This window comes from Balaenoptera borealis, assembly GCF_965194805.1.
Source record: "Balaenoptera borealis genome assembly, chromosome: 15".
NCBI lineage: Eukaryota > Metazoa > Chordata > Mammalia > Artiodactyla > Balaenopteridae > Balaenoptera > Balaenoptera borealis.
The window spans coordinates 85,385,792-85,848,247 of NC_138871.1; the positions used below are offsets into that span (position 1 = coordinate 85,385,792).

At 45.8% G+C, this 462,456-nt stretch overlaps 6 protein-coding genes, 4 long non-coding RNA genes and 1 pseudogene across 31 annotated transcripts; 6 read left to right on the top strand and 5 right to left on the bottom strand.

Annotated features, from left to right (window-relative positions):
• Nucleotides 1-921: 921 nt before the first annotated feature.
• On the top strand, nucleotides 922-61,746 carry ADAM17 (ADAM metallopeptidase domain 17). 6 transcript variants are annotated; one of them, XM_082357550.1, is made up of 19 exons: nucleotides 922-2,696; nucleotides 14,417-14,549; nucleotides 22,793-22,923; nucleotides 23,745-23,833; nucleotides 25,808-25,976; nucleotides 27,014-27,147; nucleotides 29,305-29,394; nucleotides 31,349-31,462; nucleotides 34,695-34,839; nucleotides 34,948-35,036; nucleotides 37,315-37,467; nucleotides 41,958-42,157; nucleotides 43,505-43,608; nucleotides 54,366-54,500; nucleotides 55,883-56,013; nucleotides 56,774-56,852; nucleotides 57,607-57,695; nucleotides 59,423-59,473; nucleotides 59,960-61,746. In XM_082357550.1, exons 1-19 carry the CDS (start codon nucleotides 2,561-2,563, stop codon nucleotides 60,317-60,319), a joined length of 2,532 nt encoding a protein of 843 aa, XP_082213676.1. In that variant the 5' UTR covers nucleotides 922-2,560; the 3' UTR covers nucleotides 60,320-61,746. The 6 variants fall into 6 exon arrangements, with proteins under 6 accessions (XP_082213676.1, XP_082213677.1, XP_082213679.1 ...); XM_082357551.1 differs by having other exon boundaries at nucleotides 923-2,684; XM_082357552.1 differs by having other exon boundaries at nucleotides 2,574-2,919.
• Nucleotides 3,017-9,904, top strand: LOC309612196. The gene is made up of 2 exons (XR_014235044.1): nucleotides 3,017-3,216; nucleotides 9,490-9,904. It is a non-coding gene; the product is annotated as an uncharacterized lncRNA (long non-coding RNA).
• On the top strand, nucleotides 17,831-22,913 carry LOC309612187 (ubiquitin-conjugating enzyme E2 Q1 pseudogene; annotated as a pseudogene). The gene is made up of 2 exons (XR_014249779.1): nucleotides 17,831-19,077; nucleotides 22,793-22,913. The product of XR_014249779.1 is annotated as a ubiquitin-conjugating enzyme E2 Q1 pseudogene (transcript).
• An 84-nt stretch (nucleotides 61,747-61,830) lies between the features above and the next one.
• Nucleotides 61,831-74,871, bottom strand: IAH1 (isoamyl acetate hydrolyzing esterase 1 (putative)). The gene is given in 10 exon segments (XM_082357580.1): nucleotides 61,831-62,149; nucleotides 62,151-62,237; nucleotides 63,647-63,768; nucleotides 65,727-65,771; nucleotides 65,774-65,821; nucleotides 65,824-65,865; nucleotides 65,868-65,891; nucleotides 68,439-68,587; nucleotides 72,749-72,801; nucleotides 74,716-74,871. Coding segments are annotated over 10 exon segments (750 nt in total). The 5' UTR covers nucleotides 74,797-74,871; the 3' UTR covers nucleotides 61,831-62,050.
• Nucleotides 74,872-77,447: 2,576 nt separating this feature from the next.
• On the bottom strand, nucleotides 77,448-121,179 carry CPSF3 (cleavage and polyadenylation specific factor 3). Of its 2 annotated transcripts, XM_082357556.1 has the most exons (19): nucleotides 120,998-121,179; nucleotides 116,067-116,130; nucleotides 114,835-114,932; nucleotides 114,088-114,216; nucleotides 112,638-112,815; nucleotides 109,507-109,596; nucleotides 107,210-107,360; nucleotides 102,733-102,908; nucleotides 101,545-101,703; nucleotides 100,457-100,603; nucleotides 97,789-97,941; nucleotides 91,388-91,496; nucleotides 90,127-90,225; nucleotides 88,700-88,794; nucleotides 86,714-86,801; nucleotides 81,537-81,606; nucleotides 79,455-79,551; nucleotides 77,833-77,895; nucleotides 77,448-77,692 (listed from the first exon to the last, which is right to left on the bottom strand). In XM_082357556.1, the coding sequence occupies exons 1-19, from the start codon at nucleotides 121,045-121,047 to the stop codon at nucleotides 77,591-77,593; spliced, it is 2,118 nt and encodes a 705-aa protein (XP_082213682.1). In that variant the 5' UTR covers nucleotides 121,048-121,179; the 3' UTR covers nucleotides 77,448-77,590. The 2 variants fall into 2 exon arrangements, with proteins under 2 accessions (XP_082213682.1, XP_082213683.1); XM_082357557.1 differs by lacking the exon at nucleotides 77,833-77,895.
• LOC309612197 lies at nucleotides 94,990-97,782 on the bottom strand. The gene is made up of 2 exons (XR_014235045.1): nucleotides 96,901-97,782; nucleotides 94,990-96,618 (listed from the first exon to the last, which is right to left on the bottom strand). It is a non-coding gene; the product is annotated as an uncharacterized lncRNA (long non-coding RNA).
• A 73-nt stretch (nucleotides 121,180-121,252) lies between the features above and the next one.
• On the top strand, nucleotides 121,253-134,050 carry ITGB1BP1 (integrin subunit beta 1 binding protein 1). 2 transcript variants are annotated; one of them, XM_082357572.1, is made up of 7 exons: nucleotides 121,253-121,392; nucleotides 126,098-126,202; nucleotides 128,995-129,073; nucleotides 130,417-130,553; nucleotides 132,475-132,567; nucleotides 133,130-133,279; nucleotides 133,781-134,050. In XM_082357572.1, the coding sequence occupies exons 2-7, from the start codon at nucleotides 126,131-126,133 to the stop codon at nucleotides 133,850-133,852; spliced, it is 603 nt and encodes a 200-aa protein (XP_082213698.1). In that variant the 5' UTR covers nucleotides 121,253-121,392; nucleotides 126,098-126,130; the 3' UTR covers nucleotides 133,853-134,050. The 2 variants fall into 2 exon arrangements, with proteins under 2 accessions (XP_082213698.1, XP_082213699.1); XM_082357573.1 differs by lacking the exon at nucleotides 121,253-121,392 and adding an exon at nucleotides 122,663-122,876.
• Nucleotides 134,051-134,527: 477 nt separating this feature from the next.
• On the bottom strand, nucleotides 134,528-294,262 carry ASAP2 (ArfGAP with SH3 domain, ankyrin repeat and PH domain 2; the record flags this gene model as incomplete). 11 transcript variants are annotated; one of them, XM_082357544.1, is made up of 28 exons in its annotated part: nucleotides 134,528-136,965; nucleotides 138,660-138,782; nucleotides 139,229-139,296; nucleotides 139,772-139,821; nucleotides 141,382-141,550; nucleotides 143,034-143,168; nucleotides 145,593-145,845; nucleotides 148,048-148,161; nucleotides 149,345-149,412; nucleotides 150,419-150,534; nucleotides 152,432-152,517; nucleotides 154,353-154,542; nucleotides 159,722-159,816; nucleotides 167,433-167,566; nucleotides 169,708-169,874; nucleotides 169,952-170,000; nucleotides 175,839-175,926; nucleotides 181,067-181,136; nucleotides 181,234-181,337; nucleotides 189,710-189,796; nucleotides 190,072-190,147; nucleotides 196,179-196,264; nucleotides 200,058-200,187; nucleotides 202,458-202,507; nucleotides 204,245-204,319; nucleotides 219,680-219,825; nucleotides 240,272-240,344; nucleotides 294,128-294,262. In XM_082357544.1, 28 exons carry the CDS (start codon nucleotides 294,251-294,253, stop codon nucleotides 136,891-136,893), a joined length of 3,003 nt encoding a protein of 1,000 aa, XP_082213670.1. In that variant the 3' UTR covers nucleotides 134,528-136,890. The 11 variants fall into 11 exon arrangements, 10 of the variants coding, with proteins under 10 accessions (XP_082213670.1, XP_082213669.1, XP_082213666.1 ...); XM_082357543.1 differs by having other exon boundaries at nucleotides 139,229-139,299; XM_082357540.1 differs by having other exon boundaries at nucleotides 139,229-139,320.
• Nucleotides 271,310-277,212, top strand: LOC309612194. The gene is made up of 2 exons (XR_014235041.1): nucleotides 271,310-276,301; nucleotides 276,783-277,212. It is a non-coding gene; the product is annotated as an uncharacterized lncRNA (long non-coding RNA).
• Nucleotides 278,859-291,861, bottom strand: LOC309612199. The gene is made up of 2 exons (XR_014235047.1): nucleotides 280,304-291,861; nucleotides 278,859-279,694 (listed from the first exon to the last, which is right to left on the bottom strand). It is a non-coding gene; the product is annotated as an uncharacterized lncRNA (long non-coding RNA).
• LOC309612191 (uncharacterized protein) lies at nucleotides 291,856-382,380 on the top strand (the record flags this gene model as incomplete). 4 transcript variants are annotated; one of them, XR_014235036.1, is made up of 3 exons in its annotated part: nucleotides 291,856-293,551; nucleotides 358,721-358,877; nucleotides 380,113-382,380. XR_014235036.1 is itself a non-coding variant. In XM_082357579.1 (2 exons), one exon carries the CDS (start codon nucleotides 294,209-294,211, stop codon nucleotides 295,097-295,099), a length of 891 nt encoding a protein of 296 aa, XP_082213705.1. In that variant the 3' UTR covers nucleotides 295,100-295,216; nucleotides 380,113-382,380. The 4 variants fall into 4 exon arrangements, 2 of the variants coding, with proteins under 2 accessions (XP_082213705.1, XP_082213704.1); XR_014235037.1 differs by lacking the exons at nucleotides 358,721-358,877; nucleotides 380,113-382,380 and adding an exon at nucleotides 362,035-362,333; XM_082357579.1 differs by lacking the exons at nucleotides 291,856-293,551; nucleotides 358,721-358,877 and adding an exon at nucleotides 294,209-295,216.
• Between the last annotated feature and the right edge of the window lie 80,076 nt (nucleotides 382,381-462,456).

Here is a 462,456-nt window from a genome sequence, read left to right on the forward strand (position 1 = left end):
TCAGTTACTTGTTGGCTGTGGGCTGGTGACCTGTCTTCCTATGAACCACTCCATAGTCTTCCTGAATGTTCTCATGACACAGAAGCTGGCTCTGCCTAGTGAGTGATCCAAGAGAGAGCAAGCAAGTAAGAGAACACCTGAGATGGAAGACACAGTCTTCCACAGTCTCTTACAACCTAACCTTGGAAGTGACTTCACTTCCTCTATGTGCTATTGGCCACAGAGACCAACCTTGGACCAGTGTGGAAGGGGATGGACTCTACAAGGGAGTTAATATCAGGAAGCAGGGATCACAGGGGGACATCGGGGAGGCTGGCTACCACAGTGGCTATCAAATCTGTCAGGTATTTATATTCCATTGGGTAAGTTTAAACCTAAGAGTTTTAATTTTGAATGTCAGTGTTGGGACTTCCCTGGTGGTGCAGTGGTTAAGAATCCCCCTGCCAATGTAGGGGACATGGGTTCGAGCCCTGGTCCGGGAAGATCCCACATGCCGCGGAGCAACTAAGCCAGTGCACCGCAACTACTGAGCCTGCGCTCTAGAGTCCGGGAGCCACAACTACTGAAGCCCTTGCGCCTAGAGCCTGTGCTCCACAACAAGAGAAGCCACCGCAATGAGAAGCCCGCGCACCACAGGAAGAGTAGCCCCCACTCACCGCAACTAGAAACAATCTGTGCGCAGCAATGAAGACCCAATGCAGCCAAAAATAAATAAAATTAAAAATAAACAAATAAATGTCAGTGTTTACATTATGCTGGAAATTTCATCCTTTGCAACTACTTACATTTATGATGAAAAATGTTAAATGTATATAGGGAGTACGTATTTTTAAAAAATTCTTTTGGGGATAAGAGTATAAAAGTTTGAAGACAGCTGGCTCAGACTACTAGTTCTATCCAATGTGTCCCTCTTATTATGTTCCTCTGGCTCTTTATCTCCCCCACGTGGTGCTCTTATATCTTAAAGGCATGGACAATTTATAAATGAAAGTTAAATCTCAAACTGGAAATCATAATTTGGGTCCTGATTTGTGAATGGGAAAAATTACTTGAAACCTTGACTGTCTCTGAAAATCTAGGACTTCTGGATATGAATAAGCAAATGAATCAGGAACTTTACTTTTTTAAAATGGCATTTATTAAACAGATAGTGAAGGGCCGTCTATGAGCAAGGTACTGTAGAAGAGCTGTGGGTGGAACACAGAAAGATAGGATCTACTAAAGGTATAAGCTGGAGAGCATGGTGTCTGGGTGCTCAGAAAATAAGATGATATTCTCACTGTACAAAAAAAAACTGTCCACAACTGTCACGTTTTATGGGATACACATTTTAAAAATTATGTACAATTTGCAGAGGTGAACTTCTGCTTACTTTTTGATTAGGTATGCCATCAATGTATATGTTTAATGAAGGCATTTTATACCTCAGATGAACACAACAGGTTCAGTTAAGCCCAAAATGCACAAAACCAGTAACTCTGGATAATAACTGTTGGGAAAAGATGCTGAGATTTTTACTGAGGCATGCCACAGTGAACCTAAATTCAAATCATAGTTTGAGTATTTTATTAGGAGTAGCCGTACAACTTGACCAGACGGGACTAATATTCTATTCCTAACAATTTTCGATTTCATAATGGAGACAAGGCTGTCCCACTCACTCACTCTTAAGTGGAAAATGTGTTCTGTCGTACTTGCATAAACTTTAGTTGAACCAAAATAGCAATTCCCGTCCAACGTTATTAGAATGTTTTATTCAGTACCATAAACACTCACTAGAGCTAAAATTATGCAAAGGATTGCAAAACAAAACACAAACTGTCTTGGCAAATTTCCAGTCTAAGCTAAAGTGACCAAGCACAGAGTTGAGTTTCAAGAAGTTGGCTGGACCTCTCTAGAACCTGTACGGGCAGACGAGGAGGTAGGTTTAGGATTTAGTTTCTGGAAGTGCTTGCAGACCCTCTACATACAGCGGGGCCAACGAGAAAATGGGCATCAAGGAAGCGCCTATTTATTTCCCTCCACAAAGCCTCTTCCGTTACAACGGACGGAGGCCTGAGACGCCCGGGTGGTGCGACGCTGGGCCCCGAAAGCCAAGCTGCACCCCACCTGCGACCAGGAGGCTGGTCTCGCAGAAGCTGGCGCATGGACGCGGGGCCTCCTGCTCCCGGGAGCCCGTCCTTCGTCCCAGGCACTTCGCTGCTGGGTCATCACCCCGAGCCCACCCGGCCCGGCGCTCCTCCTCGTCCACTCTGGACCCCACGGTGGTTTCCACAGCTAGCTAGTAAAAAGGGTAACAGGGATCCTATCCAGACGTGGGTCGGACCGAGGCGAGGGAGGTGGCCGGACGCGCCTTTGAGGGCCTACTCGCGAGCTCCCGCCTCCCTCGCGGCGGTCACCCGGGGACAGAGGCGTGGCCCGAGTGGGTCGAGTCAGGACGCCGCGGACCGCGTCAGAGGCGGCGCCGGCCGAGCCCCGGCGGGACGCAAGGGGGCGGGCGGAGGGGCGGCAAGATGGCGGCGCGCCGGCGCGGGGCCGGCGGTAGCGAGGGCCTCCCGGCATGCCGCGCGGCGCCCGGCTGTGGGCGGTGCGGGGGTCGGCGGCGGCCGGAAGCAGGCTGAGCCAGCCTCTCCGAGCGCTGCCTGCGCTTCCGGGAACCTGGAGCCGGGCTCTAGAGTTTTCCGGTAGGCGGCGCGGTAAGAGTAAGAGGCTGCAGGCGCCGGGCCGGGCGGATCCCCTCCTCTCCCAATGTGAGCGGCGTCCTGAGCCCCCGTCAGGCGAAGGCTGCCCAGAGAGGTGGAGCCGCTGGCCGGGCCGGGAACATGAGGCAGTGTGTCCTCTTGCTGAGCAGCTTGGTTCTTTTCGTGCTGGCGCCGCGACCGCCGGACGAGCCGGGCTTCGGCTCCCCCCAGCGACTCGGTAAAGACCCTACGGATCTGGCTTCGGCCGGCACCGGGTGCCTGGAGCGCGCAGCTTTCGGGGAAGAGCAGGGGAGCAGGATCCATCAGGTGTTTGGGGGCGGGGTATTGGACGACGGTGGCGCGTCCCTAAGTTTGCAGCGTAGCAGGGGGGTGTGGCTCTCAGAGTTCAGGAAAGAATGGAGATGGGCTTGTCTCGGGATGGGCAGGGATCCTGGAGGGAGCCTCCGGGAGTGACTGAGGGCCTGGGAGGGGTCTGCCCGCTGAGTTCGTGTTTGGGCGTGTGTTCCGGACAGAGGTGAGGCGGGGTGGTGGTGGCTCGTGTTCGGAGAGGGAGATGTGGTCCAGGTCCCTGCCCTTCTCGGGAGCAAATCTGTATTGTGTCCTTACCAAAGGCAGGGTTCTGGAGGGGGATAGGAAGGCCCAAGGCTGCACGGCTCTTCCTGGCTCTCCGAGGAAGCGAACTAGGTTTTCTTCTGTAGGAGGTACTTAGGCGGTAATCTGGTTGGAAGGCGGTGCCTGGAGAACTCGTCTTGGAGTTGCTTTTTGCGAACATCTTAAGCGTGTTATTTAAATTGTAGCTTATGGGAGGTACTTAAACTTGCCGGGCCAACTCGTAATGCCGCTACTGTGAATGCCTTCCTTGCCATTTGAAGCAAAAATTATCAGGGACGACCAATTTGGTCAGTTTTGAGGCCAGAAAGTAGAGGGTCATGTGGATTTTCTAAAGAGCTTGGATTTGAAGGATGGACTAACATTGAGAGATGTGAAATTTGGTGGGAGTTAGTTTGTGTAAACGTATAGTGACCCCTGTTAGGGTCCTTTATCTGTTAAAAGTTAGCATGTAAGAGAGCTTGATTAATTAGTAACAAAGTATGAAACAGTATATTTTCCCAGTGTGAGAAGTTGTAGCCTCAGTGATTTTTCATGGTTGTTTTGGCCTCCAGATCTCACCATGATGCCATATAGTATAGTATCGTGCAGATTGAGACACTGTGTAGATTTTCTTTATGGCCAATAAAAAATTTGCATTAGTTTACCTGGCAATTCTTTTTCCTTCTTTAATGGGCAAAAATTGTAATTGGCGGAGGGTATTAAAGGTGTTGTGTTCTCACCTGAACAACTGCTTTGTGGTTATCTCAAATTGCAATGGATTGCAGGTGATTAGTTGAATGAAAGGCCAGGGAGAACCTGGTAGGAAGTGCTGAGATGTGATAAGTTAATACAAATTGAAGGAAAATGGTGAGTTAGGGGTGGTGAGGATGGAGGAATAGGGTATAAGGATCTACTTCGTAAGGATAAACGTTAATGAAAAGAATAAACGTATTTTGAAATATTAAAGTTATATTTTTACCACTCTAACACAACTGTTTCACTTTTGTTATCATTCTCTTGTTCACAAGTGGAAAGATAAGTAGCACGAATCCTAGGAATGCACATAGTATAGAAGAAAACCTTACTTTCTAGTCAATTCTCCGCAGCATTCACAAATCGTAAGGGTTTTTTTTTTTTTCTTTGACTGTGTGTTTTCATTTGCAAAGTGCAGACCACTGGTGCCAGAAAAATGCATAGACTTACCATTTATTCACTGCATGTTTGAAGAACACATACTGCATGCAAGTTTTATGTGTGGCATTGGAAATATAAAGATCAGACTATATTCATCTTCAAAAAGCTTTTGGTGTAGTAGAATAGAGAGATCTAAACAGACAATTCTAGAACAATAGGAAGGAGAGTGAGAGAAGACATTATGGTGGGTATTATTTTCATCAGGGGACACTGAACCTATCCAGGGAAGGTTAGTGAAGGCTCCCTGAAGGAGGTGATGATATTCAGCCCAGGCTGTAAGGTTAAGTAGCTGAAGAGAGAAAATAAGGACAGTCCTGATGGAGGCACTTAGAGATTGTTAGAATTTAAATGAACCTTGGAGATCGTGTCTAGTTTTTTAAATAAAGCGGCGGGTAAGATGAGTCTCTGAAAGGTGTAGTGACTTGTCAGGTTCATTCAGTTAGTGATAAATATATGGCTTGAGGGTATTTTTTCTTTTGAAGGATGACTTTTTTGTGTGTTTGTTTGATAGCTTTGGATGTAGCTTGTTGCTTAACTCTACCCCACCATTTAGATTGAATTGGTCAAGGCCAATGAATAATTTCATAGTTAAAGAGCATGGTTTATTGTTTAATAGCCTTCTTATCCTATAAATGTTACCATAACCCCATAACTGCAGTTCTAAATATTGATTAGGGATTTGACAACATTTTCTGAAGAATAAAAATGTATAATAGAATCCTGGCTTTTGGAGTACTCCACAGGTCACCCAACATGATTTCAATTGAACTGTCATGAATTGCATAATTTAGGAAATTTATGAGTCATTTGAGCTTAGTCATAATGATATCTTGTTGAAGTTACAGCTGGGGTATATAAGTGTCACTGTGATTTCAAAAGAGTTTTCTCTGTGTTACGTTTAATAAAAGAGAATATAGTGGGTGGAAGGAAAAAAAATATAGGTCACAGATGAGGGATGAAAATTTGTATTGGAAACATATATTTGAAATGTACCTTTAGGTAATTGCCATGGGGATTCTCCACATTGTAGTGCTCATTTCTCATTATTGACGGCATCATTTTGCTCAATATTTTGACATCTGACTTCGTCTTTTGATGTTAATTTTGCTTACAGGCTGGATTCTTTTGAAACTAAAACACTTACCCACCCCACCTGCTTCAAGAGAAATTTAATGCAGCTCTGCTTTGTACTAGAGAGAGAAACTGTATTTCTAGAATAGAACAAAGAGAAGAGTTAAGCAGAAAGCCATGGTGGGGAAACTGGAGAATTCCATTTGGCCTTCATGGGGTTTTCCAGAACATTAAGTCTAGGTGTCCTTCAAGGCCAAGTGTGGTTGAATTTTAGATCCTTCACCATTTTGTATTTGTGAGAGATGGTGAGTGTTTTCAGTTGGAAGTATACTTTGAGGAAAGTCAGAAAAAGATGGGTAGGGAGGGAGGGACAGAAAGAGGCTTCACAGAGGTTGGGAGGTGAAATGAAGTGCTTTTTCACGTATCCCTTAACTTAGTCCTAAAATGAACCAAGGAGATGGGTATCTCCCTCCGCACACACCTCCTTTTCTTTTTTTCTCTCTTTTAATAAGAGTTGTAGGCTTTGACAAGTCTCATCTGTTGCCCTGGTTTCACTTACCATTTGACTGTTTGGATAACTACCAAATATGTGTCTCTGACCTAGGCTTGTTCTCTGAAGCTCCACTCTCATGTATCCACCTCAGTGTTCACAGGTACCTCAAACATATGTCCAAAATTACTTACCTCTTTGATTAGAAGAATGTGTATAGGAGACAAGGTTTTAATCTAGGAAAAGGCAGCAGTGCTGGAAATTGTGGAAGTAATCTCATTGCTTAACCCGAATTTGCATCCATTTCAGCTACAGAGCCTTATGGATCAATCCAGGGTTCTTTGGAGGTTCCCTTGGGCTGTGCTCACTTTCATTTTTGGCTCAGAGTTTCCATGTGACTGGTCTTGCTGGAGAGTCTTGGCCCAGGTTTAGCCCCAGCCCAGGTGAAGGGCTCTTGATAAGGAATTATTTGAGGCAGCTCACCCTCCAGCTTCCCTAACTGGTATAAACCCATAAAATTAGGTTTTTAGTTCCCACTGCCTAGCAAACAGCACTGTTCTTTTCTTATCCCTTAGTCCCAAGGAGGGATTCACCCATGCCTAGGGCTTGTTGCAGAGTGACCCGACCAGGCCTCTCCCTTGTCCTGCGTATTTTGGGGAGTACTGAAGAGCAGTGAAGTCTCATGTGTTTTCTGCACAAGCAGAATAAACACTTGACAGCAGCCCTGGCTTTATCTTTTCCACTTCTGACACCAGAAGTGGGCGCCTGACACTGTCATTTTGGGGGAACTCTTCATACTCCGTGCAGCAGAGCCGTGGAGAGGGGGCAGAGTGCTCTGGGGGTTCTGCATGACGATTGCAAGTTGAATTCCAGGAAGATGCAATTTATTGCGAAAAGAAAAGAGAAATTAAGTAAAAAGTTCACAAGTGTTCCCGGACTCTTCCAACACCTCATTATTTAAAAATCAGTTTTATCTTAAAAACTTGCCTCGGCTTGATGAATGAAGTAAGGGTATATTATATATCGTTGTACCAAAAGTCAGTGGCCATACAAGCATATCCTGGAGACAGAACAATTCAGGTATGAGAGAAGGGTAGAGTAAGAAGGTTTATCAAATCTATAGGCCACTCCATATCTGTATCCAGGAAGCCGGTTTGTGGCAGGCCTGAAGGTCCAGCTTCCTCTTTATTCTTTTTTTTTTTTTTTAAAGGGAACTTTATTTTATTTATTTATTTATATTTGGCTGTGTTGGGTCTTCGTTGCTGCATGGGCTTTCTCTCGCTGCGGCGAGCGGGGGCTACTCTTCGTTGTGGTGCGCGGGCTTCTCATTGCGGTGGCTTCTCTTGTTGCGGAGCACGGGCTCTAGGCGCGTGGGCTTCAGCAGTTGTGGCTCACAGGCTCAGTAGTGTGGTGCACGGGCTTAGTTGCTCCACGGCAGGAGGGATCTTGCCGGACTAGGGCGCGAACCTGCGTCCCCCGCATTGGCAGGCGGATTCTTAACCACTGCGCCCCAGGGAAGCCCTCTCTTTATTCTTTTTTTCTTTTTAACATCTTTATTGAAGTATAATTGCCTTACAATGTTGTGTTAGCTTCTGCTTTATACCAAAGTGAATCAGTTATACATATACAATATGTTCCCATTTCTCTTCCCCCTTGCATCTCCCTCCCTCCCACCCTCCCCATCCCACCCCTCTAGGTGGTCACAAAGCACCGAGCTGATCTCCCTGTGCTATGCGGCTGCTTCCCACTAGCTATCTATTTTACATTTGGTAGTGTATATATGTCCATGACACTCTCTTACCCTGTCAGATCTCACCCCACCCCCTCCCCATGTCCTCAAGTCCCTTCTCTAGTAGGTCTGTGTCTTTATTCCCGTCTTGCCACTAGGTTCTTCATGGCCTTTTTTTTTTTTTTTCCTTAGATTCCGTATATATGTGTTAGCATACTGTATTTGTTTTTCTCTTTCTGACTTACTTCACTCTGTATGACAGACTCTAACTCCATCCACCTCATTACAAATACCTCCATTTCATTTCTTTTTATGGCTGAGTAATATTCCATTGTATATATGTGCCACATCTTCTTTATTCTTTGAGAACATAAAAAAAGGAACAAAGTATCAGCTGGTTTTTAACCACTGATCTTGATTTTGAAAATCATAGAATAACAGATTTATTGTTTCCCTGCTTAAAATCATTATGTGATTTATCAGTGATGTAACTGCAAATATGTGATGACTTAATGTAAAAAAGTTCTATGTAAATGAATAATTGCAAACTGTATATAAAGGAACAAGATACAGTGTAGAACTTAAGAATCTTTCAGCATCCACTTGTCCCCTTATATCAACCTGCTAAAAATACAAAATTCAACCGAGTAAATCTGAAGATCTAATTGGCTTTATTAGGCGATTTATGAATTGGGCAGCATCCCTTCTAGCAACTAGAAGGGCCCTCTGAGGTTTTGTACCAAATGGAAGGTTTTTATAGGAATAAGGGTGGGGCAAGGGAGCTGTTAGCGAAAGAAAAGAAAAGGATTGTTTTTAGGCCAGGACATCATCTTTTTTGGGGGAAGGGAACTGGCAAGGGTTTTATCATATGGATAACCTCTTCTTCCTCTGGGGGATGGAGGGGGCCCCTACGACAGATTACCTCATTAGTAGACAGTTCCAAACTTGTTGGTTAAGATTACTTTTCTGGTGAAGGTCGAAACTACAGTTAGGTATTAAACCTAGGTTTGGTATCGTGGGCTTTAGCAGAAGTGGGCTTATGGTTTTTCTCTTCAACAAATCCCTCCCCCAAACCTCCTCTTAGTTGTGTATTTTTTTAAATCTCAGTGAATGTGGTGCCACTGTCTACCCAGGTATCCAAGCCAGAAACCTGGGGGTCTTTTAGTGATCTCCACCTGGATTGCTCAGCAGCTTACTAGCTGATTTCCCAGACTCCAGTTTTGTCCTCCTCTAGCCCGTTCTGCACACTGCAGTTGTTGTTGAACCCAAGCTCGTGTGCCTGACGCACAGTGAGGCCCAACAGATGGAAGTGTCCGAGTTTGGAGCAGAAAAAGGTTTATTGATTGCGAGGGCACCGATGGAGAAGATGGGAGATGTAGGCTTGTCTCAGATCCATCTTCCTGGCTGGCCATGGTTTTTAAAGGCAACGTTTGGGGTGAGGGTTGCAGGGAGCATGACTTTCTTCTGATTGGTTGGTGGTGAAGTAACAGGGTGCTTTTTTGTGAGTCTTAATCATCAGCCTTCTGGTTCCAGCCAGTCTGGGTTCTGTGTGCTTGTGGTCAGCTTGTAGTCACTATCTGCCACGTGGGAGGAGGGGGGGTGTCTTAGTTCCTGCAGAACAGCTCAAAGATTTGTGTCGGATTGTTCTGTATATCCCTGCAGGAGGAACTAGGGCTCCCTATTGTTTCTTGACTGTTTTCCCCTTGTTTCAGCCTTCCATCACTTCTCTAATTAGTAATTGCTTGAATCTGCTCTTTGGAACTCGGGGAAGGTCTAAGAGACTAAAGCCTTTTCTACAAACCAGAAACGGGACAGAAGGGCTTTTGTAGGGACTTCCCTGGTGGACCAGTGGTTAAGAATCTGCCTTCCAATGCCGGGGACACGGGTTCGAGCCCTGGTCCTGGAGGATCCCACATGCTGCAGAGCAACTAAGCCCGTGCGCCACAACTACTGAGCCTGTGAACCACAACTACTGAAGCCCACGTGCCTAGAGCCCGTGCTCCGCAACAAGAGAAGCCACAGCAATGAGAAGCCCACGCACCGCAACGAAGAGTAGCCCCCGCTCACCGCAACTAGAGAAAGCCCGCATGCAGCAACGAAGACCCAATGCAGCCAAAATAAATAAATTTATTTTTTTTAAAAAAATGAAAGGTTTTTTTTATCTGGGAGGGCCCTGAAGGGTCCTGCTTGGTTTCAGTCCTGCCTTTTCTTTGATACTTTTTAATCCTGAGGGCAACAGAGGCAGGTGAAGAAAGAGAATAAAGTTTCAGATAGACAGGCTAATCATAAACTTGGCAGGGGAACTTGGTTTTAGGGGCATTTGGTTTCACAGTCACGCTGAAATTTCTAATTTATAGCTGTTGCCCTTATCCAAAGTCAAAAATCCTTAATTTAGTTCCATGGCGCTCCATGACCAGACCTCCGCCTGCCTCTGGGGCCTCATGCCTCTTCATGTCTGCGGTGCCGTTCTGCACTCCAGCCTCACTGACTTGCTTTCAATTCTTTGAGTGTATTGTGTTCTGTATTTCTTGTGGACCTCAGCATAGGTATGCCCTCTACTTAGAACCCTGTCCTTTCTTTTCGTTCTCTTGGCTGCTTCCTCATCCTTTCGGTCTTAACTTCAGTGCTGTTTCCCTGGGAAAGCATCCTTGGCTTCCCAGACAGGGGTCATGCTCCTGCTGTGTCCTGTAAATTCTTTCCATTTCCTCTCCCTTGGTTTGTGACGTATTTTATAATGATTTTTTTGTGTGATGCTCTTTCCCCCAAAGTCGCAACATTGGAAATGTATCTCTCCTTCTCTCCATTAATATCCCTAGTGCTTGGAAGGTAACAGGTTTTCAATAACTTTTTGTTGAATAAAGGAATAGGTGGGGTCTGGTGGAAAGGGGAAAAGTATGTGCAGAATGTGTTTGCAAGAAAGGAGGGATGGGAGTTGTGGTGGAAGAGATTAAAAAAGCAGTGAGTAAGGGTAGGGTCCCTAAGGAGGACCAGACAGAGGAGGCCAAGTGAGGGAAACGGTAACACGTGGCGGAGAAGAGCAGGGAGCTTTGGGGAGGGGATCCTAAATAATATAGTACTCCAGTCTGACCTTTTGAAGAGTGTCTGTTTTCTAATATGTGTTTGTAGCAGCCGAAATGAGACAAGCTCAGTTGTTTAGGGTGATCGCTGGGGCAACTTGTAGGAAGCGAGGAAAGTGTTCTCATCGCAGAGCATGCTGGCAGCCATCGTGGAGTTTCTAAACAGGAGAATACGACCGTACGCTGAGCTGATGAGGAAGGTAGTTTTTGTAGCATTGTCTAAACTGTATAAACTGTCATAAACTCTACTGTAAGAAGTTAAGTGGTTTATACTTAAGATTTTTGGATATGGATGGGGGAAATATAAATTCTGTTGAAAAAGCTATAGAAAATTGGATTACCGATGGCTGGAATTTTGGAAGTAAAGTGCAGTGAAATAGCGAGCATGTGAGAGGTTACCTGCAAGAGCAGGAGCTCAGGGTGTTGGACAGAGCGCGCATTTACCGCGCTGTTTGTAACGGCTCCCGGACGTCCAGCTGGAGACCTCTCGTTATTAAAAGGGGTAAACTACAATTGAAACATGTTAGTTAAGTATTTTAAAGTGCTTTAGCAAGCTGCATTTATTATAGAAAAATACCTAAAGAGAACCAATGATGTTACTATCTTGCTCTTATTTTTTTTTCTAGCCCTATTTGTATACATAGTTACGGTCATGCAGTATGAACAGTTTTTAAAATCTACTTTTGTTTATTTAATATTATAGTATAAGTATTTCCTCATGTTCTTAAAACCTGTTGTTAACAGCATTTTAAATGATTGCAGATTTTTTTTTTTTTTTGGTCATTTGGAAATGCTATAACTTCTCTATTTGCCAGGTATTAATTTACTTCGTTTCCAATTTTTGTTCTTAAAACTAATACAAGGCTGAACAGTGAACATCTTTGTGCTTAAAGGTTTTTTTCTTCACTTTATTTCCTCGGTTTAGCCTAGTTCAGTGGTTCTCAAACTGGAGTAGTGTGTATCAACATCACCTGGAAGGCATGTTAACACAGGTGGCTGGGCCCTGCGCCTGGGATTTCCGATTGAGGAGGGCTGGGATGGGAAACAAGTTCCCAGGCGGTGGCTGGTTGTGGGGAACCACTCTTTGAGAACAGCTGGCCTCTATTATTGGCAGTGAAACTATAGGACTGAGGTTAAGTTTCTCAGTTAGTGGGAGTGATTATGATCTTGAATGAAACTGAGTCTGTGTACCAACCTGTATCAGGGAAGTCGAAGAGCTAAAGGATTGTATCAGCATTGAGAATTTGAGCAAAGGAGTGCTCTTTTGTGCAAGGTTCTGTGCCAGGTGTTGTGAGGTAAGAATACCGTGATTTTAAAGCAGAGCTCATTTTTGGCCATTTTACAATCTATTTGTGAGATAAGACAAATATAACTAAAAAATGCCAGAAGAAAGGTGTAAACAAAAAGTTTCAGAATTCAGAGGGAGGCATGGTCATGTTTGATTGACATGTCAAAAAGTAAGAGGCCAAGAAGTGGAAGGTCCAGGTAGAGCTAGGCTATTTTTAAGCAGTTTCAAAAGTTGAAATCAATAAAGCTTGGGGTTTTCAGCCAGACAGGCCCCAGTTCAAATCCTAGTACTGTGCTACATTAGCTTTGTGATATTATTCTCTCCGAGTCTGTTTCTTCATCTGTAAAATGGGAAAAATACCCCAAGATGTTTGTGTAGATAACATAGAACACCTAGTATGGTGTCTTGTGGGAAACAAAACACTCAAAAATTGTTGAATAAATGATAAGCTTCTTGAAGGTTTTTCATTGGTGCCTCAAAGCATTGTAATTCGCAAGGCCAAATCACCAATAAACATCCATCGGCATAAAAGAGATTGATGCCTTCTGAAACAGCTTTCCTCTGGATTAAAATTAAAAGGAAATTTTTGTTAACAGAAAATGGGTGGTACCCAGCAAGTGTGAAATTTGCTACCACTTTAATCTTATCTTGAGTTAGAGCCTTGAATGGACTTTGATTAAATTGCTTTAACCATATAGTAGTGTGCCTCTTCACATTTGCTTGAGTATTACGTGACAGTGGGGCATTTTTCCTTCTTTGACCACTCTGTATAAATTGGCCCTTCCCACTGCCTCTCTGCTGTCCTGCTTTCATACCACGGCACTGACGTGGATTTTCTTGTGCATTGTCCGTCTCTCCCACTAAAGTGAGTGCTGCTTTAGGCAAGGACTTGGCGTGTTGAGTGCTGTATCTCAGTACTTAGACCAGGGCCTGGCACACAGCAGTGAATGAACGGATGAAAGAGCCAATTGAGGATATTCAGGGGAAGAGGATGGAGAAAAGTATTGGGTGGATTCTTTCTTTTAAAAATGGTTTTGTGAGCATATTTAACTGCAGTAGCAACACGCTTGTATTTTAAGCTCCTGCTGCTATATTTTGAGGACATTCTAAGTCCAGTGGAATGATTTTGAATACCATTGCTTCTCCAGTGATATCTGTTGAGAGAAAAGGAAAGCATCAGCTCAAGTATTTTTAGACAGTTTGTACAGAGACTTAAGTCACCAAAATTGTCTTCCAAAAATCCTCCTGATTGTGGGAGAGACAGCTGAGTTGCTGTTGATAAAAAGTGACTTATGGGGGTAGCATATACTCTATAGTGTTTACTCTTGCTCTATACCAAATAGAAACTTATTTGTGCTTGTTCTATCTTTGGGGCAGTCCATCTTTGCTTTTCCTGGGTTCCAAGTCAGCCTTGTAAAATAATTAATGTTTTTTTTTTTTTCCTAGGGATTGGTTTGGTCTTACCACTTACACTTCCTGCTGTCCGGTGGATTGATATTCTGCTGTGTCTGTTGAGGTCAACAATGATAGGGATATTACCACTTCTTTGCTCTCTAATTTGGAGCATGTGGTTTTTCTATAAAAGGTTTTCTGTAAAAGATTTACTTTCCCAGTTTGGTTTCCTCAGGCCATTAATACATTTGTTGCTCTTTGTTACTGTACATCAACTGATAAGGAATTGATGTAGCCCAAGTGGGCAGTGGGCAGGTCAAGTTGGCAGGCTTGATCTTAAAAATTCTAAACATACAAGCCAGAAATGCCTTGAATTTAGAAGTTAGTTCATTGCATACTGTGATACTTTCTGAGATATCAAAATTATTAGTATCTAATATGAACATGGACTCATGTTCACATTGCCCTGATTGTCACAGATATCTTTCCATAACTGATTTGCTTGACCTAGGATCCAAAACGGCTCACACACTGGCTTGCTTGCTGTATTCTTGCGTCCCTTCTGTCTCCACCCCTCCCTTCTTTCTCATGCCATTTGTTTCCTGGAGAAATTGGGTCATTTGTTTTGCAGGAATGGACCATTTTGGGTGTGGCTGATTACTTCCTAAGGTTGTTATTTAATTTGGCAACCTCTAATCCCTTTTTGTCTTAAAAACTGGTGTGGGTGGGTGGGTGTGTGTGTGTGTGTGTGTTTGGTAAGACTTTCGTAGGTCGTGCTGGGGCATTACATCAGGAAGAGTTTGTTGTCTGACTCTCATTTTAATGATATGACAATTGATTAGTAGGTTTAGGTGTTAATAACGTTTTTTACCTTTATTTCAGAAAAGCTTGATTCTTTGCTCTCCAACTACGATATCCTCTCTTTATCCAATATCCAACAGCACTCTGTAAGAAAAAGGGATCTACAGGCCTCAACACACTTAGAAACACTACTAACTTTTTCAGCCTTGAAAAGGTAAGTTGAATTATTCATAGAATAATGTTGGGGCAATGAGGGACTTGGTTTGGTAAAAGCAGAAAAATTGGAGTGTCTAATTAAATCTTAGAAAGTTACATTTTAAAGATTTGTAATATAATTATAGTCTGTCATGATTCTTACAATAGTGTATTGCTTATTCTAAAATTCATATGACTATTTTTTAAAAAGTAAATGTGTATTCCAAAGGAATTAATGATGGTATATTTATTTATTTTTTGGAATTCTAACAAAGAATTTTAATTAATTGAATGATTATAATACTTTTGTGCTACTTTAGAATTGTCCACCTTATACTGAGTACTGTCTTAATTTTATATATGAAGACACTGAGGTTTAGAGATAAAGGATTTGTTTAGGACTCCACAACCTAGTGGTGAGCTGGGTCTCTTTCCACATTGAATTGCTCTTATGTCATAGCACAAATTGATAGATGTGGTCTATTTGGGCATTAATTTTAATATCTCTTATGTTTTGCAGATGTAAATGTGTTAGATAGTAACAGGCCTCTTTCTAAAGTCTTTTTAGGGAGCTTTACTAATATCAAATAACAAACACTGGGCACATATAAATGGGCTGGTTTTTTCTTTGTACATAGGGTAGGCCTTCTCCAACACATATTTAAAAGTAATATATGCACCTGATTTAAAAAACAAACTACAGAGGGACTTCCCTGGTGGTCCAGTGGTTAAGACTCCATGCTTCCACTGCAGGAGGCACAGGTTTGATCCCTGGTCGGGGAACTAAGATCCCGCATGCTGTGCGGCATGGCAAAAAAAACACAAAACTATAGAGGGTATGAGAAGTTTTTACTTCCCAGACCCAGCAAGTTTCCTGTATAAACTTCCAAAAGATTTTAATGCATATTTTTTGCATATAGATCTATATATATGTAGGTGATATAGATAACATAGATTTACCTCATTTATAACAGCTGCATAAATATTCCTATTGTGTAAAATTATGACAGCTTGTTGACTAGTACCATACAGATGGATACTGTTTAATCAAAGTGATTTTTTTTTCCTGTAACGAACAGTGCTCCAGTGAATATCTTTATAAATATACCCTATCTAGGTTTTTTTTTTTTAAATTAATTAATTAATTAATTTATTTTTGGCTGTGTTGGGTCTTTGTTTCTGTGCGAGGGCTTCCTCTAGTTGGGGCAAGCGGGGGCTGCTCTTCATCGCGGTGCACGGGCCTCTCACTATCGCGGCTTCTCTTGTTGAGGAGCACAGGCTCCAGACGCGCAGGCTCAGTAGTTGTGGCTCACGGGCCTAGTTGCTCCGCGGCATGTGGGATCTTCCCAGACCAGGGCTCGAACCCGTGTCCCCTGCACTGGCAGGCAGATTCTCAACCACTGCGCCACCAGGGAAGCCCCTATCTAGGTATTTTTATAGGATACATTCCTAAAAGGTGAATTACTGTACTGGATCAAGGGTATACATATTATAAATGTTTATTGATGTTGACATGTTTCCTCCTGAAGACATTAGACCAATTTATTCTTCTAGCAACAGTGTATGAGTTTACCTCTTTCTTGTTATCCTTGCCAATACTAGGTTTTATCAGCCTTCAACTTTTCTTGCTCTGAAAGGGGATGGTACCTCACAAATGTTTTGATTTTAATTTTGTGTAAAATTCATCGTCTTTTCATGTGTTTATAAGTTATTTTCCTGTCTGCCTTTTCGTATCCATTTACTGTTTTTCTATTGGGTTTATCCTTTGGGTTACTGAATTGTAGTAGTGCTTGGCATTAAGGAAATGAATCCATCATCACATGTGTTACTGATATTTTATGCAAATATTTTTACTATATCTTTTTCTTTTTCCTAGTTATTGCCATCATCCGTAGATTATTTTTGAATGATTTCTTTTTGTTGGATTTTATGTCAAAATATTGCAGTATAGGTTATCTAGCTTCACCTATAGCAAATTTGAGCAGAGTGATGATATTAATAATAGCTATAGTTTATCAGGTATTTACTGCAGTAGGCACTTTACATATATTATCTCTAATTCTCACCATACTTTGCATAGAAGTCTTTGTTACTCCCTTTTGAAGGCAAAAAAAACCCCTGAGGCTCAGAGAGGTTAAGTAAGTTGCCCAAAGTCACTCAGCTAGAAAATGGAAGATAAAGGATTTGAACACAAGTCTGACTTCCAAAACTTGTGTTATTTCTGCTATGCTGATGAAGAGTTTGACGAAGGAGTGGAGACACAGTAGCAAGAAATGAGTAGGAGCAAAGGAGGACGGGAGAAGACTTTAAAACGATGAGAACTCAAAGTTTAGTTTTCTGGGTTTCTTTTGAAGTTAGACTTGAGGTAGCCTGTAGAATCCTTACTCTAGGGTCAAACACTGCCATAGCCTAACATACTTCTCTTTCATGTTTCATAGATGACATTGATTCATTAAGGAAATGTTAAACAACATCTCCTTATCTTCCCTCTGTGTAAGGAAGCAGAGAAATTTATAATTTAAATTTTCATCTTAAGTGTTTAACAGGAAATGTATCTAACAATATATGAGAACTTTGTACCGGGTACTTTAAAATAGTTTATTTCATTTAACCCTCAAAACCATTCAGTTAGTAGTTGGTATTACTTCCACTTATAGATGAAGATAAATTAGGTTCAGAAGTTAAGGCCAAGATCAAACAGCAAGTCGGTGGTGGAGGCGGGATTTGAGTCAGGTATGTCAGAATCCAAAGCCCATACCCTTTCTTTTCTGTTATACTGTGTTATTGAAGCTTAAAAGAAAAAAAAAGTTGGGATACTTGAAATGATCAAATTGTAGAGGGCTAAACTGCCTATATGAAGCCACTCATTATTTGATGGTGATGGTAAATGAGATGTTCTGTTTTTAGATGGTAGAGGAAAGCAAAATAATTTAAGATCATAACATTAAATTTTGATGTGATTGTTAGTGGTTGAAAAAGCATGGAAACACTGAGAGATTGTATATGAGTTAAAAAGTAATCTTATGGAAAAAAAAAAGTTTGAAATTTACCCAGAAGTTACATTCCCTCTTTTTTATAAATCAAGAAATAGTATTACTATTAAAGTAATGAGGGCGGTGGCGGCGGAGGCCGGAGGCTCCCGGCTCGCCGGCTGCGCAGTGGAGCGGAGGATGCAGTAGCCCCGGAGCGGAGCGGAGGATGGGGCAGCCGCCGCCGCAGGGGCAGCCGCAGGGGGGCCAGGGAGTGGCACCGGGGACCCGGGGCGGCCCGAGAGGGTGGGTCCGGGGCGGGGGCCCTGCCCAAGTCCATCTTTCACTGCGGCCACGAGCGCTTCCGCCTTGCCTGCGCCTGCCTGGACGAGCTGAGCTGGGAGTTCCTGCTGGCTGGGGCCAGAGGGGCCGGGGTGAGGGGGCCGTGCCCGGACCGCACCTCCGGGGTCGGTGCCTGGGGATCCCGTCCGCATCCACTGCAACATCACGGAGTCATACCCTGCTGTGCCCCCCATCTGGTCAGTGGAGTGCGATGACCTTAACCTGGCTGCTGCTCACTGTGAAATGAAAGAAGGAGAGCCAGCTGAGGGCAAGAAATCTGGAGATGACGGCATCGCAAGAGAAAACTTGGCCATACAAGAGAAAATTAAAAAGAACCAGAGGCAAGATTACTTAAATGGTGCGGTGTCTGGCTCGGTGCAGGCTACTGACCGGCTGATGAAGGAGCTCAGCAGTATATACCCATCACAGAGTTTCAGAGGTGGAAACCATGCAGTCGAACTCGTGAATGACAGTCTGTATGACTGGAACGTCAGACTCCTCAAAGTTGACCAGGACAGTGCTTTGCACAACGATCTCCAGATCCTCAAAGAGAAAAAAGGAGCTGACTTCATCCTACTTAACTTTTCTTTTAAAGATAACTTTCCCTTTGATGCGCCGTTTGTCAGGGTTGTGTCTCCAGTCCTCTCCTGGGGGTATGTTCTGGGCGGAGGTGCCATCTGCATGGAACTTCTCACCAAGCAGGGCTGGAGCAGTGCCTACTCAATAGAGTCAGTGATCATGCAGGTCAGTCCACACTGGTGAAGGGAGAAGCACGAGTGCAGTTTGGAGCCAGCAAATCTCAATGCAGCCTGACAAGAGCACAGCAGTCCTACAAGTCCTTGGTGCAGATCCACGAAGAAAACGGCTAGTACACACCCCCGAAGGAAGATGGCTAACCCGGGAGTGCCATCCCCTTCCTCCTTCCCTAGGCACCACTGGACCAATTACCTTTGAATGCTGTATTTGGATCTCACGCTGCCTCTGTGGTTCCCTCCCTCATTTTTCCTGGATGTGATAGCTCTGCCTATTGCAGGACAATGATGGCTATTCTAAACGCTAAGAAAAAAAAAAAACAAACACAGAACTGTTTCAAGTACTCAAGACTGACTTACAGACGAACCAACCACCTGGCTGGAGCCCTTGCTAGCAGGCATTCTTAAAAGAAACTTTTGAGCCTCCTTATAGTGCTGGAAACTCAGCTGTGCTCCAGACTAGAGCCTCCTTACCTATACTATGGTAAGGATTTTTAATTTATTTTCTCTTATTTCATGTACACTGCTTTTTTTGGTTACAGTGTATGATGGGTGTGTATGAAAAAAAAACGTATCTTTGGGAAAACAATTACAGTATGTTAATTTGAAAAAAAAATGAAGTAATGAATACAAATATTGTTTTAATACTTTTTTGATAATGTTATAATTTTTTTGGAAAAAGTTATACATATTATATGATATCACCTATATGTGGAATCTAAAAATTAGTAAAAATGAACTCACTTGCAAAACAGAAACAGACTCACAGACGTAGAAAACAAACTTATGGTTACCAAAGGGGAAGGGGGTGGATAAATTGGGATTATGGGATTTACAGAATGCACACTACTGTATATAAAATAAAAGATCTATGTGTATCACAGGGAACTATATTCAGTATCTTATAATAATCTATAATGGAAAAGAATCGGGAAAAAAAATATAGATGTATACATATATATATTGATATATAACTGAATCACTTTGCTATGTACCTGAAACTAACACAATGTTGTAAATAAACTATACTGCAATAAAGAAATATACACAGGAACCTAGGAAGAGATGAATTCCCAGGCCTCAGGAGAAACAGAAATTGGAGAGTGTTTATGCCCCTTTGCCCTGGTGGTCCACTGTGAAAATGACTGCTGTAGACTGTGTGTGTCCCCACAGATGCATCTGTTGAAATCTTAACCCCCAATGCAATGGTGTTAGGAGGCGGGGCCTCTGGGAGGTGATTAGGTCATGAGGGTGGAACCCTCATGAATGAGATTAGTGCCTTTTTAAAAGAGGCCCCAGGGACTCGCCTGGTGGTCCAGTGGTTAAGATTCCACACTTCTACTGCAGGGGGCGTGGGTTCAATCCCCAGTCAGGGAGCTAAGATCCCCTATGCTGTGTGGCCAAAAAATAAAATAAAAGAGGCGCCAGAGAACTCCTTCATCCCTTCTGCCACGTGAGGACACAGTGAGAAGGTAGCTGTCTCTGAACCAGGAAGTCGGTTCTCACCAGACACTGAATCTGCCAGCACCCTGATCCTGGCCTTCCCAGCCTCCAGAACCACGAGAAATGAAATTCTGTTGTTATAAAACAAACGAGCAAACAAAAAGTGAAATATCTCAAAATATTTGAAGAGGGCTAGAACTGATAAAGAAATGAAAGTGGGGACTTCCCTGGTGACACAGTGGTTAAGAATCCGTCTGCCAGTGCAGGGGACATGGGTTCGAGCCCTGGTCTGGGAAGATCCCACATGCTGCAGAGCAATTAAGCCCGAGCACCACAACTACTGAGCCTGCGCTCTAGAGCCCACGAGCCACAACTACTGAAGCCCACGTGCGCCTAGAGCCCATGCTCTGCAATGAGAGAAGCCACTGCAATGAGAAGCCTGTGCCCTGCAACGAAGAGTAGCCCCAGCTCGCCACAACTAGAGAAAGCCTGCGTGCAGCAACGAAGACCCAATGCAGCCACAAAGAAAGAGGGAGGAAGGAAGGAGAGAGATATATACCCAGCTAAATGGACCATTAAAAATAGACATGATGGGGACTTCCCTGGTGGTCCAGTGGTTCAGAATCTGCCTTCCAATGCAGGGGACACAGGTTTGATCCCTGGTTGGGGAACTAAGATCCCACATGCTGCGGGGCAACTGAGCCTGCGCGCCGCAACTACTGAGCCTGCGTGCCGTAACTAAGACCCAACGCAGCCAAAAAATAAATAAATAAATAAATCACTATTAAAAAAATAGATACGAGGTACAGACTTCCAGTTATAAAATACATGTTATGAGGATGTAATGATATATAGCATGGTGACTATAGATAATAATACTGTACTACATATTTGAAAGTTAGACCTTAAAAGAGTAGATCTTAAAAGTTCTCATCACAAGAAAAAAAATTGTAACTGTGTGCAGTGATGGATGTTAACTAGACTTATTGTGGTGATCATTTCAGAGTATATACCCCCCAAAAAAATAGGAAAATAATGTTAATTCAGACTGATTAACACCAGTTAGTAGTCACTGTGAATCCTTAAAAGTCAGGAAGATAAATTGCTAAAGGAGGTCTGAAAGTACATGATTTCACATAATTTGGGAAGGATAAAGTAAAATGTAAGTTCTGACTGACATATCCTGTTGGAGGTTTTATAGCTCAAAGGTGAAGATTGGAAACTCAAAAAACAGGAATTTTACCAACACTTGGTCCTATTCTTTACTTCATAGAAGATTAATATAGAAAATGAAGAGTGCAATTCTAGTGACTTTCCTGGAAATAACATTAAGTAGAAATAGTATTGAGACTCCTAGAGAGTCTAAAACTAACTAATAAGGCATTTATAAGAGGGATGCTCTTTTTGGTTCTGTTTTTTTGGTTTTTTGTGTTTGTTTTTGGCCGTGCCACCCGGCTCGCAGGATCTTAGTTTCCCAACCAGGGATCGAACCCGCGCCCTCGGCAGTGAAAGCACAGAGTCCTAACCATTGGACCCCAGGGAATTCCCAGGAGGGATGCTTTTCTTTTCAAAGTTCTCAGCATAACTAACAGGGGAAAAAAATCATAACTGTGTGTGGGAAGGTACGTTTTAAGGTAGCAGGAGAAAATGTTCCAAGGTTTTCTGAGATTATGTTCTATTGTGTCTCCTTCCCAATGACCATTAAAAAAAACCACAAACAAACTAAAGTTACCTTGTTATGCTCGAAAAGTAAAAAAAAAAAAAAAAAAGTGTTGCCATGGAGATAGTCCCACTCTGGATTCTTCCTGGCAGTTTCGATTTACCAAACCTGTAACATTTTATATTTTCAACACCATAGCTGACAAAATTAGTTCCCGTGGCTGAGATAAAAGCCATACCTTTATCTCTGGTGTTCTTGGGTACATTGAAAGAATTTTGTAAATGATCATTGAAAATTCTTGCTCACCACATCCAGTTTTTATGTCAGGAACGAAACTTGTACAAGAGAGTATTAAGCCAACTAAAGAACTGGAGTGTGTATTTTGATATCTTTGTTGGATACCTGATACTTATTTTCCTCATGGTAATTGTGGATTACTTTTTTCAAGGTAAGTTCTCTTTTGAAGGAGAAAAGAAGCATGGCTGCTTTTAAACATGGAAAGTAGCATATTTATTAATTTTGTGCAGCAGTAAGAGCAGCTGATTGCTGGAGGCAGCGGAATGCAGGCGTTTGAAGTAAAAGCCAGGTTCAGTGTTCAGGTCCTCTTTTTACCAGCTGTGGAACCTTGAGCATGTTGATTAATCTCCAAGTCTCAGTTTTTACTGTGTGAGGTGGAGACAGCGTGCAGAGCAGCTAGCACTGAGTACGTGTTCAATAAAAGGTATCCAGTAATATCAGTCTTCCCTAAATTTTTAAGATAAGCAGAACTCCAGCTTCAACTATCCAGTTGTGTTTCTTTATTTTTCCGAGTCTCCAGAAAAGATGAATATATAAGCTCTTTGAATCTTTTTTCCCCCCACTTTTAGTTTCTTTTGGTCTGCCAAGTTCTTACAACTAAAGAAACTAGTCTGTTTTGTCTTTACTGGAGATAACAACACTCTAAGTACCTTATAACTAAGTAAAACAGTAGTTATAACTTGCATAGTACTTCGTTAATGTAAACTCAAGTGTCAACTTCTTTCTTAAGTAAGTTTAATTAAATGAAATTTAGGCCTCTGTTTTATGTGCTTAAAGTTCAGATGCATTTTTTCTTTAGGCATTTTAAATTATACCTGACATCAAGTACTGAACGCTTTTCCCAAAATTTCAAAGTCGTGGTCGTAGATGGGAAAGATGAAAGCGAGTACCCCGTCAAATGGCAGGACTTCTTCAGTGGACATGTGGTTGGTTAGTAGGTGCTCATTTTTTTGCCTTTGTGCTTGGGAGGTTAGATGTCCAGATTGAACTAGATTGTATATTCTTTTTTGAGGGGAGGAAAAAGGGGTGTCGAAGAAGTGCTATTCTTTGTCTGTTTTATTTGAGCTTTGTAAATCTGGAAGCAGAAACATTCAAACAGGAGGAAATGGGTATTATCCAGCATGTCATACTAACTGGCTATTTTCATGATTACAACAGATTTCCTCTTAAGTCATACGAATTTAACCTCCTTTTGTCTTCAGGGAGGGATTGTCAACTTCCCTTATGAGATTGTCGACTTCCCTTATGAGATTGTAAACAAGGAAGATAGGAGATAAAATAATTGACTCTGTGATCCTATCATGTATTTATTTAAGAAAATACGTTAAACAAGCAATTGCAGTTTACGTCTGGAAAATTTTCTGCAATACGAAAAAAATGGCACTAAAAATACCCAAGTAGTACAGTTCAAGACGTGTATATTCTGAATCATGCTTTCTGCCTCCTCTTTCTTACCCCAAAGTAGGTAAAGTTATTCCAGAAGAAAATCTACACTTTGTTTTGTTCTATAACACACTAGGTAATTCTCATAAGATGCTTCAGGGAAAGAGGCCGATTTCAAATGACTAGAGTTGTGGCTCCTCCTTAAGAGTGAGAATACCCAGCTGCTTTCTGGGCCTGTGTTTTTTACATCTGCACAGTGCCTGGGCACATTCCACTCTGTAGAAGGGCTTGCTTGATTTTTATTGATAGTGCATAGTTTATTTTTTGATTTAAATATTTTTTAATAATGACTTTTTTTTTCTCTTAAGGTGAGCCTGACTCTCGGGTTCTAGCCCACATAGGAGATGATGATATCACGATAAGAATCAACACAGATGGGGCGGAATATAATATAGAGGTTAGTCTACAGGTGAATTTTTTTTTTCAGGGGCATATACCTCTGATGTTTAGAAAGCCATTATGCAGTTGTTTTAAGAAGAAAAGGGTCTTTATACTGAACTTCTCTTCTCCTTGTATTTTAATTTTTTTTTTAAACCAGAAAAATAGATGAGTAAAAAATATATATATATTTTATATATCTAAGATGCTGTCATACGATGCACTCTGTATTTTTAAGTACAGTAATTGAAAGTCACATGTGAGATGGATAATGGGAAGAGGAAACTCCCTCATTTTTTCTTTATTCTTTCTCTAATAATCCTTCTCAAAGATGAAGGTGAAATCTTCTTTCCTAGATGCTCTGGAAATGCAAGATCAATAAAAGGTGATAGTTCATAGACTTGAGAAGTTAAAAGAGGAAACTGTAGGAAACTCAGGCTCTGGCCATTCTTCCATTGAAATCCTAGCAGTAGAAACCAAGAGCAAACTGGCCACATTTGTGCGAGACACATGGCTGTATGTCAGATACTAGTCCAGAAAACAAAACGTTTGCTACAGATCTGTGGGTTGAAGTGTTTCTGCGTCTCTAGGAAAATGAGAATACTCTGGAACATGGACACATATTCTCTGAGGTTGCCACAGAAGGGAAACAGCTGGAGGATCCCGCAGGGGATTTTTATGGCCAGGCTTGGACGTGGCCTACATCACTTCCACCCACGTTCCAGAAACTCTTGTCTCTGACCTGCCTACAAAGGAGGCTGGGAAAGATAATCTCTTGTGCTCAGAAAGATAAAACTGTGTGGGGAATGCACAGCGTTGTTTCTGCCACAGTGCACAGGTTTGCTTAGTTCCTTCGGATCATCTATTAATTCTTAATCCAAAATGGGTGCATTTAGGATCCAAGTTAAATTTGCTCAGATTCCTCAGTTTTCCAAATATTTCCCTTTGGGACAATTAGGAATTCTGTTTCCATCCATATCTCTCAGTTTCACTAAGTACAAAAATGACCATAATTAACATTTCCCTGTGAGATGTTCACTTAAAAGTAAACTCATCAGGTTTATTGAAGTACTTTTGCATGAGATTAATAATTTCTAAATTGAAAAAGTGGTTTATTACTTAGAAGCCCACTTCCCCCCCACCCCAACCCTCCCAGCTCTAGGAAACCACTAATCTACTCTCTGTCTCTTTAGATTTGTCTTTTTTGTTTCTTTAGATTTGCTTGGTCATTTCCATAAAAATGCAGTCACACAACATGTGGTCTTTTGTGTCTGGCTACTTTCATTTTGAATGTTTTCAATGTTCATCCATGTTATAGCATGTGTCAAGTACACCATTTCTTTTTATTGCCAAATAATATTCCATTGTTTGGATATACCACATTTTGCTTATTCATTCATCAGTTGGACATTAGCGTTATTTCTGCTTATGAATAATGCTGCTATGAACATTTTTGAACAGGTTTTTATGTGAGCATATATTTTCATTGATCTTGGGTATATAATATTACTAGGAATGGAATTGTTGGGTCATATGGTAACTCTGTTTTTAGCCTTTTGAGGAACTGCCAGACTGTTTTCCATAGCGGCTGCCCTTTACATTCTCACCATTTTACATTTATTGCGTTTTATATTCCGTATTCCACTCTCAACAGCAGTAGATGAGGGTTTCTTCACATCCTTGCCAATACTTGTTGTTATATGTCTTTTTGATTACAGCCATCCTAGTGGGTATGAAGTGGTCTCCTTGAGGTTTTGATTTTCATTTCTGTGACGGATGTGGAGATACATACACACACATATACATACACAGAGTCTCTTCTGTCTGGTTCTGAGGAGACCCTTGTCCTTACAGAGAAGAACTTTGTTCTGACTAGTCAGTTTACTTAGCCTGGAAATGAATGTTATCTAAAAATAGGGAAAGGATGTTGTAAGACTTGAATATTTAGGAATTTTTATATTTCCATCTCAGTTGTATTTGTTTTCTATTTTAGCCACTTTGGAGACTAATTAATGATACTAAAGACAAAAGAGTGTTAGTTTATAAATCTGAAGATATCAAGAATGTTTCACGTTTGCAGTCTCCAAAAGTGTGTGGTTATATAAAGGCGGATAATGAAGAGTTGCTTCCAAAAGGGCTGGTAGGCAGAGAGCCACCTGACGGTAAGACTAAAAAAAATATATTTTAAATAAGAAGCAAGCATAACAGTTGTCTTCAGTAGGGGTGGTTGTTAATTGACAAAAAAAAGAACATGATTATCAAGTAACTATAGTATTTGGCTTGAAAATAGTTTTGTTCAGAAATTTCTCGATTTTTTTGTCTGTAAGAATTGAAAACACTAGAAAATAATGGTGGCAATAAAGATTGGACTTTAAAAAAGATTGGGGAAAGGGGAAATTGAATAATCTGAGGGAAAATATTTTCATTTGTAGGTATTTAGAAATGACAGAATAGTACTGTGAAAAAACAATCTTCAGATAAGTTTATAAGAAATTAGTTGGTAGCAAGAGAGGTCTGTCCTGTTTAGAAAGAAGAAAATTATCAGTCTTGGGACAGATGAATTTAGAGTCATTTAAAGACCATCTACCCATCTTGGAGAAATAGTCTGTCCTCATTTTTGAAAACTTTAGAAAAATATTACTAGCATTTTTAGTATATAACTAAATTCTTAAACAGTGTGATTATTTGATAAGAAAAAATGACTTGTTGACACAAAATAATTTTTCAATTTTTTTTTTGGCTGCCCTGCATGGCTTGTGGGATCTCAGTTCCCCGACCAGGGATTGAACCTGCGCCCTCAGCAGTGAAAGTGCGGAGTCCTAACCACTGGACCGCCAGGGAATCCCCACTAATTTTTTAATGTTTGATTATCTGGATATTTTTACTGTTACTTTTGTTAATTTGTAGACTTCTTCTAGAAGAAAATGACACCTTCATAGCCCAGCAATAGATAGGTGATTGTTTTATTCTGTTAAGTACTTTTGCACTTTTCCTTGGTTTTGAATTCTACAATTTGAAAACCTCATATTACTTTTCACTTTTTGTCTTTCTCCAAATTGTTTTCCTGTTCAAGATACTGTTAAGGATACTGAGCTCAAATAATATTTGTTTCAAAAATACGGTAGATTTAAAATGTTACTATAAAAAACTCCTTGTTTTGATGAATTTTGATTTAATAGTGCATCCAAATTCATATTAGAGCTTGTTCATCGGGTGAAGAGAAGAGCTGACCCTAATCCCCTGAAGAACACGTGTAAATTATTGGTGGTAGCAGATCATCGCTTTTACAGATACATGGGCAGAGGGGAAGAGAGTACAACTACAAACTACTTGGTAAGTGTTTGATGTTGGATGAGGTAATGGACAAAAAAGCTCACATAAGTAGGCAAATTCCATTTAAGAGAAGACTGCTATAATTTGAACGTAGTGAAATGAGATCTGTTTCAGATGCTCTGTGATTTCCTAGAATACTTGAGGGCTGTCACCTGAGGTTCTTACGTTATTGTATAGATATTCTAGTTTCAAATTTTTGAAACCCCATTTTACCTTTCAACTAAGATTTTGTGCACATCAGAATTTGTATGCATATTATGTTTAGGGACAGTTCATAATGTAGGCCTTCCTTCTTTATAGAAGTGAACTCTGTGAAAACATCTCTGCTATAATGGCAGTGATCCTGTTGGTGACACGTATGGATGTATGCTCCAGAGTGGGGGGAAAAAGTATTGATATTTGTATGAACTTGTGTGTATTATTTTCGCTTATATGTATATATCAGAGGAGTTGGTCAATTTGGTTTATGTTGTACTGGTATAAAATAGCTAATTGTTGGGCTATAACTGGATGACATAGATGGGACGTCTGTGGTCATAACTAACTATAGGGCAAAGATTTGAAGGCAGGATTACAGAAGTATTGATGCTGGATTTTTAAGCATTTACTATTGTAATTTTAAAAGTCAAGGGAATCATATTTCACTGACATTTTTTTGTCCGTGTGACCTCATGCCTCGTGATAGCTTGGCACTGACACAAATGATGTTGAGGGAATAAAAGAGAATGCAGCTATTGATTCGTAGTGCAGAACCCAGTGCAGCCAAGGCGTCTTTCTCCTTGCCTTGCTATTCCCGTTCTGTGGTTTTTTGTGCCCTTCCTCACCCTTCTTTCCCTTCCCTTCCATGCCAAGTGAATTTATTACGAGGGTGGTAGGAGGAGTGTGTGAAGTCACTATAGCTCTTGTTCCTAAGTAGGAGAGTCCTTCTTGAAAAGCTTCTTTCTTAGTATGGGGTTTGTATTAGGGGCTCCTAGTTTGCTTCTTTGTTCATTACACCAAGAATATGAATATAATGAGAGGTCTGGTGTTAAAAATTGCATTTCTTGGTTTACAGTTACTATAAGCAAAGAACAATTTCTTAGATGTGTAATGTGCTTCACAGCTGCCAGAACAAACCTCATTTACCCAGTTTTTGAACAATAAAATCTTCTCTTTGAGGAGCAGATTGGTAATGAGTATTCTGTTCCTATATATTCAATAGTTTGAATTGTCCTTGGCTATTGTACTGTGGCTCCTCCCTCAGTAATCTCTACCCACCTTCCCCCTTCCCAAATCAGAGGACAGGAGAAAGGAGGTGTGGTGAGACCTCACTCCTCTCTCTCTGTTTCTACCTGGTCCTCGGTGCTGCACTTTGCCCAGGGGGGGGTCTGGTGTAGGGTTAGCAGTATCTGTCACTGTTCCTTACCTCTTTCTGAAGAAGATGTTTTTCTGAGGTATGTGGCAAGAGATAGAATGAACAGAGTACTTATTTTTAGGAATATTTTAGGTGAATTGATTGACTTTTAACTTTCATTTCCGTAGTTGACTGGAATGGCAGTTTTTAAAAAACTTGTTACTTGATATTTTGGTTCCCTGTGCAGTTGATTACCTGAAATTTGGGATGAACTGTACCACTGCTCTATTCTGATACCAACATTTTAATAGCTAGTTTATTTATTTATTTTTGGCTGTGTTGGGTCTTCGTTTCGTGCGAGGGCTTTTCTCTCTAGTTGCAGCAAGCGGGGGCCGCTCTTCATCACGGTGCGCCGGCCTTTCACGATCGCGGCCCCTCCCGTTGCGGGGCACAGGCTCCAGACGCGCAGGCTCAGTAGTTGTGGCTCATGGGCCCAGTTGCTCCGCGGCATGTGGGATCTTCCCAGACCAGGGCTCGAACCCGTGTCCCCTGCATTAGCAGGCAGGTTCTCAGCCACTGCGCCACCAGGGAAGCCCTCTGATACCAACATTTTAAGTTTGAGGCTAGGAATAATTTCTTTATTAGCACTGTCAACGTAAAGCGTAACATCTTAATGCTAGTTTTTGTAATTGGTGAAACTTTTACAATGGTATTTTATCTGAACTGATTTTTTTTTTTGTTATCCCTGCAGAACTTATATTACATTGCAAAGAGTGGTAAAGATATACATAATGTCTTTCTCTCGCTCTCTTTTATACACACAGATAGAGCTAATTGACAGAGTTGATGACATCTATCGGAACACTTCATGGGACAATGCAGGTTTTAAAGGTTATGGAATACAGATAGAGCAGGTATTTATCAATGGATGTGGGTTATAATACTCAGCTAAGTTATGTGTTGTAAATATTTGTCACTTGTTTTCACAACCCAAAAACTTATCTTCTACTTTACTCATAAATAAATATTCTGAAATGCCAGTGATTTTTATCTGATAAACTTAACAGTGTTTTGATATTAATTATTTATAGATTATGAAATATTCTTTTCTTAGGCTTATTTTAGGCAGAAAGCTGCCTTATGCTGCTATGATCTCTCTTTTTTCTGAATTCATGGCCTTTTTATCCCCTGCCTTGCTTTAGTTTTCTATGATTATGCTTAATGTCTTTAGTTAGAATTCTAGCACATGCTGTTGAATGCTTAGAAAATTTACTTAAAAATACTATGTACATTTGCAAGGCGTTTATACATACAGAACCATTAGATCTCTTTTCCCAAAAATCTCCTGAGTTCTTATCTGTCAATAGAGTATGTCCAGCAGTGATGTATTAATGTCATCCTAATTATATCACATAGTAAAAATTGTTCCAAGTTGATAAGACTGATTAACAAGACTTCTGAAATTGGGTATTGCTTTGGACAGACATTTTGACATGTAAATTAAGGAAATTATTGTCTCTATTTTTTCCAGGCTCTTTGTACTAAACTAGACATATTCTTATAGGTTCTGTAGTTTAGAATTTAGAGAATAAAAAGAAAAAAGCTTTTGAAATCATACTTATAAATGCTAAACTTTTATACTACTTGTCGAAAAGTAAGAGAATTATTTTCCCCTTTTCCATTCTCTTTCACTGTTTTGCATTTTCTTTTTTAAGTTATTATTTGAATAGGTAATATATACACGGTACAAAAGCCAGTGAAAAGTAAGTCTCCTCAACCTCTACCCATTGTCAAACCAGTTCCTTTCCCCAGAGACATCCGTGTCACTAGTTTCATCCATATCTTTCCAGAGATATTTTATGCATGTATAGCATGTGTTTGTATATGTGTGTGTTTGACATATTCGTGGTATGTTGTACTCTTTTGCACCTTGCTTTTTCATTTCATGAATATGTTGGTGATTATTCCATTATGGTACAACAGAGGTGTCTCACTTGTTTAAAATAGCTGCATCATGTTTGAGTTTTAGGAGACCAATAAATAAAGCTCCTTTTTGCTTTAAAATTTGGAAACAATTGAAAAAATGAGGTGTGATAGGAGATGAGAAAACCAGTTTCTGTAAAGATGACAGGTGGGTTGGAGGATGTGGTTTAGATGTGCTGTCACAGGGGCTCCCACCTAGCTGATCCCAGAGTTGATCTTGATCACCCACCGCCAAAGCTGCAGAGCCGCCCCAGTGAGCTTCCCCCGTGGTGGCAGAGCAGAGCCCAGTATCCCTCTCTGTAGGCTGGCAGATCTGGAAGAGGTACCGGCGACAATGAGCTGAGCACGGCTCTGTTCCTTTGCCAGATCTGCCAACCTATATGTTTCATCTCCTTTGGAGACAAACCTTTGTTCCTTTTTTAAAAAATTAGGATTAATATGAATTTGTACTGTATGTGTAGGGAAAAGCCCCTATTTTTTGTACTCTTATTCCTGTGGTGTGCGGTGCTGCACATCTTATTGTTCTGTATCTCTGAATCAATGACTATAGTTGGAATACATTATTTTAGGCTCATGGAACCTAGGTTTTCATTTTTTCCAACTAAATATAGAGGAAATAAAATTTTAGGAGTACATTGATAAATGTATAAGTCATTCTTTGACATATGTGTTTTGCATACCATTTGCTTCTCAGTTTGTTTTTAAATTAAACATTAGATATTAGAGCTGGAGAATTTTATGGAATTTTGACTCTAAAACTTTTTTTTTTTTTTTTTTAAAGAATGGTAGATGGTCTTTTTTTGAATAGCTGAAACAATGCAGTATTATTTCAGTCTTGTGACTTTTTTCTGAAGTGTTCTAAGTATTTTATCTCTTTAAGTATAGATTCGCATTCTCAAGTCTCCACAAGAGGTAAGACCTGGTCAAAGGCACTTCAATATGGCAAAAAGTTACCCAAGTGAAGAAAAGGATGCTTGGGATGTGAAGATGCTGCTAGAGGTAGGTCGTGGAACCCTGAAAGTGATACTATTTAACACCATTTTCTGATTCCTAAAAACGTGGGTCATGTCTGTATTAGTGAAGGGGCATCTCAGGAAAGGTGACTGAAAACTAGGGGCAGCCCACCCCAGCTGATCCAACAGTGCCCTCATCCCCTGTAGCAGGGCAGACAGCAAGGTGGGCAGAACTGAAAGCGAAAAATGCTACAGAGCAATGCTTCTTAACCGTAATATCTCTGCGAATCTAGTGAAGTAATCGGCCTTTAGAAAATAGATGGATACCTAACTTACAGATTTTTTACACACCATTTTGTTAGTTCAGGTCTCTTTGAAGCTTATCAGTAGATCTTTTAGGTCAATAATTACCAAATGGTATGAAAATGTATTAGATGGTAGAAGTATAACTTGGAGATCTGAAAGTTCTCTATGGAAATTTAAAATTTTTGTGTTTTTATTCTGGTAACGAATCTAAAGATAACATAAACATTCTATGTCATATGGATTCTTGCCTTGACAAGATATGATTTATCCTTTTTGTCACATGATCTCAGTTTCTGTCTGTGTGTCCTATTGCTTTGTTGTAAAATGACCGCCTGTGAAGTGATAGTGTTTATCTTTTACTGTGTTGTTAATGTGTTAGTTTCCTATGGCTGCTGTAACAAATCACTGCAAATTTGGCAGCTTAAAACAACATCTTTATTTATCTGATAGTTTCTAGGGTTGGTCCAGGCACAGTGTGGCTGATCTGGGTTCTCTGGTTAGAGTCTCAACAAGGCCAAAGCGAAATCAAGTTTTCAAAGCTTGAATGGAGTTAAAGGATATTATCAGGTTGAGATCCATAGAGTGCTGTATCTGTATAATACTCTGACATACCTTATCTAACGTGGGCCACTAGCCACCGGAGAGGTGGTCTGAGATAGCACCATTACTCTTCTAAAGAGACTCAGCCAAGTGTATTCGTCTATTAGGGCTGCCAATAATAAAGCACCACAGAGTGGGCAGCTTAAACAATAGAAATTTATCTTCTCACAGTTCTGGAGGCTGAAAGTCTGAGATCAAGGTGTTGGCAAGGTTAGCGTCTTCTGAGTTCTGTCTGCTTGGCTTGTAGGTGGCCGTCTTCTCCCTGTGTCCTCACATGGTCTTCCCTTTGTGTGTGTAAGGGCACCAGACATTTTGGATTCGGCCTACCTGCATGACCTCATTTTACCTCCATTACCTCTTTAAAGGAAGGCTCTGTCTCCAGATACAGTCACATTGTGAGCTGCTGGGACTTAGGACTTCGACCTATGAATTTTGGGGGGGGACACAATTCAGCCCATTAACAGCAAGGTTAAATGACTTGTCTACGTTTAGTTATACAACTAGTGATGACAAAGCCAAAAGCAGGTGGCCAGGTCTCCTGACACCTAGGACAGCTGAACGATCCCACCTCTGCTTTTCTGTGGGCCTCCAGACAACTCACACCAGGGGAGGGACCAAAGGGAATGACTTGCCTCTGCACATGCTCCTCTCCAGTTCTCTTCCCTAAGGCTCCTAAGAGTGTCCCAGAGCCTAAGCCTATTATCATGGAACTATCAAAATCCCTCTGTGGCTAGGGAGACAGCTCCCGGGGACACCTCATTCCTTATACGGGGCTTTCCGACCGCTCATTTTAAGCATTAAAAAAAATCAGTCTTTTTAAGTTGGAGTCTCTGACTGTTATGGTAGAGGTTTTTAAAGTAACATGTGGACCCCTTCTGGGGAATTCCCTGGCGGTCCAGTGGTTCGGACTTGGCGCTTTCACTGCAGGGACCCAGGTTCAGTCCCTGGTCTGTAACTGGCGTCCTGCAGGCTGTGTGGTGTGGCCAAAAAATTAAAAAATGAAAAAAATAAAGTAATACGTGGACCCCTTTTAAGAAAAAAAAACCCTCCCAAAGCACCAGTGCTGACTTGAATGAATTTTTATCTTAATTTTAGTAACATAAAACTAGGTATATATGTTTTCCTATAAGTTTATAACTCCTATACATTGTAAAACCAAAGCAAACTTTAAAACCCCTACAAAACCAATAGAATCCTTGAAGTCCTTTAGAGGGATTTGTTTTGGTATGAGGTGCTGAGATCCCCTGGAAGAAGTATCAAAGCCCTGAGCCTTGCAGAATTGGAGTGTCCCCAGTGCTGAACTGCATGTGTTTACGTCAACCCTCCTAGTTCTGAAACGCTATAAAAAGCTCCAAGCTCTTTCCTTTTTGCACCCTCCGCATGACAGTCTGCTTCTCATCTGTGTAGATGAGTGAGAACCTTAGGTAAGGAGCACTATACCGCACAGTTTTGTGATTGCTGGTGAAAAACTGCAATCGATCAAAGAAACAAATACTAATTCGAAAAGATACAGGCATCTCAATGTTCATAGCATTTTTTACAGTTACCAAGATATGGAAGCAGCCTAAGTGTCCATGAGTAGATGAATGGATAAAGAAGATGTGACGTGTGTGTGTGTGTCTCTCTCTCTCTCTCTCTCTATATATATATATATAGACACACACACACACACACACACACACACACACACACACACAATGGAATACTACTCAGCCATAAAAAAGAATGAAACTTTGCCATCTGCAACAACATGGATGGACTTGGAAGGTGTTATGCTAAGTCAGAGAAAGACAAATAATATATGATATCACTTATATATGGAATCTAAAAAGTACAACAAGGGACTTCCCTGGCGATCCAGTGGTTAGGACTCGGCGCTCCCACTGCAGGGGGGCACGGGTTCCATCCCTGATCGGGGAACGTAACATCCCGCATGCCACCCGGTGCGGCCAAAAAACAAACAAACAAATAAATAAAAAATGCAACAAACTAGTGAATGTGGCAGAAAAGAAACAGACTCACAGATAGAGAGAACAAATTAGTGGTTATCAGTTGGGGGGGGTGGGAGGGGCAAGTAGGGGTAGGGGATAAGAGGTGCAAACTGTTCTGTGTAAAATAAGCTACAAGGATATATTGTACAACATGGGGAATATAGTCAATATTTTATAATAACTATAAATGGAGTATAACCTTTAAAAATTGTGAATTACTAGATTGTAACTTATATTGTCTATCAACTACACTTCAATTAAAAAAATGTAAAAAAAATTGCAATCGTAAAGTATGGTAGTATTCTGGAATATTAAGTTGATATATCTTTTAGTCTGATGTAACTGTTAATCTAATTAAGAGTACTTTTTTTTTTTTTAAAGCAATTCAGCTTTGATATAGCTGAAGAAGCATCTAAAGTCTGCCTAGCACATCTTTTCACCTACCAAGATTTTGATATGGGAACTCTTGGATTAGCTTATGTTGGGTCTCCCAGAGCAAACAGTCATGGAGGTGTTTGCCCAAAGGGTAAGTTTTCCATTTGTTGTATGAATATGTGAGGATAGCAAGGTGATTGGATTATATTATAATTCTGTATTGAACAAGCAGTTTGTTTCTGTTTCCTTTTTCCTGTAGCTTATTATAGTCCAATTGGAAAGAAAAATATCTATTTGAATAGTGGTTTGACCAGCACAAAAAATTATGGTAAAACCATCCTTACAAAGGTATGTTCTTTAATTTTTAAAAGTGTAGATTTTGAGTTTATTGTAGTAGTACCTGAGCTATTACATATTTATTTAGGTATCTTTTTTAAAAGCTATACATACTGTTTTTTGTTTCTGTCTAAAAAGATGTATGCTTTTAGTGGGAAATATGAAAATAAAAAGTATAAAGAAGAAAATAATTGTTAGCTGTCAAATTTCTTTTGAGACAAGTCGGGATTATTGTTTTCCCTAAAGACATCCCTTCTGGAGCCCTTCCTCTACAGCTCCTGTTAAAGGACTGCTATCCAAAATATATAGGGAATATACTAAAAACTCAACAATAAAGGACCGAACAACCCAATTTAAAAATTGGCCAGAGATCTTAATATACACCTCACCTCACCAAAGAAGATATGCAGATGGCAAATAAGCATGTGAAAAGATGCTCAACATTATATGTTATTAGGGAATTGCAAATCAAAACAACAAGGAGATACCATTACACAACTATTAGAATGGCTAAAATCCAAAATCCTGGTAACACCAAATGCTAGCGAGGATGTGGAGCAGCATGAATTCTCATCCATTGCTGGTGGAGATGCACAGTGGTGCAGCCACTTAGGAAGATGGTTTGGCAGTTTCTCATAAAACTGAACTTACTCTGGTATTACCATAGGATCCAGCAACCGTGTTCCTTAGTGTTTACTCAAAGGAGCCCTCACAAAAACCTGCACACGGATGTTTATAACAGCTTTATTAGTAATTGCCAAGACTTGGAAGCAGTCAAGATGTCTTTCAGTAGGTGAATGGATAAACAAACTGGTATATCCAGACAATGCAGTACTGTTCAGCACTTTAAAAACAAGAAAAAGAAAAAGAGCTATCAAGCCGTAAAAAGACATGGAGGAACCGTAAATGTATATTACTAAGTAAAAGAAGCCAATCTGTTTGATTCCATCTGTATGAGATTCTGCAAAAGGCAAAACCTTGGAGGCAGGAAAAGGATGAGTGGTTGCCAGTGGTTGCTTCCCCAGGGGGGAGGGATGAATAGGTGCAGCACAGAGGATTTTTTCAGGTGTTGAAACTATTCTGTATCCTTTAATGATGGATTTAAGACATTATGTGTTTGTCAAAACCCATAGAAAGTGCAACACAAAGAGTGAGCCCTAATATAAATTATGGACTTTGGTTGATTTAAAAAAAGTGAAATGGGATGAGAGAAGAAAAATATAGTAAGCAGTTTCTGGAAACTTTTTGATTTCCAGAATTGTTTCTCATGGTACTCCTTTACCTTTTTGGTATCGCAGCATCATCAGTGGTTTGATTTCATGACATGTTTTCCTTGGTCTTCCCGAATTTTTCTATTATACGACACACAGAACAAAAAATAAATTGCTTCGATATTTTTAAAGTGTCAGTCTGTTAGAGAATCCACTAATGAATTTTTCCAAAGCACAGTTTGGAATCACTTCTCCATATTGCACCTTTGGGATTTGAGTACTTTTTTGCTAAAAATGCAAAGTTTTCTTTACTACCATTTTAATATAAACACTTGGTAATCTTCAACACATTGGTTTCAGAATTGGGACTCTGTCTTAAAAAAAATTCCCACGTCTTGCAAAATGCATACAATTTTTTTCAGATTCTATGGAGTGATTTTTTTTTCCCCCTCTTAGGAAAAAAATCAGTAAATAAATCTGTTATTTTTTGCAGTTAAATACGGGAACATTTTTAGCTTTACTGGCTAAATTCATTGTTATGTTCAGATAGAAATCCTCTGGTGATCTCATCGGTTCAGTGCAGCCCTTTAACTGGATTCTGATAGATAAAATCCTCTAGGTCATTAAGATTGTCATTGGACATGAATTCAGTCACTGGGATAAGGAACATTGTTTCATTGTTCTTCAGTTGTCTTGTTTTTACACCACCCCCCCCCCCACCCATGTATCTGTTAGTTAGATCTTAACAGGAGTATGATTGGGGTGAGGGGCGGGAGGCTTGGATGATTGACTGTTAGCTATTTGGTTTACTGGTGCCAGGCATTTTTTGAAATGGCCCATGTTTGGTGCCTCAGTAAGAGTGTTCCAGTATATCTTTTAAGTTATATTTTCTTACATTGATTTAAATTCATCCTTATAATACTACTTACAATATTAAATAAAATCCCATGAATTCTGTTTAATTTCTATAATTGATAGAAGAAATCATAGTCCAACATTTAAGACAGCAGGGCCCAACTGGCCAAAGCAGGTGATGTTTAGGTATTAGGAAATAATGTTTTCTCTGCATGATCCTTCAGGAAGCTGACCTCGTTACAACTCATGAATTGGGGCACAATTTTGGAGCAGAACACGATCCAGATGGTCTAGCAGAATGTGCCCCAAATGAGGACCAGGGAGGAAAGTATGTTATGTATCCCATAGCTGTGAGTGGCGATCATGAGAACAATAAGGTATGTATCTTTTGGAGCTTTTTTTATGTGGTTAGGAAAGAAAGAGGCTATGTTTAATTATAATGAGAGCTCAGGAAAGCTTTCCATTCTAGGGATGGAACTACAGATTACAAAGTACCTTGAAACTTGTTTGTGTGTGTTAAGAGTGAAACATGGTCCATCTAAATCTGCTCATCTGGAATGTTTGTTGTCAAAGAAGATCATGTGTTGGTTTGGGCTGTGTGGAAAATTAATTACTTAATATAATGGCTTGCACTGGAGGAGTCCTAGTTTGCAGGATCTGGTGGGCTCAGGCTTTCAATTAAAAATTTCCTTTCATTTCATTTACAAGTTTGTCATTCATGTTAACCCTACACTGCTTCACAATATGCACGTTTTAATAAACCTTTGCAACAAAATACATAATTTGCCAGATGTAAGCATCCTGTGGGTAGGGCCCTTGCCTTTCTGGTTACCGGCTCTGTCTCCAGGGCCTGTTCAGGGTAGCTGGTACATAATAAATACTTGTCAGGTAAATAGAGGAACGATTTTTGAGGGTGTCTGGTGGAGTACACAATACTCATTGACTTGGGACATGGTAAACAGCTTCAGAGACTTTCCTAAGAGTGGCTATGACTAACTCGTAGAGCCTGAACTGAAAGTGTTCATAGATGTCTGTCTGGTCCTTCTTCCTTTTACTTGAAGTTGAGCAGCGCGAGGCATCATGAGGAAAATATTGTGGTTTTGTGCTGAATTAAAGTGGGCTGGGGGATGGGCTAACCATCTGCATCTAATCAGGAAGGAAGGTCAAGTTATTTGTCCTGACTCCCCTTTTAAAGCCTGATCCAGGAGCGAGAGGAAAGGATTACTTTTGTGTTTCCCTGGCCCTGACCCTGCCTTTTAAAATTCTGGTCTCGTGTTTTTTTTGTCATGTTTTTTTGTTTGTCGCATCTTGTTTTCTTTGGCTGTTAGGTGTAAAGTCCGTTCCTCTCTTTCTTTGCTTGTTATGCTTTATTTTTCCTCCACTGAACAACTTGTGCCTCAGGAACTACCTGTTTTGCCTGTTCTTCCATTGTATCACATACCCTACTGAGTTTTTCTCCTTTTTTCAGAGGTTGTCTCTCTTTTTCTAATGATGTACACTATAGTTCAGCACTGTTCGCTGGAAGGTTCTGTGATGGGGGAAACACCATCTGCTGTACCCAGTGCAGTAGTCACTAGCCCCGTGTGGCCAGTAAGCACTTGAAATGTGGCTGCAGAGACCAAGGAACTGAATTTTAAATTCTGTTTTATTTAAATTCAGTAGTGGTTGCCTGGGGCTGGAGGTGGGAGTGGGCATTACCTGTAAAAGGATCTGAGGGACCTTACTGAGGTGATAAAATGTTCTAAAACTGATTTATGGTGATGGTTTCATCGCTTGGTAAAATTACTAGAAATCACTGAATTGTACAATTGAAACTGGTAAATTTTGTGATATGTAAAATATGCCTTAATAAAGCAGCAAAAAACCCAAACAACAACAACAAAAAACAGTGTGGGAACCGAGGGAAGGTGGTGAGGCTATAGGTGAGTCACGAAGCCATGAGTTGATAATCGCTGAAGCTGGTGAGGGGCCATGTGAGCATCATGAATCCATTCTGTCCACTTTATAGATGCTTGAACGTTTCTGTAATAAAAAGTGTGAAATATGTGGTAAGGAAAAAGAAATTTAAATAATCACATATGGCTAGTGGCTGCCATATTAGACAGTGCAGCTCTAGTTGTTAGTCACTGCTTCTTGGTCGTGAGGATGGCATCAGTACTTTGGGGTAAAGTGTTTTACTTTGCAGACTGTGCAAGTGAGCATGCGCGGTGCTAACTCTTCCTGTTACAAGCCCTCCCTAAGTGAGACCCCCCCGTGGGCTCTTGGACCGTCCCTGTAAGAGCTCGCTAATGAGAATGGAAGCTGGGCAGAGCCATGTATTTCTGGAGCTGCTAGTCTGTCAGCGAAGCACACTTTAGCCGTTTATTTACTTTGTCCCAAGTGTATTTTCTTTAATAGTTTGGTTTACCCAAGTAGCAGTCTCCTTGTAAAGAGATACTGGGCATCTTCTGGTCCACATTTTAATTCCTTCATTAAAATTAATTCCTTAAAATGTTTTTAACTAGGTAAAAAAGGCTCCAGGACAAAAATAAGGTGGTTCCTCGACCTAGAAAGACAGGACCTGGCACCTTACACCAGGCAAGCCAGACGGCATTAGGGATCGTAACCTCTTAGCGTTTATTGGTGGGAGGAGAAGGGGGTGTGGTAAGGATACAGAGAGAGGGCTCAGAGGTCTTCGGGGAGTGTGGAGGCAACAAAAGCGAGAGTGATGTGGTCAATTTTCCCTCAGCTGTGTCTGGGGGGTCCAGCTGCTTGGGGGTGTGACTCTGATAAATTAGCAAAGAGATCTTCTTATTGGTTCAGTGTGAATTTGAATTCATAAGGACCTGGCCTCCCATAATGAACTGGTAGAATTGAGCTCATGAGTCTGCAGTGCTGGTGAATAAACGCAGCAAAATACTAACTGCCTCAGGCCTAGACTGAAATAACCAGGCCCCTTAAATGTCTTTACTGTAAAGATACATTGGAAGATTCTTTAAAAAAAATCCAGTTAGTGTTTCTGTTTAGGGAGATGGGGTCTTCAGTGTCTTTTGGAGAGTAATCCTTTTGTATCTGATTCAGTGGTCACAGTCACCTTTGGAGGGTTGAAAAGGAAAATCAATTCAGTTTTTTCTTCCTGTGTAGGGAATACCCAGTTCTTCCCTATTGTGTGTTTCTTCCTGTGTGTCTACTTTACTATTCATAGAGCCCCCTTCACTTCTGACCCTTCTGGTCACCAGACGTGGAGGTTTTTCTTTACACCAAGCTGTTTCCTGCAACGCCAGCTGGGGTTAACTCAGTTCTGACACTCTCTTCCTGGAGATAGCATCAGATCCCAAAGGTTAAGGGCTCAGTCCCATAAGAGTGCCCTGATTCTGCACTCCCCCCCTCACACCCCCAGATGCCACTCACAAGCCCAGGTCATCGCCTGTGCTTCTAACCAACTGGCTATAGATTGGGGGTTCCAATGACCCCCTCCTTGGGTTCAGTTAATTTCCTAGAGCGGCTCGTAGAACTCAGGGAAACACGTTTGCCAGTTTATGATAAAAGGCTGTGATCGAGGATACAGATGAGCATCCAGATGGAAGAGATGCATAAGGCGAGGTGTGTGGGAAGGGGCGTGGAGCGTCCCTGCCTCTGAGTGCACCCGTCTCCCAGCACCCCCATGTGTCCGCCAACCCCTAAGCTCTCCGAACCCTATACTTTTGGGATTTTATGGAGGCTTCATCACATAGGCACGATTGGCCCTTAGCTCCGTTTTAAGCCCTTGTCCCTCCGAAAGAGAATGGAAGGCGGGGCTGAAAATTCCAGGCTTCTCATGGTGGCTTGGTCATTTTGGTGACCAGCCCCCATCCAGGAGCCACCAAGGAGCCCACTCCAGGTCGGCTCATTACAACAAAAGACACTCCCATTTTGACCCAGGAAATTACAGGGGCTTCAGGAGCTCTGCGCCGGGAACTGGGGCCAGAGACCAGTGTATATTTTATACTGTTTCATGAGGGTCCTGTGCTCTCCGCTCCTCAGGGGTCTCATGGCCTTTGTCTGGGCTGAAAGTGAAGCCATTTTAGCCATTTGCAAACTGTGGCGGCCCTACCTCTAGAAGTACCCACGCTGAGTTTTACCCAAGTCTTGTTCTGCTTTTCTTGATAATTTCAGATGGTTTGGAAAATGGACTCCATTTTAGAGCTCCAGGTAAAAATGCCCAAATGTAGAAGGTCATTTTCATGTTTCTGTACACCAAGTGGGCAAGCTAGGGTTCAGGCTTCCTTTGAGATGCTGGTCAACTGTAGAAACTCAAAGAAACTTAAGATCTTGGGGACTCATGAAAACGTTTAGGTAATAATTTGGAATTTAATCTTTTAATAGACTATATGTAATAATATGCCTCTTACTAAGCTCAACTATTTAAACACTTTAAACATGGATCATTGATGTAAATATTCAGGGAAAGATGAAGAGGTAAACCAGAGCAGACCCTGTTTTGCAGGCCTGGATCGTTACATCTAGGAAGACGGCCGCCTGTGCCCCGTTCTCAGTGTCCCTGCAGCGGGGCCTGTGCCTGAGCCTGGGGTGGCTTAGAGTCTGGTGACCCTCTGCTCGTGTCGGACTGGCTGGGGTGTTTGGTCTCAGCATTCGTGTAGCTTACTTTCCTGTGAAGAATTTTCGGCTCTTGACCACATTCACGTCACCTTTTTAGCATCTTGCAGAGGGCCATGACTCAATTCCATACAAATGACATTTAGAGGCGACAGTGAACCTGACATACCTTCAAGGTAGTTCTGATTGTAGCTTTTGTGTTAAAGTTTGTCCCTGGAAAAGGAGCACAAACACCACCTGGGAATGAATTTTTATGTTATTTTGGGTCCTATGTGGCCTCTTTTCTCTTAAGATGTTTTCAAACTGCAGTAAACAGTCCATCTATAAGACCATTGAAAGTAAGGCCCAGGAGTGTTTTCAAGAACGCAGCAACAAAGTGTGCGGGAACTCCAGGGTGGACGAGGGGGAGGAGTGTGACCCCGGCATCATGTACCTGAACAACGACACCTGCTGCAACAGTGACTGCACGCTGAGGCCGGGCGTCCAGTGCAGGTGAGGAGCGTGGCGCGGGGTGGAGTTGGGCGCCTGACAAGGGTCTTCACAACAGCGGGCTGAAAGCGCGGGGCTCTAGAATCATCAGAGGGTCTGGCAAGTGTGTGTTTACCCCTTCTGCCCTTTACAGCGAGAAAAATGTTTTCTGGAAAGCAACGTGACATTGTATCACAAATCCCCCATCTTGCATCCTCTCTGCTGTAGCAATGCCATAGTACAAAGAATCTTTTCTAAGGAAACAGAGATGTACAAAGATGATTTAGCAGAGATGTTCATGGCTACATTCTTTTATAATAACAAAATATGGGAAACAATCAAAATGACAGTCCTGGGACATAAATTAATTATTGTGTATCTATACTGTAAATAGTGTTGAAGAATACTGTTTAATCCCAGAAACTGTGGAGGAAGCAGGTTACAAGTTAGAAGGTACTTATGTTTCCATTTTTAACGTCCGGTGCCTGGCTTAGAAGTAGAGGGGAGAATGAGTGACTGGATGGATGGATGACCAAAGTAGGACACATACATGCATACATAAGCAGATATGTAGATAAGCTGACATTATAGTTATATGATAATCAATAATGTGGAACTTACTTTCTAATATTTATAGGCCATTTTTATCTCTCCTTTTGTAACTTTTCTTTCCATGTCTTTTGTTCATTTTTCCTATGGAGATGATCATATTGTTTTATTTTATGTGCTCTTTATATATTAAGAATTTTTGCTTATAGACATGCTTTCTATTTTGAAATGTGCCCTGTGGGATAAAGTACTGCTTTCATTTAAAAAAAAAAAAAAAAAAAAAAAAAGAAGTAGAGGGGAAAACTTTAATTTATGGTAACAGATTTAACGGTATACAGTGCATATTAACATTGTAAATACTGATAGGGCTGATTAGTTTCTTGACCACTGTTGCCTTGTGGGCTTGTGTATTTTGTTTTGTTTTGTTTTTTTAATTTTTGGCTGCGCCATGCGGCATGCAGGATCTTAGTTCCCTGACCAGGGATCGAACCCATGCCCCCTGTGTTGGGAGTGTGGAGTCTTAACCACTGGACCACCAGGGAAGTCCTTTTTTTTGTTTTTTAATTACTGTATTAAGTTAATGAAAACCAAGGGCACCAAGATGTTTTAAAGATGGGTCACTTTGGGCCACTGTGCTGCCTGAGTCTGCATCAGGAAGGGTAGATGGACCATGTGCAGGTGGTACTAGCACCTGGGACTCTGTGCAGGAGTGGGTGACCCAGCCAGGAGACCCTGCCCTGCCATTTCAGGGCCCTGTGGCATGACCATAGTCTGTGCTATGGGGCTGTCCTTTGACTTGGACTGTCTGCTCTTCCTCTCTAGTGATAGGAACAGTCCTTGCTGTAAAAACTGTCAGTTCGAGACGGCCCAGAAGAAGTGCCAAGAGGCTATTAATGCTACTTGCAAAGGCGTGTCTTACTGCACAGGTATGTCCTCCCGTTGGTTCTCTTGGAATAATTTGCTCAAATGGGTATGTGTGTGTTGGAAGGCAAGATTGTGTTTCATTCAGATGAATATAGCCCTTTTTTTTTTGCCTCATGTGCAGAGTTGAGTTGATCTCAGCACACTTGTCATTGGTCAGACGTGCAAGGCCCGTGATTATTTCTCTTTGTTGTTTATTCCCTTTTATTCACTTCCATTCTCCTTCCCCTCATAGGCATCTGCTTTAACTTGTTTAATATTTGCCTAGATAGGTGTATATCCTTGAAAGATAGTGTGTTTATTTTCTGTATATGTGTGTTTTTAACGTGCCAAAATGATACTATACCTTAGATCATTTTTTTAAAAACTCAATACCATGTTTTTACAACTCTGTTTTTTATTGCCCTGTATTTCTGTCTGTGTATCTATATCTTTGTATCTAGTTCATTGTTTTGGGCACTTGCTGAGTGTTTAGTCTTGTGATTTACTGTATTTTACTTATCTGTTCACCAAGCAGTAGCTGCTTGGATTGCCTTTATCTCCTCATACTGCAGATAGGATTACACCGAACACTCTTACACATCTACTTTGGGAGCTCTGAGAGCTTGCTGGGTGCATACGGAGGAGTGGAATTGCTTAGTTGTGGAGGGAGGCACTCCAGTGTTCTCTAGAGCACAGCAGTAACGGGTTTGTCAGTGCCACCGTCAGTGGTCCAGGTTCCTGTATTCTGATGTCCTTGCTGACACACTGTATTATCTAGCTGTCTTATTTTTTTTGCTGGTCTGATGAATATAAAGTGATTTCTTCTTATTTACATTTTTCTTGAACATTCTTTATATTTGTTAGCTATTTAGATTTCTCCTTTTGTGAATAACTAGTTCATTTATTTGGTCTATTTATAAAAATTGCATTTCATTTTTGCTATTATTGATTTGGAGGAGTTCTTTTATGATAATCCATTTGGTTTATTTATTTATTTATTTGTTTGTTTATTTATGGCTGTGTTTGGTCTTCGTTTCTGTGCGAGGGCTTTCTCTAGTTGTGGCAAGCGGGGGCCACTCTTCATCGCGGTGCGCGGGCCTCTCACTATCGCGGCCTCTCTTGCTGCGGGGCACAGGCTCCAGACGCGCAGGCTCAGTAGTTGTGGCTCACGGGCCCAGCTGCTCCGTGGCATGTGGGATCTTCCCAGACCAGGGCTCGAACCCGCGTCCCCTGCATTAGCAGGCAGATTCTCAACCCCTGCGCCACCAGGGAAGCCCAATCCATTTGGTTTAAACATTGCATATACCTTCCTCCTATCTGTTGTCCTTTTTGGAACTGAAATCTTTCACTTGAATCAAATCTGTCATTTTGTTTGTGTATTTATTTTTTTGAGTTGTGGATAGTTATAAAGATATTTTCCACAACTGCTTCTGTAGCTTCATAATTTTACCTTTTACATTTAGGACTTTATCTGGAGCTAATTTTGAGATTGTATGGATTATCAATATTACCTGTAGTTCTGTTAGTTGTTCCTTTAAAAAAATCTCCAAGCTATATTATTAGGTACATGATTGGACATATTCTCTACATCTTCTTTTTTTTTTTTTAATCAGTCATCAATTTTATACACATCACTTTATACATGTCAATCCCAATTGCCCAATTCAGCACACCACCATCCCCACCCCACCGCAGTTTTCCCCCCTTGGTGTCCATACGTTTGTTCTCTACATCTGTGTCTCAACTTCTGCCCTGCTACCCAGTTCATCTGTACCATTTTTCTAGGTTCCACATACATGCGTTAATATACGATATTTGTTTTTCTCTTTCTGACTTACTTCACTCTGTATGACAGTCTCTAGATCCATCCACGTCTCAACAAATGACTCAATTTCGTTCCTTTTTATGGCTGAGTAATATTCCATTGTATATATGTACCACAACTTCTTTATCCATTCGTCTGTTGATGGGCATTTAGGTTGCTTCCATGACCTGGCTATTGTAAATAGTGCTGCAATGAACATCCGGGTGCACGTGTCTTTTTGAATTACGGTTTTCTCTGGGTATATGCCCAGTAGTGGGATTGCTGGGTCATATGGTAATTCTATTTTTAGTTTTTTAAGGAACCTCCATATTGTTCTCCATAGTGGCTGTATCAATTTACATTCCCACCAAGAGTGCAAGAGGGTTCCCTTTTCTCCACACCCTCTCCAGCATTTGTTGTTTGTAGATTTTCTGATGATGCCCATTCTAACTGGTGTGAGGTGATACCTCATTGTAGTTTTGATTTGCATTTCTCTAATAATTAGTGATGTTGAGCATCTTTTCATGTGCTTCGTGGCCGTCTGTATGTCTTCTTTGGAGAAATGTCTATTTAGGTCTTCTGCCCATTTTTGGATTGGGGTGTTTGTTTCTTTAATATTGAGCTGAATGAGCTGTTTATATATTTTGGAGATTAATCCTTTGTCCGTTGATTCATTTGCAAATATTTTCTCCCCTTCTGAGGGTTGTCTTTTCGTCTTGTTTATGGTTTCCTTTGCTGTGCAAAAGCTTTGAAGTTTCATTAGGTCCCATTTGTTTATTTTTGTTTTTATTTCCATTACTCTAGGAGGTGGATCAAAAAAGATCTTGCTGGGATTTATGTCAAAGAGTGTTCTTCCTATGTTTTCCTCTAAGAGTTTTATAGTGTCCAGTCTTACATTTAGGTCTCTAATCCATTTTGAGTTTATTTTTGTGTGTATGGTGTTAGGGAGTCTTCTAATTTCATTCTTTTACATGTAGCTGTCCAGTTTTCCCAGCATCACTTATTGAAGAGACTGTCTTTTCTCCATTGTATATCTTTGCCTCCTTTGTCATAGATTAGTTGACCATAGGTGCGTGGGTTTATCTCTGGGCTTTCTATCTTGTTCCATTGATCTATGTTTCTGTTTTTGTGCCAGTACCATATTGTCTTGATTACTGTAGCTTTGTAGTATAGTCTGAAGTCAGGGAGTCTGATTCCTCCAGCTCCGTTTTTTTCCCTCAAGACTGCTTTGGCTATTCGGGGTCTTTTGTGTCTCCATACAAATTTTAAGATGATTTGTTCTAGTTCTGTAAAAAATGCCATTGGTAATTTGATAGGGATTGCATTGAATCTGTAGATTGCTTTGGGTAGTATAGCCATTTTCACAATGTTGATTCTTCCAATCCAAGAACATGGTATATCTCTCCATCTGTTGGTATCATCTTTAATTTCTTTCATCAGTGTCTTATAGTTTTCTGCATGCAGGTCTTTTGTCTCCCTAGGTAGGTTTATTCCTAGGTATTTTATTCTTTTTGTTGCAGTGGTAAATGGGAGTGTTTCCATAATTTCTCTTTCGTATTTTTCATCATTAGTGTATAGGAATGCAAGAGATTTCTGTGCATTAATTTTGTACCCTGCAACTTTACCAAATTCATTAATTAGCTCTAGCAGTTTTCTGGTGGTAGTTTTAGGATTCTCTATGTATAGTATCATGTCATCTGCAAACAGTGACAGTTTTACTTCTTCTTTTCCAATTTGTATTCCTTTTATTTCTTTTTCTTCTCTGATTGCCATGGCTAGGACTTCCAGAACTATGTTGAATAATAGTGGTGAGAGTGGACATCCTTGTCTCGTTCCTGATCTTAGAGGAAATGCTTTCAGTTTTTCACCATTGAGAATGATGTTTGCTGTGGGTTTGTCATATATGGCCTTTATTATGTTGAGGTAGGTTCCCTCTATGCCCACTTTCTGGAGAGTTTTTATCATAAATGGGTGTTGAATTTTGTCAAAAGCTTTTTCTGCATCTATTGAGATGATCATATGGTTTTTATTCAATTTGTTAATATGGTGTATCACATTGATTGATTTGCATATTTTGAAGAATCCTTGCATCCCTGGGATAAATCCCACTTGATCGTGGTGTATGATCCTTTTAATGTGTTGTTGGATTCTGTTTGCTAGTATTTTGTTGAGGATTTTTGCATCTATATTCATCAGTGATATTGGTCTGTAATTTTCTTTTTTTGTAGTATCTTTGTCTGGTTTTGGTATCAGGGTGATGGTGGCCTCATAGAATGAGTTTGGGAGTGTTCCTTCCTCTGCAATTTTTTGGAAGAGTTTGAGAAGGTTAGATGTTAGCTCTTCTCTAAATGTTTGATAGAATTCACCTGTGAAGCCATCTGGTCCTGGACTTTTGTTTGTTGGAAGATTTTTAATCACAGTTTCAATTTCATTACTTGTGATTGGTCTGTTCATATTTTCTGTTTCTTCCTGGTTTAGTGTTGGAAGGTTATACCTTTCTAAGAATTTGTCCATTTCTTCCAGGTTGTCCATTTTATTGGCATAGAGTTGCTTGTAGTAGTCTCTTAGGATGCTTTGTATTTCTGCGGTGTCTGTTGTAACTTCTCCTTTTTCATTTCTGATTTTATTGATTTGAGTCCTCTCCCTCTTTTTCTTGATGAGTCTGGCTAATGGCTTATCAATTTTGTTTATTTTCTCAAAGAACCAGGTTTTAGTTTTATTGATCTTTGCTATTGTTTTCTTTGTTTCTATTTCATTTATTTCTGCTCTGATCTTTATGATTTCTTTCCTTCTGCTAACTTTGGGTTTTGTTTGTTCTTCTTTCTCTAGTTTCTTTAGGTGTAAGGTTAGATTGTTTACTTGAGATTTTTCTTGTTTCTTTAGGTAGGCTTGTATAGCTATAAACTTCCCTCTTAGAACTGCTTTTGCTGCATCCCATAGGTTTTGGGTCGTCGTGTTTTCATTGTCATTTGTCTCTAGGTATTTTTTTATTTCCTCTTTGATTTCTTCAGTGATCTCTTGGTTATTTAGTAACGTATTGTTTAGCCTCCATGTGTTTGTGTTTTTTACATTTTTTTCCCTGTAATTCATTTCTAATCTCATAGCATTGTGGTCAGAAAAGATGCTTGATATGATTTCATTTTTCTTAAATTTACCGAGGCTTGATTTGTGACCCAAGATGTGATCTATCCTGGAGAATGTTCCGTGCGCACTTGAGAAGAAAGTGTAATCTGCTGTTTTTGGATGGAATGTCCTATAAATATCAGTTAAATCTATCTGGTCTATTGTGTCATTTAAAACTTCTGTTTCCTTATTTATTTTCATTTTGGATGATCTGTCTGTTGGTGTAAGTGAGGTGTTAAAGTCCCCCACTATTATTGTGTGACTGTCAATTTCCTCTTTTTTAGCTGTTAGCAGTTGCCTTATGTATTGAGGTGCTCCTATGTTGGGTGCATATATATTTATAATTGTTATATCTTCTTCTTGGATTGATCCCTTGATCATTATGTAGTGTCCTTCCTTGTCTCTTGTAACATTCTTTATTTTAAAGTCTATTTTATCTGATATGAGTATAGCTACTCCAGCTTTCTTTTGATTTCCATTTGCATGGAATATCTTTTTCCATCCCCTCACTTTCAGTCTATATGTGTCCCTAGGTCTAAAGTGGGTCTCTTGTAGACAGCATATATATGGGTCTTGTTTTTGTATCCATTCAGCAAGCCTGTGTCTTTTGGTTGGAGCATTTAATCCATTCACGTTTAAGGTGATTATCGATATGTATGTTCCTATGACCATTTTCTTAATTGTTTTGGGTTTGTTTTTGTAGGTCCTTTTCTTCTCCTGTGTTTCCCACTTAGAGAAGTTCCTTTAGCATTTGTTGTAGAGCTGGTTTGGTGGTGCTGAATTCTCTTAGCTTTTGCTTGTCTGTAAAGCTTTTGATTTCTCCATCAAATCTAAATGAGATCCTTGCCGGGTAGAGTAATCTTGGTTGTATGTTCTTCCCTTTCATCACTTTAAGTATATCATGCCACTCCCTTCTGGCTTGTAGAGTTTCTGCTGAGAAATCAGCTGTTAACCTTATGGGAGTTCCCTTGTATGTTATTTGTCATTTTTCCCTTGCTGCTTTCAATAATTTTTCTTTGTCTTTAATTTTTGCCAATTTGATTACTGTTGTCTCGGCGTGTTTCTCCTTGGGTTTATCCTGTATGGGACTCTCTGCGCTTCCTGGACTTGGGTGGCTATTTCCTTTCCCGTGTTAGGGAAGTTTTCGACTATAATCTCTTCAAATATTTTCTCTGGTCCTTTCTCTCTCTCTTCTCCTTCTGGGACCCCTATAATGTGAATGTTGTTGCGTTTAATGTTGTCCCAGAGGTCTCTTAGGCTGTCTTCATTTCTTTTCATTCTTTTTTCTTTAGTCTGTTCCACAGCAGTGAATTCCACCATTCTGTCTTCCAGCTCACTTATCCGTTCTTCTGCCTCAGTTATTCTGCTATTGATTCCTTCTAGTGTAGTTTTCATTTCAGTTATTGTATTGGTCATCTCTGTTTGTTTGTTCTTTAATTCTTCTAGGTCTTTGTTAATCATTTCTTGCATCTTCTCAATCTTTGCCTCCATTCTTATTCCGAGGTCCTGGATCATCTTCACTATCATTATTCTGAATTCTTCTTCTGGAAGGTTGCCCATCTCCACTTCATTTAGTTGTTTTTCTGGGGTTTTTTCTTGTTCCTTCGTCTGGTATATAGCCCTCTGCCTTTTCATCTTGTCTAACTTTCTGTAAATGTGGTTTTTGGTCCACAGGCTGCAGGATTGTAGTTTTTCTTGCTTCTGCTGTCTGCCCTTTGGTGGTTGAGGCTATCTAAGAGGCTTGATGGGAGGCTCTGGTGGTGGGTAGAGCTGACTGTTGCTGTGGCGGTCAGAGCTCCGTAAACCTTTAATCCACTTGACTGTTGATGGGTGGGGCTGGGTTCTCTCCCTGTTGGTTGATTTGCCTGAGGCAACCCAACACTGGAGCCTACCTGGGCTCTTTGGTGGGGCTAATGGCAGACTCTGGGAGGGCTCATGCCAAGGAGTACTTCCCAGTACCTCCTCTGCCAGTGTCCTTGTCCCCACGGTGAAACAGAGCCAGCCCCCACCTCTGCAGGAGACCCTCCAACACTAGCAGGTAGGTCTGGTTCAGTCTCCCCCAGGGTCACTGCTCCTTCCCCTGGGTCCCGATGCGCACACTATTCCATGTGCGCCCTCCAAGAGTGGGGTCTCTGTTTCCCCCAGTCCTGTCGAAGTCCTGCAATCAATTCCCACTAGGCTTCAAAGTCTGATTCTCTATGAATTCCTCCTCCCGTTGCCGGACCCCCAGGTTGGGAAGCCTGACATGGGGCTCAGAACCTTCACTCCAGTGGGTGGACTTCTGTGGTATAAGTGTTCGCCAGTCTGTGAGTCACCCACCCAGCAGTTATGGGATTTGATTTTACTCTGATTGCGCCCCTCCTACCGTCTCACTGTGGCTTCTCCTCTGTCCTTGGACGTGGGGTATCCTTCTTGGTGAAGTCCAGTGTCTTCCTGTTGATGATTGTCCAGCAGCCAGTTGTGATTCTGGTGTTCTCGCAAGAGGGAGTGAGAGCACGTCCTTCTACTCCGCCATCTTGGTTAATCCTCCTCTCTACATCTTCTTGATCTGCTATTCCTTCATCAGTATGTAGTGCTCCTTTTTGACCCTTGTGATTTCTTTTAACTTTTTTTTTTTTAATTTTTATTGGAGTATAGTTGATTTACAATGTTGTGTTAGTTACAGGTGTACAGCAAAGTGAATCCGTTACACATATACTGTTTTAACTTAAATTGTTTAATATTCAGTCTGCTACCTGTTTGTTGTTGTTCTTGTTCCTGTTGTCTGGTGTATCTATCCCATCTTGTATTTTTCTAATTTCTGTGCCCTTTGGTTGCTTGGTTTGATTTTTGTAGCAGCTTTATTGAGATATAATTAACACATTATACCACCTGCCCATTTAAAGTGTAAGTTCAGTGGTTTCTAGTATAGTCACATGTGTGCATCCACCTATCAGTCAATTTCCATCACCTCGGAAAGAAGTCCGTGCCCTTCAGCCATCATTTCGAGTCTCCTCATCATCCCAGTTCCAGACAACCACTAATCTACTTTCTGTGTCTGTGGATTTGCCTAATCTGGATGTTTCATATAAATGGAATCATACAATATGTGGGCTTCTTTCCCTCAGAATGTTTTCAAGGTTTATCCATGTTGTAGCATGAATCAGTCCTTCATTTATTTTTATTGCTGAATAATATTCCATTGTATGGATATATCACATTTTTTTATTCATTCATCAATTGAGGAATTTTGGATTGTTGCTGCTTTTTGGCTGCTATGAATAATGATACTATGCAGATTTGTGTGCAAGTTTTCTTTTTTTAAAGAACCCACCCAATTTTTAATTAATTAATTAATTAATTAATTAAAGTTTTGGCTGCGTTGGGTCTTCATTGCTGCGCAAGGGCTTTCTCTAGTTTTGGCGAGTGGCGGCTACTCTTTGTTGTGGTGTGCGGGCTTCTCATTGTGGTGGCTTCTCTTGTTGCAGAGCACAGGCTCTAGGTGCGCGGGCTTCAGTAGTTGTGGCACGCGGGCTCAGTAGTTGTGACGCACGGGCTTAGTTGCTCCATGGCATGTGGGATCTTCCCAGACCAGGGCTCAAACCCGTGTCCCCTGCACTGGCAGGCGGATACTTGACCACTGCGCCACCAGGGAAGTCCCTATGTGCAAGTTTTTGTGTGGACTTATGTTTTTATTTCTCATATATCTATCTATCTATCTATCTATCTATCTATCTATCTATCTATCTATCTATCTATCTATCTATCCTGTTGTTGAATTGCTGGGTCAGGCGGTAACTCTGTTTAATCCTTTGAAGAACTGCCAGGCTGTTTTCCAAGTGGCTGCACCATTTTACGTTCCCACCAGCATGTGTGAAGGTTCCAGTTTCTCCACATCCTCACCAACACTTGTTATTGTCTGTCTTTTTTTTTTTGGCCGCCCACGTGGCATGCAGGATCTTAGTTCCCCGACCAGGGATCGAACCCGTGCCCTCTGCAGTGGAAGCGTGGAGTCCTAACCACTGGACCACTAGGGAATTCCCCTGTCTTTTTGATTGTAGCCATCTTAGTGGATGCAAAGTTTTACCTCATTTTGGTTTTTCCTTCGGCTTTTACATGTGCATTTTATAAGATGTTACTTATGATTCTTACATTCTGAGATCTGTCAGCATCACATTAGTTTGGCAAATGTCAGGAGCCTGAATATCTCAATCAGTCTTTAAAAAACACTTTCTAGCTGTGCTCAGTGTTTGTCTTTATTGTAATAATAGAAAGATGTTTTCTTTAAATAAGTGTAAGTAAAACAATTTGAAAAAAAGATACTCCTTTTCAAACAGCCTTTTGTTCCCTCGGTATTTTATACAAAGTAGCAGCAGCATCACCCGGGCTCTTGTTGGACAGGGCAGTGCGCAGTCCCCTCCCCGGCCTCCTGCAGCTGGCAGCCCTGGGGGCAGGGCCCAGCACGCTGTCGCAGCATCCACTGGCGGATCTTGATGCGTGCTCCACTTCGAGTACCATGTTAAATAGGTGATGCTATGTTTTTAATTATTTTCCTGTGCGCTTTGTACTCTGATTTTAATCTTTTAAGAACAGATGTTCAACAAATATTCTAAAGCATTTTTTATGTCTCTGCTGAGGGCAGCGTAACATACTAAACATATGGTGACAATACAGAGTATAAAGCTTCGCTGAACTTGCTGTACTTTTTCCAGAGCTTGCTGTCAGTGGCAGTGAGTTTGCTATAAGACGGTCCTGGTGGCACTCTGAATGCCCAGCCCCCATAACGGGTTCTATGAAACCAGAGGCCGAGGTAGCGGCCTAAGCAAGCGTCTCATATGTTAGGTGGTTAATGAAAGGCTGCTTTTGTAGGAAATAGGGCAGATGCCTTCACGTTCACAGACCTTTCAGTCCGAATCTTTTGATTGGTTCCATTCCTCAGTTGAAAGGCCAGGCCTGTGGTGGTCTCATGCAGCAGTTTTTCTCTTCCCTTTTAGCGTTGACTTTCAACTGCTTGTGCTTCTCATTTTCCAGAATGAGTCATTCGTTCCACCCTCTCTCTCGAATTTAACATCCTTGGTTGGCTTTTCTTTGTCCTTAAGAATCATTGATTCATTTAAGAAATATTTGTGGCTTACCTACAGTGTGACAGGGATTGGACATAACTGATTCATTAATAGTTTTGGTCTCTGCTCTCATGGAGCTTACCAGTCTGGTGGTAAGAAACAGAAACTAACCACAGATAATCGAATAGATGTAAATTGTAAAACATGTGCTGTGAAGGGGAGGAGCGCGTGTAGTGATAGAGCATGGCGGGGGTGAGGGGTGGCCAGCTGAGGCAGGGTCCTCGGGGATGGCTGAGAAAGGCCGAGAAAGGAGGTCTTGGAGAGAAAACCTGAAGGGTGAGAAGGACCCCGCCAGTCCTCCTGAAAGAGTGGAGACAAGCACATTGTGGGTACTGAGCGGCATACAGTCAGGTTCTGAAGGGAGAGAGAAATGCAGTAAATTGAAGGGAGGCCGTTGGAGCGGGCGTGTGGCTTGGGGACGGTTGTGTGCCTTCCTAGGGAGTTTGCGTCTTAGTCAAGGGAGGGCACACAGGTGTCTTTTATTGGTGATAGTAGTAGAGATCTCTTTTATATATACATTCTTTTGCATGTATGTTATGTTTCACGATATGAAGGTAAAAGCAGAATGCTTGGCACGTGTAAGTAGTGACGGAGGCGAGGCCGCGGGGGCCGAGTGGACGCTGGGCGGAGCAGGCAGCTCGGTGCCCGGCATGGCCAGGCCTCGGTGCTCCCCGGCTGCCGGGACACGGGCCGCCCCGTGGAACTGGGCCACGTGACTCACGGCGGCCCGTGTGCCCTTTGCGTGCGGCAGGTAACAGCAGTGAGTGCCCCCCTCCCGGCGATGCTGCCGACGACACGGTGTGCTTGGATCTCGGCAAGTGTAAAGACGGCAAGTGCGTGCCCTTCTGCGAGCGGGAGCAGAGGCTGGAGTCCTGCGCGTGTAACGGTGAGCACGTGTCCCTGCCCATCCTTGCAGCGGGCGAAGGGGCGGGGAGCGGCGGGCGGTGCGCAGACAGACCGCCGCATCCGGATCCCGCTCCTTCCACGGTCGTCTGTGGAAGCCGTCCTGTCCGTCTCCCTCGTGGCTGCGTTCTCAGACCGTGAGGCCACTCGGCGGTGAGGCCAGAGGGGACTGCGGGAGGGCGGGTGGCTGGAGGTCTGTCCTCACTCCTCCCGCGTCCCAGACGCCGTGAGAGCAGCCGGAGCTGCTGCTTCCCGCTGGCCTCGAGCTCGGATGCTGCTCAAGAGCCGCCCAGGGCGGGCCAGTCCCGGCTCCCACCCGACGGCGGGATGTCTGCTGGGCCAGCTGCCGCGCTCCGCTCAGCCGTGGCCTCTGGGACCCTTGTCCTCAGATTCCCACACTGTTTTTGGAACCCTTGGGTCTGAGGAAGGGCCTGAGGGACGGGCTGGGCTCTGAGCTCCCCGCCTTCCCTCAGAGAGAGTCCTGCTGCTTTCAAAACAAAAATCCCGGAAGTCAGAACCCCTGGGTTGGGCACTTAGCATCCACACAGTGGAGCGAGCGGCTCTTCCAGGTGGAATAACACGTAAAGAAAGGTAACGCACAGTAAACGTCAGCTGATTTATTCAGTGAGCGGCCGGAGGCTCGGGGCGCCCTGCAGGCACACATAGTAAACGCCCAGGAAACGCTTGACGTGTGAATGAATGAGGAAGAGGTTTTGTTTTCCCTTTAAAGTGGTTTTGCCTGTTTTCGTGTTCTGGTTGATTTCAATTTTTCCTAAGAGGTCAAGTAAAGATTGTCCCGAGTTATACGGCCCGTTGACCTTTTGGACATTCCTGCCATTTGTACGTGTGCCACATACCCCATGTGCTTTCGGAGGTTGGTGTCCATGGAGGGGAGAGGTTGTGCTTAGGCTGCGGTGCTCCTGTCGCTGGTGGGTCACTCAGATCTGCACCCGAGGCCGGCAATTCTGTCACAGTGGCTTGGCTCTCGCTGGAGCCCTGGCTTTACAGAGTGTGCTGGAAACTGAGAAGCCAAGGATTGAAACCCACAGTGTAATAACGTTGGGACGAAGGGAATCATTTAGCATTATGAAGGGTTTGAAGTAGAGAGAATAATCTGCCTTTTAATCTCTTAAAGGAAACGTTTCCGTGTAAATCGTTTTTACCTTGCTTTACCTCTCTGAGGGCTGAGGAGCCTGAACTCAGCAGTTACTCTTTGGCGGGGGGAGGGGAGAGGAGGGGTGTGAAACCTGGATCATAGTCACTGTTGGAATAAAAAATGAGTGCGATTCCTTCCCTGCGGGAGCGGGGTGGGAGGGGGACAGGCAGGAGGAGAGCGCGTGTCTAAGAGGCTCTGCTCTGTTTCAGAAACCGACAACTCGTGCAAGGTGTGCTGCAGGGACCCCTCGGGCCGCTGCCTGCCCTATGTCGACGCCGAACAGAAGAACTTATTTTTGAGGAAGGGAAAGCCCTGTACAGTAGGATTTTGTGACATGAATGTGAGTATTTATTTATCTACAGCTTTTTCTCTAACAGCCGGATGTGAAGTTTTTATTTTGTAAATGCTGGGTTTTGCAAATGGAAGGGAATCAGAGCACCGATGCTGGCATGTCTATCCGTTGTCCTTGTGTGAGAGTCTAGTTACGTACTGTGCGTGTGACCTCGGAGGAGAAGACCAAGTGCTCTCAGGAGACTAGGCAGGGCCTGGGGGACTTTGTGGTAAAGCTGAGCTTGAGGCAGGGAGTCCTACTTACTTGGTTTTCTGGGCTAATTATAAAAGTCACTAATTCTGCAGGATTGCAAGCTCTGATTTTGAAATGGGTGCTGAGTGGGTAGGAAAGACCCACGGGCAGCTTGACTCGCCTAAGTCAGACCCTTCTGCTGTCCACAAAAACACGATTTTATTCCTGCGCTGTCACGGAAGAGGGCTTAAGGGGCTCGAGAGGCTTCTCTGGCAGTGTGTGTGTGAGATCAGTGCAGTCCTTACTGGAATTGGCCCATCTTTAACAAACTGGTTTTCTTGAGTTTTGTCTTCCGGTAGCTCTAAATTCACTTATAAAAATGGACTGACTGTGGAGTGTCAGTGACAGAGAATGCTACCTTCTTAGGTACCCATTCCAGTGTGTCAGAGATGGCTCTCCTGGCCGTTTGGTTTCAGTGGAGCCCTTTTCATGTTAATTATGTGTTTGACTTGAAGGAAGCCATGTTCCTTCTAAATGCGTGGCCGCTGGGGTAATGCCGGGTGCTTTCTGTTCACAGGGCAAATGTGAGAAGCGAGTGCAGGATGTCATTGAGCGGTTCTGGGAGTTCATTGACAAGCTGAGCATCAATACTTTCGGTACGTGGTTTCCCCGGGTGGGTGGTTGCTTGGAACTGAGCCGATTTCACTGATGACATTAGAAAAGTGTGGTTTCAGACTGATAGGCCCTAATCGTGCAATAGAAGATGGAAATAGTTACTGCTTTTGTTTTGAAACGACTCTGCTGGCTAAAAAAAAAAATGGACACGTTATAGGTCTGCCCCTGTGTAGCGTGTATGCACAAATTTTCAGACAAGGGAAGTAAAAATACTGGCTTCTTTACTAAAAAATGAACATGTGACAGCATAAGTGTCCTTCGGTCCTATAGGTTGTAAAGCTGAATCCTGCTTGATGTAAGAGTCATTTATTTAAAAGTGGGCCTCAGACTTTGCAGAAGCAAGGGTGCACTGTGTCCTCTAGGGCTCGTAATGTAGGGCTTAGTCACACAAACAATGGTACCCAGACAGCCTCAGCGTTGTCTTCGCCAGCATCGTGCCTAGTAGGAGCCTCCCAGGGTGAGTCCCCTGCACGGTCCCTCCGCGGACTGTGTGGGCCTCCTGTGATGCGATCTGTTCTCCACGAGCACACGGGGCCATTCTGGGGAGAGCGCCTGTGGGTGGGGGGACGGCTGGGTGTAGAGCAGGTGGCACAGAGACGCTTCTCGGTGCCGGCTCAGTTGTAATATCCCGCCAGCAGTCTGTGCCGTTTGACACGTGACAATACTCTAAGAACGTTGCATTTTCAGTTTCTAAAGTACTTGGTCAGGACATTCACTGTTTGGAATTGTTCACAGGGAAGTTTTTAGCAGACAACATCGTAGGTTCCGTCCTGGTTTTCTCCTTGATATTTTGGATTCCTTTCAGCATTCTGGTCCATTGTGTGGTAAGTCACCAGTTTTTAAGTAATGAAACATTTTATTAAAATTTTGAGCAACTCGAACCATGTAACCTTCGGAAAAGATAAAAATTTGTTCTTAGAAAAATCTGACCTGCTGTTTCCAATGACATTTTTGGTGCTATCCCTGGGAAAGCAGTTTTTGTAAAAAGATTAACTAATGGTCTCTTAAAGAGTTACACTTTTTGTGTGCGGATGTTTTGCCCTCATGTATAATTTCTGAGGAGTTTTATACTTCTAAGCACAGGAGCCTGGTTAACTGGGCTTGTCCAGGACCTCTGGTGAGTGAAGCTTCTGAACGAGCGTGTCCAGGCTGACTTTGCTGTGGCAGAGCAGGTGCCACACAGCAGCATTCCAGACGTGCTGCCCCACCTGGTCTGCAGTCTTGGCGGCGCCGGCCGGGGCGCTCGCTCAGATGCTTCCGCGTGAGGAGAGGGAGCCGTCTTCTTTATTGTTCAAAACGAGTAACAGTTACCAGTTGAATAAGGGCTTTGAGAAACTCCAGGCACTTTATAAAGTTTGATTTTGAAACGGGCGCCGAGTGGGCAGGAAAGACCTATGGGCAGCTTGACTCGCCTAAGTCAGACCCTTCTGCTGTCCACAGAAACACGATTTTATTCCTGCGCTGTCACGGGGAGGGCTTAAGGGGCTCGAGAGGCTTCTCTGGGCGGTCTGGTCCTGTTCTTCCCGAAAATTTCTTCCTCCAGAAATTTTCTTATAGATCCGTTCTCCTTGCTTCTGTGGGAAAAGGCGGATTTGTCCGCTGTGTAGAGACGAGGACGTCAGAGCCCGGCCTCCAGGCCTGGGCCCTGAAACCCCTGCGCGGGGCGCTCCCGCGAGCACGTGGGCTGCTCCGGCGCGGCGAGCGCTCGGTCTTCACGGCCCCGTGCCTCCCCTCGGCCGCGCGCTCACTGAACGGCCCTTCTCTCGGGCGGCGAGCCTGCGGACGCGAGGAGAAGCCCTGCTAAAGCGGAGCGGTGTTAAAGGGGACGCGGTGGAGGCTTTGGCAGATGGGCGACGGTGCCGTCCATTACGGCTGCTTTTACCTGCGAGTCAGACCGGCGTGGTTTACGGCGAGAGTTACGACTGTGGACCGAGAGGCCTGACGCTTGATCTCTGCGCAGAGCTGCCGACGGGAGGGCGGGCGGTGGCTTGTCTCTGATCTCAGCGGCCGTTCAGGGCGGCCGGGCTGGAAGCCAGCGTCAGCCCCCGGGCAGGGACCGAGGGCGGAGGCGGACCACGTGTCCAGCCTTCTGCAGGGTGTGCTGTCGGGACTGGACGCCTGGCGCCGCCAAGAGCTTGGGCCCCAGCGACCCCGGACACGGCCGGGAGGAGTGACGAGGCCCCGGCGGGCTGGGGCACTGGGAGGCCCGCGCCGGGCGAGGCCCCTCAGCCTCCCGGAGCGGCCCTGACGGCCAGCGCGCCGCACGGAGCAGCCCTAGGTGTTCCCGCCCGGGGGGCGGGGCCTCAGAAACCAGCGCTTAAACCTTGCCTGTTTCCTTACTTAACGCCGAAAAACACATTTCCTTGAAGTGCAGAGGAAACACTTGGGCAGAACCCTTGAAGCTTGGGTGTGAAGTTCCCCTCCTCTGCGCGGCCTGCTCCCACTTTGTACACCGCAGGCTGAGTTCTTCCCGATATTGGGGGGGCTCATGAGGAAGGGGCGCTTGACGGAGCTGTTCGCAGGAGTGACGCCGCTCTTCTCTTCTTTCTAGGATAAGAAACTGGATAAGCAGTTTGAATCTCTGTCTCTGTTCCACCCCAGTGTAAGTGTCTCTCACGAGTCGTTCTCGGTTGTATTTTGAGGCCTGCTAAGCAGAGACCTTCACTGGCCTCCGCGGCAAGAGCCACCGGCCCTTCCAGCTGCACCTTCTCTGGCTGGAAGGGCCTGTTGCAGCAGGAGGGGTCTAGGCTGGACGCTCAGGTCAGTCTCGTGACAGTGACAGTGAGCGTCTGCTAGTCGCTTGGATGGAGAGTGAAAGGAGCACCGCCGCCCTCCCCGCAGCCGAGTGGCCAGCCGTTCAGCCCGGGCCTAGTGTGACAGTGAGAGAACGCTTCCCGTCCGGGATCCTGACGGGGCTGCTTCTCATGGGTCTCCTTTGGGCCTCCAAACGGCGGCGGGTCAGGACCTGAACGCTAACCGCTCGAGTCGCTCCTCGGGGCGCCTTCCCCAGCGTGGGGGTCAGGGCGCCGACGGGCGAGGCCGGGACTGTGGGACCTGGGGTGCCTCTATCTACTCCGTGTCTTTGCAGAACGTCGAGATGCTGAGCAGCATGGACTCCGCGTCGGTCCGCGTCATCAAGCCCTTTCCCGCGCCCCTGACCCCGGGCCGCCTGCAGCCCCTGCAGCCCGCGCCTGCGGTGCCCCCCGCGCCCTCGGTGCCCGTGGCGCCAAAGCTGGACCACCAGCGGATGGACACCATCCAGGAGGACCCCAGCACGGACTCGCACGCCGACGAGGACGGCTTCGAGAAGGACCCCTTCCCGAGTAGCAGCACGGCCGCCAAGTCGTTCGAGGATCTCACGGACCGTCCGGCCGCCAGAAGCGAAAAGGCCTCGTCCTTTAAGCTGCAGCGTCAGAACCGCATTGACAGCAAGGAAACCGAGTGCTAGTTCAGGACCGCGTCCCGAGCTCTCTGACTTCCGTGTGCAGAATGTTTTCGTAGATTTGACCTCAAATCACTGCATATTTTTTGTGAAGATTTGGGAGAAAAAAGGAAGTGACTTCACAGCAGATGCCGGTCATGTGTTTGGACTTCCTTCGCATACGTAATACTTGTGTGGTCAGGCCCTTTTCCTTCTGAAGAGGTAAGGTGAATCTAGCTTATTTTGAGGCTTTCAGGTTTTAGTTTTTTTGATCTTTCAGATATCCTTCAACCTCTGACGCAAAAGCAGAAACTACAGCTGGATTAGGTTATGAGTATTTACATTTTTGTAAATTAACTTTTTATGTTGAGAACGGCACTGATTAGGGAGATGATCAGTTCTTTTTAAACACTGTAATGATCCAGCGAACATAATGAGGCATTTAGCAGTTTCTTGTGAGGGTAACTGGAACACAGAATAGATTGATTTATTCTTTTGCCTTCAACACAAAGGGAGATAAAACCCATGTATACATTGTCTCCAAAATGTGGGTTCTGTTTCTAGGTATTACCTAGAACTTGTAGCAGACGAAGGGAATTAATTACACTGCTAAATTTAGGGATAAGTTGGGTTAATGTTTCTTAATTCTAAATTGTTAAGAATTTCTAATTTCTAGAATTAAAACAATCTAGCTCATAGTGAGGGTTACAAATTGTAGCCCAGTGAATCTACAGAATTCTGCCAACTGTTTTAGGACCCTAGATAGCCGGGCAGTTTTTGTGTGTTTTTGAAGTATCTTCATGTATCAATAAATACTGTCAGTCACCATCCTCTTAAAACATTCGCCATTCAGAAAGCCTGAACTACTTCAGAATGAGAGAGTTATGGTCGCCTCTTCTCAAACACTAGTGGCCAAGAGGGTACATGAGATGGTTTCTGCCAGAAGAACAGGGTGTGATGTGCTGGCCTGGGGCTTTCTCCCCACACAACCGATCCCTAAAAACCCTGGGTACCGACCCACGTTCCTTCTTGATCTAGTGCTTCAGTATGGTCTGCATCTACTGTGTGAAGGATAAAAACCATCAGCTTGAATTCTGATTGATTTCCTTTTACAAGCTTCTTTCCCCTGCTAAGTACTGAAATGTGCTCACCAGCGAACCCATTTTAACTGAGATAACTTGTAAGCTTTGAGAGCAATCAACCAAACCTGTGACAAATCGTATCTTTTTTTCTAAGGATGTTTGTTAGGCAGATACCTGTTACACTAATACTTGAACTTGTACCTTGTGGTATTTGCTGTCTTTTAACTAGTCATAATATTCTTATATTGTAGTTAACACTTTTGCAATCTGTTATGTGAGTGGGGTGTGTGGGTGTATGTATGAGAGTGAAATGGTTCCCAGCTGAATGTAAGAAACCATTTTTTATAAAATTGTGACTTTTTAAAAAAACAACACTGTCTTTACCTTTTTTCCATTTATAAAATTAACAGGCTGCTCAGGGTATATTCTGTAGCTGTGGCACTGATGACACCCGCATCAATCAATAAGTATTTATTATCAAACCACGATGTACCTAGGTACAAAGCTGTCCTGAAAAATTCCAATGCTTTTATTAATCTTGGTGGCAGATGTTTGTTTGCTCATGACCCTGCAATAAAAATCACTAACAAAGGTTTAAACCTGAGAAAAGAATCTTCTGGGACCACTTATCTTGGGGTCTTTGTGTAGATTAACAGCTGGACTTGGTTTTCTGTGACTAGTGGTCCCCATCTCCCAGAAGACTTAGTTCTGCTTTTGCTTCTGCTATGTCTCGCCAGTAAGGGAGCAGCAAAGGCAGGGAAGAGACTTTCTTCTCTCTCTATCAAAGGCCGAAGTTGGGAGAACAAAAACTCATTTCCTTTTGGTGATAAATGTAGTCCATCTGACAAATAGGAAGAAGAGTCCTGTAAGGGGAAGAGAACGCAGTTAAAGGGGTGGCTGGTCTCCCAGCTGTGGCCCCAGGCGGCGAGTCCCTGGCCTGAACAGTTAGTTAGCTCATCAAGTGCTCCCACGCCCTTTGTGGAGGGACAGTGTCTACATATGACACACGGAGCGTCACAGAACCTCACACCATTAATGAGCGCCTGAGCCGAAGTGTCCTTCCAGGCCAGCAGATGGAAGAAGAGGAGCAATGAGTGAATACAGCACATTAATGTAGTCAACAAAAGGAAAAATTTGTCACAAGAGCTCAGGGCCCAGTGTGTCAAATTGTTTTTGACTCTTCTCAGTTTAGGAATTAAATTGACAGGCACAGTATCAGACAAAAAGACTTTGTACCGTCCCGAGTCCAGACGCCCCACCCCTGGAGCCCTTTCTCCTTTGGGGAAGAATCTTTTCCCTACGCTAGAGCTCCGCCCATCCCCGTTAGAACCTGGAGCTGGTTCATGACTTGCAGACCAGCCATTCCGATTCTAGCCGCACTCCTCCCGGGCCTTAGTTTTCTCATCTCTGCTGTGTCAGGTCAGATGATCGCTGAGGAAGACCTTCCCAGCTCGGGACTCTTAATATGTTAAGTAAGTCTAACAGGACTTTCAAAGAGCCACTAGCCCAGCAGTCTGCAATTTCCTATTCTCTAGCAGCATTACTTTTCCAAACCATCTCAGGTGGAAGCGTAACCCAGACCAAACCACAGCTCTGGGTGCTGTCTCAGCGGTCACGTGGCCAAGCCTGCTTCCCGACCTGGGAACGCACGAGGTGGGTCCAGTCCAGTCAGGGTGCAGAGGAAGACAGACACGGCCTTCTCGTCTGCGGTGGGATTGCTGGGTCCCACATAAGCGCACGTTTATTTAACTGTACGGGAAGCTGTCATGCTGTCTTCCGGGGCGGCTGTGTCATTCTGCACGGGGACTGGCTTTTTACCTTTTATTTGTAAGTGGGCTTTCTGGCTTTAAACCAATTAGAACTCCGTACCTCAAAATATGAATTTTAGTTAATACCATATTCTACTTAAATTCACTGTTTTGCCTCTTTTAACTTTCCCCCTCTCCATATTATAAAACTTGGCCTGGATGTTCTTAAATATGAACCATTTATTGCTCATTCATTTCCCTATATGCCAACTCCTATTAAAGTGGTTCCCAGAGCACGGTGCCCACTGCTGGATGCCGGTAAAGAACCAGGCCAAGCAAGGTGCGGGGTCTGCAGGCCGTCCGGGAGCCTCTCCAGCTCCTCCACTCCATCCACTCCGTTTCATTCCAGTTGGTGAAAAGGACAACTGTCTCACCCACTCAGAGCTGCGCCAGGCAGACGGCGCACAGCGTGGTCACTGCTGTGTGATCCTACTCACCCGACGGGACCGAGCAGGCCACTATACCTGACTGTCCTTCTGCATCAGGGTCCACAGGTCAAGTGCATCAATCCCACAGTCTTGGGCTACTTGTAAACAGGCCCTGGCATATTCACCAACGACCGAGTTGAGGCGATTTAATTTGCACCCTATTGAGAAGAGAAAATCCACTGTGCAACTGATAAACCCAAGTGCTGGTCTTTGTGTAAGTTCTACTACCTGGAGGGTTTCTCAGTTCAAGTGAACGGGCGTGTGCTTACAGACCCGAAGTGGGCCAGCCACGGGGCTTGGGGGACACAAGGACGGGCCTCACGGGTCACTAGTGTGCTGCCCTCCCCAGCACAGGACCAAGGACGATGGGGATGAGGGGCCATGGAGGGCATTCAGAGGACACCGAATAGACACAGAGGCAGAGCAGGCCGGGGGAGCTGAGCGGCTTGGCTGGAGCGCAGGCCAGAGGCGAACGGAGTTGGGCAGGTGACCACTATGGGGTACGGGGGGCAGGACCGCTGGGCTCAGGCCCCTGAATCGTTATGTGTAATGAGAAGCCACAGCCACGTAGTGGAAAAGTCACTTGTAGACGACTTTGGACCAGAGAAGGCGAGAGCTGGAAGGGAGCACAGAGGTCACTCAGGCCAGCCTGGGGCTCAGCAACCTTCCTCTGCCACGGGCTGGACAGGAGACAGGCTTCACGGGCAACTATTCAGCCCTGCCCTCACAGCTCCAAAGTAGCCGCAGACAACATGTAAACCATGGGCCTGGCTGTCGTCCAGTGAAACTGTATTTGTTGTAGGCGACGGGGCGTGGTTTACCCAGCGCCAGGCACTGCAGTGCGGGGATTCTCAAACCTGGGTACACAGCAGGCTCACTGGGAGCATGCCCTGGGCTGCTCCCCTACACTTCTGCTTCCACAGGTCTGGGATGATCCAAGCATCTGCACTTCTACCAAGTTCCCAGATGACGTTGACCTGCTAATCTGGGACCACGGGAGAACCGCGCGTGGTCCAAAGTCATGAACCTGGCTGAAACTAGAGTGATGCAGCAGGACTCATTACACGCACGCCTACAAGAGTGCAACAGTCTCATGAGACGTGCCCACCGCATTCTAGATACGGATTTTTCTATTATAGTCCATTAAAAAAAGTCACAACTCACTTGGTTTCACGATCCACACATGGGTCGTGACCTGCAATGTGAGCAGCACTGAGCGCTGGCTGCACTCCTCTGCTCGTCCAGGCTCAGCGTGAACGTTTCCTGTAGCGACTTTCTACCTCCCAAGCGATCATTATGACCTGAAATCGCCCTTGATGACGCCCACGGGGGTCTTCCCTTTGCCCTCCGGAGCTAACAGCAGGGCGTTGTCCTCTTTACGTGACGGCGCCCTTCAAATATCTGACGACAGCTGGCCTAGCTCCCCTGCTAGCCCAACAGCAGGAACCGGGTTCTAGTCATCTCTGTATCCTGCGCACCTGGCCAGGTCCTGGTATAGCACATACAGGTGCCAACATGCATAGTTGGTGGGGACAGAACGGGAGCCAGAACCCTGGCGCTGGCGAGCCCTGGAGCAGCCTCCGATCACTCAACCACCAGTGACGCTGGCAGTGCCCTTGCGCTTGAGCGCGTCCGTGCTGGTGACCTGCAGAGGAGCCTTGGATCTGGGTGAAAGGTCCCACTGCCAAGGCAGGCTCCCAGGTGAGGCGAGGCAGCGGAGAAAGGGCCACGTGCAGGCGGAAATGGGCAAAGCGACCTCCCCCTGCTGTTCAGAAGTCAGGAAAACACCCCGAGTGTGGACCTGTGTCAGAGCGCACACAGCCCGAGCCTCTGCACCACGCGGGAGCCGCAGCCCCTGGCCGCGCAGAACACTCCTCGGCGGCCTCCTGTGCCCCCCGGAGTCAGGCAAGTACCAGGCCCGGGGCCCGACTCACGCGCGGCCAGGATCCTTTTCTGCATCACGCTACGACAGGCTGGGAGCTCTGCTTCAACTTCTGTCGACTAAAGCAGACAGACGGGAACTCACAGGCCCCCAAGAAGCCGAGGCCCCCGGCTGGAGACAGGTCCCACCTGCCCCTCCCTGGGCCCGGCGTCTGGGCTGCGCTCACCTGCTCACCTTGCCGGAGGCACTGCTGTCCCCATGCGGCCTCACAGAGCGGCGTGGTGCGATGAGGATAAGCCTGCCCTCGGGCATGCCCACGGAGTGCAGGTGCGGTGCGGCGCCGTGCACGTCAGGTTTGCGGCGTGCTCCCCCAGGGCGTGTGCTGCTTGGGGCTCTCATCTGTTTGGGAGGAACGCGGACACTTCAGCCCAAATGCGGACTCGTAAGTGATGACAGTTAAGGTTGATGCACATTCACAAATGGGCACAACTCGTGACGTCGCTGGGGGACCGTTTAGCGCCAAGTGCAGAAGGAGAAGGGGGAAGAGTTCAAGTACAGAGTCCTACGTAAAACAGACCCCAAAGGCTCTGGCTCGGGGCCCTGTAAGCACTCGCGTCTTTCCTCCTTTACTGGTCATGTGGTTATTAGTCGATTAGGCTGAATTTGTAAAGAAGTAAGACCTGCGCTGGGCAGTGAGCCTGCCCAGGTTCTAGCCCGGCTTTGTCACTGGCTAGCCACGTGCCCTTGGACAAATGATCAGCCTTTCTGTACCTCCGTTTCCTCGCTGGTAAAATGAGGATGACAATAGGGTCTACCTCATAGGGTAGCTGTGAAAATTACATCAGCAAAGCGTGTAAGGCACTTAGAGCAAGGCGCCTGCTGGGAAGGAAGCCCTCAATAAATAAACTAAGCAACGGCTAACGTCACTGCAAAGGATTCCTTCTAGACAGGCTCACACAAGGCTCACTGCAGGCCATGTGCAAACCACACATAAGTATAATCTAGGAGAAAAGTAACAGCACTCATGACCCTACCACCCAGAAAACCACTGTTGGCACTTGGTCGTGCTTCTTTCCAGTCTTTTCCATGCAGATATGTAGACTTAAAAAAAAAAAAAAGAAGGATCACACTGAAGATAAACGACCATATTGTGCTTTTTTCACATAACATTATGAGCATTTCTGTGCCTACAAGCAGTCCTCAAAAACATGGTGTTTAGTTGTCGGGTGACCACAGTGGATGCTTCTATTTCCTTACTGTGCAGCACTCTAATTGTTTGCTATTATAAATAACAGTGCATAGACATCTTTACACATATACCTGGCTGCATTACATACTAGGTGTTTCCTTAGGCTGGGTTTCTAGATGAGGGAAGTCTCTAGGGAAGCTTTCCAGAAAGGTTTCAAGTTTTCCCACCAGTACTGTAAGAGTGCCTGTTTTCCACACTTGTCAGCTCTAAGTATTACTGCTTAAAACCATGGATTTGAGAGTCAAAAAACCAAAACTCCTTGTTTCAATTTTCATTTTGTGGATAACAGAAGTTTTTACACATTTTCAAACATGTACTGGCTACTAAATTTCTCCTGTTGCGATTACCTGTTCCTGCCTTTGCCTATTTTTTTTTTAAAATTTATTTATTTATTTATTTATTTTTGGCTGTGTTGGGTCTTTGTTTCTGTGCGAGGGCTTTCTCCAGTTGCGGCAATTGGGGGCCACTCTTCATCGCGGTGCGCGGGCCTCCCACTATTGCGGCCTCTCTTGTGCCGGAGCACAGGCTCCAGACGCGCAGGCTCAGTAATTGTGGCCCACGGATCCAGTCGCTCCACGGCATGTGGGATCTTCCCAGACCAGGGCTCCAACCCGTGTTCCCTGCATTGGCAGGCAGATTCTCAACCACTGCGCCACCAGGGAAGCCCCTTTGCCTATTTTTTAAACTGGAGTTAATATTTTTCTTAATTGATTTCTACATTAAAGACATTAACCTTTTGTCTCTCATGCTTTTGCCAACATTTTCCTTAGTGTGTCATTTTCTTTTTTTAATAGTTTTTTTGACATAGCTAATTTATTTCACAAATCTATTTTTTCCTTTGCAGTTTCCTCCATTGCAATTTCCTCTAAGTTTTTATACTCAGAAAGTATTTCTCCTTGTCCTAAATTTGATAGAAATTCACCTGTTTGAAAACTTCTGGGTTTTTCTGGAGAGAGCTTAGTCTCCACCAACACCTGTAGTCTATGGTCTCACAGGCGGCAAGACTTCCTTGCATCACAGTCGGCAGCTGTCCCTTCCCTTCTCTCCAGCCTCACCTGAGAGGCCCGACCGTGTGCCTGTTAATAGCAGACCTTCGCTGCTGGGGGTGGGGCATGGGAGAAGCCTCTGGAAGCTGCCTACTCTTCTCCTTTATGCCGAGCAGAGGGCTCTCCTTTCATGAGCAGCAAAGGAAGAGAGGCCTGTGCCTCTAGTCACAGCAGCAGTTCTTCCAAAAATATGGAGACACGTCTCCTGTTCAGACCTGCTGCCCGTCGCCCAGGAGTCAAGCCTGTGCTGGGTCAGGGCGCTGCTGCCCTGAGCTACCCTTTCTCCATCAGTGTGAGTCACACTGCAAGGTGTCCAGTTTGACCTCTCTGCTGCCAACTACATCAACTAAAGAGAAAGAAACATTAGAAATTGGGCACAGCACTACTGGACTATAAAAAACATTCAAGTGCTTGAAATTTTAGGTCTGCCAACGACCCAGGCATGTAGAAAATAAGTTGGGAATAAAATTCACTGACATTAAAGAAAGCCAGAAGAAATACATGGAAGTAAACTCAGGGAACTCATTATAAATTTGGCAAAACTTTACCTACCGGGAGATAGGTAAACAGATGAAAAAAGTATATAAATTTAAGTTTGCTGTAACCAAAAAAACAATTAAAAATGAACTAGGAAAACAAGAATGCCTTTACCTTTTAGCGCACTGTCACTGGCACCAGAGAAAATTGTAACTGCTACTGGGCTGTCCAAATTGTTCCCCTTCCTGATTAACCTCGGGAGGATAATTTTCGCCCATCTGGTATTGTAACCCGAAAATCCACGATTCGGAACATCGCATTTTCTGAAATGAAACATTTTTAAAGATGAATTGTAGGGACTTCCCTGGTGGCGCAGTGGTTGAGAATCTGCCTGCCAATGCAGGGGACACGGGTTCGAGCCCTGGCCTGGGAAAATTCCACATGCCGCAGAGCAACTAAGCCCGTGCGCCACAACTACTAAGCCTGTGCCCTAGGGCCCGAGAGCCACAACTACTGAGCCCACATGCCACAACTACTGAAGCCCGTGCGCCTAGAGCTCGTGCTCCGCAACAAGAGAAGCCACCGCGATGAGAAGCCCGTGCACCGCAACGAAGAGTAGCCCCCGCTCGCCGCAACTAGAGAAAGCCCGCGCGCAGCAATGAAGACCCAATGCAGCCAAAAAAAAAAATAAATTAAAAAATAAATTTAAAAAAAATAAAAAAAAATAAAAAAGATGAATTGTGAGCAAAGAACTATTTCTGGTCGCCTGTAGCCAACCTTCCGTGTGGGAGGGTGTGCTTGGGCTCACAATGCCTGCTCTGTGCCATGGCCCTGCCACTGCCCAGGTGTCACTTTGGTAAGATCAGAGCAGCAGCAGAGTTGAGGCATGTTCGTCTCCTTCATGGTTCCAAGATACAGCAAATCCATCCCATTCCTCGATGAGAGAGGTTATGAATAATAATGAACAAAGGGGCTATGCAGACTAGCTGATTTCATGCATGGTCAGTGGGGTACTTTTAAAATGGAGTTTACAGCAGGCAGGTATTAAAGGTAGAAAGGCACTAATAAGCTGGAACTCTAATGGGATAAGCGTACACGGAATTCCTGAGACTTTTTTTACACACTGTTTTGAAGGGGAGATTTAGGTTTACAGAAAAGCCGAGCAGAAGGTACAGACTTCCCCTAACCCCCAGCCCCACCCCCAGCCCCGCTCCCCGACGACCTACACCGCCCACCCGCGGGTGCATTTGTTACAGTGGCAAACTACACTGACACACGCTTCTCATTATTACCCGGTGGTTTTGATTCAGTAGTTTCAGTAAATATGTGTTAGTTGTGTTTCAGTTTAAACCAGTTTGTTAACAGGCATTTTATTCCTTCTTAAAAATATATGATTTGGTTCACAGTACTGTATGGTATACTGAAAACAACCAACCATGGAAATTGAGCTGGCCGCCTGCGTTAGAATCCCAGCCCCAACACTGAGTAGCTGTGACTTTGGGTAGGGTCTGTAGATGTTTCAAGTTGTCCACTAAAAAAAATTTTTTTCCCAATGAATCTCAAACTTCAATTGATGGTTAGCAAATTGATGTGGTTAATTTTGGTGTATGGTTCAAATTCCTACATATAAGCAACTAAGCAGAGAAGCTAGGGCACCGATGAATAACTGCAGGCCAAAGGCCAAGCACCAGATGCCAAAGGGCAGCAGGAGCGGACTCTGGTTTGACGCGACTCTCCAAGCGCTCAGCATTGATCAGCCTTGGGAGCAACAAAAAAATTCAGCCACATTTATTCCTAAGTGTGGTTCTTGTGTTTTTAGTATGTAATGATTACAAATTGCTGGCTAGCCATTTTAAAGCCTCCGCTTAGAATACTTTAAAATGGAACACTCTAGAACTTTGACAAGTCTGTCTTACATCCATCCGGTGGTGCGAGGCCGAACAGCTCCCTCCCTGAGGCCTGTATGCTGTGGCCGTGACGCAGAGCAGCCAGTGCCCGGATCTCGCTGCCCTCCACTGGCAAGGAGGCCTTGACAACTTACTTAATTTCTCCGTGCCTCAGTCTTCCCAGCTGTGAGAGATGAGCACTAATACCCAATCTGCTAGGATATGTGAAGATTAAAAGTAATGTAGTGGCCAGATACGTACAAGGAGCTCAATAAATCCCTGCCATTATAGATTTTAAAATATATATATATATATATATATCATTATTATAAGGCTGTGAACCAAAAAAACTGCAGGTGAGGCCCATGGTTGAAACTGTTAAAGTTCCCTTCTGAAAGGGGAAGAATATCTGAATTTCTCTGGATTGAGTAACATCATCAATAGTGCCCAAGTTATTCAAAAGGCTGGAAGAAACCGGAAAATTAAGAAAGGTTTTTACATGAAGTCTTGGCTAATAACAGGTATTTAAGTTCAGATGAAGTTGGGAAAAGGATAGGAATTAACTAAAAGATTCTTTCCAAAACATCCAGGCTCTGTAAGATTGACTGCCTTCCAGAAAAAATGTAAATTAGGTTTTTATAAATGACAACAGGCAAGAGCATATCTTTAAAAGCGAACAGCAGAAGCTTTTAAAAACTGAAGAAGATGAGTTTTTTCTAACCTTTCAAACCAAGTATTTTTGGTTAAAGAAATACTTGGATAAGGCTAAAAAAAGATTGATGAAAATAATCAGTAAATTAAAAAGCATTTAAGTGGATTTAAGAATGCTTAAAATGCTTTTTGTACTGAGTATACAAAGATCTTATTTAAAGCTAAAACTTAAGGACGTCACTATGGGACACAATTACATGTTTTAAATTTATTGCTATCCAGGTAGGCAGTACAGAAGGACAGTCACAGTAAGGTGACTCTTAATAACCTTCAAACTTGGAGGTTAGGTGAAATGAAAACACTGAATCAAGTCAATTCTGGGCCTTGCACGTGGCTGAAGCAAACAGGGGCCTGGGTCTGCAAAAGATTCACCCCAAGCGTCAACGTGGCTAAAGACCGCGTTCCTCCGAAGGGCAGCCGTCGGTGTGGGACACAAAGGGGCGGCGCTGCCGGCACAGAAAGGGAGGCTGGGCTGGAGCTGCGGTCCCTCTGCCGCGCGCCCCTCCCGACACGGCCTCCTGCTTTCTCCCGTGGGCCTGCCCGGTGGAAGGTGGGCTCAGCGCGCCCGCCCACGGGAGGATCCCGCTCTGCCTGGGTTCTAGCTCCCGGGCCGCGGTGCCACTCTGCTTCTCAACGGGCTCTCGCGGGCTTGGCCGAGGGCGGTGAGCCCAGGAGAGGGGAGGCGGGACTCACCCAGCCGAGGCCTCCCGGTGGCCGCTCGGCTTTGTGCCTGCTGTCACAAGATGCTTTTAAGAGTGACATAGATAAAGCCTACCAGACCACACACTGTCTACAACTTCATCTTTTCCTATAATTACTCTCAATTCTGAAAAATAACTACTTGCTAATTAAATGGTCTTCCAGCAATCACACCTGTAAACAATTCTGACAAGATTTTAGTACTAACATTATTATGTACTGGAGAAACATCTGCAATGCCTGCAGTTTTTCAGGCCATTTGAATAATTATTTAGCTTTTCCATATCTTCTATTTGATCAGAAAAGGTTAGTGGACCAATTAAACAGGTACTGAATTATTAAAAAAAAAAAGAGCCAGTACTTACGGAGCACTTCTCACGGGCCAGGCGCTTCACTAAGCAGCGCACAGCAGCTGACTCGCCCTCCGACAGGAGAGCGGGGCCCTTGTCATCCCCGGAGCCGGAGGATCCGGGGCTCCGGGGCCAGGCCACCTGACACTTCTTAGTTGTGTGACTTTGTTATCTACCTCTCTCCACCTTATTTTTCTCAGCTATAAGATGGATAGGAGAATGATAAATCACTGTGTTACTGGGCAGCTGTAGAGATTAAATGAGACAACAAACATGAAGTATTTTAAAGTCTCTGGCACCTGAACTGGAACATTGTTTCCCTTTTAATGATTTCCGTTTGGCAAATGGAATACCAAAATCATCACTATTTTTATTAATGATATATTTTAAAATATTTTTTATATATCTGATATATTTTATTTTTTATATATCTGATATCTTTTATAAAGAGAATCTGGGGGGAAAAATCTCTATCCAAAAATGAATCCAACTTTGGTTTTAGAATATATTTTGTATTCTTTCAATTGAACTCCTTGCTCATTATTTAAATCGTACCCACCATAACTGAAAAAGAACTTGTCTTGTTTAGATAGTGAATAGCTGTATTTTTGGATCCAAGCCCCTAATATATTTTACAACTTTTAGGGTTTGGTTTCATGAAGTGGCAAAGTTTTAACTGAACCTGAGTGCTGCCCTTCTCTCCCCCAACCCCTTATATACACTAACTAGGAACAGCCTGCAAATACACAAAAAGGAGGAACTTACTGTTTCAAACTGCATCATTCACTCTCTTCTCCATCAGTAAACACTCAAGTAGGAATCTAGAAACTGTTCTCACCCGGCCAGCCTGTCAGCCAGCGATGCTCCCCACCCACCCTGCTGCAAAGAAAACTGAAGACAGGAAAGCCCGTTACTGTTTATCAGTGTAATTAGGACACACTGCTCAGCAACTCCCCTCTTGTTTTCTCTTTGTACTCCCTGACTTCTTGGCCTTCACCATTTGCTTTGCTCCGAGGTCGTCTTAGGGATTACTATAGCTACACCTCAGCAGCACTCTGGAAGCAAGAGATAGTTTTCTTCCCTGTCAACTGGACTTGAGCCAATCACCTGCATTTTATTGAGACCTATATTAGACTCACTGTTATCTAGAAAAGCTACTTAAATCTAGGTACAAGAGATGAAATCAACTGTATGTTCAGTTAGGAAGTGAAATCCACACTACACTACCTCTTCATAGTTGAAAGAATTAATAAAGAAATTAATTACAGAACTCAGGGTGAATATTTTTTGATATATATTCCCATGGAACTTGGAGAGTCCTTACTGCCCTAGATGCCTAAAAATAATGTTACCAATTATTGGCATACACACAGAAAACTGGTTTAGGAAGTCATGTCTGAACGTGAGAAGAATAAGATAAAACAAAACAAAATGAAAAACACCATGGGAAGGTAATTTTTAAAATGTACTCCCTCCCTGAAGTAAGAACACCTATTTTTCCTTGAATGAGAGTTGAAATAATCTTGGGTGAAAAGGTGATCTGGGACCTGGGGCCCTCGGCTGCAGAGCTTGCCCCTGGACCTACGTCTCCTCCTTCAGCAACAGAATACAAAGAAACGCTAAGGGACTAAAAATAACTGCGTCCCTGCGCAGCTGGGGCAAATTATGGGCAAGACACGAAAAAGGCCAAAAACCCAACTGCCACTTCTGAAGAGCAGAGAGCAAAGGCAGGGTCCTGCGCGTGCCCCGTGCGCTCAACACCGCCAAGGGGTGGGCGAACCACCTCAGTCGCCCCTCCGCCCGACCCCTGGACACACCCCTACCCTCACCCCGTGTAAGGGACGAGCTTGCCCCCCCTGGGGTGGGGGGAGCGAGCAAGGGAACCTGTTACTTGTTTTCGCTCCCCTCCGGCAGCTGCAGGAGCCCCAGTCAAGCCCTGCTTGAATTTCTGGACTGGCCTCTTATCCATTTCTACCGATTGGGAAGGCCAAGAACCCTGGTCGGTATCACTTGGCGGCATCTCATTCAAGAGAGCGGCGAGATGTTCCATCACAGGAAGCACGGGGGTTGAGAGTGTTTTCCGCATGGAATGGGAGGTACGGAACTGCAGGAAGTGCTTCAGCGCCGCCGTGATCTGTGCAAGGTGACGCCCCAGGAAGCTCCGCGTGGGACACAAAGCACTGTTCCCGCTGTGAGCACATTCAAAGTACCTTTCAGGGAAAAGGACAACAGCCACTGACCAGGAAGACACTACGATGAAAACAACGTGCCAGGTCTTCCCAAAATCCCTATGAAAAATGACACCGAAAGGAAAGAGCGGCCAGCCCAGGCCCTGTCACTCCCAGCGCGTGGCGTGGACAAGTCCCTAAACTTCCCTGCACTTCATCTCATCCGTCAAACAAGCCCCCTAAGACTAAACGGAACGTGTGTCCAGTACCGCGAAGCCGCGCTGCCCTCCTGAAGATGTCACCCTCCTGGAAGCTACCAACACCGAGAAATGAACCACTGCCAGGTGTCACGAAGGGGCTCTGGAGGCGGCGGGGACACGACGCTCTGTGAGCGTCCAGGCCTTGGGGCAGCATCTGCTGGGGGAAGCGGGGTGCAGGGAGGCGGCCCCGACAACCTCGTAACAGTCGGGAGGAATGGGCCCCTCCCGCGCGGAGAGGAGAGCCAGGAATCACCGAAGAAGCCTGGCCCGCGGCGAGGGCGACGCCCCCCCGAGGGCGCGGCGAGGACGCCCAAGAGACCGGGCCACGTGGTGGCCGAGCCGGGTTCCGCGGAATGGACGGCGCCGAGCGGCGGTACCTGGGTGATGGAGTCGCCGAAGAGCAACACCCGAGGCCAGAGCAGAGAGCTTCCGCACGCCACCACCTCGCACAGCGCCATCGTCCCGGCAGCCGGGAGGCGGGGCCAGGCCGGATATCCGGGCGGGGCGAGCGGCCGGGAGGCGGGGCTCCCCGGGGGCGGGGAGGTGGAGGCGCCTGCGCAGTCCGACGCCTTCGCTCGTAGCCTGTCTTCGCCCGCTGGCTCTCCTTCCTGGGTCGCCCCGTAGGGGCTCCACTAGCAGGGCTCCTTCGGCGACCAACCGGTCACTTTTAAGACGTGCGATAGCTGTTGCTTCTTGGAAAGCTCATTTTTGTCCGTTTACAGAAGCTTGGCCTCCTGCATGCATTCGCTTTTTGTTCATTTATCCGAGTCGTTAGATGCGGGGCGCGCGTGGCTACCCTGCCCTTGGGGAGCCCACCCGCCCTCTGGCCATTGTCGCCTGTCAGTTCCCCAGGCGGAAACCAACCCCGAAAGGAGAGCGATTTGGCGCTGCCACCAGATCCAGCATCACCCACCCCGCGAAGGTGGGTTCAGTTGTTTGAGCGAGTCGCAAGCACTTCCAAGGGGCTCGTTCATCACGCAGCCCTCTCTTGTTAAGTAAAATTAGGCAAGCATTTGTCCAGCGTTTTGACCTCAGTGAAAGAGAAGTTGAAGACACTTGCTAAAGACAGTAAGGCCGACTATCCAGCAAGGACAACGACGGTGGGCTTTCGCAGTAGGGGAGAGAGATTAGGCTAAACCCTAAATACAAGAAAGAGAAGGGATTTATAGCCAAGGAGCAGGGTGAGGGGGTCAGGTGAACGTAAAACTACTAAGAGGCTGGGTAAATCTTTGCTAAACTGCCCTGACAGGGTTCTTGCTGAAGGCAGGGCAGGGTGACATGAGGATGAAGAATTTGAGCAGCTCCCCAGGGGGATCAGACCAAGAGGGAGGGATTTTTGCTAAACCGATTCGGCGGGATTCTTGCTAAAACTGGGCTGAAGGGGCCAAGGACAGGACCCAAGGGGGGGGGGCTTAGTCAGAGAGAAGACAGAAGAGCCTGACTCAGGTTTGCTCAAGCACGCAATGAAGTGTGACAGCTGTGATAAAATCGAGCCAGAAGGATGTCTTGAAACAACTGAGCTTAAGGTGAAAACCAGAAGGGGAGCAGTGCGTGTTAGAATAGCTGCCGTTTCCGTGGCTTGGACGTAGGGTGTTGGGGGGAGAGTGGCTGGAGCTGGAGAGACAGGTAGGGTGATACAGAGCGGCACCCCGTTTTCAGGATGGATTTCCCTGGCTTCAACTAGAATCAACTGGGAGCTTTAAGCATGTGCTGATAAAGGACCACCACTCCAGACCAACTAACAACACTTCTGATGGTAGGTCGTGGGCATCAGAACATTTTCAATGCTCCCCAGGTGATTCTAATATGCAGCCAGGGTAGAGAACCCGTTAGGCCAAGTTAAGGTGTTTGGATTTCATCCTAATTAATCACAGTAAAGAAGCCCTGAAGGATTTTCAGCAGGTAGGCTTTCAGCAGATCTGTTATTTTAGGAATCAGCTATAGGGAGAGGAGGAAGGGAGGCTGGGGCAGGAACCAGAGGGGAAGAGATGACTTGGACTCGGAGCCACAGTGGAGATAAGACGAGGACAGATTCAAGAGCAATTTAGAATCCTTGCCTGAAACCGGTTACCTCAGGGAGAGGGACTAGGAGAAAGGGCTTGCCATTTTTGCTGTGTATAACCTGAGTGGTAAAGATATCACAAGTGTGTAGTTTTTGTAACTTAAAAATGTTTTCACATCTATCATAACACACTCTTATATGACACTTATAAAAGGTGACCCTTAGGCCTTTGGTTTGGGCCAAAGACAAAGTAGGGTATCTTAGAGAAATAAATGTATTTGGTTTCAAGTAAAAATTCAGATTCAGGCACCGAAGTGTGTCACCAAAGCACAGGGAAGGGCTAAGCAATGTCAGTGCAAATTAGTGACTGTGGCTGACCGATGGCTTTAGCTTGACAGTGAGTGTAACAGCTCTTTAGCTGCCCCTGCCCATGCTTGTTCCCACCCCCTCTGCTGAGGGAGCCGTCAGGCCCTTCACTAAAGTAGAGGCCAAAGCCGCCCCAGGCAGAGTCGACCTGCTCCCTCAGCACCCAGCACCCGACACTCCTGTGTCCAGTTACCTGCAAGTCTGAACTGCTCGTACTTGGAAGAAAATGGATTAATGATTGAGTTATACATAAAACGATTCAACACACATGACGAACCCTTGAACTTGAGTCATAAAAATTATATTTTGAATATCTCTGAATTGAATGTAGACATTATACAAAGAAAATATTATTGAATCTCGAAAGTCCCAATTTTACAGACGTATAAATTAAGGAATTTGCCAAGAATACTGGGAGGGAAGAAATAGAAAAAGGGCTTAAAACTTTAAGTGATAATATGTAATTATTAATTCAAATTCAGAAAATGGATATGAAAATTCAAACCATCACTCATTTCCTTCCTGAAAACAGACAATAAGACATTCTGTTTCAGCTGCTATGAGCAGATCTCAAAGGTTTCAGTGGGAGCTGCATACAACCCTAGAAGCAGAATCAGTAACGGCAGTTTACTTAGCAGTGCTAGAATAATGGACAAATAAGTTGGTAATTTAGCAGTATTCAAATAGGTGCTGGAATAAAGGCCATTTGCCATCAAAAGTAAATAGGCTACCCCAGAGAAATTAATGTATTTTATACATTGTATTTTATTTTAATGTATTTTTTAATGTATTATTTTAATGTATTTAATGTATTTTATTTTAAGTAACAGAAGTAGAGTCAAGCATTACTAAAAAGTTTTAACATCTACAGAGACATAAGGTTATTAGTGAACTGGCGTGAGGGCCTCATATAGTCTCTGGGCCGCCAGTTCCACCATTTCTCGGAGGGATTCGTCATCTTCACTTCCTTCTTCACATTCTACAGTCTGAAAGTGAGAGCACAAACATGCCTTTCAACGGAAGTGTCTAGAATTATTATATGGAAGATAAACTAATGCTCTTTAAGAACAATCGTTTCCCATAGGGGTAAGGGTCTTGATTATTAAGAGCCAGAATCACTGCACACCTGTGGGTCTGCACCTGGATGCAGAGACGTTCCTGAGAGCACGATGACTTTGTTAGAGATTAACTTCGGAAAAAAAAAGAATAAAGGGAAAGTCAAGTGAACTATGTTTACTTCAAAGCCCACGTTTGGATCTAGTAAATAATACTCCAAGGAATCTAGTCTGTGCAACACAAATTACTTAGCAAGCAATGGATGTGGTCATCTACTCAACATTTGGTATTAAATTTGGTTTAGATTCACTAATCATCTCCCAGTTACTCCTTAACTACAAAACACTATGCTGTTTAAAACAATTTTTATCACACAATAAATATCCCTCATGTAAACATTTAGGAAAGAAAAAAAAATACCCTTAATTCTATGACCTAATGATAAATCACTGTTAACATTTCAGTGCATAACCTTCTAGACTTTTGGCTATACCTGTGTATTTCTTTAAAACAAAAATGGGATAATTCACCATATTGACTACCTTGTAACTCCCCCCACTCAATAATGTAGGCGGACCACTCTGCACATGAATAAATCATTCCTAGTGGCTGTACACATAGTATCCCATGTATAAGGGTACACCATACACATTATTTATTCAGTTATTTTATTAGATCCTACTCTTGGAAATTTAGGTCTCTTGCAGTTTTGCTAATCAATACTAAAATAGACATCCTTGTACATATATCTTTGCTCACTTGCCTAATGATTTTCTTCGTTAAATCCAGCAAGTGGAATTGTGGATAAAGGTATTTACTTTTTTGAGGCTTTTGATGCAGATCACCAAACCGCCCTGCAGAAAGAACACACCACCTAACTTACAACCTTCTCCCTGTCCATGTGGCACTTGAAAATAACTGTTTCCCTCTTCTTTCACCATCACTGGGTCATATCACTATTTTTAATCTGTGCCAGTATAAGCTCAGAAACAGTGATATTTCATACTTTCCATTTGTATTTCCTTTAATTATTAGTGGATCTGATCTGAACATTTGTTTCATATGTTTACTGGCTCTCTATATTTCTTCTCTAGTGAATTACTTGTTTATGTTCTTAGCTTATTTTTCTATCGAGGTAAAATAAATCTAGTGTTTTCTCAAAAGAATACACAGAAGAAATCCCAAACATGTTATTTGTTTAGTAGAACTGTTGTAATCTTCAAAAACAACCCCACAAGGAAGATGATACTTATTCATTTATGCTTGTGAAATAATTATGAAAGGTCTGCTGGGTGCGGTGGGCGTGGGCCTCACGCTCTCAAGTTCTATTGTTTGGAAAAGCCACTTGGATCTTGCTGCAAACAGAAGAGCAGCTTCTCTGAAAGTCTGGCATCAAGTGGATGCCAAAGTAGAGAAATGCTGAGGTGGATTAAGGCCTATTATGAAAACGGAAAACGGAGTAATAAAGACAAGGGAAATGTGTACTATGCAGCAAATGTAAAAACACTTATGACAGAGAAATAAAAAGGATGTAAACCTGACATATGATAGCGTAAACACAATCTATTAAAAAAATGCAGGAAAAAACTGGAAGAAAACACCAAAATGTAAAAGTAAACTGCAAAATAGATTATTTTTGCTTTCACTTTATCTCCCAAGTGTCTTAAAATGTAGGAACGAACAGCTACATACCCGTGTCTCCAAGTTTATGTTAGCAGTTTTTCCGTCCACTGTGACACTAAGAATAGAACCATCTTTTACACTAACACAGTCTTCTCCAAATATGTCCCTTAAGATAAACAAAGATGCAGTATTAGTGGAAAATGCTTTACAAATATATAAAGTACAATTTTATATATTTGGGGAGAAATAATATTGAAGATAGGCCCTAGTTCTGAAGTAGAATACTGATTGTATCTACCCCTGAGATGTACTTCTTAATTATTTACTTTCACATATTTTGTTCATTTTATAATACAGGTGAAATACACAGCTATCGTTCATTAAGAATGCTCCATTCAGCGGGCATTGCACTAGGCACTTTATATACATTATCTTAACCTATATTAATTTTGGTAAGGAGCCCTTTTTACCCAGACCTGGGACTGCTGTAGCCACAGGGTTGGAAACCAACAAACACAGAACCCGCTGCCTTTTTACAGGCAATGGAAATCAGCGCTCCTGCACCGTTGCCTGTTTTTTAGTTTGTATGACAGGGATGCTTTTTAAAATCAAAATGACAATACCAAGAACACTTCTGAAGATGTGTGACGGCTTCTGTAGGCAAAGTCACCATTTAAGCCTAGCATCCATTTTTTAAAAGCCACTAAATGGCTGCTTTAAAAGATTATCAGTGTGGAATTTTGAGGAAAGGAAGGAACAGAAGTGTTAACATAAAAATCTCCAAACATGCAGAGCACCTCAAAACATCTAGTTAAGTAACTTTCAATTTAAAAATAGAAGCATTGGGACTTCCCTGGTGGTGCAGTGGTTGAGAATCCTCCTGCCAATGCGGGGGACACGGGTTCGAGCCCTGGTCCGGGAAGATCCCACATGCTGCGGAGCAGCTAAGCCCGTGTACCACAGCTACTGAGCTTGTGCTCTAGAGCCCGCGAGCCACAACTACTGAAGCACATGCGCCTAGAGCCCGTGCTCCACAACAAGAGAAGCCACAGCAATGAGAAGCCTGCATGCTGCAACGAAGAGTAGCCCCCGCTCGCTGCAACCAGAGAAAAGCCCGTGCGCAGCAACAAAGACCCAACGCAGCCAAAAATAAATAAAAAATAAAAAATTTAAAAATGGAAGCATTTATTCAACAAGTATTTGAGAGATCTGCTATATGTTCAAGGCACTGTGCTAGATGCTGAAATTATAAAACTAAATTCAATCTTTTTATTTTTCCTTTTTGAGGTACAATACATAAGCTTAAGTTGTAGTTGTCCACTAAGAAACAGTTTTTTTAAAAAAATAAATTTATCTATTTATTATTTAGTTTTGGCTGCGTTGGGTCTTCGTTGCTGTGCGCGGGCTTTGTCTAGTTGTAGCGAGCGGGGGCTACTCTTCGTTGCAGTGTGCGGGCTTCTCATTGCGGTGGCTTCTCTTGTTGCAGAGCACGGGCTCTAGGAGCCTGGGCTTCAGTAGTTGTGGCGCACGGGCTTAGCTGCTCCACGGCATGTGGGATCTTCCTGGACCAGGGCTCGAACCCGTGTCCCCTGCATTGGCAGGCGTATTCTTAACCACTGTGCCACCAGGGAAGTCCCAAGAACAGTTTTATGTGATTATTTTATTTGGAAAAAACCATTCTGAAATCAGGCTTAACAAGTACTGGAGGAAAGGGGAAAGACCTAATATCTGGCATGTAAGAAAAATATGAGTTTAAAGGTAATTCATAGTTTACAGATTTAATGAGAAGAGTCTAAAAAAACATTCTTAACGTGGAATTCACATTTAAGGGGAAGTAAGTACGTATAATAATTCTTAAAGGTATAGTAACACTAGGTTAAGATTTTAGCACATGTCCTTGATAACAACGCTTTATTCAGCTACGCCAGCCACGGAAAAGCATCCTGAGGCACTATATTAAGTGAAACGTATTTCACAGGGAAGTGGCTGACCAAGCAGGTCACATGCTCTCAGAACTGGCTAGAGTGTGTAGCTAGAAGGAAGTGGTTCAAACTGCTTCACTGATAGAAAGAGAGGCGCCCAGACCAGTTAAGTGACCTCGTCTGAGCCCGCCCTGGCACCCTGTTGAGCGGTAACATACGCAACACTTACTGGAGCATGATCTCCAACCTCTTGCTATAAACGTGCATTTCTAATTTTTTAGAAACCTTCTGTACTGCACCTGGGGAAAAAAAGCAACAGAGGGTTCAATTTCCAAATTCCAAATTTAGAATGATTTCCAAATCAATAATCAGAAGGTAGTTGCTGAGAAACCAAAGTGGTTAATTGTAGAATCCTTCAAGTGACAAATGTATACAGAGCATCTACCTGCTGAGGCAAACTGATATTTTCATCACTTTATTTCACGTTCTTGTTAAGGAACCACAAGTGACATTTAAGATTATTTAAAAATTTATTTCCAATGTTTCTCCGTCTTTTCCACATTTATGAGCAGAAGTGAGTGAAATTAGAACTCCAAGAGGTCTAGGAGGACATCCATCCTCAGAGAGCTCTGAAGTTTTTGTTTTACCTAAAATATTAAGTAAATTTAGCAATTCTACTACATATAATGCACTTACAGTAGTTTTAATAAAATACTTAAAATCACTTGCCAGTTAGATTACTTTGCTTTTCCCCCAAAACAAAGTAATCTGACAGTTCAGGAAGATGCGCCATACTTGATCTGAAGTTTCAATATTGCCCGGGGAATATCACTAAGTACCTCCCAGTTCATCACCAGCAATAAAACAGTGAATTAACTGGTAGTTTCTCAAAAAAGTTAAATAGAGAGTTAACATATGACCCAATAATTTTACTCCATAGACCCAAGAGAAGTGAAAACATGTCTATACAAAAATTTGTACATGAAGGTTTATAGCAGGATTATTCACAATAGCCAAACAGTAGAAACAATCCAAATGTTCATCATCAAATGAATGGATAAACCAAATGTGCTATATCTACACAATGGAAGATTATTTGGCCATAAAAAGGAATGAAGTACTGATTCATGCTATGACATGGATGAACTTTTTTTTTTATTTTAAAGTCTTTATGCTTGTTGTTTATGTAGTTGAATTCAGCCACACAGTTCTATATTTTTACAATCCCCCGGGCATGAAAAGCTCACCGGCTGTTCATTAGTAAATTCAAATGTCATAGTTTCAGGTTTTAACCTTAAGACTGTCAATAAAAACACAACACATGGCCAGGAGAGGTTGTTTATGAAAGACATGGATGAACCTTGAAAACATTATGCTAAGTCAAAGAAGCCAGACGCAAAAGACTACCTTTTGTAGGATTCCATTTATATGAAATGTCCAGAATAGGTAAATCCAGAGAGACAGAAAGTAGATTAGTGGTTGCCTTGAGCTGGGGAGAGTGGGGAGTATGGGGAATTATAGCTAAAAGATACACAATGTTTCTTTTTGGAGTAATGTGCATGTTCTAAAGTTGACTGTGGTGAATCTACTCTATGTGGAAAAGAGCCAAGTTGTCATTTCTCCTAAGTTGTTCTATAGTTCAGACCATAGTCACTCTAATTTTAAATTCACCGGTTTTAATTGAATATACAAGTAACTAAATGCCAGCCAAGAAAACTATATAATAAAACTTTTATACTTTAATTATAATCAATTCTGTTAAGTATTAAGCACTTAGCTGACATGTAAAAACAATCTCATAAAACACATTATTAAAAAGCAAACATCTGAGCTATGAAATTGTCTATTAAAAGAAATTTTCCAAAGTGTGTGTATATATTTATTACTAATGTTTATGACAAACTCCTCAGATACATGAGATTATACTAAATGTGAAGTCATACACTCATACACATACATCTATCTGCCCTTAGGTCTATGTGTCAAAACAGGGCACAGACATGCTGAAAACAGGTACAGTATAAAACAGAAGAATGTAAAGGAATATAAGGACATTAAAGAATACATTTTGAAAATGTATAAGATTTCTCATGTGTCCTCAGTGAGAACAGGGGGACTATATATAAATGGAAGTTGGGGCTAAACACACACACAGATACAGATATAATTGTATTTCCAGAATCTGGACCAAAGTGTTAGCAGGCTAAGAAATGAAAAGGGAGCAAATGCTATTTTGATAGAATCAGAGTGTTTCACAGAAGTGAGTGTTTCTAGAATAGAGCTGGCCAACTTTCTCCGTACATGGCCAGATCGTATCTTAAGCTTTGTGGACCACATAGCCTCTGCTGCAACTACTCAACCCTGCGGTGGTAGCTCAGACAGCAGCATTATTAGATGGCATATAAACAAATGGGCCTGGCTGTTTCTTTCTTTCTTTTTTTTTTAAAAAACATTTTGGCCATGCCGTGCGGCATGTGGGATCTTAGTTTCCTGACCAGGGATCGAACCCGTGCCCCCTGTGGGTGGAAGCATGGAGTCTTAACCACTGGACGGCCAGGGAAGTCCCATAGCTGTGTTTCAATAAAACTTTATTTACAAAAATCAGGTGGAGAACTGGATTTGGCTCAGGGGCCACAGCTGCTGACTCTGCTCTAAAATGTTAAAATATCAAAGTTGGATAGAATAAAGCCAATTAGTTTAAATGATAAATATATAGAATGAACGCCCTCAACTTTGAAGAGAGGGTATGTGCTAGTCCTTGTGACACTTTTGCATCTTCTGAAGGAACAAGTACTACTTATTAAACCCCTGTCACTTAGCCCCACGGGGGACAACTTTCCATACTGATGTATCACATACACGCCTTGGGTCACTGTCTTATCTCTTTAAAACTCACCTTGTCTTGTTTCCTTTCTCACGCTCCATATTTAATCCGTCAGGAAATACTGCTGGCTTTACTTTCTCCAGAATCCAACCACTTTCTGCTACCTCCACCACTTCCATCCTGGCCTGAGCCTCTATCTCCCACCTGCGTGACCACAAAAGCGCCTCACTGGAACCTGTCAGCTTTCATACTTGCCCTCCTAACAGTCTCCTCTCAATAAACACCAGAGTAATTAAAAAAACCCTACAACGTAACCCATTTCACTCCAACTACAAGTCCAGAGCCTTAAAACGGCCGACAAAGCCCTACGCATCTGTGCCCACTCCAAACCCGGTCAAGCTGCCCAGCCCTCATTAGAGCGTCAGCTCCTACAGGGCCAGCATCTGTTTGCTTTGTTCATGGATGTACCCTAAGCACCTAGAATAATACCCACTAAATAGCAGGTGCTCAGTAAGTATCTGTCAAATGACTGTTAAAAGAAAATAAGGAAGCACCTCATTACCCAGAAGAGTATAAAATCCCACTCTCGATACACCACAAAGTGGGGAGAAACCAGGAAATATGAAGCAGCCAGTTAGCTTTTATAATCACTCATGGAAAATGCCTGTTCTGACTTCTCAGCAATGAATCTCTTCCAAAATGCCCAGAGGCTTAACATAGTGAACAAATGTTTTTATAATTAGTTTAAGATGGATCGCTAATAGTAGGATGATTATTTTTAGTTCCACTAGTGCAGATCAGAGTAAAGGTGTATTTTCACTTTGGACCAGAGCACTAAGAGAAATACCCAAGATAAAGTCAAACCAAGCTACAATAGCTCATATATTCCTTCCTGTACAACAGACATTAAATATTTAGTGATTATCTGTTAAACCACCGCATCTTTTCGGTTTTTCAGCACAGTCATCAGGTGGAGTCTTCATCGGAACAGCAGATGACATCCTGACAACATAGCTGACAATCCCACACCAACAAGCGCTGGGTCCCCTCTTCTGCCACCCAGCGCGGAAATGGGCTTAGAGGAGCTCAGGTACATAACATCCCCGAAGACCACACAACATCCTAACTGGCCTTGGAAAAGTGTCATTTTTGCATAGAAATTTCATTTTTCAGGGAAGTATACAAATATCTGACTTCATTTTACAAAAGAGTTATCAGAATTTAATGAACAGAAAGCAACCTTGGAGATTAAAACACAATTCAGTTCAGAAGTGTTTGATTCCAAGTGACCAAGGCCATGCTACGATGCGAAGGGGCCGTGCTCCTGGAGAGCTGGGTGTCAGAATGGGGAGGTGGGCCGGCTCATGCACTCCAGCCTTGATCTCTCACTCCTGGTCTCTGCACTTAATCCTGTCCCTCACTTTGCTGTTCCTAACTTTGCACCACGAATTAGTTATGACCTTGGTAAAAGGTCCTCTTTCCCACATACTTGCCCATTTTTATATTTCTACCACCTAAGATATGAAAAATGTAAAATAATAAGAGAAAACCGACAACTGCCTTTGAAATTGTTCTGGCATGAATGTATTTGTACCCCCGGGCAAAGACTGTGATACTGAACATCATGTGAGAATCCAAGGTGTGATGTTCTTCTGTGGCTTGTATGAATGCACAGCTCCATCTCTTATGTTACAGGCACACAGGGGTATCCATTACCCACTAGTTAATTCAGCTAAAACAAATTATCAAATGGTGTCCAAATTGTAATTTTACAATGACTATTACTCAAATTCAAAAACTTACCAGTAACTTAGATGAATAATTTAGATTTGTCTAGGCATTTATTAGTTTCATGTTATAGATGTGACCAATTACAAGCAGATGGATTATGAAGTGGTTACCCAAGCTTCTTTTCTCCTGAAATCAAAGAACTAACTATTTGCTTACTTTTAAAAAAAATTTTAAGAAACAGAAATATTCTATCAGAGATCTGCTGCCATGTGAGGCTTCCCGGAATATTTCAAGGGTGCCTTCTTCCCCCAGGAACACAAAGGGCTACCGTACATGTGCACCTTAACGTGTGAATTATACTGCATTATGTATAAAACAGAATCAAACTATAAAGAAATGACACAAAAATATTTTCATTGGTGTTTTCTTTGATTGAAAATTGCTTCTTAGAAAAGGAAAGAAAGTTACTGCAAAATTGTCCCATGTGGAAATTCTAATCTATTCAACAAGTTTTATTAAACACAAATATAGCAGCATACTTTCCTATTAGACATGCTGGCTCAATTCAGCAATATTTTGGAATTTCTGATTAAATTGTTTTTAAGAGGACTGTTACTAAGAGATTTTTATCTTCGTGTTAATTGCAGCCACGTTTTTACAGCATGAATGAAGACTCAGAACAAAAAGTAAAATATTAGTAATACACATTGTTATGCATATATATCTTAAAAGTTACAGGAATGAAAAAAATCAGGATATTTTAAGTTCTTTAGGACTCTTGTTTTCTGCTTTTTATTTCAAAGAACCATGGGAGAAATGAAAGAAGTGACAAAAATGAAGTAATTCTGTACCTTTCCTTATTTTCGGGTTTGACTGGACTTCTAATATCACGGTTGTTACTGTATCTGCATACATATCATTGGAAGGGTTTGCCAGCCACTGAAAAACAAGAGGCAGAATTAGGGAGGTATAACCCAGCCAACCCCCAAAGCTGCAATCACTACCACCCATCCATGGACTGTACATGTGGGATTATTGCTTCTAGCATTCCACTGAAATCAACTGTTTTCTGAAATTGATTAGCATTACTAATTAATTTCAGTAAACCCATTGTTTACTGAAATTAATTAGTAATGCTGGAATTCTCTAATTTTTTTTTTTAAACAACACTGAAATGTACAGAGCATGTCCTTTGTGGCAAGTGTCTTATATGCATTATCTCATTTAACTCTCACATCTTCATCATAAAGGAGTAAACTGACTTAAAAGTAACTTGCGCAAGATAACATAAGCAGTAATTAATTGCTGGTTCTGTGACTCACACTCAAATTCCTAGTCACTATATTTTAGTAGCATAGACAGTAATATTTTTAAAGATTTACTTTTGTTTCTCACATGAAGCCTAAGATCCCCTGACACTGCCATGTGCCCGCTGCTCTAAGAAAGTTTTCCATGTCTACTAGGTTAGGGTGAGACCAGCTGAATTACTTCAGGAATGAGTAACCCCCTTCTTTTAATTCTCTCTCCAAAGAGTACTCTTACGAGCAAGTCACTTGAAAAACTTCCTCTAAGATCTTCTTTGATGTGTTAATTCTAGGGAATAAAAAATGCATTCTCTTATAGTATTTGGTAGCAAGAACTGATGTCTCTAACAACTTTTCCCCTTTCTCAGATAACACTTTATATATTATTGTATGTAACTTCATGTTATAGATAACTATTCCTCTTGATAATTTCTCCAGTTACCTTTAGCCTTATAAATCAAATTCAGACTTAAATCAGCGAACTGCAGTGGAACCAGAGCTGACAGATCTTTTTTTGTTTTAAAAAATAATATGTATGACAGAATAGTTGACCATATAGCTGGGAAATTTACATTCAACCTTGAGGCAGAGAAAGAGACAAAGTATCTCCCTGTATCATTCAGTTCCAGCATTCACTTTGAAAGTCCTTCTTTAAACTTAACAGATGCTAATCTATTAAAATCAACCATCAAAGTCATTTGGTGTCTGTGTTCTAAATTCTACCAGTATGGATTTAAAATTCTAACAGCGGCAACCACATTTACCTAAATTAATGATTTCTAGCCTTTGCGGATTTGGGTCATTTTTTTTTTTTTTAATTATTTATTTATTTATTTATTTTTGGCTGTGTTGGGTCTTCGTTTCCGTGCGAGGGCTTTCTCTAGTTGCGGCAAGCGGGGGCCACTCTTCATCGCCGTGCGCGGGCCTCTCACTATCGCGGCCTCTCTTGTTGTGGAGCACAGGCTCCAGACGCGCAGGCTCAGTAATTGTGGCTCACGGGCCTAGTTGCTCCGCAGCATGTGGGATCTTCCCAGACTAGGGCTCGAACCCGTGTCCCCTGCACTGGCAGGCAGACTCTCAACCACTGCGCCACCAGGGAAGCCCTGGGTCATTTTAATGTTGCTTATTTGAATCTTCAGAATTCCACTCTCTTAAGAAGTGTTGCATGACAAGTTTGTTTGCTTTAAAGTAACAGAATTATATTTTTATCTTGATAATTTTAAGACCTTTTGATAATAGCTGAAGACACCTGCGGTACCACAAAACCTGTTAAGACTCACTCAGATGAGAGACCTCTGCTCATTTCACATACTAAATATTGTCTTAATTTATTATTGGTTTCTATGCCTCTGTAACTATATAGAAAATGCTTAGTTATGTTATATTTAATGTTGATCTTGGAAAGAAAAATATACACATATATATTTTCCAACAATTTTTTTCCTGATTGGGAAGAACCCAATTTTCTCTACAATTACATGTGAACTCAAAACTTTTTTCCCCTCCTTGTTTAGGTAAATGATCTTATCTTACTTCTAATACCACCATTCCTGGTTCCTGTATTACAGAAATATTTTTGAACACTTTCAAAGCCGGTTTTTCTTGAATTTCTAATTCTTCTACATCACCTGAAAAAAAGAAATTGTAAGATGTATATAATTTTTTTTGGGGGGTGGCAATATAAGGGTGGGGAGTGGGAGGTACAAACTACTGGGTGTAAGACAGGCTCAAGGATGTACTGTACAACACAGGGAATACAGCCAATATTTTGTGATAACTGTAAATGGAAAGTAACCTTTCAAAATTGTATATAAATAAAAAAATTTTTTGAGAAAGCCACCATAAAAAAAATTTAAAAATAATCTTCTGGAGTATAATTATTCATTTGTTTATAGAGACAGCTGAAATAAGGTGATACACAATGAAAAAAATTTAATAACTTGTGTATAGGCAGATTTTAAGTAGTGAAGTTTTATATTAATTGCTTATAGCAACTAAAAGATCTCAACATGTATTATAAATATTCATATAACTAGACAGGATTTACCTTGGACATTAAACATCTTATCAGTTGCAAACTCTGGTGACTGTCAAACACCTATGTTTGTACAAGGGATTCAGTGACCAGCATCTTAAAATTTAACATGAACCTCAACAACTACGTCACTTCTACCGTCTGTCTTCATAAGTTTAAAGGTTCTACAGGGAAATTCCGTTGTCTAAGACAAGGCTTTTCTGGTCTTCCCAGTAGTGACCTCTTAATTAAGGATTAATTCAGACGTATTTTATTAACTTCCTGTGTTATAACCTATAATTCTAACGTGAGGTTCTGAAGTAAAAAAAAAAGATATATTCTACTGGTTTATTTCATGGCAGTACTTCACTGTATGAATTACAAAGAGCATATTCATAGAAAGTGTAACTTTGTGATCTGAAGTGTTCTTGCTTATCAGAGAGAGCCCACGCCTTTTAACTTAACTCTTCACCTCTCATGATGTTAATACACAAAAATCTCTAATTCAAAATGGTCTAATATGAAAACAGAATAGGTTTACTCTTTACTGGACTTTGGCCAGTGGTCATGTACCGTTATATAACCTGCTGTAAAGGTTTGTACTGATGGAACCAGAAAAATTATTTTCACTGAACAAAGAAAAGAAATTATGATAAAATCTAGGTATAGTAAGCTAAAGTAGATTTTAAACACAAGAAGCAAAGACTACTGACAATTTTAGAATTTTAAGTGGATCATAATAAGAGGTATTATGAGATTTAAAAATTGTTTGTCCATGTATTTTCAGAATTTTCACCTAAAGGTGGTAGTAACATGACCAAGTAAAGTACAAAGAAAATTTGTGTAATTCTGACACAATTACCAAAATTAACATCCTTTCCTAGATATATAATTATCTTACTCAAAACAAGAAAACAGTTAAGTGAATGTCAATAAATACACACACCTGTCAATTTCTGTAGCTGGTAATAAAGCAAATTAAAAGGACCAGTATATGGAATGGCTTGGGTCTGCTTTACAGTGCTCATGGCCAAGTCAGTATAATCTGGAGAGGAAATCAGAATAAATATACTTTAGGAAACAACACTAGTCTCACAAAATACAATTTGCAAACACGTACAAGGAGTAAAGAAAAGAGAAGTAAAAGCAAAGTTAAGTGAGAACATGCTTGTCAAGTTAACAAAGTGCTCCACGGTTGGTTCCCATCCTACACTCCTCCCCCCGCCCCCTCCCTGGCCAATAGTTCACTTGTGCTCCAGCCGTAAGAAGGCACTCTCATTCTCCAAAACACATCTGGTCCCTAACATCTGCGAGCCAGTAAGCCAGCTGCCCTCTGCCATCTCTTCTGGTTAGCTACCCTTCACCACCTGGCATGAGAGTTACCTGGTATGCAATGCTTTTCCCAACCCTTCTAGGCCCCTTCTCTCCTTACATGTTACCCTGCACTTCTGTATGTCCCGGGTCAGTACTGTGATTAGCCTTCACAGGATGGTTTCTCCCAACAGACAGTTTTTCAAGGGCTGGGACGGTGCTTCTTATTCTTAGTACATCTCTAGTCCTCCGGCACCTAGCACAATACCTGGCATACAGTAAGACCTCAACAACTGTCCATGGAACAAGTTATATTCTACCGTGTGACAGTCTGAAGGCTGACAGGTGGCTTATCTCACAGTTGAACACCTAAACACTGCTGCTATTTCTTATTCCTTGATAAAGCACTTTTAATTTATTAGTGCCATATAAATAAAATTGAGCACAGTTATTTACTTAAAGATAATATCATAGTTACTGCAAAAGTAATGACAGCTTAGCATTTACACGTGCATAAAACACAAGGCCCAGCAAGCGACTTAACACTACAGGTCATAAAAATCAACAAGCTTGTGTGGGGAGTCCAAAATTACTTCAGGAAATAAAAGTAGCAGTATTCCATGGTGAAAGGTAGAAGACAGGCTTTAGAAGGCAGTAGTCAATCTGTCTTACAGGGGAACTTATGTTTCCAATTGAGAAAAAAGTTATTTAAATATTGTAATAGTTCAAGGAAGGTTTTTTTTTCAAATAAAGCTAACTAGATTATTAAGTTTCAACTATTTATACTTTGTTATTTGGCTGTTACTTAAGATTTGGCCACTGGGTAAGAGAAGTTTTTGAAGATTTTCTTTAAATGCTAAAATCAAATTACATTTGACATTTAATAGTATACTTACTAGAGAGGTCACAAGGAGAAAGTATGTGATAATTAAAGTTTCTTTTAACAAGTATTCCTGAGACCCGCTGGCCTTGTTCTGGTTTTTTGTCTGCTAAAAAGCCCATGACCTATTAAAAAGAAAAAAAAGCCAAAACAATTTGAAGAGAACAGAATCTTATAAAATGAAATTAATTATTCAGGAACTCAATCATAATTATGAACCATTTGAACCATGAAAACAACCCATGAATCTAAACATGAAAAATATAAAATGTTATATACCTTTATGACGAGGGCAGTAACAAGGTTACCAAGAGACCAAAGACAAGACTCACGGGGGCAGATCTGGCAAGAATGGTTAGGTTCTGTCAGTTCCAATCAGTTCAGCAACCAAGTAAACCTACTGGGTGCTGGGGCTTAAAAGAGCTCTCAACAGAGACAGTATGGCAGGAAGGACAGCAACCGAGGGCCAGACGTGCGTGGCTCCCTCAGGCTGGCTCCCAACCCTGTACGTGGAGGGAGCCCCATGATGCAAAGATGCAAGGCCATGCCGGACCCAAACAGCAGCAGCATCTCTGAATGAAAAGCTCTGTAAAGACAGCTATGGATGCGCTCATACAACTGAGGGGGAACATTTTTTAAGAGAAGAGAGTACTGACTGTTCAAAAACTAACAATAACACCAAACAAACAAACAAAACTCTTGCAAACATGAAATCCAACATTCTTAAATATAACTTTTCTCAGCTACAAATAAATGAACTCAAAGGGGACAAAGACCCTATATTTCATATTTGTTTACCTTTCATCAGTTAAGGGCAGATGGCAGTGAGGCAGTGGTAACACTTGCTCTTGTAACTATAATGCGACCTAGCTCCGTTTCACATGGTTTGTCGGCGTCATTTTCTCCTTAAATGCTGGTGACTTAAGGAGGCTGATTTCAGTGCAGTGACATCCCGGATGCTGATGAGGTGTCTGCCGGGAGAACCAAGTACCTTGGAGAACAAGACTGAGTGGTTCTTCTGGCTTCACCCTGTGCTGCCAGCCTTGGTTTCTTTCTTTATTCAACTGTGTGCTAGCTCCCAACATGCTGATTTCTTACCACGCACACAATTGCTTGGCCTGACAATTCTCGACAGTAAACTGCATGGGTTTTCTGATAGTTTTTGTGGATCTGATTTCTTTACCTCCTTCTTAGTTTCTGTTTTACATGCCTGAGGATGGCTGCCATAAATCTGACTTCTCCCGAAGTAAGGTTATTACACTTGAGGAAAAAAAATAACTAAAGCTAATGATCTTGAATAAAATTATGGCTAAAATAACAGAACAACACTCTTAATACAAAACTACATTTGGGGAAACAGATATTGACAACAGTTTCTCTATGCCTGTATGAAATTAAATATAAAACTGACACATATACCTAAAGTGTGTTTTCAGTTCTAGAGTCAAAAAATTTTTTTTACAGCAAAAGCAGTTCTAAGAGGGAAGTTCATAGCAATTCAAGCTCACCTCAAGAAACAAGAAAAATCTCAAATAAACAATCTAACCTTACACCTAAAGAAACTAGACACAGAAAACCCAAAGTTAGTAGAAGGAAAGAAATCATAAAGATCAGAGCAAAAATAAATGAAATAGAAACAAAGAAAACAATAGCAAAGATCAATAAAACTAAAAGCTGGTTCTTTCATAAACAAAACTGATGAACCTTTAGCCAGACTCATCAAGAAAAGAAGGGAGAGGACTCAAATCAATAAAATTAGAAATGAAAAAGGAGAGATTACAACTGACACTGCAGAAATATAAAAGATCATAAGAGACTACTACAAGCAACTATAGGCCAATAAAATGGACAACCTGGAAGAAATGGACAAATTCTTGGAAAAGTACAACCTTCCAGGATTGAACCAGGAAGAATTAGAAAATATAAATAGACCAGTCACAGGTAATGAAATTGAAACTGTAATTTAAAATCTTCCAACAAAAAAAAGTGCAGGACCAGATGGCTTCACAGGCGAATTCTATCAAACATTTAGAGAAGAGTTAACACCTATCCTTCTCAAACTCTTCCAAAAAATTGCAGAGGGAGGAACACACCCAAACTCATTCTGAGAGGCCACTATCACCCTGATACCAAAACCAGACAAAGATATCACAAAAAAAGAAAATTACAGACCAATATCACTGATGAACATAGACACAAAAATCCTCAAGAAAAAAAACAGCAAACAGAATCCAACAACACATTAAAAGGATCATACACCATGATCAAGTGGGATTTATCCCAGGGATGCAAGGATTCTTCAATATACACAAAACAATCAATATGATACACCATATTAACAAATTAAAGAATAAAAACCATGTGATAATCTCAACAGATGCAGAAAAAGCTTTTGACAAAATTCAACACCCATTTATGATAAAAACTCTCCAGAAAGTGGGCATAGAGGGAACCTACCTCAACATAATAAAAGCCATATATGACAAACCCACAGCAAACATCGTTCACAATGGTGAAAAACTGAAAACATCTCCTCTAGATCAGGAACAAGACAAGGATGTCCACTCTTGCCATTATTATTCAACATAGTATTGGAAGTCCTAGCCACAGCAATCAGAGAAGAAAAAGAAATAAAAGGAATCCAAATTGGAAAAGAAGAAGTAAAACTGTCACTGTTTACTGAAGACATGATATTATACATAGAAAATCCTAAAGATACCACCAGAAAACTACTAGAACTAATCAAGGAATTTGGTAAGGTGGCAGGATACAAAATGAATGCACAGAAATCTCCTGCATTCCTATACACTAATGGTGAAAAATCTGAAACAGAAATTAAACAAACACTCTCATTTACCATTGCAACAAAAAGAATAAAATACCTAGGAATAAACCTACCTAAGGAGACAAAAGACCTGTATGCAGAAAACTATAAGACACTGATGAAAGAAATTAAAGATGATACCAACAGATGGAGAGATATACCATGTTCTTGGATTGGAAGAATCAACATTGTGAAAATGACTCTACTACCCAAAGCAATCTACAGATTCAGTGCAATCCCTATCAAACTACCAGTGGCATTTTTCACAGAACTAGAACAAAAAATCTCACAATTTGTATGGAAACACAAAAGACCCCGAACAGCCAAAGCAATCTTGAGAAAGAAAAACGAAGCTGGAGGAATCAGGCTCCCTGACTTCAGACTATACTACAAAGCTACAGTAATCAAGACAGTATGTTACTGGCACAAAAACAGAAATACAGATCAATGGAACAGGATAGAAAGCCCAGAGATAAACCCACGCACATATGGTCACCTTATCTTTGATAAAGGAGGCAAGAATATACAATGGAGAAAAGACAGCCTCTTCAATAAGTGGTGCTGGGAAAACTGGACAGCTACATGTAAAAGAATGAAATTAGAACACTCCCTAACACCATACACAAAAATAAACTCAAAATGGATTAAAGACCTAAATGTAAGGCCAGACACTATCAAACTCTTAGAGGAAAACATAGGCAGAACACTCTATGACATAAATCACAGCAAGATCCTTTTTGACCCACCTCCTAGAGAAATGGAAATAAAAACAAAAACAAACAAATGGGACCTAATGAAACTTAAAAGCTTTTGCACAGCAAAGGAAACCATAAACAAGATGAAAAGACAACACTCAGAATGGGAAAAATATCTGCAAACGATGCAACTGACAAAGGATTAATCTCCAAAATATACAAGCACTTCATGCAGCTCAATATCACAAAAACAAACAACCCAATCCAAAAATGGGCAGAAGACCTAAACAGACATTTCTCCAAAGAAGACATACAGACGGCCAACAAATACATGAAAAGATGCTCAACATCCTAATCATTAGAGAAATGCAAATCAAAACCACAATGAGGTATCAACTCACACCAGTCAGAATGGCCATCATCAAAAAATCTACAAACAATAAATGCTGGAGAAGGTGTGGAGAAAAGGGAACCCTCCTGCACTGTTGGTGGGAATGTAAATTGATTACAGCCACTGTGGAGAACAGTATGGAGGTTCCTTAAAAAACTAAAAATAGAACTACCATACGACCCAGCAATCCCACTACTGGGCATATACCCTGAGAAAACCGTAATTCAAAAAGAAATATGTACCACAATGTTCACTGCAGCACTATTTACAATAGCCAGGACAAGGAAGCAACCTAAGTGTCCACTGACAGATGAATGAATAAGGAAGATGTGGCACATATATACAATGAAATATTATTCAGCCATAAAAGGGAAATAAATTGAATTATTTGTAGTGAGGTGGATGGACCTAGAATCTGTCATACAGAGTGAAGTAAGTCAGAAAGAGAAAAACAAATATCATATGCTAATGCATATATATGGAATTTAAAAAAGGGGCACTGATGAACCTAGTGGCAGGGCAGGAGTAAAGACAAAGATGTAGAGAACAGACTTGAGCGAATGGGGCGGGGGAAGGGGAAGCTGGGATGAAGTGAGAGAGTGGCATTGACATAGATACACTACCAAATGTAAAATACATAGCTAGTTGGAAGCAGCCACATAGCACAGGGAGATCAGCTAGGTGCTTTGTGACCACCTAGAGGGGTGGGATAGGAAGGGTCGGAGGGAGACGCAGGAGGGAGGGGATATGGGGATATATGTATACATATAGTTGATTCACTTTGTTATACAGCAGAAACTAACACAACATTGTAAAGCATTTATACTCCAATAAAGATGTAAAAAAAAATATTTTAAAAATGCTGTATACTGTATTTCTTGAGGATTTATAATGCACAATGGCCTAATAAAAACTCTGGAAAATCTCGCTATAAATTCAGCTTAATTTTGTTCAACTCGGCTTCTCCTCAATTGACCGAAAAACTTTCTTTTACTCCCCACACTGCAACCAGTAGAGTTTGGGAAATACCGTTCTAGATTCCCAATTGTAAATATTCTTATACCTACAGAATATATTTTTCTACAGGTATAAGATCTCTTCCATTAAACTGGCCCCTGGAAAGTTTTGTGAACAGTAAGATTCAGGAGTAAATACAACCATTTGCTCTTCCTTGGCAAGAAGAGCCTCACATCCTAATTTTTGCAAATTTTCCTCAAATTCAACTGCAAGAAACGATATTCATCAATTAGCTTCCTCATATTTGGCTCATTATGTACTAAAAGAATTCTGTAAAGTTGCTCATTAACACGTTTGACATTTAAAACTTCAGACAGGGGCTTCCCTGGTGGTGCAGTGGTTGGGAGTCCGCCTGCTGGTGCAGGGGACACGGGTTTGAGCCCTGGTCCGGGAGGATCCCACATGCCGCGGAGCAACTAACCCCGTGTGTCACGACTACTGAAGCCCGCGTGCCTGGAGCCCGTGCTCCGCAATAAGAGAAGCCACCGCAATGAGAAGCCCACGCGCAGCGACGAAGTCCCAACGCAGCCAGAAACAATAAAGAAAGAAAATAAAATAATAAAATAAATAAATTTATAAAAAAAAAAAACTTCAGACAGGACTTCCCTGGTGGTCCAGTGGTTAAGAATCTGCCTTTCGATGCAGGGGACGCGGGTTTGATCCCTGGTAGGGGAACTAAGATCCCACATGCTGCAGGACAACTAATCCCGTGCGCCGCAACTACTGAGCCTGTGCACCACAACTAGAGAGAAGCCCGTGCGCCACAACAAAGAGCCCGCATGCCGCAACTAAGACCCAACGCAGCCAAATAAATAAATATTAAAAAAATAATAAATAGATAAAACTTCAGACAGATAGTTAAAAAGTTCCCTTTAGAGGTATCTTAAAAAGATTTTTGATGAACAGGAGGTAAAAATGCAGACTTCTTACAGCATCCCTCTAAAATCCCAGGTAAGGTTTTTTTTTCATAACTATTTCTTTTTTAAATTCTGAAAACCTTATATTTCATCATCAAAAATGATTAACTCTTGAAAAGACAAATCTTTATAAATTCCATCATTATGGAATATCCACAGACATTATGTTTAGATATGGGCCTATTTTTAGATTCTTAGGGAGAATGCCAAGAGGTGGACAGAATACTGTATTGGATGTAGTGAAAAACAGTAATGGAAAAAAACAAAACAGTAATGGACAGTAGTTTACTCTCTAGCATGGGTGTGAAAAGTAAGTGGGAATGTGGATTAAAAGCCATCAGACTGAAGATCTAATTTATTTGAAAATTTTCCATGTGAAAAACAAATTAGTGGAACCAGAAAAAGCCTAAAAGCACAAGGATCAAGGTCTTATAGCATATTGAGTAGACAGAAATCATCGTTGAGCACATTATTTGATTAATTAAAAGCTGGATATTCTTAAGAAGTATACATTTCCCTAAAGGGATTAGGAACTATTTGGAATGGACAGGATTAAAAACCATAACATTTTACCTTGGCTAGTTTTTCTCCCCTGAAGTTCAAGGTCACTGCTTCTGTATTCCGAGGATTATGAACCTCTATGTGAACTTCATCATTATCTTCATATTCCCGAATCAGGGCTGCTTTCAATCTGGCCATTTCGTTTTGTTCTCCATGGACTAAAATCTACAAAGTGTAAATTGTAAAAGAGCATAGGGAAGCATCCTTAGTTCAGATTAATGACGGCTGTTATCTGAATTAGTTAATTATATGAAATGGAGACATACTTGAAGTTATTAAACTATACTACTTTTAAGGATCTCCAGTCAATCAAACTTGTGTGATGTTTTCATTCTATTTGGCTTTAAAAGATCCTTAAGTGGAACTATTTCAAGATAGAGTAAAGAAACTTCTTTTCTGTTCCAGTTTTTGCCACTATCGAGATACACAACTTTGTGAAAGCCGTACTTTTTCTAGGCTTCTGCGCTCACACTGCAAAAGGGCTGGACCAGGTGACTTCTGTAGTCTCTACCAGCTTTAAATGCATATGGTTCTTCTTGTATGCGACTATTGCTACTCCTACTATCTCAGAAAACGCCCACAGTTTTCTTTAGGTTTCTTAATATAAGACTCACAAAATAAGCTTTTTATGTGAAAAAAAATGACTTCTGATACTTTATTTCTTAAAGTAATATCATATAAAATATTCCAGAACCAAATGAAACCATGTTTTAGAGACGTGTTTACAACGACTGCATTAGCTACCAGTCTTTCTAATTCACTTTCATAACTTATTTTTTACAAGACAGATCATTCTTAACCTACAGACTACTGGTAGATGATTCCCTGCCTGGACTAACAGAAGCTTGTCCAGTGTCACCACCAGGCAGAGGCATATGGCCTAGAGATGATGAGCCCCAGCTCTGGGGCCCGGCTGCTGTAACACAAATCCTGGCATTGCCAGTTGCTAGCTGGATAACTCTAGGCAAGTTATTTAACATCTCTGTTTTCTCATCTACAAAACAGTTGTTGGTTGTGAGGAGTAAGCGACTTGATACATGTAAAACACCAGTACAGTGCCTGGCGCACAGTAAATACTCGATAAATGCTAGCTATTATTTACCACTACCACCAACACTACTATTATTTTATCGTGTGGACAGACTTGCTGACTTGGTTATTGGAGGAAGGTAAGCATCAAATTCAATCCAGGAATTTAAACTGACAGCAGAGACAGAGTCTGGAGAGCAACAAAATGGGACCGAGGATGAGGTGGTGATTCCAGAGAGAAACAGCAGTACAGTTTTTCCTCCACAGCTTTAAAATCTGGGAGGATATCCATAAACAACACACACCAGAAGGCACCCATGAACTGCCTACACTGTAACTAAACTTGACGTGCTATAAAGCCAAGTAGGTGAGGGATTTTCTCCACCAAAGAATCTGCTCATTAAGGGCCAATGGTAACTACCTGTGAGGACTATATGCTAGAAAGAACTAAAAAACGAACAAAAGGGTACACAAAATGCTCAGCGTCGTTAGTCACCAGGGAAATGAAAATCAAAACTACAAAGAGGTACTACTTCACCCTTACTGGTATGGTGACAATTTTAAAAAGGGAAAATAACAAGCTGACAAGAATATGGAGAACTGGAACCCTTGTGCATTGCTGGTGGGAATGTAAAATGGTGTAACTGCTATGGAAAACAGTTTGGTGATTCCTCAAAGAGTTAAACACAGAATTAGCCCATGATCCAGCAATTCCACTCCTGAGTATATACCCAAAAGAACTGAAAATGGACTCAAACAGATAGTCACATGCCAATGTGCACGGCAGCATTATTTACAATGGCCAAAAGGTGGAAACTACCCAAGTGTCCATCAACAGATGAATAAACAAAACGTGGTCTATACAGACAATGGAATATTATTCAGCTGTAAAAAGGAATGAAGTTTTGATACATGCTACAATCAGAAAGGGTACTTCATTGCTTCATGTTTTCTAGACTCACGTTCCATAAGTGTTCCTCTAATTTAAGATACTTTTTCTTTAGCTTAACTCTCTCCAGTCCCCCCAAAATATAACTGTTACTGTAATAATTACATAAAACTTAAAAATATAAACAAATCACATTAGTAAGGAGCTGTGTAATGTATTTCATATCTAACTGCATCTTTAGCTTTTACTATTATGACTTGCCTTTCTCCTCTCTCCACATTAATAGGTATTTCCCATTTGCCAGGCACCCTATTACGTGCTTTAGATATATGTGCTCTCATTTGGTCCTCACAATAACTTTATGAGGTATTATCATCCCTATTTACACATGAGCTAAGGAGAGGTTAAGTAACTTGCCCAAGGCTACAGAGCAAGTAAGGGATGGAGCTGGGACTCAAAACAGTCACATTGCAAAGCCAGGGCTCTTAAGTTATTGGGGAGGCAGCAGAAAAAAACAGAAAGAACGCAGCAGAAAAGAACAGAAAGAACGCTGGAGCTGGTAGACCTGAGTAAGAGATGCCATGTAAAATGGAGAGGACTGAAGTGCACAGCTTGCCTGACTCTAAGGGGAGTGGTAAAGGTCAGACGCAAGTGCACGCGAAGGCACTGCTGAGAGCGCTACCGGCTACCGTAAGGAAGGCAGTGTCTGCTCTGAGAGCCTCTTGCAGCCTTTAATGTTGAAAATCAAATTCACAGACTAACCACATGAGGCGGTTTCAAAGCACGAATAAATTCACTGGTTTGCTGGTAATCTGTGTGAGCAGAGAAAGAAATGTAATCAACAGACATTTTCAGTGGTAGCTTCTGTCCGGACATGGTAGTGATTTCTTCAGGTTCAGACATGATATGCTGTTAAAAAACAAAGAAAAGGAAACAAAACAAAACACATAAACTCTCTAATTAGAAAAGAAAAGGTACATTTTCTACTTTTTCACCCAGCCATAAAGTCTTACACTAATTTAGGACCTTTAACACAAAAAGCATTCTAACACTATTGACTTAGCAAATATCAAATACTTCTCTCAATCAAGCAAACATTTAATCAGGAAAGTAAGCAGATTAACAAAAATTCGATATACCTGGGGTCCTAGAACTGAAAATTATAACTTATGATTAGAAAGGTACACTTGTATCCCGAACTATCTGCTCTAAAAAGTCACCTTCCAGGTAAGAGGATTTGTATAAAGAACAGATGTATTTCTATTCTGGAAATCTATTTTAGATACACAGCCAACACTGTCTAAGTGACTTACAGAATAAGGTAATGTAATAAAAGTGATCAAAGCAGGGAATCATAATGTATTTAAAAAAATAAAATTGAAGTTATTGATAAGAGATAAGAGGTGATGCAGGAATATTCATAAAGTTTCTCTAAAGCTTTGCACATCAATGTCTATATCCCTCAGAGTTAATATCAACCATCTTATATCAAGAGAAGATGGGCAATCAACCCAAACACATTCTCCAGCTTTTCAAGAGAACACTTATTAGTAAACCTCTTTCTCATCAGATGAGGGTATCCATGTGTTTGTCTCAAATAGATTCCCTTCCATTTTGTTTCTTACTGCAACCAGATGAGTGAGTCTCAAACTTTCACGTGCCAACCACTCACCTGAGGACCTCATTCTTCAACCTGAAGAACATCTCCAGCTGCCTACTGCCATCCTCATTTTTAAAACAGCAAAACCTGCACTATTTAAAGAACTACTTCAATGGAAAAACCTGGGAGGATACTGCCACCTCTGCAGCCTTAATTAGGAAGAACACGATGGTCTCAGGCTCTGACTGACCTTGGCAAGCGTCCCTTCTACACAGTATCCCGCTATAATGACGCCATTCCTCTTATCAGTACACCAGCTTTCAAAGAGCTCTCTGGATAAGCCACTCTGCATCATGCCTGGGGAGGCCATTACAACGCTGGGACCAATGTCATCAAAATGATCCATGCTCTGAGAAAGAAAAGGGAATGGTAAAAGCATGTTAAATACCAAGGTTTGACAAAGCATTCCTTACTTGTAAAGAATACCGAAAAGTGAGGTAAAAAGGTTATTTAATCACATGACTGGAAGGGCCTTCACAAGACTAGTAAACATTTTAAGTCTAATTTCCAAGTCCCTAAACAGTTTATTTAGGCTGGGAATGAAATGAAAACAAAATGATAAAAAGCAATTCGTTCACATTGACTTCAAAACCTTCTACGGTAGCTAAAAGACAATTAGGACCATTTTCAGTGCCTAGCAGGCAGGCAGGCAGGCAGGCAGAAAGTAAAAGGAAGAGTCAAATCGGTTTCTATCCACCCAAGAGAGAACTCTGAAAGAACTTCCCCAAAGACTCACAATGGCTTTGCACACTTCATCAATATTTTGAGCTGGCCAGAAAATCTAACTAAAAAGTTTAACATTGTTTCGAGGGAAAACTTGGCTCTAATTCCTAAGCAATTAACTTAAAAAATAATACTTTATGAACAGAGCCTATTGATAACTGGAAGACCACTTACTACTTGAATTATTTGGGGTATTATGTTTATTACGATTAGAGCATTAGTTGGAATGAAACATTTTTTAAATTAAAGGAAATCAGATTTTACTGAATGCTCTAGAAAAATAAACATGAAAATTTTCATATATGGAATCTGCAGTGCTAATCAAAAAGATGATTAGGTTTGAGTAGGAACAGAAAAAATACGTAACAGATATTTTTCTCATCAGGGCTTCTTATTTCTATGGAAGAGAAATCCAAGCTTTTTAGCAATAGTAAATATTGAGAACATGCAGAGACTTGGAACAAGTGGCAATATTTGTTTAAGCAAAAAAGAATGCCAGTTGCTAAATTTTTGACTTCCCTCAAAAAAGTGATGCCTGCTTCAGAAAAGGTAAGACTTCAGCAAGGATTCAGCCACAGAATCAACGTCAGGCATCTCCTACTACTAACGACTTACTTGAGTATTATCTGTCCTCCTTTATTCTACAAGCACTCACCTTAAGGTTACTAATATGTTTGAAAACAAAAGGATTGTTGATGTTGATCTGTTTGCGGATTTTGTCATTCATGGCGTTTACATATGTCTGGTACACTGCCATACACTTCTTGGCCAAAGACGATGCATAGTATATTGGAATATCATGGAGTTCTGGGTGATTCTGCCAGTACTCATCTAGAGAGATTTTACAAGAAACAAATATTTTGTTATGTGGAGTAAATAGTTCAAATAATAAATGACACGTACAATTAGTTTTTTAAAATTCAGACAAGAAATAAAGCACATAACTATATTTTAAAGAGGTTAAGAAAAATTAGCCTGGTCTTAACTCAAACTTATAAAACAAGAACTTCTTTCTTTCCTTCTGTTTTTTTAAATTGGAGTATAGTTAATTCAGAACGTTGTGTTAGTTTCTGGTGTACAGCAAAGTGCTTCAGTTATACATATATATACATATTCTTTTCCATTCTAGTTTATCACAAGATATTGATTACAGTTCCCTATGCTATACAGTAGAACCTTGTTGTTTATCTATTTTACATATAGTAGTTTGTATCTGCTAGTCCCAAACTCCCAAATTATCCCCCCGCCCCACTCTTCCCCTTTAGTAACCATAAGTCTGTTTTGTTTCTGTTTTGGAAATAAGTTCATTTGTATATTTCAGATTCCACAGATAAGAGATATCGTATGGTATTTGTCTTTGTCTGACTGACTTCACTTAGTATGATAATCTCTAGGTTCATCCATGTTGCTGCAAATGGCAATATTTCATTCCTTTTTTATGGCTGTGTGTATACACCACATCTTCTTTATCCATTCATCTGTCAGTGGATATTTAGGTTGCTCCCATGTCTTGCCTATTATAAATAGTGCTGCTATGAACACTGGAGTGCATGTATCTTTTCGAATTAGAGTTTTCTCCAGACATATGTCCAGAAGTGGGATTGCTGGATCATATGGTAACTCTATTTTTAGTTTTTTAAGGAACCGCCATACTGTTTTCCATAGTGGCTGCACCAATTTACATTCCCACCAACAGTGTACGAGAGTTTCCTTTTCTCCACACCCTTACCAGCTTTTTTACTATTTGTAGACTTTTTGATGATGGCCATTCTGACCTGTGTGAGGTGATACCTCATTGTAGTTTTGATCTGCGTTTCTCTAATAATTTAGCAATGTTGAGCATCTTTTCATATGCCTATTGGCCGTCTGTATGTCTTCTTCGGAGAAATGTCTATTTAGGTCTTCTGCCCATTTTTTGATCGGGTTGGGTTGTTGGTTTTTTTGATATTGATTTGTATGAGCTGTTTGTATACTTTGGAAGTTAAGCCTTGTCGGTCGCATCATCCCAGTCCGTAGGCAGCCCTCTCACAAAACCGATCTCTAAGCGCTAACGCGGGACCTAAAAAGAATGTCGTGATCACAGTCCCAAACGGGGAGGCTTTTAAAAATAATTCGGTAGAGTTTACGCTGAATAAGAGACCATAACTTATGACTCCAGAGAGACACTAAATTCTGTGATGGTTTTAAATAAAAATGTTTTATTAATATTTCATATAGACTTAACTGATATTAGAACTTTGTAATTAGACTTTACTAATTACAAGACAGGACCACCAAAGGAGTTAAAACCGATTTTGAACACAAAAAAGTCACATTACTGTGTGACTATGTTTTTAGAAAACTGCTAACCAGTTTCTGATAATTACTGAAAACAGTGGGCAACATACCTTCAAAAGAAGGCTTGTTTTTATTGAAAATCCTCATTAAATCCCAAAATATTATGAAGGTAGTATGGCCAAAAGACATCATTCATGCTACTAGGTACACCTGCATTTAGGAAATTTATTAAATGTCTAGTATGCAATTTACATATATTATTCCTATTTTCAAAACAAATTTATGAAGATTTATTTCCATTTTATAGATTAGGAAGCTGAGGCTAAGAAAGGTTGAAAAGTGTGGGAATGTTCTTCTTCCACTTGATGTGTAAGTGAAAACTCTATATAAGGACAGGGACTCTTCCTGTCATGCATATTACAAATACATTTCCTGCTTTGCCCTCTGGTTTAATCGTTCATGTTCTTTTAGATGTAATTAAAATTTTTAATGGTGTCGATGTTTTCATATATACTCTTATGATTTCTCAAATACCTTGCAAAGTATGCTACATCCCAAGATCACATCACAGTCTCCTATTTTTTTGGTGTATTTTTTTTTTCTTTTTAGATTAATTTGTGCTTTTATTTGCCAGTATAACTACAGTAACCTGCAAACTTTTTTATTCTAAAAAGCACATTTTACATCACAGTCCAACAAACACACACATATATAATGTGTATACATATATAAAAGTGAAACAAAGGTTTTGCCAATAACATCTACCCTGAGTGTTAATTCTTTTTAAGACTTTTTTTTTTAAACTAAGGCTGAACTGCACTGACACATCATCATCACCAAAGTCCCTAGTTCATCTTAGGGTTCGCTTTATGAAGTGAATAGTGTTGCACGTTCTATGGGTTTGGACAAAAGTATGACGACATAAAATCATTGTAATGTCATACAAAGTATTTTCACCGCTCAAAAAACTTCTGTACTCTATGTATTCATCTCCCCTCCCCCCCAAACTCCTGGCAACCACTGATCTTGTTATTGTCGCCATTGTTTTGCCTTTTCCAGAATGGCATATAGACGGAATCTGTTTTTCTTTTTTCCTTGAAGAGAGGGGTTCAAAGCCTTTATGCCTGTAACACCACTCATGGCCCAGCCACACGTGGACTGGACAGGCTCCAGGTGGCAAACACCCCCACTAAATACTGTAGCTTTCCTTCCAGTACTGAGTCCCGTCCCACTGGTCCTACCCAGCAGCCACGTGGAGGTGAACGGGGGACACGTGTTGGGTATATGTTCATAGGAAGGCCACAAGTTTTGTGCCCCTTGTCACAATGAACCCTGATTCCTGTCGGGTGTGTTGTAAACAGACAAGCCATTTCTTCAGACCCCCTGCTCTGAGCACACCCCTTTTTGGTGTATTTTTAAGAGAAAATTTTCAATGTTAAAAAAAGCTGAATAACTTGCCCAGGGTCGTATGGTTAGAGCTCAGGTGAGATCTGAAACCAGCGGCTCGCGCAGTCATCCTCTCGCTATTACAGCACATTACGAGGAGAATTTAAGGGACAAGGAGCAACCAAGTGCATAGAGCAGTCCTGGCTCATAAAAGGAATCATAATATACTTGATAGTAGGGCTGCCAGACAAAAACAGCAAACGCCCAATTAAACTTGAATTTCAGACAAATAAAAGATTTTTAGTATAATAATATATATTAAATATTGGACATACCTAGGCTAAAATATTATTATTTATCTGAAATTAAAATTCACCTGGCGTCCTGTATGTTTATTTGCTAGACCTGGCAACCCAATTTGATGGTGACAACATGGTTTCACTCTCTTAATTTCTTCTGCTCCTCAGATTACTTTGTCATGGAGACTTTTCATTTCAAGACTTCTATAGGACAAATGTGACTTGCAATTTGAAAGAAGAACCAAGAGAAAACGGACTGGCTTAGGCTTTAGAAAATTTAGCTTCTACTAAGTCCTGTCTCTCTCAGATTTGCTTTTGATCTGAGGTCATTTATTCTTTTTCCCTTGTTTCCCTTTTCAGTGTAACAGGGATACTATTTATCATACAGATGAACTGAGAACTGAGAGTAAGAGCTCAAGATCATTTCTAGTTCTTCACGTTGAAACTATATACGTACGAGGCACTTATCAGTTATTCTTTAAGAAGAGTGTATTCCCCAGAAAATAATCACAGAATGTTAAAAAGGGTCATTAAATACAAATATAGGCAAAAAGTGACACCCGCTGTTCCTCTTATTACAAAAAGTTACACATGCTCATTGAAGTATTTGGAAAATGGAGAAAAGCAGAAAATGAAAAAGAAATCATCCACTTTCTCACTATCCAGATTTAACATCTGGGTATCTTTAAATGTCTTTCCAGTCATTTGTGTGTTTTTTACCTAACTAGGATCAGCGTTCACAGTTTTGAACCCTATTTTTTTGGTCCACTTAACATATTACGTAAAAATACGTAATGACTCATCTGAAACATGATTTTTTCCTACAATATGATATTTACTAACATAATATTTACTTAAAAATATTTAGAATTATGAATTGTCTTACTTACAAAATTTTCTATGTATTTATTTCCCAGAAGTTGAACTGCTGGGTCAAAGGGTAGCATCTTTTTAAGACTTCTGATGCTGATGGTACACCACTCATATTCCAGCAGCACGGTATGAGACTCACTATTGCTCTGGGCTCTTTCTGGCACCAAGTCCCTATTCTTAAATACAGAAACTGCAGCCCCAAAGGGTAGAATGACCTATCCAAGGACATGCAACTATCTTGATATAACTGCACTGTAAGATTTTGAGAATCTCCCAAATAAAAAGGAAAAGGCATACCTAAAATCAAGAGAAGCTCCTGAGCCCTTCCAAGAGCAAAGACAGGAATGAGACCTCTGCCCCCTCGGTTCACAATATCGTGAACAGTGTTACAGAACCTTGCCTCTCGCTCTTCTCGCTTCTCATGGATATGGGTTCCGTAAGTAGATTCCTAAAGAACATATCAGAAGTGTTGAGACCAAGGTTGATAATTCTCAAAGAATACAAAAGTTAAACATCAATGAAATGCAGAAGCAAAGTGACCTATTTCTCTATTAATATGCCATTTACTTGAACATACATTGTTAGAACACTAGTTGGAAAGAAGAACAGATACAAAAGTTAGAATTCACATCTAAGTAATAAGAACTTTTTAGAAAATGGAATCAGGAAATAGTCCAAAAATGTATGTTTCCTGCTCAAGATAATTTTGCGATGCCTTTTTTTTTTCTTTTAAAGCGTTTTGCTTTCCATGGCTGGGGAAAAGGCTATTTCTCCCACCTCTGATAAGTCAAAGCTTATAAATCAGAAATAGATAGTTTCTCATAGTTTAAGAATATCCCCTAGATTTTTTTGGTGAGGGGGGTGGGGGATGTTCACATCTGCAAAACAACTCAGGAAATTTGCATCAAATACTATTATCTAGGTACTTCATAGAGGAGCTAAAGCAGAGGATATGGGGGAAGGCCTGTCCTGGGAAGGCCCCATGGGGTCTTTCTCGGTTACATATATAATTGTCTTATATGCTGTTTTGGTACTTGTTTTTGTCATTATATATCTACCTTTTCCCCCATCATCAAATAGTCTTCTAAAATATGAAAGGAATGATTTGGGGGAGGGTATGGGAGGACTGTCAAATACATTCACAGGACTGTCAAATAGTCTTCTAAAATATGAAAGGCATGATTTTGGGGAGATTAATTTTTAAGTGAGTCATGGTTGCTTAAAAACCAATCTCTAAGAAAATTATTATGCATAAGAGATAGTTGGCTAATTAACAAATAAATATATCCATGTTTTTATTAACATATACTTTTAAAAACTTCTTATATTATAAAAATTATATTTTGTTCTTCGTGTTACTTAGAAAATAAAATTCTCCTATAAATATACTTCCTCCTAAGAGTTTGCTACATATTCTCCTAGTTACAATGAGCTTTTAAATGACTAAACAGTATTTCATCATATAGAGTTACTGTAATTTAATCAATCCCCAAAGTTGGGCATTTAAGCTATTTAAAATATTTCATTATTAGTAAATGTATTTTGCAGATCCCTGAACATAAATCTTTGAATCCTTCAACAAAATCATGCTAAATTCATCATATCCTATTCTTATAAACATATCATTATTAAAGTCACATGAATTTCAAAAAAAAAAAAAAAAAAATCCCCTAGACCTTACTCTGTGGTGCACTGACCAGCAGCGCTGGCATCCCCAAGGGCTTATTCGAAGTGCTGAATCTCAGGCCCCAGCCCAGCCATAATCAGAATCTGTATTTTAACAGCATCGCCAGATGATTCATAAGCACATTAAAATTTGAGAAGCACTGCTCTACAGTACCAGATATAATGAAAATAAATTTTTTTCCTGAGGGTTTAAAAAAAACTTCCTTTAAGGTCAGTTTATATGCCAAGTATACTGTGAGCTGAGTCAAACTGAATCTGCTCACGACACACCGCACACGGACAGCAATACGCACCAGCTCCTCACCTTTGGGCAGCTGGGGGATGCCGCAGGTGGTGAGGGAGAAACAGACAGCTCTTCTACCTTGAACTAACTGTCCTTGATATTCTTATATAAACCATAGGTCCAATGCACATTTATTAATTTGCTCCTCACCAATCACCCCCTCCCCACCAAAGCTTCTGTGTACAGTTAATATTTTTTAAATTTTTCTGAGACTCGTAACCTAGTAGGCAGGTAGCGCATACACATAAAGTTAGCAGGTGCTACAGGCCAAAAGACAGTCACCATGGCAAAGACAGTGGGGCCATGCCATTCTACACAACCTTTAAGATACTCGAGAAATTTGAGGTAATCAACCTAGACAAGAATATTCAGGAGACAGCATATCATCTCTGATATTAGACTAGAGTTAATATATTTAACCTGATATTAGACTAGAGCTAATATATTTAACAGCAAGAAAGTGTAGCTGCACTACAAGGAGAGGTCCCAAAATTAAGTTTTATACTAAAAAACCAGACACATTTATATCTGATCACGTATTACGAAAATGAGATCATGATATTTTTTCCCATTAGAAAAGTTCTGCTTATATTACACTAACTACAATCAGGGCACTAATACTTACAATGATAAGAATATCAGGTTTAATATTAGGAATTTCAGCTGCCATTAAGTGTCTATCTTCTTGTCTTGAGAAATCACCTGTGTACAAAAGCTGTGAAAAAGATAAAGCCAGAAAGTTAGGATTTTGGAAGGCTTCGTTTTACTACTATCTTTAGCTCATAAATTCTTTTATTTATTTTTGGCTGTGTTGGGTGTTCGTTGCTGTGTGTGGCCTTTCTCTAGTTGCAGCGAGCGGGGGCAACTCTTCTTTGCGGTGCGCAGGCTTCTCACTGCGGTGGCGTCTCTTGTTGCGCAGCACGGGCTCTAGGCGTGCAGGCTTCAGTAGTTGCAGCACGTGGGCTCAGTAGTTGTGGCTCATGGGCTCCAGAGCACAGGCTCAGTAGTTGTGGCACACGGGCTTAGTTGCTCCGCGGCATGTAGGATCTTCCCAGACCAGGGCTCAAACCCATGTCCCCTGCATTGTAAGGCAGATTCTTTACCACTGGACCACCAGGGAAGTCCCAAACTGATATCTTTTAAAAGCAATTGCTAAGTACTTCTTGGGTAGCTTCAATCCACTGAACAGGAAAGTAGAGATCATTCAATTCAGAGACCTATTTATTTAGGTCTTCTTTAATTTCTCTCAGCAGTATTTTATTTTTTTTATTGGTCAAAAGACTTTATACTCCATTAATATCTAAAAGGACAACTACTGAGTTCCACTTTACTTTCAATATCTTCAGATCCTCTCCATGCGACACTTCTGCCATTAGTCTTTACATTCTGAAAGTAATGGGAGTTTCATGCCATTTCTAACAGATCATTCAAGTAAAACCAATTATAAAATTACTCATAAGTCTACCAGCTTCCCTGATCACTTTATTTTTTTTTTAATTTATTTTTTTGCCGCTTCTTGCCAAGTTTATTTTTTTAACATCTTTATTGGAGTATAATTGCTTTACAATGGTGTGTTAGTTTCTGCTGTATCACAAAGTGAATCAGCTACATATATACATATATCCCCATATCCCCTCCCTCCTGCGTCTCCCTCCCACCCTCCCTATCCCACCCCTCTAGGTGGTCACAAGGCACTGAGCTGATCTCCCTGTGCTATGCAGCTGCTTCCCACTAGCTATCTATTTAACATTTGGTGGTGTATATATGTCCATGCTACTCTCTCACTTCGTCCCAGCTTACCGTTCCCCCTCCCCATGTCCTCAAGTCTATTCTCTATGTCTGTGTCTTTATTCCTGTCCTGTCCCTAGATTCATTGGAACCATTTTTTTTTTTTTAGATTCCATATATATGTGTTAGCATACAGTTTTTGTTTTTCTCTTACTTCACTCTGTATGACAGACTCTAGATCCATCCACCTCACTACAGATAACTCAATTTCGCTTCTTTTTATGGCTGAGTAATATTCCATTGTATATATGTGCCACATCTTCTTTATCCATTCATGTCGATGGGACACTTAGGTTGCTTCCATGTCCTGGCTATTGTAAATAGTTCAGCTCATAAATTCTTGAAAGTGAGGTTCAATAGAAAAAAATGGCCTGTAACTGATGAATTTAGATGCAGTGTTTGTGTCTAATTCAAAATGTGTAAATTAATTCAGTCATAAACCATCCAGTGTTTCAATTATTAAATCTAACTAATGGGAATAATATATTCCAAGAATCAGCCCACAAAGATAACCTCTATATTAATGAACTTGAGACATATTCTCAATATCTTAGAGAAAAAGGTCATGATGATGAGGAAAGAAATCCACTAAGGTATATGGAAAACCTATCTAGATAGAAGATAAAATCCTATCTCCAACAAATTTCATCAAATTTGAAATGCGACTCTAGATTTGCATTCGTGCTATTTTCTCCTTATTTTATGTGCCTTTGAGCAAGCGGCAAGAATAAATGGTTTAGCAGTACACAGTACAAGTCACTGTGTAAAAATTTCAAACAATGAGCAGCTACAAAAAATTTAGAACACTATTACACTATAGCACTGGTTCCCAACTCTGGCTGCACGTAAGAATCACCTAGAGGGAATTCCCTGGCGGTCCAGTGGTTAGAACTGCACGCTTTCACTGCCGAGGGCCTGGGTTCAATCCCTGGTCGGGGAACTAAGATCCCACAAGCCTTGCCATGCGGCCAAAAAAAAAAATCACCCAGAGAACTTAAAAATAAAAGGCCAAGGTCATTCTCTCAGATGCACTGGTATTTCATTTTATTTTTTAATTTTATTTCTGTAAAATTTTTATTTTTGGCTGCACTGGATCTTCGTTGCTGTGCACGGGCTTTCTCTAGTTGCTGTGAGCGGGGGCTACTCTTCGTTGCTGTGCACGGGCTTTCTCTAGTTGCTGTGAGCGGGGGCTACTCTTCGTTGCGGTGCGCGGGCTTTTCATTGCGGTGGCTTCTCTTGTGGCAGAGTACGGGCTCTAGGTGCGTGGGCTTCAGTAGTTGTGGCACATGGGCTTAGCTGCTCCACGGCATGTGGAATCTTCACGGACCAGGGATGGAACCCGTGTCCCCTGCATTGGCAGGCGGATTCTTAACCACTGCGCCACCAGGGAAGACCTTCACCAGTATTTTAGAAAGCTCCTTAAGTGATTCTAATGTGTAGCCAGAGTTGAGAACTGGTGCACAACTCAGTCCTGAAATCCATTAGTCCATCTACATTTTTCTCAAGTTTTTCAAGACTTCCATCAATCTTTTTCATCAAAGATGGCTGGAAAGATCCTTTCTGATTAACCTCTTTCACTCACGCAGTCTACCCTCTTTAGGGGTTTATATGTGAATCCCAGAACATCAAGAGGACATGAATGCCAAAACGTATTTCAATGTTAAATGGATGCAGCCACAAAGAAGGCTCTTCCCTAAAGAGCTTTCAGTTTTCTAAGGGACACTGAAAAGGCATTAATCCTACAGTAACATGAGGGGACTTTATTGAGATGCTTATTATTCTCTTTTCTTAATCATGATTAGAGAAGTAATATCATGGGAGTATGAACTACGATATTTACAAGGAAAAAGTATCAACTTAATTTTATCTTATGTTTCAGTGTTTTGACACTTTGCTAGTCTTAGGGAATATTCTTTAAAGCCCTGCACTGATTTCTTGTGAGCAGGAAATTCCCGAGCTAGAGCGTACCTTCACGCCCGCGATCTCAATCATGAACATGGCAGCTCCCAGGACATGGCCTGCGTGGTAACACCAAAACTTGATTCCTGCAACTTCCTTCACTTCATGAAAGTTGATGGTTTCAATTTTGTCCATGCTCTCTTCCAAATCTGTCTCAGTATACAGCATGTCGTCTGCTGATATATTACTAAATTTTTAAAGATGCCAACACAACAAAAATTAATGGTAAGATTTTACAAGTCTTTGAACTCAGAGAAATTATCTGTGGATGACATAACCACGTATTTCTTAAAATTATATTGTACATATTATGCTATTTAGAATCTCTTTTTTTACTCTGCTATTATAATAAAAATGTTCAGTGTGTGTAGCTGTAAAGCATGATTTTAAGCAAAGCACAAACAGTAAATTAAGGCAAAGTACTCTTTAGGCTAGTACTTCTCAACCTTTCTTCCTGCCCCAACACTCTTGCGAGATAAACTCACCCACATACATTGAACCATGCAGAGTTCTTCACACTGGGATGTGAAAAGATTTCTCTAGCAAGTTTAACATAAGTGTTCTCCTGAAAATTATGCTAACGTACTTCCAAAAAAGCAAGAGAGAGTAGGGGTTAAGGACACACACTCTGGAGCCAGAGTGTGGCACACCCAGATTGCCTGGGTCCAAATCCCAGCTTTGTCTCTTACTGTGACCATCACAGGCAAATTACCTAACCTCTCTGTGCCTCAGTCTCATCATCTGTAAAATGGGATTCACGACAGAACCTACGTCATGAGGTTGATATGAAGATTACATGAGTTAACATATGTTAAGAACTGAGGGTTGTGCCTGGCACGTGGTAAGCATTCTTTAAGAGGTAACCAGTATAATTATTACTAAGGATAACTGTTCCATTCTTCTGTATTTATATAGGAGAATAACAAATTGCCTCTTAGCTACCCTTGGAATATACATATGAAACAGTAAACTTCTGAAGGCTAATCATTTGTGCTATAGGTATCATAAAAATGCTTCAAACTTTCTGGTAAAGGAGTAGATTTTCCCCTTGCAACTGGAAAAAACTTCCCCAGAGAACTTTTTCACTTAAGATAGTCAATTTGCTTAGATCAAATCATCCAAAAAAAGATTTCAGTATACAGCACCGTAAAATGTATTTTGTTTTAAATTTTAATAAAATTATGAAATTCTATTTATAGAATATTGCTATCATACCTTATAACTCACCTACATTACAAAGATTTAAAAGGATGCAAAAACTACATAAAGACTTTAAGGCCAAGGAGGTGCTGGGGACATGACAGGTATTTGATGAGTTGTTATGATGAGTGACTAAATTAATGACATCCTTGCGAACAGAAAGAAAACATCTCATTTCAAAACACAAAATGGTCTGTATCTTGAACCATATGTATTGTGTAGAACCAAGGGCATGTATAAATCTAAAAAAGTAATTTACCTAACTTTGACATAATCTGAAAGAAGCCATCTATAAATAGCTTTTGTGGCATGAGTCATAAATGTTCTTCCTTTGAAACTTGTCTTCTGTAGAAACCAGGGCAAAGCTCCACAGTGATCCAAATGGAAACTTAAAAAGAAACAAAGGGCTTCTGTCAGTTCTTAAAATATTATCCATCATGTATCTTATATAATAAAACTCACTGTACAGAAAAGTTCTATGTAACAATTACATACTGATACTTTCAGAACACCAAGGATAGGTATGTGCAGAAGGAAGGAGTAATGCATCTAGTTCTAGTGCAAGAAAAGGATATTAAAAGTATTTTTTAGGCATCAAAATGTAGCCAAACCTATTCTCAACAGCTAAAATTATAACAAGCGCTTTTAGTCATATAAAGTTGAAACACGTCACTGTTTATATGTGAAGTTCCCACAGAACAATGTGACAACACAGTGGCCTCAGGAGTTATTCTGCAAAAGAGCTTTCTTGGTCTTAAGTTTCACAAGGATCCAAGGCATATGTTACCTTCTTCTCACTCTACAGATGGGAAAGTAAGTATTTCATAGTAACCTTCTCTCACCTGTGAGGATGATATGGTGTGTTGTCTTAGACTTAGATGTCTGCAATATAATTCCTAGTAGAAAATACTCTTAAAACACCAGAATCTTAAAATCTGGCAAAGAATGATCTTTACAGTAAAGGTCCTTGGAAAACAGTGTCCTTAATAAAGAAAAAAAACCTTACTGACTAATTAGTAGGAGATCAATCTCAGCTGGGTCAATTAAATCGATGTAAGGAAGAGCATCCATTCCTTCTAGGCCTGGGTGGATCCCACAGTCCAACTGAAAGAAATAGAAAAAAAGATCATAATCTCCTCCACATTATATTAAAATTCATTCAACAAATAGACAATAATTATAACTGACCCATCACACCATACATAATCAGGATGGACTCTATACATGTGGGAAGCATTTGGAATGCAATTCTTACTAAATGGGCAAACACGCCATTAACTCTAACTTTCCAAACAAATTTAATTGTAGCTCACATTTAGAGTCACAGGACACAAAATACAAGACATCTTCTTTCTAGCTACTTTTTGTAGGCACTATAACAACGAATGAACTCTTTTTCAAGAACTTTAATATCAGAAATGGTGAACATTTTTAAAGTTTATAGATTCGCTATTACCAGATGCGACTATTGTGAGAAGACAATGATTAGACACTGGAAACTTCCCTGATCAGGGCAATTTAAGTATTAGAAGGCAAATTCTTAAGAGTCACTCATTAACGGGTTATATCCTCATTTTGGTCATATCCTATCAATTAATACAATAAATGACTAAAAAGACGACCGTGTCTGCCATATGCCCGTTCTTTTCAGAGTGGGAGAAACAGAGGAATGGGACCAAAAGACCATGATGAGCCACTGCACCGCCTTCCTAACGAGGACCACATCTCTTCTAGCCCCTTCACCTCTCAGCCAAGGAAATGGGCTGAGAGGAGAGACTGACATGCCCAAGGCCAGGTGTCCTAGTGCTAACTTAGGTACCTCAGCTGCCAGACCAGGGCCCTACTGTCACACTGCACGGGGGTGGCTGGAGCTCTGCATGTGTTCAGGTGGCCAGTTTCTTGGTGTCTCCCACTGGGGGTGGGGCAGTTAGGTTGGCCAGACCTTCAGGAGTGGAAGAGGGACCTTGAAGATACAGTAGATCAGGAGATCCAGTTGACAATTTTACAATCTTAGAATATATTTTCTCAGTTTACTTAATGTTTTATCAAATTACTAAGTGGAAGGTGTCCTAGTTTTCCGCATTAACATTTTACACAGATGACCTATACCAACTATGACTTTATTCTGGGAACTAAACAGATAACTACTGAACTAGAAAAATCTATCGAACTAGAAAAGACCTAACACCCGAGGCAGACGGGAACATACTGTTAACCGCACTACAAAATAATAATTACCATTATTTTTCTTCCTTTGAACTCCAGAATAATACATGATCTTCCCACTTCTTGCCCAGCTCCACTGTAAACATTCAAGGGAAGAGATAAAAATGACTGAAAAACAATCAAAATAAAGCCCAATAAATTCAAACTTTTTTACAACTTTAACTCTGTTCCATCTGACGCCAGCACTCACTTGAGGCAGATAAAAGTTCCACAAAATTATAAAGATAGCAAAGAACAGCGTCAATGTGGGAAAAGATGAAGACTGACCTTTGGGAGTTCACGGATCTTTCAGTTGTTAAAATTGTGAGACAAGCTGGTATAGATCTGAGAAGCCCAAAGGTTAAATCCAACCCTCTGAATGTTACGGTTAAATTGTGATGTATTCAACATGTAAACTAGCAGTGATTCAGATTATTTAATAAGACTTTTGAATTAGCACTTATGTAAAAACCCATAAGCACTTAAAAATTCTTTCATTTTCTTTAACATGATAATGTGCATTTACCAAATAGCTTAAATTTAAATAGACTTATCTTATTCATACCTGTGAATCTCATTCCCTTTTCCTTCTACTTTCTGTTGTTTCAGTATATTTGATACCAAGTACTTCAAACTAATTTCCTTTCTTCTTAAATTAATGAAACAGCCTTACTTTCCAATTCCCGTAAGACTTTAAGTTAAACTTCGCCTGCTTTTCCAATCCCTCCCCTTCTCTGACTGCCTCTCCCCAACCATTCTAGCTCATGATTCACCCACTCATTCAAGATCAAGCAGCTTTTTCGTGTGTGTGTGGCTGCACTGTGACGCTTTCGGGATCGTAGCTCCCTGACCAGGGATTGAACCCGGGGCCCCGGCAGTGGAAGCACAGAGTCCTAACCGCCGGCAGCTTCTATTTGCCAAGCACCGTATTAAGTGCGTAGACTACGGAAAGGCCTAATACCAGGACCCTGAGCTCAAGGAACGCATAGGCTGCTAGGAGACAGGCATGAGATGGATGCATCCTCAAACGGAGACCCTACTTCAGAGCAGGACAAGGAAGACCAGACCCCCACGGCGCTACTGTGGATTCCTGTGGATTCCTGACCTTCCACGCGCCCTCGAAAGTGTCCCTAGCTCAGTGTTCTCTTACAATTAGCGTGGTAACTATTTCAACCTTTCTCCCCGTTCCTAAATTTTCCAACCCTCTATCCTAACTCTTCACTCGAGGCATGGCTTTCTCTGCATCAAAAAACTGTACAGTTCAGCTGTCAGTTTCCTCAACTTACCAACCCACCCACATCTTTCTCTCCTTCCATTTCTCCTGCAACAGAGAACAGACCTCTCTCTCTACGGCTAATCCTTTCACCATGGTTCTACACTCTGCACACTCCCTCCTTCTGAGGAACTGACCCCTGCCTGCTACATCATTGGCTTTTCCCTCACCAACCGAATTCAAACATGCCACAGTCACGCTCATCCCCAAATGAAAATCCCTTAATTCTAATCTCCTTTAGACTCCCTGCCCGCTTCCTAAAAGCTGCGTACACTCTCTGCCTCTATTTCCTCGCCTCCACTCACTCAATTCACTGCAATCTGGCTTTTTACCAACCGTTCTTCTGAAACTCTCCGTGCAGAACAGCTCTTTGTCGCTATGTGCAAACAGGCCCTCAGTTCTTATCTCACTGTTCTCCCGGCAGCACGCCATCCCTCCTGCTCCGTCCCTCTCCGTCATCCCTCCTGCTCCGTCCCTCTCCGTCATCCCTCCTGCTCCGTCCCTCTCCGTCATCCCTCCTGCTCCGTCCCTCTCCGTCATCCCTCCTGCTCCGTCCCTCTCCGTCATCCCTCCTGCTCCGTCCCTCTCCGCGCTTGGTTTCACTGACTTCACGCTCTCATCCTGTCCTACTGGTTTTCTGCCTTAGTTTCCTTCGCTCAGCTGCCTCTGCCCATCCGTCAAATGCTGTTATTCCAAGGGTTCTCTCCTTGGTCGTCTTCTCAGTCTTCCTGATCTTCATTCTCACATTTTTAACATGCTGAGGACTTCCAAATTTGTATTTGTAGCCCAGATTGTCCTCCCGAATTCCAGACCTCTAACAGTCAGTCACCTGGCACTGGTATCTCTCCTGGGACATCTCACAGACACCTCATATTCAAATATGCCAAACAAGTTTGCACCTCAGGTCCCCTGCCCTTGGTCTTATTTCTTTCTGGAATGCTCTGCCCTCAGATATTGACATAATTGGCTCCTGTGTATCATTTGGGTCTCAGTTCAAATGTCACCCCCTCATCTGCCCTTCACAACATTCTATAATAACACTTAAAACTACATGAAGTTATTGTATCTACTTCTTTACGGCTTTTCTAACTATTAAAATGAGAGTTCCATAACAGCAGAGACGTTGTCTATTTCATTCACCGACGTATAACTAGCTACACTGCTTGACACGCAGTAAACCTCAAGAAATAGCTATTGTGGGAATTCCCTGGCGGTCCAGTGGTTAGGACTCTGTGCTTTCACTACTGAGGGCACGGGTGCAACCTCTGGTCGGGGAACTAAGATCCCACAAGCCGCGGCGCGGCCAGGAAAAAAAAAAAAAAAAAGAATTAAAGAAATACCTATTGAATGAGTAAAAACTCCCAAATTATGAGCCTTGGAAACATTATGCTAAGTGAAAGAAGCCGGTTAACAAAAGGTTACATATTGTAACCCATTTATATGAAATGTCCAAAACAAGATAATCTGTAGAAATGGAAAGTAGATTAGTGGTGGCCTAGGGCTGGGGAAGTTGGAGGGAAATGGATATATAAGGGCTTCTTTTCGGAATGATGAAAATGTTCTGGAATTAGACAGTGGTGATAGTTGTAAAACTCTGTGTATATTAAAACTGTACACTTTAAATGAGTGTGCTGACGTGAATTCAATCTCAATAAGGCTGTTATAAAACAATACAACTCCCAAGTTTACTCCAGACCTGCCCCGTCTCCTGCACTCCTGGAGCGAATAACACGACCACTTACCGGCCGTCCTACCTAGGAGTCCGTGTCGTCCTAACACTCCTCTCTACACTGCCTTTCCCCCAACAACGGCCCCTGACAATACGTCTGATCGGTTACAAGGTCCTAAAGATTTCACCTCTTTACTCTCTCAAACCTCTCTCTGTCCAATCCATTGCTGCTCATTTCACTCATTCCAAGCTCTCACTGCTTCATCACTTGGTTTATTTCAATATCATCCCACTGGATTCTCTCCACTTAATCCACCCCCCCTTTTTTTTTTTGGCTGTACCACGCGGCATGCGGGATCTTAGCTCCTCCAACCAGGGTTGGAGCCTGTGCCCCCTGCCGTGGAAGCTCAGAGTCTTAACCGCTGGACCGCCAGGGAAGTCCCTTGATCCACCCTTTTATTCATTTGCTACACTGCTGCCAGGAGCATCTTCCATCTTCCTAAAACATAATTTCCACCACATCCCATCCTTGCTTAAGATCCTTCCCTGGCTCTCTATAACTGGCAATAAAGACCCCAAATCCTTACACAATGTCTTTCATAAGCTGGACCCTGACAGCCTCTACCATCTCATCTGCTAACCTTCTAGCCTCAGCCATGGGGAGACTGGCCACAAACAGAGCCCTCTCATTTTCACACGTGCCACTTCCTCGGCCTGGAGCACCCTTGCCCACACGTCAGCTGTCTTTAATTCCTGCTCATTCTTTAGGCCTCAGCTCATATCATAATTTCCAGGATGCATGAGGTGGCATTCTCCTCTCTGCTGGAAATCCCTTTTGCACTCTCACGGCCTTAGTGCAATGCCTATCTGTACTCTTACAGTAGTCACCATTGACTGAGCACCTACCACGAGCTTTACTCTGCACAGTTAAGTACTGCTATACTATTTCCACATGAGGAAATGGGTTCAGTGAGGCTGCTGTCCTAGCAATCGATAGCGTACAGATAGGACTTCAGGCCTGACTCCAAAGTTATGGTCTGCTCTTCCTCCAAACTATCTCTCCAGTACTTTTCATGTGGCGCTGCAGCTCCCTCCAAAAGGGTGAATCCAGTTCACTCAGCCCTCTGTCTTATTTGTAACCCTAGTGTCCAGTGTGGCCTTGACACTTGCTCAGTGTTTGCTGAGCACAGGAAGAGAGGACAGGTGTGAACTGAGCAGCGGCAAACTTGGGTTACGTCCCCAGTAGGTACTCAAGGAGTCCTTACTAAATGAACTTTTGAAAAAGGCACGTGTTCATGTGGTGCTGACTCATTTCTAACAGTGAGCATGTTGGTGGATTCTAGCTGCTCATTTACAGAATAAGTTCCTCCACATTTGTATTTCCCTTTCTAAGCAGCATTCCAGATCTGTAAGGTGCTTCTCTGACAGAAGGCCATTTCCAGTGAAAGGCCAGCCCTCCCCTGGTCAGTCAGGGGCTGAGATTTTGTCCTTAACACCTCGGCTTTTTCTTCCCTCCCACTTTCTACCCTCCTTATTCTCCCAGAGTTGGAGCTCTGAATGGAGCTCACAGCGAGTCCCTAATTTACCTCCTTTCCCATCCTGGCAAATACCAAGTTCTGGAGGTAACAGGTTAGTTCTTCCTCGCACCGCCACAGCCTTATCCACGTCCTCCTCTCATCCTGCCGTCCCCGGCGTCACCGGTTCCCTCAGAGCTTGCCACTCTTTGGCGAACAAGAAAGCGCCCAGCGGCCCCACAGACCTTCTTTCCCCGCCCCCCAACTCCACATACTCTCCTCCCTTGAGACCGAGGAAAAAGCAAAATCCCATGAAACCGAGCAGCCCCCTTCCGATCCACAGTTCTCCAAAGCCCTGCATCCGGAGGCCTGGCCCGCAACTGCGGACCAAGGGACCAAGGGCAGACTGCAGAGGCGCGCCGGCTGCGGCCGACTGAGGAGCCCAACCACCCGGGTACCCTCCTCGCCTCACAACCCGTGGCTTCATTCCCTCTCGCTGGTCCCTTACAGGGGTCGGATCAGCAGCTGGTCACTCTCCTCTGCGGGAATCGCAGACATCTGCAAACGGGGACGAGGAACAGGTTGCGGGAGGCTTTCTAAATTGGAAGAGCAGCCACAGGGAACACAGAAGGAAGGCCACCATTCACCGAGAGGACAACTTCCGGCGCCCTGGTGTCCGCCACCCTAGGCTCCTCCCTCTGACTTCCGGTCGTAGAACAAGGGGTCGGTCCGGGCACCGGGGGCGGGGTCAGGACTGCGCCTGCGCGAGGCTTCGGAGGCGGGGCCCGGCGGGCGGGGCCACGGAGCTGGAAAAGCGGGCGCTGGGTTTAGACCTGGAGTGGCTCCCGTGGTTCGGGCTGCGCAGGCTGTGGGTGTCTGACCCCGATCGCAGTCGGCGTTGAGGTGAGAGCCCGGCCCTCGCCGCGCTCGGGCTGAGCCTGGCCGGGACCGCGGGTCCCGAGGGCGGCGCCGGCGGGGAAGCCCGCGGCGGGGCGGATGGGTGGGGCCGCGGGGGCTGCGGTCTCCACCGGGACCCGCCTTCCCTGGGTGGGGGACCCAGGCCCCGAGGTGGTGCGGGGCGGGCGGCGGGAGCCGAGGAGCGGGCCCGGCCCTGCGGGAGGAGGCAGTGCCCCGGTGCCGATTCCTGTCTGGGGTGGGACTGCAGCTCCGGTGACGACGGGTGTGGCGTGTGGCGTGTGGCTGGGTCCGGTCGGAAGGGTGATGGAGTGAGAGCATCCGCGGGGCTGCTCCCCGCGTCAGGCTCTGATTTGAGGGGCGATGGAGAGCGTTCACTTTTTGTGCGGAATCCTGTTGGTTCCTCCACGCGTCGTGGCTGTTTCCACGCAGCGCGGGGCCGGGGTTGCGTCTGTTTTGTTTACTGTCATCCTGAGCACCGGCACGTGGCAGGCGCTCCCGACAGGAGCTGGGCGGGGTCTGGAAAGAGCTTTGGAGCCAACTCTACCAAGGTTCCAAACTTGGCCCCATGCATTACCAGCCTGGTGGCCTTGTGCAAGCTGCTTCGTCTACTTTGCGCTTTGGCTGCCTCATTGGAAAGGGGCTGTAATACTGCAACCTTGCCGGTCAGTGGAGAGGGTCAGAGGTATACACAGATGGCATAGGGTGTGTGTGTCTGTCTGTCTGTCTGTGTGTGTGTGTGTGTGTGTGTGTGTGTATAAAACATATCACCTAGCACTGGTTGGCAGATGGTAGGTGCTCAGGACGTGGGAGTTGTCATCTGGATGTTATCTCACAAGAAGGTTCTCCAGTTCTTTAAGCATGGCCTCTGCCAGGCTGTAGCAGGCATCGGATATACAGAGCTGACCTAGCCCTGATCTTTGATGAGCTCACAGTTCTGAGTGAGATAGGTACAAGTAGACAGTAGCCGACTAATGCTAAGATCAGGGTATAAACTCAAGCTGTGGAAGACCCATCCCTTAGCCCAACCTGGAGGCTTTCTGGAAGAGAAGCCTGAACTGAGTCTTGGAAGGTGACCGGTTAGCCAAATAAATAGAAGGTGGAAGGGCATTCCAGGCAGAGGGAATGGCAGGAGCAAAGCGTGGAAACAGGGAGCAGAGTGCATGCTGAGAACCGCAAGCCAGTTTGCATTCCTTACAGATTAATTGAGTGTGAAACTGGTTGTGGACGATGAGACTAGAGGTCCACGCGAGCCCGGTCATGGAGGACCTTGCGTGTCCTGGCAAAGAGCCTGACTTCGGTCTCTAACTTTGAGGAGCCAACAAAAGATTTTAAGCAGGTTAAATGGCATCTGACTTGAGTTTTAAAGAAATCATTTCAGCTGGAGCTTGGTGACAGATTTGAAGCGGCAAGGAGTCCAGCTGGGACTGATACCGACCAGGGTTCTTGGCCTTCCCAATCAGTAGAAATGGGTAAGAGGCCAGTCCAGAAGTTCAGGCAGGGCTTGACTGGGGCTCCTGCAGCTGCAGGAGGGGAGCAAAAACAAGTAACAGGTTCCCTTGCTTGCTCCCCCCACCCCAGGGGGGCAAGCTCGTCCGTTACACGGGGTGAGGGTAGGGGTGTGTCCAGGGGTCGGGCGGAGGGGCGGCTGAGGTGGTTCGCCCACCCCTTGGCGGTGTTGAGCGCAGGGGGCACGCGCAGGACCCTGCTTTTGCCCCTGACACCCTGTTTTTGCTCTTCAGAAGTGGTAGTTGGGGTTTTTTTTGGTCTTTTTGTGTTTTGTTGTCCAGAATTTGCCCCAACTGCACGTGCATGCACGCAGTTATTTTTAGTTCCTTTATAGTTTCTTTGTATCTGTTACTCGAGGAGACGTTTGTCCATGTGCAATCACTGCAGCAAAGGGTCCCAGGTCCCAGCCTGTCTCAGGACAAGGTCCCTCACCCTTGAAATATCTCCTGATGGCTTGTGAATTCCTTAAATTGCATTCCAAACTTTGTGCATTTTTTATGGGTTAAGGGTCCATTGCTTTCATCACATAATGAAAAAGTATTTCTATGTAGCCGTAGTCTAGGACGGTGCAGGCCCTGTTTAGAGACATGGATGAGGGAACTCTTCAGGTGGTATAATCAGTGCATCTCGGACTTGACTAGATGTGAGGGCTGGAGGTCAGTGAGGAGTCGGTGATTTCCTGGTTTCTACCAGAAATAATGGAATTTACTGAAAGGGAGAGGAGAGGAGCAGGTGTGGAGGGGAAGAGGATGGGTTCTGCTTTCGGCCTTTTTGCCTTTGATGGGTCTGTGGAACATCCAAGTGACAGTATCTTTGGTCTCATTTTTATGCACGAATAATTTAGAGACAAGAATGATTTGCTTAATGAAGAACATGCATCAAAATAGTGGCAGATGTCAAAGGTTTTCATAATTGCATTTCCCCTTCAGCTCCTAGATTGATGATGGAAAGAAAGTCTCAAGGAGTTGCAAAGGCCTTATTATGTAGTGATTTTCGAATCGTTCTAGTATTCCAGGGATTTGAAGAGATGCTTCAGGATTTCATAACAATACTATCAAATTTTTAAAAATCATATTTAAAATTGTTATATATATATATAAATAGTACTTATATATACTTAAAATATAATGTGCTTAAATGTGCTATACTCCGACATTCTAACCCATCAGGTTATGATGTTATGCTGCCAGGTTAACCCAGTTTTGTGCAGACCTTGGAATAAGGCCCTCTTGCCTTCTCTTTCTAACTGAGAAATATCCTGTGATGGCAGGGCTATCGTTTGCAACGAATTATCCACGGAAGCCTTCTAAGTAGGCCCCCTCTTTTTACTCTTATCCTGTGCAACTAGTTCCCTACCCAGCAGCCAGTCATCTTTCTAAAACAGAAATCTGATCGTATCACCTGACTGCTTTTTTAAAACCCTGAGTCTTCCTGTGAAACCCAAAACAAAACCCCAGCTTTCGTTGTGGCCTGCGAGGTCTCCTGTGGATCTTTCCCTCCTGTCACTCTCCCTCCTCCTCCTGTTCTTAGTCATATTGGCCTCTCACCGGTCTGTGCGTCAGAGGACATCCCTCAGGACCTTGGCACTTGCTGTGCCCCCCACTCACGGTGCTTCTCCATGTTCACGGCTACCCCCCCCCTTCTCTCAGGGCTTAACTCCCGCTTCCTCAGAACATCTTTTTCTGTCTAAAATCGTCCCCCCTTCCTTTGATCACTATCTCCTTAAATTGCTTTAGTTCCCCTCGTAGCAATTATTGTTTCCAAATAACGTGTTTTATACTTGGTTTTCCTGTTGGTCTGTCTACTCCCTCTAGAAATGAGCTCCCTGAGGTCAGGGGCTTTTTCTGTCTTATTCACTGGTGCATCCCCAGCACCTGGTAGGTGCTCACTGGCTACTCAGGAACGAATGAATGAATCACATGTTCTCTTTACTCCACAAATGAAGCAGAAATATAGAAATAAGTTGGCTGATGGGGCTGATTAAAAAGCTTGGGCTCAGGAGTCAAGTTTTGGGTCAGTGGCCTAAGGTCAGATGCTAGTGAGTGGACTTGGCAGGGGGGGGCCCTCCAAATTCAATGGGAGAAACTGTGTGTTGGAGAGGGGCATTCATTGACCACCCCGTGATTTACTCATTCTTTTCCTTCATCAGGTCCCTTGTTTTTCTGACAAGAATTGACCATGTCGTAATGAAAGGAAGCTATCTCTGCAGACTGCTGTCTGTTGAACGTTTGAAGACGATAAGATAGTGTTCGATTCTGTAGTGAGCAGGTTCCCTTGTTCCCTCTGTAGAACCAACCTTTAGTAAACATTTGTTAGGTTCTTGTATTCGTAAATCCTCCTGAAAGATGGGTCACAGTTCCCTTGTCTACAGAAGGCAGATTCTAACCTATCTTCTGTAAGCCCCCTGATGGGGGGCCTAGAGCTCCAGCAGAGACCCTCAGAAAACATCTGTGTCACCAGGTTGCTGTGAGGATAAAGTGAGACAGTGTGTTTGGAAGTACTTGAACTATGAAACATTATGCAGGCTAGTTCGTAATTTTCCAGGTATAATATATGTGCTCCTACGAAATGTGCAAGGAGAAATCGAAAATTTTAAAAAAGATGTACATAAGCCTGACTCTGGGAAACTGAAGGTCGCCTCCTTCCCTGGCCTTACTGGAACAAGATGAGAGGTAGCACCTGGCAATGTTTTCATGTCAGCCTTTACTTAAAGATAGTTGGAGACTTTAAGAAAAATGCACATTTCCGAGATGTATCAGTGCCTTCAGTTCTTAGCCCTGCCATTTACAGAACAGGAACCGGAGACAGTGACTTGGTTGATAAACTAATATGTCACATATTTTACTAACGTCTTGACTTGATTAAAGAGAAGGAAGGCACTTGAATATATTGAGAACTAGATGTCACTTCTGAACAGTGCTTTCCACACCTCCGGAGGTGACAAGAAGGTTCCTACCTTTTTGGTTTACTGGGTTAGAATTTTGTGATTCAAAAAGAGAATAAGAATGAAAAAGAGTAATACCCACATTTTGTGGTCAACGGAAAATATTTATGTTTTAAGTAAAAGGAATACGCCATGGAACTGGGAGGAACTGATGGTTTTTATTTATTTTTATTCCTATTATGTGTAAAGGGATTTAAAGTTGCTTTTCTCAATGTATCTAACCAGCGCTTGTTCTTCCAGGGGGCGTGCCTCTGGATCGAGCTATGGTGGAAGATGTTTCGGAAAGGGAAAAAGCGACACAGCAGTAGCAGCTCCCAGAGTAGTGAAATCAGTACTAAGAGCAAGGTAGGGGTGATGGCGTGGAGGCCGCAGTCATTAAGTGGTGAGAATTTTGTTTCTTCTAACCGATGCTGCGTGAAGGGTGCTAACCACGGCAGACCTGCTGATGTTCTTCAAACTAGAGGTTTTTCACATTCATTTTTTTGCACTCGAGACACATTGTGCGCTTGATTTAATTTTATTTTGTTTTGGTAGATTTTCTGGAGTTCTTAACTCCGCTAACCTAGAGGGGTCAGGACTTACGAATGGTCTCACTGAAACGCTGATTTTTAAAGTGTTTGTATGACAGGAATTGCAGGCAATCAGGGAGCTGGAGGTCTTGAATTCTAGGGTTTGAGGTGTGTGTGCAAATTATAATTCTGTTTTGTCACGGTGAGTTAGTTGGACAGTGAGGCAAATGCCCTGATTTGAGTGCGCGGGGCCCTTCAAGTCCCAGGTCCTGGTCCCCTGGGTCCACTGGACTCGGACTAGAGAGCCCTTTTAAGTCATTCTCCACCCTCGTGAGCTCTTGGTGCCCAGTGCCAGGACTGGGTGAGGCGGGAGAGGAGCCCTCGGCCCACACGCACGGGTGCCCCCCTCCGGGGCGCCTCTCACCAGCCCGTGGGCAGCGCCCTGGGTGACAACGGCCACGCTCGGGGCCGGACACACGCACCACTGCCCTTCGGGAGTCTCCAGCAGGCAAGGGGAGCGGTGTTGTCCCTGAGCTGTCAGCACATAGCCCAAAGCACCAAAACCTGACATTTTAGGAGTCCTGTGCAGTCTTTTTTTTTTTTTTTTTTTTTTAATATTTATTTATTTATTTGGTTGCACCGGGTCTTATTTACTTATTTATTTTTATATTTATTTTTGGCTGTGTTGGGTCTTCGTTTCTGTGCGAGGGCTTTCTCCAGTTGCGGCGAGCAGGGGCCACTCTTCATCGCGGTGCGCGGGCCTCTCACTATCGCAGCCTCTCTTGTTGCGGAGCACAGGCTCCAGACGCGCAGGCTCAGTAGTTGTGGCTCACGGGCTTAGTTGCTCTGCGGCATGTGGGATCCTCCCAGACCAGGGCTCGAACCCGTGTCCCCTGCACTAGCAGGCAGACTCTCAACCACTGCGCCACCAGGGAAGCCCCTGTGCAGTCTTAAATGGGAAAATTCACCGTTCTCCTGTCAGGTTTCGGAACTCCTGAAGCTAGTTGAGACCCACCCCGCTGTTACCTAAGTGTGAGGACCTCAGCCTGGGAACAGGAAGGCCCAGCTTCCTGTTTTCTAGATCAGAAAGTGGATAAAGGGAGACGTACTGACCTGCGGCTCGCAGAGTAGGGCCAGAGCTCGGTTTCTGATTCCTGAAGGACCTGCTGCCCCGGGCAGGTGGCGGAGGCAGGGCGAGAGGGGTGCAGGAGGGCCGCGGGCCCGGAGGGAGGTCTTACCCCCAAGTGATGGCGAGCCTCGTGCAGTTCCTAAGCAGGGTGCTGTGACTCAGATTTGTGTTCGAGGGTGATGTAAGCTTCTGCTGTTATAATTCGGAACCTCAGAAAAATAGGCCGGTTTCTCCCTTCCTGTTCTTCTGTTCTGAGGGTTGTTAGGTTCTGACAACCTGTTAGGTTTTCCTGTGCGGAGGGGTAATTTGAGGCACAGAACCTCACTCTGTTACACACTTCCCAGAAGCCAGCCTGACTTTGTAACGGCATCTTAATTCCAACTCCCCTTCCCTCACCCTTTGAATATTTAGGATTTTTTCCAATTTGTCAGTACCACACAAATTGATGTTGAACTTCTGTGTGCATACAGCCCTGCTCTTATTTTATATTCCAAGAAGTGCCGTTATTGAGAAAGGGAAGAAATAAGGCTTGATACATTTTTGCATTCACCTTGATTCACTTCTTAAACATCTAAAAATTTGAGTGTACTTTTAAAATTTAATTTTGATTTGAAGTGTAAAAAAGTGATTTTTTTTTTCCCTTTTTGGCCGAGCTGTGCCGCTTGCGGGATCTTAGTACCCCGACCAGGGATCGAATCTGGGCCCCGTCAGTGAAAGTGCCAAGTTCTAAGCACTGGACCGCCAGGGAATTCCCAATAAGTGATTTGTTTAATTGAAAGTTTTTACTGTTATTTCTAAAAATATTAAGCACATCGAGAGTATGATGCTGTAGAACAAACTATATTAACGTGTATGATTCTTTGAATTTTGCTTAACAGATTTGTTGGTTTTTCTTTGTAATTCATGTTGCAGTTATGCTCTGGTCCGCCAGTCGGCCTGTGTTTACCTGTTGTAGGCCAGGTAGTAGCTGGAGTCATTGCAGATGCTGGGGTGAGAATTAGGAGACGTAGATTAGAGATCTGGGGTATTTACTAGATGTAACCTTGGGTAAATCACTTCACCTCTCTGTGTTTCTCCGCTCATTTACTAAACAGGATAATACTCCCTGCCTGCTTTCTGCACAGGGTTCTTCTGGGGTTCTTTGGAAATATTACAAAAGCAAGGTGTAGGTTTTCACATATGACATAAATATCAGGCATCTTATAAGGAGATACAGGTAGTGGCTCTGATTTAAACTGGGAGTGTTGACCTCACGTTTGTTTATCCAATATCGTGTGATGGGAAGAGCAGTTGGGACTGTCTTTTTTTTTGGAAGTTTGCTAAGGAATTTGTCTTTAGAAAAATCTGTCACAGTCGATCTACCTGAATAATTGACCTGATTTTATATGTGTTAATTCAACTATAATAAATAAGTCATTTGAACGTTGGGTAGAGAACTTGAGAGAAGATAGTGCTTCTAATTGCGTTTACAATTTTTCTGTTGGTTTGTTATTTCTCAGTCTGTAGACTCCAGCCTTGGGGGGCTTTCTCGATCCAGCACCGTGGCGAGCCTTGATACCGATTCCACCAAGAGCTCAGGTACGGAGGGCGGATCATTTTGGCGAAGGCTTCTAACTGATGCTTGTGGAGTTTTGCCAGAGTAGCACAAGGAGTCCTTGAGTATTTGGGGTTTTCTTCCTCTGCTCTGCCATTTTTGACAAGAGTTTAGAAATGGTCCAAAATCTGGCGGAACGTGGCTTGGGGTGGCGGGTAGGTGGTGAAAGCCGCTGCCTTGGAGCAAACTGCTCTTAATGGTTGTGCAGCAGAAACTTGTGGAAAACTTCGTGGTGACAGTTTAGAAGTGTCAAAATAGCTTTGTAAGAAATGGGCTGGCGGATTGTGAATTATTTTGGAATTACATTCTTCGTGGGGGGTAAGACACATCCTGCTGATTAAAAAGATTAAAGAGCTGCTTACCCGGAGACGTACCAGCTCGTTAACATCAGGAGCATGTGGTAATGAGGGGAGCATCTGTCACAGGCCCTTGAAAACATTTATGCAGCCTCCCGAAAGGAGCAGCTCTTCAGAAATCAGAAGGTGGTTTTTGACCCACCTGTTAGCCGGTGTCTAATTGGAAACCTACTACATTCATTTTCTTGTATAAAATCCTTCCACTTTTCCTTTCGGGATCATGGGCGACTCGATCCATAAAAGGTGGTAGGAGTGGGAGAGAAGATGTAAAAGGGAATATAGTAGCATAAGGTCTATTGTCTTTACTTCCAGATGCTTTAAAACATTAAAAATGTGGGCATCTTTTTATTACATAAACGTAATCTAAAAGTGACCACAGAGTATTCCCTTACTATGGCAGACGTTGTAAAATCCTTTGCGGTACTTTTGTACTGGCTGGATTTTACGGCACACACAGTTCTTCACCTATTACCATCTGTTTTGTAAGGGACTTCCTGTCTGGCGTTATTCCATCTACATTGAAAAAAAAAATTTCTGGTCTTTTCTGACTGAATGGGAGAGGTAGATCAGGTTTCCTGAATCAGGAAAGAAAGCTAAAAGTGAAAGGTAAAAAGGGAGAAGAAACCAAAAAATAATTAAATGTCATATGCATTACAAAGGTACTCAATCACTGTCAAGTTGACAATTTAGCTTTCTTCTTTTTGAAGAAGAAATGAAGCATAGTAATAATTTATTCCCTTTGAGATTTTTATATATTTAGTACATTGTGAGTCACTGAGGAAAAGGTTAGTGAAATTTTTAGTTCTTTCCCATGACATCAAAAAGTTTGCATTTAAAATTTTTAAATTTTTATTAAAGGTTAACTTCTGATGACACCCTCTGTTTCCTGGCTGGGGAGAGGTTGAGGATACCCTGTAATGCAGCTATTTCTTTTGAAGTCTTACTCTTACAATTTTTCTTTTCACCTTTAGGACAAAGCAACAGTAATTCAGATACCTGTGCAGAATTTCGAATAAAATATGTTGGTGCCATTGAGAAACTGAAACTCTCCGAGGGAAAAAGTCTCGAAGGGCCACTAGACCTGATAAATTATATAGATGTCGCCCAGGTAAAAAAAAAAAAAAAAAAAAAAAAGTTCAATTTTCTCAGATTTCAGAGTGAACTCATGGCTTTGGAGAAAGTCAGCACTCTTCAGGTCTCCTCACTGCTTCTCCTGAAGCCGTGCTTTTTTCACTGTTACGTTGTTACTGAGCGCTGGGGTCAGAGGAGGTACAGGGCGCCTTGGATACCGAGTCGAAGAGGAACCCAGGGACACAGTCCCTTCCTTCAGACGGTGCTTTTCACTTTTTCTGGGGCCGACTGAAAAAGTCCCCTTGTTTAAATGGGGAGCCGAGTACGGTGGCTGGGTACACACCACAAGCTTCTCTCTGAAACAGTCTGGCAAGTCTTACTGTATCTCCGTGGAACTAGGTTCAGCTCTTTGAATAATCTAATTCATAGTGGTGTTGACCTACCATATCTATTTATTCATACCCTGTTTCCAACAAGAACTGAGGGAAGTTTCAAAAATATATCCTGGTCAAGAAGATAAAAAATAAATCACCACGAAGGAAAATTTAGTATGAAAATTAAGACAAATCAAGGTGTGAGGTTTGTGCCTAAAGTATTGTAAGGTCCGTACCCTTGCCAGTGATGGGAGTGGATGAGCCAGAAGACTTAATCCTATCAACAGTTAGTTAACTTGCTTCCCAAGTTTCTAGAAGATGGAATTGCTTGTCTTTGTGTTCATTAACAAAGGGATATTACTGCAATGGAAAGAGTCCCTTATCAGTTTATAGAGTGCTGGTTACTATTAAGAGTATATAGTCTCTTAACTCATGGAGATGGGATCCTTAAATATACTGTTTCATGTCTTCATGAAAGTGAAGGAGGTCTCCGGTGTCTCAGGGGAAATCAGCTGATCTAATCTGCCATTTAACAGACAACTGTTGGTAGTCTGGGCAAACACAATGATCCCAGCCTTTAGTTTGAAATATAAAGTCATTCCAACGTGCAAGCAACAACTAATCTAAGTAAAGTATTCTACTGAAAGATGGCTAATAATGTTTTCTCCCAAAAGTACACTAGGATTTTCATTCTGACAAGGACTGCTCAATTTCTCACATCACTGTAGAAATGGGGCTTATCAGAATTCCATTATTGACGATAGCATTGCTATTATCCCATCTGTTGATTCTTGGAAATGATTTAACCTGCTGTGAGAAATGAATGGCAAGAGTTTACTCTTGCATGTGAGGACCCAAGAATTAAGGTAGGTGGACATGGCTCCTTTACCATAATCTCTTTAGTGCAGGCAAATGGTTCCACAGAAACATTGACCGTATGGAATATCTACTGATTGCCAGCAGTATCTTATTTATTTTAGAGAAGGCAAGTTAGGCATACTTAGCAGATAAAACTGGACCATCTGCTAGGGAAACCATCAGGCATTATCTGCTGTTTTACTTGTTTCTGAATAGCTCAAAATACTGATTGATATTTTTGAGAGCCGAGTAACCATTCTTCAAGCAGCATTTACTTGTCCAAAGCCCTGGGGCGCTGGGAATACCAGACATATCCAACACCCGGGTAAGATGTAAAACAGCTGAGAAAAATGGCTCTTGCGGCATGTTACCTATCATTTAATGTGCTGACATGAGTATAAACTTTGAGTAAAGGGCCTTAATTTTTCTAATGTAAATATTTAAGCCTCGCTGGGATCTGTGAGGAGTATCAGTTTGTAACTGGGGTTAACAGTAAGCATGGGGTACATGGATCTGAGTTTTGGTCAAATTTGCAGACTGTAAAACAGGTGGGGGGATATTTCTTCTGCCTCTTTGGAGAGAAATTCCTGCTGGGCTGTTGTATGCCCCACATTCTTTAAAGGGTTTGGGTTTGTGATGGCCAGATGCTAAAATTGACTAATCAGAATTAGGAATGAAACATAATTTTTTTAAATGTATATTATGTAATTTATTTTTACTTTAAAGCAAGATGGAAAGTTGCCTTTCGTTCCTCTGGAGGAAGAATTTATTATGGGAGTTTCCAAGTATGGTATAAAAGTATCCACATCAGATCAGTATGTAAGTAATTTAATTAAGGGGGAAAATGTGTTTTAGGTGCTGGGGAGTTCAGGCCGGGAAGGGCCCTCTTGTAGTTAGGTCTGCTTCTGTTTGCAGAGTGGTTGGCTTGTAAACATTTCTGGCAGCTGGTCTTAAAAGTGACCAATTTCCTAGGGTAAATGAATAGGGGCTTTTGCTTGTGTGTGTGTAGGGCCCAAGCCAATCCCCTCCCCTCCCCCGGTTGGTCCCTAATGCATTTTCAGCTTAGGACCCCATGCCAATTCACAGCAGGCATCAGCTTGGAAGCTGGGCATAGAGGATGGGATCGTGAACTTAGATCATCTCACTCCATCTTCCTAGAACTTAAGTAGGAAGGTATGATCCTAAAGGCAAATTGGCCCGCGTAACTGAGCATCCTAGAATGTCCCTTTGGGTGAAAAACCTGTAAAACTACTTTCTGCCCGCTCCATGGATGGATATGCTTAGTTTAAAACCTCATGATAAATTCTGCACTGGGAAATGCGTTATAAGAATGGAGAAACATGTAAAATAGCATGGCCTTTCTTTTCCCTGATTTCTGCAGGATGTTTTGCATCGGCACGCTCTATATTTAATCATCCGGATGGTGTGTTATGATGATGGTCTGGGGGCAGGAAAAAGCTTATTGGCTCTGAAGACCACAGATGCGAGCAACGAAGAATACAACCTGTGGGTTTACCAGTGCCACAGCCTGGTGAGGTTTTCAGTCTCCTTGGTTATTAGTCTAATAATTCATCAAACAAAGTGGCAAAACCAGAGACTGTTTAGTCTTTTCAGAGGCTGAAGAGATGCTCTCTGCCATGGGCCTAGCAAACACCTGGCCTAACAGGAGAAATGAGTGTTATCAGTCAGGCCCCAGGTCAGCCGGGCCAGACCTCCTGCAGGCCGTGAGCTGTTTGTTAGGCCAGGAGCAGATGCAAAGCTGGTGAGGGAAAGCAGCGTGTCCTCCACGGGCAGAGCCCCGCCTTTCCGTACCTTGTTGTTCTGACTCGTGAGGGTCCCTCCCAAAGGCCACGGGGTCCTGTGTTACTGCGTGCAGTTCCTGAAGGGGCACAGGAACATGATGACCCAGGCAGGCCGTGTCCGGGGCTTTCCAAAACTGGTGATGTGTAGGTTTAGGAGAGGCGTTAGGAGGGTCACGTTTACTTCGGGAAGAGATTTATGAACTCTTACTGTATCTTTTCACTTAACGTAGGAACAAGCACAAGCAATCTGCAAAGTTTTATCCACTGCATTTGACTCTGTATTGACATCTGAGAAACCATGAATTCTGCAGTCAAGGGGAAGTAGACTTCATGTGCAAGTTCAGCTGTTTGTTTTCTCAATAGTTCTGTTTTCAATCTGCGGTGTTGTTGAACTATTTTGGAAATATGAGCGATCCTTTGCTCTAGATTTTCTGAAGAAACGCAATATATAAAATATCAGTCGTTTGTTTTTCTATTAAAATGTGTCTTATTTAACAGTGAGTTAACTCTCAATGAAGTTACCTACCTACTGGGACTGAAAAAGCAATGTCATTTTGTCGCTTTTAAACACAAATAAGCTGAATAACCTTTATGTGTCACAGAAGTGCCCTCGGTGATGAATGAACATGGAGAACTTTCTGAGGAAGACCAAGGCCGTCTGTCCTGCAGCACTGGGCAGTGACGTGGTCTCACGGGCTCAGAGCTCTGGTCAGGCAGAGGTTGGCCCGGGGACTTGGGATGTGCTGGTTTCAAATGGTAACACTGCCAACTCAAGTCACAAAGAGTAAAGCTTTAAAAGTGTATCGTCAGGATAACACGCTGGTAAACCAGAAATAGTAAAACCTTCAAAGATTACTGCTCACGTTAAAAGTCATACACTGTAAAGAATCTCATGTTCAGTAGGCTAGTGTATTTTCTAAAGGACTGTTTTTATACACAGTGCTTTACTAAAGATTAAAAACATGAAAAACACCATGTCCATTTAAAAGTATTTTATTTTTTTCCAGTCAAAGGACTAGTTAACAAGAAGAGTAAACTTATTAAACATGCTCTAATTAGGACAATGAAAATAAGAACTGATTTAGGTTATACAATATATACAGTTGCGCTGCAACTAGACCGAAGTAATCAAGTGAATGAACTGAATATCATACATCTCAGATAGTATCCACGCTGTAGACAGTGGTACCCACCCACCCCTTCACAGATCACACAGTAACCATTAGTCTGTGGACAGATTTCTGAGTCGCCATCCCTAGAAGTCAGATCTGATGGAGAATGGCATGCCAAATGCCAGAATCCTGCAGCTAAGTTCATGACATGTAAACTTTAAATATAAATAGATATCTACAATGTTTTCCTTTCTCTCAGTTGCTTTTTTTTTTTAATTTGCAAAGAGCAAATAACTAGGAAAGGATATTAGTAGGGAAGTTAATATAATTTCTCCTCTGGCAAGAGTAATATGAATTACTGCACAATAGCACCACCAAATTGTAGATTGGAAAAATATTTCCTAGATATTTATGTACCAGTGAACCTGATATATTAGTTTGGGACTGGTGTTCAAATGTTGATACGAATCAACTTTAATTCCTTATACAGCTGGCGCCAAGTAGCCAAAAGGCTGATTATAAGATACAGATGTGGGAGCGTTGTATTAAAATACACATATGAAGTGCACTGTGCAAAACATCTGTTTACTTTCTTAAATCTATGAGCGAATTAACTAAATGAAGGGTTCAAAAACAGAAATTAACAATTAGTGAAAACAGATGTAGTGCTTTTAAAAAAGACTTTAATTACAGATCTAACACATTTTTACCCAGAACTTTGAAAGGCAAATTGCCTTACAACATCATAAAACATTCCAGTTTATTCTGTCTCCCTTTATAATAACAAAGAAAAAATACAATGCAATTAAAAAAGAAAAAAAAAGCTCTATACTTACAAAAGTCTTGCATAATAAAGACAGGCTGCTTCAATCAAATGTACCATCATAACAAACGCACTGACAGCATCGTCTCCTTGCTTTCCAAGCCTCCTCTTAAATTTACTCCTTCGCTTTTGGTAAAAATCTAAGTGGTCATCATATGCCTACTTATTCTCAAAGAGTGCCAAAATTTCCAATATACCTACCATGAATCTTACACAATTACTAAATAGAGGTATGATAGTCAAGTTCATTAAACTAATAAATTTTGATTTTATCATATACAACCTAATCCCCCCACCCCCAGTAGCTTAAGAATGATATGATGGACTTCAATAGTAAAACCGGGATGTTTGAGAGTATTTTATTACCTGGGACCTACAGATCTCTGATATGCTCTTGATTACAAACAAATGGGCAGATTAAATTTCAAGACAGTGTAGCTACCATTCCTGTTGGTATATTATATAAATACAAGACACTAAACTGAGTGAACATTCTCTTGGGCTAGAAAGGGAAGGCAGTGGTACACTCGATAGGAAACAGCAAGTCTGTGGTAATATGGTGGGTGGGGGTCGGTCTGCGCCACGGTACTCTAGCTGTGTGACGAGGGAGGCTCAGGAAGGCAAATCCCAAACACCTAAAGCATAGAAACTAAAGAACTGTTTCGCAGTCGATCACCCTTAGTTTTTAACCAGATTCAGGAAATGCAGTTAATATAATCTGGAACTGAATTAACTGCTGTGACATATGCCATAATAAACCACCTGTAGTCGGGTCAAGTAGGCTTGTTCACAACAGGTTACACACACATGCAGGATACACTGATAGTTGCAACCTCACACACCAGGGCTGGAAAGTACAATGCTTATGTATACATTTCCAATAAACATTGGGTGGATTTCAAAGGAAATCTTTAAAGAAAAAAAAGTCTTTAAAGGTGAACTGAAGCATTTTATGTAGAAAGTGCCGGCTGGCTATGGACTTTGAAAGCAACAATTTCCTGGCTTCCTAAAAAGAATAATTGTGCTAAAGGTCACGAACCCCAGAAGTGGGCCAAGAAAAGCAGGATGAATTTCTTTCCCACACTCAAAACATTTTTAGGTTCAACTAATGCTGTAGATTCAGAATCTTCATTATTTAGTTAAAATAACTTTTCAGTTCACCTTTTAGGAAATTCAGTTTTTCCTAATAAAAGTATAGCAATGTTTCATGAAAAACACAAATTATAAAAACAATTCATTCATATATATAAATTGCCTTTGAGTTTTTAAAGCAGAACAGTGGCCTTAGAGAAAGTGGGCTACCGTACAATACAATTCATGAAACAGGTTATCTGGCAAGAGTTTTGGTACCAATAATGAGACGAGATAACTTTTAGAAAAAGAAGTGTTTTTGTTCAGTAGCAATTTAGTCAGCAATAAAGTGCACAAATGACACAGGAAATGCTCCTTTGCGACTGGGATCTCCATCGATGTGGCCGATCTGAAATGAATAAGAGGTTATGTTGTTACACAAATTCCAAATGTTGGAAACTTTGAAGGGCATTACAGCATTTGGAGGAAAAAAAAAAAAGATTTGTTTGGAAGAATCTCTTCTGGGAAAGAATTACTTGGGTACAACATCTAAACTGTTTTTCCTTTCGCTCCCATCTCAAATAGTGCCGGCCTACTACCCGCAGGGACTCCTACCTGCGGGGAGTCGGTGTCTGCACACACGCCCCACCGCGGTCCTGGTGGTCTCGGGGGGCAGGCAGCACAGGATCAGACCACCACCCCGACCTCCCTTTTTGTTTGTTTGTTTTTTTAAACGGATGAAGAAACTGAATGTCAGAAGTCTGTGCGCTGCCAAGTCACAGAAAGTGGCAAATGTGAGTCGGCCCTATTTAAATGCAGTCAAAGCATTTAAGACTCCAGTAAGTCCATTTACTTTTGCTCTGGGAAAATTACAAAAATTATACCTCAAGTCTGATCTCAACGATGTAAATTAAGTAGTTAAATAAACATCTAAAACAAAATCACCAAAATTTAAATTACTTGTGTGTGTGAGGGGGGATACCCTGAGATTACAGGCAGCATTTACTTTCTTTATAGCTTTCTGATTTTGCCACAGTTTTTGAAATGAACAGGTGTTTTCCAGATGCCTAAGCCTGGTGTCAGGCTGGAGCCCCATCCTTGTGGTGGGCTGTACACAAGTGTGAAGGCCAGACCTGCCTCAGGTCTCAGGGCCAGGCGGGCAGCGGGCGGGCAGAGCCCTGGACGGGCACCGAGGGGCACCGGCAGCTGCCGCCCCCTCTGCCACCCGCGGCATCGACTGCGCTGCGTGGAGCAAGGCTGATGGAGGAGGGAGCCCTGGACCCACAGGCACTTGAACCCCTCGAGGGGAGAGGCCACAAGAAGACCCCCGAGCCAGCCATGCCAGAGGCGGTGCCAGGCCCCGAGCTGGTTCTCACAGGCCCTGGAGAGAGAGCACACAGCTCGCCCAGGAGGGCGCCTGGCCAGGGACTCTGACCGACACCCCTCGCCCTTGACAGAGCGGAGCTGTCTCCGGGAGTCCCGGCTACGCCCTGATGGTAACCGCGACCCATCTGATATCCGGGCTCAAGCCCCAGCGCTGGGCCGTTAGCGGCCCCCAGGCGGCAGACGCCGCCAGGCGTGCGGGAGCTGTTTACGCGACTGTCCAGTTTACGACAGCCACCTCTCCCCGGGGGCCGCCGTGCCGTCGCTGCAGCAGTGCCATGTCACCGCCCCTTCTCAGACGAGGCGGCTGCGGCTGAGCAACACGACCACCTTGCCCAAGGTCACCCAGCCTGACCTTGGCCGGGGCTGGACACTCAGGGTCATCAGGGGAAGCGCCACGCTCATCCCATTCCAGCTCCCACCCGGATGCCACAGCTGGTTTCAGGACCAGCCCGACACCCAGCGACTCTGCCCTCCGGGTCAGCTCTCCCTCGGCGCCCACTCCACCAAACCTGCAACGCCGGGCAGGAGGCACCACCGAGAAAGCCAAGGCCTCACCTCAAACCCTCAGGTGCGCTCTGCGAACTGCAGCCCACGTGGCCTGTCCGCCCTGACGAGGGGGGACCCCACTCAGAAGTGGGTCCACGGAAAGGGCAGCGGAGGCTCGTCAGGGGCACAGCGGGCCTCCCCCGGGAACAGACCTGCCAGGCCCCGACTCACCCACCACTCCTGGTCCTCCTCCCCGTCCACGATGATCACGTCCCCCTCGGAGAACGTCAGCTCGTCGGGATTGTCGGCCACGCAGTTGTACAGGGCTTTGACCCGCTTGGGCTTCAGCTTGGTCTGCGTCGAGGAGAAGAGGGCTCGGAGCTCAGTGTGCGGGGAAGCGTCTGCTCCAGGGCACAGAACTGGGCCACTTTGCTTCCAACTGGTCCCGAGGGCCGCCCGCAGGCCTGGGAGCCCATGGGTGTCAAGATGGGGCGGCTCAGTGTGGCTCGGGGCAGGGGGGCTTCCAGGAGGAGGCCAGCCGAGGGAAGAGAGCAGGGAGCGAGGCGGCCCGGTGCCTGGTGGGCACATGGGGGCCTGTCCTGGAGCCGCGAAGGGCCCAGCCCGCTGGCTGTGGGCTCTGGGTTGCATCCTGCTCCGATCCGAAGGACCAGGTACCCAGGAAGAAGCCTCCCCCACCCCAACCAGCGGAAGAGGGAGAGCTTCCTCTGAGCCCTTGGACGATAACCCACCCGCTCCTGGCCAGGGCAAAGAGGCAGAAAGGAAGGGGCTCGTCCGCTTACCGCCTGTGACTTCCGGGGCATGGGCGCCGGGGGCTGCGTGACCACGGCGTTGGACAGAGGACCCACAGCTTCTATCCCAGAGAGAGCCACTGCTTTAGGGCCAAAATGAATGGACTTCACCATACGCCCCCTCAGTCAACACCACGAGATAGAAACGACATAAACGCGTCTGTCACAGCCACAAGGCACCTTGCCTGAGATTTGCTAACCGTTGAGGGAACGTCCCCTAAAGGCCAACGAACCCTGTGACTTCATGCAACCGCCCTAGAGTGTGCCGGCCTGCAGGTGTCACAGAGTGAGGCAGACGCCACTGCCTCCTCCGCTGACCCCCAGACCTGGCCAGGGCTCCCCCCACCCCCGTCCCCATCGGCAGAGGGGGACAGGAGCGCGGGGCGTGGGACAGAGCAGCCCCAGGAGCAGGGGCGCCGGAGGTTCGGCGAGGGCAGGGTGGCTGCCAGGGCAGGTTCACCACAGCTGGAAACACCCTCCACTTTGCCCCCCAGACCCAGCAGAAAGTAACCCAGCTTCACATGGAATAATTACCAGGTCCTCTTGGCTGGCCTTTGTTGATCAGTGGGCTTGACTTGTCAGGCCTACAGAGAAGGGGAAATAGATTCACTGGGGCCCGAGGCCTGCAAGGCACGCTACCGCTCCGCCTCACTCCCTTTTCTAAAGGACCGTGTTCAAGTTGAAAATGGTTGAGCTGATTTTATCAACTGCCATCCAACTACCTCTTTTTTTTTTTGGAATAAGTAAGAATGAGAGGTCCAGAGGGCAGTGCTAGATCGAAGGTTCCCGATTCCCAAACCAGGCTCCTCCTGAAGCTCTCCTGTCCCGTGTGAGCCCGCTGCCAGTGCCCCGGGTCTGGGCTGGAAACTGGGCACCACCAACCAGCTCTAGCCGTGATGTGCCCCATCCCCTCCCCGCGCGGCCTGGGTCTCTTCCTATGTCAGGGTGGGGCAGTATCAACCCCAGGGCCCTGGTGGCTCTGCCAGGACCTGCCCAAGCACCACTAGCCCGCGCTATCCATGCCTCTGTACTCTGTGACCCCTGCTGCCTATAACCGCCGTGACTGACATGGCTCGGCACCCCCTGCCCCATGAGCCCCGGGCCCAGCACGTCCCAGCACCACAGGAAGGGACACGCAGGTAAGGGAGCCGGCTCCCAGGGCTGGCAGACAGCGGTCTGTTAACTCAGGCTTGCCGGGTGGACCTGGATAAACGGGTTTCTGTGAGTCGGCATTTCCACCTGCAAAAGGTGTGACACCAGTTCTGTCAACTCTCCAAGTAAGGACAAGTGACAAGAATGTCTGATGAGCCGAGAGAGGAGCCCTATTCCAGTTCTCTGCGCAGAGCCAGGCCCACAACTGGGGCTTGACGTGTGATGGGAGGGGATGGAGGGCAGAAGAGGTGGACGGGGACAAGCAAGGGACGAACGGCCCTCCACACACACGTGTGTGTGTGTCCCTAGTTCTGACCACTCAGAGGGCCTGCCTGGGTGCAGTGACACTCCAACAGCAATGAAGACACTAAGCACCCAGATCCTGGCTTCTAAATATCATTCCCACTAAAAAGGAACCATTTTTCCACCATAAAGATCCAGACTGAGAGCCACGAACTGGATCCCTCTGCAGTAAAGGACGGCATTTAGACTCGTGGCAAAACTTGGAGTCTGAGTTTTGGAAGGTAGCATCCACGTTAATTTCCTGATTTTGCTGGTTGTATTGTGTTTATGTAGGAGAATGTCCTTGTTCGTAGGAAATACATGCCCCGCACTACAGAGGGTCCAGGTAGTCGAGATAACCCTGTGAGTGACCAACAAATAAGACCTAGAGGCCTCGTGTCTTGAGGACTTTAACTCCCCAAATCCTGGTGTCTGTACTGAACAGAAATCTAAATTCATCATGTGCATATAAAATGTACATTGGTATGAAATTTTTGCAGTTTAAACATTCTTGATTATTTTTTAGACACCTGAGGCAAAACCACTTAGTTATGTAACACTTGACCTTAGGGGTCACAGTAGTGGAAATGTGGAAGGTTTCAAACGTTCAGAGAAATCTCAGCAGGTGAAGTTACGGGGCTGGTGCCCCTGGGAAGCAAGGATGGCCGACCTGGCCCGGCCCGAGGGGGACGCGGAAGAGCGGCCGTTACCCGGGAGCAGGCCTCTTCTGGGGCAGGCGGCTGGGCAGCTGCGGCGGCGGCGGCGGCGGGGCTTTGCCGGGCGGGAGCCCGGGCTGCGCCGGCTTGCCCTGCTGGCTCAAGGCCTCCAGCACGCTGGGCGTTTTTGCTGCCGGAGGGGGCGGCGTGGGAGCCAGGGGGTCTGCGGAGAGAGGAGAGGAGAGAAACGCGGAGGGTCACGCTTCAGGCGCCCCCTCCCAGCCGAGGCTCTTCCGATACGGGCTTCCTTTTTCCCTCCCCTACCTCATAAGGAAAAAACCTACTTTCACGGACGATTTTCAGAAAACCGTGCTGGCGGGGAGTCTTTCCGAGCCTCAAGTTGGGACTAAACTGCCTCGATGAGCCTGGGAGTATTTTCTCAGCTAGAAGCCCCCGTGGGAAGCCAGCCCCCTGTGGGTTTCCGCCCTCCACGGGGACCTGGAGAAGCGGCAGCAGGAGGCCCGGCCTGGGTCTGGCGCGGTCCTGCCCCGGGGCGCCCCCCATGCCGCTGGCCGCGGCCGGTCAGTCTGAGGGAAGGCTGCAAAGAACCAGCTGGAAAGGCTCCCGGTCCGCGAGGGGCAGCGGGACGAGTTGTATCACTCTCTACGTTTCACAGGTGAGGAGGCCGCTGCTTTCCCCAAGCGCACGGCCGGTGAGGCAGGGAGCCGGGCCTTGAGCCCACACCTCCCCCTATTTCCCCGACCAACAGCAGCTCCCACCCCAACGTCCAGCGTTCGCGTCCCGCGGTCGCTGCGGAGCCGGCGACCTGCCCCGGGCCTGGACGCTGACACCCAAGGAGCCGGCAGCTCCTCTCTCCCAGGACAGCGGCGCGGGGAGCCGGCTGACCAGGGAGGGATCGGTTTAATCCTTCTTTCCTTTTGTCATTCTTCTCTCCTTTTTCTGCTTTAAAGGGAAAGTCAAAAGGCAGACTCTAGCATGCAGATCTACAGCCCCGGGGACGCCAGACTGCGAGTGTGAAAGTGGGCTTCTGAGACCCGCTGGGTGCCCCCCAGGACCTGGCCCCGTGCCATCTGACTTGGGCGTGCCGGAGCTGGGTGCCCCCCGCCCCAGCGTCCGGAAGACCCCGTGCCTGCTCCGCCTCCAGTGCGCGTACGACACCGACTGCAGCCAGGGCTGGGCTTCTCCCCCCTTAACTCCGGGTAAGGAAACCGGGGGACCAGGGAAACCCTCAGCGCCCTCAAAGCACCCCGCGACCCTGCGATGCCGGAGCCCCACCCTCCTACAGCGTCCAGGCCTCGCCCCATCCCCCCCCCCCCGGGTGCTGAGACTCCCACGGACATGTGACACTGAAGGGCAGAGCACAGACCAGATTATAATCCACAGGAACACACCCCAGCATCGAGAACCACCCAACGGCCAAAGGCAGCCCCGAGGCCAATGTGTGAGAGACAGAAATGCTGCTGAAGTGCTCGGGAGACAGAGCAGGAGAGTGAAGGGCCCCATGCGGTGTGAGACAGACAGGAGTCTGCCGCTGGGGGGCAGCGGCCGCAGGGCTGGGGCCACGGAAGAGCCACAGGCCCCCAGGCAGCGCCGGGTGGCCGGCAGCGGGCGGCTGCCGAGAGACCCCCCAGCCATCCAGCTGCACAAAGCCCAACAGCGAGAAAGGAAAAAGGAAAAAAACGTACTGGTAGATGTCACGCGGAGAGGGGGCAGCGGTGGATGGACAGCTGGCGGATCTGACGAAGATCGCTGCCGGCTTACACTGTCCACACTTACACAGTTTGTCTTCCACAGGGCGTTAGCGGAGGAGGCTGGCTGAACTGCACACACACGCACGTGCACACACACGCACGTGCACACGCAGGCATGCACACGCACGCACGCACACGCACGAGCACAGAACAAAAACAGAAACAGAACACTGCATTATTGATCCTCTCCCCTATAAAATGGTACACATGACCCTTCTAGCAGAGCACTACGGCAACAAACAGGACGTTGATTTAAAAAAAATTCTTGTTTCTGGTATCTGGAAGACAGATACCAACACACACCGAACCAACGATGCTCCGGGGAGAATTCCAGGTTGGTCTTCTCAATCTTACCTACTTCATTTCTCATATTTAAACACCGTTTGAAGAGGGAAATGGTGACCACAGCGAGCCTCCTGAGCACTGCGCTCGGGGACAGGACGTCTGCTTGTCTCTACCCATCTCGGTCCTCCCTGTGGGGTCACCGCCTCGCACGGGGGGCACCCGTCCTCAGACAGAGCACATGGAGAGGAGGGTGCAAACCAAAGACATCTGGTGAAGGGCAAACTTATTTCTGGCCGGAAGTCGGCTCAGGTGACACACCAGGGAGATGGCACCGCCCTGGTCGCACCCTTCCTCCGCCCACAGAGCTCCTCCTCACAGAGCTGCACCTGCTCGGGGCACAGGCACGGCGGTGCCCGAGGCTGGGCCTGGAGATGAAAGCAGGCCGCACCGCACAGGGCCCAGCTGGGGCCAGCGGGAGCCTTCGCACGTCTGCCATGGACAACGTCCTCCTCGATGCCGGGCCCGAGACATCAGTCCCGTCCTACTTGTTGGGTGGTGACTCCTCGTGGATCGAGGGTGGAGCAGACGGAGAACAAAGATACCCTTTGGGGGACTGGCAGGGATGAAGGGCGATCTCCGTCACCAAAGGAAGAGACGGAGCTAACGGTGGGAGTGGCAGAAAGAAATGGGGGGAAAAAACCCCAAACTTTCTCATGCTAAGATTTTAAGAAAGCAAGAAATAGAGGTGAACAGCTTTCTATTCTTCTTATATGACCCAACAGAGCAAAATAAAATCTTTCCTAACATGACACACACAGTCAGTAAAAGTCACTAATGGGGTGGAGATGAACACAGGCACCGGGATCTGGGGGGGAGGCAACAAGACGCACCCACAAGGCCCCAGCCACCGCAGCGGCCCCCGCCCGCCCGGGCCCCTCGCAGCTGGGGGACGTGACCTCCTTCCTTGCTGAGGGACCTCCTGGTCAGGCCTGCGTGCCCTGGAGGAACGGGCTCTGCGGGAGGTGAGCGGGCGGGTTTCAGGGCTCTGCCCGTGCAGCGTGGGTCTGCTCCTAAGGCGTGTGGCTCGGTGACCCAGACAAGAGGCTCATCAGCCTTCTCCGCCTCCCTGAGCGCTGGGGGCAGAGCCGTGGGGGAGGGTCTGCAATACACTCAGGGCAGCGGGGGGGCGGCGGTGGGCACAGCCACCCCACACCGTGAGCACAGACCCCACAGGACGGCAGACGTGGGCACCCCTCCCTCCCAGGGCTCGCAGCACCACCGTCACGCGCCTACACGCCCCTGCCGGAGAGCAGCTCCCGCACAAATGCAATTTGGGACTTACTTTTGGGACCACCATTGGCCTACAGCAGTCGTGGGCCCAGACGTCACGCCCCATGGAGGCTCCTGCCCCCCGTCCCCTGGGAAGCCCTCTGGAGGCCCCAGCCCAGATCTGGCCTGGCTACTTGCGGGACCTGCCTTCAGGGAGCATCATGGCCAGCGCGCCTTCAGTGCTGGGAAAATTACTAAACCTGGGGGGGCTTAAGTTTCCTTTTTTATAAAAACAAAAAACAGCACCTGTTGAGTCAAACTCACTGTGCTGTGACAGAGCGACTGAGGTTAGCACAGGAAGCTTTGGCACTTAAGGCGCTGGTAGGACCCTCGGGGACTGTTTCGTATTTTTACAGTTAGGCTGAGCACCGTTTCCCAAATTAGCATCTCTTTATCCTTCATTTCATGGGGATCACAGAGATAGGAAATAATCGGATGCCACAAGCTGGCCGAGTACAGGTAGGAGAAAGATAAAAAGGGAAAGAATGAAGGCAAAGGGGGGGGTGGTGAGGGGCGGACCGCGAAGAGAAAAGGAGCGGGAAGAAGGCCTGCAGGGAAACACCCAGGGACCCGCAGCAGGTGCTGACCCCTCCACCTCAGGCCTACCCTGGTGGCGCCCCTGCACCCCTCGAGTCACACGTGCCACACCCCTGCCCAGGACGAGAACGAAGTCAAGACACTCTACCACCATCCCGAGAATGACGGAGTTCTTTTAGGAGGCAAACAACATAAGTACAAAACAAAGGACCCCAAATGAAAAAACATGTCCCGAAGCTGGCCCGCACGTTAGCTAGCCGGGGGGCAAAGCAACTACAGCTTCCCCAAAGCAAAATCCCACGACACCGCTCGTGCGTCCAGGGGCTACCAAGAGCTCAGTACCTTTGGCAACGTTCCGCGGGGGCAGTGGGGGAGCACTGGCGGTGCTGGGGGCCGCAGGCTGGGTGGGCGGTGGGCTGCCGCTCAGGATGGCCCCGTACGTCTCGTTCTGCAAGATGCTGGGCACGAAGCCCCTCTGCTTGTCCTTGGCCAGGCTGGCGGCGTCTCTGGCCAGAGACGCGGCGTTGGGCTGCAGCTGGCCGGAGCCCAGCTGGTAGAAGCTGACGGGCCGGTCTTCTCGCCGACTGGGGCTGGGCTGCGGGGGTAGTGGGCAGAGGTGCGTGAGATACAGACGTGCTGACCTCCTGGTCGCAGCGACTGACGTACTGGGTACAGCCGCAGGTACACCAGTCTAATGCCTGGGCACGGTGCACTTTTACTGTTACATGACAGCCGCAAAACCTAAAACTCACTCTCGTCAGGTCCCTTAACGGAAACACACCCATGAAAAAAAGCCATGATTTACAAAAACTTACAATTCTTCATTCTGGGAAGAATTTAAAATATAAGCTATTTCATCTTTACCATCCAGAGTTATCTCAGCCAGCTCTGTATTTCACTGTATGTCCCCTCCATAAACATCCTTCTCTGACGGCAGAACAGTGCAGCTGCCCTAGGCACGCACAGCCACAGCTGATCCCCAACAGCTACACGGCTAATTCGGGGGAGATCAACGTCTTCTTCCCGTAGGAACTGGAACTCTTAAGAGTCCTCTAACTCAGGGGTCAGTAAATCACGGCCCACAGGGCCACCACCTGTTTTTATAAAGTTTTATTAGAAAGCAGCCATGCCCATCATCTGCATATTGTCTGTGGCTGCTGTCAAGCCACCCTGGCAGAGCTGAGGAGTTGCAACAAAGCCTAAAACATCTATTATCTGGCCCTTTACGAGCCTGCTGACCCCTGCTCCACCTGAAAGTCATGTGCATGGAACCATGGACTTAATTAGATGGAACTCATATTTCAAAGTCAGGTTCGTTACAATAGCTGTGATCTTGAGCAAATTAACTTTCCTGATCCTACTTCTCATCTGATAAGTGGGTCTAACTTTATTTTTTTATTTTTATTTTTTGGTCTCGCCACGCGGCATGCGGGATCTCAGTTCCCCGACCACGGATTGAACCTGGGCCCTTGGCAGTGAGTGCGGAGTCCTAACCACTGGACCGCCAGGGAATTCCCTAGTGGGTCTAACTTTAACTGCCAGCACAGTGCCCGGAGCTTAGCAGGTATCAGTATTGGCAGTCACCCCCTCCTCCCTTCACGGGACCACCCGCCCGGTCAAGGCTCTGGCCAACCAACGGCTCATGCCCAGCTCCAGTACGAGGAGCTCAATGGCCAGTGGCTCTTCATGCACAGTTTAAATTCCAACAAAGCCCATGGCTGTGTGAACCTCCACACCCGCCGCTCTCTGCTGAAGGGGTGGGGACGAGTGTCAGCGCCGCTGCCGGGCTTTCACTGGGTCCACGGCACCTGCCAAGTCACTGCCTGCACGACCCCGGGAATGTGACATGTGCCTGACCAAGAGGCACTCGCTCCAGGGCAGGTGTTTCAAACCTTCTCCCCTTTTAAAGGCAAATCTAAGTGTGAAATAGCCAGCTCCCCTCACTTTGATACTGTTTTACAGCTAACTCGGAAATTTCTTATTCCAAGAAACCATAAGTAAGGATATTAACTGCTCCATAAACCGGAATAGTCCAATAGGTTTCGGAAATGCCATATATAAATAATCAGACATCAATACACATCAGGACATTAAAATCCTACAGTAAAAATTAAAACGTTACACCCGGCTTTCCCACTTATTTCACAGCAGCTAGGCGTATGGGCTTTGGAGTCAGTCTTCCTGGGTCTGACTCTGAGCCTTGTGTGAAGGTGGCAACCTTCCAGGGGTGCCCTCAAGTGCTCAAGACAGAGCATCATGAGGAGAGGCTGGACCAGGAGGCAAGAGCCCCAGGTTGGTCTCCAAATACTGGCTTCACTGTGGCCAAGACATCCCCTCTCTTGAGGCCTGAATGACCCCATCTAATAAAGGAATGAGTTGGACCCAATGATCTCTAAGGGTCAGTGATTTCAGTGAAGGTTTTAAAGATCAACTAGGTGAACATGATCACTGCTCCTGGGGGAACCTGGCTCTTTATCCCATTATCCACAGTGAGAGAGCTCCCTCTAAAATCCCCTAGAATCCAAGGCTCTCTGTATCTTTCCTTCATATCAGAAGGTGAGAAGCTGCCTCTGATTACATAATTATCGTTCGTTTACAGTCACGTCTGTAGGAGCTGGGAGACAGGAGGCAGTTATGGGAAGGGTAAAACCACCAACCTACCGAGATCACTGGAAGCAAAAAGTAAACTGTATTTCCTTTTCTACAAACAGCTCTCTACCCTAATTACAGGCCAGGACCCACAGCGCTCTGAAGGACGCTGTTCATAGCACTTAGCGTTTCACAGGCTGGCACAGACCTGCAGCTTCTCATCCACGTCGTCATCGCTCTCATCCAGGTCTTCATGGAGCAGTCGCCATTCATACTCGACATGAACGTGAGAATTAAACCTCCCAGATAAGGCCTGGGTCAGCTGAGAACAACAAAGCACTGTCGGTGACGCTGCTCGTATACTCGGCCTTGTAAAGCGGGTGTCCACCAAGATGGCCAAGAGGTAGCGGGCAGGGAGCCTGTGCCCCAGTGTGAGGCTGGCTTATCCAATTCGCTGCGTCTCAGGTCAAGCCCCCACTCCCTAATCCCAGATAACCTTGAAGCTCAAACCCGACAACTCCCATTTAGTGCTTTGTAAGCTGCAAAGTTGCAGCACGCAGACAAGGGGTGTTTGAGATCTAAAGGGTGACCGTCAGCCTGCAGGTACCCACAACTGCACATGGGAGCATCTCAATCTGAGGAGAAGAAACATGTCCACTAACTGTTAACCCCACTTTTCCTGACCAGCACGAGAGAATGAAGCCCTGCGGAAAATGACGTGAATGACCAGCTTCTCAATTCTCTCCAGGAAGGTAGATAGCTGGTTCCATTCTAGGTGCACAGGGGAGAAGTTAATCCATTAGATAAATGGGTGCCTTAGCACATTACGGTCTGACTTTTCTCCAAAGCCAGACAGTAGCCATGTGGTCTTGGGCGAGTTACTTAACCCTTCCGTACCTGTCTCCTCATCTGTAAAATGGGGTAACAGTAGGTACCTATTAATTAATGCTTTACGGTAATTATCAAGATTAAACGAGTTACTGGACATGAAGTGCTGAGGATAACACCTGTTAGCAGTCCTGCAGCTCTGCAGCACCAACTGTTAATGCGCCATGGACTGAGCACTTACTCTGTGCCCACTGCTCTGCAGAGTTCAACAACGATTCCCCCAATAACCTGCGAACTGGTATGCCTGGCCCCCCCTTCACACACAAGGCAACAGCGGAGAGAGCTGGCACCACCTTCCCAAGTCGCAGCGGTGGAGCCCCCTGTAAACCCAGCCTGTTTGACTCAGAGGGGCCTCGGCGCCACTCACCCCAGACAAAGCCAGGGCCGCCGTCAACATGTCCCACCAGCACAGACTGGCTCGTGTTCCGAGTGTCACCATGAGGGGGATGGTCACCTCCTCTCTAAGGGGCCCCAGGACACTCTCTCCGAGCCGTCCCCTCTAGGCCACTGGGATCTGCTCAGGACCCTCCCACAGGCTCCGCGAGAGCCCTCCCCAGGGAGCAGCGCCCCCAACCGCGCCTTGTCCAGGCCGGGGGTGGGGGGGGCGGGACACTCACCAGCTCCTCACAGCGCTCGTGCCTGAGGCGCTTGGCGATGTCCAGCGGCGTCTCTCCTGACTCGTTAGCTAAGAGGCGGGGGGAACGAACAGACGTGTTACGGCAAAAGCAAGCAGAGGTCTGACACGGAGAGGCAATTAAAAAGAGACCCAGTGAAGCAGCACCAAACGGAACCGAGCACGACTAATGAAATCCAGCTAGTTTGCCCCAGTCGGTGCTGAACTGTCCTGAAACCGTACAGAACTGCAGCAGTGTGCAGTCGGTAAGGTTTTATACGACGAGGTTTGAGCTAATCTAATGAAGATAAAACCACTGAAGTAGCCAACTAATGTAAATAAATATCCAAGGTTTAAGTCGTTGAATAAAGCAGTTCATGGTAATTCTCCAACCAAAAGCACTGCTAATCTAGTTCCAGGCATCTGACTGTAGAAGACTTTACACCTCCTTTCAAGCAGTCTGAAGATTTGGAATTGTGTATTTTCTTCTAAATGAGCCTCAGTCAATGAGATTTGATGATTAATTAAAAAAGAAAAAAAGCCAACTTGGCTCGCAAGCAGGCACGTGCCTTCTTCCTGCTCTTGGCTCTCTGTTTGACAGTTCTTCAAAAGCTCCACCTCAGCACACCGTCACAGCCGGACACCCTCGGCCTAGACTGTGCCTGGCCGGCTACAGGTCAGGGTCCCACAGGGGAGGGAGCGGTGAAGGCCAAGCAGACGCGGGTCCCTCGTGGAGGAGGCCTGGTGCCAGTGAACGGAGGGGCAGTGAACAGTGACGCTCACCAGTAAACGTGCCCCCCCCAGAGCCAGTGAGGGGCCCGGCATGATCCCAGGTGGGGGTCATGAACAGGAGGGCGAGACGCCCAAACCTGGTCAGGTCACCTGGGTACCAGCGACAGCTGCAGGGCCATCCTCTGCCTCTCAGAAAATGCCTGCACTTGGCGGCAAGCCTACAAGACAGCAGAGGGAAACTGCTGATGAGCACGCGGCCACAGCAGCCTTGCAGGGCGGGACCGACTCCCCAGCTCTGCCCAGAGCCCCGCGCCAGGAACTGCATGGGGCGGTGGGGGAGGCTCACCGATGCCGATGGAGGCCTTGCCCCGCAGCAGCAGCTTGAGGCACTCGGCGCTGTCGGTCAGGCAGCAGTAGTGCAGGGCCGTGCTGCCCTTGCCCGTCTGTTTGTCCAGGTTCCCACTGGCAGGGACGGGAACAGAGAAAGGGAACAGTGAGTCGCAGGCCAGAGGACTGGGGCCGCCCGGCAGGGACTTCAGCTCTGCCAGGGGGGCCTGAAAGCGGCCACAGACAACATGCGAACGATGGGCATGGCTGCTTTCCTTCCCCGGGAGAGGCAGCCAGAACTCAGGTTCACGGAGGGCAGGCTTTCTCTCAATCCTCCTCCAGGGTGGGGGGCCCACAGCACCAGCCCTGCCTGTGGGCAGGAGGAGGCCTTGGCTTAAGGCCATCGGGGAATAAACAACAACGGCAGAGCCGCCAGACAGCGAGCAAGGCACCTGTGCGCACCTGAGCGGGGGCACGGGCAGGTGAACCTGGCATCCCTCCCGCTTCACTGGCAGTGCCCGTCTGGGCCTTAGGAAGCCTGCGTGACTTGCCCAGTCTGTCCCACACAGAAGGACGGGGTGAGCTTTTCTCATCTTACTAACAACACTCTTGCCAGGAAGGGGAAACGCCGCTCTTCCAAAGTTCGGAGTCCCCAGGCTCCTCTGAGCTGCCCTGAAAACAGGCTACGGGGGAACCGTGAGGAGACCACAGAGATTCTTCCAACACAAAACAAAACCAGGAGATCCCAGGACAAGCCACTCAACCCACTGGTGGAGGTGGCCCTGGGCCTGTTCGGAGCTGGACAGCGGGCTCTGCCCCGGACAGACATGTGGGAACAGAAGCGTGACCACCAGGAGGTGATGCCCGCAGCTCCCATCAGGGGGAAACCAGCTACACTTACTCCTTCCTTCCGCCCTCCCTTTCTTTTTTAAAGCAGCTACGTTTTCAGTGTAAAAAAGGAGCCGCGCTTCTGATCTCCCCTCTACTCCTGCTGTCCTCCTCCCATTCTGGAAGAAAAGAAGCCAGGATTCCCCTTCTCCTGCCCCTGAGAATGTGCACTGAGGGGGAAGGCACCGCTCAGCTGCTCACGGAGCTGGCCCCTGCCACGCTGCTGGCACTGGGACAGCATTCAGGCTCCATCAGAGGACAGGGCGGTCCGAGCAGCTTCCCCCAGGCATCCAGAGAACTCCCGGCTCCTGGGGAAGGAGCTGCCTCCCAAGCTCCTCTACCTCTGGCCATTTCTTCTTCTGAAGACAGCCGGGAATGGCAGAAGACACAAAATGCAAAATCTCTCCTTGCTTCTGCACTTTGGAATCTCCTATTCCATCTGAAGCCAATTCCTGTGGCTTTTAACCAGCACCGCCCCCTCCAGCACCCACCCACCCAAGCCAGGATCAGGCAGTCAGGATGCTCCCTGACGGGGCTTCACCACTGGCCTTCGGCTGCCAGGCAGGCCCCGCACCAAGCGAGGCAGAACGTACCAAATGGGACTACTGGGGCCAGGGAAGCCGTCCGTGCATGTCCTCTCTAAAGTCAACTTCTAATTAAAAAGAACACCTTTTCCAACCACGCAAAACGCCCACAACCCCGTGTTGCGGTTTACAACCTCGGCTCGGCCAGCGGCTGGAGGAGGATCTCTGCTTCCTGCTTCCCTCTCCCCCTGCTCAGGGTGCCCCGCCTGGACCTCGTGGGACCCGCACCTCACGGGACAAGCAAAGAGGTGGTCGTGGGGGCCACAGACAGAGGCTGCTTTCCCGGAGCTCGGAAATCAGCAGGCCTATCGACGGGTCGTCTCCCTGAGTCCCAGACACTAGAGGCGGGACCTCGCAGACCCCAGGAGGGGGCTTTATTAGGATTGCATCGGAACACCCCACACCTGGCAGCACTGCCCCTGGCCCATGGTTCCTATTCAGACCCGGGGAAATTCCAGCATCTTGGCCACACAACTGAAGCAATGGGGCAACCCCTGGCTCCATTCTCAGAAACACCAAGGAACGAAATCAAACACCTTCCCTGATTTTAGAACACCTACCTGTTCTGAACTAAAAAGTCTACAATGTGAAGAGAAGTCCGGTCCACGGATCTGACGGCAAGGTGGAGGGCAGTTTCATCCGACTCCTGAAGACCAAGCAGAAACATTCCAGAATTCCAAGGGGAGCATTCAATTCTGTGTCCCACATGAGAAAAACTGTGTATTTCTCTTCCAAAAGCCTCTAAATCTTTCCTTTGAAAAACGTTACCTCTAAGATACCAAGGGCCTCTTTAATCTCCATGGCAAACTCTGCCCCTGGGAACCTGCAGTTTAGAGACTGGTCCTATTCCTCCTTACTCCACAGGAAATAATGAGGAATTCAGGGGTTTCACGGCAAAGTCCTCTCGATCTTTCTGCCCTCATCCCTGCATCTCAACGTGAGGTGTTGCCTGTAAGAGGAGGGTCTCCGTTCAGACTCCTTCCCCGGGCTCTTATAGCTGCTCCCTGGGTAAATATAAACGTATCCCTTAAATGCCGGGTTACAGTTTTTCATTCTGCACTTACAGATAGCACCTTCAATGCTAATACCCGGACCGCCTTCAGTTCCTGCTAAATGGCACATGACCACCCCTGCCTCTTGTGAAGTAAGTTCTGGCCGGTGGGAGGGAAGAATTGCGACGAAGGCTGCTTCAGGGAGGGGGGTGGGAGGGAAGAATCGCGACGAAGGCTGCTTCAGGGAGGGGGGTGGGAGGGAAGAATCGCGATGAAGGCTGCTTCAGGGAGGGGGGTGAGAGGGAAGAATCGCGAAGAAGGCTGCTTCAGGGAGGGGGGTGGGAGGGGGCTGGAGGCCACGGGAAGATCCAGGTAGCGGGGAGGGTGGGGCAGAGGGAGACAACACACCCCCGGCCCCGCCACCCCCTCCTCCTCGGCTGCAGCACAGCTCTGAGCTGAGCACGCGCGGCCCTGGGCACCCAGGCTGCAGTTCCCCCATCTTACTCTCGAACACTGAACATCACGGCTCCGTACAACGTGCTCAGCTGCTAAGGGTGGCCCAGTCCCGTGCGCCTTTATTCTGAGGGTAAGGAGGGCCCAGGGGGCTGTGAGTGTGCATCCACGAGGGTAAGGAGGGCCCAGGGGGCTGTGAGTGTGTGTCCACGAGGGTAAGGAGGGCCCAGGGGGCTGTGTGTGTGCGTCCACGAGGGTAAGGAGGGTCCAGGGGGCTGTGAGTGTGCGTCCACGAGGGTAAGGAGGGCCCAGGGGGCTGTGAGTGTGCGTCCACGAGGGTAAGGAGGGTCCAGGGGGCTGTGTGTGTGCGTCCACGAGGGTAAGGAGGGCCCAGGGGGCTGTGTGTGTGCATACACGAGGGTAAGGAGGGTCCAGGGGGCTGTGAGTGTGCGTCCACGAGGGTAAGGAGGGCCCAGGGGGCTGTGTGTGTCCACGAGGGTAAGGAGGGTCCAGGGGGCTGTGTGTGTCCACGAGGGTAAGGAGGGTCAAGGGAGCTGTGAGTGTGCGTCCAAGAGCACACCCGTGGAAGAGAATTAGGACACACTGGCCGTCACACTGGTGGTTTCCTGCAGCCGGATCCCAACGGTGAGACCCCACCCTCTTGGCCCAGTTCCCCCAGGGAGGAGGGCAAGGGGAGCAGGCTGGACAGCGGTGCACCAGGCCTGGTCCAAGCTCTCCTTCCCGGTGTGGCCTCGGGAGCTGCAGCCGAGGCTTGGCTGAGGCGCTAGTGCGGCTCTCAGAAGACAGAAGGAGGCGCTTAGGCCTCTGAGAAGGTGCTCCTTCCCCCAGGGATGGACCTTCTTTCCAGAGCTGCCATTACAGTTTTGGTTTAAGAATCAACCACTAATTTCCTCCCCCAGGACCCACTGCCTCTTCTTTCAGAGTCACACGACTTTGTCAGCATTTCTGATGACACTGCCTTGCCACTCCCCGCCCTCTCACCCTTTCTTTTCTGTTTTTACAGGTCTTTTCTTACATGTCCATTGGCCAGTGGGATTTTTTCTGTAAGATCCACACCATCAGCGTATGCTTGGAGTAATCCAAAAATGTCTCTTGTCTTGACGGCCTCACAAAGGCTGTGAAGTTTTGCCACATTATCCGCGTGTCTTTTCCTTGCGTACTTCCTCTCAATGTACTTGGCAGTAATGTAGTCCTTTCTTGCATTCCTGAAATCAAACATAATTGCCTCGTAAATGATTAAGGGCCTCTATTCAAACAGATCCAACATCCATTCATCTATAACTACTTAAAAAACAATCCCGTCCCCCCCTCCCCGTAATAAGCAGCACAGGCAGAAAGACACGAAGCAGGAAGCGGGCGCCGTGTGGCTCTCCCTCGGCACCTGCGTTCACTCAGCCTCCAGGCGCTTTCAAGAGGCCGGAAACCCTCCAGCTGCCAAGACAAGTGGCATCAAGGCCCGGGTCTAAGGGCTAAGCGGCCGGGTCACGGGGCTGGCAGCCCTCATGGGAAGCCTGTCTTCTTGTTTGCGGGCACCGTGCCTGGCAGACAGGCTCACCCCACACCTGATGAACCAAACGGACTGTCCATCTTCGTGGTCTATTTCCTGGTCTTCACGCGGCCTTGTGTGTGCAGACCCCGCCTCTCAAAGGAGCTCGGAGTGGCAGCAACTCCAGGGAAGCCAAAGAAACCCGGGCTCAAATCCTGCCCCACCACAGACTGACGTGCGACCCTGGGCAAGTATGTGGCCTCAAGTCTTATTATCTGTCAAATGCACACGGCCTGTGAGAAGTGCATGAGCTGACACGTTTGCTGCGCTCACGGCAGGTCCTTAGGGCCTCGGAAAGTACCAATGAACTTGAAAGGCCGAGAGCAAGGAAAACAGCAGCTCTTGATCCAGAGGACTCAGCATTTTGCTCCAAGGACTTTAACAAACAGCAGCAGCAACAATAAAAAATGTAGACACGATTTTTGAGGGACAGTAAACACTAATTACTTCAAGTGACAATCAAGTCAGAAGTTCCAAGAAACGACCCAGTGTCCATCAGCTGATGAACAGGTAAACACAATGTGGTGTCCATACAATGGAATACGATTCAGCCACAAAAGGAAGGAAGCACTGACACAGCCCATGATGTGGATGAAGCCTGAAAACGTTAAGTTATATGAAAGAAGCCAAACACTAAAGACCACACATTGTGTGATCCCATTTACTGAAATGCCCAGAACAGGCAAATCTGTAGACAGGTAAGCAGTTGCCCAGGGCTGGGAGGAGTGAGAGGACAGAGTCGGGGATGGCTAACAGGTATGGGGGTTCGTCCTGGGGTGACAAAAATGTTCGAAAATTGCTCGTGGTGATGGACGCACAGCTGTGAATATACTGAAAGCCAGTAAATTGTACATTAAATGGGTGAACTGTATGGTATGTGAGTTACATTTCAACAAAGCTCTTAAAAAAAAAAGAATGTCAGGGAAAACCAAATTCCAAATACAAAAACCTAACTTCAGCCAATAGAGCTACCAGGAATATAGGAAGAATGACATGACAGGACTGAGCCTCCTGCTTCTTTTGTCCCCTTTCTGGAAAGTGCGAGGTACACTGGAATTTCACAAGGCCAGGCAGGGGAGGCTGAACTAGAAGAAAGGGCCTGGGTCCCCCCCCCGCCCCCAACCCCCGAGGCTGGTGGTCAGCTCTGAGAGCGCACAGTCACTCGGGCCTGGCTCTCGGTCACAGGGCCGGATCTCAGCCCGTCTCCCCCGCCGCCCCCCTGCCCCCCCCAGGTGACTTTGGGCTGGCTACTCAACCTCCGTATCATGAGCACAGCTGCTTGCAGGGCTTTGCAGGATTAGATGAGATGGCGCACTGAGGCCTTTAGCCCAGGGTTTCGGATGCAATTACTGTGGCAGCACAGAATGAAGAGGGGCTGGTGGTGGCCCGGGTGGGTGGGACCCTGGGTGGGACCCACCAGCTCTTCTCGGCTGAGGCACCGCTCACTCCCACCCTGCCACCAGGGCTGCACCCACCACACCTGCTTCTACTACCATCAGGGGCCCAGCCCCCCACGTCAACCCACCAGGCTTCGGGAGCGGGCAGGTCAACTCCAGGCTCCCAGGGCGGCAAACACCACTCCGACTGCCTCACCCGGTAAACCCACCGCCCGGGTGTTTATAAACGCAGCCTCGCGTGAGCCGTGCTGGTGGACTTAACACATCATCCCACACGTGGACAGCTGCTGCGGGCTTCCAGGTCGCACCGAGATGTGCTGTGCATCTGACCCTCACGACAGTGCTGTGAATGTGAGCCCGTCCCCTCCAGCAGCCGGACAGCTCTGGGGGCTGCCCTGCTTTGCTGGGCTGCGCTCTCCTTCCAGGGGCTCCCAGCCGGTGTGACGCTCAGGCTGCTGCTTGGTTCCCGTCTGGGGCTGACAACTGACAACCTGTCTGATGAAACTCTATGGGTCCCTTCTGATGGGCAGCGGGGCTGGACGTGTGTCATGGTTTAGGCGGCTCCAGTAATCACTGTGGGACAGTCAGAAAGGGGCTAGAGATAAACTGGACGCTTTACTTTTTAAATGTATTATCCACTTGTCCAGGGCTCTTGGTCCTGTCCCCTGAAGGTCATCCCTCCACAAGCTCAGGTACAGGTCTGTTCTGGGTGATACCACGCCCCATGGTTTCGTGGAGGGAGTTCACTCTGCCGGAGCGATTCCCCACCCCCTCTTTTTTTGGGAAAGGCTAAAGCTTTTGGAGAAAAGGCAATGAACTTAATATAAGAATGCATTTGGCATTCGTGTTCAGAGAGAGGGGCTTCTCATACTCCCGAAGGACAGGGCGTGCACGAGGGCCCTAAATCACAGGAGAGAAACAGTTCTGGCCTCTGGAAGCAGACGCAAACCTGGCTGCCCCCCCCCCCGCCCGCCTACGTGTATCTCTCAACACCCCCCAAATCCACCTGAGGAGTCACAGGCCACGAGACGGTCTTTGGCTTCCCTTTCAACAAATTTATCTGCAGATGGTGTGTTGCTCTGAGATAAAGCCAGATTTACTTTAATCTGGAAGTAAAATATTAGCTTATTTAAGTAGCCACAGAGCTAGGACTTCACCTCTGACTCGTTGATTCATTATATATGCATTTCCCACCACAAGCAACATATTGTGGTGGGAAATACAAAAACGAGTGAGATGCAATTTATTAGAAAAATATGTGTAAATACCTCAGTACAATGTAAAGTGGGATGAACTGCTTTAAAACAGAACTAAATGCTACAGGAGCCCAGGAGCCCAGGAGCCCAGTGACTGATTTCAGCTGAGGAGATATCAAAGTAGGTGGCATTCTGCCATCACATTGGTCAACTGCTCTCATTTTGGAAAAACAAGAGGGGGAGGAGTAAACGTCCTTTTCATTTGTGCCAAGGCTGGGGGGCGGGGAGGGGCCTCAATGCAGATGGAAAGTTTATATCCAAGAGTCGCAAGCAGACGGTATTCATTTTTTTAGAATCATCTTGTCCCACAGTAAACAAATTATTTGCTTTTATAAAGTGCCCCTGGTACTTAGAAGAAATTAGTTACCATATACTTTGTCCAAAGTTGATCAGTATTACAGCATTTCGGGAGACCAGTCCCTTCACCGCGAGAGCAGGTGTCCGTTAGACAGTAAGTAAAGTGCCGCAGTGGGCCATGATGTTTTCTGTCCTGAACAGATCTTCTCGTATCCCAGGAAGAGTCAGCTCTCCTTGGGGTGACTCTCCAACTGCCACCTGCCCCGAGAGGACCCTAACTTTTCAGGGCGCCCGGCACGTGTGCTGCCCCACTGCCCACGCCCACGGTGAGCAAGCAGGGCTGCCGACACCAACCCAGTACAAGAGGCGTGACCGCCTCACCCCCTTCGCACGTCCCAGAGACTCTGCGAGGTGGGGACGGCTGTACCTATGTTTCTCTTAGAGGAAAAGGGCTCAGAGAGGTTGACGAACCTGCCCAGGTCCCGCGATCGGGAAGGATGCAGCTTGCTGTGTTCCGTGCTGCCTCTCCAGGTCTGGGTAAGGATACAGATTTGGAACTCGGATCCTCATCAAGGGAGGACGATCACTTTATGAGCCCTGTGCCTGGAATCTAACATCGCACCTCGTCCAATCTCAAGGAAACGCTTCATCACTGACGTGTGCTCCAGGGCCCGAACGTGAACTGACTCTCACCCAGCACCAACGCACGCTCACCTCAGACGCCGACACCTGGGAGGCTGCGGAACGCACACGGTACCTGCTGCTCCCTGTAGTTTGTCTAAGCTCCCTCACCGTATTAAGTCACCTCACCCAAGCGCAGAGGAACACAGATCCCGTGACCTCGGCTTCCAGAGACCGGCCCCCCACAAAATGTTTCTGCAAAGGGCCGGGAACCACACGTGTCTGCCACGCTCTCCCAGCCGCTGCTCTTCCCCGTCCTCGCCCGAGCCCAGGGGGAGCCCTGCCGGCACTTCTATCTCAGGCTGTTCCCAGGGAAAGGCTGTCCTGGTGAATGAATTTTCTCCTCTCCCTCATCATCTATTTCTCACTTTGCCTCCCCTGCCCAAACCCTCTGACCCAGGCTCGCCACTCAAATGCTGTTCCTCTGGACTGGCCTGCTCCCTCCCGCCCCGTCTGCCTCACCTGCATGGCACTACAGCGGGCAAACCATTCTGCCCTCCTGCAGCAGACAGGCCCCGAGCAGGGCTGCAGTCTAATGGGGCAGGCCGGGCACTGCCCTGACCAGCTCACTGGTCTCCCGTCCGCCTCCCTCTCAAGGACCAGCGTGATCTGGGTGATTTATGATTTATTTGATTAGACTGGCAGGAGTACCCTCGTGGTCAGCTCTGCCTCAGCGGGCCAGCGGGACGCGTGATGAGGCACGAAAGCTTCTTGATCAGGTTCTGTGCCCACAGTAAAACAGAAACAAAGAAAAGCTTTTTGAAGGAAGCAACACCCTCGACATTTGCACTGGGAAAGAGAACGAGACGTAATCATGTATCCAGGACAACCGACCCTCCCCGCGGCTCAGAATTCACACTGAGAGAAGGCAGGTGGGAGAGCGACTGACTCCCCTGCCCTGAGGCAGAAGCGAGGTGGTGCCCACACACCACCAGCAGAGGGCGCCACTCAGGACTCCCCCCCCAGCCCCTGCCCCCTGGCAAATCCGCTTTCCTCTGGCTCCTAAGAAAAGCTGCCAGACCAAATTTCTACTTGGACATCCAAAAAGGTTAAAGTGACTTTATAAACAACATAGGCTGATTTCTTCCCTAAAGAAGCAAAAATCGATGCACCCAAGCTTGTTTATTCCCCTGCCTCGGGCGGGGGGGTGCCCGGGGACAAGGCCAACCTTTGCCCAGAAAGCGAGAGCAGCCAGCCTCATACTTACATGTCACTGCTCGGGTTGGGTTTGATTGAGTCCTCAGCTGGAAGGCAACACTCCATAACCTCATTGAAGCCTGCATTCCCAATATTCTTGGCAAGCTGCAAAAACAAAAGTCTATTTCAGGGTACTCAATTATTAATACCTTCCACTGCTGCACACGACTCACACAGCTGATGATTTATTTAATGGTCACTAAGAAACAGAGCAATAAAGTGGTTTGCCTTTAATGAAGCTGGACAAAACCCAAACCCCAAAGGTACCCATAAAACTAGAGATAAGAAACAGCATGTCTCTTACAGAGGAGTGTTCTCATAAAACGTCCCCTAGATAGAATGCCTCCACGGACAGGGAGAAGCAGTAACTCGGCCCAGCTCCAGTTTCTATCCTTTCCCCCCACCCCCCAAAAAAGAACCTGTGCTCCAGCTGAAACAGATCTGACAGCCTTTACTTACACCAGCAAGGGGGTGGCTCATACAGCAGGGAGGGCGCTGGGCCAGGAAGCCAAGATTCGGGTTCAAATTGCGGTCCTGTTTCCTGGCTTTGTGACCACAGGCAAGGCAGTTTACCCGAGCTTCAAGTTTTTAATAATAAAATGGAGATACCTACCTACCTACCTTGCCAGGTTGTAATAATGATAAAATGGGATAATTTCTGTAACAGCATTCAATAAACTAGAGCACTAAAAGTGTATCTGTTCCAGTGTAAGGTCCTTACTTGCCGATCAACCTTCTGACTTGTCAGAAATGAGCAGGTTTTCACCAGTGCTCACTGATACAGGCACTGTGCTGCATGCAGCAGGTACGAGATAAACGCCAGGCCGCCCTGGCACGCTCCTGAACGGATGTGCGGATCTGGAGTGACTAGGATCCTTAAGAGCACGGATTTCATCCCACCCCCAGCACCCAGCTCAGCACCTGACCGAGATCGGACTCTTCAATCTCTAACGAAACAAAGAAACCGAAAGGAAGCACCGGGCCCAGTGCTTTGGAGAGAACAGACATTTTCATTTCCACGTTGAAAACGATGCCGTGGGAGCAGCGACACTTCTGGTGCTTCGCCCTCGGTGAGTCATGTGGACACAGGCCGAGGGGGACTCTCTGGGAGGAAAGGCTGAGCCCCAGTGGCCTCTTCTCGCTCCAGGGGGGGCCGGCTGGAGCAACAGCCAAAGGGACCTGGCTCAGGTAGGGCCGAACTTCCTGGTGGCAAGTAAGAGGGGATCTTGAGGAAGGCCGAAGGACAAGGGGAACACGCAGTCAGCCTGATAATCGGGTGGGGAGCCTTCCTAATTCTTCCCTGTCCTTGACAAGTGAACAGAGCTTCTGGATGCCCCGAGCCCCAGGCTCTCAGCAGCCCTGCCTTGGGTCCTCGGTCCTCAGCCCTGGCCCCGGGGCCTCAAGGAGACGTCAGGTGGCAAAGCCCCAGGCTGCCTCACTGCACTTTCCTGGACACGGGGCTGCCCGTCAGGGTGGTGCGGAGCAGGGGGCCCGGGGCACCATGGAGCCGATGCCCCGACGATTTCGGGGGCGCCTGGTGCCAGATCCAGGCTGAACCTCGGCGTCGGGGCCCCGGTTTAGAGCCAGGCCCACGCTAAGGCCCCACCGTTCAGTGCAACGTGGACACCATCCCGCACCCAAACCGAGTTATCTGCAGGGCAGTGACAGGACAAGCCACAGCACCCGCCCCTGGGAGCCTCCCGGTCTGCAAGCAGATGGCAGGGGGCGCGAGGAGGAGGATTCCCCGGAATCCGAAAGCTGCTCCCCTTCTGCTTGGGCTTGGCTGGCTTACTAGGGGACAGCTGGTCCGGGGAGCCACCATGGCCGAGCATCACACTCGTCCAACGCGGAGAAATATGCCGCCTCACAGCTTCACCAGGCTCCAGAGAATAGTTCAGCCTGCAGAGAACCCTCTGGAACCATCAACAAAAGCAAAGCACTTGCAGATGGAGGCTGCAGGGTCATGTCAAGAAAATGTGCGGTCCAGCAGGCCGCGCGGGCAGGAGCCTAGGCAGCAGGAGGGCTGGTTAAACAGCCCGGACACACACGCCCTCCACTCCCAGAGCCCCATCCCCGGCTCGTGGGGCCGCATCGAGGCTGATGGGGGGCCCTGGGGTGTTCAGGTGCCACGTCCTCAGGGAAGCGAGCCCCAGGACACACACGGAGCCCTCGGGCAGGCTGGGCTCCGGGCATGGCACACGGGCCTGCTCCAAGAGGCTCGGTCTAACGAGACAGAGGTGAACGAAAAAGAAAAAGAAGGGCCCCGTGACGCGGGCTGGACTGAGTGCCATGGAGACGGCAAGGGGCCGGCAGCAGAGCAGGGACCTGGTCTAGACACCCGCTATCCCGCACCCCGAATCTGCACGAAGCCCTGTGTGCGCCTCCCTCACGGCACAAGGCGCCCTGAGGATGGGGACCGGGAGTCACACATTCCTGGAGACCTGCAGCACCAACCCTTGAGGGGCCCCCTGAGCCAGAAAGAGGCCATAGGTTTTCTCTAGAAATTGTTTGCAGAGTTTGGGGTGAGGATGGGGAACCTCCTGCGCCCTGTTTTCATGCTTCCAGGTGGAGGGTCACCAGTTCCTGTGACATTCTGTCTTCCTCTGTTTTTAGGCACCCGGAGGAAAGAAGCGGACAGTGAGAGAAACGACTTCCCTGCCCGAGGGGCTCAGAAGAACGGGCACCCACAGGAGGCAGCATCGGTGGGTGTGCCGCTCTGCCCGTGCCTGGGCCCCGAGACCACGTCTGGGGCTCGGCTGCCACCACACGTGTGAACCAGGTCAGCCGATTCTGCTGTTTTCAACCATAAATCAGACCTTTGCTCTCTCAAGCGGTCCCAAATTCATGTAGGGAGATGGGGTGTTAGCTACTGGGCCCCCTCAGGTCCCAGGAGGCTGGAAGGCTTGGAGCGCATGGCACATCTTTAATATACAGGTGGATAAAAAGGCCCGGGGCAGTGAAGGAACCTGACCCTGGTAGGCGAGCTAAGAGACGGCAGTGAGCTCTAAACTGCCGCCTCCAAAGAACGGAGCACGAAAATACCCTGTGGTGCCCGAAATACCCTGTGGTGCGCGAAAAGAGTTGTGTATCGCGCTTCACCTGCGCCTCTAGAAATTCTGCTTTTGGTATATTTGACAAAGCATATAATACACTCCTTAGTAAGTAGTACAAGTATAACTATACATCACATACATGTATATGTTTTGGTGCTCAATTTTTTCTGATAGGGTTTGTGGTTAAAAAAATTTCAGAGTTGTGATTTAAGAAAAAAGAACAGAACACAGGCTCTGGCCTCCTTTTTAAAATGGGGTTCTTGTTTAGGTTAGATAAGACAAAGGACCTGGGACAACACCTAAGCGTAACAGTCACTCAGTAAATGGTAGCTGGTTCTACATTTCTGGCTGCTATTCGCAGCCTGAGTGGCTTCATTTCGGACCCAGGTGAAACGACAGTATGATCTGTGAGGAAGCTCTTGGTTTCTGAGGGCTTTCCTCTCCACTCCCTCTCTCAGATCCAGCTGTTGGCTGGTCTGCTTTATATTTAACAGCTTGTTAACAACTTCATGAGGAGGCAGGAGAAAGTCATAAAATAGGCCCGAGTCAGTAATATGTGCTCCTGGGGGGTTTCTGACCCTGTTCTTTGATGGAAGAAGGTTTTTAAATTACTGACTCAAATTCAATTCCATAATACTGAAATTTCCTTTACTAATTTCACTTACGATGTGAAACTGATCATATGATACTAGGACCCTCGTACCAACAATACTGTTTTATGTAGGACCTGAAAATCAGAACTGAAATCGTCATCTTCTATGTTAAGGAGGAACTTTATCTTTTTAAAATTTATGCTTATCAGGAGGTTTTCTGAAAGCAGATTTGCTTTAAAATCTAAGGATCTTAGGCTGGTACATGCTAGAGTAGTTAAAATGGCACAGCTTCCCTGAACTCTAATCAAATTAATACTTCAATTACCCCAGTTTCTTTCCACTGAGTAAGAAGTGATTCTAGAAGCAGGAGGCAAAGGGAAGGAAAGATGACTGCTGACCAGCCATCTTCACAGATGCTGCTGAAACCCACTCGGTTGACATGGGAATCAAGCATGGCTTGAAACAAAAACAAATTATGAAGGAAATGGTGAAACCGCCACGACATACCATCAGGGGAAACTGTTTACAAACCCCAGGCCAGAAAATACTTTATGGAATTAAGCAAAAGACTTCTGTCACGAGGACCACGGTGAGACCATATGGGGGGACAGAAGCTGCACTTTACGGGGTGAGCATCTGTCTATTTAGAACACAATGCCAGCCAGGAAATGAAAATCCCTGCTCGTGTTATCTGCTGTCTCCATCAGGCCGTGCAAAACCCCTCTTCTGTCACAGCACATCTGTGTGTGTGGCTCTGTGACTCTGCTCTGGAAAGCAGCCCTGTCCGGGCTGCAGCCTCGGACACGCCAGCAAGATATCTTCCAGTTCACCATCGTATCTCTTTAACAGGGTACAAGGGGTCTAATTAACATGTGCTGCCCAAGAAAACGTATTCTGATGAACACACCAGCCCAAGACCCTGACACTGCTCTGTGAACCTGAAAGGTTCACAAACGGAGCAGTCAACCCGGGTGGAGTCTGCCTGCGGATTCACACATTAGGACACGCAGATGATTTTTCTGGAAGGATTTTGTTCAAATCATCTTGGAGGAGAAGGTAGCAATGATAATAATGATAGCTAATACTTTATAGTTCTCACTATGTGCTGGATGTAATTCTGAACACACGCACACAGAGTGTGTGTCAAGCCTTCTGGAGGTCTTTTGTTCAGGCACCTGACTGTCTAAGCAAAATAAAAGAACCAGGTGCTCTAAAAAGGCTTGAAATTCTCATGCTTTACAAATGGCACTAACACCTGACACACACCCTCCACCTATTGCTTAACAAAGGGCTGAGGAATAAGGGTCTGGAGGTGGTGTCATGCCCGCAGTAACGGGGTTGGGGTGAGAGGGGGAGACGTCCACCTCCTGGGAGTGGCCAGACAGGCGAGTTCAGGGGCAAAGAGAGGGTGGGAATAAACCCCACGTGATTCAGGCCTCTGCCCTTTGTTTTTCTGATAACCACTCAGGAAAAGAGGTTTAGATAAGGGAGAGTTTAAAGCTATGGCAGAGATTAGACATCAGAAATATCTGCAGATCTTAGTTAAGCAGCCTCTTCCTGATTTCTCCATAATGGCTGAGAGTTGGTCAAACTTCGAACACCTAGGAGAATATACAGACAGAGATACAGACGGAGGCTCCAGGAGAAGAAACAAAGATCTGAGCCTGGGATCAGAAGCCAGCTCATCTTTTCATCGAAATGGAAACATTCTCCTTCCAACCGTGTCTGGTGTTTCTCTCTGCAGTAGGCAGTAGTCTCAGGCAGATCGTCAGTTAAGTTTCTGAGACACATTTAAGCAGGTATAACAGATGTGTCAGGATCAGGCTCCTACCAGCTTACACAAGCCAGCTGTTAAACTGCCATTATTAAAAATTACATTATATAAACTCATGATCAAATAAACTATACTAGGGAAGTCCCTGGCGGTCCAGTGGTTAGGACTCCCCGCTTCCACTGCCGGGGCCCAGGGGTCGATCCCTGATCGGGGAACTGAGATCCCATAAGCTGCGTGGTGCAGCCTCAAAAAAAAACAAACAAAAAGACTATACTAAAAACAAAGTAATACTCAAAACTCATCACTTCCTAACTATTTTACTATGCTGTTTTTGAAGTTGTATTTGTGCGGCAAACTTCCGACATAATGTGTGCGGTCGTTCCCACCGCACATTCAGTTATCCACACTGTGGCCTGCAAATGGCCATGGTGGGAGCATTTACATCACGTGACCGGGGCTACAAAGCCGGGCTTTTTTCCCTCCCAGAGAGCTGGCGGTTAGACATTTGTCAGGGATGAGGACGGGGAATGAGGAGGGACGGTAGTGACATTTAAATGCTCTCCACAGGGAGAGTCCTCAAGGCTTAAACGTGTGAGCTCTGGAATCAGATTAAAGAGGCCTCCACCCCAGATCTGGTGCTTTGATAGCTACGTAACCTTGGGCTTATTGAAACATTCTAAGCCTCAGTTCCTCTTTTGTAAAATGGAGATAATACACCAGGGCCACAGGGCTGGAGTGACGGGCAAAATGAGCTAAGACACACAAAGCGCTCCGCGAAGTGCCTCGTACAAAATCAACAATTATTACTTCAGCATAAACCACTGAACACTTCCAATTGTTTTAAAAAAAACCACCAGGGCAGTACAGCAACTGCAGTAGTTTACCAGTGCTCACTGAGAAGTAATTTATGTTTCTCTGGAAATATACTGTGAGAATTTCAAATCTATGCCATCACCAGTTACCCAGGATACCGCCTGCACACACACAGCTCTGTGATGGAGGCTGTACGCGTTATGACATTAACTGTAGTGTGTAACCGAGAATACACTGCTGGGTCCCGCCAAGGCTAGCTTAGCTGTAACCTTGAAGCAATCCGTGATACTACTGAAACTGGGCTACCAGAATCCACTCTAGCTTCTCCCAGCTTTGCCTCTCAAGACCGTAAACGAACCCCTTGGAAAGACAGCAAGGATCTGACAAGATAGTTCTAAATGCATCACAAGTTCAGACACGTTGGATCCAGAATAGTCATGGGTACGACTCACGGCCCCCTGAGAGGTCTACTGACCACAGTAACTGGTTTTCTGCCAAGACTCTTGCTCTCGACACTAAAATCAATGGCAAAATCAACGTCCCCTAAACAGTCACCGTCCAATGCTCAGCCACCTCAGGAAACAATTTCAAATACTGCCTTCTCATCAGCAGTTATAGACTTTGGAAACAGTCCGAAGAGCTCATGTTTTAGGTGCCCCGAAGCACCGCCCATGTGTGATACGCTTGTTCCTCGGTGGGGCCAGTCTCAACGCTCTGAAAGCCACTTTTCAGGAAATGCTTCAACCCCCTAATACACTGCATGGCTTATGTGTTATCACCCAACCAACAATGAAACTTTTTTTTTTTTTTTAGAAACAAAGGCAATAGAAGCAAATACCAGTATCTCTCCCAAAAGGCAACAATAAGGGACAGAGGACAAGTCCACCGGAGGCTTGAGCCAGGTAATGACTGCACCACAGACTCGGCAGACGACTCAGGAAGAATGAGTCCTTCACTGTCTCTGGGCTCTGCACCTGCTTAATGACTGGGGTGAACTGGACTCTGCCACCATCCTATTCCAGAATCTCACACCAGTCTCAACACTCCTTTATAAGTTCAATTCATTGTATTCATTTAAGGATAAACCTTTGTGGGACTTCCCTGGTGGTCCAGTGGGTAAGACTCCGCTCTCCCAATGCAGGGGGCCCGGGTCCGATCCCTAGTCAGGGAACTAGATCCTGCATGCATGCCGCAACTAAGAGTCTGCATGCTGCAACTAAAGATGTCACATGTCACAATTAAGACCCGGCGCAGCCAAAAAAAAAAAAAAAAAAAAAAGAATAAAGCTTTGCAACCCCCAGCTACAATACTAGTAGCCGAGGAGGAAGAATTACCAATGAGTTTCTAATTGCCCAAATCCACTAGGTAATATCAACAGCTACCAGCCCAGTGGAATTTAAAGAAACAGAAACGGATTCGAGTGCCAAAATGAAAACCTAGCTTTCAGATCATTTGTTTTCACTCCAAAATCAAGGATTTGAAACGTACCAGCAGCTCAGATGTTCCTAACACATCTAGCGTCAGGGACTGCATCCTGGAGTAGTGAACCCCCAGCTCTCGGTGGATCCCAGAACACTCAATGCAGGTCAGAATGCCCAGGTTGGTGGAGAGCCACGTAGGATCTGCCAAAGAGAATGGGGAAAATCACAGCTTGTAAGGAGAGGGCAGGGGTCAGAACTTTTTTCTTGCATAGTTACTGAACATGGAGTTTTGTTGCATCATTAGCATTTTTTTTTTGGATCCTAGATGCAGCTGGAACCCGCCGTTCATCATTAATTACCACCAATTTACACACAATACACACATGTGCACGTATCTATTCTCTGTCCTCTTCCTAAGGCTCCACCTCCCCATCCTTCCATTCATTTGTTAAGCACTCCCAAGGGGCAGGGCTGTGTGTACAAGAATAAATAGGACACGGTGCCCTCTAGTGGCCGAGGGTCCCTGGATACAGACCACCCCCATCACCAACCTGATGGTACCAGCAAAGGGGACAAAGTCTAGCACCACACAGGGGACTGTCTTAACACACGTCTATATGTCAAACATGCTAATAACCGGCAGAGAACACACACTATGTGCTGATGCCATGTTCTGTTCAGCACAGAGTTGAAGCAATTATAGTAGCAATAATAGCTCAAAGTGTGAGAGCTTCAGAAATTACAGGTGCTTTCCCTTAATTTCTCATTTAACACATACAAGAGCGCCTGGAGGCAAACAGGGCAGGTGTCTTCACCATCTTGCTCAGAGAGGTGAAGGGCCTTCCTTGCGTGAGGCTGCAGAGCCAGACTGCAGCCCTGCCTTCATCTGGGCTCAAACCCACACCTGCACCACATGTTTACTTGCTCAGCGAAGCCTCCTAGCTGTGTGCCAGAGTAGGCACTCAAGAAATGCTTGACGGATGAATGCTGAATTTACTGAAAACACGGAATTCAAAATAAAACATTCTTGAGCACATGATCACAGCCCAGAAGTACAATTCTTTTTAGAATTGCTTGTTGCCCTCAGAAACTCATAGGAGGCAAATATTGCAACCTTGGTCACTAGTTGACTGCAAAGTTATTTTTAAAATGTTCAAATTATAAACATTTTATCCGAGTTCGGAAATACTCCTGGGCACTGGTGTTTTCACTTCACTAGACCTATCCTACCGAATCGACTGTGTCTTGCTTTTGGTGGGTATGAGTGTACATTTAGACTGCTTTATATCACTCAGACTGTCTTTTAGCATTTTAAAACAAAAATGTCATAGCTTTGATTCCTTATAAGAGTGTTTTAGAAGTCCAAGTACTACACTGTCCTCGTCTAAGAAAAAGCACAATTCGCTACCTTCACTCCCTGCAGCGTCTCCTGCCAAAGGTATGTTTTTAACAGTCCGAGACCCCATGAGGTAATTCCTCAAATTACCCCCAAATACAGCCTCCAGGGTAACAGGAACCCACGGCACTTCTCAACTGTCCACTCTATTTTCGATGCGCCTTTTTTAAGATGGAAGTTGTCGCAGAACGAGGGGAACGAAAAGGCACACGGCCACCCTAAGCAGCCCACAGCGTCTCTCATTCCACGACGTTCAGGGAACGCTCCTCCACAGCTCCCCTAACACCGGCCCATCTGAGCTACAGGAATAAGTCAGCTCATTAAACGCTTAAAATACTGGTTGTTAAAATCTACCATAGTTTATGTCCATTGAACATGAAACCCCAGGAGGCCTTATCAAAACACAGAAATAAACACCTCATTTCACGGAATGTGGCAGCTGGCCGGGGCTCACAGACAATCGCCACTGGTCCCTTCATCTTCCAAAAGGGGAAACTGACATCTAACAAAGTAAGTGGCTCTTCCAGGGTCACAGACTACACGGCAGCTTAAAGTTACTGCAGAAGTTCTACACAGCGGTACAAAGGGAGGATGGATTGAATCCCGGAAAAAGCCGCAGCCTGGAGCCAATACAATGACCGGATGACCCTGGTTCCACCCTCGCTGTGTGCTTCTGTTTTCATTTCTCAAAAAGCATTTAAACCGCTTCAGCTCTGTGGGGCCCTCTCCCCGCAGGCCTGCTCTGAGGGCCCAGAGGCAGGCATCTTCCCACCCTTTCCCCCACTTGGTCTGTGCACAGTTCAGTAAGCATCTGTGCGACAGCGTGAGCTCAGGCTGGGCTGCGCTGAGCTTGGCGTTTGAAATGAAAGGGAAAATCAGTGACTGGCTTCTGTGAATCGGAACAGGATTTAAACGTCCTAGAGCTGGGAGGGGGTGGCTGGGTCACCTGGCGCCCCGCAGTCGCAACACACGTCATTGCCTGTCATCCTCTGGACCTCGGAGATGATCTCCTTTGTCAGTTCTTGGACTATGTTATTTTCTCCCGTATTGTCATCTCCCTTAAATGCATTGTTTAGAGCTTCTTCTTTGCTGTTTTGCAGCACAGACATCCATCTAGAAAAATAACAGTGACGCTGTGTTAAATCCCGAGGACAACTGCCCTTCCAAGGTCCCACCCCCAAACAACTTACATTTGACATTCCTGTTCGTCCTCTGCTTGAAAGTGGTATGTCCTGTCATCTGCACGGCAAGAGGGGTTTCATCAATTGTGAGCCCGGACAGTAATCCATACACAATTCCAAAAGAAAGTGGTTTGTAATTAACCTCAGGAAGAGTCTAAACTCTGCTACGAAGTCAATTGTATACAACCCAGCACCCCTCCCTGCCCTTTACAAGCCCTCGCCTGGGAACTGTGGCTTTCTCATGCAAATTATCGAGGCAGCTCTGTTCCTCCATTCCAGTCTAAAGAGAAGCAACTTCCAAAAACTGAAGCTCTTCAATGAAAACCATCACTATCCTTTCAAAAGCTTTTTTTTTTTTTTTTTAACTTGCTACAGAGTTGGCCCCCAATTGTTATGGCCCTTTGAATAGTAAAAGTCTTATCTAAAGTGAGTATCTTACAAGATTTCTGGCTTTCTTAGCCCAAAGTGTATAGCCTCAGTCCAGTTGTGGGAAAGCATCAGAGAAACCCAAACTGAGGGACATATGACCAAAAAACTGACCAATAATTTTCAAAGTATCAAAGTAATGAAAGACAAGGAAAGATACAGAACTGATATAGACTGTAGGTGACTAGGGCGAAATAACAGCAGCAATGTGGAATCCTGGAGAGAATCCTGGAACAGAAAGAGGACACTAGTGGAAAAAATGGTAAAATCTGAATAAGATTCTTAGTTAACAGCATCACACCAATGTAAATTTCCTGGTTTTGACAGTTGCAGATATGGCTGATATTATATACTAAATAGTAATTGACAACCTGTACTATGCTGTCAGTATTAGGGGGCAGCTGGGTAAGGGATATACAGAAATTCTTTGCCTACAATCAGTCCAAAAACGAAGTAAAAAAGAAAATTAAATTTAAAAAACAAAAAAGAAAAAAAAAAAGGGAGGAGATCCAACTTCTGCAGATGGCAGAGCAGTGACAGGCAGGGACTGTCCTTGGGGTTCCCAGTAAACATCGTGCCCCTCAAAGTGAGTGAACATTGTGGCCTTTACACTCCTGAAAGCACTTTAGTTCTTAGGATAATTTTTGGTGAGCTGACTGGGAGGAGGCTGAGGCCCAGAGAGGTTAAGAGGCAGGAACAAGCGCACCCCGTGGCCGAGGGGTCAGGTTTTGACCCCGGCTCTGATCCTCTTCCTTCCTTTTTTCCTGACACGGAGGGGACACCCCGCACCCTCTATCCCCAGCCTGTTACTGAGGAAAGGAACAGGGTTTAAGAGAACTGTGCCAAGGGGCTTCCCTGGTGGTCCAGTGGTTAAGAATCCGCCTTCCAATGCAGGGGACGCGGGTTCCATCCCCGGTCCAGGAACTAAGATCCCACATGCCTCGGGGCAACTAGGCCAGCGCGCAGCAACTACTGAGCCCACGCCCTCTGGAGCCTGTGCGCAACTAGAGAAGCCCACGTGCCACAACGAAAGATCCCGCATGCCACAACTAGGACCTGGCACAGCCAAAAATAAAATAAATACTTTAAAAAAAAAAGAGACCCGTGTCTAGTTCAGAAAAATAAACTTAATCCTGTGATTCAAATGTTAGTGGTCAGGTGCTGGGAAGGGAGGCCGCTTTCCCTGCCCCCGCTCTACCTGGTGTGCAGAGCCTTACCTGCGGGAGGACCGGAGCGGGCAGGTCCACATCCACTCTAAGTGGATCTCAGAGTCCTCGGGAAGCCATGACCATGACAGGTTACACCAGAGGACTGGGTCTGACATCAGGCCTAAAACCTTCCAAGTTTTCCCTGAGCCACTTCATGGTCAGACCAGACACAGATGCCGCAGGAAAATCAAGGAGATGGGGGAACAACCCATTTCTGTGGCCAATTCTTCATTTTAACACGTGAATGGTGGAGAAGCGGGGGAAATTCTCTGTGAAAATTTCCAAATAAGAATTCCCTTGTATGGAACCCTCTTGCACTGTTGGTGGGAATGTAAACTGATACAACCACTATGGAGAACAGTATGGAGGTTCCTTAAAAAACTAAAAATAGAATTACCATATGGCCCAGCAATCCCACTACTGGGCATACACCCAGAGAAAACCATAATTCAAAAAGACACATGCACCCCAATGTTCACTGCAGCACTATTTACAACAGCCAGGTCACAGAAGCAACCTAAATGCCTGTCGACAGACGAATGGATAAAGAAGGTGTGGTACATATATACAATGCAATATTACTCAGCCATAAAAAGAAACGAATTAGGGTCATTTGTAGAGACATGGATGGACGCAGAAACTGTCATACAGAGTGAAGTAAGTCAGAAAGAGAAAAACAAGTATCGTATATTAACGCATATATGTGGAATCTAGAAAAATGGTACAGATGAACCGGTTTGCAAGGCAGAAACAGAGACACAGATGTAGAGAACAAACCTATGGACACCAAGGGGGGAGAGTGGCGGGGGGTGGTGGTGGTGGGATGAACTGGGAGATTGGGATTGACATGTAGACACTGATGTGTACAAAATAGATAACTAATAAGAACCTGGGGGTTTCCCTGGTGGCGCAGTGGTTGAGAATCTGCCTGCCAATGCAGGGGACACGGGTTCGAACCCTGGTCTGGGAAGATCCCACATGCCGCGGAGCAACTAGGCCCGTGAGCCACAATTACTGAGCCTGCGCGTCTGGAGCCTGTGCTCCCCAACAAGAGAGGCCGTGACAGTGAGAGGCCCGCGCACCGCGATGAAGACTGGTCCCCGCTTGCCGCAACTAGAGAAAGCCCTCACACAGAAACGAAGACCCAACACAGCCAAAAATAAATAAATTAAAAAAAAAAAAAAGAACCTGCTGTATATTAAAAAAAAAAAAAAATTCCCTTGTATGGATACTCTTTCAAGATGCCTTTACACCAAGAACAGTTTCTAGCAGATTCAACTAGAGGGAGGCGAAAAGAGGAAGTTTCCAGAGCCCTGCTGTGAGGTATCCTGGGAAGGGCTGCTTCTCTGCCCCAGGCTCGGGCTCCAGTGGGCCACGAACCCTCCATGTGGACCTGGAGAGGCACCCTGTGGGTCCATCCCACTCAGGGGACTGACCTAGATCACGTGCACCTTCTCCTACACCTCCCACCCCAACCTGGCATGACTGCATGATCTGAGGATAATGGCTCAGGACTTGAATTTGTAAACAGTGGGGTCAATCTGAGGGCAAGAGGACTGCACAAGCTCCAGAAGGGCTGGCCTTGCCACAGGGACGTCCTCCTTGGGAAGCCAGGCCCACCGACGGCTTGATCTGGGCGGGGAGTCCCTGTCTGGGGGAAAGATCGGTAAAGGAGGATTCTGCAGGGAAACAGCTGAAGCCAGCGGTCAGTCTGTTCCTCCCGGGCTCTCCGGGTGATTCCAAGCTGGCTTTGCAGGTTGAGGGACAGGAGGAAGGGGCGGCTCCTCGGGGCCTGGTAGACTCACACCGGAAACAGCATCCTCGCTGCCCACCTCCAGCTTGACTTTCACTTCTCCAGCCACCCAGATGTTCCACGAGCACAAAGGTGTCTCGGGGATACGCGTGTGCCCCAGCAGCCCGGTCAGCAGGTACAGTCAGACCCGAAGCCAGGCCCCCACCTCTCAGGTCACGGTTTTCTCGCTCTGCAGTGTCTCCCTTGATGGTTCCTGGGGGGGTGGGGGTGGGGGGATCCTGACCAGTTTCGACGTTTCTCTGTAACGACCCAAACCCACGTAGCGCTGCAACAAAGCACTGCCACTACACACCCCCCCAGGGCAGCATCACCTCTTGAAAACTAGCTGAGGATGACAAGTGTGTAGGACCGGATTCATTCTACCCACTGGAAGACAGTGGCAAGAAGACATGAGAGCATTTTTCAAAGACGACAGTGGACTCTGGCAAGTTCACCGCAGCGCCTAGGACTAGACTCGGTAAGCCCTCCCGGGTGCCGGAGGCCGGAAGCTCTTGACCGAAGGTCGGAAGCTCTTGACCGAAGGTATGTATCATGTCAGGCACCAGAGCAAAGACACTGATGGAATCTTGCAAATGTCAGGTGGCCAGAGCGCGAGCACAGAACCAGATGCTCGCAGTAACTCACGCCTGTAGCAGCAAGGCACGCTCACACCTACCGATCCTCCTCGGGGCCTGGCCAGCTGTTCAAATGTGTATGCTGGGAGGCTTCGGAGTCATCTACACGCCTGAAAGAGATGCTTCTGCACACGTGGTCTCTGACGGGGGCCCCATAGGGGTGCTGGAGCGACCGGGGCAAGCGAGGGCGTGCGGGCTCCCCTCCCCGTGCGCAGAACTCACACTCCGTGACTAACCGCCGATCAGCTACTGGAGGGGAATGCGCCACTTCTCATGAGTTACTGCTTCAGAAAATGAAAGGCCGCAGCCCTCCAAGTGTCCCCTAGACACTGGCTGACGTCAGGTACGACCCCCAAGCTGTCTCCCTTTAACTGTCACTTTTTATTGCCCTCCAGGGGCACATTTTAAACCACGGTCAATCCTCCACATTCCACACCGTCCTGAGTGAGTGAAGGACCTGCGAGTGAGGAGGGTAAATGAATCTGCGGGCCTGACTACACTGAGCAGGGACACAGGATTGGAAGCTGGAGAGTCAATATTTATTCTGCAAATCGGTCTGGAAGCTGAAGATCAGAGCAAACAGCACCCAAACCACACACCGCACTGCTCAACGTGCTCCTGCAGCTCTGCACCGGGTGCATGAGAATAGGACACCAGCCCGGGCCGCTGGACCAGGTGCATTAGAACGGGACACCAGCCCGGGCCGCTGGACCAGGTGCATTAGAACGGGACACCGGCCCAGGCCTCTGGACCAGGTGCATTAGAATGGGACACCGGCCCGGGCCTCTGGACCAGGTATATTAGAACAGGACACCGGCCCGGGCCGCTGGACCAGGTGCATGAGAACAGGACACCAGCCCAGGCCTCTGGACCAGGTGCATGAGAACAGGACATGAGCCCGGGCCTCCGTCTCCTCCCCAAGCACAGAGGAGCCGGTAATCATTTCCTCTAAGTTTGCTGTGAGCATTAAATTACATAGTAACTTCCTACCCTCGATAATACAACCCAACACACATCTTAAAAAGCAGCCACCTCATGCTCGGGATACTGAGGCAAATAAGACAGCACTCATCTTCCCAAAAGGCACGGTCTGGAGTTTTCCTCTATAAATATAACTCTTGTGCCCAAATCCCCAATGACTGCCTTTTGAAAGGGGAGCTGGCCCTTTCCTTCCCCGAAACTGTAACTCTGCCACCGAAAACTGCGAAGACCAAAAGGCCATCATATTTCTTTAAGATATCGCTCGCCCTTTCCCTCTTCCTTAGGCGATGCTGAGAGGCCACTTGCCACAATGGATGGTTCTGTGGCGGTTCTTCTGGGTCTGCCACAAAGACGAGCAGCACAGGAGCAGAAACACTAATTCTGGGGTGGGAAGACAAGCAGATTTCAACCTGAAAGTTTCAAGAGCTATACCGGGGACCTCATCACATCAGCGGTGCAGCAGTTCGAACAGCGCCCAAGTTAGGGGAGCTCTGATGACAGAACTGCCCTTTTTTATAGTGAAGTGAAGGGATTTTTAGGCTTGAGGGCTGATCTAGTATAATCTCCTTGTTTACGAATAGGAAACCCGAGTCTTGGGAAGCTGAGAGGACGTGCCCAGGTTTACAGATCCCGCGAGTGGAGCAAGGCCGTCCGCAGATTCAAGCCCTGAACCGAGAGACCGGCAAGCAGACCATCACCAGCGGAAATAAAAAGCACGCAGTCACCTGAAATAAAGGGCTTTCTCTTTGAAAACCAATTCTTTAAATTAATGCACTGTCTGAAATGGGGTTGATGCCCTAGACGAGAGTGTAAAATAATTTCTCTGCAGCACAGCGTCTGAGAAATAAACTTACGTGAAATTAGGTCAAAACACTTCTTCTCCTCAGGGTTGGTTTTCACTTGGCAGGTTAATAGGTTAAGCTTTGCAGGAGGCCGGTTTGCCTGTTGAAAGACAAAAAACAGAGATGGGTGGAAGGGAATGGGAAACCACAGTATCATTCCTCATTAAAATATAGCAAGAACAGGTTCTCACTGGCTTGCAAAGATAGCTATCAGAAGGCAGGCTTTTATGTGGAAGGCATGACAGAGGCACATCACAGGGTGTCCCTGGACCTCAGCTCCCAGGGGACAGCTGCCCCTCCCTGCAAGGGACACTGGGGGCCCACACACCCACCCAGACAGGGGTACAAGTGATGCCAGCCCAGCTTTGAGGTCAAGGGCAGTGGGCTCCCCTAGATCAAAATGCTCCCTGGCTAAAGCTCAGAGACATTCCGTCCTGATCAGCTGGGAACATGGGCATCCAGATCAATTTCTGGTGATCTTAAAAGTGTTTTCCTGAGTATAAACACTCACTTGCAGGGAAAGTAACCTCACAGCACAAAAGTGACAGAGAAATTATAAATAAATATATATATATATATATATATATATATATAAAATGACAGATGACAGATTCATAATCCTTAATGCCAGCCATCTGTCGCTTAAATTTCAACAAAACCCACCTGGTTCACATACGTGTCCACCCACCTTCCGCCCTCCACACACAATGGTAACAAGAGATTACAATACGTTTTTGTCAGAGATGTGTCAAAAATGACTATTTCATTACCATTTCAGAAACTATCATAACTCGTCCAAAAAAGCAAAGGGCAGAAGATAAGATAATTTCAGAAAAAAAAAGAATTCTGAATGGCGAAACGCCTCTCAGAAATCTTGGAGAAATATTCAAATATGAAAGGCTTATCTTACCCACCCACCAAGCTGCTAAAGGAAAGACCAAATAAAATGTCTTAGAGTTCAGTTGTTCTTGTTTACCCCTTCCCGTGGCCACCAGCCATGTCAAGAAATTGTAAAAGCTTGGATTTGGGATTAATCGAGATACACACTCACATGCGTCTACATCTGGGCGGACCTGCATTTATAGACCCCTCTCCACTGAGCTCAGAGTCAGGGGTGAGGCAGCGTGGCCTCCGTTACAACAGGACTGACCCTTGCAGTGTGAACAGCTGGGTTTGAGGACAGCAATCTGGGACAAGCAGAAGCTGGACAGACAGGGTTGGACCAGACTCTCCTGGTTCACGGCTGTGCTGACACCTCTTACGTGGAAATCACTGCACGTTCTGCAGTCTGCCGATGCCTGACAGACGCCCTTGGGTCATCAGAAATCAGTATTCAAAGACACCAAGCTCTGCCTGATCTTGCAAACCTGGACAATTCCAAGTAGAAGTACCATCAATCCTATTTTTGATCTTTATTAATAGAATGAACTGGCTCGTCCAGGAACCAGTACACCAGATGATATGTTTCTACAGTAGGAGACCACGGCACGAATGCAACCAAGCGCTCTACCAAGGTGTTCAGCCCATAAAAAAGTATGTGCCTATTCCATCACCTCATATGGTCACACAACTACACAGGTGCATTTAGGTGATGTTCCTGTACTTCCAAATGCTGGTGTCCACTGAGGCTTAGAAGCAGGAGCAGTGAAGGGGGTGATGCGCTTTGGTAAATACAGAAAACTTCCATGGACAAGAAGATGATTTTGAATAATAATAGCTACCTTCACTCAGTTGCTGCTGCTGCCATTGTTATTAACCTATTCTGTGCTTACCTGAGGCAGGCACTGTTGTAAGCATTTTTAATGAATTAACTCATTTAATTTTCCCAGCTGCGCTCTGAGGCAGGAACTACTCCACATTTATAGATGAAAATACTGTCCCCGACAGACTAAATAATTTGATGCAGCTTATACAGCTTGGGAGCAGTAATGCCAACGTTCAAACAAGGCAGCCCGGCCCCAGAGCCCAAGCCCTTCACGGCCACTCTCTCCTGCCCTTGCCATGGCTTCCTGGGAAGCAGAGCCACTTCCCAGGATTACCTCTAAGTATCTCAAGTGCTGCAAAGAACCACACTGCACTGAGTACTCCCCCTGCCCCGCCAACCTGCCTTCTTCCGTTTTCCCTGTGCTACTAGGAAAGTTGTTCATTCTTACTGAGACACAACTACCCTCAAAGACAGATTTCTTACTTCACAGTGTATGCACCACAAAATATGGAAAAATATCCAGTGCCTATATGTGAAGTAGGAATAATGATAAAGGTATAAATGTGGCTACTATTCAAAAAGGACAACCGTGAGAATGGTCCACAAAACCTAGAAGCTGCCCATCTTAAGCTGTTCCAAGTTTTACATTAATAATTGGCTTGCTACTGGCCCATTCAGGTTAATGATTAGCTGACAGCAAGGCTGTAAGAAAAATTCACAGGAGAAAAATTTTAAATAGAGAACATTCTATCCATTAAATTCCCTCCCTGCTACAATTTGGGGAAAATGCTGTCATCATGAAATTCAGCTATAGAACAGGTCTATCTAATTCATCAGATACCAGTGTTCCTTGAGAGCCTGATTTGAGAAGCCCTGGTTTAGTAGAAAACTCAGCAAGGAGCAGGAAACAGACCCTACAGCCCTGTTTGCCATGAAGACATGGATTATTAGTGACGCTCCCATTTTAGTCAGGCCATTCCATTTTCCTCCCATTTGTCAGGCTTTTAAAAGGAAGTTTATAGTCTTCCTTCTGCATGACTGATGATCATTTAAAAAATTTTTTCAGATTTTGTAAGACACAACAGACATTTCTTCCAGCTGAATGCAGTCTCCAGCCTTTGGCGGTGTGGAAAGTGACAAATTTGGCAAAGAGGATATCTAATTAGAGTCATTTTGTCCCAAGGATAACTTCTTTCCAGGGCTAGAAAATACAATTAGCCTTGTCTCACGGGGAGTACCAACTTGGGCTTTCTACTGAATTCATCCCAGATACTATGACTGTCCCTCTGCTAAAATACAGAATACAAGCATCTCAGGTCCTAAACTGTCCCTTTTTTCCTGACGGTAAATTAACAAACATACTCAGGGAGATGCTGGCTGAACAGGTAAGCCACGCAAGGAGCCAAATCCAAACCAAACCAAACCAAACAGGCATCTCTCCACTCCTTCTCGGTGGAGGTTAATTCACATCACAGTGTGTGAACGCTCTGTAGCGGTGCAGCAGCACTGGGGTGTCGGGATCTGGCCTCCCAGAGCATGCAGGGTACCCCGCAGCAGAAAGAGGGCTGCCACAGGGACCCACTCATTTCACAGGCGAGGCAGCGGGACGGAGCCCCCGCCTGCCACTCCGCTGGGCTGCAAGGCAGCTAAAGGCAGGAGGCGGCATCCAGAGAGCGGGACTCCCGAGAGAGGGATCCCCCCAAGGGCGAAGCACTAATACAACATGCGAGCGGCGTGACAAGCTGAGCTCTCTGCATGCTAGTAAAGCTAGTTATAACCGTACCATCTGCCAAAAACTGGGGCAACCCATCAACATTTAGAGAAAACTAAGCCTCCATGTCTTCTGAGAGGAAGCTCAAGCAACAGAAATGACGAGACCCAAAGTTTATGCTGTCAGCAAAGGATTACCAGACCTGCTGTCACTCCTGTGATCGCGGGCAGAACCACTCTTTGGCTTAAGCCGAGGCCCTGGGTCTAGTGGACACGCCAATGAAGCAAATATCCCAACTGGCTTTAGAGCTGTAAACAAGCATGAAACGAAACCCAGTCTTGTTTTATGAGATTTTCTGCACTGAGGCAGTAAACCTGACTCAAAACAGAGTAGAATACAATTCGAAAGCAAATCCCAGAATCGCAGGTGTTAGGGCAGGAAGGGAACCTGGCCTTCATCCAGTCTAACATTCTCCATTTTAAACAGGAGTGGTGACTAAATCAATTTGCCTTCCTTAGTCTACAGCACTTATACCGAGTCACACACACACACACACACATCCGTATGGAAAAAAATTACATCAGGATCCAAACTGCACGGCCCCATGAGGGACGCGGTGAGCGTAAAGAAGGCCAGTGAAGGCTGGAGTTTGGAAAAGAGAAATGACCTTTATTTGCCCAGGCAGGAGCCGCATTCAATCCCCCAGGCCAGAGGCCCCTCCAGACACTTGGTATCTGCTAGTTCTGCGGTCTCTCTCCTTCTCACACAGAGTCGGTGAAAAGGAAGGGACCCCACTCCCAGCCCGTGGAAGACATACAGTCCATGCTGCAGTGCCACCCTTCAGGCGGGGTTCTACTCTGTCTCCTCGCTCCGAAATACTGACAAGGGCAGGGTTTCTCTGGAACCACACTGAGCCACGCCCTCTGTCCAGGGCCCTGAAAAGGCTGTCTGCACTCCCGCCCAGCTCTGCCGTCCACAGGGGAGCCGGTGGGGATGGGGGAAGAAAGGCGAAGGCTGAGGCTCGTCTCCACTATGGGACTGAGGTCAGGGCCAGGCCTCCCGCCTGGGGTGCAGGAAGGCAGGCCACCACCAGTGTCCTCGTTCTCAGCAAAACGGCAACCAACGCTGCCTTCAGACGTTTAAAAAACATCTACCAGCCTCCACGGCTTTCACCAGATCCCGTCACACCAGGTACGGGGATGATATGCCTAAAGCCCACCGTGGAAAAGGGCCGTGTTTGTAACTGTGGTTACAATCCCTCGTCTCCAAAAGCCAGATTAAGTAAATCATTTTATTCCAACTGGCTCAGCGTATGCTGGCTCAGTTTCCTGCATGGGCAATTATACACAGGGTCGTAGAAGAAGAACCTGATGAAGGCTGGGTGCAGTATGTCTACGATAAAATTGCTGAAATCTCTCTTCTCTTGGATTTCTGATTCCCAGACTCCTCACCACCTAAACTCTTTTCCCTTGATGGAAAAGGAGAACTCTTTCCAAATGTGATGTTCAATTTCCACAGACAAAGAAAGCTGGGGAGCGGTTTGCTGCTTGTTTCTGGGAGTCACAGGCCTCTGAATACAGACCACCTGGCTCCTCAGGTGTTCCTGACCCTGTGAGGCAGCAAGGGCCCCTGCTAGGGGAGCATCAACCAGGGGCAGGGGCACCAAACCGAGGAGGCACCCACACAGGCTCTTCTCAGCAGGGACCTTGTTTAAAATGCACGCCTAGTGCCGCAGCGCAGGGCTCGGTCCCCTTACCAGGCCTCCAGCCCACATCCCCTCGTCCCGCTACAGCAGAGCCCGTGATGACAGAGGATACTACTTACGGTGCCATGGGATATGGTCAGAAAACCGTTTTTCACTGAACATTTCCTTTTCTGCCACACTTTTCGGATCCTTACAGATAAATGGGGAAAAAATAAAAGAGTTCAGAAATTTTGGCCACAGGAGATTACAAACACACACTGAAACTCTAGCAGCGCCGTCTACGTACCCATCGCTTTTCTTGTAGAGGTTGCCATTCCGCTCGGTGCCATGCTCTTTGTTTCCCTGAGGCTGGTGTAAACTATAGGCTGTGCTCTGGCGAAGCTGTGAATCCTGAAAACAGTTAAGATGTTAGTGGTTTTTAATCCTGTCCAGATTCCAATTTTTAAAAAGCAGTACACAGAGATACTTACACCCTTAACAATTTTTTTTCTTTTTAAATTAGAGAATTTCTCCTCTTAAACACACCAAAAAAGGGACATAAAATTCATATCCTGGAACTCATAAATGCCACCTACCAGGCTGGAGACGGAAATGGCAAATGCCAGTATCCCCAAACTGGCTGAAAGAATGAGCCATTTGGAAATTACGAGATTTTACTTATTTACGAGCCTTAAGTCCCTGACAGTGGCAAGAAGCTCCTGCGGTGGCAAAAGCAGCCCTCCAGAAGGAAGGCAGTAACGCTACATGTTGGAAGAGGCGGGGCTTTCAAGCAAAAAAAACACAAAAACAATGTTCTGCCTCTTACTTTGGGCAAGTTACTTAAGCTCCCTGTCTCAGTTTCCTCCTGGGAAAACAGGAAAACAATTTCTAGTAAGGACAGCAAATATAGGAAGGCTTGAGTGGGACCATGTGTGTGAATACCTGCTACATAACACATATGAACAACATCTGCTTCCTGACCCCATCAATCCCAGCAGAGGGGCCATGGCCCTAAACCCAACTGCTCCAGCCTGAGGGCAGACTGTCCACCTGGTCAGCTGAGAATATGGCCAAGTCCACCACCGCTGGGAAACTCCAGCCTTCAGCTTCTTGAGGGCAAAGACCATTAATGAATCCCCTGGGCCTAAGTCCAGTGTCTGGGATCCAACATGTGCTCAACTGGTGTTTCACAGATGATACCAGGAGCACTAACCCTGGAAATTCTGGCGAAGGAAACAAGGGGAGCAAAACATGAACAAGGAGTTCACAGGTCAACCAGGCAGGACTAAGAGCTGCCTCCATCTGTTATGAGAGCCCCCGATCCAGTTCACTTCGTCACAAAAGAAACAGAAACGATGAAAATAAGTGACTTGCTCAAGATGCAGGGCCCGCTGGAGCCCGCGCGGAGGGTGGAAGGGAGCTCCGCCTCGCGCTCTGAGGCTCCTTCCACCGCGCCTCGTGCCCTCACCAGAGGACGCCCAAGGATCCAGAGCCAGCCTTGCTCCACTGTCGAGCAGCTGACCATCCCCCGGGACCCTAGGCACTGCCCAAACAATGAAAGAACCAGTGCACGGCAGTCAACGTGATCCGAACTGAGGCTACACCGGCTCCAGAAGTGAAGAGCCAAACAGAGAAAACCATGGGAGCGTCTGGAAGAAGTGAGGTTTAAAGATGAAGGTGAGAACCGGCAGAGGATAAGGGGAGGGACACACGCGGAGGCCTGCAGAGGAAAGTGGTGGCTGTGGCCATCCTCCAGGGAGGGACATGAGGACAAATACTGCAGCCAAGATAAGGGGGCCCATCGGCCGAAGGGACAGGCGGGCTGGAGTCAGAGCCTAGACTTCATCCGAAAGCCACAGCCAGCCACCCAAATTCTTGACCGTTTTTTAAAAAAATCTTGAAACGCAAGTTTTTAATTTGGATGAAGTCCAGTTTATCTACTATTTCTTTTGTCATCTGTACTTTAGATGTCACATCTAAGAAGTCATTGCCTAATCTAAGGTCACAAAGATTTACATCTATGTTTTCTTCTAAGTTTTATAGTTTTAGCTCTTACATTTAGGTCTTTGACCCATCTTGAATTAATTTTTTATTATGGTGTGAGGTAGGGGTCTAAATGCATTCTTTTGCTTTGGCTATCCAACTGCCCCAGCATCATTTATTGAAAAGACGGTTCTTTCCTCATTGAATTGTCTTAACATCTTTGTTGAAAATCAACTGACCATAAACGTAAGCGTTTTCAATTCTATTTCATTGATCTATATGCTCATCCTTATGTCAGTACCACACTATCTTGATTATTATAGCTTTGTGGAAAGTTCTGAAATCAGAAAGGATGAATCCTCCAACTTTGTTCTTCTCTTTCAAGATTGCTTTGGCTATTCTGGGTCCCTTGCATTTCCGTATGAATTTTAAAATCAGCCTATCAATTTCTGCAAATAGGCAGCTAGGATTTTATTTTGATGGGGATCACACTGAATCTGTAGATCAGTTTGGGAAGTATTGCCAACCTAACAATATTAAGTTTTCCAATCCATGAACATGGCCTGTCTAGCACAGACTTTTTAAAGTCTGAAATATATATGGGATAACGCAGCAAAAAAATTAAAAAAAAAACCCTTCATCTGAGAAATCAATAATGTGCTCAAGCATTCCATTACTGAACTGACAACGGAGCCTGAACAAGCAGACCCCCTAACATGAGAAATGTCCTTTTCCACAGGGAGTTCATGCCTCTAAACAACTAGGGCAAACAGCTCATTCATCGGATAAGGATGGTCCCAGTTTCTACATTCTCTCAAAGGGGCAGTATATACTAGCACTAGACATTTAGAGCAAACCCAGCTTTAAACATCACTGGAAATGAATGCAGCAGAGGGGAAATGGAGAAATACTGTTCACCTATCTGAATCTCTGTGAAAGACTAAAAATAAACCTGTCAAAAGACTAAACTGCACAACCAAGAAATACGTCTACTGATTTGGGGAGAAAAAAAAATCCTGCACAAAATAAGTGATGAAACCACGTGACAACACTGCTAAAAGTGTTCATGTCAAGCATATTAATCAGAACTCTTCACAGGTCTTATGAACAGGATAAAGGACATTCTTCTTTTCAACAGAATCAGACCCTATGCCAGAGGTTAGGAATGAAATCACTGTTTTATTCTTTAGACAAGGCATTTCTTGAATCAATTTTAAAATGCAAGCAAATCTGAAACTATGAAATTTAAAATTTGGAAGGAATATAATCTGTGTAACATAAAATTGAACCTGCTTTAGAACTTATTATTTCAGCATCTTCCAGGTGACTTCTACGTGACCCAACAAAAATGGCCTTTCTTCACCTGTTTATACAAGTGTTTCATACAACACTTGATCAAGGGAAGGGGTGACAAATGAAGTCGGCCCTTTCACATACTGAGATTTCAGCGGAATGGAATATAGTTCAAGGGAAAAGAGCCTCTCTCTTTCGGAGGAGAACCATCATCTAACAATACAGCAGGCAACTGGCCGCGGCATCCACGTTGCCCTGATTCTTGGAGACTCTGCCACGTACTCTGTGCTTCTCCAGGAGAGCCAAGGACACCCTAAGACTCGACTGAGTGAGCCTCCACGTGGAGACTGTTATATGTCTGAAGCACATAAGTTAAGCAGGCGTCTTATGGACCTTCCGAAAGCTCTCATAAAACTCTATCGGTAGCCACAAATCCTCTGTCCTCTGACATCCAGACACGTTCTCAGATCCTCGGCACTGTCCACAATCTTAAGTTCTGTGCGGCCTTATGAAGTGTTAGCCACTGGGTCCTGCTGAAGCAGAGACCGCCCAGATGAGGGGTAGGCTCAGTGTCTGAAATCTTCAGGAAGGGGCGTGGGGCCGGGGAAGGGTGACACCGCATACTTTATATACACGTATATGCGCGCGCGCGCACACACGTCTACTCATAACATCACAAGTATCCCCGAGCTCCCTAAGGCTCTAGAACATCACACACACTTTTTCAATTCACCTGTCCACCTCTCAGAAAGTCTGTGTTCGGTCAATTCTCGTGATGAACGGATTGCCGAGGAGTCCCTCACGAAGCTTAAAGTTTCTCTGCCAAGGGAGGGCTGTGACGCCCAAGCGCTCCCCATTTTCCCAAGGCGTGCCAGGCGTGTCCATGGACGTGCGTGCGTGTGTGTGTGTGTGTGTGTGTGGGCGCACGGGACTGCGGGCTGTGCTGAGTGAGCGCTAAGCTGTGGTCAATGAGCAGCGCCCTCACATCTCTTACCACCCACTCCCCATTATTTCTGGGGAGATTTTTTTTTTTTTTTTTTTGGCCACACTGCATGGCTTGAGGGATCTAAGTTCCCCAACCATGGGCCCCTGCAGTGAAAGTGCCAAGTCTTAACCACTGGACCACCAGGAAAGTCCCTCTGGGCAGCTTTTTAAAAGATTCTGACACAAGATATTAAAGTCACATAATACAGCTGACAGAGAACAGCCTTGTGGTGGGACAGACCAGGGCTCAAACCCTGGCCCCAAAACTCCAGCAAATGCATTTCTCCTCTCAGACTCAAGTTGTAAATGCGGGCTAATACTATCTGCCCAGCCATGCTGTTGTAAGGGCTGATTATTGGTCACGCTTATCACGTGCCTGGAAAAACCTGAGAAGTGAAGCAAGCAGGAGACACCATGGCAACAGAGAGCAGGGGAGAGCACAGGGGGCGTGCTGACGAAGGCTTGGGAACGGGGGAGTGGGGCAGTCGGGGGGACCTGACAGGCCGGGGTCAGGAGCAAGGGCATCAGCTTAGACTGGAGTACGAGTCAGAGTGGGGAGGGGGGCAGACGTCGGGGCCAGAGTCACGAAGACAAGGTGCCAGATGACCAGCCAACAGAGGAGGGTCAAGTGGGCAGAAAGACCCCTCAGAGGTACCACCACCGCCACCCACCACTGTTCAACTACCAAGGCCGGGGGAAGGAATCGGGTCTTTTTTGTTCACTCCTGTATCGTCGGCATCAGGAGCCCAGTATTTGTGGAATGAATGAACGAACCAGTATCCGTTTATCAAGACAATGTGTAAGTGCTTTACAGAACTTGTCCCTTAGATCTCATAACAAAGTTCGGGTAGGCAACGCCACTCCTGTTTTACAGATGACGCGACCGAGGCATGGCGAAGTCAAGTCACTTGCTCAAGGTCAGCCTGGCAGGAAGTGGAAGACCTAGGGTTCGAACGGTACGCGCTGCTGGACAGCCTAGTCAGAAGCTGGCCCACCTGTCTCACCTGCTGGGCCTCTCCTAACTCTGAATCATCCTCCAAACCCTCCTTCCTGACACACACCTGCCCACCCCACACCGGGGTGACACCCTCCTTGGAGGTGACCTCTGGTAGAGCTCTCATCACACTGTGCTCAACTCCTTTTCTGTCCCCACCCCAGACCATGAGCCCTTTAAGAGGGAAGAACCGCATCTGTGCTACTCTGGTGCGTGTCTGTGCAGCTCCTGCTTAGAGTAACTGCTGAGGAAACGGCCGTCGAACGTGCCAGGTCTTGCATGGAGTTGGCGCTCAAGGCCAGTTCTAGGCTACTCAGCAGCCTGGCAGGAGGGGTGGGAAGTGGACACCTAGCCAGAGGGTTCTGATTAAGGACAGATTTGAGCATGATAAGATATGCAACCCCAGACCAAAAGGCCGGAGTTGGAATGGACCTCTGCTCCTTGGATAGCACATACTGTTCGACCACATCCTACCAGACAGGGACACTTTAAAAAGGGGAGGCAAAACTGGCACGAAGAGAGATCGCCAAAGTGGAAAAATCACTGCGGTTTCAGCACTTAGACCTACCAAGACCATCCCCCAGGACCTGAGTCCTCCCCCGCACAGCACACGTCTGGGTTCTCAACAAATAGCAGAGAATCCTCCGGCACCGCAGCGGGACCTGTCTCAGCAGAACGCAGCTGAAATGGACGTTTGTGGGATGGGGAAGGCGGGAGAAGGCAAGGCACACAGTGAGGAAGCTCATGCAGAGATTAGCGGTGTTGAGAGCTGTAACTTTGTAGAGGGGGTCTTCTCCAAACGTTAAAATATGATGCATATATAGGTGTTCATTGCATAGTTTTTCAACGTCTCTGTAAGTCTGAAAAGTTTCAAAATAAAATAATGGAAAAGTCAAAGTGTAGCATCCTATTTACAGGGAACGGAAATATCAGGAACAGGATAGGAACGCCGGTGGTTTGGAGGTGTGGGGGTGCTGGGATCGCGACGGCACAGTCTTTTCTCCAAAGTACAGCCACAGGTGACAGAGCAGCAGCCCAAAGCCCCTGTATGTGACGGCCATTTCCTTCACTTAGACCAAACGACTGACGTTTAAGGTTCACAGGAAGGAACTAGGAGAGTAACTCCTACCAACCATCACTGCAGTTTCCTTGGGGCACGTTACCTAATTTTTATGAACTATAATTATGTAGAATTTTTATAACACTGAAAAAAATCCATCAACACCTTCATTTTTCTGCCTCACAGAAGAGAATCCAAAAACAAGGGATGAGAGCTAAACAACAATAACGCCCAAATGTTCGATTCTTGTAATTGGAGGTGCCCCACTTATAAAAATTATTTTAAAATAGATAAAATTTAACTTATCCATATTTGCTTATTACTTGCAATTGCGTTCACAGACTGTCCAATTTATGGAATACCATCATCAAAAAGCAACACAGAATGTGATACACAGAAAAGACAAGACATTCACAGCCAGGAGATTGGTGGGTTCGATCTTTGGGCATAAAGCCAGAGAAGAGCAGTAAAGAAGGTTCATTTGACCTCGCTGTGCATCTGGGCAGAACGGCTGGTCAACAAAAAACACAAAAACAACAAACCATTAAAGACTTCTGGTGTGTGCTGGTAAATCTGTTATACTTTTCTGCAAAGCGGTAAATAACCGGCTTTCTGACAACAGCCAGTTTTCCCAAACCCCCTCCCCCTGCACAGCCAAAGCAAACACGGCCCTTGCTCTGTGCCCAGAGGGCTACTGAACTCCAACACCCGCTCTCCTGTATTTTAAACCTGAGCTTTGCTTCACAGGTTTGATCCTCCTTCTCGGATCCTTCTTGCTTCCAACCATTCCCACCAGCTCTCCAGGGCTCGATGGCATCCTGGCTCCTGCATTAGTGCTACCTCTTCTGGTTACAATCAGGCCACTATATTCTCCACACTCCAAGTTCTTTCTTTTTCTGTTTATATTCCATGTTTAGGAATATCCAAGTGTCAGGACCTGGATTCTCTAGACGGGGAGGAAGTCACCATGCTGTGGGTAATTCCCAGCACTACACAATTCCCAGCATGGAACCTCAATGGGCCAGTCTCTCACTTAGCTGACCCCTGTTTACCAAGAACCGATGAAATGAGCAATATGGTGCTATGATGTGACAGCCAGATGGGCACAGAAGGCAGGAGGGCCGCCTCAATCTGCTCGAGGTCCAGCTGGAGAAAAAGCATTTGTGCACTTGAGCACGTGGCCATCAAGCCCCCAAAGATATATGTTGCCATTGAAAAAACTCAAACAAAATGTGCGATACAGATCACTGGGGGGGGCGGGGGGGCAGAGGCAGCCCTCCAGAGGGAGGGATTAAGGTACATCAGAAGGACAGGCAGAATTCAGCAACGCAGCGCAAGGGCAGGGGGTGAGCGGCTTCACTTTCACAAAGGAGTGACACCAAAGGCTAAACTGTAAACTTGGAAAATTTCCATTTCACTATCATTTATGCGTTCAAATTCTTTAGTCTTTAATAAAGTCCACAGCTACTGAAAGAAGAAAAGTAAAAATAAAAAATGCTACTAGCTATTAGTATATACATGGAGGAAATATCTATTTTTTGAAGTTCATGAAGAAAGCATGCAAAATTCTATAATTTATTAAAATACTGAACTACTTACTCTCCTAGACTTCGGTCACAAAAGGTAAATGCATTTGGGAGAAAAACAACAATATTCAGTTATAGTACAAGAACTTAAAACAAAATAGAGCATGCCAAACTGCCAACAGGGAACTTTATGCTCTGGTAAGTAGTTTAATAGAGGTATTGATCTAAAATCTACTAGCTATACACTTAAACACGTTCCTTTATTGACAAGGAAGTGGATTTATGTTAAATTTCACATTATAATAGCCACACTGTAGCAAACATATGCAATTACCTCAAATTTTACTTTTTAATGGTTTTCTAACAAGCCCCCCCAAATACAAATCATCACTGCGAATGTGCTGGCCCGCAGAGAAGTGATTATATGAAAGAGATGACGCAAGAAAACTAAGGTTTCTGCCCATCAGAAAGCAGCTCCAAGAAAATCAAGCTCCTCCCATTTTATGGAACATAATCTCCAGGCTGGAAGATTCAGATGGTCACCAGTCACCCACTGATGCCACACGGGCAAAGTCCATGTATATCTGCGGGCAGGGAAACCACAGAGCTCCAGGGAGAGAACCAACGGCATGAATAACGAGTGTCTATGTGACGGAGACCCTAAGAGCTACTCATCCAGCAACGGACGGAGCAGAAGAGGTTTAAATACTGTGATTAAGGCCATGCCTACGGTAATGCTTCCCCATGAAATAAGCATATTTTTAAAAAGATGGTTTTATAAAACCAACTTAAAGAACAAACTACATGTTTCCATGTTGCCCGATACAGCCCCACAGTGAACTGAGCGCCCAGAGACCTGGATCTCACCTCCTCAGTCCCGAAGCCCCCGAGACTGAGGGATGAAAACATAAAATAGCAATCTTTCAAAATTAAATCCCCTCACCTCTTTCTGTTCAACCTGTAATGCTGATTTCAAAATATCTCGAAGCTGTATCAACTGCCTTCTCTCTTCATCCTGGGCCTGTTTGATCTTTAAAAAACAAAACAAAGCAGAGAAAAGTGCGGCTGAGGTACAGTGAGATGGTGGAGTTCGCGGGGCATTTCTCCATAAACGCAACCTTCTCCCAACCAAGACCGAGGACGGAGCGGGAACCCCATTCTCCACACTCCGCGTGGCGCTTCAGGGCTGTCACTTTCTGGGTAGCACAGCACGCAAACACGAGATTACACGGAAGCAACATTTAAATCAAAGTGTTTGTCGCATAAAAACCCTTTCAACACTCATGTGGGAGGGAAACTACTTACTGTGTGAAGATCCGTTGAAAGTGTTTCAATGGAAGGTTTGAGGCTTTCAACTGCTTTCAGTCCATCCTGGAAAAAACTAGGAGGAAAAAAACAAGAAACATAGATTGTGTTTCATAAAAGAGAAAACAATTTTGTTAGATGGAGAAAAAACTTCTTTCAAGGAAATGGCTGAGATCACTATGGAATTCCTGGGGGAAAAGACTAGGACCCAAACCTTGAAATATTAGGCAAACCAAGAATAAAGTGACACTCAAAACTAAGAGAAAAGGCACTGCAGTAAGCCTCGTATTTGTGATTTTTCTTGACCCATATAAAATGAGCCCTAAATTTTCAGTTTATAACGGGAAACAGGACTCTACTGACAAATGGCAGCAAAGGCTTCGGTTCAGGAACGGAAGAGTCTGAGGCCAGGAAAGCATGGGGTGAACAAAGAATAAGATGCTAAAATATTTTCCTTGACAGGCAACAGCTAAGTGGAAAAGAGAAAGAATGCAGAAAAAAAGCAAGCGAGCCTGAAGCACATGAATGGCCACGCCCCATGGGCAGAGCAGGGAGATGTGGTTGGAGAACTTGAGATCGAATATCAAAAGGAACTTTATATTTTTAACGCTCAGAACCCAGTGCTTGTGAAGTCATCTTTAACCAGTGATTCAGGAAGTACAACAGAGGCTGGACGAGTTTTTCTGCAGCAACAGCAGGCTGACGTGCAGCAAACTGCCTTTGAACCCTTTTGAGAGGAAGGAGAGGCTTCCCAGGGAGCTTAGGAGAGAGTTCAAAACCTGTAAGGAGGCCTAAAATGCCCGTGGACTTGGCCCCTGCCTGTGTCTCCAGGCTTCCACCCACACCATTTGCCCCTTTATTCACGTCTCTCTATTCCTCTATGGAGCTAAGTCCTCCCTGCCGCAGGCCCTTTGCACTTGCTGTTTCTTTCCTCTCAAGAGTTCTCCCTGCAGCCTACCTTCTGTTTCGCCTGGTTCATTCCCACTCACTCTTCAAGTTTTAAGTTAGATATGGCCTCACCCTTGAGGTGTGCCACAACCCCCATCCCTTCAAAGAGGTCTCCTTGCCAGATTCTCTCAGAGCATTCTGTCTCTGGCTTCAGAACACTCACCAGAACTGCCATTACGTGTTTGCTGGTGTAATTGTTTAAAATAAAATCCCATTAGATCTGAAGTTCCAGGAGGGTGAGGACACAGTATCCACAAAACTTGACACATTTCAGACACACAATATTTGTTGAATGAAGAAATTAATGAGGAAAGAAGGAGAATTTCTAACTTCTGCCAGTTTACTGGGTACCAAGGAGACTATCTTCAAAAAGTGATCTGGGGTTCACGTGTTTCTTTCTTTGAAACTCAGCAATGGTCCTGTGGGAATCTCCCATATCAAGTATGCAATTAGCAGGAGGGGTTGTAAAAACAATGCTGCATGACACTTAATACAATAACTCCAAGGAGGAAGGGAGGAAGGAAGAGGAAAGCGTACACACAGGATGTGGGTTACGAACCACTACTAGCTAGTTATTAGGAATCAGAGGCTGGGCTATTAGAATTTCTTACCTTAAAAATCTTCAGATATATGCATAATTTTAACTTTACATTCTCATTCCTGTATTTTGCCTAATTCATTTTTTTCTAAATGTAAAATACGCTTCTGGTGTAGCAACTGTGTCCGTGTTATAATGACTTTTCCACGTGTCTGTTTCCACTGATAGGGCAGAAATGCCATGCCATATACGTCTCTGTGTTTCCACTCTGAGCACAATGGCCGACACAGAGCAGCAATTTTAAATTGAAAAGGAAACTGGGAAGAACAAACACAGGAATGAGAAACTGAGCTTTTCCCTCTTGTCATGAACTCATTCGGTTCTCGTGTTTTGTTTCAGCTCTATTTTTTTTTTTGTATAACTATTTTATTAATCAATTCAAATTCTTATAAAATAGGCGGGGTTGGGAGGGAGGGGGAGAGAGAGAGAGAAGCTGGACACACACTAGTTCAGGGGGTAGGAAAATTATCACAGGAGATCAGCACAGAAACGGTCCTGCTCTCGGGGAAAGGGAGCGGGTGCACAGCTCCAGAATCTCTGTGCCTGGCAACTGTCCCCACAGTGAGAGCACCTCGCAGTGGAGTCAAGGGCTCGGAGACGTGTTTCTCATCACAGACGCTGTTTCCATCATGACACTGCACGGTGTCACACTTGGAATAACGATACGGATTTAGGGTTCATCTCTGTAAAAGCACAGCCAATCCTGACCGTCTACCTAGGAAACCTCCTCCCTCTGATTTTCAAAACTCCTATCTTTCCGTACCGTCCTTACTGAGGCATGTTTGTATACTTTCTCTGGCCTTAGGGAAAGCTTCAAAAAAAGGGGCCCCTTTGCTGACTGCTGTCACCGCAACATTCCTAAGTACAAACCCCCAGACATTTTTTTTAGCTTGAGCCTGTTAACACTTTCCCAAGCTTCAGTCAAAACAACATTTACCATCAGTATTACCAAATGTCGACTTTTGTTTTTTATCTAACGTTTTCTAGCCTACCTGATCAAATTCGCCAGCCTTTAAAATTACACCCACTGAGATCCAACCTTCAGGCGCCCACAAGCGGGCGGACTCTCCCTTCTCCAGCCTTCGCAACTGCAGCCTCACGGCCGGCAGCCTCCGCCCTCCCCCCCGGCTGGAGTGCGCTTGTCCAGGGCACCGGACTGGGTCTCATTGCATCTGCAACCCAAGTGCATCAAGCCGCAACTGGTCACAGTGGTTCTCAGCAGGTATTTGCTCAGAGAACAAGTCACTTCAACGCTCATCACTACTGTTCAGAACGTGACCGTTTTTGTTTATTTCTGTTTTAAAGACTGCCCTATTTCTAGGTTCACACTAGAGAAAAGGATCCTCAATCTTTAGCAGCAAAGGCTAGTAAGACACGTTTTCCAGGCTCTTCTAGGAACTAGAGATGCCAAGTCTTTCCTTAAATGAAATAAAAGACAAAGGACATACTCTGCAAGAATGCTTCCAGAGCAAAGCAAAAAGGAGTAAAAAGCAAACTAATGTCTGTCTAAGCAGTTCTAAGGGTGAACGCCTGAACGTGGTTCCACAGAATCTAGTTCCCACCCAGAGGCCTCTTGGTACCTGCGGAGACGAGCAGCTTCAGCTGGGCACGCTGCCTCTGCCCGCCGGGCACGGCCTGCTCCCCGGTGAGAAGTGGAGACCGGGAATGTTCGATGGGGACGCGAAGGAACTGCCCGGAGGACAGAGACACGCGTGGCCACTGGCTCCTTTGTCCCATGGCTGAGTCACTCAGGCTCCACACTTTACGCCCCAAAATATGCATTTGAAAAGTCAAAGCTTTCCAAATGTTTTTAAGAGCGTGCAGTGTGTATGTACATGTACACACACACACACACACACACACACACACACACTCACTCATCCAGAAAGGAAGTAATGGAAGATTCATCATTTTTAAAGGTTACTGAGCTCATGCCCATAAAAGGCCAATTGGTTCAATTTTCCACAAGTGGTCTGTTGCTACCCAACTGATTAGTTTGGGCAAAATAAAGAAAAAAAAGGAAATCCCAGAATAACTTCTCTTTAAAAATAAAATATCAGCAAGGAAACAACCCACTTCCTAAACAGCCTCACATAAGGTTACAAGGATAAGACCGAAGAAGTAATTTATACGTTAATCACACAGGATTTTGAATCTCTGTAAAATAATTCATCTTAAAAACTCTACAAATTAGGGGTCTTTCTATTTTCTAAGCTCCACGCTTGGGGCTCTTCTGTTAACCCAGGATGAATCACACAGCACATCTTCCTTTGCTGTTGGACCTCCACTGCTTTAGAAATGCAGTGTCGTCAGAGATGTAGTAAGAATTCCAAAGCACAGCTCCATCCAATTCAGTGCAATTCACTACTGCAAATCGTTCCAGGTAAACGCGCTAGAGGTTAAAAAATAAATGTCATGGAGGACATCCTTGAAGAGCACACAGTTCAGCGGGAGACAACACGAAAGGGGCCCTCAGGGGAATGTGCAGAGAGCACAGTGGTAACCAGAAGGAAGAGAAGTGTGCAGGTAAGCGGGAGAGCAGACGACTTCAAAGCAGCCAGGTACACCTGAGCTGGGCCGCGAGGAGGAACAGAGGCTGGGGAAGGCACAGGAGGGGCAGAACTGCATTCTAGGCACAGGGCGCATCGTGTGTAAGGGGGCAGCAGCGTGGGGCACAGCCCGTTAAGGGAAAAGCAAGTGGATGCGTGTGGCAGTAGCACCCTCAAAGATGTCCACGTCGCTCCGCACCCCTCCCTGTACTGTCGCAGCCTGCGCCCCGCACTGCGGCTCCGAGCGCCCTCGGACGCAACCTGCAGGCCTAAGTGACCGCCCACCCGCTCCTCCCCATCTGGGTCCTTCTCAACACACACAGGAACCTGCTGCAACAGAACCGGCACGGGAGGAGCTACGCTGGCGTCCCCAGCCAGCACACGCTCTTCTCGTCACACTGCTGCCTCTGCACAGCCACAGCCAGGCCCCGAATCTGCGTCACGTACCTGCCCGTGCGCTTGCGGTCTCCCCACCCCACCTGAAGGTCCATGCAGGTAGGAGCCTGGCTTCCTTCATGCTGCACCACCTGGCACGCAGTAGGAGCTCAATCACTACTTGCTGAATGAATCCTCTGCTTGAAACATTGAGAGCTTCCCAGTACGTCTGGGATAGAATCGGACGCCGTTAACCAGACCTCCAAGCCGTCCCCACCCCAGGCTTTCCTATGCAGCTTCATTTCCTTCAGTCACACTGGCCTTCCTACTGCCTCAAGACCTTGACTTTGCCTGGAATGTTCTTCCCCCGTTCCTTACCTGCTGGCTCCTACTCACCCTTCAGACCTCAGAATACATGAATACATGTCCCTCAAAGAGGCCTGCAGCGAATTCAAGAAGAATTTGAACACCTACTGTGGGCCAGGTACTGTGTTCTGGCTGCTGGAACACACAGCAAGGAACGAAACAGAAAAAAACCCAAAAAATCTCTGCCCTCAACCTTAACCTGAATTATATTCTTCTATTCTATTCTATTCTATTCTATTCTTTCTTAGACTCCCGTACTTCAGAACACTTTGTTAAACGTGCAGTTATAAGTGTGCTTGCCTAAGTCCAGCTCCCCTACCTGATCCAGCAGGAACTGTGCCTAAGACGTACATTACTCTGTCTCCAGCGTCTCAGACGGTGCCCAAGGCACGGCACACTCTCAACAAAAGCAGTGAATGAGCCCGCGGCCTGTTTATAGCAGCGACGGGGGGGTCAGGGAGGAGAAGTAGGATGAGGAGAGGGGAAGACAATGAGGCCAAGAGGTGAGGCCCAGGTTGTGAAGGACTGACGGACGCGGTGAAGTTGAGTACATGAACGGTTCCCAGACCTGCAAGTTCCTCCTTCCCTTCCACACACAGCCTCCTTTGCTCAGTACTGTCATTTGTTTTATATGATAAGTAATACATGAAAGTATTCTTTTAATTTAAGACACTGCATTAACACCATCTCATTTCTCTTTTAACAAATAAAGAACATCCGAGAATCAAACTAGTTTGCCACTTTACAAAAAAAGCAAAAATAAGTATATTTGATAATGTAGATTTTTACATTATTTTTAGTTTTTGAGATATAAAACTCAAACCATAAAATCCACCCTTTTAAAGTGTACAATTCAGTGGTTTTTAGTATATTTATTCACAAAGTTGCGTCATCATCAGCCCTATCTAATTCCAGAATATTTTCGTGACCCCAAAAGGAGACCCTGTGCCCGCTGGCAGTAATTCCTCCCTGCCCCCTTCCCTCAAGCCCTGGCAATCACCAATCTGCTTTCTGTCTCTGTGGATCTGCCTATTCCTGACCTTTCAAGTAAATGGAACCATCCAGTATGTGGTCTTTTATTTCTGGCTTTTTTCACTTTACATGTTTTCAAGGTTCATCTTTGTTGTAGCCTGCATCACTGTTTCATTCCTTTTACTACAGAGTTTTAAATAAGTGTTTACTCTCCTCAACACAATACTACAGATCTCCCAGAAGTTGCCATAAAGAAAGAAACATCTGAAATACCATCATAACAAAGAAAAAGAACTTACTTGCATTGGGCATGAAAATATTTGATCAGATTCTGAAGTAAATCCACTCCCTTTTTAATCTTAATTTCATTGACCTTCAGCAGATACTGTTAAAAAACAAAACAAAACAGGAAATGTCATAGATAGAAGCAGAATATGAGCTGAATGTGAGCCTCTGAGGACAGATCACCTCTTCTACTTCTCTGACATTTTGCACGATGGGTAGGGCTCATGGTAGATGCTTAATATTTTTTGAATGCCATAACTAAATGTTTCTTTCAGTTTGGTGCCACATGCATTATCTGACATACAGGTAAGTAAATGCTTAACTTTAAGTGCCAAGAACTCCCCAGTAATAAAATATTCTGTCTTAACCGGCTAGGAGAAATTTCTGCCCTAGTTGCGTGGAAGAATGAGGATAGTCCAAATGAAAGGGATTCTACCCATCTCAAACACTGCTGTCCACATACTCTGTCCCAGGTCCTTTTCTTTAGGCAGGTCATCATCTAAACACTAACTGCTAGTCTTCTGTAGTTGAGACTTTGTCTCCATGTCTCTAATACTAAAACACTTCTCTGACACTTTTAAAAAAACATCGTGATTGTTTAAAAAGAAAAAAAGGAATTTTAAATTCAAATAAATTAAAGCCGTTTTTAACTTGGAGACTTCATTAACAACCACTAAGACATCAGGAAGCCCCAGGGATCTACAAAACAAGCATCCGGAAATACACTTGCTCTTTGCTAAAAGTTTATAGAACAAAGACTCCATAAATTCCCTGTCCCTTCCACTGCTGAAATAGGGTGTCAACAACTCTGAGAATGCGTCGCCTCTAAGACTGAATGCCCCCGAAAGAGCTGTTGACCCCTGCTGACCACAGGCATCTCAGCTGTAACCCGGGAAACTTGCGTTCAAGTGGCCTCCCAGGTCAGGCGGCAGCCCAGCTGGAAGAGGGAAGCTGAAACGGTAACTACGTCAACTGCCTTTACATCCTCATCTCCCTCCTTTCTGATACTTATTCTCTGTTAATTAAATAAGATGTCTGGCAATGTATCAAAATGGTTAAATGGTTAATAAGATGCTTGGCCATGTGTCAAACGTTAAAATGCACGTACCCTTTGACCCAGAAATTCTACTTACAGGAACTTATTCTAAGAAGATAATCATAAAAGTTTACAAAGATGACTAGAAAAGAAGGTTCGTTGCAGACTTGTGTGTAAAAGTGAAAAATGGCAACAACCTAAATGTAATGAATGGGGAATTAAAGTGTGGTACATCCACAGAAAGAAGGGCTATGTAGCCATTAAGCCAATAAAGCAGAGACTTCCTGACATGGAAAGATGTCTGTAGCACACTAGTGAGTGAAAACAATCAGGTTACAAAGCAGCAGTGGAGAATGATCCTGTTTATACAAGTTGTCTTTATGTGTGTATAATAGGGATAGCTGAAAGATGTTTAGCTAAATGTCAAAGAGGTAATCTTTTGGTAAGTAAAATCTGTGGTGATTTTTAATTTCTTTTATATATATACACATATATACATACACACACACACACACATATATACTGGCCAATTTTTTAAAGCACGTATTTTTATAATCATAAAAAAGCGAGAGCGGATCTCTCATACGTTCTCAATTCACGGAAGCTCTGTATTACCTATCTGGCATACTGACTGTCTTTATAAGACTCATTTTGAAGAAAAAGTTCCACAGCTTTAAAATAAACACCTGGAAGTCACTCTTCTACATTAGATCCCACGCAACTAAAACTTTAAACACCTAAACAACGTCAAACGTTTACAAAACTTGAGAACTTCAGTTTGAGGAAATGGTTGAACAATTTTAAAATGATTTTAACTGCAGCAGTCTGTTCACTCTGAGGGGTTGGGTTCTCAGGGACTGCTTTTCGGATGCTCTTTCCTTCCAGCCCAGGTCTGTCTGGCCAGTGTGTACAGGCTTCATCAGATGTGTGCTCCTCTGTCAACTCCAACCTCACTGGCCGGTCAGCCCACCTCTGCTTCTGTGCCTGCCCAGAGCGCCAGACCCCACCAACCGCCAGCTCTGCAGCGCAGGGACCCCATGATACTTGGCACAGACTGGGGCCCGACGGCCACTCGGGGACCCGCCCGACAGATGACTCACGTGTGTGACTTAGAGACGTCGGGTAGATAGCGTTTTTCCAATAAAACAACCTATTTGACCAGTCCACACACCCATTCACCCAGACGAGGAAAAGAGCCCAGTGCTGGGTGCACGTCCCAGAAAGCAACGACAGAGCTGAGGATGGAACCCGCACCCTCACCTCAAGGGTATTACACTAACATGCTGGCTGAGTCTCTCGGTCACTAAACGTACTTTAACAAGCAGTCCTGCAGAGTTTACGTCAATAGCTTTCCTCCTCACTAGCCAAAACGAGAGCTCATCCTGAACTCACACACACACCCTTCCCAAATCCACTCTCTGTGAAACACTACTACTTAATTTTACCCAGAGTCAATAAGAGCAATACCGTGTCTGTATAACACACAGCAGTTTCTTCGTCCCTGTCTCTATCACCTGGGATGATTTCTCCAACACTGTGTGAAACGGGTCAGCAGGTATTATTATATGCGATGTCTGTTTATAAAACAGCATGTGTATAAAAGCAACCACTCTCCTACCTACAGTAACACTTGGAGCTTAGTTAACTTTCTAAAAAGTCACGTAATGAAAAACAAAGCAGCAAAGGAGGGACAGAGGAACAAAAAAGACATAAGACATAAAAAACAAAAAAGTAAAAGAGCAGATATAAACCCAACCACATCAATAGTAACATCAAATGTGAATGACTAAACAATCCCATCAAAAGGCAGAGACTGTCAGAGTGGATAAAAAAACATGATCCAAATATAGATCATCTACAGGAAACACACTGTAGATCCAAAGATACACATAAGTTGAAAGTAAAAGGCTGGAAAAAGAGATCCCATGCAAATAGAAACCAAAAGAGAGCTAGAGTGGCTGTACTAATACCAGACAAATATCCCCAATGCCTGGGACTGATTCCCCTCTGCTGACCACTTCAGAGTTTGCTCCGGGAATAGAAACGCATTTAATACACTCCTAAGACACACATCTATAAAGACTAGGCTCCTACTGTAATTAACAAATTAACAAACAGTCTAACATCAGACAGCGCCTTCTGATGAGCTCTGCTGTTGACTGCTTAAAGGGAATCAAGAGCTGGCTGAACCGAGTTTCAACACCTGTCACAAATATCACCCCTGCATTGTGGACACTCAAAACGTAAGTCTGCCTGGCTACAGGAGGGAACACAAATGCCACCACGCTCAGGGGGCTTCACTGCCACCGCCCGGAGGAGCGAACCCTCAGGCCGAGGGGTAAACTGTTTCCACAAACAGACGCCCAAGCAAGGTATAAAAAAGGCTGGAAGCAAAGGCCTGCATCATTGGTCTTCGATATCTTCCACCCCTGAGCCTCCAGCAGAGAAATGTTCTGAGTGTCAGTCCTGCCATTCTCCCCTCCCCGAGGCGAGGACTTGGGCTGCTGGTGGAGCAGGACAGAGGACCTCCCCAGGGTGCGTGGGCCTCTGGCCTTGGGGACCGTCCCCACCCAGAGCAGGTGGAGCCTGGGGGCACGCACTTGCAGAGGCTCTCACACTCACAGAGGGGACCACGGCTGGGGTCTCACCGCCCTGCCCCCGGCACCTCCTTAAGAACACCGAAGTGGGGGTGAGTGTGCACGTGCGGAAGCAGAAAGAACCCGCTTTCAAGTGAGTCGCTCCTTCAGAAAGGCTGGAGCTGGGCTAATCTAGCCCCACGCTCCCTGAACAACAGAAACTGGACGACAGGGTCCGGCAGTGCATCTGGCGTTTGCCCCGAAGCGTCTGGCGGACGTACCTCGCACATCTGCAGCTGGAAGAATCGCCGCTCCTTCTCCATCTCCTCCGCGATCTCAGCCCCGCTGATCTCCGTGCGGATCATCCCGTGCAGCTTGGCATGCTCCTTCTTCTCCTTTTCTATCTTGGTTCTACATGTGGAAAAAGCGAGACTCAATCAAGACACCTCCAGACTGGACAGCCCCGCTGCGATCCCGACACCCACCCTGGACACAAATGCTCGCCGAGCCTTTCCGGAACAGGACGGCCTCGAACTCACTGGAAAGGAAAAACCGTTTCGTCATAAACATGTCAACCGTGGCCCTTTCTGTTGCGTATCGACCCAACAAATGCTTCCAGAGCAACTCGACTAGGACAGTGCTCATCATCACAGAAGAACACAAGTGACCTTTCCCGTTTTTAAGCTTCGCTCCCCTTTCCACGTCTATCTCATGCTCGCCTGTGCTCGAGTCCAGTGTGCGGGTCAGGGTACCAGCTGACCCCCGGAGTGCAACCCGAGACAGGTGACCAGGGTGAGGCAGCCACGCGTCACACTGGTTAGGAAGGGCTTGGACTAGTAACTGGATTTTTATCCTGGAGAAAAGGAGGTTAAACAAAAGCCACAGAAAGCACTCAAAAATATAAAGGGTGCCATGAAGAGGAGGGCGCAGACTTTTCCTGCAGAGCCCCAAGGCAGACGCTACACAACGCAGGCAGCGTGTCTTAGAAAGCTGTTCAACACAAAATGGGTTCCTCTGGGTCCAGAGGCCCCATCATTTGGGGAGGGGGTATTTAGGAAGAGGCAAGAAATATAGTTTCTAATCCTTGTTCTTTATCTTGAAGCACAGCACTGGGCGCACAGTAGACCCTCAGTGACTTGACTGGGGGAGTAAGAACGTAAAGAAAAGGTGACCGTTTGGTGAGGATGTTGTTAAAGAGGCTCATGCACCAGGGAGGCAATGTGACTGGAGGGCCCCGGGGACAATCACACAACTCCAAGCCTCCCCTGACACCACCGCAAAGGGATCAAGACATGGTCCAGATGTCGGTCACTCTTGTAATGATCAGGTGTGGAACGACAGGCCAGGAATTGTAAAGACGTCTTAAAGCTGTTTGTTGCGTATCACAATGCCTCTCAGGATAAATCAATCTTGCATGTAAAGGGGTAGAGCTAATTTTTTAATTGATCCCAGAATTACTCTGAGCTTTAAAGGGTGCTGCTCCTTCGTTCTCCAATTCTGGGATTTTGTGAGTACCTCTGTCCTCACCTTATCTATGTGTGTCTTGATTTTACAGAATTTGATCTCATTCCTCTTTCAAACCTTTTCCTTTCAGAAGCAGAAGACTCTCTCAGGCAACCCTCTTCAGAGACCCTCTCCTGTGCCCGGTTCAGATATGCACAGAAGCATTTCCTCTAAGGCCCTCGAGGGCAGCAGCGACGGCAGCTCAATGAAGTCGGCAAATCCATGTCCTGCCCTTGGCTCAACTAGCCTCTCGTGGTTGACCAGCAGCAAATACCAAGGCCAGGTTTCCCACCTGTAAAGCAGGAACGTGGACCCGTTCCTTATTCACTGCACTGAACTGACACACAGATGCAGGATGCTAATGAGCCAGGGATAGTGAGTCTGGAGCCTCTCTGGGTTGAGCCGACCTTCAAAGCATTCTGGTTTAATACTGTATCTGCGCTTACATACGAACGTGTGCCATTAGTGAGACTCCGGAATTTGGAGTATGGGAGCTTAAGATTTCCAGGATGGGATGAGTACCAAAGGTTTGGGATTCCTTGGTGTGAGCTTTGTGATCCTTCAGCTCTGAATAGAGACCCAAGGCTGGTAAAAGCAAACAAACCCGATTAAATACGTGTAGTTACATCTGAAAAGGCTTTCTTCTTATCGCATCCCACTTTACCAGATGGCTTCATATAAAAGTTTCTATTTCCACTGAGAAAACTCTATTACCCAATGCACAGCAATTACAAAGCAAGCCTGAGGCATTTAAAAATATTTTCTATTTCTCAAGTATTTAAAATAATTGAAATCATCATTCCCACAATCGCTAGCCCAATTCTAGCTAGCTCAATCCTCTCCACTCGAGGAAATGAGAAACTGTGATCAGAAGTGTTACAACAAGCGCCTGAAGTCAACCCATAGAAGTCAATTAACGTTCCTGAAGATAACATTCTGTAGCCATTAGGACATAAGAGGAGGGATGAGGAAAAAACAGTTTAAAGAGGTTTACATCATGAATGTAGACACCTGGTATGAAAGCATCTGGTATCACAACAAACCACAGCAACACAGTTTTGGGTGAATTCTTTCCTGGATTAAGGTTTATTTAGACAATACCTTTAAGCAATAAAGGCTCAATTTAAAATTAAAATCTCAAGTTACCTATGCTTACTTTTTTAAATGAAAATACTCACATTTTTGTTTCGTAGTCCTTCCAAGCTTTATCAAAAGGCTTTTTCAGATCCTGTAAACAGAGAGGCATAAATTAAACAGGACTAATCATTAGTTTCTGGGCAAGATAAACTTATCCCTAGACTAGCCCTGAAAGGAGTATTAATTTCTGCAATAAATGACGTATGTGATCCCAGGAAAAATGGAGAGCTTAGAGCACAGGCTTTTAATCAGACTAGCGGTAGCATTTAGTTTTTTTCTTTCTCTTTAAGAAATTTTTATTATAGAATATACCAAATGCACACAGACAAAAGTGGAGAGAATTATATAACGTACCTAGCTAGCTAGGTCAGCTAGCTATAGCACGTATCAACTCACAGCCCACCCTGTTTCACTTATACCCTGCCCTCTGCCCTGAGATTATTCTGAAATTAAACCCAGAAAGACATAACATTTAATCTGCAAGTATTTTAGTATATCTCTCTAAAAGAAAGGGACTCTGATTTTTTTCTATTAATATAGGAATCTCCTCAACACATGTACCCCTGATCTGGGCCCCAAAACAAGAATATAAAAGCCATTCACCTTCTCCTGAGGTCTCCCAATTCTGTCTGGAACTCAGGACCTCATATTCTCTGATAAAGCCTGACTCAAAAATATACTGAGCCACTAGAAATTCTATCAAACTTGGTTCCCACCTATTTATGCTCCCTTTAACAGGGGTCTTTTAGAAGAGAAAACCCCTCTGTTGTGGGGATTTTTTTCTTTTTTTGACTCTTCTTTGGCCTTCTGACGAGGCCTAAGCTCCACAGCCGGGCACCTAAAGCCGCCAGGAAGGCGTCTGCCCACCCCGTAAGCCTCGTCTCCCACTCTGCAGCCCCGCCGACCCAGGGCCCCTTGTGCAGGGCCGCGTCATGCTGCTGCAGACTGGCATGGTCTCCCCTCTGCTCTGTGTGCCCTTCCCTCCCGCTCTTCTGGTTCTCGCCGGACGTGTTCTCCGGGCCCCCAGGCGATGCTGAGCAGTGTTCCTCAGGGTCCTGACGGCTCCCTGGGCCCAGGCTCCTTGCCCCAACAGCTCTCCTGGCGCTTCTGCCCCTGCAGAGGCCCCCGTGATCGGCTGGGCTTCCGGATGTGCCAGAGGCCGCTGGGGATCACGTGTGGATCCCATCAGAGCACTCGGTCGCCTAAGAACTGGGGCACGATTGCCTCCCTTTCACATCACACACCTGTCTGGGCCAATGACATGCGAGAGCAACTTTCTGCTTGGTGCCTGGTGCCCACACAGCACTCGAGCCCTGACTGTCCCCGTGCACGTGCCCGGGAAAACAGTTCACGGCTCAAGTGTTTGTACGAGGCAAGGCGAGGCCTCAACAACGAGCACCCTTTGGAGGACAGAAAAATAAAGGCGGCTCAGGCCTTGCTGGTGCCCATTCTCCCTCCAGGAAACCACCCTGCAAGGATCCTTTCCCAGCGCTCCATCAGTGACACGCTAGCTGGAAAAACCAGACTTCACACAGGGTTCCCTGCTCAACGGGAAGAACCCAAAAGCCGTTGACAGTTTCCAGAAGGGCTGCTTCTTTCCCTTCCACATCAGGAGCACCAGCAGGAGAGCCAGAAAGGCCACGGGTCACCACTGTTAGGGCCGAAAGGTGGTGCCATTATGGCCAGTCGAGGGAGCCCGAGGCAGCCCGGAGCCACCCCGCCGTCCCAGGAAGAAGGCTCGAGGCCGTGGCTGCCCCAACTGGCCCCCGTGACGTGATTCCACGTCCTATGAAAACCGCCCCCCGTGACAGGACTCTTCATGTCATACCCCTTTCACTCCTTTTAGGTCCCCCTTCAGCAAACTGTCCAGAGGGAAGGAGATTATGTTGTTCATATTCTGAATCTAAAAAACAAAAACAGAAAAAAATATCCTTATTCCATTTCCTTTTTAATCTAAAGTAAGGACAGCAAGGAGGTTAGAGAACACGCGGTGATAATTAAACTTCCCTTAAAACCTGACCAGCACAAGTATGACAGCCTTATTCATTCTTACATTCTAAGTAATGATTTTACCTTACAAATGAATATATAACTAACGAAAAGTCTACATCTGTCTATATTTCACAACAATAATAACCTTCTATTATTGGGCTATGAAGTCTGTGGAAAGATAATCATTACAACGAAGAAAAAAAAAAATCAATGATAGAATCACTTTAAAGACACAGGAACAGAAGCCCAAACACTTCCTAGTCTCACTCATGGCTCCATCCGATGCCCCGGGGCTGGGCTTTGGCCAATTCTGGGGGCCCAGAGCCCCCAATCTCCCTAGCACAGCCCCCAACAGGGGAGACTAAAAGGAAAAACAGAACGAAGGGGGCTTCTGTCTCCTGAGAACGTGTATAAGTGGGTGTTGAGAGAGAACTAGAAAAGAACCCAGAGAGAGAGAGAGAGAGACAGAGAGAGAGAGAGAGAGAGAGAGAGAGAGAGAGAGACAGAGAGAGGGGAAAGCAGATAAATGAGAAAGGGAAAAGGAGGGACAAGTGGTCTTAAGGTCCCCTATTCTCCCTGAAGCAAGAAGGCAAAAGACGGTGGCTTAGCAAGTTGTCACCACAGATTAAATGCGGAGAACCAGACCCTCCTGACACACTCGGGCATGCTCACGCCACGCAAGCCCGTCCCCGCCCGCCGTTCAGCTGTGAGCAACTTAAAGACACAAAGCTTCCGTCAGCAAGAACCTGGACGCACAGACTCCCCAGGTTCTGAAGCCGACAGGAGTCCCTCCCCAGTGAGAAAATAAGCTGAGGCTCTACCTTCTCCCCTCCCCAGGCTCTCTCCCCCTAAGGCAGCACAAGTGGCACGCAGCCTTCTGGGGCTGTGTGCATGTGTCACCTTGGTGACACGCACCGAGATCACGGGACCACAAAAGGACAGAGGCAGGAGTCAGGACTGTGGAACCCTTTGCATCCCTTCTTACAACCGAGCAAAGGAGAGCTTTATTTTTAGTAGAATTACCTTGACTGGGAAGACCCACCACAGGCACAATTTTTAGGGCGATATGGGATCTGATTTCCATGCACTGTCCAGCATATGAAATCTCAAAATGGAGAAAGAAATTTACTTGAAAAATACTGGTAAGGTGTGTAATAACGCCTGCACCAACCACCTTTCCTGCCAAATAAATGGTCAGTTGATGACCGTCATTTCAGAAATGCCTTCTGGGGTAACTTCTGTCTGGCGCTTACACAGCTCAACATGTGTCATGCACCCGGCAGAGGCAGTGTCATCAGCTATGACGCGCTAGGATTAGCCTCGAGAGTTAAGCTGTAAATACTGAAAAGCTGAGTTTAAGGCGAGGTCCCGTGGGTGACGGGAAGGGATGGAGACAAGGCCGTGCAGGTGACTCACCCCTGGCGCGAGCACACCTGGGCTTCCGCTGAGCCGTGGGGGGCTCCGTCCCCACACGCGCCCCTCGTTCCCACCCGCTGCGAGAACGCACCTACCCCCGCCTCCTCGGGCCCCTTGTCCCGCCGCCGCCACCCCTCACCCCCTGCTCGCGGCACTCTCCTCCTCCTGGGCTCCAGTCCTTCTGACCCGCTGCTGGCCCACAGCTCCCTCTGGCCTTCCCACCGGCCTGCCCCTCAGTGGCCTCACTGCCCCTCGTCTGGACTGAGGCACCGCTTCCCCTGCTCCTGGCCACCGTCTGGGATCCCAGTCTCTGCCCGTCCCAACCCCTCCTACGCAGTTGTTGGATTTCTCTGGCGTTGCGTCCCTGATAAAGACCAAACCTACTCCCGCATCTGGACCCTCACCGTCCAACCTCACCTGCCACGTTTCATCTCGGTGTCCGCTGTTCAGAGCCTTCCCATCCACCAGGATTTACTCGGATGCTACCTTTTCCAACAACATCCCAACCTCTCAGCAGGAAGTGACCCCTCCCTCCCCAAATCCTCCGATATTTTCTTTTTAAAAAAATTTCTTAAAGGACTTGACAGGTTCTACCCTACATTTGTCTTATCAAGCTCACGCCACGAATCCTAAGGGGCGGCTTCAAGTTTTTCTATTCTCTACAGTACTCAACACAAGAGTGTGGCAATGGCTGAGTGAATCAAGTTACCTAAGTATTTTTCTGAGCATCTAATACATAAGAGACAGAATCTAGAGATACATTAATAGCTTTAAACATCATATAACTAATGTGTGAATTCATGAATTCATTCATCAGGTATTTACTGAGTACCTATTTTATAGACAGCAGTAAGCTGGCTACAAATGTAAACAAAACATGATGCTTGTCACCTCAGAGGAAGAATAAATATATACACAACAAGAATTAAACAGAAAGTCTAAGACACACCACATGCAGCATGTTTCACTCTGTACAGATACCAGCGGCTCCTGGGGGAAAGAAACAACGAGTACAGCTTTAAGCAGTCAGGCGGGCTGACGCGGGCGGACTCGGGCTTGGGAAGAAGGTGACTGGTCAGTTCCTGAGCCGCGAGACTCCGCCCTTTCACCCCCTCGATCGCAGAGCCGTGGCTGGAGTCAGAGCCCAGGTCCGTTCAGTCCTCAACGCTGCCCAGGGAGGAGCCAAGGCAGCGCCATCCTGGACACGTCACGTGCAAGACAGCAGGGACAGCCCAAGGGGGCAGGGGTGGTGGTCAGAGCTGCTCAGGGTGGGAGGCTGGGCCAAAGGCACCAGAGCAACCCAGATACACGGTAGGTTGGAGGAAAAAAGAATAAGGTGCTTGCAGATTACAAACTGTATTCCTAGGAAGAACTCTAGTATGTTCTTATGAGAGGTGTATTACGTGTGAGTGTATGCATGAATGAGCGAGAAAAACAAAATCCTCTATAGCAGGGGAGAAGAACATCACCCAGAATTTGGTTTACACATCTATTTTAAGACTACTTGTTATCGGGACTTCCCTAGCGGTCCAGTGGTTAAGACTCTGCGCTCTCACTGCCAAGGGGCTGGGTTCAATCCCTGGTCGGAGAGCTAAAATCTCACAAGCCATGTGGCAAGGCCAAAAAAAAAAAAGACTTTTTCCTACTTAATTCAAATAAGAACTCAGGTAGTGATGACAGGTATTAGGTAAGAGGAGGTAAACTAAGCTTTGGCATCCAGAGGAGTGAAAATCTAAGGACATTCAAACACTGGGCCAGCTTGCTTTCATTCTGGACACTGGAGACAGGGTGAGCACGACATTAAACAGCCATCAAAACTGTGATGACTGCCACAAAGGAGGCACACGGGGCCCTCAGGGAGCGACAGGAGATGAAACTGGGTGGGTAAGAGGGCTTAGGAGACAAAGATGCATTAGACAGAACCTCAGTCCTCACGAACTCACCGTTTAATAAGGCAGATAAAGCACATATTTAAGTAAGTAAAGTGCCATGTGGAAACTCTATGAGCCAGAAATAAAACACCACGGAGTTTCTGAGAAGGGAAAATTACTTCCAGTCTGGGCACCAGGGAAATCTTTGCTGATTGGGGTTATGTGAGATAGACCTTCAACGACAGGGAGAATTACATCTTGCAAGATGGGGTGGAGGGAGTCCAGGCACAGGAACAGTGGAGAAGTGGGAGCACACAGCCAGGGGAGCGGCGGGGGCAGCAGAAGATAAGAGCGAAAAAGAGCAGCTGGAAGAGAATCCCACCAAGGGGATTCTGGCCTCCATTCCATCCATTTCTCTTTCCCGGGTTACTCAAATGATCTAAAATAAGAAACTACTACTCTCGTAATCAGAAACTAATTAGCGAAATTACCGCAAAAGAGACAGAAAGTAGATCGGCGGTTGCCTGGGGCTGGGGGTGGGAATGCAGATTAACTGTGAGGGGACAGGAGGGACCTTACTGGGGGGAAGAAAATGTCCCCAAACTGATTTAAGGTGATGGCTGTATCACTTGGTAAAGCTACGAGAAATCAATGACTTGTACAATTGAAATGGGTGAGCTTTATGATATATAAAACATACCTCATAAAGCTTTTTGTTTTTGTTAAAGAAATTATTACAGACATACACAGAATCCCCATCAGTGGGCTTCCTAACAAAGCTCCTCCACTCCCGGCACCAGCCTCTGCCTGCCCTCTGCATTTACCTGCTCTCGTACGGAACCCGTGCAGCACACAAGCATTCTGACTCAGGGTGAGCGTCCAGGAAATGACTGGCCCTCGCCTCTGCCTGGGCCCTGAACCACGGGCTGGTGCCCAGATGCCCTGTCTCAGCAAGAGCGCCCTGCAGCAGGAAGGAGGGGCTCTGGCTCTCCCTCTGCCTGCCTGTACTGGGGCCGCCCAGCAGCCTCAGGCCCACAGCTGAACGAACCACCTCCATTCTGGCCAGGAGACATGAAAACCGCAGCCAGGAGATGACTGCACACGCGTCGTGCTCAGCAACTCCAGCCTCGATTTACGAGCAATAAAACTGTTACGATGGCTGGGAAGAATTAAATTACCCCTGGGTCACCCAACTAGAATATTTCCCTTAGCACCAAGCAAGCACTGGGCTTTCTCTTATCCTCTGACTTGCTTTTAACAAGTATATGAAGTAAAATGGCTTTCTGAAACCCCAAGCATGACCTGAATACAAGTTATTACTCTCCATTGCTGCCAGTAAGTATGGATCTAATGCCAACAGCACACAGACGACCTTTACAAAGTCGCAGTCCTCCCTGCTCTGTCTTCCCTTTTCCGGGGTTCACCTGGATATGTCTGACAAGAGGAGGTGACAGTAGTCAAATGGGTGTAATCTCAGAAGGAGACGTAGAATGATTCAGTCGTGGGGAGACAGGCAGACAGGGCTATCAGAGATGGCGAGCAGCCTGAGTAATGTCATAGCTGATTAGCAAACAAAGACAGACCAGGAGATGGGGCAGGGCTGGGGGAATATAGCCAGACAATAGCCATCTTTCCACATGGGTCTTCCTAATTATTATTATATTTTTTGGGGGGGAGAGGGGGCTCTTAAAACTCCTTGACTCGCGAGCTTTGCCACCTCCATACTCTCTAAAGATCTTTTCCCCGCTTCCCCGTAACACTTCCCCTGCCCACAGGGTCAGTGTCTCGGCTGCTCCTTCAGCTCTGTCACCGGTTACCAGCAGCTGCTGATGCGGCCAAAGCTCCACCCCTGGTTCCAGCCTGACCCCTGGGAACCCTGGCGCTGCCTTCTCCTTGGCTGGGGATCCGTCGAGAAGCCTGAACCTAGACAGGATTTTTGTATCATAGTGCTCTACTTTTAAGGAGCAGCAAAGAGAAGATAGACTCAAAACAGAAAAGTTGCTGGGCAGAATCTTCCTAGCTCCAGGCTCATGAGTCTAGAAAAGACCAGGTCTTCCCAGGACTCTCCTCAAAAACCCTTAATAGTGTCCAACCCTCTTTGGGGATAATCAGCTTTTCCTAAAAGACCATATATAAAACATGGCCAAAGAGCCTTACCTGAAATGTACCTCTGTCCTTAAGTTTATTTTAATATGCCTAATTTATGAGAAACCAGAGACAGAATGCTGGGATATGCAGGTTTTTTTTCTTTTTAACTTGGGCAAATGCTGCTCAATCACAGAGTTAAAGAGGTAAAATCAAGACTTCAAAGAAGGGCAAACACCTGTTCATGTGGGCATAGGCCCTGGCAGCACCTCCGTGCCAGAGGGCGGAGAGTTGCAAAAAGACCTCAGACCTCATTGCTTCAATTAAGGGCATTCTTAGCAGAGGCTTCAGCATTAGCCAAGGATATGTACCTGGGAAACAGCCAGCACCTGCGGAAGCTTCAAGTCTTCTCCAGGAGCTGGAGCCTGAGACCCAGGATTGTGCATGTGGGTGGCATTGCCAGGGGTGTTATAGTAGAGGGTAAGGCTTTATTACACCTGTGCAGTCCAGTATGACAGACACTAGCTACATGCGCCCATTCAAATGTAAATGGATTACAATGAAATCAAGTTAGAAACTGAATTCCTCAGTTGCGCTAGCATATTTCAAGTGCTCAAGAGCCATGTGTGGTGAGCGGCTTCTCATACTGGATACAGCAGATGCAGACCATTTCCATCAAAGCAAAAAGTTCTGGTGGACGGCAATGCTTCAGACGAGTAGCCTAAAAAAAATTTTAAGCGTCTCTGAGGTGTAACTGATGTACAGTAACCTGCCCATATTTAAAGTGCACAATTTGATAAGTCACAGCACATACATACACCCACAAAACCATCGCCCAAATCCAGACAGTTAACGCACCCATCACCCCCAGAAGCTCCTTTGTGCCCTTTTGCAATTCCCACCTTCCAGCTGCTCACTCCCCAGTCTCCGGTCCCCAGGCAACCGCTGATCTGATCTGCGTCCCTCACCACAGAATAATCTGCATTTGCTAGGACTTTCTATACATGGAATCCTACAGCACGAACTGCTCTTTGTCAGCTTCTTTCACACTCGCTTTGAGATCCATCCGTGCTGTTGCATCAATGGCTCATTCCCGTTTCTTGCTGAACAGTTGTCCATCACCTGGCTTATCCAGACAACTGCTGACAGGTTTTTGAACTCTTTCCAGTTTGGGGGCTACTACAAATCTTACATATAAGGCTGCTCTGATTACTCGTGGGATGGGACTCTCCAATGGTGACCAGGAAGGCCTCTTCAGAAGGTGACGTGGAGACGAGTATGAAGGAAGCAAGGCAGCTAGCCCCGCGAAAGCTGGTGGAAGAGCATTCCCGGCCCAGGGAACTCCTAACACAAAGGCCCCAAGGCAGGCGCCGGGCAGGGTCAAAGCACAGTTTTCCGTGTTCTTTCTGAAGGCTGCTCATCTGAAAGAATGAACATCCAGACAGAAAATCTTTTGGGGAAGCAGAAGGTCCTAGGTAAAGTGGCCTGAAGAAATCACTAAATGGCACAGGGCCACTTAATAGCATGTAAGGCTTACAAGTGCTCTGAGAAGTCGGCGTTACCCCCATTTTACAGAAATGGAAACAGAGGGAGAGTTAAGCCACCCACTTTGCCCCCAGATCCCACAACTAAGCAGCAGCTGAGCTGAGAATGAGGCCAGAGCCCTTCCCATCATTTCACTGCCATAGGTAACCGGCCTTCAGAACGGTCAGTGCTACTCACACCTGACCCACGGCCGGAGCGGAACAGGCTGTGAGACCGGGGGTGCCAGCTACATCAGGACGTACAGGGAAACACTTTACAAAGGAAAACCATCTAGGTCACTTTCATTTTTAGTGAGCTCTCCCTGGGGCCGGCGACAACACCGCCCAAGGCCTACGGGCGTGCACACACACACATGGTCTTGCTCGTTCTCACACGGGGCCCTCATGAACACATGCTCCCAGGCCTGGTTCTTCGGCAGCAGGGCCACTCTGATGGTTTGTTTAATCAAAAAAGGAGATGGGGGAGCCCACGCAGATCTTGAGTGTTTAACACAAACTGAAAGATCAAAACCAGGCAGCTGCCAAAAACACCGGCAACTTTCACACCACAAGAAAGAGGAGAAACAGCTGACCTGGTTTCTGCCTTTAACGCTGCGTCTCTGGCAGTCACGCAGCTTTGATCTTTCAGGTTCTAAGTGGAGAGAAAATAGTGACCCTCTTCCACTGGAGAACGGATGGTGAAACCACACACCGCAGCCTACTTGCAACAGTCTGGAAAACCCGCGTTTTCCGGGGGCCAGCACAGAAGGGCCCAGGATTCGTCAATCCACAGCTTCTTCTAAAACCCACATGATGTTAAAATGCTTAGTTAAGCCACCCACCGAAAACGAAAGCAGCTTTTCGAATCTATTACCTCCGAGAATTCGAGGTTGGATACTTGCGGCCTCAGCTAGGCCCTGGCGCCCTGGCCTCATTCCCCCAGGGGAGGAGTCGGAAGCGGTTGCTGGTTCCTGACCAACGAGGTCAGTGTCACCAGGGAACTGATTAGAGGTGCGAATGGATCAGGAACTCTGGGAAACGGCTCCCAACAGGGAGGGTTCTAGCAACCCTCCCGGCGCTGCTGCTGAGCGCAGCTGGAGAACCACCGTTAAGTAGGGGTGGGTGGGTGTGGCCTTGTAACAGGTTGCAGGTTCTGCTGAGGCTCCGGGCCCACGGACGGCACCGTGAGGACCCCTGCTCTAGGGCAACGCTTCTCGGACTTTAATGGGCTGACTCATGCCCTGGGGAAACGGAGATTCAGGTTCAGCAGGCCTAGGGGGACAAGGGCCCGGGAGCCTGCATTTCTGCAAGGCCCCGGATGACTCCACCTGAGGGCAGGGCAAGACTAGGACCCTAGGGACGCAAATGAAACAAACTGCGTCCAAGCGCTCTGTAAACCAGAATCGGGAATATACAGGTATTGATGTAGTTTGTCAAGTTTTAGATTTTAAGGAATGACTAACAAACAGTGGAAATTCCCAAAGGGAAATGCACCCAGAGAGGCTGGACCTGGCATTTATCTCCAGGTCCCAGGGAGGCAGGGGCCTGAGTCCTGGCTGAGCCAATGACCAACAGGAGGAGACCCAGGACGCCCAGCCCCCCAGCTCACAGCCCCCTCTCTTCGGGGCCATCAACCTCCTCCAGCCCCCAGCCCCTTCCCCCGGGGCCTAGAAGTAGGCGCCAGTCTCTCCCATCACAGAAGCCTTCCCTTGCTCGCCTTCTCCTCCCATCAGCAGCCTCCGCCTGGAGCAGCGAGCTCCCGCGTCTCTCCTTCTGCCACTGCACTGTCCCCTGCCTGCGCGGCACAGTGACCGTGGCGCCCCCGGCACCGAGGCCAACGGCGCTCATCAGTCACCTCCCTCCCGCCCCTCCGCCGTCCGGGTGCGGCCGACCCGCCGCCTCACTCACACCCTACTGCAGCCTGTCCGCACAGCACCCCTCGGCTTTGGCAAAAGGTTTTAAAGTCTGAGGTGCCCTACATCGTGGCGGTTGTTCTTTTAATAGCCAGCAAGTGAGAGAATACACGGTGACAGAAGAAAACAAACACAAACCCTGGTTTGAATTCACTAATGCTTGCAAATGATTATCCTATAACGGCAAGTCCTCCACGCACTTGACAAACCGTTAAAGGCAAGTGCAAGGAATGTGTTTGCAAACTTTGCCAGGGGCTTAGATGCAGACGGACCCCGTGGTGGCCCACAGGCCCCCAACCCACCCCTACCCAGGACCCAAGCACCCAAGGCCGCGAGAGTCGCCGCCCCACCTTCCGGGGCCGCGCCCTCGGGGCTCCGTGGCGTTTGTCCCAGGGCCTTCCCAGCACACACAGCGTCCTAATAAAAGTGGCCCAGACGGGAGCAACGAGCGCTTACTGCCCTACTGCCCAGAGAGCCGGGCCACCCCCAGCAGGCGATCAGTCACTCTTCTCAGCTGAGCTCTCCTCCTGGGCCCAAGGCCTTGTTCCCACCCTGTCCTCTCCCCCTTGGCTTTTCCCACTTTCTCTGACCTCAAGGAGTCAGTGTACCGCAGCGGTTACAATGAGGTGGCACTGCCTTTCCAAAAAAAAATAGTATCAAAGTACAATTTACACAGTCGTGGCTGTGCTACAACCAAACACAGGGCTCTGACAGTAGCCTTATTGCTTTTGTCATTTTGGTCAAACTAAGGACATGCTTTCATTTTGGTCAAGGATCTCTGAGTGTAGGAAGCAGCTTGCAGTGTTGAAGCCTTGTGAGTCTCAGAGCATTTCCAGCCATGCATTAGGCCAGATTAAACAACTGGTGGCAGAGATTTCTAGGTGTCCAAAGTAACTGTCAGTAGGTCCATCCAGGAACTCTGTTCCCCTAGAGAAGGCCCAGCCCTCAAGCGCTCCTCCACTCAAAGCTTACAGACTCCTGCTCTGCGTACAAGCCTAACAAGCTGGTCATTGCGTTCTCCAGCTCACAGCACTGTGGAACAAGGCACCAAGAGCGGTAGAAGCCAGCAATTAGCAGGGAGAAGGGTGTCAGAATATTAAAAAGCAAATGTTGAAAATGGGGGGAGATGCAAGAGGGAGGAGATATGGGAACATATGTATATGTATAACTGATTCACTTTGTTATAAAGCAGAAACTAACACACCATTGTAAAGCTATTATACTCCAATAAAGACGTTAAATAAAAAAAAAGAAAATGGGAAAGCCAACGGTCTGGCACCAATCTAGGGGCAGGTACTCCCGCACCGCAGGTACCAGGCACCAAGAGTTTCTCTAGATTTCAGCGCTGCCCCTTAATTTATGCCCCAAACAACGGTAAGCCTTCCTCCCCAGAAGATAAAATATGACCAGTGCCCATGTTGAATAAGAAAGAATGTAAGACATTTTAAAACAGAAACAGACTCACAGACATAGAAAACAAACTTACAGAGGGGAGAGCGACAGGGGGTAGGGGTCGGGGAATAGATTAGGAGTTGGGGGTTAACAGATACACATTGCTATACATAAGATAAACAAGGACCTACTGTACAGCACAGGGAACTCTACTCATGGAAAAGAATCTGAAAAAGAATAGATATATGTATAACCGAATCACTTTGCTATAACTGAAGCTAACACAGCATTGTAAGTTAACTCTACTTCAATTAAAAAATGCTTTAAAAGAAAGAATGTAATACGCTTTAAAATATAGGACATTTTCAATAGAAGAAGTGAAAAGAGAAGAAAGTTTACAGGAGCACCGAGGGTGAGGACCTCTGCTAGAGAGAGCTCTACGCTAAGCAACGCAATGAGCTTTATTAACGTGGGGAATCAGCTCCTGTCGACCGCCGGTGCTGGGAAGAGAGCGCCGCCATATTGCCAACCAGCAGGTGGGCAGGCCTCCCCGCCGGGCCCTGCGCACATCACAGGGACAAAGCCACTCTCTCCTCAACAACCTGACTAGCCCTTCACTCTCTGGCTATAATGTCTTCTAACTCCAATCACTTGTGTAAAGGAAAAACAAACAAACGAAAAAAACATGACTTCTGTGCACGTTGGTCAGTGGGACTTTCAGGTTCTTCTTTCCGGGTGAGTGAGGTGAAATTCCTCAACCCCAGGGCCACTCTCGGCTCTCGCCCTGGAACCCCGTCCTGGGCTGAGCCTCCGCCGGCCCCTGCCCTCACCTGGAGCAGGTTCTATGGACCAAGAGTACATATCTCACAAGCGATTCTCTGAAACCAGAGACGGAGATGACATACCTGTAAATGACCTTTCAGGAATGTGCTTTCATGCAGCCATTCATTAAAAGGCCACTTCCTAACACAGAAGTGGCCCTGGAAAATCTTTCCAGGATTCTCACATCCATCTGGTAAGAGGAAAAGAACCGAGGAGACTGGCCTGACTTTATAACCAGCCTAATTTCACCCGTTACATTTCTAGAGCTGCCTTGTTTTTCCCTTTATCCTGCATTACTGCAGAGGAATTCACAGACTCTCTGAAGGTGAGAATCTCACCCTTTAGTAACAAAATCTCACTTCATATTAAGCTGGCCTTTCTTTGGAGACGTTCCAACTGCTTTATAAACATTCTTTCATGCTGAAGAGCAGGTAGGTGGTAATTATTATTCTTTCTAGACAAGAGGTAGGATTGAGAGTCTTGGCCATGCAGAACTGAAATGTTTTTTGAACGCCTGAGGAAAAGCAAAAGCAAGGCTTTAAAAATAAGAGATAGGACAGATGTGACCAAAAATAGGAGTAAGAATGGTATACAAAATACCAAAAAAGGAGAATTCTCCTATAATCAGCTCACTCTCAGCGACAGCTTCTTAGAAGCAGCCACTTGGCGTCCTTACGGCTGCAGACCTTCAACACCAGCCCTGGCCTGGAAAACCCGGCCCGGTGAACATGAATTTGGGCACAAATAAGGTATGTGCTGGGAAACAGGATCAAAAACCCTAACTCCATAAGGTAAAAGCAGAAACTACAGTCATGCACGTGGACTTAGAGCTACTGTCTTCCGGGCTTTAATAAGTTACCCGATCATAACGACACTGAAATGTCACCTGTGGGGCGGTTTCTAATTGACAAACAACCCTCCCGCTTATCCCTGTCATCCTGATGCTGGCCGGTGAGGCGGGAATGGTTTTCTCACACTGTTTTAAGGTGAGGAAACTGAGGTGTCTGTCTGCTCGTGGCTGCAGCAGTTCGGCCCGCTGGGCATCTCTCTTTATGCTACACTTTACCCTGCATTGCCTTCCCTTCCGTTCTGCCCCCTTTTTCCCCCAAGGAGTTGACAAGGGGCCTTAAATCCTTTAAATACCACAGTGGGAAGAGCATGGGATTGGGGTTTTCAGACCCAGATGTGGCCCCTCACCTGTCCCTTGCACGGGCCCCGTCTAGGACGGAGGTAACGTGAGGGATCTCGTGCAGCGGGCAGGAGGACTCAGCGAACGAGGAAGAGCCAGCACGCGGAGCTGATGGTGCCGCGGGCACCCAGGGAGTGACGGCCGCGGGTGAGCCACTCGCTGCAGGAAGGGGGAGGACAGCAAGGCCCAGAGGGGATTTCTGATGTGCCTACAGGGGCAGAGCCATGGGGTAGTGGCCAGTGTGGCAATGCACCCAACACAATGTCCAGGCCCTGCTCTGCTTTTAGTTTTGCGGAAAATCAAGAAATGAAGGGGCTGCTTCTGTCTAACTGTGCAGCTGCTCAGGTTAAGACTGAGGACGAGCTACTTCGAGTAGGATTCCACCACGTGGGGCGACGCAGGCGGGGCCCTTCCACACCTGGAGGCGCACGTCCAAAAGCTGGCAAGGACTCAGACCTGTCCCGAGAGAGATTAGCCCTTTAAACCACCCGGACCTCAGTTACCTAATCTACAAAGTGGGGACAACGCTGATTCACCTCATGGGATCGTTACAAGGGTTAAATAAGCTAAGGTGTGTGAAAGCAACTGGCTGTACTTCTTACAAAGCCAGGCATGGCGTTATCATCTCCATCTTACAGCTGAGAAGACCTGAGTGGAGATCAGCCGAAGGAAGGAAGATACAAGAGCTAGCTGGCTGGGGAGGGGCGAGCCTGGCCTCCCCTGCCTCTGTCTCCAGGCTGCCTGCTCAGTCGCCGTGCTAGGGCTTCCCTCTGCCATCCCCTTGGGACCCCTTTCACTGCTTTCCTTCTGGCTGGATCCTGTTCCCTGACTCACACGTCTTCCTCTTTCTTGGCTTCCCTCTTCATGCTGCTAAAGCACAACCGTTAGGAGTTTCAGAGAAATGACGCTTGGGGGCAAACCTTCTCGAGCCTTGGGCATCTGAAACATCTCTAATTCTAATTTCAGGCTCAGGTGGTGGGTCTCATTCCAGGTTAGAATTATGTTCCTCAGGATTTTAGTGGCAATGCTCCGGGCCTTCAAGTTTCCAAGGTCACTGCTGAGACACCGATGGCATTGTGATGCTTAATCCTCTGTGTGCTTTCTGAAAGCGGTTAAGATCTTTTGCAATTTCACAGGGGGGTGCCTTGCGGCAGGTCTTTTTCCCTTACTGTCCTGGGCCCTCCCATCCGGAGACGAAAATCCTTCAGTCTCAGGAACCATCTTTTGTTCTGTTGCATTCACGGTATCCTCCTCTGTTTCCTATTCTCTCTTTCTGAAAACGCCTGTCAGTTGGATACTGGACCTTGAGAATTAATCCCTGACATGTCTTTCATCTATTTCCCACTCTTTTGTCTTTTTTGGTCCTTTTGATCTATTTTCTGAGAGATTTCTTTTACTCTAACCCTTCTCATAGGATTTCCAATTTTATATTTTCTTATACTGATTGTCTCTCCCCTTTTTTAACGACAAGCTTCATCCCATTCTCTCTTCTGATTTCTCTGAGGAATTAAATATAGTTTCTTTAAAGTTTTCTTCTGCTCTTTGCATTGTCTCTGTTTTCCCCCAAGTTCTTTCTTCTGTTTATTTTGGTCTCTTTCTTTCTGGAGGCCATTCATTCATATTTAAGAGAGAGGCACGAAGCAGCTGGCTGGCAGCTCAGGGGGCGAGGAAGGGGCTTACCTCCCCCCCCCCGAGGGTCTGGGAGATGAGGTGGCAGGCTGATTTTACACTAGATGACCCCCGACACGTCAGCATCTATAGATCTTCCCCAGGACCATGCAGCTTCCCCAGTTTACAAAAAAAAAAAAAGCTCCACTGTGACTCAGTGGTGAGGCGCTAACAAGCCATGTGCCGGTGTCCGGGCAGTGGGGCTGGAAAGGGGCTGGGCTCCACCGTGGGTTCTGCGTGCTGTCAGCCTGGTTGGGGCAGCGATAAAGGGGCGACACACTTGACAAAGGCCCCGAGAGACTCCAAATTAACCCGAGTAAAAAACTTAAGCACAGCAACGGCTTTTTATATTTACCACTTCCAAAGGAAACACTTTACAAGTGAAGACAGGGAGAGGGACCGAGAGCCTTCACGATCCGGTTCTCTCCCCTCCTCCTTATTAACTCATGCACTGTGTTCCCTTGCTTCTGCCCTTCTAAGAGCAGACTGACAGACCCGCCATCATCACCGCTTCAAGAATGATGAGCTATTTTTTCACTTGTTATGAGCTTGCTGACAGGAGACATGAAAAAGACACTGTTGTTTGCGACCTACACAGAAAAAGCATTATTGAGTTCTTGACCTGGTCTGCTTGTCCATGACCTTTGGGAGAAGCTGGGGGAGAAAAACAGGAAAGAGATGCCGGGACCATCCCGACGTACATTCCCCTTGTGGAAGAAACCGCTCGGCAGGGTCCCAAACCCCCTCTCTGCTCAATTCTTCAGAATTCTGCTCCCACAGTGAGGACGGCACAGGGCTGCCAAGTGCAAGGCAGAGTCCATTCACCCCCGTTACCAAGCACCTACCGCAGGCAAGAAGTACTCGGTCCGTATCTCCACTCACTTAAAAGGTGAGACTTTTCTTAGGCTCTGCATGTGAGAGCATAAAAGGCCTTTAACTATTCACGGTAATTTCTGTGCTCTGATTATAGGTTACCTTGCTGTGTGAGACGGGTCTGAAACATATTTATGAAATATTGTTAAGTTTAAATACCTACTATAATTACCAGAAACAGACTATTCTACACAGTTTAGGAACTACTGAAAATCGAAGTCAGAGGCCCTTAAGAAGACGAATGCATTTATCCATTTTGTGCCTCAGCTGAGCAGCTTTAAAATGCCGAGTGAAATTTGAAAGTCTTGTGAGAGTAAAAATCACAATTCTAAAATTTATTCCAAAGTGACCTCGCGTCACTTGGAAAGACAGTTCTTTTAGGTACCACAGGAGCTATGAAACGTACTGCTTGTGTACCAAACAAACCTTAATTACTGTCTAGGGAGCTACCTTCCCAACTCGAGCAACTTTGGGCCCCTCCCATGCTGCCCGTTCGCTGCACGCGATCATGACACTTACCAGGTTTTTGAAAAGTGCCGTCAACTCCTTCGTAAACACTGAGAACTTCAGGAAGGCGCTTCCTAAGTCCGGGTCATCTCTGCACACGCAGTTGCCCCCGAACTTCTCCAGAGCCTGGGTGTACTGCTCCTCGTTTTCCACGTGCGCTGCAACAGCAACGGGAGAGGTGCTGTGAAGGCCCCAACCGCTCTAGCCCTGCCCCCCACCAGGTTCTTACTTGTGGATAAAATCGAACACATTTACAGCCTGAAAATCTGAGAAAAGCCAAGACACACTGCGAACAGAAATAACTCTGCTGTCCTGACAACCACCCGTGGTGCCAGCGACAGATCCCAAAGAACAAGCGTGAGGACCAGGAGGGAGAGAGCCTCGCACGAGTGCCACAGCCCCCAGCTCATGGGATGAGACCCCCGGGGACCCCCATGCTTCCCCATCTCCTAGGACTCCTCCGTAGCCCACACGCTGGCGGGAGACACAGAACAGACCCAGCCCTCTCCTGGAACCCAGCAGCCGGCGTGACGCTCACCCAGCCGCATGCCCTAGCTTCTCCTTTCAACACCGGAAAAGCCACGGTCCTCGGAGCACAGGCCACAGGCCAGGGCGCCTCTGCTCGTGACACGTCCTCTGCCTGGGGGCCTTTCCGTGCCTCTGCCCCACGTCCCTGGCTCCTTCCTGGACTTGCGCTCAGAGTGTTACATTCCAAATGTCCAACTGGTAAACGTGGTTCCCAACACACTGGAAGTGCTTCCAGGGCAGGGACTAAGTTTTACTCATCTTTGTGCTTGAAATATAAGACAAGACGCATGTCGTTTGATCAGAAAAAGCAAAACCTGGTCATCCATCTGAAGGTATTTTACCATCATTAGGCTTCAAAGCAGCACCTTAAAGAGTGAAAAACCCGGATTCTGGGTCTCCAGCTCCGTGGTTCCCAGGCCCTGTTGGACATTGAAATCATACACGGATCTCTGTCAAACTGTAGAAGCTGGAGTCCCGTCTCTGAGTCAGAAGCTGGGGTGGGAAGGGGACACAGGTAATTCTGGTAAGCCAATGTGGCTGGACATGATTCCCTCACTTCTGGGTCAAGCATTTTTAAATGAATCCAGCCAGTCTGTAATAAAACAACTTCCTGGCATGGACACTTGATTTCTGCTCCCTCATCGCTCCAATCAGAAATGTAACACGACGACTCTATAGGCACATAGTGCGGGCGGGCGGGCGTGCGTGTCACCTTGCCTGGGGACTCCACTGGGCAGGGTCACACACCCCTCTCAGGCTGCCCGCATCTTCAGAATTCTGCTCCCACAAGGAGGACGGCCCAGGGCTGCCAGGAGGCCACAGAAAGCCTTAGTGCTGCAGCTTCTTCGCCAAAGAACAGATCCTGAAAAGCCCCTGGCAGTGCCCCAAACAACTCCTCAGGGCAACAAAACCGCTGTCGGCAGCGCCGGCGCCTGGGCCTGACAACCGGAGCACACAGGGGACATGTGCTTGTGGAAGGTGGCCCTGGGGCTGAGCCGGATCCCAGGATCCATGGAAGGTGTGTCCACCAACCCTACCAGGCAAGCACTTTGCCCTCGACTTCCGGGGGCATTTGGGTGCCTTAGCGGATGCCCGTGTGGATCTAACAAACACACGAGAACGTTAATTTCACTGTTTAGGCCCTTTTCCTCCTTTCTATTATTATCATCATCTTTTACATCCCAGAAAAGAGCCTGAGAGTTCTGGATACATTAAATGTATTTCTGAAACTATACTCAGCAAACGACTTGAGGCAGAAACACACACACACACACACACACACACACACACACACACACACACGGCGTGACGAAGGGGTGGCAGAGCAGGAAGAGCCCTCAGAAGGTCTGGGCTTCAAGCCTATGCCTCCCAGTAAACGCGGACGACCCGGTAACCTACGCATTTACTCTCTATGGCGCTGTCTCAGCCACGTGAAGGACAAAGACCCCGCTGGGAGATACTCACAAGGTTAAGGTAAGAATCAAAGAATGTGGGTGAGGATATGCAGTTCAACCACACCCAACACATACATGCCCACCAGAACTGACAATACTTAACAGCAGCACAGATGTCATCTATACTGAGCGCAAATGGTTTCCATATGTTTTTTTCTAGACTTCACAACTTATATATGACATGCATTATTTCTCACAATGCTGAAAGGAGCCTGGGACTCAAGGAGATCAAATAACCTGTCCTAGGAAACAGGGCCAGAAAGTGGCAGAGCTGTGGTGCAAACCCAAGTCTGTCTGATCCCAAAGCCCATTTGTCCCCCACTCTACTACACTGATGTGTGTTTCCTTCTAAAAATAGCTTACCTTGCCAAAACCAAAAGTACCCAAGTTTTAGATTTTTAAAATTCCATTTCAGAGGTGGATCAGTTACACCTATTTTGCTCGACTTATAATTCTAGAACATGTGGTCAACAGTGAAGGGCAGCTCCTTTCAAACCACACGCTATTTTATAACTATTTCAAAATTGGTGGTCAAGATGTGGGCAATTCCCGTGTGGTTTTGGAAGGGCGTGGCAGCCACAAGCAGACATCTGGTGCTGATGTCACTCCCCTGGGAGAGAGAAACAGGAATGCGGAGGCTAAAGTCACCTCGGGAGCCATGTACTGCCTTCAAAATGATCCTGGACCCTCACAGCTGCTCTAGGTGAGCACCCAGAGGGAAGAGGGAGAGAATCAGCTTCAGTAAAGGCTATGAGGTGGCCTACAAGCCTTTCGTTCAATTAAACTTAGTAAGACTATAAGGTGTCAGAAGCGTCATCCTTACTACCTGTTGAGTAAAGTGGGGTTCAGAGGGGTTTAATGATTTGCCCAAGATCACACAGCTGGAGGAAGGTGGGGAAGGGTCAAATCCATCCTGTGTTCACGCAGGCTGCCCCCAGCCTGTGACAACCTTGGAGAGAGGAACCTGCCTTCTCTCCACGGGCAGTCCACCAAACCAGCACAGAGGAGAAACAGCCAGCGAGGCTTCCGGTTCTGGCACCAGGAAGGACAGATGCACTTCCTTTCATCCCTTCTTCTGGGCCTTTCAACTGACCACCTGGTATTGGTCACGTTTTTTTATAAACATTCTTTCCCTTTTAAATCTTCACAATAATGTGCTGATCCCGGCAACCCCAGTGGTGATCAACGAATGTTCTGACTCATCATTGTCACCATCATCTCATGTATTTATATTTAAAGCATTTTGATCCACTGTGATCACTATTTTCTGATGCTCAAACTGTCCCAGCTTAGGTCAGTGGGAACCTCTTTACGCTGATCTAGTTGGGGTTTCTAAGACAAATTTCTCTTCTTGCGAACAACTTTGAAGCTTCTTGATAATGACCACAGCCCCGAGTCTCTCCGTGTCTCCCTGTAACAGCTTGCCTGGTGCCCACTGTCAGGACAGTAAACACCCCATAACTACATATTATCCGACTGGCCTCCTGGTCCATGTCACCCAAAGTCTGAGATGTCCCTACTAGAAAGTCCTTGAGTGTCTTTATTTTCCTTTAGCCAAAACTAAATTTAAAATAGGAACCTAAAATAAATGGCTAGGGAATAAACTTTCTGGAAAGAACCCAAACTGGCTCTATCATCTCTTATTTACAGAACTGTCAAAGCTGTTCTTCTAAAAAGAGCTCCCTCTCCCACCTCCCCCTTATTCAACTGTATCTGTAACTCTGGTTCTTATTAATGAACCAGACCCAAGAATCTTTGATGTGGGAGGGACTTGGGAAAATGAGAACCTGAGCTGTTGAGACCACAGCAGACGAGACCCCGTTTCTTCCCAGTTCTAATCCCACAGCCCTCCCATTTCCCACACCTCACTACACAAAGGTCAGACCTTCCACCAATGCGTTCAAGGGGATGGAATGAAAGACTAACAGGAAAACGTGCTACGGAGCCAGCAAGCATGTGCACACACTGCGTTTAGAGGTAAGGGTTGGGCCTTGTTGTGTGCCTTCTAGTTTACTTGATTATGTCATTTGTAAAAACTGATACCAAGAAGAAGGCCCAGTGCATATAGTTCAAGCAAAATTGGTGGATCCAAACGGGGAAAAGGCAGCCTTTTTACTGCTACTCAATGGGCCACAGCACGGCGGGGGGGGGGCCAGCCACCTGCCCAGTGCTGCCGGAGGACAAGAAGGGTCCCGCAGCCAACTCACCTCAACCACCTTCAAGTCTACCTGAATGTCTGCTCCTCACTGCCAGCCCTGCAGCGGGCTGTGACGGTGCGCTGGGTGCACACAAGACGAGTGCGAGCAATGTCTCAGGACAGATGCACCAACCCATGCACGATGGCCTGCGACGTGCTGGGGCCGAGGATTCAGAGACGCCAAGAAGGGGACGTTTGAGCTGGGGCCCCAAGGTCAGCTGGGAATTTCCAGACAGAGACGAGCAGGAACAGGAAGCTATCAACCCCAGGGGAACAGCAAGGAGTCCTGTGTGTTCAGAGGCTGAGAACACTTTCACAGTCTTCGAGCCCCCGCCTGCACCCAGCTCCCGACGCAAAGCCATCCCAGGGCAGCACCAGTCTCACTGTCCTACCCACCCGGGGCCACTCCTGGGTCTTTACAGTCCGAAGGATCCTGAAAAGAAACCCGGTCCAGAGACCCCTCTTTACAGACAAGGACGCCAAAGCTCAGAGAGGGCGCTGACTTGCTCAAGGTCACACAGCTAGTTCGCAGCAGTTCGAGAACTAGAACTCAGCTTTCCAGGCTCCCAGTCTGCGCAGGCGAGGAAGCGTTTCTTCATTTAGTCGTCACATAGTCACTATTCTCGGCTCTAGGCTGACACAAATGTGCTACAATCCTCCAGCCAAGCACACACACTGGTAACCCGAAGTCCAAGTGCCGTAACCAGAGACAAATGGGGGTACGTGTCGGTGGGGGGGGGGGGGCGCAGACTGACGGTGCTCGCCTTGACCAGGACCCTCCAACCCCCCACTCCTGGCCACGGAGGGGTCAGGCTGAGGCAAACTCATCCGCAGACACTGCACACGCCAACCAACCACACAGACAGCTCCGCCAAGGGCGCAGTTTAGGAGAGACATATGTTCTCTGCAGTAGAGCTTTACAAAGACCCTCCCTAGATGAGGATCAATATTCAAACGTGAGCCACAACTGTAATGTCAGGATAATCTGCACGACTCAATGCCAAAGAGGCCAGGCCACTTCCCCTCAAGCTGTCAGCCCCGAACATCACCTGGTTTCAGATCTAACTCTTGGCAAACAGCTCCTGGGAAAGCAATTTCCTGGAGTCAAAGATAATCCCCACTTCTTAACAGGATCTCTACCCTGTGAACACCTCATGGGAGAAAACCATTTTTAGAACTTTATTTCTAGACTCATCCCAGATAAAAATCTTTCCATTCACAATTTGGTAACCTGCATAAAAAGTTTTAAACATTTTTTGCCATCCCCTCCCACTTTTAGAAATCTATTCCTAAATAATCAAGTGCTCAGAGATGTATGTACAGAACAACTGATAAACTGAAAATGTATTAAGCTCCAACAAAATGGAAATGGTTAAATAACAGCCTCTCTACAAAATGGAATATGATGTAAGCTTTTAAAATCATGATGTAGGAATATGGTCAGGATAGAATGCCAAGTGAAAAAAAGGCAGGGCACAGAACGATATATTTCATCTCAATTTTGTAAAAGGTAAAATGTAGAGAAAGGCCGAAAGGAAAGGACATCAAAATGCTAAGGTGGTGATAAAAGAGCAGGCGCTCGGCACCCAGCGGCTGGTGCAGGCCAGGTGCTCTCCGTGCACCGTTGTACCCTCCTTGAGGGGCATTTCGCAGAGGAGGGGACCGACTGTGGTGGCGGAGATACCTAGGCCAGGCGGAAGCTCCGAATGGCCAGGGTCACAGCCCAGGGGGCCTCAGACCAAGAATGCAGCTTGGCCCCTCCCATCTCACAGAAGGTGGCATCTGGCCGGGCTGTGACTTCGTTCTAACGCTTTTCTGAATTTTTTAAATGTTCTAAACTATGCTCATATTATCGTTATAATCAGAAAACAACAACACAAGGAATAAACAAAAGAGAGAAACCTGAAATGTCAGCCCCAAGGGCTCAGCTACCTTGGTTCTCCATGCCTACTGAGGATATCTGAATCTGTCTTTCTCCACCAGTTTCTCCTGCACAAGTTGACATGATAGAGACAGCCTTTGCAACCTAACCTGAGCACCTGCATCGTCTCTGATAAGACACGAGCACCCACCACCAAGGGTCTGATGAGAACGCCCGTCCTATTTCACAAGCCCTCAGGGCCCCGCTCAAGCCGGGCACGTGGAAAGATGGCCTTGCCCCTGGGGCTTCACCATCGCCATTCCACCACTCTCTCCAACACTCTGCGCTCCCCCTACTTTCTTTTTATTTTTTTTTTAAATAAATTATTTATTTTTGGCTGCGTTGGGTCTTCGTTGCTGTGCACGGGCTTTCTCTGGTTACAGCGAGCGGGAGCTACTCTTCGTTGCGGTGCGTGGGCTTCTCATTGTGGTGGCTTCTCTTGTTGCGGAGCACGGGCCCTAGGTGCGTGGGCTTCAGTAGTTGTGGCTCGTGGGCTCAGTAGTTGTGGCTCGCGGGCTCTAGAGCTCAGGCTCAGTAGTTGCGGCGCACGGGCTTAGTTGCTCCGTGGCATGTGGGATCTTCCCAGACCAGGGCTCGAACCCGTGTCCCCTGCATTGGCAGGTGGATTCTTAACCACTGCGCCACCAGGGAAGTCCCCCCGCGACTTTCAAAACTTCATGCAAAACTCATTTCCATCAAGACTCTCCTGGGGCGTCCCCTCCGACCTTACGGAGACCTCATGGTTGTTAACACGGGATGTACCTGGACTAGTGATGTCTGGCACAGGCAGCCGGCAAAGGAGTTAAGAAGGTCAAGGTGTGGGCTGACTATTAAAATGTGTAAACTGTTGTCTGTGATCACCTGATATCCTTTGATCCTGCCCTATATGAAGGACAACAAAATGACACTTGGAGTCTGTGTGAATAACTGAACACAACCCCAGTTACCTCTCGATAAAACTCCTGCAGCAGCACACCTTGGGGGACGGGGGGCGGTCAGGAATCAAGACTGACCTACTGGATGATGTACTGTTTACGCTGGTGCTTTCTGTCCCTCTTTAGCTATGTTGTAGGCTCAGAGGACAGAAACCTATCAACGTTCAACGTTATTGATCCATCCGGTATTTCCTGACTACCCCATCAGTTGAGAACTTCCCTGGATGCCGGGATAGAATCCAGCCGTGGTGAAAGCCTATTGTGCCGCAAGCACTAACGAATGCAAAGATTCGGGACGTGGGGCCCCTGCATCCAAGGAACAGCTTCCAATGACAGAGACGCACACACCAATCAATTTGGCGCAAAGACAGGTTGTAACGAGGATGACCCTGGAGGAATTCGGGGTGCCTGGTATGGCCAGAGCACGGGGAGAGTCCAAAGATGACGTGGCTGGAGAGGCAGGAGGGGGCCAGGGGAAGGACTTCATCCCAGGCGCCCCCAAAAGGTTGCAAACTGACAGGATAAGACTTGCATTTAAGAAAAGTGAAACTGGAGGGGACAGAGATGAACCAGGCTTGGTACCAGCCAACGCACAATTTAGCAAGACGAAGATAAACATGCAATAACAATCCACGTGGTATACATTACAGGAGGTGGAAAAGAGGACATTTTCTGGGGCCTGCTGACAGGAAAGGCTTCTCAGAGGAGAAACTTACAGGAATTTTCCTTCAGAATCCAGCAGAGGATGAGATTAAAACTGGGCTGCCAGCTGCTTGCCTCACCCAACTCGCCTTACCCAAGGAGCTCCTTCAAGTCAGAGGAGACAGGGGCTCCTGCTAATGAACTGGCAGGGCCCCCCGTGAGCCAGGAATCCCCAGAGGCCGGGCAGGCACAACAGGGAGGTGAGTCAACATCTGCTGGAGGTGTACCACCAGCGATTGGAAACTTTACATCGATCACACTGACGCCCTTTGTCGGCAAAGCCATCTGATGAGCTACGTTACAGGACGTGCGTGTGGCCACTGCAAGTTGTGCTCAGCCTTTTCCCCTCTGTTTTTACCTCACTGTACCTGAGGGATATAATTCCCATCACTTACAGCAGGCGCCCCCAGCCCACCTCCACGGAGAGCACAGCAGACCAGGAGAGAAGTGACTCCTGTGGCCTCAGGGACAAGGAGCCCCTGGAAAATCAGTGGTCTCAAAGCCCATGTAACGACAGCCATTCATGGAGGGGAGACTTCACCCACTTACAGAGTCTCCTTCATCTTCCCCACCACTCCGCAGGATTTTACAGATGAGGAAACACGTTCAAACATATCTGCTGAATAACGTAGTCAGTGTTTTACAGTAAGGCAGATAGCCAACTCTGTGATGGTATCTCCATCCACAAACCATGGGGGTTTGGCTACATCAGTGGTTCTTTAATCGTCTCATTATCGCAGACAACAATAAAAATGAGAAGAACGCTGTGGATTATCTTTTCAGGAAAAGGTATCTTTACATAATTTTTTATACAATTTCTGGGATACAAGGACCCTTTAGGCCTGTCCATAGACCCAACACACCAGGTAAAAAGCCCTAGCCTAGATGAGCATAAATCCCCTACCAAAAAATACGATGACCATGTTAATCACATTTAATTAAGTATGATCATATTTGATTATGTACGAACCACATATGATTCAAGTTAATACTTGGGACATTAAGTCACAAATCTCAGTGTTCCTTTGGATGAGCTATCCTTCCACGATTAATATGTTGATCACAGCTGCCGGGATTCCACAAATAAGCCTTCTAAATTCCAATCACTATCCTTAGCCATCAGAGAAGAGACAACTAGAATCTCAGAGTCTCATCACTGGAAGACATCTCAAGGTCTCCGAGTCCACGTCCCCACCTCCCCCTGCAACTTCCCTAGAGACAGAGGGCCACCAACCAGCCCTCTGCCGGAACCCTTCCGACGACCAGCTCACCGCTGGGGCTGCTCCCCCAGCTAACTTCTCCCTCAGATCTGAGTCAAAACCCACTCTCATGAAACTACCCAGGAGAGAGGAACAGATAACACGTTTCACTTCCTCATTCCAGAGAAAAGCCTTCAGATGCGCCTTCTCCCACCCTCCCCGAGCAAAGACGTCCTAGATCCTTCCAACACCCCTCCTACCACAAGGTTTCCAGCTCTAACATGAGCTTCCTCCTAAAATCCTGCTCTTACATCACAATAGTGGCACAACTAACTACCTGTTTTAGCAGCACTACATACTTCCCTAAGGTCACCTGTGCTCACCTTTGGCACACCTGTCATGTACTGGCTCTCACTGAACTTGTGACCGAGCAAAACCACCTGGAGCTTTTTCATCAGCCATATGACAGCCAAGACGCTCCTATGGCGTTACTGCTCGGTGTTTCTCCCCCGCGCACCCCCGCTCACATCCAGGCAGTGTGGTGCTGTGGTCACAAGCAGAGACTGGGAAGCAAATCTGGTTTTGAGTCTCAGCTCCTCTAACTGCCAGCTAGACAGCCCTGGGTCAATTACTCCTCTGTGCCTCACCGACCTCGTCTGTAAATGGAGTTATTGATAGTACCTAACTCACAGAGTTGGTGTGAGGATTAAACTTATGTATTTATTTATTAGCACAGTGCTTGGCCTATAATCAACACTTCATATGAGTGTCAGATTTTTATTATTATGTTTCCACTCTTAAATTTATGAAAGTACATCAATACAGATGTACTTGCTTTATCATCATTTGTTACAATCTATTCTTTTTTTAATCACAGATATGGTAAACACATCCTTTGTATCCTCAGTTTTATTGTCTGAAGACTTCATCATAAGCATTTCTCTTCATGTTGCTACATAACCATAATTCCATCAAGTGGCTATATTCTAATTTAGTTATAGGAGGCTTTCAGTTTGTCACTCTGATAAGCAATGCAACAACGCAATGAGCATCCCCAATAAAGATTTTATCTTTCTTGATGTGCACGGCCAATACCAGTTTCACTTTATTCTTGACAAACACTGAGGATTATAATTTAGTTATTTTCTTATGTAACAGGTGGGAAATCATGCCAGATATAGTACCTTCTTTTTTTTTTTAAATTAATTAATTTATTTATTTATTCTTGTCTGTGTTGGGTCTTCGTTTCTGTGCGAGGGCTTTCTCTAGTTGCGGCGAGCGGGGGCCACTTCATCGCGGTGCGCGGGCCTCTCATTATCGCGGCCTCTCTTGTTGCAGAGCACAGGCTCCAGACGCGCAGGCTCAGTAATTGTGGCTCACAGGCCCAGCTGCTCCGCAGCACGTGGGATCTTCCCAGACCAGGGCTCGAACCCGTGTCCCCTGCATTGGCAGGCAGACTCTCAACCACTGCGCCACCAGGGAAGCCCCAGATACAGTACCTTCTTAACGCACAATGAAATTTCACTTCCTAAACAATTACATACATTTCTTCTGAACTGCTCTATCCTAATTATTATATGGTCATAGAAACAATTCTGTGTTAATTTAATAGCCACATTCTAATTAGCATTGCAAACAACAGGGAGAAACACACACAAAAATTCTCATTTTCTTTTGTAGGTAGAAGATGGTAAGGGTTTGAGGGAAAATTAGCATTTCTTTCTTTGTATTTTTCATTTCTAGGATGTGCCAATTTCTCTAAAAAAGGGTAAAGAAGGGATATCCCACTCTCGGTAAGAATAGCTCCACCAAGTCTTTAAGATACAGTAATTCTAGAGAAGTGAAAATCAAAGTCTTTTGTTGCTTCCTTCTTGATAAAGATGAATTTTTCCACCCACTGATATGTCAAATAGCTGAAAAATGTTAGCATCAACTTCCTGGGGGGAAAAAAAACCACCTAGGAGCTGAGACAGAGATTGGGAAAGTTTAGACTAAGAACAGTATTAGAATAAATATGAACTGGTTTTTTTGTTTGTTTTTTTTTTTTTTAAAGAGGTCAGATAACAGTCTACTGTAAGTGGGAAAAATTACTGTAGAAACAGTTTCTCAACAAATCATCATCATAACTGCTTTTGCAAACCTGTACACAAGACGTTCTAGAAAATACATCTAGCTGTGTTGTTATCCTTTTGAAAACTGGGAGCAAACATAGTATACTTGCTATTGTGTAAGAAAAGTATTGTTTTGCCTATACTGGGAACATACTGATAACCTTTTGGCTCAGTCCAATGTTTAAAGTGGCGGGGGGTGGCAGGGGTGTCTAAGGCGGTATTTTCAAGACCAGCAGCTTCAGCATCGCCTGGGAACTTATTCAACTAGCAAATACTCAGGCTCCATCCTGGACCTACTGAGCCGGAAACTCTGAGGGTAGAGACCAGCAATCTGTGTTTTAACAAGATCTCCAAGGGACTCTGGGGCGCTCTCAAGTTTCAGAACCGCAACTCTAAAACGGGGGTTGGCAAACTTTTCCTAAAAGCAAGAGAGAGATATTAAAGGCTTTTGTAGGCGCCAAGAGGCAATACTGAGGTTATTGGGTATATATGTGCTAAGATGCTAGAAACCATTCTTAGCTCACAGGCTGTAAATAACATAGCTGGCTGCTCCAAGTCATCGCAACCACTCCCCCGCCCCTTCTACATACATTTATAACTGTATAAATCCTGTTCACCCCTAAAATTTTAAGTCGATCTCTCTCCTACACTAAGACGAGAGTGTAAGAACTTACAGCAGAAACGTAGTAACATACAAATGAATATTACTGACACGTACTGTGTGTCTGCCGGCCTCTGTGCTGACCACTGCAGGGACACACAGGAGGTACATTTGCAGCTGTCACGCTGTTCATGTGTCCAGAACCACATCTGTCACTTTTTCATGTTATCTCAGTTACTCGTCACTAACAAGCCTATGAAATATTAACATTCTCCTTTTACCTATGAGGAAACTGAGGCTCAGAAAGATAAACAACTTCCCCAGTGTCACAGACTTTCTGAGCGGCACCACCAGCTTTGACCCCAGGGCTCCTGGATCTTAACACCCATGTGCTCTGTATCCTAAACCACAACGCCTTTCAGAACGGGTCACGGACCTCAGGGCTTGTCATCGAACTGGGGGGCAAAGACCAACAGACATAAAACTATTTATAAAGAGCAAGATTTAAAGAGAGAACAGAGTCTGCATATTAGATACTCTTTCAGTTTTGGCTGAAAGAAAAATCAAAACTGATTCAACCTCAAAACTCACAATTCAGAGGGGAACTGGGTTCAGCAGAATACTGTCCCCTCCCCGACAAAGATGTCCACTCCTAATCCCTGGAGGCAGGGATATTATGCCATCTGAGGTTGCAGATGGAATTCAAGTTGTTAATCAGCTCAACTGGAGATGGGAAGATTATCCTGGATCATTGGGTGGGCCCAATGTAATCACAGGTCCTTGGATGTGGAAGAGGGAAGCAGAAGAGTCAGTGTCTGCTAGGGACTAAACTGTGTGTCATTCCCCTCCTCCCCCCAACCAAATTCATACGTTGAAGCCTTAACCCCCAGTATGATGGTATTTGGGGGGTGGGCCTTTGGGAGATAATAAAGTTTAGATGTGCTTAAGAGGGTAGGGCCCTCAAGATAGGATTAGTGTCCAGAGCCGGCTCACTCTAGCATGCCTACGCTCTCTGTCTCTGTCTGTCTCTCTTCCTCCACCACGTGGGGACACAGTGAGAAGGCGGCTCTCTGCAGGCCAGGGAGAGAGCCTTCACCAGAACAAGAGCGAGCCGGCACCCTGATCTCGGACTTGCAGCCTCCAGCACTGTGAGACAAACATCTGTGGTTTAAGCCCCCCAGGCTGTGGTACTGTTATGGCAGCCCATGCAGACTAAGACAGCGTCAGAGTGATGGAGCGTGAGAAAGACTCCACCAGCCATTGCTGGCTTTGAAGATGGAAGGAGGCCCCTATCCGAGGAACTCAGGGGCCTCTAGAAGCTGGAAGGGGCAGGGAAACCTCCTTGCTTCCAGGAAGCCAGTCAACACCTTGATTTCAGCCCAGTGAGGCCAGTTTGGACTTCTGACCTCCAGAGCTGTAGGTGAATCGGTGTCACCTGAAGGCGCTCCGTTGGTGGTAATCTGTTACAGCAGTCACAGAAAACTAATAATACCCAGAGTTAAAGGAGGCTGACACCGCGTCAAGTCTCAGCTTGATGGAGACAGCTGGGCAGGCCTTCAACAGGCGCCTGGGACAGGCGCGCGTGGGTACAGACCAGGAGCAGGGCCAGATGGGAGACTGTGTGAAAGACACACATACGGCTGTGACACGCTCGTGCACCAGGGAGCCCCCGGTCAGCCTGGAGCAGAGAGAGACCGCGGAGAGCAGGGAATCACTTAGAGGTCAGCTGGGGCCAGCCCATGGCCAATCAGGACACTCGGCAGAAAAGTCCTGCTGGCACGTAAATTAAGGAACATGAGACAGGAAAAAGTACACAGCAGTGTGAGGCATAAGTACTAAATTATTTTCACTGTTCTTTTAATAATGCATAAAACAAGTGTTCTTCCTATGCAAGCAGTCGCCTAAGGATGTTGAACACTCTAATGATGGAACCACTACGGGGACTTCTCCTGGAACTTACGGCAGTCAGAGCCAGAAGGATGGCAGTTACGGCGCTCCTAACCGACTGTGGTCGCCAGCAGCTCAATCCCTTACTGAATATGCCTGGCTCATTTCCGACATCTAGTTCTAAAAAAGTTTAATCTATCCTTAAATTCCCCCACTAAATATATTCAAAAGAATGTGCTACTAAAAGCAGTTCTAGAGAAGAGATCCAAAATGCTGTGAACGATGTCAGCAACTCACAGGAGTAGGTACAGGGTTTCCTCAGGTGACTGTTTTGAAGGAGACAACACTTGTTCTGATATAAAGACTTCAGGATCAGGATTCTGGCTTAAAAAAAAAAATTTCAGATTCACAGCCTTATAATAACTCAAACTTGGCATGATATAAAGATGGGTAAAAGAGGCCCCCTGCAAGGTCAGGCTGACGGTCAGCCTGCTGTGTGTGATACCTCAGAAAGGACACAGGCTGGTGTCCAAAATGCCATGTTAAAATTCCAGAGCAAACGTCTCAACTTCCTGAAGCCTCAGTTTCCTCCAATCAAGCAGCAAAATGCCACTTCAAGCAGACAGAAAAGCATGTGCAGAGGGAAGAGGACACGAAACGTGGCACGTTGGGGCAAAAGGCAAGTCGTATCAAAGAAGGGCGCAGAGAGTTGGGAGGGACTCTGCACAGGTAGCCTGGGCCCAGGTGATGCAAGGAGCTGGGACCAAATCTGGTCTTCTGCCGTGTTTACTAACCCGAGGCTCGCAGTGGGAGCAGTTAAGGGATGCGGTAGTAGTTTCACAGACAAAGTAATTTGGAAAAGGTTAAGGCCAATTTCCTCACAATTCACTTTAGCATATTAAAGTCTTTGGCTAGGCCTGCAGGAAGAAAAACCTGTTACCCGTGCTTTAGTCCAATTTCCCTAAAATTCCAGAGCCCCCAGAGGCCTTCCCCATCTCTCCCAGGCTCTAGGACGTCACGAACATCAATGTGGACAAGAAACACTCCAGAGTTGTGAGCAGAGAAGCAACACCGCTGAGTTGTGTTTTAGAAAATGACTCTGGGGCAGGTAAAGAAATGAGGTTTATGGCACACGCTCAGCAATACAGGTCAGAAATGCAGATTAGCCACGAGTGGTGTTAAATTCGTAAAGGCCAGCTTCCTGACACCAAAGTGTTTACACCTTCCCCTTCTGATGCTTGTTTGCTGAAAACTTCCCCTTCCGGGTGCCCGGCCAGCCTCGGGAGACACTCAAGTCCTTCCTCAAGGCTGGCGGCAGTCACATAGCCAGTGTTTACACGTGACTTCATTTTATTTCTGATCAGAACCACTTCTCAACATAGGGTTTTAAGATCACTTTTGAACCTGGTCGAATATGAAATATCCCTTTTATACAAGCCTTAAATTATGAACTCAAAAAGCCCAAGTGAACACAATAAAAAAGAAATCTCTTAAGATCCTTGTTGAAATCTGCTGTTTGTCAACAAAACTGAGCATCCCTCTCTTGGTGGTTTCTCGACGCCTTGAGGACAGCCCGTCAGTGCCAGCACAGTGGGGGCCTCGCAGCAGGGCGGCCGCTGACCTCAGCCCTGCCCGGCAGGAAGCTGAGCTCCAGGAGCATCAGAGAACACCTGCAACCCTCTGCCCTCAGGTTCCCCTTTGTAAACCGAGAACAAGTCTTTACAACGACTTGCTGTAAAGATGAGCATAAGGTACAGAAAGCCCAAGGTACGCAGGAAGTGTTCAAAAACATGAAACAATCACTATTCCCCTTGTCCACCTCCCACTTTATCCAGGAAAAGAGCTTTTCCCGGGGGTGACCGCCTTTTCGGATACTGCAACACCCGTTTCAGCAAATCTCAGTGCTGTATTAAGCGGAGGGAGTTTTATACTCTTGTCTTTGATATTTACTTTTAAATAGAAAAAAAATTCATAAAAATTTCCCTACACATTTACTTCCAGTTAGGTGTTAGTCACTGAAAACTGACTCTATTTCCTTCTTTCACAAAATCAGTGGTTGTCAGGTAATCAGTTAATATCTATGTACTGGCAAGCTAAGCATGGTGGCGGTTTTTGTTTTTGTTTTGTCACTTGTTTTTAAAAAACTGTAGAGGATAAACAACAAGGTCCTACTGTATAGCACAGGGAACTGTATTCAATATCCTGTGATAAACCATAATGGAAAAGAATATATATATATGTATAACTGAATCACTTTGCTGTACAGCAGAATTTAACACAACATTGTAAATCAACTACACTTCAATAAAATAAAAATTTAAAAAAACTGCAGAGGACTTTGAAGAACATCTAGATGTGGGTTTCTCAACCTTGGCATTACTGACATTTGGGGCCAGATAATTCTTTGTTGGGGGCTGTCCTGTTCATCACAAGACCTTCAGCAGCATCCCTGGCCTCTAGCGCGTGCACACACACACATACATATACACACCCACATACATACATATACACACCCACATACATACATATACACACCCACATACATACATATACACACCCACATATACACACACACACATACACACACACACACACACTCTTCAGCTGTTAATAACCACACTGGGACAAATCACCCTGGCTGAGAACCATTGATCCCTATTCTAACCTAAATGACTGTTTTTCAGACAAGGAAACCAGGGCTAAAAGACGTTAAGTAGGAAATAACGTTAATATAAATGTTTCAGACATTACATGAAATTTCTAAAAATCTTATATGTTCTGGTATAATGTTATAAGTTATAATTCTAGTTATTACTATAAAATGTATATCTCAGAAATAACTAAATTTCCTTGTCAATTGCATTATTATGAACTTTTATCAAATCTTTAACCGTGGTCATTTTTAAGTCTTTTGTCATTTACAGACAGTTCTGGGTGTACTCTGATGCTTTTGCAAAAACGTTCCTATAAAAGGGTTTCATCTTCAAGGATTCATGGAAAAGACTCTGACAAGTACAGGTTTCTGGTAACTAACTATACTGCTGAACTGAATGAATAAGCATTTTCAGAACTCTAATGGAAAACCGATGAATTCATAAAAGTGCTAACAAAAGATCAAGATGAAAAAAAAAATTAATTACATGGGAGTGAACTGATGAGGATGATTATAATTTTTGTGACTTTCTGTTTGAATAATAATAATAAAAAAATCCCACAAGGACCCAGAGGCAAAAAATATACAAATCAATTTTCACTGCAAAGTAAAGGAGCTGTTACAGTGGAGGATTATTGGACTGAATGTCAATATTATGACATAGTATGAGTGTGTTTCGTGCTTGGTAATTGCAATCATTGTTGCTTTTGTTGTGGTCATGCCTTTACAATGCTTGGTGTCAGTCTATTTATCTCTTGTAAAAATAAAATACAGTGTGTATGTGTGAAAAAAAAAGAATAGTTTTGGGGGCTTCCCTGGTGGCGCAGTGGTTGGGAATCTGCCTGCCAATGCAGGGGACACGGGTTCGAGCCCTGGTCTGGGAAGATCCCACGTGCCGCGGAGCAACTAGGCCCGTGAGCCACAGCTACTGAGCGTGCGCGTCTGGAGCTTGTGCTCCGCAACGGGAGGGGCCGCGATAGTGAGAGGCCCGCGCACCGCGATGAAGAGTGGCCCCCGCTCGCCGCAACTGGAGAAAGCCCTCGCACAGAAATGAAGACCCAACACGGCCAAAAATAAATAAATAAATAAATTAATTAATTAATTAAAAAAAAAAAAACTTCCTGGTCCACAAATGTTATTCAGTCTCTTTCTCTCCAAAAGACATTCAGATAGTAAAGGGAATGAAATCAACACCGCCGCCCCCCCCCTCCCCAGCTGCCTGGTGCAATACTGACTCATTCCAGATTGAAAGGATAGTTGTAAAACCACTACCATATTTGGAAAAAAAAAAAAAAGAATAGTTTCGGAGATTTTTGAAATCTATATGTATTTCTATATCTATATCTGTATCTATTCAAACACACAGTGTGTATCCTTTTGCTCAATATTTTATCTGTGACATTCACCTATGTGGTTGCATATACTTATAGTTAATTCATTTTCATTCTATACAGTATTCCATTGCACAAGTATGACATTTTTTAATCCATTTAAAAAAAAAAAAAAAGCGCTAAGTAACTTCTTCCAGGGTATGACAGCCAGCACCACAAACTCCAGGTCCAGAAAGCTTTCACACTTAGTTGGGAACTAGCCCAGTCAAGAACAAATTAACTCCCTTCTCTTCTTTGCCTTCCCAAACTTATTTCACATTCACTTGGTACTTGTCATAAACAAATTAATACCTGTCTAATCATATTAACATCAATGTAATTGCCATATATAAAATACGCAAAATAAAGGGAAGAAAAATATCTATAAAGTCAAAACTCTGAAACAATCATTTTTTAGCATATTTTCCCCAAATATTTTTTCCTACAGATATGCTTTTCTCCCCATCTTGGGTAAATCTTTAATTTTCTCTTTATACCTGATGTCAAGACAGTAGGACATGTCTTGAGATATGCACACATACCCACCCATACATAAATATACATACACATGGACATAGTACACACACACATGTGCACACACACACATATATAAAATTTGTTTTGCTTAGAATTCAGTGGACTCTTTAAATTTGAGATCTGAAATCTTTCTTTAGTTCCAGGGATTTTTTTCAGCTATCATTAAAAAAAAAAAATTCCCCCCTTTCCACTCTCTTTTCCCTCTTCTGGAACTCCTTTTAGGTGGATGCTAATATTGACCCCTCTGAATCTATTCTCATTGGCTCTTAATTTTTATTTTACACTGTCCATCCATTTAACTCCTTGAGTTCAGGCAACATGGGGCCTCACTAATTCCTTCTTCCTATGTGTGTAGCCTGCCATTTAGCAAATTTTAGTTTTCAGTCTTGCTCTGATTGCCTTATTAAATCTGTTTCCTCAAGTATGAGTTCTTCAGTTTCTTGATTTGGGGGTTCTTCAAATGTTAGGCTATTCTTGATACTATCTCTGAGTGAGTGAGATTTTCATTTTAATGAGGTCTATCCATTTTTTCCTTCTATGTTTATTTTTTCTTTGTCCTACCCAAGAAACCTTTGCCTACCCCAGGCTGCAAAGATATTCTCCTAATTGTTCTTCAAGAAGTTTCATAGGTTTAGCTTTTTTTTTTTTTTTTAATAAATTTATTTATTTATTTATTTTAGCTGTGTTGGGTCTTCATTTCTGTGCGAGGGCTTTCTCTAGTTGCGGCAAGCGGGGGTCACTCTTCATTGCGGTGTGCGGGCCTCTCACTATCGCGGCCTCTCCTGTTGCAGAGCACAGGCTCCAGACGCGCAGGCTCAGTAGTTGTGGCTCACGGGCCCAGTTGCTCCCCGGCATGTGGGATCTTCCCAGACCAGGGCTCGAACCCGTGTCCCCTGCATTGGCAGGCAGATTCTCAACCACTGCGCCACCAGGGAAGCCCCATAGGTTTAGCTTTTACATTTAAATCTGTGATCCATTTCAAATTAATTTTTGTATAAGGGATGAGAGAGGGTTGTGGCTCATTTGTTCTCACGTAGATATTCAGCTGTTCCAGCAGCATTTGTTAAGTTTTAGAATCAGCTTGTCAGCACCCCTGCTGACATTTTGATTAGGATTGTGGTGAATCTTGACATCAATCTGGGGAGAAATGACCTCTTATCAATATTGTCTTCTAACCCACATATACCATATACCTCTCCGTTTATTTAGGTCTTCTTTAGTTTCTGTCAGCAGTAGTTTTGTATGTTTTCAATGTCAGGTTCTTGCATATCTTTTGCCAAATCTGTTCCTAGATATACTTGGCAATTCTTGATTGTAATATCATCTTTGTAGCTGAAATCTCCTACTAGACCCTTCATTATCTTGCTTTGCACAGCCCTCCCTGGAGGAGAGGCAAAGCAGCTACTGGAGTTGTGCTCACACTACAGGTGACTCTTGAACAAGGCGGGGATTAATCAGGGTATAATTCATAGTCAGCCCTCTATGTCCGCGGTTCCTCCACATCCGCGGGTTCAACCAACCATGGACCCTGTTAGTATTTGCTTTTGAAAAATATCCACGTATAGGTGGACTCGTGCAGTTCAAACCAGCCTTGTTCAAGGGTGAATTGCGCTTTAGTTGGGGACGGGGGTGTCGGGTGGGACATGTACCTCCAGAAGGTCGCACGTCCCTCCTGACATCACAGCCACCTGGGGCGTTCCCAGTCCTTCCGCTCCGATTACTACTCTCACTGAAGGGAGACACCACGAGGGTGAAGGGGACAACGTAGAGCTATCCAGCGCCTGGGCCCCTCCTCCTCCCAAGCCGCCCTCCACAGGCAGCCCCCGGTGTACCTGCCACCCTCAGCAGTGGCGTGTCTCCCACCACGCAGCCTTCTATCTGCAAGCCCTGCTCCAATCTCTCCAAGACTCCTCACCACCACTAGTCCCCTAAGGCTGCCACTTCCTCATTTCTGAGTGAAACTTTATAGTCACTTAATGACTTTTAAAAAGTACTTTCTATCATTAGTAACGTTTTGTGCAGGGAGCAGACCTGCCACACACGTGCAGTCCGTCATCTTTGGGTCAGAAGTTGCAGTGTTTTTTGTTTTTAACCTGTTTATATAAGTCTAGATCAAATATTACTTTGAGTAGTTGATCATGTTTTTATACTTATTAATTTTCTTCCCAGACAAGAAAGGCAAGAATTGGATAAGAGAGATATGGAAAGGGCATCTGGCATAATTAATAGCACAAACCAAAGAACAGAGGCAGAAATGAGTCCACCCTTCTTAGCCAGCCTGACAAAGCTGGTCCATGCAGGGCCATCACGCGAGCCTCAGCTGCACTTCAGAGAACCGGAAGCACCCGTGCTCCTAAAATTTACACATCCCAACTCACCTCTCTAGTTTGTATGCCCAGGAAAAGGAGTTTGGTTGATTATTCATTAATGGTTGATTAACATTATGATATCAGGACTGCAAATAAAAAATTTTCCACAAAGAAGCCCCCAGGAAAGGATGCATACTCACCCAGCCCAGAGATGTTTATTGCTTTCACGGATTTCTTCATTTTGTAAAGAACCATCCGGTCCACGTCCAAAGCCTAAAAAACAGAGAATGTATTCATTAAAACATGCTTGAGCTTAGACCACAGCTTCAGAGAGCGGCCACAGGAGCGCCATGTGGAGGCCCCTCTGGGGTTGCCTCCGTGGGACTGGTGCTCAGTGTGGTGGGAATGAAGATGGAGCACGTGGTCCCTAAAAGCCACCACCTTGTCACGTGCCCCATCCACCTGAAGCCCCCGAGCCACCTCTGCCCTCACTGCCTGCTGGACACCAGCCTTCTGCGGTGAAGCGAGTTAACCTGGACCAACCCTCAGTTCTCCCTGTGAACCAGCGAGCCCTGCGGGTGTGCCGGCCTGCCGGGGCCCGTCCCCCGCATAATCAAACAGACACACTTCCTAACGTTCTCCTCTAAAGGCACACACCTGTTCGCCACTGTATCCTCAGCACCCAGCAGAGAGCCTGGCAGAGAACAGGACTCAAAACGCAGCTCAGAAAATGACCATGAGACTAGCAAGACCGGCAGGACCCCAATCCAGACAACGGTTGTCCCTGCTGAGCCCAGAAAACAAGGGGCAGCCACTGAAAGCTTCTTCCTCTTAGCAGGGGGGAGGTGAGGGTCATGCAGGCCCCAGTGAGAACAACGGGGCAGGCAGGAAGTGGATTCAGGGAAAGCCTACCCAGAGGTGAGGGCCCGGCCGGGACCCACAGACGGAAGCTCGACACAGGGCAGCAGACACGCTGGAAAAGTCAGGGAGTGGCCTCCGAGATCTACTCTGCCACTCTCAACCAGGTTTTAGTACTCCAGCTGCCGGCCCTCCCACAGATGACAGAGTAATCTTCTGTCCACAGGGGTCTGGCTCAGCTGTGCTGAGAGAAATGGGAACTGGGGGTAGTCAGATGCCTCAGTGTGGAAGGCCGAGGCGGAGGAAATGCCCTTTATCACACAGCTGAACTCTGACAAATTCCCTCCCAGGTTACACTGTGGGGCACACCCCTCCCTGATCATTCACTGCAGGAAGCCTTGTAAAAATGCCACCAGATGGAAACTGTACCCTTGTCATTAAAGGCACGCACTGTTTCCTGAACTCAGGAAAGAGGAGATGAACACTAACTGTTGCTTTTCTAGTCTATTATGAGGACCTGAGAAGTACAGGTGAGGTGGGCGGCAGAGGTGATTTTTAATTAAAATTACAAGAGGGAAAAGCAATTACCTTGCCACTCAAAAACAGTGCATTACGGTGCATATTTACAGATAATTAAGGTTGAACTTGGTCAGGAGAAGTTAAAATGATTAAGACTGAACGCTGGAAAAAGTCTCTGTCAATTATATATAAAAACAGCATGGGAATTTTAGAACAAAAATAATAAAACTTGAGAGTCTCAAGGAACCAAAAGTTTCTACCAATCAGGCTGAGACTTCCAACCAGAACATGCACTCACCCACACCCTGCCCTCTCCAAAATCTACCTAAACTTAGGAGAAGGAAAAAAAGCTGCAACTATAACCAGAAAGCTTAGGAGAAGGAAAAAAAAGCTGCAACTACAACCAGAATTTGTGTGTAACAACTGTAAACAAGCAAAAATCTAATAGACAATACGGCCCTAAGTAGGAACTACGCAAAAGCCTAAGTCTGGCCAAAACCCTCATTAATTCTGAGGAGCTAGACCACAGCTGACCTTTAGTTTACAAAGCAAATTTCAGAGAGTAAATTCATCACATAAACAAGGCTGTAGGGATCTGTCACAGATATTTCAGAGGAAAATAAACAACTGTCTTCAACCACTTTAAGAGCATCTCTTTTGATCCCCTAAACTGTTATATTAATAGCCACGGTTCTTATTTATTCATGAAAGCAGCTCTCCTCCAAGTCCACGGCTGGTCTGGGATCCTGTGCAGCGTGGGAAAGGACGGCCTGCCTGGGGGGACGCTCACACTTTTCCTTTTCAGACCCGTGCTGTCCAGGATGGTAGCCACTGGCCACAGAGGAATATTTAGAGTAAAATTTAGAGTAAAATTAAAATGTAATAAAAATTTATTAGCCAGCTCCTCAGCCTGGCTACCTTTCTCAAGAGCTCCGGCCACATCCCATGTACTGTTTCTAAGCACACCCCGCTTTATGCTTCTCCTCTGTACCTGCATCCCTCTGTGTGCCATCCCCCAGGGCTACCCCGTAAAGCACTGGTAGCACCTAGGGGGTCCGTTCCCTCTTCCCCCCGTGCGACACGCCTGTCTCCCTTTGGAGGGCTGCCTTAGTCTTTGCTCCCAGGGCCCTACAGGGACCTCCATCTGGCACGGAGGCACCTACGTCCTGATGCTGGCCCACGGGGCCAAAACTGCAGTCTGTCTGAGATGAATCTTGAGCATCCAGGGTCCACACGCCACTTCTGTCCCTCGCCCTGTTTTCATGCAGTCATGCACTAAGGATCTGTACAGATGAATATTTCCAATCCATGTGATGATGGGGTGATGAAGAATACTAACTCTGAACAACCAATTAAGAGAAAGGTTCGTACATCAACTATACTTCAAATAAACACATAAATAATGAAAAGAGAGAGAGAAATGTTATCCCCCCAGAAAGAATTCCACTCTTCTATGGACCTAGAGTCTGTCACATAGAGTGAAGTAAGTCAGAAAGAGAAAAACAAATACCGTATGCTAACACATATATATGGAATCTAAAAAAAGAAAAAAATGGTTCTGAAGAACCTAGGGGCAGGACAGGAATAAAGACGCAGACGTAGAGAATGGACTTGAGGACACAGGGAGGGGGAAGCGTAAGCTGGGACGAAGTGAGAGAGTAATATTGACATCTATACACTACCAAATGTAAAATAGATAGCTAGTGGGAAGCAGCTGCATAGCACAGGGAGATCAGCTCCATGCTTTGAGACCACCTAGAGGGGAGGGAGGGGATATGGGGATATACGTATGCGTATGGCTGATTCACTTTGTTTTACAGCAGAAACTAACACAATATTGTAAAGCAATTATACTCCAATAAAGATATTAAAAAAAAATTCCACTCTTCTTAGTAGACCTGCATTACCAAAAAAATTACACTCCATTACTATCATTATTATTATATTTTAATTTTCATTAAAAAAATTTTTTTGTGGAAATTTCTTTTCTCTCTTATTATGTAAGGATGTACATAATTTTGCCTCAATTTTGCCTCTAGGCCTGAAAATCCTAAATATTTTAGGCCCACAAAGCCTAAAATATTTACTATCTGGCCCTTTGCAGACAAAGTCTGCTGACCCTTGACCTGAGGATCCACACAAACGTCTCTCCTGCACCGTCAGCCGGCCCTGCTGCTCCTGCCCTGAACTAGAGGCGACAACACAGGGCCAGCTTGGTCCCCAGCACCCTAAGGTCACAATTTGAGCCAGCAAGGGTGGGAAGGGCCTGGCTTATTCTTGGAACCCAGAGATTCTGCCCTGGAGGGGACAAGAGGACAGCAGACCACAGGCCTCCCCATTTGGGCCATGACCCATGCCTGTCCCATCTCCTCTCCCCTCGTTCCTTTCATGAAAGGCCAACTGGAGAAGAAATGACATATCTGAAGGACGGAAAACCAAATAACAAAACAAAACAATGCCTAGACCTGTGCCCCAAGGACAGCTTTACCAAGAAAGAGTCATACAGATATTTAGATGGTGGCTTTGCCTCAGCGCACATTTGACTTAACTTTTGAAGTAACAGAGAATGTTAACGACAGTGTCAAATATTTCCAGACCACTTTTGGGAAGCACAGAAATGCACTGTGGCCTGCAGGCTCGGTTTAAAGTGAGAGCAATAATGGATCGACCTCCTCCTGGGAATAAAGCAGAGGCCCAGAGAACAGCAGGTGTCATGAAGAATTAAGATCAAATAAATAGCCAAGCTAGATCACAGCTGTGCGAAACGTGTGCCTAAGGACAAACACGGACACACTTTGGTATTACCTAATAATATTGAAGTTACTCATAGTACGTGAATGTTTGCACCAGAAGATACATACAAGGATGTTCATGACACGCTTCCAAGTAGCTGAAAACTGGACAAACCCAAATGCCTGTCAATGGAAAAATAGATGAACTGTTGTGTATTCACGTAACAGAATGCTACATAGCAATGGAGACGAACAATCTTGACCCACCCAGAACACAAATGAAACTTCACAAAAATATTAAAGAAGCAAGTTGCAAAGGTAAACGTGCACTATAATACCATAAAGTTTTTTTTTAAAAAAATAGACAAAATTATGGGACTTCCCTGGTGGCGCAGTGGTTAAGAATCTGCCTGCCAATGCAGGGGACACGGGTTCCATCCCTGGTCCGGGAAGATCCCACAGGCTGCAGAGCAACTAAGCCCGCGAGTCCCAACTACTGAAGCCCACGCACCTAGAGCCCGTGCTCCGCAACAAGAGAAGCCACCGCAATGAGAAGCCCGCGCACCTCAACGAAGAGTAGCCCCCACTCGCCGCAACTAGAGAAAGCCCACGCGCAGCAACGGAGACCCAACGCAGCCAAAAATAAATTAATTAATTAATTTTTTAAAATAAAAATAGACAAAATTAGATTATGTTTAGGGATGTAGATTATGTTTATGTTTAAGGATGTAGATGTTGCTGAGAAAAAATGGGAAAGAGCCCCAAATGCCTAGCCTAGGAGAATAACCACACAAACTATAGTGCACTCCTACGATTCAAGTCTAGACAGTTGTTAGTATCACTGACGCCCACTGGGTCACACTACGTGAAAACGTGGAGTGCAGAAAGAATGCAGACTAGGTACAAATGCCCATGTTAACAAAGGAGAGCCCTGAGGTCAGTAAAGTTGAAGAACCAAGTACCCACAGGCACCCCACGGACCCTCTCCCTGGAGAGGTCAGCCCCCAACACAGCCCCCGCTAGATCACTAATGTAGAGAAACGGAAACAGATGACGTGAATGCCAGCTTTATAAAAATGCTTCACGTCCTGATTTTTATTGGGGGGTGGGGGAAGCTACTGGGAGATCTGGGGGAGCTGAAAAGGGAAAGGCAAATTTTGGCAAAACGGCTACAACCCACCAGAAGCAAAGAAAGGCACCCCCAGTCTCCCTGGCCCTGGTGCCCTGTTCCCGGGGAGACGAGGGGCAGGGGGCGGGCCTGGCCTGGGTCCCCCGACCCTCCCATAGTGCTCTGCTCCCTGGGGCTGACAAGAGAGCTCGGATGCAAGCAGGAAACGGGAGATCTCAGGAGACTAATCACAAACAGAATGGACCTTATCCCAGAAGGTGCTAACACACCCCTGGCAGGAAGTGGGAGGGAGGCGGTGCGGGCACTGCACCAGATCCGGCACCGCAGGCCTGGTGATGCAGAAGAGGCTGGGAAGGCGACCTTCAGCTGAGAGCGAGGCCAGCCTTCCACATCTGTCCCAGTCCCAGAGGACAACGTAATCACAAGCCAGGCTGATTTCCCCAGGAAACGAGGATCAAGCCACATGAACTCCACTTTGGTAACATAAACCGGGGAGAGAAGACTGGAGATGGCCGTTTTCTTTCCAAGCCCCACACGCAGACAAGGAGAGCGAAGTGAGACTTCCGTCAACCACATCCACTCTGTGGGCAATGTCCCTATCCTCACCCCATCTAGCACACTGAGCCCCACCATTCCCACTGGGCCCTCGACGGGGGCCTTTCTGCGGTCAACTGGCTGCCACATTTGTGTCTTATATATTCTTTCAAAAAATGCATCTCGTAACTGTGACCAGAGACTTTAAGCAACGCATGCAATGAAAATGGGAAAACCCATCGTTCCATTCAATCGCCTAATCCCCTCCTAACACCCACATCTCTAAGTCCACGATGTCACCTACAGGAAGACACCAGAAAGAAAAGAACCCAACAGAATGGGATCTTAGTTCTGGCCCCTCAGTGCTGTCCTGTTGGAGAATAGTGCAGAAGTTAGAAATCACTGGCTTTAGAATTGGACAGATGTGGTTCTCAGCCAGGCTCCACTTACTAGCAGCAAAGTCTCAGAAAATTACTTCACCTCCCTGACTCGGTTTCTTCATCTATAAATTGGGAATAATAATATCTGCCTCCTAGGATAAGGTCATCAACATATACAGGATCTGGCATATTGTAGGCACTCAATAATCAGAAACCGTTGTCAGTGTCTTCCGGTTCTCAGAGGGTCTAAAGCTACACCACACTTATGACCAAGTAAGGTAGCTGCTCAGAAACATCGTCACCCCAGTACTGTCCCAATCAGTAGGATAAATATTTTCAGGTCTGATAATGGTTATGATAACAAGCGGAAATAACTCAGAAAAAAACACTTTTGTAGCTCTTGCCAGCCTTTCACTTCCACATGCAGCCGTTTTTTTCCATCACTTTAAATTCTCCAAAACTTTTCCTGGTGTGTTTCTGACTCTCTAAATGGGTATCACGACAAAGGCAGGGCCACACGGCTAGTGGTAGCACAGGGTGCCCTGGGCCACATCAGCTTTAACATTTAGGGAGAGGAGTGTGGAATCCCAGGTCTGAAGTGCAAGGGGGTGGTGGGCACCTGGTATCAGTCTGTCCCCGCCCCGCACAGACCCCCAGGCATCAGGAAGCCCACTCACAAAGCAAGGCCTCTAGGCGGGCTTGCTGCTCTCACACCTGCAGGGGCCACACCAAGCTCTGCCCACCCTCTGCTCACAAAGGGCCGCACTGTGAAGGTGACCGTAGGGTTGGACGATGCCTGAAGCTCTACAGGTGTATCCAGGGAATGAACAGCCACGCTGTTACTCAGATAAGGTCATCAGCATTTGAGAGAAACACCTTTTACTTCCAAAGACAGCAGGAGATGGGAGTCTAAAAAGGCATCTGCAGTTCCAAGTATCATACATCCATTTAAATTCCACAAAGCACTTTAACATCCCTTACCTTGGGCAATACTTACAACACCCTGTGAAATCATCAGTTCCCCTAATTTAAAGTAGAAGAAACTGACTCAGACTTTAGGTGACTTGCCCAAGGTCATTTATTTGGCTTTGAACTAAAGAAAGGCTAGGAGAGCTCCCCCAAGCTAAGGGGCAAGCTTCCCGAACTGTGCCCCCCACCCCGTTTGCTAACAGCCTGGCTTCCAGAGGCCGGAGGGGCGCCGGGGAGCTCAGTGGGCTTCTGCAGCTGCCTTCCCTAATGTTCAGGAAAATCATTCCCCTTACACCTGACTCCCTGTGCTTCCTTTAAGCCCCTTTCCACTAAGCTCCTCCAGGCGCACGAGCACACCTGCCCAGACTACCTGTGTAGCCAGTCTGGGGTTTCAGAATCTTCCCAAGGGCCGAGGGGGTGGGTAGTGCATGAAGGCAGGTGGCGGATTTGCCACCATCTGCATTCGCCCGGGTTACACAATCTACTCCTGGGCTTCTCAAGAGGAAGATTAGATAAGACGACGCTAGCCTGCCGTGTGTTGATCTTCCACTTCTTGGTTCCTGCTTCCCATCCCAAAACCTGGCGCCCTGCCCTGTGATGGAGTGGAAAGTAGGGAGGAGGGAAACCCAGAATGAGGAAGGGAGACCAGAGGGAAGAAGGAACCAGCAGGCTTGTTGAGGCCCCAAAGCTGCCTGCCACACACAAAGCCACCCTCTAAACACAGCAGAGGGAGGTTTCTGAAAGAAGGAGGTGAAAATGCAAACAAGGCCAACGTGCTACCTGGATCCCTCGGTGCCCCTCCTGCTTTACCCCCAGAGTCTCGGTGCCTGTCCTCCATCCACGCGCCCCGCCGATCCCCAAGGCTGCACGTCTAGGAACTGACCTTTTATTTTTCTGCAATTCAAGTACTGCAGTAATGGGGGGAGAGAAAGATAAACTGGGAAGGCCAGGCGCACATGGGAACCACCCAGGCATCTGCCTGCCCCAGACCACACACGCTGCACCCCACTTCATCCTCGTGACGCCGGCTTATTGTGAGAGCGCCGCTGGAGTAGAGACCATGGCTGAGCACACAGAGCTGGGCTTTAATTCCCGCATCTCCACACACGAATGACTCCATCCCTGGGCCTCAGCTTCCACACCCCTAGAATGGGGCGATCACACCTACTCGATATGGCGACTGTGAAGATCACACCACACGGGTGAGCACTGCCCAGCAGCTGGAGAGCATCCGCGTCGACCCGAGGACCCTTCCCCTCCCGCCGCCCCGGCAGCCCGCGCGGCGCAGCACAGCAGGCAGCAGCGTGGCTGGTCGCCGACTGGCACAGACCCAGGGCTGCCGCTGGACCTGGCGGCTACCCTGGAGCGTCCTGCTCCAGCTCTCCTGCGGCCACGCCCTGTCCACACACGGTGAGAACAACGGGGGCCAAGGGGGTGCACCGACCGGGAGCCCACGCCAACCCCCAGACCGCACTGCGGATACCCAGCCCCCCAGGACCCTGCATCCACAGCCTTGGTCTGAGTGGGCTTCCTCCCCAGGGTGGCCATCTGCGGGGAGAGATGGACAGAGCCTGGACGTACACTAGACACACATGCTGGGAGCGAAGCTGGAGGCGCCCAGAGGTGCGAAAGCATCATGCCTGCCCCGAGCCCTGGCGTTGTACGTGGGGCTCCCGGCACCAGGGAGCCTAGAGGTGGTCTACACCAGGCGCCCACCGCTCCCGTGCCCTGCAGGACCGGGCTCCACACTCCTGCTCCGTTTAACCCAGGCCGCGCAGAATGCTTCAGGGGTGCGAGAGCCGAGAAGATGGTATGGGGAAGTTCAGCATCAGCACCCGCAGCCTGGAACATGGCAGGGCCACTTCACACGCCGGGGATCAGAAGAGTTCATTCAAAGAAAAGAAACCTCCGCTAAACACGTGCACAGAAGACTGCTTCCACGGCGTCGGAAGGCCGGGCATCCACAAACCGCACCCAGCTGGGAGCAAAGCGGGGACCAGAGAGGAGGAGCCGCCGGGGCACAGACGGCCTCACTCTTTCTTCTTCCCTCCGAATGACCCCACCCCCAAACAGCTCCCTCTTATCGAGGAAGCAGGGGAGAAGGTGTGGAGCTGAGGCCACGGCATGGACAGAGGTGAGGGGCTGGCCGGTCAGGGAAGCGAGACAGGGTGACATTCCAGGGGAGCGAGCGGCGCGGCGGGAAGAGCAGGCCACAGGGCCAGGCAAGGCGGCAGGAGGAGGCTGGACGTGGGGGCGGGGAGGGGGCGTGCAGGGCAGGTCCCTGTCGCTGAGGGGCAGCGGCGGAGGGTGGGACGGGCAGCCAAAGGCGAGAGCAGCTCTCAGCTGGCTGACGCGGCTTCTGAGGGTCATTAAAGGCTGTCTATTTTCAGCATCTGGGGGTGTGAGTGTTTCTCCCCAAGGAAGGGCTCTTGACCATTCGTTTTATTCTCTTTGTTCTCCACCCAAAGAAAAGAAAACTCTAAACCCCAGTAACAGAACAAGACGGAGAGCAGGGGACTGGTTCCCTCTGCCTAGGGGAGAGGCCCCCTCCGGCCCGCACCGGGGGCCACATGGCAGACCCCGCCCCTGACAGGACACGTGCCCGCTGCGTGCTGCAATCCCCGGGGAACCCCGAATGCTGAGTCCTAAAAACAGACACTGCATGTAGTGGTGCAGTCTCACACCAGACATGGTTTCTACGTTTCTCAGACCAGAATGCTATCTGCTTTAAAGCTAATACGCAAAGTATTTACTATCTTCCAAAAAAAGCAGAGATGCAAATTTACTGTTTCTTAAGAAACCTGAGGAAGCTGCAAGAGTACACAGATGTTCTGCTGGTCCAAGCCACGCAGCCCAGGCATCTGGGAAGGTCTACATTTATCACAGTGACTGGAATGATGGATTGTGCAAAACAAGGGGTGAGCATGGTGGCCGGCAAAAGGCACCATCCAAGCTCTGTCCCCTACTCATACTGTAGCCCTAGACGAGTCACTTCTCCTCCGAGGTCCCAGACGTAAAATTCTGTGAAACTACTGTCTTTAAGACAGTTTGCATTTCAGCTATCTTTCCAAAGAGGGACTACAATTGTATTCAAATACATGTGATGTAATGGATTAATTTTCCAGGGTAACTAAGAATCCTGCCCAAGACTCTCAACAGAATCAATTAATGACTAGCTATTAACACTGTGAATAATCAGTCCTATTCCAAACGTAAAAACAAATGTTTGGTAATGGCAAAAGGTAATTTTTAACTAAAAATTTCGTATTTCCCTGGCTTGGACTTCTCACAATACGAAGAAATGTAAAGTGTGTGTCAGTACAACTTACCAGAAGGTCAAAATACCAACGTGGAGATACCAGCAGTCGTGTTGCCAGTGGGAGTGATAATAAATGTCTCACATCCTTACAGCACTTTCAACACAAACTGCTTTTACATATACTATGGCTGGTGATCCTCAAACACAGGTAATATTATCATAACAAAGCAGAGACTAAGTGAAGTTATTTTTCCAAGGCCACAGAGGTAATGATAAAACCAAGATGCCACCTTTGTAATTTTTTTTTAATTCAAAAAAAAATACTTTCACGGGGCCTTCCCTGGTGGCGTAGTGGTTGAGAATCTGCCTGCCAATGCAGGGGACACGGGTTCAAGCCCTGGTCGGGGAAGATCCCACGTGCCGTGGAGCAACTAGGCCCGTGAGCCACAACTACTGAGCCTGCGCGTCTGGAGCCTGTGCTCTGCAACAAGAGAGGCCGCGATAGTGAGAGGCCCGCACATCGCGATGAAGAGTGGTCCCCGCTTGCTGCAACTAGAGAAAACCCTTGCACAGAAACGAAGACCCAACACAGCCAAAAATAAATAAATAAATAATAAATAAAAAAATGTGTTTAAAAAAAAATACTTTCATGGTATCTTAGCCTGTTGTTCTTTCTGACATCATGTGCTGTTTTCTTAGTCTGTTCAAGGTAAACAACTGTTAAAAAGTCAAGAAACAACAAACCAAGAAAATAAAGCTATTTTCATTTGGGGGGAAAGTTTTTTTTAAAACTTGCAGTCATTCCATAATGCTTACTAAGCAGCTATTCTGTTCACATCGTTGTGTGAGATTGGTTCATACCACTGTGTATGAAACAGTCCCTGCTTTCAAAGCCTTAAAATTTCCTGAGGCAACTGAGAGCTCTCAGAAACGAAGCCCCAGGGAATAAAGCCAGGCCTAGCAGCTCCTCCAGGACAGGACCCCTGACTTCTCATCTCTGAATCTCCACAGCCAGCACAGTGCGTGACACCTGTAAACGCTCCATGAACATGGAATGAAACCACACTCATTCTGTTTACACCAAACAACACGGAGCCCGGCTAACAGGGAAAGGTTTCCTGCGGAAGGTAAACACGGTCACACCCTGGAGACAGTGGCAGTTGTGAGAAGGTGGAGGAGGCAGGCGGATGACACAGTCAAACAAGCAGGGCTGGGCAGGGCAGGACAATCGCCAAGGGACAGTCACGATGTGTCCCACTCACCCGGTCGATGGCTTTTTAAACAGAGTAGATTTAAAAGGTATCTTACTAGAATACAAATTGTTCAAATATATACCATCACACCCTATAAACGGGATCAACGAAACCGTGAGGCTGTTCTCATTCATTTGAAATCGGCCGTGTGGATGTCCGTGGCCTGTACTTGCACTTCAGTATTCTTTCAGTTACAAGATGGAGAAAACTCTGAATTGCACATATAAATAGAAACAGATGGTCAGAAGCATTTTTTAAAAACAGCCCAAGATATTCTTCATTTAAACTAATTCAAAAGCTCTGAAATAGTATGAAATTTGTTTCAACTCTCTATCACTGACAGCATCTAGTATCTTCTTGCCCTCCTTATCTCAAATATGTTAGACAACAAGCACCTGAAACTTACAGTAACACTAAACCCATGTCAATATTATCTTGGCATCATGGGTGGAACACTAATTTCTTCTTGCACGACTGCCTGCTGCTTTGCCTGACATTCAACTAAAGGTGGCCCAGGCGCGCGCACACACACACACACACACACCCCACTCAAACACCAACTTTTAACATCCTGGTGCCTGTGCTGCTGTGCTATTTTTTTCTACCTTGATCACCCCAGAGCCATGCTTAGCACATAGCTAGCACTCGATAAATACTGACTAAATGAATTAATTGTGCTGCCAGGACAATTGCTCCTCCAGGGACCCTAAAACAGCTCTTCTCCTCCTGCCTTCTCGGCGAACCTGTCTGACCTGTAAACGTGCCGTTGATTAGGAAGGCTGCCTGCAATGGTCATTCCATGAATCCGGGTCCACACAAGTTCCTTCATCTAAACGGCACTAAAAACAGTATCACTGTAGAGCTACGTCATTGGAGCAACGCCAGTTTATGAGAGTCTTCCTCAACACCTGCCGAGCTCCCTACCGACAGGCACACAAATAAATGAATGAATTTGTACCCCCTCAGTCCATTCTCATCAAGAGTTCAAAATGTTCCAGGTATATCACCACACTGCTAGGAGATGCAAACATTATAGTGTAAATCTTGGCTTTTGAAAGCTTTTTAACAACTGTAAACATTGAAGATAATCAACTTACATGGTGTTAAGTACCCACATATAGATCAAAGAAGTTATACAATGGCCAATAAGGACATGAGAAGATGCTGAACATCATTATCAGAGAAATATAAATCAAAACCTCAGGGAGACGGACTTCCCTGGTGGTCCAGTGGTAAAGAATCCACCTTCCAGTGCAGGGGACGCGGGTTCGATCCCTGGTCAGAGAACTAAGATCCCACATGCCGCGGGACAACTAAGCCCCCGCCACAATCACTGAGCTGGCACGCCTCAACGAGAGAACCCACGTGCCGCCAACTACAGAGCCTACACGTCCTGGAGCCCGTGCGCCACAACCAGAGAGCCTGCGTGCTGCAACGAAGATCCCACAACTAAGACCCAATGCAGCCAAAAATAAAATAAATAAATAAATATGTGTATATATACACACACACATATATATATATATATAAAGCCAGACACAAAAGGCTACACGCCATATGATTCCGTTTTGTTTTCAAAATTATATGAAAGTCTACCAACGACAAAACTATAGTGACATAAAGCACATCGGTGACTGTGCAGGGCCAGGAGAGGGGGAAGTGGAGGGTTGACCTCAGAGGGGCACGAGGTGACGGGACTCCTATTATTATGATTGTAGTGGCGGTTATATGACTGATATGTGTGACAAAACTCATTGAACTGCACGCTTAAACCTGGTGAATTTTACTATATGTGGATTATGCCTCAATTAAGCTGATTTTTAAAACTAAAACAATAACACAAAAACTTGACTATGTTTCTTTCCTAACTTTCCATCCCATTTATTTCTTTCAAATGGCTGTTCTCATTCCCTTAACTTGAAAAAAAATGTTCAAGTCCCTAGATGTCTGGCCTCTGGATTCCCTCGTGACTGTTCCTTCACTCTCAGGACACTATTAAACACCACGGTTTACCTGAGGACAGACTGAGGCCGAGCGGAGCACAGGATCCTTTTGAGGGCTGGAGTGAACTACGGAAGCTCGGGGTAGCTGGTGCAGGACTGCACGATGCCTCAATTCATCAAGTGCCTTCCAAAGGCCGTTAAGATAGATTTCTCTGTGTTCACCGGTTCCTCAATTACTTAAACTCGAATGCAGGTCCAGCATCATGGCCTCGGGCATCTGTCTGCCGCACCTGCCCCAACGCCCGCTCGCAACAACAGCGCTGGTCAGCGTCTACGCAGGGAGCGTTACTGGCTGTCTGACACGGAGGACGGCTCTGCTTCCAGCCCTTCCCTGAGGGGCGTGTTCTGCAGGCTACACTCAAACGTCTCCCTGTCAGTATGTCCCAAGCACGTGGTCTGGCTCGTTACAAAAAACTGATGAAAGAAACTCGATGAACTACACGTTAATTTTTGGAAAAAAAATTTTTTGAAGGAAAGGAAAAAATGAGAGATGCTGCCTCTCGCACCTCCCGTTCCTAAAGTCCCTCAGCTCAGCCCAGGCCCGCCCGCGGTCCTCTCAGGTGCAGGCTTCCTCCCCGCCCGTTCCCTCGCTGGACAGGCAGCGGCTACTCTCCCAGCCACCCTACTCTCCGTCACAAAGCTGAAGGTCCCCGGAAAGACGTCCGTCCCTACGAGTTCAACAAGGTTGGCGCCCCCCCCCCACCCCGTTCCCTTCACCTCCTCCCACGGCTCACCGAGTCCCAGCACTCACCAGCTGGGACGGAGGAAAAGGGAAAATTAGGTGAGGTGTCAAGTACAAAATGCACATGTTACCTCTAATCATTAAACAGACGAAACCCACGCGGCGCACACTGAGGATGAGTGGTCCTTCTGAGAACGTCTCAGCCTCTGCCCAGGGCCCTGCAGCACCATGCTTTCAGCACCCACCGGGAGGACAGCGTCCCCTGCCTGCCCCCCTGCAGAGCGCGCCCGCGCAGAAGGTGGGAGTCAGGTCCCCGCTCACCCTCAGCCTAGTTCTCAGGACCTCGGCTCCTTTCTCTTCAAAGTAAGTGACTTGGTGAAAAGCCACAGGGCTCGCATCCCTTCACAGAATAAAACTCCGTGATGACGACAGAGCTGCTCCCCACGATCTGACCACCTTCCTCTTTCGCCTCTATCTCCACAACCCCTTTACCAGCCCTCCGCACCCTGTTCCTATCGGACAACTCATTCCCTGAAGAGCGGTGGGTGCTCCTGCCTTCCCCACTCCCACCCCGTCCTCTTATTAAAATCCTTCAAAGCCCTCAGGATCCACCAAGATGCCACCCTCCCGGAGAAGCCTTCCCACCCCCCCCGTTCTCCCCAAATCCCTGATCCTACCTCTTGGAGAAAACCTACTTTCACCCTACCTTGTTTTATTGCTCATTGGTGAAAAATTGTCTTCCCCACTAGACGCCAGGTTTCTTGAGGGTAAGGCATGTGTCTTACCTACTTCTGACCCCTACAGTGCCGGGCTCGGTGCTTTGCTCATGGATGGCCCAAGATGGCTGCATTTGATTTCATCTCTACGGCCCCTTTCACCTCCAGCAGTTACTGTTTGATCCTATGAGCCAGATAAACAGGAAGAGGTGCAACATCGCAGAGGCGGAGAGGCGGCCCCTCCATCCTGGCTCTGATTTATAGCTCCTGAGCGCCACAGCCCACCCCTGTTCCTCTCTTAGGCGCTGACTGCTTTCAACTGTGTCTGATGGCTCTCTGTGGACTCAGTTTAAACAAAAACCCACCACACTGTATTCTCCTTGGGGGCCAGGCAATGTGTCCCCCATCCTTTTATACCAACTGTGGAATGGGAAACCACATCACGCATTCCAAAGCTTGTTACGTGATTAAGACCGAGGCCTTGATCGCTGCACGGGGCCCCGGGTCTGACATACCCACAGTTGTGCATGGCTCTGGGCGTTGCCAGAACTCCGAGGTTCTAGAAACGACGGCGCAATGAGCCTGCTTTGGATTTCTTGTCCCTTCCCCCTGCCCCTAAAGTCTGTGGTCAAACACCACCAGCTGAATTATTAGTAACAACTACCATGTGTGTAGCATACCTTACAGATTACAGAATGCTATTCAACAAACCTTAAATGCCCGCTGTGTCAGGCAGCATGCTAAATGCTAAAAATGATGAGGAAGGAGTTTCAGCCCCAAGAAGGCCATGTGTACCATTTCAACTTCGATAACAATCCTAGAAGGCAGTTAGCATAGGTGTCATTTCCCTCATTTTACAGATGGTGAAACTGAGGCTCAGGAGATGAAGTAAAATTTCTAAGTAAGAAAAACAGTACAGACGGGAAGAGATGTAAACTCGGATGTGACCCCCGACTCCTGCCTTCCCCCCACCACGGCGCGCAGCCTGACGTGCCTGCGCTCTCTTCACAGACCACGAGCAGAACCAGCCCAAACAAGAACCCAGAAGGTTGGCAGAGTGGTTTCCAGGGCACCCCTCTGTGACCAGGGCCCTCGGGCATCGCCTGCAGAGAAGCAGCACAGCCAACTCGACTCAGCCCACGCGGGCTCCAGCCTCACCCAGCGCCCACCTCCTGGGCTCCACGGCACCACTTGTGCTGCTCCAGCCCGCGAAGGCCCGAGGTCCAGTCCCCGTGACACCTGGCATTTCCTTCCCAGGAATTCTCCACATGATCTCAGCAAGGTCCTCCCAGAGGACACTCCTGGCAGGGCCCTAGGGCAGTGTGTGTGGCAGACACGGCCTTATGACGTCCCCTCAAATCACTCCCCATCTGAGTACAAGGAGTGTCTAAATGTGTGGTTCCAGTTTATAAATATAAAACCCTTTAGACACCATCATCATCACAGAAACGAAAATTGCTACATGAGGAAAGCTCTGCCACCCACTTTGGAGACACAAGGGCAGACGGGGCGACAGAGAGAGGGTTCAGGGACAGGGTTAAGCCACAGACCCCGGTGTACAGACCAAGTTCACTCCACATTTAAGGTCCTCTCAGGGCAGGATTTTGGGACCAAAGCCTCACAGCAAAAGAACAAGGCATTAGGCCCCATCGGCTGTAAAGAGGGAAGAAACCTGGGTCAGGCAGACACCCAAGGGCCAGTCTGGCTCCACCACTAACTGCCTGTGTGGCCCTGGCCGAGTGACAGCTTCCGAGCCCCTGCCTGGGTGGGCTGGCCCACCACAGAACTCGCCACTGTCCACAGGAATGCTACAGCGAAATTTCTCCTAGACCTCAATTCTAGGAGTCTAAGCGTCTGTGCACATGGGGGTGGGGCGATTACCAAAGTCCAAGGACAGCGTTATTTCACACAAACTGCATCCTCTGGATTCAGGGACAGATGAACGCAAGAGCCAGTCTCACGCGACACCAATGCCGAGCCCTGGCGGAGTGGACCACAGCAGCCGTGGCCACTCCGGTAAGGAGACACTACCAATAAAATCCGAGGTCGAAAACAGGGCGCCTGACTGTAAAGAGCTCATAATCTAATTGAAGTACACAACCTACATATCAAACGGTCTAGGAAAACTCACCAAGTAACTGACCAGTAGACACAAGGGGACGTTATTGCTAGAAACAGAGTGAACAGCAGGGAAACAGCAAACTCCCACACCCACCAAGCGCCTGCATCTGATGCCTTCCGGTCAGTGTCTCACGAATTCTCCTGGTGACCCTCTGAGCCAGGGGGTATTACCCTTATTTTACAGAGGAAGAAACTGAGGCTCAAATAGTTAACTCTCATGGGGTCACCTAGCAAGTAGTTGTTCACACCCTGGACTGACCCCATAGCTCACCGTCTAACATTTTCATCAAACTTGAAACTTAAGAGTTCTACATAAATTGATTATCTGGGGGGGAAAAAAATGACACCAAAATATCAAAGTTTTTTTTTTTAAACTATCTTGGTTGGAAATCCCAGAGAAACAAATTTGATATTGTCCTGTTTTCTTAAATAGAGAAGGGAGGGCAATTCTGCCTGAATTCTCAGGATCACTGGGAGCACCACAGGCTGTAACGCCCCGGACAGGCAGCGTGGGAAGCAGGCCCGCTGGCCACCACACCTCGCGGCCCCGCCCCGGCGCTGTATTCTCCTCCTCCCCGTCAGCCGCCGTCCTTGGCACCTACCCTCTGGCCTGGACCCTAGGGCAGCTGAGAGAGGCCTCCTCCGTTGACTTCTGGTTCCTGGATATGTTCCAGATGCTAAGTGTCTGACCTCTAGATAAGTGCGGCATAATTATGCCTAAGAGCTGGGGGACGCGCCATAAAAAGGTTATCAGAGTGTGCGTGTGCGGAGGGGAGTGGGGAATGGAGCCAGAGAGGGACAGTTTCCTGGACCAGAGAGACCACGTAAGGAGGGGCACTGTTTGCGTGTGCACAAAATAACAGTGATGGTGCCCACTCACCGAACACCCACTCTGTGCCTGGCACTGACCCATGCGTTCTAGGAACACGGTTTCATTTAACAGGTGACTTAGTGTCATTCCCAAATTTCAGAATGAGGAAGCTGAGGACCAGACTGAGCTTTTAGAACCAAAAACACACGTGCCAGTAAGCAGCGGAGGTGAGATTTGAACCCTGCAACACAAACACCAACGCCCATCCACATTCCTTCCACTGTCTCATGCTCCCTTAAAAACCCTCTGACAGAAGCAGCCAGCAAATCCACAGAAGCACTCGAATCAAAAAGCTCAAGCAGCACATGAGGTAATAAGGTCGATGAGGCCAATATCCCATCCGGCAGGCAAACTGCTAAACCACCACCTGGCGCGGTGAGGACAGCGGACCGTCTGAGGCTCCCGGGTCTGAGGCATCTGGTGATCTGGAACCCTGCCGAGGTGGCGCCTCTCTCCGGCAAAGGGCAGGGGAGTCTCCCTAACTGAGGGCAGAGAGTTCAGCCTCATCAAGACTCCCAGCGGCTGCCGCCTCAGCACCAGACCCGTGCAGCTCGTGAACAGACAAACCGCTGTCCGACAGAAGAGACTTCTCAATTAAAAACACTACCAGCCGGTGGTCCTGTGCACACGCACACAGGCTTGTGCGGAAGCCGTGAACCTCCCGGGACGAGCCTTTCCCACACAGACGGGCCACCGCGGCTAAATGATGGGATGTAAAGAAGACAAGGATCGGGGGCGCGGAGGACGGAGAAGCGAGGAAGGCGTATCGTACTAAGAAGTACTGAGTTGAAGGCATTTTAGTTTTTTAAAAAATTCTGGACCCAGGATGAAACCTTATATACAGTTGAAGGATTAAAAGTTTCACACAGTTCACCTGCCCAGTAGCATCTGGGTTACTGACAAGATACATGCACATCAAAAGGTGGTTGAGTCTGCCTATTTTAAAAGGGGAGGGAGTATGGGTCTGAAGAGACTTGCAGAGAATCTCATCCAAGTTTTTACTCACAAATGTAAAGAGTTGCCCAAAGTCAAGTAGCTTATCAGGAGCAGATCCAAGGCCCCCAAACCAGGTCTCTGGGCGCCCAAACCAGAGCCCCTTCCCGGCCCGGGACATGACCCTCCTGTCCCTCACTGAACTTAAATAACTTCCTCCTCTATACACTAGCTTTGAGTTGCGACTCTCAGTAATCAAAGGTGGGCTCGCTCTTCCTGCATCTGGGTCTCAACAACCGCGACAAAATATTCCTTAAGAGCCAGTCACGTCCCGGGCTCCGCTTAGGGCACCGGGGAGCTGGTGACAGACAAAACAAAGTCTCTGACCCCACAGAGTGTCCAGTGTCGTTCCAGTGGAGACAGAAAATAAAGCAGCCCGCGCAGGGCACAGCACACCAGACGGTGACAACCGCAAAGCAAGAGCACCAGGGCGCTCCCCAAGCCAGGGGCTTCTGTATCCTCTGCTCACGGCTGTACCACCAGCTTCCCCCAGGTGCTCCACAAATATTTTCTGACTGAAGGAACACAGAGACAGTGAAGAGTGGTGCTAGTTCAGACAGGGAAGTCAGGAAGATGTGATATTCGAGCAACATGTGCAAAAAAGATGTAACAACTGCGTTATAGGTGGTGACGGCCATTATTTCAAGAAGCGACCAAAAATAAATGAACGGCTCATCTCTCGGGGCCTGTTTTTACAGAACGCTCCACACTCAGCACGGTGAGCGTCCGAGCCAGCACTGAATAAAGTGCCGGGCCCTGCAGGCCGGCTGCGCTTCAGCGGCCCCCGCCCCCCGAGGTGTCGAGGAGGAGCCGCAGCGGCAGCACCGCGGCGTCCACGCCACCGTCAGCAAAGGGTCTCGAAGAAAACGTCCTCCCGGCAAAGGCCGTACTAGTCCTTCTCAGACCCCAAGCTCCTGTCTGGGAGGATTCCTGCTCTTTGTACGAAAATCAAGCATGGTGCCCACAACCTCTATTAATAACGATAATATTATCACCACCACCTAGTACTGAACCCTGACCCTGGCTGCACACTGTAGGAGGCCTTTAACTTCATCATTACATTCGAAACTCCCAACTATCTGCAGAGTGCGAAACAAAGTGAACTTGCCCCAGGCCACACTACCAATAAGAGCTAAAAGTTGACACCCGTTCCCCGGTCTGTATGACTTATGCCTTGACCTTCTATATCACAGTTAGGTGCTCACTTAATGCTGGCGAAACGCAAACAAACTCAAGCACCATCAAAACCAGCAGTTTATTTCTGCAGAAAGCCTAAATACCCAAGTCTAAGCCATGCTGTTCGTGATGTTTTACAAAGGACCCAGTGAACATGTTTTTCCTTCATGTCACACATTCCAATTAAATGGTAAATAAGAACACGTTAAATCCATCCCCTGCTCTTTGTATAAACACTAATGGGTGCCTGGTAAAGATTCAGGACACGGTCATAAAGCATCATCTACACTGTGGCACCACCTGAGAGCCCGTTAGTGGTTCTGTCCTCCAACCAAGCAAAGATCAGAGCCACTGAGGCAAACAGCTTAACAGGAAATGTGCCTCAGTTCAGCGTGCTGTCAAGTCCTTCCCATGAGTGTTAACCACATAATCCCTGCTGGGAGCTAGAAATGTGTTCTCGTAAAGGGTTCTCTGTTCTAGCCCCATCATAAAACCCTAGAACTTTATTTCAGGATCTTACAGAACCCCCTCTGCCTATGTAGATCAACAGGCCCTTGATATTCCAAAAGCAAGCATTTTGACTTAATCTTAATGGCTTGTTGAAGACTCAATAGCTTCAAATTCTTTAATGATGAGTTTATGTAAAAGCAATTTTCCCACTAATTCCCAAAAGGAAACTTCATATACATATTACATAAAAACTAACACACATGCACCACCACTTATTTTGGGGAACAAATTTTGCTGGCTATTTCTACCACATTATTTCCTAATTACATCTATTTGTCCCTTACAACTAGACTGTGAGCCTTGGAAGGTCCATATTTATACAATTCTCAGCAACTAGCACAGTATACAATCAAACTGCCTGATGAGTAAGTGAACAAGTGAATGAATGAATACACACCAGAGTGACCTAGATATCCATTCATTCTGCCTCAAATTAGTCCAGGTACAAACAAAACAAGCTTTAGCTCCTCTAAGTGGACCCTATCTCCCTGAAAAATATACTGTATCTTTGATTTTCCACCTAACTAGATCTTGAAAGTATTTTAATTAAAATTCATCTGTATGACACAGTAAGCAGATGCTTTTTGAAAAAATATCATTTTAACAGTTCCTTCTCTGATTTAGTCACATTTTCCATCTGATTTCCTATACCAACTATGATTATAATTTATGAACAAAAATGTGCATTATAAAATTTTTTCAAGGCTCACTGGGGCAAATCATTCCTGTTGTTGGAAGCCGAAGTACAAACCTTTGTTAATCCATATGCCTTCTCTCCATAATGCCTGAAATCGTTATTCACGGTAAGCCAAAATAAAGAAAATACACAAGGTTGCTTGTGTATCTTTTATGAGCAAACATTTGTTTTTTATGTTACTGTGCCCCGGTTATATCCAAGCAGCCAATGCTCACCAAGGTCTCATGCCTAATGGTCTGAACACATGTAACAGTCTCACCTGACAATCCTTACACAATCGAAAGCTGCTTCCCCCATAACATGCTGCCCCAGAGAGGGCAATTTTCCTCCATAAAGGAGGGAGGAAAAGAAAAAGTTGAAACAGAAAAAAATGATAAAAAAAAGATAAAATGGTGACCAACTGCGGATTTTCTCCTTGAATCGATCCTGGAACTACAAGGAGGCACAGGCCTTTGGATCCCCTCCTTCTAATAGTGATCTAGCCACCAGCTATTCTCCCCAAAGGCTTCAGAAAGAAGGCTCAGAAAACAGAAGCAGGGGCTTCCCTGGTGGCGCAGTGGTTGAGAATCTGCCTGCTAATGCAGGGGACATGGGTTCGAGCCCTGGTCTGGGAGGATCCCACATGCCACGGAGCAACTAGGCCCGTGAGCCACAACTACTGAGCCTGCGCATCTGGAGCCTGTGCTCCGCAACAAGAGAGGCCGTGACAGTGAGAGGCCCGTGCACCGCGATAGTGAGAGGCCCGCGCACCGCGATGAAGAGAGGCCCCCCGCTTGCCACAACTAGACAAAGCCCTCGCACAGAAACGAAGACCCAACACAGCCTAAATAAATAAATAAATAAATAAAATGAGGAATCAATTTAAAAAAAAAAAAAAGAAAACAGAAGTCACACTCTGTTCCAACACAAGATGTTCATTCCAGGCCAGGCTGAAAGCACATCAAGCACCCATCGCCACCAGGCTGAACACAGCTGCTACAGTGCTGGGACTAGGCACCGTTTGCAGCATCCAATCTCCCAAGGGCTGATCCTCCCAGAAGAAAAGACTAAGAAAAGCAGATCTCCAGAGGTTACTGTAAAACCTTAGTGCACTGAGTCAACAAACATTTACCTTGCACGACCCATGTGCTGGAAGAACAACTGACAGTCTCAGCAAGGGACTGAGCCTGCGCTTCCCGTGGTCCAGGCCGGATTAGATTTTATCTCTAAACCACCAAAACATGCTCCCATGAGATCACAGTCCAAACACAACGCCTATCACTACTGTCTGGCCAAAAAAATAAAGTTTCATTCCAGCACAGGACACAGACCTCTGGCCTCACTTCCAAGACAAGAAACACACACACACACGCTGAACACCTGTGAAATATACCTTGTACCTTCATCTCCATTTTTTTATATGAGGAAACAAGAGCTAAAAAAGATTAACCACCTTGCCCAGAAGTACAAAGCTACCAAACAGCAGAATCAGGTCTGAAATTCACAAGTGCCTGTCCAATAACAAAGCTCTTAATCTGTCTAATATGCTACTCTAAACATTAAACTTACTTGGATCCTAACACATGCAACCAGGGAATCCTCTGTCCACTGGCCCTTAGTCCTTTTTTTGCCTGTTGAATTCATCCTTTAAGGCCTAGGTCATTTCTTTCTCTCTTCTCCCTTTCCTTGATTTAGCATAGTGTCTGGCATGACGTAGGTGCTTAATACATGTTGGCCGTGTCCACAATAGGAAAATTATGGGACACATTTTTGCTGAGGCAAGAGCATTTACTTAAACCAACTCCAGCTATGCGTAAGGAACTCATAATCACACCGTGGCTTAGCATACACAGTGGCAATAGGCGATGGCGTACCAGAAAACATCTCACTGAAAACTAGTAGGCAAATAAAGAGTTAATGTTTTACACGCATAACAGTTCAACCCAAATTCTACAATATCAGCATCATTCCTTAATACTGATAAAATATCTTCCTGGACATATGCTGAATTAAGAAAGAAGATTGTTGTTCATTAAATAAATATGTGAGCTAATAATATTTAGTTTTGGAATGTATTCTTATATTCATCCTGATATTCAGACAGGTTTATGAAGACAAACTATGAAAATCTTGGCTACATTGCTCTAGAAAATAGTCTAGTTTCACACTGACTTAATTCCTTTCCATAAACCACCCCCAGAGTAGTAATACTACAGGGAAAAGAACTCAACTTGGAAATGAAAGACCTGGATTCAAATCTAGCCCTGCTTCTCATCAGCTATGTGACCTTGGGAAAGTTACTTCAACCTCTCCATCAGTATCCTCTGTAAAAAATGAGGATGCCGCCTATGTAAAAGCTTTGTACCAGTTATATGGGTCCAAATGGTTGGCATATAAATAAATGTTGCTCAGTTAAGGTCAGGTGAAATGGAATTACTTCTCTTACCTTCCAAGAAGCAGGACCTCAATTTCATTTGTAAAATGAAGGAAATGGTATCTACGCCTTTGGATTGTCATGGCAATTAAGAGGTCATATTAGACTAGTATCTGGCATAGAATAAAGGTTATGGAAAGATTTGTTGTTATTCTTTCCCACACACACGGCTTCATGTGACTCAAAATACAATGAAATAGTAAAAAGGTTAACTGAGTTATACTTAAACAGATCTGACCCCACAGGCGAGACTATTTATGTAGAGCCACTGCTGTCAAGAGCTCTGAATGTACTATAATACAATTACGAAGTGCGGCTAGGAGGAGGTGTGGAGAAAAGAGAACCCTCCTACAATGTTGGTGGGAATATAAATTGGTGCAGCCACTACGGCAAACAGTCTGGAGGTTCCTGAAAATAATAAAAACAGAGTTGCCATATGACACAGCAATCCCACTCCTGGGCATACATCTGGAGAAAACTCTAATTCAAAAAGACACATGCACCCCAATGTTCACAGCAGCACTATTTACACTAGCCAAGACATGGAAGCCATCTAAATGTCCATTGACAGATGAATGGGTAAAGAAGATGTGGTGTATACACACACACACACACACACACACAATAGAATACTACTCAGCTATAAAAAAAAGAATGAAATAATGCCATTTGCGGCAACATGGATGGACCGAGAGATTATCATACTAAGTGAAGTTTAAGTCAGATTGAGAAAAACAAATATCATATGATATCACTTATATGTGGAATCTGAAATATGATACAAATGAACTTAGAAAACAGAAACAGACTCACAGACATAGAAAACAAACATGTTTACCAAACGGGAAGGAGTGTGGGGAGGGGTAAAGTAGGAGTTTGGGATTAGCAGATACAAACTACTATATACATAAAATAGATAAACAACAAGGTCCTACTGTATAGCACAGGGAACTATATTCAATATCTTGTAATAAACCATAATGGAAAAGAAAAAAAAATGAAGTACAGCTAATCCTCAAATCCCAATGTGATGATACAAAATCTGTGCTTACCCTACAGATAAGGTTTCCGTACCAAAGGGTAGTCACGGCATTAAAAATGTAACTCACCACATTAACAAGCTAAAAAAGGAAAACCATATGGTCATTTCAATAGATGCAGAAAAAGCATCTGACAAAATTAAATACCCATTCATGTCGGAAAATTCTCAGCAAACTAGAAACAGAAGAGAACCTGATAAAGGGCTTACAGAAAATACCTACAGCTATGTCATACTTTATAATGAAAGACTGAATGCTTCCCCTTAAGATCAGGAACCAAGCAAGGATGTTCGCTCCCCCCGTGACTGCTTGACATTGTACTGGAGCCCCCAGGAGTGCAATAAAGCAGGAAAAATAAGGCAAACAGGAAAGGAAGGAGGTAACACTTGTTATTCACAGATGACATGATCATCTGTGTAGAAGATGCCAAGAAATTTACAAAAAAGCTACAAGAACCACCAATAAGTCAGTTTAAAGCAGGAGGAAACTTTTGGGGGTGATAGTAGTGTTTTAGTGTTTGACAGTAGTGGTGATGATTAAATGACTATTTGTCAGAGTTCACTGAATTAGTACATTTAAAATCAGTGCATTTTATTACATGTAAATTACACCACAATGAAGCGGACCACAGCAGGAAAACACCCGGCCTCTCCTCACTCGCAGGCTGCAGACCTGCACCCTCCTCCCCACACGAACACAACACTGTACTCAGAAGACCTGAAATGCTTCAAGCGTTGTGGTTTCCCCGCCTTGAGGGGGAATTTCTGACTTGTAAATCAGAAAAGGCTCTTGAGAAAGACATTTTAAGTAATACAGGGATAAAACAACTTCCACACGAGGTCAAAGTGATCAAGATTCCACACAGCCTGATGAGACACAGCCTTGTAAGGTGAACGTGGCTGCAGCCAATGACGCTGTGCATGGAGTACGTGTGTTTACAAAGACCTGGAATGTTAGAACCCAAACTGTCCCATCTCAAGGGGCCCCAGTCTAGCTCTCTGGTGTTACAGATAAGGAAACTGAGGTTCCAAAAAGAAGGAGTGACTAGCCCAAGAGAACACAGAAGTTTCTACCGAAGACCAGGAGATGAATTTTTTTTTAAATTGGGACAAATACAAAGCAGCACTATGTAACCTGAACCTGCAGTTTATGTGCACAGTTAATAAACAGTACACATGCAAGGTCACTAAGTAGCCTGCTGGGAGCAATACCAGGGGTGCTGGAAACTGGATTCAAACCCAGTATCAGAGGCATGAGCCACCCACTCACCACCTCACTGAACCACCTCCCAGTTGCAGAAGAGGGAAAACCGCAGAAAGCACACACAAGACACCCACGCAAGACATCGCCTGAGCTACACACCTGACCACAGAACCGCACACGTGGGACCACAAGGTAGACACAGAATGCCGCTCACCTTGAACTTGTCTGCCGTACTGCTCGCTTTTAGTTTGGAATAGGTGTAAGACTACTGTCTGACCGTCCACTGGTTTTTCTCAGGACAACCACTCCCCAAATCAAAGGCAGAATACTGAGAGCCTCCTGCGTGCTACGTGCTTTTTACCAGAGGGGCAAGACTGGTTCCCATCCTTCCTGGTGGCTCAGAACCCAGCCTTGCAATCACACAGTTGACAGACCAAACAGATACTTCCTAAATGCTTGCAGAAGGAAGGAGAATCATCCTAATCTTCCCAAAGATATCAAGTGTGTTTTTATCAAAAATTCACAGTATAAGTGAGAAAGGTCTCAATCCAGCCTCAAGACTTGAGGCATTGTTAAAACTTCTCCATTTTCACTTACTTTTGAAAAGCAAAAGCCAGAAAGCAACATTAACAAACAAAGCATGTACAAAACAGGGATTTTTCCCTTTTTTTTTTTTTTAAGGCTTCTACCCACGCAAGCCAGAAACTTGGGTGTTTTCCTGACTTCCCACCCCTTCCTCAGCGCCCCCGGCCAAGAGGTCACCGAGACCTGTCCGTCCCTCCTGCCTATTTCCTCCTGTCCCCTGGCTCCCGCCTCGTCCTCTCGTGTCCGAACGAGCCTCCCCTGGTCTGGCTGCCTGTCTCCCCGCTTCCAGCCTCAGAGGGATCTTTCTGACTCGGACCTTGCCCCGCCCCTGCCCTTTCACTCAAAAGCCTGCCACACCTCCCCACCAAGAACAGGATAAAGTCTAAGCTCTTCAGCTTATGGCAGAACTTTAATTAAGAGATAAACCAGAAGTCAACACATTCTCAGAAGCAAATGAACGCCTTTTATCCGACCCAGGAAAGGAGAAAGAAAAGCAAGAGAAAAATGGATTTTAATTCTGCTGGAAATAAATTATAGTTCCAAATTTTAAAGGCAGGGCATTTCAAATAAAAAAACAAGTAAAATGTATCACGTATCTCTCATACATATTGGGTTGGCCAAGAAGTTCGTTCAGGTTTTTTGTAAGATGGAAACATCCGTAACATCTTAGAGCAAAACCCGAACGAACATTTTGGCCAACCAATACATACGCATACATAATAATGGAGTAATAGGTTGCCTTTTTATTTTTTTTAATTCTATCAATCTTTATATTTTCCTTCACCTTTCCAGTGAAAAGTCTTCCTATTTTTATAGATACTGAATTAAGATTTTTAAGTGCAGATAATTATAAAAGTAAATTACATTCAAGCTCTTTACATCAGTACTAAGGCAGTTTTAATTTTATTAATCTTCATATCATAAAAGTAAGCTATCAAACTATACCCCAACCCTTTGGCATTCTGCACAGCACATGGTTAAAGGGCAGAAAAAATAATACAGGCAGAGATGAGAACATGTCAGGAGTTTAAGAGGATCGGCATTTTAATGCCACTCTCTGAAGGTCTCAACTGACTTAATACACCTGAGTGCCCTGAAATCGCGATCTTCACTTCACAGCACTTGATTAAGCGTCAGCTTATGAAAATCTCTAAATCATCTTCATCCTGCCCAACTTAAAAAGAAACTCAGGCCCACCAAGACCCTCCCCCTCCTTTCCCGAGGGAACCAGAGCCAAGAGCAGCTGGGGTGCAGAGGACTGTCTCCCCTTCGCCCTCCAAGCCTCCCAGTACTTGACAACCTTCCAGCCCAAGGGCTCCCCGCGCCGCACTCGTGACACCTGGGGCCTCCCTGTGCACGGGAGGGTGTTCGGCAGAACCCCTGGCCCCCTCCCACTGAGGAAACAATCAAGCACATCTCTGGACCTTGCCAGAAGTCCCCTAGGAGGCAAAACTGCTCAGGCCGAGCAGCTCTGTGCTAGCCTCCTCCGACTGCCTTCGCCATTCGAGGGAGGGCACCATCGGCCTCATGCTCCAACGAAGTTCTCCGGGTACCACCACCATGGCCACCCTCAGGGTCAGGCTCTGACAAAACGGCCTGACTTGCTTCTTAAACGTTCCCATCCTTCTGGCACTGGGCCCAACCCCACGTCTCAGCGGCCAGCCCCTCCCGCACCAGCGCCCACTCCCCCAGGGAAGCCTCACCGCAGCCTCACCTGCCCTCTCCACGGCTCAAGTTCAGCTTCTCCTATTTTTCTATTATTTCACTGCCTGATGTATCGAGCTTTCCAATCGGCCTGCCAAAAGGCCTCGGGCCATACAAAAGAGAGCCACTGCGTGATGATTTAAAACATCCGGCCTCTGTTAGAACGAGGAAGGCCTATAATAAAAACTGAAACAACAGCAGTTCATGGTAATATCAGACCATCCAAGGAAAGGGCCAGCTGATTCCACCCTGTGTGTGCTCTGTCTGCGCTCAGAGCCTTTGCTGCTCCTCTACTTCTCATAACAACGCTCTGAAAGCAACTCTGTCCAGGGCACCTGGCGCATAATCCATCACGGCCACCCTGGTGCATATGAAGTCAGGCCATCCGTTTGGTTCAAAAGGTCATCTAACTCAGTCAGGTTCAAAACTCCAGGCCCCATCTCTAATCTGATTAATTCCATCATCAGTCACTCTGTAGCCACACACAGATTCCCTGCTTACAACACAAGAGGGAAACTTCCAGTTGGCACACATCAGGTCAAGGCACTGAAACACCGCATCTGGAGAAATCCAGCTCATCGGGAGAGACGGGTACGAGGCAGGGTGAGGGCTGTGGGTTTTGTGGGGGAAGCAGGAAAGCAGAGTCACCTCCCGCCTGCACCACCCATCACTAGGAGCACACTTCACACCATCCTCCAATTCCTCCTCAACACTTCCCCAAACAGGATGTGTCCCAGTAGTGAGTCACGAAAAATAGGGTATTTCTAGAAATCCACAGGAAAGAAGGTGTGGGAGAAAATTTCTAAAGAGAGGGAACAAAAAGACAATATGCAAAGCTAATTAAGCATTCACAAGGCCGGAAGTGGGCTCTGCTGGGCCAGCGGTGACGTGGCCACACCGTGCTGGCCAGCCCTTAATCTCATTCCTCCCTCTGCTCAACTCCAGGGTCCAACCCACTGGACCCCCCAACAAACCCACCTTCCCGCACCTTGTCACGTCTCCCATCTAGTCAAACCCTGGGCTTTGCAACCAATTAGAGCCCCAGCCTCTGGATCTATCAAATGGGATGTTGACTGCTTCACAGATGGTGAGTCAGTGCCCGGGTGTGTCATGCCTGTCCTCCCCGCCCCCTTCACGAAGGCTTCCTAGGCCTCACAGGAAGCAATTTCTGTTATCAGTGCTCTGTAAGACACCTAGCACACGTTACTCTGTATTAGTATAACTTGTGTACCATCTTATCTCCCTCCGCCAGGCTGGAGTAGCAGCTCCAGTGGCCATGAGTCCTCACCATGTGACAGGCACTGGGCTAAATGTTCTACCTGGGTTTTCCCACTTAATTCTCACACCAATCCTGTACCTAGGCAGTATTATGATCAGTTCTCCCATTTTATGGATTTAGGAAGCTCAAGCTTTGAAAGCTGGGAGGCAGCATAGATAGTGTCATGACGAAAAGCACGAACAAACTCAAGAGCCACAGTATCTGGGGTTGAAATTCTGGCTTTATGACTGCCTAGCTCAGTGATCCTGGGAAAGTCACTTAATCTCTCTGTGTCCCAGTTTCCTCTTCTTTAAACGCAGGGATGACAATAGTACCTACCCACAGGGTTGTCCTAAGGACTAAACACATTTAACATTTGTTAAGCACTTAGTGCCTGGCACGCAGTAAGTGTTACTGTGTTTGCTAAATACACATAAGTCAATGAGCCCATCTGCCTGTGGTCATACAGGCATTAACTGGTGAAATCAGTAGCTGAGTCCAGGTCCAAGCGGCTTCAAAGCAGAGGCTCTGATCACTGCACGGGCTCAGGAGTAGCATAAGCTCCTCACGGGAATGAACCATTTCATCTCTGTATTCCTACAAAGCTACTGGTCCCAGGCCACCATGCAAGTTTTCGAAGTGTCATGTTACTAAAGGAGGGAAATCTGAAGATTTCATGAAAAGGTGTCTCTGAAAAGAGATTATCAATACTAAAGAACTACCAGGCCTGCAAAAGAAAAAAGTACAAAAAGCATAGAAGCCTCTCATCATGATAACCCTATAATTTGGATAACCATTCCGAGTATGTTTATTTTGGAGGCCTTAACAAATAAATAAATTTCCACAAGGCAATAGTACAAACCAGAAAACAGGGTGACAGGGCAGGTGGTAACCGTTGCTTCTCAATTCCTTCACCCCCTGACAAGACTCTTCAAAGTCCCAACATAATACCAGCTTTCGTCACAGTTGTCACAAAGACGTCGTCGGATCCCTATAGCCAAAGCAACCCTGGGGGTTAACCCTCCAGCCGTCTTGGACAATAATTAATTGACTCACACAGCCTTAAAGCCATGTCTGTGAACTGCCGTAACTCCAAACTGCTTTGGTCCCTGTAGGTGAAAGAAATAAGGAGCAGCCTTCTCCACTCCTACGAAGCGGCAGTTTGGAAACATACAAGGAATCCTCTGAGCCTGGTGAGATGGATACAGAACAAGGTTGGGCACACGTCTAACCCCGGAACCCCCGCATCCACAGGCAAGAGGCAGCCTCAACTCCTGCTACACAAGTTCCTACGGGACCGAGCCACTCCAACATGCTCTTACTTTTTTAGGATCTACATTCACTCACTCAACTTTTCAAACACTACCCTACCCTCTAAGAATCAAGTCTTCTCTACAGCCAGAGAAACAAGATTTCTGTGAACCGACAGCACCAGCACTCCTGGATCATGTGTTTCACTCCCTGCAATCTAAGCTGTATTTGCTGGCCAGTTTTACTCATTCAGCAAACATGCATTATTCATGTATTATGTGCCAGGCACAATTCTGGGCTCTGGGGATGCTTCATTAAATAAGAGAGTCAAGAATCCCTGCCCCCCCCAAAAAAAAAAGAATCCCTGCCCCATGAAGCTTAGGATCTAATGGAGGGAAGAGAGAATTAGAAAATAAAACTATAACAAGTAAGTAAACTCTGGACTAGGTTAGGAGGTGATAAGAGCTGTGGGGAAAAGAGAGGTCAGGGAGCTGGTTTAAGTAAGTGGTGGTCAGTGTAGGACTCACAAGAAGGTGATACACAAGGGGGACCAGGGAGGGAGCCGTGTGGATGAACAGCAAGGAGAGAAGACGGTCTGGACAGAATGAACGGCGGGGAAAGGCTCTAAAGTAGAAACCCCTGCGCCTGCCAAGCAACCAGGAGGGAACGCGGCCGGAGCAGAGCAAGGCGGCAGAGTCGGGTCACGCCAAGACAACGCAGGGTCCCACGCGGGGACTTTCACTCTGAGAAAAAGGAGGGAGATGCTGACAGAGCGCCAGCAACATCAACTCCCCACCAAGTAACACCCGGCGACTGGCACGCACGCAGCAGGTGGCAGGTCTGCTGTGTGACTCAAACCCACGTCTATATAAAGCCCAGGCCGTGACCACCACACCAGACGCCCCTTAAATGCGGGCTCAAATTAGACGTGACATCACACCTATCCCAGGAGCAAGAGTCAGTGAGGGAGAGGAGATGGCAGAACAAGACGCAGAGCCTGAAAGCCCAGTCAGGAGTCAAAGGGAGACTGTCACCTGCCTCCCAGAGGTGACAAGCCCTGGCTGGAGGGATGGGAAGGGGGGAATCACACCAGAAAACCCTTCCAGCACACAGAAATGCCGCCCACCTATCCTGCTGGTGGACGAGGGATTCCTCTCTCCAGACTGGTATGAGAAGAAAAAGGAAGTCAATGGCTCAGGGAAAGTGACACACAACCACAGACCAACCCGAGCCTGGGAAGTGATCTCCCCTCCGGAAACAGGCAGGTGTTTGTACCGTCGGGAGGCAAGAAGCCGACCTGTCACCTGCCACCTGGAACTAGGCCTCCCTCACGCACGGCGCCCTGGTCCCACAAAACCCCGTGGCCCCGCGTCTGCGGCACAGCCAGCCGGGCTCTGCACAGAGGTCGCTGCTGCCTTCTCCACCGTTCTCGTCAAAACCCTCACAGATCCTGTCTCATCTGATTGAAGGGGCTTTTCCGGGGATTACGAAATACAGATGTTTTCCTGACAATCTTCCCTCAAAGAGCAGGGAAAAACCTACTCTCCTTTTCCCAGACCTGCCCTTGTTCCCAGCCCAGATGGAAAACATAGAAGCATCCTCTTCACCCAGCAGCTCAGGAGACGTGGGGACTATATTTATAAGCATCTCGGTTCCTGGCAGATCCCAGGTCTATGTGCAGAAGCTGCTCTCCATCCCTGCCACCCCTCCCCTTCATGAGGCTGCATCTACCCAGAGAAAGCTTCTCACAATCTGGCTGTAGAACCGCCCTCTGGGGAATCAGTCCCAGCCTGGATTTTTCTTGCTAGTTCCAGAGACGTCACAGGCCCGCGGCTGCTGTAAGACTGGTGCGTGGTAAAGCCACTCGCTGGGGCTGGAGCTGACCCAGGCACACAGTGGCAGGCTCATTCCTACCGCGTCACCATCACTTGTCTGCTGGGTCCCATTCAAGACCCTGAGCAAGCAAGCCTGTTGGCTCTGGCAGGATGCTATGAGTGACTTGGCATTGCCATAGCAACTGCCTCTGTATCTCACGGCATTTATCAAACCATAGTGTAATTGTTTGTTTACGCATCTGTTTACACTGTGAAAGCCGAGAAATTCGGATGCTCTTTACTCACGTTAGTAAACGCCCGGTGCCTGAACAGGACAGGCAGACCTTCAATGCATGATGTGGAAAAGGCAAACACAATAATCTCCCCTTGCAGAACTCATAAAGCTGCTCTCAACCACTGCCTTCCTGTCCTCTAACAGCAAGGCCAGGACCCCTCTTCACTCCACACACAGTCACTTCTACCCCAGCCCACAGAACACAGAGCCCAACACTGCCCCGCGTCCCAATCCAGAGAGAAACCCAGTGGGCACAGCCCTCCAGAACCCTGCATTTTCTTAGCTTTCTCCATGCAACCCATCTCCCTACCCTTGGGCTCAGGTACTTTGTCCTCATCCTAGAAGGCTCTCATCTCCTTCTGCTATCATGTATTCTGTCATTTACTCAACAAATACCCCAGAAGAGTCTTTTGTGCATCAGGCCTTGTTCCAGGCTACCTAATGCCTGATTACCGTTCCCGATCCAGCAAAGGCTCAGGCTCCTGCAGGAAACACACCAACCACTGGCCCTTTCCACCAGGCTTGCAGCCACGCCAGGAGAGCAGCCACATCTACCTGCTGTGGAGGTGTCCCCAGGGCCCAGCTTAGCAAGGGCGGGACACACAGTCCTCAGGCTGGTTAATCACCAGATGGGGAGACACCGTTGTCAAGGCTCAAGGGAGTGCAGAGGTGAAGACAGCAGGAGTGCGGCTAATACTCCCCTCCGTCATGGCCGCTGAGTGAAGTGCGGCCCAGTGACAACGTCCCCAGAGCAAGAGCAAGAGCAAAGCAAGCGTGGGAACACGCACCACCAAGGCTGAGCGGTTCCCTCCAGCACAGGCAGGCTGCCCTCCCCACCAACTCTGCTGATGGAACCCTTCTATCTTGGAACCTGCTTGGATTCTCTGTCCCTGAATTTGAGATGTAATGATCTGGGGGGGAAAGAAGGACTCAATTTTGAAACGGAAGAGATAACTTTCTTTCCAAAGTGCTCCCCTGTCTCAACCCCCCCAAAATCTGTACTGAAACTCCTCTTCTCTGCTGAGTCATCGCACTATCCTGACTGTCCACTTTCTACCCTGCCCTCAATCAGGGCATTTCTACATGGGGAGAAGACAGTCAGGGCCTTCAGCAGACAGTCAGGCAAGCACTCGCTCCAGAAGACGCCAAATCTTCCAACTCTGGTGCCGTAGCCCCATAACAGGCTTTGGAGCTGCTGGAAATGTCACAGAAATTCAGCAGGAATTGTACTTCACTACTGTGACGATAAAATGAAAATTCCAGTTATATAACACTATTGAGAAAGAGTATCATTCATAATGCCTTTGTCAACCAAGCAGCATAAATTTACATACATTAGGTTATCAACAGAAATAATTTGCATTTGGGTGTGCCAGCTCATATACACATTCTGTTGTCCCTTGGGAGTCTGAGAAATTCAACGTTCAAATGGCACCATCGTTTTCGCCTGTGTGACAGCCAGATGGAAAGAGACCATTCATTTGTTGATCACAGATCAACTCTACTCAGGAGGAAAGGGCACAGTTTACTTTGTCAAGCATAACCAAAATACATCATCTACCAGCCCCTAAATGGGCTCAATTCTGCTGCAGCCACCCAATCGACCTTCCCAGAGAAAGAGATCTGAAATCAAATATCAAAACAGCAACCAAAAGGATTGAGAAAATTGTAAAAATGTGGAATATGGTTATAGATCCAGAGACTGGGTACCACTTAGCTACCACCTAAAATCCCTCTCTCTTCTCAAGGATAACCAAGTGAGTGGGCAGGATATAAAAAAAGAAATATGCGATGTAACTAGAATACTCACTATGACACATGATAGAAACATTTTTAACACTGAAGGAAGATATGCTTCTCTCAAAAGATACTTCATTCCAAAGATAAATAATTCAAGATTGATGACTTCTCCAAGGTTACAGGGCCAAAGAGCACCTCCTATTACAGACAAGACAGGACTTATGCCTTACACTACAACCCAGCTCTTAAAACCTTATATTTAAAGATCCCCCCCCCCCAACCATGGCATTTAAATTATAATTACACCTACACTCACTGTTATCTGGGCTTTCCTCTCCAATCTTGCTGCTATTATCTGGTTATTATGAATAAATAGTACCTTTTCCCAGAACAGCTAATACCACTAGTATTAATAGTAACAGGTACTATTAACTCTCTTCTGACGTAAGGTGCAAATATTTCTAAATTATCTGTCCTCTCTAGTCATTTCTAAAGACAGTAACTCATAGCAAACAATGCATGTACAACATTTTGAATCTCTTTTAAAGTAGAGAGACTAAACAAAGAAGCTTCTAAGCATAAAGAATCTGTGCATAAATACTATACCCACACATTTTTTTAACTCGATAAAATGACTATTGAGCAGCTCCCACGTACTCTGATGCTCTGGGAAACAGAAAGATCCCTCACTGACAAGAGCTGTAAGATCCTGGTTCAAGTCTTCAGGGCTACCTCTGACTACCTATCTTCTTCTTTTTTAAACTTTTTTTTTTTTTAGTGGTTTGAAAGACGGCAATTTTATTTATTTAGTTAGTTAGTTGCTGCGCACAGGCTTTCTCTAGTTGCGGCGAGCGGGGGCTACTCTTCGTTGCGGTGCGTGGGCTTCTCATTGCGGTGGCTTCTCTTGTTGCGGAGCACGGGTTCTAGGCGCGCCGGCTTCAGTAGTTGTGGCACGTGGGCTCAGTAGTTGAGGCTCACGGGCTCTAGAGCACAGGCTCAGTAGCTGTGGCGCACGGGCTTAGTTGCTCCGCGGCATTTGGGATCTTCCCGGACCAGGGCTCGAACCCGTGTCCCCTGCATTGGCAGGCGGATTCTTAATCACTGCGCCACTAGGGAAGTCCACTGCCTATCTTCTTTTGCGAAGCCATGAAACGTCTGGGAGGCTGTTTCCTCAGCTCAGTGTATAAAACCTGTCCGGCCCAGTGTTTTGAAAACAGTCAAGTTTAAATAAAAATACGAGCATATTATTTTAAAAAGAGCTCCTGCTCTCGGGAGTGTGGAGTTTGGTTTCAGGAAACGAGAACACAAAGGCAGGAAGCAGGTCCACGGTGGGAATGTGCACTTGCTCCAGGACAGTCATCCCTGACCGCTCCTGCGGGAGGGCCTGGGGGTCGGGTACCGCTGGACACAGGCTGCAGAACACCAGGCCCCCTTCTGAGTGCCCCCATAACGAAGGGCTGAAGGCTGCAGCACAGGCCAGGTGCCCTAAAATTGCAAGAGATGCAGCTAATGGAGGCTACTAGTGGTAAGTGGAAACTCCTCAGGCACAGGAGGGCTGGAGAAGAACCCAGAAGCTAAATGGGTGGGATCACAGGTCCACAGGGGGAGGAAGGCCTCTGCCATCTGGAGTCCCCAGCACCTGACTCTCTCACCAGGGAGCAGAAGTGAGCACCCTGCCTCGGCTTGCACACCACCTCTCCCCACCGTCCCCTACCGCCCACGCTGGGCTCCGCCGACAGTCGCCCTGTCCCAGCCCACCCTGCAGGCCTCCGAGGTGTGTATCGATCCCTCCCCTGGGCCAGGCAGGAGAAGGGGCCGGCTCCCTGACCAAGAGGGCCCGCCTGCAATCTGTCTCCAGACCACCAGGCAATTTTCGCCCCTGGGGTGAGCTGAGCGAGGCGGCCTCCGGAAAGGCCAGGCCGGTGATGTCAGACAAGGGAAGAGCAGGTTTCTAGGCGGCTGACATTGCAGTGGGCTGGGCAGCAGGTTTCTTTGTTTTTCTCCAGGCTCCCTGAGTCCTCCCTCCGACGCAGATTCGTCCCTGGGGCCAAGAGGCCAGTCTGAAGAGGGAAAGGAGAAGGGGAGAGTGATCCTCCTGTGGCGGCCAAGGAAGATCTTCTGGCGGAGGCCAGAGTTCAGAGCAGGACAACGTGAGCGCTGCTTACCCTGCCACGTGCCCTCTACGCTGAAGCCACGCAGCAGGCAGGCGAGAAGGTGCCTTCGAAGTCATAAACGGACATTCTCAGATCAAGAAAGAAGGCGAAAGGCATTTAGAGGAAAAAAGCTCAAGCGGGGTGGCAGGCATACGTGTGCTGAGTCCTGCATGGCCTAAGAGAGATGACCCTGCCCACTTCATACACATCTGCGTGATTACTATGCATGTGTGCACGCAGGTATATAATATGCTTCCTATAAAATAAATACTGAATAAATTAATTAGTGGCTGGTCTTTTATTTTTAAATGGTAGGTTCCTTAAGGGTAGAGACAAGATTATATTTTTAATACTTTAGTATAATGCTCACAGCATTATCATTCTCTGCATGTGTGGCCAGCTGCCAAAGATCAAACATTCACCCTCTGAGGCCCTACTACCGGCCAGGCACTGGGGGTGAGGCACCCTCTCAAGCAAGCACACACCAAACAACCCTGCCGTCAAGGAGCTCCTCTGCTGCTCGTCCCTGATGCTTTCCCCCACCCCCTCCCTGGTGGAGTCACTGTTTCTCCTTCCCTCCCACTCATGAGCACCTCTGAGGCAGGAGCTCTGAAGTCCAGGGCCTGGTACAGAGCCAAGTGCTCTACATGTTTAATGAAGGAAGGAATTAAAGCCTGAACCAACCGACCACAAACCAACCAACCGTAGGAGGTGGCCAAAACCAGAAGAGGGCTGACAAATGAGTAGCTCCCACTTGACTACCTTGCGATGTACCTTCCTTTGTATTCCCAAAGCCCTAATCCAGGCCACAGGGACTGCTTCCCTGGGCAGTGGCCGATGCTTCGCTACTGGGCTCCCTGCTCTGGGTCCTTCTCCCCTCTGACCCTCTCACCTCTGTCCCCCCTCCCCGCCATGCCAGGTCAGTCTGCCTTAAACCCAGCTTCAGCTCATTTCACTCCCCTACTCAAAAGCCTTAGGTATTGCCCTACAACCTTGGGCAGAAAAGGCTACAGGTAGCAAGGTACCTGGTCCTCACAGCAAGCAGGGATGTTTAAGGCAGGGGCTTGTGTGATCTGTGGACCACTATTCTAAGCAACTTGAAGGCTCTACACCCCCAAACATTCTGTCCATTCAGCCCAGACAGACTCTCTATAGTCACACCCTATCTTCTCCCCTAGGGGTAGGAACACTTTTTCCATAAAGGGCCCGACAGTAAATATTTTAGGCTTTGCAGGCCATATACACACAGTCTCTGTTGTATATTCTTCAGATTTGGGGGTTTTTTTCTTCATAACTCTTTTTAAACCGCAAATACCACCTTTATTTTAGTTTACTTTGTTTTTTGTTTTTGTTTTTTGGCATACAAAAACAGGATGGACTGTACTTTGCCAACCTCTGCCCTGACCAAACAGGGACAACTCGGGAGGGCCCTGAACCCAACTTGCACTGTTTCAACTTACCCACCTCAGTCAAGCTACACCCTCCTTTGTCCTGCTCCCTGACGAGACCCCTGCTCTACAGAAGCAAGCAGGCACTGGGGAGGGAGCCAGGGCCACCCCCGGCACCAGGGAGGACCTGGAGCTGTTGCAGACCACCGCACTGCACAGCTGCGGCACGCTTTATTCCAAGCATCAGACAGCCCAGGTCTGTCCCAATGATGGGTGGATGGACGGACGGACGGACGGACGGACGGACGGATGGATGGACGGACAGATGGATGCATCGATCCACGGATGGATCAACCAATCCACGGATCAATGGATGGACAGATGGACCAAAAACTGCTTTCGAGTAACTGCTTTAAGAATTCAGAGAAGAAAGTGGTTCTGATGGACTGGGGAATGCCAGGGAAGCCTTTACAGAATAAAAAAGACATAATGTATTTTTCAATGAAGAAACTAGATATTAGGGCGCTTTACAGAGTGGAGATTTTGGTAATTCTTAAAGAGATTTTCTTGTTTCAAAGGATAACATGACAACCTTGATTTTTCAAATCAAAACGAATTTACTTCTAAACATACAGCAAGCGTTTTAAGATATAAAATCACAGAAACAGAAAGATTACCTGGGCCTTCAACATTCAACAGACATTTTCTGAGAACTGGGTGCTGGGAACCATGTCGGGCTCTGAGGATTCAAAGAGAAGCAACACGTAATCTGAAGCATGCTCAGTCTGGCATGCGGGTCCGACAGGAAAGCGAACTGCACGCAGGCGTAACTTTGGATTTTGAGGCTCCCTCACCCCAAAAAGGAAATGCCACGATACCCTGAAGCCAGCCACTAAGCCTCGCGCTCCTTAACAGCAGACATCCAAGAGCCAAGGGTTGTCCTCACTTAAGTCTACGTGTCCCTGAAAGAGATTTCCACATCATTCTGCCAGAGCCCAAATCCCATCCAGAAAGATGCCCTAAATGCCTCATTTGGGTCAACACCAAAGGAAAGAGTTGTTCCACATAATTTAATTTTCTCAGTGAACTAACAGTAATCAAAATTACACGGCGAAACTCAAAACCTATTTTCATGCAAACTCTCCTCAATGGATTACGTGCTTCCCTGCCTGACACAGCAGAGTACTGATTCGAACTCTTCTTAAACCGGCTGCTGCGTGAAGACCCTCGGCGACGCCTAGAGCAGGGGCAGCTCCACACTTCTGAGTCCAATTTTCTCTTTTCCTCCCTTTCACTGTGCTCAGCTTTTAAGCGCTGGTCCCTGCTATTTCTATTTCACTACATGGTCTTTTCCAGAACCCCGAGGATGACCATGACCTACGGAGAAACAAGATGGGCTTTAGAGCAGCTACTTACACAGGGTTTTTTTTCTGTTTACCACCAAGTTCTAACACATGCCTACCACCATGCCTACCAGCGGCTTTAACCACCCAACCTAACAGTACATTTTTCTTTGGAAAAACAGTAACAAATTTCTGAAACACACATCAGCTGACACTGCTACTCCCTAATTCAAACCAAAATCTAACCAACTGTCAGAACCCTATACCAGCTCATGGTTTATCAGGGGCAGGAATAAAGCCCTGAATCTGATACATCAGGCCTCACTGGCTTTGTGCACAGACGCTTAGGGATCCAAGGAGGTTCATAAATTAAAAGGGCAAATAAAACCAAAGCCCTAAAGAGATTTCACATTAGCTATGACTAAAGCAATTTTGTCATAAGATCAATCAAACCTCCTTTACTTTGCTCTGACCATAAAGAAGAAAGCTGTGCACTTCAAAAATTAAGCTCCTTCCACACTGTTACAGAAGACAATAAATCATTTTTAAAAGAACAATAAACCCAGTTCTGGAAAACTGAGGGGAGGCAGTGTGGTAGGAAAGGAGGCCAACTTTAAATGTCATCACCAAAGCAGCAGCTTACCGGGAAGGAAGGCCTCAGCCCGAAATCCCAAAGTAAAGCTTCCCTCCTGAGTCCCCTCTGGCTGGAATCTCCTCTTTGAAAAGAAAGTACAGGGCCCCGAGGGTCTGAAAATACACCAAGGGAGTGAAGGTAAGAGAATGCAGGGGAAAAAAGAGGGGAGATGAGAATTTTAAGCTTTGGACACTGCCTAGACAGCAACCCCGTCCCCAAGGAAAAGAAACAGGAGCGTGGAGGAGGGAAGGGAAGGGAGATGAAAAAGGTGCAGAGCCGCCTGCCTACCTCACGATTTCCACTGTGCTCCACCCCTGCTGGTACCTCTTCCGAATGAGAAGCCTGCGGCTGGCAAGCTACAACCAAGGCAAACAAAAGCTACAGGTTCTGACAGCCCAACAGCCCGAGTAGTAAACACACCTCATTTCTATTTGCCGCAAAAGAAAAACCAACAAGAGAATTTACAAGGTGAGAAGAAAACCAGGAATTTCAACAATTACCTTTTGTCAAGAAGCCAGCGGTCTCCACAGTGAACAAATCAAGGTGATGCTTACAGAAAGAGGCAACCAAAAAGCTGCTAACCGGAAAAAACAATGCGTTGTTCTGAGTTTGCTGTTGCAGAGACAGACAAGGCCTGGCCCTGGACTGGAAACCTCCCAGGTGCCAGGTGTACCTACCGTACACCTTGGCCGGATGAGGCAAATGTCTGCAACCCAGTTACCAATGCAGGTGACATTTCCACTAACGGACTTTGCAACCAGAGACCAAGCCCCCAAGTGCTCCAATTTTCTCAGTATATTCAGAGCCCAAATGAGAACAAACAAAACAAATTAAATTTATTGCACCCCAAGTCTGTGCAACCCATTGGCATTTAAAGATGATCAAGAACTGATCCAGCAATGAGGCAATGAAAAGAAATAAGAAGTATCCAGACTGTTAAGGAAGAAGTAAAACTACCTCTATTTGAAGATGACATGATCTTGTATACAGAAAATCCTAATACATACATACACACACACCCCATTAGAGCTAATAAACAAGTTCACCAGGATTGCGGGATATAAGATCAATATACAAAAATTAATTGTATTTCTATACTGTAGCAATGAATAATCCAGAAATGAAATTAAGAAAACAGTTCCATTTACAACAGCATCAAGAAGAATAAAATACTTGGGATTAGCAGAGGCAAGCTATTATATATAGAATGGATAAACAATAAAGTCCTACTGTATAGCACAGGGAAAACTATAGTCAATATCCTGTAATAAACCATAATGGAAAAGAAAAAAAAAGAAGAAAATACTAAGGAATAAATTTAACAAAACTTGTACACTGAAAACTACAAAATATCATTAAAAGAAACTAAAGACTTAGTAAGCAGAAAAACATCCTGCCGTCATAGAGTGGATGATATTAAGATGTCCACAGTCCCCAAGTTAATCTAAGATTCAAAGCAATCCCCATCAAAATCCCAGCTCGCTTTTTTTTTTTTTTGCAGTAATTGACAAGTTGATCCTGAAATTGACATGGTAACAGGGACCCTGGATGGCCAAAACAATTTTGGAAAAGAAAACAAAGTTGGAGGACTCGCACTTCCTGATTTGAAAACTTACCATAAGCCTAGCATAAGGATAAAATCAGTGGACTAGAATTGAGAGTGCAGAAATAAACCCATACAACAAACTTCAACTGATTTTCGAAAAGGGAGTCAAAAGTATTCAATGAGGAAGGAATACTCTTTTCAACAAATGGTGTTGGGACAATTAGATATTCACATGCAAAAGAATAAAGTTGGAATCCTACCTCATATCATATCCCTACCTACCTCACAAAACAAACTCAAAATGGATCAAGAACTTCAACGTAAGGGCTAAAACTTTAAAACTCTGAGAAGAATATGTAGGTGTGTATCTTTGTGACCTTATATTAGGTAACAGTTTCTTAGGTATGACAACAAAAGCACAAGCAACCAAAGGAAAAACAGATATTCCGGACTTCATCAAATTAAAAACTTCTGTGCTTCAAAGGACACCATCAAGTGGGTGAAAATGGGAGAAGATATCTGCAAATCATGTATTTGTTAAGAGTCTAGTTTCTAGAATATATAAAGAGCTCTTACAATTTAACAGTAAAAAAAAAACAAATAATCCAATTCTAAAATGGGCAAAGGATTTAAATAGGTATTTCTCCAAAGAAGATATACAAATGGCCGCAGGCACATGAAACAATGCTCAACACCACTAGTCATCAATCAGGGAAATGCAAGTCAATCCAGGAGAGATCACTGCACATCCACTAGGATGGCTACAATCAAAAAGACAGACAGTAACAAATGCTGAAAAGGATGTGAAGAAAATGGCACCCTATACACTGCTGCTGCTGCTGGGAATGTAAAGTGGTGCAGCTTCTTTAGACGACATTCTAACAGTTCCTCAAAGAGTTAAACACAGAGTTACCATATGCCCCAGCAATCCCACGCCTAGATATATACCCAAGAGAACTGAAAACATATGTCCACCCAAAAAATTGTACAAGAATAATCACAGCAGCATTACTCATAATAGACAAAAACAACCCAGACATAATAGACATAAACATAATAGACAAAAACATCTGGAAACAACCCAGATGTCTATCAGCTGATGAATGGATAAACAAAATGTCATATATACATACAATGGAATATTATTCAGCCAGAAAAAAGGGAGTGAAGTACAGAATCATACCACAACTTGGATGAGCCTTGAAAACATGATGCTAAGTGAAAGAAGCCAGACACACAAGGCCACAAATTGTATGATTCCATTACATGAATTCCATTATAAGAAATGTCCAGAATAGGCAAATCTATAGAGGAGGAAAGTCGATTAGTGGTTATCAGGGATTGAGGGAGAGGGAAATGGGGAGGGACTACTAATGGGTATGGGATTTTCTTTTAGGGTGATGAAAATGTTCTGGAATTGGGGACTTCCCTGGTGGCGCAGTGGTTAAGAATCCGCCTGCCAATGCACGGGACACGGGTTAGAGCCCTGGTCCGGGAAGATCCCACATGCCGCGGAGCAACTAAGCCCGTGCGTCACAACTACTGAGACTGCGCTCTAGAGCCGGTGAGCCACCACTACTGAGCCCACGTGCCACAACTACTGAAGCCGGCGCGCCTAGAGCCCGTGCTCCACAACAAGAGAAGCCACTGCAATGAGAAGCCCGCGCACCGCAACGAAGAGTAGCCCCCGCTTGCCGCAACTAGAGAAAGCCCGCGCATAGCAACGAAGACCCAACGCAGCCAAAAAATAAATTAATTAATTTTAAAAAATGTTCTGGAAAAAAAAAAAGTTCTGAAATTGGATACAGGTGATGGCTGAAAAATTCTGTGAATATACTAAAAAAAAATCACGAATTAGACACTTTAAAATGGTAGATTTTATGGTATGTGAATTGTATCTCAATTTTTTAAAAAAGCAACAACAAAAATAAGCGCCTGAGGAAGCCACAGAGAGGTTTTTTTTTTTTAATCAACTTAATTCATAACCTATACTTTTTTTCAGGACTAAAAACTAGCCATTCATTGCTGATTTTTATTCCCACCATTTATTCTAGTGTCTTTTCAAACTGAATATATGTGATACAAAGAACCATGAGATTTTCAGGCTGGAGAGAGTAGTCTGAGATCAACTAGTCCAAACACCTCATTTAAGAGACCATACATCCAGGGCAGGGACTTGCTCAAGGTCACATAGCAAGGTGGAGACACATCAGAACTGGAATCAACTCTTCTAACCCCTTGGCTAGTGCTCTTCCCATGCCACCACATTAACACAACCAACACAGGGCTTCATAACAGCACGTCTTCCAGTGATGAAATACTGGCTCCCCCTAAGCCTAGGGAAAAGCTCTTGGAACCCTGATGTCAGAAAATCAGTATTTACTTAAAATTCAACAGTCCAAATTATTTAATGATGGCAAAACCCTGTGATCATTAACACAATCTTCTTTTCACCAGAGAAGCAAAGCACAACAGAGCTGTAATCAAGAGACCAAGGCGGGCTTCCCTGGTGGCGCAGTGGTTGAGAATCTGCCTGCCAATGCAGGGGACACGGGTTCGAGCCCTGGTCTGGGAAGGTCCCACATGCCACGGAGCAACTAGGCCCGTGAGCCACAATTACTGAGCCTGCGCGTCTGGAGCCTGTGCTCCGCAACAAGAGAGGCCGCGACAGTGAGAGGCCCGCGCACCGCGATGAAGAGTGGCCCCCGCTCGCCGCAACTAGAGAAAGCCCTCGCACAGAAACGAAGACCCAACACAGCCATAAATAAATAAATCAAAAAAAAAAAAAAAAAGAGACCAAGGCATGCACCTGGAAAGACAGTTCAAGGTGAGACGGGTAGCACACTACAAAGCCCCATTTGTCCCAAACTTAAACTAGCAATGCACCCAATGAAATTCCAGCTCATGGGCCAACCACCATATCGACTCCAGTGGTATTTTGGGGGAAGGAATCTTTAATGGGGGAGTAGAGAGGGAAAGCGTTATTTTCACCTCTAGTCTCTTGAAAAGTATGAATACGAATGGCCAACAGAAAGTGGAGGAGGTGGTCAGAAAAAGTAAAGAGTGGCATGAGGCAGGTGAACTGTGTTGCAGACACAGAATGTTAGGAAATGTCTCATCTACCCTCCACTTTACAAGTGAGGCCACTGAGCCTGGACCAGTGAAATCAGCTGCCCAAGGCCCAGCACCTGGTTAGCTAACAGGTCAGGGCTATCAGAGGAATAAATACAGTACAAAGACTTAACATGTCCCTTCCTCTCAGAATCTCCCCAAAGTTCCCTAACTGGCAGCAGGGTGCCAACACCTCACCGAGACTGCCTAGACAAGCCACATCTGTGATTCCCCCTTCAGTGATCGCCTCTCCAAACACAGATCTGCTGACACGGAGGGAACAGTGCATGGACCTGATCCCTGGCTACGTGGCTCTGGAGTCCTCTACAAGCAGCTGTGACGGTGTCCTCAGTCCCTCAGCTCTGAGGGGGAGGGAGGGGAGGCAGATGTACCTTTCTAACTCACTCCAAAGCAGTTAAGGCCACTTAATAAACACCTCTGATGCTAAGTACCTCCCCAGGGGTTAGAGTCTGATGACCTAGGTCGACAACTATCAACCTGCACTAAAGAAGCCCAGAGAAACACCTAAAGAGGGAACTTCACCAGCAATAGAGATCCCAGCAGGAGACCGTCAGGTGAGGCATTAAAGGGCCAGCAGGAGGAACACCCCTAAGCACACAGGCTAATCTCAGCTTGGCTGGGACTCCTGGTTCTATCAACCGCTAATTGTGGGGCGGGCTGGCTACCTGCAGTCATGGAACTTGCCTGAGCCTCGGTTTCTTCAACTATAAAAGAGAGATAACAGGATCTACAGCAGATAGGATAGGGGAAAGGATTCAGCAATCCAAACAAGCAATTTAAAACACAGCACAGCCCTTAACCCAGAACTAGGGCTCAAAGAAATGTCAGCCATTGGTGTTAAAAATAAAAACAAAACCTCTATTAAGATTTCTTCTGGGAAACTAGGGAAAGAGGCCCCCAAACCCGGATCACCTGGCTAGAATCCTAGACGCCAAGGGGATTCACAATTAGAGGGAACCGTCTTCACCAGCCAGCCGACTTTACTGTGAGCATCTGTGTATAAAATCACACTGACAAAGCCATCTTCAGCACCGAGTGGAGAGATGATGTCATTAATAATCCCGTTAGTAGGGCAGGCCTCCTGCCAGGGTGTGAGCAATGCCCGGGGCCACTCGGCTCTGCAGGGCTGGGCATGTCAGCAGAGCAGTGAAGAGAGTAACGAGGAACCATTTCTGCAGCAACACGGATAGAGGAGGCAGAGAGGAAACAGTGGCAGCAAGGGTTCTCCAGAAGCATCCACTCAGGAAATGCAGTAGATGCATCATAGTGCCAGACAGCAAGAGAGAGGTCGTGCTGGTCACAGAGCCGTCAATATGGAGGGCCTTTTCCGGTCCAGGCTCTACAGAGGCAGTTGGCGGCTACAGGAGCAGACTCTCGTGTCAAAACGCTTGAGTTTGAATCCTGGCTCTGCCACTTCCTAGCTCTGTGATCCTGGTAAAGTGGCTCAGGTTCTCTGGGCCTTACAGGGTTTTTGTAATCATCAAGCAAGTTAAGAGTTAATACGTGTAAAGAACTTAAAGCATGCCTGGCACACAGTAAGCGCCCAGTAAGTGCTAAAAGAAAAGGCAAGAGACAAACAACAACAGGGACTGAGAGTAACACTTCAGTCGTGCTGCAGACACCCCAAACACACTCATGCAACAACAGCATCGTTTCAAACACGTGACCTCACCGAAAACACGGCAGAACTCAAAGTCTGCCTTAGAACTCTGGGCGGAAGGTACCTGTAAATCTATCACTTCACACCCAAGCTTGCCCTACAGAGTCAAGGACAGCATATGACAAACCAGAAAAACAAGAGAAGTAAAAATAGGAGAATTGGCGGCCCAGCTCAGGGTCCTAACTACAGGACTCAGCAGATGCAATTCACAGTTTTGCTGAATGCCAAGGCATGCATAAAGGTATGAACTAAACCAGGACCACAAGAGAAACTGCCAAGCCCTGACCTTGAAAAAATGCAGAGAGCACCATGGCTGTCAAACCACAACTGACAGCTCTATCCTCCACCCCTAGTTCCTCTAAGCACCTTTACTACTGGATAACTATAACATTGGCTTGGGGTGTCACCCCTCTCTGCTCAACTCTAAGAACCAATTCATGACAATGACGGTATAATTACGAAGCCTGTTTAAGGAGCATTGTTTCAGAGTCACTCACTCACTCACTCCAAAATACAATTAACTAAAGTAATCTTACCAACAAGCCTGGAATTCTTAGCCTGAATTCAGGGGGGTCCATAAACTTGGATCGGAAAAAAAGAATTACATCTGGATTTCATGAGCCCCCAAATGAAATTTAGCGTTTCCCTCAATTATGAATGTAAGCAACACACCGTGGTAGTATTAGCAGTACCTGCGACTCCAACAAAAGATATACTTATATAGCTTTAGAGTTGTTGGAAACAGCTCCCAATATTGCTTACATTCATCAGTACCTCAAAATTAAAATATTTGTTAGACCCAAAACCAAATCTTGATATTTAATGCTTTAGTAAAGAAACATATATTAGTATGACACAGATTTTTCAAATATTTTTCTAACTGTATTTCAATATACTTGGTTCCCTTCGAGATCCTATGTATTTTATTCAATGCATTAAAACATCTTTCTGAAAAGAGGTCCACCATCTTCACCAGAGTACCAGAGGGGTCCATGGCACAAAAAAAAAAGGGCTAAAAGGATAAACACTAACTGCACACAAAAGATGAGAAAATAAGTGCTTTATGGGGAAGGAGCTAGTCCCGCTCACTTTTCCATCACTGGCCCCCGGCGGTAACAAAATACTGGTAGATGCCCATACACATTTATGAATCAAGAAACCCAACACAACCAAATACAAATAAAAATACAGCCCAAGGGCTTCCCTGGTGGCGCAGTGGTTGAGAATCTGCCTGCCAATGCAGGGGACACGGGTTCGAGCCCTGGTCTGGGAAGATCCCACATGCCACGGAGCAACTAGGCCCGTGAGCCACAACTACTGAGCCTGCGCGTCTGGAGCCTGTGCTCCGCAACGAGAGGCCGTGACAGTGAGAGGCCCGCGCACCGCGATGAAGAGTGGCCCCCGCTTGCCACAACTAGAGAAAGCCCTCGCTCAGAAACAAAGACCCAACACAGCCAAAAATAAATAAATAAATAAGTTTATTTATTAAAAAAAAAAAAAATACAGCCCAAGCATTCCAGCTCTGGTTGACAGTCCATTTATTCCACATCATCCACATGATAAAACGATAATGGTACAAAAGTATCTGGAAGGGCCCTGGCAACCACTTGAAGGCCACATGACAGAGAAAGTATAGGCAAAGAAGGCAGTTTCCTATTGTGGTAGGACTAGGTGAATTCACCACCTCTTTGTAGTGGGAAAGAGGAGTGTTTAGGGAGCTGAATTGGGACAGTATCCCAGGCATCTGACACAGCTAAGAAAGTGTCACCTGCTATCATCTGCCTACAAACAGCAGAGGAGAGAAGCAGACATACCCCACCGGCCCTGTCTGCACAACTCTGCTTAATCTCTCCCTTCGCTTATCAGTGTCTGCAGAAAACAAAATGAATATCCAGCAGTGGCCCCAACACAAGTTCTACAGCCAGTCCTGCTGAGCAGCACACAGCCGGCCTTGATACCAACACTAAGTAGCTCCAGAGCGTCAGCTTTGCTGCAGGGACACCAGGAGGCCCGTTCTTCAAGTGCCCGCGTGAACCGAGCCTGGCCTCTGCCTTCGCTGGGACGGGAGCCCTGCTCTGTCCCCCTCGCCCCCCAGCACAGACAGCACAGAGGGTCTCCATCGGACCTCTCGTCACCCCCACTGCTACCACCTAGGCCACGACGTTCTTGCCTGGATGACCACCAGCCCCAACTGGTCCCCCTCTTTTCTCTCATGAGCTGCCCATCTATTCTCTCTGGAGCAACCACCGGGAAAGGTTTAAAATGTGAATCAGATCAAGCCCTCCAATGGCTTCCCACCATGTTAGAACAAAATCCAATTCCCTCCCAAGACCCACAAGGCCTCCTGTGATCTGGCCCTGCCTGTCCCTCACCCTCTCCCACGCCCACTTCTCTCCTCCAACAGGGCCTGAGCCATGCACATCTTAGGGCCTTTTCACGTGCTGCTCTCCCCTGGCTACTTCCTCATTGCCTTCTGGGCTCTGCTCTAATGCCACCTCTTCCGAGAGGCCTTTCCTGATTTCAGTTTCCTGCTCTCCAGAGTCACATTCTATTCCTGTATTCTGTGTAACTTTTCTTCAGAGCACTTATCACTCCCTGACATTACATTACTTTACCGAAGTGATTATCAACCCCATTTAGTGAGCGGCTTTAAAAAATGCCAATGTTTCAGGCCCCACCCAAACTAATTAAGGTCCGAATTTCATGGAGTGGGCCAGGCATCTCTATTCTACAAGCCCCCCAGCAAGTGATTCTAATGTGCCGCCAGGGTTAGAACAGTGTTTCTCAAACGTTAATGTGCATATAATGCACCTGGAGATGTTACTAAACCGTAGATTCTGATTCCACGGGTCTAAGGTGGGATTTGACAGTCTGCGTTTCTAACAAGCTTCCAGGTGATGCCAATGTAGCTGGTCAGTGGACCGTTCTCTGAGTTGCAAGTGGCTAAAAAGCATTGTCCAACAGAACTTTCTGCAATGAGGAAAATGTTCTAAACCTACACTGTCCAATGCACATGTGCTTTATTAGCACTTGAAATGTGGCTAGGGCAGCTGAGAAACTGAACGGTTAATTTTAGGCTACCATATTGGACAGTGCAAGTCTAGAATGTATGTGCTCCACAAAGAAAGGCATCAGGGCCTGGACATGTGGAGGGTAAGAATCAAGGATTATTCCAAATTCGTGGCCTGAGCAGCCCTCAGTGGATTGGCTATGAAAATCCAACCAGAGGCCTAGATGGCCACCAACTCAGGAGTGGATCAATATTTACCTAAGGCTGGGAGGCAGATACAAGAAACTATATTGAGACACCTTAGTAATTAAAGCATGTGGTAAGCCACAGATGAATACCTTGCCTTCAAGACTCAATTGCACATCATCATGGAAGGCCCTCCTAACCATGGCCCCAGGCACACCTGACCACTCCCATCCCCAGGCATCCATGATTCTGGACAGTCTTGTGGTTATGGCCTCACCACGTTTTATTGCATTGATTTGTTTATAGGATATCTGTCTCTCCCACTAAGCTGCAGGTTGCTTCAAAGACAGAATGCATGCCTCTTGGGAATTCTATTCCCATCACCTAGCACACAGCAGCACTTAATAAATACTGAATGAATGACAGGGCCTGGAACCCACCACGAACAGCATTAGTACTTTTACTGTTAATCACAAGAAAGAGAGAAATTGAATGGGGGGTGGGGGAGAATGGGGATCACATAAGAAGAGATCATTCCCTCCTTAAATGACTCGAAAATTTCCAGACACCTACATCCAGATTACAGAACACAGCATAACAAGGTGGCCCTGTCTGATCCACAGAGGCTCATTTCCGAAAATAAGAAGGGACTGGGCAAGCAGATGATGTCCTTCTGACAATAAATCTAAAATCTGTTAGTCTGGGATGTGGAAGAGTTGTTTTTCAAACAAGTCACAAAGGGCTAAGATTCAGAATCACACTCTTGCCTAAAAAGTACGTAGGCCGTAGGCTGGGTTCCCACTAATAACTGCTGGGAGGGGCTTCTGGCCCCAAGGACAGCAAGGCCCCTGGGAGTTTGTGCAGCCCAGATGCTCATTCTACCCCTGCAGTTAGAACCCTGTGCTTGTGACAGCAATGAGATTTCCAAGGCAACCAAGGACAACAGAGTGGAGAATTATGGCCCGGAAGGAAGTAGATTAAATTTTAATACTCACGAGTCAACATCAAATTTATTTTTAAAACTACATATCTGACAAAGCCAAATAAGCAAGACAGAATGGATGACGCTCTAAAGGAGGGTCTAACTATGAATATCCCACATATTTATACAACTTTTCCCTATTCTGAGAATATTTCAAAGAGCTCAGAGACTCAAAGAAACTGAGACAGCAATAAAAACCCCCAAAAGGGGGGAGAGGAGGGTTTTCAGATTCAGCCACAACTACTTATTTTTTTCCATTATTTCCAAAAACACAGGGCAGATTCCAGTGGAAGCACCAGACTTTGCTAAAATTGTGCAAAACAATTACTTCACCAAGAGAAAGTGATCATCAAGTGAAAATTTTAAAACGCAGCTATATGCTGACCTGCTGCCAAGACAACAAACTAGTTAAAAAATAAGCAACAGTGAACAGACACATAGTAGTTTTCCATTCACTTACTCATTCAACCATTCCTTTCCCTTACTCTCCCCCAGGCCACACCAACCCACCCATGTAAGTCCCACCTTGGGGCCAAACACCCTGATCAGGTTCTACGGATTAACTATCAAGTAATCTATTAAAGCAGTTAGCATTTAGTAAACCGGTTGTCTACCAGGTATTGTGCTGTGTATTATCTCATTAAACCCTCACAACCCTCTGAAGTAGACAGGTATTGTGATCCAGACTTTAAAGCCAAGGAAAATGAGAAAACATTAGGTATCTCATCCAAGTTCACACAAGTGGCCAGTGGTGGAGTCTGAACTTGAACCCAGGTCCATCTGACAAAGGAGTAATTTAGAGAAGTCAGCATTATTAAAAGTAACAGAAAGCAGCATCATTTTGAAAACAGCAAGAAACCAAGTTCAAACTCCAGCTCTTCAACTTACTAGCTCTATAACCTTGAGCAAATTAACCTCTCTAAGCCTCCATCTCCTATGTGTAAAGCAGGGATGAGGAATAAATACAACAGATGTGAGGTTCGTAGTACAGGGTGGGAATCCATTAGCTACCCATAGCCCAGCTACAAGGGTACATATCAAAAAAACTTACACTTCAGTTGTAGGATGACTTTTAGCAGACATAACTTATCTTGGAAATAATAGGTTCACAAACATTAACCAGTTTAAAATTAGTTTACTAATTCCATGACACGTTTGTTTAAACACAGGACCGAGGACTTGCACATTTTAAATTTATTTATATTTAAATTTATTTGTCACAATACCAACTCACATGTCTCATTTCAGTATGAAGAGCAGATGCTTGTTTAAAATCAAAACATGAGGGCATCACTGGTTAAGTAACTGTTTCAAATTTAGTTCTCTCATAAATGTAAGCTCACATGTACCATTACCTTAGTATGTATACTGAATTTGCTTAAAGTGAGACAGACCTGTAATGATTTGTTTTTTTTTTCATTTTTGAGACTTTAACCAATTCTTGTTCTTAGATGGCAACATGGAGCAAGCCTGCAGTTTAGTAACATGGCCAAATCCAGTCTCTCTTTAATCTGCTCAGTAACTGAGCTCTAGGGTAATCTCCTGCACAGCATACAAAAAGAGCTTTGGAATTACACACTGCAAACTAAAACTAATCAGGAAAGGATATGCCAATTTTAATAGCAACTCCTATTTGCCTAGCTTTCCAGCATCTGCCAGTGTTAATAATATTTAAGTGACAAACTTCAGTAGGGAAAAGAAACAGAACTTTAAACACAATTAAGCTCTTTTTAAGGCACTGTGTACAAAGCTTCCTTCCCTTAAAAGATATTCAGCTACCTCCTGGGCTGCAATCATTCCATAAACATTGTTAATGGTGTATTTTCAAAACACCGTGAAAATATTCTTCTTGCTTTTCAACCAGCACTTCTGAAAAAACTTACTATGTTCATCCCCATCTGCCTCATTTGAAGGCATCATCTTGAAGCCTTGCTAATACAGGTAGAATTAAGTGATGTGGGATCACAGAGCTCACTACAAAAGGTTTACACTCAGCTCTCCTCTACACACAAAAAAGGGGGGGGGGGTGGGAGGAAGGAAGGAGGGGAGAAAGCCCTCTACTATACTTAAAACACTCAGAATGTTGAATCTGCTACTTTTGATTTAGCCTATTATTGACTGTTTATGTCTACAAAGAAAAAAATTTCCATTAAGGGAAAACATTCTGGATTTTTTTTCCCCCGAGCAATTCCTAACAGCAGCTGCTTTGTTCAAGTGGGCAAAAACCTGAATGCCATCGCTTAATTTAAAGCTCTCTGGTGACCTCCCCTCACTCACTCTAGCCCAGTCAGCTCCTTCTAAAATACCTACCATACCCATTTTAAGAACGTAACTTGACTTTCTGGCCAAGAGGAATTTAATCATCTATTCGACACTGGCACACGTGTGGCTGGTAAACCAGTTCCCTATTATGAGCCAAGAACTTGACACAGTGTCTCTGACCCTCATAACCACCTGGAAAATCCGGATGCATTGCTAGTCTCGTTCGATAGGTAAGGAAAATGAGGGCAGAGAGGTGAGTAGCTGCCCCAAACCCCAGGCGGCGGTGGCCCTGGACTCACGAACTCTGCCCTTCGGTCCCAGGCGGCTCTGACTGTCACCTAAGCTTGCCGGTCCTAAGCGCTCTCTCCGCAGGATGTGCAGGGCTTACTAGTTAGCACTAGACGATGACTCTGCACCTTGACTAAAAGCAGGCCTTTTCCAGGCTGATGGGGAAGGGAGGCGTCCAGGGCTGCGAGCAGGTAAGACACACGTCCCCGGGGGTCAGCAAAGGCCTTTGGATCGGAAGCCCGGCTCGCCCACTCCTCCCCGGGCGCCGCGCGGCGCTGCGCGGGTCAGGCCTTCCTGGCTAAGGTGTGCACACCTTTCCTGGGCAGCCGGGGTCCCCCGGACCGACCCAAGAGTCGTGCAGAGCGGGTCCCGGGCACACGGGCACCGCGCCGGGCAGGCTGGGGACAGGGGCACTCCACGCGCTGAGAGGGGGACTCTGGGGGGCCACGGGCCAAAGTTGGCGGCGCGGGGAGGTGGGGAACGGCGGGGGCGGGGGGTACCGCCCGGCCCGGGGCCCCGCGAGGGGATGAGGGGGGGGGTCTTAAAAAGGCCCAAGGTAGGCAGCCGGCAGCCGTCTCCTCCGAGCCACCTCCACGGAACAAAGGGCTTGTTTCGGGCAGGGTTCGCCCAGCCGCGTCCGGATCCCGAGGAAAAGAAACTTTTCCCGGGATGCGGGAGCCGGGCCCGGGGCGGGGGCGGGCTAGCGGGGCGCGGCGCTACCTGCGGCCGGAGCCGCCCGCCCGGCGAGGCCCGCCGGCGCCGCTCACCTCCTCGATGGCCGCCACCGTGTTCCGGCACTGCGCCGTGCGCGTGGTGAAGCTCGAGGCCGTGGGCGCCTTGTAGTCCTCATGGGTCTCGGCCACGAATTCCGACACGGAGATCTGGTCCGGCATCGCCTCAGAGCGCGGGCGGCCGGCCGCGGGGGAGCCGCCGCCTCAGCCGCCGCGAGGGCTCCGACCGGCCGCTCGGACGCCGACGCCGCCGCCCTCGCCGCGCCCGCAGCTCGCCCGGCCGGCGGACAAAGGGAATCGCCGCGGCGCGGGCCGCCGCCGCGGGAGCCGCACGAGCCGCCGCACGAGCCGCCGCAGGGCGCGGGTCTGCCGCCCGCGGGGCCCGGCGGCGGGAGCAGGGGCCGCGCGCGCAGCCCCGCGCAGCTCGGGCCCGGCCCGTCCGCCTGCCGCGCCGAGGGCTCCGCCGCCGCCTGTCCTCCCGAGCGAGCCCCGAGGCGGACGCGCACAGCCGGCGGGAACTACCCGCCACCCAGCCGCGGGCCCCGAGCGCCTCCCGCGGAGAGGGGCGGGTCCGGGCCGGGGGCGGTGGCCGGCCGGGCGCGGGGCGGGGCGGCGCGGAGGGCCGGGCCGCCAATCCGCGCGCTCGCCGCCGCCGCAGCCGCCGGGAAGCTGAGCCTGCAGGAAGGAAGGCGGCGCGCGCTCCGGCTCGCCGAGCTGCTCGCCCGCCGCCGCCGCGCGCCGCATTGTCTCGGCCTTCGGGTCCCCGCCGCGCGCCGGGGTTCCAGGGCGCGCCCCGCGGGGCCGGCGGGTCAGACGGAGCCGCGTCCGAGCTTCCCGTCACTCATCCCACCCCGGGTCCGCGAGCGCGCGCGCAGAGTGTGCCTACACCTCCCGGGCCGAGCCACCGTCCCCTCGTCTCGTCCCCGCCCCACCCCCGGTCGTGGAACCCTTCTTGGTGTCCCCCATAAACCGCCGGGAATGCCCGTCCGGGCGCGGGAGAAGGTGTGAGGAGCTCGCCCCCTGCAGGACCATGCGCGCCGCCTGGCAGATGCCTCCCGCGCCCCGCCCGGCAGCACCCGCCCGCCAGCTTGGGATTCGGTGACAGCCACGAGAAATGACCATAGAGTGAGTGCTTTTGTGCCATCCAATCCTCACGACCTCGTGAGGCAAGTAAAGAGATGGTTATGTATTTTACATAGAAGGAAGGCAAACGATTCTCCCGAGAGTAACTGAGTGGCCCAGTGGGGTTCATATCCAAGTCGGAGCGCTTCCGAGGGCTTAACAGGATCCCTGGTCAGAGTCCCAGCCGTGTTTCCTATGCTTTTTTCCTAAAATCCTCGGTCGTTCTCGGTTGGTTGGAAACAGTTTCAGGGTACTAGGCCAGGATCCACTCTGGGCAGATAAGAATACGCTGAAATGGTACTCCTGTAGGAAGTGGAGGGGACCCAGGGAGTGTGTGAGAGAACCAGGAGAACGTGCACCACGAGAGGGCAAAGTTCATATATAACTGGCCCAGTAAAGAGTTTGAGTTAAAACAGATTTTCATTGAACGGCTCTTAAGGAAACTCTCATAATTATTTTTAAAAATCCAGCTTGCCAGGGGGGAAGGGGAGGAGGGATAAATTGGGAGACTGGGGTTAACATAAACACACTACTCTATAGAAAATAGATAACTAACAAGGACCTACTGTGGAGCACAGGGAACTCTTCTCAATACTCTGTAATGACCTATGTGGGAAAATATTCTAAAACAGAGTGGATATATGTATATGTATAACTGATTCACTTTGCTGTACAGCAGAAACTAACACAACATTGTAAATCAACTATAATAAAATTTTTTTTTTTAAGTCCAGAAGTTCTGAAGACACTGGTCCAATAAAATCACACCCCATAACTCTACACCAGGCATGTGGCATGGTTTCTGTAGCTGCCAGCAATAAAACCAAGAGAAACTTTACAAAAACCTTTTGTGCATCTGAAAAGGAGGAAGTGTGAGAGACGTTGGAAATTCAACATGTGAGACAAAGCAGTCTCCTGACACTGAAGGACAGTGGACCAGTCAATCTTTTATAAGCTCCCTTGTAAGAATTTGCTATATGAGGTGGCAGCATGGGTCAGACATTATGTATGGCCTTTGGTATTTTAGTAACATTGCATATGAAATTTCGCTTTCTGAAATAACTGTATCAGTGGATAGCTTTTATAACTGCACTAGGCAATAAGTTACCGTTGTTAAAACTGAAGCATCTCTGCTTCTATCTTCCCTTTATGTTTTTTCACCCTTTCGGTGTCTTTGGTGGTTTCCTCTATTTGCAACTTTCTACAATTCAAGTCCTATAGATAATACTTATATTAATGCACGCTTTCCTGCACCAGGCAAATTCTGTTCCCTCCTAGGTAGTTTTCTAGCTACAGTTTTGTTGTTCTTATCTTGGGTAAGTTTTCAAGCTTGATTTTTAGAGGACTAGTATCTATCAGGCTATGGATTTAAGGATTTAAGAAGAGAAAGTAGTGTTTTTCCTTGACATCTAGTACAGCATTAACCAGACTGATCCAGACTTCTTCTACAAGGACCAAGTTAAGCTTCGTGTTCTTCTTTATTCTCTTTATGTGCAGTTACTGTCTTTTTTTTTTTTTTTGTAGTTTAATAGTAATTTTACAGAAACCTTAGTAGCCACAAAAATAAAATTGCAAAGCTGCATTGCGTTATACAAGTAGATGCAAAGGTTAGTGGAAAGCAAGTCATCACCAAGTCCACTGCAAAGAGAACGTCTGTGATAGAACACCAAAGCAATTTATTCCTCCAGCCATCACTGAGAATCTCAAAAACCCTTGTGTAGCACAAAAGCCTAGAATTAAAGCAAGATCAGAATAAAACGTAGCTAATGGGTCTCTGAGATTAATATAATGAGAATGAGTAGTTTCCAACAAATAATAATAAAATGAAAGTTGAATGTGGATCAAGAAAACATTATAAACACACACTTTTTTTTTTTTTTTTGGATTCATGAAGAAAAGAAGAACATGATGGGAAAACCATTATAGGTCTATACCCCCTTACCTGGAACTTTAAAATCTAAATAGCTCTGAAAAATCTAAAGTTGAAAAAAAAAAAACTGTTTTGGTGGTAAAATGATCTGAAATGAATTGACATGTGACTATTTACAGTCTTGCTTATCCCACTTCATATGAATATTTATGTTTTAGTGCAAACTATAAATGTGCTTGCTTATGGAGTATTGCCCCAGACCCCACTGGGGGTGACTCAAAATATCTAGTGTATGTGCTGTATTAACTCTCTAGAATCTGAAAAATTCTGAATTCTATACACATCTGGCCTCAGGGGTTTCAGATAAGAGGTTGTAGACTTGTATTATTTTAAAAAAAGAAAAGAAAAGTAACATCGTGTTGCAGACTTGTCATTTCTAGGAAAGAGGAAAGAAATCCTCTTCTCAAAAATGGGATTTTCAGCAGCCCATTGAGATTGGCCAACAGCCCATTTTCCAAAGGAATTTTCTGCCCCCAGTAGTTCTCAAGAACCTGAGATTTTTCACTCTCAAATCAAGTTTTAAAATATGTTCTTAACTCTGAAATTTGCTTGAGGGCTGGCTGGCTTAACACAAGACTTATCCAGTTCACTTGCTATTAATTTGTAAATGATTACTCTTGGAATGGAGAGATCTGTGTCTTAAAAGAACTATGGTAAACAGTGTAATTAAATAGAAAAACAACAAGAAGAAACACGCCAGTGATGTGAACATGTAAGCATAATCAGAAGTTTCATTTCCATGCTTAACAAGATTCACCCTCAGTGTTGCTGAAGGGACCAATTTATCCCCAAAGTGAGAGAAGTTTAAATACACTTAGCACAGTGTTCTCACCTTAGTACTCTAGGGGGAAAAAATTAGCATGCAGGAAGTATTTTACCAATGAAAACTTTGGTTTTGATGTCACCTTTGCTTCTCTGTGACTTTGAATAAGTTAATTAACCTCCCTGGACTCAGCTCATTTGTAAAATGAAAGCAGCTGGACTAGCTAATTTTGAAGACTTCTTCCCTGTGCAGGCATCTCATCATTCCATGATTCACGTTTTATGTTTGTTTGGTCACAAGAGGGAATTGCTACAAGGGCCATATTCCTACTGAGAAAATCTAATCATTGGTCCTAGACACTTGAGAGTAAGCATGTTTTATTTTTTATTTTTTTTGAATTTATTTATTTATTTTTAATTAATTTATTTATTTTTGGCCGCGTTGGGTCTTCGTTGCTGCGTGCGGGCTTTCTCTAGTTGCAGCGAGCGGGGGCTACTCTTCGTTGCGGTGCACGGGCTTCTCATTGCAGTGGCTTCTCTTGTTGCGGAGCACGGACTCTAGGCATGCAGGCTTCAGTAGTTGTGGCTCATGGGCTCAGTAGTTGTAGCTTGCGGGCTCTAGAGCGCAGGCTCAGTAGTTGTGGTGCGCAGGCTTAGTTGCTCTGTGGCACGTGGGATCTTCCCAGACCAGGGCTCGAACTAGCGTCCCCTGCATTGGCAGGCGGATTCTTAACCACTGCGCCACCAGGGAAGCCCAAGAATAAGAATGTTGTAGATGACATTGAGGGCTAATTTCCGAGAATGTTGTCATTTTGTTAAGCTGGTAGATTCAGATGACAAACTGATTTATTCATAGCTAACTTCATAGTAAGATATTAATACTTGAGGTTTGTTCATTTTGTTTGTTTGTTTGAACAAAGCTCTTTCTATCAGAGATATTCTGATCACTGAACTGCAAAAGTCAGTTCTAGATGAACGAGCTATAACGTACTGCACTGGAGGCAGCTCACGCTGACTCCAGAGAGCTGACCGCTAAATTTCCAGAGTTTTGCAAACTGTAGATTGTATCTGTACGGCAGAAATACCACTATAATGGTGTGCTGCTACACATCTTTTCCTAACTCTACGTTCTGGCGGCTTGAAATCGTCCACAGTGGGAGTATTTACACCAGCGCAACTGGCAAATGTAAAAAATCAAGACTTTATTTATTGTTTTGTTGATTGTCTAAGCTTAATAAAGGGATCAAGAAAATGTTAAAAATGCAGATTTCAAAGCTCAGAAATAGGGGGTTCTAAATCAGAACATACTGTACAGCACAGGGAAAAAACAAAACAAACAAACAAACAAAAAAAGAAATAGGGGGTTCTGCAGAGAGGAATGAGCACAATTGTCACTCCCTTTATTTACACCTTTCAGTGGCATCACCTTGCCCAAAAAAAAAAAAAAAATGGAGATTAAACTTAAAAGTGTGTCATGTCTGTAGCCTTTACATTGTGAGTAGTGAAAATATTGGAGGTAATATTCTTCCAGTATTTGCAAACTGTCATATGATTCAGCAAAGAGGGCACTCATGTCATTGACAGATGAGTGAAGTTACAACAGGCATCTTCATGGCTTCACTTTTGTCTTACTCATTAACATAAAAATGTTAACCAGCATTCATGTTGGAACTACACTCATTTGTCAATGACATGAGGAACTTCTCTGCCGAAGTGGATAATAATCAAGCATTTATTTGTAGTCTTATTTTGTCAAGTCATGGTTGAATTGCAAACACTGATTGGCTATGAATACAAGAGTTGGGCAAAAATCAACAGAAGTGTTCTGTGAAAATGAGCTTTATGGAATTTATAATAAACAGTATTGTATAATTTGTTATTACTTACAAATTGGGTGCTATACATCCTTTATAGGATTAAATGAAAATAAACTTACGTATGTAGGTACACAGACATTTTTTGCAGAGCAGGTTGTTAAACATTTACCAGCCCACTGCTGAGTATAATTGTACCTTCCCTGCCAAGAGGCAGAACATTAGACCTTCCCACTCTGAGTCATGCTGATGGGATAAAGCCCACATAGGACAAAACCTCAGTAAACTGGACTGTACAGGCAAAGGCAACTTGTGTTAATAAAAATTCTTAGAATAATTAAGAAAATGCCATTTGTTGTTTTCAAGTACTTAGAACAACACAAACCAGGGCCAACAGAGGGTGTGGACTGTTTTAATGAAAAAGCAAAACAGTTTAATTAGCACTCTGTATGCAAATGAATTTTGCTAAAGTTTTTAAAGAGTGCTTGCAATAATTTATTTTCTTGAGTCAAATCACTCTCTTCCCCTCCATTTAGACCCATTCTTAGGTTTTGTAGGACACCCTCTTAGGTGGCCCAGCAGGCCACTTGTGCATGGTCCCTGCACTGAAGACCTCCAGTGGTTCCCTATTGGCCACAGGATTAAGTTTAAACTCACAATGTGTCCCAGGCTTCTTCCTAACTCCCTTAACTGTTACCTTCTCCCAGCCAGGTTGGCAAACCATAGCCCAGGGACCAAAGATGGCCTGCAGCCTGATTTTGTACTGCCCCTGAGAAAAGAATGGTTTTGACATTTTTTATTTTAATTTTATTTATTTATGGCTGTGTTGGGTCTTCGTTTCTGTGCGAGGGCTTTCTCTAGTTGCAGCGAGCAGAGGCCACTCTTCATCGCGGTGCGCGGGCCTCTCACTATCGCGGCCTCTCTTGTTGCGGAGCACAGGCTCCAGACGCGCAGGCTCAGTAGTTGTGGCTCACGGGCCTAGTTGCTCCGCGGCATGTGGGATCTTCCCAGACCAGGGCTCGAACCCGTGTCCCCTGCATTGGCAGGCAGATTCTCAACCACTGCGCCACCAGTGAAGCTCTGGTTTTGACGTTTTTTAATGGTTGAAAAACATCAGGAGAAGAACAGTATTTTGTGACACATGAAAATGATATGAAACTCAAATCTGAGTGTTCATAAAGTTTTATTGGCACCCAGCCACACCCACGCGTTTACATATTATCCACAGTGGTGGTGGAGTTGAGTAGTTGCAACCCACACACCTAAAATGTTTAAGTACTATCTGGCCCTTCACAGAGAAAGTTTGCTTACTGTGCTCTAACCTCACCAAGCTTCTCATTTTTCCCAGCTCACAGAGCACTTTTGTGCTGGGCATTAACACGGTTCTCTGCCTTTAATCTGCTTCCTAGCGGTCAAGTCCTCAATCAGTACCGAAGGCCTCCCAAGCTTTCCCACCGCTCCAGCCTCATCCCCAGGCACCCACCGCCCTGCAACCCTAACCACGCCAGGCCACGCCTAACTCTCTCCCTTCTCTTGACCCTAAGTATTTCCTCCTCCGCAAGCCCCTTGGCCTGGAGCACGCATCCTCTTGTCAGTCTAACAGACTTCTGGCCATCTTTCGGGTCAAAACCAGACCTCTCCTCCATGAAGTCTCCTTTGAATATTCTAGGCAGAGTCAGCCGTCTCCTCCTCTCTGCTTCCACAGTGCTTTAGACATATGTCCAGGGCTTTTGCTAGGAAATGAAGTGCCCGTTTCCGCATCCTAACACGCTGGAAAAGGTCTCCTGCCCTTCCTCCGTCCTGTGCTCCGCACCACCCTCTCTCTTCTCATTGGGGTGTGGAGCGATCACGTTAGCCAAACAATGAGTCAGACAAGATGGGAGCTCTCGTTTCACTGAACTGATAAGCCTTACCTTCACTCTGGAAAGAAAATGCTTCAGCTCTCCCAAAGCACTGGATGCTTCCGTTACAAAAAGTTTCACATTATATCCTGACCAGAGCATTTGTTTTCTCATCTCACTGACATCATAGACTAGGCTCCTGGGGGAGAGGGGCCCGTGTTTTATTTATCTTTGCACCTCCAGCTCCAAAACACAGGGCACGCACACAGTAGGTGCCCAGTAAATGTGGATTGAATTGCTTGGAGGTGCTTCTCTTCCAACACACAAAATGAGAGAAGACATATCAATTCAATATAAGGAAAATCCGTAGGTTTGAGAGATGCAGGGGTGGCACACTCGGCTTTTCCTTCTCTGTCGGCTTGAGTAAAGATGTGCTTGTAGAGGGAAGTCAAGCCTTGGGGATGGGGGGCAGGTTGCTTGATGACCTGACCTCTTCAGAGATTGAAATGTTCAGCCTTCCTCCCTTGATATCAGTACTGGAAACCTTACTGCGTGGATAGTTTCCACCTGGTGGTGGAGTGACTTCGCCCCATGTGAACTGAGGCACTCTGTCCCCTCAATCCTTGCTACTCAAACTGTGGTCCCTAGACCATCAGCATCCCCTGGGAGCTTGGTAGAAGTGCAGAGTCCTAGACCTACTGAGTCAGAGTCTGAACTTTCACAAGACCCCCAGGTAGTTTGTTTGCACTTTAAAATTTGAGAAGCAGTTTTCTAGCGTACGTGAAGGATATATACACCACAAGCAGGAACGTAGCTTTCCCATCCTGTCAGAAGCCCAAAATATGTCAACTATACGGTACTAATGGGACTTGATAAAACCTAAAGGGTTAAGGTTCTTTCTAATGCTGAGATTCATGAAGGCTCCCCTCGGTTCTGAAGTGCCGTGCTATCATCCATTCTGTCTAGTTGCCGCTGTACTCCATTGCTTGGTGATTCAACCATCATTTACCAACTACCTACTGTATGTCAAACACTGTCCCCCAAACTAGGATGTAGCTGTGAACAAGCCAGAAGAGGTCGCTGCTGTTATCAAACTTAGATTCTAGCAGGGAAAGGCAGATAGTAAGTAAATACGTAAATAAATTAATTTCATGTGAGTCCCATCGACAGACATGGAACAGGTGATGTAGTAAAGAGTATCTGGGGGTGGGTGAGGCGTAGCAGCGTTAGAGAAGGCAATCAGGAAAGACTTCTTGGAGAAAGTAACAGTTGAACTGAGTCCAGAATGAAAAGAAGGAGCAGATGAGCATATTGCTAAAGCACGGTGAGTGCAAAGTCCCAAAGCAGGAACTGGGTAGACACTTAGAGAAAAAAGGTCAGAGCAGCTGGGATGTTGTGAGAGAAACATCAACATCAAAAAAAAAAAAAAAAAAAAGAGAGAGAGAGAGAGATGAAGTAAGGTGATGATGAAGGTGGATGGGGACAGATCACATAGAACCTCAGAATCTTCGTGATTTTCCTGCACAAGAAGGATGGGCAGAGTTTGCTTTATACTTAAAAATGAAAAAGATCACTGACTGCTTTTGGAAAAATGATTGTAGGCAAGGGTAGAGGCAAAGCAGGTGGCTAAAACACTATTTAGCAATGGATAAATTGGACTTCATCAAAATTGAAAACTTCTGTGCTTCAAAGGCACATCAAGAAAGTGAAAAAAATCCACAGGTTGTGGGAAAGTATTTGCAAGTAAGATATCTGGTAAGGGACTTGTATCTAGAATATAGAACATAAAGCTCTTAAAACCCAATAATGAAAAGACAACCCAATGAAAAAAATGAGCAAAGGGTCTGAATAGACATTTCTCCAAGAAAGATATACAAATGGCCAAGAAGCACATGAAAAGGTGCTCAACATTATAGTTACCAGAGAAATGCAAATCAAAACCACATCGTGATACTACTTCAAACCCACTAGGATAGCTATAATAAAAAAAGATAATAACAAGTGATCGAAGATATGGAGAAACTAGAACTCTCATACACTGCTGGTGGGAATGTAAAATGGTGCAGCCACTAAGGAAAACAGTCTGGCAGTTCCTCAGAAGTTTAGACATAGAGTTACCAAATGACCCAGCAATTCCACGTCTAGGTATATACCCGAGAGAAATGAGGGCACATGTTCACACAAAAACTTGTTCACAAATGTTTATTGCAGCATTATTCATAATAACCAGAAAGTAGAAACAACTCAAATGTCCAACAGCTGATGAATGGATAAACAAAATGTGGTAAATTCATATAACGTGTACTAGTTTGCTAGGGCTGTTGTAGCAAAGAACCACAAACTGCGTGGCTTAAACAGAAACCTATCATCTCATACTTGTGGAGGCTAGAAATCCAAGATCAAAGTTGTGGCAAAGTTGATACCTTCTGAGGTCTGGGAGGGAGAATCTATCCCATCCCTCTCTCATAGATTCTGGTGGATTGCTGTCAGTCTTCAGTGTTCCCTAGGGTGTAGAAACAGGACTCTCATCTCTCTCTTCATGTTCACGTGGTATTCATCCTGTGTGCATGTCTCTGTGTTCAAATGTCCCCTTTTTATAAGGACATTGATCATACTGGAGTAGGGACCCACCTACTCCATATGACCTCATCTTAACTAATTATATCTGCTATGATTCTATTGATATTTCCAAATAAAGTCACATTTTGAGGTATTAGGGGTTAGGATTTCATCATAGGAATTTGGGGGGAACACAAATCCCTAAAATAGTGGAATAGTCTTCAGCCATAAAAAGGAATGGAAATAGACTGACACAGTCTATTACATGGGTGAGCCTTGAAAACATTATGCTACGTGAAAGATGCCAGACACAAAAGGCCACATATTGTATGATTCCACTTATATGAAATATCCAGAATATAGAAATCTGTAAAGACAGAAAATAGATTACTGGTTGCTTGGGGGCAGTGGAGGGGCTGGGGGAACAGGAGGGTGATCGTTAAAGGGTACATGTTTCTTTTTTGGATGATGGAAAAGTTCTAAAATTGCTTGTGGTGATGGTTGTACAACTCTGTGAATATGCTAAACATCATTGAATTGTACACTTAAAATGATTGAATTGTATGGTATGTGAATTATATATCAGTAAAGCTGTTACCAAAACAAAACACAAATTAGTGTCATAAAAAGTGTTAAAGACTAAAAAAAAAAAGTGTGACTTCTAGGGTTCATGTCCAAAATTCAAATCCTCCAACCTTCTGTAACCTTGAGCAAATTGCTCTGGGAGCCTTAAGTTCTCCACTGGAAAGACGGGGATATGTGAAAGGAGTCACTACTACTCGTCTAGCAGGACTGTTCAAGAATTAGAGATTATCTAGGTAAAAACACCTGGCACACAGTAGTTGCTCCCTAAAAGCTATTATTAGTCATGCATTTCACCCTTGAAAACATAGTGTGATTCTATCACAGATAAATCTTTCTTTGGGTCATTTATTTTTCTAAATTGTCAAACAAGGCCTTTTTAATGCCCCCTCAGGAAGCAAACTCCCAAAATGGAACTACAACTTAGGAGAAAAACATATTCCTTCACATTATTCATGCCACAGGAGGACCCAATTCTGTGCTGCTTTTCTGCCTCTGACACCTCTTCCTGACTTTTGTTTTTATTCCTTGAGCTGATAATTGAAGCTGTCAGAGAAGGCTTACACTGCTCAATGTTTCAGTGACACATTCCAGCTGGGACTAAAGAACACGTTGCTGAGTTGAAGAAAGAGAGCGAAGCTTCCTCAGGAAGGAGCTCACCCTCGAGGCAGTGGGGGATTTGAGCATCCGGGCTGTTGGGTTATTAATTGTGGGTCCAGGAGGGTTTCCTAGCGCATCCGTTTGAAGGGACGGACCTGAGTCAGCGTGAGTCTGAAGAGAGGAATGAATATGGAAAGACTTGAGATAAGTCTCTGAAATGCCACCACTCTTAAGCATTTCCTGAGGCTTTATAGAGAAAAATCAGAATCAAATCTTGCTCTGGCCGTGAGTCAGATCCATCACAATGCCCGGAGCCCTAAGGTCAAAAAATATAAAAGATGCCACTCAAAGCCATTGAATGGCACTCATGGATGGTGTACCGTGTCCCAGGCCCTGTCTGTGCTGGACCCTCGGAATACAGAGATGATGGTGAAATGGTGTCTGCAGAGGCACCTGGTTTCATGCACAGAAGCAAACAAACGCCCTTCACAGAGGCATTCTTCAGTCAGTGGAAGAGGAGCTCAAGGTCACACCAGAGTACCTATGACTTGGTGCCATGTGATCTGGGTGTCAAGTCCCAGTGAAACCTCCCCGATAATTACATTTTCTCCCAACTCTCTAGACAGTCAATCTATTCCATCCTGTCACTATGTTCCAAACGTGTCCTATCTAAACAATCCTACGGTTATGGTTCATAATCCCAGCAGATGCAGCCTTATTTAGAACATCTCATTCAGAGATGATCTTCTCATAAACTTTGAGGAAATGGAGGATGGCTGACAAAATCCCCCACCTCTCCACCCCGTCCTGGTGCTGCTTCCTTCCCCCAGAGCATTCCTGCCTGTTGTCCCCATGTTACCCTGTGGTCCCCCAGGTCAGCGTGGTCTCCTCCTCACTGTGGTCACTGCTTACCTGTCAGGCATGCAGTGGGAATGACCATGGGCTGGCCTGCCCCCCTACCAGTGCCCCATGACTCAAAAGCATTGCTGTTATTTGCCTAATCACAAGAATTTCCAGGGACCCTTTAAAAAAATCCAGATTCCAAAATAATAATAATAATAATAATAGATAAAAATAAAAAGGAGAACATTCTCAAAAAAAAAATCCAGATTCCAGAAGGCCCTACTCTAGACCCACTGAATCAGTCTTTAGGAGAGAGGTCTGGAAATTTGGATTTTTAATACGCGCTCCAGGAGATTTTAGATAAAGCAAGTTTGGGAAGCTTTATCTAGCATTTTAGAGGAGAAACCCCAAACCAAGACTTTTGGACTTCTTTTCAAACGCATGCATGTGTCAGGGCAAATCCTAGAGGGCAGGTTTTAAGTCAGCAAGCCCCCTTCACAGACCATTAATTTCAGCCCTCTGGACAACCCCTGACACGATTCTGATCTGAGAGCAAAACCGTTCCCACGGGATCTGAAAATGCCCAGTATACATTCTGAAAGTGCTTGTTTAACTGGCACTCAGGGAGGGCTTGGTTTGCCCGTAGGATTTGGAGCTGTGGATATTTCCTGTAAGCAGAAGCAATAACCCTTAGTCATGTGAGAGGCCCAGCCATGGCTTTAAACAGAGACTTCATTTTCTCAGCTCTGTGGAATTCCCAGCGTCTGCAAGGCTGTGTGTATGACTCTCTTTGGAAAGGGGTTGTGAGTTGTTTTCTAAAGCCTTTTAACTCGACCGGGAGACAGTGTTGAACGAACTGCTCGGGGCAGCCCTGGTCAGACATCAGATGAGCCATGGCCAGTGCCTCTGGGTCTGGAGTCAAGGACCTTTCCTCCAAGAGTTCCTTTCTCTGTTGTTGTTTTTAAACGAGGGCTACACCCTGGCAACGTGCTCACCAGCGTCCCTTCCTTCCTCCCCTGGACGCTCCCCCCCTGTTCGAGGTTCGCAGCCAAAGCTGACCTCACCGACTCTGCGTCGTGTTTTGGTGAGGCCCTCTTGCAGATGCCAAGACGTGGGCTGTGCTGTTTGCTCAGGCTCTGCTCAGATTTTCCATCAGGCTCTGAGCACAGCAGCTCTGGGCCTGGGCTTCCAGGCTCCACCAGAGTCCTGTCCTGAACTGGGCAGCGCCCCGAACGTGGTCAGAAGGCCCACACAGGGCCAGACCTCTGGAAACGGGGTCAGGCACACTGGGTCAGTTGGAGTCATTACACCGGAGACAGGACCCAGCAGAGGAATGACTGAGGGATTTGATGGGAGCAAAGGCAGCTGATCAATGCCTCCTTTGTGCCCCGCTCCATAAAATGACACCGCAATCCAGCCCGGAGCTCTTAGAAGCAAAGAGCACATCTTATAGACCTTGAATCGGATAGAAGGGTGGGCCTGCTGAACAGGATAGGACTGACTCAGATGGGTTGAGTAGCGCCTCAGAGCCCACCTGGCTTGCAGACTGAACAAGTGGTCCTTACACTTCTTGAGTGTAAGAGTCCCTCACAGAATAAAAGACACCTCACCTCCTTGCTCAGAAAGGCTAATCCGAAGCCGTAGAAAAGATGGTTTTCTTTGATCAAGGCCCCAGGGGATGACAACCCAAATAAAAGGATAATTCACTTCATGGTTCCATTCACCTAATTCGCTCTTCTTTTTCATCTAGCTGTCGAAACAGAAACTGTGTCACCATCCTAAATTCTTCCCCTTCCTCATCTCACACGTCCAGTCGGTCACCAGGTCGTGATGATTCCACCTGTTTAATACACACATAGTGGTCCCCTTCCCCTCAGTTCACTCCTCGTCCCTCATTCATTCAGGTCCTCAGCCCTTTTGTGCATGAAGAACGGGCTTTATAACACATCTTCCCATTTCCAGTCCAGACACCTCTCCAACCCCTCCTGTCTGCATGGGTACCAGGATTATCTTTCCAAAAACGACCTTTACAAAATGCAAATCCAGGACTTCCCTGGTGGCGCAGTGGTTAGGAATCTGCCTGCCAATGCAGGGGACATGGGTTCGATCCCTGGTCCCGGAAGATCCCACATGCTGCAGAGCAACTAAGCCCATGCACCACAACTACTGAGCCCTCGCGTCTAGAGCCCGTGCTCTGCAACAAGAGAAGCCACCGCAATGAAAAGCCCGCGCACCGCAACGAGGAGTAGCCCCCATTCATCGCAACTAGAGAAAGCCCGCACGCAGCAACGAAGACCCAACGCAGCCAAAAATAAATAAATAAATAAATTAATTAATTAAAAAAAAAAGCAAATCCAGGAAATCCCTGGCGGTCCAGTGGTTAGGACTCGGTGCTTTCACTGCCGGGGGCCTGGGTTCGATCCCTGGTAGGGGAACTAAGATCCTAAGATCCTGCAAGCCTTGTGGCGAGGCCAAAAAAAAAAAAAGAATAAAAAAGAAATCCAGTAATGGCTTCCCACAGTCTGCGAATAAAATCCAAATTCCTTAGTGTGCTGTATAAGGTCAGTCACAGTCTAGACCGTGTAACTGTTCAACCTAATTTCTCATCAAACCTCACATATATCCAGAGATGCAATCACACTTGACTCATTCGTTCATTCGAGTTCCTGTTGTGTATCAGATCCTGTGCTGGGCTCTGAAAATCCAGTGGTGAGAGTGAGGTACCCACAGTCCCTGATCCCCTAGAGCAGACAGTCGAAGGCGGAGGACAGACTCTGAACAAGAACGTCCAATCAAGTTCAATGGGTGTTTTGCTAGAGCAGAGCAGATGGACATCACTTGGCCTAGGATGCAAGGCGGGCCCCTGATCCAAAGGAATGAGTAAGAAACAATGGATGTAAGTTGGAAGTTGGTGGTGAGAGCCAGTGTGTGCAAAGAGTCACAGGTGAGAGCTCTGGGTGTTTTCAGGCAGCTGAAGGGAAGAGTGGCCTACAAGTGCTGAGAGAGAAAGCTGGAGAGGCCAGTGGGTTCTTGGTCATGGAAGAGCTCAGAAGATTCCATGGTAAGGACTTTGTGACTACCTAGAGGAATGGAAAACCACAGAACCATTTTAAGCAAACTTTATTTTTGAAAGGTCTCTCTGGCTGAGTTTGGGGAATGGGTCCAACCATCAATAGCGCCCCACAGTGCTGTGCATTTCTGCACAGTTGCATCTTACCGTGAGCCTTTTCGTTTCTCTAGGATGCCCGTTGGCTCTTGTCTACTCAGTGAGTTCCTTCTATCTTTCAAAACTCAGCTCAAGGGACTTCCCTGACAGTCCAGTGGTTAAGACTCTGCACTTCCAATGTAGGGGGCCTGGGTTTGATCCCTGGTTGGGGAACTAAGATCCCACATGCCGTGTAGTGCAGCCAAATAATAATAATAATAATAATAAATTTAAAAACTCAACTCAAAATCCTTAAAATTCACAGACCAGCCTTCACCCTCTCCCCAGGTGGAGTTGGGCATATCTCCGTCTTTGCTCCCAAGGTGTGTTGTTCATTATTCTATTATAGTATTTTTCACATTATATGTCAGTCCCCATTACTAGGCTGTGTGTTTATAATGGGAATCCAGTCTGTTTTCCTTTCAGCTTTACATCCCTAAGGCCTAGCACGTAGTAGTTGCTTTAAACATGTTCTTTGAATATTCTTTGAATGGGTGAATTTACACCAGGGGCAAAAAATATAGAAAAGTTGAGATTCAAGACTTCCATGACTCCCTCCATATTACCTCCTTCTTTCCCCACTGGAGGTCCCATTTGTCCCAAATCCAGAAATCTCACAGGGTTTGCCCGTCCCTGGGTGTTTTTCTCTTTCCCATGCGTACATTTCAGCAAACAGGCTCCTGAAGGAAAGGAGAGCTCTACAGTCTCCTCACAGTCTTCTGCGATGTGGAAACCCTTGACTTTGTACCTAAGTTTGGGCAAAGGCCTGGTCAGGAAGTCAAACTTAAAATTGACTTCATTGAAAGGGCCCAGGGCAGGTTGTGCAGTCCGTAACTCAGGGGGGCCCCTTCCTGTCAGTCACCACCATGCTGCATATTTATTAGGCTTTTTGAGGGGCGGGGGCAGGGGGCAGTAGTATCTTCAGAAGAGGTACCTTTTCCAACCACACAATGGCTCTGTGTGGGCTTCATAAACTAGGAGTAGGTCTTTGGTGAAGAGGCTAGAAACTTGGTTTGGTTGATTATTTGTTTATTATTTGTAAGTAGCTTCTAGCAGTCTGTAGTCAGGATTGATTGATGTAAGAAGAAGGTTTGCTCTTTTGGAAAGGGTCTTAACATGAGTTGGGCAGAGGTGTTTGATTCGCGTCACCTGCCTTGCAACGGGGCCTGGGGCTCTGGAGTGTCTTGTAAGCAGTAAACACCTTTGCTGAGGTTACAAGTGAAACCTCACTGGTGAAAACTGAGATACAGTCACGTATTCAATTCTTTATTCATTCACTCAACATAATTATGGAGCATCTTTGTGGGGCCTGGCCCTTTGCCATTTACTTCACACGTGTTATGTCCTCACCAAGCCCTTGTCATACAGGTATCGCCATTCCCCTTGCCCAGCTTATACTCTAAACGGGAAAGATCATGAGAATTCCCTGGCGGTCCAGTGGTTGGGACTCTGCACTTTCACTGCCAAGGGCCCAGGTTTGATCCCTGGTCAGGGAATTAAGATCCTGCAAGCTGTGCAGTGCGGCCAAAAAAAAATGGGAAAAGTCATGACATGTACTTAGATAGAGCCACACGTTTAGGACACTATGGAACTGGGATTCCAGGCTGGGCCCTCTCCCTCCAGGGACTTAAACTCTCCCAGGGGAGACAGAACATATAGAGAAATACCCATGATCTGCGAGAGAATGTAACACTTGGTCTCCAAAGGGGTGCCTACGATGTTTCTGGGAGGTTAGAGGTGCGAGAGACCCTTTTTGGTCACCAAGATGTGAGATGGCTTTCCGGAGGAGGTGGCCTTGGAAATAGACTTGGTAGGATTTGGATACGCAGAAAGGGGATGAGACCCCTTCTCTCTACCATCCTGAGATGACGGTCCTAAAAGCTGCTCTGGAGCTTTAAGCCTTAAAAGGATGCAAACATCAGGAGGTGGTAAAAATGAAGGGATGAGCCCAAGATTTAATTATCGAGCATCTCTCTTGGTACAGGCCCATGAGGACGCGCACAAAAAGTCACGGCCCCAGGACTTCCCTGGTGGTCCAGTGGGTAAGACTCCATGCTCCCAGTGCAGGGGGTCTGGGTTTGATCCCTGGCCGGGGAACTAGATCCCGCATGCATGCCGCAACTAGGAGTCCGCATGCCGCAAGGAAGATCCCGTGTGCTGCAGCTAAGACCTGGCGCAGCCAAAATAAATAAATAAAAATAAATAAAATAAATATTTTTTAAAAAGTCATGGTCCCTGCCCCAGTGGCCAGCAATTTAAGAGGCAGACAAATGGCCACAGACCATACAAGCATGCTCAAGGTAAGGGGGCATCGGATTAGCAGAGGAACACGCAGGAGCCGAAGTGATGTTTGATTTTATCTTCAGAGGCAATAAAATGTGAAGCGCATTCTTTGTCAGCAACCGGAAAGGCAGATTGCTGGCTTTTTGTAATTCTTCGGAGTTTTATAGCATGTCAGTTATCACAGCAGTGCTTGCAGCAGAGACCTTGCGTTGGGGCCAGGGGAGTGGGCAAAATGAACTGTGGTTGGAGCATTAGAGCTTGTGACACAGCACTTGGCGGTCAAGCTGTTCTACCTCTTCCAAGAAGTGTTCAATTAAAAAGCCCGCCTGGCATATATTCCAGGGCTCTCGTGGGAAACGATCGCTCATCTTTAGGTATCTGTTTTACATGAAACCAATTATGGTAATGTTTCTAATGCGGAGACGATATTGTTATGAGTGCTATTTTACTGTCCAGTGTATTTATGTGCCTGTGGCTAGTTCCCTGCAATTCACATTTATTATGCTTTCAAAAATACTTCTCACACAGGGATCCCTTTAAGTTTTATTTCATAGCCATCTAGCGAGTCGGGTTTAACATGTGAGTCATATGGATCGTGATGATTATCCCTTCCTGGTAAATAACCTCATACAATTGATAGATCTTCTAAAAAGTAATAACTTCATACTCATTAGGATGTTGGATGTGTGTTCTTTTTTTATTTAGTGAGTCTACAATCCGTGAGGCAGGGTTTTTATTCCTGTGTGAGAGATGAGGAAACTGGCTCAGTGAAATAAAGTTATTTCCAACGTCCCCAACTAGCGAGGGGCACAGCGGGGACAATGAACTTGGGTTTGCCCGGCTCCAACACCCGTGCTCTCCTAGCACAGTGGGTGCCTTTTTGTGATCAGTCTTCTCTGTCAGACTCTGGCCACCCGGGACCACCGTCAACCTTCCACCTTCCACGCCGACTGGTGCTAAAGAAATTGTCCCTTTACGTTTCTAGGAATAGGAGGCATATCGTTAAAACTAAGCCAACTCCAAATCACACCTTCCCTGCCACAAAAGAAAAAAAACAAAACCCTGCAAATCAGAAGAGAGAGCAGCCAGTGTCTTCCATTTATCCACGGAAGGAACATGCCAGGATGCGCCCAGGGAGCTTACCCTGGAGGAAGGCACTTCTGAGTCCTCCCCACCTTCCGAGTCACCCACCACGGCTCCCGCCGGGACGGGCATTGGCCCCTGGAGCTGCGTCTCCTGGGAAAGGAGCCCGCGAGGTTGGGGGCAGGGCAGCCCTTGGCAGATGCCTTCCTCCCTCTCCTCACCAGTGTCTGGTCCCACGATGCATCTTTGTGGAAGGTCGAAGGTTAGTCAAACAGAGTCTGAATGTCTGGGACCTCCCTGGTGGTCCAGAGGGTGAGACTCTGTGCTCCCAATGCAGGGGGCCCGGGTTCGATCCCTGGTCGGGGAACTAGGTCCCGCATGCATGCCGCAACTAAGAAGCCTGCGTGCTGCAACTAAGACCCAGTGCAACCACAATAAATAAAAAATAAATATTTCAAAAAATAAATAAACATCAAATGTCTGCTTTTCTGAACTGTCTGAAAAGCTGCACGACCTACAGTGGGCCTGGCATGCCTGCTCCGGCCCTTAGATGCCACATCTGTTCCCAGGGGCTGGGCAGAGACGGGACCAGCAGAGAAGCTGCTCTTAGCTGGTGTCAGGGACAGATATTGGACCCCGTTTTGCTTCCCCTACTGTGAAAGTTTTCGTTTGAACTCTTCTGTGCTGAGCCCAGATTACTTAGCAAGTCACAGGCTAGAGAACATAGCCTCCTACAGGGCACAGAGGTGGCTCATAGGCTTGTGGCAGAGCCATCCTGGGCACGCGAGACCTTGGGAAACTCCATGCCGAGGGGCAGGCTGGTCTCAGACCTGGGCCCCCGGGAAGGGTCAGACCACTGCTGTAGGACCACATGGCCCAGAGGCAGCATCAGAGCCTGCCAAGGACCTGCTAATAGCTCCATCTATCATCCCAGGAAGCAATTTCTGGTGCTATATAATTGACTTCTGTTCGTTGTGACAGATGAAGTTTTGAAACGCCTGAGTCCATGCCTATCTCTTTCATTAGTGACAGGCTCTGCCTTGGAGGTCAGTTCAGTGGGTGAGGGAAAGTCTGTATTCAAGCTTTCATTCCAGTGCGGGGGTCAGACTGAGACCCGAAGTCATTATTTCTACCATTTAGGCCCCAAATCCCTGCTGTCTCTGTCTTTACAGTTATCCGGGAATATCTGATGATCCCAACATTCTAATCCAAAGAGTTAATGTTACTTACATTTGTACACAGTTTTTTAATGCTTTTCCACACTTTATCCATTTTCATTCTTTCTTCTTTTTTTCTTTTTTTCCCACACCACAAGGCTTGCAGGATCTTAGTTCCCCGAGCAGGGATTGAACCTGGGCCCACGGCAGTGGAAACGCAGAGTCCTAACCACTGGACCACCAGGGAATTCCCTTATCAATTTTTATAATAACACTAATGACCAAGCTGTATATGATGTGATACGGTTGACATCATTTCACTTGATCTTCTTATGTGGCAGGCAAAGTAAGGAGGGTACCATTATCCCCTCTGAAATTCAGAAAGGTTAAGTGAGGGGCTCAGTGCCCTGCCACAGAGCAAAGAGAGAGCAGAGCTGGGACTCGAATCCAGGTCTTCCAGGTCTGAGGTGCTGCCCCAAACTTCGCTACTCCTCAGCCTGCAACTTGTGGACACACAGTGGCCTTTCCCACTGCTGCTGAACAGATGTTCAAACTCCACCCGTCTAACTGAACTCACATCTTCTCGCCGCCCCCTGAAGCCAGCTCCTGCTCCCAACGCCCTGCTGGTCGCGGCATCCCACTTAGTCCTCCTCACGCCCGTCTTCTCCTTTTCCTTTTCTCTGCTTCCACATCCAGTTACTCAGCTCGTCCTCAATCTTCCTTCCCGGTCAGATGGTTTCAAGGCTGCCCCTGCTTTCCCGTCCTCTCGTCCCTGCTCAGGAACCCCCACCTCACAGCTGGGCACTCGAAGCAGCCCCCGATGGCATCCCCACTCAGTCCAGTCCAGCCAGACACCTGCCCACTGGTACCAACCATTCATCCTTCCATCAGCACCAGTTTGCCACCATTGTGAACCAAGTGTGCTAGGTCAACGAGCATGTATCATTCCCGGTCAAAAATCATTTCCTGGATGAAATTAAGAGTGTGTTCCTCGGGGCGGGGATTACGTGTATTTACCAGTGGAGGGGCCAGCACAGGGTACCTGGTAGTGCTCAAATGTTTCTTGAGTGTTAGTGTAAACCAGAGGATGCCCTTGTAGACTCGCAAATCTTCGGAGGCTCCCTCCCAACAAGGCAATGTTCAAGCTGCTTAGTCTGACATTCTACACACCTTATAGGACATATCTGTATTAGGGCTCTTTCTGTTTGAGAGATTAAAAATCTAATTCTAAAGAACTTAAGCCTAAAAAAGAGAATTCATCAGCCCGTACAACTAGAAAGTCTAAAGATCAAGAATGGGATCAATTAAGCCAGTGGGTTCAGAGGGGCTGTTGCAGCCCAGGGTGCCTGAGACAAGAGCTGGGAGGTGAGCACTGAGGCTGAAGCAGCAGAGATGTTGGGAGGGGTCAGACTACCTGTTTGTGGCCCAGCTGTGCCACTTACTAGCTCTGTGACCTTGGGCAAGTGACTTACGATCTCTGAGCCTTAGTTCTTCATCTGGAGGGCTGTGAGAATTAAAGGAACGACTGCATGTAGGCCGTGCTCATCACACGGGAAGTGCCATATAAATGCGCTCTGAGTTTCTTATGGTTATTACATCACCTTGCTACCGAACATGATTTGCACCCAGAAAAACAACATTCTAGAAAACAGGGAGCCTCCTTTCAAATGGAACCCCGGGAACACTTATATCCCTGGGGAAGCCTGCCTTCCCTTTCCCACCCAGGCCAGTCTGTCCTTCATCTGTGGGCCCAGGCCAGGACGAGGCCCTTACGGGGAAGGTCAGCCTGAGAGCTTCAGTGAGTTTGCCCTTATTGGCCTAAATTAGATGCTCTGACGGCTGTTTGGAAAAATGCACTGCATTCTTTATGTATTTTCCCCACCAAAACACGTCTGTTTCATCCTCTTTTAAAGGGCATTCATGAGTCATTCAGCAGGAACAAAGAAGCTTCAGTCTGGAACTTCCATGGGGAAACAGTTTAAACAGTGTGGCTCACATGGATTTTTGAAATCTGAAAACATGTCTTAGAGGTGCCCTAAAGCACCTGCTCGCAGCTGTTCTCACTCGACAGCTGGATTCCAAATGCAAATAATATTTGCCGGAACGTGTAGAATCACTTGCACACAGAGGTAGACGGCTCTGTGGCAGGCGTGCTGGGAAGCAGCTCTCACACACTTCCTGCTGGCTCTGCCTGGTAGAGCCCAGAGCGTGCTCCTAGATTTCATTGCCATGTTGCATAAGGAGCTTGAGCGTCAGGCCAACACCATTTCTCTTCTTAGAGGCAGCTCTCCAACATTCGAGCTCCATCCCAAGTCTTCAATGTGCAGCAAAGACACCAGAAGGCGAAGGGAGTGAGAGGAGGGGGGAGCCTGAGACCCCCCCCAGCCTGAGATGCAAACATCCTTCACCCCACGGCACCCAGAACCGGCCTGTCTGGAGGCAGATGCCCCCTCAGCCCCCTGCGTACCTGGGCCCATCTGTGCACACCCAGGCAGGCACACGTGGGCAGGTAGAGCGTGGCCGTCTCTGATTTAGGCACTTGCCTCTCCTCATCGAGTGACCTGGCAAGTTATTTAGCGTCTCTGTGCCTGTTTCATCAGCCGTTTTTACAGGGGACGATGATAGTAATTCCACGTCCTCAGGTTGTAGCGAGGGTTAGATGATGTCATGCACGTAAAGCGCCAGCCCAGAGCCTGGATCATGCTATGTGCTCGCCCGTGTCGCCCTGTGGTTCAGTCAGCCCACAAGTCCCCGCGGCTCTTCTGGGTTATCACATATATCCTCCAAGGAATATCCTCGTTCCCGTCCTCACCCCATTCCGACCCATCCTCCATGCAGTTGTAAGAGTCAGCTCCCTAAGTCTCTCACTCTCCTTGAGACCATTTGTGGCTTCCCAGGGCTTCAGGGTACACACACCAGCTCCACGCGTGGCTCACGACACTCTCAATGATCTGTGTCCTCACTCACTCACTCAACACACACACACACCCTAAGCCTAGTATCTCCCAGCCTCCGTGCCAGCCCCAGGCAGCAGGGTAGTGAACGCACGGCCCAGCTTCTGCCCCCGTGGAGCAGGGGAGCCAGGAGGAAAGACCTCGAGGAAGTGACCTCTGAGCTGAAATCTGAGGATGCACCGGAATTAATGGGCTGCGGGCGGAGGGAGGGCACGGAGCACTGCCAGCTGCGTTACCCTCCAGGACCTGCTGGAGAGCATCGGGCAGGTGTGCAGACCTGACCCCCCTTCTCCCACCCTCCCTCGTCCCCTCCACACTCTGTCTGTCCCACGTCCCGAGGCACCGTCTCACACCCAGCTCCTCTGCACCAGCTCCAGTCTGCTCTCTCTGTCAGAGCCCCATTCCCTTCACCCTCGCCTTCCAGCTGACCCTTCTGGTCCCTCCAGGCTCTCAGCTGGGCACCCTCGCCCCTTCACCCAGACAGTGGGATGCTCTCCTTACTTGGTGCTCTGCCAGCCCCTCGGGCTCTCCTCTGCCTGACTGCTTCCTGCCCTCTATTTTCGCTGCCCACCGGTCTGTCTCCCCAGACTGTGAAGTCCTTGGCGGCAGGGCCTGCCTCAGCGAACGGCCCCAGGGCAGCCAGCGAGAGGCTTATTCTGTGCTGGGTGAGCACCGGCTGAAGAAGCGAATGGCCTGGGTGGCTCATGCTTGCTTGATATGGGTCTCCCAAAAACACTCTCCAAGAGCAGTTGAGTTCAGCCTTGGACTCAGCTTCTTTGACTTCTATTAATCTCTCTGGAGCCCACTTGGGGAGTGTGGTTTGTTGGTTGGTGTTAGGGGTGGCCAGCAGTGATATTCAAAATATTTAACTGCTGGTGAGGCCCAGGCACTGGTCAATCGGGTTGCCCTGCACGACCGCGCCTGACAAACAGGCTGTTTTTGATGAAGAATGATGCCAGGTGCCCAGTTGTGCGTGCCTATGAATTGGCAGTTTTAGGAAGATCTTGTGCTTTCAGTATGGAATTTTCTGTATCTTCTCACACACTCTGTTAACTTTGGTTGCCAGCTATTATAAGACAAAGCACCAAGAATCTTTTATCGTTGACCAGACGCTGAATCAACTCTGTGGGATGAAACTTCTTTCTTTCCTGTGTCAAGAGAGCTGAAGTTTCGGAACCAGACAAATGAGCGTTGAAATCTCTGCCACTGGGGCCACGTACTTAAGATCCTTGACCCTCAGTTCCTTTTCTGTTAAGCAGAGGTAATAAGTTGTATCTAGCCTATAGCAGCTGTGAAGTTTAGAGCAGAAAATATATGTAACAGTGCTTGGCGTGTAACAGGCGTCAAGTAATATTCGTTTCCTTTGTCTTATGGTAAGTAGAACTCGTTTACTTGACAGATTGACACTCTCTCACTCTAAAAACCGTATGGACCCCATCCACTGCAGGCTGAAAGCTCTTGGTCAGCAGGCTACCCCCGGGACTGCTCATACCACTGTCACTGGTCCTGACAGCAGGACTACATGCTTGCCAAGAGGCAGCTGCTTGTTCCCAAGCCTGTTTATACCAGTAATGCCTGCTATTTTAATTACATCGTTTAATTATATGTAAGGCAACCAATAAAATATGCGGGCGTAAATAGAGTCATATAGAAACAGCAACCTTCTTTTAGAGAAAAGACTTAGTAAGGGTGCATTACTACATGTGGAAGTCTAATCAGGTATAACTACTCAAAATATGAGTGAATAAGTGTACTTTTTAGTTAAAACAAGATGTTTAAGAATACGTAAACATTTTTGGCTTCCCTGGTGGCGCAGTGGTTAAGAATCTGCCTGCCAATGCAGGGGATACGGGTTCGTGCCCCGGTCCGGGAAGATCCCACATGCCGCTGAGCGGCTAGGCCCGTGAGCCACAACTACTGAGCCTGCGCGTCTGGTGCCTGCGCTCCTCAACAAGAGAGGCCACGATAGTGAGAGGCCCACGCACCGCGATGAAGAGTGGCCCCCGCTCGCCGCAACTGGAGAAAGCCCTCGCACAGAAACAAGGACGCAACACAGCCAAAAATAAATAAATAAATAAATAAATAAATTTAAAGAATACGTAAACATTTTTTATGACTCTCTAGTTTATCCCACCCTTTTGGTAGACTGACCAACCCCTGGTCCTGGTCCCATCAGAAATGCAGGTACTTTATTAGAGGCTTTATGTGTATATCTCATCATCCTCACCCCAAGCTAAGATTTAAGTTGAACTGTGTATGACCAAAAAACTTAAAATAAAATGAATTTAACCAAGACAGTTTATTTCTTTTTCATTTAGAGGAATTCTAGAGGTCAGGAACTCTCTATGAGATGTCATAAAGGAGCCAGGCCCCTATCTTTTTACTATTTTGCTTCCTCAACACATGGCTCCTGTTCTCAAGGTTTCCTCTTGGGTCCAGGATGGCTGCCAGAACTCCAGTTATCACATCCTTAGCTCCAGTTATCATATCCTTGTTTCAAGCAACAGGAAGAAGAAAGGAAAAGGGTGGTAGTAGGGAAAAGGCCATTCCTCTATCCTTGTAAAGCTGGGAACTGTAGTCTTTTCTTCCTGGTGGCAATATGGCCACCAAAATTCAGGGTTCTGTTAATAAAGAGAAAGGTGAAAATAGATAGCAGAAAACAATTAGCTGCCTTTCTCATCTGTTTTTATCCCCATGTTACAGTGAGGAAACAGGCCGAGAGAGGAAAGATCACACAGCTAGTAAGTGGCAGAGCTGAGATTCAGACGCAGATCAGCTGAAACGTCTGACAGAGTGAAAACATTTTCCTGCCGTTGAGTGTACGCTAAGGCAGCACTTAACCACTGTTCTGCGTCACATGTCTCTCAGGAATCCTGTAAATTTAAGATTCTGAAGTCTGCCCCCTTCAGCTCTCATTTCAGAGCTCTGAGACGACTCCTGGTGGTATTTGTCCTTGGCAGGTGTTTAACTGGTTTCCATTTTTGAAAACTAGCCATAGCAGCTTTGGTCATTACTGTGACACGATTCTTCAATGCAGTTTCTTGTTACAGGAAGATAGAATGGTCAGAGGAAAGTCTTGATTGGGTTAGAACATCATCGCTAAGTGGGATTGCCCTGTGGGGTCTGAATCAGTGGTTCACAGCTGGGGCACTCTGGCGATGTCTGGAGATACTTTGGGGTGTCACACTAGGAGGGGTGCTGCTGGCATCTAGTGGGGCAGAGGCCGAGGATGCTGCAATTTGCAGGCCAGACCCCCCACGACAAATAATGTCAGTAACACCAAGGTAGAGATACCCTGATCTGGACCATTTGAACTGATCCAGCTTACATAATGTGGCATCTTCCGTTTTGTGTAGACGTCCCAGTGAGAACCTTGGGCTATGCATCCTCTCCTTGTTCTTAATGCCTCCACCTTTGGCTACAGGAGAAAGTGATCCTGCAAAAGTCTACTCAGTGGATGTTCAGTTGATGTTCATTATTTGATAATAAGGCTTAAACTGATATCTTTTTAAAAAACATATTTATTTATTTTAGTTTTGGCTGCATCAGGTCTTAGCTGCGGCATGTGGGATCTTCACTGGATCTTCGTTGCAGCACGTGGGCTCCTTGTTGCGATGCGCGGGCTTCTCTCTAGTTGTGGCCCGCGGGCTCAGTAGTTGCGGTGTGGCGCTGGCTTAGTTGCCCTGACCTTGAGTCACCTGTCCTTGAGTCACGCTGCACCTGCTCTCCTCTTCCTCTGGCTCCTTGCCGGCCCCTCCCCAGCTGCTGCCTTGGGCATCTGGGCTGCACATCACGGTTGTCATTGTAGGTTTTCTCAGCCACCAACTCTGTAGTCCCATCTATTTATCTGGCCCCTAGGAAACCCTGTTGAGTTGTAGGAAAGGAACTTCTGATAGCAGCAGGAAGTGGATTTCCCCCTGGAAGCAATACAAAGCCATTTCCATGGTGTGTCCTGTTCCTTCTGTTCTAAAGAGGCAGGGCCAAACCCTATCAGAGACCAGGAAAATGCACGCTTCACATTTTCTCTTTTAATCATGTAATGCCCACCACCGGTAGCTTACATCATCGGTAAGGAGAAGATTAAAAAAAATATTTCTACAACTACCTTAGGGCCTAGATGCAAATAACTTGTTTGCTGAGTGGGGATTTCTGCCTTGGACTGGATAGAAGCTTCACAATGCAGTTGAACTTGGCTGTTTGAATGACTAACATTTTGCTACTATTGACCAGGATGCTGATAAAAGCTCATATGCAGTTATTCTATTTTCAAAATACTTTGTGTGCACTGACAGATCACTTATTTTTCATGATCTATGTGCTGACTCTTGGCTTTATAATGGGGATATAGAGCTAAAGGGCAAACTTTGGGGTAAAATTAATACCAAACCCATGAGTTCTATCTAGATGTTTAGATGATGGTCTTGGGATATAAAGTACCTTGGCATTCCTAGACAAAAGCAGCTCAAGAAAAATGCCGTATTGTAATAAGGAGAATGTTCAGATGTCTATTTACCTGCCTGTCTCATGGGAAAGTCAATAGCCTTAGATTAAATATGAAAAGCATGCTTCACCCAGTGTTGCAAGGGTCATCAGAGCAATCTCTTTAGATTTTTCAAATGTTGGTCAACTCACAGGGGAGTATTCTTAAGTGTCACATGTCCTTGTATGTTTGAAGTCGAAGCTGACAGCACAGCCTGGAGAACGCAGTGCTTCCATTGTCTTCCCAGTTAATCATGTGTTTGGAGACCCAGGCTGGAAGGCTCTGCCTTATCGCTGTACTGAGTATTGACAGAAGAATCAAGTGGATGAAGCCAAATGCACAATCCTGAGATGAAAGGCTCCTGTTATGCACACAGACATTGTTGATCAAATGACACAGGCAGAACAGCGAGTGGCTGACAGATTTCATTAATCCTGGAGCCGGAAGGGACCTTAAAGGTCACCGAGTCCAGAGTCCAGGGAGCCGCAGAACCATGGTGAGAACTGGGCCTTCTGACTCACGGTCCAGGGCTCAGCTCTGACCATTGATTAGCACCTGAGTGCCAGCTGTGTCCGGTGAGGCTATGAAAGGTCACACCTCTGACCCACTGCAAACCAATTGACTCATTCTCTGGAGGTGGGGACTGGGCACCAGTATTTTTCAAAGTCTCCCCAGGTGATTCTAACACGCATCAGGGCTGAGAATCACTGCTTTAAAGTTTGAAAAGCTATGATCGAGGTGTAAGACAGGCAGAAGCGTTTAGAAAAGTAAGTGATTCAGCAGAGGTGGTACTTCGCATCCCCTTGGGAGACGAGAGAGAGGTCCTGAGCTGGTATAGGGGAGAGTCAGGGAGGAGGGGGCAAGAGGGGCACCGGTGTGGGCCTGCACACTGCCCTCCTCAGGCAGGGCCCCAGGTTAGGGGAACATTCCAGCTATGTTTGTGACCCAAGGGCAGAGGGGACCGGAGCCACAGATAAGGCTGCTTGGAGCCTCTGGAAAGAGGCACTGACAGCAGACTTATGGTCCTCACCGTGCCACTGGGGCATGGAGAGAAGCTGAGGATTTTTCCTGGTGTGAGGATGCTAAAATCAGCAGCCCTGGAGGATCCTTATGGCCTGGAAGAAGGAAGGTGTCATGGACCTCAGGACTAAAGGCCACGTGGAGGGGCAGCAGGACTTGGCATTTAAAAGCACAGATTCTGGAGCCAAAATGCATGAGCCTGAATCCCAAATCCTCCACTTTTAACTCTGTGACCTCGGGCAAGTTACATAACCTCCCCGTGCCTCAGTCTCCTCCTCTGTAAAATGGGACTGTGACCCACCTGGTAGGGCTGCTGTGAGGATTGTGTTTGTTGGCATCTGTGAGCACCAATAGCTGTGTCCAGCAGACGACCAGTTAGCACTGTAGAGGGTCCTGACATAAATGCATAAACGGGCATGTGGACACCTGTGTGTACGCCAGCTCAGAGATATTTTCTGACCAAGGACCACATGCCCACCCTCATCCTCTAATGCTAAGAATTCCCCGGGAAGTTTAGCTGCAACTCTAAGGAGAAAGTGGAGAGCAGAGAAACATAAATTGTGTAATTTTCTCATGAGTCCACTGAGAAACTGTTGAACTGGCAAGATATTATTTTCTGCTACTAAGAGGAATGGGGACTACTGATAGAATCAGAGTCTAGGTCCTAATTAACTAAAGAAAGATACGTTTTGTGTACCTGAGTCCACAGCTTAAATATTTGCATTTTTGACATTTCCTTTGAAGCTACAAACTTATAGGAAACTTTCTTTGGTCACCACAAACAAATATATCATTGATTATACTGTGGTTCCATTTTCATTAGGAGGTAAGCATTCTGTTTTACATAGGCTCCTACTTGAAAGCCTGGAATTCTTCCTAGCACTTTGATTACATCCTGCCTCTGCCTTCTGGCCTCCATGGTTTCTTTCTTTTCTTTTTTGTAAAATTTTATTTATTTATTTTAGCTGCATTGGGTCCTTGTTGCTGTGCGCAGGCTTTCTCTAGCTGCAGCAAGCGGGGGCTACTCTTCGTTGTGGTGCGCAGGCTTCTCATTGCGGTGGCTTCTGTTGTTGCAGAGCACAGGCTCTAGGTGTGCAGGCTTCAGTAGTTGCAGCACGCGAGCTCAGTAGTTGTAGCTCGCAGGCTCTAGAGCGCAGGCTCAATAGTTGTGGCGCACGGGCTCTAGAGCGCAAGCTCAGTAGTTGTGGTGCAAGGGCTTAGTTGCTCTGCAGCATGTGGGATCTTCCCGGACCAGGGCTCGAACCCGTGTCCCCTGCATTGGCAGGCGGATTCTTAACCACTGCGACACCAGGGAAGTCCCATGGTTTCTAATGAAAAGTCAGCTTCTCATTTTATTGAGGCTCTCTTTGATGTGTCTCCTTTCTCTTAATAGTTATGAGATTCTTTCCTTGTTTTTGTCTTTCAACAGTTTAATTATGATGTGTCTAGGTATCTATTTCTTTAGTTCCTGCTACTGGGAGTTCATTGAGGTTCTTGGATGTGCAGATTGATGTTTTTCATCAAATTTGGGACATTTTCAGCCCTTATTTCTTCAAATATTCTTTTGCTCCCTTTCTCTTTCCTTTACTTCTGTGACTCCTATTATGCATGAAAAAAAGACTGTCAGCCAAGAATTCTATATCCAGCAAAACTATCCTTCAAAAAAGAGGAAAAATTAAGATTTCCCCAAATAAACAAAAACTGAGTGGATTTGTCCCAGAAAAATTCCTCTGCAAAAAATACAAGAGGGAGTCCTAAATGAAAGGACATAAGATAGGAACTCAATTCCACAGGAAGAAAGAATGAACGCCAGTGAAGATAACTACATAGGTATGTATAAAAGACATTTTCTTTTTTGTAATCTTTCTCCTGCAATCCATTTAAAAGATAATTGCATAAAGAAATAATTATAAAACTGTGCTTGATGAGCTTATAATGTAAAAAGATATGATTTGTATGACAATAAGCTCAAAAGAGGGAAAAATAAAGCTATATTACAGCAAACTTTTTGAGTACTATTGAAATTAAATTGCTACTAATCTGAGCTACAATGTTTTAAGTTAAGATGTTAATTGTAATCCCCAGGACAAATACTAATAAAATAACAAAAACATAATTAAAGAAACAACAAGGAAATTAAAATGGTACGTTAGAAAATGTCTATATAACAGAAAAGAAGCAGTGATGGAGAAATAGAGAAACACAAAATGTGTAAGATATATAGATAACAAACAGCAAGAAGGCAGATGTAAATTCTACCTTGTAAGAAAGTACACTTACTTTAAATGTGGATAAACCGAACACTCAGCAATCAAAAGGAACACACCCAACAACATGGATGAGTCCCTAAGGAAAAAGGCCAGTCCCATAAAGGATGGGGGAGGGGCTGAGGAGAGAGCTGGGTGTGGTTATAAAAGGACAACAGGGGGATCCCTGTGGTGTTGGAACTTTCCAGTATCTTGACTGTGGTGGTCGATCCACAGACCTACACAGGTGGTAAGATTGTATAGTGTTTAATACACACACACACAATACACACACATACACGAGTACAAGTAAAACTGGGAAACATCTGAATAAGATCAGTGGATTGTATCAATGGCAGTAGCTTTGTGAAATTCTACTCTAGTTTTGCAAAACGTTACCATTGAGGGAAACTGGGTAAAGTGTAAAAGTGATCTCTCTGTATCATTTCTTACAACTACTTGTAAATCTACACATATCTCAGTAAATTTTTTAATTAGAAATTCTATTAACTGTAGCATATGTTGACATGAGTATAGCTAACTGTTTGAAAGGGTGAAAATTAGAGTTAGTGGTTTCTTCTGAGATACAGGATTGAAGGGGAATTCTTAATTTTCAACACTTTTTACTTAAATTTTTACAAGTGTGACTTATTTTTGTTTTACTTAAAAGTAAGGAAACTGTTTTCTACTTGCAGTGAAATTACTAAGTTTACTAAGTTACTCAGTTTATTAAAGAAAAAAAGAGAGAGAGAAAGAAAGAATGAAAAAAAAAAAAAAAAACGACAAGGCAGAGATTTCAAATGCCAGTGAGGACTCCCTGGGATTAAATGCCCATACCTCCACCTGGGGTAATGCCAGCTGGCTTCCAAGTGACAGAGCCAGCACCAAAACCCAGAGGTGGGTTGTGTTTCACTGGTGAGAAGTCGTTGCTTATCTTTATTCTTCTGATCTCACATTCCCTGAAAGCTTTCAGATTATTGGATTTTTTCATTGGCTGAGTTCGTGCTCTTGTTTTTCCGTCCGGTCCATATGCCTCCCTCCCCGCCCTGTGCCGGTCTAGCCCCAAATGACCTCATTCTCCCCTGTTCTCCCCTGTTCCCAGATCAAGCTCTGCACCTTGGCCAGGCCAGGCCCCTCACTGCCCACAGAACAGTACATTTCGTACAGACCCACCACGTCTGCCACATTGTTCCCTCCCGTGAACTCCCAGGAGCGTTTTGTCCTGCCCGGGGCTGAGCAGTGTGTGCGAGACAAGGAAGAGGGTCAAGCCTGCGGTACCCGAGGGCCGCTCAGACAAGCGCTCAGCTCTCTGCCGCCTGATCTGGGGCAAGGCCAGAGCATCCAGGGTCCAGCGGGGGCACCAGCATCCACTCACACTGACTGCACAGAGGAAACAGAGCTTTTATTTGATCGAATCCTAACTAATAATCTTCCTCTCAAGTCCCACCATACGGACACAAAGTTCACTTTTTGTCCAGTGGGCTTTAACTTTCCATCTCTTGAATAACAGACTTTATCTGTCAATCTTTCCCAAGTGAGGCAGGATACACCAGTGAACAATTTGGGTTCTGTAGTCACACAAACCTGAGTTTAAATATACAACTCCTACTTACTGGTTACATCACCATGGGCATGTTATTCAATCTCCCTGAGCCTCAGTTTCTTCCACTGTGAAATACGTACAGTTATAACACCTCTCTTGTGGGTTTTTGAGGATTAATAGCATTACATGGGGCAGCTCCTTAGCAGCTCCTCAGCTTGGCAGGTGGTACCTGCTCATTGTGGGTCCCTGATATGCACTGTTTTCTGTCCCTGCCCAGTCCATATAATGTTGGGAGCAATGCCATTCATTCAGCCTTCAATCACGGACTGTCTCATGTTGTTGGCTAACTGTTCCCTGGTTGAATGGGCCATAGCAACATAATATTATGTGGGGTTACTTGGGCATGTAAAAAACAATTCTTGACATACCAGATTTTTAAGATAATCTCTATAAGCTAGCCCTAAATAAATCATATTTACTATAAGACTATATTAACTCCCTGATTAAAACTGATTTGCTAACAGTGTCCTAAAAATGCTATTAACTGGTGTACCTTACTCACATGCGGATTTCATGGTTATTTTTGAGCAGCACCTACAATTCCTAAGAATTTATAATTTTGATAACCTTCCAAGTCCCCTGTTCCATCGTCAAAGGAACAACTGCCCATCACGGAGGGTGGTCCAGTAGGCAGGTACGGCATCGGGGCTTGGGGTGGTCCCCTTTGTGATGGTTCTGCAAACTCCAAGACAAAGCTTCATTCCTGCTACGGGGAATTCTCCCCAAGAAGGAGGAGCTGTCAGCCCCTCACCACTCCATTCTCACAGCGATGAGGGTGGAATAGGAGCCCAGCCTCAGTGGGCCTCAAGGAGAGAATAGTTCCATAGATTTTATTGCACGCTGGGTACAGTATGGGTTATTTCTTTTTTTTTTTCAGTTTTTTTTTAAAATTAATTAATTTATTTTATTTTTTGGCTGTGTTGGGTCTTCGTTTCTGTGCGAGGGCTTTCTCCAGTTGCGGCAAGTGGGGGCCACTCTTCATCGCGGTGCGCGGGCCTCTCACTATCGCGGCCTCTCTTGTTGCGGAGCACAGGCTCAAGACGCGCAGGCTCAGTAGTTGTGGCTCACGGGCCCAGTTGCTCCGTGGCATGTGGGATCTTCCCAGACCAGGGCCCGAACCTGTGTCCCCTGCATTGGCAGGCGGACTCTCAACCACTGCGCCACCAGGGAAGCCCTGTATGGGTTATTTCTTGACAACCATTTTACATGCTATGATTATCTTGATGCTTCCTTAAAGTACTATGACTACTCCCTTCTCACTTCTTGAGACTGAATTTGGCTGGAATTAACAGATAATACAAATAACAGTAGCTTACAGAAGACAGGGAATATATGTTTCCCTTATGCAAAAGAAGTCCAGTGGAGGGCAGTCCAAAACTGATATGACAGTTCCTCAGAGACCAGGGTTCCCTCTATCCTTCCTTACAGCAATCCTTGGCAGGGGTTTGTGGCCCTGTGGTCTCAGGCTGGCTGCTGGAGCTCCAGCCATCATATCTCTATTCCAGAAAGACAGAGGGGAAGGTTAAAAGGCAGGAGGGGCACAGAAGCCTCGTCCAACACCTTCCACTGACTCTCCTTTGACAGAACTGTGTCACAGGACCACACATCATTTCAGAATCACTAGGAAATTTAGCTTTTTACCAAGACATGTTGCTTCCTTGAATTGAATGTGGGTTTAATTAAATAAGGAAGAATGGTTCTTGGGTAGGCCTTTCTCAAGCCCTGTCGCAAGATACTAGCCCAGAAGAGAAGACAATTGTCAACAGTAGTCCAGGAGGAGGAAAGGACTCAATGCCCAGAACTCAGTTAACTTCCCAGCAGAAACCTGTGTGCCCCGGGGCCACTTTACTTAGTCTAGCATCTGGGAGAAGCTCCTGGCTCTTCCTGGGTTCCAGCTGACACTGCATGTGCTGCTGACTTATTTCTATCCTGCCATTCTTGCCCCACGTGTGATTGATCATGTGTAGAACTCCTAACTCTTTATAACAAGGCATTGCACAGTTGGAGGCTATTCAAATGAACTTGTTTTATTTAAAAATTTTAAAGCATTTGATTTGTTGACTTAAAAAATGACCTACAAAAGAGCATGATTTAAGGAAGTAAAAGTTACATCTTCTTCCTAGCCTTAAACAGATTTATTCCACTCCAGCCGTAGACATGACAAAAGCCAGTGAGATAGAGACGGATGAGGCTTGGAGAGCACAGCTGGCTCTCTGGCCGCTCATTCCAAGAAGTGCTTGGAGCCAAACCTCATGGGAAAATCGATCAAATGCAATTTTTAACTAACTGATGAATTGCTGTTGAAAGCCCCTTCATTAAAACACACTTTTACCACCGATGGAGTCGTGAAACTGCAAAAGCCCCAGCAGGAGGGGATGGAGCTACTGTCCTGGGCAGCTTTTACAGTGCCTGGCGGAACCGGGCCTGGGCCACCTCGCTGAAGACCTTGTGTAGGGGAAAGAGCCTGGGCTTCAGGGTCAGAGAGACCCTCGCTCTGACCCACAGGTGACGTAGATGAATGTGTCCACCATCTCTGAGGCTCCTTTTCTATAAGCAGACATAGGAACCACCTCATGGGATCCAGTTACATCATGTGTATAAGCGCTGCTGCAGGATTCATTAAAGCTCTGCATTTAATCGCGGCATTTGGGGCTTGAGAAAAGTCGGGGCCAGGCCATTTGTGAGAGGCCCTCCAGAGAGACTGTCACTAACTCACCCTCCCTTGTAAAGGAGAAGCCAGAATCACACTGACTTTTTGGGGGTTCAGTCGTGCCAGGAAAAGACACCCTATCCTGGTCAGTAAAACTTGGCTAAAGGCTGTTCTTGTTTACTAAAGTGAGTGAAAGCCGTTGAGCTATTTGTGGCTAGAACCCTCCCTGTTCTGGTCAGGCCTCCAGGACAATGAGGTGATTTGAGAAGAGACTTTCCTTCTTCTCTCTTCCTCTCGCCAGCCTTGGGGCACTGGCCTCAGGATGGGGGGACCCCATAGAGACGTCCTCTAGGGCCTCCTTGAACAGGGCTGTACCTGGTCCCTGCACTCTGAGACTCAATGCATGAATAATGGATGAAACACACTCCAAAGCTAGCCATTTATTGTCGAATTTTCTCTCATGATTTGGGACCAAAAAAAGGAACAATTAGTTCTAAACATCATGCCCTCAAGCCTGCCGTGAAGTGTAATTTTTATGTTTGTCCTCTCTTAGTTTTGACATCTTTTTTCAGACAGCATTGGGGCAGAGGAGGTCCACTGTAAGCGCTGACTTGTCTTCCTTCTCGAGGCCCTGTAGCAGCTCCCGTCTCAGCCCAAGGACCTAGGCTGAATGACAGAGCCCATCGCTGGCTCTTCTCTGGGCCTGAACCACATGGCCCTCCCCATGGCCCCTCCCAGGGCTGCCAGGGCCACACCCAGGGTCAGCTGCTGGGGCACAGAAAAGCAGTTTGCCCCAGTGGCCACTGGAGTCTGTCCCCTCTGGAGGAAGAGACTGACGGTGGCCTTCGCAGGGCCCACATTCTCAAGGTCAGCACAGGGAAGAGCAATGGGAAGGCGTGGACTGAGTTCCATTCAGACGGTCTTGGGACTGACCCTCCGAACTCTGTCCCCAGGTGGCTGTGTGATCCTGAGCAAGTCGCTCGACCTCTCTGAGCCACCATTTCTTTTTTTTTTCAATTTTATTTATGTATTTATTTATTTATGGCTGTGTTGGGTCTTCGTTTCTGTGTGAGGGTTTTCTCCAGTTGCGGCAAGCGGGGGCCACTCTTCATCGCGGTGCGCTGGCCTCTCACTATCGCGGCCTCTCCTGTTGCGGAGCACAGGCTCCAAACGCGCAGGCTCAGTAACTGTGGCTCACGGGCCCAGTTGCTCCGTGGCATGTGGGATCCTCCCAGACCAGGGCTCGAACCCGTGTCCCCTGCATTGGCAGGCAGACTCTCAACCACTGCGCCACCAGGGAACCCCCTGAGCCACCATTTCTTTAGCTGTAAAATAGGTTTCAAGGAGACCCACCTCAGAGGATTGCTGAGATGATTCCGGGACGTAATGAATGTGGACGTGCCTGCCGTGGTGTCTGGGAAATGAGAGGTGAGCCCGGCCCAACCCACTCCTCACGGAGCCCGAGTCAGGTCCTATCCTAGGGCCGCGTCCCTCTCCTTCAGAGTGCGCATCGCCCCCAGAGCCCATACCTAATTCCCTCTCTGGAGTACAAGCTCCGTTTTTGGCATGACTTTGAACATGGCCTGACCTCTGGGCGCTTGATAAGTATCCGCTGAAGAGACAAATGTTAGTTCCCTTCCTTTGGCTGACTTGGCCCTTTCCCACCCGAACTGCTGTCAGAATAATCACGGTTTATATTCACTGCGTATTTCCCACCTGTTGGTCCAGGCTCTTAACAAATATTATCCGTTTAATCCCACAGCCAACTGCTGTAAAGTAGATGCTACTGTTCCCATTACACAGGTGAGAAAAGTGAGGCACAGGGAGTTTAATTACGTTGCCCTAAATCCCACAACCTGTAAATTGGAAACCAGGATTAGAATTATCACTGGCCCTTGGGATTTTTATCTATTTGACTTGAGAGAGGTCAAGTTCACCACCCCCAAATCACTAGTCAGTCCAAGTCAAATCCTCTTCCTCGTCCTGCCGTCGGTTGCCCACCGATGGGGTGGTACTACTGGGAGAGGCGGTTGGCCCTGTCCAGGCCCTCATAGAACCCAGAGCTGCTGAGCTGGACCTCAGTGTCCGGGGTGGGGACTGCCCCAGAGATGGGCAAGTGGTCCCCAGAGCTGTGCCTCAGTGACAACACCCGTTCTTTACAGGCAGAACCCATCCCAGGCTGCTCTTCCCAAGGAGCGGCTTAGCTTGATGGGTTCTCAGATAGTCACAGCACAGATGACTGAGGAACCCCTCTCATCTCCGAGGTGAGCCATCAGCAGAGCTGCAGGAGCGGCAAACAAGGTGGACCAGGGGTCCCCAGGATCCCCTCCCGGCTGGTGCTGAAGCCCGGTCAGCCGCAACCCCTGGCAGCTCCTCGGCTGTAAGGACAGAGTGGGGCTGCCATTCCCAGTGGACACAGTGTCTCCGCACACTTAGATCCTAAGAGCCAGTCCAGTCTGGGGAGTCCATGGCAGAAATTCAGGGATGTCCTTGATACCACCTCAACTCCCAGCCTCCTGAAACTCCCATTGATTGTAGGCTTAGTATCCATGGAGAATTGTTAGTAATTTCACACTCATTTTGTGCCAGGGAAGAGTGCTCTGGGCAGTAGCTCTGTTTGTCATGAACTTCATCGTTGGAAGCGTTCGTTCAGGCTTTGGTCTATTCATTGAATGCTGCTCACTAGCTGTGTGGTCTTGGACACCTGAACTGATTTCTTTAAATCTCAAGTTTCTTCACCTGCAAAAGGAAGATATGAAAGTACTAACCGTGTAGGGCTGTGAGACTGCAATCGTGCCTGTGTGGTGCCCAGCACTAATGCCTGGTGTGCAGTGAAGTGCTTCAGAACGTTGTATTATTAGTGAACACTTGCTGACCGCCTCTGTGTGCCGGGGACGCAGAGAGGAGCGAGACGGGGCCCCTGCCTCCCGCGTGCCGGGGACGCAGAGAGGAGCGAGACGGGGCCCCTGCCTCCCGCGTGCCGGGGACACAGAGAGGAGCGAGAGACGGGGCCCCTGCCTCCCGCGTGCCGGGGACGCAGAGAGGAGCGAGACGGGGCCCCTGCCTCCCGCGTGCCGGGGACGCAGAGAGGAGCGAGACGGGGCCCCTGCCTCCCGCGTGCCGGGGACGCAGAGAGGAGCGAGACGGGGCCCCTGCCTCCCGCGTGCCGGGGACGCAGAGAGGAGCGAGACGGGGCCCCTGCCTCCCGCGTGCCGGGGACGCAGAGAGGAGCGAGACGGGGCCCCTGCCTCCCGCGTGCCGGGGACGCAGAGAGGAGCGAGACGGGGCCCCTGCCTCCCGCGTGCCGGGGACGCAGAGAGGAGCGAGACGGGGCCCCTGCCTCCCGCGTGCCGGGGACGCAGAGAGGAGCGAGACGGGGCCCCTGCCTCCCGCGTGCCGGGGACGCAGAGAGGAGCGAGACGGGGCCCCTGCCTCCCGCGTGCCGGGGACGCAGAGAGGAGCGAGACGGGGCCCCTGCCTCCCGCGTGCCGGGGACGCAGAGAGGAGCGAGACGGGGCCCCTGCCTCCCGCGTGCCGGGGACGCAGAGAGGAGCGAGACGGGGCCCCTGCCTCCCGCGTGCCGGGGACACAGAGAGGAGCGAGACGGGGCCCCTGCCTCCCGCGTGCCGGGGACGCAGAGAGGAGCGAGAGACGGGGCCCCTGCCTCCCGCGTGCCGGGGACGCAGAGAGGAGCGAGACGGGGCCCCTGCCTCCCGCGTGCCGGGGACGCAGAGAGGAGCGAGAGACGGGGCCCCTGCCTCCCGCGTGCCGGGGACGCAGAGAGGAGCGAGACGGGGCCCCTGCCTCCCGCGTGCCGGGGACGCAGAGAGGAGCGAGACGGGACGCCTGCCTCCCGCGTGCCGGGGACGCAGAGAGGAGCGAGACGGGGCCCCTGCCTCCCGCGTGCCGGGGACGCAGAGAGGAGAGAGACGGGACGCCTGCCTCCCGCGTGCCGGGGACACAGAGAGGAGAGAGACGGGGCCCCTGCCTCCCGCGTGCCGGGGACGCAGAGAGGAGAGAGACGGGGCCCCTGCCTCCCGCGTGCCGGGGACGCAGAGAGGAGCGAGACGGGGCCCCTGCCTCCCGCGTGCCGGGGACGCAGAGAGGAGAGAGACGGGGCCCCTGCCTCCCGCGTGCCGGGGACGCAGAGAGGAGCGAGACGGGGCCCCTGCCTCCCGCGTGCCGGGGACGCAGAGAGGAGCGAGACGGGGCCCCTGCCTCCCGCGTGCCGGGGACGCAGAGAGGAGCGAGACGGGACGCCTGCCTCCCGCGTGCCGGGGACACAGAGAGGAGAGAGACGGGGCCCCTGCCTCCCGCGTGCCGGGGACGCAGAGAGGAGAGAGACGGGGCCCCTGCCTCCCGCGTGCCGGGGACGCAGAGAGGAGCGAGACGGGGCCCCTGCCTCCCGCGTGCCGGGGACGCAGAGAGGAGCGAGACGGGGCCCCTGCCTCCCGCGTGCCGGGGACGCAGAGAGGAGAGAGACGGGGCCCCTGCCTCCCGCGTGCCGGGGACGCAGAGAGGAGCGAGACGGGGCCCCTGCCTCCCGCGTGCCGGGGACGCAGAGAGGAGCGAGACGGGGCCCCTGCCTCCCGCGTGCCGGGGACGCAGAGAGGAGCGAGACGGGGCCCCTGCCTCCCGCGTGCCGGGGACGCAGAGAGGAGCGAGACGGGGCCCCTGCCTCCCGCGTGCCGGGGACGCAGAGAGGAGCGAGACGGGGCCCCTGCCTCCCGCGTGCCGGGGACGCAGAGAGGAGCGAGACGGGGCCCCTGCCTCCCGCGTGCCGGGGACGCAGAGAGGAGCGAGACGGGGCCCCTGCCTCCCGCGTGCCGGGGACGCAGAGAGGAGCGAGACGGGACGCCTGCCTCCCGCGTGCCGGGGACGCAGAGAGGAGCGAGACGGGGCCCCTGCCTCCCGCGTGCCGGGGACGCAGAGAGGAGCGAGACGGGGCCCCTGCCTCCCGCGTGCCGGGGACGCAGAGAGGAGCGAGACGGGGCCCCTGCCTCCCGCGTGCCGGGGACGCAGAGAGGAGCGAGACGGGGCCCCTGCCTCCCGCGTGCCGGGGACGCAGAGAGGAGCGAGACGGGGCCCCTGCCTCCCGCGTGCCGGGGACGCAGAGAGGAGCGAGACGGGGCCCCTGCCTCCCGCGTGCCGGGGACGCAGAGAGGAGCGAGACGGGGCCCCTGCCTCCCGCGTGCCGGGGACGCAGAGAGGAGCGAGACGGGGCCCCTGCCTCCCGCGTGCCGGGGACGCAGAGAGGAGCGAGAGACGGGGCCCCTGCCTCCCGCGTGCCGGGGACGCAGAGAGGAGCGAGACGGGGCCCCTGCCTCCCGCGTGCCGGGGACGCAGAGAGGAGCGAGAGACGGGGCCCCTGCCTCCCGCGTGCCGGGGACGCAGAGAGGAGCGAGACGGGGCCCCTGCCTCCCGCGTGCCGGGGACGCAGAGAGGAGCGAGACGGGGCCCCTGCCTCCCGCGTGCCGGGGACGCAGAGAGGAGCGAGAGACGGGGCCCCTGCCTCCCGCGTGCCGGGGACGCAGAGAGGAGCGAGACGGGGCCCCTGCCTCCCGCGTGCCGGGGACGCAGAGAGGAGCGAGAGACGGGGCCCCTGCCTCCCGCGTGCCGGGGACGCAGAGAGGAGCGAGACGGGGCCCCTGCCTCCCGCGTGCCGGGGACGCAGAGAGGAGCGAGACGGGACGCCTGCCTCCCGCGTGCCGGGGACGCAGAGAGGAGCGAGACGGGGCCCCTGCCTCCCGCGTGCCGGGGACGCAGAGAGGAGAGAGACGGGACGCCTGCCTCCCGCGTGCCGGGGACGCAGAGAGGAGAGAGACGGGGCCCCTGCCTCCCGCGTGCCGGGGACGCAGAGAGGAGAGAGACGGGGCCCCTGCCTCCCGCGTGCCGGGGACGCAGAGAGGAGCGAGACGGGGCCCCTGCCTCCCGCGTGCCGGGGACGCAGAGAGGAGAGAGACGGGGCCCCTGCCTCCCGCGTGCCGGGGACGCAGAGAGGAGCGAGACGGGGCCCCTGCCTCCCGCGTGCCGGGGACGCAGAGAGGAGCGAGACGGGGCCCCTGCCTCCCGCGTGCCGGGGACGCAGAGAGGAGCGAGACGGGACGCCTGCCTCCCGCGTGCCGGGGACGCAGAGAGGAGAGAGACGGGGCCCCTGCCTCCCGCGTGCCGGGGACGCAGAGAGGAGAGAGACGGGGCCCCTGCCTCCCGCGTGCCGGGGACGCAGAGAGGAGCGAGACGGGGCCCCTGCCTCCCGCGTGCCGGGGACGCAGAGAGGAGCGAGACGGGGCCCCTGCCTCCCGCGTGCCGGGGACGCAGAGAGGAGCGAGACGGGGCCCCTGCCTCCCGCGTGCCGGGGACGCAGAGAGGAGCGAGACGGGGCCCCTGCCTCCCGCGTGCCGGGGACGCAGAGAGGAGCGAGACGGGGCCCCTGCCTCCCGCGTGCCGGGGACGCAGAGAGGAGCGAGACGGGGCCCCTGCCTCCCGCGTGCCGGGGACGCAGAGAGGAGCGAGACGGGACGCCTGCCTCCCGCGTGCCGGGGACGCAGAGAGGAGCGAGACGGGGCCCCTGCCTCCCGCGTGCCGGGGACGCAGAGAGGAGCGAGACGGGGCCCCTGCCTCCCGCGTGCCGGGGACGCAGAGAGGAGCGAGACGGGGCCCCTGCCTCCCGCGTGCCGGGGACGCAGAGAGGAGCGAGACGGGGCCCCTGCCTCCCGCGTGCCGGGGACGCAGAGAGGAGCGAGACGGGGCCCCTGCCTCCCGCGTGCCGGGGACGCAGAGAGGAGCGAGACGGGGCCCCTGCCTCCCGCGTGCCGGGGACGCAGAGAGGAGCGAGACGGGGCCCCTGCCTCCCGCGTGCCGGGGACGCAGAGAGGAGCGAGACGGGGCCCCTGCCTCCCGCGTGCCGGGGACGCAGAGAGGAGCGAGACGGGGCCCCTGCCTCCCGCGTGCCGGGGACGCAGAGAGGAGCGAGACGGGGCCCCTGCCTCCCGCGTGCCGGGGACGCAGAGAGGAGCGAGACGGGGCCCCTGCCTCCCGCGTGCCGGGGACGCAGAGAGGAGCGAGACGGGGCCCCTGCCTCCCGCGTGCCGGGGACGCAGAGAGGAGCGAGACGGGGCCCCTGCCTCCCGCGTGCCGGGGACGCAGAGAGGAGCGAGACGGGGCCCCTGCCTCCCGCGTGCCGGGGACGCAGAGAGGAGCGAGACGGGGCCCCTGCCTCCCGCGTGCCGGGGACGCAGAGAGGAGCGAGACGGGGCCCCTGCCTCCCGCGTGCCGGGGACGCAGAGAGGAGCGAGACGGGGCCCCTGCCTCCCGCGTGCCGGGGACGCAGAGAGGAGCGAGACGGGGCCCCTGCCTCCCGCGTGCCGGGGACGCAGAGAGGAGCGAGACGGGGCCCCTGCCTCCCGCGTGCCGGGGACGCAGAGAGGAGAGAGACGGGGCCCCTGCCTCCCGCGTGCCGGGGACGCAGAGAGGAGCGAGACGGGGCCCCTGCCTCCCGCGTGCCGGGGACGCAGAGAGGAGCGAGACGGGGCCCCTGCCTCCCGCGTGCCGGGGACGCAGAGAGGAGAGAGACGGGGCCCCTGCCTCCCGCGTGCCGGGGACGCAGAGAGGAGAGAGACGGGGCCCCTGCCTCCCGCGTGCCGGGGACGCAGAGAGGAGCGAGACGGGGCCCCTGCCTCCCGCGTGCCGGGGACGCAGAGAGGAGCGAGACGGGGCCCCTGCCTCCCGCGTGCCGGGGACGCAGAGAGGAGCGAGACGGGGCCCCTGCCTCCCGCGTGCCGGGGACGCAGAGAGGAGCGAGACGGGGCCCCTGCCTCCCGCGTGCCGGGGACGCAGAGAGGAGCGAGACGGGGCCCCTGCCTCCCGCGTGCCGGGGACGCAGAGAGGAGCGAGACGGGGCCCCTGCCTCCCGCGTGCCGGGGACGCAGAGAGGAGCGAGACGGGGCCCCTGCCTCCCGCGTGCCGGGGACGCAGAGAGGAGAGAGACGGGGCCCCTGCCTCCCGCGTGCCGGGGACGCAGAGAGGAGAGAGACGGGGCCCCTGCCTCCCGCGTGCCGGGGACGCAGAGAGGAGCGAGACGGGGCCCCTGCCTCCCGCGTGCCGGGGACGCAGAGAGGAGCGAGACGGGGCCCCTGCCTCCCGCGTGCCGGGGACGCAGAGAGGAGCGAGACGGGGCCCCTGCCTCCCGCGTGCCGGGGACACAGAGAGGAGAGAGACGGGGCCCCTGCCTCCCGCGTGCCGGGGACGCAGAGAGGAGCGAGAGACGGGGCCCCTGCCTCCCGCGTGCCGGGGACACAGAGAGGAGCGAGACGGGGCCCCTGCCTCCCGCGTGCCGGGGACGCAGAGAGGAGCGAGACGGGGCCCCTGCCTCCCGCGTGCCGGGGACGCAGAGAGGAGCGAGACGGGGCCCCTGCCTCCCGCGTGCCGGGGACGCAGAGAGGAGCGAGACGGGGCCCCTGCCTCCCGCGTGCCGGGGACGCAGAGAGGAGCGAGACGGGGCCCCTGCCTCCCGCGTGCCGGGGACGCAGAGAGGAGAGAGACGGGGCCCCTGCCTCCCGCGTGCCGGGGACGCAGAGAGGAGCGAGACGGGGCCCCTGCCTCCCGCGTGCCGGGGACGCAGAGAGGAGCGAGACGGGGCCCCTGCCTCCCGCGTGCCGGGGACGCAGAGAGGAGAGAGACGGGGCCCCTGCCTCCCGCGTGCCGGGGACGCAGAGAGGAGCGAGACGGGACGCCTGCCTCCCGCGTGCCGGGGACGCAGAGAGGAGCGAGACGGGGCCCCTGCCTCCCGCGTGCCGGGGACGCAGAGAGGAGCGAGACGGGGCCCCTGCCTCCCGCGTGCCGGGGACGCAGAGAGGAGCGAGACGGGGCCCCTGCCTCCCGCGTGCCGGGGACACAGAGAGGAGAGAGACGGGGCCCCTGCCTCCCGCGTGCCGGGGACGCAGAGAGGAGCGAGACGGGGCCCCTGCCTCCCGCGTGCCGGGGACGCAGAGAGGAGCGAGACGGGGCCCCTGCCTCCCGCGTGCCGGGGACGCAGAGAGGAGCGAGACGGGGCCCCTGCCTCCCGCGTGCCGGGGACGCAGAGAGGAGCGAGACGGGGCCCCTGCCTCCCGCGTGCCGGGGACGCAGAGAGGAGAGAGACGGGGCCCCTGCCTCCCGCGTGCCGGGGACGCAGAGAGGAGCGAGACGGGGCCCCTGCCTTCCGTGTGTTTCCTGAGTGATCGTGGGGACTGACGTGAAGCCCACTCGTTTTAGCAAAGTAAGAGACCTCAGGGGAGAGAGCAAGCAGCTGCCTGGAAGGGTCAGAAGGCCTTCGGCCAAGGTGACAGCGGACCCAAGATTCGGTGGGTGAACATGAAATTGCCCACCTGGTGGACCAGGTCAGGAGGGACCTGGAGATTGGAACTCCCCACCAGAGGAAGAGCTTTGCCCCCAGGCTTACCCCTGGCTTTGGCAAGGGGAGAGAAGGGCACAGGGAGCAGAGTAGAGCTGAACAGAGTAGAGCTGATGCGTCTCCTTCGGGCTGGAAGCGGGGAAAGGAAGACTTCTCATTCGAAACAGTGAAGGATACAAAATCGAGGGGGGTGTTTGTCAGGGGGTCACGGAAGAGTAACTGCACAGGAGCGTGAAGCCAGAACAGGAGCGCCAGGGATGGAAGAGCCGAAGGTGGGAAGGGAACACAGCCGCGGTCCCACATCACTACCTGAAGCAAGGGCCCCCCAGCATGGCTGTAGGCAAGCAGCCCCATTTGACGCACTGAGGGTGAGGCCGGACAGCACGTGCAAAGAGGCAGAGCCAAGGAAGAGGTGCAAAGGAACTCCTGCAAATCTGCAGCCGTGACGGGAAAAACGGGCAAAGGATATGGACAGGCAATTGACAGAAGATGACTCCCCCAAATCCAACAAGACTATAAAGAGATGACCAAATTCATTAGTGATTAGGGAAATACACATTTAAACAATAATGAGAGATCATTGAAAAACTATTAGATTGAAAAGAAATAGAAACCTGCCTACAGCCATATATTGTGGAGGATGGAGGAAAAGGAACCCGCGGATATACAGGGCCCTTCCAGAGGGCGGTTGCCAAATCAAGAGTGCGTTTATCCTGTGACCCTGTGGTTCTGCTCCTGGGAATAAATCTCAAAAAATTCCCACCTGGACCCATAAGGGGCAAATGCAGAGATATTCCCTGCAGCTTTAATTGTGCTGGTGACAATTTGAAAGCAACCAGGGAGAATGGGTAGGTAATCCGGTTTTTATCCATACCATGGGGAACTACGCAGCGATTAAATTAGATGCGAAGTACATAAGGCAAAGAAAATGGTAGCAAATAGAATATAATAAGACTATTTATAGCCATTAAAACACACACCCAAAGCAGCAGTATATATTTTGCAAGACACATATAAACAAAAGATACATATTACACATATTAAAATTATTGCCTCTGGGGAGAAGGAAATGGGAGTGATCTATGGAAATGACAGAGAATCAATAGATAATTAAAAAGAATGGGCTTAAAAAAAAAAAGAGAAGGGTCTTGCATGGAATAATGATGATATTGAAAAATATGATTAACTCAACCTCTTGTACCCGAAGTGTAAAGAGAAAATGTAAAAGCAGGGTGTGCTTGGGGAACCCCCGGTGGAGTTGAGTGTCAGAGTTCAGAGTGTGTGTGGGAAAGGCGTAGGGGTGAAGCGGGCAGGGTTCGATCATGAAGGCTGTGGGTGACAATCATAGGAATGTAGGTCTTGAGGGGCCACTGAAATATCTTGAGTAGCTGAATGATGTGATTAGATGAATGTGCTACAGAGATGGGGAGGATGGACCAGATAGGAGAGACCAGTTAGCATAACGTTGCCACGATCTAGGGCAGAGGTTGGCAAACTTTCTCTGTAAAGGGGCAGGTAGTAACTATTTGGTCCACAGGCTGTGGCTTGTGGGTCTAAGTGCAGAGTATTATGATTTGGGTCAGGCCCGTGACAGCTGGAAGAGTAGAGACAGGGCCAGATATGGATGCTGTTGGGAGGATAGAATTGACCAGACTTGGGAGATGGGGGGGATGATTCCCAGGTTTGGGGAACTAGATGGTTGGTGGTGCCAGCAACCAAGACAGGAGCTCCAGGAGGAAGAGTGGGTTTTGTGGGCAAGGGTTCACTTCTAGAACCAGCCCACACGTGAAGACAACCCATGAAAGAGGGGAGCGTGGAGGGACCCCTAGAGAAGGGAGCCAGAACCCTTGGGTAAGCGCATCCTCGAGTCCATTCTGCCCCTGGCTGTGAGGCAAAGCTTCCTTACTGTTCAAGCTGGTTTGCGTGGTCATTGAGCATACATGAGAGGCGTGGTCGTGGTGTGGGGTGAGAATGAAGCTTACCAGACCCTTCCTGAAATGACCATGATGACTGCTTGTGTTATTATCAAAGCGTTTATATTTAGTGCTCACTACATGCTAGGCACTGGGCTAAGTGCCTTGCAAAGATGAACTCGATCCACAGTTGTTATGTAGCAGAGTTAAGTGCTATAATTGCACCCACTTTACGGATTAGAAAACCGAGGCACAAGAGGCTATATAACCTGCCCAAAGTCACACAGTGGCAGAGCCAGGGTTCACGCCCAGGACTCTTGTAGTACACACCCTAAACCTGCTCCATCCAGGTGGCGCTCCTCACTTTCTCACCAAAAATTTTGTGAGCAGGTGTGGTTAGCCCCATTTTACATAGGAAGACGTGGAGGCTTGGGGAGCTTAAATAACTTCTCAGGCGGCAGCACATGGATCCCAGGGGTGGTGGAGCTGGGATTCAAACCATCTGTCTCCAAAGTCCAAACACCCCTGTCCCACCATCTGACCTCTGAGCAGCTTAAGAGACAAGCTAATAATAGTTCCAGATTGCAGAAAACAGAGCCAAGTAGGGGAGAACTGCTGCTGGGGGTGGCCAGCAGGAAGAGGAGGCTGGAAGCTCCCGACACAGGGGGTGATGGTCCAGGACCCAGACTAGCCATGGATGGAGAACGCGCTGAGCGTTAAATGAAGTGGATTTTGTCTCGTTTAACCCATGAAGCATGATTTCCAGGCGCTATTGTTCCCATTTCACGGAAGAGAAAACGAGCTCGGAGGCATGAAGTAACTTGTTCAAGGCCCCACGTCCAGCAGATGGTGCAGTAGGGGAGGCGAAGTTCTTTCTGAAGCTCCATCCGGTTCTGGAAACCGGACGTTCAGGTTTTGCTACTTGGTGTGACTGACTAGACCCTTCCTAGCCCAGCCTGCCTGTCAGCCTCAAATCAAACGTCTGGACTCTCAGTAGCCCTCTGTGTCTGCCCTTTGCTCCTGAAGCCTTGTTGCTATAAAGTTTCAATGAAAGAAGTGGATTTTACTTCAGCTACTGTCCAAGAGAACCAGAGCTGGACAGTAGCTAAAACAGTAAAAAGAGATTTAATCAGGGCTTCCCTGGTGGCGCAGTGGTTGAGAATCCGCCTGCCAATGCAGGGGACACGGGTTCGAGCCCTGGTCTGGGAAGATCCCACATGCCGTGGAGCAACTGGGCCCGTGAGCCACAACTACTGAGCCTGCGCGTCTGGAGCCTGTGCTCCGCAACAGGAGAGGCCACGATAGTGAGAGGCCCGCGCACCACGATGAAGAGTGGCCCCCACTTGCCGCAACTAGAGAAAGCCCTTGCACAGAAATGAAGACCTAACACAGCCATAAATAAATAAATAAATAAATAAAATTTAAAAAAAAAAAGAGAGATTTAATCAGAAGCTATTGCAGTGGGAGAAAACGGACCCCAGGACAGAACTGGGCTCAATTCTGAAAGCAGCGTGGACACGTGGGCATTTACAGCCCAGGAACGAGGTGTGGGTGAGTGGGTAGAAAATTACTATGAGGAAGCATCAGGGGTAAGGGGGGATTCTGGTTGAACTGACCTAGCAGGATTCTGTCTGGAGGCAGGCCTGGGGGATCAGACTTCCCTGGAGGGTGGTGGGGTGTGGAATTTGATCAGATATTGAAGGTGATTAAAGGCTGGGGGTTCTTTCTCAACTGACTTAACAGGATTCTTGCTACAACTGGACCGTGCAGGCCCAACAAGGACAACCAATGTCGAGGCCTAGTCGGTTAGGGGAGCCTGATTGAGTGAGGGCAAGGAGAGAGACTGGTCACTATCTAAATGAATTCTCCCTGTCTACCATATTATCAGACTTTAAAGCAACACCTGAGCATGTACTGCACTCGGAAGCCGAAATGAGAGGATGGCTTTTGTGTTCACTGGGGCTGAAGACAGGCCTGGGGCAGGGAGTCTGGACTTTGGCCTGGGGTTCCCGGGGAGACTAGAACCCAGAGAAGCAAGTGGGTGTGATGGGGTCCCTTGGCCATGCTAGTTTGAGGAAGCTGCAGGAATTTGCATTGGGGGAGGGTGGTTGAACGCTTAAGCCTGGAGCCCAGGACAGAAGTGTGGGCTGGACACTTTTTTTTTTTTTTTTTTATAAATTGTTTATTTATTTTAAATGGCTGTGTTGGGTCTTCATTTGTGTGCGAGGGCTTTCTCCAGTTGTGGCAAGCGGGGGCCACTCTTCATCGCGGTGCGTGGGCCTCTCACTATCGCGGCCTCTCTTGTTGCGGAGCACAGGCTCCAGACGCTCAGGCTCAGTGATTGTGGCTCACGGGCCCAGTTGCTCCGCGGCATGTGGGATCCTCCTGGACGAGGGCTCGAACCCGCGTCCCCTGCATTGGCAGGCAGACTCCCAACCACTGTGCCACCAGGGAAGCCCCAGGCTGGGCACTTTTTAAAAAAACTTTTAAAATTTCAGATAATTACAGATTCACAGGAAGTAGTAAAAAAAAGTACCATTAAGCCTTCATCCAGTTTCGCTCAATGGTAATATCTTGCATTGTATAGTATCAAAGCCAGGAAGCTGACGTTGGTCTGGTCCACGGAGCTTATTCAGATTCCAGCAGTTGAACATGCCGTGCGTGTGTATGTAGTTCTGTGCAATTTGATGATGCGTGTAGATTTGGGTAACCACCGCGACATCGATTGTTCGTGTGTTTATTTATTTCTTGAATGTCTCTGTTCAGTAATAGTGTCTTGGGGGCATCTTTGATAGACACTTAAGGCCGTAGACCTGGATGAGATTTTCAGCGGGAGCGAAGAAGGAGGCTTGGGGTGGAATACCAGACGGAGGAGGTGGAGGGCTCTGCCCTGGGTCCTGCGAGAGCCTTCCTGAAAGGAAGAAGTCCGGGCTCCCCTCCAGGGCACCGTGTTGCCTGCGGCCCACCCACCCCACCCCACCCCTGTCCCAGCCCTTGGCCCCGGGTTTTCCAGACTTACTCATAGGTCCCCAAATCATCCGCCCCAAATGCTATCATAGTGGTCCCTCTGCTACGCTCCCCAGAAAGCAGTCTGTATCTGGAGTGCTTTGTTGGGCCGTGCGTACCAGATCTGGGCTTGGGAAAATGTAAATGTATTTGAATAATGTGTCAACAACACTTAATACTACAACTAAGGCTGAGGGGACCCTGAGGCTGGACACCGGGATCTCATTCACCCCAGCACAGGGCTGCCGTACAGGGCACACTCGTGTGCAGCTCAGCTGTTTGTGGTTCATTGCTACCGTTTGGCACCTTCCTTCCTAGGAGAGCACAACCGGGCTGCATCTCCTGAAAGCCTTTAGCAAGTCAACTCCTACTTAAGTAAGGAGGATATTTTTCCCCAAATAGGATGGAGGTGACTTAGTATCAATTTCATGCTCTCTATAGTTTTATTCTGTCATCTGCCCGTTAATTCTTTCATCCACGAAGTCTCAGTTTTGCAGACTCTGCCCATCACAGCTTCGGACACACGCCCAATGGAAACCCCGCGATGGCGCCTCCCGGGCTGCGGCGGGGCCCGAATGGTGCAGCAGCGCCATCTGCGGGTGGATCTGAGAGTTGCAGCCTGAGGACGGCTAATGCTTGTTCTCCGTCACCTTCCGCAGGAACCCGGTTCACTCAGCCTCAGCTGCTCCCAGCTCTGGGAAAGACCGGTGTGACGGAAGGAGGTGTGGACCTGGGAGACAGGGACCACCGTTTATGGATCCCTACTGGTTGTGTGTCAGGAGTTACGCTGGCTGATGGGGACCAGGGATGAACGGGACATGGTCCCCGACATCCCAGAGCCAAGACAATGATGGGAAGAGCTGGAGCGCCTGGGGGTGCAGTTCTGGCTCTGCCCCTACCAGCCGTGGGACCTGGAGCAAGCTACTTAAGCTCCCTGAGGCTCAGCTTTTTTTGTATTTAAACAGGAAAACGAGGCTAATAATTAGTCCCTGGTGTGGTTGCTTTAAAAAGACACACAACGTGAAATGTAAAGAACATAATAGAGATTCACTAAAAGGGCGGTAATTACATTCTTGGTGATGTGATAACAACTGGTCAGACAAAGAAGGGAGTGCTGGGGAGGGGTCAGGAAAGGCTTCCCAAGTGAGGATACATTTCAGTTGGCTTTTGAAAGATGAGTAGGGGTTTTCCAATACGACAAAGGGGAAGGGCATTCTGTATGGGGGAACGGCGTGTACAAAGGCGCAGTGGTAAGAAGTTCCACGGTGCATTTGGGAAATGGCATACAGTTTGGTCTCACCTAAGCAGAAATAGGGGGGCAGCAAGGTGCAGCAGGTAGAACTGAAGCTGGGCAGGTGAGCTCCATCAGAATCTCTAGGAGTGGGTTGTGAAAATCTGTTTCATAAAAGATGCCCAGGGGATTCTGAGGCAGCCTGCTAAAGGTCCAATGTCTGAATGCCATCACTCTACCAAGCATTCTGCATAATTCTCTCTAATCCGTAACCTGGCAAAGTAAACATTATATACAGCAGAGAGCTGAGGCTCAGAGAGGTTAAATGACTTGCCCAAGATCACACAGTTAACGTGAGCTGAGATTCAATCCCTGGTTATTTTGACTTCAAATCCCATACACGCAGTGAGTGCTCGATAAAAGCAGACATTATTCTAGTCCCAATGCTCTTAAGGCCTGGGCTACAGAGGTGCTGGTGTCCTGTTTTCCTGATGTCTGTGCTGTCAGGATTTGAGGGAAGACAGGTTCAGGGCCAGGGAAGCCCACTCTGTGGGCCAGATTCTTATGCTGGGTGCCCGCAGTTAGGTTCTTCTGGTTGGAATTCCTTATTGGAAGGAAGAGAGCACTGCTTTTCCTTCTCAGGAATTTTGCCAGAGGTAGTTTTGTGGGTGCGCATGGAATTTTTGTTTTTAATGCAAAACAGTCTCAAACTTACAGAAAAGCTTCAGCACAAATTATATGTTTTTTTCTGGAACCATTTGAGGGTACGTTGACATGATGCTCCATTGCCCCTGAATACTTCAGTGTATTTCCTGCAGTACGGATTTTCTCCTATTTGGTCATAAAACAGCCATCACTCCCAACCGGGTAGTAAACACGATGCGTCACTGCCGTTCAAGTCTCACCAACTGTCCCCATGATTCCTTTGTCATAAACGGATCCAGTTCTGGTCTGCGTTGGCATCTGACCTTGGGCCTCCTTGGTCTCCTACAGTCTGGAGCACTTCCTCAGTCTTTACCTGATTTTCACGACTTTGACACTTGGACGGTTAAGGGCCAGTTTGTCTGTAGACTGTCCCTCCGTTTGGGTGTGTCTGCTGTTCCCTTGTGACTGGATTCAGGTTAAAAATCTTTGACAGGTAAATCCTAGAAGTGCTACTTACGTGGCACATGATTTCAATTAGTCCCATTAATGATGACACTCATGGTATCATTTGGTTACAGCGGTGACCACCAGGCTTTTCCCTGTCAAGTTACCTTTGCAATTAATATTCTGTGGGGTAATATGTTGAAACTCTGTGAATATCCTGTTCCTCATCAGACTTTCCGTTTATTCATCTCTATCCTGTTTTCTCAGTGGGTTATAATCCATTATATCGTTATTTATCTGATGAGCAAATTGTCTCAGATTTGGCTAATGAGGAGCCCTTGAACCTGGCTTCTGTGTCCTTTTGGCACGTCCTCTCGTTCTGAGCACTCCCTGTTTGCTGGTGCAATAAGATAATCCAAGCTCGTTACGTTCTTTCTCTGCCCCAGCCCTGGAGCCAGCCGGTTCTCCAAGGAGCCCCAGTACACCTCGTGGGGAATAGAATTTACAGTCGGTATCCGGGTGCCAGGTGCGCTTGTTGCTACTGGGGGGGTCACGGCTCCCAGACCCTCTCAGTGGAATATAGGTGTGTGTGTACATACACATTTACATCTATTTTCTGTACCTGTCTATACATTTATCTATTTAGAGCGCATGTTTACTTACTTATCAACCTCTTTTTACGTTCCCAGTCTCTTAGCTAGATGGCTTTTGAGCTTTCGGAGAACAATGGAACGTTAAGGCTTTTCGAAATGATCTAGTCTAACCTCTTTATTTTAGATAAAAATAAAATAGATGGGGGGCTGGGAAGAGGCGGGAGGAACGCCAGGCTGACCTCGCCTTCAAGGAGCTGCAGGCTGTGATCCACTAGACAGGGGCTCGTCTTCTGGGGCAGGAGAGGACTCACCTGGGGCCATTCCAAAGGCAGAATGAGAGCACGGGAAGGAAGCAGGTGCCTCTCGAGGTAAGGCAGGACTTTGGGACGGTCAGAGCCGGCCACGCTGGGGGTGAGGACTCCGGGAGGTGGCGAGCTCGCTGACTGGCCCCCCATGGGTGCTGCCGCGGGCTCCAGCCGGGAGGGTGGTGGAACTGGGGCGCTCTGGCTCCTCTGCAGCCCTGCCCCCCGCCCCCCCACCCCGATCCGCCCACCTGCTCTGGGCAGCAGGCTTGGGAGGCCTTTTCCACATTCTGATGGGCTGGTTCCCTGGCTTGATTTTTCTAAAACTTTCTTCCCTCCAGGTTCCCCCAGGGGCCAGCTCATCCCCTGAGCCCTGAGCACCTTCTCCCTGGACCCCCTGGAACCTCCCCTTGCCCTGGATTACACTCCCACCACCCCTCCACTCTGTAAGCGAAACTCTCCCTCACCCGGGCCACGGGGTCCGGCGTGGGCTGAGCCTGAGATCGGGGCAGAAGTGCAGGGCCGGCGCCCAGCAAGCCCTCGTCCTGCCTTCTTGGGTGTAGATTCTCCCACCCTTCCCGGGGTCACACGCCTTTGGGGTTCAGCCTTCCCCACTCGCCTGGACTCCCTGACTTCTTGAAGGTTCCAGCCCTTTTGAATCCATGTCTACAGTTACAAATGGGCTTTTGGGGTCATCTGAGAACTCTGTGATTCTGGGGGCTTCCCTCAGAGCTCCTGCCCCCTGCGGTCTCCCCTCAGATTCCTCCTCCCCTGGAGTGCCTGCGGCCGATCAGGTTCTGCCAGAAATACCAAGGTGACCAGGAGGTGGCTCTGCTGGGCCAGGGCTCTGCACCCTTACGTGCAAATTAAGTTCAGAGAAAGGACCACGTGTAGGGCAAACGGGAGGGGTGGGGACTGGGAACTAGAGGATATATAGTCCACCTAAGAGCATTCTGTGTGTGTGTGTGTGTGTGTACAGCAATAAACACGTACATAAATACATACCAGCTAATACATACACGCACATCATACATACTAGTAAATATACTCACACACACATAAGTGCATATCAGTATATACACCAATAGGTATATATACACACACACATGCATACCAGTATACACACACATACACATATATACCAGTATGTGTATATATATATATAGTGTATACATACATATATACAAGCATATACACATATGTGTAAACACACACACAGATAAAAACCAGTATATATATCTAAAATATATATAAAATGTATATATAGACACACATATATACCAGTACAAACACACACACAGAGGCATGCACGTGTGTGTGTGTGTACACTGGTGTGTATGCCTGTATGTGTGTAAATATACACTAGTAGGTGTGTGTGTATACACACATGGATATGTATGTACATGTATACACGTATGCACGCGCACTGGTATGCACGTGTGGGTACATGATGTCTATGGAGGTACCAGCGAGTAGGCACAGCCAGTCTGGGGCTCTGGCTCCTGACCCCTGAGGCTCTGGAAAGGCAGCAGCTTCTCTGCAAGTCAAGCAGCCTGTGTCCAGATCTCCTTCCTCCTCTCAGATGTTTTTTGATTGCATATGGAAAAGAAGTTAGCACACCTCCTAACAGGTACCAGACGAAAGTCCAGCCTGGGGGGTGCAAGATTCTCACGGCAATTACAAAGATTAACCCTAAAATATGCCTTCAAACACACAGCTGTCATTTTTATGTCCTCAAAAATTAATATAAGATAGCAGTGGATTTTCCCTGAAACATCATCTATCCCTGCACAGGAAACTGGGGATGCGGGTGAGAGGGAGGTTTGCAGTCCCTGGCCCCGGCTGGCTGGGAGGTCGGGGGCAGTTCTGAACTTAGGACAGGCCAGGCTGGCAGGGCCACCTTTGCTCAACAGTGATACCCTGTGGCAGTGACCACAACAACAGGCCCCTGGATACCATCTGAGAAAGCATTCACTGGGGTTGGGGAGTCTTGGGGGTATTCGTGGAGGAGGACCCCAAGATATCTTTGAGAGAGATGAGCTCATCTGAACAGCAAGAGTCACGTGACCGCATTTTATACCCCCAAGTAGGTGAAGCTGGAATCTGGTTATAAATGTGTTCATGCCTCTTTCTCTGACAGAACAGGCTTTGCTTCCAGGCTCCTTGCTAAAGTGTGTGTGTGTGTGTGTGTGTGTGTGTGTGTGAGAGAGAGAGAGAGAGAGAGAGAGAGAGAATTGGGGGCAGGTATAAACTGCAAAGGGTTAATGTCCACTGGCCCAGGTGAGGGTTAAACGCTCAGGTCTCTGAAGCATATTCTAGAAGAGCAGGCTTGCTCCCTGAAGGCTGGGGGGGGGGTGGTCTGCTGACCGATTGGCCCCATGTAGCCTTTATGGCACCGAAGGAGAAACGGCCGTGGAGGATCGCATCTCGGGCCAGCTTTCCTCAGGCTGGCCTCGTTTGTCAGGCCGGGGTGGCCATTGGGCAAAGGTGAGCAGCTCGCACGTCACTTCAGTGTCACCATGACTCCACACTGTGAGTGCTGTTTCCCCTCCGTTCACATGGAGGCCCTGCCACACCCAGCCCGGAACCAGTTTATGGCCTGAGAGTTGAGGGCAGGAGGGTATGGGGAACTGCATATTTCAATAATATAAACGACTACCGGCCACAGAACCAATGTCAAGTTACTAAAACATGTTGCAAACTGCTTGCTGTCTTTTTTATGGGGCTTCTGACTTGTGATTAAAAGGAAATCCTGAAATCCTGCTAAATAGAGGGTAAAGTTGGGACTTCCCTGGCGGTCCAGTGGTTAAGACTCTGGGTTTCCACTGCAGGGGGTGTGGGTTCGATCCTTCATGCCACGAGGTGAGACAAAAAAAAAAAAAAAAAAAAGAAGCTAATGTCCTGGGTGTGCTAGAACATTCCTCAGCTTTGTTGGGTGCAGTGTTTAAAGATGCAGTGCTGACGGAGGCTTGCTGTTTCTGGCGAAAGAATAAGCAGGTATCAGACCTGGAGATGAGCTCAGCTGGGGCAGGTGCCTTTCCCAGCTCCTGGGTGTCCTGTGGCCGGGGGCCCACTGCAGCCTTTGCCCTGGACACTGGGCCTGCGCCCAGCATCCTGGCGTTTCCCCCAGGGCTTCGTGACAGGGAAACATCCCCTCCATTCGCGCGCTCTGTGTCAGTTTCCCTGAGCCTCCTTTTCCGTCCCTGTCAAGTGGGAATGAGGAATGCCTGCCTTTTGCTCCAGTGAGGCTGTTGGGAGGTGCCAGGTATGTGGCAGGGCCTGGCAAACAGCAGACGGAACACCTGGTGTGATTCACGCTGCCCAGGGAGCTAAGTACACAGCCGGGGAGGGCGCTAGCTACCTGTGCTGGGCCCGCTGGCTGGAGCTGCTGCCACTCGGCCCACAGCGGCCCCACCCGGTTCCGAGGAGACGTTCGCCACCAGCCACTGGTGCTCCAAGTCCTGCTGGCCGACACCGCCTCCTAGAAAGTTCCCCTTCCCCAAATACGTCTGGGAGTCCTAAGGGATGTGCAGAATTCAGTTCTGCTCTACTGCCCGTTGTGAAATGTGAATTTGTCCCAACATGACTGATAGATCAGGGAACAAGGTGAGCATGACACGGATTTCAATTTCACATTTGCTTCCGCGTGATTTTGTGTTGAGGGACACTGGGTGACTGCAGACAACTACACCCCGCTGATTCGAGCCTTGGAACACACACACACACACACACACACACACACACACACATGCACACCTCTCACATCTCCCGGCACCTCAGTCCACCACGTCTGGGGTCACTTCTTCCCCTCCCATCCCCGTCTCCCTCCTTCCTCCCCTTCACAGCTCACAAGCCGTCGCCCTCAACCCCCATGTCCTCAAGCATTGCTGAGTAATTGAAGAGATATTAAGAGGGCTAGTGACAAAAAAAGAGAACTTTCGGAGAATGTTGGCCCAGATTTCCAGGGTCTAGAAACCTCCCTGGATGAAGAAACAGCTGGGTTTGACTAGAGTGAGAGACTTTATTTCTGGGATTATGGTGGGGATGTCATCAAGTCTGGTGTAACAAGAATGTCGAGATGGAAGGGACCTCAGAGATCACCAGGGATAAGACCCATGTTATGGTTCAGATAAAGAGGGTGTGTTGGTTTGCTTGGCTTCTGTAACAAAGTACCACAAACTGGGTGGCTGAAAACATCAGACATTTATCCTCTCACAGCTCTGGGGGCTGGAAGTCGGAAAACAAGGTGTCGACAGGGATGGTTCCTCCTGAGGCAGTGAGGGAGCATCTGTTCTAGGCTCTCTCCCAGCTTCCGCTGGTTTTCTGGCGATCCTTGGCACTCCTTGGTTTGTAGACACATCACTCCAATCTCTGCCTTTGAAGTCTTCAAGGGCGTTCTCCCTGTGTGTGTGTCTGTGTCTCCTCTCCTCTTTTCACAGGGACATATAAAAAAACAAAATAATAAAAATCCATGTAGTCATATTGGACTAAGGTCCACCCTACTTCAGCATGACCTCATCTTATTACGATAGCAACAACTCTATTTCTGAATAAGATCACATACTGAGGTACTGGGGGTTGGGATTTCAACACACCGTTTTTAGGGAACACAATTCACCCATAACAGAGGGGCTATGACCTGATTAAATCTCACAGCTAATTCATTGATTAATTCACTTCGTTCTGCCTCTGATGACCAGTTAATAGCAAATTATCTTTCTAATTCTTGAAATGCTAGTAGCTTCTGGCTTGTCTGCAATTCCTATGTACCTGTTATTCAGGAAAAAGAAGACTTGTATCGTGGATGGAAAGAAAGATTAGCTAGTTTTTGGTGCACTGTCTTGTTTTCTGCAAGACACCTACAGGCACTGCAAACTGGGGGAGAAAACAGTTGCATAAGACAAATGAAGCTCCGACACCCCTGCCAAAGAGCTCTTGAGCTTTGAGTAGATATTTCCTCTTCCCCGTGCCTGGGGTTGGAGGGTTGTTAATGGATCCGTGTACCACTGCCGTTGAACCTTGGCTGGGAGACTAGATTGCTCACGCAAAGATAGTGGCTGCAGTGTCAGCCAAGAGATTGCAAAACTGCAAAGTTGGAAATGCTGAAGGATGCTGTGTCAGCTGGCCCAAGAGATACACGTCCACACGGCAGGTGGCTGGATGTTGGGGTCAGAGTGCGCTCACAGCCCAGCCCAGGAGAATTCCCTTCTTGTTGGAGCCGGAGAGTGGAGCTGCCTAGAGACCTGTCTGCTCCATGTATCTGGGCATTTGTGAGACAGGGACAGGGGCAGGGTGGCTTCAGGGGTGTGTGACCTGCACTTAGAAGAGCCTGAGCTCAGTTTACACTCTAGTCTGGCCATTTGAAATCCATAATGATTTTTGAACAAGAGGTCCTGCATTTTCATGTTGCATTGGTCCCTGCAAATTACATAGCGGTCCTGATGGGTATCCTTGGTCCCTGGTGATTTGTGAGGCAAGTGGTGCCACTGACAGTTTTTTTTTTAAAATTAATTAATTAATTAATTAATTAATTTTTGGCTGCGTTGGGTCTTCGTTGCTGTTCACGGGCTTTCTCTAGTTGCGGTGAGCGGGGGCTACTCTTCCTTGCGATGCACGGGCTTCTCACTGCCGTGGCCTCTCCTGCTGTGGAGCACGGGCTCGAGGCACACAGGGTTCAGTAGTTGTGGCGCATGGACTGAGCGGTTGTGGCTCATGGGCTCTAGAGCGCAGGCTCAGAAGTTGTGGCTCACGGGCTTAGTTGCTCCGCGGCATGTGGGATCTTCCGGGACCAGGGCTCGAACCCGTGTCCCCTTCACTGGCAGGCAGATTCTTAACCACTGCGCCACCAGGGAAGTCCCACTGTCAGTCTTAAACCCACGCTCAGGTGTCTGAAAGAGAGAACCCAGAGCCAGTGGAAGAAAACCTGAGGCCGGCGCTTAGCACTTTACCCTCAACATGGCTAGCACCTGAAATCACTATGAGACATCAGGCAGGTCATCTAGCCTCTCTTGGCCTCAGTTTCTTCATCTGTAAAATGAGCATGCAAATAACAGCCCTCCCTATTCCCTGGAATTGCTATGAGCTCCTTGAGTGTAGGGACTCAACGTCTCCCTTTTGCACCTTGTGCAAATCCAGCCCAGCACCTTGCATTTAGCACAGATTCAGTACATACTTGATAAAAGCAGGAGATAATGCAGGGAAAGGTCTTAGGCAAAGCCACGCGAATGATGGGTTGGGTGTGATGTGTTGTCATAACACGCTGTCTGGTGTCTTGTGCAAATGTGCCCATTGGACTCTGCTGCTCTCGGTTCCATTCAAGAGGAGGACAGATGCTGCTCACTTTGGGAACAGACCCTTGAAAATCTACCCCGAGGGTGCTTGGAACGCTGAAATGAATACGTGATGCCTTCCTCCTCTCAGCCGAGTTTTGACCATCCAGGTCTGCCCTTTGGATGGTGCGGTAATTACCTCAGCCGCAGCCACCTCTGTGAATGCACACTGTGCACATGGGGTTAATTTAATTCACACCAACCCCAGTTCCATTTCTCTCCACTTTACAGATGACACTCTAACTTAAGGGACCTGCCCGCGGTGTTTTGCGACTTGGAGGGGACAGAGTCAGCCTGGGGCCCAAGTCTCTCTGGTACCCCTGTCTTGGGTCCTGTCAGCCACGCTGCACGCCCGTATTCAGTGTGTTCCCTGAGCTGGGTCCTCTGGGGATTTTAGTATGGGTCACTCCGCGAGATTGTCTAAAGATAGCCAGTTTCATGTATTTTAGCTTCACATGTTTCTTGAGGCTTCTGAAAGTGAACTGTGCAGTCTCCTTAGAAGTTTATGAAACTTTAGCATTTATTTTTAATTTGGGTAACAGCTTTATTGTGGTATAATTCACATACTATACAGTCAACCCATTTAAAGTGTACAATATAATACTTTTCACTGTATTGAAATAATTTGCACAACCATTGCCACAGTTAATTTTAGGACATTTTCATCACCCCCAAAAGAAACCCCACACGCTTTTGTAGTAACCCCCCCTCCCCCGCCCCCTCACTAGGCAACCACTAATCTACATTCTGTCCCTACGGCTTTGCCGATTCTGGACATTTCATATAAATGGAATCCTACAATATGTGGCCTTTATGTCTGGCTTCGTTCACTGAGCATCATGTTTTCCAGGTCCATCCATGTTTGTAGCACATGTCAGCACTTCATTCCTCCTTAAGGCAGAAGAACATTCCATTGTATGGAGAGACCACATTTTGTTTATCCATTCATCCTCCGATGGATGTTGGGTTGTTTCCACTGTTTGACTATTATGGTTAATGCTATCTGAGCACTCTTGCATAGATTTTAGTGTGGCCATGTGTTTTCATTTATCCTTTATTTTCATGTGATTCTTTTCTAGGAGCCAAATGTTCTGGAGACCCCTCATGGATGACACTGAGTAAACTGTGTCTGCTTGGGCTCAGGTTTCTCGCCTATAAAACAGATCTGGGAAGAACAGCAGATCTGTGTGTGTGTGTGTGTGAGCACACATGTATATGTCTTTCTCTGTGTGGGCTGGAGCGAGGGTGAGGAGGGGTGCTAATCAGGAAACAGGCCAGAGGGTGGCTGGTGAGACACTCAGAACAGGAAGACATTCTTGGTGGAGGAGAGAGGGATCGCTCAATGACCCCATCCTCTCTCCTGTCTCAGCGCCCCTCTGCTGAGCTGGAAGAAGATGCAGGTGAGAAGGGTTTAAGGCACTTTGAGCTCCGACGTCGGATCGGCACAGTTTGACTTGGAGAGAGAATGTGGAATCAGGCCTTCACTGAGTCATCCGCAAGGGGTACCTTCCTGTCACCCACTGCCCCTTTCCCTCAGGATCCTGGCAGGGCCCCCGAGTCTATAAAATGCAGAGCTTCTATCAGAGCTCTTGCCAGGGGGCTGAGAGGATGCACTGCTTCATCTTTCTCTGCCCACCATCTTGTTTCAGGATGACAGACGGCTCTGGCTCCCTTAGGTGTGATCCTAATCTGGCCAAAATCATTCAGATTCTTCACACACAGCTTGGCAGAGTGAAAAGAGGATAAGCAGTGATTGGACAAACTTGATTCCCGCTCTGGGTCGGTCACGCACCAGGTGCACAGCCTTCGGCAGGTCTCTCACCCTCTCTGGGCCTCATCCTCTTTATGTGAAGAAGAGGAGGAGGATTCTTGCTCTGTAGGGTCGCTGAGAGCATCAGATGATGAACACTAGGTGCCTGGAAATAGTAAACAGTCAACACCAACAGCCTGTGGTAGAACAATGCTGGCTGCTCTGTTAAAACACTGTTCTATTTAAGATGGGTAACCAACAAGGACCTGCTGTAGAGCACAGGGAACTCTGCTCACTATTGCGTAACAACCTAAATGGGAAAAGAATTTGAAAAAGAATAGATACGTATACATATAACTGAATCACTTTGCTGTACACCTGAAATTAACACAGCATTGTTAATCAACTATACTCCAATATAAAATAAAAAGTTAAAAAAATAAACAAAACAAAACAAAAACACACCTGACACTGGTAGGTCTCATGTGACCTGGGGGCAGAAGGTGGAGGGCAGGGAGATTTCATCTGCTTCTCGGTGGGATGCATTTTTCCCCACAGATGACCCTTCTACTACATCTCCATAAACTCATGGATTTCCGAGGGATTCGGAATTTTTCCTTGGTGAACTTTAGCAAGTTTTACTCCATGTCTGAGTTACATTCAGTATTTTACAAATATTTACCCACCTAACCAGTGCATGCCAGTCTATCTTCTAGGCTTACCTCTCTGATGGGTGTAGATTAGGGAAAGTATTTGAACGATGTATAAGACATGGGTACTCTTCACAAATAGATCAGAGACTCGGGGGTGGAGGGAAGCTGGCTCAGGGGACCCCGGACGTGGGTTTTACTTCTGGTGTTGCTGCTGCCTCACTGTGTGACCTTAGGAAAGTCACTCAACCTTTGATTGGTGGATTCCTTTCACAAGGGAGTTGAATTAAGCGGTTTTTAGGACCCCTCACCAGGCCTGACTCTCTAGAAGAATCCTCCCATGTGCCCTCATTCCTTAGTGGGTGGGGACGTGGCCTGGGAAACGGGACAGTAGTGCAGTCTGGCCTTCCTGGTTTCAGTCTTAATCACCACACATCTACACTTTCCTAGTGTGGATGACTTTCTGTTGGAACCAGAAGGGTGAGATGTGTTACAGCAGGACCTGGGCTGAGGGTGGGGCAGCATCAAGGAACTGGGCAGGGCACAGGTGGCTTCATCACCTCGTTTGCTTTTAGTTTTTATTACGGAAATTTCCAACATACGCAAAGGTAGGGAGAACAGTGTAATGACCTCTTATCACCCCAGTTCACCAGGTAGTATAGTAATATTTTCCCACCTTGTTTCATTTATCCTCCTTCTCCAATGTAATTTTTTTATTGAGGTAAACATTGGTTTATAGCATTATGTAAGTTTCATGTGCACAACACCGTATTTCCACTTCTATTTACCCTATAGATGTAATTTTCACCACTGAAAATGTAGTTTCCATCCGTCACCACACAGTTGATTCTCTCCACCCATTTCCCCCCTCCTGCTTCCCCTCTGGTGACCACCACTCTGCTCTCTGTATCAATATGTTTCTTTTCGTTTGCTTTGTTCATTTATTTTGTTTTTTTTTTTGTGTGTGTGTGTATTTCTTTGTTTTCCATATTCCACATATGAGTGAAATCATACGGTATTTGTCTTTCTCTAATTTTATTTTGCATAACACCCTCAAGGCCCATTCATGTTGCAAATGGCAAGACTTCATCTTTTTTACGGCTGAGTAATATTCCACTGCGTATATGCGAGTGTGTGTGTATGTGTGCACGCGCGTGTGTGTATCACATATTCTTTATTCAGTCATCCATCAAAGGGCACTTAAGTTGTTTCCATATCTTGGCTGCTGTAAATAATGCTGCTATGAACGTAGGGGTGCATGTATCTTTTCGAATTAGTGTTTCTGTTTTCTTTGGATAAATACCCAGAAGTGGGATGGCTGGATCAGATGATAGTTCTGTTCTTAATTTTTTGAGGAACCTCCATGCTGTTCTCCATAGTGGCTGCACCAATTTACATTTTCACCAACAGTGCACAAGGGTTCCCTCTTCTCCACATCTTCACTAATACTTGTAATTTCTTGTCTTTTTGATAACAGTCATTCTAACAGGCATGAGGTGATATCTCACTATGGTTTTGGTTTGCATTTTCTTAGTAATTAGTGATGTTGCACATCTTTCCATATGCCTGCTGGCCATCTATATGTCTTTGGAAAAATGTCTATTCAGCTCCTCTACCCATTTTTAAATCAGGCTTTTTTTGTTGTTGAGTTGTATGAGTTCTTTATATATTTTAGATATTAACCCCTTATTGGATATATCATTTGCAAATATTTTCTCCCATTCGGTAAACACTCTTTTTTTTTTTTGGCTGCGTTGGGCCTTCGTTGCTGCGAGTGAACTTTTTCTATAGTTGCAGCGCGTGGGCTTCTCATTGAGAACAAGAGCACTGGCTCTAGGTGCACAGGCTTCAGTAGTTGTGGCTCGTGGGCTCAGTAGTTGTGGCTCACAGGCTCTAGAGCGCAGGCTCAGTAGTTGTGGCACACGGGCTTAGTTGCTCTCTGGCATGTGGGATCTTCCCGGACCAGGGCTTGAACCTGTGTCCCCTGCATTGGCAGGCGGATTCTTTTTTTTTTTTAAACTTTGGGTTTGTTTATTTATTTATTTATTTATTTATGGCTGTGTTGGGTCTTCGTTTCTGTGCGAGGGCTTTCTCTACTTGCGGCAAGTGGGGGCCACTCTTCATCGCGGTGCGCGGGCCTCTCATTATTGCGGCCTCTCTTGTTGCAGAGCACAGGCTCCAGACGCGCAGGCTCAGTAATTGTGGCCCACGGGCCTAGTTGCTCCGTGGCATGTGGGATCTTCCCAGACCAGGGCTCGAACCCATGTCCCCTGCATTGGTAGGCAGACTCTCAACCACTGCGCCACCAGGGAAGCCCAAACACACTTTTTCCTAATACACTTTTTAATTTTTATTTTAAGGCAAATCTCAGGCATCTTCTTAGTTCACCTGTAAGTAATTCAGGATGTATTTCTAACTGACACACATAACTGTACATCATGTAACTCTAATGCCATTATTGCACCTAACAAATTTAACTATAGCATCTACTGCCCAGTCTACATTCAAATTTCATGCATTTTAGAGACTGTCCACATTGTGAAGGGTAGGTTGGACTCTCCAAGTGTTCTTCCATTCATTCAACTGACAGGATGAAGTCTTTAGCCTGCTCGGTCTTGATGGAGCTCATTGTTTCGTCGGGAAGACATCCAACTTCACAACTGTGAAACAGTGGGATAAATCATAGTTGAAACTGGCACAAGGCGTGACTGTGTCCCCAAGAGAGGCACAATCTGCAGGAGGACAGGAGGGACATGGAGGGCTTCATAAGGGGGGAGGGTCAGGAGTTCCCTGGTGGCCTAGTGGTTAGGATTCTGGGCTTTCACTGCCGTAGCCAGGGTTCAATCCTTGGTTGGGGAACTGAGATCCCCACAAGCTGAGCTGCATGGCCCAAAGAAAAGGGAGGGGTGGGGAGAATCATGGCTGAATTTTTAAGGATGTACAAGCTGCTGGCAGGCAGGTGACGGAGAAACAATGGAGCCAGAAAAAGAAGGTGTGGGGAACACGCGGCACTTCGGAAGCACCGGGCAACCTCTCTTTTACCAACATACGTACCAGCTACTCTTCTGGGCCCGTGAACTAAACAGACAAAAATCTCTAACCTAGCAGAGCCTATGTTATTTGTGGGGGAGGACTGACAGGAACCTAAGAAATAAATATATAAATAAATATATGCAATGTGTTAAAAAGAAGAGCTGTGGGAAAGAAAAACAGCGAAAATGAGGTAAAGGGGATTAGTTGTGCAGGCTTGGGATGGGTTGCCATGTGAAACAGGAAACAGGAAACTGGCCGGATGCCTCCGGCTCCCTTTTCCTTCCTTTGCACACACACGAAGGCCATGTTCCTCGGCCTTTTTTGCAGTTAGATCAAGGCAATTGGACTGCCTTCTGGCCAACAGAGGACAGTAGGTCATAACCCCCGAGTGACCGTCCATGTCCTTCCATGGCCGTGCAGGTGACACACCCTGGAGATGAGATGGCAGAGCTCAGGTCGCTGAGTCATTAGTTTGGAGCTCTATTTACAAACCCTGAACATGAAGCTGGGTTCACAGCGGAGGTGCCCTATCTGGGGTGCCCCTGTGACACCCCGCCCACTCTCTGACCCTCTTGCCCCCTTTTCTTCCCTGGTGTATCTTCTTCCAGGGCAGGACAGCAGCTGCCTGGGGCAACGAGGACAGGCTGAGGAAGGTTGGCTGCAGGCTTGCACCTGTGCCAGCTCAGAGGTGCCAAGCGGATCATCCCAGGATACCCACCCATCCTTAGCAGCCTGGTCTCGTCACTCAGCCACGTGGATGAACAGGTTTGGCCCCTGGGAGGTCACCCTGAGCCCAAGCTCTCCTGGAGGCTGCCAAAATAAATCCAAGCCACTGCTAATGTTATTTATAAGCTGTGGGATTAAAACAGGGGGGAAAAATCAATGAATTAAAATTAACCCTTTATCCAGACTGCAAGCATTTTGCTTCCCCAGAACCTAGTACAAATAGGTGACTGATTCTTCTGTTATAAAATGAGTTTGCCATTTTTACTGCAATGAAAAGTTTTCATTTGAAATAGGATTGATCCCAGTGGTTTTATTCTAAAAGATAAAGCCTAAAAGAATGCTGTTTATTCGCCAAGAAAAACCATCTCTTATTACCTGTGTCACACTGGTCAAGTTACCTTAGGAATCTGAGGCTCTGTTTCCGCGTTTGTAAAATGAGAAGAATAACGCTGCACTCACAGGGCTATTTTGAAGGTAAAATGCGATGACACACGCTGAGCACCTGATCCAGTGGCTGGGATTTGGTAAAATCTCAAGGAATATTCCCTCCCTTCTTTAGGGTAAGGTGATATATGAGGGTCCAAAAAGGCCTGTTGAAGGTGGAAGAAGAAATTAAGGTTTTGATGTAGTCACACAAAACAGAGCTGCAAATTTATAACCAAAAAGGATGGGGTGTGTTCTACAGACAGGTTTTAAGAGGGACGTATGGAAAGTGTATATAGATATATGTGTGTACACATACCCTTATGTAACAGGTACAGTCTGAATTAGGAATTGGAGTTCCTAGATTTCAGGCTCTTGCTGTCCTTTAACGTGATCCTTATCTTTTTCAAATATAAAATCAATTTAGTTAATCTGCTTCATCCGTCACTGCAGGGATGGAATGAGAAAACGCATGTGAAAGCACTTTGATCAGGGCAAATATGTGAAAAATATGAGGAGTTAGTATTGCATAGGTGTTTGAAAGTGGACACCTTTCAGAGGCATGGTGTGATAAGGTGTGTGTCGTGGGTTCTGGGTAAATGCCAAGCTGCAATAACCCGGAAAAGAATGCCACCCAGGTGTCTCTAAGAATTACGGAAACTCTAAGAATTACGGAATTTTTTGCCCTTTTCCAGGCAGGAGTAATATGGCCACGGCTGCTATGTGATGCCAGTGTTAAGTGTCCTGGTCACCCAGCAGGGATTCAGAAGCAAGTTCTTGTTTATTAAGCCTCACCAATCTTTCGAGGAGGGAAGTAAAAGGTGAACCCCCTCTTAAAACAGAGTAAAGCTATGAACTTGAGCAACACAGAAAAGGAAAAGAAAATTGAAACCAATTCATACCGTTCAAGTGCTTTCCAAAAATTTCATCAAGAATATGGTCAATGCCCTCTTCATGCCTCTATTATAATAACATTCTCCCTGTTTTGTCATTGTCGGCTTACAGGTCCCTGTCCCATTCACAAGACAGTGGGATCCAGGGGCTGGCCCTGGATCTTCTTCATTGCTGGTTCCCCAGGGTTTGGTGCAGAAAAGAGCTTAATAAATGTTTGTTGAAAATGAATGAGTACCCATGTTCAGTATTAATCAGTGTGAACATATTACTTTGAATTCTACTAGTTTTTCTTGTCAATCTTTCACATATACAGTTCAGATGTGGAAATAGTGCATTTGACTGATAATTGTCATTTTAATAATTTATTATGTTCCAGATAAATGTGCCATCATATGTCTTTCCATTCCTCTCCTATTGAGCATTTGTGGTATTCCCAGTTTTTCGCTCTTGTACATAGTTCTAAAGTGAACTTTCTTCTCCTCCCCCTCCCCTCTCCCCACCCTCCTCCCTCTCCTCCTCCTTCTTATTCTCTTCTTGCTTGTTTCTTTCCCCCGCTTTACAGTTATTTCTTGGGGATATATTACCCTATGTGGATTTATCCGGTCAAAATACGTACAAACGGCAGGAACATTCCACAGAAAGATCAATACAATATTTTCAGGGCCACCATGCAGAATGAGTTCAGCTTCTACCAATGTCCTAATTCTTTTTTTTTGTCCTAATATTTTATTATGAAAAGTTTCAAACATGCAGAGAAGCCAAAATAATTTTACAATGAGTACTCACCACCTAAATTCTACCCTTGATATATTTCACTGTAGTTGCTTTATCACATATCCACCAATCTAGCCATCCAATAATTTATCTCACTTTTTATATATTTCAAAGTAAATTGCAGACACCAGTTCACTTCCTCTCACATACTTCAGCATGCTCATCACTAACTAGAATTCAATATTTGTTTATAGTCTTCCCTTTTGAGGTAAATAAATGATATATATATATATAATGAAATGCACAGATCTTAAGGTACCTTTGCTGAGTTTTGACAAATGCATATGTAAATCCATATCATGATATAGAACATTCCCATAGTCCAGAAAATTGCCCCATGCCCCCTCCTAGTCAATCCCTGACCCCCTCCTCCAAAAGCAACCACTATTTTGATTTTTTCTAACACAGATCAGTTTTTTCTAGAGTTCCAGAATTCCATAAAAATGGAATCATCCAGTAGGAAGTCATTTGTGTAAGGCTTCTTTCACTCTGCATGATGATTTTGCTATTCATCCATATTCTTGCATGTATCAGTGTGTCATTCTTTTTATCGCTGGGAAGTATTCCATTGCATGAATATATCACAATTTGTTTATCCACTGATGGACACCTGGGCCCTTTCCAGGATTTGGAAATTAGGGATAAAGCCGCTATGAATATTCTTGTTCAAGTCCTTTTGTGAATTTGGATATCTTTTTGCTACTTCAATAGATATGTCATGTTACCTTTAAATTGTCATAATTTCCATTTCTTTAATTGCCAGTAATGGTGTGCATTTTTACCCTCTGATGATAATAATAATCCCATTTCTTGAATGCTCACAATAGTGACAGGCCCTCTAATTTATCCTTGTAAGTATCCTGCAAAGTAGGTATAATTATATCCATTTTACATGTGAAGGGACAGATGTGGGCTCATTAGGTAGTTGGAATGTGTGGACGCTGACTCATTACGGGTCCGAGACTCTCTCCAGGCCAGACCACGGCTCCTGGCGACCCTGAGTACCGGCTGGACACGTCTTTGCTCACTTCTGGGCGGAGCATCTAGACCTGTTCATTATGCAGTTCTACCAATTTTAATAATTTTGTTAATAATCTCTTCACAGGGACTTCCCTGGTGGCGCAGTGGTTTACAATCCGCCTGCCAATGCAGGGGACATGGGTTCGAGCCCTGGTCCGGGAAGATCCCACATGCCGCGGAGCAACTAAGCCCGTGCGCCACAACTACTGAGCCTGAGCTCTAGAGTCTGTGAGCCACAACTACTGAGCCCGCGTGCCAAAACTACTGAAGCTCGCGTGCCTAGAGCCCGTGCTCCGCAACAAGAGAAGCCACCGCCATGAGAAGTCCGCGCACAGCAACGAAGACCCAACACAGCCAAAAATAAATAAATAAAAAATAAATAAATAAAAACAAGTTCTTCACAGTAATTTTTTTTTTAAACAGGACCAGATTTTTATTTTTATTTATTTATTTTCCGTAGCTAATTTATTTATATATTTTTTAACATCTTTATTGGAGTATAATTGCTTTACAATGGTGTGTTAGTTTCTGCATTATAACAAAGTGAATCAGCTATACGTATACGTATATCCCCATATCCCCTCCCTCTTGCGTCTCCCTCCCACCTGCCCTATCCCACCCCTCTAGGTGGTCACAAAGCACCCAGCTGATCTCCCTGTGCTATGTGGCTGCTTCCCACTAGCTATCTATTTTACATTTGGTAGTGTATATATGTCCATGCCACTCTCTCACTTCCTCCCAGCTTACCGTTCCCCCTACCCATGTCCTCAAGTCCATTCTCTATGTCTGCATCTTTATTCCTGTCCTGCCCCTAGGTTCTTCAGAAACTTTTTTTTTCTCTTAGATTCCATATATATGTGTTAGCATAAGGTATTTGTTTTTCTCTTTCTGACTTACTTCACTCTGTATGACAGACTCTAGGTCCATCCACCTCACTACAAATAACTCAATTTCATTTCTTTTTATGGCTGAGTAATATTCCATTGTATATATGTACCACATCTTCTTTATCCAGTCATCTGTCGATGGACACTTAGGTTGCTTCCATGTCCTGGCTATTGTAAATAGTGTTGCAGCGAACATTGTGGTACATGACTATTTTTGAATTATGGTTTTCTCAGGGTGTATGCCCAGTAGTGGGATTGCTGGGTCGTGTGGTAGCTCTATTTTTAGTTTTTTAAGGAACCTCCATACTTTTCTCCATAGTGGCTGTATCAATTTACATTTCCACCAACAGCGCAAGAGGGTTCCCTTTTCTCCACACCCTCTCCAGAATTTATTGTTTGTAGATTTTTTGACGATGGCCATTCTGACCAGTGTGAGATGATATCTCATTGTAGTTTTGATTTGCATTTCTCTAATGATTAGTGATATTGAGCATCCTTTCATGTGTTGGTCGGCAATCTGTATATCTTCTTTGGAGAAATGTCTATTTAGGTCTTCTGCCCGTTTTTGGATTGGTTGTTTGTTTTTTTGTTATTGAGCTGCACGAGCTGCTTTTATATTTTGGAGATTAATCCTTTGTCAGTTGCTTCATTTGCTAATATTTTCTCCCATTCTGAGGGTTGTCTTTTCATCTTGTTTATGGTTTCCTTTGCTGTGCAAAAGCTTTTAAGTTTCATTAGGTCCCATTTGTTTAGTTTTGTTTTTATTTCCATTTCTCTAGGAGGTTGGTCAAAAAGGATCTTGCTGTGATTTATGTCATAGAGTGTTCTGCCTATGTTTTCCTCTAAGAGTTTGATAGTGTCTGGCCTTACATTTAGGTCTTTAATCCATTTTGAGTTTATTTTTGTGTATGGTGTTAGGGAGTGTTCTAATTTCATTCTCTTACATGTAGTTGTCCAGTTTTCCCAGCACCACTTATTGAAGAGGCTGTCTTTTCTCTATTGTATATTCTCCTTTATCAAAAATAAGGTGACCATATGTGTGTGGGCTTATCTCTGGGCTTTCTATCCTGTTCCATTGATCTATATTTCTGTTTTTGTGCCAGTACCATACTGTCTTGATTACTGTAGCTTTGTAGTATAGTCTGAAGTCCGGGAGCCTGATTCCTCCAGCTCTGTTTTTCTTTCTCAAGATTGCATTGGCTATTCGGGGTCTTTTGTGTTTCTATACAAATTGTGAATTTTTTTGTTCTAGTTCTGTGAAAAAATGCCATTGGTAGTTTGATAGGGATTGCACTGAATCTGCAGATTGCTTTGGGTAGTAGAGTCATTTTCACAATGTTGATTCTTCCCATCCAAGAACATGGTATATCTCTCCATCTGTTTGTATCATCTTTAATTTCTTTCATCAGTGTCTTATAGTTTTCTGCATACAGGTCTTTAGTCTCCTTAGGTAAGTTTATTCCTAGTTATTTTATTCTTTTTGTTGCAATGGTAAATGGGAGTGTTTCCTTAATTTCTCTTTCAGATTTTTCATCATTAGTGTATAGGAATGCAAGAGATTTCTGTGCATTCATTTTGTATCCTGCTACTTTACCAAATTCATTGATTAGCTCTAGGAGTTTTCTGGTAGCATCTTTAGGATTCTCTATGTATAGTATCATGTCGTCTGCAAACAATGACAGCTTTACTTCTTCTTTTCCGATTTGGATTCCTTTTATTTCCTTTTCTTCTCTGATTGCTGTGGCTAAAACTTCCAAAACTATGTTGAATAATAGTGGTGAGAGTGGACAACCTTGTCTTGTTCCCAATCTTAGAGGAAATGGTTTCAGTTTTTCACCATTGAGAATGATGTTGGCTGTGGGTTTGTCATACATGGCATTTATTATGTTGAGGTAAGTTCCCTCTATGCCTACTTTCTGGAGGGTTTTTATCATAAATGGGTGTTGAGTTTTGCTGAAAGCTTTCTCTGCATCTATTGAGATGATCATATGGTTTTTCTCCTTCAGTTTGTTAATATGATTTATCACATTGATTGATTTGCACATATTGAAGAATCCTTGCATTCCTGGGATGAACCCCACTTGATCATGGGGTATGATCCTTTTAATGTGCTGTTGGATTCTGTTTGCTAGTATTTTGTTGAGGATTTTTGCATGTATGTTCATCAGTGATATTGGCCTGTAGTTTTCTTTCTTTGTGACATCTTTGTCTGGTTTTGGTATCAGGGTGATGGTAGCCTCGTAGAATGAGTTTGGGAGTGTTCCTCCCTCTGCTATATTTTGGAAGAGTTTGAAAAGGATAGGTGTTAGCTCTTCTCTAGATGTTTGATAGAATTTGCCTGTGAAGCCATCTGGTCCTGGGCTTTTGTTTGTTGGAAGATTTGTAATGACAGTCTCAATTTCAGTGCTTGTGATTGGTCTGGTTATATTTTCTATTTCTTCCTGGTTCAGTCTCAGAAGGTTGTGCTTTTCTAAGAATTTGTCCGTTTCTTTCAGGTCGTCCATTTTATTGGCATATAGTTGTTTGTAGTAATCTCTCATGATCCTTTATATTTCTGCAGTGTCAGTTGTTACTTTTCCTTTTTCATTTCTAATTCTATTGATTTGAGTCTTCTCCCTTTTTTTCTTGATGAGTCTGGCTAATGGTTTATCAATTTTGTTTATCTTCTCAAAGAACCAGCTTTTGGTTTTATTGATCTTTGCTATTGTTTTTTCATTTATTTCTGATCTGATCTTTATGATTTCTTTGCTTCTGCTAACTTTGGGTTTTTTTTGTTCTTCTTTCTCTAATTGCTTTAGGTGTAAGTTTAGGTTGTTTATTTGAGATGTTTCTTGTTTCTTGAGGTAGGATTGTATTGCTATAAAATTCCCTCGTAGAACTGCTTTTGCTGCATCCCATAGGTTTTGGGTCATCATGTTTTCATTGTCATTTGTTTCTAGGTATTTTTTTATTTCCTCTTTGATTTCTTCAGTGATCTCTTGGTTATTAAGTAGTGTATTGTTTAGCCTTCATGTGTTTGTATTTTTTACAGATTTTTTCCCATAATCGATATGTAGTCTCATAGTATTGTGGTCAGAAAAGATACTTGATAAAATTTCAATTTTCTTAAATTTACCAAGGCTTGATTTGTTACCCAAGATACGATCTATCCTGGAAAATGTTCCATGAGCACTTGAGAAGAAAGTGTATTCTGTTGTTTTTGGATGGAATGTCCTATAAATATCAATTAAGTCCATCTTGTTTAATGTGTCATTTAAAGCTTGTGTTTCCTTATTTATTTTCATTTTGGATGATCTGTCCATTGGTGAAAGTGGGGTGTTAAAGTCCCCTACTATGATTGTGTTACTGTCAATTTCCCCTTTTATGGCTGTTAGCATTTGCCTTATGTATTGAGGTGCTCCTGTGTTGGGTGCATAAATATTTACAATTGTTATATCTTCTTCTTGGATTGATCCCTTGATCATTATGTAGTGTACTTCTTTGTCTCTTGTAATAGTCTTTATTTTAAAGTCTATTTTGTCTAATATGAGAATTGCTACTCCAGCTTTCTTTTGATTTCCATTTGCATGGAATACCTTTTTCCATCCCCTCACTTTCAGTCTGTATGTGTCCCTAGGTCTGAAGTGGGTCTCTTGTAGACAGCATATATACGGGTCTTGTTTTGGTATCCATTCAGCCAGCCTATCCCTTTTGGTTGGGGCATTTAGTCCATTTACATTTAAGGTAATTATCGATATGTATGTTCCTATTACCATTTTCTTAATTGTTTTGGGTTTGTTACTGTAGGTCTTTTCCTTCTCTTGTGTTTCCTGCCTAGAGTAGTTTCTTTAGCATTTGTTGTAAAGCTGGTTTGGTTGTGCTGAATTCTCTTAGCTTTTGCTAGTCTGTAAAGGTTTTAATTTCTCCGTCAAATCTGAATGAGATTCTTGCTGGAAAGAGTAACCTTGGTTGCAGGTTTTTCCCTTTCATCACTTTAAATATGTCCTGCCACTCCCTTCTGGCTTGCAGAGTTTCTGCTGAAAGATCAGCTGTTAGCCTTATGGGGATTCCCTTGTATGTTATTTGTTGTTTTTCCTTTGCTGCTTTTAATATATTTTCTTTATATTTAATTTTTGATAGTTTGATTACTATGTGTCTTAGTGTGTTTCTCCTTGGATTTATCCTGTATGGGACTCTCTGCACTTCCTGTACTTGACTGACTATTTCCTTTCCCATATTAGGGAAGTTTTCACTATAATCTTTTCAAATATTTTCTCAGTCCCTTTCTTTTTCTCTTCTTCTTCTGGGACCTCTGTAATTCGAATGTTGGTGAGTTAAATGTTGACCCAGAGGTCTCTAAGACTGTCCTCAATTCTTTTTACTCTTTTTTCTTTATTCTACTGCTCTGCAGTAGTTATTTCCACCATTTTATCTTCCAGGTCACTTATCCGTTCTTCTGCCTCGGTTATTCTGCTACTGATTCCTTCTAGAGAATTTTAATTTCATTTATTGTGTTGTTCATCACTGTTTGTTTGCTCTTTAGTTCTTCTAGGTCCTTGTTAAACGTTTCTTGTATTTTCTCCATTCTATTTCCAAGATTTTGGATCATCTTTACTATCATTACTCTGAATTCTTTTTCAGGTAGACTGCCTATTTCCTCTTCATTTGTTTGGTCTGGTGGGTTTTTACCTTGCTCATTTATCTGCTGTGTGTTTCTCTGTCTTCTCATTTTGCTTAACTTACTGTGTTTGGGGTCTCCTTTTCACAGGCTGTAGGTTCATAGTTCCCATTGTTTTTGGTGTCTGCCCCCAGTGGGTAAGGTTGGTTCAGTGGGTTTTGTAGGATTCCTGGTGGAGGGGACTAGTGCCTGTGTTCTGGTGGATGAGGCTGGATCTTGTCTTTCTGGTGGGCAGGACCACGTCTGGTGGTGTGTTTTGGGGTGTCTGTGACCTTATTATGATTTTAGGCAGCCTCTCTGCTAATGGGTGGGGTTGTGTTCCTGTCTTGCTAGTTGTTTGGCGTGGGTGTCCACCACTGGAGCTTGCTGGTCGTTGAGTGGAGCTGGGTCTTAACATTGAGATGGAGATCTCTGGGAGAGCTTTTGCTGTTTGATATTACGTGGAACCGGGAGGTCTCTGGTGGACCAATGTCCTGAACTCGGCTCTCCCACCTCAGAGTCACAGGCCTGACACCCGGCCGGACCACCAAGACCCTGTCAGCCACACAGCTCCTGTAGACATGGGAGATATCCATGAAAACTGAGAAACTCCCTGAAGTGTCACAGTAATATTGGTGACATAATTTTCCCATTCTGTTGTTTTCCTTTTAATATATATTTTGTAGAATTTTGTTGTACAAAGATTTATTTATTCAAACCCATCTATCTTGTCTGATGACAGACTCAATTTTTCAAGAGCTGGAAATTTACCTTTGCTCCACTGCTGGAATAAATGTTAGTTCTGTTTTCTTCTTTTTATGCTTTTTGTATTTAACCTTCTGACGTATTGGGAGCGTATTGCTGTATGTGGCAAGAGATACGAGTATGAGAAATGCCTGCTCAATAAATAAATCCAAAATGGAAATTCCATTGTATACATGGGAAATGGAAGCCAAAAGAATTAAGATTTGTTTCCTAATGTTGTATGGGAGAGCCAGTAGCTGAGCTCAGTTTTCATGCACTGTTTCATCTCTGAAGGAAGGGGCACTTCATACAGCACATGCTCCTTAGAATGGAGGCTCTTCAGGAGCAGTGCCGAGAAACTGCAGAGCATGTATTTGGTTTATGCTTCTTTTTCCACCTTCTTGAATTCTCTCCTGCTTCCTTTGAAGTTCAAAGTCTAGCAATTTCTAAAGTTAACAGGGAAACAACAAAACCTCAGAGCTGGAAGGGGCCTCACAATGTGACTCATTCTTCCATCCAAAAATGTGTGCTGAACTAGGTCTGGTGCTGGGGCTTCAGTAGAGAAAGATGAGTTATGCCACCTTGACCAAATCTATCGTGGGAAATAGACATATAGAGAAGCAAATATGATGTAATGTGAAAAGTATGGTGATGGACATTCATCCAGGGTTTAGGGCTGGTGACCACTGCATCTGGGGAGCCAGGAAGTGTGCCCCGGAGGCAGCAGAGCCTGAGCTGGGGCCTGGAGGATGAGGAGTAGGTGTGTAGGGAAGAGCCCCAGGAGGGGCACAGCCCAGAACCGGCAAGGAGAGGGAGTGGGCAGTTAGGACGAGGAGCTCTGCTTAGGAGGAAGAAGGGAGCAGGGAGAGTGGGAAGACCCCTGGGGACCTCTATGTGTCATGCAGAAGCTCGAAGTTTCTCCTTGAGGGAAGTGGGCATGAGAGTGGTGTGGCCAGAGCCTGGGCTGTAGAAGCAACACTCTGGCTACAGAGGAGGATGAATTTGGGAGGATACAGAGATGAGGAGGTCAATTCCACAGAAGAGCTAGAGATGGGTAGTGGTAGGACTGGAGAGAAGAAATAGGTGGGAAGGAAAATCAGCAGGACTCAGTGACCGATTCAGTCACGGGGGGAAGTTAGGGGGAGGCAGGAATCAAGAGTGAATTCCAGTTTGGATGGGATGATGGCAGTGTCCACTGAGTGAGGAAATAGGAGGCACAACTTTTGTGGGGAGAAGACTAGTGTGAGCTCGAGGTGACTGCAAGTAGCTCAGGTGGTGACAACTAACAGGAAGTTGATGTTACAAGGTGCATCTCACCTGCAGACATAGATTGGAGAGGCCTGAGCAAATGTTTGGTGCCTGAATCAACTCACTGTTGAATTATCCAAGGAGGGTGAGTAGAGGGGAAGAAGAGTGGGCCAAAGACAGACTCTGCAACATTTAGGGGCAAATAAAAGAAGGAGTCCAAGAAGAAACAGTCCAAGAGGTAAGAGGGAAGCCAAGACAGACCGTGGAAACCAGTGGACCAGCGAGTTTCAAGAAGAGAGTTACAAGAGAGCTCCAGGTAGAGATGGCTGGAAGGATAAGGAATGAAAGTGATGTTCTGTTCTGTTTGGCAATTAAAGGCCCTGGAGAACGTAGATCTGTTTCAGGGAGTTGGGAGAGGGTGGTGGAGTAAAATCCAGATTGCAAGTCCTCGGGTAACGAGGGAGGGACCCGAGGTGGAGAGCGGGAATGCAGGCTTTTCTTTTAAGAGGAAAAGGGGAGGAGAGATTGGATGGTGACTGACGGTTAAGGGAAGTTCTCTTTCTCAAGTTGGTGGAGACCTGAGTACGCGTGAAGGCTGAGGAGGGGAAGGAGTCCGTCAGAGAGAAGGAAGGTCCAGGGTAGAAGGTGGAGGGACAGGCCAGGCCGGTGGGGGAGGACCAGGAAGAGGACGTGGTCAAGGGCAGAGGAGGGCTGGCCTTGGAGCTGAGCTGGGACCCACCCCGACCGCAGGGCAGGGAGGAGGTGGGGCTGGTCGGGGCGGAGGGGTGCAGAGCGTCGGGGGGATCTTGCCGCTCGCTGGAAGGCAGAGTCGTCTGCGGAAGGCCGCTCAGGCTGCAGAACTTGCCAGAGGCCTGGGGGTTGGGGGGGGTGGGTGGAGGTCTGGGGCGGGGCTCTGGGGGGAGTTACAGTAAGACCTCCCGGGCCGGGAGTGTGGCCTGAGCTGGGCGGCCGGTCACTGGTAGCCCAAGGCCCCACCTTCTCCCACCAGGCCAGCGTTCTAGAGCCTGGGTGGAGCCTGAGACCTGGTGGTCTGCTCCAGTCCTAGAACACGCAAGGTGTTCTAGTGAGAGGCCCGTCAAGGCAGAGGTCCCAATTAGAAAGGAGCAAACTGCTGCGACAGAAGGTGAATCCGCATTTTCACACCCTGGGTGACGAGTGCTGGACGAAGCCACCAGCCTCTCCTGCTCACACCAGCCTTCCTTCTCCTCTGGGGGCCACAGGTGTCCGGTGCTCTGGTTCCGGAACCCAAGGGCAAGGTCGGGGCCTCGAGGCTCTGGGCGAGGCCTGACACCTGACTGCCCACCTGAGGCCTGGAGAGAGCTGGAAACCCCCTGCGTTCAGGTCACCCTTAGGTCACCCTCTGCATCAGCACGTCGGGTTCCTATATTGTCCACACTGTACACCAGACTCCTTCCTTCTTCTCATGCCACTACCCCTTCCTTGGATTCTCTGCCACGTAAAAAAAATTCTCATGGACCTCAGGCACACAAAATTGCCTAAATTATAATCTTTGGTGCATGATAATATTTTTATTATTGGTCCATGCATGGCCCTACTACCTACCTACCTATCTGCCTACCTACGTTATAGATCACATTTAAAAGTAATAAACACCTGTGAAACCACTGCCCAACCTGAAACCCAGAGCCCTAACGATGGTGAACACCCAGCTGTGTGATTCATCCCATCACACCCCCCTTTCCTTCCCTTCTCCGAAGTAACCACCATCCTGAATCCTAGGTGCCTTCTTTTCTTATTTTCCTTCTTATACCCTCTCATGTCATCAATAGGTATTTATCTCTTCCATACATATTTCTAAAATGTGTCTTTAAAATTTTAATTGTCTTTACCTTCTTTAACAATGTCATGCTGCATGTAATATTTTAGGACTCATTTTTCTCACTCAATATTAAGTTGATAAGCGTCATCCATTGTTATGTGTCACTGTGGTCTATTTATTTTGACTGCTGTCTGTTATTCAGTGGATGGTGTGAGTGTATCTCAGTCCGTTTAGCCAGTCTTCTTTGATGAGCGTTTGAACAGTCCTGCTATGAACATTTTTGTTGATGCATTTTCTTGGAAATAAACCTGGATGTGGAATTGCTGGGTCACAGTGTATGTAACTGTTCCGCTGGGGTTTGCTCAACTGTTTTCCAAGGATCTGTGGATCCACATCTTCTCCAGCACTTGGCAGTGCCATAATTTGTGCCTGAATAGGAGTGTATTAGGGGTCTCCAGAGAAACAGAACCCACAGGATGAATAGATAGATAGATATAAGAGGACATTTTTTTTTTTTAATAATCAGACACTTCTCTTGTCTGACTTTTAAATTTTATTTTTTATTAATTATTTTTTAAAAAGTATTTATTTATTTATTTATTTATGACTGTGTTGGGTCTTCGTTTCTGTGCGAGGGCCTCCTCCAGCCGCGGCAAGCGGGGGCCACTCTTCATCGCGGTGCGCGGGCCTCTCACCATCGCGGCCTCTCCCGTTGCGGAGCACAGGCTCCAGACGCGCAGGCTCAGTAGTTGTGGCTCACAGGCCCAGCTGCTCCGCGGCACGCGGGATCCTCCCAGACCAGGGCTCGAACCCGTGTCCCCTGAATTGGCAGGCAGACTCTGAACCACTGCGCCACCAGGGAAGCCCCAAGAGGACATTTTTTATAGGAAGTGGCTCACGTGAGTATGGAGGCTGAGAACTAAGTCCTGACACCTGCTCTCTGTAAGATGAAGAACCAGGAAACCAGTGGTGTAATTCAGTCCACGTCTGAAGGCCTGAGAACCACGAGAGCTGAAGACATAAGTCTCAGCCCAAAGGCCCAAGAACCTGGGCCCTTTGGTGGTGGGAGTCCCAGCTCAAGTCTGAAGGCCCAGGAGCACCAACATCCGAGGGCAGGAGAGATGGATGTCCCAGCTCAAGCATCAGCAGGCTGGACGCTGCCACCCCCTTCGGGGAGGGCCATCTTTACTCAGTCTACTGATTCAAATGCTAATCTTTTCCAGAAACAGAGCCCCAGACACACCCAGGAATAATGCTTTACCGGTTACTGGGGCATCCCTCAGCTCTGTCAGGCTGACGTGGCAGGTAAAACACACCTCTCTGCACCCTGTTCCACTTCCTGCTCGCCTCCCCTTCCAGGCCCAGCTCATGAATGACTCCACCCGGGAGCCCTCCTCCACCAGCACGTGTGTCCCGACAGCGGTTCTGGCTGCCACGTAACTGTCCCGTGTCTCCTGCCACCTCCCCTCCAGGTTCTTGACTCCTTGACAGCAGGGGACATAGGTGTCTTTCTAATTCCCCCATCACTGCAGAGGTCACATCCTCCAATTCGTTATTGCTGTTTGAATAAAGCAGAATTCTTGCTTATGCAGATCAAGGAAGTCAGATGCCATCTACGAGGGAGGTGGCAGTGTCTGGAGGGACGGGGACTAGGAAGCCGCCTGGGCTCCTGATGGCAGGCTGCAGTCGGCCAAGGGAGACCTTAATCAGCCACCCTCCCAGGCCCGGCAACAGGGGCGGGAGCCGTGTGACTTCTCCCAGCGGCTGGGCCGAGGCCCTGAGGGCTGGGCACGTCACATCACGAGGCAGGAGCTGATGTTTGGCCCGGAGGCGCTGACTTCACCTTCTCTCCGGAGGGGAGCCCGTGCCCCTGGGAAACTCTGCGCCAAGGGCGTGGGCGGAGCATCTGCTTTCATCTGTAGTTCCAGGCACAGGGTCTGTGCCGCCCCATGTGCCAGGCACCACAGGCTGGGCGGAGGTGGACCGCGGGTGAGGGCCGGGCAAGGTTGGGAGGGGCACCTGCCTGCTGAGGGCTTTGTCCTTCAGAAGAAAGCCGGCGGCTCGCGGTGAGCACGGCCTCGGCCTGGAGGCCTGGAGGTCAGACACGCCATCATCACACCTGCCCCTCTGGAGCTCGCTGGCGGGTCTTCGGTCAAGTGCCTCTTCCTTCCTCTGGGGGCCAAGGTAGCCACTTCCCTGTGGCCTCGGCACAACAGTCGGGGGCAGGGAGGGCACTGTTCCCGGTTTTCTTCTTCTAAACCCACAGTCTTATGCGTATATCGTTACTGGGGTTCCGTCCGGGCCTTTGTTTTTCCTGTCTTCTCGCTACAGCCCAGGGAAGCCCGAAGAAGACCCCCCACTAACTCTTGCTCCAGGGTACTGCTATTCGTAGAAACGGCCGTCCCTCTCGTTCTCCTGGGCGGTAGCATTTTCAGAGTGTGTTCTAGCCATTCTCCCGTCTGACCTTCCCAATGCTTGCTCAACACAAGTTCCCTTATGGCTTCCCAGCTTGTGCCATTTCTTTCTGAGGCCATTTCTGCCACCTCCGACACTTCCTCCTTGCGGGGCCGTCCCTCTGCCTGTAAGGAAGGTGGGCATCAGAAAGCCTTCCAGCTACCTTCCCTGCAGTCAGAGGGGAGCTCACACCCCAACCCCGACTTGTCAGGCGCACGGGGATCCCTGTCACAGGATCACCTTGACTCAGCGGGGTCAGTCCAGTCCGGGCTCTCCTTCATTCTTCCATTCACTGAACACACATTTCGGAGGAATTAGAGGGTGCGTGCGAGGTGCTGTGTGAGAAACGCTGAGGATACAGAGGGAGATGCACAACCGTGCCCTCGACCTGCTTGCAAACCCTGGAGGTGAGACATCCAGGGTTACAGTGGATGCCATGAAGGGTGTGAGTCAATCACCTCCGAGCCCAACGCGTGCCCACTGGAGGGGGATGGCTCTGCACCTGCTGCCGACCGCCATGCTCGCCTGTGAAGGGGCACATCTGTCACACGCCCGCCGTGCGCCTGGCAGGCGCTTCACACCCATAACTGCGCTCAGTTCTCCCAATACCCTCTGAGGCCACCCATGTCACTCCCATGAACAGATGAGGAGACTGGAGCTCTCGCTTCGTTCCCACAGCAAATGGCAGAGTCGGGAATCAAATCCACTAACGTTTGGCTTCTAAACGCAAGTTCTTTCCGCTCTTGGGGGCTGCCTCCCAGGGCTGTTGTGAGGATTCAATGAGATTTTTAATGCAAAATACCCGGGACAGAGCCTGGGTGCCAGCAGGCTCCTGATAAGGAGGAGCTCCTGTGGTTCCCTCACCTGCCATCTCCTCTCCACACATCTCATCCCGGCGTCATCCTCTCAGATGGAACACACGGGCACATTTCCCCCTTGTAATAATTAATACGTGTGCCAGCGTGTTTATGCAAAATCGCTTACACTGTGCCTTTCATCTCTAAGGACCCAATCATGTTTGGCAAGCAGGCTCCCAGATGCGAGGATGGTTCTTTCAGGCAGACAATGGGGAGGAGATTATCCAGGAAATTCTGACAAAGAAAGCAATTACTCTGTTCTGACGCATGTGGGCTTCTCGTGCCAAAACCAAGCCTTTCGCCTGAATTACCTGCGTGATGGGTCTGTATAGACCTAGACACAGCTGGTTTTTTCCTAATGGTTCCGAGTGAGTCTCCCTGAGTCTTCACATCCTTGGCCACAGGAGAGCAGGGCTCAGAGGCTGGGGACGGGGGTGGGCAGGCAGCACCGGGACGCCCACCGTGCTCCCAGTTGTCTGGGGAAGCAGGGAAAGGTCTTGGGCCCCTCCTCACCCCAAGACTTCCACAGTCATGCCAGCAGGAGAGGGTCCCTCCCCCTTTCTCTTCCGGAGCCTTCCTCCCCATTGTGGTCCCCTGGCTCTGCTGCTCTGCCCACCCTGGGTGCCTGCCTGGGCCTGGGGAGCCATCCGCTAATCCCCACTAGGGATTAGCCAGCCGGGCCAATGAGCATTTTAGTAGTAATTGTCCTTCTTACGTTTCTGCAACACTCGGCTTTCACATCCATTATCCCGCCTGATCCTCACAGCAGCCCTGAGAGATGGGCATTAGTGGTGCCATTTCAGATGAAAAAAAAAAAAAAGAAAGGAAGGAAGAGAGTGGGTTTATCCCAGGTCATCAGGCTAGAAAAAGCCGAGCCAGCACCAAACCAAGGGGGCGGGAACTGAGGGCCAGGTGTTCTGTGTCCTCTTTCTGCTATAACATCCCGGACTCAGGAAAAACATCCGAGACCCAAAGGAGTGAATTTAATTTAATTTAATTTTATATTTCATTTCATTTATTTTTTGGCTGCACCATGCGGCATGCAGGATCTTAGTTCCCGGACCAGGGATCGAACCTGTGCCCCCTGCAGTGGAAGCTCGGAGTCTTAACCACTGGACCGCCAGGGAAGTCCCAGGAGTGAATTTTTAATGAGGGGATATCCAGCCCCTGTGAAAGTCATGGGGTTTGTTTTTGGCTGCGTGTATCCTTTTAGGAGTTTGTCAAATTATACCCCACGCACCGCTGCCTCCTCCTGGGGTGGGAGGGGGCCGGGTGGGGCACAGGGCTAGTGTCACAATCTCCCCAAATGAGATTCCATCTCCCTGCTGAGGTTGGGAATCTGGGCAGTAAATTGGCGACGCAGACAAGCAACCACACCAGCGGGAAGGGCAATGGCCCATCCTGACGGTAACAAAGCATCAGTCTCCTTTGACACCTTCCGGGGCAGAGTTGTGCCAGAGAAAAGTGAGTGGCAGCTGACGCCCTGGATAATCAGAGCTGGCCCAGCCCCTCCCAACAAGGATCAGAAAGGTCTTTGTAAATATGAATGAATCCTCCGCACCCTGTGAAGAGAGAGAGAGTGTTTTCCAAATGCATCAGCTGAAGGCCCAGGGGCTCAGGTGATGGCTTCCTGGCCCCCCCTCCCCCAGAGTCACCTGCCGAGAGGGGACCAGCGTCTGGACCACATCGCCAAGGCTTTGAGTGGCGCCCGGCTGCAGCCACGCTGGTCTGAGCCCTCCGCACTCCGGAGAGATCCTAGTCCCAGTGCACCTCCTCTGGAGACAACCATGTAGGGCTGAACTTCTCCCTACTCTTTTCTGTTTGTTTTGTTCCCTTCTGCAGCCGATGGTGGAGAATTTGAGTCATCTGCTGACCTGGGAAACCTCAGACTGAGGGTTTGTCAAAGACAGACTCGTACATAGCACTGGGGTTTCACTTCTAACTGCATTTCTCAAGGCCATTTCTGTGTCTCCGAGACAACGACCTTCTTTTCCACATCGTGTCCCTCAGCTCCTTCAAAGCTGAAAACCCTGAAATGGCCACCACAGTGCTTTGTAAACTGTGAAGTGGCACACGGATCTTAGTTCTATCACTCTCCTGCTTATTGGCGGAATTGCTTCTCAGTTTTTTGTGCTGCATCTCCATGGAATTGCATGATGCCTTAAGACACCAAAAAACAGTAAAGTGAGAGAAAGAAGAAAAAAAATGAAACTCCGGTGTTGAAATGAAAACATATTAGAAAATTGCTATTCTTGTGCTGCTAAAGGCCTAGGTTCCCGGGGGAAGTTCTTGTGACATTCATGTATTTAAGCTTTCCTGACGGGTCGTGGGTTCATTCCTTTAACAGGTTCAGCATTCTGAGGGGCCACAGGCCTCTCTGTCCCCGCCTTTTGGGGGTGAAGAGGTCAGGGGTTCCCGGATGGGTGTGACCACAGGGAAAGGATCTCTCCACCGAGGCTTGTCTTCACTTTCCCTGTTTCCTAAAGGAGCTGATCTGCCTACAATAATTCCTTCCGCCTCACTCCAGTGAGTTTAAATTTGCTGAAATCTCAGTCTCAGCTTCTCATCTTTCTAGTCCTGATGATTTTCAACAATAAGCTAAGAGGCTTGTTCAGATTCCAATTTCTTAGGGAGAAAAAGGGCAAAACAATTCCTAAAACCTCAAAACACTGAGTTTTCCTCACTCCCCCACAGGGCCGGGGGGGGGCCCGTCTCCTTCCAGAACCCGGATCCAGCGCAGACGAGGAGCCCTGTGCCCTGTGCCCTCGCGACACCCACATAAACGTGGTCCCCTCGGTTCCTGCATGACGCACCCTGACTCTCCCCGACTCTCCTCAAGGCTCGCTCTCTGCCCTGCTCCAAAGGGCAGCTCCCCAACCCCATGCCCAGCACTGCGCTGGCTTTGACCTTCAAGCCCTTCTGTGTCACCATCCCTGTCAACATCTGGCCCAGAGGCGACTTGGAGCTGCCCTGGGTGAACTCCCCGCACAGCCGAGCCCTCATTCCGCCACACGTCGCCTGGCGTCTCCCTGCCTGGCACGTAGTCCCAGAACGAACATGCCCAAACCCGCCTGGTTTTCTCAGTTTTCTGCTCTACTCCGGCCTGCTTCTCAGGGATGACCTCACTTTCCCTTACGAGTGTTTGTCTTTGGTCTGCTCTCCCTGGAAAGTGGAGGGTGGCTTCTACCTGTACCCGCTGAATTCTGCGCCCATTTGGAACCAGCCACGCTGGGTTATTCCCAGGAGCCTCCCCAGATGAACACTGCATCAAAGGGGACTTAAAACAGGCAGTTTGTCTTTCTGCGGCGTGAATGACACGGTGAAATATTAGCATCTGCGTGTTTTTACAGCCTGCTTTCAATGATACCAGCGAGCATCTATTGATGCATCAGGCACGAGTCACATATTTTACCTACTTTATCTCGTTTGATTCTCATGATAACCCTTTTGCATGAGATTCTTAGTATTACCTTCCCTTTACATATGGGGAAACTGAGGCATAGAGTTTTTGTTGTTGTTGTTTTTTAATTTTTTTTAATTTTTAAATTTTTTAAGTTGTCCAGAATCACAGCTTGTAAGTGAGAAAGACCAGATTTGGCCCAGGGAATTCAGCTCCAGCCGTGATGGACCAGCGTCTTACACGTCATCACTTGTAGTACACTTCCTCATTGGAGTCAATTTGCCCCACCCCACCTTCATGGCATACTCCACAGGGACACTCCTACTAAGACTTTAATGCCTTAACCTTCAGGAAGAACTGATGGAGAGTAAAAGGAGGGAAACCTGTCCTTGGGGACTTGAGGGGGGTCTAGGTAAGGGGAAGGGGTTGGGAGACCTTCAGATTCTTCTACAGCAATGACAGCCTTGTCTATTCTCTGTTCTAAGGGCTGGGCACAGAATGTAGTGCTGTGAACCTGGGTCCTTTCTCATCTCTGACACCCACCAGCTGTGGCATTAGAAAATCATTTCTCCGCTCTCAGTACCTCAGTTTTCCCATCTGCAAAATGGGCATGATAATTTGTACATATATAAAATGGGTCATTGTAAGGGTAAATGAGATGAATATTGTGAAAGCACATGGTAAACTATAATGTATTGCGGAAATGTAATGAGGAGAATTCTTTGTTATTGGGTGATTCATATGGAGGTTAATATTCTAAAATTTTACCTCTGGGGTCCCCCTGCCCTCCCGCCCCTGGGACTTCTTTATATATCTTGGCCCTTTCAGGCAGCAGCAGGTAGGCGGTGAGGCTCATTACCTTGGCAAAGGGAAGCAGCAAAATAGAAGAGAGGAAAAGAAAGGGAAATTTTTTGGGCTTCATTTTCAAAAGTTTAGGCCCTTTCATGAGGGAATCTTCTGGGATGATGGAAATGTATTTTCTTGTTCAAACTGAATACTTAAAATCTGTGCATTTTATTGTATCAATATATAAATGACACCGAAAAACTCACATTGAAGCAAAACAAACTTAAGTCCTTAGAGGAGTAGAATGGACTTGGGCGTAGACAACATATTTGACAGAAAATGTGGGAAAAGAAAATACGGTGAGGGCAAGGTTTCCTTCCCTCCTCCCCAGACTCGGGGTTGGAAGGTCAGAAGGCAAGTGAGTGCTTAGATTGACAGGTGTCGGAAACAAGAGGCTGAGAGACCCATTTCCCAGGCTGTGAGCCTGAGGCTGGCGCTGAAATCCCCAATAAGCGTATAAGTTCCCAGACTTAGAAGAAAGGCTTCTGGGAGAAGAAATGGCACCGTGTGTCCGGTGGACAGGGCCTTTGTCCACCTCCCAGAGTTTTCTGTGACTAATGCAGCACAGGAGCTGCTGAATCGTGTCCATAAGTCTGTGAGTAACACCAGGAGGACCTGAGGGGCAAAGACCAGGAGATGGCCTGTGGACACATGGTGTGGACCTTCAACCAAGGGGCAGGTGGGACAGTGTCAGCTGATGACAGCGTGAGATGATGACGCTGAAGATGAGACGTCCCCCTTCCCAAGCCCTCAGTGCTATGGAATTCCCACCACCATCACTCTGCCCCCAGAACTTACGGGAACCCCAGAGAGAAGAGGGTAAGGGGACTCCAGCATGACTGAAGTTAGTTGTTACTATCCCAGAAGAGGGAGGGCTAGTAAAATAGAAAAATAAAGTTATGGTTTTTGCATATTTGATTTCTGAGAGTCATACCACTTCACTAGGTTTTCTTAGCTATAGCTTCAAATCATGTGATATACAAGGAGGGTCTCTGCAGGGTCCCCAAAGTGCTCTCAGAGCAGAACATGGTTTCATTCACTTACAGCAGACGCTTGAACTGCTACACAAGGATTTTCAGAGTTTAAAAAGAGGTGTTTCCATTAAGTATGCTTGTCATCTAAGTACCTTGGTAATGACATTATTTGGGTATTTATTTGTAATACTTGCTGAAGCCTAGCGCTGTGGGCAGCGGGATAGTGCATGTTACCTCCCTAGCCTTTCATGATTCATGGAGGCAACTTGGAAAATTGGTTTCCTTTTCAGAAGCATCCTTTCTTTTCCTCTCCCAGGAATTGGTGCTGAGCTCATCTCCCTGACGGAGGTCTGATGACGAAGGATGCCTGCTGGTTGCCCACCACAACATCTGGGAAGGTTTCCAGCTGCAGACCTCCTCCCGCCGCCCGCCCCTTCTTTAACACGTGATTTTGTGGATGTCACTGTCAGGGGGGCTGAGCACGTGGCAGGAGAAGAATGTGGGAGCAACCAGAGGTCTGGATCAGCCTTTAGTGAATCCTGTAAAGTCTGAAAACAAACACCAAGAAGGAGCCAAATCATGTAATAGCCTTAGTTGCATAGACGGAATTAACCAACACCAAACTATCTAAGCCGGACTCCAAGGTCATGAGCGCAGCTTGCTGCACGTGTAGTTGTCTGTGTTCTGCTAGTCGCTGGCTGTGTGCCTGCCTTCTTGGGGCTCAGTGTCCTCTCCTTCACAGTGGACACAAACAACATTTACCTTGTGGTGTTATTCTATAAAGGATTGAGTGAGGAAAGCACTTTGTGTCTAGAACTATTTAAGGATATAATATGAATATTGAGAGCTACACCATATTTGCTTTCTGTTATTGTAGGGCTCAAAAGTAAAACCTGTTTAGGGGTGTGTGTGTGTGTGTGAATCTTTTAGAAATCCCTCTAGAAAAAGATATTTGGGGAGGGGTGTAGCCATTTCCATCTGCATTGGAAATTCTGGCCTTCTTCAACTGTTTCATTTATATACAAAAGAGCATCTTGGTTCCAAACATTTTTAACCCTCCGGCTTTTTTCTCATTCATTCATTCACTCACTCAGCACACATCTGCAGACTGGCCTGGGACCACTGAGCCTCCATCAAGAAAACGGTCCCTGGGAGTTCCCTGGTGGCCTAGTGGTCGGGATTTTGGGCTTTCACTGCCGTGGCCCGGGTTCAATCCCTGGTCAGGGAAATGAGATCCCGCAAGCTGCGCAGCACGGCCGGAAAAAAAAAAAAAAAAAAAAGAAGAAGAAGAAGAAGATGGTCCCTGTTTTAGGCTCTGAAACCCACCCAGTTCCTGACGAGTGGTGCGTCAGGAGGCCCCAGGCCGGCAGTGGCTTGATGCTCAAAGTCTTCTAGGTGGGTCAGACAAGCTTTGGCTGATGCGTTGGTTCAGGAGGCCAGCACTGCCCTGGGCAGTTACAAGGTGACTATATATGAATTCTGGCCTTGAACAGCATGGAGGAGAAAAGTAGAGAAGCCAGAACCAGTGTCAGAGTCCTCGGGTCTCGCCTGGGGCCGGAGATGAGGGACAAAGCCGAAGGATGTAGAGCCGGGCGCGTGAGGAGAGGAGGGCGGCGGTGGCAAGCAGAGCCCCTGACAGAACATCCCAGGCTGGCTCGGATGCTGAGGGTCGAGGCGCCCACTCCCACTGGGGGTCCTCCTAGACCTGGGCACCCTGCTCCGCCAGGAACTGGGTTCTGATGGTCCTCCTCCCCCAAAGGGCTACACATCCTGCCTCTCTGCCTCCGGTCCTGCTGCTGGTCTGCACTCCTGGGACCCCGTCTGCTGCCGTCTGCCCCATCCCTGTTCGGGCAAATTCCCAGGCTTTTGGTCTTGTCTTGGCTGATAAGCCTTGTGTCCTGTGTCCTGTGGACAGAGTTCTGGGCTTCAGAGCCTCCTGGACCCGCCTCTGGGTCCATCCTAGGCTCGAGTTTCAGGCGCATCCCCTACTCCAGTGCCTGTGCTTTACTCCTGCCCAGAGCTCGCTGTTCTTGCCCTTCACGACATCGGACACGATCTGCGCATTTGTTTTTATTACTCATGTTTTTCTTCCCAACTAAATTGTCGCCTTCCTGAGAACAAGGGCCACGCTGGTTCTTTTTCCTCCTGCCAACTTTCTCAGCACCTAGCATGAGGTGTGCTCGCTGAACGAATGAATGAACAAAAGCAAATAAATGAATATGCACATAGCGTCATTCTAAAAAGTAAATTTAGGCAGTTTCCTTTCACGTCTGTTACATTCCTTGATTCTTGAACAACCTCTGAAGGATTAGACCCCTTTTTAAACTTGAGAGAGGAAAGGCCCAGACAGTGTTAATGGGTCCACTTGCTGGAGGCCACGTGGCATGTCTGGGCAGAGCCGGATGGAGCCCAGATCCTGGCACTGGTCACTCTAACCCTTATTCAAAAGTCTTGGGGGTGGACACACTCACGCACACATGCACACACACGATAACTGGGGGGGATGGAAAGGGTCCCAGGCCTGAGTGCAGGACAATGTACTATAAATAGTGACAGTCATGGCACATCCTTTATAGACCCCCGCCCTCCCCCTCCTCTCCGGCCCTGGGGAGATGCCTGTGGAGCAGGAAGCGTCGACTTTGACATTCCTGACATTTCAGTGTCCACCAGCCATGGTGACCGCTGTCCCAGAACTGTCCCTGTGGCGCCGGCCAGCTGAAGTCTTGTTGCAGGAAGAGCCTGAGGGCCGGAGAGGGGTCCCTACAGCTCCCAGAGCCTCCCTGGGGGCTTCCAGGCCCCACCGCCGACCCCGCGCCCCCAAGACCCCAGCACCCACACCCTGGCCCCCTTTCCCCTCCTGCTCCCTGGCACAGCCCGACCACCGCATGGTCATTTTCCGCGTCTGCGTCTCTGCTGCATAGGTAGAATTTCAAAAAGGACCCGCTCTTTTTTGGGATAATGGAGCATGAGATGCGCGTCAATCTAATCTACTCTCACTGTCCCTCCTGCCCGAAGTGAAGAGGGTGCGTGTGGCACTCACCCTGGCACCTAGACTCTGCTGAACCTCCCACACCCAGCCTGCTCCCAGACCTGTCCCCTCGCTGGCCCCAGGGCCCGCTCTGGCCCCTGGTTTACTGTCCTCTCTTCTGGCTTCCCTGCCTTCGGATGCCCAGCTCTTTGGTTCTGCCCACACCCGCCTTCCCCCACCCAGAGGGGAGGGCTCACCCCCTCAGGAGGCAGTAAGGGGGCCCCTCCCAGCCCCTGCCCCTCCCAGCCCCTGCCCCTGCTGTTTACCCATTCTGGCACTTTCTGTGCAGGCCAGAGCCATCTCCGCTCCCGGGACTGAGTCACGGGCGTTTGCAAGTCTCCAGCTCAGCCGCAGGGCCTATGGAGTTTCCCGGCCCCTCCAGCAATATCTGCGAGCGCTCCTGTGGACCAGCAGAAACGGACAGGAGCCGGCCGCTGGGGACGTGGCCCGACTGTCCTCCCTGAGGCCCCGCCGGCTGTGCCAGCCCCTCCCGGGCAGGTCGCTGAGCTGGAGGCTGTGAGGAGTAAGCCCAGGAGGGAAGGAGGAGACGCGTGGAGGAGGAGAGACCGCCAGCGGCTGCGTGTGGGCCCTCCTCTGTCAGCAGGGAGACACTTGCATCTCACTGGACCCCGGTTTATTCCTCAGTGTCGGGAGGCGGTGGACTCTGCATCACTCAGATCCCTTTTTGCTTTTTGCTTTTCACACGATTTAGAGTGTTCCTAGAAATTAGACTCCCGGGACATGCGTGAAAGCAGCGGTGTGTCTGGCACAGCGGCCCCGGCCTCTCTGCCTTGCTCCCCCTTCCTGTGCCCTCCCCTCATCTCAGGGCTCCCCGAGGTGACTCTCCAGGGGTCTGGAGGGGACTGGGCCACCACAACTGCCATCATGGCGCAGAGTCATTTGCACCCGGAGGGGAGGCAAGGCTTGCTTAAGCCAAAGAGTGAGAGACAGACAGGTCGGAGGCCGCTGTCGGGCAGGAGTGGGGCTTGCTGAATCCTTCACAGCCGTCCACACCCGCCCAGCTGCAGGCCGAGCCCCGAGCCCAGGGACTTCTCCACAGGGTGGACGCGGCGAAGGGCCACTGCATTTCCCGGGCTCCTCGTGGGGTGGGCTTTTTGGAGACTGTTTGTTATTTCACTTCCTGGCCTTCTCGCCAAGCACCCTCCCGCCTCCGGACGGCCAGGCAGGTTCAGCTAAGGATTCTGCCCGCTGCTGCTTTCATCCCCGGAATATCAAGCAGGCTTGGGGGGCTGTGGTCAGCGCCTCCTGTCCCCTCAGCTGCCACCTCTGCTGGGGGCCGGGTGCATCGGCTCTTCCCAAACCCAGACCATCTTAGGGTAGAGTTAGGGCCACAGGAATGAATTTGGTTTCAGCCTCTAGAGCTCAAAATGGCATGAATGACAAGAATAACCGTGACAGAATACTCGTTCAGGGGAAGTGGGCAGGCATACCTACATGCCCGTCTGTCTCCCAGGAAGGATGCTGCGAGCAGTGACACTTGGACCCTCTCTCCTGAGCTTCCCTAACTTCAGAGAAGAGTGAATGTTGATTACAGAAGCGCATCCAAGCCCCCAAAGTGATCATATTTCCACGAAGTTTCCCATCTTAGTTTTATCCTACTCCTTAATATATCTCTGCTTGCTTTTACATGCAAGGAATATTTTCAATCACTGATTGACCACTTAATTTACTGATTTCACTCAAAATCTTTGAGTAAATTTAACACAGCAGGAAGACACACCGCACCACTCTCTGGTCTGCCCCCGAAGGACCTCAGTTTGAGAAGCCAGGAAAGAACATGTTGTTTCCTCTAGAAGGCTCAGTGATCCCCTCGTTCCACCGACTTCGCTGGGTGTTATTAAGCCGCCCACTCACCGCAGGTGTTCTGCACATTCGGACTCAAGCTCCCCCTCCCCCTCCCCACATCCTGCTGCTGACACTTTCCCTTTCGTTTTCACATTTAAAGTTGAAGGTTCAGAGCTCAGCAAGTGTTGCAGGTAAATTCTCCCCAAAGGGGTCCGCTTTCAGCAAATACTGGCTCTAGATGCACCAGAGCGGGAACGAGAGATTTTTAAGGAGATGGTTTAAGGGTCTTGGCTAGAAGCCCTTTAAAGGTTCCTCCACTTTAGAACCTCAGAACAATTCACAAAAGGGCTGGGGGGACTGGAGCCCAGGCCAGCTGGCTAATCACGTGCTGGTCTTGTGGCCCCCACACCAGAAGACCGGAGCTTCGCACGTACTAGAGTTCAGCCAGGTTCGGGCTGCTTGAGCTGCTCTGTTTCTGAGAACTCTGCTGTGCCACTCTGCAGCTTAGGACGCGTCTGGTCAGGCCAACCAAGATGGCTGTTCTCTTGCTCTCTGGGCGTCCCCCTCCAGGTCAGTGCCTGCTTCGCCTACACCTACTCACATGACTGACCTTCCTTCGTACTTGCCCCACCCCAGCTAATCATCACTCTAACTTTATTTTAAATATTTATTTAGTTAGTTTTTGGCTGCGTCGGGTCTTAGTTGCGGTGCGCGGGCTTCTCTCTATTTGTGGCGCGCCGGCTTAGCTGCCCCACAGCGCGAGGGATCTTAATTTCCCGGCCAGGGATCCAACTGGCGTCCCTGCATTGCTAGATGGATTCTTAACCACTGGACCCTCAGGGAAGTCCCTATTCTAACTTTAGATCAGAGCATCTCCACCATGACAGCTTATCAAAAGGGCGGTGAGGGGGCGTGCCCTTCTGCTAGTTTCCCTGGTAACTGATGAACCAACCTGACGGCAATTCCCCCTGTAACTGCTAACCTCCCCCTGACCCCGGGAGTGAACACTGCTGTCGTGTCCTGCCCGCTGTCCACCACACACGGTGGGGTGTCTCTCCAGGACCTTGCTTCAGACGTGTAAGATCCCCTATCCATTAAACCACTGATGTCTCTGTCGCCAACTCCGGGCTCTTTCTTTGGTCCCAAAGCTGGGCAAGTACAGGCCTTGCAGGCCTGCAGGGTGCAGCCCAACACCAGGGAACATGGCGTGTATGGCGAGTCGTAGTGTGGGTCTTAGTGTAAGCAGATACGTTAGGGGGTCCCCGGAGAAAGAGAACCGGGAATGGTTTTCTTGACACGAGAGAAGTCATTTTGGCCCTAGGCATTTTGTGATCTAAGCCTGGCCACAATATTTGCTCGTGAACAGGTCTCAGTAATTAATGATCTTAAGGGAACAAAGGAATGCAGGAACAGAGAGGAGGCAGTCGAACAATAGTGCAGTGATGAAGCAGAATCCTAGTTCCTCCTCAAGGGAGAGACATAATAATAGATCTCTGAGCTCTGCGGGAGCTAAGTCCCCCACCCAGGTGGAGGATGGAATGATGAGCTTGACCATCCTGACGTCAGTCACTAGAGCCTGGACTCTGTCGACCTTTGCCCCAATTCTATGCTGAACTCTCCTCTGCTCAAGCCCCTTCATGAATATGCATGTACCCTTAGCTTAAAACTTCCCCAGTTTTGCTGTAAAGATCCCCAGTGTTCCCTTCCTTGCTGCAAGTAATAACAAATCCTTCCTTCTCCCAATCTTTGGCTTGGTTGTGTCTATTGGCTCAACACCCACCAAGAGGCAAACCCAGTTCTCCGGTAACGTTAGACGGCTTGATAAATGTTTGGTAAACCTGAATCTGAATCCAGTGGTCAAGTGATCCTCCTAGGCAGCTAGGTGTGAGGAAGGGCTGGTTTCTTTGAACTGCCATCCTGGCTGTGGCTGCTGGAGAATCAGACAGAGGTGGGGATGGCGGCCACAACACAGCGTGTGGGGACGCAGAGGCACGAGGCACAGGCCAGTTGGCTCAGGTGGTTGGGGGCAGAAGGCCAGGTGGGAGTGGTGGCGAGGAGACGGGACAGTGGGCAGGATCCAGGTCGGGGGGACCTTGTGTTGGTCATGCTTGGAGCTTGATTCTCATCCTGAAGGTTCTGAGAAGCCAATGGAACATTTTAAGTGGAGAAGTTTTGGCACTGCACAATTCAGATTGGGGCTCGAACCCAATCGCACCTCAGATGGGATTCGAACCCAGCCAAAACTCGGGACTTAATGCAGCTCAGGTTCTTTATGTCTCAGCACAGAAGGAATTCAGTGAGAGACAAAGTGATAGGTAAGAAGTGGATTTATTCAGAGAGATACACATTCCATAGGCAGAATGCGGTCGGTCTCAAAAGGCGAGAGTGGCCCCAAAATGTGGGGTGGTTAGTTTTTATGGGCTGGGTAATTTCCTAGGCTAATGAGTGGATTATTCTGACTATTTCGGGGAAGGGGCAGGGATTTCCAGGATTTGGGCCACCGTCCACTTTTTGGCCTTTTATGGTCGGCCTCAGAACTGTCATGGCGCCTGCGGGCGTGTCACTTAGCATATGCTGATGTGTTACAATGAGCGTACAGTGAGGCTCAAGGTCCAGGGAAGTCAAGTCTTCCGCCATCTTGCGCCTAATCAGTTCTAACCAGTTTTTGTCGTGTCCTCAAGGGCTGTGTTCTTCTTTGAAAGGTTGTGCCCCCTTCCCTCCTGTCTCATTTTCATGCCTGGCTTTCTAGTTCAGGAAGATCCCTCTGGCTCAGCATGGAGAGAGTGGATTAGAGGGAAGGCAGACCGAGGTGGGGAGCGCAGCTCTGAAGCCAGTTGCAGCAACAAGCAGGTAAGAGCAACAGCCAGGTGAGAGATGGTGGGAGCTCCAGCGCGGTCAGAGCTTTTTGTCTTTTACAAGGAAAAAGGCTTCCGAATGGGGATTGTGGGCAACAGCTCCAGGACTGCTGAGATGTGACCTTGATTGCTGCCACACAGGGGCGTCACTCTGATACTGTTTAGTATTCTTTCTCAAACCCGATGAGACTCTTCCTATGGTGGGGTTGTTATTTTGAATTTTTTTTAATTTTATAGCTACTTTATTTATTTATTTTATTATTTATTTTTGGCTGTGTTGGGTCTTCGGTACGTGCGAGGGCTTTTCTCTAGTTGCGGCAAGCGGGGGCCACTCTTCATCGCGGTGTGGGGACCGCTCTTCATCGCGGTGCGCGGGCCTCTCACTATCGCGGCCTCTCTCGTTGCGGAGCACAGGCTCCAGACGCGCAGGCTCAGTAACTGTGGCTCACGGGCCTAGTTGCTCCGCGGCATGTGGGATCTTCCCAGACCAGGGCTCGAACCCGTGTCCCCTGCATTAGCAGGCAGACTCTCAACCACTGCGCCACCAGGGAAGCCCTATTTTGAATTTTTAAAATCTTTCAGGGGGTGATAGCTGCCCTCGCTCTCAGGTGGAGAGAAAGCCAGGAATGCCAGGGCTGCGTCCCTCGCGGGTAGCGTCAGGATCCAGGTGCCCAATGAACTCTTAGCGGTGGTGGCTGCGGGGCCAGCCCTGCATCCCCCCAGCCAAGATCTCCTGACTCCCCTCGTCCCTGGGCGGCCGTGCCTTACCACACTTCCCTGGAAGGGCAGGAAAACCAGGCCATTCTGGCTGAGGGGGACACTGGCGACACGCTCCCCAAAGCGGAGGTGATGTGGGGTGCAGGCTTCAAAGCTGGCGAGCCCTAGGGGTACAGGGATACTTGAGTTCCCTGAGGGCAGGGCCTGCCCCAGCCAGGGTCAGAAATGTGGCTCCAGCACCCAGCCCGATGCCTGGGCAAAGTAACTGCCCACAGATATTTGTCAAATGAATCCATGAATAGCATGTTTTATACCTTGAAAATCAATCAGTGTAATTCACCATATCCACAGCCGAAAGAAGAGAAACCCCATGATCATCTCAGTGAGTTCGGGAAAAACACATGACAAAATTCAGCATCCGTTTATGACAAAAAAAACTCAGCAAACGAGAAACTGAAGGGAACTTTCTCAACCTGATAAACAGCCCTGTGCAAAAACGCACAGCAAACAATGCACTTAATGGTAAAAGACTCAGTGCTTTCCCCCTATGATAAAGAAAAAATAAGGCTGTCTGCTATCACCACTTCTGTTGAGTATCACCCTGGAGGTCCTGGCCAGAGATAGTTAGGACAGATAGGACAGGCACAAATAGGAAAAAGATGGCAGGTTGGAAAAGCAGAGACAACGCTGTTCCTATTTGCAGATGACAAGATTGTAGAAATTCCCAAAGAATCTACCTAAAATTACTAGAATAAGTGAGTTTTTCAAGGTCACAGAATACAGTATCAACATACAATAGCCAATCAATCATATTTCTATATTTTAGTAATGAGCAATCTGGAATTGAAAAAAAATAGTACCATTTAAAATAGCACCCTAAAATATAAACTATTTAGGTATAAGTCTAACAAAATTTGTGCAGAATCTGTATGCTGAAAATAACAAAACACTGGCTATGTTCATGTGGGACCTGGCTAATTCGAGCTGACATTATATTTAGTTCCTTTTGTTGAAATGTGTTTGGGGACTTGCTGTCATGTTTGTGCATATTTAAGGTAGTTCTAGCTGTTTCAGTATAAGAATGACTTCCAGGAATAATTGTATCATCCACCTACACGGCATCGTGACCCAGATTGTTTTCTAATAAGAAGGTGTCCCTCTGTGAACAGCATTGGAAGTACATGTGTAGCCATTGATGAGATAAGGTTTGAAATATACAAGGTCAGCTTGTCTTTGGAACATGTTGCCAATTATCAGATGTGTATTCGTGAGCAGAAAATTTGTTTTCTATTGATGCCTAATCAAAACAAAAGTTATTGGGAATTCCCTGGCAGTCCAGTGGTTAGGAGCAGGGGGCACAGGTTTAACCCTGGTTGGGGAACTGAGATGCCACATGCCACTTATGACGGCCAAAAAAAAAAATTTGTTTTTAAAAATAAAAGTTCTCTTATTTTGTTAAATGAATATACTTAAAAAATCTATTTTAATTAAAAAATGTAACTAATTAATTAATTAATCTTTTGGCCACACTGTGCCCTTGTGGGATCTTAGTTCCCTGACCAGGGATTGAACCCAAACCCCCAGAAGTGAAAGCACCGAGTTCTAACCCCTGGACTGCCGGGAAGTCCCTAAAGGAACATACTTGGTCATGAAGCATATTCAATTACAGACATATCAAAATCTTTTTTTTTCTTTTTAATGAATTTATCAGAATTCCTGTGAATACATTTGTGTGTCAAGTCATATGTTTTATGTATTCCAATGAACAGGAATAAAGAACAATAATTAAAAAAATTTCAATCAGCCATATTAGAAGAAAGGCCGAATTGTTTTTCTGTACTCTCTATAGTAAATGATATTACAAGATTATTGCCATATAGAAAAGCAGCACAAAAAAGTAGGGAAATATTATAGAAGTATGTTAGGCAGTCAAAAATATTATGTTATTTTTTTTTCTGGGTTTGGTGATGTTTGTGATATTGGTCAGCTTTTTAAAAGTTGAAATTTGTTGTGATTCTCTCTCTCTATATATATAACCTTCTTATTCCTAATTTTATATCTATAATGTTTTATTTTCTTTTTTTAAAACAATTATTTATTTATTTTTGGCTGCGTTGGGTCTTCGTTGCTGCGCGTGGGCTTTCTCTAGTTGGAGGCGAGCGGGGGCTACTCTTCGTTGCGGTGTGTGGACTTCTCACTGCGGTGGCTTCTCTTTGTTGCGGAGTACAGGCCCTAGGTGCGTGGGCTTCAGTAGTTGTGGCTCGCAGGCTCTAGAGTGCAGGCTCAGTAGTTGTGGTGCACGTGCTTAGTTGCTCCGCAGTATGTGGGAACAGAGATCGAACCCGTGTCCCCTGCACCAGCAGGCGGATACTTAACCACTGCGCCACCAGGGAAGTCTCTATTATTTTTCTTAATAAAGGCACTTGAAGTTGTATAAGCTTTAGGTCTCCAGAAAACCTACATATACCTCTAACCAACAAGCTAAAAGAGTATGGAAAATATAACAACAAATTGTTAGTTAACTAATACAAAAGAAGGCAAGAAAGGAGAAAGGGAATATAAAAGATGTGGGACAAATAGGAAGAGGTGATGATGAGATGGTGGATTTAAATGGAAATATAACAATAATTACATTAAATGTGAATGAACTGTACACAATTAAGATTTAAAAATCAATAAAATGGGTTTTAAAAAACCCAACTATATGCTGCTTACAGGAGATAAATTTTAAATGTAAGGCTATTGAAACTGAAAAGTAAGTTTGAAAGAAATAATTCAATGCAAACAAAACAAAAATAAAACAGAACAAACCTAATTCAGCTATACTAATATGGCACAAATAGACTGAAAAAATGAGTACATTATAACAACATTATGCCAATAAATTTGGAAGTTTCAATGAAATGCATAATTTCCTAGTAATACACAATTTACCAAAACTGACATAAGAATAAAGAGAAAATTTAAGTAATTGAACACTGTGTTTAAAAACTTTCTGCAAAATATACCTCATACCCAGATGGCTTCTCAAGTGAATGCTATCAAACATTTAGGGAAGAAATATCAATTTTACGTATCTCTTCCAGAAAACAGAAAGAGATTCTTAAGACTTTTATGGGGACAGGAAAATCTTTATTCCAAAATTTGGTAAGAATATTACAAAAAAGAAAATTATAGGCCCATTTCACTCAAGGAGATAAATGCAAAAATCCTAAACAAAATATTAGCAAAACAAATACAGCATTATGTAAAAAAGAGAATGCATCACAGGCAAATTGGATTGATTCCAGGAAAGCAAAGCTGGTTTATCATTGAAAAATTGATCTGTGTTTTTTACCATGTTAATAGAATAAAGGAGAAAAATCATGTAATTCTCTCAATAAGTGTAGAAACAGCATCTGATAAAATTCAACATGCATTTATAAAAAATTCTTAGCACACTGAAGAAAGAAGGGAACTTCCTTAATCTGATAAAAATATATCTATCTTAAACATCCATAGCAAACATATAAAGGTGAATTTTTTATGTTTTCCTTCTGTTCTTAAACAGAAAGAAATTGAGGATACTCCCTTGAATAGCCCCCTGCTATTCAACATTTTACTTAAGATCATAGCCAATGCAAGAAGGCAAGAAAAAGAAATAAAAGGCAGGGGCTTCCCTGGTGGCGCAGTGGTTGGGAATCTGCCTGCCAATGCAGGGGACACGGGTTCGAGCCCTGGTCTGGGAAGATCCCACATGCCACGGAGCGACTAGGTCCGTGAACCACAATTGCTGAGCCTGCGCGTCTGGAGCCTGTGCTCCGCGACAAGAGAGGCCGCGATAGTGAGAGGCCCGCGCACCGCGATGAAGAGTGGCCCCCACTTGCCGCAACTGGAGAAAGCCCTCGCACAGAAACGAAGACCCAACACAGCCATAAATAAATAAATAAATAAAATATTAAAAAAAAAAAAAAAAAAAAGAAATAAAAGGCATAGGGATTGAAAAGGCAGACATAAAAGTAGATTACTTGCATGTTACATAATTTTATATTTTAAAAATCCCAAAGAATCTACAGGTAAGCTATTAGATTTAATAAGTCAATTTAGCAAAATTGTTGGAAGCACAGTCAATTTATAAAAGTCAGTTGTATAAAATACAATTGTAAGTTGTATTTAAAAGATAGCATTTTAAAATCTAATAACCAGAAATAAATCTAACAAAAACACATTCAAGACTTCTGTGCTGAAAACTATAGAACATTAATAATAAAAAAAAAATGTAAAAGAAGACCTAAATAAATGGAGAGATGTTCACAGGTTGAAAATTCAACAATCTAAAGATGTCAGTTCTTCTCAACTTGATCTATAGGTTCAATGCAATCCCTGTAAAATTCCAACAGGTATTTTGTGAAAGTTAATAGTCTGATTCTAAAAGTTATATGATAATAGGAAAGAACTAGAATAACCAAGCAATTTTGAAGAAGAAGAACAAAACTGGAGGAATTTCTCAACTGGATACCAAGACTTCAGAAATACTTCAGTATGGTATTGACACAAGAAAAGACAAACAGATGACTGAAACAAAGTAAAAAGCTCAGAAGATCACACATATAGCAACACTTGATTTATGACAAAAGTACCTCTGCAGAGCAGCAGGGCTGGGAATGTCTTTTCAGCAAATGGTGATGCAATTTGGCCACTACCTTACACCAGACATAAAAATCAATTTTGTAAGTGAAAGAAGCCAGACACAAAAGGTCACATATTGTATAAGTCCATTTATTTGAAAGTTCAAAAGTAGGAAACACTAACATACGGTGTTGGAAGGAAGAACAGGTTAGTCATCGGGAAGGGCCAGAAGAATAGCTTCTGGGGTGCTTTTCAGGTTCCATTTCTTGTCCTGATTGGTGGTTACATGAGTGTATCCACTTTTTAATAATTCATCAAACTGTACCCTTAAGATATGCACACATTTCCGTATACATGTTGCATTTCAATCTAAAGTTTAAATATTTTGGCTTTGCCACTTTATAACTTCATAATCTTGGGTAAATTACATAATCTCTCTAGGACTCCTTTTTGTTTCTATCTTACAGGATGTAAGAATTAAATAAGACGTGTTTCATAAATAAGCATTTTGTTCAGTGACTGGCCCATACTGGATGCTTCTTAAATATTCAAAATTATTAGGTGCTAAGGTCACTTAGTTAGTAGCAGAACTGGGATTAGTCCAAACAAGATACTTTTCTTATCACATGTCCTGTATCGCATGACTGTTTATTAGCTGGACTTTAAAGGATTATTGGATTTAAATGGCATTTGCTGGGAGTTATCATAGATAGTCTGCATGTTCAACTTTATTTTTTGCAAGAGATCAAGCATCTTAATTCCACTCCCCCGCCCACCCTGTCAAAGTTCCTACGAGTATACTTTGGAATCTCATGTATCTTAGTGTACTTACCCCTCACTAAAAATGGAAGTAAGCCCCTAGTATTCCAATTACCAAGTTAGAAAATTACCCGGAGTTGTTGGCTCCACCCAGCACCCAAAATAGAAGGACATCCTGCTGAACGTGTACATTTGGCCAGGTTTACACAGCCACCAAGAGCTATCAAATGACTGGACCTGTGTTAAATACAACAGCATTGTTTAGCATAGCTCCCTTGAATCCTGTAGCAACCAAGATCTCATTAAATGGAATAAAGAAAAAAAAATTTAAACCACATAAGCTGTTAAAGGGAATGTTTGGAAAAGTACTCAAAGATGAAGCAACTAAAAGGAGAATCGTATGTCTTATTAACTAGGACATCAATGGACTTCTGTCCAGTAGATTTTATCACAGTGAATGTGGTTTTGGATGTGAATCAGTTCTTGAATCTTAATTAAATCAGTCACCAAGAGATAATTACATATGGTTCCTGAGCAGCAGTGAAGGCAGGGCTCTCTTACATAATCTCACTTTTTATGGAATCACACGGTCTGAGACAGACATAAGGAAGGCCTTGTGTCCTACTAAACTCATTATCAGAAAATACATTAATGCTACCAAGAATCTGTATGCAACTCTCTGTTTGCAAAGAGGGTTGATTAATGAGCTGTTCATTAGAATGATCTGGGGTAGGTTAATTTTGTGATCATCTAGGGTAGTCAGCACATTGGAGAAAGCATGAACTTTGGAGGGACATACCTGGATTCAAACCCTGGCTTAGCCAAATCATGACCTGTATGATCCTGAGTAAGTAATTTGTCTTCTTAGCCTCAATTTCCTTTTCTATGGGATAGCACTACAAAACACATAAAGGGGTTGGACTTTATTGAGGCCATTTGTCTTCTACCTTATGGACTGCACTGAACATAGCAACAGAAGATAAGCCCTCTCTTTCAGCGGAGTAAAAGTAGAGAAGGGGAGAAAACCCATCGTGACACAGAGATTTCTAATTGTTCAATTAGTGATGAAGTTGACATAGGGGGACAAAATCAAAACTTCTTCAGTCAGTAGGTGGACTCTGGTTAGTTTACTAGAATTACTCAGTTATTTATTTCATTCCTTTTTGTTTTATTTTTAGCACTCTAAAAATGGTAAGTAAATCCATACAAAAATGTTTTCTCCCTAATAACCAAAGGAATGCAATTAAAGTAAACTCCAGGGAACTTTTGCACTAAATTATCAAATCATCTAAAAAGTAATAATGCTCTCTGCTGGTAAAGATATAATGAAACTGGAAGTTTTAGCTAGTACTCTTGTGCAACCTAATTAGAAAGAAAAATACTGATGTTTGCTTACTGCCATATTCTCTAGTACATCAAAAGCTATATGTAACTAAAATATCCAACCACAAGAGAATATCTGAAAAATTATAGTTTATCAACATGAAGACTTTGAAAAAATGATCATTTTAAAGAGTATGTATAAACATCACAATATTTTACCTTATAAAAATTTTAAAGCAGACTGCAAAAGTATGTATATGGTGTGATTGCAACAGCATGGAAATGTTCATATATGGCCAAAGAATGGTAGACATGTAAAAATGAAAATAATTTTTGTATTAGGATGGTGAGATTATAAGTATTACCTCAAAAATTTACTTATGTTGTTTTTAAAAGAGAACAGTCTTGAGAGCTCTGATTTTCTGTTCATCTTTCTTTGATGTATATCTTACTGTCCTATAATAATAGTAAAAGTCACTAAAGAAATATTTCTTCTACCCAGTATGATTAGCTGATTAGATAACGTAGCTAACATTTATATAGACGTTGTGGCTAAAATCTAAGGTCAGTGAGTTGAAAAGAAAATCTTCTGGGTAAATTGTTCACATTTTAATTCACATTTATTTGTACTCTGCCTCCATCCTCCCAGGAGTTAAAGGCTGTGGAACTTACTAATATGGATAGTTAATTCTCTCAGTAATAACTGTGTGCTTCTGACTGTAAGTCTGTCTACAGTTGTGAAGTCAGTTTTATTTAACATTGGATTGTTATTTTTACCTCAAGTACTTGAGGCTTTTAACATGGCTATACTGTAACATAGCTAAAAATAGAACTAAAGTGAGATTCCCTTGCTAGACAACCCAATTGTTAAGAAAAATAAGAAGTGGGGAGGGGGTGTGCATACCTCCTTCCAAAGAAAAGCATCACTATCCAGAGGAAGGAGCTTTTAACACCACCTGACATCCTAGGGGACAAAGCACTGGAACACAATAACACAATATTGAGATGAATTTTGTTTGTCTTCTCATATCTGAGTTTGATTTCTTTCTGAGTTTTCACCCTTAACATTATTTAATGAAATACGTAAAGTCCTGTTACCATTATTAGCTCTTACTTATGAGAAGTACATTCAGTCCCTTAGCAAACAAATCCCAGGGACCTAGGTTACATAATGCAATGGCTATTGTTTCATAATCATTACCCACTTTTAGCCTGGGATCTCGTGCTTGTCAGGAGGAGGAAGAGAACCTAGTTAGAGCTGCGGTCAGTAAGTTTCAGTGTATTTTGTCTCAGCCACTGCTGGCTTTGCTCTGCACTCTCTCCTGGAAGACTCCCATATTCCCTCTAGGTTTCCACCACCCCCCGGTACACGGACGGCCCACTGCTTCCCCCATACTCAGGCTTCACGTCGCACGGCCAGGTTTCTTCGCTGGATATCTCGCAGAAGTCCCATGGACACTTTAAGCTTCATTTGTATGGCACCAGACCCATCTAGATATCAAACTTGTTCTTTTTCTGTGTTCATGTGTCCATCCGCCTTCCCCTCCCCATCTCCAGCATCGCCTGCCTATGAGACACAGCGGGATGGCCACCAAGTCCACCTGGTTTGACACCCTTCATAGTCCAGCTCAGGTCCCTCTTCTCCATCCCCACTGTCAGTTCTCAGGTCAGCTTCCCCCCTCTTCTGCCCACCCTGCTGCGGTCGGGGCTGCTCCAGGGTTTACAGGGACATGGGCAATTATGTTTTGGCAGGGCCCTGTTATTATATACACAATTTGATTAAATATGTATTACAAAATTTATAGACCATACAACCTTTAGTGGTTTATCAACAAAGATTTATAATTATTGGTAGAAAAGAGGTGCTTGTGGTTTTGTTAATGACTCAGTTAGTGGCTGTCCGGGTACCATCTCTTCCTGCATAGCCCCAGGAGCCGCGTCTTCATGCTCTCTTCTGTCAAATGAGCCTTTGCTGCTAGTTTCACACTTCCCACCATAAAGAAAAAGTGGCAACACTGCTCTTGCTTGCAGTGCCATGGCTTTCTGGTCCTGTTGGTATTAAAAGTAAACTTTTCCCTGAAATTCCCTGATATCATTTGTTTAGTGCTGGTTGCATTGTTACTCATGATGCTACAACCTCCCTTATGGCCCCGGTGAATATGGGCTTCCAGTGACTCCCTCAAAAGCTATTACTGTGTGTGGTTTATGATGCCCACGAATGCAAGTCTTAGACAGAGTGTGCGGGAGAATGTTTTTTGGTCGTCTTAAATTTACCAGTTGAAATGTTAGAGTATAAATGTAGAACAATACATCTGTTCTATAGTCATGCCTTTAGCCATGTCTTCTCTTCATCTCCTTGGACCATAATTGCTGCATTCCTAGGATGTGATATATTTTCCATGCTGACTTCACTCCTGCCTTCCACAAACACCACTAGCGGGGAGGATAGACAAGGGACATTGACCCAAAGAATGTTTATCCCTCATCTGGCATGGTTCAAGACTGACCTGTGAACACAAAATGTCACCACATGGTCGGAGGCAAGAGAGGACATCACTGAGACTGGGGACAAAAGAGGACACGGATGTGTTGCTGCTGACCTTGTGGAGCAAGGGTCTCAAAGCCCCTGGAGAAAAGAGGTGCTGTCACCCCTAGAGGACTGCCCTACATGTGGCACAGATCCTGCAGAAGGTGGGGTGGCCACCCTGCGTGGCCAGCAGCAGAGGGTGGGTGCACAGGTAAATGATGCTGCCACCTCCCTGCCATCCTCGATGCTGTAGACCAGAGGCAGCACCACGGTTGGAACCTGGAAGGGCAAGAGCCAATCCATGGGGACACATGTGGATCAAGCCCAAGGATCAACCACGGACTCTCAGTAGCCCAGAGCCCTGAACTTGTCTTGTGTACAATGCGAGTGAGAATCAACCTGAATCAGCATGTCAACACCATTCTGGTGGCCCAATCTCAGGATCCCATGAAAGAAATACTGGGCTGGTCAGCTGGAGCAATGTGTTGGCCAAGCCATTGTCCTAGTACCTGGTCCCTGGGAAACAACACCATTGACATGAATCCTGGGGCTCCACGGGACATCTGGTCAACCCCACATGCATGCTAGAGAGTTGGAGAGCAAACACCTCAAAGAGAAGAAATGGGGACTGGGTCCGCACAGTTCTTGGTCCAGCTTAGTGCACCCTTCTCAGATGGCTCTGCAGATCCCAGCCAGTCCCAGGCACTGGAGGGGGACTTAGAAAACTTGGAGGAAGGCCCTCCAAAATATGAAGCACCCAGAGGCTAAGGGACTGAGCTAGGAGCCCTCTTTGGCCAGATCTAAGGGCAGTAGTGGCTGCAGCTGCCATCTAACTGGGCTCCTGACCTACACATCACACTGTTACTCAACTCTGGGCCTTTGCTTATGATGTTCCCTCTGCCTGGTGGCCCTTCCCTTCATCCCACCTTTACCTGGACAACTCTTACCATGATTTAAGATTCAGTTCAGGGACCACTTTCTTCAAGAAGGCTTTACTAATCCCTTAGCCTGGGGAAGGCACCCCCTCCCGTGGGCTTATCTTTATCACGACACTCACTATGTGGTATAATAATACTGTGTTTCAGAATCTGTTTTCATCTTTGTATTTTTAGTCCCCCGCAGAGTAACTGGTAGATAATTTGTGTTCAATAAAGTGTCAACTGAATAATAAGTGATTAAAGTAATGTGTGAAGGACATGACACTCTTTCTTCAGAAATAATTACGAGGATATTTTCATTGACTCACTGTCATTTTAAAACCTCTAGTTTGAAATGTCTCTTCCGCCGTAAACATGAAGTACTTTTCAGCTCTCATTATCTCTACTTGAGTTGCCCTGGGATTGAGAACTTGCATATTTCAGGGCCCAGCCCTTCCATTGTTCCACCAAATAGACAATGGATAGAACACAATTAGGACAGTGATTGGCGTACTGTAAGCATGCATTAATGTATTATTTATTACTGTGGTGGGGAGACTTGACTTCCAATTTTTGGTTACGGTGGACTATTTCTCAGGCCCCCAAACTCCCAAATTAAAAACAACTAAAAATTCTAAATAAGTTATTTTAAAGCCATCAGAGAGCTGAAAATATATTAAACAATAGTCAGGCCAAAATTTAAGGAAAAATGGAAATCCAGAAACAGACTGGGAAACTTGAATTTTTTTTTCTTGGCTTCATGGAGTAATAGAAATCAAGACCCAGGTCTGCACAAGGTGGAGATTCTAAGAGATCTTCCCAGCATGAGCTGGGGCCCCACTGAGATTCCCCTTCATGGTAAGACTGAGATAAAAGTCAACCAGCTCGAACAAGTTTAGGCAGCTGGATTGACATTGCCTGCTGCATCAAGAAAACCCCCAAGCCTTTTAAAGATATTGTATTCTTATTATGTAACTGCTACACTTCCACTTTTTTTTTTTAATTAATTAATTTATTTATTTTTGGCTGTGTTGGGTTTTCGTTTCTGTGCAAGGGCTTTCTCTAGTTGTGGCAAGCAGGGGCCACTCTTCATCGCGCTGTGCGGGCCCCTCACTGTCGTGGCCTCTCTTGTTGCGGAGCCCAGGCTCCAGACGCGCAGGCTCAGTAGTTGTGGCTCACGGGCTTAGTTGCTCCGCGGCATGTGGGATCTTCCCAGACCAGGGCTCAAACCCGTGTTCCCTGCATTGGCAGGCAGACTCTTAACCACTGCGCCACCAGGGAAGCCCCATCAATTTTTTTCTTAATAATACATTTCGGGTCTAAGGTACAGCACATAGTCAAACATACCAAGCATATAACAAAGCACGCAACATGTGAGAGAACCATCTGCAAGAATGGACCACAGAAAAACAGACTTTCCAATACTTTTACATCTTGAAATTATTGGACACGAACTATAAAATAACTATGCTTGCTGTGATCAGCTGAATAATGGCCTCCCAAAATGTCCACCTCCTTAGCAGGCCTATTTTGTAGTATGGATCTGAGAATTATTCTCAGGAGCTAATCCTATAATCTGTTTCTTCAGCTCTCCCAGTGATTCTTTCAATGATCTCTATCCCTTTCTGCTAAAACTAGCTGGAGCAGATTCTGCTTTCTGCTGCTAAGATCCTAACCAATGCTGTGATTATACTAATTCTCAAATATCCACAGTATCTTTTTTGTTCATCTTGGCTGCCTATGGGATTCTTGGAGTCATGTTATTTTTTCCTCAGTGGTTTATAGATTCTCCTCTGTTGTTTAGCTTCCAGAGTTACAGATAAAAATCTGATGCCAGTCTGACTCTATTTCCTTTGTAAGTATCTTGTTCTTTCCGGTTGGAAGCTTGGAACGCTTTATCTTTAAGTGGGTCTGTCATTTTATGATACTGATCGATGTTTGGAAAATTCCAACAAACACCATTAAGGGATATGAGGTTTCTTTAATTGCAAAGGATGTGAAATCTTTTCTGCAGAGGTGACTCCTCAAGGAACAGATGATGGCTCTACAGGCGCAGCAGTGTCACAGGTGGACACACAGCATCCCAGACCCCCTGAATCTTCATGGACGTGCCCATTGCTTGTCAGTCCCTTCACGGAGTGTCAGCCCACCAGGCACGAGAAGCCCACTTCGGTCTTTCTTGGGTTTTCAAAGCACCTTCTTGGTCCCTCTGGATTCTTCTGGAAATCTGCCCATGTGCTCCAAGGGCAAATGACAGGGGCAAGCAACAGCGGCACATTCCTGAGTGTTCAGCGTGTGACTGTTTGAATATAAAACCCAAGTCTCCAGGCATTCCTTAGTTTAAACCATCTCTTGGAAGAATTCCTGCTCTTTGGGATATTGAAATTTTATGAGAATATGCTCAGATGTTCTTCTCTTCAATCTTGCTTGATTTGGGGGACTTTAAAAATTTTTAGCTTTATCTCTCATTGAAAACATTTTTTTTTCTATTATTTTATTATCATTCTTCTTCATCTCTTATATTTTTCACGTTCCAGGCTTCATATTTTTCCCTGTTAAGTCTCCTAAATCTCTCCTCCAAGCACCTTTTTTCCATCATGATTTTCAACTCTATTTTTGCTCAGCATTTAGAGAATCCTGTCTTCTTCCTTATCAACCAGACCAAGACCATGATCCAGGCCACAGTGAACGCTCTTTCTCAGTTTGACTATTGAATTTTTCCCCCCAGTTTTATTGAGATATAATTGACATGCAGCACTGTATACGTTTAAGGTGTACAGCATAATGATTTGACCTACATACATCATAAAATGATGACTACACCAGGTTTAGTGAACATCCGGCATCTCATATAGGTACAACATTAAAGAAATAGGAAAAACTTGTTTTCCTTGTGATGAGAACTGTTAAGATGTACTCTCTAAGAACTTTCGTCTATAACATACAGCAGTATTAGTGATCTTTATCACATTGTACATTACATCCCTAGTACTTATTGATATGATAACTGGAGGTCTGTACCTTTTGACTATCTTCGTCCAGTTTCCCCTCTCAACACCCCCTACCTCTGGTAGCCACAAATTTGATCTCTTTTTCTATATGTTTGGTATTTTTTCAAAGTATAATTGACCTGCAACACCACGTTAGTTCCTGGTACAAGACCTAGTGATTCAATATTTCTATACATTTCAAAATGATCATCATGATAAGTCTAGTTACCATCTGCCACCATATAAAGATATTACACAATTCTTGACTATATTCCCCACACTGTACATTTCATACCTGTGACTCATTTATTTTGTAACTGGAAGTTTGTACTTCTTAGCCTCCCTCACCTATTTCTCTCTTCCCCCTACCCCCCTCCGCTCTGGCAACTACCTGTTTGTTCTCTGTATCTATGACTCTGTTTCTGTTTTGTTGTGTTTGTTCATTTGTTTTGTTCTTTAGATTCTACATATAAGTGAAATCATTCAATATTTATCTTTCTCTGTCTGACTTATTTCACTTAATACCCTCTAGGTCCATCCGTGTTGTCAAAAATGGCAAGATTTCATTCTTCTTTTATGGCTAAGTCACATTCCACTATATATGTATATATGTATATATACCTCAGCTTCTTTATCCATTCATCTATCAGTGGGCACATAGGTCGCTTCCATATCTTGGCTATTGTAAACAATCCTGCAATGAACATTGGGGTGCATGTATCTTTTCAAATTAGTGCTTTCATTTTCTTCAGATTTGAATTTCTAAATTTGAAAAATATTTCATTGTAATTCTCAAAAGTCTGTCTTATGATCTAACCAAATCTCTGTAAGTGCTTTTTTGTTATTATTTGACTCTTCCAAGAATTCATTTTCAGTGGCAGTAGCCTGCTTCGAGTGGGCCCACTGGTCATCCAGAGCTAAGCAATGTTTCTGATTCCACACATTTCCATCTTTGAACCTGTGGGAGTTTCATCATTTCCTTTTCTTTAGCTCACTTCTGAATTCTCTTTCCATATATATGAGTATATCCTGTCTTAATTCTCAGCAAGCAAGGCAAATCTTTTGTTTTTTAAGAGGATGGGAGAAGGAGGTGAAGTTCCAGCAACATTCGACCAGCACCTCAGTCATAACTAAGCACCACCCATTTCCATGTGCTTCTCAAACGCCAGCGGTCAGTTGGAGCACCCAAGGAAGTCTCTCTCAGGGTGTGACTCTTTAGAAGGCTGGCTATTTCATCTTCAATCTTTTTATGTCCTAATTAATAATGACTGAATTACCTGGGACCCTTACACAACATTCCTAGCCTATTAGGGCACATACCCTCTCAAGTTGGCCATTTATGCTGTTAACATTTCACAGTTTATAGGTGCAACTTCAATATTAGAGTCTTCTGAGCCCATCTGGTAGGGAGTTAGCTAATGCGGCTTCAAGAGAAAGGAATAGCTTTTGAATTTCTCTCAGGGCTTTGAAGTCTCCATGTGTGGGGCAAACTGTTCCACAGAACTGTTTTCTGAAATACGGTGGTAGGAACAAATTGGATGCTGTTTTTATGGATCAAGATAACTGGGGTCACATTGCCGGTAGTACAACCTCCATACAACCCAGGTTGCAAGGAATAATTTCTAGGTCTTTTTTTCCCTCACAGATAAAATATAGGCCTTTCAATGCTATAAGAGCAATTTTGTTCAATTCACAGGAAATTGCATTGGCATAAGACCCAAAACTATCTGTGGAACAATTTACCCATGATGATTTTTAACATGTCACAGTGGAAAATGGGACTCACAGCCTTTGAGAAGTCTCCAAGCTGAGAACTTTTGAAAGCAGTGCTGGTATGAGGTAATTGTATTACGACATTGAATTTCAGACCCTTCCAGCTGTCTCCTGAACTTGCTGGTCACATGAACTAGCTTAAACTGTGAATTTCATTTTGTGATGCCACTGAGGTTAATGGAGTACAGGCTGGTAGAACCCGCTGGCTGGTTCAGTAAGTATCTGCCTTTCTGAAAGGAAAGGGGTGAAAGGGTCCATTCCTTGTGTGCTTGTCGTAACCTTGAGCCTCTAATGGGCTGCCTAGAGGCAGTCATGTGCAGCACCGTGGCCTAACAGAGCCAGATGAAGGGCTTCTCCTGCAAGGATCCCTGAGCTCAGATCCGACACCCTGAAACCGGGAAGTCTTCCTAACTGTGGCCTAAGCCTCACTGCATGGGTGTCACAAAGGGACGGCAATGTGACAGCTGGAAAGATACATAGTTAGAAGAGGTGATAAAGTTAATTTAATGGCGAAGGATAAAAATTGTATGGATATCGTGATGTAAGGCAGAAGACCACAGACACAAATGCGGGTCTCCCAGAACCCCAAGGGCCAACCCGCTGACACTATCACTGCCTGGTGCCAGGACCCACCAGGGAAAAGGAGCTTGCCTTTGCCATTCTCATGGGGAGGGCGTGGCTTAAATTTGCATCCCCTGCACTACTGGACCTCACTTTGGAGACTGTCTACGTGCCTATGCCTACCCAGCCCCCGCCCATCACACACAGAATGTTTACTATGACTGTGGATTAATCAAAAGATAGTTTCCTACCCATCATGTCACTAAGCAGATCCAGGAGATGGGCCTGCCTGAGGTCCATTTCTGTACTTCAGTAGAAATTATTTTCCTGTAAAACCCCTTTTGGGCAACAGAGCAACTGCAGCCTCGGTTCATTCTGAACTGGGGTCGGGGGCCACAGTGTCTTTGCTTTGTTCCTTTAACACAGGGTCCCCAACCCCCGGCCCCTGACAAGTACTGGTCCACAGCCTGTTAGGAACCGGGCCGCACAGCAGGAGGTGAGCGGTGGGCCAGCTGAAACTTCATCTGCTGCTCCCCATCGCTGGCATTACTGCCTAAACTGTCCCCCCACCCCTCATCCATGGAAAAATCGTCTTCCATGAAACCAGTCCCTGGTGCCAAAAAGGTTGGGGTCCGCTGCTTTAACATACAGCCAGAAAGCTTGAGTATTTGAGCCTCTCTTTTCAGTCCTCATGAAGATGCCCTCCCATCTCCTTTTCCTGGGGAAGATGCTGCTTGACCTCCTGTAGTAACAGTGCAGGACAAGGAGAGCCATCCGGGCGCCAGACAGCTGCCGCTGCTGCGTATGCCAACCAGTCGACAAATCTGAATGAGACAACACCCGTGGGTATCAAGTCTTTAAGGCAGAGAGGATACCGCTAACATCATCTTCCTGTCTTCAGAGCTGTGATCACCAAACTCAGGTTCCAGGCAGCTAGGGCTGCACCTGGTCTGTGTGGACCACACTGCTGGACACGGGGCCAGCTGAGAAACTCCTGGTCTAGAGTGGGAATTTCACTTATGGAGGAAGGAAGATCCCCTTACCAACCTCCAAGCATGCGGTACAATAATTGACCAGCACGGTCATGTCGACCCACGGTAATCAGGGGGTGGGATCTCTTTCCACAAAAAGGTAAGAGAGGTGTTCTAGGCAGAGAATAGCTACCACACGGATGTGTTGCAAAGCCTGCTTTTCCTGCCTGCAAAGATGGCAGGTTCCATCTCCACAGAGGCCGCGTTGATCCACTGGGATTGCCAACCGGTGCAGGGTGTGCAACTTAGCTGAGCAATTATTATCCAAGTCTCCATAGTTTTAAATGACCATGTACAGAAGACTTGTTCTATCAGGAAGTAATCACTACACAACTGACCACTTGTAAAATCAGTCTCCATTCATATGTCACTCCTACTTGATATGAGCATAACTATCCCCGATCCTGCTAGCTACATCTTCATCACTCTCTCACAAATTGTAATTGCATATGGAAATATAATGCAAATACATGCAAATCGCTTGTGAAGTGATGTTGTAAAGTTTTCTAAAGATGTAGGATTTTGATGAAGTTGGTGAAGTGAGGCTGGAGAAAGGCTGGTACCCAACAAAGAACAGGGAACGACTAAGAGCACAAGAACACTGCTTGAAAGGAGGATTTGAATAACAAAGGATTAAGAGAAACCCCTGGGAAAATTTATGAAGCTCTGAAATGTTTTTGCCAAAGTGCCTCTCTTTAAGACCATTCTTTGAAAGTCAAATGGGAAGTGACCGATGTGGTTTGTTATTATGGCAAAATAATGCCAATAAAAGCCATCAACATTTAGTTCTTTCTTTGTTCATTCTAAGAGGTAGTTTGTCATGGCAATTGTAAATACCAGGTACACTTTCATTTGTCAAGATAAAGTCCCAGTCAACCTTTTTTCACTATTTTCTGTGAAAATTTAGTCCCTATTTTATTCTTTAGTGATTCTTCCCAGTATCAATTATCTTCAGATAATGATATTGCAATGATATATATTTGATGTGATGCACCTAATATATGACACTTATAATGGTAAATAATTAGAAACGTTTAAACACAAGGATTGAAATATAATTTCTTTTTTCCAATTACTCTTGGTCAACTTCACATTCTTGTAATCAGCATATCCAAATCATGAGTGAATGCAGATGAACACTAGTCAGAAGCCTATAGATTTTCTACCTTGTTTTCTAAGACCAAAAATGAACATTTGTGCCAACTGGGGTTACCAGGTGAAGTTAAGTAAACCTCTTAAAACCTGCAGTGCTGCTTAATGCCAGTTTTATTTTTTTGGCTTTGTCACTAATTAGCTGTGTGACCTTTCACAAGTTACTCCCCTTTTCTGGGCCTCACGCATAAAGTAAGGAGGCTGAAATAGATCAATGGTCTCAAACCTGGTTAGACATTAAAATCACCTGGGCAGATTATTAACATGTGTTTTCTTTTGAAAGCTCAGAGTAACCCTCCCTCTCCCTCCGTAGATCAACTGAACAAGCATCTCAGGGAGCGGGACCCTGGCGAGCCCCCAGCTGACCCTGATCCGGTAGGATGTGGAATCCCCGAGCCAGGCAGTTCTTACATCCATTCCACTTTTATCATTATTTAATTGTCTTAGGGTTTAGTTTTAGTCCCAAGGATGTGTGTAGGTGCAAAGGAAGTGTTTATATAACCCCATCCCATTCTGATTGGGTTTTAAGCCTTCATCCTAAACAGCTTCCTGATAAACAGTGAAGTTTAATGGGGGAAAAACACCATCACTGTTTTCGCCACATTTGTCATGAACACAGCCTTCTCACTTCACACAAATCGCTGTTCCAGTGAAATAGGATGCTGCCACCTTACCATAGAAATGTCCTACAGCTGCTGTGAATAAAGGGAGGTGACAGACAGAGAAGGGAACGGATGGGGTAACACCGTGGATTGAAATAGTCTTCGGACTTTTCTTGGCCACCGTTGGCCCTGGGGCTCCCATGTCGTTTAACTCCTCCGGGTCGTTGGAAACTGCCTGACGAATTTCTGAACGGGGACAAGTGCCTGGCACTGTCAGATCCAAAACCAGTGCCGCTGGGTCAGTACCATCAAGATGAGCCTCTCTGCCAGCTGACTTCAGGCACGGACTGTGTTCACAGTAGATGGTGTACAGTAATTAGGCCGAAATCAAGAGTCCAAGTCCTATTATTGGGTTCCCATCTTTTTTTCCTCTTGGAAAATGAGATTATCTTGAAATTATTTACTGTGAAAAAAGAAGATTGAGTGATAAAGATTTCACAGCAGCTTCTTCTTGTGATTGTCACAGATGGACCTGGTGACAAACCAAACTTGAATCAGCCTCCACTGAGACCTCTTTTTGTCCAGACCTCGTCCTTAGGCCTTGTCTTTAGCCTGCCGAGCCCAGTTTTAGCAACAATCCTGCTAAGTTATTTTAGCAAGTATCCTCCCAAGTTATTTTAGCAAGTATCCTCCCATCTTTGATATTTGACCAAATTCCTCCCTCCTACCCCCACTCTTATAATCTGATCACTCTGGCCAGCCTTCAGCAAGAGTCCTGTTAGGTCTGTTTATCAAAGGCCCCCTCTCCCAACTCCTGATGTCCCCTGTTAGTAATTTTGCATCCACTGACCCTCTCATTCTGTTCCTTGCCTATTATAAGACTTATCCTTGCTGTATTCGGAGTTGAGCCCCATCTCTCTCCCCTGTTGTAACAAATTAAACCCCTATTGCAACACTCTTGAAAAGTCTCACTAGCATTTAACAAGTGTCAGGATAATTTTCTTTTCATATTGGAACATGACACTTCAGCATTGTCCAAGCAAGAGCTGTGGAATGTTAGCCCCTCAGGATGTTTATAAAGGTTGCAAGCTGGGAAAGACTGTCCTGGGCTCCCATAAGCTTAGGTTAAACCAACAGTTTTCTTTCCTATAAGACTTTTTTTTTTTTTTTTAATTTATTTATTTATTTTTGGCTGTGTTGGGTCTTCGTTTCTGTGCAAGGGCTTTCTCCAGTTGCGGCGAGCGGGGGCCACTCTTCATCGCGGTGTGCGGGCCTCTCACTGTCGCGGCCTCTCCCGTTGCGGAGCACAGGCTCCAGACGCACAGGCTCAGCAGTTGTGGCGCACGGGCCTAGCCGCTCCGTGGCATGTGGGATCTTCCCAGACCAGGGCTCGAACCCGTGTCCTCTGCCTTGGCAGACGGATTCCTAACCACTGCGCCACCAGGGAAGCCCCCATAAGACTTTTTTAAAGATCCTTTAAGATGCTAACGGGCCTTACATCTTTCCAAAAGTGGGATATAAAATACAGTGTTTCCCAGATTTATTTGACCTCTTTTTGTGGAGGTGTCCGTTATCTTTAAGTTCCAGCATTGCACAAAGCACACTTTGTAAAAGCTGGATTAGAGTTACTCAGTTGGGGGTTTCTAACAATTTTATCAAGCGTGGACTCAGAAACTGATTGCTTAAAGAGGATCTAGTCAAAGCCTTTCATTGTATAATAAATAAGGAATCCAAGGTCTAGAGAAGTTACATGGCAGGTACCAGGCCAGGTGGACAGGAAAGAAATTAAAAGTAAAAAAGTTAAAATTCAGAAGCCCAGACTTGGGTCCCTACTCCTTAAGCTAAATCCTACTGTTATTAATATATAATTACAAATCAGCAAATGTTTCTAAATCTCCTGCTACAATACCTGCATTTTGCTCAGAAATCATGTTTATTAGTTAGCTAGTTTGCTCGGGCTGCCATAACAACGTACCACAGACTGTGTGGCTTAAATAACAGAAATTTATTTTCTCACAGCTCTGGAGGTTGAAAGTCCGAGATCAAGGTGTCGGCAGGAGGCCTTTCTCCTTGGCCTGCAGATTTTTGTCTTCTCCCTGTGTCTTCACATGCTCGTCCTCTGTACATCTCTGTGTCTTAAATTTCCTCTTCTTATAAAGACACCAGTCATATTGGATTAGGGCCCATCCTCATGACCTCATTTTAACATAACTATCTCTTTAAAGACCCTATGTCCAAGTAAGGTCACATTGTTGAGGTCCTGGGAGTTACGACTATAACATATGAGTTTTAGGGGGATATAATTCAGCCCCCTAATACATGTGTAGCATAGAGATTTATTTATAATTTAATGTATGGAGATCTATTGATATTTGCCCTACAATTTGTTTTCATTGCTGTAGACCCACCTGGAAGGAATTAAAGTGAAATATTTCTCCCGTCCTCTGGAAGCCTGAGCTCTCCTTTCCCTCAGAGGAAGAGCCACTTGTTTGTTTTTGATGTTTGAAGGGATGGAAGATTCCAGGCTTGAGGAGGATACCCTGGAGACCGTTCATTTCAGACTTTTGCATTTGGAAGGTCTGTGCCCTAAAGGGAATTAGCTGTATTGTCCAAGAACTCAGAGTTCAGGGATTTAAAGATTTGAGAAAGGAGTGGTCTCTGCTAGTGAGTCAGATACTCTGAGACTGGCAAGGGCAGGTGAGAAGTAGGACATACATGTTAGAGGGAAACTTGGATGCGGAGAGTTGCACATATGCCAGACAGAAGTGAACAATAAGAGCAGTGACTCTGGAAGTCAACTATAGAGACTGATATTAGATCTTGGGACCACAGCAGCGTAGCTGGGATGGCTAACGGATCCCACACCCACACCCATCCTCCCTTCTCCTGTTTAGGGACTGAACCTCTAAGAGGGTTAGGAGGGCACATAGCCACCTAAGTAGCTACTGTAGTTCCCAGCCTCCTCACAGCTGGGTGTGAATAGGAGACAAAGCTGTGTGACCTTGAGTTTCTCTTCCCTCCTTCCCATGGGCCATGGATGGAGGTGAGTCAGCTCCAACCACACAATGAGGACAGAGCCCTGGGAGGGGGCACAGACAGCAGATGCCGAAAGGGACCCAGAGGAATGGGACCCAGGTCACTGAAGGATCCCACAGGCCAGAGCTACCTCACTAATCCTGGACTGCTCACCTCTAGACTACTTCTTGAAAAAGAAATTAACTCTTAACGTTTTAAAGCCATGGTGTTTCAGAATCTTTTTGTTACAGCAGCTTAGCCTATACTCATATCGTAGATCTAGCAAGTGAGAGCTTAAGACAAACTTTATGTTGTGGAGAAACTTAAATCAATTGTATATGCTGATCAAGCATGCTGAAACTGCTTCCTCTTTAAAAAGCAGTTACAACTGATTTTATTTTTAGACCTATGAAAACCTTTAAGTAGATTATATTTTGATGAGCCATAGTACTTTCTTTTGGACTAGAGTATGAATATCTTTTTTGGCAGATGGAGAACATGTTATGCTGATAAACTTATAAGGAACACATCATATTTTTTTACCCTCCAGTTTATTGAGATATAATTGACATGCAGCACTGTATACGTTTAAGGTGTACAGCATAATGATTTGACTTACATACATCATGAAATAAACTTAGTGAACATCCAGCATCTCGTACAGATACAAAATTAAAGAAATAGAAAAAATTTTTTCTATAGTGAGCCAGTTTTTCTACAGTGAAGTAGGAGTTCACAGAAAAGGAAGGGGAGGAGGCCAGAATGATCCCTGCGGTAATGGATTAGAGCTGGAGACATCAGTGTGAGCTCATGTTTAGCTTAATATCAGTACAGATGGTCAAATTTAGAATTATTTATAGATACATGTATTGTATATACATGGTTTAGTATACACACATGTGTTTCCTCACTCTGTCAGCTGCAGAGGACAAGAAGAAATGATACCCCGGTGGTAATGAGCATACCTAGTGCCCAGGTCTTGGTGTTAAAAATCATTCTTCAAAAAAGTAACCAGGGCTCCTTAGAGAAATGGCTGATTCTAGGACTGGGCAGGAAATATATGAGATGATTCTGGAGCATCTTGCAGTGGCAGAAAATAAGGAAGTGTTAAAAAAAACCCCAAACCAAAACCAAAAACCCACATTGATCGCGGTATGTCAAAGGGACAAAGGAGCCAACTGAAAGAGCACCCAAAGTCCAAAGCTGAAACAATTTTAGCAACAAAATAAATAAAATAGTTCTGGATTACAACCCAAAGTATAAAATAAATATCCATGAGTGCATACTGATATAAAAATGATTGAATAAATAAATTCATGAGGGAGAAAAGACAAATCTTTCATGCATAAGAATCCCAAATGTTGCACGTAGATACCCTGCCCTTTTGGAAGTGGAGCATGACCTCCCCCTCCTTAAGCGTGGGCTGTGCGTAGTGACTTCCTCCCAAAGAAGACAGTATGGACAAGGGGGAAATGAATAACTTTACAGCGAGAAACCTGACAAATGTTACTTCAGCAGGGTGATCAAGGTCAACATCAGCCATGATAAGTCGTATTTATGGTCCGTACCCTTGATATGATGTGATGAAAATGGCACTTTATTTTATGTTTGTCCTCCCCCAAACCTAAAGCCCCAGTATTATAATGAGAAAAATACTAGACAAATCCCACTCGAGAGACATTGTGAAAATGCCTGACCAGTCTTTAAAGTTGTCAAGGTCTTCAAACACAAGGGAAGTCTGAGAAACTTTCACAGAAAAAAGGAGCCTGAGGAGACGTGATATTGTAACTAAATATAATGTGGTGTCCTGGGTGAGATCCTTGAACAGAAATGGGATGTTAGGTAAAAGATAAGAAAATCTGAATACAATTTGGGACTTTGGTTAATAAGAGAATATTAATATTGGCTCATTAATTGTGACAAATGGATGTTCCTAATGAACAATGTTAATAATGGGGGAAACTGGGTATTAGGTATATGAAAACTCTGTACTATCTTCGCAATTTTCCCATAAATATAAGCCTCTTCTAAAATAAGTATAAGTAACAAAAACAAAAACAAAACTTGTCTGTTGCTGGCACTCAACCCATTAAAGGGTTGTGTTAATAGTAGTCAGTGTTTATATTTGGTTTTCTGTTTTCTTGATTCTGTGCCCATTTAGGTGATAATTATTATATAATATAAATTGTCATTCAGGATAGGGCAAAGCTTGCAATAATTAAAATTCTAGAGGAGAGACTCTAAATTTGAATTCCAAATCTGACTCAAAAACATCAGAAATTCCCATTTCAGAAGCCCATGTTTAAGGCCTGATGCTTTCATTTTATTTTACATTAAATAAAATTATACATCAAAGTGAAAAAAATGGGTTATGGTTGAACAGGTAGCATTTTTCCTTTCTCAATGGCTCATAACATGATGGTACATCATGTAATTAATGCATCTTAGATTTGATTAAATATAATATTATCTTTTTTAAAAAATTTATTTAATTATTATTATTTTTTATTTTTGGCTGCGTTGGGTGTTCATTGCTGCGTGAGCTTTCTCTAGTTGCGGCGAGCGGGGGCTACTCTTCGTTGCTGTGCGCGTGTTTCTCATTGCGGTGGCTTCTCTTGTTGCAGAGCACGGGCTCTAGATGCGTGGGCTTCAGTAGTTGTGGCTTGCGGGCTCTAGAGTGCAGGCTCAGTAGTTGTGGCACACGGGCTTAGTTGCTCCGCGGCATGTGGGATCTTCCCGGACCAGGGCTCGAACCCATGTCCCCTGCATTGGAAGATGGATTCCTAACCACTGCGCCACCAGGGAAGCCCACAATATTATCTTTTAAAAGTGTTTAATAACCGATGGGGAAAAAGGTTTCTAATTTAAATTTGCAATTTGGGGGAGGGCTTAGTATTTTTATTAATTTGCACATTTTTTAGTATATTAGAATATTATTTGTCCCTCGTTTGTAGTAAATATTTCCCCCAGTTTTTTTGCCTTTTAATTTTAATTATGATGCTTTGTTATAGAGCACTTTTTGTTACAGAGTGCCTTTGTTACGAGTACCCTACTTGGGGGTCCCCGCTAAGCAGGCTTTCCAGGGGTGGATTTTTAAGTGATCCCAGGGAACAGTGGGCAGGGAAGGAAGGAAAGCCAGTACGGATGCATTATTGCATTGGCTATGTAAGGACAAATACAAACTAAAATAAGAGTCTTAATTCTCCCTGCTGAAACAGGGAAAGAGATTTGTCTCCTCTCCCTTTTCTCAGAGCATTTACTTTAGAAAACCTGTATGTACTTTCTCATCTCTTTAAAATGTGTTCCTTTGAATACATAAGTCTTTTGTCAGCTGGCTTTTTTTTTGTTGTTGTTGTTTTTTTAAGCTTTATGACCCAGGAATGTCTTTCTCAAGAACCTGGGAGACATCTCTTAAAAAGCAAACATTTTGAGAACCATCTTTTTGAAATTCAAGCATCAGAAGAAGTAGCTCCCTATCATAAGTCAACTATACCTCAAGAAATAAAATTTTTTAAAAAGAAGTAGGTAAAAATCACTTGTAAATTTAAAAAAAATCAAACAAACAAGCAAATAAATGGCAGAATCTGTGGGGAAAAAAGAGGTAGTTCCCCTACTTTCCAATTCCTGTGGAAAGGGAGGAGCCTCACTTTGGTGGATGCTTTGCCCCAATTTGCGAAATGACCTCCTGTCATAAGATAGAGGTTTGGGGGCTTCCCTGGTGGCGCAGTGGTTAAGAATCCACCTGCCAATGCAGGGAACACGGGTTCGAGCCCTGGTCCGGGAAGATCCCACATGCCACGGAGCAACTAAGCCCATGCACCACAACTACTGAGCCCTCGTGCCACAACTACTGAAGCCCGCGTGCCTAGAGCCCATGCTGTGCAACAAGAGAAGCCACCGCAATGAGAAGCCTGCACACTGCAATGAAGAGCAGCCCCCGCTCGCCACAACTAGAGAAAGCCCGTGCACAGCAAAGAAGACCCAATGCAGCCAAAAATAAATAAATAAAATAAATAAAGTTATTTTTAAAAAAAGAAAAAAAGATAGAGGTTTGTTTTTCCACTGGATAACCCCAACTACAGGTAAAGTTGAGATGAACTCTGTGTGACCAATAGTACCGTCAGGTCATTGCATTGCAGGACTAGTTATTATTTACCTTGAGAACATGCCTGGAATGGGCTGTATCTACTTGGCTGTGTGATGCCATGAGATTCCTTGTGTCTCTGCCTTCTCTTAGCAGATTGATTGCCTGTGATGCACGTCACATTCTGGTTTAATGCTTATTCAATAATAAAAATGTTTTCTTTTTCTACCACCATGGTGGAGAGGATTTCTGGGTTGGGAGAAGATCTTGGTTCTAATTCTCCCACTGGAGGCAGCCACTCCGTCACAGGGGATCAGGGCACGTGAGGACCACTGGAGCCTGGAGTAGGCGCATCTCAGAACTCCGCGCAGGGTTCAGAAGGAGGAGCATTTAGTCATCGGCTCCCACACCCGTCCGGTCTAGGGGCCTGTTCAGCCCCCGCGCTGCTGGGTGGTGAGTTCCTGAATGCAGAGAGGACCACGGTTTCCCCCTCGGGGAGGTGCCGGGCAGGGAGAGGTGCCATGTGTGGGTCTCAGGCGAGGTCGGTCCGCTGCACCTGCGTGAAGCTGGCCAGAGCTGGAGCAATGCCAGTCTAGCAGCAGTGGCTGGAGTGGAGCGAGAATGGTGGCGGCACACGTAGGCCTTTTTTTTTTTTTTTTTAAAGTAGTAAAAATATTAGAGTGGGTTTAGCTTTGATCCTAAGATACCATAAATTAACAACTGGTGTTTCCTTATTTGGTCTTGCTGCCTTGCAAGTACTTGCTTAGAAATAACACCGTAATGGTGATGGAGAAGGAATAGGGCGAAAAGGAATACACTCGAGCATTGCAGAGGAGTTGAGCAATTCTGTGTACCTTAGAGAACACGGAATCTTTGTGTTGGGGACACCCCAAGAACCATCCAGGCATGGCGCCCACCTAAAACATGGATTCCCTTTTCAACACCGCATCCTTTTTGTCACCTACGCTTTGCTTCCAGATTTCTTTCTGGCAAAGAATTCCAAATCATGGTAACAATTACTGTCTCCAGCTAATGTTGTCAATGTTGTAACATTCTTTAAATTCTTTTTCTAATATCACTAGAAAGTTGAGCAAGTGAACTATTAGGAAATGTTGCCAAGGTCAAGATTAAATTAGACAAAATCTACTTATAATAAAATTAGTGCTTTGCCGCCTGGATAAGGAAACCGGATATGTCTTGTTTAAACAGACCTAACTAGAGAAAATTCTGAGCAGCCATAGCGTAGCGTAATGAGACAGATATGTTATATAAATATACTCCTTTAACTATAATAAATGATAGAATATTTGCCAGAAAGATCAAAGTACAACACACCTACAGTTGCAGAAGCAACAGAACTGTTCAAAGGAACCTTGAATGAATTGATACCAACCACTTTTATAAAGGAGAAAAAAGAGAAAGACTTACAAAAGCATGCTCTGTCCCTATGAGCATTAGTATACTAATGTTTTCAGAGAAACCCAAGACATCCAGGTAGTTGTCACGAGCAGAACTACTGCAGCAAAGACACAGTGGGGCTGATAATATACCAGCAGGGAGAACCCAAGTTACAGCTGAATTACATGAACAGATGATAAGGATGCCAGTTAAATGAACCACCCTAGCTAATTGAATAAGATCCAACATAGCAATAATATTGGTAGCAAAGAAACCAGACACTGCAATTAAGAAGTAATTAAAGAAGGTATTCCTGACATGAAAGCCAGTGTATCTGTGGCTCTTGAGAGGGGCCTTTCGACAAGGGACAGAGGAAGCAGACACATTGTTCTCAGAGGGTGGAGGGCTAGATTGAGAAATTAATTTACCTTTCAGAATTGTGTCAGCTAATTTCCTGTGTCTAAAGTTAATGTCCTGATTAGAAAAGACTGGGCGTCCTGGCAGATGGATGGAACTCTCCCTGCACGTGGGATGAAATACGGCGCTCGGATCCCCCAAACCCTCCACAGTTTTTTTCCAGCTGGAGTTGGGATGCAGCCTGAGTCTGTACACAAAGGCAAGGTCCTCAGCCAGCGTAACCTGCGGTTCCCCATCTGTGTTGAGTTCCACACGGTTAAGAAGAGGAGAGCATGTTGCTAACCGATCTCAGGCCAAGATTGTTAAACAAGAGGAGCCACGAAAACACGGCTGAATGCTCTTACCTCACTTTCTAAGAAGCCTAGCGAACATCACAATAACCATCATAAATAATATTTGTTCCATCTTTTATATTTTCCATGCCTAAGTGTTTTATATGCTCCTAATCACAAATGACTGGATGTGAGCACTCATTATTCCGATTTATAGACTTGGAAACAGATTCAGTTAAAACTTGTGCAAAAGCACATCATTGGGAAAAGCCAAGATTCCAACACAGGTCAATCTGACTTCAGAGCCTACACTCTTATCCATCCCACGATACGGCCCACAGCCTTGTAGGCGTGGAAGAGCTGAGATCAGTGAGATTAAACCACTGACATTGCTTATAACAGAGTCTCCCCCAGATGAAACTGACAGACATTTCACGCTGGTTCTCCAGGAGTTCTTTCCAGAAAAGAAGTTCTTTCCAGAAAAGACAATCCAATCCTGGTGATAAGAGATCCATGCTGGTCTTAACAGAGAATCTCAGCCTCTGTAGCTATTCCCAGACCCAGCTGCAAAGAATGGGACAATAAGTAGAAGAGGTCTGCGAGGGATATGGCACATGCTTACACACCCACACACACACACAATCACTCACTCACTTTCCCAGCCAGAGGTAGTTCTTTATTTATAACGCTCCTCTCAGATGTGCTACTTAAGCAAATCAGAAAAAGCAAATATTCCCAGTGGTCAAAACCTGATCAAGAAATCCACTCCGCTGCCAGGGAAGAGAAGCTCAACAAACTGACCCTCAGGGGATTCTTCAGGCTTAAACCAAAGGCCAATGCACGGTGCTGCTAGAGATCCTTTCCTCCGTGATCACCCTCTCTTCTCTAGATGGTCACCCTCCTCTCTTCTCTTTTATTGTGCTATCTTGTTTTTCTTCTATGCTGTACCCCAAGAGAAGTCAGAAATTGAATACACTCATATTCAGAACGTAATTTAGGATGCTCAACTTCATCTAGTTTAATGGATCTTCATCAAATTTGATGATGTATCAAAATATAGTTATTACAACCAATTATATTAGTTTGCTAGGGGTGCCATAAATAAGGACCACAGACTGGGTGGCTTAAACAACAGAAACATATTCCCTCACAGTTCTGGAGGCCAGAAGTCCAAGATCAAGGTGTCGGCAGGATTGGTTTCTTCTAGGAGGCCTCTCTCCTTAGTTTGTAGACGACCGACTTCTCCCTGTGTCTTCACTTGGTCTTCCCTCTTTCATGTCTGTGTCCTAATCTCTTTTTATAAGGACACTAGTCATATTGGATTAGGGCCCACCCACCCTAATGACCACATTTAAACTAATTATCTCTTTAAAGACTATATCTCCAAATGAGGTCATATCCTGAGGTATTAGGAGTTAGGACTTCGACATATTTTTGGAGGGACACAATTCAGCCCATACACAAAGTGAGATTTATATAACAGTCTGACTCAATTTTTTTTGAGTGAAACTATGTATCCTTTGACCAACACCTCCCTCCTGCCAGCCTCTGGTAACCACCATTCTATTCTCTGCTTCGGTGAATTTGACTATTTCAGATTCCTGGTATAAATGGTATTGTGTAGTATTTGTTTTTTTGTATCTGGCTTATTTCACTTAGCATAATGTCTTCCAAGTTCATCTATTTTGTAGCAAATGGCAGGATTTCCTGATTTTTTTTTAATGGCTGATTTATCTTCCATTGTATGTAACACCACATTTTCTTTATCCATTCATCTGTCAATGGACATATCTTTGCTATTGTAAATAATGCTGCAATGAACATGGGAGTGCAGATATCTGAGATCCTGATGTTAATTCTTTTGGGTGCACACCCAAAAGTAGGATTGCTGGAGCATATGGTAGATCGATTTTTAACTTTTTTGAGGCGATTCCATACTGTTTTCCATAGTGGCTATACCAATTTACCTTCCCACTAACAATGTACAAGAGTTTCCTTTTTACCACATCCTCGTTAACACTTGTTATATTTTGTTTTTTTATTAATAGCCATCCTAACAGGTGTAAGATGCTATCTCATTGTGGTTTTGATTTGCATTTCCCTGGTGATTAATGATGTCCTGTACCATTTCATATACCCATTGGCCATTTGTCTTTGGGGAAATGTCTGTTCAAATCTTTTGTCTATTTTTAAATCAGGTTGTTTGGTTGTTTTTTGTTTGTTTGTTTTGGGTTAGTCTTTTTTTGTTGTTGGTGGTGGGTTTTTTTTGCTATTGAATCGTAGGAGTTCCTTATATATTTTGAATATTAACCCTTTATCAGATATATGGTTTGCAATTATTTTCTTCCAGTCTGTAGTTTGTCTTTTCACTTTGCTTATTGTTTCCTTTGCTGTGAAGATGCTTTTTAGTTTGATGCAGTCCCATTTGTCTATTTTTGCTTTTGTTGCCTATGCTTTTGGTGTCATATCCAAGAAATAATTGCTAAGGTCAATGCTAAGAAGTTTTCCCCCTATGTTTTCTTCTGGAAGTTTTATAGTTTCAGGTCTTATGTTTAAGTCTTTAGTCTATTTTGAGTTGATTTTTGTATATGGTGTGAGATAAAGGTCCGTTTCATTCTTTTGCATGTGGATATCCAATTTTCCCAACACCACTCACTGAAGAGATTATCCTTTCCCCATTGTGTAGACTTGCCCCCCGCCCCCTCTTCAAAGATCAGTTGACTGTAAATGTGTGGGTTTGCTTCTGGGCTCTCTATTCTGTTCCATTTGTTGATATGACTCCATTTTTGAAGTTTGACTGCTGGTAGATTTCAAATTCCACCCCTGTCTCTTCCCTTTCAGCCCCACATTTGGACAAGCTGATAAGAAAGCCTGGGTGCTCCCTCCTTTGGCTCCAGAAGGAAGTTCAAGTCCCACACAAGTCCCAGACCACACAAGTTCAAACCACAGGCCCAGCCTTTAACCATAATAAAAGGCAAACCAGTCTCCCTTTCCTCTCTCTCAAGCCACTGTTTTTTTTTCAGTTTAAGTTTATTTATTTATTTATTTTTTAACATCTTTATTGGAGTATAATTGCTTTACAATGGTGTGTTAGTTTCTGCTGTATCACAAAGTGAATCAGCTATACATATACATATATCCCCATACCCCCTCCCTCTTGCGTCTCCCTCCCACCCTCCCTATCCCACCCCTCTAGGTGGTCACAAAGCACTGAGCTGATCTCCTTGTGCTATTCGGTCTCAAGCCACTTTTGTACCAACTTGGGTACTTGCTCTGCTCTTCCCCAAAAGTTTCATTACATGAGTAATAAATCTTTAAATACTTTTTGGTGTATGCGTGGTGTCATCAGTCTCAACATCCAAACCAAATTTCACGTGGAGTGGGGTTCCATCCTGTTCCTGCCGGATGGCCATGACAGTCCACTTACATTTAACTAAGATAACACTCGTAAAGTCAACTATATTACCCATAATAGTAACACAAAAATAATAAAAACATAGCTATTTTGATAGATGTCAAAAAGCAATGTCTTCTTGACAAAACATAAATATCTAAAAACAATAGGAATGGAATATTCATTTCTTTACATGATAAAGAGTACATATTTAAAATGGATTCAGCATTATACTTGATGGAAGGTACTAACATCACTCCTCTTTTAAAATATAGGAACAAAGCCAAGATATGGCCTATCACCACTCCTACTTAATACAGCACCTGTGCCAGTTAGTAAGCCATTGTCTCTCAGCCCTAAATCGACTTTTCTTTGTGCTGCGCTGTGAGATGTAACATCTCTCCTTTGCCACGTGGCTCCATGTTAGGTGTTATCAATAGGAGGTACGATAGGAGACTGAAAGATAGACTTCCCCTAGTGCTCCTATTGACAGAGCCAGGCATGGAGTTGCTGGCAAAGTGGAAACGTGGTTTTCAGAGTCCTAGCTCCAACATCACAGAGTATGAAAGGGTGATTTTTGCGCTAATAGACAATAACTCAGTAACTGGCACAGGTCTCTTCAGCCTGTTCCTCCAGCACACTGAAGTGAATTATTACCTTGCCCCAGTTGGGTTTTTTGGTAAAGAAAAACTCACAGACAGAAGTTACTAAGAAGACCATACTCCTGAAAATAACAACCATAATAACATCTTTCACGTAAAGACTTTCCTTGATCTGCGTTTATACTGCTCCACTTGGCTGTTCTTCTACACAGACGAAGTCAATTTGTAGTTGGAAAAAGGCTTGTAATGGTATTAAAACCCTGTAACTCGCTCTCCAATTCCCAAATACTTAGGGGTTATGTCAACATGATAGGATGCTATAAGGATATTAAAACGACAAGTGTGCTAACTAATGTCAGTACATGGACATGTTTATATAAAATAAAAAGATGAAAAAACCCAAAACAGAACATATTAGGTGTATCTTACTTATTACAATGTAAAGTTTGTAAGTGTACATAAAAGGATTTGAAATTATTTATTTATTTTTTAATAAATTTATTTATTTTTATTTTGTTTATTTTTGGCTGCGTTGGGTCCTCGTTGCCGCGCGTGGGCTTTCTCCAGTTGTGGTGAGCGGGGGCTACCCTTCATTGCGGTGTGCGGGCTTCTCATTGCGGTGGCTTCCCTTGTTGCGGAGCACGGGCTCTAGGCGCGTGGGCTTCAGTAGTTGTGGCACGTGGGCTCTAGAGCATAGGCTCAGTAGTTGTGGAACACGGGCTTAGTTGCTCTGTGGCATGTGGGATCTCCCCAGACCAGGGCTCGAACCCGTGTCCCCTGCATTGAAGGGGGATTCTTAACCACTGCACCACCAGGGAAGCCCTAAAATTGGAATAATTTAAATAAAGTTGGAGCAATTGCAGTTTAATGCTACATTACGGTTTTCTTCCTATAAAGTCACACAGGTTCATAATAGTTTCTTTCTTTTTAAATAACTTTTTTCCCCATACATTTATTTATTTAATTTATTTATTTTTGGCTGCGTTGGGTCTTCGTTGCTGTGCGCGGACTTTCTCTAGTTGTGGCGAGCGGGGGCTACTCTTCGTTGCAGTGCGCGGGCTTCTCATTGCGGTGGCTTCTCTTGTTGTGGAGCACGGGCTCCAGGCACACGGGCTCAGTAGTTGTGGCTCACGGGCTTAGTTGCTCCAGCATGTGGGATCTTCCTGGACCAGGGCTCAAACCAGTGTCCCCTGCATTGGCAGGCAGATTCTTAACCACTGCGCCACCAGGGAAGCCCCGTAATTGTTTCTTAAAAGATATGAGAATATTTGCTCATTTACATTTCTCAGACTGCCTTCCTCTCTGATCTTAATGTTCCTTTTAATTTGTTTTTTTAAAAATCTTCTTTGAACAAATGAAGTAATATTGATTTTGTCTGACCTATACTCACAGCTTTTAAAACAAATCTTGCTTTCACAGCTGCTTATTCTAATATTAACAGGCTGAGTGAAGTTTGCCCTCTGAATTAATTCTCAAAATAAAGTAAGATTGAGACGTATAATGAAGAAAAATGAACTATAAAAACGAGGATTCTCCAACATACAATGAATTGTTCTTTCCCCCTTTTTTTTTTGTTTCATAAATTTATTTATTATTTATTTATTTATTTTTGGCTGCGTTGGGTTTTCTTTGCTGCACGTGGGCTTTCTTTTTAGTTGAGGCGAGCGGGGGCTACTCTTCATTGCAGTGCACAGGCCTCTCATTAAAGTGGCTTCTCTTGTTGCGGAGCATGGGCTCTAGGTGCGTGGGCTTCAGTAGCTGCGGCACATGGGCTCAGTAGTTGTGGCTCGCGGGCTCTAGAGCACAGGTTCAGTAGTTGTGGCGCATGGGCTTAGTTGCTCTGCGGCATGTGGGATCTTCCTGGACCAGGGCTCGAACCCAGGTCCCCTGCATTGGCAGGTGGATTCTTAACCACTGCGCCACCAGGCACACCCTCCCCTGTTTTTAAAAAGAAATAGCATTACCTGACTTTGTGCTGCTCTGTGCAGAATGAGACATGATTAAAGTAGTTTGTGTGCCTGTTGATAATACAAAGCGGAGAGGAAAGGAAAAACCTCCTCTGATGAAAATGTTTTCCTTTGATGGGAAACTTACCATCTCTGGTTGCAGAAAAGGAAGAGAGAAAACAGCCAGAAATATTCAGTTTTCTCTGTCATAAACGTGCCTTTTGGGAATGGTCAAGGTATCCCAAGGAATGAGACGTGGAGCAAAAGATTATTGAATTAGTATGGCCTCAACTTCTCTTTTATTGAGCTCAAGGTCATCTAATAGCTGTTCTCACAACCACCCTCTTCTCCTCATCACATCTTTTGTTCTTCTCTTTATTTTTCCCATCCATATTAAAGGAAGATTATTCTAAAACCTCAATTCAATATAACAGCTATATACAAAGTAATTACCATGTGCAAGATATTCCAAATTCTGTAAAAAATTCCTCTTGCCGTGACTTCCCTGGTGGTCCTGGTGGTAAGACTCCGCACTCCCAATGCAGGGGTCCCAGGTTCGATCCCTGGTGGGGGGAACTAGATCCCGAATGCCTGCCACAACTAAGGAGTCCGCACGTGGCAACTAAAGATCTTGCATGCTGCAACTAAGACCTGGTGCAACCAAAATAAAAAAATATATAAATAAATAAATATTTTAAAAAAATTTCTCTTGCCTTTTAAACTAGCTTGAATTTATTATGTTATATGCAAAGTAATTTTGACTAATGTATGTGCCTTTTTTATTCATTTATTTTTTAATCGAAGCATAGTTGCTGTACAATGTTATATAAATTACAAGTGTACAAAATATAGTGATTCACAATTTTTAAAGGTTATACCTATACATGCTTATTTCTTATAAAACAAAGTCCAAATTTCTAAGAAGTGCACTCAAAGTTCTATATAATCTAGACATATCCTACCTTTTCAACCTTATTTTTTATTGCTTCTTAATTGAAATTTTTTTCTCCAAACAGCCTGGCGTACCCTGTATTCTTAAACACATCCTGTTCACTCCATGACCACACCTCTGCTCATTTAAATATCATCTTCACATCACTTTCTCTCTTTAAATCCCATCCATCCTTCAAAGCCCACTTATCTCAAAGCGCCCTTTTATGACAGAGACAACCCTTCTTTTGATGATTTATAGAACTTCCTGTATGTGCAATTACTTTGGCATTTGTCATATACTCTCATGAACCATTATTCATTAAAACATTTTTAAATGTATGTGAATAAACCTGTAAGATCCTCGGGGTCAGAAAACACCTCTTTTGCTTGTTTGTGCTCTGAAGGAGACGCAGAAATGCTTTCTGATTATTCACTACCGATGGTGGGCCACTTCCAAAACTTATACCCAAAGAGAAAATTACACTTTTACCCAAGGAAATAAAATATAACCCTTATATTCATTCACTAAAATGGGTTTACTGAGCACGTTCTGTAACAGGGGAGAACCTTTTGTATTCTATTACAAGTTAATCACTAAAGGGATGTTACCTATAAACATAAATTATACATAACGGCCCATCTCTGGGAACACTGCCTCCCAGGTAATGGGCATTAAGCTAAAATACTTTTGTGTAGCTCATAGGAAACATCCTGACCAGGCCCACCTGTGAATGCCTGCAGGGAGGAAAACATTAACATGTCCCCTCTGGAGGCTGACTAGAGCCAGGAAATGTGTGACTTTACTCCCTCCCTTTTTAGTATGAAAGAAGCATGAATTCTTGCTCAGGCAAGATGGTTCTTTGGGACATGAGTCCACCATCCTCTCGGTCTGCTGGCTTTCTGAATAAAGTCTCTATTCCTTGCCCCAGCAACTCGTCTCTCAAATTATTGGCCCGTCGTGCGGCGAGCAGTACAAGCTTGGACTCGGTAACAGTTCTATGTGCCAGGTACCGGTGATGAGACACAGTAGGAACCTGGCCCTGCAGACCCACAGCCATCAGTGGTGACACAAATGGGTCACTGGGAGCTGAACCCAGAGCCCAGGTCACAGGGCACACGGACTGTCACGGGAGAGGAGAGCACGTATGCGCGGAGCTGACAGAGGGAGAGGACAGTCTGGAGCTAAAGGCCGTCACGTGCAGGCCAGTAGCTCCATTCTGAGAAGACTCCACCCGTGTTGGGGCTTTAGCGGGGATAGATATACAGCACTGCTTTCTTCCACTCCAGAATCTCAATTCAACTGAGAAATAGACACAGGACCGAGACTGAAGGAGATGAGGACATGGCCTAGACTTGTGGCAAGTGGGATGCTCTCAGCCCCCTGAACTGAATTTACTCGACCCTCGGCTGGCCTCACCTGCAGACAGAATCTGCCCTGCTAAGCTTACTGTGCACCAGAAAGCAGGCCAGGATCTGAGGTGAATTAACCTCCAGCCAGGTGAGAATCTGGGGAAAGACAGAAAAGGTATAGTCCCAGACTCTATATGGGGCTAAAAACCACTGATGCATAATGTCATGTCCTCACCCTTCTCTGGGTCTCTGGGGAGTCAGGGAGGTGACCTCTGGCAACATGTTACCGTCTGGAGAGGCACTGGGAGTGGGAGAAAGCCACGAAGGGTGGTGTCCTCTGAAATGCTGAATGGTTTGGGTCTAAATACCAGTTCTGTCGTTCATTCACTGTAATTCTGTAAGTAACAGAGTGTCATTTCCCTCATCTATAAAATGGGAATCTTACAAGGTTTTTATATGGTTTATTATTAATCAATATTTTTGATACTGAAATCCCCAAAAATGGGATTGAATTTGATTCAACAGACCTCAAAAAATGTTTTCAAAATTTTTATTTTAAAGATTCCTTTTGGGTCTCTAACTTACCTTCTGATTAAGTAAACAATTTCTTCTCTACTAATAAAGAGATGAAAGCTATCTTTCATTGCAAAGTGGATATTGTACAGATTAGTTAACATGAAGCTTATGTGTTCCAGCTTAGGGGAAAGGGTAAAAACACATCTAGTTAGATTTAATTTCTTCTTCGAACCTGACAAAATATCAAAATTTGGGAGGAGTTGGGTTGGGGAGAGTTGATAGTTGATAAAATATGTTTTAAATTATAGAAGCCCAAAGGCCTCATGTGTTTGTTCAGACTTCATCTGGTAACACTGAGTGTGCATTTCAGACATTTTGATACTTTATTTCATCAAAGGGATGCATAGTCCTTCTCAGTGACATTGAACTTCAAGGGTATAATCATTCTATATGTGCCCCACCCTCTTGTGTTAATTACTGTGATGAACTGTCTTGCTCTAAGAGGTGATATTTCTTTAATTTTTATTCCAACAGAGAAACATGAATCTACCCATTTAAGAGCAAGGAGCATTTTGTAAACAGAACTTAATATTTGTTTTTTATTCAATTAGATACTATAATACAATTTCAATAAACAATCTCTAAATTAAAATGCCACTTTTTTGGATATTTTTGTTTTTTAATTTAATTTAATTTTTTAAATTTTAAAATGCTACTTTAACCCTAGGGAAATAAAGCAGCTTGAAAATCAATAAATAAAAGGTGATTTGAAAACCAGGAAAAGAATGACATTTTATCAAAAATGATAATCAACTTGGCCAAAAGCCAGCTAGTCATCTTGACTATTTATTCCTGGAATTTCCATTTGCTATAGTTTTGTAAGGGTTTGTCTCCTTATTTTTGGTGGTATTTATTCCAGAGTTTCTAAAATTGGTGATATGTTGGTTGAAAAATTGATGGCATAAGATCCTTATTTTCTTCAACAAACTCCATTGACCATCATGTGATCTCATATAACCACAAAAGACATTCCTCTAAAGCAGGAAACAAGACATATGAATTGGGACTATCCAGAGAAAGACAAAGGCCTGCATCCCTTCCATTTTTATGATGTACTTAAAATAAAAACAAATAATAATAAGCATTCTCAAAGCACGATTCTCCAAGTTGTGGTATATTTTGAATGTTTACATTTAACCATGGGAGTGGCATGAGTGAAACCTTCTTTTAATCCTGTCAGTGTCTCTGTAGTTATTTATAGAGATTATTCAGAGACAACTCAGGACAGCTGAATCTGAGGCCGTGTGTAAATTAGGCCCTGATGCGCACAGACAATACAGGAGATCGGCCCTGGTCTCCATGGCTGCTCCTGGAAGAAAGATACACAAGTTTTCTGGTGACTGGAGAGGTCTGAGTCCCTGTTTACATGGGCCAAGATAATTGAGATGTGAGATGAATACCTGGCTAATTCTAACACCTCCCCTAACTCTGCTTTTAAAGGCAAAGCAAGAGGCTCGAGCCTGAATTAGGGGAACTGGATGAGGAGCCAGGACAACAGCTGTCGCCCTGCCCACATCACGCCTCTAGCCTCGGCCAGCAGCAATTGCTGTGGGGCTCCCAAAGCCACACCCATCCTCCCCACAGGTTGTCCTCCCTCACCCCCTAGAGTTCAGGGCACCGGAGACCCCGTCGCCCTGAGGCTGGAGCCGCCCCATGGTCCCTACTCAGCCCAGGCAGAAGGTCATGGGGCTTGGGGGACGAGGGACAGCTCTGGCTGGATTTGAGTCCTGTCTCCCGAACACGTGGCCTTGGTTACTTCATACCTAAATTTCAGTTTCCTTTTTTTTTTTTTTTAATTTATTTATTATTTATTTTATTTTTGGCTGCGTCGGGTCTTCGTTGCTGGGCACGGGCTTTCTCTAGTTGCAGCGAGCAGGGGCTACTCTTCATTGTGGTGCGTGGGCTTCTCATTGAGGGGGCTTCTCTTGTTGCAGAGCACGGGCTCTAGGCACGTGGGCTGCAGTAGCTGTGGCACGTGGGCTCAGTAGTTGTGGCGCACGGGTTCAGTTGCTCCGCAGCATGTGGGATCTTCCTGGACCAGGGCTCGAACCCATGTCCCCTGCATTGGCAGGTAGATTCTTAACCACTGCACCACCAGGGAAGCCCTAAATTTCAGTTTCCTAATCTGTGAAATGAGGATAAGCACAATGGTAGCCAGCTCACGGAGCTGAGATGATTAAACATGAATTAACTGTCTAGCTCCTTGTAAGTGTCCTCTCGAAGGCAGTAATTAGGGGTGAGAGACCCACAACTAGTCTCCACATTCATTGATGATTCTTGCCTAAATCAATTATTCGTATGATAGTTGCAAAATGGTAATTTTCTCAGTCCACCGTTCTCTCTAAATTTATGAGTTGCATTAGATGACCTTTCCCTTCTTGCTCATGTGCTTTTTTGTTTGTTATTTAATCAGTATGAACTAATGGAGTCTCATTTTACTTAGTGGGTAATAGCCCATTCTTATCACTGTTACTCAACTTTCCCAGCTCTTGGTCAGTGGGAGCTCCTCCTTTCTGGCTCCTGTGTCCTTTCAGCAGCTCCTGCCCGCACCTCATGTTTTGAGCACTTCTTTATTTTATAGCCTAACAAGCATTTCAGGTTCATCTTGTACTTTCCTTGTCTCAGCCTTGCCGTCAGCCATTTTTTCAAGAAGCTCTGATTCTTTTTGGTGGAAAACAGTATTTAGAATCCAACATCTGGGCACTAGATGCGTTCATTGCTTTTGGGGTGTCACTGTTTCCAGGCCCTTTCAGCAGACAAAACTAGAGAATATGCACCCACACCCACAAATATAACTATATCTCCATCTTTTAAAACCAAGAGTTCATGCTAATGCTCCCATTCTCGTCCAGCTCGAGGGATTCTTAGCCTTCTGCATTTCCATATTTGTTTGTCATGACGTTATCAATACTTGTACTCGTTTGTTCACCTACTATATGTAGAAAGCTGTTTCAGAATTGCTAACTCACATCACTGCTGAAACAAACCCTACAAATAGAGTTTGAGATTTGTCTGCAATTGGTTTTGTCTCTATAGTAAGAACGCTGTGTTTGAAAAATGCTTGGGAGAGAGTGAGTTTTATGATATGTGAATTATACCTCAATAAAGACATTTAAAAAAAATTTACATGGGTTAGTTCCCCTCTCCTTCAGCATGGCTATGCTCTCCATTTTAAATGCAATTAAGTTGATTTGCTTCTGTTTGTATTCCATTTTAGAATTTTTTTTCCTTCTCTATCTTATTGACATTTAATTTTGGAGTATATAAACAAGAATGTGGTTCTAAAAGCCCATACTCTACAAAAAGGTATACTCAGAGGTGTGAATTCTCATCCCCTTTCCTTCCACTCAACTCCTTTCTACCCCAATAGGTGACTAGTCTCATTGGTTTCTGCTCCACCCGTCCTGTTTCCTTTTTACAATAATAAACTGGTGGAGATCTCTGTTTCTATCTATCTATCTATCCATGCATCCACCCATCTCTCCATTATCTTCCGTACACAAAAGATAGTAAAGTGTACTCTTTGTCCTTCGATTTTTTTCCTCTGCTTAACAATGTAATCTTGAAATCACTTTACATCAGTTTATAGAGATCTTCTGTATTCTTTTCTCATAGCTGCATAGTACTCCATCATATGGATATTCCATCACTTAGAGTTTGTCTTTTGCATCACTTAGAGTTTTAATGGATTTTCATGTCTCATTGGATCCTTGTAATAACCCTGTGAGATGGGCAAAATGTGTGTCATTATTCCCATCTTGCAGTTGAGAAAAATAGAGATTCCGAGAGGTGACAGAGGTGAGTAATAACGGAGTGGGGTCTAGAAACAGACATCGGAGTTCAAGGGCAGCAGCTCTCCCAGTACACTGTGCTGGTGGCCTTCAGACCTCTTAATCCTGAGTGTGATAGGGAAACTCAGGCTTTGTGGAAATCTGGTCTGGAACAGTGACCACTAATTCATATCATGTCTCTAGGTTTGATGATAATAATAACATAATGTGTTCTGAGTTCCAAACAACTACTTCAAAACAAAATTTTTTAAAATGACCTGTATCAGGACCCTGGCATACTTAAATTCGGTAATTTGAGGAGAGTTCATAAAGGACCTTGATGTCAGAGGAAATGGAAATTAAAACAATAATGAGATACCTTTTCCTAATCATCAAATTGGCAAAAATTAATGAGCCCTACCAGAGCAAGTGTTGGAGAAGGTATGAAAAAATAGGAATGCTTGTGTACGGTGATGAAAGTGCACCTACAGTCACTTTAGAGAACAGTTGGCAGTATCTTGTAAATTTAAAGCTATGTGTAGTTTTAATGTAACAACATGTAGTGGATTTATTGTTGCTATTTTATTTATTTATTTTTTATTTATTTAGGCCGTGCCACGCGGCTCGCGGTATCTCAGTTCCCCGACCAGGGACAGAACCCAGGCCATGGCAGTGAAAGCCCAGAATCCTAACCACTAGGCCACCAGGGAACTTCCCTTATTGCTGCTATTTTAAATGAATTAATAAATTTAAAATTTGTCAGGTTTTATCTATAATATGATAAATATTAATAGCTCTAACACACGTAAACAAAACCTCTTTGGGGTCCTAAATAAACTCATGAATGTAAAGGGGTCTTGAGACAAAAATGTTTGAAAACTGTTTCTTGATGAGTTGTAAGAGTTGTGGGGAGTTCTTTATACTTTCTGGATACGAGTCCCTTATCAGATATATTATTTGCAAATCTTTTCTCCCATCTGGAAATTATCTTTTTACTTTTCTTTTAAAATTAATTAATTAATTTATTCTTGGCTGCATTGGGTCCTCGTTGCTGCGCACAGGCTTTCTCTACTTGCGGCGAGCAGGGGCTACTCTTCGTTGTGGTGCGCGGGCTTCTCATTGCTGTGGCTTCTCTTGTCACAGAGCACGGGCTCTAGGCGCGCGAGCTCAGTAGTTGTGACTCGTGGGCTCTACAGCGCAGGCTCAGTAGTTGTGGTGCGCGGGCTTAGTTGCTCCGTGGCATGTGGGGTCCTTCCCGGACCAGGGCTCGAACCCGTGTCCCCTGCATTGGCAGGCGGATTCTTAACCACTGTGCCACCAGGAAAGTCCTGTCTTTGGTTACATCACTATTCAGTGTTTACATTATTATGTATATGTAAATATATTTTCTGCTGAGCCAAGAGATATACTGTTATTGTTTCCTTTCTTGTTAAAAAGTCTGCTTTTCTCAGAGTTAGCAGTAGCCTAATTTAAATTGTTGCCGTTGTTTCCTTTTTTTGAACTCATGCTGACATCTTTCCACACCCTTCAATGGCCTCCATTTCTACAAGACCAAACCTGGGGCTTCCCTGGTGGCACAGTTGTTAAGAATCCGCCTGCCAATGGAGGGGACATGGGTTCGAGCCCTGGTCCGGGAAGATCCCACATCAGCCGCGGAGTAACTAAGCCCATGCACCGCAGCTACTGAGCCTGAGCTCTAGAGCCCGCGAGACACAACTACTGACCCCGTGTGCCACAACTACTGAGCCCACACGCCACAACTACTGAGCCTGCGTGCCTGGAGCCCGTGCTGCGTGACAAGAGAAGTCACCACAATGAGAAGCCCATGCACCGCAATGAAGAGTAGCCCCCGCTTGCTGCAACTAAAGAAAGCCCACGTGCAGCAACAAGGACCCAAAGCAGCCAAAAATAAATAAATTAAAAAAAAAAAAAAAGAAGACCAAACCTGTCTGCTAATCTATCCATTCCTTTTGCTTTCTAGAGAGACATTGCTTTGGGCACCTCTTCCCTACACCAATCCACACTTCCTGCTCCCTAAAAATGATTCTGCCCAAACCTCCACGACACTCTGCCTGCTGACACACGTCATAGCAGTGCAGCAGCATTTTTTCTTTGGAGATGCTCCTCCAGCCCTCTTGGCTCCTGCCTCAGCTGGCTGGCCCTCCCCTTCGTAATCCCCGAGGATCACCATGACCTCTCTCTCCTCTTAGTTCTCTCATTTCCTGGATCCCACTTCTTTCTCTTTTCATTTATTCTCTCATTTTGGTGGAGTAGAGATTCCAGTAGCTTCCTGAGAAAATGCATGGGAGATAAATTATTTTTTATCTTTAAATGAGTAAAAAATGTCTTTATCTCCACCCTCATATAAATAGTTTGGCTGGGATTAGAACTCACGTTTAGAAATTGTTTTCGCTCAGCACTTTGAAGGGATTTCTCCTCTGTCTTCTGGTTTTCAGTGCTGCTTTTGACAAGTCAGTGCAATTCTCATGTGGCATCTGAATCCTCCTGCCCCATTTTGTCTCTTCAGAAGTCTTTATGATCTTTTTTTTTTTACACTTGATACTGTGAACTTTCATTCTAATATGTCTTATTCTGGGTCTTCTCGTCATGCATTGTGCTGTATACCTGAGGAGTCCTTTAATTCTGGGGACTTGTGTTTCAGTTTGAGGAAATTCCCTCATATTGATTCTCTGATCATTTCTTCCTCACTCTTTTCTCTGTGGAATTCCAATTACTTAGATGTTGGACTTCCTGGATGAGCTTTAAAAATTTCACCTGTCTCTCTTCTCGTCCAGCTTTATCCCTTTATTTTACTTTAGAGGGTTTTTTCAACTTTAGCTTTCAATCCTTCCACTGACTTAAAAATTCTTTTGGCTATCTATTTTTTTTTTTTATAAATTTATTTATTTTTGGCTGTGTTGGGTCTTTGTTGCTGTGCATGAGGTTTCTCTAGTTGTGGCGAGCGGGGGCTACTCTTCGTTGCGGTGTGTGGGCTTCTCATTGCGGTGGCTTCTCTTGTTGCAGAGCACAGGCTCTAGGCACGCAGGCTTCAGTAATTGCAGCACACGGGCTCAGTAGTTATGTCTCACAGGCTCTAGAGCACAGGCTCAGTAGTTGTGGTGCACAGGCTTAGTTGCTCCACGGCATGTGGGATCCTCCTGGACCAGGGCTCGAACCCATGTCCCCTGCATTGGCAGGCAGGTTCTCAACCACTGCACCACCAGGGAAGCCTTGGCTAACTATTTTTAATTTCCAAGGGATGAGGTCTTTCTTGCTCTCTAATGGTACCTTTAAAAAAATTTTCTGTTCTTGTTTTATGGCTATAATATCTTTTCTCATCTCTCTCAGGATATTAACATTAACTCATATTAACATTGACTCGTTTCCTCTGAATTCTTTTTTTCTCTTGGTTTGTTTTAGCCTCTTGTTTGTTGAAATGTTTCCTCAAATGCCTAGAAATCCTTAAATCTCGTATTTAAGAGTGGGACACAAAAAAGCTGATTGGAAATTGTGTGTGTGAGTGTGCATGGAAATTGTGTGTGTGAGTGTGCATGTGTGGTATGTGCTTATGTGTCTGTGCATGGTGTATGTGTGTATTTTGTGGTATGTGTGAGTCTGTGTGGTATATGTTTGTGAGTGTGTGGTATGTGGTGTGTTTGTGTGTGTAACCGTGTGTGTGAGAGCGTATGGCGTGTATGTTTGTGTGTAATAGGTGTGAGCATGTGTGTCTGTGTATGGTGTGTGTGTCTGTGTTTAGTGTGTGTGTCTGTGTGTGGTGTATTTGTGTGTGTGGTATGTGTGTGGTGTGTGTCTGTGTGTGTTACATGAGTGTGGGTGGTCAGTGTGTGTCTGTGTGTGTGTGTACTGGGGGCGGGCAGGATGGGGAGTAAGGGTTGTAGACTGTTGGGCCTCACGGTTATGTGATCAGGAAGCAAGCCAATTTTTTTTGCAGGGGAGAGTGGGGTTTGGGTTTGGGGTAACAGAAGTCTCCTGACTTTATCAAAGATGGATAATTTTCTATTTTTTTTTCCTTTTGGATGATTTTCAAGAGGAGAAGGAGGTGGGAATGTCTTTCAGTCATCTTAAGACAAGAGGTTTCTTGTTGAATTATTTCTACTGTTTCCCAAAGTAAGAAGACCAGCAAAAGAGGCCCAGTGGAAGAAAGTCATTACAAAAAGCTGTACATTTCTTTGGTGTTTCTTCTCAAGACTGTTAGTGTATGTGACAGTCACACAACCAGTATAATGAGTAAATGCAGGATTTCATCTTCCCGGGAGAGCAGTCTAGCACATTCCACAAACATTTCTTGACTAGAAATTGCTCTTTACTGTAGATGAAATGCCACTGGATTTTCAGTTATCTTGGAAAGAGTTCCATATTGTAGCGATAAGAGGTAGTATCTTTCTGGGTCTTTAAAATCTCAAACAAACTCCTAAAATTTAATGACACCTAAACATAGAGCGAAGAAGTTCTTGGAAAGTTAAGTATGTAAGGGCAGGAAAACCTCAAGAGCCAGTGTTCAAAATCATTGTCCCAAACAATTGATAAAAATTGGCAAACAAGCTGAAGGCCCGCGGAGGAGGCTGTGTAATTTGACACAGAGCTTGGAGACGAGAGAGCTGTGTCAGTGAGCCCTGGCACGCAGAATCAATTCCAATGCCAGCTTTCTATACAGGTTTTTAAATTATTTTGCTTGGCATAATAGTTTTTCTCAAAATGCTCCAAGAAATAGCATAATGTGTCTTCATATATCATCATGAATTAAATGTACCCAATTACTTATTTAAACTATTGCTTGGCCCTGTATATTCGTTTCATAGCTAATATCTGCATGCTTCACTGAGGTAATTTAATGTACTTAGTAAATCTGTGGTTCCCTTGCTATTTACAGAGTTTTAGCGCTGACTAAGAAATGTTTTAGAGCTTCAGACTCATACAAGTAAGAGTGACTTTTGCAGCTTTGTCTCAAACAAGCAAAGCAGATTCATGATATCTTTTCCTAAGTTATTCAAGGTGTCACTAAAGCTCCTATGTCCTTTATGGGGAGACTGTCCGAAGGCAGTATTACACTCTTAAAAAACAAAATGACGTAGTCTAAAAACTAAATTTTATAAAGGAAGGCCATTAAAATACTTTGAGCCACGAGATAAACACTTCACATATTATGTAGCCAGGATTCTGAAATGTGTTGAGATACTCTTTGGTAGAGGCTACACAATTTGGATTTGGAAGCAGATTAGAATTACTTCCCCAATATAACTGGCCCAGGGAAAATGGTATTTCCAAAAAAGCATGGAAACAAAAAGAAAGATTGTTTATCCAGCTCTTTCAATTGCACCCTTAAGAATATATCAAAGGCCCTTGGGCGATGTTTTTCTTTTTTATGTCTTTCTGCATTTCCACATACTCTGTAATGACTATGTATTTCGTTAATAGTTGCATCAAGATTAATGAATTCTGCTTGAAACCTTTACAATCCAAATTATATAAATGAAGTTATGGGCGTTTACAACAGTAAATATTTCTGAAACACCCACAGATAGTAAAACAAATTATTATCATCTAGGTCATAAGAGGAGAAAGTTCTTCTTCTGACATCTGTCCTACATTCTTCCATCCTCAATTATGCCATGATGTCCTAAAGGTAAATGTTAGAATCTTATCTCTCCAGACACAAGAGAGAACATGAGCATACTTGCTAGAAGATACCCTAAAATTCTGCCCCTCCCTCATGAAAATAGATGTTTCTCTTTTAACCATAATCTCTTAGAATTCATATTTCAAGGGTCAGACTCTGAACTATATTTGAAATTTTCCCCAGCTCTTTTCTTGGTGCAATTCCAAGTTGGCAGGAAAGGCTTTGCTTGTTAACTGCCAAGTAATTATTTCATCAGAAGGCTCATGAGAGAAAGAGTTTCTATTACCTTTACTTGTGAGGATGCACCTTCCAAAAAGATTCAGACTCATTACGCAAGAGATGGAAAAAGCCACAGATGCCCGTGATTTGACTTTGGCAGAAGCCCAAACGCTTTTGAGATGTTAGATTTTCCAGATGCGTAGCCTCGCAGAAGGAGATCTGCCAAATTTGGAGAGGCGTGCGTATTTTTGGTATATACAAACAGTGTTCTGTTCATAGGGGTAACAAAGTTGGGGGGAGTCCTATGTTGTAGGAAGAAGACTGACTTGTGAAATGCTTAGGTCTTGGACCTCTGTTGCAGACAGTATATATCATCTTGGATAAAGTCCCTAAATGAGAGCTCTGTGCCTTGGTTTTCTTTAACGTGAGTATATCAAAGTCCACTACTCTGATGCCTCTGTTTAGATATCATGAGGAAATAAGCACTGGATTAGGAGGCAGACACAGGCTCTGGTCCCATGTTTGTTACCTACTGTGGGGCAAGACATCTGAACTTTGAACTTCAGTTTCCTGATCTATAAAATGGTGATACTAATCCCTAGCTACTTAATAAGTTTCATAATCATGAGATAATATATGAAAAAGTATTCCACAAATTATAAAATGTTATAAAGCCTTAAGGTATTACTATTAGTAGTAAGCGTAATGTCTGTAAAGAAAATTTCAGTTGTGCAGAAATGTACGAATACCATTATTATGCCATTTTATTAGTTATGCTATGAAACCTTGGGATTTCAGAGAGTTTCTTATACCATTCTACTGCTCCACTCAAGGTATTAACTCTGCAAAATGCCCTCCTTGGGGACTAGTATTTGTTGGTTTCCTCATCAGGGAGGGAGCGCCACGTGGCCCAGTGGAAAGGGCACCTGACTTGGGAGCAGACCTCCTGGGCACCTGGGTTGGGATACAAACTACTTGTACGGTCTTTGGAAAGTCACTGAACCTTGATGTCCTTGTCTTGAAGTGAGAGATTGAACTAAATAATCTCTAAAGTCCTATCCGGTTGTAAAATTCTAGTATTTTATCTTTGTTTAAAGTATCAGTTGCTTTTGAGGGTTCACTAGAGTGATTCTGAGTCCCTGTGTCACATATCACAGTTGCACAGGAAGCCCTGAGCTACTTCGGTACAGGATTAGGAGGAGGTATTTGTGTTTTACTGCCCAGAGTTGACCCTGCACAACTGGGTGCCCACCAAGTAGAATATTCAACAGCCTAGGAGCCATCGTGAGATGAATAAACACCAGCGGTGTTTACACCTGCAGGCCTAGAGAAGTATGCTTTGTTGCCATGGTGTTCCTGGGGCAGCTAATGTATAAACCTACACCAGGGGACCTGACTCCATTGCTTTAAAATCACCTCCTACTTTAGAGGAGAGTCCTAAGACCTTAATGTCCAGGGAATTAATGAATACATCAAGCATTTCTGAAAGTCAGATTTTATTTTGAACCAGTTCATAAACCAAAGGCATTCAACGTGAAAAAAATACAGGCGTTTGAATTGGATGTACATTGATTTGAATCCTAGATTTAATTTACTAATGGGAGATATTAGGTAAATTGATCACTCTGAGCCTCAGTTTCTTCATCTTTAAAATGGGATAATAGCTACTTTGCAGATTTACCATACAGAAAATGCATTAAAATACCTGGTCCATACTAGGGACTCAATAAATGGTCATTGTTCTTCACTGATGAAAACATATTTCTAAAATTCTGTGATTAATTGCACAATTTAGCTAGGAGTGAATCGGAAGGGTTTCAGAATGAAAAGGTATTTGCAAATTTTTCCCCCAGTTTTAAAGGTTTAAACTGTAAACAGAGCCTTTATAGAACGTGTTATTATTCCTTATATGTTAAAAGAGTAAAGAGATTTTTCTTTTTTACACATTATTTGATGTGTAGAATTTTTGTATACTTTAGAGGTTTTTTTTGCTTTTTTCCCCAATTTTCATTTTCTTTAAACTAACTTTCCCTATTGAGATATCTGAAAACCTAAATTATAACAGAGTTGATTCAGATTCCATGGTGTGCTGGAGTTGGCTCACACCAGTGCCTGAGAGCTGTGTTTGCACTTGTGTTCCTAACTCTGCATTCAGTGGCATCTCGTTGATAGCTGAAATTGGCCACAGTGGGAGTATTTACACCACAGAAATCAGCAAACAGTATAAGTCAGGTCTCTTTAATTTTTCCAAAGTCAATTGTTAAACACTTACAAGCACACCACTGGATACAAGATTCCTGGAGTTTTTCATGTTTGGCTTTATTATTTAAAATGTAGGGACTTCCCTGGCAGTCCAGTGGTTAAGACTCCGTGCTTCCACTGCAGGGGGTGTGGATTTGATCCCTGGTCAGGGAATTAAGAGCCCGCGTGCCGCTCGGCACAGCCAAAAAATAAATAAATAAAAAATAAAATAAAATGGACTTTTCCAAATTGTTAATATTAGTCTCTCCTTGAAATAAGAGCAAGGACTTTGTTTTATTTACTGATGAATTCCAAACGTCTAAAACAATAAATATTCCAATAAATATGGGAAATAAGCAACTGTACTTTAATAGCATTTCCCCTATCACATACTTAAAAATTACTACTACTCTGAATCTCTTCAAATGTTCAAACTATCACAAAACTGAAGTTGAAATTTATCTTTCTAACGCATGAAAGTCCTAAGAGATTTTTCAGAAATAAATTGATTATCAAATGTCGACTCTCAGCTTGTGGGATCTTAGTTCCCTGACCAGGGATCGAACCCAGGCCCTCGGCAGTGACAGTGCGGAGTCCTAACCACTGGACCACCAGGGAATTCCCAATGCCAACTTCCTGTACAATGCAGCACATCTGTAAAAAATATAACGTTGAGTCGCACTGCATTTGGTAGGGTCTAGCTAAGTTATTCACAAAACAACCTCCAGATCATGTGAACACGTTGATCTATTAAGTAGAATTGTTTGGCATTATCTATCTAAATGCTAAATAGATGATTTTGACTTTGATATAATTGATAATAAGATGTTCTTCTAGGGAGTAATAAAGACTATATACAGCTTTTAGAAGCTAGTCCTGAGAAATAATAAGTCCCTGCTGTCAACATATAAAATGTGCTTGCCTTCATATTTTATGTGCAAGACTAAACTGATATACTTCTAATCAGACCTGATAAAGTGGAAATGGCAAAGAACAAACATTTTTGAGAGATATGAAGGATAAAAGAATTGACAAGAAAATGACAGATGGATTGGAGAACTTGGAAGGTGTTGTCAAAAAGTTGAGTTGGTATAAAGATTTCTTGAAAAGTGTAAAAGTGGAGGATTGGGAGTGTACTACCACTATTTGAAGAGGAAGATGAAGAGCCTGATTTTCGAAGTGTGAAGTTTCAGGTGTCAGAGAGACATTCAAATGGAGACACTGTGGAGGAAAGCCGGGACGTGATAAAGCAGGCTCCCAACCATCCCACGTTTAGAAGGCAGATAAAACACACCAGAGACTCTGCTTTTTCCCAACTACCTCTCCTCAGGCACACCTTCTTTCTCACTATGCCCACCATGACCCAGTTTAAATAGCTTTTTAAAATGCACCCCCACAGTAGGAAGGAAGTTAGAGGGTACAACTCTAAAAAGAACTATATATAATGCTAAGAGCTCAGACTCCGAAGGTAAGCTCTGAGTCCTAGCTCTGCAATTTACTAGAGTCATGACCATGGTTAAGTTACTTATTCTTGCTAAACCTTAATGTTCTTCTCTGTAAAATGGGTAAAATAAAAATTCCCCTTTTAGAGAGCTTTGAAGAAAATAAAAGAGGGGTCTAGCAATTAAAAAAAAAAAATCCCCATAACGTTGGTGTGAGGATTGAACAAGATAGTTCATGAAAAGTGCTTAACCTAGTTCCCAGCACATAGTATTTAGTAAATGGGAGCAATTCTATCGTAAGATTTCTATACGACCCACATTTAGCCCCCCCGGAGGTGGGGCTGTCAGCACATCAGCACCATAAGGGGCCGGGGTCAGTGTCAAATATGCCCAGAAGGAGCGGTTCTGCCATCCTACACTGGCAACTGTCCTTTTGTTCTCTTCAGACTCTTAGACGTCACAGCATACTCATGTCATCAGTACCTCTGGCTATTGTTCCTGTACTTGGTCAAATCTCCCAGGCTGCAGGGACTTTGTGACACCTCTCCACATGTCATAGGACTTCCTCTCACCCTCAACTGCTTGCTGGTCATTAACCTGTTTCCTCCACCATTTTCTTCTCCTTGGTGTGAAACTTGCTTTTTGAGGTCCAGCTTGAAATACTCCAAAACACTCTGCGCTGCCGGTGGCACTACCGTTTTGTGTGGGGCACCATTTGTGGGCAAATCTGTTCACCGGGACATGAAATACCCATGTTACCATGAATACCGTGAAACTCACATGCAAAGAGGTCACAACAGAGTGAGAAACGGATGGGAAAGCGCCTTTCAACTCAGGGCGACCTCATTGGCGGACAGAGAGCCGTGGAGCTTGTGCGCAGTATTTTTAGTTACAAAGACGTCTGGGGATGGGCAGGGCAGTGGCGAGTCAGCGCGGTGTCAGGGAGGAAAAACAGGAGGATCCAGTTTGCACAATGCGCTCACCAGAGTGTTGCCCCAGAACAGGGCTCGCTTTAGAAAAAGACCCCGCGTTCAGATAAGGAGGAGGAACCCTGCACTGATCTTAGAGATTATTAGGGTGTCAAAGACTCAGACGAGTCCTGAAAATAAAGAAATCCTTCGGACACTTTAAGTGCACATTTTCTGGAATGATGGGACCCCAGAACACTTCTCTGTGCCGTAAATAGAAAGTTCTACCACCAAACACCCCCTTCTGGGCGTTTCCTGTCACACTTCATTCTGGTCCGACGGTTGTCCTCCTGGACCTTGATCTTTATGATTACAATACTTGTAATTAATACACATGACTCCCCCTCTAGCCACAAATAAACTACTGTTTTAATCATTTTTTGTTTTTCTCTTATACTGTAATTCTTTCTCTTTGGGCCTCTGGTACATTCCAATAGTCACCAATTCCACTCATCCTCTTAGCTATGATTTTACGGATGTTATTTCTTGTATTAATAGCCTGTGAGTTTTATTTCTTAGAGCAGGGCTGTCCAGTAGAGTTTTCTGTGATGATGAGAATGCCCTCTCTCTCTGCTCTGTCCAGTATTCTAGCCACTAGCCACTAGCCACATGTGGCTACAGAGCACTTTAAATGTGGCCAGTGCAATGGAATGTTTAATAGAGCTGAATTTTTAGTTTTGTTTAATTTTAATCCATTTAAATTTCAGTGGCCACACATGGATAATGGCTATCATTTTGGACAGTGCAGTCTTTGTGGGTCCTCTATATCTGTATCTGGGAGAGAAGGAGGAAAAAAATCATTTTGACAAGGTAAAGCCACAGTGACCCCTACTCTGCAAAAAGTGTTGTTGATCACCAATTATCTCTTTAAAATACATCATGTTGAATATTTTTCTGATGTGCTATCTGTGCAATTTTTTAATACCAAGAAAATAGATTAATTTTGGTATATTATCGAGGAAAAGTACTATTAAAGTACAGGAGATGAAACCACTTAGTGGCGAGGCTAATAGAGACTAACAGGAAAAGTTTGGAAAGACACGCCTTAAATAATGATGGAAAAATTAGAAACCATCTCCAGGGATGTTTAATTTGGATCAATTCTGATGTAAATTGACTTTCCAATGTTCCAGGGGAAAAAGCCAACATTTGAAAAATAAAAAATCTATATAACCAAAGTACCTGCGCAGTCCTATGGCCCATTTTTCCAGGGTGGAGGGGCTGGCATTCCATTTGGTAAGAATACAACACAGGCTTCTAAGTGTTCACAAAAGGGCACCTCATGCTTGGTAACTGGAGCATTTGGATCTCCCTTCTGTTTACAATATTGGTATGTACTTTGGATACTTATTAGAGACTCAAGTAATGAATTGTTCACACAAAGTTCCTGTCAGAAGTCCGGCTGAGACAAATGCTATCTGGAAGGGCTTTGTCCCTCAAGGTTCTCTAAGTTTATCCCAGTATCAAATCTAATCTCTAGAAAGCATGGACTCAACTTGTATCCCCTTGGCACCTTCGTCATAGAAGAAAACTTCACATTATGCCTCAGCTTTTATCAAAAGGCCACACAAGAAACAGCCATAAGTAGAACTTCTGTGCCTTCCTTGTGAGGATACTGGGGGCACATTGTCCAGGGTTATTCATGCTATCTACCGACTGGAGAAATTTGGCTCGGATACCAGAGCCAGAAAATGCTTGTTTCATGATGAACTGGAATGTTTCATTTTGTAAGGCAATAAAAAACATGTTCTGTTTCCCTCACTGTCTCCTTCCCCAGGAAACTCAGAGCTGGTTTTGTGCTTATTTGCAGTAGATTTTCTCAGCCCAAGATTTCTATTATAATTTTTTCTTATCTTCCCTCACAAAAATTTGGTCATTTTATTTTTGTTGTTACATTAATGATTTTATTACAGTCACAATTTTTGTGGTACTCTGCACCAAATCCATTTTGGAAGAGGTGACAAAGATTCTCTCCTTGACCAAACTCTACTCAGGCTCCCCTGAACTTTTCAAATAAGCCCGACTTTTCGACTTCTGTGTTCCTTTCTGTATTATCCAATCTTCGCAAGAATCCTGCTAGGTCAGTTTAGAAAGAACCCCCATCCTCGTTATCTGATCACCACAGATATATAATCAGGTTTCTCATCCTCAACTCCCCCCAGGTGATGCCTGATCCCCCTGGCCTGCCTCTAGCAAGAATCCTGCTAGGTCCATTTAGCCAGAACCCCCCTTAATCCTGATGCTTCCTCTTAGTAGTTTTCCATCCACTGACCCCTGCCCTGCTCCTTCACTATGAATTCCCACTTGCTTACGCAGTATTCGGAACTGAGCACGGTTCTAGATTGAGGTCTATTTTCCCCTATTGCAGTATTCTTGAATAAAATCTGTTATTGTTTTAGCTACTATCCAGCTCTGGTTTTTTCCTTCACAGAGGACAGAATTTAAATATAAATTTATGTATATAGATTCATTTTCCTTCCTTTGTCCCCTAAAAAATTGGGGCACCTTCTTATAGTTATTATTCTGAAACTTTGGCTTCAACACCAAGAGTCCAGTCAGTGTTTTAGAGCCGGTCCCGAACCTTCTCTTCCAAGGTGTTCCTTCAAACAGCGGGCAGGTCCATTCCACGTCGCCATGTCACTGTGGGTCACAACTCACCAGCAGAACAGTTTGTCAAGTGTCATTCCATCATTTCTTGTTTCAGGAAATAGCCCCAGAGCCCCTGTCATTCAAAACAGAAACAAGGGCTCTGTAGCCCAGTTTTAAGTGTTCTTCTATATCTTTCATATCCCTCCACAGTATCAGCTGAAATCCCTTTCACACCAAAAGCCTTCATCAAAGGTGTTTTCAGTAAATATGCTTCCTTCCAAGTAAACTTCAGAAGAAAAAACGTCTTTGTTGGCTGAAGGCATATTTTGCTAGATTAAGTGGAAGATAAATTTCAACTTCATGCTGCTTTACTTTCTTTACTATATGTTAATTATAAACATTGCAAAAGAATAATTTATATAATACAGCAAAAAGCATTCTCCAAAAAATGTTTAGGTCTGACACAGTTCACAGATGAATCCAGATCTTTTCCCCTGACCCTCGTACCTCTACTTTAACATTCTTCTCATTTTGCTTATGATGATCAGAATTAAATATGAAACATTCCCTGCCTTCTAGATAATAAAAGGGAAGTTCTTCACCTAAGAGTTTTAAAATTAAAATCTTTTCAGGGAGTGTAGATTTGCAAAATAAAACAAAGGGCTATGTTGCTGGCCCCCCCTGGGACACTTTTCTCGATAATGAAGGACAATCTGGTTCAAAAAAGGTGGGTAAAATATTCATCTGGTTTATTGCAGACGAATCTCATGGGACAGAGATGAATATTTTTGTGCTCACTTAAAAAATATAGGCATTCCTTGGATGAAGAAGATGTGGTACATGTGTGCAATGGAATGTTACTCAGCCGTAAAGAAGAACAAAATGATGCCATCTGCGGCAACATGGATGGACCTAGATATTGCCATACTGGGTGAAGTGGGTCAGACAGAGAGAAGCGAATATCATGTGATGTCACTTATGTGTGGAATCTAAAAAAAGTGTACAAGTGAACTTATCTACGAAACAGAATTAGAGTTACAGATGTAGAGAACAAACTTATGGTTGCCAGGGGTAAGGGAGGAGGGGAGGGATAAGTTGGAAGATTGGGATTGACATATACACACTACTATATATAAAATAGAAAACTAATAAGGACTTACTGTGTGGCACAGGGAACTCTACTCAATACTCTGTAATGGCCTATATGGGAAAAAAATCTAAAAGAGAGTGGATAATATGTATGTGTATAACTGATTCACTTTGCTGTACAGCAGAAACTAACACAACATTGTAAATCAACTATACTCCAATAAAAATTTTTTAAAAAATAGGTATTAGGAGAAATCTGGCTCTCTTTCCTACGGCTCTTTCAACATTTACTTGCTTTTTCTTTTAACTGAAAGCTGTGTGCATGTTAAATTACTCATTTGAGGGTACTGTTAGTTATCTGATATATATTGTAAATATATGTACATTGCAAATCATACGCATATAAGGTAAGTAAAATGTTTTATTTCGCTTATATTTCAAGAAATATAGACCACATAGCAGTAGGCTTTGGAGTAAGGTAACTGTCACTAGTGAAAAGTTCAGGCCTCTAAAGATGGTAATAACACTGTAGTTACTGTCATGCAAAAATCAGAATTAGCAAATAAATTTCTTCCTGACCAAGTACCCTCAAGACTGTTTTCTTTTAAAATCTCTAGGATACCTAAGGGACTTAAATGTCAAATATCATTCAAAAAAAAACTCATAAAGCTTGATTAACTGATAGAGTTGTTTTACCTGCTGCCTGAAGAGTAGTAGTACTGGTTTTACTACTCAGAACTCGCAGGACTATTACTGCAGCCTCAGCAGCTTAGTACCAAAATTTTATTCATGGGTCAATAGGAACAGCAAAAACTTTCACTCCAGGTTTCTTACCCTTGAAAGCTATTTAGCAGGGAACTGGAACCTGTGTATATACGGACAAAGGCCAGTATTGTTTCTGAAGTCAGTATCACTCCTATGACAATCTGGGGAAATTACAGCCACACTATTTCAGAATTAGAAAATAATTTAGACACCATCTCGCAATTTCCTCATTTTACTGATGAGGAAAGTGAGACCCAAGTGTGGCTTATTGGAGATTAGTCAGCTAGATACTGAGTAAATTGAGATGAAGATTCTCTACTCTTGCTACTGAACTATGTTACATACATGTATTTCTGGGTAAAATGTGGCTTTTAGTTAGGGAGTATGAAAGATCTGATGCCACCAAATTATCAAGGCAAAGGATTAAAAATGAATCACAGCTGTTGGGACTTCCCTGGTGGTGCAGTGGTTAAGAATCCGCCTGCCAATGCAGGGGACACAGGTCCGAGCCCTGGTCTGGGAAGATCCCACATGCCGTGGAGCAACTGAGACCGTGCACCGCAACTACTGAGCCCATGCGCCTAGAGCCCGTGCTCCACAACAAGAGAAGCCACGGCAATGAGAAGCCTGTGCATCGCAACGAAGAGTAGCCCCTGCTCACCGCAACTAGAGAAAGCCCATGCGCAGCAATGAAGACCCAACACAGCCAAAAATAAATAAAATAAATAAACTTATTAAAAAAAATTAAAAAAAAAAAAACACAGCTATTAAAACTGTTAATTCAGGGAGTTCCCTGGCGGTCCAGTGGTAAGGACTTTGCGTTTTCACTGCCGGGCCCTTGGTTCAATCCCTGGTCGGGGAACTAAGATCCTGCAGGTGTGGCCAAATAAATAACATAACATAACATAACATAACATAACATAAAACATAAAACCATTAATTCAAATGCTGATGAGGGAACATTGTAAAGGAAGGATCAGCCTGTTAACACCTGAATCCCCTTTAACATCACCCAAAACGACACAGCCACATATTACGTCTGCCCGTGCAATGCAATTGGAATTACACGTTACCACCTACGAAAGATTCTTGCCCCCAAAATCAAACCTGAATCTGATTAAGGCTCTAGATCTAACTACCTCTTGAAAGGAAATCCTGAGGATAGAGGAATATGTTAAACACCACCACAGGGAAAAAATTGGCCGAATCCAGACTGGAAAATTCTGCTGAATGGATGGTCCTGTTTCTTCAACAACAACAACAAAAGAATGATAATAAGAAAGAAATCAGAAAAGAGAGGAGTATTTTTATCCATTAAAAGAGACCTAAGAGATGCAGACTGTAGAGAACAGACGTGTGGACACAGTGGGGGAAGGAGAGGGTGGGACGAATTAGGAGATGAGGATGGACATATATACACTACCATGCGTAAAACAGATAGCTAGTGGGAACCTGCTGTACAGCACAGGGAGCTCAGCTTGGTGCTCTGTGATGACCTAGATGGGGGGGATGGGAGATGGGGTGGGAGGGAGGTCCAAGAGAGAGGAGATACATGTATACATATAGCTGATTCCCTTCACTGTACAGCAGAAGCTAACGCAACATTGTAAAGCAATTATACTCCAATAAGTAAAAAAAAGAGACCTAAGAGATATTCATCAAATGTAACACACGAACCTTGACTATCTCTTGATTCAAACAAACAAAATAGCAAAAGAGTTTAATAGGACAATCAAGGAAATTTGAACACTGGCTGACGTTAGGTGATATTAAGGTTCTATTCTTAATATTTTTAGGTGTACATTTTTTAGAGCTACAAATTGAAGTATTTATGAATTAAATAATATAATGTCTGGGATTTGCTTTAAAGTTATCTGTGTGGGGATGGGGGAGTGGGATGCATAAATGAAAGATTTGATCCACGTTGATAGTTATTAAAGCTGAGTGATAGGTATTCCTTATACTATTCTCTCTACTTTTGCATATGTTTGAGAATCTCCAGAATAAAAAAATTAAAAATAAAAATAAAACCAAGATAAACAGAATACGTATAATAGACTTTATACATACATTCTGTTGACAGAAAATTTTTCATAGGATTTAAAGGATCATTGAGTCTATGATGTTTCTATTCAAAGTTATCTTCCTGTAACTTTGCTGGATAGCATCCCAACACTGCTGGACAGGTGGTACCTCTGGCATGTCTGTATTCTGCGTTTCTTATTCTAATGATCCGTTAGTGTGTCTGTCTCTCCCACTGTGAGCTCCTGAAGGGCAGAGGTTCTATCTTTCTGTACCTGGTCCATAGCACAATATTTGATGGGCACCAAGTAAAGAAATGAATTTGCAGGAAAAATGTTTTTCTCTTTTGCTATTTTAATCAAGATTTTATTTAGTTATGTTGAAATGCAAATCTGTCTTTGTTGTTGCTGCCTGTTATTCTGCCCTTACTGGAAATGGAAAACAATGTTTAAAAGAATCAAAAAAGAATAATCAAATCCCCATCTATAGTTCCCACGTTCCGCCTCCATCCTTTGATTTTCAAAACTTTCTTTATGAATAATTACTTAAAAAAAATTATTTCTGTGTATCTGCCTTGGAACGTTTCCAGATTCTCAATCTCACTTAAGCTGAGATTTTTTTAAAATTTCAAGATACCTGTACAAATTATTCCAATAACTTTTGAACATTACTTTTCATCTTTCATAAACAGAACTCTCACTCAATGTAGGGAGCAAGAATTTCTTGATCCTTTAATGATCACATTGTTCAAATAAAAGTCACATAATGCTTTCCTATTCAGCTATCTGAAACTCTCCATTTCTTCCTTTCCATGTTGGAATTCAAAAACTACTAACTTAACTTCGAAAAATTGAAAGGGTAAAAAGAGGACGTGGTTGACTGTGTTTAAAGATCTTCCCATCCTATACATGCATGCTGCTCCTTCCATCAAGAGGTGGAGTGTATTTCCCCCTTTCTGAAACTGGGCTGGCCTTATGACTTGCTTTCATCAGTCGAGTGCAAGGAAAATGACCCTATGCCAGTTCCGGGCCAAGGCCTTAAAAGGCCTGGCAGCTTCTGCTCTCACCCCCTTGTAACCCTGGGCTGCAATGTGAGGAAGTCAAGCTCTCCTGATGGAGAGAGAGGCCACATGGAGGAGCATTAGTGCCCAGCCAACAGGCAGCACCAAGGTCCCAGATGTGAGTGGGGCCATCTTGGATCCTCTAGCCTTAATTGAGTCCAGCTGACACAAAGTGGATCAGAGACAAGCCATTCCCATTGGGCTTTGCCTCAACTGAAGATCCACAGAATGACTGTTTTAAGTGATTATTTTTAGGTGTAATTTGTTACATAGCTGTAGAAAACTTATACAAAGAGGGAAAGTGAAATCCTTTCTCTGTGTTCAGCATATTTCTTGTTTGAACCTGAAATGCTAGTGTTCATTCTCTCTGCCTATCAAAATTCTACACATCTTCAGAAGCTACCCAAAGGTTCAAGTATAAGAGACTGGCTGTTTCCAGGTAGTTTCCTCCCTAGGGCTGGGACAGAGTAGATGTGAGATGGGTCTGGAACATATTGTTCCATAAATTCTTCCATATGCCAAGGAAGTAAGGAAGTGATCAAAAAAAAACTATAGGGCATACCCTAAGGACATAGGTGCCAGCTTGAAGGCTCCCAATGACCAAATCTGGGAAATTTGCCTCAAAATAATTAAATACAATAATGAATTGTAAAGCATTTAAAAATAGGAAATCAGGAATTCCCTGGTGGTCCAGTGGTTAGGACTCCATGCTTTCACTGCTGAGGGTGTAGATTCAATCCCTGGTTGGGGAACTAAGATCCCACAAGCCGTGTGGTGCAGCACAAAAAAAAAAAAAAAAAAAAAGGGAAATCATTATTATCGAATTACAATAGACAAGAAAGAAAGGAAAGAAGAAGGAAAGAAAAAGATAAGTCAATCAACAGATAGACGGGTGAGAAGAAGGAAGGGCTCCGTTTTACACCAGAATGCTGAAGCCAAACATTAAATGAAGTGGGAGTACTGGAGTTGGAAAATCCCCACTCTGCAACCATCGTTGTAAAGATTGACTCTGGAAATCAATGGCTACTAAGTTTAAGAGAAGTTTTGATGAGGAGCAGGATATTTGCAAGATCTTAATATATCATTTCCTAATAAAACTATTTATTGGTTGCAAGGGAGAAAAAGAAACAAAATTGTACAGTGGGGAGATTGGACAACACCTTGACCAAGGTGATCAAAATGAACATCACCTCTGAAGGACAGATGGCTATCACGGGCAAACAATACATTACCCCAATGCAATCATGAAGAAACAGCAGATAGGCACAAAATGAGGACTGTTATATTAAAAGCAGAAAAGATAGTGGAAGCTAGAACTATTGTCTTCGAAACTGTCCATGTCACGAAAGACAGGGAAAGGTTGTGGCTATATCCCAGGTTGATCAATGTTCCAGACTGATTGAGGCTAAAGAGACCTGATACCTCAAGGCAATACCTAACCATAGACTGGATCCTATACTGGGAACATGTCCTAAGATTTTAAAATGGTGTTAGATCAACTGACAGAATTGAAATATGGATTGTAGATTGTTAGCTTAGATAAATGCATTATCTAGCAACATAGTTTATGAAGTTGATAACTGTGTTGTGGTTATTTAAGAGAAAATTCCTAATCTTAAAAAATACACACTGAAGTATTTAGGGGTAAAAAAGTCATCATGTATGTAACTTACCTTAAGTGATTTGGAAAAAAATGTGTGAAAAACAAATGAGTGAAGGAATAAATAAATAGTGCAGATGACAAAGCAAATGGGATAAATGTTAACAGTAAGTGGATCTGAATCTGGATGAAGGGTATACAAGGGTTTCTTGAACTATTTTTATTTTTGTAATTATTTTAAGGCTAAAATTATTTCTTAATAACAAGTTAGAAAAAAAGTTCTACTGTTCTAAGATATAGTTCATGAAACTATTTTTCGGTCCTCAAACCCAGGGGTCCCCAACCCCTGCCGCACAGCAGGAGGTGAGCAGCATCTGTCGCTCCCCGTCCCTCCCCGTCGCTCCCCATCGCTGGCATTACCGCCTGAACCATCCCCCTCACCACCTGCGGAAAAACTGCCTTCCACGAAACCGGTCCCTGGTGCCAAAAAGATTGGGGACCGCTGCTCACACCTACATTATTTCCCTTCTGTGAACACCTGTAGCACTTCACTGTCTTGTTTTTGGTTTTTAATTTATCACATACAGCCTTGTATTGTTATTTAGCTGCTTTGGGTTGTTTTGGGTGTGGAAGGCTGTACCTCATCTTCCTAATTGCATGTTAAGACCTCAGCACGCTCTTTGCGACTCTCTCGTGTCCCCCGTAGAAGGCTGACACAGAGGAGGCTCTGCATAGTCTAGAAAGAGCTCTGAGTGGGAGATTTGGCATGAAGTCCCTGCTCTGCCACTCGATTGCTCTATGAAATTGGGCAAATTAATACATATCCCCGTGCCTCAGTTTCTCCATTTGTTAAATTGGCGGGCTATAAGGGACTTTTCCTGTTCTAAAACCAGGGGTTAAATATTTGGTTACATGGGAGCAATTTTATATTCTAGAAATATCTTGTAAAAAAATTAGGAATTAGAATATGAGTTTCTCTATATTAAAAAATGTTTATTAGCATAGCAGGCTGCAGCTATTAAAAGTAATTCAACAATTCTGGGGAGTCCAAAAATCTTAGAGGTGACATTTTGAGCAAATCTGTTGAACCACACATAGATCCTTCTGTTTGTTTCATTTTGGCAAGGTGTTTTCTTTACCATGAGCACCCTGATAATTGTGGACTGAGAAAGCTGATGTCCCTCACCCCACACGCTTGCCTTGTCTTTTTCAGCTGTTGTTGATTTTATAGCAATCTATCCACACTCTACCCAGCTTCCCTGTGGCTAATGAAACACATGTGTAAGATACTTGGCTGAGGTGATTAAATATGCCCGAGGTCCTTGGCAGTTTGATGTTCACTTAATAATTCTTCCTTTCTGACTTTATTATTGATGCTGATGATTTTGAGCAAAAGCACCAAAGAAGCGTTTCAGTTTTTCTCACTCCCTCTCAGGGCTAACAATTGCTCAGTTTTCAGATTGAAGCTCATTCAAATACATATTTTGTTACTGAAAGATTAAAGTAATGGACATAAAAGGAGTCCCTCTATTTTATTGATTGAAATAAATGCTTTCTTTTAACTTGATCTTTGCCTATTTCATATCTATCTAATCTACCATGATATTAGAATTTTAAAAGGTGTCAGCCGTTTTTGAAAAAATTTGATCCATTGATATAATGACAAAATATGCTCAAAGTTTTATTTATATCTACAAACAAAATTTCAGCTAATAAAAAGTTATTTGAGCATCGTGCTTTACAATTATTGAAGCTCCTATAATGTGTATGAGAATTAACTTAAAGGTGGTAGGTGCACTAAGATTAGAGATATAGTTAAGGAGGTTTGCAGTTCATGGAAAGACTGTTAGATATATTTCTATTATCTCTTCAATAAACAAAAATAGTTTCAGAGTAAATGAACAAATGTGCAATAGCTAATACTTAAGGATGTATTAACTTAATGCACTTCATATGAATTTTTTAATGTTCTCTAAAAACTCAATGAGCTGTTCAATTATCAATGAGCTGGTTTCCTCTTGATCTTGTCATCTGTGGAAGTTTCAAAGACAAAAGTGGAGTTTCTAAAATTTCTTTTTATAAAAAATTTAATTAATTAATTAATTAATTAATTTTTATGGCTGCGTGGGGTCTTAGTTGAGGCATGCAGGATCTTCGTTGAGGCATGCGCGATCTTTTGTTGTGGTACATGGGCTTCTCTCTAGTTGTGGCGTGAGGGTTTTCTCTTCTCTAGTTGAGGCGCGTGGGATTAGTTTCCCCGTGGCATGTGGGACCTTAGTTACCCGACCAGGGATCGAACCTGCGTCCCCTGCATTGGAAGGCAGATTCTTTACCACTGCACCACCAGGGCAGTCTCTAAAATTTCTAATACTGGCATCACTGATGCTAATTTTGCTTATCCATTCAGGTTGAATCAGAGTTATTTAATTCTCCAGATGGGAACATGTGTAGTCAATTAGAATAGTTATGACGTCAGAAGGAATATTCTGTCACACCTTTGAGCCCTAGTTTTCCTCTACTGCATCACTGTGTTTGTGCTTTTTTTTTTTTTTTTTTTAAAGCTTGATGGCATTCACATTGCTTAATTTGTGTCATGCTTTATTTATTTATTTATTTATTTTATTTATTTATGGCTGTGTTGGGTCTTCGTTTCTGTGCGAGGGCTTTCTCCAGTTGCGGCAAGCGAGGGCCACTCTTCATCGCGGTGCGCGGGCCTCTCACTATCGCGGCCTCTCTTGTTGCGGAGCCCAGGCTCCAGACGCGCAGGCTCAGTAGGTGTGGCTCACGGGCCTAGTTGCTCCGCGGCATGTGGGATCTTCCCAGACCAGGGCTCGAACCCGTGTCCCCTGCATTGGCAGGCAGATTCTCAACCACTGCGCCACCAGGGAAGCCCTGTTTGTGCTTTATATTGGTTAATTTAACTTATATTGGGGATAGCGGAAAATTTTCCAGGATTGAACTTGTTGTTTTCATTGCTACTTTTTTTAAGGTTGATGAGAATTTTATCTTGTGCTATAAGCTCTTACAGACATCAATAATGGCCACGAGTGAAAATATTGTTCAGAATTTCTATCTTGTTAGTAGCAAACAGTGATGGCTCATTTGACTCTGTCACTGTTACTTCTCTAAATAAAAGTATAATTTTTGACTTTGTGAATATGATATCTTGGGGAGTAAATGTTTGATTTGTATATAGAGAATCAAATATATTACACAGGCCATCAAATGAGACCACTGCTCAAGGTCAAAGATGCATCTACAGCAATACTATTAAGGAGGAGAAGTAATATTGGTGAAATTTATATCCATGTTATAACCGACTGCCCACATCTTTAGCAGGAGTATTGGCTTTTCTGAAACGAAAGGATTTTCAGTACGTTGGTGAGTTTATAACCCACCATTCTCCTTTTAAATAAAGGGTTTATCTTTTCCAGAAATCCAAGATTTGTTTCAACTTGGAAATCCAGGGGCTTATTATGAGATTGCATACATTTTAAGATGAAGGTCAAATTTTTTTCACTAAATTGTTTGCCTGAGAAAATGTTTAGACCCCAAATCTGGACAAATATCTTTATTCATAAGAAGTTTATACTTTCATATCTAATAGGTGGAAATTTGGCATTGGAAATACTACTATAAGTTTGTTTAATTAATACACCTAATAATTACCTTTATAAGAAAATCTTGATGACTTAGGAAATGTAACTTAGGAAAAAGTAAACATGGTCCAAAGCTTAAATCTGAATATTGTTTATGCATAATATGAAATATTTTAGATTATAAAGATGCATGTGTGTTTTTCTTTTCTAAATAAACTGTAATTCTTAACGAGTATACAAATACGAATTTGGGGTTAGGTATTTGGAAACTATTGGTGGGTGAATTCATATTCTCTGATATGGTGTTATGTCTTAGGTAAAGTTAGCTGATTTGACGAGCATGCAATTCAATTAGAACATGGTTCAAATCAATACTTTAATATGTGTAGGTAATACTCTTAGTGATATTTATTTGGTGTTCTTTATTACTCATACTATTTTACTATAAGCTGAGTCAGATTTTCCTTGTCAGTATAGTGAAATCCACTATTTCAGCAAAACCTGCTCAGCAGGATCTAGGAGTTGTTTGCTTTTTACTTTGGAAACATTTAACATTTAGAGTCAATAAAGATACTATTATGAGTCTAGCGCTGGCATTGTGAAAATTAGAAACATGAAGTGGATCTCATATTTCTTAATGTTCTCACTTATATTTCATAAGTGTTTGGTCTAGTAATTATGCAAACAATAAAACACAGTCAGCTAGTTGATGGATATGTCTTTGCACATACATTTGGGTGTGTTCTGAGTGCTTGTTTTCTTTTGCTGTACAAATTCCCTTTCTTCCAACAGGAAATTTTTTAATGTATGAAACATATGTCACTGTTATCTCATTTTGTTACTTTTATTCATTACAAGAATTTTTGATGAGGGAAATGTATATAACTTTTGTCATTGATTTAATGAAAAATATTTGAAGGAAAAAATTAGGAAAAAGTCGGAAGATAAAATTGAGGCAGTCTTATATAAGAAAAAACAAAGAGCTGGAAATAGGGAAAAAATTAAATTAGAGGATCAATCCAAGAAGTCCAGTATTTTACAAATAAGAATTCCATAAAGAGAGAACAGACATAATGAACGGGAGAAAAATATCAAAGAAAGAAGAAAATTTCCCTGAATTGAAGATCATGTGTTTCTAGAATGAAAGGGCCCACAGAAATACCCAACAATGAATAGAAAAGACCCACCTCAAGACACATCACTAAAATTTCAGAACATCAATGATAAAACGAATATCAAAAAGGTTCCAGAGGAGGAAGGAGAACCCCCCCCCCCAAAAAAAAACCCATAACAGGTCACACACAAAGAATCAGGAATTAAAGTGGCATTTCTTAGCAGCATCATTGGAACTTATAAGAAGATGGAGCAATGGCTTCACAATTCTAAGTGCAAAATGGTCTCAATCTATTCTAGACCCAGCTTTGGCAGATGCTACAGAATGGTGAACTCAACACCCACCCTCCCTCTCCCTTTCTGACAGCCTCCCTCTGCGTTAGACTCTAGAACGCTAAAACCGTATTTGCCAGGCTTCCTGGCAGCGACAGTTCTGCATGTTACCAACGACCCATCACGCAAACCCATGAGAGACTTGCAGGGCTGAGATGTGAGAAGTGACAGCTACCTGGGGTATCTGACATTCTGGTGCATTTGTGGCAAAGGCTGTACTATCTCAGCGTTCCTCAATCTTTTTTCCTTTTATTATTGCTCCCCTGAGGAGTCTTTTTAGACTTTTCCCTCCCTAATTAGTCCCACTCATGAAATTTAAATACTACAGATATACTATATATCTGTTTATGTACTAGATGTATGTGCTTTGTATTTTAAAGAGTAAGTTTTTTTGGCCTCCCCCTTCCTCCAAAACAATTTTTGCCCCCTATTGAGGCAATATTGCCCCTGTTGAGAATGCATGTACCATCTGGTCCCTAAAATCCTAAGTATCAAACGGCAGGGGGTAGCTGGGCAGGGAGTGGGTACTGTTAGAACAGCCCCGCGGTGTGACTGAGGGTTGCTCCTGGCTGTGCAACATCTGTGCGCTCCAGTGTAGGAGAGACGTGAAAGGGGTCCTTCCGTGACACCCTAAACCCGCACCCCCCCCAAAAAAGTAAATCCTACACTGAAGGCTTGCTTTAGAGTTTAGAGAGCAGACAATCCAGAACAAATCAGGAGGAAGTAGGGTTCCAAGACACCTGCAAAAACATAAAACTGATAGATTATACAATGCATATGATCGTGGTGATAAAAGAGTTTTAGAGTTGTGTGGTGGGATTTAGAGATGAATTAGTGATAGGTACATGGAAAACTGAAGAAAATGAAAAGCCAAATGTTAACTCTAGGAAAAATACAAAGTAGTAGAGAAATGGAAACAAAATCATAGTATATATGTGACTTATCTTTGGACAATATTTTTGAGGTCATAATAATGGAAACTCTGACTATTTACTTAACCCAAAGGAGTGATACAATTATATTGCGAGGATAGGGTTGGAGGGAGGATGGGAAAAGAGCTGTATTCTCACCAGGCATAGTAAAGTAGTCAATGTATAATGTTTAAAATGAGAAAGCCTTGAAATAGCAGTATAAACTTTTTTTTTTAAAAGAGAATGTAGAGGACAATACAAATAGAGACAGTTATAAGAGTTGAAAATGTTGGCTATGGGAAACAAAACAGGAGTGGGGAGAGGTGGGACAGGGGACTTTCCTTTTTTGTTGACCACAGTGCTATTTGATTTTTTAAAAACTTGTATTACTTTACAAAAAATAAAAATGAAATTCAAAAAATAGAAGCCCGAGGAAAAAAAGTCTGCATTGTTCTAAGATGTCTTAACTGCTCCTTTATTCATTTTCTCCCTGGATGGTCTTGTTAATATTTGTCTATAATTACTTTTTTTTTTTCCATAGAAGACCTTAGATATACTATTCCTTGGCAAAGACTTTATGTATGCATATTGCTTATAGGTCTTGATCTAGATGAGGCTCTTAAAAACTGAACACTGTGGTAAATGAATTCCATTTGATTACCAAATTCTCTTCCTGGTCCTAGTTCTCTATCATTTGAATGGTGCATTGGCCAATGCTGGCTCTCAAACACAGAATCTCATAGTTGGCAGATTTTTGATATTTGTAAGAAAACACAGAAATACAGAGGAATATTGATATCTTTATCTTTATTGCACATATGCAATTAACTAGAATGTACTCAGCATTTCATTTCGACTTTCAAATGCATTCTCCTCCTCAATGACCAAAGCAGATGTACAATGCATGTCTGAAAGGCCACAAAACAGGCCACTTTGGTCAGTAAAGTGTAAGTTAAACCATGTATAAGCCGGAATGACTTCCCCATACCTCATTATGTGCAGATTTTTCCATCATTTCCCCTCTTCATTACAAGTGTTTCAATAGAAAACATCAATGATCAAAATATCTGTCCCTTGATGCTGGGGTGATTCAGCTGCTTGCCCTGGGTGTAGATCATGTCCCTCAGTGCTAGGCCTCTTTTATATTTGCCCAGTTAATCCACGTTGGGGGAAACTGATTAGATACAGTGAACAAGCTCAGAGGTATGTTAATAGGGAAACACTTCTTAAACTTTAGTATATGCGTAAGAATTGCACATTGGTAAAATGCAGACTCCAGCGCCTTGACCTAGAAATTACGATTCTTCATTGTCTTCTTCTTTTTTTTTAAAAAAACTCTGATTCTTTATGTGTTTGGTATGGTACAGGAATCTGGATTTTAAACAAATGTCCTGGGTGATTCTGATTAAGGTGGTCCTGTGGAAGGCATGGAGACACACTGACTTGTTGGGTTGTGTCAGACATAGTGGGGTTGGTTTTATTATTCGTTTATTTCTCAGTGACACCCAAGCAACTCCAAAGAAAACAATTTTAAGTGCTCTCTCAGCTAAATATCTAGGGACCAGTAGGTGAATACATTTTATACAAGGAGGAATGGAATAGCTTTATGCAATAAGATCAAGTTCCTGGCTCCCATCCTAGAATAATGTAAGATCATTTCATTGGTTACCAGCTGGACGCTAACCAGAAAAAGATAAATATTTGTGGATTCAGAGACGGTATTCAAAGAAACACTGTATGGAAGGATGGAGTCTAATGCTACCTGGAATTTCAAAATCATCAATCAGAGTAATCATTTTAAAATGTGTCACAAAGTAATATGCCAAATTATAAATTATACATTCATTTGCTTAGTTCTTACCCGTGAAATTCTTATATAAATTACCATTTGTCTTTTTTTTTTTCATCCTTTTCCTACTGTGTAGGTTGTAAAGGCTCAGAATAGATACTGACAGTTAAAAAACAAAATAATATAACTTACCATAATATATTCCAGCATCTAAGAAGATGTAAAAGTTTAAACCTAGCTGTCATTTATTTTTGTAAATATAAAGCTCTGTTAATGCTTTCAGGTGAGATAGGCCAGGACTGTCATAAATCATTTAAGTTAATGTACTCTTTATACTCCAAATCTTAGCCCTTGGTGTCCCCCCCACCCCCAGCCCTCAATTTGGAGGAAGAAGCTAAACCAGCCTTTGTTGCTAAACTACACTTCTACTCTGTATGTAGTACCCATGGTAAATGTGACCATATACTGTAAGACCAGCAATTCCTATAATAATAATGGTGAGGACGATGATCATGATGATGGAGGTGATGATGGCTAATATTTATTAAGAGCTTACAATATTACAAGCATTAAGTACTTTATGTGTATTAACTTATTTGAATGGCACAAATCATTATTATTCCCATTTTATAGATGAGAAGATTGAGGCCCAAGGAGGTTAAAAAACTTGCCCCAAATCAATTAAGTCATAAGTAGGCTTCAAACTCAGGCAATCTGGTTCCAGGACCCAACTTCTTTACCTGGTACTTTCTATAATCCTACCTTCCCAATGCCTCAACAAAATTAGGGATAATATTGCAAATGAAGAATCTAAGAAAGGGGCTTCCATTGGAGGTTATTTCCACCCGATCTGCATTCTCATTCTGGAAGTGGCAACACATTATTTATAAATTTAGTAATACAATTGGTTTAAACTAACTTGGGAACATTTGGTACCTCTTTCATTACAGTTTTCTCCTTAATTTAATTAAATTAATTTATTTATTTAAAAATTTTTAATTTTTATTTATTTATTTTTGGCTGCATTGGGTCTTCGTTGCTGTGCATGGGCTTTCTCTAGTTGCAGTGAGTGGGGGCTACTCTTCATAGTGGTGCACTGGCTTCTCATTGCGGTGGCTCCTCTTGTTGCATGGGCTCTAGGCGCGCAGGCTTCAGTGGTTGTGGCTCGCGGGCTCTAGAGTGCAGGCTCAGTAGTTGTGGTGCTCGGTCTTAGTTGCTCCGTGTCATGTGGGATCTTCCTGGACCAGGGCTCGAACCCAGGTCCCCTGCGTTGGCAGGAGGATTCTTAACCACTGCGCCACCAGGGAAGCCCTTCCCCTTAATTTCAATGTGTTGTGATTTTCATAAGAACTGTCTTGTGATATACAGAATTTTAAGCCTGGGTCAGAATTTACATACAAAAACCCAAATAAGAGAGAATAACTATTGGCTTTCAAATGGAAAATAAAAGATATTTGATGAAATTGAAACCATGATCTGTTTATAAGGACCTTCCTTAGCAGGTACCTCATGTTTAACCAAAAGAGTAACCTGTCCAGGACAGCAAGTCCTTTGACAAGGGAAGTGGGTTAGATGTGGCAACCAAAGACTTTACATGCAGAGACAATTCTTATTCCTAATTCTTCACTGTTTAGGGCTCTAGCATTGGTATTGCAATTTGTGAAGCAAAACCCAGCATCTGAAAAATGACAGTAATATGGGAAGGGTCTAAGCAGAAAATATCTACAACAAAATACGTTTTTTGACACATTTACTCATGAAGAGGGAAATTTGCTGAAAGTGATGGGCTTCTGAGGGACAATGCAGAATTCTTTGGTGGGCTGGAGACTCACTGAAGGCTTTCTCTTTGTTCCAGAGCCGGCAACAGAAGAGGTGAGGGTCTAGCTCCTCCCCTAGCAGCCAGAGTAGACTATTTGGAAGAGCAGTGAGATGTCAATATATTTAATGATTCTAGATAAACTTCTTATAATTATAGATAAATCAAAATAACCTGATTAGGCAGAACCGAGAAAATGAGATCTTCTTACCCCTTGTGGTCACCTAAGTAGACGCAATAGCGTGACTAGTGGTGATGGTGATTATGATGAAATCTGCGGTGGGTATTTTGACTTACATTTAAGATGTTTCATAATTTGGACACAAATGCCATTATGCAAGCATGGGGAAGCGTGAGGGTTTGTACTTTGTTTTTCTATGCCTAAGGATCAGAGGGTTTCAGATGGTGTACTTACAATAAATAAGCGCTAAGGGGATTTTTTTTTTGAGACTTGACTCATTTATACAAAGGTGGAAAAGCTAAATAAATCTATGAGGAAAATGAAATATTTCCCCAAGATGCACAGATACAACACAGAAATCATCACAGATCACTGAGAATAATAGATATTTTCGAGAAGAAAGTTGATTAGAGATGTAATACATTACAGGTAGTTCTGAAACCAGTGGAGCAACTGGAAAGCAATGCAGTTCTCAAATTGATTAATAATAATTAGTTTTGTTTGTATCTCTTAGTCAAATAAACCTATACTGAATGGCTCAGAGAGACAGAAAAAAATTCTAGAAATTCTTGGGAATCATAATTTTAGAGGAAGAAGGAACCATTGAAATTATTTAGTTTTTTAATCTCCTAATGTATAGACAATGAAACTGAAGATAAGTGGTTTGTTTGTTGTTACAGGTCAGCCTTAGAGCCAGAAAACAGCAGAGCCAGGACTTCAATGGCTCCAGGCAGGTCTCCTATCTCTACTGTTTCCTGTGTTTGTTACGCTTGATGTCCTAACTGAAGCACATTATGTCTTAAAGCAGCAGTCCCCAACCTTTTTGGCACCAGGGACCGGTTTCATGGAAGACAAATTTTCCACAGACCAGGGGGTGGGGTGGGGGAATGGTACAGGCGGTAACACGAGTGATGGCGAGCGGCAGATGAAGCTTCTCTTGCTTGCCTGCGGCTCACCTCCTACTGTGTGGCCTGGCTCCTAATAGGCCGTGGCCTGGTAGTGGTCCGTGGCCCGGGGGTTGGGGACCCCTGTCTTAAATGGTGTTTGCATTGAGTCTTCGTTGCTGTGCGCAGGCTTTCTCTAGTTGCGGCGAGCGGGGGCTACTCTTCATTGCGGTGCGCAGGCTTCTCATTGCAGTGGCTTCTCTTGTTGTGGAGCACGGGCTCTAGGCACGCGGGCTTCAATAGTTGTGGCACGCAGGCTCGGTAGTTGTGGCAGACGGGCCCTAGAGCACAGGCTCAGTAGTGGCACACGGGCTTAGTGGCACACGGGCTTAGTTGCTCCGCGGCATGTGGGATCTTCCTGGACCAGAGATCGAACCCATGTCCCCTGCACTGGCAGGAGGATTCTTAACCACTGCGCCACCAGGGAAGTCCCAAGGGTGCTTTCTGTATTCCATTTTTTGGTCTCAGGCTAGGGTTAGCTTGTAAGTGCTTAAAGATGTCAGCCAGTTACCTGGGGTTTTTATTATGCGAATGGTCCAATGCCCCTCATCAAAGTTATCCCAAGATATTATATGAGGGCATAGAATAGGCAAGATAATTGCCTTGGGGACTCATTTCATGACACATACAATTTTTATGAAACAAAAGCAGCTTGGTAGATTATTCATTTCTTCTGAGTGGTTTATTCAAAATTAAAAATAAGTTGGAAAGGGAAATCTTCATTTTAGCAGTCTTGAATTACCATAGCCAATTCTGGGGGCAGACCTATCGAGGCAGGATGAGAACACCGGTAGATAGTCATTTAATTATACGTGAACGCTGCTTAGTGCTCTTACCATTTGGTCTAAGTTAGTAACTCTTGTTAAAATGTGGTTGCTATACTGAAAGCTTTTTCCTGCTCATTATTATTTCTAATACTAATATTGCTAATATCTTTAAAAATTATTTAGCCTATTATTAATTTCATGCTCATAGTCACGATACTTCTGTGAGGCAGAATGAAAAGCTATCATTATCCATATTTACCAATGAGGGGACTTCCCTGATGGTCCAGTGGTTAAGACTCCATGCTCCCAATGCAGGGGGGCCCGGGTTCAATCCCTGGTCAGGAAACTAGATCCCTCATGCCACAACTAAGACCCCGCATGCTGCAACTAAAGATCCTGCATGCCGCAACTAAGACCCAGCACAGCCAAAATAATAATAATAATAATAATAATAATAATAATAATAATAATAATAATAACAATGAGAAATTTAAGGCATAGAAAAGTTAAGCAGATTTCTCAAGTTCACAGCTATTCGGTGGAAAAGTCAGGATTAAAAGTTTGGGATTAAAATATACACACTAATATACATACAATAGATAACCAGCAAGGACCTACTATATAGCACAGGGAACTATACCCAGTATCTTGTAATAACCTATAATGGAAGAGAATGTAAAAAAAAGAATATGTATATTCATATATATACATGTGTAACTGAGTCATTTTGCTGTACACCTGAAACTAACACAACATTGTAAATCAACTATGTTTCAATTAAAAAAAAAAAGTCAGGACTAAAGTTCAGGTCTTTTGACTTCCAGCCAAGTTTTTTTTCTCCTGGATGCTTTCTTTTGATTTTAACATTAAGAAAAGGATCTGACTTGGTACTTGTAACCCCTCACTCTCTGTTTTGTGTATACATATGACTGTTTCTTTTTTTGATTATAAGCATCATTTCCTCATTACAGCATGCCCTGCCCCACAGTTCTTGAATATAGCAAGCACTCAGTAAATGTTTGTTTTTAAGAATCAAGCACGTGAGAATCATTTTTATAGGATGAATGTTATCTGTGGTAGGACAGTGAGGCATCGTATATAATTAATTCAATTCTTTCCCCCTTCATCACAGTTTAAGAGCTTCAGGTCTAATTAGCAGATATTGGTCAGAAGGCCTGCATCAAATTTATGCTATCGTCACTGAGCTGTTAGCTTAAAATATGGGCCTCATTTTCTTCATTAAAAACATGAAGATGTAGTACTTTTAATATGAGAAAAATAGTTTCCATTTTCAGAATCACATTACATTTCTTGGATGGTAATTAATATTTCTTCAGTCTTACCATATACAAAGCACAGTTCTGAGTTCTTCACTTAGGTAAGCTTTTATAACCTCATAACTCAGAGTTGGTGCTATTATTATGCTCATTCTTACACATGAGGAAACTTGAGGCTTAGCAAGGTTAAGTAACTTGCCCAAGATCTGGTAGCTAATAAAAGGCAGAGACAGCCGAAAATCTAGGTCTGTGTGACTCCAAAATCTAAGTTATTAATACTACACTATATTTTACCTACACCTTTACAGCTCTGACACAGCTAAATTTTCCAGATGGCTAATATCCTCCCCATTGTAGACATTAATTTCATGTGGTTACCCCAAATAGAGAACTGTTCTGTCAAGTCCTACTAAAACAAAAATTCAGTCTAAGCAAACTCCTTTTCATAGACATTATTTGTTCTAGACCTGAGATTGTATCTTTATGCTACTTTAGGTTGCAGTATGTTCCCAACACTCACTTTATAAGTTTTTAAAATGGTATTTCAAGTTTTCCTTCAGTTTGTATGCTCAGCCTCCTGCATGCTTTCTCTACACTTCTCCAAAGTGGAGGAAAGGAAAAAAATTTTTTTCTGAGATTAATAGAGGGCTCCAGATTTGGGGGATAATATGTTTGAATGAGCAGCCCATTGAGCAGGTTCGGTCTCTAATTGATTACAACTCCCTTTGAATCACTACCCCAAGGAGAATGAAGGTCCTGGCTTTTTGATTCTTCCTTCTATCCCTCATTCAGTTTGGTTGTTAGGATTAAGTTAACCAAACAAAGAAAGTTGGGCAGGAAGGAACTGAACCAATCAGTTCAACCACCTCCTTTTCAGAGAGACAACTAAGCTCCAGGAGAGTGATTTACTGAAGCTCATGTATATAAATCTGTGCTGTCTCATCATCCAAGACTCTACAGTAGTTATCAAGTAAATGGCACACCTGACAGCTGATGAAAATTTCTGGACTGGGTTTAAGTGTGAGGAAGAAGAGGGCCTAGCAGTTAAGAAAAACTCTGAAGGCACGTATCTTGGATCCCAATCCTGTCTCTATTTATTAGCTGTGCTCTCTTGGGCAAGTTACTTCTCTGTGACTCAGTTTCTTTGGTTGAGGGTGGTAGCTGTACCACCCTCATGTGGTTGGTGTGGGGATTAAATGATTTATTATACTTTTAACGCAGCAATTAAAGCATGCGGTTGAACTCTCATTAACCATTAGTTATTTCTACCAAAAATTTCACACTCTTAACTCCTTGAATTTTGAGCTCTCCTGATGCTCTCCTCCAGCATTCCTCCTCGTCTGAAATCTTCTCCACAAAGTCGACGCTTGCATTTTCAAGGAACTCAAATGGCTTATTTTCACGGAGTTCCGACAAATAGATGTGACATACACATAACACACACACCACCACACACCAAAGGTACGTGGAAACAGCACAATGGAAGAGTCTGGAGGAGCTGGCGACTCAGGGGTGACGAAATGCTGAGAAAGAGCCTTCGCTCTGAGGAAGACGGCAGAGGCCGGGCAGGTAAGGACACACACACACACACACACACACACACACACACACACACACACACACACACACACACACACGCCGCAGGCACAGGTGAGAAGTGCCTCCCTCCCTGGGGCGGGGCGCCATCGCGGCGTCGAACTGGACCGGTCGCAGCCCGCCAGGCCCAGGTGGGCTTCAGGGTGACCGAAAGGCACACACAACCGGCACTGGACTCAAGTTTGCGCTTTTCCACAGCAATCCTGAAGACAAAGGGACTTCTTATCTAGGTCACTTTTTTGGTTTGTTGCCCTCCTCCTCCCGGCCCCCAGCTTTGCTCCCAACTTCCCCCAGC

Bases quoted from the DNA above. Each gene is read 5' to 3' on its own strand.
- ADAM17 (XM_082357550.1), top strand. From the start codon at position 2,561: ATGCCGCGCGGCGCCCGGCTGTGGGCGGTGCGGGGGTCGGCGGCGGCC. The intron at 23,834-25,807 runs GTTAGTCTACAG...TTTCTATTTTAG, and splicing joins GGGCGGAATATAATATAGAG to CCACTTTGGAGACTAATTAA. The intron at 27,148-29,304 runs GTAAGTGTTTGA...TTATACACACAG, and splicing joins GTACAACTACAAACTACTTG to ATAGAGCTAATTGACAGAGT.
- CPSF3 (XM_082357556.1), bottom strand. From the start codon at position 121,047: ATGTCTGCGATTCCCGCAGAGGAGAGTGACCAGCTGCTGATCCGACCC. The intron at 102,909-107,209 runs GTATGCCTTTTC...AAATCTCTCTAG, and splicing joins GGAGCTTCTCTTGATTTTAG to ATGAGTACTGGCAGAATCAC. The intron at 90,226-91,387 runs GTAAGTATACTA...TTTCCTCTCCAG, and splicing joins TTCTCCTTGTGACCTCTCTA to ATTATACTGACTTGGCCATG.
- ITGB1BP1 (XM_082357572.1), top strand. From the start codon at position 126,131: ATGTTTCGGAAAGGGAAAAAGCGACACAGCAGTAGCAGCTCCCAGAGT. The intron at 129,074-130,416 runs GTACGGAGGGCG...TTTCACCTTTAG, and splicing joins CGATTCCACCAAGAGCTCAG to GACAAAGCAACAGTAATTCA. The intron at 130,554-132,474 runs GTAAAAAAAAAA...TTTACTTTAAAG, and splicing joins ATTATATAGATGTCGCCCAG to CAAGATGGAAAGTTGCCTTT.